This window comes from Phyllobates terribilis, unplaced genomic scaffold, assembly GCF_046119375.1.
Source record: "Phyllobates terribilis strain yellow unplaced genomic scaffold, ASM4611937v1 Scaffold_3__8_contigs__length_932513732, whole genome shotgun sequence".
Lineage (NCBI taxonomy): Eukaryota > Metazoa > Chordata > Amphibia > Anura > Dendrobatidae > Phyllobates > Phyllobates terribilis.
In genome coordinates this window covers 443,958,241-444,534,956 of record NW_027362763.1, presented here as the reverse complement: position 1 = coordinate 444,534,956, position 576,716 = coordinate 443,958,241, and the positions used below count along the sequence as shown (strand labels likewise).

Genomic DNA, 576,716 nt, shown 5'->3' with positions numbered 1-576,716 from the left:
TCAATGCTGCTGTAGTGAGACTCCTTCAAATGCCTGCTGGTCTGTTAGGGAAGTGTCGGTGAAAGCATTTCATGCAGACTAACAGAGCGGATCGTGGTATTTGGAGTTTCAGAGATAAGTGTATTTGGAGCGTTTTTTCCCTTCCTCGCTTTATCATTTATCTCCTTTCCCGTTGGTGTTCCCTCTGTTGTAGTTGTGTAGTTTTTGTATGCAAGGTGGTTTTGGTTTTTCCCTTGTACTGTCTCGTTCGTCTAAGTACTGTGTGTGGGCATATTATTACTTGTCCCCTTTTGTTGTGATCGGGGTCCTTCTCAGAACTAGATTACTTAGGTGCAGGGATCCTCAGGAGGTAGGGGTTACGCTGGCAGCCTGGACCTCTGTACCTTTAACAGTACCTCCAGGTTGAGGGATTAGTCAGGGCCCCAGCTTAGGGTCAGCTTAGGCCCCCTACCTCCAGTATACAGAGACAGCGTGACATTTTCACCGACCACTTAGTTTTTCTCCAGCTACCATGGATCCAGTAGCCGGTCTAGCTCGGCAGTTGCAGAGTTTGTCCATGGAGCTGGCGGACGTTAGGTCCAAGGTTTTGTATCCTCAGGAGCAAGCCGGACCAGAACCTAAAGTAGCTCTCCCTGACAGGTTCACTGGGGGGCGGGACAAGTTTTTTGTTTTCCGGGAGGCATGCAAGTTGTACTTTCGGCTGCGGCCTCGCTCATCGGGGAGTGAAGAACAAAGGGTGGGAATGGTCATCTCGCTCCTACAAGGGGACCCACAATCTTGGGCGTTCTCTCTTCCCCCGGGCTCCCCGGCTCTCCAGTCAGTGGATAGGTTTTTCGCTGCTCTGGGACTCGTATATGATGACCCAGATCGGATCTCCCTTGCTGAGTCTAAGTTACGTAGGATTCAGCAGGGAGATCGTCCGGCGGAGGAATTCTGTTCGGAGTTCCGTAGGTGGGCCACGGACACCCAGTGGAATGACCCGGCTCTTAGGAGCCAGTTTTGTCAAGGTTTATCCGACAAATTACAGGATGTGTTGGCACAGTATGACTCTCCCGCGTCACTGGAAGCCGCTATGGCCCTTGCTATTCGCGTTGACAGACGGCTTCGGGAGAGGTGCGGGATAACTCTACCCCCTGTGATGACTCCACCTCCTACAAGGTCCCCTCATATGGTGGTTCCCCTGGTCAGTCCAGAGGAGCCTATGCAATTAGGAGGGACATCATTTCGGGGGAGGGGACCGGTGGTACGCCATAAGACAGGAAGGTGTTTCTTCTGCGGGAGAAAGGGACATTTTATTGGGGGGTGTCCATCCCATCCCTTGCAGAGTGAAGAGTCGTCGGAAAACTGTTGATCCCAGGTTGTGTGGTGGACGGCAATCTGGGAGTAGGTATTTCGTCCCTAGGTTCTTCTCAGTTTCTCGTACCGGCAGAGGTGGTGGTGGGTACGAGAACTGAGAGGATATCTGTTCTTCTGGATAGTGGGGCCGGGGCTAATCTGGTTGATGCTCGGTTTGCCTGGGTTCAAGGTATGCGATTGAGTGAGTTGGCTAAACCCATCCCCATATTCTCGATCGATGCCAGGCCTCTCGGTCAGGGAAGTTTTTTGCAAGCTGTGCATGACGTAAAACTTCAAGTGGGGGCGATACATAAAGAACTGTTGTCTTGCTACGTGTTGGAGGGTCTTCCCACTCCTATAGTGTTGGGCCTTCCTTGGTTAACTAAGCATAACCCGGTTATTAATTGGCAAACCAGAGAGATAAGCCAATGGAGTAAATTCTGTAATAAAAACTGCATGAACACGGTCATCGGTGCGGTTACTCCTTGGGTCTTACCTCCATTTCTGGCGGACTTTGAGGATGTATTCTCGGAGAAAGGGTGTCAGGAACTACCTCCTCATCGCGAGTATGACTGTTCTGTAAAACTGCTCCCTGAGGCCAAGTTACCTAAAGCTAGGTTGTATAACCTTTCTGGTCCTGAGAGGCAGGCCATGAAGGATTATATTTCAGAAAGTCTGGCTAAGGGGCATATTAGACCTTCATCTTCACCGGTGGCTGCGAGGTTCTTCTTTGTTAAGAAGAAAGATGGAGGCCTACGCCCTTGCCTGGATTTCCATGAACTTAATCGGATTACGGTCCGAGATCCGTATCCGCTCCCACTTATTCCCGATCTCTTTAATCAGATCGTGGGCGCCAAATGGTTCTCTAAGTTGGATCTCAGGGGGGCGTACAATCTGATTAGGATGAAGGAGGGGGATGAGTGGAAGACGGCGTTTAACACTCCGGAGGGGCATTATGAGAACCTTGTCATGCCATTCGGTCTGACTAATGCCCCGGCGGTGTTCCAACACTTTGTTAATGACATTTTTCGCCGCCTGGTGGGACAGTTTGTTGTCATATATCTGGATGATATCTTAATTTACTCGCCGGATCTGGTGTCTCATCAGGAGCACGTTAGGCAGGTGTTACAGATCTTGCGGGATAATAAACTGTATGCCAAATGGGAAAAGTGTGTGTTCGCCGTACAGGAACTCCAGTTTTTAGGCTTCCTGGTTTCAGCGTCCAGTTTTCGTATGGACCCTGGGAAAGTGCGGGCAGTTCTTGAGTGGGATCGGCCAGAGAATCTTAAGGCACTACAACGTTTCCTGGGGTTTGCTAATTATTACCGGAAGTTCATTCGTAATTTCTCGTCCATGGTTAAGCCTCTCACAGACATGACTAAAAAGGGGACGGATTTTTCTAGGTGGTCTGACAAGGCTTGTCAAGCATTCTCCTCCTTGAAAAAATGTTTTGCCTCGACACCCATACTCATTCAACCTGATGCGTCACAGCCATTCATTGTAGAGGTAGATGCTTCCGAGGTAGGGGTGGGAGCAGTATTGTCACAAGGTTCGTCCCCTGGTAAGTGGCATCCGTGCGCCTTTTTCTCTAAAAAATTGTCGTCCGCTGAGAGGAATTACGATGTCGGCAATAGGGAACTCTTGGCCATTAAGTTAGCTTTTGAGGAGTGGCGCCATTTTTTGGAGGGGGCAGTCCATCCGGTCACCGTCATCACCGATCACAAGAACCTGCTATATCTGGAGTCCGCGAAACGTCTGAATCCCAGACAAGCTAGGTGGTCATTGTTTTTTACCAGGTTTAATTTTGTCGTTACATATCATCCTGGGTCAAAAAATGTAAAGGCGGATGCCTTATCTCGTAGTTTCCCTGGGGCCGGGAATACGGACGACCCGATTCCTATCCTTCAGGAGGGGGTGGTGGTTTCGGCAGTATGCTCTGAGCTGGAGGAGGAGGTATTGGAGGCTCAGGGGGACGCCCCTGTTGGACCTCCGGGGAGACTGTTTGTTCCAGATCAGTTGCGACAAAAGGTGATCGAGGCACACCATAACTCAGTCTTTGCAGGACACCCGGGGAGTAAAGCAACTGTGGATCTCCTCTCGCGTCGTTTTTGGTGGCCTAACTTACATAAGGAGGTGGTAACTTTTGTCGCGTCCTGTGGGGTTTGTGCGCGCTCTAAGACCTCACATACCCGTCCGTCTGGGGCCCTCTTACCTTTGAAGATCCCGGAGCGTCCTTGGACTCATCTGTCTATGGACTTTATTACGGACCTCCCTCCGTCTTCGGGTAAAACGATCATACTCGTTGTAGTGGACAGGTTCAGCAAGATGGCACATTTTATCGCTCTTCCTGCTCTCCCTAATGCTAAAACTCTTGCGCAGGTGTTCATTGGGGAGATTGTGAGGCTTCACGGGGTACCCTCCGAGGTGGTGTCTGATCGGGGGTCTCAGTTTGTGTCCAAGTTCTGGAAGGCGTTTTGTGCACGGCGGGGGATGCATTTGTCGTTCTCATCGGCTTTTCATCCTCAGACCAATGGTCAGACGGAACGAATGAACCAGAGCTTGGAGACATATCTCCGGTGTTTTGTGTCAGAGAACCAGGAGGACTGGGCTTCTTTCTTACCTCTGGCAGAGTTTGCTCTTAATAATAGGCGGAGCGAGTCCACTGGTAAGTCCCCGTTTTTTGGGGCATATGGTTTTCACCCCCAGTTTTGTACTTTCAGTAGGGGGGGCTCTTCGGGGGTTCCTGAGGAGGAACGATTTTCCTCATCACTCGCTTCAGTATGGAGAGGGGTACTGAATAATCTGAGTACTATGGGGAACCGTTACAAACGTATGGCTGACAGGAGGAGAGTGTCTGGTCCGGACCTAAGTGTGAACGATCGGGTATGGTTGTCTACCAGGAATATAAAACTTAAGGTTCCCTCCTGGAAACTGGGTCCCAGGTTCATCGGGCCGTACAGAATCAGTTCTATAATTAATCCGGTGGCATTCCGTCTTGACCTCCCCCCTACGTTTAAAATTCACAACGTGTTCCACAGATCGTTGCTTAAGAGGTATGTGGCGCCGGTGGTACCGTCACCTTTACCTCCCCCTCCAGTGGTGGTCAATGGTAACTTGGAGTTCCAGGTATCGAGGGTCATCGATTCACGCTTTAATCGCCGGTCCCTTCAGTACCTGGTTCATTGGAAAGGGTATGGTCCTGAGGAGAGGATGTGGGTTCCTGCGTCGGATATTAACGCAGACCGATTAGTTCGGGCCTTCCACACGACTCACCCGGATAAACCTGGCCCTGAGGGTCCGGAGGCCCCTCGTAGAAGGGGGGGTACTGTCACGGGTGTGTCGCCACGAAGATCGTCACGATTACACAGCCTGACTTCTCGCAGCTGACTTTTTGGTGCTTTGTGTTTTTCGGCAGTGAGGGAGTTAATTCTCTCTCTCTCTCTGTGCTAGACGAGGTCCAGCCTCGCCCAGCTGCAATCAATGCTGCTGTAGTGAGACTCCTTCAAATGCCTGCTGGTCTGTTAGGGAAGTGTCGGTGAAAGCATTTCATGCAGACTAACAGAGCGGATCGTGGTATTTGGAGTTTCAGAGATAAGTGTATTTGGAGCGTTTTTTCCCTTCCTCGTTTTATCATTTATCTCCTTTCCCGTTGGTGTTCCCTCTGTTGTAGTTGTGTAGTTTTTGTATGCAAGGTGGTTTTGGTTTTTCCCTTGTACTGTCTTGTTCGTCTAAGTACTGTGTGTGGGCATATTATTACTTGTCCCCTTTTGTTGTGATCGGGGTCCTTCTCAGGACTAGATTACTTAGGTGCAGGGATCCTCAGGAGGTAGGGGTTACGCTGGCGGCCTGGACCTCTGTACCTTTAACAGTACCTCCAGGTTGAGGGATTAGTCAGGGCTCCAGCTTAGGGTCAGCTTAGGCCCCCTACCTCCAGTATACAGAGACAGCGTGACAGATTGGGGATGACGGAGCCATGCATACCAGGATTGGGGATGAGGGGTGCCATGCATACCAGGATTGGGGATGAGGGGTGCCATGCATACCAGGATTGGGGATGAGGGAGCCATACATACCAGGATTGGGGATGAGGGAGCCATGCATACCAGGATTGGGGATGAAGGGTGCCATGCATACCAGGATTGGGGATGAGGGTTGCCATGCATACAAGGATTGGAGATGAGGGGTGCCATGCATACCAGGATTCAGATGAGGGGCCATGCATACCAGGATAGGGATGAGGAGTGCCATGCATACCAGGATAGGGGTGAGGGGTGCCATGCATACCAGGATTGGGGGAGAGAGGTGCCATGCATACCAGGATTGGGGGTGAGCGGTGCCATGCATACCAGGGTTAGGAGTGAGGGGTGCCATGCATTACAAGATAGGGATGAGGGGTGCCATGCATTACAGGATTGGGATGAGGGGTGCCATGCATACCAGGATAGGGATGAGGGGTGCCATGTATACCAGGATAGGGATGAGGGGTGCCATGCATTACAGGATAGGGATGAGGGGTGCAATGCATACCAAGATAGGGATGAGGGGTGCCATGCTTACCCGGATGGGGATGAGGGGTGTCATGCATACCAGGATAGGATGCTGTGGACAGGATGGGGGCAGCACAAATACCAGTAGGGGGGCAGCACATACCAGCATGGGAGACCATATACCAATAAAAATGCTTGCCACCCTGGCTTAGAACGGGTTCAATAGCTAGTATAATATACCTTTACAAGCCTGAGCAACTAGACAGACTGCATGGTGATGGAAAATTGCATGGTCAGGGTATAGACATAGGTGGTCAAGAAGGATGCAGGGTAGTGATGAGCGAGCATGCTCGTTACTTGAGATTAACGAGCATGTTTGGGTGTTTTCCGAGTATCTTCAGCGTGCTTGGGTGTTATGTTTTAGTCACTCTGTGCTCATGATTTGCGGCTGTTTGACAGCTTTAATACATGTGAGGAATGCCTGTTTCTTAGGCATTCCTCACATGTATTAAAGCTGTCAAACGGTCTCAAATCATGAGCATGGATTGACTAAAACATAACACCCGAGCACGCTGAAGATACTCGGCGAGCACCAGAGCAGGCTCGCCGGAAGGGTTAACAGAACATGCTTGCTCATTACTAATGCAGAGGAGTTCAGTGGTAGCAGTCTTGCCAAGGTGTAGGAGCTTTATTCCTGTGATAGAATACTATAGCCTATGTTAGCCTCACGTCCAAACACAAGCTGCCAAATGCAGGCTCCAGCAAAACAAGAAGAAGGCATTGCAAATTTCCCACAGCCAGTGATATAGAAGCAAGAACATTATATTAGGGAATTAATAGAAATGCAATCTAGCAACATAATCTGCAAAATATTCTTAATACAAATTATATGACAATGATGTCCTGTTTTTATTGGCATCCATAGGCATGCAGATGATTTAATTCTTTATGTTATTGCAGCACCGAACACATTTGTATAAGATCCTACATGGAACAGCTGGCCGTCATGTATAAAAGTCAGCAGGAATTACATGTCACACATATGCCTTCTAGCTTTGCTGATACGGTTTGTGTTGTTCTTGTAAGCCATTTATAGCAGGTTCTAATATGTGATTTATTTTTTCCTTTCATACCTGTTTATCCTGTAAAAGGACCTATGCATTTTTTTCTTAGCCTGTGACAAGAATATAAAATGTTGTCTTACACAGACAGGTAGCATCCCCTATATTGCTAGTGTCTTCAATAAGTAGGAATACAACAAAAGCGTTGTCTTTGTGTCCAAGTTGATGTCTTTTTCACGCTGCCTCGGTGATGGCCAAATAATTGGTTGTTCACTTGTGTCCTTGTTTCCCCCGACAGCTCCGCAGATGCCCTGAACAATGTACCAAACAGTGCTTTCAGAAGGGGCAAATCCTCATTAATCATTCCTCATTGACAGCACATGGCAAAACCTGCATCTGGTGGATTTGCATGGCCACTTGTTTCTCGAAGACTGAATTTTAAAAACCATCACGTGAATAGTAAGGTAACCTACAAAATCCAGACAATCAAATCCAATTCCCATGCTTTTTATGTTTTGATTGACAAGGGAAATCCAAAGAGTCTTCAGTATAATATGCTTAGCATTTGTAGGAAGACATCTCATTATATTACTATAGGATATACTGAATCTTTACATAGACTAAACTAATTCTTTACAGAATAAGAATGTGATACTTTGTAAACATATTTAAATGTTTCTTTTTATTACATTTTAATTTTCTGTAAATATCTGAAATTTGTGTATCTGCAAGTATTTTAGCGCATACTGACAAAGAGAACGTCTAAGATTTATTTGTCCTTACCAGAGATATATTCCATCTTCATTCATGGAAAATTGGCATCTTAAAGGCTTAATGAAGAGAAATCTAAAAATGATTACTTTAAGGATGACATGGAATTACACCAGCAGAATGGGGAGGGGGGAACATTTGAGATCATTGCTTATGCTATACGGTTTATCTTCATTGTGTTATATTTGTGTCATAAATGTTTCGGGTTATGAAAAATATGGAGAGTTACCTACTGCGTTCTGCAATTTCAATTAGAAACTTCTGCAAGGCAACATTGCAATAAATAATGTTATCATGTGGCAAAAAAAATCAATAATAACTTGCTTTCAGCAAAAGGGTACAAGCTATTTGCTTAGGATCCTGCTTTGGAAAAATGTAAACTTCTGAAATCAGTGGCTGAAATCCGAATGATGAATTTGTATTTTGGACTGGAAAATAATCCTAAAAATAGCGTTGTTGCAATAAAAGTAAAAAATTGCCTATGGGGTGCATCTGTGACTAAGAAGTAAGTAGTACATGTGCTGTCATCACAACAGTATTGTGATACTATAAAATCAGCTTAATATAGCAACTATGCTTTATATCAAATATTTCCTATAAATATTTAGAAAAAAAATATTAGCAGATTAACCACGTAATCAGCATTGATATGCCTTTTTACGGCAGTCATTAAGGGGCTTTAATAGTTTTAAGTCCATAGCGCCCCCGACGGGCGAATATGCCACCGGTGTCAGTTGTATATATCCCCCTGTGGCATTGGTCCCAATCAGCTTTGCAACCGACTGGAACCAATGAACCCCTTAGATGCCTCTGTCAATCACGACAGTAGCATCTAGATGGTTAAAAGATGGAGAGGGCTCCCTTTTTAACCCTATTGATGCCCCGCAAAAATGGGTACCAAAAGTTGCTGTCACAACCCGAGGACATCTGATAACCCAAAGGTATGGTGGTCTGTTAGACCCTGCCGTCAGGGTTTAATACAGTGTGTCAGTGAAAGACTGACAGGTCTCATGTACTGGAGTGAAAAATATTCATGTCTCAAAGTAAAAAAGTAAAGAATAGTTACATAAAATGTGTAAAAAAGTTTACAAAACACAAAAAAAGCGCAAAAAAAGCGCAAAAATCTGCTTCACCACTAAAAACGCAGCTTTTGAGTAAAAAAAAATAAATAAACCAAAAAAAGTACATATATTTGGTATCACTGTTTCCTGAACTTTGTGAACTATACAATTGTCATGTTATTTATTCGGCAAACACTGTAAAAAATGAGTAAAAAACATGTTATAAATGTAGCTTTTCATCATAGTGACAGAATTTGAATAACAACTGATCAAAAAGTCATATGTAAATAAGTGTCATCATTGAAAACATCAAGTAGTCCCACAAAAAAGCAAGCCCTCATATGACCCTTTCGGCAAAATAAAAAAAAAGTTACAGCTCTTAGAATATAGTGATACAAAAAGAAATTAAGAATAAAGCCATCTTATCACTTATACCTCACCATGTGCGGTGTAAAAATAAAATCGATTCTTGACCTGCCATTGATTTGTTCATTTTGCCTTTGAAAGATCGGAATAATGGTTGGTTCACATTTATCATGCGCTCTCCATTAGGCGCTTAAGTCAGGGTTTATGTGTAAATTCCCAAAATGTGTGATTCAGGCGAAACACCCTACAAGACCACTCACTATTGTCAGTAAAAATGTGGAGGTTTTTCATGTTACTGGTAGCACAAGGTCTTTGGAAATGCGACACGTTCCCACCCCCTCAAATAAAATCAAGTGAAAGCTGAGCTCCCAAATCCCAATGAACCCTTCCCTACTGAGCCCCATAATGTGCCTAAACCTTAGTAAGAGACCACCTGAGTACCTATTCTAGTGATATATGGTAGCATTATGTAGAAATATGTGGTACCTTAACATAACCAATGTATGCTTCATTAAAATATTTTCAAATGAAAAAAAAATGACTTTGTGTCTGTCGTTAACCTATACCATTTTAATTAAGAATGTAAAAAACTTAAATTAGGCTCTGCTTAGCTAGCACCTAAACTTGTCTGAAATGCGTGCAGCCATGAACAGATGTGTATTTTCTTACCTCTACTTTTAGTTCAACAGATCCCATGATGTGTGACGTGAAATTACCCGCTTTTAAAAAGATGTGATTTTGCAATATGTCACAAAATGTACAAGCTACATGTGTCTATGCATGTGGTGTTGAGATGTGAATTCCAGATTGTCAAGGATTTTGCTAACATGTCAAAGTACTGTAGAAAATCTTGCGTTCTTAACCAAAATGGAAGAAAAGGTAAAGGTGTACACATCTGCATACACTTCTTGTACATATTTCTAAAGCGTGGGATATGGAAGGTTTCTCTGACAAGTTAAAATTCAATTTTCTGAACATCATCAAACCTATTATTTCTTAGTCTGAGAAGTATTTTTTAGCATGTTAATACTATTTATTACTACAAATTGCAAAGCCATTAATGCCAGACGTGTTAATTCTTCTATGCTACCCTAACATGCCCTTTATGCTACCCCATTGGAAAGCACATCAGTGAGCATGTTATCTCTATCCCTTGGCTATTTATACTATGGTTAATTCTAGCCATTTTAGTTATAGACTCTAAGGAGATCATCCATTTCTTTTTTTTTAATTAATATTTTTTGCATTGCATGATAATTATAAACTTAAGTAAAGATGATATTTTTTTACATTTTTGAACTGGCTTTTATTTAATGATTATTCATATTTTTGTAATTTATGGTAAATTGTTTGACATAGCTTCTATTTTGAGACATGTACGCATGCTTCTCAATTATTAGTAAACCTGCTTGTTATCTTTGCACACGTAGAACATTTCATCACTAAAGTTAATCAGTTATTTCCAAATCAGCCCTTATGAAATTGACTCTAATATCAGGTGGTTGACCCAAAGCTCCATATAGGGTTGTCTATGTTCAACCTATATTTCGAACCTGTTATTGTGTCAAATCCTGCGCTCTGATACTCTAGTGCAACGGATGTGAATTAATTTTCCTGAGAGGCGACATGAGAGAATGTGACTATGTGGAGGGCCTGACCAATAAGCTGAATTAATTCTGCTCAATATTAATATTAACATATTAATTATAATTATTTTATATTTATATTAATATTAATGATATCACTTAATATTGAGCAGAATTAAGTCTTCTGACTCTCTGCTACTGCTAATACATGTTACGATAGGGATTATTGTAACCTGAATGTTACCACTAGCTGCTAATCAACACCATATAATTTACTGCTATTTATAAAGTTTATAAATCATACAGGTCATGTTATTTAACCCTAGTACCTTTATCAACAGCACCACACCACACAGTGTGATGTCCCGCAGAACTCTACATAGTGTGATGCCCCCATAGCCACCACACAATAAAATGTTCCCACAGTTCTCCAAACAGTATGATGTCCCCACAGCCCCCCACACAGTATGATGTTCCCCAGTCCCACACACTGTTTGATGTCCCAACAGTCGCCACACAGTATGATGTCCCCACAGTTCCCATGCAGTATCAGGTTTTCACAGCCCCTACACACACATTTTGATATTCATTACAGCCCCCAATACAGTATGATCCTCCACAACCTCCCACACAGAATCATGGCCCCTAAAGACACCCACAAACAGCTGGTCCTCACAGCCCTCCACAAAGTATGATGATCCTCACAGCCCCGCACACATCACAGGCCCCCTATACACGGTATTATCCCCTAACACAGTATGTTGGTCTTAACAGCCATTTTATATACAGTATGATGGTCATCACAGCCCCCTACAGTTTGATCCCCACACAGCTTCCTATATAAAGTATGTTCGCCACACAGCCCACTATATACAATATCATCCACTACACCCCCACACACAGCCTCATATAAAAAATATAATGCTGCACACAGCCTCTGATATATACAGTATGAGCCTCTCCACACAACCCACTATACAATGAGAGCACCCGCACACAGCCCCTTATATACAGCAGGTATAGTAGGAGCTAACACACGGCAACTCTATATGCAGTGTGACACCCACACACAGCCCCCTATATCCTGTAGCAACCCACACACATTCACACATATAAAAAAAAATCTGTTCCACACAACAGATGTCATGTAGTGATGTAATCACTTCTGCTGTCTCACACGCTGAAGGAAGAGCCAGTTGCTGTGTCCTCCATCATTCTATTCCCCACTATCTGCATCATAAGGATAAAGGTAGTGGTGAAATTGGGATGGTCGCGGGCAGGGGAGGGCGGCCACATGGTACAGCCCGTGGGCCACTGTTTTCAGTCCTTAGGCTGTCTCAGTCCACGGGCCGCCCATTGCTCAGGTCTGCTCTAGTGGGTTAGTCTGACTCTGATGAATACAATTGTGGACCAACAGACCATCACGTCTTTCTTTTTGTCTCCTAGACATGTGACATAGTTGTAATTAAAATGTCTAGATATAATATATGTCAATCTTCCTATTTTTACTTTTTTCATTTGTGATGCAGAGTTCATTTCATGAATTGTAAGGAATTTTATTTCTTTTGAGTCCCAATATTTAGTTTTTACTCTTTACCATTGTTAGCAGTATAGAATAGAACAAACAATGTGCCATTGAAAGGGGAGACAGAAAAAGTATTATATGTTTGTACCACAATCTAAAACATATGATAGAATTCAGTCCAAATATCTTAGAAGATGTTATTTTGATGGCCTCCTAAAAAGTTCTTGACCCTAAATGGTTTTACCTTGGTAATCCTGTATCATTTGATAAGAGGAAATATAATAGGCTCAATGTCCGTAGTAAAACTATTTTCTTCCACATTTTCCTTGTCGTCAAATTCTGTGTCTCTATAATCTCTACTTTCTTCGTGAAAAGCACATGCCAATCAAGTCTGAAAAAAGAAACACACATATTTCTTACATTGTGTAATGTACATAAGAGAAGACCTTTGAATCCAGTGCCTGTGTATTGCATTTTGGCAGAATAATTGTGTAATTATACGTATAAAACAATAGCGGACACTAATGTGTTCTATGAGACCATAATTTTTTATTATATAACGTTATGTTTGTATGTACAATTAGAACAAAAAAATATTAAACAGGGACTTGTGTAGTATTGTACATTGTACACATGCAATAAAATAATGCAAGGGATTGATTATTTCTTACACATCAAACTGCTTCATCTAAATCCCCCATACAGTTAAATAGATATGAGAGTTCTTGATCCACAGCCTCAATTAACCTAACCCATTCACCTGGCAAATCTCCACACATCAGTTAAGTCAAAACATGAAAACTTTAAATGAGAGCCTCCCCGCAGACCCAGGCTGCATGCCATGTTTGTGAGAATGCAAAAAAACGGTATGCATATAGGAGTGATTCCAAACAGTATGCTTCCTCTATATTTCGCTCATACGTCAGAATGAGTGTAGATAAAAATACGCTGAGTTAGTCATAAAAAAAAGAAACTGAGTATTACTTACCCTCGACAGGTTCAGAAGTGACTCTTTGCCACTGCCTCCATTTCTGTTGTTTGACTACAAGGTTCACGTTACTGACGTTGTTTTGCCGTGTAGACATCATGAACCGCTGAGCACGGTGATTGCATTCAAAATTGTCAATGTGACGTCGCTGCTGCAACCAAACAACATAGACTGGGGCAAATTTATTTTATAACTAACAACCTATGGCATACATTTTTCTGAAAGAGGACAACCTCTTTAATTAGTAGAATGTAATTAAAACTATCCTTCTTTCCTCAGGGATTTCCTGTTCATCTTTGCCTCCACCAATATATAATATACATTGATATGGAGCTGACCATCTAATATACTACCCAAAAACTCATATCTGTAATGTCTAATGAAAAGTCCAGCACTTGAATTGAATGACTCGTTTTAACTTTAATATGGGCCCAGCAGCCAAATTCACTGCTAGCCTTATATTTGCTCTCTATCTAAATGGTTATAATTTAAAAAGGTTGTCTGACAATAGATAAAAATAAGTAAAGGAAATGTCATTAGAATTACATTCCTAAATGCCTTTAAATATTAAATCAGTGGTATTAGATCAGAAAGACAGGGTAGACAGCAGAATGAGTGGCTCTTTTTACCTCAGCCCCCCAGTATCAGCAGTATTGCATCATAGAAAAATGGGGGATAGTAGTGTGAGCAACCTTTTCTTAACTCAGCTGCCTAGATACTTCCAGTGTTAGATCAGAGAAACAGGGTGGACATCAGTGTGAGTAGCCTCTCTTTACCTCAGCACTCTAGGAATTTCCAGTATTAGATCAGAGAGACAGCAGTGTGAGCAGCCTCTTCTTACCTAAGTACCCCTGGTATATCCAGTATTAGATCAGATAAACACAATGGACAGCAGCGTGAGCAGCTTCTTCTTACCTTAGCTCTTCTGTTATCTCCAGTATTAGATCAGATAGACAAGATGAACACCAGCATGAGCAGTTTCTTCTTACCTCAGCATCACTGGTATCTCCAGTATTCGATCAAAGAGAAAGGGTGGACAGTAGTGTGTCAGTAGCCTCTTCTTACTTAAGTACCTCTGGTATCTCTAGTATTAAATCTGAAAAACATGGTGGATAGTATTGAGAGCAGACACTTCTTATCTCAGCACCCCTCAGTACCCCTGGGATCTAGACCTGGGGTATGTAGATGAGAAATATAGGGTGGACAGCAGTGTGAGCAGCTTCTTAATACCTTAGCACCCCTGGTATCTCCTCTATTAAATTATGGGTAGCGGAGTAAACTGTTTCTTCATACCTCAGCACTCCTTGTATCTCAAGTATAAGATCAGAAGACAGGGTGGATAGCAGGGTGAGCAGCCTCTTCTTACCTCAGCATCTCTGATATCTTCAGTATTAGCTCTGAAAGACAGGGGGTACCGCGATGTGAGCAGGCACATCTTATTTCAGCATCCCTGATATCACAAGTATTAGATCAGATAGACATGGTGTACAGCAATGTGAAAAATTTCTAACATCAGCATCTTTGATATTTCCATTATTAGATCAGACAGACATGATAGACAGTATTGTGAGCAGCCTCTTTTTACCTCAGCTCGCCTTGTATGTCTGGTGTTAAATCAAATAAGATGAGGAGCAGTCTGAGCAGCTTCTTCTTACTTCAGCACCTCTAGTATCTCCAGTATTAGATCACAATGAAAGGGTGGACAGCAGTGTTAACAACATGCTATTACCTCACACCCCTAGTATCTCCAGTATTAAAACAAAAAAAATTGGAGAGCTGTGTATGTAGCCTCTTCTTACCTCTGCAACCCTGGCATTTCCATTATTAGCTCAGAAAGACAGAGTGGACAGCAGTGTGAGTGGCTTCTTTTTACATTGGTACCTCTGATATATCCAGTATTAGATTAGAAAGGCAGGGAGGATAGAAGTGTGAGAAGCCTCTTACCTCAGCAATCCTGTTACCTCCAGTATTAGATCAACTAGACATAGTGGACAGCAGTGTGAGCAGGTACTTCTTACCTCAGCACACTTGATACAGTATCTTCATTATTAGATCAGAAATTCCACTGGGATCACATCTTCCTACACATGAAGGGAAGTGGCACAGCTTCCAACTGTACATGCTAATGGGGACTTGCTCTATTCCAGGACAAGTTTCTGTCAGTGTGACGAGGTTTTGGTCATTTTAATTATATAGTGATTTCCTCCCTAAACAAAACTTGTGGGATTTGCTAATTAATGCCTTAACAACCTATGACGCACATTTTTGCCATAGGTTCTGAAGGAAAATTTGAAGCTGGCTAAGGATGTGAGATTGCTTCATACTAGACAGATGTCGGCTGTGTTACATAGCCAGCATGAGCATGTAACAGCAACAACTGTAGCTAGCTTTGATCACTGCAATTTAACAATATAATGCTAGCATTAGTCCATGAAAGTGGGTTTAAATTACGCCATTGTCAGTGTGCGCGCATTGGCTCTAATTGGCTCCCCTGCAATCCAATTGCAGGGTAACAATGGATTAGCAAGGCAGGTGGGAGCCTGCTAAAGACCCCCGTAATTTCCATTTTGGTCCTCCTGTGACGCACAGACACAGAAACATAAGATAAGTAGTACTAAAGTATACAATATAAATGATCAAATCGATTGTAAGCTCAAGTACTTAGAAAAATTTAAAATAAAAACAAATAAATTGTAAAAAAATTAAAAAAATAGGAATAGAATATGGTTTAAAGAGAACCTGTCAACATGATTTTGTAATATAAAGTAAAGATATGTCTGTAATGATGCTATAATAATGACTATATTGATACCTTTGGTGAAGAAATGAGCTTTGTAGTTCTTTTATCACTGTTTGAAGTTTCCTACTGATTAGATTTTGGTGAACTGGGGCCGGACTGTGCACTGGGTTTCTTTCTGCCTCTCTATGATTCCCCAGCCCCTCTGTCTGCCTCCAGTCTTTGAATGACAGTTTACTGCTAAGTTTTTAAACAGAGGAGGCAGGTCATTCAAAGACTAAAGACAGGCGGAGGGGCCGGGGAATCACAGCCAGGGAGGAGAAGACCCCATGTACAGTCCGGCCCCTGTGCACAGAAATCTAATTAGCAGAAAACTCCAAATTGTGATTAAAGAAGTGTTTTTTTCACCAAAGGTATCAATTTAATCAGTATTACAGCGTCATTACAGATATGCCTTTACTTTATATTACAAAATCGTGATGACGGGTTTTCTTTAAATCACGCTCCTCCACATAAAAAATGAAGAATTTGTTTTTAAATAAATATATTTGGTATTATTGGATTTAGAGATGAGGAAATATATTTGAGTGGGATTGAATTATACTTGAATGTTACAAAAATCCATATTCACCAAAATGTGTTTTGTTTTTTGTCGTTTGCTTCTCTGATTCAGGAAAATGGTGGATGCTGACCGCTCATTTTTCTCGCCCTTTAGCATCTCACCTTCACCCGTCCAGTCTTTGTCACATTTTCAGATTGCTGCCGCAAGCAATGTGACTGCAGGCATCTCATGCTAGGCCGAGACTTCTGGCTCTGATAAGGCCCAATAAACAGTTTTTGCTTGAGCAAGTTTACAGTGCACTTCGTGATGTCCGGACTTCATGACCTTTTGGGGATTTCACCATTCACAACAGTAATCAGAAGATGCGATGAGGAATGGAAAAGTGTCAGTGTGGAGAAGAAGCGCCTGGGAGGTGAGTGGTAAGATGAGTATATGTTGTTTTTTTTAGTTGTTGCATCTGATGTCTGTTATGCTCTGGGGTGTTGGAAGGACATAATAAAGGAGATTAAATTTATGGAAAATAACTTCTTTGCGAATCACATTTACTGGGAAAATCTGCGCAAACAGGCAACTTTTAAACCATGTTTAAAAGCTGAAAAGAAAAAAGAATTTGGAATGCTATAATTGCCATTTTTTTACATTATAACTTCCCTCACAAAAAACGATCAAAATATCATATGTATCAGCTGAAGGTGCAAAAAACAAGCCTTCACCCAGCTTTCAGAATTTTGAGTTTCATGTCACTGAAAGAGTATTATCCAAGAGAATCAAATTGCCAGTTCATTTTTACCACAAAATGAAAATAAAAAAACAAAGCCCACAAAACAATGGGGGATTTGCATTTTTTTCTTTTTGCAACTTCACCACACTCGGAATTATTTTCCAATTTTCCAGTGCATTGTATGGCAAAATGAATTTGTATTTCAAAACTAAAACTTGTCCTGCAAAAACAAACACTTATATGGGTGTTGAGGGCAAAATGCCATATGTTGAGGGCAAAATAAAAAGTTATGGCTTTCGAAACAAGGGGTGGAAAAAATTAAGGTGCCAAGCCGCCTCACTGAGAGTGTGGCAGCCGGGAGAAAATAAACTGCATTCCTTCCAGGACACACCGGCTTTTAGTCATACACACCGGCTTTTAGTCATACAGGTGTTCCGCCGTGGCTACAGTCATCTCTAACAGTGCTGTTAGCATGCCCCAGTACTTTGACCAAGTGTCAGTCCAAGCCCCGGAGCGTTCTTACAGCCGCCACTCACAGTGCTGTAATCGGTGATTGTAGCCGCATTGGCATGCCTGTTTGACTGAGAACCAGCGGCTCCAAGGAGGAATATAGTTAATGTTATAACAAGTGTTGCGCTTTTAGTACGGCGCCGGGCACCTTCCTAATGCTATTAACCTGCAGAAAAACCTTATATCTGCAGGCTAATAATGTTATCTGATGTGGCAGGATCCCTGATTAAAGGTATTTATTAATTTATTCATGATTACATTTTTTTTATTTATTTATATTTTTTTTATACTTCTGGAGAAGCTCTATAAGTAAGAATAGAACTTTCAATGAAGAACTCTGAATGGTATAATTAGTCATTATACTGAACGCATGTCGAACAAATCCAAAGGCTCTAATAGAAAGACAAGGTCAACAGCACTATAACACATTTTGACACCAAATAAAAGGGCCTCATAAAAATGTATACCTTAAAAAAGTTTGTTTTTTATGTATAGTTGTCTTGAAGAAGGAGTCGGGGTGACTCTGAAACGCGTTGACAATAAACCTACATTTTACCTTACAATTGGATTGTCATGATTCCAGAGAGATTCTGGAGAGCGCAGTATTACTTCCATACCCCTGCTGCTTTAAATGTTAATAATTTTATGGAAACTTCAGCATCTGGATAACAAGCTTTTTGTGTGTTGTGTCTTATAGAACCCTATAAGGTTCTGCTTATCTGTTATCACCTTACTGCCTGGATAAGCCCCTATTGTGCTTCTGCATCTCTTCTAATTTAAAAAAAATAATAGTACTCAATTTGTAATGAACGTTACTATAACATATACAATCGCATATGTCAGGGCTATACGTTTTCCATATGGATCATGCAAGATAATGCAGAATCATAAAGTATAGATGAAATCAAATCTACAGTTTCTTAAGTGGAACCAATCTTTAGATATCATTGCGTTCATGACAAAACTGGGACTCATTGCTGAAGAGGATAGAGCTTCATTCCAGCATCCTACTGGAAACCATGTGGGCAACGTCATGAAGAGGGTGGGGTGACTTATCATACTTTTAACCAGACCTCTGAATTCTTCATTCCAGGTACATTAACAGCTTTGTATTACATTGATTGGTGATGGAACCAGTGGTACTTCCAAAACAAGAAATAGGTGTGAACAGGTGCTGCTTAATAGGAGCAGCCATCTCCATATGCAACTAACAAACAAAGTAGCACTCTGTAATGCTAAGTATGCGAACATGAAATATATGAAATCTGAATAGCATTACTGCTGTAGAAAATAGAAATAACTGAGAAATCTTAGCGCATAAATTGGCCAATTCATGGGTACCTGGTAGCCGCAATAAGACGTTTCTCAAAATACCCGGACCCTATCAATGTGAATACCTCTTCAAGAGACATCCGTCTGCTTATGTGTGGGATAATAAGATCCTGCTGTAATTAAAATTGCCTTTTCTGTTTCTATGTATAAGCTTTGACTGAGCACTCCGCCTCTATGCCATAGGCGATTTTAATTACAGGAGGATTTTATTATCCCACACATAAGCAGACGGATGTCTCTTGTAGAGGTATTCACATTGATAGGGTCCTGGTATTTTGAGAAATGCCTTATCGCGGCTACCAGGTATATATGAATTGGCCAATTTATGCGCTAATATTTCTCATTTATTTCTATTTTCTAAAGCAGTAATGCTGTTCATATTACATATATTTCATGTTCGCATACTTAGCATTACAGAGTGCTACTTTATTTGTTAGTTGGAACCTGCGGTACTGCATTTATCCAAAATGTTCCAGTGTGTCTCAAAGTGTTTCAACTCAATAATGCCTGGCCACATGTTGCTCATATTACTGCAAGCAGACTTAAAGGGGTATTCCCATCTCCAAGATCATATCCCAATATGTAGTAGGTGTAATAATAGTAATATTAGCAAATGTCTCCAATTAGAAATGTAGTATATTTTTTCCAATTCACTATCTCTTTCCTCATGTGCAGGCATCGCAGGACCTTAGGTATCCATGGTTAAGTCCACTGATAAAGTCACAGTTAGTTAGCTAGCTGCTAGTGGTCGTAACCGTGGATACCTAAGGTCCTGCAATGCCTGCACATGAGGAAAGAGACATAGCGAATCAAAAATACTATACTACATTTCTAATTGGAGGTATTTGCTACTATTATTATTATTAAACCTGCTACATATTGGGATAGGATCTTATAGATGGGAATACCCCTTTAATGATCTAAAGGTGCTTACATGGCTTGCAGCCTTTCCGGATTTGTCTCCAATCAAGCACCTCTGACTTGTCATTGGTCGGCAATTGCAAAGGGAGCTGCCAGCAGCAGGTATTGATGATTTGTGTGCCCAAGTGCATTCACCGTGGCAGAATATTCCTCATGCCATCATTAATTACCTCATTGATTGCTTGCCAATGTGTTTAAGTCTGTGTATTTCTGAGTATGAAGCTCATACTTAATACATAATAAATCAAGATGTTTTGAAAATTTTGTTTCCATTTTTTTATCATTTGTATATCATTAACTTGTCTATCAATCCAGCAATTTCCATAATTCCACAATTCCATCATTTTCCTTCTTCATGTTGTAATTTTAATGTTGAGAAGCATAGTTATTCTCTCCTGACACATAATACATAACAAAGAAAGTAAAACAACGGTCCATGGTGTGTTATGTATGTAAGTTGCAGGTAAAATACTTTACAGCCATAGTAACAGAAGTCATAAAGGGTAAGTAATACAAACATTTAATTATTAGTAATATTGTTTTATTATGTGAATTGATCATACGGTGTCTGATCTCAAAAGACCATTTAATTCATAGCCACCTTAAAGAGGAATTATCATCAATCTGTGGCTAGCCTGATTACCGTAGTTAATAAAACATTGGGCAGCAATATAGTGATGATTTTACAAAGTAACACCTACTAAAAATGCCTTGATGTGTCCTTAAAAGTATTGTGTTACAGTAAAATATTTTTGGATTAATTAAAAATAATAAAGAGAGGCATAATCATCTTCCAGCTCCCCTGCGACTCCAGAGGTTTGTGCCAGTTCCTCAAGTAGTTTCTGACTTAATTGGAAGCCACAGCACCATGGCAGCTTGTAATTGACTGTAGCAATCAGGTGACTAGAAGAGTGCGTCATTGGATACCTCTACATTGCACCAATGCCCCGTTTTCTGCATTGCTGAAGTCATGTCACAGCCCTACAGCCAATTACTAGGCTCAGCAGCTGGTGTCTTCTGAAAAAGAAAAATCGATTCTAGGCCCCCTTCACACATCCGTATAATACCAGTACCGAAAAAAACGGTAACGGTGTCATCTTTGTTTTGGATCAGTGTACCATCAGTGTGTCATTAGTATGTCATCTATGTGTCTGTTTTCACCATCAGTCATCAGTGTTTTGGATCCGTGTGTCAGCAGTGTGCCATTCATGTGTCATCAGTGTGCCATCCATGTGCCATCCATGTGTCATCAGTGTGTCATGCGTGTGTCATCAGTCTGCCATCCGTGTGCCATTTGTTTTTTCCGGTATGGCTTAAGAAAAATCAATTACAAAGCTTCTCCTATACTCTGCAATGTTAAATATGTACAGCACACAAACGGGACACGGATGACACTCGGATGCCATCTGTGTGCTGTACGTGTTTTACACCGAGCCATAGACTTGTATTGGCCCTTGCCATCTGTGTGGCCGTGAAAAACGTACATGTCTCCATGTGGTTCACACGGGAACACGGACGTGAAGATCTCCATGAGTTTTAATAGGTACGTGATTATAAGTGTCTCCGGTATGAAAACGGATGCCACACGTACCGGAAACACGTACATGTGAAGAGGACCTAAAGCTGTAAGAATTAGCTGTGTTTGTAATATTAAACAATTTGCTATTCAGCCAGCTATTGAGTATTACTTGTAGTTGAAGCTGGCCAGATCAATTGGCGGGACTCTGGTCCATCAGCAGGTCAGTGCTCTGTGACCATTAGATGGGAGCTTTGAGAGTCTCTTACCATCCAGGATCCCCAATGTCATCTGTGCCTCACACTGCAAAGATGATGTCATGCCAGATTGGCTAATCAAAGCCGCAAAAGAGATCCTGAAAGGTAAGAGGCTCATGAGCCTCCCATCCAGCGGCAAGAGACTACTGACCTGGGTAATGGACTGGACTCCCATCAATAGATTCAACCAACTCTACATGTAATGTTTGGACTACTGGGATTACTCCTCTATGCTTTATCCCCCTTATCAACAATAAGTTTTCCTTCCTAGTGTATATTTTGTGACTTGTCACTCCGCATACTTTTTACTTAGAACTACAGGGACAGCATTGTACACTTGATGTGAAAAAAAAATAAACCTCTATGAAACTGCATCTCTTTAATAGCTCTGTAAACATAAACCGTGGCAGCACATAATGTGGTATAATGCAGCAGGCTACATCACCTCACATAGACTATATGCATTGTACTCCAGCTCAGGATTGTAAATTACCAGCCATATTCCCTGGGAAGGAGAAAACAATATAGTTGAGCAAAATAGTTTTTTAAATCTTAAGAAGCCCCCAAGAGTCCTATCATCAATGCGGCATTCCTATTTTCTATTGTGATACAGTGTTTCTGCAGTGATAACTTAAAAGAAAGGAATCATATTGATTGGGCAGACTTAAGACATTAAAGCTTATGCTACTGAGGTTGTACAGTATGTGCTAGGTGATTTTAGCAAGTCCTCTTGTTTTATTTTTTTTCGTCATCTCTTCTCCCTTGAGAGGCTGCAGACCAGCTTGCAAAGCAAATTGCCCGAAAATGAGTTCTTTTACCAGCACATAAAAGTCTGCCAGCATTTTTAAATTCTCCCTTTTTATTCTGTAACAGGCCCTTCCCCTTTCTAATTAAACTAGAGATGTTTGCACCACTGACTTATGCCAATTAGATGAGTTCCACACATTGCTAGCCAATGTATTCAGGTCATCATTTCCCTTCCTTCATTAGACATATTCCACTGAAGATTCCTGGCACGCTGCCATAGACTTCTATGGCATAGAAGCAGAACTGTCACACACTTTACTCCCTGACAGCCTTTCATTCATATGTATCTCCTTGATTTTCTTCTTTGCTTATTATTTTAACACATGCTGCAAAACACAGATCTAATAACAATGGAAATTTATCAATTTCTCACCAATATTTTAAATATGTATTCACTTTTTCTTTTATTTCATTCCTTGATCATTTTTAGGTCTCACTCAGATGTCAGTGATTTTTCTTGTACTCAAAAAAAACCAGTCCGAATTTCACCAATTGTTTTGGATCCAATTTTCATTAGTGTATGCCAGTGTTTCAGTTTTTCCCATCAGTTTCATCAGTGATTTTCTCATCTGAAAAAATAAATAAATAAATATCAAAGCTTCTTCAACTCATTGCATTAGTAAAAATGACAGCACACAGATTGTACACAGATGACAATGTGTGCTGCCTGTGATTTTCACAGTCCCATAAACTTGTATGGGTAATTTTGATATGTGACTCAGATGAAAAAAATACATGTTTCTGTGATTTTTTGGGGGAATACATGGTCTGCAAAAACATGGACATAGATTATTATATGTACGTATGTGTACAGATCCACGAAACTCTAGGGACCTGGCTCATCAGTTGCATAGTTTTTAAGACACTTTCCTTTTTTGTCTTTTCATTTTTGGCACCAAATCATGAATTTGGCGCAAAGTTAAAAATTAGCTTTTTTCCTGTCTTAGGGTTTGCTTACATTAGCGTATAGAAATGTTTCTCCTGAAAAGTTAGACGAGTGGAATCCATATGGTTCAACTTATGTCATGCGAGGGCTCATCAGCATCGTTGAGTCTCACAGAGAGCAGCGTAACTCGGCGGCTTTGATGTGTGGTGTAGTTACGGATGTCACCGCTGATGCCAGAGCCGTCAGGTCTTGCGGGAGCCAGTAACTCTGAATCTGTGCGACAACCATAGGTCACTCCTGGTCATGTCTCACAAGGGATGACATTACTTAGTGATGTCATCACTCGTGAGGCGTGACCGGGAGTCACCTATGAAGCGTCGTTCTCAGAACGACACTCGATAGGTTGCAGTACAGAATTGGTGAATGTCTTGGGAATGCCATATATAACATCGGATGATGAATGAGGGAGTGTTTTTTGTTTTTATTTATCTACCTCTCTCTTTTTATGTCTTTCAGGTTCCCATTTGTGGTATATATATATAGATTTGTGGTATATATATATATATATATATATATATATATATATATATATATACATATATGTCATAGGTTGGAATCGGAGGTGTATATACTATACGCTCACTGTGATTTCCCCAATAACTCATCTAGTAGTGGAAGCAACTGGGCTCTTGTCCATCACTCATCAGACAGTTGCGTAATTGTCCTGATGATTGGAGGCAGCTGAGTTGCGTTCCCTGACAAAAAGGTAACAGCTGGTGGATCTGCATGACCCCCTCAGCTGTATATCTTTGACAGATACCACTCATTTTATCATACAATGTACTTGAAAATAGCAAAAAAAATGCACAAAAAATTACAATACCCCATGTTGAATTTTGAGTTTTGTCTTTATGGTGTTTGTTGTGCAGTAATAATAAACTGGCAACATGATTTAGCAGGTCAGTATGATTATGATGATACCAAACATGTCTAGTGTTTTTATTTAACTGGTCAAAAAATTCAGATATTTGTAAAAAAAAAAAAGAAAAAAATGTCTTTCTGTGTTACAATTTTCTGTAGCCCATCACTTTTTTTTCCATTGATGAGACTGATATGGCTTGTTTTTTCTTTGTGGCTAACAGTAATTTTTATTCATACCATTTTCAGGTACATATGATGTTTGATGCTTTTAGAGAATTAAAATGGACAAAAAACTGCAATTCTGGAATCTTGAATTTTTCCTTTTTTATTGCTTATTGTATGGGTATATTGATTTCATATCTTGATATATCAGACTTTTACAGGTGTGACAATACTAAATATTCTTATGTTTTCTTTATTATTAACCCCTTTACCCCCGAAGGTGGTTTGCACGTTAATGACCAGGCCAATTTTTACAATTCTGACCACTGTCACTTTATGAGGTAATAACTCTGGAACGCTTCAACGGATCCCACTGATTCTGAGACTGTTTTAGTGACATATAGTACTTCATGATAGTGGTAAAAGTTGTTCAATATGACTGCCGTTTATTTGTGAAAAAATCTAAAATTTCGCAATTTTCAAACTTTGAATTTTCATGCCCTTAAATCAGAGAGATATGTCAAGCAAAATAGTTAATAAATCGCATGTCCAACATGTCTACTTTACATTAGCACAATTTTGGAACCAAATTTTTTTTTCTTAGGTAGTTATAAGGGTTAAATTTGACCAGCGATTTCTCATTTTTCCAACAAAATTTACGAAACCATTTTTTTAGGGAATACATCACATTTGAAGTGACTTTGAGGGGCCTTTATGACAAAAAATACCCAAAAGTGACACCATTCTGAAAACTGTATCCCTCAAGGTGCTCAAAACCACACTCAAGAAGTTTATTAACCCTTCAGGTGCTTCACAGGAATTTTTGAAATGTGGAAGAAAAAAAATGAACATTTAACTTTTTTCACAAAAATGTTACTTTAGACCCCAATTTTTTTATTTTTGCAAGGGTAACAGGAAAAAATGGACCCCAAAATTTGCTGTGCAATTTCTCCTGAGTACGCCAATACCCCATATGTGGGGGGAAAACCACTGGTTGGGCACATGGCAGGGCTCAGAAGGGAAGGAGCGTCATTTGGCTTTTTGAATGTAAAATTTGCTTGAATAATTAGCGGATGCCATGTTGCGTTTCGGGAGCCCCTGATGTGCCTAAACAGTGGAAACCCCCCACAAGTGACACCATTTTGGAAACTAGACCCCTCAGGGAACTTATCTAGATGTCTGATGAGCACCCTGAACCCCTAGGTGTTTCACAGAAGTTTATAACATAGAGCCGTGAAAATAAAAAAATCTAACTTTTTCCACAAAAATGATCTTTTAGCCCAAATTTTTTATTTTCACAAGGGTAAGAGAAGAAAATTGACTCCAAAACTGTTGTGCAATTACTCCTGAGTATGCCGATACCCCATATGTGAGGAAAATACACTGTTTTGGGCACACCGAAGGGTTCAGAAGGGAAGGAGCACTGTGTCACTTTCTGAATGCAAAATTGGCTGGAATCGAGAGCGGATGCCATGTCGTGTTTGGAGAGCCCCTGATGCACCTAAATAGTGGAAACCCCCCCACAAGTGATCCCATTATGGAAACTAGATCCCTCAAGGATTTTACCAAGGGGTATAGTGAACATTTTGAACCCAGAGGTGCGACACAGAATTTGATAACATTTGGTCATTAGTCTTGAACGCACGTGCTCGCTACTTGAGTTTGCATTGGGTACTCGGGTATGCACCATGTATCGTGGGTGCTTGAGTGACATGCTCGAGTCCCCACCCAGCATGTTTCACTGTTGTTAGACACTTAAAAAAAACATGCGGGATCGCTCGTGCATAGCAGGCAATTCCCCCAAGGTTATTTTGCCCGCAAAGCATATGGGTGGACACTTGAGCATGTTACTCGAGCACCTATGATACTCAGTGCATACCCAAGCACCCGATGCAAACTCAAGTAGCGAGCACTTGTGCGCAACACTAGTCGCCATATTGTCATCATTTTTTTTCTTTACTTTTGAAAAAATACCAACCCCAACACAACCCTAAACCTAGCACAAATCTAACCCTGACCCTAGCACAACCCTCACCCTAACCCTAGCACAAACCTAACCCTAGCACAACCCTAACCCTAGCACAACCCTAACCCTAGCACAACCCTAAGACAACCCTAACCCTAGCACAACCCTAACCCTAGCACAACTCTAAGGCCACAGCCCCACTATCAGTATTTGGTCAGTATTCAATCAGTGTTTTTTCTCAGGAGTGGGATTCAAAACCAGGAGTGGGTGATAAATGCAGAATTGGTGCACTTGTTTCTGTTATACCTTTTCTCTGATTGTTCCTCACCTGGTTTTGCCTCCTACTCCTGAGAAAAAATACTGACTCAATACTAACCAAATACTGATAGTGGGGTCGTGGCCTAACCCTAACCCTAGCACAACCCTAACCCTAGAGTTTATTTTTTATGCCTTTCCTCGTGTGGTATGAGTGATTAGATGACTATTCTTCGGGTCTGTGTGATTACAACAATACCAGATTCATGTCGGGTTTTTATGATTGACAGCTGTTACACACTAAAAAAAAACTTTTTTTTTTACAAAGACTAGTTTTAGCATCGCCATATTTTGAGAGCTATAATTTTTCCATATTTCGGCCGACAGACTCATGTGATGGCTTGTTTTTTGCTGGACAAGTTGAGGTTTTTATTGGTACCATTTTCTGACGCGTAACGTTTTTTGATCGCTTTCTATTCTGATTTTTGGGAGGCAGAACAAACAAGAACCAAAAATTCAGGAATTGTTTTTTTTTTATGCCGTTCCTCGTGTGGTAAAATTGATAAGGCAGCTTTATTCTTCAGGTCAGTGCGCTTACAATGGTACCACATTTATATAGCTGTTTTATGTTTTGGTGCTTTTACACAATAAAAACTATTTTTTAGAAAAAATAATTTTTTTGCATTGCTTTATTCTGAGAGCTATAACTTTTTTATTTTTTGGCTGATGGTGCTGTATGGCGGCTTGTTTATTGCGGCACAAGATAACATTTTCAACTCTAACATTTTTATTTACATTTGTCTTTTTGATTACGTGTTGTTCCATTTTTTGTTTGGCAGTATGATGATAAAGCACAGTTTTTTGCTTCGATTATTTTTTTTTTTTTACCGTGTTCACTAAAGGTGTTAACTAGTGGGACAGTTTTATAGGTCAGGTCCTTTCAGACGCAGCAATACCAAATATGTGCACTTTTATTGTTTGTTTTTTCACATAATAATATTTATTTATGGGTACAGTATTTTGGGGGGGGGGGGATTTTTCTCTTCGGTTTTTTTTATATTTTTACAAATTTTTTTTTCACTTTCTGATACTTTTATTTACTTTTACACTTTATCCAACTATGGGACTTTCATTTTTTGCAGGCTGATCACTTGCATAGCATAGAGATGTAGCACCATCTCTATGCTATGCAGCGTGTCAGCGCTGCACACTCAGAAGTTACTTTGATTGAGCACTGCGCATGTTCAAAGTAACTTCCTGCTACCTGGTGACCCGGATGTTACCATCGGGTCACCATGACAACTAACGGGACCTGGCACAGACAGCGCGGGATGCCGGAGAGGAGGTAAATAAGCCACGCTTACCTCCCCTAGTTCCCGGAATGCTGCGATCAACTTTGATTGCAGCATTTCGGTGGTTAATGTGCTGGGAGCAGTACTTGACCTCTCCTGGCGCATTGTCACAGCTGACACCCTCTGTGCGGGCGCGATTGCCGGGGCGTAATAATATGTATCTGGTCCAATAGGCCCAGGGCACAGATACGTATTATTACGTGCCATGTCAGAAAGGGGTTAAAGATGGAAAAGGGGGTTCATTTGAATTTTTATAACTTTATCTGCATTTTTAGAAACTTTATTTTTACTTAACTTTTTAATCCCCATAGGCTGTGTGCCCACAATTAGTTTCTGCTGAGTTTTTCACACAGCGCACAGTTCCAGCAAAGTGGATGGGAATTATAAAAATGTCCTGCCCAATGTGCATTTTTTTACTCAGTGTAAAATGACCTATTTCGGACCTGGTGCAAGTCCGAAATCCTCAACATGTCAATTTCTCTAATCGGTATGATGAGCTTTATGTGTGAATTTTTCTCATAGATTTGCATTAGAAGCGGAAAATCCACAGGTAAAAAATGCACATGAGTTTCTAGTGTTATTCCACAAACACATCAAAAGCTCATGTGATTCACATATGACTGTATCAATAAATATCAAGAAGTATCAACAACAAAGCTGCTTTATTTAAAGCATGACATATCAACAAGAGACAAAAACCGCAGGGTCAAAAACACAATAAAAAAATGCAATAAAAAAACTTAACCTTATTTACCTAATAAGTGGGGAAATGGTGCAGAAAATCTGCAACGTCCAAAACTCACAAAAAGCTCACTGTGGGAATGTGGCCTAAAGGGGTCTTAAACGGGTGATTATTTGATTTCTTCTTCTATATACTGTGATACTATTGTATCATAGTTGTGACTAAACAGCTTCTAATCTTAATCAGCCAGACGTTTAGATTTGTTAAACCAGGAGAAATACACTATTATCTTTGTTGACTTTTGAAAGTGTTTCTTTGGCTGGTAAAGAAGGATAGTGACTCTGAGTTTTTGGAACTATGATGCTTGTTACTATTAAAATTACATTTTCTTATGATGCTCCTACATGGGATTAAGATAGCAACCATGAGGGCCTTCAGCAATCTTTCGGCTGCCATGACAACCTATCAGTTCCCTCTGATTGCATTTCAAGAGGCAGATATGAGCCAATAGAAACACGCACCAGCAATCTCGTTATTTATATGCCTCTGTCAGTTATTTACAGCAACATTTAGATGGTTAAACAGCAGTGATTATGTGGCGCCCCTGTGGGTCCAGTTGCCACAGAGGTACTGTATCTCACCAAGAGGTGTGGTACCCCACTCTCAGGTAAGGAGGGAATACTACCCGGGACCCACACACCCACATCCAATACACTCCACTTCAGTAGGGAAGGGTGAGATTGCTCCTAAGGGAGAGCACAGTGCCTGGTCCCTAGCTGGAGGGTGGAACTAGGTAGAGGAGGTGGGTGGAGGAAGAAGTTCAGTGGAGCACAGAGGGTAGGAGTATAAAAAGGAGGGTAGAAGGTTCTATAGAAAGTTCTGCTCAGGGGAGCAAGGGGAGCGGTTCAATCAGTCTCCTGTTCCAGTGCTTGGAGCAGGAGTGCTGAGTGAGTTGGGAGCTGGGAGCTCAGGAGGAGCTCTGCTCATGAGAGCAAGGAAAGAGAGAGAGAGGAAAGAAGAGAGGAGCAGTGAGGGGGGCTCCAGGAAAACAGAGGGGATCCCAGGGGCACGGCGAGTGCAGAGGCCACCCGTGCGCCCGAATTCACGCTGACGTGGAGGAATCAGGCCGCAGAAGGGGACCGGCCCCAAAACTAGTGGAGAATAACCAGGCTCAGCTAGCCAAACAGAGGCTGCAGGATTTTCAAGGTGTTGCAGCCAAAATACACAATTACATCGCCAAAAAGGTGGCCACATAGGGTCCAGGGGACTGAGAGCACGTCGTCCGACAAGGCCCGAGGCCACTGGCTTGGGACACTGATTATGAGGCGCAGGGCAGGAGGGTGACAGCCAGCACAGTGAGACAACCTGGAGAGGTACAAAGAACGGGGTCCCGTGTAAGAGCTCCTGAGATACCTAAGGGTTTGCTGGACCCCTACCCCAGAGGACACAGGACGACATGGGCGGTTACACACCAGTAACTGTAATCTGGAGTCTTGAACAACTGTGAGTAAACCTGAAGACTGCACCCCAGTGTGTCCTTGAATTATTGCTGCGCCATCACCTGCCCTGCACTACAATTCACCGACAACATCTACCTCATAAAATCACCATACACTGCCCTGGAGCTTAGCTCTGCCCGTGGAGAGCTGAACCAACTCTGCTGCATCACCATCAACTCCAGTGGATCTGCACCGCAGTGGCGGCTCCATATAGCCACATACTACGGGTGGCGTCCCGAACATTATTCCCAAAAACTTTATTCCCCTTTTTCTTTAATTATTTGACCGCCCGGGGCCACGGACTGGGTCACTGCCACTGTGACTACCCCTATACAGGACCGGCCCAGCTACCGAGTACCCCACGGCCCCAGGGGACACATCAACTTGGTGCCATGAACAGGATGAACCGACCCATTGCAACGGGTCCTGTGCGCCACAAAGACTGCGTATAACTGTATAAACCGCAGCCATTACTGTAGCACATACGGAGTTAATGATATGTGGGGTGTCCCATCATGGGCGGAGACTCAGAAACGGTGCCAAAATAGGCCCCTCCTACTTGCATATACTGTACCAGAGTTGTCTGTCACTCAGGCTGAAAGGTGCCAGCCTTCCCCTTTACATCAGACTGAAGGGGGAGATTGTCACCTTCCCCTGCAGAGGGCTGTGTGATCCCATCCATCCCAGCTGCTGCAGCTCTGTGCTGTGTGATCCCATCCATCCAGCTTCTGCAGCGCTGTGCTGTGTGATCCATACACCCATCCGACGATCCCAGCTGCTGCAGCTCTGTGAATACAACACAAGTGTGAGAAGCTGTGCAGCAAGAGTGCGGCTGTACAGTGACCAGCAGAGCAGTCTCGGTGACCGTCTATGCAAGGAGCAACAACATAAACATCCGGAGCGGTGAGTCCTACCCCGGCAAGGGTGAACTAGGAAGGGATAAAGATGCCCAACTTAGGCGAAGCTCCAACAGCGGGTGCGGCTGCAGCCCGCATAATGCCACTGTCGATGCCATACATTCCAGGAGTGGCCTGGTTACCACAATACTCAGGGGAGAAGGGGTGGTATGCATTTGATGTGCGGAAGGCAAGCGCAGAGGACATGCCCCTGACTTCTGGTGTCGCTGATCCTGGCCATCCACAAGCAGCTTCTGCTCCGGCTTCTGCTAAGTACCCCGGAGACAGAGTAACCTACACCCGTCACCATGGAGAACGTGGGTGGTGTGCCCTCCATGTTCACAGGGTGGTGGAGGAGGAGAGCATTCCCCTGCCATCTAGAGCTGATGAGCCAGCTGGGCCATCTAGTGGTGGACAAATGCTTCCCCGGAGAGAACACCACTACTAAACTGAACTGTTTGCTTGAAGATTAAGGACTGTAAATAGTTACCCGGAAGGGTATTGATAATCATTTAATGTGTTTGAACAGTTATTGTTTGTTTATAGTTACCCGGTTAAAAAATGGACTTATAGGTTGTAGACAGTGAGCAGCCAAAAACTTTAAATTGTAAAAAGTTAGCACTTCTTAAGGTGCTTCCTGTTGGTTTTATAAAGACCACTGAACAAAAACCCGTTTGGTGTGGCCGAAGACGTGGTCCAATGAGTGGATCAGCTATGCCCTGCAGCTACGCCCAGGACCTACGTTGGGGGTTTGTTGTGGACGGGTCCCCCCACTTTGCGCTTTCACCAGTGAGATAGACACCCGGATAGGGATCTCACTGCGGTCTGCTGAAAAATGTTTTATGTGTGAAGAAAAATGTTATTTAAAGTAGTTTTATATAATGATCGTAACCTGAAACGTTCAAGAAAAGTGCCTCCCATAAAGGGAAGAAAAGTTATGGTTGTTCTTCTATGTGAATGAATTCTAAAAAAAATTTTTGCATGTCTTTACTCTGTTCCGGCCCACGGACGTGCTGTGTTTAATGGGGGGGGGATGTGGCGCCCCTGCGGGTCCAGTTGCCACAGAGGTAAGGAGGGAGTACTACCCGGGACCCACACACCCACATCCAATACCCTCCACTTCAGTAGGGAAGGGCGAGATTGTTCCTAAGGGAGAACACAGTGCCTGGTCCCTAGCTAGAGGGTGGAACTAGGTAGAGGAGGTGGGTGGAGGAAGAAGCTCAGTGTAGCACATAGGGTAGGATTATAAAAAGGAGGGTAGAAGGTTCTAGAGAGAGTTCTGCTCAGGGGAGCAAGGGGAGCAGTTCAGTCAGTCAGTCTCCTGTTCCAATGCTTGGAGCAGGATTGCAGAGTGAGTTGGGAGCTTGGAGCTCAGGAGGAGCAAGGAAAGAGAGAAAGAGGATCACTGATTGTGAGGCACAGGGCAGGAGGGTGAAAGCCAGCGCAGTGAGACGACCTGGAGAGGTACATAGAACAGGGACCCGTGTAAGGGCTCCTAAGATACCTGAGGGTTTGCTGGACCTCTACCCCGGAGGACACAGGACGACGTGGGCGGTTTCACACCGGTAACTGTAACCTGGAGTCTTGAACAACTGTGAGTAAAACCTGAAATCTGCACCCCAGTGTGTCCTTGAATAATTGCTGCGCCATCATCTGCCCTGCTCTTCACTGCACCGACAACATCTACCTCATAAAATCATCTCTATATCCTGCCCTGGAGCTTAGCTCTGCCTGTAGAGAGCTGAACCAACTCTGCTGCGTCACCATCAGCTCCAGTGGATCTGCACCGCAGCGGCGGCCCCGTATAGCCGCATACCACAGGTGGCGTCACGAACATTACTCTCCAAAAACTTTATTCCCCTTTTACTTTTCTCTTTTATTGACCGCCCTGGGTCATGGACCGGGTCACTGCCCCCGTGAACGGCCCGGCTACCGAGTACCCCACGGCCCCAGGGGGGCGCGTCAATTAGAACAAACTCCAGTTGCTAATTTTTCAGTTAGGCCATGGCCCCACTATCAGTATTTGGTCAGTATTTGGTCAGTATTTTTTCTCAGGAGGGGGAGACAAAACCAGGTGAGGAACAATCAGAAAAAAGGTATAATAGAAACAAGTCACCAATTCTGCATTTATCACCCACTCCTGGTTTTGGCTCCCACTCCTGAGAAAAAATACTGACCGAATACTGACCAAATACTGATAGTGGGGCCGTGACATAAGGTGCTGGCTGTGTATCAGAGCCTGCATCTCCCTGGTATTATCTGGGCTCAGTTACTGAGTCTGCTACATACTTCGGCACCTGAAATGTAATGGACTATTATGGCACACTTGGGACATCATTTTTTCTATGTAATATAAAAAAACACACACCATAAAATCACTATAAAGCCTGTTTACATTTTTTTTAATATTATTTTAACTCCAAAAACACATAAAATGTACAGCAGTGCTGCATTTTAATATGTGCTTTCATCTTTAGCAGATTGGATCATTACACTTAGGCTATGTGCCCACGATGCAGAAATGCTCCGGATTTTTTCCTGAGCGTTTCTGCATCTCCCTGGCAGAAAAAACGCATGCGGATTGTACATGCGTTTTTCCTGCCAGGGACATGCGGATGTGAAGCGTTCTTCACATGCATTTCCGCATGCGGGTTGGCAAGCGCTTTCCAAGCGATTTTAGCATCACTTGGAAAGTGCTTGTCAACTTGGTCACACTACATAAATCCATGCAAACGGCATGGATTTATATAGTGTGACCGAAAGAATGGTAAAAAATAAAAAAATAAATCTATACTTACCTTCTGATGGCCCCCGCAGTCTTGCTTCGCTCCATTCTCCCTTGCCGGCAGATCGCGGTACACTGAAGGACCTGCCGTCACATGACCATGACATCAGCGCAGGTCCTTCAGTCCACCGAGATCTGCGGGCAAGGGAGGACGAGCGCAGCGGGGGCCATCAGAAGGTAAATATAATATTTATTTTTTATTTTATTCTTTTTTTCACAGGTTCTATGGTACCCGGGTCCAGAGGAGGGTCTCCTGTCCTCCACACCCGAGTACTATCCGCACATTGAAACGCGTGGAATGCGCATCTACATATGCAGTGATGCGTAATCCATGCGTTTCAATGCAGATCAATGGAGGCAAAAACGCAGCACTTACGCAAAATAATTGGTAGTGCTGCGTTTTTTTCTGCAATGATAATCCGCAGCGGAAATTTCCACAGCATGTGCATAGCACATGCGGATTATCATTGGGGACCATGGCAGGCCCTCTACCATGCGTTTTTTAAGCGTTTCTGCAGCGTTTTTGCCACTGAGGAAATGCTTAAAAAATGCATCGTGGGCACACAGCCTAAAGTAGGTTTTTTTAAAAAAAAATGCACAAAACTTCCCATGTCCACTGTTTTAAAAAAAATTATACAGACTAAATTAATAGGAGATTAACTTGCAAACACCTAACAGCTGTACGTTGATGACATCACAGCCATGTTTCTGATCTAATCAGCTTTGAAAACAATAAAATTCTACATTTATATAATTAAATAAATAAATAATAAATAGTGTAAAGAACTGATACCTCACAAGAGGCATGTGTACTAGTCATAAGCAGACAACATTTGTAATGACCATCACTTTGTTTTTACGGAGTCCTACCGATATTGTTATATATATTTACTATACCTGTGTTTTTGTTTACTTCCTTATTTGGTCTTTCCTCCTTTTTTTTTTTCATTTCCCTCTTTATTTGTACGGTGGTTATTAAGAGGCTTTATTCCTCAGCACGTTTTACAGCTTCATAAGTAAATATAACCCACATGATGAGCAATTATGCAATTGGTGTCGGCTGTATGTTACAGCCGACACCCTCCTGCTTCTCTCCCAATTGGTGTTTAACCATGAGTCAGGTGCATCTCTGGTACTCCAGAGATCAGGCGCAATGCCTGACAGGCACAGGCTAGAATACCGCCTATAATTAGTCTTGAGCCACCCCGGTAGCGTTCGGGTTCGATTCGTTGAACACCGGGATGTTCGTGGAACTGTTCGTCGAACACCTTAGAACACCGTCGAACACCGTTAAAACCAATGGCAGGCAAATAAAAACACATAGAAAACACCTTCAAAGGTGTCCAAAAGCTGACAAACTGTTTAGAAGACACTCTCTTTAAAAAAGCCGGCCGGCAATTTAGCATCGGTACCCGACAATTTAGAACAGAAAGAATAGAGCATCACACATAGATTAGATAGATATAAACATGTCAGTCACATATATAAGAAGTACAGTGATAGTGTTGATTACTGTACTTGTCATTTAGTGTTAAAATAAAGGATTTATTAAAAAAAAAATTGGCGTGGGGTTCCCCGTAATTTTAGTCCCTAGCGGACGTTAAGCAGACGGCTGGGCCAGATGTTTGAAGCCTGGGAAGGGGGTAATGCCCACGGAGCTTCCCAGGCTACTAATATCAGCCCCCAGCTGAATACCTAGCCTTTACTAGCTATTAAAATGGGGGACCCCCAAAAAAATGACATGGGGTCCCCCCTATTTTAATAGCTAGCAAAGGCTAGACAGACAGCTGGGGGCTGATATTAATAGCCCAGAAAGGGTGCCATGAATATTGTCCCCCTTCCAGGCCAGAAACACCAGCCGTCAGCTGCCCCAGAAATGGCGCATCCATGGGATGCGCCAATTCTGGCACTTAGCCTTGCTCTTCCCACTGCCCTGTAGCGGTGGCAGTGGGGTAATAGGGCTGAGGTTGATGTCAGCTTATAATGCCAGCTGACATCAAGCCCAGGTTAGTAATGGAGAGGCGTCTGTAATACACCCCCATTACTAACCCCATAGTCAAAGTTAAAAAAAATAAAAAACACCCAGAATAAAGTCCTTTAATTGAAATAAACACACAATTCTTTATTGTTCTAAATTAAACCATACTTACCATCACGCCCATTCCAGCTGAAGCCAATGTCTTCTGCAATAAAAGTAAAATAATAAACCAACATCATCCTTACCTTTCCATGGTTCCCAGGATGGCTCCAGCTCTGCTACATTCACATGACAGGCTGGATCGCAGCCGAAAGCTGCCATCCAGCTTGCCATGCCGCAGACACTGAGAAGCACAGGCATGCTTGCGCTCCTCAGTGTCTGGCTGTGACGGCATCCAGATGAGCCGAGGTCATGTCCAATGAACTCAGCTCACCTCATGCACGTCACTGACAGCGTGGGAGAATTCTCCTGCGCATGCGGTGAGCGTGAGAGAATTCTCCTGCGCTCACGGCAAGAACAAGCGCAGGAGAATTCTCCCACGCTGTCAGTGACATGCATGAAGTGAGCTGAGTTCATTGGTCATGAACTCGGCTCATCTGGATTCCGTCACAGCCAGACACTGAGGAGCGCAAGCATGCCTGCACTTCTCAGTGTTTGCGGCATGGCAAGCTGGGTGGCAGCTTTCGGCTGCGATCCAGCCTGTCATTGTGTCACCCCAGGCCTGCATGCCACAAATATTAAAGGCTGTGTTTGAGAGCAGGAGGGAGGTTCCCTGGTCAGGGTCCATTAGCATGCTGCACCTCCTGTCCCAGGCCAGTAGGGGGAGCAGGCTGCCCATATATAAGCTGGAACTGAGGGCAGGGTTAGATAGACCAGGACCCACTTCTGAAGCATCCAGAAGGGTTCCCAGGGGAAAGGGACAGGTCAGCAGCAGCTGAGGAGTCCGGGAGGCAGAGGAGGAACAGTAAGCCAGGGACAGAGGCGACGAGAGCCGGTCCTGGCTGAGAGAGAACTAAACAACCGGACACTGGGGTCCGAGGCTGTCAGGGTTGCAAACCCGGCAGCAGATAACCGACCTGCAAGGGATTTTAGGTCCCTTGGCCTGTGAAGCCTGGAGGCTCCGCCACACAGAGGGACCGGTACAGCACAGAGAAGCAACAGGTACCTAAGGCCCGAGTCGCAAGCCATACAGGCGTAGTACACGGCCAGCTGAGGGACGTGGGCTATCACACCACGAAAAGGGGGATAGTCAGCAAGGGCAGAGAAAGAACGGTAGGCCTACCCACTCACCCTGACCAGTGGGGCTCGCCCGAATGCTCTCAGACACCCAGGCCCATTCCTACCCTGTACTCCTGTTGGGTCATTAGTACTAATTACAATAAAGACCCTGGACTGTTTGAAGCCGACTCTGAACCCTTATTATTGCGGCCTGCACCATCACATCCAGCATCCTACTATACTGCCCTGAGGCTACACTCTTCCCGTGGGGAGTTATCCTATCCTTGTGCTGCATACCAACATCAGCCTCAGCGGTCTGCCTTGCAGCGGCAGTCATCCCTGACCGCAATCCACGGGTGGCGTAGTCGGATATTTAAAACCCTACAAATAGACTGCCACAGCATTTGGTCTGACCACCCTGAGCCACGGGATCGGATTGCCACTACTACCCCCAACATTGCCCCACGGCCCAGGGGGCGAGTCATCATCTGGATGTAGCAGAGCTTTAGCCGTCCTGGGAACCATGGAAAGGTAAGGATGATGTTGGTTTATTATTTTACTTTTATTGCAGGAGATTGTTGGCTTCAGCTGGAATGGGCATAATGGTAAGTATGGTTTAATTTAGAACATTAAAGAATTGCATGTTTATTTCAATTAAAGGACTTTATTCTGGGTGTTTGTGACTTTTTTTTAACTTTGACTATGGGGTTAGTAATGGGGGTGTCTTATAGACGCCTCTCCATTACTAACCTGGGCTTGATGTCAGCTGGCATTATAAGATGACAACAACCCCAGCCATATTACCCCACTGCCACTGCTACAGGGCAGTGGGAAGAGCGAGGCTAAGTGCCAGAATTGGCGCATCCTATGGATGCGCCATTTCTGGGGCAGCTGACGGCTGGTGTTTCTAGCCTGGGAGGGGGACAATATTCATGGCACCCTTCCTGGGCTATTAATATCAGCCCCCAGCTGTCTGCCTAGCCTTTGCTAGCTATTAAAATAGGGGGGACCCCATGTCATTTTTTGGGGGGTCCCCCATTTTAATAGCTAGTAAAGGCTAGGTATTCAGCTGGGGGGCTGATATTAGTAGCCTGGGAAGCACCGTGGGTATTACCCCCTTCCCAGGCTTCAAACATCTGCCCCAGCCGTCTGCTTAACCTCCGCTAGAGACTAAAATTACGGGGAACCCCACGCCAATTTTTTTTTTAATAAATCCTTTATTTTAACACTAAATGACAAGTACAGTAATCAACACTATCACTGTACTTCTTATATATGTGACTGACATGTTTCTATCTATCTAATCTATTTGTGATGCTCTATTCTTTCTGTTATAAATTGTCGGGTACCAATGCTGAATTGCCGGCTGGCTTTTTTAAAGAGACTGTGCATGAAAACACTATTATTTTTTTTAATAAATCCTTTAACACTAAATGACTAGTACAGTAAGCAACACTGTCACTGAACTTCTTATATATGTGACTGACATGTTTCTATCTATCTAATCTATGTGTGATGCTCTATTCTTTCTGTTCTAAATTGTCGGGTAGCGGTGTATGCCGCTGCTGAATTGCCGGCTTTTCATGTAATACATTCTACATTATTCTTAGTTGTTTTCCTTCATGTAGAATTAACCTACAAGGAAAGAAAGGGTTTATTTTCATTCCGATATTTGTGTCCCATTGACTTGCATTGGTTTCCGGTATCGGAATCGGCGATATCCGATATTTTTTGGGTATCGGTCCGATCCAATCCGATCCGATATTTCCCGATATCGGAATATATCGCTCAACACTAGTTAAGGAACATGCTTTCCAGGCTAGTGACTTGAATATAAAGCAAAATAAATAACCAAAAACAAAAATGATCCTCCACACTTTGGACTATGTTCACACGTAGCATTTTTGATGAGTTTTTTCACTTTTGCATTGCTTTCAACCGTGACAAATGCATTCACAAGGAAATGTCATTTTAACATTTTACAACCTTATCTGGCCATGTGGTGTGTGAGATATCATCAGACACATCATGTTTCATTTATGAAGGAGGGACTCTGAGAGTCACAATGCCAATTTTTATAGGGCCATCAGCCGGCTATGTTTTATTGCTCCCATTACTAAAGAGTGGGTCTCCAATATTGTTATTGCGTATGCAGTGAGTGCCAGGTCTCCCCAAATTTTGGACGCACCCCAATAGCCCTTTGAAGAGACTTAGAGGAGGGCCTCCTGAAAACAATATTCCCTTTAATTAGGAAGTAGGTCTCCCATGGTGTTAGCCTATGCAGTGAATGCAAGGGTTGCCAAAAATTTGGAGGCACTCCAATGCCCCTTGGAAGAGACGTGGAGGTCAGATGGCCTCCTGAAAATAATGTTCCCATTATTAGGAAGTAGGTCTCCCATAGTGTTGGCCTAAGCAGTGTATGCAAAGGCTGCCAAAAATTGTGAAGCACTCCATTGCCCCTTGGAAGTGACGTGGAGGAGGGCCTCATAAAAAAATGTTCCCATTAGAAAGGAGCGGGCCTCCTATACTTGTAATGCCCATGCACTAAGTGTATGGGCTGACAAACATTTACCCCTGGGGGGTATTCATTAACGTACTGCATAAAAAAAAATTTTACGGGCATCATAAACACCCTTTAAAAAAATTATGTGGGTGTTGCATCACGGACCATGGTCACCCTGGTGATACGGTGGTGGAGGATGAGGAGAAGGAGGAGGACAAGAGCAAATAGCCAAAATCAGGAAGCGTATACCTATGTCTGGGTGTGAAAAGGTGCATGGGAACACACCTCCCAAGAAAAGACACTGGATTTGAGTTTATGTTACGCTGCTATCATTCGGTGGTGTTAAGAAGTCTGGCCCAATCCAGCCCTTGTTCATTTTAATAAGAGTCAGCCTGTCAGCATTTTCAGTTGACAGGCGGATGCGCTTATCATTTATAAGTCCACTAGCGGCACTAAAAACCCGCTCTGATAAAACGCTGGCGGCAGGGCAGGCCAGGACCTCCAAGGCATAGAGAGCCAGTTCATTCCACGTATCCAGCTTGGATACCCAATAATTATAAGGCATAGAGGAATCACGGAGGATTTTGGTACAGTTGGCAAGGTACTCCCTCAGCATCTTCCCAAACTTTACTCTCCTTGTGAGAGTACCCTTCGCCTCAGGGCCTGTGCGATGGGAGGGGCTGAGAAAACTATCCCAGAACTTTGACAGTGTTCCCCTGCATATGCTGGATTGAAGCTGTGTTTCTCTCGCTTGTACTCCTTGGTTGTCCAACGAAGTGTGCCCTCTGCCACCAGTGTTTTCAGATGGGAATATTTTTAATAGTTCTGGAACAAGGGCCTTCTTTTACAGCCCCATTTTAGTAGACCTGTCCGCCTCAGGCATAAGAGATATAAAGTTCTCCTTGTAGCATGGGTCTAGAAGTGTCACCAACCAGTAATGACTGTCACCCCAAATTTTGAGAACGCGAGGGTCATGGGAAAAGCAGTGTAACATAAACTCAGCCATGCGTACCAGACTACTAACAGGCAAGACTTACGTGTCCTCACCAACAGGATGACTGACCATACTCTCCTCCTTCTCCTCTCTGTACTCTGGCCATCCATGCTCAACAGACAGTTTGACAGCTGTGCAAGTAGTACCGTCTATAACGCATGAAACTAGCTCCGGTCCTTCCTCCTCCTCTTCCTCATTGTCACCCAATCCACATTGGAATGAGATGAGGCTTGGCTGTGTGTAATCACCCTGTATGGTTCCTTGCTCCATCTCATCGTGCTCCGCCTGCAATGCATCCTCTTTGATTGTGAGCAGGGAGCATTTCAGAAGACAGAGAAGTGGGATGGTGACGCTAATTATAGCGTCATCGCCGCTCACCATCTTGGTGGAGTCCTCAAAGTTTTGGAGGATGGTACATATGTCTGACATCCATGTCCACTCGTGAGGTCTTATGTGTGGAGTCTGAAATGAATACCAATGCCCTTGTTGAAGCTGGTACTCAACAACTGCCCTCTTCTGCTCACAAATCCTTCCCAACATCTCCAGTGTACAGTTCCAACGCGTGGGGACATCACACACCAGTCTGTGAGCCGGAAGCTGCAAACGCTGCTGAAACACGGCAAGGGCGGCGGAAGCTGTAGGTGACTTTCTAAAATGGGCACTTTAACAAGCAGATCCGGCAGCTCCGGGTAGGATTTGAGAAACCGCTGAACCACGAGGTTAAGCACATGGGCCAGGCATGGTACGTGTGTGAGCTCGCCTCGTCTCAGAGCCGCCACCAGGTTTCGGCCATTGTCACACACGACCATGCCTGGCTGTAGGTTCAGCGGTGTGAGCCACAGATCTGCCTGCTCTTTCAGAGCTGTCCACAACTGTCCACAACAAGCATATTAGCTTCAGCACAGCCTGTTGTCGCTTGGCCGAGACAGTGCTGCAGTGCTTCCAGCTTGTGACTGAAGTGGTCATTTCGGAGATGGAGGCTGAAGAGGAGGAGGAGGCTGAGGAGGATGAGGTGCAGGAGCTGTAGACCGTGGGGGCAACCCTGATTGACTTAGGGCCCGCAATCCTTGGCATAGGGAGGACGTGTTCCGTCACAAGGTCCGACTGGGTCCCGGCTTCCACTATGTTAACCCAGTGTGCAGTCAGCGAGATGTACCGTCCCTGCCCACAAGCACTTGTCCACGTGTACGTGGTTAGGTGGACTTTCCCAGTAACTGCATTGTTGAGGGCATGGCTAATTTTTTGGGACACGTGCTTGTGTAATGCGGGGATGGCACACCAGGAGAAGTAGTTGCGGCTGGGGACCGAGTACCGAGGGATGGCCACCACCATCAGGTTGCGGAATGCTTCCGTCTCCACGAGCCTAAAAGGCAACATTTCGAGCGCAAGCTGTCGTGAAATGTGAGAATTAAGTAGTGTGGCTTGTGGGGTGTTGGCTGCGAATTTGCGCTTGCATTCCAAGGACTGGGGTATGGACAACTGACTGCTGCACTGGGACAAGGACGTGGACGTGCTTCCTGATGATGCTACTTGAGAGTGTGCAACGACAGGTGCAGGGCAGGAGGCATCTTCGCATGCACCATGGACAGGGGATTGGCTTGCATGCACGACAGCGGAAGAAGCAATGGTGCCACCCGCAGACACTGTTCCTAGACCCTGGGGTTCGGCCCACAAAGTCGAGTGCTTTGCTGCCATGTGCCTGATCATGCTGGTGGTGGTCAGGCTGGTCGTTTTTCCACCCCTGCTGATGCTGGCCTGGTAGGTGGTGCAAATGGCATTTTTGGGGTTATCGGCAGAGTATTTAAAAACAACCAGACTCGGGAAGACCTAATAGTTGTACTGGCAACTTCCTTTGTGTTGGTGCTACAGGGAACGGTTGCCTTCCTTCTGTCTGCGGCCACCACACTGCTTGTTCCTGCCTGTTGGGGAGCTCTGCCTCCCTCCCCCTGTGTGCTGCTCTCCTCGCTCTGCATGTCCTCCTGCCAGGCTGGGTCAGTCACTATATCATCCACCACCTTGTCCTCCATTTCTGCACCCTGGTCCTCCTCCTGACTTTTGGCAATTGTGTCTCATCATCGTCCACCTCTTGTGACACTTTCCCACCGTCACCTTCATGTGACCGTGGCTGCTCAAATATTTGGGCATCGCTACATGCGATCTCCTCTTGCCCCGCTTCAAGTGGACCAGGCGAGAGGCCCGAATCTATAAATGGAAAAGTGAACAGCTATTCAGAGTGTCCTAGTGTGGGATCAGTTGTCTCCGGGGACTCGGCATGGTGGGAGGAAGGAGGATCAGGGTGAGGAATATGCGGTCCAGACTCACGGCTACTGAGACTTCACCGTGTGGAAGACAGGATGGTGGAGGTGGCTAAGTGACTGGAAGCATTATCCGCTATCCAACCAACAACCTTTTCACATTGCTCTGGGTTCAATAGTGGTGTGCTGCGGTCCCCTAGGAATTGGGACAGGAAGGTCGGGGGAGAAGATGTGGGTGTTTGTGTGGCACAATTTCAGCTTGCCCACGGCCTTGTCCTCAGCCTCTGCATGCACCATCACGTCCAGTTCCCCGTCCCTTGCCAAGTGCCTTGCCCATATTATATGGAGGACAGTATCTTCCACGCTCAATTTTATTCGGAAGAAAAAGACTCAGGATATATAACCATGCACACCCAATGTTGGAAAAGTGAAAAAATCTTTATTACATTATTACATTTAGACAACAAAAGAAAAAATTATTAAAAGCATTTAAAACAGACAAAAACATGTGCAATCTTCATATGGGGGGATTAATGATAATAATATACATAAAAATAGCAATAAACACCACTATGTTATGTCCCACAGGTGTATTTTACATCACTTATATAACATTCGATTAATGTAGACCAACTAAGCAACCCTGGCTATAAATAGCACGGCACAACCAGTCAAAATATGTGTTTATGACAAGCCAAACCCTCCTAAATAATATAAGTGAATCAAGGAATGAGTAGGAGAGATGGTCTATTGGCAATGGGGGCCCATATTTTAGAGGTATTGGCCAGATTGTGTCACCAAAGTCATATATGACGTGGCACCGTTGATCCAAATATAAATAACAAGACAGGCATTCCTGAGTGGTCAAGTCAAGAAAATAAGTAAATAAAAAAAATATATATATGGAAGAATAATTACCTGCTGGCACCAGAGACCCTACGCGTTTGGATTGCAGTCCAAACCAGGAATACTAAGAAGTCAGTATATTTTTTAAATTTATTTATTTATTTATTTTTTTTGTTTTATGTTTGTCTGGTCAGTGAGTCTTATATGTCCAGGTCTGTATTCTGTTATGTGATGCATCCTTGTATCTGTGCATGTTTGGTGATTGTCCTTAGATCACATACTGACTTCTTAGTATTCCTGGTTTGGACTGCAATCCTTTTTGATTAATGCTAGCACTTTCTTGTGTGATCACTATTATTCTCTGCAGCGGACGCGCTGCTCCCGGGGTTTTTGCGTTCCATTGTGGAACGCAAGCCTCTTCTTTATTATGACTACGTGCATGGTTCATTGCTCTGCGTGTTTACCCTTCTGACTGGATATGACGTTTACATTACTTCCACCCGCGTTCCACCATATGGTCCGGGTGGAACGCATCTTCGACAATAATAGCTTCAGGGCTGTACTTGACGCCCTCTGCTTTGGACCGGATATGACGTTTAACCCATTTCCGTTTGCGTTCCACCGTATGGACTGGGTGGAACACATTCTGATAAGAACAGGCCTGTCTACACGCCATAGGGAGACAAACACTCACCTGAAACTAGTCACACCATTTGGGATCAACTATATAACACACACATGTGCTCTTAGACAACATACCCCTGACGAAGCTGCGTCTGAGCGGCGTAACGCGTAGGGTCTCTGGTGCCAGCAGGTAATTATTCTTCCATATATATATTTTTTTTATTTACTTATTTTCTTGACTTGACCACTCAGGAATGCCTGGCTTGTTATTTATATTTGGATCAACTGTGCCACGTCATATATGACTTTGGTGACACAACTTGGCCAATACCTCTAAAATATGGGCCCCCATTGCCAATAGACCATCTCTCCTACTCATTCCTTGATTCACTTACATTATTTAGGAGAGTTTGGTTTGTCATAAACACATATTTTGACTGGTTGTGCCGTGCTATTTATAGCCAGGGTTGCTTAGTTGGTCTACATTAATCGAATGTTATATAAGTGATGTAAAATACACCTGTGGGACATAACATAGTGGGGTTTATTGCTATTTTTATGCATATTATTATCATGAATTCCCCCATATGAAGATTGCACATGTTTTTGTCTGTTTTAAATGCTTTTAATAATGTTTTCTTTTGTTGTCTAAATGTAATCATGTAATAGAGATTTTTTCACTTTTCCAACATTGGGTGTGCATGGTTATATATCCTGAGTCTTTTTCTTCCGAATAATTTTGTGGCTTTACATCAGGTTACTGTAGCACCCCTTTCTATTTTTGATTATTATTCCCCAGCAGTGCCCACTTTTTCTTTTTGTGTATCTTCCACGCTCACTACAAATGACTGAGTTTGGAGCGAACTTATATGTGATCCGTGTGACGGAGAAAACAGAGTTTTAAATACCTGGCCTGTAGGTAGCTAGTTTAAACAGCAAACTGGTGTGAATTGCTTCACTGACACACTGAAAGAAATGTTTAATGGAGGCCAGAAATGGCAGTATTTTTGGACAACGTATATGTGATCCGTGTGATGGAGAAAACAGAGTTTTAAATACCTGGCCTGTAGGTAAGTATTTTGAACAACAATCTGGTGTGAATTGCTTCACTGACACACTGAAAGAAATTTTTAATGGAGGCCAGAAATGGCAGTATTTTCTGACAACGTATATGTGATCCGTGTGACGGAGAAAACAGAGTTTTAAGCACCTGGCCTGTAGGTAGCTAGTTTGAACAGCAAACTGGTGTGATTTGCTTCACCGACACACTGAAAGAAATTTTTAATGGAGGCCAGAAATGGCAGTATTTTCTGAAAATGTATATGTGATCCGTGTGACGGAGAAAACGGAGTATTAAATACTTGGCCTGTAGGTAGCTAGTTTGAACAGCACACTGGTGTGAATTGCTTCACTGACACACTGAAACAGTTTTTAATGGAGGCCAAAAATGGCAATATTTTCAGTGCAATTATATGTGATCCGTGTGACGGACAAACCACAGTTTTAAATAGCTGGATTTTTAGCGCTGTAATATGGAAAGGACCTGGCTGTATTCTGCAGTGCCAACAAGCAAATGGCGCAGAAAAACTGTGTTCTCTGGATTGCTTTTTAAGGAAATAATGAGGGTTAAGATCCAAAAAAAATTATTCCTGAGACCTGAGCCTATTTCTAGAAATATCTAGCAGCAGCAGACAAAACTGGAATGGAGCCTCTTGTGCTATATACACTGCCTGCCTGCCTGCCTACATTCACTGCCTGCCTGATATCTCTGCAGATGGATTAGTCCTCAGAAGGACTGTTTGTTGAGATGGATATGTGTCTCTAATATAGTTTGGCACACCTACACTAACTAGAAACAAGCAAATCTCTCCCTAGCTCAGCAGCACCTCTCCCTACACTGTCTGATTCTGGAGTGACTGTGACAAGCATGGCGGCACCAGGTCTGATATAGACCTGATGACATTGTGCGGCCAGCCATTCACTGTAAAGCCACAACCAACATGGCTACAGCTTTACAGTGAGTGGCAGGCAATCCCTGCATGTTCATTGGCACTCTAAGGAGCACCAAACATGCAGGCCGGAGACCCGAGCTCCAACCGAGCAACCCCGGAAATACTCGGCGAGCGCCGAGCATCTCGAGCAGTGAGATGCTCCGGCGAGCACCGAGCAGTAGCTAACATCACTAATGAAGATGACTCAGGGTTAACCTTGGTTAATGGAGTGGGTCAAAAATATGCAGTATTACAATTGTATGTACATTGTCATCATTGAACAGAAAGAAATAGAGGAAATGGAGGGGCTATACAGCTTTCATCCTTAGTGAGACAGTGTTTCAGACCTTTTAAAAAATATATAGTAGTACAATTATTTGTAAATTGTCAACAATGATATGATACAAATGGAGGAAATGGAGGGGCAATACAGCGCTCATCCATAATTAATGATACAGTGTTTCAGACCATTTCATGGCAAAGATATTCTCCAATAGCAGTGATCACTTTCAATAGGATAATGCATCCTAATCCTAATGCCACAAGAAAGGATAGAGGAACATGATAAGCAGTTCAAGGTGTTGACTTTAAATTATTTGCATCTGAATCTGACTGAACATCTGTTGATTGTGCTGGGAAAACAAGTCTGACCAATGGAGGCTCGACATCAAAGCTTGAAAGGCTTAAAGTGGTTTTAATCCTGGGACAAACTTTTGGCAAGCAGTGCAGCTTCCCTGATACTAAATGTATATAATGTACACATTGTTAGGATTTGGCTCTGTTAGCTGGTTTAAGCTGATGTCACATGATGGCAACTATGCAATTTGCACACTTGTATTAACGTGCAAATTAGCTTCTCATCTGCTTTTCTCAATAGAACGTAACTGCAAGTATGGAAATCAAATCACATGCTGATGAACTTCACATCCATTTCTCTCAATAAAACATTAATAGAAGTGAAGGAGAAGCTATTCGGGACGTGACGTGACCACAAGTATGCAAATCGTAAACTTGCAGTTATGTGACAACCTCTTAAACCAGCTATCAAAGCCAAAACCTAACAGTTTGTATAGTACTTATCAAGCTGCACTGCTTGCTGAAAGTTTGCCCTGGGGTGAAAAACCCCTTTAAGGTATTTGCTGTTTATATCTTATACCACAGAACATCCTGATTGAGCCTATGATGATGCAGATGTGTTCAAATCCTTCAGCTGATGGTTTAAATGTTTTCGATGGTGCTTGAAAGTTTATGAATCCTTCATATATTTCATATTTATGCATAAAATTGACTTAGAACTACATCAAATTTTCATACAAGTCATAAAAGTAGATAAATAGAACCAAAGCAAACAAATAAGTCAGAAATATTTGAGTAAAATTAAAGTCTGGTGTTTTCAATCAATGTAAAGATAATGTAAGTAAGCGACCAGTTTTACCTAAAGAACAAGGGTTTACCAAAGTCTAGTATTCACAACACATTTGTAGACGTACATCATGGCATGAACAAAGAAGATTTCTAAGTTGTTGATGCTCGTTAGGCTGGAAAAGGTTACAAAACCATCTCTAAACAGATTGGACTCTACCAATCCATAGTCACACAGATTGTCTATAAATGTTGGAAATTCAAGACCAATATTACCATCCCAAGGAATGGTTGAGGAAAAAAAATCACTCACAGAGTAAGGCGTATGATGGTACACAAAGGAACCAAAGGTAACCTCTAAGCAACTAATGGACTTTCTCACATTAGTTAATGTTAATGTTCATGGGTCTACTATCAGGAGAACATTGATCATCAATAATGTGCATTATTGCCCTCCAAAACCCATTGCCATCCAAAAAGAAGATTGTTGCCTCTATACAAGTTTGTTAAAGATTAACTGGAGAGATCAAAATCCTACTGGAACAATGTTTTATAGACGGAAAAGACAAGACGCGCCAAGACAATGACCCGTTGCACAAGTCGTTCTACAAAAGAAAGATTAAAGCAGAAAAAAATAAAAGTTATTAAAGTTTTGGAGTGGCCAAGTCAAAATTCTTACTTTAAGAGGAAACTGTCAGCGAGATTTCTCTCCTCAAACTATTTACAGTATATGTATTGGTGGCTTTCAAAGACAAGTGCACCAATACCTTTATGTGGTCAGTCCATTCCTTCATCACTAAGAAAGCAGCATTTGAATTGCTATGCAAATGAGGCTGAAAAACTATTTGTAGATCTGAAGACTCTGTCACTCCAGCTCTATTCCCTGCCCAGAGTCGCCTCCTCCAGATTTGCAAATTTATATGTAAGAATCAAGTAAGTTGATGTCTGTAATCATCACAGTTTAAACAAGGAAGTTGCATTATAGCACAAAAAGATGCAAGTCGTAGAGTAAATGTGACAAAAGGTAGGACACACAATTCCATAGGGGGAACTAGGGTCCTAACCAAGATGACTCATGTCCTTTGTAAGTGTAATTAATTAAGATAATGAGGATAAATATAAGGAAGATACATACTTCGAACAATACCTCTCCTTCCGAGAAGACATCCACTCTGATCCGCATTTCGACGGTCTGCCACTTTATCTACATCACTGTAAAACAAAGATTTTAAAAAATAAATCCATTTAACACATGCTTATATGACACATAATAACGATTTAGCACATGCTTATATGACACATAATGACATATTTTATTTCATTATCATTGTTTCTCCATATTTTTTCTGGCTTTTTTTCCTTAGTTCTTAGACTTTTTATACATTTTACCCTTTAGACTGAATGTAGAAAACTTTATAGGAAAGAAAGAAGTTTTTTTCCCTCTTACCTAGCAAAGCAAATTTACAATAATTTTCTGTAATTCAAGCTAGCTTATTTAGCACTTTTTTCCAGAAGAAACTCTGAGAAGCAGTGCTTGTTTTATAATAGCATATCTATAATAATAGTGTTTCTATAACAGAAGTGCTATTATTACAGAAATGGCATTATAATAGAAGCATTATTATTATTACAGAATGATTGTAAGACCGTTTGTATTATGTAAAATTATCTTCAATTTCATCTTTCTTAGCTATGAAACATTTCTTACTTTAGTCATCCAAGACATTTTCAGATTCTCCAGAGCAACAAACATTCCCAAAATGTTAACACATCCTTTAGGGGAAATTCTTGTGTAAAAGCTTTGATACCTATGACCCGAGATAAGGAGATGTAGCTCTACTAAAGATGTAATGTGACATACAGGATAATGGAATGAGAAGCTGAAATTTTTCTTCAAAGTTACAAAGTTAGTAAAACACAGTATTATACACATCTATCAGTGGTGACTTAAAGGGAAAAAAATCAATATTTTCTTGCCACCTTCTTTCTACTCTTTTACACTGTTGACACTAGAAGTACTGACATAACATTCCTATCTTTGATAATTGCTGAAAAGGTTCATCTTTCTTAAAAAGAAAAAGTAGAATCTGAAATTAAAGGGGAAAATATAGCCTCTGTATACTGCTGACTAATGTCTTATAAGAATAGCTGGGTTATAGAGTAGAATTATGGTGTATGCTTGATTCAGAGTTGCAGCTAAGCATCTGTATTACATCCACAAGACACAGACCACTATAATTCTACTAAATATAACTTAGATCAAAATATAGTTTTATAGTAATCTACATTCCCTATAGTAGAATTATCTGCCATATTTACCATGTGGAAAAAAAAGTATTTAGTCAGCCACCAATTGTGCAAGTTCTCCCACTTAAAAAGATGAGAGAGGCCTGTAATTGACATCATAGGTAGACCTCAACTATGAGAGACAAAATGAGAAAACAAATCCTGAAAATCACATTGTCTGATTTGGAAAGAATTTTTTTTTCAACTTTTGGTGGAAAATAAGTATTTGGTCAATTACAAAAGTTCATCTCAATACTTTGTTATATATCCTTTGTTGGCAATGACAGAGGTCAAACGTTTTCTGTAAGTCTTCACAAGGTGGGCACACACTGTTGCTGGTATGTTGGCCCATTCCTCCATGCAGATTTCCTCTAGAGCAGTGATGTTTTGGGGCTGTCGCTGGGCAACACAGACTTTCAACTCCCTCCAAAGGTTTTCTATAGGGTTTAGATCTGGAGACTGGCTAAGCCACTCCAGGACCATGAAATTCTTCTTACGAAGCCACTCCTTCATTGCCCTGGCAGTGTGCTTGGGATCAATGTCATGCTGAAAGACCCAGCCACGTTTCATCTTCAATTCCCTTGCTGATGGAAGGAGGTTTGCACTCAAAATCTCACGATACATGGCCCCATTAATTCTTTCATGTACACGGATCAGTCGTCCTGGTCCCTTGGCAGAGAAACAGCCCCAAAGCATGATGTTGCCACCCCCGTGCTTCACAGTAGGTAGTTCTTTGGATGCAACTCAGCATTTTACCTCCTACAAACACGTTGTGTTTCTACCAAACAGTTCTACTTTGGTTTCACCTGACCATATGACATTCTCCCAATACTCTTCTGGATCATCCAAATGCTCTCTAGAAAACTACAGATGGGCCCGGACACGTAATGGCTAAAGCAGGGGGACACGTCTGGAACTGCAGGATCTGAGTCCCTGGCGGCGTAGTGTGTTACTGATGGTAGCCTGTGTAACGTTGGTCCCAGCTCTCTGCAGGTCATTCACTAGGTCCCCCCGGGTGGTTCTGGGATTTTTGCACACCATTCTTGAGATCATTTTGACCCCATGGGGTGAGATCTTGTGTGGAGCCCCAGATCGAGGGAGATTATCAGTGGTTTTGTATGTCTTCCATTTTCTAATTATTGCTCCCACAGTTGATTTCTTCACACCAAGCTGCTTGCCTATTGTAGATTCAGTCTTCCCAGCCCGGTGCAGGGCTACAATTTTGTTTCTGGTGTCCTTCGACAGCTCTTTGGTCTTCACCATACTGGAGTTTGGAGTGTGACTGTTTGAGGTTGCGGACAGGTGTCTTTTATACTGATAACAAGTTCAAACAGGTGCCAGTATTAGAGGTAATGAGCGGAGGACAGAGGAGCCTCTTAACCCCTTTCCGACATGATACGTACTAATATGTATCTCTGCCCTGGGTCTTATGGACTAGATACATATTAGTGCGCATCGGCGATTCCACTCACACACAGGCTGTGGGGGTGGAATCGCCGCCGGGTGTCAGCTGATTGTCACAGCTGACACCCGGTGCTATGTGCTGGGAGTGGTCCCGCACCGCTCCCAGCACATTATCCCCCGAAAGCCTGCAATCGAAGTCGATCGCAGCATTCCTGTGGCAAGAGGAGGTCAGCGCCGGTACTCACCTCCTCTCCGGCATCCAGTGGTGTCAGTGGCAGGGTCCCGTGGTTGTCATGTGAACCAGATGTCATCATTATGACATCCGGGTCACCTGACACCAGGAAGATACTTTGATCATGTGCCGTTCATGATCACAGTATTTTCTCCCTCTGCAGCTGTGACAGCCTGTATACACAGGGATGCTGCTGCATTCCTGTGCTATACAGGAGATCAGAATGTAAAAAGTGAAAGTCCCATAGTGGGGCAATGTGGAAAAGTTAAAAAAAAGAATCAGAAAGTGAAAAAAAAAATTGTAACAATATTTAAAAAAAAGGAAAAAATAATCCCCAAAAAATAAAAATATATTGTACCCATCAATAAATAGTATTATGAAAAAAAAAAACAATAAAAGTACACATATTTGGTATCACCGTGTCTGGAACGACGTGACCTATAGAACTGTCCTGCTAGTTAACCCCTTTAGTGAACATGGTAAAAAATAAAAATAAAAAACGAGGCAAAAAACTATGCTTTATCATCATACAGCCAAACAAAAAATGGAATAAAATGCAATCAAAAAGACGAATGTAAATAAAAATGGCACCGCTGAAAACGTCATCTTGTCCCGCAAAAACAAGCCACCATACAGCTCCAACGGCCAAAAAATAAAAAAGTTATAGCTCTCAGAATAAAGCGATGCAAAAAATATTTTTTTCTATAAAATAGTTTTTATTGTGTAAAAGCGACAAAACATAAAAAAACTATATAAATGTGGTACCGTTGTAAACGTACTGACCCGAAGAATAAAGCTGCCTTATCAATTTTACCACACGCAGAACGGCATAAAAAAAAACTATTCCTGAATTGTTGGTTTTTGTTTATTCTGCCTTCCAAAAATTCAAATAGAAAGCGATCAAAAAATGTCATGTACCTGAAACTGATACCATCAAAAACGTCAACTCGTCCTGCAAAAAACAAGCCATCCCTTGACTCTGTTGGCAGAAATATGGAAAAGTTATAGCTCTCAAAATATGGCGATGCAAAAACTAGTCTTTGCAAAAAAAAGTGTCTTTTAGTGTGTGACAACTGTCAATAATAAAAACCCGCTTTAAACCTGGTATCACTGTAATGACACCGACCCGAAGAATAAAATTGTCTATATGGCACGAGGGAAGGCGTAAAAAATAAACTCTAGGGTTAGGGTTAGGGTTGTGCTAGGGTTAAGGTTGTGCTAGGGTTAGGGTTGTGCTAGGGTTAGGGCTGCACTAGGGTTAGGGCTGTGCTAGGGTTAGGGTTGTGCTAGGGTTAGGATTGTGCTTGGGTTAGTCTTGTGTTGGGGTTGGTATTTTTTCAAAAGTAAAGAAAAAAAAGTGACAATATGGTGACTGCTGTTGAGCGCAAGTGCTTGCTACTTGTGTTTGCATCGGGTGATTAGGTATGTGTGACGCCCAGTTGCGCTTGGTATCACAGATTCTGGAAGAGTGCATTGATGGATTCCTCCACAAGAGGCCCCCATAACCATTCACACATCTTCACCTTCCACCTCAGACCACCAGAGGGAGCCCGTTAGGGAGATAAATAGGGAAGGTGGAGTCTAGTCTATTCTGGTTTAGCAGTGAGTCAAGTACAGTCTGAGAAGAGTTACCTCAGAGGACAAAAGCCTGTTCCAGTTCCTGCAATTGCTATCCTGCAGTGGAGCTTATCCAGATCAAGACTCAGTGTAGCTCGGAGTAGTGAGCTTTAGGTGTGCCGGCGCCATAAGATCTGTGAAGCGCGGCAAGCTGCCGTTAGTGTGAGTAGCCTAGTGAGGGCCCGAGTAGGCCGAAGGCGAGTGGAGAGTTAGTACATAGGGGGCAGAGGAGCTTAACTTGCTCATCCCGAAGCATTTACCGGAAACCGGGTCCAAAGCTTACCGGGATCTCTATGACCCAGTAAGGCATAACCGGAATCCCTGGAGAACTACAAGTCCCAGGATCGCTAAAGTGCTGATACGTAACAGAGCCAGGAGACACATAGGCCCCGCAAGCTGAGGAGCGTGTACTCCAAGAAAAGGCCCTACCATAAGGTCAGCCAGCGCAGGACAGAGACAAAGTTAGGCCTAGCTCCAGGCAGGTCAGAAACTTACTACGCAGAAGGAAGAAACAGGAGGCCCTAAACCCACTCATTGGGGAGGATCCTGACATGCACCCTTCACCCTACAGTGCTCCGGGATGTGCCTGCATTTCCATCAGTAAAAGGTACTGAAGTGACTATCGTGTCTGTCCCTGTTCTTGCTCCGACCCGGCTGGGTCTCGCCTGTACTGCATCCCCCTTCATACGCTACTCTGAGGCCTAGATCCACCTGTTGGGAGCTATACCATCGAGCTGCCTTACTAGAAGCCACAGGTGGCGTCACGAACTTTTCTAAAATTAATAAATACCCACCCTTTTAAAAGAGTGACCCCAGGGTAAGGGCCCGGGAGCCGACCACCGCGACATCCCCAAGGCAAAGGCCCGGGTACCGAGTCATCCCCATTCCCTGGGCTAGTCATATGCACAGAGTATAGCGGGTGCTCAAGTGATAAGCTTGAGTCTCCGCTCCATATGCTTCGCGGCCAAAAAAACTGGCGGGATTGCCTGCCATGCACGAGCGTTCCCCACATGTTTCTGTTTGGTAGTGATGAGAGAGCACTAAAATGCTCGGGTACTCGTTGCTTCGGTGGAGCAAATTGGAATACTCAGGTGCTCGACCCGAGCAAGGAGCCCAATGTAAGTCTATGGGAAACTCCAGCATTTTTCAGGCGGCTCCCCCCCGGCGGTCTGCAGAGGGCCTAAACATTGCCCAAATCGATGGGAACAGTGCTCAAATGACATGGGAACAGCATGGGGAAGACCCCTGAAAGCATCTCTGACTCCCAGATCATTGCTGTCAGCAACGTCGTCAGAGTATTACGCCACTTTTATTGACTCACAATAAAACATACAAAAAAGAAACCAAAATGGATTTTCCTGAGAAATATGTTAAGGAACATCCTTTCCAGGGTTAAGGACTTGTATATAAGGCAAAATAATTAACCAAAAACAAAAATACTCCTCCACAACTTGGGCTATGTTCACATGATGCGTTTTTGCACTTTTGAATTGCTTTCAACCAAGACAAATGCATTCACCAGGAAATGTCATTTTAACATTTTACAATCTTATCTGGCCATGTGGTGTGTGACACATCATCAGACACATGCATACAGTGCTGAAAAGACATGGGAACAGCATGGGGAAGACCTCTGGAAGCATCTCTGACTCCCAGGTCACTGCCTAAAAGTGTGCCCATCATAAGTGATCCTTGGCGCATGCGAAGATGCCTCCCGCCATGCACCTGTCGTTGCACACTTGCAACAATCACCATCCACGTAATTGTCCCACTGCAGCGTTCAGTTGTCCCTACCCCATTCCTTGGAATGCAAGCGCAAGTATGCAGCCAGACACCCACCCACAGGTTGCAATACTATACTGCCAAAGTTTTGACAGCTGCTTGCACTTGAAATGTGGCCTTTTAGGCTCGTGGAGGTGGAAGCTTTTCACAACCTCATGCCGGCAGCTGCCATGTGTCCATACTCGGTCCCCAGCGGCCACAATATTTCCCGGTATCGCCTCCGCCTTCCATAAGCATGGGTCCCACAACATTACCCGTGCCCTCCCCAGTGCACTTACAGGGAAGGACCGCCTAACCACAAACACATGGACAGGTGAATGTGGCCAGGAACGGTACGGAGCCAGTCCACAACTTTTTTTGCTAAGAGTTGTATTTAGCTCGGTGAAAGGACTGGCATAGAGGGAAACCATATCTACCCTGTGTGTCATTTCTCCCAGGAAGTCCTATAATTGAGCTTGTTGCAGAAGCAATGGCAGCCCGTCCAACATCAACTTGCACTTGTCGGTGGTGCTTTGACACACACACATCTTTCTTTGCGCATTTATTTTCTTGAATACAGAGCTGGACAATGGCCTAATCTGTAATGCGTTTTGAGAAATAACATGCATAAGCATGGCTGATCCACATTAAAAAAGAAGCCATAGAGTGTCTGGGAACCTTCCCCCACACTTCTCTTACCCAGGGCTGCTTTTCGGCAGGGTTGGACGGGCCCACCAGAGAACCGGAGACTCTTCCGGCTGGCCTTGGCTTCTCCTTCAGGAGAGTTCATAGTGCCGAGGTGAGGCCATGATGATGATAGAGGCCACCTTCTGCTTAGTTTTCTGTTATTTGGAATGCAAGTGCAAGTATGCAGCCAGCCACCCACCCACCCACAGGCCACATCACTAAACTGCCAGATTTCTGGGCAGCTCTTTGCACTTGAAATATGGCTTTTTAAGTTCGTGGAGGCGGAAGCTTTTCAAAACCTCATGTCGGCGGCGGCCAGGTGTCCATACTCGGTCCCCAGCGGCCATTACATTTCCCGGTATCGCCTCCGCCTTCCACAAGCACGGGTCCCACAGCATTACCCATGCCTTCCCCAGTGCACTTACTGGGAAGGACCGCCTAACCACAAACACGTGAACAGGTGAATGTGACCAGGGACTGTACGGAGCCACTCCACAACTTTTTTGGCTGAGAGTTGTATTTAGCTCAGTGAAAGGACTGGCATAGAGGGAAACCGTATCTACCCTGTGTGTCATTTCTCCCAGGAAGTCCTCTACAGCTGCTTGCACTTGAAATGTGGCCTGAAGATTACTGCTGGTGCTTTTCTGTGGGAATTTGCTTGCCTCCTACCAGCCTGGAATATTTCCAGCAAACTATGGTACGACGCCATGGTATTAGCACTGCCCCCAGTACCAGTAGCAAAGCCATCCCCAATTTCCATCTCAGGAATTTTATTTGGTAGACTGAGTGGCTGCCCAAATATATTTTCTCACAAAGGAACTGAAGATAGAGTGGCAGTAGGTGCAAGTTTCTCCAGCCTGTTAGATATTAGAGGGTGAACTGCAGCACATTGGATCAGTGGTTAGCACTGAAGCCTTGCAGCACTGGAATCCTGGGTTCAAATCCCAGCAAGGACAACATCTGCAGGGACTTTGTATGTTCTTCTCGTGTTTGCATGTGTTTCCTCCTCAGTAAAAAAGCAGCCATAGAGTGTCCGGGAACCTTCCCACACACTTTTCTTAGCCAGGACTGCTTCTCAGCAGGGTTGGACGTTCCCAGCAGAGAATCCTCTGGTGTGCCTTGGCTTCTACCTCAGGAGAGTTCATAATAGCGCTAACTTTGCAGCTGCTATGGGGCTCTTGAGCGGGTGAGAAAGGTTAGCCCTCAGAATCAAATCCTTTGGTGGGCACAATGTTTTTCAATCTGAAACAGCTTCTTAGTGGGAGTTGTATTTCACCACAGCCTTATTCTTTAGCTCGGTGAAAGGAATGGCATAGAGGGAAACAATATCTACCCCGGCTGTCATTTGTCTGTCACCAGGTTCCGCCCATTGTCACACACGACCATGCCTGGCTGTATGTTCAGCGGTGAGAGCCACAGATAAGGCTGCTGTGTTACAGCTTTCAACAACTCTGCAGCGCTGGGCGGTTTGTCAATTATGCATTAAGCATGTTATCTTCAGCACAGCCTGTTGCCGCTTGGCCAAGGCAGTGCTACAGTGCTGTCAGCTTGTGACTGATGTGGTCATTTCGGAGATGGAGGAGGAGGTGCATGAGCTGAACAATGTGATTACATTGAGGTTAAATTGGTGACGCTGTTTTTTATACTAAAGAAAGATCCTATTGTTTTGTTTTTTTTACGTTATTTTTTAAGACAAATGCATTCACCGGGAAATGTCATTTTAACATTTTACAACCTTATCTGGCAATGTGGTGTGTGACACATCATCAGACACATCCTTTTTTATTTATGATGGAGGGACTCTGAAAGTCATAAAGCCTATTTTTATAGGGACATCAGACGGCCCTTACTATTTTTAAAAGACCAGCAGTCGGCCCTAGCTATTGTTAGAGAGCCATCAGCCAGCTATACTTTGTTGTTCCCATTATTAGCAAGTGGGTCTCCTATACTGTTATTGCGCATCCAGTGACTGCAAGGGCTGCCAAAAATTTGGACGCAACCCAATACCCCTTTGAAAAGACATAGAGGAGGGTCTCAGCAAAAAATGTTCCCATTATAAAGGAGCGGGTATCCTATAGTGGTAATGCCCATGCTGTGACTGCAAGGGCTGCCAAAATCTGGGAAAAACCCCACTAAGAATTTAAATACACATAGAGCAGGGCCACAGTAACAAGATAAGACAAGTCCCCATTAGAAAGGAGAGGGTCTGCTTTACAGTTAGAGGGTATGCAGTGAGTCCAACGGCTGAACTATTTTAGGAAAAAGCCCACTAAGAATTTAAAGACACACAGAGCAGGGCCACAGTAATGACAAATTCCCATTAGAAAGGAAAGAGTCTCCCATAGTGTTGGCCTATGCAGTGAATGGAAGGGCTGCCAAAAATTTGGAGGCACTTCAATGCCCCTTGGAAGAGACGTGGAGGAGGAAATCATAAAAAAATGTTCCCATTAGAAAGGAGTGGGCCTCCTATACTTGTAATGACCATGCACTAAGTGTATGGGCTGACAAACATTTACCCCTGGGGGGCATACATGAACATACTGTACAAAAAAATTTTTTTACGGGCATCATAAACACCCTTTAAAAAAATTATGTGGGTGTTGCAACACGGACCACGGTCACTCTGGTGATATGGTGGTGGAGGATGAGGAGAAGGAGGAGGACAAGAGCAAATAGACAAAACCAGGAAGCGTATACCCATGTGTGGGTGTGAAAAGGTGCATGGGAATACACCTCCCAAGAAAAGACACTGGATTTGAGTTTATGTTGCGCTGCTATCATTCGGTGGTGTTGAGAAGTCTGGCCCAATCCAGCCCTTGTTCATTTTTATAAGAGTCAGCCTGTCAGCATTTTCAGTTGACAGGCGGATGCGCTTATCAGCTATAATTCCACCAGCGGCACTAAAAACCCGCTGTGATAAAACGCTGGTGGCAGGCCAGGACCGCCAAGGCATAGAGAGCCAGTTCATTCCACATATCCAGCTTGGATACCCAATAATTACAAGGCACAGAGGAATCACGGAGGACGTTGGTACGGTTGGCAAGGTACTCCCTCAGCATCTTCCCAAACTTTACACTCCTTGTGAGAGTACCCCGCGCCTCATGGGAGGGTCTGAGAAAACTCTCCCTGAACTTTGACAGTGTTCCCCTGCATATGCTAGATTGAAGTTGTGTGCTCTCGCCTGTTCTCCTTGGTTGACCAACGAAGTGTGCCCTCTGCCACCAGCACTTTCAGATGGGAATTTTTTTAATAGTACCGCAACAAGGGCCTTCTAGTACTGCCCCATTTTTGTAGACCTGTCCGCCTCAGGAATAAGAGATATAAAGTTCTCCTTGTAGCGTGGGTCTAGAAGTGTCACCAACCAGTAATGACTGTCACCCAAAATTTTGAGAACGCGAGGGTCATGAGAAAGGCAGCATAACATAAACTCAGCCATGCGTGCCAGACTACTAAAAGGCAAGACTTCCGTGTCCTCACCAAGAAGATGACTGACCATGCTCTCCTCCTCCTCCTTCTCTTCCTCCTCTCTGTCCTCTGGCCATCCACTCTGTACAGACGGTTTGACAGCTGTACAGGTAGTACCGTTAATAGTGCATGAAACTAGCTGCTGTCCTTCCTCCTCCTCCTCCTCTTCCTCATTGTCACCCAATCCACTTTGGGACGAGATGAGGCTTGGCTGTGTGTAATCACCCTGTATGGTTCCTTGCTCCATCTCATCGTGCTCCGCCTGCAATGCATCCTCTTTGATTGTGAGCAGAGAGCATTTCAGAAGATAGAGAAGCGGGATGGTGATGCTAACTATGGCATCATCGCCGCTCACCATATTGGTGGAGTCCTCAAATTTTTGGAGGATGGTACATATGTCTGACATCCATGTCCACTCGTGAGGTCTTATGTGTGGAGTCTGAACTGAATACCAACAGCCTTGTTGAAGCTGGTACTCAACAACTGCCCTCTTTTGCTCACAAATCCTTCCCAACATCTGCAGTGTAGAGTTCCAATGCATGGGGACATCACACACCAGTCTGTGAACCGGAAGCTGCAAATGCTGCTGAAACACGGCAAGGGCGGCGGAAGCTGTAGCTGACTTTCTAAAATGGGTACACAGGCGGTGTACTTTAACAAACAGATCCGGGTAGGATTTGAGAAACCGCTGAACCACGAGGTTAAGCACATGGGCCAGGCATGGTACGTGTGTGAGCTCGCCTCGCCTCAGAGCCGCCACCAGGTTCTGGCCATTGTCACACACGACAATGCCTGGCTGTAGGTTCAGCGGTGTGAGTCACAGATCTGCCTGCTCTTTCAGAGCTGTCTGCAACTCTTAAGCATTGTGCGGTTTTTCACCTAAGCATATTAGCCTGTTGCCGCATGGCCGAGGCAGTGCTGCAGTGCTTCCAGCTTGTGACTGATGTGGTCATTTCAGAGATGGAGGCTGAAGAGGAGGAGGAGGCTGAGGAGGATGAGATGCAGGAGCTGTAGACCGTGGGGGCAACCCTGATTGACCTAGGGCTCGCAATCCTTGGCGTCAGGAGGACGTGTTCCTTCCCAAGGTCCGACTGGGTCCTGGCTTCCACTATGTTAACCCAGTGTGCCGTCAGCGAGATGTAGCATCCCTGCCCACAAGCACTTGTCCACGTGTCCGTGGTTAGGTGCACGGCTAATGTTTTGGGACACGTGCTTGTGTAATGCGGGGACGGCACACCGAGAGAAATTGTGGCGACTGGGGACCGAGTACCGAGGGACGGCCACCGCCATCAGGTTGCGGAATGCTTCCGTCTCCACGAGACTAAAAAGCAACAATTCGAGTGCAAGCAGTTGTGAAATGTGAGAATTTAGTAGTGTGGCCTGTGGGGAGTTGGCTGCATATTTGCGCTTGCGTTCCAAGGACTGGTGTATGGACAACTTAACGCTGTGCTGGGACAAGGACATGGATGTGCATCCTGATTCTGCTACTTGAGAGTGTGCAATGACAGGTGCATGGCAGGAGGCATCTTCGCATGCACCATGGGCAGGGGATTGGCTTGCATGCATAACAGTGGAAGAAGCAATGGTGCCACCCGCAGACACTGTTCCTGGACCCTGGGGTTCGGCCCACAAAGTCGGGTGCTTTGCTGCCATGTGCCTGATCATGCTGGTGGTGGTCAGGCTGGTAGTTTTGCCACCCCTGCAGATGCTGGCCTGGCAGGTGGTGCAAATGGCCTTTTGGGGTTATTGGCAGAGTCTTTAACCCCTTTACAGCCCAAGGTAGTTTGCACTTTTATGACCAGGCCAATTTTTACAATTCTGACCACTGTCACTTTATGAGGTAATTACTCTGGAACGCTTCAACGGATCCCCATGATTCTGAGAAAGTTTTTTCATGACATATTGTGCTTCATGATTGTCATAAAATGTCTTCGATATCACTTGCGTTTATTTGTGAAAAAAATGGAAATTTGGCGAAAATTTAGAAAATGTTGCAATTTTCAAAATTTGAATTTTCATGCCCTTAAATCAGAGAGATATGTCACACAAAATAGTTAATAAATAACATTTCCCACATGTATACTTTACATCAGCACAATTTTGGAACCCAATTTTTTTTTTATTGGGGAGCTATAAGGGTTAAAAGTTGACCAGCGATTTCTCATTTTTCTAACAAAATTTACAAAACCATTTTTTTAGGGACGACATCATATTTAAAGTCACTTTGAGGGGTCTTTATGACAGAAAATACCCAAAAGTGACACAATTCTAAAAACTGCACCCCTCAAGGTGCTCAAAACCACATTCAAGAATTTTATTAACCCTTCAGGTGCTTCACAGGAATTTTTGGAATGTGGAAAAAAAAAATTAACATTTAACTTTTTTCACAAAAATGTTACTTTAGACACAATTTTTTTTATTTTTGCAGGGGTAACAGGAAAAAATGGACCCCAAAATGTGTTGTGCAATTTTCCCTGGGCAAGCTGATACCCATATATGGGGAAAAAACACTGTTTGGGCGCACGGCAGGGTTCGGAAGGGAAGGAGCGCCATTTGACTTTTTGAATGTAAAATTTGCTTGAATAATTAGCGGACGCCATGTTGCATTTGGGGAGCCCCTGATGTTCCTTATATGAACTTATCTATATGTGTGGTGAGCACCTTGAACCCGCAAGTCCTTTACAGAAGTTTATAACATGAAGCCGTGAAAATAAAAAAATCAAACTTTTTCCGCAAAAATGATGTTTGAGCCCCAATTTTTTTATTTTCACAAGGGTAAGAGGAGAAAATGGACCCCAAAAACTTATGTACAATTTCTCCTGAGTACGCCAATACCCCATATGTGAGGAAAATACAGTGTTTGGGTGCACGGCAGAGTACAGAAGGGAAGGAGCACTGTGCGACTTTTTGAACGTGAAATCGGTTGGAATCGAGAGCGGACGCCATGTCGCGTTTGGAGAGCCCCTGATGTGCCAAAATAGTGGAAACCCCCCACAAGTGACCCCATTTTGGAAACTACACCCCTCAATAATTTTATCAAGGGGTATAGTTAACATTTTGATCCCAGAGGTACGACACAGAATTTGATAACATTAGTTCATCATATTGAATAAGTTGTCATTAGTCTTGAGCGCAAGTGCTCACTACTTGAGTTTGCATCGGGTTCTCAGGTATGCACCATGTATCACGGGTGCTCAAGTGAAATGCTCGAGTCCCTGCCCGCATGTTTCACGGTTATTAGACACCCCAAAAAAACATGCGGGGATCACTCGTGCATGGCAGGCAATCCCCGCGAGTTTCTTTTGGCCGCAAAGCATATGGGGCGGAGACTCGAGCACCCGCGATACTCAATGCATACCTGAGCACCCAATGCAAACTCAAGTAGCGAGCACTTGCGTTCAACACAAGTTGCCATATGACATCTTTTTTTCTTTTTTTTTTACTTTTGAAATAAAAAACAACCCTAACCCCAACCCTAACCCTACTCTAGCCCAACCCTAACATTAGCACAACCCTAACCCCAACCCCAGCAATAGCGTTTATTTTTTACGCCATTCCTAGTGCAGCATAAGTGATTAGATGACCTTATTCTTCGGGTCGGTGCGACTACAGAGATACCAGAATCATATCGGGTTTTATGATTGACAGCTGTCACACACTAAAAGACACATATTTTGTAAAATCTAGTTTCTGCATCGCCATATTTTGAGAGCTATAATTTTTCCATATTTTGGCCGACAGAGTCATGTGACAGCTTGTGTTTTGCAGGATGAGTTGACGTTTTTATTGGTGCCATTTTCAGGCATGTGACATTTTTTGATCGCTTTCTATTCCAGCTTTGGGAGGCAGAATAAACAAAAACCAACAATTCAGGAATTGTTTTTTTTTTTTTTTTTATTCTACTCTGCGTGTGGTAAAATTGATAAGGCAGCTTTATTGTTCAGGTCAGTACATTTACAGCGGTACCATATTGATATAGTTTTTCTATGTTTTGTCGCTTTTATACAATAAAAGCTACTTTGTAGAAAAAATTTTTTTTTTGCATCGCTTTATTCTGAGAGCTGTAACTTTTTGATTTTTCAGATGATGGAGCTGTATGGTGGCTTGTTTTTTGCGGGACAAGATGAAATTTTCAGAGATACCATTTTTATTTATATTCGTCTTTTTGATCGCGTGTTACTCCATTTATTGTTTGGCGGTATGATGATAAAGCATTGTTCTTTGCTTCGTTTTTTTTTTTTTTTAACCGTGTTCACTGAAGGGGTTAACTAGTGGGACAATTTTATAGGTCAGGTCGATCCAGACGCGGCGATACCAAATATGTGTACTTTTATTGTTTTTTTTGTTTTTTTTTCATAATAATATTTATTGATGGGTACACTATATTTTTATTTTTGGTGGATTATTTTTTTTTAAATATATTTACAATTTTTTTTTTTTAAATTTCACTTTCTGACAGTTTTTTTATTTGTTTACTTTGTCCCACTATGGGACTTTCACTTTTTTTATTCTGATCGCCTGCATAGCATAGGGATGGAGCACAATCCCTGTGCTATGCAGGCTGTCAGCGCTGCACAGGGAGAAGATAGTTTGGTCATGTACTGCGCATGACCAAAAAATCTTCCTGCTGTCTGGTGACACGGATGTTGTCATGACGACATCAGGTCATCATGGCAACATCCTGGAAGCCACGGCAGACAGCGCTGGAGGCCGGAAGAGGAGGTGAGTATATCGATCACCTCCCCTTAGCCACCGCAATGCTGCGATCGACTTCGATCGCAGCATTACGGAGGTTAATATGCTGGGAGCGGTGCGGGACCGCTCCCTGCACATAGTACCGGGTGTCAGCTGTGACAATAAGCTGACACCCTGCGAAGATCACGCCGGCACAGCCTGTGTGCGCGTGCGATTGCCATGACGTACTAATACAGGTCAGGCTCTTAAAGCCCAGGGCACTGAAGCGTATTAATACTTCATAGGCTTTAAAGGGGTTAAAAAACAACCAGACTCGAGAAGACCTAACAGTTGTACTGGCAACTTCCTTTGTGTTGGTGTTACCGGCAACGGTTGCCTGCCTTCTGTCTGTGGCCACCACACTGCTTCTTTGTGCCTGTTGGTGTGCTCTGCCTCCCTCCCCCTGTGTGCTGCTGTCCTCGCTCTGCATGTCCTCCTGCCAGGTTGGGTCAGTTACTATATCATCCACCACCTCGTCTTCCACTTCCGCACCCTGGTCCTCCTCCTGACTTTCTGGCAATTGTGTCTCATCATCGTCCACCTCTTGTGACACTTTCCCACCATCACCTTCGTGTGACCATGGATGCTCAAATATTTGGGCATTGCTACACGCGATCTCCTCTTACCCCGCTTCAAGTGGACCGGGCAAGAGGCCCGAATCTATAAATCGAAAAGTGAACAGCTCTTCAGAGTGTCCAAATGTGGGATCAGTTGTCTCTGGGTACTCGGCATGGTGGGAGGAAGGAGGATCAGGGTGAGGAATATGCGGTCCAGACTCACGGCTACTGAGACTTGACCATGTGGAAGACAGGGTGGTGGTGGCTAAGTGACTGGAAGCATTATCCGCTATCCAACCAACAACCTTTTGACACTGCTCTGGGTTCAATAGTGGTGTGCTGCGGTCCCCTAGAAATTGGGACAGGAAGGTCAGGCGAGAAGATGTGGGTGTTTGTTGTGGCACAATTTCGGCTTGCCCACGGCCTTGTTCTCAGCCTCTGCATGCACCATTACCATCACCTCCAGTTCCCCGTCCCTTGCCACGTGCCTTGCCCATTTTAAATGGAGGACAGTATCTTCCACGCTCACTACAAATGACTGAGTTTGGAGCAAACTTATATGTGATCCGTGTGATAAAGAAAACGGAGTTTTAAATACCTGGCCTGTAGGTAAGTAGTTTGAACAGAAAACTGTGGTGAATTGCTTCAATGACATGCTAAAGGAAATTTTTAATGGAGGCCAGAAATGGCAGTATTTTCTGACAACGTATATGGAATCCGTTTAACGGAGAAAACAGAGTTTTAAATACCTGGCCTGTAGGTAAGTAGTTTGAACAGCAAACTGCGGTGAATTGCTTCAATGACACACTAAAGGAAATTTTTAATGGAGGCCAGAAATGGCAGTATTTTCTAACAATGTATATGTGATCCGTTTGACAGAGAAAACAGAGTTTTAAATACCTGGCCTGTGGGTGAGTAGTTTGAACAGCAAAATGCGGTGAATTGCTTCAATGACACACTAAAGGAAATTTTTAATGGAGGCCAGAAATGGCAGTATTTTCTAACAACGTATATGGAATCCGTTTGACGGAGAAAACAGAGTTTTAAATACCTGGCCTGTAGGTAAGTAGTTTGAACAGCAAAATGCGGTGAATTGCTTCAATGACACACTAAAGGAAATTTTTAATGGAGACCAGAAATGGCAGTATTTTCTGAAAACGTATATGTGATCCGTTTGACGGAGAAAACACAGTTTTAAATAGCTGCTCTAATATGGAAAGGACCTGGCTGTATTCTGCAGTGCCAACAAGCAAATGGCGCCTCTTGTGCTATATGCACTGCAGTCTGCTATATACACCGCCTGCCTATATACCCTGCCTGCCTGATATCTCTGCAGATGGATTAGTCCTCAGAAGGACTGTTTGTTAAGATGGATATGTGTAATGTATGTTTTTTCTTCCTACACTACCTAATACACGATCAAATCTTTCCCTGAAACATCAGCAGCTCTCCCTACACTGTCTGATCCGGAGTGACTGTGACGAGCATGGCGGCGCCAGGCCTGATATAGACCTGATGACGCTGTGCGGCCAGCCAATCACTGTAATGCCGACAACCAACATGGCTATGGCATTACAGTACATGGCAGGCAATCCCTGCATGTTCATTGGCTCTCTAAAGAGAGCCAAACATGCAGGGAGGGGACCCGAGTTCCCGCCCGAGCAACCTGGAAATACTCGGCGAGCGCCGAGCATCTCGAGCAGTGAGATGCTCGGGCGAGCACCGAGCAGTAGGGAGCATGCTCACTCATAACTACTGTTTGGGTGTCTAACAACCGTGAAACATGCGGCGCGGGGACTCAAGCATGTCACTCAAGCACCTGCGATACATGGTGCATATCTGAGTACCCGATGCAAACTCAAGTAGCGAGCACGTGCGCTCAAGACTAATGACAACTTATTCAATATGATGTTATCAAATTCTGGGTTCAAAATGTTCACTATACCCCTTCATAAAATCCTTGAGGGGTCTAGTTTCCAAAATGGGGTCACTTGTGGGGGGTTTAGGCGCATTAGGGGCTCTACAAACGCGACATGATGTCCGCTCTTAATTCCAGACAATTTTGTGTTCAAAAAGTCACACAGTGCTCCTTCCCTTTTGAACCCTGCCGTGCACCCCAACAGTGTATTTTCCCCACAAATGGGGTATCGGTGTACCCAGCAGAAATTGCACAAACGTTTTTGGGGTCAATTTTCTCCTCTTACCCTTATGAAAATAAAAAAATTGGGGCTAAAACATCATTTTTGTGAAAAAAGTTAGATTTTTTTATTTTCACTGCTCCATGTTATAAGCTTCTGTGAAGCACTTGGGAATTCAGGGTGTTCACCACACATCTAGATAAGTTCCCTGAGGGGTCTAGTTTCCAAAATGGTGTCACTTGTGAGGGGTTTCCACTATTTAGGCACATCACGGGATCTCCAAACGCAACATGGTATCCGCTAATTATTCAAGCAAATTTTACATTCAAAAAGTCAAATGGCGCTCCTTCTGTTCTGAACCCTGTAGTGCGCCCAAACAGTGGTTTGCCCCCACATATGCGGTATTGGCGTACTCAGGAGAAATTGCACAACAAATGGTATGGTGCAATTTCTCCTGTTACCCTTATGAAAATGCAAAATTGGGGGCTGAAAGACATTTTTGTGATAAAAATGTGAAAAATGCTCAGGAGAAATTGCACAACAAATTTTGGAGTCCATTTTTTCCTGTTACCCTTGCAAAAATAAAAAAAATTGGGGTCTAAAGTAACATTTTTGTGAAAAAAGTTAAATGTTAATTTTTTTCTTCCACTTTACAAAAATTCCTGTGAAGCACTTGAAGGGTTAATAAACTTCTTGAATGTGGTTTTGAACACCTTGAGGGGTGCAATTTTTAGAATGGTGTCACTTTTTCGTATTTTCTGTCATAAAGTCCCCTCAAAATGATTTCAAATGTGATGTGGTCCCTAAAAAAGATGGTTTTGTAAATTTTGTTGTAAAAATGAGAAATTGCTGGTCAACTTTTAACCCTTATAGCTCCCTAATAAAAAAAAAAATTGGTTCCAAAATTGTGCTGATGTAAAGTACACATGTGGGAAATGTTATTTATTACCATATTTTCCGGAGTATAAGACAACTGGGTGTATAAGACGATCCCCAACTTTTCCAGTTAAAATACAGAGTTTGGGGTATACTCGCGATATAAGACTAATCCTTTTCTAACGCACATACAGTAAAACTTAAAAAAAAATCTGATTTGATTTCAATATGGTAATTTTAAAGTGATGAACCTTACCGACGATTGGCTGGTTGTTGTATACAAATCCTGCTTGGATTGGTCAGTGCTCCCTGCCTGTCCAGCTCTCCCTGTCTCCAAGACTATCAGAGCGGTAGGACATCCCTCTGGCCCGCCTTTGTATCCTATTACCGGTACCTCCTTCTCTGTCTCTCTAATCTCGCGCCAGAGGACTGCAGTGACGAGGTGAGGGGGCGCCTCACCCGGAAAGTGTAAGTGAAGCAAACTGCAGGCGTCCGGGGCGCCCGGGGTATGGAAAAAAGAGAAAGAGTGGTGCTGTGCCCAGAAAAACATTCCTCTTTCACTTGTCTGGCCCGCCCTTGTATTACTTCCTTCTCTGCCTCTCATATCTCGCTCCTGAGGACTGCAGTGAAGCGGCGCAGGCGCGCATGTGCGAGATCTGAGAGGCAGAGAAGGAGGTAATACAAGGATGCGCCAGATGAGTTAAAGAGGCGTGGTTTTCTGGGCACAGCACTGCTTTTTCTTTTTTTTCCATACCCCGGGCGTCCCGGACGCCTGCAGATTGCTTCACTTACACTTTCCCGGTGAGGCGCCCCCTCACCTCATCACTGCAGTCCTCAGTAGCGAGATCAGAGAGACAGAGAAGGAGGTATCAGTAATAGGATACAAGGGCGGGCCAGAGGGATGTGCTACCGCTGTGATAGTCTTGGAGACAGGGAGGGCTTAGAAATTACCATAAATATACGCCCTATAAGATGACACCCGGTGTATAAGACGACTTCTGACTTTTGAGAAGATTTTCAGGGGTTAAAAAGTCGTCTTATATGCCGGAAAATACGGTAACTATTTTGTGTAACATATCTTTCTGATTTAAGGGCATAAAAATTAAAATTGTAAAAATTGCAAAATTTTTAAAATTTTCGCCAAATTTCTGATTTTTCCACTAATAAACGCAAGTGATACTGAAGAAATTTTAACATTATCATGAAGTACAATATGTCACGAAAAAACTTTCTCAAAATCAGCGGGATCCGTTGAAGCATTCCAGAATAATTACCTCATAAAGTGACAGTGGTCAGAATTGTAAAAATTGGCCCGGTCATTAACGTGCAAACCACCCTTGGGGGTAAAGGGGTTAAAGAAGAAGTTACAGGTCTGTGAGAGCCAAAAATCTTGCTTGTTCGTAATTGATCAAATACTTATTTTCCACCAAAATTTGAAAAAAATTCTGTCTAAATCAGACAATGTGATTTTCAGGATTTGTTTTCTCATTTTGTCTCTCATAGTTGAGGTTTACCTATGATGTCAATTACAGGCCTCTCTCATCTTTTTAAGTGGGAGAACTTGCACAATTGGTGACTGACTAAATACTTTTTTTCCCTACTGTAGATCTACTCCTTCAGGGACTCAGCAAAGCATGGGAAGAAATGGGATCCCCAGTTGTCACACCAAATATAGGTTTGAGTTAGATTCCTGTTTTATTAACTTATTTTGCATTTTGTTAATTGAAAAAACAACTATTTATACTTCCATTTTTAATAGCAACTATACATAGTTACATAGGTTGAAAAAAGACCTAGGTCCATCAAGTTCAACCTTTCTAGACCAATTATACATGTTGTCACTAAATTTTCTATAACCCACAATGTTATGTGTACTGAGGAAATCTTCCAGCCCTTTTTTTTATATACATTTCAGCATTTTTTTCACCACCTTCCCCTTCCTATTAACCCATTACATTATTGTACCCCAGAACTCTATAGAACACTTGGTATATTAAGAGACCTATAATCCCCTAATCCACCCTATGTAAGAAAGTGCAATGCAATATACCCATGATGAGAAAGTGAATATAATAAGATAGTTTTGTGCAGAAATTGCAATAACTCTCATTACAAAAACCTGTGCTTGCCCCTTGAGTTCAACATTATAAAAATAATGAAGTCTCACATTAGCACAATCTGTGATGTTAGGTTCGGACATATGGATGCAGGAGGGTTATAGGAACAAATATGTTTGTAGAAACCAAAGTTCACATGAGCAATGCGTTAAAAGGGTCCCTCGAGCAGTTCGTAAAACTGGTCTCAAGGAAATATTTCAGTAAAAATAATATATTCTGAAAAATAGAACTAATATAGGAGCAGTAGCAGTTCATTCTTATAAAGTAGAAAATTGCATTCTTATAGTGGAGTATAAGTTGGTCTAAAGCGCATATTTAAAGTCAGTTATGCAGAACTTTATATGAAACAGATGGGTAAGTAGATTTGGGTTTATAAATCTGTACTTTATTTTTATGAAGAAATTCTCGTGATCCTCAGGTGCAGTATTGAAGACAGTAAAGAGTTTAAGCTGCAAAGCTATTGACCTTTTTAGCATTAAAATAAAATCCTATATTCCACTTTCTTACTACAATTAGATTACTACATCTGCGTAGGATATAGTCTGTGAAACAGTAAAGAAATTCAATAAACTCATATCCTCTGTAGGCATTTTTACATTTTTAAACTGTCATGAAGCGCTAGATGTATGTTTGTATAAAATGAATTCATTTCATTATTGATTTCAAAGAGAGGAAAAGTTGCACTTGAAACATTCCTTTATATTGTTTATGACAAAGCGGCCAGGATCTCCAGCCTTTACATCATTTATTTGTGAAGTCTCTGAATCACCAGTATACACATGGCATAATATAGTGCACTAGTCTGCTACCAAATATACTTATTTATATCTCTGAGCTTAGCTTCTTCACACATATCCTTTATTTTAGTGATTATTGCAGAACAATATTTTATTAATAAAATGTTATTAATTTGTCATGGAAAGCAAAGCAATATTAGTTAGGGCTGACACAGCTAAAGTATAAGAAGCAAGGGGGTCCTGGACCCTGGCACTGTTTTTTTTTTTACCAGGGCTCCAGGACCTAATGACTCCATAGACCCAATGGAAAAGAGACGAATTAGCTGGGTAGAAAGGCAAAATGAGAAATTGTAAGTACACATTGCTATATAATATGATAATTGCAATATATTAACATGATAAAAATGTTGATGCGAGTCCTTCTTTAATAAATTAAGTTTACTGTCATATTTTCCGATTGATAATTGCAAGTTATCCCAGAACAACAAGCCCTCATGTGACTAAATAAATCAAAAAATTAAAAAGCTATGGTTCATACAACGCAATAACAAAAAAATAGTTTGTCATAAAGGCCAGGACTTGCTGTGAAAACAAGGGATTAATTTTGTCTCTACAGGTAATTTGATGCTTTTGTTTCATAAAAATATCTTCAACCAATATAAATATATTTTTGAAAATAAATTAGATTAAAAACAAAAAAAATAATTAGTTTTTTAAGACAACCTGTCACTTGATTCATGCTGCCCAAACTTCATTCAGCATGAATAAGAAGCATGCAAAAAATATCCCACTGCTATGGAAACAAATATTAACTTTCACAAATATGTGCTAAGCTTTAGCAGAAAAGGTTATGCCATTTTTACATTTTGATTAAAAAGTTAACCAAGTCAGGTGAAGTTTGGAAAAACTTTTCAGCAAAACCTTTCCAAAGGCGACTGTACAATCTTTATCTTTACAGGATAATGTGCACACCCAAAATTCTTGTATTGCCCTGCAAAAAGTCAACAAAGTAATCTTTGAAATTATTGATTATCCGCTATAATCTCCTGATTTGGCCTCTGATTTTTTTTTTTTTTCCGAAACTCAAGAAATCACTGGAAGGATGAAAATTTACGACATACGAGATGGTAATTGATAGTGTGCAGTCATGGTTTGCAGAAAAGAATAACAATTTTTTTTCTAAAGGATTAGAATTAGTTTTTGATCAATGCATGAAATCTATAGAGTTGAAAGGTGATTATGTTCAATAAACTAAAATTATTATTATTTATTATTATAGCGCCATTTATTCCATGGTGCTTTACATGTGAAAAAAGGGTATGCATAGCAAAAACAATTACAATAATCTTGAACAAAACATGATGGCGACTGGTACAGCAGGAGAGAGGACCCTGCCGAAGAGGGCTCAAAGTTTACAAAGGATGGGTGAGGATACAGTAGGTGAGGGTAGAGCTGGTCGTGCAGCGGTGGTTACTGCAGGTTGTAGGTTTGTCAGAAGATGTGGGTCTTCAGATTCCTTTTGAAGATTTCCACAGTAGGCGAGAGTCTGATATGTTGGGGTATAGAGTTCCAGAGTTAGAGGGATGCATGGGAGAAATCTTTTATGTGATTGTGGGAAGAGGAGATAAGAGGGGAGTAGAGAAGGAGATCTTGTGAGGATCGGAGATTGTGTGCAGGTATGTACCGGGAGACTAGGTCACAGATATATGGAGGATACAGGTTGTGGATGACTTTGTATGCCATGGTTAGGGTTTTGAACTGGAGTCTCTGAGCAATGGGTAGCCAGTGAAGGGATTGACAGAGAGGAGAGGCCGGGGAATAGAGGGGGGATAGGTGGATTAGTCAGGCAGCAGAATTTAGGATAGACTGGAGGGGTGCGAAAGTGTTTGAAGGGAGGCCGCAAAGCAGGAAATTGCAGTAGCCAAGGCGGGAGATGATGAGGGCATGCACTTGCGTTTTTGCAGATTCGTGGTTGAGGAATGCGCGAATCTGGGAGATATTTTTGAGTTGGAATCGGCAGGAAGTGGAAAGGGCTTGGCTATGAAAACGTAACTTTTTTCTAGACTAGGCCAATTATATATCAAATACTTTAACGATTTGGCCAGGGCTCATAGGGAGAGACAAGAATAGTCCAGTACCCATGGCTTGGGAAGCATGAAGCAGTGTGACCATTAATTTAGGTTTTATTTATAGAAGATGGGAAAACTCCATTTAATCTGTATGTTCTTGTTTTGGCAAGATAATCTAATAGTACTGTATGTATGTATGAAGTGTTGTTGTTCCATGGTTAGGCAATTATATGAGCAATATTAGTTAAAGTTACCAAAAAGCAACCTCAGAGCCCACGTAAAAAGTGTATAATAAAGGATCTTGCAATCTCCTTCATTAAACCATTATAAAAATGCAACACTGTTCTTCACTACATTCACAAATCTTCTATTTCCATTGTAAGAATGCATATACAACCGATAAACAAATGAACTTTCAGCATATTCACCATTTTTTGTGAAAACTCAGCATATGATTTTTCACCAGGCTTCAACTCTGGCCTCTTCAGATCTTTTTTACCATGATGAGATGCTGTAAAGATGGAGGTGGAATGAGCGTCTCACACATCTGTGCGACATTTTGTAGGGGGTGACCCCCTCTTTTCAAGCAAGCATCAACTGTGCAAATACAAACAAGATATATACCGTAGTTAGTATTTTTAGAATCCAAAAAAGAACCACTTTGATGTAAAAAGATGCTCATAATAATAATTAAAATTATGGACATCATTTTACACTAAATTGACTTTTGTATTTTGGATTATTAATTTATTATAGCTCATTCATGTGTATGTTCTTTAATGATTATGGTATTTTTGTACATGGATTACATTAGGTGATTGGATACAGGGAATACCGCACCGAAACTTCACACAAGAGTGAAAGATGCTCATTCCACCTCCCCCATGCAGCATCTCAGCATGATGAAAAAGATCTGAAGATGGCCGGAGATGAAGTCTGGTGAAAAATTTTACATTGAATTTCCACAAAAATGGTGAATATGGTGAAAGACCATTTGATTAGCTGTTGTATATGTATTCTTACAAAGGAAATAGAAGATTTGTGAATATAACAAAGAAAATGATAAAAGTTTACAGTTGGAGAAGGAAAGATACAGGTCTAAAATAAGAAAGCATTTCCAACACACTGCCTTTACTGTACCTAGCTACTGACATTTGAAAAGCCATAATCAGATTTCAGAGCCCCCAAACAATTGTCAAATACTTAAAATTATATCTCACCAAATTCTCAATACTGAGTACTTAAATGTGTCGATGCTGAAACATAAAGTTCATAAAGTGAGGGTAACCTTGGTTGTAAAAAGAAGACGGTCTTGAAGGAGGCTGAAAAGATATTGCGGTGCAGACAAACAATAAGTACTAGGTCAAAGAATCCAATTAATAAATCCAAATGAGGTGGCAGATTTCAATATATAGCAGTGATAATGTGAAGCAGGAAGGAAGATACTAGAATAACAAAAAAGCTGATAATGGAATTCAGCTAAAAAGAGACGACTAACAAAACAATTGTAAAATAGAATAAATAAATCCTAAACCTTTTCACCATCACCTAGAATTATCACCTCTTTAGTTTGTAATTTTTTTTCATTCTAATCCATAATGAGCTCCGACTTACGTGCATGCACCCTCTCCACAGAAGCTTCTCATTAATTCCCTTTTTGCTCCTAGCGCCTTATCTTTTGTAACACAGCAGGAGTCTTTTGAACAGTTAACCATGAACTCAACACCCGAACAGCCTTTTTATGTATTTAACATATATTAGTTTAGGACTGTTCTTGATTCAGACTCTGATCAATGACTAGAGTTTACAAGAGATTTACATCTACAAGAGATACATAAGCTCAAAACATACATGTATGTGCCACAGTTTCACCATGAGCCACAAGCCACAAATCTAGTGTAAAAGTAATAGGCTGATGGAGATGTCACTGTATAACTTAAAACTCTATATTTATAAGGGCCTGGTGATAATGGGCTCATTAATATACACCCATAAGCAGGAACTCAGAGAAGAAAATCATTATATGGAGCACTGTTGCGTTACTGATTACTATTAGTCCTGTTCTTCCACCACTAACTGTGGGATTAGATCAGGAAACGTCCAAGTATAATCATGTTTGTATTCTGGGAATTGCGTGTATTAACTGCTTTATATTCATTCAGAAATAAACTTTTAGTGGTATTTATGATGTGAAGGAAAGTTTTTAATGGTTATCTTTTCTTGGCTTGGATTTTAGAAAACATGCAGGAAATACTTTATTATTCATTCTGTAATTTTTGAAAAAAAAAAACTAAATTGTTAACCACAGTAAAAATGTAATTTAGCTTACAAAGAGAAAAAGTAAAATGGAGAGGGGTGAACATGTTTTTAACCCAGTTCTGTTTTACAGGTGCATCTCACTAAATTAGAATATCATCAAAAAGTTAATTTATTTCAGTTCTTCAATACAGAAAGTGCAACTCATATATTCTATAGAGTCATTACAGACAGAGTGATCTATTTCAAGTGTTTATTTCTGTTAATGTTGATGATTATGGCTTACAGCCAATGAAAACACAAAAGTCATTATCTCAGTAAATTAGAATACTTTATAACAACAGCCTGAAAAATGTTTTTAAAATCCGAAATGTTGGCCTACTGAAATGTATGTTCAGTAAATGCACTCAATACTTGGTCGGGGCTCCTTTTGCATCAATTACTGCATCAATGCAGCGTGGCATGGAGGCGATCAGCCTGTGGCACTGCTGATGTGTTATGGAAGCCCAAGTTGCTTTGATAGCAGCCTTCAGCTCGTCTACATTGTTGGGTCTGGTGTCTCTCATCTTCCTCTTGACAATACCCCATAGATTCTATATGGGGTTAAGGTCAGGCGAGTTTGCTGGCCAATCAAGCACAGTGATACTGTTGTTTTTAAACCAGGCATTGGTACTTTTGGCAGTGTGGACAGGTGCCAAGTCCTGCTGGAGAATGAAATTTCCATCTCCAAAAAGCTTGTCGGCAGAGGGAAGCATGAAGTACTCTAAAATTTCCTGGTAGACGACTGCGCTGACTTTGGTCTTGATAAAACACAGTGGACCTACACCAGCAAATGACATGGCTCCCCAAACCATCACTGCTTGTGGAAACTTCATACTAGACCTCAAGCAGCTTGGATTGTGTGCCTCTCCACTCTTCCTCCAGACTCTGGGACCTTGATTTCCAAATGAAAATTGTAACTCTGGGACCTTGTGGAGTGTGTCAATGACTGCCTTCTGGACATCTGTCAAGTCATCAGTCTTCCCCATGATTGTGGAGCCTACTGAAACAGACTAAGGGACCTTTTTAAATGCTTAGGAAGCCTTTGCAGGTGTTTTTTGTTAATTATTTCAATTTACTGAGATAATGACTTTTGTCCTTTCATTGGCTGTAAGCCATAATCATCAACATTAACAGAATTAAACACTTGAAATAGATCACTCTGTTTGTAGTGACTCTATATAATATATGAGTTTCACTTTTTGTATTGAAGAACTGAAATAATTTAATTTTTTGATGATATTCTAATTTTAAAAAATACAAGGTTACACGTGAGATGCACCTGTAACTTACAAATATTGATGGAAAATGTAAAACAGATTGTATAGTAAAGTAACTGATCAATTGACAGATCTTATTTGTTTCTATAGCCAAGAGCATCAATCCGTGGTCATCAAAAGACAAATTGCTAACGTCAGTGTCCACTTAAAAGGAATGTGTCATTATGAAATGACCTCTTGTTTAAATCAGAATTTTGTGTTATATGTATTTTTTAAAAATGTTGGCAACAGTTTTTTTCAATATCACGATCTTTATTAAAATAAACTTAGTAATCTTGCAATTTTTACATTGGCAACTATTTAAGACACCAACTTCCTGTAGTTTCAGGTAGTCTACAGCCTTTTCTGTATCAGCAAAAGCAGGATTACAATGAAAGGTAACCCCTCTATACACAGTTGATAACAAAGGATCCACAATTTACAATAGGCAATAGCAGAGTTGTCCTTGTTACATCGCCCTTCACAATGACCTTTGCACATGCCTATTAAATGCTTCAATATGTAGGGCTCGACTTTGTTTATTGCTGCTAATGTACATGTAAAAATTCTTAAAACAAAGGGAAGATAGATTTGGAAAAAGACCCAGGCTAGTGTGAAAATTGAAAATAAGGCCAGTATAAAAAGTGCAATCTTCATTGTTCTTATTTTAATTGTAATATGTAAAATATAAATGTGATTTTTTCTTTTATAATTACTATTAGCACAAAATCCAAATTTAAACAGTAGGTTATTTTCTAATAGCACTTTCTCTTTAAAGCAAACTTGTCACATATTTCCATTGGAGTACATAGAGAGAGACCTATAACAAAGATTAAAATGGTTTATAATGGTGTTGAGTTTTGCCACCCAAAGTAAGTCCAATGTTCGTGTCCTTGCAGTTATATTTTTTATATCCCTTGAACCAATTTATCACTTTCTTCTTTGCAAACAAGGTAGTTCCTGTTTTTTTGAGAGGCCTCCACTGGGTGTTGCAACACTGTAATGTATAGGACAGATCAGTGCTGGGTCCCGCTCTCTGACAGCCCAAAGCAATGCAGTCAAGTTCAAACATATGTTCATCCTTGTTCAGTTTTAGAGGTTTACTTTATAAAGACCACAACACAGTAAGGTTGTATTCCTTTGATACTTGAATATCTGAAGGCACCTCAGGTCAGATTTCAAAGTCAAAGACAAGCCATACCCGCTATAATGTCATTTGACTGACTGCAGCCAATGGACTGTAATGATACACTTATTACTACACAGCGGGGAAAATATATCAATACTGTCTAATTCTTTCTGAGGAGTAAATGGAAGAACGAAGGCTAAGAGCCAAGATGGAGAAGAAATCCAAGAGGACCAAGCCAGCTGAGAGCACCAATGTGGATGGTCAAATGGAAGAAGCTGCAGGACCCTGACGGACAACAAATGGAAACAAAATCAACTCAAGGGACAAAATCAGTTTTGAATCCATTACTGAATCCACCGCAGAGTTCGGGTCATCGGAGAAGGCTGTATCATCATCCTCTTCTGCTGTTAAGTGACCATTTCCCAGCACGGGCAAGAAATCGGAAGTCTTATAATATAAGGTAGTTAACTCTGTTTGATAAGCCTGTTGCATATTTTCACTATCTATTGTAAGATTACATCACCTTTTAGTTTCCAATTTGTGGTGCACAGTGTTGCATAAAAGAACATGACCCTTATAGCTATGTCACATCCCTTCTATAGCTAGTTCATGTCTGTTTGCTGGACAACGTGCAAACAATGTAAAAAACACATAATAAATATGGCGTGTCATGAAATTCAATTTTTTTCCACAAATTGCACCAAAATCCTGGCACATTCAGCTTGGTAAAGTATCCGAGAGTGTGTGTTTGTTAACACATATTTTTGTGTTTCAAATCTATTATATAATTATGGATAATTGGTATAATAAAACACATACACACAATAGTTCTGACATTGTACTGGGTGAGAATTACCACTGAGATTGTGCAAGGTTTAAATAAAAGTAGAATCACAACTCTTGATGCTTATAATATTCCAATTCCAATGAATGCTTAGACTGGCAGCGTATAAATGCATGCAAGCATAGATGGAGATCAGTGCATACCCACAAGTGTTTTTACAGAAAAGTGCCTCATATTTCTTTACGTATATAGTAATATTAGAAATCATGAATTCATTAGGCCTCATTCACACCTCCGTGTAGCACGTACAGTGGGGAAAAAAGTATTTAGTCAGCCACCAATTGTGCAAGTTCTCCCACTTCAAAAGATGAGAGAGGCCTGTAATTGACATCATAGGTAGACCTCAACTTTGAGAGACAAAATGAGAAAACAAATCCTGAAAATCACATTGTCTGCTTTAGGCTATGTGCACACGATGCAGAAATGAAGCAGAAAATTTCAGCATCATTTCTGCATCTCCCTGGCAGAAAAAACGCATGCGGATTGTACTTGCGTTTTTCCTGCGGAATACATGCGGATTCACATGCGTTTCCGCATGCGGATTGACAAGCGCTTTCCAGGAGATTTTAGCATCACTTGGAAAGTGCTTGACAACTTGGTCACACTATATAAATCCATGCAACTGGCATGGATTTATATAGTGTGACCGTAAAAGAATGTTTAAAAATAAAAAAATAAAGCTATACTTACCCTCCGATGGCCCGGCGTGTGCTGCCGCGTTCGTTCCTGGCTTGTTCCTGGCTGCCGGGATATCGTGAGACACAGCGCTGAAGGGCCTGCGGTCACATGACTGTGACGTCACCGAAGGTCCTTCAGTCTTGCATGCAAGCAAAGGGAAGGAGACCGGGGGCCGTCGGAAGGTGAATATATCTTATTTTTTATTTTATTCTTGTTTTACAGCTTTTTAATGGTACCTGGGTGTGGAGGAGAGTCTCATCTTCTCCACACTCGGGTACCATCTGCACATTAGAATGCGCCAATAACGCAAGTGCAAATGTCCACAAAATTAGTGGACATGCTGCTGATTTTTGAGCGCAGCATAAACGCTGCAGAAAAATCCGCAGCATGGGCACAGCACATGCGGATTATCATTGGGGAACATTGCTGCCCTTCTACCATGCGTTTTTAATGCGTTTCCACAGCGTTTGCGCAGCTGCAAAAATGCTGCGGAAACGCATTAAAAACGCATCGTGTGCACACAGCCTTAGAAAGAAATTTTTTTCAAATTTTGGTGGAAAATAAGTATTTGGTCAATTACAAACATCAAGATTTCTGGCTCTCACAGACCTGTAACTTCTTCTTTAAGAGGACCCTCTGTCCTCCACTCATTACCTGTAGCACTGGCACCTGTTTGAACTTGTTATTAGTATAAAAGACAGCTGTCCGCAACCTCAAACAGTCACACTCCAAACTCCCCTATGGTGAAGACCAAAGAGCTGTTGAAGTAGACCAGAAACAAAATTGTAGCCCTGACCCAGGCTAGGAAGACTGAATCTGCAATAGTCAAGCAGCTTGGTGTGAAGAAATCAACAGTGGGAGCAATAATTAGAAAATGGAAGACACTGATAATCTCCCTCGATCTGGGGCTGCACACAAGTTATCACCCCGTGGGGTCAAAATGATCTCAAGAATAGAGAGCAAAAATCCCAGAACCACACGGGGGGACCTAGTGAATAACCTGCAGAGAGCAGGGACCAAACGTTACACAGGCTACCATCAGTAACACACTACGCCGCCAGGGACTCAGATCCTGCAGTTCCAGACGTGTCCCCCTGCTTAAGCCATTAAATGTCCGGGCCATCTGAAGTTTGCTAGAGAGCATTTGGATGATCCAGAAGAGTATTGGGAGAATGTTACGTGGTCAGGTGAAACCAAAGTAGAACTGTTTGGTAGAAACACAACTAGTCGTGTTTGGAGGAGAAAGAATGCTGAGTTGCATCCAAAGAACACCATACCTAATGTGAAGCATGGGGATGGCAACATCATGCTTTGGGGCTGTTTCTCTGCCAGGGGACCAGGACGACTGATCCATGTACATGAAAGAATGAATGGGGCCATGTATCGTGAGATTTTGAGTGCAAACCTCTTTCCATCAGCAAGGGCATTAAAGATCCGATCAGCATGACAATGATCCCAAGCACACCACCACGGCAACGAAGGAGTGGCTTCGTCAGAAGCATTTCAAGGTCCTGGAGTGGCCTAGCCTGTCTCCAGATTTAAAACCCTATAGAAAACCTTTGGAGGGAGTTGAAAGTCCGTGTTGCCCAGTGACAGCCCCAAAACATCACTGCTCTAGAGGAGATCTGCATGGAGGAATGGGCCAACATATCAGCAACAGTGTGTGCCAACCTTGTGAAGACTTACAGAAAACGTTTGACCTCTGTCATTGCCAATGAAGGATATATAACAAAGTATTGAGATGTAATTGACCAAATACTTATTTTCCAAAATTTGAAAAAAATTTCTTTCCAAATCAGACAATGTGATTTTCAGGATTTGTTTTCTCATTTCGTCTCTCATAGTTGAGATCTACCTATGATGTCAATTACAGGCCTCTCTCATCTTTTTAAGTGGGAGAACTTGCGCAATTGGTGGCTGACTAAATACTTTTTTTCCCCACTGTATGTGATCTATCCAAGTTTTTCACAGATTCAACACATACCCATTATAATCTATGGTGCGTTTCACATGTCTGTGTTTTTTCACATACCATGTGTCTGTGCAAAACTCACAGAAACATGCCATTTTTCCTGTATCATGGATGAAATGTGCCATTACAAGTCTATGGGCCCATGAAAAACACATGCAGCACACAGATGGCATTCATGTGCCATCTCTGTGCTGTCCATATTTAACTTTACAAAGGACAAGAGAATAATTGTAATTTATTTATTTATCTACCCGTAAAAAACACTCATGACACACTTATCGTAAAAATGGACACACTTATGACACACTTATCGTAAAAATGGACACACTTATGACACACTTATCGTAAAAATGGACACACTAATGACACACTGATCCAAAACACTGATGACACTGGTACTATTCTTGATACTATTTTCATGTACATGTTTAAACACCGATGTGTGAATGGGGCCTCAATCACAGTGTTTGAATACTTGGATAGATAGATAGATAGATAGATAGATAGATAGATAGATAGATAGATAGATAGAAAGATAGATAGATAGATAGATAGATAGATAGATAGATAGATAGATAGATAGATAGATAGATAGATAGATAGATAGATAGAAAAGCAGACAGCACTCCAAAAATTAAAGGCAAAAAAGTGGACTTTATTAGCCCATATGGTCTGGCGACGTTTCAGTTGTGAACAGCCTTCCTTCTCGCTTGAGGAAGATTGTTCACAACTGAAACATCGCCACACCATATAGGCTAATAAAGTCCACTTTTTCTCCATTAATTTTTGGAGTGCTGCCAGCTTTTCTTCTTTTATTTATACTACAGCTGGACAATTGTTTAGGAGGCTTTGCACCCATAGTTCTTGTTGACGATGCTTTTCCAATTTTCTCTCTAGATAGATAGATAGAATGTAAATTTGTTATATAACTTTATTTTGTGAAACAAGCCAGGAAGATCTCTGCATTCTAGTTTGCATTCCGTTAGTGGTAGTTCCCGGGTGCATTTGGCAGATGAACACTTTATGCTAATAGAAAATTAATTTCTGCTACCATAACTTTATAAATAAAATCCTGAGATGAATTAATACGTATGATAATAATAAATAAATTGTATGAATATTAATGCTGGTTTTTCTTTCATGTCATGCAGTTGTATTTTTGTATTTACGCACAGTAAAATTCTGATCTAACGTTCAATATATCTTGCTTAAAAATTATATTTTAAAATGTACAAAAATATTTTTCAAGAGCATATAGCCAACTAAAAAATTATTTTCATATTTCTGTAAAAGCAATGTAGATATGGATGCAAATGGAAAAGCAAGACTGTGCTATTAAATTTTAATTTTAAACTAAATTTGGTGCCACAAATCATTGCGGTTACATAAATTTATATGCATATAGTATGTGTCTTTAAAACATAGGCAGATATAAATTAATTATTTTTGTGGGGTATCACTGATGTTTTTACCATAGAAGAAAGGCATGGGAAGGCAGTAAGATTAGTGTTGGAAGGGCATCTGGAATTGAATTGTTTGCAGAGGTAATTTTTATGCCAGCAGTCTAGCTACCTACCAATAGTTAGACATGAGAGTGCCACCCTTCTTTAGGTCTAAATGTTTCTAACACTCCTTGTTTCAGACATGGTATCTGTACAAGGTGATATTGACCCAAGTCCAGAAATTTTTTACTGGGGGTGTAAAATCAGATAGAGCCTGGGTAGACAAAAATTGTTGGTCACAAAAGATACCTAAACTTAGTGCATGCTTTTTTTGGAGTGGTGTGCACTTTTTTGTAAGGAGGTTTTATTTCTCACATGGTTTCCTCTTTTGTTATTTTTTTATTTATTTACAATTATTACATTTATTTTTCTTCCTTTTTTTACATTAGGGGCACAGGATAGTAGGGAAGACATTATCTATTTTTCATTGCTACCCTCATATGCAGAGCAGTGCTCTAATGGTAACAACCCTATATATCACTGCTACTAGAGATCTATTGAGAGAGAGAATTGTCTTCTCTGCATGATTCCAAACTCCCTCTGCACAGGGAATCCCTTTGACATCATATGTAGAGATGAGCGAACCCGATCTTTAAAGCCCGGGGTTCATAAAGGACACTTAGTGTCCGGTGCTGAATGGCGAACTCGGACCTCTCCCAGAAGTCCGTTTTAATGTTCGGAGTTCCAGGGGAAGCTGGGAGAAGAGAGAGATGAACTTCCACGGGTCCGCTTATCCCTAATCATATGTGATGTCACCGGTTTTCCTAGCAACAAACATTTTATAAGATTTGCACATAGTACAGTAAAATACATACAGATAATTCAACAGTAAACATGTATGTAAAGAATAGTAATACGATTAAATTAAAATAAATGTCATTTGCTAACATACCCAGCGCCTCTTCCTTTCTGCTTTCCTACCTGCGCACCACAATAGCTATAAAATAGTTAAGTATGGGAGGTCTTGTCTATAGCAAAAAAACTGAAAATAAACTATATTTGTATACAGTGGGTACAGAAAGTTTTCAGACCCCTTTAAATTTTTCACTCTTTGTTTCATTGCAGCCATTTTGTAAATTACAAAAAAATCATTTTTTTCCCATTAAAGTACACTCTGCACCCCATCTTGACTGAAAAAAATGAAATGTAGAAATTTTTGCAAATTTCTTAAAAAAGAAAAACTGAAATGTCACATGGTCATAAGTATTCAGACCCTTTGCTCAGTATTGAGTAGAAGCACCCTTTGAGCTAGTATAGCCATGAGTCTTCTTGGGAATGATGCAACAAGTTTTTCACACCTGGATTTGGGGATCCTCTGCCATTCTTCCTTGCAGATCCTCTCCAGTACCGTCAGGTTGGATGGTGAACGTTGGTGGACAGCCATTTTCAGGTCTCTCCAGAGATGCTCAATTGGGTTTAGGTCAGGGCTCTGGCTGGGCCAGTCAAGAATGGTCACAGAGTTGTTCTGAAGCCACTCCTTTGTTATTTTAGCTGTGTGCTTAGGGTCATTGTCTTGTTGGAAGGTGAACCTTTGGCCAAGTCTGATGTTCAGAGCACTCTGGAAGAGGTTTTCATCCAGGATATCTCTGTACTTGGCCACATTCATGTTTCTTTCAATTGCAACCAGTCGTCCTGTCCCTGCAGCTGAAAAACACTCCCATAGCATTATGCTGCCACCACCATGTTTCACTGTTGGGATTGTATTGTGCAGGTGATGAACACTGCCTGGTTTTCCCCACACATACCGCTTAGAATTATCACCAAAAAGTTCTATATTCATCTCATCAGACCAGAGAATCTTATTTCTCATAGTCTGCGAGTCCTTCATGTGTTTTTGAGCAAACTCTATATGGGTTTTCATATGTCTTGCACTGAGGAGAGGCTTCCGTCGGGCCACTCTGCTATAAAGACTCGATTGGTGGAGGGCTGCAATGATAGTTGTCTTTGTGGAACTTTCTGCCATCTCCCTACTGCATCTCTGGAGGTCAGCCACAGTGATCTTGGGGTTCTTCTTTACCTCTCTCACCAAGTCTTTTCTCCCACGATTGCTCAGTTTGGCTGGACGGCCAGGTCTAGGAAGACTTCTGGTGGTCCCAAACTTCTTCCATTTAAGGATTATGGAGGCCACTGTGCTCTTAGGAACCTTGAGTAATGCAGAAATTCTTTTGTAACCTTAGCCAGATGTGTGCCTTGCCACAATTCTGTCTCTGAGCTCCTTGGGAAGTTCCTTTGAGCTCATGATTCTCATTTGGTCTGACATGCACTGTGACCTGTGAGGTCTTATATAGACAGGTGTGTGCCTTTCCAAATCAAGTCCTATTAGTTTAATTAAACACAGCTGGACTCCAATGAAGGAGTAGAACCATCTTAAGGAGGATCACAAGGAAATAGACAGCATGTGACTTAAATATGAGTGTCTAAGCAAAGGGTCTGAATACTTATGACCATGTGATATTTCAGTTTTTCATTTTTAATAAATTTGCAAAAATTTGTATATTTCAGTCAAGATGGGGTGCAGAGTGTACGTTAATTTCCAATCAACTGTTCTTTCTTATACAATGTTTCTCTCAGTGCTTGCTTAGTTGGAATTGTACATGTTTCAATAAAACATTTTACAAGTTAAAAAGTTAACTTTTCTTTAGTTACAACCATAAGGAATAGAAATTCTCATTTACTAATCATTATACTTAACAATGGAGACTTTGTAAGTTTCTTATATGAGCCATTTTAGGCAGCCCATATACAAAGTGTTCTTTTTTCAATTTGATTGTAGAAAAGAGGATGTTTTCATTTAAGATGTTAAATCTAGCACAAGCTGGGGTCGATGAAATTGAGCAATGAGGTTTTCTGATGTTGATCTAATTCTTCCCATACCTGTTGAGTGAGGGGGCAATTCTCAAATGTATGCTTTGAGAAGATGACAATGAGGAAACGAGTTATCAACTAAGGGTGAGATTTTGGATTAAATTAAAGGAGAAATGGTATAGCTCCAAGGCTGCAAAAAATCAATTAGATATTAAAATATTTTTAAAGATGCATTGAAAATATTTTCCAAAATATCTAATGAATTTCTATTAAACAGAAACTTAGCATCATAGGGACATAAATGCAGAACAAGAATCTTTGAGGCAATTTGCCATCATTATTAAAAAGAACCTATAAGCATGATTTTGTAATGTAAACTAAAGCAAAGGCTGTAATGGCGCTGTTATACTGATTACATTGATATCTTTGGTGAAGAAATCCACTTTGTTCTTCTTTAATCAGCATGTGAAGTTTTCTCCTAATTAGATTTCGTAGCACAGGGCAGGGACTGTACACGGGGTCATCTCCTCCCTGACTGTGATTCCCCAACCCCTCCACCCGACTCCGGTCTATGATTCTCCAGCCCCTCCACCCGCCTCCAGTCTGTGATTCCGCAGCCCCTCTGCCTGCCTCCGGTCTGTGGTTCCCCGGCCCCTCCATCTGCCTCCGGTCTGTGATTCCCTGGCCCCCTCCGCCTGCCTCCGGTCTGTGGTTCCCCGGCCCCTCCACATGCCTCCGGTCTGTGATTCCCTGGTCCCCTCTGCCTGCCTCCGGTCTGTGATTCCCTGGCCCCCTCCGCCGGCCTCTGGTCTGTGATTCCCTGGCCCCTCCGCCTGCCTCCGGTCTGTGATTCCCTGGCTTTCTCCGCTTGCCTCCTCTGTTTGAACATCATAGCAGTGAGCTGTCATTCACAGACCAGAGGCAGACGGGGGGTGGGCAATCACAGACAGGGAGGTTAAGACCCCGTGTACAGTCCGGCCCCTGTGCACTGAAATCGAATTAGCAAAAAATGTAAAATGCTGATTATAGAAGAACCACAAAATGGATTTCTTCACCAAAGATATCAATTTACTCTTTATTACAGCGCCATTACACCCATCTTTTTACTTTACATTACACAATTGTGCTGACTAGTTTTCTTTAAAGAGATTTTCAATTTTGCATAGTTTCTACTTTTCAGGATCTCTTGACCTTGAGAATATGCTATTCACAGCTATATGATTCTGCTATATGACAGGGTAGGAGAGAGAAAAAAACACAAGGAAGAAGGGAGAACACTTGCAATGTGATCTTGGGTTATATATTTTTTAGATGGTATTGTCCAGTTCCATACACAAAAGTGTGATGAATTACCAAGGAGCATGGATTTTATCAAATTTAATTCCAAAACTATGTTGAGAGAAACAAAGAGAAACTTCACTTCTGATTTCAGGTATTACTTTGTCTCATCAGAAAAAAAAAACTTAAACTCAGAATGCTCCAATAATGTATACACTTGAAAACCCTTTTAATAAAATGAAATGATATAGATATCATATCAAGTAGATAAAAGTTGTGATTTTTTTTAAATGTCTTTGTGAAATCATAATGTCCTTCTCCCGACCCATTAGATCTCACTGTGTATTGTCTGATTTTAATAACACATGTTTCTACTTGAATATTTTATGAGATCTTCAATGATAAGTGAATAGATGTCTAATTTTGCAGTTTTCTTGGTATGGGGCATGTTTAATTTTAATACTTGATTAAACACAAATTGACTTTTATAAAAATGGAGAAAATGAAAAATACCAAAGTGCAGTTTGGATTCTACAGGCAAACTTCTCTTGTGTTAAAGCCACATGAGCAATGACACAAATTAATTGTTCCTGGGCATCTAAGACTTCATCAAACAGATGTAAATTACATCATGCATGATCGGGCAGCTTTATACCTTTGTGGGCTGTCTTCAGAGTGATGCTTAATAATACAGATTTCCCTTGGATTCTGCCTATACTAACAGAAAATAAAAGATTTTCAAGACAAGAAAATATTGATAAAACCAAAATATTCTTTGATAATAGCAAGTGTCTCTACATTACGAACATGTAGGATTGGCACTGTGCATCAGTAACAACAATGCCATGTATTCCCTTTAGAGGACAATGGTAAAATTCTATAGGCTGCTAGAGTTTGATTTTTTTTTAAAACTTAATTTTTATTCAGATTTTGAACAGAAGACAAAACAGATATACTTTACATTGTATGACATGTATAAGAAGATCAAAGAAATCATTGTATATTACTTTGGTGTCGGTGTACATTGTTGAGATGTGACAGCGGTCCTTAATGAGAGCAAGCAGTCAGTCAGTGCAGGGGGAGTGACCTAATCCCAAATGCTGCCGGGAGGAATAAAGTTCATTCCCTCCCGGCACTGGGGCTCAAAGTTTGGGCGCTGAGCAGGTTAATAGCGTTTTTTCACCTGATAGGTCCCCTTTGAGCATCATAAGCTAGGCATAAAAATTTGCATATCCTCAGTATTTGGCACATTTAGGTTAACAAATACTGGAAAAATCAAAATAAACATAGGTGAGAAAAAGGGATAAATGAAATTTTTCGTTAAGCAAATTGAAGCTATCTTAGAACAAAGAGTTTTGGGTCATATTCTTTAAAGAAAACCCTTTATCACTTTTAGCATGTTAAACTGACCACATTATGAAATAGTGGCTGCATAAGCCTATCCTCTCCGCTATTCAGATATTAGTTAGTTAAGGGCTGGTAAAGTCCTAAGAGGCATTACCAGAGATTTTTCTTTGGAGGTGTTGATTTGTTCACCTGTATGACATTGACCAATCATAAGCAGGAGGAATCATGCAGTGGAAAGAAGAAAACGCCCTCACTGAAGATGAGAACAGGTTTCTCCACGTGAGACATGTAATGGCAGACAATCTGCTCACCTCACTGATCTCACTGCAAAATTGTTTGTGATTACAAGTGCTGGGAATATAGTAGAAATTACTAATAGCTTTCAGTTTTTGTTTCATGGCATTCAGTACTGAGGGGAGGGGCAGCACAGCACAGCTGAGCTTTGTCTCATTCCAAACACATCTGTATCTGCAGTTCTCTTTTAACAATGCTGTCTACTCAATTGTATCCACCTCCACCCACATGTATAATTAGGCAATGCCATACAGGGGAAGAATTCCCTGCCCCCCAGTGAAAAATCTATGGTTACACCCCGTTAGATTTAACATAAATTATGAGCTAAACTTTACAAGCTAATAACTCCACAAAGGAGAGGACAAATTACAAAATAAAAACTACATTTTGTTCCATGATGTGGCCAATTTAACTAGCTTAAAAAGTTATCTTTAAGAAATGATCAGCTATCACACAATATCTTTTTGCAACTTATTTGAGTTGTATATGTACAGTGGGGGAAATAAGTATTTGATCCCTTGCTGTTTTTGTAAGTTTGCCCACTGACAAAGACATGAACAGTCTATAATTTTCAGGGTAGATTAATTGTAATATTGAGAGATAGAATATCCCAAAAAACTCAAGAAAATCACATTGTATAAATTAGATAATTTTGTTTGCATTTTGCAGTTAGAAATAAGTATTTGATCCCTCTAGCAAACAATACTTTATAGTTGGTGGTATAACCTTTGTTGGCAAGCACAGAAGTCAGACTTTGTTTGTAGTTGATGATGAGGTTTGCGCATATGTCAGGAGGAATTTTGGTCCACTCCTCTTTGCAGATCATCTCTAAATCATTAAGATTTTGAGGCTGTCGCTTGGCATCTCGGAGCCTCAACTCCCTCCATAAGTTTTCTATGGGATTAAGGTCTGGAGACTGGCTAGGCCACTCCATGACCTTACTGTGCTTCTTTTTGAGCCACTCCTTTGTTACCTTGGCTGTATGTTTTGAGTCATTGTCTTGCTGGAAAACCGAGCCACAACCCATCTTCAATGCTCTTACTGAGGGAAGGAGGTTGTTGGCCAAAATCTCGCGATACATGCCCCCATCCATCTTCCCTTTAGTATGGTGCAGTCGTCATGTCCCCTTTGCAGAAAACCACTTCCAAAGTATAATGTTTCCCCCACCATGCTTCATGGTTGGGACAATGTTCTTAGGGTTGCACTCATCCTTCTTCTTCCTCCAAACACGGCAAGTTTAGTTAATGCCGAAGAGCTCAATTTTTGTCTCATCTGACCACAGCACTTTCTCTCAATAACTTACAGAATCATTCAGGTGTTCACTGGCAAACTTCAGACAGGCCTGCACATGTGCCTTCTTGAGCAGGGAAATCTTGTGGGCACTTCAGGATTTTAAACCTTTAAGGCGTAATGTGTTACCAATGGTTTTCTTGGTGACTGTGGTCCCAGCTGCCTTGAGATCATTAACAAGTTCCCCCCGTATAGTTTTAGGCTGATCTCTCACCTTCCTCATGATCAAGGATACCCCACGAGGTGAGATTTTGCATGGTGCCCCAGATTGATGTCGATTGACAGTCAGTTTGTATTTCTTCCATTTTCTTACTATTGCAACAACGGTTTTCTCCTTCTCACCCAGCATCTTACTTATGGTTTTGTATACCATTCCAGCTTTGTGCAGGTCTATGATCTTGTCCCTGACATCCTTAGCAAGGTCTTTGGTCTTGCCCATGTTGTAGAGGTTATAGTCTGACTGATTAATTGAGTCTGTGGACAGGAGTCTTTTATACAGGTGACTATGTAAGACAGCTGTCTTTAATGCAGGTAACGAGTTGATTAGGAGCATCAAGCTGGTCTGTAGGAGCTAGAACTCATAATGGTTTGTAGGGGATCAAATACTTATTTCTCATTACAAAATGCTAACAAAATTATCTAATTTATACAATGTCATTTTCTTGATTATTTTTTGGATATTCTATCTCTCAATGTTAAAATTAACCTACCCCTTAGGCTATGTGCCCACGATGCAGAAATGCTCCGGATTTTTACTGAGCGTTTCTGTATCTCCCCTGGCAGAAAAAACGCATGCGGATTGTACATGCGTTTTTCCTGCCAGGGACATGCGGATGTGAAGCGTTCTTCACATGCATTTCCGCATGCGGGTTGACAAGCGCTTTCCAAGCGATTTTAGCATCACTTGGAAAGTGTTTGTCAACTTGGTCACACTATATAAATCCATGCAAAAGGCATGGATTTATATAGCGTAACCCCAAAGAAAGGTTAAAAATAAAAAAATAAATATATACTTACCTTCCGATGGCCCCCGCAGTATTGCTTCACCGTCCTGGCTGCCGGCAGATCGCGGAACACTGAAGGACCTGCCGATGTCAGCATCGCGTGACCCGTCACATGACTATGACGTCAGTGTAGGTCCTTCAGTCCATTGCGATCAGCCGGCATGGGAAGACAAGAGCAGCTGGGGCCGCCAGAAGGTAAATATAACATATATTTTTTATTTTTTTTAAAGTTTCTATGGTACCCGGGTTCAGAGGAGAGTCTCCTCTCCTCCACACCCGGGTACCATCCGCAATTTTGGAACGCATGGAATGCGCATCTACATATACAGTGATGCGTAATCCATGCGGTCCAATGCAAGTCAATGGCGGCAAAAACGCAGCGCTTCCGCAAAATAATTGGTAGTGCTGCATTTTTTTCCACAATGATAATCCGCAGCGGAAATTTCCGCAGCATGTGCATAGCACATGCGGATTATCATTGGGGAATATGGCAGGGCTTCTACCATGCGTTTTTTAAGAGTTTCTGTAGCGTTTTTGCCACTGCGGAAGCGCTTAAAAAACGCATCGTGGGCACACAGCCTTAAGATTATAGACTGTTCATGTCTTTGTCAGTGGGCAAGCTTACAAAAAACAGCAAGGGATCAAATACTTATTTTCCCCCCTGTATGAGGACAAATTATGTTAGGCCTAATTAAAGTATCTGATCTTATTGTTGTGAAGGGCCGGCATATATTCGTAAATAAAGGTGGTATTAAACACCTGTATGATATTTGATAGTGTAGAAGTTTGTGAGACTTCCATTACTTTGCTATTTGAGTTCTTATTAAAGTGAACATGTGGCATAAAGTGATTTCTTTTTTTAAGCTGTGTATTTATTGTGTTTTCAGTATATAAACAGGAAAAGCAATTCAAATTAATGAATATAAGTTCTAGGTTATATAGTAATACAATCAGGGAGGCAGTAAATAGACTGCTCAAAAAAATAAAGGGAACACTCAAATGACACATCCTAGATCTGAATGAATGAAATATTCTCATTGAATACTTTGTTCTGTTCAAAGTTGAATGTGCTGACAACAAAATCACACAAAAATCATCAATGGAAATCAAATTTATTAACCAATGGAGGCCTGGATTTGGAGTCACCCGCAAAATTAAAGTGGAAAAACACAATACAGGCTGATCCAACTTTGATGTAATGTCCTTGAAACAAGTCAAAATGAAGCTCAGTATTGTGTGTGGCCTCCACGTGCCTGTATGACCTCCCTACAATGCCTGGCATGCTCCTGATGAGGTTGTAGATGGTCTCCTGTGGGATCTCCTCCCAGACCTGGACTAAAGCAACCGCCAACTCCTGGACAGTCTGTTGTGCAACGTCATGTTGGTGGATGGAGCGAGACATGATGTCCCAGATGTGCTCAATCGGATTCAGGTCTGGGGAACGGGCGGGCCAGTCCATAGCTTCAATGCCTTCATCTTGCAGGAACTGCTGACACATTCCAGCCACATGAGGTCTGGCATTGTCCTGCATTAGGAGGAACCCAGGGCCAACCGCACCAGCATATGGTCTCACAAGGGGTCTGAGGATCTCATCTCGGTAACTAATGGCAGTCAGTCTACCTCTGGCGAGCACATGGAGGGCTGTGCGGCCCTCCAAAGAAATGCCACCCCACACCTTTACTGACCCACTGCCAAACCAGTCATGCTGAAGGATGTTGTAGGCAGCAGATCGCTCTCCACGGCGTCTCCAGACTCTGTCACGTTTGTCACATGTGCTCATTGTGAACCTGTTTTCATCTGTGAAGAGCACAGGGCACCAGTGGCAACTTTGCCAATCCTGGTGTTCTGTGGCAAGCGTCCTACACGGTGTTGGGCTGTGAGCACAACCCCTATCTGTGGACGTCGGGCCCTCATACCACCCTCATGGAGTCGGTTGTGCAGACACATGCACATTTGTGGCCTGCTGGAGGTCATTTTGCAGGTCTCTGGCAGTGCTCCTCCTGTTCCTCCTTGCACAAAGGCAGAGGTAGCGGTCCTGCTGCTGGGTTGTTGCTCTCCTACGGCCCCCTCCACGTCTCCTGGTATACTGGCCTGTCTCCTGGTAGCTCCTCCAGCCTCTGGACACTACGCTGACAGACACAGCAAACCTTCTTGCCACAGCTCGCATTGATGTGCCATCCTGGTATGACGCCTCTACTTGAAAGCCCTTTTCTTTACCTTGGGAGATGGGGGACTCGGAGTCGGGTCCTAAGATGGAGAGATGGGGTGCAGCCGTGGCCCAGACCCACTCCGTGCCCAGGGCCGTCACAATTTAAAAAGGATGGTGTGGGCTTATCCGGGTTGAGTGGCTGATTTACGACTATGCCACCTGTGGCACCTGGTGAAGGCCACCAGCGCCGCTGCAGTCCGCTGAGGCATGGTGTTATGGCAGCCAAAGTTATTACTACTCCCCACAGGTGGAGCGAGGCCTCAGGGCAGAGGGACAGGATGGAGAGGCTAGTAGTAGAGGAGTACGAGTGCCGGATCGTGCGGTGTAGCGCAGAATAAACAGTCCGGAGGCCATAGGGGTGAACTTCCAAGGCTTTACTCACATTAGAGATAGCAGAAGGAAGGCGACTCCTTGCTCCCCGCGGAGTCCTGCGGTCACCAGGGATGGGGGGGTCCGACAACCTCCGAGTAAGTCCAGCATACGATCGGGACCCTACACCGGAGTGTTCCTGAACTACAGACCGCATCCTCTCCTGTCTGTGTGTGTGAATAGGCCGGGTCTCCCTCTGAGCTCCTCTCAGAACAAGAGCACGGGTGGCAGCTCCGCTCCTTCCGATACCCGGTGGGATCCTCAGGGCCTACCGGGCTTTCCCGACCTGGACATGGAGTAGCAAGGTCGGGTGTCAGGGTCCGGTACCCCTCTTGCAGCCGGACTCCCTCTGAATATATCAGGTGGTGAGGACAGGTGGCGTACACCGCTCCGTCTGCATCCTCCCCGGGATCCATTTGCTGTGGAGCTACACTCCTAAGCTCCGGGCCTTCTTGGTCATGGTCTTTGACCGGGTTGAGACATTCCTCATCTGCAACCTGCCCCTCGTCCCAAGGCCGGGGTACGAGGGCTGTGTCCCCATCCGATGCAGGCCCACACAGGATCCGCGTTCAGGGTGGGAGATCACAGTACCACCCAGTAATTGACAGCACAAAGACCAAAACCAAAGATGGCTTTTTATTAAATATGAAATTTAAAGTGTCACTAAATTGTGAGTCCTCAGCCCTCACCCACTAACTGGTTCCCCTAACTCTTGGTTCCCCAGTCTCCCTGTAACCAGGAGGGCAGCACCTAGTGCATTCTAGCCCCCTCTGGTGGAGAAATGTGGTGTTGGATGCAAAGGTTGGGTCCTGACCATCACACTGTTCTTACCTCAGAGGAGGAACACTACACACCATTAAAAAAGTGCAGCATCCCTGTGGCGGTCGAACCCTCAGGGGCGCCACACTGGATAAGCTGTACTACCTGAGCAACTTCTGTGGGTTGTAGAGTCCATCTCATGCTACCATGAGTGTGAAAGCACAGCCAACATTCAAAAGTGACCAAAACATCAGCCAGAAAGCATTGGTACTGAGATGTGGTCTGTGGTCCCCACCTGCAGAACCACTCCTTTATTGAGGGTGTCTAGATAATTGCCAATAATTTCCATCTATTGTCTATTCCATTTGCACAACAGCATGTGAAATTGATTGCCAATCAGTATTGCTTCCTAAGTGGACAGTTTGATTTCATAGAAGTTTGATTTGCTTGGAGTTATATTCTGTTGTTTAAGTGTTCCCTTTATTATTTTGAGCAGTGTAAGTTAACAATACGAAGAATCCCCATGCTTAAAATCCTAACCCAAATATACAAGACTAAACACTAGTAAACTGACTTAGTCATTATACCAGTGAAATCAGAAAGCTAGGAGCTATAGTCAGCATATTTACATTGTCAATATAATATATAAAAAACATATAGAGTCAAAACACACACATAGAAGACATAACTCAGACACATGAAGGTGGGAGGATCCTAATACTTTACATTAGGCAATAGGCAAGGTGATCATTTGTCTACCAGATCAAACCTGGGCCCCGGGCAAAAAAGTCTCAGTGGGCCCCTTTAACACATACCACGATTCATGATGCACAGATACAGCAGAGAAATATAGGTATAGTAAAATACCAAAGATTTCACTTGCTTCTCACATTACATGAGTGATATCTATTGTAAATTGTACAATAGCTCAAAAACCGGCAAATTCTCGCAGCACATAGTATAGTCCTGCATACAGTATTATGGGCAAAACATAGTCCTCCATTCAGTATAATGAGCCCTATATAATGCTCCATACAGAATAATGGGACCCTTATAATGCTCCATACAGAATAAGGGACACCATATAGTGCGCCATACAGAATAATGGACCCTATATAATACTCCATACAGAATAATGGCCCTCTCATAATGCTACATACAGAATAATGGGCCTCATATAATGATCCATACAGAATAATGGGCCTCAAATATTACTCCATATAGAAAAATGGGCCCCATATAATGCTACATATAGAATAATGGACCCCATATAATGCTCCATACACAATAATGGACCGCATATAATGCTCCATGCAGAATAATGTACCCCATATAATGCTGCATAAAGAATAATGGGCTCCATATATTGCTCAATACAGAATAATGGGCCCCATATAGTGCTCTATGCAGAATAATGGACCCCATAGAATGCTCCATACAGCATAATGGACCCCATATAATGCTTCATAAAGAATAATGGGCCCCATATAATGCTCCATACAGAATAATGGACCCCATATAATGCTCCATACAGAATAATGAACCTCACATAACTCTCCATACAGAATAATGTGACTCATATAATTCTCCATACAGAATAATGGGCCTCATATATTACTCCATATAGAAAAATGGGCCCCATATAATGCTCCATACAGAATAATGGACCCCATATAATACTCCATACAGAATAATGGACCCCATATAATGCTGCATAAAGAATAATGGGCCCCATATATTGCTCAATACAGAATGGGCCCCATATAGTGCTCTATACAGAATAATGGACCGCATATAATGCTCCATACAGAATAATGTATCCATATAATGCTGCATAAAGAATAATGTGCCCCATGTATTGCTCAATACAGAATAGTGAGCCCCATATAATGCTCCATACAGCATAATGGACCCCATATAATGCTACATAAAGAATAATGGGTCCCCATGTAATGCTCCATACGGAATAATGGACCCCATATAATGCTCCATACAGAATAATGGACCCCATATAATGCTCCATACAGAATAATGGACCTCACATAACGCTCCATACAGAATAATGGGCTTCATATAATTCTCCATACAGAATAATGGGCCTCATATATTACTCCATATGGAAAAATGGACCCCATATAATGCTCCATACAGAATAATGGACCCCATATAATGCTGCATAAAGAATAATGGGCCCCATGTATTGCTCAATACAGAATGGGCCCCATACAGTGCTCTATACAGAATAATGGACTGCATATAATGCTCCATACAGAATAATGGACCCCGTATAATGCTGCATAAATAATAATGGCCCATATATTGCTTTATACAGTATGGGTCCCATATATAGCTCCATATGGTATGGGTTCCATATATTACTCCATTCAGTATGGGCCCCATACATTGCTCCATTCAGTATGGGCTCCATATATAGCTCCAGTCAGTATGGGCCTCATATATAGTCACATACAGTATGGGGCTCATATATATATCCACATACAGTATGGGCCCCATATATAGCCACATACAGTATGGATCCCATATATTAAAAAAAAAAATCAAATACTCACCTCTCCTCGCTGGTGGCAGGTCAGGACTCCTCAGCATCTTCCCGCATTCTGCACAGTAAGAGCAGAAGGCGCACTGTAGAGACATCAGCGCCTGTGGCTTACCGCCAATGGTGGCAGGCCATGTGCGCCTGCACCGTGCACCCACCGCGTCGGGCCCCGCTCTGCATTCAACTGTATCAGCAGATGCCGATACAGTTGAAAGCAGGGCTGGCATCAGCACCCACCCGGTGTACCCAGGCAAGTGCCGAGGCCCTGGACCATCAGGGTGGCCCACTCACCGTCGGGGCCCGGGCCGCTCCCCCTGCATGTCCGCAGGACCACCGGCGATGCTGCTTGATTGCTGGCAGTTCACCAGACATGGCCGCATGCTGTGCACTGTGCGGCTGTGTCTGGTAGTAATGACCCGGCAGGGTCAACACTGCACCTTTAATTGTGCTTGTGTGTCGCCCCTGCCGCGTCATTACTCGCAGACACAGACACACAGCGCACTGCGCGTGGCCATGTCTGAAGTTCTGGCAATCAGATCAGCACCAGAGGTCCTGCGTAGATGCTGGGGGAGCGGCCTGGGCCCCGACGGTGAGTGGGCCCCCCCGATGGTCCAGGGCCCCAACGGTGAGTGGGCCCTGCTGATGGTCCAGGGCCATGTCTGTGATGGCCATCAGATACGGCCCTGCACTGCCACATGAGGAGCTGGACCGGACACAGGCCTGGGGCAGGTGAGCAAGGCTTGTTGCCTGCTTCCCCAATCCCCATATTAAAAATAATTCTAATGTGTCTGTGTATGTCAGTGTGTATGTCTGTATATATATATTTATGTCTGTTTTATGTGTTTTTAAGAATGTGTTCAAATATGTACGTACAGTAGAGACCAAAAGTTTGGACACACATTCTCATTTAAAGATTTTTCTGTATTTTCATGACTATGAAGGCATCAAAACTATGAATTAACACATGTGGAATTATATGCTTAACAAAAAAGTGTGAAACAACTAAAAATATGTCTTATATTCTAGGTTCTTCAAAGTAGCCACCTTTTGCTTTGATGACTGCTTTGCACACTCTTGGCATTCTCTTGATGAGCTTCAAGAGGTAGTCACCAGAAATGGTCTTCCAACAATCTTGAAGGAGTTCCCAGAGATGCTTAGCACTTGTTGGCCCTTTTGCCTTCACGCTGCGGTCCAGCTCACCCAAAACCATCTCGATTGGGTTCAGGTCTGGTGACTGTGGAGGCCAGGTCATCTGGCATAGCACCGCATCACTCTCCTTCTTAGTCAAATAGCCCCTACACAGCCTGGAGGTGGGTTTGGGGTCATTGTCCTGTTGAAAAATAAATGATGGTCCAACTAAACGCAAACCGGATGGAATAGCATGCCGCCGCAAGATGCTGTGGTAGCCATACTGGTTCAGTATGCCTTCAATTTTGAATAAATCCCCAACAGTGTCACCAGAAAAGCACCCCCACACCATCACACCTCCTCCATGCTTCACGTTGGGAACCAGGCATGTAGAGTCCATCTGTTCATCTTTTCGGCATCGCACAAAGACACGGTGGTTGGAACCAAAGATCTCAAATTTGGACTCATCAGACCAAAGCACAGATTTCCACTGGTCTAATGTCCATTCCTTGTGTTCTTTAGCCAAAACAAGTCTCTTCTACTCATTGCCTGTCCTTAGCAGTGGTTTCGTAGCAGCTATTTTACCATGAAGGCCTGCTGCACAAAGTCGCCTCTTAACAGTTGTTGAAGAGATGTGTCTGCTGCTAGAACTCTGTGTGGCATTGACCTGGTCTCTAATCTGAGCTGCTGTTAACCTGCGATTTCTGAGGCTGGTGACTCGGATAAACTTATCCTCAGAAGCAGAGGTGACTCTTTCTCTTCCTTTCCTGGGACAGTCCTCATGTGAGCCAGTTTCTTTGTAGCTCTACTGCACTTGGGGACACTTTCAAAGTTTTCCCAATTTTTCGGACTGACTGACCTTTATTTCTTAAAGTAATGATGGCCACTCGGTTTTCTTTACTTAGCTGCTTTTTTCTTGCCATAATACAAATTCAAACAGTCTATTCAGTAGGACTATCAGCTGTGTATCCACCAGACTTCTGCACAACACAACTGATGGTCCCAACCCCATTTATAAGGCAAGAAATCCCACTTATTAAACCTGACAGGGCACACCTGTGAAGTGAAAACCATTTCCGGTGACTACCTCTTGAAGTTTGTGTTTTGTACTTGTATATATATACTGACTGTATCCCCATATTTAGAATGACGTCCATTTTTGGCCGGAGCCGTGCAGTGTACATCTTGCGCAATGTATGCATTCCGTGAGCAACCGCTCGAGGATCCATACTGCTGCGAGAGATGTGAGCATATCGTGCACTTGGAAGCCCAAATTCTGGATCTAAGTGCTCAGATAGCGGTACTGAGGAGCATCGACAACATGGAACGGAGTTTGCTGCTCACCGAGCAGACACTCAATGGGTCAATACTGGGGGTGGAGCATAGAGGGGAAGTGCAGGCTGAACAGGCAGGGAGCGGGATAACAGTTAGGAGGGATAGAGGGAAGAAGTATAGGAAGGCTGGTTCAGAACCGGCATTATTGGAGCACGACAGATCCTCTGACCGCCGGGGGAGTGTATGCTCCAGTAATGAGGGGGAGGGGGGAAGTGTAGGGCAGGCAAGACAGGTTCTGGTAGTGGGTGACTCTATTATTAGGGGGACAGACAGGGCAATCTGTCACAAAGACCGGGATCGCCGAACGGTGTGCTGCCTCCCTGGCGCTCGAGTCCGGCACATCGCGGATCGGGTTGACAGGTTACTGGGTGGGGCTGGCGAAGACCCAGCGGTCATGGTCCACATCGGCACCAATGACAAAGTGAGTGGTAGATGGAGGGTCCTTAAAAATGATTTCAGGGACCTAGGTAGGAAGCTTAGGGCAAGGACCTCCAAGGTAGTTTTCTCAGAAATACTACCAATCCCGCGAGCCACACAGGAGCGCCAACGGGAAGTTAGGGAGGTGAATAAGTGGCTAAAGAGTTGGTGCAAGGCAGAAGGGTTTGGGTTCATGGAGAACTGGGCCGACTTCGCGGTCGGCTACAGGCTCTACCGTAGGGACGGGCTGCACCTCAATGGGGAGGGTGCAGCGGTGCTGGGGAAGAAGATGGCTAATAGGTTGGAGGAGTTTTTAAACTAGAGATGGGGGGGAACCAAGGAAATAGGTGGGATGTGAGGCAAGCAAGGGGGAAGGGGAGAAGTGAATATAATGAGGGTGGAGAGGGGGGTGGGGATAGTACAGTTAGATCGTTAGAGAAGAATAGGATGCTAAATAACCCCAAAGTTTTATCTTGCATGCTGACCAACGCAAGAAGCCTGACCAATAAGGCGGATGAGCTGCAGGCGCTTATATCGGAGGAGAGGTATGACATCGTAAGTATAACAGAGACTTGGCTAGACGATAGCTACGACTGGGCGGTAAATTTATTAGATTATAGTTTATTTAGAAGGGACCGGAAACAGGGGAAAGGCGGAGGAGTCTGCTTATATGTAAAGTCATGTCTAAAACCCAGACTAAGGGAAGATATAGGAGAGGGAGAAGAGGGGGTCGAGTCCATGTGGGTAGAGATAGAGGGAACTAAAAATAATAATAAAATATTACTGGGGGTCTGCTATAAGCCACCCAATATAACAGAGGAGAATGAGAATCTGCTATTAGGACAAATAGACAAAGTAGCAAAACATAATGAAGTGATTGTAATGGGGGATTTCAACTACCCGGATATTGACTGGGAAACAGAAACCTGTAGATCTCAGAAAGGAAAAAGGTTCTTGACAAATATTAAGGATAATTATCTCTCCCAACTAGTGCAGGAACCAACGAGAGGGAAGGCCATGTTGGACTTAATATTGACTAATAGGCCTGATAGAATAACTGAGGTACAGATAGGGGGGCACCTAGGTAATAGCGACCATAATATTATCGACTTCAAAATGCCCTTCAGTAGGGTTATCAATAAGGGAACAACAAAAACATTAAACTTTAGGAGGGCAAAGTTTGATCAGCTGAAAGAAAGCCTTCAACTTATTGACTGGGACAAAGTTCTTAATCAAAGGAATACGAATAGTAAATGGAAACCTTCAAAAGAATTCTGAATACTCAGTGCGAGAGATATATACCGTATGGGAATAAAAGGGCCAGAAATAAGAGGAAACCAATATGGTTGAACAAGAACGTAAAAGGGGCGTTAAATAGCAAAAAAGAGGCATTCAAGAGATTAAAACAGGAAAACAGTAAGGAGGCACTAATGTGTTACAAGGAAAAAACGAGAACCTGTAAAAAACAAATAAAAATAGCGAAGGAGGAAACAGAGAGACGTATTGCTAGGGAAAGTAGATCAAATTCCAAACTGTTCTTTACGTATATAAATAGTAAAAGGATTAAATCGGATAATATTGGACCGATAAAAAGTGAGGAAGGCAAAATCATAGAGAAAGATGAGGATAAAGCTAATCTATTAAATAATTTTTTTTCGACAACTTTCACAAAGGAAATCGAACTAACAGTAGAAATGAGAAGTGACAAACTTAATCCTCCACTAAGTATGACAAATCTAACCCAAGCTGGGGTACAGAAACGCCTCAGTAACATTAAAATAAACAAATCACCAGGACCTGATGGCATACACCAATGGGTACTAAGGGAACTAAGTAATGTGATAGACAGACCGTTATATCTTATATTTAAGGACTCTGTTGAGACTGGGTCTGTGCCACTTGATTGGCGACAGGCGAATGTAGTGCCAATATTCAAAAAGGGAGCGAAAAGTGACGCCGGAAACTATCGGCCGGTGAGTCTGACGTCCGTTGTGGGCAAAATTTTTGAAAGCTTCATTAAAGAGGCAATTACGGAGCATCTTGATGCTAATAATTTTTTAATCCCGAACCAACATGGATTCATGAGGAATCGCTCCTGCCAAACAAACCTGATTGACTTTTACGAGGAGGTTAGCTCTCGAGTAGATCAGGGGGAACCAGTGGATGTCGTGTATCTCGACTTCTCAAAAGCGTTCGATAGCGTGCCACATAATAGGTTGGTATACAAAATGAGAATGATGGGGCTGGGGGGAAATGTCTGCAAGTGGGTAGCTAACTGGCTAAAGGATAGAAGGCAGAGGGTGGTTATAAATGGAATAAACTCAGATTGGGTAAGCGTCACTAGTGGGGTACCACAGGGGTCTGTACTAGGCCCAATGTTATTTAATATCTTTATTAACGACATAGTCAACGGGATAAATAGTAAAATATCAATATTTGCAGATGACACAAAGTTATGTAAAACAATTAATACAAAAGAGGACAGTGCAGACCTACAGAGGGATTTGGATAAGCTGGGTAGGTGGAGCATTAAATGGCAAATGAGGTTTAACGAGGAGAAATGTAAGGTCATACATATGGGAAGGAAAAATGGAAGTCACCAGTACTCACTGAATGAGAAATCATTGGGGAATTCAGAGATGGAGAAGGACTTGGGCATCTTGATTGATAGCAAACTAAATTGGAGTGCCCAAAGTCAGGCCGCTGCTGTAAGGGCAAACAGGGTAATGGGATGTATCAGAAGAGGTATAGCTGCAAAGGATGAGAACATTGTTCTTCCACTGTACAAAGCACTGGTGAGACCACACTTGGAATACTGTGCTCAGTTATGGGCCCCAATATATAGAAAGGATATAAATGAGCTTGAAAAGGTACAAAGGAGGGCAACAAAATTAATAAAGGGAATGGAGGCACTGCAATACCCAGAGAGGTTGGCAAAACTATTACTATTCAGCCTGGAAAAGAGAAGGTTGAGGGGGGACATAATAAATGTGTACAAATATGTTAGGGGACAGTATAGAGATCTTGCCCGGGATTTGTTCAAAAGGAGGGATATTACGGTAACGAGAGGGCACTCACTAAGACTTGAAGAGAAAAGGTTTCAGCACCAGCATAGGAAGGGGTTCTTTACGGTAAGAGCAGTGAGAATATGGAATTCACTGAGTGAGGAGACGGTAATGTCGGATTCACTACACCAGTTCAAGCGGGGACTGGATGCATTTCTAGATACCAGGCAGATTTCAGCATATACTTAAAAATAAAATAAAATAGTAGGTTGATACAGGGATTTATTCTGACTGCTGGTTTCAGAGTCGGGAGGGAATTTTTCCTCAGGTGAAGATTGGCCAAATCATTTGGGGTTTTTGCCCTCCTCTGGATCAACTTTAGCAATTACAGAACTAACAGGTCGAACTTGATGGACGCAAGTCTTTATTCGGCTTTACAAACTATGTTATGTTACTAAGAGAATGCCAAGAGTGTGCAAAGCAGTCATCAAAGCAAAAAGTGGCTACTTTGAAGAACCTAGAATATAAGACATATTTTCAGTTGTTTCACACTTTTTTGTTAAGTATATAATTCCACATGTGTTAATTCATAGTTTTGATGCCTTCAGTGTGAATGTACAATTTTCATAATCATGAAAATACAGAAAAATCTTTAAATGAGAAGGTGTGTCCAAACTTTTGGTCTGTACTGTATGCCTGTATGTGCACGTATATGTATATCTGTTTGTGCATGTGCGTGTCTGCGTATTGTATGTGTGCATATCTGTGTATCATGTGCATGTGTGTATATGTCTGCTTACTGTGTGCATGTGCATGTCTGATTACCGTGTGCGCATGTCTGCATACTGTGTGTGTGTGCGTGTGCACATGTCTGCGTATTGTGTGTGCGTGTGCACATATCTGCGTACTGTGTGTGTGCATGCCTGCGTACTGCGTGTGTGCGTGCATGTCTGCGTACTGTGTGTGTGCATGTCTGCGTACTGTGTGTGTGTGCGCGCATGTCTGCGTACTGTGTGTGTGCGTGTGCGCATGTCGGCATACTGTGTGTGTGCATGTCTGCGTACTGTGTGTGCGCATGTCTGCGTACTATGTGTGCATGTCTGCGTACTTTGTGTGCGTGCATGTGCGCATATCTGCGCACTGTGCGCATGTCTGCGTACTGTGTGTGTACGTGTGCGTTTGCGTGCATGTCAGCGTACTGTGTCTGTGTGCGTGCGTGCATGTTTGCATATGTGAAGGATGAGGGGGGCCGCCTGGGCCCTGTCTTGTATATACCTATATTTCTCTGCCGCATCTGTGCATTATGAATCATGGTATGTGTTAAAGGGGCCTACTGAGACTCTTTCGCCCGGGGCCCACAAAAACCTGGAGCCGGCCCTGCTTGAATGCAATGATGGAGGAGGGAGGGTCATGTGACATTCCTTTTTCCATCATTCCTCCTCTGCGTCTGACGCAGCGGCGTGGTGACGCGCCATGCTGTGTCAGACAGTGGAGCTGGCAGCTGCTGAGGTGATGAGAGACGCACTGCAAAGACTGAAGCAGCCAGGAACGAGGAGTGGTGTGTGTGTATTTATTTATTTATTTGTAAATCAGTGTGTACTGATAACACTGGAGGACTGGGGCTGCATTTTACCCTATGGGGGGAGCTGCATTTTACCTTATGGTGGGGGCCGCATTTTTACTCTATACGGGGCTTGCATTATAATATGTGCAGGACCATGGGGAGTGCATTATACTGTGTTGAGGACCATAGGGAGTGCATTATACTGTATGGACTATGGGCTGTGCATTATACTGTGTGGAGAACAATGGGGAGTGCATTATACTGTGTGGAGGACTATGGGGAGTGCATTATACTTTGTGGAGGGCCATGGGGCGTGCATTATACTGTGTGGAGGGCCATGGGGCGTGCATCATACTGTGTGGAGGACTATGGGGAGAGTCTTATACTGTGTGCAGGACCATGGGGAGTGCATTACACTGTGTGGAAGACCATGGGGAGTGCATTATCCTGTGTGGAGGACCATGGCGAGTGTCTTATACTGTGTGGAGGACCATGGCGATTGCATTATACTGTGTGGAGGACCATGGCGAGTGTCTTATACTGCGTGGAGGACCATGGTGAGTGTCTTATACTGTATAGAGCACCATGGAGAGTGTCTTATACTATGTGGAGGACCATGGCGAGTGTCTTATACTGTGCGGAGGACCATGGTGAGTGTCTTATACTGTGTTGAGCACCATGGTGAGTGTCTTACACTGTGTGCAGGACCATGGGGAGTGCATTATACTGTGTGAAGGATCATGGGGAGTGCATTATACCGAGTGGAGAACCATGGGGAGTGCATTGTATTGTGTGGAGGACCATGGGGAGTGCATTATACTGTGTGGAGGACCATGGCAGGTGTCTTATTCTATGTGGAGGACCATGGCGAGTGTCCTATACTGTGTGGAGGACCATGGCGAGTGTCTTATACTGTGTGGAGCACCATGGCGAGTGTCTTATACTGTGTGGAGGACCATGGCGAGTGCATTATACTGTGTGCAGGACCATGGTCGAGTGTCTTATACTGTGTGCAGGAACCATGAAGAGTGCATTATACTGTGTGGAGGACCATGAGGAATGCATTATACTGTGTGTAGGACAATGGGGAGTGTCTCATACTGTGTGCAGGACAATGAGGAGTGCATTATACTGTGTTGAGGACCATGGGGAGTGCATTATACTATGTGGAGTGTGAAGGTTTGTGTGGGAGCCTCTATACTGTATGTAGGCCCATTATACTGCATGGAGAGCTGTGTGGGGGTCACAGTTGGGGATTATACTGTTTTGGAGTCAGCATATTTTGCCCTGGGAGTTGAGGTGGGGTACAATAGGGTCACTATACTGTACAGTGGAGGAATACACCAGGGGGGTATTTAGGGGGCACTTTCGTTGTCATCATACTTTATGGGGCAATGAAAGAAGAATCTTCAGCAGGAAAATTAATATGTAAAGGCTGGAAAGTTGTGAGATCTGCTCTTCTGTGACCCCGACAATTATTTACATTTTTTTTTGGGGGGGGGGCCCAATTAGAACTTCTACTATGGGGCCCCATGATTCCTATGTACGCCCCTGGTCGGTGCGCCCTCTGAACTGACACATCACAGAGTCAGGAGATGTGGAAGACGCCATAGCTGTGGAGGATCAAAGAGATGTAGTATGGCAAGTGCTGGGGCCCTAAGCAAGTGGGGGGGCCCACTCGCGGGCACTGGCACCGGGCTCTCTCAACTCACCAGGCCCATTGTGTGCCAGGGTCCCCGATGGCGAGTGGGCCCCCCGCTTCCTCAGGGCCCCGGCACTTGCCCGGGTGCTGACGCCAGCCCTGCTTAGAGGCCTAACATTCAGTGTTCCATCTGTATCCAATAGGAATCCCATGGATCCTACAAGTATATTGTGATTCTAAAACCAGGTGGCATATAACCTGTTCCCAAAAACAATAGGGCTTGGCCAGGATTAGGTGGTAAGTGAAGGTTAAATAGTTGGCATATTATCATGAAAATCTACTGCCAAATTAGCTGGATTTTAATAAATGGAAAAAAAAAACATATGTATTAGTGAGCTTTGACCTCTACAATCATGCCAGTGTCTGATATTTTAACGAGCTAATGCACTGAAGGATGCAACAGGCCCCAATGATAAAAAGTGGAGGCAGCACAAGAGAAAAATACTGACGAACAACCACTCACACATCAACAATTCATGGAGGTGGTGATTGGCTAGTACTATAAATGGTCATGGATAAGGCTTGTATAGGGCACCAGTCACACAGATACGGATGTCTGTGCAATAATATGTATTGCATTAATACATTAGGCATTAGTTGGTATGTTGGCCAAAGTACTCAAGCCCAAGTCAAAGGTCATCATTGTCTTTCAAGTTCATACAATAAAATTCTGGTGCTTGAAGGAGCCCAGCAGCTTTTCCTCCACATAGATACTCTGCTGATCCTCTACAGATAGGATAAGAAGCCTTTTGCTGTAACCTGCAGTAAACCAGACTGGGTTATATGTTTGTGTCTAAATATTTAGAATGAACAGATTTTTGTACAGTAATAAAAGTGCACTTTATTTACATATTATCCTACATACGCAGTGAAGAAAATGGATGGTTTCCTGCTTATTTTATTGGTGTACAAGCTCATAAAATCAATTCTATAAAGATTTGCAGTTATTTTAGACATTTGGAAAATAAGCTGTCAAGTTCAATATCCTATTAAGAATACCAATATTTGCCATTTTTAGTGATGTCTTGAAATCCTGTTTTATGTTTTATTTCAGTTTTACATTTTATTTCAGTCATAAAGCGAGCAAAATCTTGTGTGTACATATAAAGCAGGAGAAGACTGTTAGGTCAAGTGCTAAATGGCTGGAGGCAGGTGAGACTAATTCATCATATTTCTTCTCTAAGGAGACAGGGAATTCGAGTAAAAATGTATGCTTCGCTTCAACTCCGCTGGTAAAACCACTGCATAACGCTATTGAAATTTCACACTGCCTCTGCTTCAAATAAATTGCTGCATACTTCTAAACCTCATGCATAGAACTGTAAATGACTTCTCCAAGATATGGTTATATAGATATTTTTCTTCTTGTGAGAAACTGTGGCAGTTTTCATTTTGTCTTTGCACTACTTAAGTCCTGGGAAAGCCTGCAATCCTTAACAATATAATGCGCTGCAGGATTCTCCATTCCTTGAGATGCTGGAAAACTTTTCATTCTGAAAATTATAACCACCAAGGATCGTAGACGATGCTCAACTTAGTTGCCTATCGATTGTAGACGTCCTTGCATACCTTAAACACAAGTAAGTAAATAGTCATTATATGATCAAGAATCTAAGAAACACTAATTATTGTAACTAGATAATCGTAATGGTATGCAAAAATATAACAAAAATTAAACTTCCTAGGAAAAAAAATCTGTAAACTGTACTTCAAATCTAGAACTCTATCAAAATGCCAGGATAATGAGTCTGAAATGCAATTTATCCCCTTCACCCCATGGCCAGTTTTCACCTTCATGATCAGGCCATATTTTATAATTCTCACCAGTGTCAATTTATGAGGTAATAACTCTGGAACGCTTCAACGTATCCCAGTGATTCTGAGATTGTTTTTTCGTGACACATTGTACTTTATGTAAGTGTTAAATTTAGTTCGATGTTTTTTGAGCTTATTTGTGAAAATATTGGAATTTTGGAGAAAATGTTGAAAATTTCGCAATTTTAACACTTTAACTTTTTAAGCCACACAATATAATTAATAAACCAACATTTACCACATGTATACTTTACATCAGCATTATTGAAATGTAATTTTAAATTTTACATAGCATTTTGGATCACATTTATCCTGTGCTCTATGCTGAGCACTTGCATCTGGGTTTCCTTCTAATTCTCCAAATGTCATGATTCAGATGACATTCCCGACAGATCAAATCACTATAATGAGGCAGCGGAGTTACTATGGACACCATCTGACCTCTGTTCAGCAGTGTTCTTCTTTTCAGAAGTGCAAAAACCAGTGGTTGACCGCGCTTTTATGCACAGTTAAAAAAATGGACACCGCCTGATCATAGGCCTGACAGCGTTCACAGTGTCACCATCTGCCTCACTATAGGGCATCTTCCGCCGAAAATTTTGTCTGAATCACGAATTTCAGAGATTTACAAGGAAGCACTTAGCACAGAGCGCAGGATAAATGTGAGCCAAATCTTACTGCGATCTTTGGGAGGCAGATAAACAAATCAACATCAGATCAAGTATTGGTTTTATATATGTTTTACTCCGTTCCTCGTGCATTACAAGTGATTATATGACTTTATTCTTCAGTTCGGTGCTATTACAGCAATACCAGGTTTATATATTTTTTTATGTTTGGCTGCTATTAAGTTCCTGCATCGCCATATTTTGAGCGCTATTATTTTTCAATATTTCTGCCAATAGAGTCATGTGAGGGCTTGTTTTTTTCAGGATGGGTTGACATTTTTATTGGTACCATTTTCAGGCACATACCTTTTTTATCGCTTTCTATCCCTATTTTTAGGAGGCAAAATAAATAAACAGTAATTCAGGAAATATTTTTTGTTTATTCTTTTATGACGCTCACTGTGGGGTAAAAGTGATCACAGCTTTATTCTTCGGATCAGTACCATTACAGGGATATCACATTTATATAATTTTTGTTATGTTTTGCCGATTTTACACAATAAAAACTATTTACCATGACTATGAGGTATAGAAAAAAGAATTGTTTTTGCATCTCTGTATTCTGAGAACTATACCTTTTTTATTGCTCCGCTGACAAAGTCTTGCTGCTTGTTTTTTGAGGGACAAGATGGCATTTTCAGCTATACCATTTTTGTTATATTTGACTTTTTGTTAGGAAATATGATGAAAAAGGGTACGTTTTTGGCAGTTTTTTTTTTTTTTTTTTACAGTGTTCACTGAATGGGTTGACTGATTCTATAAATCAGGTCAGTCCGGATGCAGTGATACCAAATATATGTACTTTTTTTGTTTATTTTTATTTTTTTACACAAATATATACCTATTTATATGTATAAAAACTGTTTATTTTTTATTATTTTGTGTTTTTTTTATATTTTTACATTTTTTTTTACTTTTATTTTACTTTTTTACTTAGTCCCTCTATGGGACTTTAACTTTCATTACACTGATTGCTTGTATAATGCAATGCAATGCATTATACATGTCATCATTACACTGGCAGAACCCTTTTAGAACATGCTCCTGGCATTGTCTATGCAGGCACCATCGGTGGCAGACCCGGGACACGATCAGTAGGGAGAGGGAGCACCCTCCCTCTACTAGCCTCCTAAATGTTGCAATCTAAATTGAGAGTGGCATTTAGTGGGTTAAACAGCCGGGGATGGTGCCAGCACCACTCCTGGCAGTGACAATGTCTCGGCTATCACGTAAGCCGAGCTCCCAGTGGCGATTCTGTTGACACAGCTCCTGTGCCACACATCATCACCATGATGTACCTATATGTCATTGGACTGGAACCCCTATCTTATCATGACGTATAGGTACGTCAAATGTCATGAAGGGGTTAGAATGTGGCAAATTTCTGGCTCAAATTCAGATAGAATTATGGCACACTTGAAAAGTACTAGACTCATTGGGTGCCTTGGACAATTTTTAAGCCTTATTCAGACATCAGTCTTTATGACGTACAGTACAGACCAAAAGTTTGGACACACCTTCTCATTTAAAGATTTTTCTGTATTTTCATGACTTTGAAAATTGTACATTCACACTGAAGGCATCAAAACTATGAATTAACACATGTGGAATTATATACTTAACAAAAAAATGTGAAACAACTGAAAATATGTCTCATATTCTAGGTTCTTCAAATAAGCCACCTTTTGCTTTGATTACTGCTTTGCACACTCTTGGCATTCTCTTGATGAGCTTCTAGAGGTAGCCATCGGAAATGGTTTTCAATTCATAGGTGTGCCCTGTCAGGTTTAATAAGTGGGATTTCTTGCCTTATAAAAGGGGTTGGGACCATCAGTTGTGTTGTGCAGAAGTCTGGTGGATACACAGCTGATAGTCCTACTAAATAGACTGTTAGAATTTGTATTATGGCAAGAAAAAAGCAGCTAAGTAAAGAAAAACGAGTGGCCATCATTACTTTAAGAAATGAAGATCAGTCAGTCCGAAAAATTGGGCAAACTTTGAAAGTGTCCCCAAGTGCAGTTGCAAAAACCATCAAGAGCTACAAAGAAACTGGCTCACATGAGGACTGCCCCAGGAAAGGAAGACCAAGAGTCACCTCTGCTTCTGAGGATAAGTTTATCCGAGTCACAAGCCTCAGAAATTGCAGGTTAACAGCAGCTCAGATTAGAGACCAGGTCAATGTCACACAGAGTTCTAGCAGCAGACATATCTCTACAACAACTGTTAAGAGGAGGCTTTGTGAAGCAGGCGTTCATGGTAAAATAGCTGCTAGGAAACCACTGCTAAGGACAGGCAACAAGCAGAAGAGACTTGTTTGGGCTAAAGAACACAAGGAATGGACATTAGACCAGTGGAAATCTGTGCTTTGGTCTGATGAGTCCAAATTTGAGATCTTTGGTTCCAACCACTGTGTCTTTGTGCGACGCAGAAAAGGTGAACGGATGGACTCTACATGCCTGGTTCCCACCGTGAAGCATGGAGGAGGAGGTGTGATGGTGTGGGGGTGCTTTGCTGGTGACACTGTTGAGGATTTATTCAAAATTGAAGGCATACTGAACCAGCATGGCTACCTCAGCATCTTGCAGCGGCATGCTATTCCATCCGGTTTGCGTTTAGTTGGACCATCATTTATTTTTCAACAGGACAATGACCCCAAACACACCTCCAGGCTGTGTAAGGACTATTTGACCAAGAAAGAGAGTGATGGGGTGCTACGCCAGATGACCTGGCCTCCACAGTCACCAGACCTGAACCCAGTCAAGATGGTTTGGGGTGAGCTGGACCGCAGAGTGAAGGCAAAAGGGCCAACAAGTGCTAAGCATCTCTGGGAACTCCTTCAAGATTGTTGGAAGACCATTTCCAGTGGCTACCTCTTGAAGCTCATCAAGAGAATGCCAAGAGTGTACAAAGCAGTCATCAAAGCAAAAGGTGGCTACTTTGAAGAACTTAGAATATGAGACATATTTTCAGTTGTTTCACACTTTTTTGTTAAGTATATAATTACACATGTGTTAATTCATAGTTTTGATGCCTTCAGTGTGAATGTACAATTTTCAAAGTCATGAAAATACAGAAAAATCTTTAAATGAGAAGGTGTGTCCAAACTTTTGGTCTGTACTGTACGAGAAAAACGGACCAAATTTCATTAGTGATTTTCATCAGAGTGTCATCAGAGTTTGATCAGAGTTTAGTCAGAGTTTCATCAGTTTTTTTTACTGATAAGAAAAATATATTTTTCCACCTTCTCTTATCTGTCATGTGCAAAAGAAAACAGGAAGAAGCTTTGTAACTAAAAGTGCTGTTTTTCTGTAAAAACAAAAGTAAACAAAAAAGTACACATAATTGGAGTCGCTGTGTCTGGAACAATGTTTAAAACTGTTCTATTATTCAATCCTTAAAGTGATCACCAGAAAAAAAAATAACAAACTTGTCAAAAATACAACCTTTTCATCATACTGACACAAAATATGAAAGAAAATGAAATCTAAAAGTATTTTGCAGTGAACAATGGTATTACTGAAAAACATAACCTCTCATATGGCTCTGTCGGCAAAAAAAAAGAAAAGTTATGGCTATCAGAATATTGCTAAAAAAAAATATTGTTTGTAAAAAATTATTTTTAGTGTGCAAAGGAAGCAAAACATAAAAACCTGTATGAAGGTGGTAATACTTTTAACATACTGACCCCAAAAATAAAGAATAATGAATAGTGATGAGTGAGCACTAAAATGCTCGAATACTCGTTGCTTGAGTCGAGTAAATTGGAATGTAAGCCCAATGTAGCCCAACGAGCCCAATGTAATGGGAAACTCAAACATTTTTCCGGCGGCCTCCCACCGGAGGTCTGTAGGGGGCCTAAAAATTGCCGAAGTTGATGGAAACAGTGCTGAAATGACAAGGGAACAGCATAGGGAAGACCCCTGGAAGCATCTCTGACTCCCAGGTCACTGCTGTGAACAATGTTGTCAGAATATTACGCCACTTTTACGGACTCACAATAAAACATAAAAAAACAAAACCAAAATGGGAAAAATGTTAAGGAACATCCTTTCCAGGGTAATGACTTGTATATAAGGTAACGTAAGTAACCAAAAACAAAAATGCTCCTCCACACCTTGGGCTATGTACACATGTAGAATTTTAGATGCGTTTTTGCACTTTTCTCATTGCTTTCAACAGTGAAAAATACATTTACCAGTAAATGTCAGTTTAACATTTTACTACCTTATCTTCCCATGTGGTGTGCGAGACATGATCAGACACATCCTGTCTCATTTATGAAGGAAGGACTCTGAAAGTCACAAAGCCTATTTTTAAAGGGCCATCAGGTGGCCCTTACTATTCTTACAGGGCCAGCAGTCAGCCCTCACTATTGTTAGAGAGCCATCAGCCAGCTATGCTTTGATGTTCCCATTATTAAAGAGTGGGTCTCCTATACTGTTATTGCATATGCAGTGACAGCAAGGGCTGTCAAAAATTTTGACGCATGCCAATACCCCTTTGAAGAGACATAGAGGAGGGTCTCATTAAAAAAATGTTCCCATTATAAAGGGAGTGGGTCTCCTATAGTGGTAATGCCCATGCTGTGACTGCAAGGGTTGCCAAAATTATTTAAATACTCCAATACCAATTTAAAGACACATAGAGGAGGGTCTCCGTAACAACTTGTTCCCATTAGAAAGGAGCAGTTCTTCTATACAGTTATTGCGTATGCAGTGAGTACAACGGCTGCCTAAATTTGGGAAATATCCCAATACCAATTTAAAGACACATAGAGGTGGGCCTCGGTAACGACATATTCCCATTAGAAAGGAATGGTTCTGCTATACAGTTTTTGTGTATGCAGTGATTACAATAGCTGCCTAAATTTGAGAAATACCCCAATACCAATTTAAAGACACAGAGGAGGGCCTTGGTAACAAAATGTTCCCATTATAAAGGAGTGGGTCTTCCATACTGTTCTTGCGTATGCAGTGACTGCAATGGATGCCAAAAATTTGGACGCACTCCAATGCCCCTTGGAAGAAATGTAGAGGAGGGCCTTATGAAATTTCTTTTCCCATTATTAGGAAGTGGGCCTCCTATACTCTTATTGCCTATGGAGTGATTGCAAGGGCTGCCAAAAATTTGGAGGCACACAAATGCCCCTTGCAAGAGATGTAGATATAGTGATATGGTAGATATGTTGGTGATATGGCGGAGGAGGATGAGGAGAAGGAGGAGAACAAGAGCAAATAGACAAAATCAGGAAGCGTATACACATGTCTGGGTGTGAAGAGGTGCATGGGAATAGACCTCCCAAAAAAAGACACTGATTTGAGTTTACAATATGTTACTCTGCTATCATTTGGTGGTGTTGAGAAGTCTGGCCCAATCCAGCCCTTGTCCATTTTGATAAGAGTCAGCCTGTCAGCATTATCAGTTGCGCCTATCAATTATAATTCCACCAGTGGCACTAAAAACCCGCTCTGACAAAACGCTAGTGGAAGGCCAGGCCAGGACCTCCAAGGCGTAAAGAGCCAGTTCATGCCACGTGTCCAGCTTCGATACCCAATAATTATAAGGCACAGAGGAATCATGGAGGATGCTGGTATTGTCGGCAAGGTAATCCTTCAGCATCTTCAAAAAATTATTCCTCCTTGTGAGACTACACTGCGCATCAGGGCCTGTGCGATGGGAGGGTCTGAGAAAACTGTCCCAGAACCTTGATAGTGTTCCCTTGCCTCTGCTGGATCGTATTCGTGTCTCTCTCGCCTGTACTCCTTGGTTGTCCAAGGAAGTGTGACCACTGCTGTCATCATTTTCAAATGGGAATTTTTTTAATAATTCCACAACAAGGGCCTTCTGGTACTGCCCCATTTTAGTAGACCTGTCCACTGTGGGAATAAGAGTTCTCCTTGTAGCATGGGTCTAGAAGTGTCACCAACCAGTAATGACTGGCACCCAAAATTTGGAGAATGCGAGGGTCACGGGAAAGTCAGCGTAACATAAACTCAGCCATGTGTGCCAGACTGCTAACAGGCAAGACTTCCGTGTACTCACCAAGAGGACAACTGACCATGCTCTCCTCCTCATCCTCCTCCTCCTCCCTCTCCTCAGGTCATACACGCTGAACAGAGGGTATGACAGTTGTGCGGTTAGTCTATAGCGCAGGAAACTAGTTCCTGTTCTTCCTCCTCATCCTCATTGTCACCCAATCTACATTGGGATGAGATGAGGCTGGGCTGTGTGGAATCACCCTGTATAGTTCCTTGCTCCTTCTCATCGTGCTCCCTTGCAGTACCTCCTCTTTAATTGTGAGCAGCGATTGTTTCAGAAGACAGAGAAGCGGGATGGTGATGCTAATTATGGTGTCATTGCCGCTCACAATCTTGGTGGAGTCCTCAAAGTTTTGGAGGATGGCACAGATGTTTGACATCCATGTCCATTCCTCAGCTCTTATGTGCAGATGCTGACCTGAATACCAACAGATGTTTTGAAGCTGGTACTGAACAGCTGCCCTGTGCTGCTCACAAATCCTTCCCAAAACCTGAAAGGTTGTTCCAACTCGTGGGGACATCGCACACCAGTTGGTGAGCTGGACGCTGCAAATGCTGCTGAATCACAGAAAGGGCGGCGGAAGCTAGAGCTGACTTTCTAAAATGGGCACACACACGGTGTACTTTGACAAACAGATCCGGTAGATCTGGGTAGGTTTTGAGAAACTGCTGAACCATGAGGTTAAGCATATGGGCCAGGCAAGGTAGGTGTGTGAGCCCGCCTCGCTTCATAGCCGCCACCAGGTTCCGGTTATTGTCACACATGACAATGCCTAGCTGTAGGTTCCGTGGTGACAGCCACAAATCTGCCTGCTCTTTCAGAACTGTCTACAACTCTCTAGCAGTGTTCGGTTTGTCACCTAAGCATATTAGCTTCAGCACAGCCTGTTGCTGCTTGGCCGAAGCAGTACTGCAGTGCTTCCAGCTTGCGACTGATGTGGGCATTTCAGAGATGGAAGAGGAGGAGGAGGTGCAGGAGCTGTAGATTGTGGGGGCAATCCTAATTGACCCAGGGCCCGCAATCCTTAGTGTTGGGAGGACGTGTTCCGTCCCAAAGTCCGACTGGATCCTGGCTTCCACTATGTTAACCCAGTGTGCCGTCAGCGAGATGTACCGTCCCTGTCCACAAGCAATTGTCCACGTGTCCGTGGTTAGGTGGACCTTTGGACCTTCCCTGTAACTGCGTTGTTGAGGGCACGGCTAATGTTCTGGGACATGTGTTTGTGTAATGTGAGGATGGCACACCGGAAGAAATAGTGGCGGCTGGAAACAGAGTATCGAGGGAATGGCCGCCACCTTCAGGTTGCAGAAAGCTTCCATCTCCACAAGCCTAAAAGGCAACATTACTAGCGCAAGCATTCGTCAAATGTGTGAATTTAGTAGTGTTGCCTGTGGGGCACTGGCTGCGTATTTGTGCTTGCGTTCCAAGGACTGGGGTAGGGAATACTAAACACAGCGCTGGGACAAAGATGTGGACGTGGTTGTTGATGGTGCTAGTTGAGAGTGTGCAATAACAGGTGCAGGGCAGGAGGCATATTCGCGTGCACCATGGACCAGGGATTGGCGTGCATACTCAACAGCGGAACAAGCAGAGGTGTCACCAGCGGACACTGTTTCTAACCCACTTACTTGGGTGCTTTGCTGTCATGTGCCTGATCATGCTGGTGGTGGTCAGACTGCTAGTTTTGCTACCCCTGCTGGTGCTGGCTTGGCAGATGGTGCAAATGGCCTTTTTGGGGTTTTCTGCAGAGTCTTTAAAAAAGAACCAGACTCGGGAAGACCTACCAGTTGTACTGGCAACTTCCGTCGTGTTGGTGTTACGGGGAATGGTTGCCCGCCTTGTGTCTGTGGCCACCACACTGTTTGTTTCTGCCTGTTGTGGTGCTATGCATCCCTTCCCCTGTGTGCTGCTGTCCTTGCTCTGCATGTCAATGTCACTTTGCCAGGTTGGGTCAGTGACTTCATCGTCCACCACTTCGTCTTCCACTTCCGCACCCTGGTCCTCCTCCTGACATTCTGGCAATTGTGTCTCATCATCATCCACCTCTTGTGACAGTAATTGCACTTTCCAACTGTCACCTTCATGTGACCATGGCTGCTCATGTTATGTTCTGCTACCAAAGCTAAGGAAAGAGAGGAGATCTGTCCCTACTATAGGACTCAGCTGAATCCCTACGATGTAACAGGGAACCTGATCCTGCGATCAGACCTGCTAAAGTCCTAATCTAGTCTGTACGGAGACCTATAGATGTGGGGAGGGAATCCCTACAAGTACTAAGGACTGGGAGGAATATGGGACACCTCCTAACAGAAATAGTAGCAGACAGACGAACAAACAAAATAGATAGAACATAGAGGTCCGTAGACCAAGCAAACTAACAGAGTTAGATACAGAGCACAGGCTAGCTAGAAAGTAGATATACAATGAAGTCCAGCAAAGCCAGAAGGGCGGAGCAGGACTAAATAGGCCAACAAGGTCATGTGACCAGCAAAGGAAAAAAACCTAACAGCAAGGTTCTAACAGTACCCCCTCTTCTAAGAGGATCCTCCGGATCCCCTAGGACCAGGCTTATCAGGAAATCTCCTGTGAAACGTTCTGATAAGTCTGGACGCGGAAACATCATCTGACCTCACCCAAGAGTTATCCTCGGGTCCGAAACCTTTCCAGGCCACAAGATACTGCAAACTACCTCTATACCGTCTAGAGTCAAGGATGCGAGAAATTTCATATTCCCCGTCCTCCACCACCGGAGGAACAGAGGCAGAGGCGTCACCATCCGACACAACAGCTTTTTTTAACAGAGAGACATGAAAGACCGGATTAATTCTCCAGGAGGTAGGAACCTCCAACCTAACAGCAGATTGGTTGACAACCTGAAGCACCTTAAAGGGCCCTACAAACTTGGGACCCAATTTCTTAGAAGGAATCCTCAACCGCAGATTCCTAGAGGACAACCAAACCATGTCACCAACAGCGAACAAAACCTCCTGTCGTTTCCTATCAAAGTAGTCTTTAGATTTTCTGTTGGCCTCCTGAAGATTACCACGCACATCCGTCCAAACTCTTTCCAAATCACCGGAAAAACTCTCCTCCTCAGGCACGGCAGATCCCAACTTGGAGAACGACCCAAACGACGGATGTCTCCCAGAACAACAAAAAAAAGGCGAACAACCAGCAGAAGAAGATGTATGATTGTTCAGAGCAAATTCGGCAAGTGGCAGAAACTCAGACCACCCCTCTTGATTGTCTGCCACAAAACAACGCAAGAACTGCTCAACATCCTGGTTTTTCCTTTCTGTCTGGCCATTAGATTCAGGATGATATCCGGACGAAAACGACAAATTAATTCCCAACCTGTCACAAAAGGCACGCCAAAAACGAGCCACGAACTGAGGACCCCTATCAGAAACAATGTCAGTAGGAACGCCATGAAGTCTGACAATTTCCTTGACAAAGGCCTTAGCGAGAGTTTTAGCGCAGGGCAGTTTGACGAAGGGAACCAAGTGACACATCTTGCTAAAACGGTCCACGACCACCCAGATGACAGTAAAACCCTCAGAGGGGGGAAGGTCAGTTATAAAGTCCATAGCCAAATGTGTCCAAGGAGCACTGGGGACCTCCAAAGGACAAAGCAACCCCGCAGCAGCAGTATGTGAGGACTTAGATCTAGCACATATAGTACATTGGCGCACCCACTTAATGACTTCCTTCTGCCATCCAGGCCACCAAAAACTGCGACCCACCAGTCTCTTGGTCTCAGAGATTCCGGGATGACCTGCCAACCGAGATTCGTGACACTCAACAAACAAATCTCTCCTAAAGGTCCCAGGCACAAACAACCTCCCATGAGGAGTGTTAGATGGGGCATTCTCCTGAGCTTTAAGAATCTCATCTTCCAAAACGGAGTCTAAAGCAGCTATCACAACACCTTCTTGTAAAATGTTTTCCTCTTTCTCAGCACCGACTATGGGAGAAAAACTGCGAGACAAGGCATCCGCTTTAACATTCTTAGTACCAGGGATGTAAGTAACGGAGAAATTAAACCGCGAGAAAAACAATGCCCACCTAGCCTGACGGGCATTCAAGCGCTTGGCAGCATCAAGATATATCAGATTTTTATGATCCGTAAGAACCTGAACGGGAAATTCCGCACCTTCCAAGAAGTGGCGCCAGTGTTCAAATGCGAGTTTAATAGCCAATAATTCCCGATTACCAATATCGTAATTCAATTCAGTCTCCGAAAATTTTTTTGAAAAAAAGGCACAGGGATGTAATCCATCCCCGTTATCCTGAGACAATACTGCGCCAACCCCCACAGAGGAAGCATCAACCTCAACCAAAAACGGCCTAGTAACATCAGGCTGCATAAGGATGGGAGCAGAGGTGAACCTCTCCTTGAGATACACAAAAGCTTCAATGGCCTCAGAAGACCACTGAACCGCATCAGCACCTTTCCTGGTGAGATCAGTCAGAGGTTTGACAATACTAGAAAAATTTTTTATGAACTTTCTATAGTAATTGGCGAAACCCAAAAACCTCTGTATCGATTTCAAACCAATAGGCCTAGGCCATTCCTGCACAGCCTGAACCTTAACCGGATCCATCTCAAAACCTTTGCTGGAGATAATGTAGCCCAAAAAACTCTATTCTCTGTACAGCGAACTCACATTTCTCCAGCTTAGCAAAAAGCGAATTGTCCATTAATAACTGTAATACCTCACGCACGCTCCGCCAATGAGACTCCAGATCTGGCGAATAAATCAAAATGTCATCCAAATACACAACCACATTTTTACCGATCAAAGGTCTAAGGATGTCATTAATCAGATTCTGAAAAAATGCAGGAGCATTAGTAAGACCAAAAGGCATAACCAGATTCTCAAAATGACCCACAGGAGTGTTAAAAGCAGTCTTCCATTCATCACCCTCCTTCATGCGCAACAGATTGTATGCCCCCTTAAGGTCAATTTTAGAGAACCACTTGGCCCCCAATAACTGGTTAAACAGATCAGGAATCAATGGCAGTGGGTAAGTATTGCGTACCGTAATTTTGTTAATCTCACGAAAATCCAGACAAGGACGTAAACCGCCGTCCTTTTTTTTTTACAAAAAAAAATCCAACCGCCACAGGAGACTTAGAGGGCCTAATGTGACCGGCGGCCAAGCTTGTCTGTATGTATTCCTCCAAAGCCTTCCTCTCAGGAATAGTAAGGTTAAATAAACGACTCTTAGGAAGAGTCGCTCCAGGGACAAATTCAATAGAACAATCATAGTCTCTATGGGGAGGCAAAACCTGCGATTCTTTCTCAGAAAAAACTCTCCAAAAATCCTGAATAGGAACAGGCAATTCTCCCCTATCCAAAGCTGCAATACGCCCGTTACAACACTTGTCATAACATTTATGGCTCCAGGATTTCATTTCACTGGTAGACCAATCCAGTACAGGATTGTGAAATTTTAACCAGGGCAAACCCAATATTACTGGAGAAGGCAAGTTATTCAACACTACCAAATCCAATTTCTCATGGTGAACACCATTAATAGTGAGAGGAAATTCACTGACCTTGAGAGTAATATTCTTCAAAGGGGAGCCATCCACAGAAACCACAGCAATGGGGGATGATAAAGGTTCAGGTTTTAAATTGAGTTTTTCCACGAATCCCCCATCAATTACATTCAGTGTAGACCCGCAATCAACAAACACCCGAAATTCCATCAATTTTTTCTGAGCAATCGTGGAAGCAGCTAAAAATACACCCTTGGAATTTAAACAGGCAATACGGGCGTGACTGACCATTTTTTTTTCTTTCTTCATACGAAGCTCACAGCCTTTAATCAAATGACCAGATTTTCCGCAATAGAAACACAAGCCTTCCGAAAAACGACGGTCTTTTTCTTGAGAGCGAGGTGCCACCGATCCAATCTCCATCGGTTCACCACTGTTAATACACACATTATCATAACCAGAAACTGACATAGCAGAGGATTTGCTCTCATTAACCCTAGCACGCAGTCTTCTATCCACCCGTATAGCTAATTGCATAGCCTGTTGCAAATCCTCAGGTGTAGGATAAGCAATTAGCAGGTCTTTAACCCTTTCACTGAGCCCAGCAAGAAATAGACTTTTCAGAGCAGAATCGTTCCACCCTGTTTGAGTGGACCAACGACGAAAATGTGTACAATATTTTTCCACATTACCCGATCCTTGTTTTAAACGTCTCAACTCAGTCTCAGCTGATGCGACACGGTCAGGATCATCATATAATAGTCCCAAAGCAGAAAAAAAACTATCCACTGATCTGAAGCATGAATCACTAGGTTGCAAAGAAAAGGCCCACTCCTGAGGCTCTTTGCGCAAAAGTGACATTATGAACCCTACGCGCTGGGATTCATCCCCAGAGGACTTAGGTCTCAAACGAAAATACAATAAGCAAGCATTTTTAAATGAAAAAAATTCTCGGTGTTCACCAAAAAATAAATCCGGCAAACATACCTTAGGCTCCAAGAAATGTGCTCCAGGACAGTTACTCACGTGCTGACGGAGCTCGGCCACCTCCAGAGAGAGTCCCTGCAGGCGATGAGCCAAATCCTGAACCGACACCATGATGGAACAGAAAAATCTTTCCTTAGAGAATTTGCTGGCTGGACTTACTGTTATGTTCTGCTACCAAAGCTAAGGAAAGAGAGGAGATCTGTCCCTACTATAGGACTCAGCTGAATCCTTACGATGTAACAGGGAACCTGATCCTGCGATCAGACCTGCTAAAGTCCTAATCTAGTCTGTACGGAGACCTATAGATGTGGGGAGGGAATCCCTACAAGTACTAAGGACTGGGAGGAATATGGGACACCTCCTAACAGAAATAGTAGCAGACAGACGAACAAACAAAATAGATAGAACATAGAGGTCCGTAGACCAAGCAAACTAACAGAGTTAGATACAGAGCACAGGCTAGCTAGAAAGTAGATATACAATGAAGTCCAGCAAAGCCAGAAGGGCGGAGCAGGACTAAATAGGCCAACAAGGTCATGAGACCAGCAAAGGAAAATAACCTAACAGCAAGGTTCTAACAGCTCAAATATTTGGGCATTGCTACATGCGATCTCCTCTTGCCCCGCTTGAAGCCTGCCAGGTGAGAGACCCAAATCTATAAATGGAAAAGTGAACAGCTCTTCGGTGTGTCTAAGTGTGGGATCAGTTTTCTCTGGGCATTCAGCATGGTGGGAGGAAGGAGGATCAGGATGAGGAATATGCGGTGCAGACTCATGGCTACTGAGACTTGACCATGTGGAAGACAGGGTGGTGGTGGCAAAGTGACTGGAAGCATTATCTGCTATCCAACAAACATTTGACACTGCTCTGGGTTCAATAGTGGTGTGCCGTAGTCCCCTAGTAATTGGGACAGGAATGTCGGGCGACAAGATGTGTGTGTTTGTTGTGGCACAATTTCATCTTGCCCACGGCCTCGGCCTCGGCATGCACCATCACCATCATGTTCACTTCCCTGTCCCTTGGCACGTGCCTTGCCCATTTTAAATGGAGGACAATGTTTTCCACTGTCGCTACAAATGGATGGAATTGTACTTTAGTTATATGTGATACATCTGAGGGACGCCCACGGTTTTAAATAGGGGCTTGTAGTTTCCTACTATTCACAGCGAACACTTGTGAATAGCTTCACTGACACACTGCTACAAACTGTAAATGAAAGACAATATTTTCCACGGTTTCTACAAATGGCTGGATTTGCACCGCAGTTATATGTAATACGTCTGAGGGACGCCCACTGTTTTAAATAGCGGGCTTGTAGTTTCCTATTATTCACAGCGACCACGTGTAAATAGCTTCGCTGACACACTGCTACAAACTGTAAATGGAAGACAATATTTTCCACGGTCGCTACAAATCGCTGGATTTGTACAACAGTTATATCTGATACGTCTGACGGTCGCCAGCGGTTTTAAATAGTGGGCTTTTAGTTTCCTATTATTGCCAGCGACCATGTATGAATAGCTTCTCTGACACACTGCTACAAACAGTAAATGAAGGATAATATTTTTCACGTTCACTACAAATTTCCGGAATTTTATCGCTGTAATATGGGATCACGTCTGATGATGGAAAAGATCTGGCTGTATTCTGCAGTGCTAACAAGCAAATGGAGCAGTAAAATGGTGTACTCTGGATTGCCTTTTAAGCAAATAATCAGGATTAAGATAAAAAAAAAATTAGCCCTTGTCCCTGATATCTGGGGCTTTGTCTACGGATGTCTGTAACAGCAGGAGCAGACAGAACGTGCAATGGACCCTCTTGTGCTGTATACACTGCCACAAACCCTGCTTGCCTGCCTAACTCCTGCTATCAGGATTAATATAAGCAGCTGGATTAGTCCTCAGAAGGACTGTTAGTTCAGATGGATATACAGTTGTGCTCAAAAGTTTACATACCCTGGCAGAATTTTGGCTTTCTTGGCCTTGTTTCAGAGAATATGAATGATAACAAAGAAAACTTTTTCTCCACTCATGGTTATTGGTTGGGTGAAGCCATTTATTGTCAAACTACTGTGTTTTCTCTTTTTAAATCTTAATGACAACCAAAAACATCCAAATGACCTTGATCAAAAGTCCACATACCCCAGTTCTTAATGCCATGTGTTGCCCCCTCTAACATCAATTAGAGCTTGAAGTCTTTTGTGGTAGTTGTGGATGAGGTTCTTTATTTTTTCAGATGGTGAAGCTGCCCATTCTTCTTGACAAAAAGCCTCCAGTTCCTGTAAATTCTTGGGCTGTCTAACATGAAATGCGTGCTTGAAATCTCCCCAGAGTGGCTCAATCATATTTAGGTCAGGAGACTGAGATGGCCACTCCAGAACCCTCACTTTGTTCTGTTATAGCCAATGACAGGTAGACTTGGCCTTGTGTTTTGGATCGTTGTCATGTTGGAACATCTAAGTACATCTCCTGCGCAGCTTCCGGGCTGATGAGTACAAATTTGCATCCAGTATTTGCTGATAACGTGCTGCATTCATCTTTCCTTCAACTTTTACCAAGTTTTCTATGCCTTTGTAGCTCACACATCCCCAAAACATCAGCGATCCACCTCCGTGCTTTACAGTAGGAATGGTGTTCCTTTCATCATAGGCCTTGTTGACCTCTCTCCAAATGTAACGTTTATGGTTGTGGCCAAAAAGTTCAATTTTGGTCTCATCACTTCAAATTACCTTGTTCCAGAAGTTTTGAGGCTTCTCTCTGTGCTGTTTCGTGTATTGTAGGCAAAATACTTTGTGGAATTTGCGCTGTAGTGGCTTTCTTCTGGCGACTCAACCATGCAGGCCATTTTTATTCAAGTGTCTCCTTTATGTGCATCTTGAAACAGCCACACTGCTAGTCTTCAGAGAGTCCTGAATTTCAGCTGATGTTATTTGTGGGTTTTTCTTTGCATCCTGAACAATTTTCCTGGCAGTTGTGGATGAAATTTTTGTTGGTCTACCTGACTGTGGTTTGGTTTTTACAGAGCCCCTGATTTTCCATTTGTTAATCACAGTTTGAACGCTGCTGACTGGCATTATCAATTCCTTGGATATCTTTTTATATCCCTTTCCTGTGTTATACAGTTCAACTACCTTTTTCCGTACATCCGTTGACAATTCTTTTTATTTCCCCATGACTCACAATCCAGAAACATCAGTGGATGGATGAAAGATGCAAGAGTCTGTCTGGATCCCAGAAACTCACTCAGCTTTTATGCACACACACTGATTACAAGCAAACACCTCTACTATATGTAACACTAACTATTACACCGCCATTCTGTCCCTCTCACAACAGCACACAACAGCACCTGCCCCTACTCTGCCTGTTTCCAGGGTAGACTGTGACGAGCCTAGCATCTCAAGGTCTTATATAGACCCGATGACGCTAAGCGTCCAGCCAATCACTGTAATGCCACAACCAACATGGCGACGGCATTACAGTGAGTGGCAGACAATCCTTGCATGTTCATTGGCTCTCTAAAGGGCACCAAACATACGGGGCCGGGATCTGAACTCCTGCCCGAGCAATCCAGAAATACTCACTGAGCGCCGAGCAGGGTGATGATCGGGCGACTTCCGAGCAGTGGCAAGCACGCTCGCTCATCACTAATAATGAACTTTATGTATTATTGTTACAAATTAAAATAACGCTACAAATTTTTAAATTTCTTTCAGCCAATGGTAAAAAAATCGGCAAAACCCTTGTGGGATAACAAATGCTCATTACACCCATGCATGAAATCTATGAAGGGTGTAGTTTCCAAAATGGGGTCACTTGGGGGATTTGTTTTGTTCTGGCACTTAGTGGGCTCTATAATTGGCTGCTGCAAACTATTAATTCCAAATTTGTGCTCCAAAAGCCAAATAGCAATTCTTCCCTTTCAAGCCCTCCCATGTGCACAAACAGCATTTTTCGACCACATATTGGGTATTGTCACAATTGGGATAAATTGCTTAATAAAATGTGGGGTCTATTTCTTTCGGTTACTTTTTGCAAGCAAACAAATTAGGGCTAAAACACCACTTTAGTGGAAAAACAAAATTATTTTTGGTTTTCACGATCCTGCATTAAAATGCTCAAAACACCCCTGGATAAATTTCTTGAGAATTGCAGTTTCCAAAATTGGGTCATATTGGGCAGTTTTCTTTTGTTCCCGCATCTTGAAGCCTCTATTAGTGTCATCTGCAGACTATCCCAGAGATTTGTGCTCCAAAAGCCAAATAGGATTTTTTTCACTTTTGATTCCTACTGTATGTCTAAACAGTTGTTTTGATTACATACTGTATAGGGGAAATGTAATCAAAAGGGATATGCGTTCAGGAAAAATTGCATTAAAAATTATTGCATCCTCTTTCTTTTATTACTCTATGTGTAAATAAAATATTTGATGCTAAAGCAACATTTTATTGGAAAAAATTATTTTGCACTTTCACCTACCAATGTCAATGTCACCTCACTTTCACCTCCCAATGCCTTTCGAAAAGAATGTGTTTCCAAAATGGCCACTAAAACCCTACTTAAATTCTATGAGGCATGCCGTTTCCAAAATGGGGGCTGTTTTTTCACTTTTGGGGCTCTGTAATTGCAACATGGCATCCACAATCAATTCCAGCCAAAATTGTGCTCCAAATGTCAAATAGTATTCTTTGCCTTTAGAGCCATGCTGTGTACCCAAACAGTAATTTCCAACCGCATATGGGGTATCTGCATACTTAGGAGAAATTATTTTACAAATTTTGTGGTTCAGTTTCTCCTTCTATTCTTGTGAAAATAAAAAATGTGAGGCTAAAACAACTTTTTGTGGAAAAATGTAATTTTCCATTTTCACGTCCCAATGTTATAATCTTTTGTGAAGCACCTGTGGGTACAAAATGGTCTCTAAAAGTCTAGAAAAATATTAAGAATTGAGAGTCCTCAATGGTTGATACCAGAGGACTATCAAATCTTAATATTTTTCTATCTACTGGCTAATACGGTACAAAGATATATGCTTTTCCTGTATCAAAATAAAAGTCTTGATAAATTCCATGTGGAGTATAGTTTCCAAAATGGGTTAACTTGTGGGGGTTCTTGCTATTTTGACATCTGGGGGCCTCTTTGAATGCGATATGGCATCCACAATCAATTTCAGCTAAAATTGCGCTCCAAAAATCAAATAGCTCTGGTTCATTTTGGAACTTTGCTGTGTGCCCAAACAGTAGTTTCTGATTACATTTGGGATATCTGTATACTCAGTCAGGAGAAATTGCTTGGCAAATTTTGTGGTCCATTTTTTTCTGCTACCCTTGTGAAAGGGAAAAATTAGGGCTAAAACAACATTTTTGAGAAAAAAGGCAAATTTTCACTTTTACATTCCAATGATATAAACTTTCATGAGGCATCTATGGGTCCAAAAAGATCACTACAAACCTAGATGAATTCATTGAGGGATGTACTTTCTAAACTGGGGTCACTTGTTGGGGTTTTCAGCTGTTTCAGCAATTTAGGGGCTCTGCAAATGCGTCATGGAGTTCCCAATCAATTCCAGGCAAAACTGCTATCCAAAAGTCAAATAGCGCTCCTTTTGTGTGCCATACCGGGCCAAACCGTGTGCCCAACCAGTGGATTCTGACCACATATGGGACATCAGCAGTAGTAATTTCTAATCAAATTTTGGGGTGCAATTTTTTCATTATTACTTTTGAAATGCAAAATTAGATTTTTCATCAAAATTCTTTTTTTTTTCAGTCATTTGCACTAACCCCTTCACACAATGGGCAATTTTCTTTTCTCATTTTTGTTTTTTCCTCACCTTCTTCCAAGAACCATAACTTTTTATTTTTCTGTCCACATAAACGTACAGTATGAGGGCTTGTTCTTTGCTGGACAAGTTGTACATTTAACCATGTGATGCACTAAAAAGCAGAAAATAATCCAAGTGCATTGAAATTGCAAAAAAAGTGCAATTTCACAGTTGTTTTTTTTACTTCCCATGTTCACTAAAAAACTGACCTGGTAATATAATTCTCCAGGTCAGTACTATTACGCAGATACCAAACATGTTTAGGTTTTTTTTTTTATTTAATAAACTCATAAATTATTAAAAAATAATGCTTGCTTGTGTTGCCATTTTCCGAGACCGATAACTGTTTAAATTTTCGAGATCTGGGGCTGAGTGATGGCTTAGTTTTTGCACCCTGAGCTGATGTTTTTATTGATACCATTTTGGGGTAGATACAATATATTGATTGCCTCTTGCTGCATTTTATTGCAATGTTGCAGCAGCCAAAAAAACTTAATTCTGGCATTTCTATATTTTTATTTTGTTATGCTGTTTACTGATTTATTTATTATGTATTTTGATACATTGATCTTTTACGAATGCAGCGATACCAAATATGTGTATTTTTATATTGTTTTATTTTTAACAGGACAAAAAGGGGGGAGTTTTGTCTTTTTTTTATTTTTTCATATTTTTAAAAACATTTTTTTCAAACTTTTTACTGTATTTAATCCCTTAGGGGATTTGAAGCTGCGATTGTCTGATTGCTTGTGTTAATTATAGAGCAATGCTATGTATAGAGAAACTGACGATCTCCTATTTACCCCAACTACAGGCTGGCTTTCATAGGGGGTCTTCATGATAAAGTCACAGGCGCGCCGATGGGCACATGGAATGACATGCCCCTTCTGCTGGTGCAGATTAATAGCTGCAGGCAGAGCTCCGCTCCATTCACGGCTGTTGAAGGTATATGATGGCTCAGTAAATCAGCTATCATCTTCTGGGAAAGACGCGGGCTCGGCATGCAAGCCCGCGTCCAAGGCAGAGACATGAAGTAAGACGTAAATGTACGTCATATGTCGTGAAGGAGTTAATTCCAGAGAAGCAACTTGAAGAGTTTTCTTACATATAGGCCCCTCAAAGTCACTTCAAATCTGAATAGGTGTGTAAAAAAAATTTAGATTTTGCATATTTCATAAAAAGAATTAAAATTGTGGATAAACTTTTAATCCTTTAAAGGGCAGTTTTAAAAATATTGCTGACTTAAATTAGACAAATGGTCAATAATATTTATTAACTATTAATTCAATATTTGAATATTGCAAAGGTTTCAAAATTTTTCCCAAATTTCTAATATTGTCATAAATGAAAGTAAACTTTATCTCCCTAAGTTTACCAATATCAAGAAGTAAAATGCGTCATGAAAAAAAAATCATTCTAAGGATCACTGAGATTGGAAGAAGCATTCCAAAGTTGTTACCACATACAATGGCAAGTGTCAGTTTTTAGAAATGATCCTCTGTCAGGAAAGTGAAAACATAGCAGTGGTACGGGGTTAAAGAAAGTGTGGGTTTCAGGCTTCACATGGCTAGCAAAGCTTTACCTGACCAAGGATCTTATTATCTTCTCAAACACATCAATACTTTTTATGTACATTTTATTGTGCTTGAAGATATTTTCTTATTACTTTACACTTACTCTTCCATTTGTCATATATTTCTTAAGAGATAATCAATTGTTGTTAACATTTGATCAAATTAGACAATATGTATACATTACAATAATCTAAAGTGAAGTTAGCATTTATACTAACCTTTCTTCATTTTAGCAAAAGTCAAGTTTTAGAAGTTAGTCATTTACCTTTTTTTATAAGCATTTTTAGACTTTTGTCGCTTGTTACTTACCATTATTTTTAAAGATATTTAAGTCTTCATCATTCTCAGCTATGAATGCAATGTCATTAACATATTGAATGTTAAATCATGTTTGCTAAGTGTACATTTAGCTTAAAAGATAAATAAATATTGTTATATGCAGCCTTTCCACAGGAAAGAGGATATATGTCTGCTCACTGGAAATCTCGTGCTCACAGCACAACAGCTGTATTTTGAAAAGGGTAATTATTGAATATACATGGTGCTGCTCCTTTCAAAGTCTATAGAGCTGACATAAAAATTAGCGATTAAAGTCCTCAGAGCTTTCCCAATTACTAAAACATAGTTATGAGCCCACCATTCACAACACATTGAGGAGGAGTTTAATTGAAACGGCGGTCCAGTAAACATAGTGCAGCTCGATTCAAAGTATTTACAATTGAAAGAGATGGTCATGCAGTGAGTAGGTCCGGTGGGGGTGAGGGGCTTGGGACTGTTGTTCTAGTGATCAGAGGGGCTACCAGATGTTGTGTGCCATGATCAGCCACTTATATTGGATAGGTAAAAATGTCCAGTATAGGAAAACTCTTAATTCAACCTAAATATAAGAATTTGTTTCCTTTTAAAGATCTAAAATGAAAGCAGAATAAATCGATTGACAGAACTTACTTGATATCAAGGAGCAGTAAATGATTTCAGCTTTCTTGTGCAAAGAAGTTTTAGTCCAAACTGCAAAAATGCGTTGTACATACCTGTTGTGCCTGGAGAAATCCTCAACTTTTCTGAGTAGTATTCTGGCAAAATGTCTATAGATACATGACTTCTCTCACTTTCTTTAATCAGTTTAAATTGATCAACAGCAAAGCAACTTCTATTACTTGTCAGCCTTGGGTCTGCCTGACACGGCTTAATGCTTATTCTTCTTATCCATGGCTCTTATCCATGCAGTATTGACTAGTTGTTTCTCCTAAGTATATACTGTATACTTAGTTGTTCACCTCAGAATACCTTTACATTTCCTTTATAGAGGTCGGAGGTCTGTTTTCTCTATTGCAGAATTTCACATTTTTTATCTTTTTACTCACCATAGAGTAAAACAATAATATTCTGCAGCCACCACTAGGAAAACTTAGAATTCTGCTGTGAATGGATTTATGAATTGAATGCAAAAGAAAAGCCATACACAGTAAGCTATAAAGAACCTATGTGTTTGGTTTAGTGATGAGCGAGCACTAAAATGATCGGGTGCTCGTTGCTCGGGTCAAGTAAATCACAATGCTCAGGTGCTCGACCCAAGCAACGAGCCCAATGTAAGTCAATGGGAAACGCGAACATTTTTCTGGTGCCCCCCGGGGGTCTGCAGTGGGCCTAAAAATTGCCCAAATCGATGGGAACAGTGCTGAAATGACAAGGTAACAGCATGGGGAAGACCCCTGGAAGCATCTCTGACTCCCAGATCACTGCTGTGAACAATGTTATCAGAGTTTTACCGCACCTTTACGGACTCACAATTAAACATACAAAAACAAAAACAAAATGGATTTTCCAGGGAAAAATGTTAAGAAACATTCTTTCCAGGGTAATGACTTGCATATAAGGCAAAATAAATAACCCCCCCAAAAAATGCTCCTCCACACCTTGGGCTTTGTTCACACCTAGCATTTTTGATGCATTTTTGTACTTTTGCATTGCTTTCAATGGTGAAAAATACATTCACCGGTAAATGTCATTTTAACATTTTACTACCTTATCTGGCCATGTGGTGTGTGAGACATGATCAGACACATACATACAGTGCTGGAAAGACACGGGAACAGCATGGGGAAGACCCTTGGAAGCATCTCCCAGGCCACTGCCTAAAACCGTGGTCATCAGACGATAATAATACAGCCATTTTTGGCAACGTGACAAACATTAAACTCCATTTAAAATGGGCAAGTCATGTGTCAAGGGACGGGGAAGGGGACGTAATGGTGATGGTGCACGCAGAGGCCAAGGTAGTGGGCAAGATGAAACAGTGCCTGCTGAGGGAGCACAACAAGCACCCACATCATGTCGACCTAGCTTCCTGTCCCACTTTCTAGAGGGCCGCAGAATACCCCTCTTGAAGCCAGGCCTGTTACAACTCTCCTGTTGGTTTTTTTCTAGTTTGCTGGTCACAGGACCTTTTTTGCCTATTTAATCCGGCTCCACCCTCCTGGCCTTGCTGGACTTCATTGTAATTTCTACTCTTGAGCTAGCTTGGTGCTCTGTTACCTTTCTCTGTTAGTTTTGCTAGGTCTTCTGACCTCTATGTTCTATGTTGTGTGTTTGTCTTTTACTGCTACAATTTCAGCTAGGAGGTGTCCAACTTTATCCCAGTCCCTAGCTCTTGTAGGGATCCCTCCCTTGCATCTATAGGTCTTCGTACAGACTAGCTGAGGACTTTAGCGGGTCTGATCGCAGGATCAGGTTCCCCGCTACATCGTAGGGATCCAGTTTAGTTCTATTGTAGGGACAGATCTCCTGTCTTTCCTTAGTGCTTGTAGCAGATCATAACAGTAAGTCCAGCCTAAAAAAAAAAAAAAATTTCTCTAAGGAAAGACCTCCAGTTTCCATCATGGTCTCGGTTCAAGATTTGGCTCAACGCTTGCAGGGACTCTCTCTGGAGGTGGCCGAGCTCCAACAACACGTGAGTAGCTGTTCTGGAGCACATTTTGTGGAGCCAAAGGTACGTCTGCCTGATCTATTTTTTGGTGAACAAGATTTTTTTTCTTTTAAAAATGCTTGTTTATTGTATTTTTGTTTAAGACCCAGATCCTCTGGTGACGAATCACAGCGCATAGGGTTCATAATGTCACTTTTGCGCAAAGATCCTCAGGGATGGGCCTTTTCTCTCCAACCTAGTGATCCGTGCTTTAGATCAGTGGATAGTTTTTTTTCTGCTTTGGGTTTGTTGTACGATGATCCTGATCGTGTCTCATCTGCTGAGTCTGAATTGAGACATCTGAGGCAGGGATCAGGTAATGTGGAAAAATATTGTACTCACTTCCGTCGGTGGTCTGCCCTGGTGGGGTGGAACGATTCAGCTTTAAAAAGTTTGTTTCTTGCAGGGCTAGGTGAAAGGGTTAAGGATTTGCTGATTGCTTATCCCACACCTGGAAACTTGCAGGAGGCAATGCAATTAGCTATACGGGTGGACAGGAGACTGCGTGCAAGGGTTAATGAGAGTAAATCCTCTGCCATGTCAGCTCCGAGTCTTGAGAGGGTCTGTGCTGACATAGGAGAGCCGATGGAGATTGGGGCGATGGCACCCCGCTCTCAGGAAAAAGACCGCAGGCTTTCCTGAGGTTTGTGCTTCTATTGCGGAAATTCTGGTCATTTCATTAAGAACTGTGTGCTTCGTATGAACAAAGAAAAAAAAATGGTCAGTTATGCACGTATAGCCTGTTTAAATACTAAGGGAGTATTCCTATCTGCTACTACCGCTGCTCAGGAAGAATTAATTGAATTTCGGGTATTTGTGGATTGTGGTTCTACTCTGAATGTGATTGATGGGGGATTCTTGGAAAAACTTAAATTAAAACCTAATCCTTTGTCATCCCCTATTGCTGTGGTTTCTGTTGATGGCTCTCCCTTGAAGAGTGTTACTCACAAGGTCTGTGAATTTCCCCTCACTATTAATGGTATTCATCAAGAGAATTTGGATTTGGTAGTATTAAATAATTTGCCTTCTCCAGTAATTTTGGGGTTGCCCTGGTTAAAATTGCACAATCCTGTACTGGATTGGTCTACCAATGAAATTAAGTCCTGGAGCCCTAAATGTTATGACAAGTGTTGTAACGGACGTATTGCTGCAGTGGAAAAAGGGGAATTACCTGTACCTATTCAGGATTTTTGGAGAGTTTTTTCTGAGGAGGAGTCACAAATTTTGCCTCCCCATAGAGACTATGATTGTACCATTGAATTTGTCCCTGGAGCGACTCTTCCTAAAAGTCGTTTATTTAATCTTACTATTCCTGAGAGAAAGGCTTTGGAGGAATACATACAGACAAGCTTGGCCGCCGGTCACATTAGGCCTTCCAAGTCTCCTGTGGCTGTTGGATTTTTTTTTGTTAAAAAAAAAGATGGCGGTTTACGTCCTTGTCTGGACTTTCGTGAGATTAATAAAATTACTGTACGCAATCCTTACCCACTGCCATTGATTCCTGATTTGTTTAACCAGTTAGTGGGGGCCAAGTGGTTCTCTAAAATTGATCTCCGGGGGGCATACAATTTGTTGCGCATGAAGGAGGGTGATGAATGGAAGACTGCTTTTAACACTCCTGTGGGTCATTTTGAGAATCTGGTTATGCCTTTTGGTCTTACCAATGCTCCAGCATTTTTTCAGAATCTTATTAATGACATCCTTAGACCTTTGATCGGCAAAAATGTGGTTGTGTATTTGGATGACATTCTGATTTATTCGCCTGATCTGGAGTCTCATTGGCGGAGCGTACGTGAGGTTTTGCAGTTATTGATGGACAATTCACTTTTTGCTAAGCTAGAGAAATGTGAGTTCGCTGTACAGAGAATTAGTTTTTTGGGTTACATTATCCCCAGTGAAGGTTTTGAGATGGACCCGGTTAAAGTTCAAGCTGTGCAGGAACGGCCTAGGCCTATTGGTTTGAAATCGATACAGAGGTTTTTGGGTTTCGCCAATTATTACAGAAAATTCATAAAAAAAATTTCTATTATTGTCAAACCGCTGACCGATCTTACCAGGAAAGGTGCTAATGCGGTTCAGTGGACTTCTGAGGCCATTGAAGCTTTTGTGTTTCTAAAGGAGAGGTTCACCTCTGCTCCCATCCTTATGCAGCCTGATGTGACTAAGCCATTGTTGGTTGAGGTTGATGCTTCTTCTGTGGGGGTCGGTGTGGTGTTGTCTCAGGAAAGCAAGGATGGAATACATCCCTGTGCCTTTTTTTCAAAAAAATTTTCTGAGACTGAACTTAATTACGATATTGGTAATCGGGAATTGCTGGCTATTAAACTTGCATTTGAACACTGGCGTCATCTCTTGGAAGGTGCTGAATTTCCCATTCAGGTTTTCACTGATCATAAAAATCTGTTCTATCTTGATGCTGCCAAGCGCTTGAATGCCCATCAGGCTAGGTGGGCACTTTTTATCTCGCGGTTTAATTTTTCCGTTACTTACATCCCGGGTACCAAGAATGTTAAAGCGGATGCTTTGTCTCGCAGCTTTTCTCCCATGGTCAGTGCTGAGGAGGAGGAGGAGAGCATTTTACAAGAAGGTGTTGTGATTGCTGCTTTGGACTCCGTTTTGGAGGATGAGATTCTTAAAGCTCAGGAGAATGCCCCATCTAACACTCCCCATGGGAGGTTGTTTGTGCCTAGGACCTTTAGGAGAGATTTGTTTGTTGAGTGTCATGAGTCTCGGTTGGCAGGTCATCCAGGAATTTCTGAGACCAAGAGACTTGTGGGTCGCAGTTTTTGGTGGCCTGGATGGCAGAAGGAAGTCATTAAGTGGGTGCGTCAATGTACTGTGTGTGCTAGATCTAAGTCTTCGCATGCTCCTGCTGCGGGGTTGCTTTGCCCTCTGGAGATTCCTAGTGCACCTTGGACACATCTGGCTATGGACTTTATTACTGACCTTCCCCCCTCTGAAGGTTTCACGGTCATCTGGGTGGTCGTGGACCGTTTTAACAAGATGTGTCACTTGGTTCCCTTCATCAAACTGCCTTGCGCTAAGACACTCGCTAAGGCCTTTGTCAAGGAAATTGTCAGATTACATGGCGTTCCTACGGACATTGTTTCTGATAGGGGACCTCAGTTCGTGGCTCGTTTTTGGCGTGCCTTTTGTGACAGGTTGGGAGTTCATTTGTCGTTTTCATCCGGATATTATCCTGAGTCTAATGGCCAGACAGAAAGAAAGAACCAGGATGTTGAGCAGTTCTTGCGTTGCTTTGTGGCAGACAATCAAGAGGGGTGGTCTGAGTTTCTGCCACTTGCTGAATTTGCTCTTAACAACCATACATCCTCTTCTGCTGGGTGTTCGCCTTTTTTTTGTTGTTCTGGGAGACATCCGTCTTTTGGGTCATTCTCCAAATTGGTATCGGCTGTGCCTGAGGAGGAGAGTTTTTCCGGTGATTTGGAGAGAGTTTGGACGGATGTGCGTGATAATCTTCAGGAGGCTAACAAAAAATCTAAGAGGTACTTTGATAGGAAACGGCAAGAGGTTTCGTTTGCTATTGGTGACATGGTTTGGCTGTCCTCTAAGAATATGCGATTGAGGATTCCATCTAAAAAATTGGGTCCCAAGTTTGTAGGGCCCTTTAAGGTGCTTCAGATAGTTAACCAATCTGCTGTTAGGTTGGAGGTTCCTGCCTTCTGGAAGATTAATCCGGTGTTTCATGTTTCTCTGTTGAAAAGAGCTGATGTGTCGGTTGGTGACGCCTCTGCCACTGTTCCTCCGGTGGTGGAGGACGAGGAATATGAAATTTCCCGCATCCTAAATTCTAGACGGTATAGAGGGAGTTTGCAGTATCTCGTCGCTTGGAAGGGTTTCGGACACGAGGATAACTCATGGGTGAGGGCGGATGATGTTTCTGTTTCCAGACTTGTCAGAGCGTTTCACAGGAGGTTTCCTGATAAGCCCGGGCCTAGGGGATCCGGAGGATCCTCTTAGAAGAGGGGGTACTGTTAGAACTCTCCTGTTGATTTTTTTCTAGTTTGCTGGTCACATGACCTTTTTTGCCTATTTAATCCGCCCTATTTAATCCGCTCCGCCCTCCTGGCCATGCTGGACTCATTGTAATTTCTACTCTTGAGCTAGCTTGGTGCTCTGTTACCTTTCTCTGTTAGTTTTGCTAGGTCTTCTGACCTCTATGTTCTATGTTGTGTGTTTGTCTTTTACTGCTACAATTTCTGCTAGGAGGTGTCCAACTTTATCCCAGTCCCTAGGTCTTGTAGGGATCCCTCCCTTGCATCTATAGGTCTTCGTACAGACTAGCTGAGGACTTTAGCGGGTCTGATCGCAGGATCAGGTTCCCCGTTACATCGTAGGGATCCAGTTTAGTTCTATTGTAGGGACAGATCTCCTGTCTTTCCTTAGTGCTTGTAGCAGATCATAACAAGACCAGTCTCAAAAGGTTATTGGTTGGATAGCAGATAAAGAGATAATTCTAGCAGTCAGTTTGCAACCACCTTGCTGTCTTCCACATGGTCCAGTCTCAGTAGCCGTGAGTCTGGACCACATTATTATTATCATTATTATAGTGCCATTTATTCCATGGCACTTTACATGCAAAAAAGGGGTATACATAGCAAAAACAATTACAATAATCTTGAGCAAAAACATGACGGCAACTGGTACAGGAGGAGAGAGGACCCTGCCCGCGATGGCTCACAGTCTACAATGGATGGGTGAGGAATAGGATACAGTAGGTGAGGGTATAGCTGGTCATGCAGCAATATGGTGGAGCAAGGGTTACTGTAGGTTGTACGCTTGAAGAGGTGAGTCTTTAGGTTTCTTTTGAAGGTTTCAACAGTAGGCGAGAGTCTGATATGTTGGGGTAGAGAGTTCCTGAGTAGGGGGGATGAATGGGAGAAATCTTGTATGTGACTGTGGGAAGAGGAGATAAGAGGAGAGTAGAGAAGGAAATCTTGTGAGGATCGGAGGTTGCGTGCAGGTAAGTACTGGGAGACTATGTCACAGAAGTATGGAGGAGACAGGTTGTGGATGGCTTTTCATGCCAAGGTTAGGGTTTTGAACTGGAGTCTCTGGTAAATGGGGAGCAACTGAAGGGATTGAAGAGAGGAATAGCGGGGGACAGGTGGATTAGTCGGGCAGCAGAGTTTAGGATAGATTGGAGGGGTGCGAGAATGTTAGAAGGGAGTCCACAGAGCAGGAGGTTGCAGTAATCGAGGCAGGAGATGACGAGGGCATGCACTAGTGTTTTTGCAGATTATGGTTTGAGGAATGTGCGGATTCAGGAGATTTTGTTTACTTGGAGTCGGCATATTCCTCACCCTGATCCTCCTTTCTCCTACCATGCCGAGTGCCTGGAGACAACTCCTCCCACACTTGGACACTCCGAAGAGCTATTCTGTTCATCTTTCCATTTATAGATTCTGGCCTCTCGCTCAGTCCGCTTCAAGCGGGGCAACAGAAGATTGCATGTAGCGATGCCCAAATATTTGAGCATCCATGGTCACCAAAAGATGACAGTGGGAAAGTGAAATTACTGTCGCAAGAGGTGGATGATGATGAGACACAATGGACAGAAAGTGAGGAGGAGGACCAGGATGTGGAAGTGTAAGATGAGGTGGTGGACGATGAAGTCGATGAGCTGAACGCCAGGGTCCAGAAACAGTGTCTGCGGGTAACACCACTGCCTCTTCCCCTGTTGTACGTGCATGCCAAGCCTCCGTCCATGATGCAAGCGAAGATGCCTCCCACTCTGCACCTGTCATTGCACACTTGTAACTATCACCGTCAGCAACCACGTCCACATCCTTGTCGCAGAGTAGTGTTCAGTTGTCCCTACCCCAGTCCTTGGAACACAAGCGCAAATAGGCATCCAGCCATCCACCCACAGGCCATAATACTAAACTGCCACATTTCTCGACTGCTTGCACTAGAAATTTAGCCTTTTAGGCTCGTGGAGGTGAAGCTTTCCGCAACCTCATGGCGGCTATCCCTTGGTCCTTGGTCCCCAGCCGCCACTATTTCTTCCGGTGTGGCATCCCCACCTTACACAAGCATGTATCCCAGAACATTTCCCGTGCCCTCACCAATGCAGTTAATGGGAAGGACCGCCTAACCACAAACACGTGGACAAGTGCCTGTGGCCAGGGATGATACATCTCACTGATAGCACACTGGGTTAATATCGTGGAAGCCTGGACCCTGTCGGACCCTGGGATGGAACACATCTTCCCGACGCATAGGATTGTGGGCCCTGAGTCAAGACAATGTTCACAAGGTAGAAAGCAGCATGGTCAGTCTCCTAGATAACAAGCAAATTATTTATGATGATAGAGGCCACCATCTCCTTAGCTTGCTGCTGGTACTTTTCTGTGGGAATGAGCTTGTCTCCAACAAGCCTGGAATATTTCCAGTGAAATATAGCACACCATTCTTTGGTATTAGCACCCAGTACCAGAAGTAAAGCCATCCACAATTTCCTTCTCAGGAATTTTATTTGGTAGATTGAGTGGCTGATTAAACTTTAGTTTCTCACAAAGGAGCTGAAGACACTGAGTGGCAGTAGGTTCAAGTTTCTCCAGCATGACCTGTTTCTTAGATATCAGAGGGAGAACAGAATTTGGCTTTGCCAAGGTGCCAGATTGCATCTTCTTAAGTCTTTTAAATTGCTGGAGCCAGTCCACAGTAAAAAAAAAAGCAGCCATAGAGTGTCCGGGAACCTTCACACAGACTTTTCTTAGCCAGGGCTGCTTCTTGGTGAGAGTTGTATTTCCCCACTGCCATATTCTTTAGCTCAAATGAAAGGACTGGCATAGAGGGAAACTGTATCTACTCTGGCTGTCATTTCTCCATCACAAGGTTCTGGCCATTGTCGCACATGACCATGCCTGGCTGTATGTTTAGCGGTGACAGCCACAGATCTGCCTGCTGTTTTACAGCTTTCAACAACTCTGCAGTGGTGTGTGGTTTGTCACCTAAGCATAAGCATATTATCTTTAGCACAGCCTGTTGCCACTTGGCCCAGGCAGTGCTGAAGGTGCTTCCAGCTTGCGACTGATGTGGTCATTTCAGAGATGGAGGCAGAAGAGGAGGATGTGCAGGAGTTGCAGAATGTGATTACATTGAGGCTACATTGGCGAGTCTTGTTTTTATACTAAAGATCCTGCTGTGTTTTTATTTTTTTTATTTTTTTTACATTTTTATGCCTCTTCAAATGTGTATTGGAGTGCGTCCTAATTTTTGGCAGTCTTTGAAATTGCTGCATATACGCAATAACAGTATAGACTCTTTAATAATGGGAAGGGCAATTCAAATATATTCTATTTTCTACAATATTACCTATCTTATCTGAAATTCGTATACGGGTGAGGTAGCGCAGTATTGATATGACACTGATCCAGCTAGAAAAAACAAAAAAATATATTCTATTCCCTATCGATACCACTGTTAGATGCATTTAAAATAGGGACAGGTGCTGCTAGGTGGTATCATCAGCTCAAGATGAGTGTTCATTCTGGTCGTATAAATGTCTTCCACAGTCCATAACTTTTTTTTTTATTTATTTAGCCTTATATACAAGTCATTACCCTGGAAAGAATGTTTCTTAACATTTTTTCCAGGAAAATCCATTTTAGCTTTTTCTTTTTTATATTTTATTGTCAGTCCGTAAAAGTGCCTTAATACTCAGACAACATTGTTCACAGATATACTATTGGTCAGCGACCAACTGCGAATAGGTTTGAACACACAACAACTGCCATACTTTAAATAGAACATAATATATGACACACTTCCAAAAATTTCTGCATTATTACGACAGTAATATGGGATCACGTCTGATGAACATGATTTCAGTTAGTCGCCTAATAGTATGGTATTTGTCAGCGACCAAGTGTCAATAGTTTACAATAACATACACCTGGCAGACTTTAAATGGAGTGTAATATCTGACACATTCCAAAAATTTCTGTATTATTACTGCAGTAATATGGGATCACGTCTGATGACCACGATATCAGTCAGTCGCCGAATAGTATGGTATTTGTCAGCGGCCAAGTATCAATTGTTTGGAACAACATACACCTGGCAGACTTTCAATGGAGTGTAATATCAGACATGTTCCCAAAAATGTTTGTATTATTACGGCAGTAATATGGGATCACGCATGATCATGGAAAAGTTTCTCTGCTTCAACAATACAGTAATGTGAGTATAATCCAAAAAAAATCTGGCTGTATTTTGCTAACAAGCAAATGGAGCAGTAAAATGGTATACTCCGTATTGCTTTTTAAGCAAATAATCAGGATTAAGAGCAGAAAATAAATAAATAGCCCGGATATGTAGGGCTATGGATATCTGGAACAGAAGCAGCAGACAGAATGTGCAATGGACCCTATTGTGCTGTATACACTGTCCACAAACCCTACCTAACTTCTGCTATCACCAGTAATATATACAGCTGGATTAGTCCTTAGAAGGACTGTTAGTTTAGATGTGTATATAGCTGTGGAATACCTCACTAAAACAACCACCAATTCTATCCCTCACTCAGCAACACCTCTCCCTACTCTGCCTGTTTCCCGGTTAGACTGTGACGGGCATAGGGCCAACAGGTCTTATATAGACCTGCTGACGCTATGCGGCCAGCCAATCACTGTAATGCCACAACCAACATGGCTACGGTATTACAGTGCGTGTCAAGCATTCTCTGCATGTTAATTGGCTGTCTAAAGAGCGCCAAACATGCAGGGCGGGGACCCGAGCTCTGACCCGAGCATCCAGCAATTACTCGAGGAGCACCAAGCATGTCGAGCAGTGAGATGCTCGGGCAAGTACCGAGCAGTGACGAGCACGCTCGCTCATCACTAGTTTGGTTGCTTTAAGTGGAGTTTTGCCTAAACAAAGTAATTAGCCCATTTATTTTGCTTATTATGGGTATTTCAGAGCACGGGTCAACACCTTGAATTTTTCCTCATGTTCCTTCTAAATATATCTTTTCACATATATATATACAGTTATGGCTGAAAGTGTTGGCATCCTTGAAACTGTTCCAGAAAATGATGTATTTCTCCCAGAAAATTATTGCAATTACACATTTTGTTATACACATGTTTATTTCCTTATTTTCTTTGTGTGTATTGGAACAACATAAAAAATCTGAGGAAAAAAAAGACTAATTGGACATAATTTAACACTAAACCCCAAAAATGGGCAGGACTAAATTGTTGGCACCCTCAACTTAATATTTGGTTGCACACCCTTTGGAATGAATAACTGCAATCAGTATCTTCATATAACCATCAACAAGCTTTTTACACCTCTCAACTGGAATTTTGGGCCACTCTTCTTTTGCTAACTGTAGATCTCTCATATTCGAAGGGTGCCTTCACCCAACAGCAATTTTAAGATCCCTTCACAGGTCTTCAATGGGATTTAGATCTGGACTCATTGCTGGCCACTTTAGAACTCTCCAGCGCTTTCTTTCCATCTGTTTCTGGGTGCTTCTTGAACTATGTTTGGGGTCATTGTCCTGCTGGAAAACCCTTGACCTAGGATGAAAAACCAGCTTTCTGACACTGGGCACTACATTGCAACCCAAAATTCTTTGGTAATCTTCAGATTTCATGATGCTTTACACACAGTCAACACTCCCAGTGCAAGAGGCAGCAAAACAACCCAAAACATCTTTGAACCTCCACCATATTTGACTATAGGTACTGTGTTGTTTTCTTTGTAGGGCTCATTCCAATTTCGTTAAATAGTAGAATGATGTGCTTTACCTAAAAGCTCTATCTTTGTCTCATCTGTCCACAAGATACTTTCCCAGAAGAATTTTGGCTTATTCACATACAGTACAGACCAAAAGTTTGGACACACCTTCTCATTTAAAGATTTTTCTGTATTTTCATGACTTTGAAAATTGTACATTCACACTGAAGGCATCAAAACTATGAATTACCACATGTGGAATTATATACTTAACAAAAAAGTGTGAAACAACTGAAAATATGTCTCATATTCTAGGTTCTTCAAAGTAGCCACCTTTTGCTTTGATGACTGCTTTGCACACTCTTGGCATTCTCTTGATGATCTTCAAGAGGTAGTCACCGGAAATGGTCTTCCAACAATCTTGAAGGAGTTCCCAGAGATGCTTAGCACTTGTTGGCCCTTTTGCCTTCACGCTGCGGTCCAGCTCAACCCAAACCATCTCGATTGGGTTCAGGTCTGGTGACTGTGGAGGCCAGGTCATCTGGCGTAGCACCCCATCACTCTCCTTCTTGGTCAAATAGCCCTTACACAGCCTGGAGGTGTTTGGGGTCATTGTCCCGTTGAAAAATAAATGATGGTCCAACTAAACGCAAACCGGATGGAATAGCATGCCGCTGCAAGATGCTGTGGTAGCCATGCTGGTTCAGTATGCCTTCAATTTTGAATAAATCCCCAACAGTGTCACCAGCAAAGCCCCCCCACACCATCACACCTCCTCCTCCATGCTTCACGGGGGGAACCAGGCATGTAGAGTCCATCCGTTCACCTTTTCTGCGTCGCACAAAGACACGGTGGTTGGAACCAAAGATCTCAAATTTGGACTCATCAGACCAAAGCACAGATTTCCACTGGTCTAATGTCCATTCCTTGTGTTCTTTAGCCCAAACAAGTCTCTTCTGCTTGTTGCCTGTCCTTAGCAGTGGTTTCCTAGCAGCTATTTTACCATGAAGGCCTGCTGCACAAAGTCTCCTCTTAACAGTTGTTGTAGAGATGTGTCTGCTGCTAGAACTCTGTGTGGCATTGACCTGGTCTCTAATCTGAGCTGCTGTTAACCTGCGATTTCTGAGGCTGGTGACTTGGATAAACTTATCCTCAGAAGCAGAGGTGACTCTTGGTCTTCCTTTCCTGGGGCGGTCCTCATGTGAGCCAGTTTCTTTGTAGCGCTTGATGGTTTTTGCAACTGCACTTGGGGACACTTTCAAAGTTTTCCCAATTTTTCGGACTGACTGACCTTCATTTCTTAAAGTAATGATGGCCACTCATTTTTCTTTACTTAGCTGCTTTTTTCTTGCCATAATACAAATTCTAACAGTCTATTCAGTAGGACTATCAGCTGTGTATCCACCAGACTTCTGCACAACACAACTGATGGTCCCAACCCCATTTATAAGGCAAGAAATCCCACTTATTAAACCTGACAGGGCACACCTGTGAAGTGAAGACCATTTCCGGTGACTACCTCTTGAAGCTCATCAAGAGAATGCCAAGAGTGTGCAAAGCAGTCATCAAAGCAAAAGGTGGCTACTTTGAAGAACCTAGAATATAAGACATATTTTCAGTCGTTTGACACTTTTTTGGTAAGTATATAATTCCACATGTGTTAATTCATAGTTTTGATGCCTTCAGTGTGAATGTACAATTTTCATAGTCATGAAAATACAGAAAAATCTTTAAATGAGAAGGTGTGTCCAAACTTTTGGTCTGTACTGTACATTCTGGCAAACTGCAGTCTAGCTTTTTTATGTCTCTGTGTCAGCAGTGGGGTTCTTCTGGGTCTCCTGCCATAGCATTTCATTTCATTTAAATGTCAACGGATAGTTCACGCTGACACTAATGCACCCTGAGCCTGCAGGACAGCTTGAATTTCTTTGGAACTTGATTGGGGCTGCTTATCCATCATCCGGACTATATTGCTTTAGAAGAATGTCTGGCTATCTGTTTGTGACTTCAAGCTGAAGTGCACTTGGGTTATGCAGCAGGATAATGATCCACAACACACCAGCAAGTCCACCTCTGAATGGATTAAGAAAAACAAAATTAAGACTTTTGAGTGGATAAGTCAAAGTCCTGACCTTAATCCAATTGAGATGCGGTAGCATGACCTTAAAAAGGCGGTTCATGCTCAGAAACCCTCCAATGTGGTTGAATTATAACAATATTGCAAAGATGGGTGGGCCAAAATTCCTCCAGAGAGTTGTAAAAGACTCATTGCCAGTTATTGCAGACACTTGATTGCAGTTGTTACTGCTAAGGGTGGCCCAACTAGTTATTAGGTTTAGAGGGCAATCATTTTTTCACACAGGGCCCTGTAGGTTTGGATTTCCTTTTCCCTTAATAATAAAGACCTTCATTCAAAATCGGCATTTTATGTTCACTCATGTTATCTTTGTCAAATATTTAAATTTGTATTGTGATCTGAAAAATTTAAGTGTGACAAACATGCAAAAGAATAAGAAATCAGGGAAGAGGCAAACACTCTTTTACACCACTGTGTATGTCTATATATATATATATATATATATATATATTTAAATAATACTTTTTTGTAGTGTGATAAAGGACATTAAAATGCTGATAGAGGCTGGTACCATTGGAGAATATAAATGGTGAACAAAGATAGTGTGGGCACTCTGAATAGTCTACAGCTATCCAAGCCTTGGGTGACCCTGACCCTGTACCAATTCACTGCTTGTCCTTATTTCTATTAAATCTCTTAAGGAATAACCATTTCAACTGGGAACATCTCTCAATACTCATTGTTCTGAATATGTCTTGAATCTTGATCCATTTGTCTAGTTATCACATCTTGGTCCTAATCAAGATTTTTACTCTTGTCCAGTTTTTCTTCTCCAAACTAACAGTTCATTTGCTGTCTAATATACCCATCCCTACAGCAATAGCCATTAGAAAGATTGATATTGTGATTGAACTACATAAAGCTATGGTGAGACCACAATTGAAATATTGTGTTAAGTTCTGAAATCTTCACCAACAAAAATATATTATTTAACTTAAAACAGGTCAAAAGATTAGCCACAAAAATGATGGAGGTTCTTAGGAACTTAACTTATTAGAAGAGATAAACTTTTTTTCTATATAGCCTCTGAGCTATATTTTGGGCTGTAGCCTTAGGGCAAGGTAAAGGTTTAAATAAGGTTTGAGGGATATACTGTTAATAAGAAATGAAACACAAGAAAAATACACTATCCGAATTTAGTTTGGTGAAAGATTGGAAGCAGTGTCAGGAAGTTATTTTACTGAAAAGATAGTACATGCTTGGAGCAAATTGTCAGTACTTATTTGGAAAAATCCACAGAAATCCAATTTAAGAATGCCTGGGATAAACATATTTCTTAAATTAAAGGATAAATTTAAAGGATATGGACAACTTCAGAGCATTTTTATGTTTGTATTTTGTCTACAAAGCATTTTTTTCAATAATATTTAATTAAAAATGTTGCTTTATTTGGCTTCTGCATCCTCTACGTATCACAGTACATAGCCATCTGCAGAAGGTCATTTACCGTGAAACCAATCAAAGAGAGCTCATCTGATGGCTCAGATATGTACTTCTTCTTTTGTTCTCCTCAAAGATTTTCTAAGCACATTTTGCTAAGTATTTTTCAACTGTTATGTACTTAATCATAGAATCATAGAATGGTAGAGTTGGAAGGGACCTCCTGGGTCATCTGGTCCAACCCCCTGCTCAAAGCAGGATTCACTAGATCATCTCAGACAGATGTCTGTCCAGCCTCTGTTTGAAGACGTCCATTGAAGGGGAACTCACCACCTCTCGTGGCAGCCTGTTCCACTCATTAATCACCCTAACTGTCAAAAAGTTTTTTCTAATATCTAATCTGTGTCTCCTCCCATTTAGTTTCATCCCATTGCTTCTAGTCTTTCCTTGTGCAAATGAGAATAAAGATGATCCTTCTACAATGTGACAGCCCTTGACATATTTGTAGACAGCTATTAAGTCTCCTCTCAGTCTTCTTTTTTGCAAGCTAAACATTCCCAAATCCTGCAACCGTTCCTCATAGGACATGGTTTGAAGACCAGTCACCATTCTGGTCGCTCTTCTCTGAACTTGCTCCAGTTTGTCTATGTCTTTTTTAAAATGTGGTGCCCAAAACTGTACACAGTATTCCAGATGAGGTCTGACCAAAGAGGAGTAAAGACCGATAATGACTTCACGTGATCTAGACTGTATGCTTCTGTTAATACATCCCAGAATTGTATTTGCCTTTTTTGCTGCTGCATCACACTGTTGACTCATGTTCAGTCTATGATCTATTAGTATACCTAAGTCTTTTTCACATGTACTGTTGCTTAGCTCTATTCCTCCCATTCTGTATATGCTTTTTTCATTTTTATTGCCCAGATGTAGTACTTTGCATTTTCCCCTGTTAAAAACCATTCTGTTGGTTGCTGCCCACTGCTCCAGTTTATTTAGGTCTTTTTGAATCCTCTCTCTCTCTTCTCTAGTATTAGCTATCCCTCCTAGCTTTGTGTCATCAGCAAATTTAATCAGTTTACCCTCAATTCCTTCATCTAAATCATTGATAAAGATGTTGAACAATACAGGTCCCAGGACGGAGCCCTGTGGTACCCCACTTGAGACATTCATCCAGCTGGATGTGAAGCCATTTACAACCACCCTTTGAGTCCGATCACTAAGCCAGTTATGAATCCACCTAACAGTTGCCTGGTCCATTGCATACTTGGTCATTTTTGCAATAAGGATGGTGTGAGATACTTTGTCAAATGCTTTGCTGTAGTCAAGATATACTATATCTACAGCATTTCCCTGATCCACCCAGTCAGTGATTCTGTCATAGAAGGAAATTAAGTTAGTCTGACATGACTTGTTAGTTACAAACCCATGCTGACTCTGGTTAATCACTTCATTCTTATCCATGTACTTACATACATGTTGTTTAATAATTTGTTCAAAGATCTTTCCTGGTATAGAAGTCAGACTCACCGGCCTATAGTTCCCTGGGTCCACCTTCTTCCCCTTTTTGAAGATAGGAACAACATTTGCTCTTCTCCAGTCTTCTGGGACTTCTCCTGTTCTCCAAGAATTTTCAAAGATTATGGAGAGTGGTTCTAAAATTTCTTCTACGATCTCCTTCAGTACTCTGGGGTGTAATTCATCTGGACCTGGTGACTTGAACTCATTTATGTTAGCTAAATATTCCCTCACAATCTTTCTGTTTACAGATAACTTGGATTCCTCTATTCCTTTAAAAGGACAGTGAAGATCAGTTGATGTTACATTTTCTTTCTGAGAGAAAACAGATGCAAAATAGGAATTAAAAAGTTCGGCCTTCTCAACATCCTCTCTTACCATTTCTCCATTTTCATCCTGTAAAAATCCTATAGCATCTTTGACTTTTCTTTTACTTTTGACATACCCCCAAAATCCTTTTTTATTGCTTTTGACATCTCTTGCAAGCCTTAATTCATTGTCAGCTTTAGCTAACCTGATACGTGCCCTGCAGGATCTGCAGACTGCATTATAATCTTCTTTAGATATGCCTCCCTCTTTCCATTTAATAAACATTTCTTTCTTTCTTTTTAGCATGTGTTTAAGTTCTGTGTTCATCCATCCTGGTTTCCTTAAATGCTTCCCATTCTTCCTACTTTTCGGGATTGTTAACGATTGTGCTTTGAGAATCTCATTTTTAAAAATTTCCCATCCTTCCTGGACATTTTTGTCCTTAAGGACATCCAGCCATTGGATCCCTCCTATTCTCTTTCTGAGTCTCTTAAAATCTGCCTTTCTAAAATCTAACCTTGAAGTTTGAGTCTTCACATGTCTTCCTCCTCTAGTTATCCAAAATTCTATAATAGCATGATCGCTGCCTCCTAGGGTCCCAGCCACCTTTACCTCCTCAACCATTTCCTCCCTGTTTATAAGGATTAGATCCAAAGTAGCAGATCCCCTTGTTTTCTCCCCTACCTTTTGGAAGATAAAGTTGTCAGCAAGAGAGGATAAGAATTTGCTTGACCTGTTAGTTTTACTTGAGAGAGATTCCCAACAAATGTCTGGATAGTTGAAATCTCCCATGACCACTACGTCATATTTTTTGGAGAACTTGGTCATTTGATACATAAAGAGTTCATCCATATCTTCAGCTTGCCCAGGTGGCCTGTAGTAAATGCCTACAATGGTGTCCTTTCCGTTGTTCTCTCCTTGTATTCTTACCCAAACAGTTTCCACAGAACTCCCAGTCTCTGAAGCTTCCATCTCTGTGCAGATATACGCTTTTCTAACATACAATGCAACACCTCCTCCTTTGATACATTGAAGCTGCTGAAGGCAAATTAAGCAATTTTTAGATCAAATTATTGCAACAATGCTTCATGTCAATATTTTTTAAAAGGAAAAAAATGTAATGGTAAATTATATAGAGCTAGACTAGCCTAGACGGAACAGAATATTTTTTGCAGTCTTCTATATTCTTTCTAAAATGCCCTAAAAAGGCGAAGGTGGTCATAACTTTACTTGTAAGTCTTGAAATTGAAGACATGAGTGGCACAATTGTTATGCTGGATCAGATCTACAGCACCTAACTCAGAGTCAGATAATTATACTATATTGATATTAGTTTAAAATAGGTAATATGAATATAGTACAGCAATATATACCTGAAACAAATCTTGACACCATCATCTATGTTACAAAGCATAATGTATTTTAATATATTCCAGTATATGTCAAGAAGCCATTAACCAACAAATCAAATGTTCTGCTTCAAGAGAGTTTTAAGAGATTCTATTTTTATTTTCTTTTAACAAATGAAAAATATATATTTAAAAAAATAGTTTTTTTTCTTAATAATTACATTCGATGTTATAATTATTTATGTCATTTTTTACAGAAAAGTGTTATCAATCAACGTCTCTTAAAGACACTATATTGAAAGCTTTACAAAATTTCATTCTGGAAAAAGTCGTTTTCCACTGCTGGACAACCCTTTCTTAGCAACATAGCTGTGCACAATAGAAAAAAAAACGTATACTTTTCACCCTGACTGCACCATTCCACCAATATCCACACGGTGTCTCCTGAGGGTCATATAATATAAAGAATGCCACATGACTGCTGCAGTCAATCACTGGCCGCTGATCAGCTGCAGCCTTTACTGTTCTGTTAGAAGGTCTTGTCTCCACTAATAATTAATGTGATGCAATGGATCTTGCCAGTCTGTTTCTCTTGTCCCATTCCTGATTATTAATCTGTGGTCTCTCTGTAGTAATAAAATCCCACAAGTCAGCTTTGGACAGTAACTTTTCCACTTTAAACTACCATAGCTGGTAATTGTCTTTGAGTTTTTTCCACTGTGATTTTTATCTCTAAACTGTTGGCCATTTTCTTCTTTACTTTGTATGTATAAACTGAGTTTCTTACTTGCATACAGGAGATGTGAACCTCTGTAACATCTCTCGTTCACCATTCTGTGCCCTTTTGTTTCTGTGTGTCTGAGTGCATAACCTGTTTCATTTCTTTTTCACTTTCTGGAAAAACATTCAGCACTCAGATATTATAGGAGAATGAGCTGTTTAACTTAGTACATAAAGCAAGCATTATCTGCATCATCACAACATAGAGGAATACCGGAAGAGACCCCCGTAGTCAAACCAGAGAGGTCATGCAATACAGTCTGGAGAAGAACTACATGCACATAAACAACATATGCAAATTGTGTCTTCAGAGAGGAAGAGGACTAGAATTCTAGTGCCCCCTATTGGAAGTAGCAATCCTAAAAGTCAATATCAACCCTTTAACGAGCCTTGCCATATGACTTAGGATAAAATAAAACCAGATACTGAATTTGCAGACACTGTGTTTCAGGGTACTGCCCCTCATCAGTGCAAAGTGTCAGATCTGGTTTGGCTAGGTGAGAGGCTCCTGACTGGGATCCAAGGGGTAACATTTCTCCTTGCAGAGAGTGACATGTCAAGGTGAGGAGACTTTTAAGCCTTGCAATAATACTCCTCTTGGAAATTAAATATGCAAATTGTCTCTTCATAGAGGACGAGGACTAGAACTATGGAACTATTGGACTATTGGAAGTAGCAATCCTAACAGCCAATATAGACCCTTTGATGAGCCTTGCCACATGACTTGGAATAAAAGCCAAACCAGATACTCAATTTGCAGACACTGTGTTTCGGGGTACTACCTCTCATCAGTGCAAAGGGGCCGCAAGAAGAAAAGTTACCCATTGGATCCCCATAAACAACATATAACTGTTAACACAGTGCTATCTGCCATTTTCTCAAAATAGGGGGGAAATTTAATAAAATCATCTTTTTTACACCAGTAGCATGCTGGAGTAATCTAAAAGGTGCATACTGTGAGGTGGAAAATCAAATGGCTGGCATAGATCATAGATTTACAATATAATGTATGCCCCTTTCTGGCGTAAATTATAGTAAATTTGTCCGTTCAACTAATAAAGTTACAAAACCTATTGTGTAGATATGGTCTTGGCATAATTTGCAGATATTTTAATCAGGAAAATTGGTATAGGGGCAATCATAAATTTCCTTAACTTAGTATTTTCTTTTTAGATCGTAAAATTATGAAGACTAGAATGGAATGCAAGAGCACTATTAGAATATCCACTGGAGCAAATATCATCCCAAAACCTTGAGGAAATGAATACCCTAAGGGCAATACCTTAGCTTTAGGAGAAATAATACCATGGTCCAAGAATATAATCATTAGGTAAGGGACCGGCGGGATCCTTTCCTGGAAGGGGATATTTTATAACTTCTGAGCAGTGCTTACAAACAAGCATTACTGTGTGACTGGTATCCAACCAACAACCTTTTGACACTGCTTTGGGTTCAATATTGGTGTTCTACGGTCCCCTAGTAAATGGGACAGGAAGGTCGAGCGACAAGATGTGGGTGTGTGCTGTGGCACAATTTCAGCTTGTCCTCGGCCTCAGCCTCTGCATGCACCATCACCATCACCATCACGTCCACTTCCCCGACCCTTGCCATGCACCTTGCCCATTTTAAATGAAGGACAATATTTTCAACGTTCACGAGAAATGACTGATTTTTGAACGCAGTTATATGTGATACGTCTGACAGAGAACCACGGTTTTAAAGAGCAGCCTGTAATTTACTAATATTATTCTACACAGAGACCAAGTGTGAATAGTTTGACCAACACACTGCAACGAAATGAAAATGGAAGAAATGGCTCATTTTGGAACACTGTTATAGGTGATATGTCTGACAGAGAACCACGGTTTTAAATAGCAGGCCTGTAATTTACTAATATTATTCTACACAGAGACCCAGTGTGAATAGCTTGACCGACACACTGCAACGAAATGAAAATGGAAGAAATGGCTGATTTTGGAACACTGTTATAGGTTATATGTCTGACAGAGAACCACGGTTTTAAATAGCAGGCCTGTAATTTACTAATACTATTCTTCACAGACACATAGTGTGAATAGCTTGACCGACACACTGCAACAGAATGGAAAGAGATGCCAATATTTTCCAGGTTCAGTTCAAATTTCTGGATTTTTATCGCTGAAATATGGAACAGATCTGGCTGTTTTCTGCAGTGCTAACAAGCAAATGGAGCAGAAAAATGATGTACTCTGGATTGCTTTTTAAGCAAATAACCAGGATTAAGATAAAGAAAAAAATTTGCCCTGGACCCTGATATCTGGGACTATGTCTACAAATATCTGTAATTATTACAGCAGCAGCAGACAGGACGTTCAGTGGACCCTCTTGCACTATATGCACTGCAGTCTGCCACATACCTTGCCTCCCTGACTAATTCCTGCTATCATCACTGAATATATGCAGCTGGATTAGTCCTCAGGACTGTTAGTTCAGATGGATATAGATATACGGCATGTTGTGGAATACCTATGCTAACTATAAACAAGCAAATCTCTCCCTGACTCAGCAGCACCTCTCCCTACTCTGCCTGATTCCAGGGTAGACTGTGACGAGCATGGCGGCGCCCGGTCTTATAGACCTGATGATGCTGTGCGGCCAGCCAATCACTGTAATGCCACAACCAACATGGCTACGGCATTACAGTGCATGGTAGGCAATCCCTGCATGTTCATTGGCTCAGCAAAAGCGCTATCCCAAGCGCAAAATGGCTGTTGTCTGTCCCTCCTCTCCGCGCTCCCTGCTTTCCACTGACTTTTTATTCAAGTCATGAAATAAAGAATTATCGATTTTAAAGAATGGTGAGTGCAGCTTTCATTACCTTACATTATCTGGACAGATTAAAAATAGTTTGTTTTTCTGGGTGAAAATCATATGATTTTTGTATACGCTAATGTAAACTTACCCTTACCAGTAGCAGCTAATCAAAATCATATAATTTACTGATATTTATAAAGAGATAAAATTAATTTTATGCAGAACGTGGTCAAAAACCAAAAGGTGAATTTCATACTAAATTTCACTTTAATACAATAATATAAATATGTTTCTAATATACTTCTATTAAAAATTCCTTACTGTTACCTCTCTACTTTAACTTCCTTCCTGCTTTTCTTTTTTTCTTACTTCCAATGATGTTTGTTTGAGAATCCTCAGTGCATGCTGGGATACTCATACAGGATGGCATATAGAGGCAGAGACTGCAATCAATGCCATCAGCTACTGCACCCACCCTGAAACAGAGCATCATCAGTGACATCTGTTTCGGGGGCTGAATTCTCTTCTGCCTGTTTGTCTTGTTCTCTCCTTTCCATGTGCACTAACAGTGCGCTCTCTTCCCTGCTTGTCACTTCTCTTTAGAGCTGGCTAAGAGAGCGCAATGACAGTGCATATTCAAAGGAATATAGCACTGTGAGCAGGGAGTGCATACTAAGCATGCATCAGAATTTATGACCAGTGCATGCTCAGTAGAGAAGGGACTAACCCAGCCATTGAAATGGACATTTCTGATGACTTTTCATTTCAGGGTGGGAAGAGCAGCAATGGCAGTGACCACACCCCCAGCCACCTGATGGTGTTCCATTTGAGTTTCCCATCTTGTGCTTGGAATTCTCAAGCAAAACGTCATCTGAAATTAAAAAAAAAAAAAAAATAGCAGAAAGTTAGAGTAGAGAGGGAATGTTTGGACAGTTTTAATTGAAGTATTTTAGAAAAGTGCTTAAGATCATTAAATTAAATATATAACATTGAATATGAAATTCACCTTTGGTTTTGGAATACCCATTAAGGTTCAGCCCCCCATAGCAGTCCCTGTTTTTCATGTGACACCTTAGGAAAATTAATAGCTCTCCTCTGTACAGATGATTAGTTATTGGTGATGATCAAATTTGTGTAATAGATGCATAAGTTTATTAATATACTCAGTTGCAATCAAAATTATTCAGCCCCCATTTCAAATTAGGTTTATTAGCTAAATTTACAGACCTTCTGTTGTATGCAATTAAACAATGTCAATTTACATAGTTAAATGCATCTAATTTAACAAGTTGTTCAATATAAAATGCCACTTTTAATGATTACTAGACACTTAGAAATGTTCAAGCACTTGAATAGATTCCCTCCTAATAGCACACATTTATAGATCAGGTGTTGTCTCAATCACACATGGTTCTAATACTCAATAGCTTCATTAGTTGCATCAGGTGTGCTTGAGATAAAACCCATCAAATACCTGGACTAGCTAGGGGCTTATTGTCTGACACCTTTGATTGCATGTTAAAAATATGGCTTAAGAGTAATAGCCAAGACACAGGTCCAAAACATTTGTAAAGATCATTGCCTTGAACAAACAAGGATAAGGATGCAAAAAGATAGCAAAGGCATTGAATGTTCCTAAAAATACAGTTGAGAACATTGTTCACAAGTTCAAAGTTAAAAGAAAACTACCTAGTCATGGCAGAATGAAGAAGCTACCATCATCTGACACAAAGGTCCTGAGGAGGCAGGTGATAAAAAACACTCAAGTGATTGTAAAAGATGTACAGAATGATTTGGTGACAGCAGATACTGAGGTTTCAGCACCCATAGTAATGTTTTGAAGAAAAGAGGTGCTACATGTAATTGTATAAGAAAGAAATTAAGATCATAGAATAGGTGTCACGACTCTGTTGTCAGGTATCTTGGGACCAGGGGCTCCTTCCCTGACCCTAACGCTAGGGAGCGCCCTAGCTTTCCCTGTTCCCAGATTACTTCTGAAAAGTGTAGACGCTGGGGCCACGTACCTTGCTGAGCTCCTGAATTTGCCCTCAGTCTGTTACCTCCCTCCAGGAGAGAGGGAGGTAGTGGTGTATGGCAATACACCAACCAGACTAACAAGGTAATATGAACAGGGATGAAGGAAAATTCAGATTGTACAAATATACACAGACAAACAACAGACTAAAACACCGGGGAGTGGATGATGAGGGAAAAACAAAGTAGGAGAAGGAGAGAATTTGCACAAAACCACACAACAGTCTCAGATAAATCCACCAAATGCCTTCTCTAACAACAAATCTCCACCAGCTTTTGAACCATGCAGCAATGAAGCTAGCTCTGGCAATAAGTGCTAGCCAGAGTCCAGTAAATATAGGAGTGGGAAGTGGCCAACAGTGAATATCTGAGAGCCTTAATGCAGGTAAGCTTCCAGGAACTCACTACTGAGCAGATTAATAGATGTACTGCTAGAAGAAACCTGCATGATTTAATATGAAGGAGAAGTGATTCTAGTTAGTCCAGGAGTAGGAGAAATCAGACGATGCTGTCTTCTGGTTCCTCTCTGTCGCGGTAAACCCGTGACAATAGGTCTTTGTTCACCTGAGCTAGTTGTGCATGCTACAGGCACAATGCTGGTATAAGCATGAAAGTTACTGGTTTTATGCTGTTGCGCTTCTCACTGAACTGGAAGCATTCCAACCTCTAATTTTGAATGATGGAGAAAAAAAATTAAAATGTGTTTTTTTAGGCACTGTCGATATCAAGTAACATCAAGGACCAGAGGATAGTAAAAAGACAGTTTAATGAAACAATGTGTTTCAGAGTAGATTTCACTCTTTTATCTATTACATTTGTGTACCTGATGAAGGAGTGTAATCTACTCTGAATCGCATTGTTTCAACAAACTTTATATTAACTGTTCTTTGGTCCTCAGAGTTACTGGATATTGCCAGAACCTAAATAACATATTTTTCTTTTTTTTCTCTACCAATTTGCATAATAAGGCACATACTTAACACTGAAGGTGTACTTGCCCTAGTGTCAAAATGTACACAAATGTAGACCGAAAAGCACAAGAAAAGTCAGCTCTAATTTGCTCAAAACCACATAAATAAGTCACAGAAATTTTCAGAATTCTGTTCAGTAGAGTGATGGAACATAACTGTAACTTTTTGAGCCTGTAGATCAGTGGTATGGCTGTATGACGAAGAATACACCAAAAGGATCACCCTACCTACAATGATACATGTTGGTGCTTGGTCATAATCTGGGGCTGCTTTGCTTCCTTTTGCACTGGAAACCTGAAGTGTGTGTGGAGTAAGATGAATTCAATCAAAAATCAGGAAATCCTAAGGGAAAGTGTATTGACTTCCGAGAGGAAGCTGAAACTTGGATGTCATTGGAACTTGCAAACTGATAATGATCCCAAGCATACCTCAAAGTTCACCATGGTTTTGTTTCAGAAGTCCGGAATGATTCTGGAGTGGTCTAAAAATGCTTGAAAAAGACCTTCAGCAGGTCGAAAAGTCATATCTATGGCAGAATAAATGGAACCTTCAAGTTTTTTTCACCTGAATTGCACGCTGTCTCTTTCTTCTATTGATTCTGGAGTGGCCATCACAGTCACCTGCCTCTAGAAAATTTTTGGTGGGGTTTGATGAAGTAATGTTTGTTGTGTTGAGTTATTATTGTTCATGTTTTATTGGTTTGCAAACAACAGAAAGTTTGTAAATTTTGCTACAATAGGGGTTGAATCACTTTAATTGCAAAGGTATGTAATGTTTAAATCAGTGATCGTATTTTATTTTTAAGAGCCTAAATATTGCCATTTTAAAGATTGAGACCTCAATACCAACACTAAACAGGCAATATCTGAGCCTACTAATCATTTTGATATAAACAAGGACGAGTTTGCATGTTCCTAGTAAAAAGGGAACATCTTGGTCTCACGATCCCCCAAGAAGTGAATAATTTAAAAAACCTACACCCTGTAAATGCTTAAACATTATAAGGTAACTCTGTACTGTACAACTTATCCTTGTTTTGTGAAAATATGCAATACTCTTTAGCAAAAATAATGTTTTATCCATACAAAATACTGGTACAAATGCATTCGAGCCATGAGATGTAACTAACGAGGGAAAAGTTGGAATCGGGTGGGACCTGAAAGTGTGGTTAGGTGAGCAGGCATAGCTGTCTGCTTAAAAGGAAAAAAGAAGACAAAACCTCTGAATGTACAGTTGTGGCCAAAAGTTTTGAGACTGTCACAAATTATGGCATATGCAAAGTTTGTTGTTTTAATGTTTTTTTTTATTTTTTAGTCAGATTCGTGTATGGTTACTGAAGTACAATTATATGTATTTCTTAAGTGTTCAAACTTTTATTGACAAAAATTCATTACGCTTATGCAGACTCAATAATAAAGTGCCAACAGTAAAGCATTCAGAGATCATTCAGGTGTGGGGTTGCTTTTAATCCAGAGGAATTCATTCTCAATTTTGCCTAAGAACACCACTATGATTAAACAAAAGTATCTAAACATCCTCCGGAAACAACTTCTCCCAATGGTGCAGGAACAATTTGGTGATGAACAATGCTTTTTCCAGCATCTCACAAGGCAAAATTGATAACTAAGTGACTTAATAAACAAAACATTGAAATTTTGAGTACACGTTCAGGAAACTCCTCAAATCTCAATGTCATTGAGAACCTGTGATCAATCCTCCGAAAGCAGCTACGCAAACAAAACACAGACATTTTGATAAACTCCAAGCAATTACTAGAGAAGAATTGTATGTCATAAGCCCAGAAGCTTGTATTCAGCTGCCAGGGTGAATTGAAGAAGTTTGGAAAATAAGGGTTAACACTGTTAATATTTAGTCTTTGAATAAACTTGATGTATTTGTCAATAAAAGTGTAAAATTGTTTGAAACGCTTATAATTTTAGTTTGGTAACCATAAAAACAACCAAATAAAAGATCTAAAAATGTTAAAGCAGCACACTTTGTGAAAACAAAAATTGGTGTCAGCATAGTATCAAAACATTTGGCCACAACAGCATTACCAACTGTTCACAGCGCTGAATGGTTAAGCTGTAGTTAACACGTACTACTCCATTAATGAGTGAGCTAAGGAGAGAGAAAGAATTGTTCCAACCTGACTCATGTTAACTCTAACACCAGTCCTGTCTGTTAACCCAGTAACAATTTGGGACACTGAGCTAGCTGTCACGCCTGGTGTGGGAAAGACTTAGTGCAACACAGATGGAAAAGGGAAAGGGAGCCCAGACACTAAGGAAAGGGGGGAAGTGGAGACCTACTAGTCTGGTCTAGTGTCACCCTGTCTCAACTATCGCCCCTATATTGCCTCTTCAGCAATCGCCGCATGCGTGCCTCACTCTACTCTCCCTGGCAGAGGGATGGAAGGAGATGAGCACTAGTCAACCTCCACTAAACTCTATAGACAACAAGGGTGGACAAAATAGGGGAAATGGCTTAGCTTTAGATGAACTCCAAGTAAGCACACGGCCTCAAGCTCCAGAGAGGACGAAGTACTGCTCCTGCTAAGCTTCACAAGTAGAAATGGATATAGCCGGCGACTCTCTCTCAGACACACCAGGTATATATACACCCAGGCCAGAGAGCTTATTAGCAAGAAAGAGGTAGCCGCTCGGTCCTAAAGACAGCCTCTTATCTAGAAAGCTGTCTGCAATGGCAAACGTAGAGCTCTCCTCAACCCACTGCAGGGCGTCTGTCTGTCACCTCTGACACACACGTGACAGTACCCCGTCCCTCTACAAGTGGCCTCCGGACACTCAAGACTGGGTTTCTCAGGAAAAGAGGGGTGGAATGAGCAAACCAATCTGGGAGCGTTCACCTCTGACACTGAAACCCACATCCTCTCCTCTGGACCATAGCCTTTCCAGTGCACCAAGTATTGTAAAAAATGACGTTAGAGACAAGAATCTACAATCCTCAAAGTCTGGAACTCCAGATTACCATCAACCATTACTGGGGGTGGTGGTAGAGGTGAGGGCTCAAGAGGTTCCACATACCTTTTGAGTAAGGACCTGTGGAACACATTGTGGACCTTAAGAGCCTGAGGAAGTTCAAGACAAAACGCTGCTGGGTTAATGACGGCGGTTATTTTATAGGCACCAATAAACCTAGGTCCCAGCTTCCAAGAAGGAACTTTCAATCTTATATTCCTGGTAGAAAACCACACAAAGTCATTCACATTCAGGTCGGGACCTGGCAAGCGTTTTCTGTCAGCCATACGTTTATACCTGTCTCCCATGGTCTTTAAATTACACAGAACACGCTCGGTCTGACCATTAGAATGAGGGTGGAAGGCAGAGGAAAAGGACAGCTGCACCCCCAGTTGAGAACAGAATGCCTTCCAGAACTTGGAAAAAAACTGGGTCCCCCGATCAGACACCACATCGGAGGGAACCCCGTGAAGCTTCACAATCTCATTTATGAACACCTGAGCAAGAGTCTTGGCATTGGGAAGTGCAGGTAATGCGACGAAGTGAATCATTTTACTGAACCTATCTATTACCACCAAAACCACCATTTTGCCTGCAGAAACCGGTAGGTCAGTAATAAAATCCATGGACAAGTGTGTCCATGGCCTACTAGGGATAGGTAGCGGAAGAAGAATACCAGACGGACGGGTATGCGAAACCTTAGAATGCGCGCAAATACTACAAGCAGCTACGTGTTCAATTACATCCCAATGCAAGCCCGGCAACCAAAAACGACGAGAGAGGTGGTCTGCGGTTGCCTTACCAACTGGATGCCCAGCAAGCACAGAGTTATGATGTTCCTTATTTACTGTGCGGCGCAGATCAGATGGTACAAATAACTTTCCTGAAGGGCAGGAGGCAGGGGCATCCCCCTGAGCCTCCAACATTTCACCCTCCAGTTCAGGATAAAGAGCCAAAATTATTACCCATTTCTGTAATATCGGGGCAGGGTTCTCATGGTCATCACCACCAGGGAAGCTCCGGGACAAAGCATCAGCCTTGACATTTTTGACCCCTGGATGAAAAGTGACAACAAAATTGAACCTATAAAAAACAGGGACCATCTGGCTTGCCTAGGGTTGAGATGTTTAGCTGACTGGAGAAAAGACAGGTTCTTATGGTCAGTAATAACAGCAATAGGATGGACAGCCTCCTCCAACCAATGTCGCCATTCCTCGAACGCCAATTTTATCACCAAAAGTTCCCTATTACCCACATCATAATTTCTCTCAGCCGAAGACAATTTTTTAGAAAAGAAGGCGCATGGACGCCATTTACCAGGGGACGAACCCTAAGACAACACAGCCACAACCCCAACATCCGAAGCATCGACCTCCACAATAAAGGGTTGAGAAACATTGGGTTGACTGAGTATAAGTGCAGTGGCAAAATGATTCTTTAAGGAAGAAAAAGCCTGGAGAGAAGCATTTGACCATTTGGAAAAATCAGACCCCTTTTTAGTTATGTCATTAAGGGATTTCACTATAACAGAGTAATTTTGGATGAATTTCCTGTAAAAATTAGTAAAGCCCAGAAAAAGTTGTAGAGCCTTCAGGTTCCCAGTCAAGAACTGAACAGATCTTCTCTGGATCCATCCGAAAACCTGAAGATGACAATAAGTACCCCAAAAACTGCATCTCCTGAACAGCGAAAACACATTTTTCTAGTTTTGCATAAAATTTGTTATCCCTTAATATCTGGAGCACCTGCTTAACATGCCGCTGATGAGTCACAAAATCAGGTGAATAAACCAAAATATCATCCAGATAGACCACCACAAACCTCCCCACCAAATGATGGAAAATATCATTTATGAAATGCTGGAATACCGCAGGTGCATTGGTTAATCCAAAAGGCATAACCAGACTCTCGAAATGTCCTTCCTGGGTATTGAACGCTGTCTTCCATTCGCCCCCTTCTCTGATTCTAACAAGATTGTAGGCTCCCCTTAAATCCAACTTGGAGAATACCTTAGCTCCCACAACCTGGCTGAAAAAATCAGAAATCAGATGAAGAGGGTATGGATTATGGATGGTAATTTGACTCAATTCCCGGAAATCTAAACAGGGACGTAGACCGCCATCTTTTTTCTTCACAAAGAAGAACCCTGCTGCCACGGGCGAAGATGAGGGTCTGATATGTCCCTTCTCCAGACTTTCCGCAATAAAATCCTTCATGGCTTGTCGCTCAGGGCCAGAAAGATTATACAGTCTGGACTTCGGTAGTTTAGCTCCAGGGGTCAGGTTAAAAGGACAGCCATAAGCACGATGAGGAGGCAAATCTTGACACCCCATCTCAGAAAAAACATCCTCAAAACTAGACAGAAAAGAAGGTAATATTTCCGTAGAGACAGTAGAAATGAAAATATCTAGACAGTTCTCATGGCAGTAATCTCCCCATTCAATAATCTCCCCGGTTTGTCTATTCACCAACGGATTATGTTTAACAAGCCATGGTATACCCAAGACAATCGGAGTAGGAAGATTGTCCAGAACATAGCAAGGGATGATTTCACCCCACCCTCAGTTTTACATTATGTACAATCTGAGTAAATGCTTTCTGTGCAAGTGGCGCCGAGTCAATGGCAAAGATGGGAATAGGTTCAGCTAAAACACTGCAAGCAAGACCATGAGTTTTCACAAACTCAGCATCAACCATTCTGAGTCCAGCTCCACTGTCAACAAACAGCGAATTTTTTTCAGTTTTGCTCTCTAGCACCACCTCTGCTGTCAGGATAAAGCGGGAACTGCAGTTTGGCCACAAATGCATCCCTTGTTTATCCAACTCCAGACTACTGAGAGTTAATAGAGTTTCCTTTTGTTTAGGAATTGAAGGACAGGTCCCAACAAAGTGTACCTTTTTCCTACAAAAAAAACATACGCCTTTTTTCTTGCAAATCTCCGAGGATATGTATGATGTAGAGACACCCCATAACTGCATGGGTTCCACCACCTTCCCCAGTACTGGTTCACCCCCAGACCGCTCCCCTGGCAGAGGTACACAACCCCGGCAAGAAGGCCCCGGAGAAGGTGGTCTCACCCACCCGTCTATCCCAAAGGCGTCTATCAAGACGTATGGCCAAAGACATGGCAGCCTCCAAGGACTGAGGAGTTATAGCCAAGGCATCTTTCAACCTTTCAGTAAGCCCCACACAAAATTTACTTTTAAGGGCTGAGTCATTCCATTTGGAATCTGTTGCCCAGCTACGGAATTCCGAACTGTATGTTTCCACTGACCGAATCCCCTGCTGAAGGCGACGTAGCCTAGACTCAGCCAAGGCGACTCGGTCAGGGTCATCATAGATGAGGGCCAGAGCTCCGAAAAACCCCTCCACAGATTGGAGACAAACCGAGTCCTGTGGTAACGAAAACGCAAATGACTGAGGATCGCCCTGCAATAGAGAGATCACAATACCAACCCGTTGCTCCTCATTACCGGAGGAGTAGGGACGAAGTTTAAAATACAATTTGCATGCCTCATTAAATGCAAAAAACTTGTCCTTACCTCCTGAAAACCTGTCAGGAAGAGCAACCTTGGGTTCAGGCTGGACAGGCCAACCTGCAGAGACCCCAATATTGGCAACCTGTAACCACTGATGCTGCTGAACCCATACCCAAGGGAGAAAGAGAAAAAAAAAGGTGCACGCCCAAAAACACACAAAGAAGAAAAAAAAATGTCTGTCACCTCTGACACACCCGTGACACTAGCTAACTTATATACTAACTCTTCCAAGTAGGGGACTACACACATGGTCCCTACAAAATCTCTTTTGATAGCTAAAAAGCATAAGTTTAAAGGGAATCTGTCACTATGTTTTTCCTTCCTAATCTGAGAACTGAATAATGTAGAGAGGGAGACCCTGATTTCAGCGATGTGTCACTTACTGGGCTGCTTGCTGTAGTTTTGATAAAATCACAGTTTTATTTGCAGGAGCTTATCACTGAATCATTAGTAAACCTGCTGTCATGTAGTCCTCTATATTAATGAGCTCTCTATAGGCCTAACCACAAACCCTGATCACTGATTGGCAGCTTTCAGCCTATGCACAGTGTACACAGAAACCTTGAAATCTTTCAATCAGTTGTGTGGGCGGGGTTATACAGAGCTGAGCACTCTGAGAACTGCTAGATCTGCAGCAGATAAAACAATGATTTTATCAAAATGGCAGCAAGTACTGCAGTAACTGATATCACTAAAATCACTGTACTTGCCCCTGTGTTATGCTGTTCTCAGATGGCGTAGCAAAAATCTGGTGACAAATTCCGATAACAAATAAATCAGACAACAAAACAGCATAATGCTTTGTTTCCATCTGCATCAGAGCCTCAGTCACAGAATCCTTAAAAAATAATAGGGTAATCTATTAGGGGAGTCACCAGTGGTATTCATCATGAAAACAATTCTGCTATGAGTCCTGGTTTTCATCATAAGCAAAATCAAGGCTATAAGAATGGACACAGCCAAAAATAGAATAAGTCTGTGTGCCCACTATGCCGATTTAATGCGTTTCTGCGGCGGCTTTTCCGCCACGGAAACGCATTAAAATCGCTTGGTAAGAGGTCTGGGATGTATCCCAATGATAATCCGCATGTGCTATGCACATGATGCGGAAATTTCTGCTGCAGATTATCATTGCGGAAAAATTCGCAGCACAACCAATTTGGGCGCGATTTTGAGGCGACGTCGTACCCATTGACTTGCATTGAACCGCATAATATCCGCATGTATACATGCGGTTCAATGCGCGGATGGTACCCAGGTCTGGAGAAGAAGAGACTCTCTTCCAACCCAGGTACCATGGTACCAGCAAGTAAAAAAAAAATTATAAAGTAAAAAATAAAAAAAAAATATTCATAGTCACCTCGCCGGCGGCCCCCCGGTCTCCTCCAGGCAGCATCCTCTCTATTCGGCATCCCGCGGTGTACTTGCAGGACCTGCGGTGACATCATTTAGTCAGCTGATGGTCACGCAACCGCTGACGTCAGCGGTCAGGTGATGGTCGCGTGACCATCAGCTGACTAAATGACATCACCGCAGGTCCTTCTAGAACACCGCGGGACGCCGAGGAGAGAGGACGCTGCCGGGAGGAGACCGGGGGCCGCTGGAGAGGTGAATATAAGGGTTTTTTTTATTTCTTTTTACTCTTTAATTGTTTGTTTACTTTTTAGATGCAGAATTTGAAGTAGAAATTTCCTCTAAGTTGGTCACACAATATAAATCCATGCCAGTTGCATGGCTTTATATTGTGTGACCAACTTGTCAAGCCCTTTTCCAAGTGATGCTCAAAATCTCGTGGAAAAAGCGCTTGAAAAAAACGCATGCATAAACACATGTAAAAATGCTGAAAAAACGCATGTAAAATCCACATGCATTTTTTCTGCCAAGGAGATGCAGAAATACTCAGGAAATGTCTGCTTCAAATCTGCATCGTGGGCACATAGCCTAAAGCAGTAGTATTCTTAAAGAAGGCTGTCTGCTTCAGACAATGTTTTTGTTAGAAAAGTCCTTTAATGACAAGGATCTCTCAATCCAACTCCTCCCCAGTGATCAGCTGCAATTTCATATAAACCAGTTCCCTATTCCCCTGTAAAACCAATTTACTACATTGAGCTGTTGTTGCAATGCACTGTGATGCTGGTCTCTAATATCTAATTTTGCATAATTACACAATCAACAGTATTAAAGGGTTATAACTAGTGTTGAGCGAGCATGCTCGACACTGCTCGGTACTCGCCTGAGCATCTCACTACTCGGGATGTTCGGCGAGCACTGAGCATTGCCGGGTTACTCGGGTGGGAGTTCGGGTCTCCGCCCTGCATGTTTGGCACTCTTTACGGAGACAATGAACATGCAGGGATTGCCAGCCAGTCAATGTAATGCCGCAGCCATGTTGTTTGTGGGCATTACAGTGATTGGCTGGCTGCACAGCGTCACCTCGAGTATTTAAAACCGGGCGCCGACATCTTGGACAGAGTCGCTCCGGTTCAGACAGTGTAGGGAGAGTGCTGCTGAGCTAGTGAGAGATATATACTGCGAAATAGGTAGTGTAGGGTCTCGAAAAGCCTGCCAAATCAAACAAACAGTCCTTCTCAGGACTAATATCCATCCCAAATATCAGGCCGGCAGGCAGGCAGGCTGTATAGGAGACGCAGCAGTTATACCAACAAACACAGCATTACAGTCCTGTGTGCTCCTGCTAGTCAAATTACTAGACTTATCCCCAGGTCTCAGGGGCCAGGAAAAATCCTTTTTTTTAATCTAAATCCTGGTTTGTTTGTTTTTCCCTCAGTCAGACTGTACAAATACACATTTTATTAACCTTTTGGTATTTCCCCCCCCCCAAAAAAAATTGAGTGAGTCTGGTATACACCAGGAAATTATAACAGTTTTGCAGTTACATGGTTCAAATCTCTGTATTATTCACTTTTTTTGTCTTTTTTCCATAAAAAAAAATATTTTCAGTGTCTCGCTGACTGTTCAGACACCAATATATCTGTTTAAAAGAGTCTGGTGTAGGCCAGATAACTAGAACTGTGTTTTTCCTCTTCCATGGTTCAAATCTGGGTGTTATCAACCTGCTTGCCTTTTTTCCATAAGAAAAAACTGTTTGAGTGTGTCGCTCACTGTTCGGACACAAATATATCTATTTTAACAAGTCTGGTATACACCAGGAAATTATAACTGGTTTTGCAGTTCCACGGTTCAAATCTCTGTATTATGCACTTTTTGGTATTTTTTCCATAAAAAAAACATTTTCAGTGTCTCGCTGACTGTTCAGACAACAATATATCTGTTTAAAAGAGACTGGTGTAGGCCAGATAACTAGAACTGTGTTTTTCCTCTTCCACGGTTCAAATCTGGGTGTTATCAACCTGCTTGCCTTTTTTCCATAAAAAAAAACAGTTTGAGTGTGTTGCTCACTGTTCGGACACAAATATATCTATTTTAACAAGTCTGGTATACACCAGGAAATTATAACTGTGGTTTTGCAGTTCCAGGGTTCAAGTCTCGGTATTATCCACTTTTTTGTCTTTTTTCCATAAAAAAAAAACATTTTCAGTGTCTCGCTGACTGTTCAGACACCAATATATCTGTTTAAAAGATTCTGGTGTAGGCCAGAGAAACAGAACTGTGGTTTTCCTCTTCCACGGTTCTAATCTCCTTTTTATTACCCTTTGGCCATTTATAATGCAAGTGTAAGCTATTTTACTTCATTTACAATGGGCAAGGTGCGTGGCAAGGGACATGGAACTGGACGTTCTGGTGATGGTGCGTGCAGAGGATGGGGCCGTGGCCAAGGTGAAAATGTGCCACAACCAACAGCCACATCTTCTCGCTCCCAGTTCTTGACCGAATTACTATAGAAGCACGCAACAGCACCACTATTGCGAACTGATCAGTGTGAACAGGTTATTAATTGGATAGCAGATAATACTTCCAGTCACCTGGGCACCACCACCTCCGGTCTGTCTTCCACACAGTCAAGTGTTAGTAACGTTGAGTCTCGACTGCATACTCCTCCTCACCCTGATGCTCCTTCCTCCCACTATGCCGAGTGTCGTCAGACAGCAACTGATCCCACAGTTGGATACTCTGAAGAGCTGTTCACTGGTCCATTTCCATATTTGGGCCCCTCGCCTGCTCCACTTGAAGTGGTGGAAGAGGAGATCCCATGTAGCGATGGTCAAATATTTGAACAGCCATGGCCACAGGAAGGCGATGCTGGCAATTTGTCACAAACGGTGGACGATAATGAGACACAATTGCCACGAAGTGAGGAGGAGGACCGTGGTGTGGAAGTGGAAGAGGAGGAGGTGGTGGATGATCTAGTAACTGACCCAATGTGGCAGGAGGACATGCAGAGTGAGGCCAGCAGCACACAGGGGGAGGGAGGCAGAGTACCCAACAGGCAGGAAGTAACAGTGTGGTGGCCGCAGACAGAAGGCGGGCAACCGTTCCCCGTAACACCAACACAAGGGACGTTGCCAGTACAACTGATTTGTCTTCCACAGTCAGGAATTTTTTTAAAGACTCTGCTGATAACCCCAAAAAGGCCACCTGCCAGGCCAGCATCAGAAAGGGTGACAAAACTACCAGCCTGACCACCACCAGGCACATGTCAGCAAAGCACCCGACTTTGTGGGGCGAACCCCAGGGTCCACGACCAGTATCAGCGGGTGTCACCATTGCTTCTTCCGCTGTTGTGCGTGTAAGAGAACCCCCTATTGCGCGTGCAAGGCAATCCCCTGTCCATACTGCATGCAAAGATGCCCCCTCCTCTCAGTCTTCACTTGTTATGGCGGTTTCTCAAGAAACAGCATCAACGTCCATGTCCACGTCCCACCGCAGCATTCAATTGTCCATATCCCAGACCTTTGAAAGAAAGTGCAAATTCACAGCCAACGCCCCACAGGCCACAGTCAGAAATTCGCACATTTCACGACTGCTTGCGTTGGAAATGCTTCCTTTTAGGCTGGTGGAGACGGAATCCTTCCGCAACCTTATGGCGGTGGCAGTCCCTCGGTACTCGGTCCCCAGCCGACACTATTGCCATCACCGCACTACACAAGCACGTGTCCCAAAACATCTGCCGTGCCCTCAACAACACACTTACTGGGATTCTACCTGACAACGAACCCTTGGACAAGTGCTTGTGGCCAGGGACGGTACATCTCCCTGACGGCACACTGGGTAAATATAGTGGAAGCTGGGACCCAGTCGGACCTTGGGATGGAACACATCCTCCCCACACCGAGGATTGCGGGCCCTATGTCAGTCAGAGTAGCCCCCACAGTGTACAGCTCCTGCGCATCATCCTCCTCCTCCTCCTCCTCATGTTCAGCCTCCATCTCAGATATCACTACATCAGTTACAAGCTGGAAGTACTGCAGTACTGCCTCAGCCAAGCGGCAACAGGCTGTGCTGAAACTCATAAGCTTAGGTGATAAACCTCACACTGCTTGTGAGTTGTGGACAGCTGTGAAAGAGCAGGCAGATCTGTGGCTGAGATGTCTGAACCTACATCCAGGCATGGTGGTGTGTGACAATGGAAGTAGCCTGGTGGTGGCACTGAGGCGAGGCGAGATCACACACGTACCATGCCTGGCTCATGTGCTTAACCTCGTGGTTCAGCGGTTTCTTAAATCCTACCCCGAGTTGCCAGATCTGCTCATCAAAGTACGCCGCCTGTCAGCTCATTTTTGGAAGTCGGCTACAGCTTCAACCGCCCTTGCTGTATTGCAGCAGCGTTTGCAGCTTCCGGCACACCGACTGGTGTGTGATGTCCCCACATGTAGGAACTCTACCCTCTACATGTTGCATAGGATTTGTGAGCAGAAGAGAGCAGTTGTGGAGTACCAGCTGCAACAAGGCCGTCGATATTCAGGTCAGACTCCACACATAAGTCCTCAGGAGTGGACCTGGATGTCGGACATATGTACCATCCTGACAAACTTTGAGGAGTCCACCAAGATGGTGAGTGGTGATGACACCATCATTAGCGTCAGCATACCACTTGTCTGTCTTTTGAAACACTCTCTGCAGAGAATTAAAGAGGAGGCATTGCAGCCAGAGTATGATGAGATGGATCAAGAAGCCATAGCGGGCGATTGCACACAGCCCAGCTTCATCTAATCCCAACGTGCATTGGGCGACAATGAGGGAGATGAGGAGGAAGAACAGGAGCTGGTATCATGCGCTGTAGACGGTAGTACCTGTACAACTGTTATACCGTCGGTTCAGAAGGGTGGCTTGAGGACAGGGGGGAGGAGGAGGAGGAGGAGGAGGAGAGCATGGTCAGTCATCATCTTGGTGAGGACATGGAAGTCTTGCCCATTACCAGTCTGGCACGCATGGCTGACTTTATGTTACGCTGCCTTAACCGTGACGCTCACGTTGTCAAAATGTTGGGTGACAGTCATTACTGGTTGGTGACACTTTTAGACCCCCACTACAAGGAGAACTTTCACTCTCTTATTCCTGAGGTGGAGAGGTCTACAAAAATGGGGCAGTACCAGAAGGCCCTTGCTGCAGAACTGTTAAAAAAATTCCCATCTGAACACGCTAGCGGCAAAGGTCACATTTTGTTGCCCAACCAAGGCGTACAGGCGATAGAGACACAACTCCAATCCAGCAGAGGCAGGGGAACACTGTCAACGTTCTGGGACAGTTTTCTGAGACCCGCCCAGCTTACAGGGTAATCTCACAAGGAGTGGAAAGTTTCAAAAGATGGTGAGGGAGTACCTTGCCGACCGTACCAGCGTCCTCCGTGATTCCTCTGTGCCTTTTAATTATTGGGTATCCAAGCTGGACGCTTGGAATGAACTCGCTCTGAACACCTAGGATGTCCTGGCCTGCCCTGCCGCTAGCATGATATCGGAGCGTGTTTTTAGTGCCACTGGGGGAATTATAACTGATAAGCGCACTCGCCTGTCAACTGACAATGCTGACAAGCTGACCCTTATCAAAATGAAGAAGGGCTGGATTGGGCCAGACTTCTCATCACCACCAAATGACAGCAGAGTAACATAAAGTCAAATCCACTGTGCTGTTTCGGGAGGTGTATTCCCATGCACCGCTTCACACCTACACATGGGTATACGCTTCCTCATTTCGGCTGTTTTTTGCTCTTCTCCTTATACTCAGCCTCCACCGCCACTATACCACCAGGGTGACCATGGTCCATGTTGCCAGCATTGCAAGTTCCTCCGTCCTAATTTTTTGCAGCTTTTGCTTGGAAGGCATAGGTAAAGACTATGGGAGACCCACTCCCCCATAATGGGAATAATGTTTTTAATATGCTGTACTGCATGGCTCTTGTACGGGGCATTGCAAGTTCCTCCGTCCTAATTTTTGGCAGCTTTTGCTTGGAAGGCATAGGTAAAGACTATGGGAGACCCACTCCCCCATAATGGGAATAATGTTTTTAATATGCTGTACTGCATGGCTCTCGTAAGGGGCATTAAAATCGTCTTCTTAAGCTACTGTGACCTCCACGTCTCTTACACGGGGCATTGATATTGTCTTTTTATTCCACTGCTACCTCCACCACTCTTCCAAGGGGCAATGATATTGTCTTTTTATTCCACTGTGACCTCCACCCCTCTTCCAAGGGGCATTAAAACTATCTTGTTAAGCTACAGTGACCTCCACGTCTCTTCCATGGGGCATTGATATTGTCTTTTTATTCCACTGCGAACTCCACCACTCTTCCAAGGGGCATTAAAACCGTCTTGTTAAGCTACTGTGACCTCCACGTCTCTTCCAAGGGGCATTAATATTGTCTTTTTTATTCCACTGCGACCTCCACCACTCTTCCAAGGGGCATTAAAACCGTCTGGTTAAGCTACTGTGACCTCCATGTCTCTTCCACGGGGCATTGATATTGTCTTTTTATAGCACTGCGATCTCCACCACTCTTCCAAGGGGCATTGATATTGTCTTTTTATTCCACTGCGAACTCCACCACTCTTCCAAGGGCATTAAAACCGTCTTGTTAAGCTACTATGACCTCCACGTCTCTTCCACGGGCATTGATATTGTCTTTTTATTCCACTGCGACCTCCACCACTCTTCCAAGGGACATTGATATTGTCTTTTTATTCCACTGCGACCTCCACCACTCTTCCAAGGGGCATTAAAATCGTCTTGTTAAGCTACTGTGACCTCCAAGTTTCTTCCACGGGGCATTGATATTGTCTTTTTATTCCACTGCGACCTCCAGCGCTCTTCCAAGGGCCATTGATATTGTCTTTTTATTCCACTGCGAACTCCACCACACTTCCAAGGGGCATTAAAACCGTCTTGTTAAGCTACTGTGACCTCCACGTCTCTTCCAAGGGGCATTGATATTGTCTTTTTATTCCACTGCGACCTCCACCACTCTTCCAAGGGGCATTGATATTGTCTTTTTATTCCACTGCGACCTCCACCACTCTTCCAAGGGGCATTGACATTGTCTTTTTATTCCACTGCGACCTCCACCACTCTTCCAAGGGGCATTAAGATCGTCTTGTTAAGCTACTGTGACCTCCACGTCTCTTCCACGGGGCATTGATATTGTCTTTTTATTCCACTGCGACCCCCACCACTCTTCTAAGGGGCATTGATATTGTCTTTTTATTCCACTGCGACCTCCACCACTCTTCCAAGAGGCATTGATATTGTCTTTTTATTCCACTGCAACCTTCACCACTCTTCCAAGGGGCATTAAAACCATCTTGTTAAGCTACTGTGACCTCCACGTCTCTTCCATGGGGCATTGATATTGTCTTTTTATTCTACTGCGAACTCCACCACTCTTCCAAGGGGCATTGATATTGTCTTTTTATTCCACTGCGACCTCCACCACTCTTCCAAGGGGCATTGATATTGTCTTTTTATTCCACTGCGAACTCCACCACTCTTCCAAGGGGCATTGATATTGTCTTTTTATTCTACTGCGAACTCCACCACTCTTCCAAGGGGCATTAATATTGTCTTTTTATTCCACTGCGAACTCCACCACTCTTCCAAGGGGCATTGATATTGTCTTTTTATTCCACTGCGACCTCCACCACACTTCCAAGGGGCATTAAAACTGTCTTGTTAAGCTACTGTGACCTCCACGTCTTTTCCAAGGGGCATTGATATTGTCTTTTTATTCCACTGCGACCTCCACCACTCTTTCAAGGGGCATTGATATTGTCTTTTTATTCCACTGCGACCTCCACCACTCTTCCAAGGGGCATTAAAATCGTCTTGTTAATGTACTGTGACCTCCACGTCTCTTCCACGGGGCATTGATATTTTCTTTTTATTCCACTGCGACCCCCACCACTCTTCTAAGGGGCATTGATATTGTCTTTTCATTCCACTGCGACCTCCACCACTCTTCCAAGGAGCATTGATATTGTCTTTTTATTCCACTGCGACCTCCACCACTCTTCCATGGGGCATTGATATTGTCTTTTTATTCCACTGCGACCTCCACCACTCTTCCACGGGGCATTGTTATTGTCTTTTTATTCCACTGCGACCTCCACCACCCTTCCAAGGGGCATTAAAATCGTCTTGTTAAGCTACTGTGACCTCCACGTCTCTTCCACGGGGCATTGATATTGGCTTTTTATTCCACTGCGACCTCCACCACTCTTCCAAGGGGCATTAAAACCATCTTGTTAAGCTACTGTGACCTCCACCACTCTTCCACGAGGCATTGATATTACCTTTTTATTCCACTGCGACCTCCACCACTCTTCTAGGGGGCATTGATATTATTTTTTTTTTCACTGCGACCTCCACCACTCTTCCAAGGGGCATTGATATTGTCTTTTTATTCCACTGCGACCTCCACCACTCTTCCAAGGGGCATTAAAACCGTCTTGTTAAGCTACTGTGACCTCCACGTTTCTTCCACGGGGCATTGATATTGTCTTTTTATTCCACTGCGACCTCCAGCGCTCTTCCAAGGGCCATTGATATTGTCTTTTTATTCCACTGCGAACTCCACCACTCTTCCAAGGGGCATTGATATTGTCTTTTTATTCCACTGCGACCTCCACCACACTTCCAAGGGGCATTAAAACCGTCTTGTTAAGCTACTGTAACCTCCACGTCTCTTCCAAGGGGCATTGATATTGTCTTTTTATTCCACTGCGACCTCCACCACTCTTCCAAGGGGCATTGATGTTGTCTTTTTATTCCACTGCGACCTCCACCACTCTTCCAAGGGGCATTGACATTGTCTTTTTATTCCACTGCGACCTCCACCACTCTTCCAAGGGGCATTAAAATCGTCTTGTTAAGCTACTGTGACCTCCACGTCTCTTCCACGGGGCATTGATATTGTCTTTTTATTCCACTGCGACCCCCACCACTCTTCTAAGGGGCATTGATATTGTCTTTTTATTCCACTGCGACCTCCACCACTCTTCCAAGAGGCATTGATATTGTCTTTTTATTCCACTGCAACCTTCACCACTCTTCCAAGGGGCATTGACATTGTCTTTTTATTCCACTGCGACCTCCACCACTCTTCCAAGGGGCATTAAAACCATCTTGTTAAGCTACGGTGACCTCCACGTCTCTTCCATGGGGCATTGATATTGTCTTTTTATTCCACTGCGACCTCCACCACTCTTCCACGGGGCATTGTTATTGTCTTTTTATTCCACTGCGACCTCCACCACCCTTCCAAGGGGCATTGATATTGTCTTTTTATTCCACTGCGAACTCCACCACTCTTCCAAGGGGCATTGATATTGTCTTTTTATTCTACTGCGAACTCCACCACTCTTCCAAGGGGCATTGATATTGTCTTTTTATTCCACTGCGACCTCTACCACTCTTCCAAGGGGCATTGATATTGTCTTTTTATTCCACTGCGAACTCCACCACTCTTCCAAGGGGCATTGATATTGTCTTTTTATTCTACTGCGAACTCCACCACTCTTCCAAGGGGCATTAATATTGTCTTTTTATTCCACTGCGAACTCCACCACTCTTCCAAGGGGCATTGATATTGTCTTTTTATTCCACTGCGACCTCCACCACACTTCCAAGGGGCATTAAAACTGTCTTGTTAAGCTACTGTGACCTCCACGTCTTTTCCAAGGGGCATTGATATTGTCTTTTTATTCCACTGCGACCTCCACCACTCTTCCAAGGGGCATTGATATTGTCTTTTTATTCCACTGCGACCTCCACCACTCTTCCAAGGGGCATTAAAATCGTCTTGTTAATGTACTGTGACCTCCACGTCTCTTCCACGGGGCATTGATATTTTCTTTTTATTCCACTGCGACCCCCACCACTCTTCTAAGGGGCATTGATATTGTCTTTTTATTCCACTGCGACCTCCACCACTCTTCCAAGGGGCATTGATATTGTCTTTTTATTCCACTGCAACCTTCACCACTCTTCCAAGGGGCATTGATATTGTCTTTTTATTCCACTGCGACCTCCACCACTCTTCCATGGGGCATTGATATTGTCTTTTTATTCCACTGCGACCTCCACCACTCTTCCACGGGGCATTGTTATTGTCTTTTTATTCCACTGCGACCTCCACCACCCTTCCAAGGGGCATTAAAATCGTCTTGTTAAGCTACTGTGACCTCTACGTCTCTTCCACGGGGCATTGATATTGGCTTTTTATTCCACTGCGACCTCCACCACTCTTCTAGGGGGCATTGATATTATCTTTTTTTTTCACTGCGACCTCCACCACTCTTCCAATGGGCATTAAAACCGTCTTGTTAAGCTACTGTGACCTCCACGTCTGTTCCACGGGGCATTGATATTGTCTTTTTATTCCACTGCGACCTCCATCACTCTTCCAAGGGGCATTGATATTGTCATTTTTCTCCACTGCGACCTCCACTACTCTTCCAAGGGGCATTAAAACCGTCTTGTTAAACCACTCTTAACTCCACAGCTCTTCCAAGGGGCATTGAAATGTTTTTTTTAATTACCTCTAACCTCCACTACTCTTCCAACGGGCATTGCATTTCCTCCTAATTTTAGTCAGCTTTTTCTTTTCAATGCATAGGTGAACACTAAGGGAGACCCACTCCCCAATAATGGGTAGTAGGTTTTTAGTACGCTGTAATCTGTTTCAAGGGGCATTGCAGTTCCTCATAATTTTTGGAAAGCCTTCCATTCACTGCTTAGGCCAACAGTGTACAGGAGACCAAGTTGCTATAAATGGAAAAAACGGTTTAGTTAAGGCCCTCTGACCTCCATGTCACTTCCAACCGGCATTGGAGTGCTTAGAAATTTTTGGTAGGCATTGCACTCACTGTATGCCCTATAACTTTGTAGACGAACAGCTCCTTTTGGTACAGAAAGATATCCTACAAGACATGTGTGGTTGACTGGCCTGATATTGATGTGAATGGTCCCTGTTCCTCCTGCTCTTTCTCCTTTGCCACCACCTCATCCATCATTCATCACCTGAAGATTTGTTTTAACGGGAGTCATAGAACTGAGATAGTAGCAGGAAAACATCCATCAATCCTTGGAGGAGGTAGGATATGCGCCAAAACGCTGACCACCTCAGGCCTAGCCGCTACTACATACATGCGCTTGCATTCCAAGGAACAGAAAGCTAAGGAAATGGATGGCCTCATGATCATGAATAATTTACTCGTTGTGTAGGAGGCCGACCACTGCTGCTGTCTACCTTCTGAACTTTGTGTTGAAGTCTGAATGACCCAGGACCCGCAATCCTCTATGTCTGGAGGACGTGTTGCATCCCAGTGTCCAACTGTGTCCCGGCTTCCACAATATTAACCCAGTGTGAAGGCGTCAGTGAGATGGACCATTCCTGGCCACATTCACTTGTCCACGTGTTTGTAGTTAGGCTATTCTTCCTACTAAATGCACTGGGGAGGGCACAGGTAATGTTTTGGTATTCGCGCTTGTGTATAAGGCGCACCGGGACAAATAGGGGCAGCTGGGGACCGTTTATGAACACCCGGCCGCCCCCAGGCGGCTGAGGACCGTGTGTGGGCACCCGGCCGCGTGGCGTCTGGGGACCGAGTATGGACACCCGGCCACCCCCTGGTGGCTGGGGACCGAGTGTGGACACCCAGCCGCCGGGCGGCTGGGGACTGAGTTTGGATACCAGGCCGCCGACGCAGCCATGATATGGTGGCCGGCGTCTGCCTCCACAAGCCTAAAAGGCCTCATTTCAAGTACAAGCAAGCTAGCAGTATGGTATTGCAGCCTGGGGGTGGGTGGGTGGCAGGCTGCACACTTACGCTTGCATTCCAGGAAAACAAAGCAGATGCTAACTTCTATCATCATCATCATCATCATGCTCCTCACCTTGGCACTCTCAACTCTCCTGATGGAGAAGCCAGGGCCCACCAGAGGAGTCTTGTTGTCTGGTGGGCTCGGCCTATGCTGCCCTAAAGCAGGCCAGGCTAAGAAAAGTGTTGGGAAGATTACCGGGACAAATAAGGGCGGCTGGGGACCGAGTATGGACACCCGGCTGCCCCCTGGCGGCTGCGGACCGAGTGTGTACTGAGTATGGATACCAAGCCACCGACGCAGCCATGATATGGTGGCCGGCGTCTGCCTCCACAAGCCTAAAAGACCTCATTTCAAGTGCAAGCAAGCGAGCAGTATGGTATTGCAGCCTGGTGGTGGGTGGGTGGCAGGCTGCACACTTACGCTTGCATTCCAAGAAAACAAAGCAGATGCTAACTTCTATCATCATCATCATCATGCTCCTCACCTTGGCACTCTCTACTCCCCTGATGGAGAAGCCAGGGCCCACCGGAGGAGTCTGGTTGTCTAGTGGGCTCGGCCAATGCTGCCCTAAAGCAGGCCAGGCTAAGAAAAGTGTGGGGAAGGTTACCGGGACAAATAGGGGCGGCTGGGGACCGAGTATGGACACCCGGCTGCCCCCTGGTGGCTGGGGACCGAGTGTGGACACCCGGCCGCCAGACGGCTGGGGACTGAGTATGGATACCAGGCCACCGACGCAGCCATGACATGGTGGCCGGCGTCTGCCTCCACAAGCTTAAAAGGCCTCATTTCAAGTACAAGCAAGCTAGCAGTATGGTATTGCTGCCTGGTGGTGGGTGAGTGGCAGGCTGCACACTTACGCTTGCATTCCAAGAAAACAAAGCAGATGCTAACTTCTATCATCATCATGCTCCTCACCTTGGCACTCTCAACTCCCCTGATGGAGAAGCCAGGGCCCACCGGAGGAGTCTAGTTGTCTGGTGGGCTCGGCCAATGCTACCCTAAAGCAGGCCAGGCTAAGAAAAGTGTGGGGAAGGTTATCGGGACAAATAGGGGCTGCTGGGGACCGAGTATGGACACCCGGCCGCCCCCGGGTGGCTGGGGACCAAACGTGGACACCCGACCGCCAAGCGGCTAGGGACTGAGTATGGATACCAGGCCGCCAAAGCAGCCATGACGTGGTGGCCAGATTCCGCCTCCACACGCCTAAAAGGCCCAATTTCAAGTGCAAGCAAGCAGTATGGTATTGCAGCCTGGGGGTGGGTGGGTGGCAGGCTGCATACTTGCGCTTGTATTGCAAGGAATGGGGGAGGTACAATTGAACACTGCCCTGGGACAAGGACTTGCACGGGGATAGTTGCAAGTCTGCATCTTCTGATGCGGCAAGGATCACTTCTGATGGGCACACTTTTAGGCAGTGACCTGGGTGTCAGAGATGCTTCCAGGGGTCTTCCCCATGCTGTTCCCATGTATTTTCAGCACTGTATGCATGTGTCACACAGGACTTGGCCAGATAAGGTTGTAAAATGTTAAAATGACATTACCCGGTGAATGCATTTGTCACGTTTGAAAGCAATACAAAAGTGCAAAAACGCATCAAAAATGCTACTTGTGAACATAGCCCAAGGTGTGGAGGAGTATTTTTGTTTTTGGTTATTTATTTTACCTTATACAGAAGTCTTTACCATGGAAAGTATGTTCCTTAACATATTTCACAGGAAAGCAGTTTCAGTTTCGTTTCTGAACGTTTTATTGTGAGCCCGTAAAAGTGGCTTAATACCTCTGACCACGTTGTTGACAGCAGTGACCTGGGGGTCAGAAATGCTTCCTGGGGCAATCCCCATGCTGTCCCCATGTCATTTGTGCACTGTCACTACCGTTTTGGCACTTTTTAGGCTTTCTACAGACTGCCGGGGGTGCCGCCGCAAAAATGCTCGGGTCTCCCATAGACTAACATTGGGCTCGTTGCTCGGGTCAAGCATCCGAGTATCACGGTGAGCTCGGCCCGAGCTTCGAGCATCCGAGCATTTTAGTGCTCACTCAACACTAGTTATAACCAAAATCACATTATTTTTCACAATATAAAGTTGAAACCAGAAGTTTACATACACTATATAAAAAGACACATATGCATGTTTTTCTCAATATCTGACATGAAATCAGAATAAACCTTTCCCGTTTTAGGTCAATTAAGATTACCATAATTTTAATATTTGCCAAATGCCAGAATAATGAGAGAGAGAATGTTTTAAGGCATTTTTATTACTTACCGCAAAGTCAATAGTTTACATACATCTCATTAGTATTTGGTACCATTGCACTTAAACTGAATGGCTTGGGTCAAACGTTTGGGATATCCTTCCACAAGCTTCTCACAATAGTTGGTCGGAATTTGGGCCCATTCCTCCTGACAAAACTGGTGTAACTGATCCAGGTTTGTAGGTCACCTTGCTCGCACCTGCCTTTTCAGTTTTGCCCATAAATTTTCAATACAATTGAGATCAGGGCTTTGTGATGGCCACTTCAAAACATTGACTTTGCTATTCTTAAGCCACTTTGTTTCCATTTTGGCAGTTTACATCAGGTCATTGTCCAATTGGAAGACCCATTTCCACCCAAGCTTTAACTTCCTGGCTGATGTCTTGAGATGTTGCTTCAGTATTGCCACATAATCTTCTTTTCTCATGATGCCATCTATTTTGTGAAGTGAACCAGTCCCTCCTGCAGCAAAACAACCACACAACATGATGACGCCACCCCTGTGTTTCACAATTGGGATGGTGTTCTTAGGATTCCAAGCTTCTACCTTTTTCCTCCAACATAGCGATGGTCATGATGCCCAAAACGTTCAATTTTATTTTCATCAGACCACAGGACATGTCTCCAAAGATTAAGGTCTTTGTTCCTGTGTGCATTTGCAAATATTATTCTGGCTTTTTTTATGTTTATTTTGGAGCAATGGCTTCTTCGTGGCAGAGTGGCCTTTCAGCCCATGTTGATACAGTACTCCTTTCACTGTGGTTATTGACACAATCTTACCAGCTTCCGCCATTATCTTCACAAGGTCTTTTGCTTTTGTCTTTGGGTTGATATGCACATGTCGGACCAAAGCACGTTCATCTCTGGGACACAGAACCCGTCTCCTTCCTGAGTGGTATGATGGCTGGACATTCCCATCTTGTTTGTATTTGCATATAATTGTTTGTACAGATGAACGAGGCACCTTCAGGTATCTTGAAATTGCAACCAAGGATGAGCCAGACTTGTGCAAGTCTGCAATTCTCTTCCTGATATCTTGGCTGATTTATTTAGACTTTCCCTTGATGCTACACAAGAAGCACTGTGTTTCAGGTGTGCATTAAAATACATCCACAGCTGTGTCTCTAATTAACTCCGATGTTGTCAAAAAAACTATCAGAAGCTTCCAAACACATGACATCATCATATGGGCAGTCCAGAATTGTTTAAAGGCATAGTAATCTTAGTATATGTAAACTTTTGACTTTGCAGTAAGTAAAAAAATGCCGTAAAACATTCTCTCTCTCTCTCTCAATATTCTGGCATTTGGCACATATTAAAACTTATATTAATCTTAATTGACCTAGAACAGGAAAGGTTTATTCTGATTCCAGGTCTGATATTGAGAAAAACATGCATATGTGTCTTTTTACATAGTGAATGTAAACTTCTGGTTTCAACTGTATATGAAACAGAAAAAAGGAAAGTGTAGATAGAAAAGGCTATTGCACCGAGTACGTAAGTAATTAAACTCACCTGATGGTATTGTGCAAGAGCAGGCATAACACTGTAGAACATGTGAATGATCTCTTGATCGGCTTCAGTAACACATGCTGGACCCCGGACTGGGGAACTCTGGGACTGATGTAGACTACAAAACAAAAATTCCTGGGCTTGATGAGTGCTGTTAATGGAAGAGGTTCCAAAAGGCTGAAGTAAAAAAAAAGTATTCGGACTACGCTTTTTAGAGCCGATCCCTCCCATTCCTCAGAGCCCTTCTAGCCCCTTCCTCCAAAACGCGTAGTCCTAATAAAGATTTTATTTGCTTCACCCTTTTGGTACCTCTTCCATTGGCAGTGCTCATTAAGCCCAGAAATGTTTGTTTTGTTGTCTACATCAGTCCCGGAGTTCACCAGTTCGGGGTCCAGTCAAGTCCTGAAATTTTTGTTTTATTTTCTACATTATTTTTCACATAGCACAATATCAGCATTTCTATATTATTAAAGCAAATCTGTCACCAGGTTTTTGCTCATCCATCTGAGAGCAGCATTACATAAGAGCAGAGACCCTGAATTCAGTGATGTATCACTTGCTGATCTGCTTGCTTTCATTTTGAATAAACCACTGTTTTATCTGTGAACGCACTACCAGTTCTCTATGCTGAGCTCTGTATAACCCACTCCCACATCACTGATTGGCAGTTTTCTGCTCATGCACAGGGTGCACAGCTGCCGATCAGTGGTGGGGGTTGGGTTATACGGGAATTGGATGTTTCGCCCCCAGCAGTTCGCCCCCAGCAATTCGCCCCCGGGTACATTTCGCCCCCGCACATTTCGTCCCCAGCATTTGGCCCCCAGGATGTTTTGCCCCCGCACATCTAACCCCCGCACATATTGCCCCCAGTTCGCCCCCGTCCGGGGGCGAAATGTGCGGGGGCGAAATGATAGGGGGGAAGTACCTGGGGGCGAACAGATGGGGGCGAACTGCGAACTGCTGGGGGCGAAACTTCCTATAACCGGGTTATACAGAGCTCATGAATATGATTGACAACCTGGCAGCAGGTTTACAAGATTGATAATCTCCTGCTGATAAAACAGGTTTTTTTTCAAAACTACACTAAGCAGCTCAGTAAGTGGCACATCGCTGGAATAAGGGTCTTTGTCTCAGTAGTATGCTGCTCTCGAATTAGATGGCAAAAGCCTGGTGACAAATTCCCTTTAGCATATAAACTAATCCAAACATTAGGTCTCTTACGTGTACTTGTAATTTTGTCTAATTTAACTGTAACCCACAATGTTATGTGTACTGAGGAAATCATCCAGCACTTTTTAAAAGTTGTTAAAGTGTCGGCGATTACTACCCCTTGAGGTCGGGCATTCCACATTCTGATTACTCAGACTGTAAAGAACCCTTCCCTATTTAGTTGCCGGGATCACCTTTCTTCCATCCATAATATGTGCCACCTGGTCCTTAGTATGGTCTTAGGAAGGAATAAGTCATGTGTCAGTCCTTTGTATTGGCCACACATATATTCATACATGTAAATGAGATCTCCTCTGAGTGTGTGTCTTTTTTCTAAGCTAAACAAGCTCAACCTCTCATCATATGAGAGGCCTTCCATCCCTTGTAATAATCTAGTTGCCTGTCTTAGAACTGACTCTAACTTCTGAATATCCTTTTTAAAATGTGGAGCCCAAAACTGGATCCCATATTCCAGATGTGGCCTCACCAGTGATTTATAAAGAGTAACAGTACATTGGGAACGTGGGATTTTATCATTCTTTTTATACATCCTAAAATCTTGTTTGTTTTTGTGATTGCTACTTGATATTGAGTACTGCTGATCAGCTTATTTGTAACCTGCAAAACAATGCAGTGTAAGGCTTCGATCCCAGAGTGACTGCAACAATGCCAAGCAGAGCAGAGTGCCAATAATGCATAGTTGATCAGTGTTGGCAGCCGGCTCTTAGGTCACGTTGAGCCAACCCAGAGCAGTATCAAAGATTAGATAAGGAGCACCAGGTCCCTGTGCTGACAGTTGGCTCATAGGGTAATGCAGAGAGCAAAGACAGCTTGGCTACAGGGATGGAATGTGGAGTGTTGGGTCCCTGTGATGATAGCCGATTTATAAGGCAGTGAGGAGAACAGTTGAATAAGGCTCATAGAGCAGTTGAATAAAATTCATGGGGCAATGAGTAGAGCGGCTCGAGAGAGGTTGAATAATTCTTAGATGGCAGTAGTCAATAAAAGTGATATTTTGTGTTACATTTAGAGAAATGCTAATTGTCTCTTCAGAGAGGAAGAGGACCAGAACTCTAGTGCCACCTACAGGAAGTAGCAATCCTAAAAGTCAATAGTGACCCTTTAACGAGCCTTATCACATGAGTTAGGATATAAGCCAGAACCAGAAACTCAATTTGCAGACAGTGTTTCGGGGTACTGCCTCGAGGGACATGGATTGTGGAACCACTGTGCCACGGACCCCAGAGAGCCTGGAGAAACGTGATTAAGCGAGCACCAGACTGTTCACTAGAGCCTCTGATGGTGAGGTTAGACTTGGCTCCCGATGAGTGCCAGGTGCCACTCCAGGACAGACCAATGGATATGCAGCAGCTGGACCCAGTAGGACAGACTAGATGGAGCAGCAGGCAGAGTCTGTATCAGAGTGCAGCAGGCAGAGTCTGTATCAGAGTGCAGCAGGCAGAGTCTGTATCAGGAGTGCAGCAGGCAGAGTCTGTATCAGAGTGTAGCAGGCAGAGTCTGTATCAGAGTGCAGCAGGCAGAGTCTGTATCAGGAGTGCAGCAGGCAGAGTCTGTATCAGGAGTGCAGCAGGCAGAGTCTGTATCAGGAGTGCAGCAGGCAGAGTCTGTATCAGGAGTGCAGCAGGCAGAGTCTGTATCAGGAGTGCAGCAGGCAGAGTCTGTATCAGGAGTGCAGCAGGCAGAGTCTGTATCAGAGTGCAGCAGGCAGAGTCTATATGACGAGTGCAGCAGGCAGAGTCTGTATCAGCGTGCAGCAGGCAGAGTCTGTATCAGAGTGCAACAGGCAGAGTCTGTATCAGGAGAGCAGCAGGCAGAGTCTGTATCAGGAGTGCAGCAGGCAGAGTCTGTATCAGGAGTGCAGCAGGCAGAGTCTGTATCAGGAGTGCAGCAGGCAGAGTCTGTATCAGGAGAGCAGCAGGCAGAGTCTGTATCAGTAGTGCAGCAGGCAGAGTCTGTATCAGGAGTGCAGCAAGGACTGGTACGCAACCTTACACAACTTAGACTGCAGAACAGGAAGGTTCCACTACAGGCAACCCAATAGATGGAGACCCAATCAGGATTCCCCACATTTAAAAAAATTAGTGGCAGATGCCAGCAAATTGGCACCTCCTCAGATTAGCTACTCGGCTGCGTGACTCTGAGTTCACACCAAGTAGGATCTTCAACCTCGTCATCATCCAATGTGTTATCCCATTTTTTTTTGAATGTGGATGAGGCCAGTATGACATAGAATATATGCTCCAAAATATTTCCAACTCAGATCTAGCCAGTTCTATCACTTTACTGAGAGCAAAAAATATTTTTGGGTTACTCTGCGTAAGCTCTGTGTCCAGCTGACTTTGACCGACACTGGCGTAGTAGCTGGCTTATAGCACTGTATGACTTTTGGCACAGGAAAAAATATTTTTTGGACTGGGCCTAGTAAGAGAAGTTTTGTTTTTTGACTGTGAAACCAGGACAAGTTCAACGCCACTAAAATAGGATCTGCATTTTAGCAGACTGGATCAACTTTGCCACAGTAAAAAACCTTTGGTGGACTCTGCCTGCCAACCAAAAATATATATAGGTTTGACTGTGTGTACAAGCCTCTGGCTTATAGCACTGTATGACCTTTGGCACAGGAAAAAATATTTTTTGGACTGGGCGTAGTAAGAGAAAAAATGTATTTTTTTAATCTGAAACCACATGAAGTTTAACTCCACTAAAATAGTATCTGACACTAAAAAAAACTTTAGTGCACCCAGCTTTCAATATCACAATAGCAACAGGAAAAAAAAAAAACAGACTTTGTGCTCTGCAATAAGAAGCTCTGCAGACTGTGCAGAGCACAATTTCAACCCCACTAAATGAAAAGGTGCACTGCACTTGCTTGATCACATTAGCAAGTGCAAGAAAAGATTCAAGGCATACTGAGACATGGAGCTCTATACCAGTGGTGCACAGCACTATTGTATGGCATGGGCCCTCTGTTTCTGTCAGAATCTCAATACTTGCACAAGAGCACCAAAAATGTGCTGCACCAGCGGTTGCAGAGGTACACAGGCCAGGAATTATCTACACTATCTGACTACCACACAAGAGCCCATCTATCTAGCTAATATCTCTCATTACACAGGAGAACAATGACCTGCATCTGTCTCCAGCAGTGACATGGATATAATGGTGCTGAGGGAACATGGCCGCTTTTTATATTGAGAGGACATGTGATTTCTGCAGCCAATTGCAGAAGCCCTTATGTCTGGCCAGTGTAGATCCTTCGTGCGCTATGATTGGCTGGCCGTGCTTTCCTCAGTTAAAGTTACCGCCCACAGGAAAAAAAAAACAGTGCGCCGCTGATCTGACCTGTTCTAAGCTCTCCACAGCCCCCACACTCACCTGCAACATATCACCTCTCATCATACACTTATAGTATACTAACAAAACTGTTCAAAACACCGTGGTTGCCCTGTTCGTCGAACTTTTCCGATTTAAAGAAAATTTGCTCGCCTTTGCGATCACGAATCCGAATGTGCCATATTCGTGCCGAATTTAAACTTTCGAACATACGCCAAACAAATTCGCTTAACACTACTCATAAGGCAGTGTGGAGAGCCAAGCCAGCACAGCTTCAGGGATGGGATTTGCAGTGCCTGGTCAGCACAGAGTAATTGAGGTGTGCTAACAACCGACTCCCAAGCCATTGCAGATAACCCCACTCGTGACTAGAGATGAGCGTTGTTCTACTCGAACTGTTCGCCAATCTCAAATTCGAGCTGTTTTGGGCGGTGTTCGAGCCGTTCGGCGAACACGAACAATTTGAGAAAAATTCGGCTGTTCGAGGTTATGTTCGATAACTGTTCGTGCACCAAAATCATAACTGGATTTTTTCTCAGTAATGATGAAAATTAAAGTTAATACGCAGTTTGAGTGTACAGCGGGGTGGGGGGAGGGGCAGGGGATGGATCTCTGCAGGAATAATGAAGATCTCCATTTTTTTTTCTCTTTCCCGCATTTACAGTGGGGAGGTGCAATCTGTCAGCCTATCAGCAGCGCACACACGGAGCGAAGTGCTTTTTTCACACAAGCAAGGGCATGTGTCATTGGCAGTGTATTTCACATGTCCTTGCCCTATAAGACCAAGCCATTTTCCCCGTTGCCACCATTTTCTCACTGCTGCAGCTGCGTGTTAGACGGCACCGCTGTTGCTGTGTGCGCTATACCTTGTTAATTTCAAGCCAATTTTCGCACAAATCTACAGATAGCTTGGGAGTAGGGAATAGTTGTGATTGCAGTACTTTTAAGGACTAGGTTACAGCATTTCCTACGACTTTTATCAGGCAGGTCTGTGCTCTTAAATAGATAGGTTGTGGGAGTAAAGACTAATTGTAATTGGAGTCCTTTTCAGGACTAGGTTACATCAGTTCCTATCAGTTTTTGCCAGGCAGGTCTGTGCCAGTGCTGTGCAAGTTTTTTTCACAGCATTTGGCTGAATCTAGCAAAGCTAATCCTTTTTGGCCTATTGCAGAGTGTGTTAGTCAGTGGAGTAGCCTATCTGTGTTGCAAGATATACCACCTGTGTATAGAATACCAATTTTTTTACTGCACCTAGTGAAGTAAAATCTTTTGGGCATAGCATCATTCTATTAGTCCATCTATACTGACCTCCATCAGGTTGCAAATTGAATATAATTTTTTTCTGCATCTAGCTCTGAAAAAATATTTGGCCTTCTAGCAGTGTGTGGGACTTGTTGTATTAGTCCATCTATACTGACCTCCATCAGGTTGCAAACAGAATATATTTTTTTCTGCATCTACCTCTGAAAAAATATTGGGCTTGTACCTGTGTGTGGGACTTGTTCTGTTAATCCATCTATACAGACCTCCATCAGGTTGCAAACTGAATATAATTTTTTTCTGCATCTACCTCTGAAAAAATATTTGGGCTTCTAGCTGTGTGTGGGACTTGTTCTATTACTCCATCTATACTGACCTCCATCAGGTTGCAAATTGAATATAATTTTTTTCTGCATCTAGCTCTGAAAAAATATTGGGCTTCTAGCTGTGTGTGGGACTTGTTGTATTAGTCCATCTATACTGACCTCCATCAGGTTGCAAACTGAATATATTTTTTTCTGCATCTACCTCTGAAAAAATTTTGGGCTTCTAGCTGTGTGTGGGACTTGTTCTATTAATCCATCTATACAGACCTCCATCAGGTTGCAAACTGAATATAATTTTTTCTGCATCTAGCTCTGAAAAAATATTTGGCCTTCTAGCAGTGTGTGGGACTTTCTCTATTAGTCCATCTATACTGACCTCCATCAGGTTGCAAATTAAAAATAATTTTTATCTGCATCTAGCTCTGAAAAAATATTTGGGCTTCTAGCTGTGTGTGGGACTTGTTCTATTACTCCATCTATACAGACCTCCATCAGGTTGCAAACTGAATATATTTTTTCTGCATCTAGCTCTGAAAAAATATTTGGCCTTCTAGCAGTGTGTGGGACTTTCTCTATTAGTCCATCTATACTGACCTCCATCAGGTTGCAAATTAAAAATAATTTTTATTTGCATCTACCTCTGAAAAAATATTTGGGCTTCTAGCTGTGTGTGGGACTTGTTCTATTAGTCCATCTATACTGACCTCCATCACGCTGCAAATTCAAAATAATTTTTTGTCTGCATCTAGCTCTGAAAAAATATTTGGCCTTCTAGCAGTGTGTGGGACTTTCTCTATTAGTCCATCTATACTGACCTCCATCAGGTTGCAAATTAAAAATAATTTTTATCTGCATCTAGCTCTGAAAAAATATTTGGGCTTCTAGCTGTGTGTGGGACTTGTTCTATTACTCCATCTATACTGACCTCCATCAGGTTGCAAATTGAATATAATTTTTTTCTGCATCTAGCTCTGAAAAAATATTGGGCTTCTAGCTGTGTGTGGGACTTGTTGTATTAGTCCATCTATACTGACCTCCATCAGGTTGCAAACTGAATATATTTTTTTCAGTATCTACCTCTGAAAAAATATTGGGCTTGTAGCTGTGTGTGGGACTTGTTCTATTAATCCATCTATACAGACCTCCATCAGGTTGCAAACTGAATATAATTTTTTTCTGCATCTACCTCTGAAAAAATATTTGGGCTTCTAGCTGTGTGTGGGACTTGTTCTATTACTCCATCTATACTGACCTCCATCAGGTTGCAAATTGAATATAATTTTTTTCTGCACCTAGCTCTGAAAAAATATTGGGCTTCTAGCTGTGTGCGGGACTTGTTGTATTAGTCCATCTATACTGACCTCCATCAGGTTGCAAACTGAATATATTTTTTTCTGCATCTACCTCTGAAAAAAATATTGGGCTTCTAGCTGTGTGTGGGACTTGTTCTATTAATCCATCTATACAGACCTCCATCAGGTTGCAAACTGAATATAATTTTTTTCTGCATCTAGCTCTGAAAAAATATTTGGCCTTCTAGCAGTGTGTGGGACTTTCTCTATTAGTCCATCTATACTGACCTCCATCAGGTTGCAAATTAAAAATAATTTTTATCTGCATCTAGCTCTGAAAAAATATTTGGGCTTCTAGCTGTGTGTGGGACTTGTTCTATTACTCCATCTAAACTGACATCCATCAGGTTGCAAATTGAATATAATTTTTTTCTGCATCTAGCTCTGAAAAAATATTGGGCTTCTAGCTGTGTGTGGGACTTGTTGTATTAGTCCACCTATACTGACCTCCATCAGGTTGCAAACTGAATATATTTTTTTCTGCATCTACCTCTGAAAAAATATTGGGCTTCTAGCTGTGTGTGGGACTTGTTCTATTAATCCATCTTTACAGACCTCCATCAGGTTGCAAACTGAATATAATTTTTTTTTGCATCTAGCTCTGAAAAAATATTTGGCCTTCTAGCAGTGTGTGGGACTTTCTCTATTAGTCCATCTATACTGACCTCCATCAGGTTGCAAATTAAAAATAATTTTTATCTGCATCTACCTCCGAAAAAATATTTGGGCTTCTAGCTGTGTGTGGGACTTGTTCTATTAGTCCATCTATACTGACCTCCATCACGCTGCAAATTCAAAATAATTTTTTGTCTGCATCTAGCTCTGAAAAAATATTTGGCCTTCTAGCAGTGTGTTGGACTTTCTCTATTAGTCCATCTATACTGACCTCCATCAGGTTGCAAATTAAAAATAATTTTTATCTGCATCTAGCTCTGAAAAAATATTTGGGCTTGTAGCTGTGTGTGGGACTTGTTCTATTACTCCATCTATACTGACCTCCATCAGGTTGCAAATTGAATATAATTTTTTTCTGCATCTAGCTCTGAAAAAATATTGGGCTTCTAGCTGTGTGTGGGACTTGTTGTATTAGTCCATCTATACTGACCTCCATCAGGTTGCAAACTGAATATATTTTTTTCTGCATCTACCTCTGAAAAAATATTGGGCTTGTAGCTGTGTGTGGGACTTGTTCTATTAATCCATCTATACAGACCTCCATCAGGTTGCAAACTGAATATAATTTTTTTCTGCATCTACCTCTGAAAAAATATTTGGGCTTCTAGCTGTGTGTGGGACTTGTTCTATTACACCATCTATACTGACCTCCATCAGGTTGCAAATTGAATATAATTTTTTTCTGCATCTAGCTCTGAAAAAATATTTGGCCTTCTAGCAGTGTGTGGGACTTTCTCTATTAGTCCATCTATACTGACCTCCATCAGGTTGCAAACTGAATATATTTTTTTCTGCATCTACCTCTGAAAAAATATTTGGGCTTCTAGCTGTGTGTGGGACTTGTTCTATTAGTCCATCTATACTGACCTCCCTCAGGTTGCAAATTGAATATAATTTTTTTCTGCATCTGACCCAGCCAATAGTTTTGGCCTAATACCACAGTTTGGCCACTCAGCTCTGCTCAGTTCCCATCCATTGTTTTTTTGTGCAAACAACTCCAGAGTTGTGAATTAGTTAACCACCAAAATGAGTGGAAAAAGGCCTGCTGCTGGTGGAAAGGGGAATAGGCGTGTTGGGAAGGGGAAAAAAGGTTGTGTCCGTGGGGTAGGTGTTAAAGCAACAGTAACATCTGCAGAAGAAAGACCATCTTCCAGCCAAACTAAAATGTCTACTTCTTTTAGCGGACAATGTGATAAGATCCCTTTCTTACGGCCACGCCAATCGCTACAAATTCCAGATGAGGCACAAAAACAGCAGGTGCTTCAACGGATATCAAGTGCTCCTTTAAGTGGGCTCTCCTCCACATCAACTTCAACATCACAAATACTCCAGTCCTCAAAGGTGTCACCCCAATCGCACTTGCTTCCTCACAGCTCCCAAATCTCCAGCTGCCCGTCTGAGTATGAGGTAGAACAGATGGTTGAGTCTGCAGAGCTGTTTACTCATACTATAGCCTGGGAATCAGAGGTCGACTCCAGCGCTTCTGTGAATCCAGACGAGGAAATGATCTGCACTGATGCCCAGAATCTTTATGAGTCGGATCCAGGACCAGACGCAGAAGGTTCTGACCATAATGTAGACCCTCATTCCCAAACTGTAACTCCTGTTGGAGGAGACAATGAGGAAGACAATGATGAGACTCAAATACCTGATTGGAGCGACAACTTTAGTTTTTTGTCATGGCAGGAACAGGTTGGCTCTGAGGACGACGGGTGTGATAACGCACAGGGTGATGATGATGAGGTTGCAGATCCCACTTACTGTCAACCCACAGTCAGCCAAGAGATGAGGTCAGCAGAGGAGGTGGAGGAAGATGCTAGTGATGATGAGGTCAGGTTGCGCCTTCCTGGACAGAGACGTAGTACTGGAAGCACGTCAACAACTGCATCCTCAAACACAACTCTGCCTCTCATCACAAGTCGTGGTGGCTCTTCAGGTCGCATGGGTGCTAAGCCTTGCATAGCCTGGGCATTTTTTCAGATCGATAAAGATGACCCAACTCATGTTATCTGTAACATTTGTCAGCAAAAGCTAAGTAGAGGCCAAAAAATACATAGTTTGAGTACTTCATGCATGAACCGGCACATGGACATGAAGCATAAGTTGCAGTGGGAAGCTCAGTGTGCTACAATGCGGCCTAGCCGGCCGGGCCAACCACCGTCTGCCATATCTTGTGCATCCGCGGCCTCTTCATCCTCTGTGACTGGGGGGACAGCAGTCACACCTGTTTTGGGGCGCAGACCTGCCACCTCTTTACCCGCAACAGCCAGCGTGATTGGCAGGTCATCATTTTCTTTGGAGATGGTAACACCAGCTGGTGTTGAGCGCTGTCCGACATCGATAGCACCACCTTTGGATCAAGGCAACCTAACATGTCCGCCTGCATCTTCCTCACAGACCGGCAGTTTGCCGGGGACACCCTTATCAACCCCGTCTAAGCACAATAGCCAGCCCTCGGTCCCTCAGATGTGGACAAGTAAAAGACCATTTCCTCCTAGCCATGAGAAAGCTAAGAGGTTGAATTTCACCATCTGCAAGCTCTTGGCTACAGAAATGCTGCCTTTCCGCCTGGTGGACACAGAGGATTTTCGAGACCTTATGTCCGTCGCAGTGCCCCAGTACCAGATGCCCAGTCGGCACTACTTCTCAAAGAAAGGTGTGCCTGCGCTCCACCAGCATGTCGCACACAACATCACCGCTTCTTTGAGAAACTCTGTGTGTGACAGGGTGCATTTCACCACAGACACTTGGACGAGTAGGCATGGACAGGGGCGTTACATGTCGCTGACTGGGCACTGGGTAACTATGGTGACAGCAGGACAAGGGGCTGCTGTCCAAGTCTTGCCGTCCCCACGAGTTGTGCGTCAATCCTCTTTATGTCAAAGTTCCTCCACTGCTTCTGCCTCCTCAACCTCCTCTCGGTCTTCCACCTGCACCCAAAGCCTGTCTGGTCATGCCACAAGCTTTCTAACTGCGCAGAAGGGATCCTGCACACCTCCTTACTATGCTGGCAGTAGGGCTCAACGTCATCAGGCGGTTTTTACTTTGAAATGTCTGGGAAATGTGAGTCACACAGCTGAGGAGTTGTGGTCAGCTCTGGAGAACCAATTTCATGAATGGTTGTCTCCACTGGACCTGAAACCAGGGAAGGCCGTGTGCGACAATGCTGCAAACCTGGGTGCGGCCCTTCGCCGGGGCAATATCACACACGTGCCTTGTATGGCTCACGTGTTGAACCTGGTTGTCCAGCAATTTTTAGCCCACTATCCCAGACTAGATGGCCTTCTGCAGTGGGCACGGTCGCTGTGTGCTCACTTCCGCCGTTCGCATCCCGCAGCTCAGCGACTTACATCTCTACAGAAGTCGTTGGGCCTGCCACTTCACCGGCTAAAATGCGATGTGCCTACCCGGTGGAATTCAACTCTGCACATGTTGCAGCGACTGTGGCAGCACCAACAAGCCCTGGTGCAATACGTTCTGACGTATATCCTGGGCAAACGAGATCCAGACGTGGGGCAAATCACGCTGGAGGAGTGGTCTCAGATCAGGGACCTATGCACCCTTCTGCACAGTTTTGAAATGGCGACGAAGATGTTTAGTGCTGACGATGCCATTATCAGCATGACTATTCCGGTGATTTACATGCTGGAGCACATGTTAAACAGAATTCGGAGTCAGGTGGTGGCACAAGAGGAGGTGGAGGAAGTAGAGGAGGAGGAGTTGTATGCGGAAGGGCTAACATCTGCAAGGTCCAGACGGTCGGCAGCACCAAGGCGGCAGGCTTGTGAGGGTGGGGGAGATGGTTTTACCAGGGCACATGGTAGCAGCCAAACTAGTGAGGAAGGTGCAGGAGCCCAGGAAGAAGTGGAGGACGAACTGATGGAAGACTCATCAGATGAGGGAGACCTTGATCACATTTCTGTTGTGCGAGGTTGGGGGCAGAGGACAGAGGAAGGAAGCATGATCGTTACCTCGCCACCAACACAACAGGGACTTGGTGCTCCTGGATGCGCAACACACATGAGTGCCTTCTTGCTGCACTACCTGCAACATGACCCTCGAATTGTGAGAATTAGAAATAATCCTGACTACTAGGTTGCCACACTGTTAGATCCCCGGTACAAAAGTAAATTTGCAGAAATTATTCCTGCCATAGAAAGGGATGCACGCATGCAGGAGTATCAGCAGAGACTGTTGCAGAATCTTACATGTGCTTTTCCACAAAACACCAGTGGTGCACGTAGTGAATCTCACAGTTCCAACTTGCCAACCGTGGGACCGTCAAGTGTTCAGCACTCAAACCATAACAGAACCACAGTATCTGCTGGTAACATCAATTTTGCGCAATCATTTCACCACTTTTTTAGCCCATCCTTTGCAAGGCCACAGGAGACAAGAAGTCTGACACATAGTCAACGCCTAGAGACGATGGTACAGGAGTATCTCCAAGTAAACATTGAAGCCATGACTGTGTCACTGGACCCTTGCTCTTTTGGGCTTCCAATCTGGATAAATGGCCGGAGCTAGCCACTTACGCCTTGGAGATCTTGTCATGCCCCGCAGCCAGCGTTCTGTCTGAACGTGTGTTCAGCGCTGCTGGTGGTATGCAGACAGATAAGCGCACTGATAATGTAGACAGAATCACGTTCATAAAGATGAACAAATCATGGATTCGAAACGACTTTTCTACCCCTGTGTCATCCTGGGGAGAGTAAAAGATGGATGATTGGTTAAAATCACCCTACCAACCGTTTTAAGCTTTCAAATTACTAATCATGTTTATCTGTATCTTGGCTGGAAAATAATTTGGGCTTTGTAGCAGTGTGCAGCACTGATTCTATTAGGCCATCTATAATAAGCTCCACCAGATTTAAAATTACTAATCATGTTTATCTGTATCTTGGCTGGAAAATAATTTGGGCTTTGTAGCAGTGTGCAGCACTGATCCTATTAGGCCATCTATACTAAGCTCCACCAGATTTAAAATTAATAATAATTTTTAGCTGCATCTAGCCCAGAAAATAATTTTGGGGCTCCGAGATGCTCAAGACACATAAGTGCCTTCTTGCTGCACTACCTGCAACATGACCCTCATATTGTCAGAATTCGAAGTAATCATGACTACTGGGTTGCCACACTCTTAGATCCCCCAAACTTTTCGATCAACCTTTTCATTTTAATAAAGACTAAAAAATGGTCATTTTTGAAATTATAAGCATTAGCAGGTTATTAGAAACTGAAATCAAACAGTTTTCAACTCAAAACTTTATTCTAGGTGATGTTACATTTTCACATAGGACCCCTTGTTCGAAAGGAGCTTCTGAACTCTCTCGTCCATTGAATTTGTCAGGTTTTGGATGGTTTCTGCTTCAATTGTTTTGCATGAGGACAGAATACCCTCCCAGAGCTGTTGCTTAGATGTGAACTGCCTCCCGCCATCATAGACACTCCTTTTGATGATGCTCCAGAGGTTCTGAATGGGGTAGAGGTCAGGGGAGCATGGGGGTCACACCATAAGTTTGTCCCCTTTTATGCCCATATCAGCCAGAGATGCAGATGTTTTATGTGCAGCATGAGATGGTGCATTATCATGCAAAAAAATGATCTTGCTGTGAAATACACGGTTCTTCTTCTTGAACCATGGCAGGAAGTGCTGTTTGAGAAAATCCACATACATTATGGAGTTCATCTTTAGCGCCTTCAGGGATCCTAAAGGGGTCGACAATCTCTCTCCCCATGATTCAAGCCCAAAACATTACTCCACCTCCTCCTTGTTGGCGCTGTAGCCGTGTTTGCGTGGGGTGTCCATCAACCAGCCATCCTCCACTCCATCCATCTGGACCATCGAGCGCTGCACGGCACTCATCCGTGAACAAAACAGTTTTGAAATCAGTCTTCATGTAATGTTTGGCCCACTGGAGCCGTTTCTGCTTGTGTGAAGTGGATAGAGGAGGTCGACAGGATGGCGTATGCACAGCTGCAAACCTCTGAAGGACCCTGCATCTTATTGTTTGGGGGACGTTGGAGGCACCAGCAGCTTCAAAAACTTGTCTGCTGCTATGACAAGGCTTTTTTGCCGCTGCTCTTTTAACCTGACGTAATTGCCTGTAGGAAAGAGTCCTCAATTTGCCCTTATCAGCACGCACACGTGTGTACTGTGAATCAGCTACATACTTCTTGATTGCCAAGACACTTCATCCTGATCATCGCACAATGTTGATTGTAGTCATGCCTTGACCTAAACACTCCACAATTTGTTGCTTCTCAGCAGCCGACACATCCTTTTTCTTTCCCATTTTAGCAGAAAATGTAGGCTGCTTAATAATGTGAGACAGCCTTCTTAAGTAGTCTTGCCTTTCATTGGACACACCTGCCAAACTAATTAGCACAGGTGTCTGCAATTGCTTACAGTGATATAAAGAGCCCTGACACACATCACCTAATGAGTTTAACTGACAAACAAACAAATTCTTCCCTTATCACTCCTAAACACTTTTTGCATAATAATTTGGAACACAGTGTACATGTGCTTTTCCACAAAACACCAGTGGTTCACGTAGTGAATCTTGCAGTTCTAACTTGCCAACCGTGGTCTGTATGGAGTTGTTCAATAAAGGGCCCAAAATTAAGATAACATAGATGGGAGAGGTCTCTATGAATAGGAATTCCTAAGTATTTGATACCCTGTGAGGGCCAGGCAAAGGGAAAGTTGGACTGGATGGAATCTTATATGGATTTGGGGAGGGAGACATCGAGGGCCTCAGACTTCGCTGCATTGTTTTTAAAATTTGACCATGTAACAAAGTGATCTATTTCAGCCATAACAGCATGGATGGATATATGTGATTGAGTGATATATACTAGGACATCATCAGCAAATAGAGAGCACTTGTACTCGGTGCCTCCCACCTCAATCCACCTAATATTGGGGTTATGGCGAATTGATGAGAGCAGGTGCTCCGTCACTAGGATGTATAAGAGAGGGGACAGAGAACATCCCTGCCTTGTCCCATTGGTGATTGTGAAAGGTGATGAAAATGTTCTGACGCGCCCCCTGGGCCTTGGGACACCCGGAGCCGGACCCTTTTTGGTGGATGCTGGTGGTTGTAGTCTCCGTGGCGGCGACCCGGTTCCGTGGTTCAGGGCGGTCAAACCAGTGGCGGAACTATTTATGTGGTTTTGATGTTTAAATGTCCGACTACGCCACCCGTGGATTGCGGTCAGAGTGAACCGCCGCTCCAGGGCACACCGCTGAGGCTGGTGTTGTGGGTGCAGCAGAGCGTAGCATAACTCCCCACGGGAGGAGTATAGCCTCAGGGCAGTGTATGCGGAGGATGGGGGTGATGGTGCAGGGCAGCAGCAGTAATGACACGGAGTCAGTGATGCAGTCCAGGGCCTTTACTCACAGTTCTTATTATCCAGACCACGTCTGCAGGTAACGGCTGCCCACGTCGTACTGTGCTCACCAGGTGAGGGGCTCAGACAACTCCCAGATAACTTTGGAGCGCTTCACATGACCCCCTTTGTGTGTCCTTTGTCTGGCCTTTCTTACCAACCCTTCTGTCCGGCTGCCTCGGGCCTCCTCTTGGTAAACTTGGCGCCAGTTTCCCTGACCCTATGTGGTGCCTTCCTAGCGGGTGTAGCGAGGGGCTGCGCCACATAAAATGTCAGAGCCTCCGGTTTCTAGCTGAGGGTCGTTTCCTGCCTCCACTAGTTCGGGGACCGGTCTCCCCCTTTGGCCTGACCCCTCCACGCAGGTGGATTCGGGCGTGCGGTGGCGACTCGCCCGTCCGCACCCCTGGGATCCCTTCATTCCTCGTTCCTGGAGCCTTCTCCGCTCCTCTTCCTTCCTTCTCCCTCTTCCAGGCCTGGGCCTCTGTTACTAGGCCCGCCTCCGGAGCAGAGCTCATGCAGAGCCCCTGCTACCTGCCACTTCTGCTCAGACTTCTCTGCACTGAACTAAGATGGTGCCCACCTTTTATACTCCCTTCTCAATGCACCCAGGAACTGTTTCCTCCCTGCTCCTGCACTACAGGGTTCCCCTTCCTCAGTGTTCCCTCCCCCCACTCCAGCCAGGGACAGGGACTGTCGTGCCCATTTCAGGGGCATATTGGTCGCCCTGCCCCACGGCAATGTGGTGTAATGCATGCAGGTGTCGGGTCCTGATCCACACTCCATCCTTACCTGAGAGTGAGATATCACACCTCTGGGTGAGGTGCAATACCTCTGTAGCAACCGAGCCCTCAGGGTAATACAGTTCCATTTATCTTCAGCCTAGATGACGTATTGCGATACAGGGCCGTGATTTTGGCTATAAAAGGGTCCCCTAGACCCCTACCCCAAGCTTTTTAAGAGAATCATATATGGCGTGCCAGGAGACTCTATGGAATGCTTTCTCAGCATCCAACGAGAGTATCTAATTACAAATTTTTAACTGCATCTAGCCCAGGAAATACTTTGTGCCTAGTAGCAGTGTCTGCTAGTCAGCGGATTATCCCGGCTGTTAAGCAAGCTACACCACCTGTAGTTTGGACACTTAATTTTTTCAAAGGAAATGCTTCGGGACCACGGGATACTCAGTGAAGAGCATCAGGAGGCACCCCAAGGCATAGGGGCTGGGACTGGCAGTAGGATGCCTTGCGGTGGACAGCCGAGCTCGATCCTTATAAAAGCTTTTTAACTGCAGCAGCTTTAGTGGACGCTACTGGAGCTGGAATTACGCGGCTGCTGGCATGAGACTTGCCCTCCAATAGATCCTTGTAAATGGATTTAAAGTGTATTCATTCAAATTAGAGAGACAATCTAAATTAAAAAGCTTAGAGCTGCCTCCACCACAGGGGGGCTCGCTCGACCCACCAGCGGACAGGCACCAGTATTGGAAAATGGGGGCTGGCCGTCAGGGTTCACCGCGGCTCTGGCACAAACCCGGCGACATGGAGGTGGCACGGGCAGGAGCGGACTGAACGTGTCGGCTTCTCACTTTTTGGATTTTAGAAGGGCATGACATGCCTATATCTGTGTCTCCCCCTCCTTTTACTCCTCCACCTCTTTTCTTTTCGCATGACTATATGTACTTGTCACTTTTGCATGTGTTAGTTGTGTCTTCAGAGCAGTTTGTCAGCTTTTGGACACCTTTGAATGTGTTTTCTATGTGTTTCTATGTGTTTTTGTTTGCCTGCCATTGGTTTTAACGGTGTTCGAAGGTGTTCGACGAACAGTTCGACGAACACACGGGTGTTCGACGAACCGAACCGAACTCGAACACTACAGGGGTGGCTCAACACTACTCGTGAATTCATGACAGTGAGGTGGTGCACCAGCTCAGCAAAGCTTAGTTGAGCAAGGGCAATGCACTAAACCATGCATGAGCTGTTTAATGAAAGTAGGGTAAGAGCTAGCACAGACAGTCAGCTCATAAAACAATGTTTAGAAGAAAGCACCTTAGAGAGGGGGTGTCATGCTCCTGGGTTCGAATCCTTTTGTGGTCAGCTTCTCTCTCCGCCGAGCCATAGCAGACACACCCTTTGTCTGTGTGCTTAGGTTCTGTTATTCTGGCTGCAGTCTGTTTAGCTTAACGCAGGTATTTTCATTTGTCTGCCCTATCACCTTTCGTGTGCGGCTTTATATTCTGTCACCCTGCTGTAATTTCCTGCTGGTGATAGTTTTTTTGTGGATGTTCAGCCATTCTTCTGTAGCTTAAAGCCAGTCAGTGAAATTCCAGCTAGAGTTTTTTTCTCCTTGCTCTTACTGTTCTTTACTCTGCACCTACCTTGGTTGGTGGCATATAATCTAATAGTACTTACTTTATACCTTATTGTGTATTTCATAACTTACTTTTCTTACTATGGGATCTTTCCTTTTTTTAGCACATTTTCCCTTTTGTAGGTAATTTACACTCTGTACTGCCCGATAGTTCTTTAGGAGGAACATGAAGTGCTCAATGGTCTTTCAGGCAGCATAGGTCCGAGCTGCCATCTTCTAGTCTGTGGTTAGGGCGATCTTTGCTCACGCAGGAACCTTTAGGGAGTGCGATGTGAGGATCTCTAGTCTGTACAGGAACCAGCAGGGTCAGTTGTTATCTTTTTTCCTGAGTGAGTTGTTACACTATCACAACAGAGGGAGAACACAGATACAGGACAGTATCTTCACATGCTCCACCATTGCCATTGAAGCTATGGTAGGACAGTTCTAATGGCAACAGAAAGTACATAGAACAGCGGAGGGTACCATTGAGGGGTAATGTGTAAAAAGATAGACAGATTTGAATTTTTTTTATATTGGCACAATTAAATAAAATTAAATGAGAATTATTATGATTTGACATCATCACTTTGTGAATAATACTTTGATGATTTTTTAAGCACGCCAAGATCACCATACCACATATTAGACAACTGGAATTAAGAAAATAAGGAAATCACAAAATGGTCAGCATAGTAGACATTAAAATATTCAACTTTTGGCCCTTTTTTTTTAAACAAAAATTTCACAATACCCGTACTGTAACATATATTATTTTAATTTTAACCAATGCCCTATGTGATTTAAAAAATGTTTTATGTATCTACATAAATTTATAAATCATTTGCGAAGTTTAAAGCATCACACATACAGCATGCCATCATCTGAACACAAAACTCCTAGTCAGATATATTGCCCTAAGGGTCTAACTGCATATTTTATTTCAAATCAAAAAATGTTAAAAACATTAACAAATTTGAACAATTACTCCTTTAGGAAAATGCATTGTGCTAATTATCAAAATACTCAATAATGTTATAACAAACACATGAAGGTGAAAGTTACACATATTTCCTCTTTAACGTTGGCACACAGCTCACAGTTCTGACCAACTAGTGCCACCTTGGGGCTGTGTCAGACGTTGCTATTTACAGTCAATTAGAACATTAGATACAATGCGTTTTGAATAAAAAAATAATTAGGATTCTGGCATATCATCGTATTTAATATTAACCAGCCTAAAACAGTATAAATACAAATATTTGCATTCAATAGAAACATAAAAGCAATGCAGTCCTGCTCAAACGCCTCCAATGCATCTGCTTCCTTGTAGCAATAAAGACACTTCAAGTAGAAAAGAACGATTCAGCTGAAGATTGCAGACCTTGCTTGCGTTTGATAAATGGCACGGTACTCCCCCCACCCCCCTTACTCCTTGTGTACTTCATACTTCACTGTTGAATATGGAAGAGAATTTTATTAAAGATTTAGCCACGCTGGTGATAGTGAGTGGTTCACAGTAATTTTCCTACAAAGTAGTTTAATCTATCACAGGGCAGACAGTGCACCTTCTTACCATGTATCATGTCTATGTATTGAGTAAGCACTATCCAAATCCAATTTCTTTTCATTTTTGGAATCTATGATGCATATTTAAGATACAGGCTTCTTTCTTGCCTTGAGGGTTTAAACGGATGGCTGTAAAGTAGGTGAATCAACCAGCAACTAGGAACATGGGCTCACAAACGTGTGTTGTTTAATGGATTTACTTTATCATTTTAATAATATATTATTCACTGAGAAGGCTCTGTAACTTATTATAAAGACATTTTCTGTAAGTACAGTAACATTCCAAAAGGTACCTTTAGCACATATGATTAATTCAATACTAGGAAAGACCCATGATAGTCGGGGAGCCTATTGCAGATTTTGCATTGGGGGTCTTGTGCTTCAAATTACGCCACTGCAAAAAACACTTCTTCTAGAAGACAATCTCCACGTCCAGACCAGATTTTCTATGACAGATTTTCATTATCACAATATTCAATTATATTATATATACTATTTATCTTCTTTTAGACCACACCATAGAGGTTCATATTTCTTAGGTCTTTTGGGTGGATGTGTCAAAGAGATTTCACGGCATTTATAATATTAATATACAGTTGTGCTCAAAAGTTTACATACCCGGCAGAATTTTTCCGTTCTTGGCCTTGTTTCAAAGAATATGAATGATAACAAAAAAAACTTTTTCTCCACTCATGGTTATTGGTTGGGTGAAGCAATTTATTGTCAAACTACTGTGTTTTCTCTTTTTAAATTTTAATGACATCCAAATGACCCTGATCAAAAGCTCACATACCCTGGAGATTTTGGCCTGATAACATGCACAGAATTCGGGTTTGAATGGCTACTAAGGCTGTGTGCCCACGATGCGTTTTTTAAGCGTTTCCGCAGCGGCAATTCCGCTGCTGAAACGCTTAAAAAACACTTGGTAGAAGGTCTGCCATGGTCCCCAATGATAATCCTCATGTGCTGTGCACATGCTGCGGAAATTTCCGCTGCGGATTATCATTGCGGAAAAAAACGCAGCACTACCAAATATTTTGCGGAAGCGCTGCGTTTTCACCGCCATTGACTTGCATTGGAACGCATGGAATCTGCATCACTGCATCTGTAGATGCGCATTCCATGCGTTTCAATGTGCGGATGGTACCCAGGTTTGGAGAAGAGGAGACTCTCCTCCAGACCTGGGTACCATAGTACCTGTAAAAAAAAGAATAAAATAAAAAATAAATATTATACTTACCTTCTGATGGCCTCTGGTGTGCTTGTCTCTGCTTGCCGGCAGCTCATGGTAGACTAAAGGACCTGCGCTGACGTCATTTAGTCATGTGACGGGTCACACGACCGCTGACGTCGGCAGGTCCTTCAGTGTACCGCTACCTGCCAGCAAGCAGAGACGCATCGATTAAAGACTCCGGGGGGCATCACAAGGTAAGTATGATATTTATTTTTTATTTTTTAACATTCTTTCGGCCACACTATATAAATCCATGCCGTTTGCATGGATTTATATAGTGTGACCAAGTTGTCAAGCACTTTCCAAATGATGCTTAAATCGCTTGGAAAGCGCTTGTCAACCCGCATGCGGAAATGCATGTGAAGAGCGCTTCATTTCCGCTTGTCCCTGGCAGGAAAAATGCATGTACAATCCGCATGCGTTTTTTCTGCCAGGGAGATGCAGAAACGCTCAGGAAAAAATCCTGAGCATTTCCGCATCGTGGGCACATAGCCTAAAGGTAACATCCTCACCTGTGACCTGTTTGCTTGTAATCAGTGTGTGTGCATAAAAGCTGAGTGAGTTTCTGGGATCCAGACAGACTTTTGCATCTTTCATCCAGCCTCTGACATTTCTGGATTGTGAGTCATGGGGAAAGCAAAAGAATTGTCAAAGGATTTACGGAAAAGGGTAGTTGAACTGTATAACACAGAAAAGGGATACAAAAAATATCCAAGGAATTGAAACTGTGATTAACAAATGGAAAATCAGGGGCTCTGTAAAAACCAAACCACGGTCAGGTAGACCAACAAAAATTTTGACCACAACTGCCAGGAAAATTTTTCGGGATGCAAACAAAAACCCACAAATAACATCAGCTAAAATTCAGGACTCTCTGAAAACTATCAGTCTAGCTGTGTGGCTGTTTCAAGATGCACAATAAGGAGGCACTTGAACAAAAATGGGCTGCATGGTCGAGTAGCCAGAAGAAAGCCATTACTGCACAAATGCCACAAAGTATCTTGCCTACAATATGCCAAACAGAACAGAGACAAGCCTCAATACTTCTGGAACAAGGTGATTTGGAGTCATGAGACCAAAGTTGAACTTTTTGGTCACAACCATAAACGTTACATGTGGAGAGAGGTCAACAAGGCCTATGATGAAGGAACACCATTCCTACAGTAAAGCATGGAGGTGGATCGCTGATGTTTTGGGGATGTGTGAGCTACAAAGGCACAGGAAACCTGGTAAAAGTTGAAGGAAAGATGAATTCAGCATGTTATCAGCAAATACTGGAGGCAAATTTGCACTCATCAGCCCAGAAGTTGCACATGGGATGTACTTGGACGTTCCAGCATGACAACGATCCAAAACACAAGGCCAAGTCGGCGGCCTGTCATTGGCTACAGCAGAACAAAGTGAAGGTTCTGGAGTGGCCATCTCAGTCTCCTGACCTCAATATCATTGAGCCACTCTTGGGAGATCTCAAGCGTGCAGTTCATGCTAGACAGCACATGAATTTACAGGAACTGGAGGCTTTTTGTCAAGAAGAATAGGCAGCTTTACCATCTGAGAAATTAAAGAACCTCATCCACAACTACCACAAAAGACTTCAAGCTGTCATTGATGTTAGAAGGGGCAATAAAAGGTATTAAGAACTGGGGTATGTAAACTTTTGATTTAAAAAGAGAAAACACAGTAGTTTGACAATAAATGGCTTCACCCAACCAATAACCATGAGTGGAGAGAAAGTTTTTTTGTTATCATTCATATTCTCTGAAATAAGGCCAAGAAAGGAAAAATTCTGCTAGGGTATGTAAACATTTGAGCACAACTGTATATTTACTTAATGAAATGTCTTTATTGCCACTTTTTAAAATAATTTTAAGCTGCATTTTTTACATTTTGATTTTTACATTAATAATTTTCTATGTAACTTTTCTGCACTGGCACTACTTTATAGTGAATAAACAAAAAATTGCCACATTAACAAAGAGGCCTCATCTACCAAGATTATCTTCCACGGCATGAGGATGTTGTGTTTCGGGAAAATGATTTACTATAACTTGTATTTAATTCATGTTAATCTTTTCATATTTGGCAGTTTGGACTCTAGTGAGTGGCCTTAAAGAAGCATTCACATTTTTTTTTTATTCCCCAAACTTATGTAAATGTTAGTGTAGTAACACCAGTAACAACACCTTATTTCTTTGAGCCCATTGGGGCTATTGCAATACACTGGCTTGTTGGTCCCTAATTTTGTACAATTACATAATCAAAGATATTAACGTCAAAAGTCATGTCCCTGCCTTTGATGCGGGTTCCCACGCAGAGCCCGCATCTTTCCCCACACATGTCGGCTGATTTAATCAGCCATCATGTGCCTCTAACAGCAGCGGGATCAGAGCTGTGCCCATGGAGGTTACCCTGTTAAATCTCTCTGTCAATCTCTGACAGTGGCATTTAACATGCACCAGCAGAGGGTGCGCATCATTTTATCCACCCATCGGTGCGCCCATAACATGATCGCGGGGCACCAATGGGTTGACATCACAGCCAGAAGTCTGCTAAAGACCTCCATGCCTGTTATTATGATCCTTTTGTGAAAGCCAAACTATGGCTGGCGCTCATAGGATATCGTGATTATTTCTATACATACACACGTGGTCAAAATTGTTGGTACCCCTCGTTTAAAGAAAGAAAAACCCACAATGGTCATAGAAATAACTTGAATCTGACAAAAGTAATAATTAATTAAAAATCTATGAAAATGAACAAATGAAAGTCAGACATTGCTTTTCAACCCTGCTTCCATAGAATTTTAAAAAAAATTAAACTCATGAAATAGGCCTGGACCGAAATGATGGTACCCATGAAAACAATGTGACAAAAAGGACATGTTAAATCAAGTTGTGTCCACTAATTAACATCACAGGTGTATACAATCTTGTAATCAGTCAGTGGGCCTGTATGTAGGGCTACAGATACTCACTGTGCTTTGTGAGATGGTGTGTACCACGCTCAACATGGACCAGAGGAAGCAAAGGAAAGAGTTGTCTCAGGAGATTAGAAAGAAAATTATAGACAAGCATGTTAAAGCTAAAGGTTATAAGACCATCTCCAAGCAGCTTGATGTTCCTGTGACTACAGTTTCACATATTATTCAGAAATTTAAGATTCATGGGACTGTAGCCAACCTCCCTGACGTGGCCACAGGAGGAAAATTGATAACAAATCAAAGAAATGGATAATAGGAATGGTAACAAAAGAGCCGAGGATAACTTCTAAAAAGATTAAAGGTGAACTTCAAACTCAAGGCACATCAGTGTCAGATCGCACCATCTGTCGTTGTTTCATCCAAAGTGGACTTCATGGGACACGACTAAGGAGAACCCCATTGCTGAAAAAAAATCATAAAAAAGCCAGACTGGAATATGTCAAACTACATGTTGACGAGCCACAAAGCTTCTGGGAGAATGTCCTATGGACAGATAAGACAGAAATGGAAGTTTTTGACAAGGCACATCAGCTCTATGTTCACAGATGGAAAAATTAAGCATATCAAGAAAAGAACACTGTCCCTACTGTGAATCATGGAGGATGCTCCGTTATGTTCTGGGGCTGCTTTGCTTCATCTGGCACAGTGTGTCTTGAATCTGTGAGGGTACAATGAAATCTCAAGACTTTCAAGGGATTCTAGAGAGAAATGTGCTGCCCAGTGTCAGAAAGCTTGGTCTCAGTCGCAGGTCATGGGTCTTGCAACAGGATAATGACCCAAAACACACAGCTAAAAACAGCCAAGAATGGCTAAGAGGAAGACATTGGACTATTCTGAAGTGGCCTTCTATGAGCCCTGACCTAAATTCTATTGAGCATCTTTGGAAAGAGCTGAAACATGCCGTCTGGAAAAGGCAACCTTCAAACACAAGACGACTGGAGCAGTTTGCTCTTGAGGAGTGGGCGAAAATACCTGTCGAGAGGTGCAGAAGTCTCATTGACAGTTACAGGAATCGTTTGATTGCAGTGATTACCTCAAAAGGTTGTTCAAAAAAATATTAAGTTAAGAGTACCATCATTTCTGTCCAGGCCTATTTCATGAGTTTCATTTTTTTTTTAATTCTGTGGAAACAGGGTTGAAAAGCAATGTCCGACTTTCATTTGTTCATTTTCAAAGATTTTTATTTTATTATTACTTTTGTCAGATTCAAGTTATTTCTGTGATCACTGTGGGTTTTTCTTTCATTAAAGGAGGGGTACCAACAATTTTGACCACGTGTGTAGCAGTACTGATGCACTGCAATGAATAGCACAAGCGATCAGACAATTGCAGCTGCAAGTCTTCAAGTCCCCTAAGGGGAGTATTAAATCCAGTAAAGAGTGAAAACATTATTTTTAAAAATCTGGAAAAAAAAACAGAAGTTCAAATCACTCCCCTTTTGCCCCATTAAAAATAAAACAATTTTAAAAAAGATACACATATTTGGTATCGCCACTGCAAAATGCCGGAATTACGTTTTTTTGGCCACAGCAGCATTACAATAAAATGCAATAAAAGGCGATCAAAACATCATGTCTGTGCCAAAATGGTATCAGTAAAATTGTCAGCTCAGGGCACACAAAATAAGCCCTCACACAAGCCCATATTCTGATAAATGAAAAAGTTATGAGTCTCAGAAAATGGCGACACAAGAAAAATGTATTTTCTTGCAAATTAAAAAAAAAAAATTTCACCACTTTAAAAAAAACTATACATTTTTGGTATCTGCTTCCTCGTAGTTACCTGGAGAATTATTTTGTTAGGTCATTTTTACTATGTAGTGAACATGGAAAATGAAAAACCCAAATAACAGTTGTGGAATTATACTTTTTTTGCAATTTCAATGTTTCTTGTAACTTTTTTCCTGCTTTCCAGTTCATCCCATAATAAAATAAAGATGTCATTTAAAAGTACAACTTGCCCGCAAAAAACAAGCCCTCATATGGCTATATTGACAGAAAAATAAAAAAGTTATGGCTCTTGGAAGAATGGAAGTAAAAAACGAAAACGAAAAAAAATGGAAAATCGCAAGGTCTTGAAGGGGTTAAAGGGTTATTCTCACAGTAACATTACATAGCACATAGCACATTTTCAAAATATCTGTATTGTTAACATACAAACTAATCCAAGCATTAGGTCTCTTAATTGTACATTTGTCTATTTTTTAGTGTAGTGTAAGTGCAAGGCCACATTCACATATTCAGTATTTGGTGAGTTTTTTATATCAGTATTTGTAAGCCAAAACCAGGAGTGGAACTATCAGAGGAAAAGTATAATAGAAACATGTCACCACTTCTGTATTCTTCACCCACTCCTGGGGTTTTGGCTTACAAATACTGATGTAAAATACTGTTCAAATACTGAATGTGTGAACTTAGCCTTAGTGTGTTAATATGCTCACAGAACACTCTCTCATGGTTTCCTGCGGAGCTCCGGTCATGTGATGGCTCTTCTGACTTGCCAGCTTCCACTGGGCTCTGTGAGTGAGCCTGAAGTCTCTTTTGCAATGTAAGCCTACGGAGAATCAGAAAGAGGCTTGATTCACATGCTAAGTCATGTGGCAAGGCTTGTTAAAGGGTCAATATTGACTTTTAGGAATGCTACCCTCCAATAGCTGGCAATAGAGTTCTAATTCTCTTACTCCCTGAAGAGAGTATTTCCATATTTAAAATCCCAGAAGAGAATAGCATGACTGATAAGTCTACTTATGTCAGCTTAGAACTCTCCACAAGGAGAAGCGCTCCACCTTAGACATTATGTTATCCTCTCACCTAGCCAAATTATACCTCCTGCTTTGCACTGATGAGGGGCAAACACCCCAAAAATATGTGGCTGCAAACTAAGTGTCTGGTTTGTGTTTTTATCATGGGAAGGGTTAATATTGACTTTTAGTACTCTTTCTCTCTCTGAAGAGGAGCATTGCATGGCTTATAAGTAGAGATGAGCGTTGTTCTACTCGAACTGTTCGCCAATCTCAAATTCGAGCTGTTTTGGGCGCTGTTCGAGCCGTTCGGCGAACATGAACAATTTGAGAAAAATTCGGCTGTTCGAGGTTATGTTCGATAACTGTTCGTGCACCAAAATCATAACTGGATTTTTTCTCAGTAATGATGAAAATTAATGTTAATACGCAGTTTGAGTGTACAGCGGGGTGGGGGGAGGGGCAGGGGAGGGATCTCTGCAGGAACAATGAAGATCTCCATTTTTTTTTCTCTTTCCCGCATTTGCAGTGGGGAGGTGCAATCTGTCAGCCTATCAGCAGCGCACACACGGAGCGAAGTGCTTTTTTTCACACAAGCAAGGGCATGTGTCATTGGCAGTGTATGTCACATGTCCTTGCCCTATAAGACCAAGCCATTTTCCCCGTCGCCACCATTTTCTCACTGCTGCAGCTGCGTGTTAGACGGCACCGCTGTTGCTGTGTGCGCTATACCTTGTTAATTTCAAGCCAATTTTCGCACAAATATACAGATAGCTTGGGAGTAGGGAATAGTTGTGATTGCAGTCCTTTTAAGGACTAGGTTACAGCATTTCCTACGACTTTTATCAGGGAGGTCTGTGCTTAAATAGATAGATTGTGGGAGTAAAGACTAATGGTAATTGGAGTCCTTTTCAGGACTAGGTTACATCAGTTCCTATCAGTTTTTGCCAGGCAGGTCTGTGCCAGTGCTGTGCAAGTTTTTTTCACAGCATTTGGCTGAATCTAGCAAAGCTAATCCTTTTTGGCCTATTGCAGAGTGTGTTAGTCAGTGGAGTAGCCTATCTGTGTTGCAAGATATACCACCTGTGTATAGAATACCAATTTTTTTACTGCACCTAGTGAAGTAAAATCTTTTGGGCATAGCATCATTCTATTAGTCCATCTATACTGACCTCCATCAGGTTGCAAACTGAATATAATTTTTTTCTGCATCTAGCTCTGAAAAAATATTTGGCCTTCTAGCAGTGTGTCGGACTTTCTCTATTAGTCCATCTATACAGACCTCCATCAGGTTGCAAACTGAATATAATTTTTTTCTGCATCTAGCTCTGAAAAAATATTTGGCCTTCTAGCAGTGTGTGGGACTTTCTCTGTTAGTCCATCTATACTGACCTCCATCAGGTTGCAAACTGAATATAATTTTTTTCTACATCTAGCTCTGAAAAAATATTTGGCCTTCTACCAGTGTGTCGGACTTTCTCTATTAGTCCATCTATACTGACCTCCATCAGGTTGCAAATTAAAAATAATTTTTATCTGCATCTACAGTACCTCTGAAAAAATATTTGGGCTTCTAGCTGTGTGTGGGACTTGTTGTATTAGTCCATCTATACTGACCTCCATCAGGTTGCAAACTGAATATATTTTTTTCTGCATCTACCTCTGAAAAAATATTGGGCTTCTAGCTGTGTGTGGGTCTTGTTCTATTAATCCATCTATACAGACCTCCATCAGGTTGCAAACTGAATATAATTTTTTTCTGCATCTAGCTCTGAAAAAATATTTGGCCTTCTAGCAGTGTGTGGGACTTGTTCTATTAGTCCACCTATACTGACCTCCATCAGGTTGCAAATTCAAAATAATTTTTTGTATGCATCTAGCTCTGAAAAAATATTTGGCCTTCTAGCAGTGTGTGGGACTTTCTCTGTTAGTCCATCTATACTGACCTCCATCAGGTTGCAAACTGAATATAATTTTTTCCTGCATCTAGCTCTGAAAAAATATTTGGCCTTCTAGCAGTGTGTCGGACTTTCTCTATTAGTCCATCTATACTGACCTCCATTAGGTTGCAAATTAAAAATAATTTTTATCTGCATCTACAGTACCTATGAAAAAATATTTGGGCTTCTAGCTGTGTGTGGGACTTGTTGTATTAGTCCATCTATACTGACCACCATCAGGTTGCAAACTGAATATATTTTTTTCTGCATCTACCTCTGAAAAAATATTGGGCTTCTAGCTGTGTGTGGGACTTGTTGTATTAGTCCATCTATACTGACCTCCATCAGGTTGCAAACTGAATATATTTTTTTCTGCATCTACCACTGAAAAAATATTGGGCTTCTAGCTGTGTGTGGGTCTTGTTCTATTAATCCATCTATACAGACCTCCATCAGGTTGCAAACTGAATATAATTTTTTTCTGCATCTAGCTCTGAAAAAATATTTGGCCTTCTAGCAGTGTGTGGGACTTTCTCTGTTAGTCCATCTATACTGACCTCCATCAGGTTGCAAACTGAATATAATTTTTTTCTGCATCTAGCTCTGAAAAAATATTTGGCCTTCTAGCAGTGTGTCGGACTTTCTCTATTAGTCCATCTATACTGACCTCCATCAGGTTGCAAATTAAAAATAATTTTTATCTGCATCTACAGTACCTCTGAAAAAATATTTGGGCTTCTAGCTGTGTGTGGGACTTGTTGTATTAGTCCATCTATACTGACCTCCATCAGGTTGCAAACTGAATATATTTTTTTCTGCATCTACCTCTGAAAAAATATTGGGCTTCTAGCTGTGTGTGGGACTTGTTGTATTAGTCCATCTATACTGACCTCCATCAGGTTGCAAATTGAATATAATTTTTTTCTGCATCTAACCCAGCCAATAGTTTTGGCCTAATACCACAGTTTGGCCACTCAGCTCTGCTCGGTTACCATCCATTGTTTTTTTGTGCAAACAAGTCCAGAGTTGTGAATTAGTTAACCACCAAAATGAGTGGAAAAAGGCCTGCTGCTGGTGGAAAGGGGAATAGGCGTGTTGGGAAGGGGAAAAAAGGTTGTGTCCGTGGGGTAGGTGTTAAAGCAACAGTAACATCTGCAGAAGAAAGACCATCTTCCAGCCAAACTAAAATGTCTACTTCTTTTAGCGGACAATGTGATAAGATCCCTTTCTTACGGCCACGCCAATCGCTACAAATTCCAGATGAGGCACAAAAACAGCAGGTGCTTCAACGGATATCAAGTGCTCCTTTAAGTGGGCTCTCCTCCACATCAACTTCAACATCACAAATACTCCAGTCCTCAAAGGTGTCACCCCAATCGCACTTGCTTCCTCACAGCTCCCAAATCTCCAGCTGCCCGTCTGAGTATGAGGTAGAACAGATGGTTGAGTCTGCAGAGCTGTTTACTCATACTATAGCCTGGGAATCAGAGGTCGACTCCAGCGCTTCTGTGAATCCAGACGAGGAAATGATCTGCACTGATGCCCAGAATCTATATGAGTCGGATCCAGGACCAGACGCAGAAGGTTCTGACCATAATGTAGACCCTCATTCCCAAACTGTAACTCCTGTTGGTGGAGACAATGAGGAAGACGATGATAAGACTCAAATACCTGATTGGAGCGACAACTTTAGTTTTTTGTCAGGGCAGGAACAGGTTGGCTCTGAGGACGACGGGCGTGATAACGCACAGGGTGATGATGATGAGGTTGGAGATCCCACTTACTGACAACCTGTTATGCACACGCCCGGGCTGAGCGGCGTGTGCGTGTGATTGTAGTGATTCCACTGGACCATGAACCGGAGAGTGCCTGGAGGGGCGTGACTAAGTATCTGGCCGATCCGACCAAGATGGCACGACGGCATACGACGCCAGTGCACCAGGGAGAAACCGGGCAGAGGGACCAGGTGCTACTCCAGGTCAAACTCCGGACACGGGGGTTGACCCACACAGGGATTACTGGATCAGGCTGGTTAGGCTGGCGCACAGACTGGAGGGTATAGGCAGGCACGACTGGTATGCAGGCAGGCGGGTAAAGGCAAGCGCAGCTAGAGTGCAGACAGGGAGGCACTAGCAGGTAGGAACACAGGCGGGATAGGACCCAGTACACACTGGGACTCAGGAACAATACAGGTAGAGGGGTACAGGCAAGCACAGCTAGAGTGCAGACAGGGAGGCACTAGCAGGTAGGAACACAGGCGGGATAGGACCCAGTACACACTGGGACTCAGGAACAGGCAGGTTAGGCTGGCACAGACTGGTGGATATAAGCAAACACGGCAGGTATGCAGATGGGTGGATACAGGCGAGTATGCAGGCAGGGAGGTACTGGCCGAAAGGACGGGCTGGAGCACAGAAAGGTTAAGACCCAGTACAGACTGGGTCACAGAACCGCAGATGCGGTAGACAACCACAGCAGAGAGGGAACGCCCGAAGCGGTGGGCAAGAACAGAGCAGGACGGGGCTGCAGGAGCAGCGAGCACAAGCAGGGCAGGACAGGACTGCCGGAGCAGCGGGCAGAAGCAGGGCAGGACAGGACTGCCGGAGCAGCGGGCAGAAGCAGGGCAGGACAGGACTGCCGGAGCAGCGGGCAGAAGCAGGGCAGGACAGGACTGCCGGAGCAGCGGGCAGAAGCAGGGCAGGACAGGACTGCCGGAGCAGCGGGCAGAAGCAGGGCAGGACAGGACTGCCGGAGCAGCGGGCAGAAGCAGGGCAGGACAGGACTGCCGGAGCAGTGGGCAGAAGCAGGGCAGGACAGGACTGCCGGAGCAGTGAGCAAGGAGTCAGAGCAGGCTAGAACCGCCGGAGCGGTAAGCAAAGGAGTCAGAGCAGACTAGAACCGCCGGAGCGGTGAGCAAAGGAGTCAGAGCAGGCTAGAACCGCCGGAGCGGTGAGCAAAGGAGTCAGAGCAGGCTAGAACCGCCGGAGCGGTGAGCAAAGGAGTCAGAGCAGGCTAGAACCGCCGGAGCGGTGAGCAAAGGAGTCAGAGCAGGCTAGGCTGAGTAGGGGGAACAGGGCTCTGTTCACACGAAACAGACAGGAAGGGAAAGGCAGAGCCAGACACCCACAGGGTACTTCCAGTGAAGTAGCGAGTGGACCACAAACTCACAAACGGGAGTACAGAGACAACAAGCAGGAGTTAGGTACGAGTTCAGACTCTGCAGAAAAAGGAAGCGAACGGACATAGAGGCAAAACAGGTAAAGGATAGGAGAGAGTTCAGACTGGAACTGAGTGTACGGAGGAGACCGACACTGCAGCGGAATACAGGAGCGGGTCTGGGAATACGGCCCCCAGAGAGGCAGGAAGAACAGGCAAGGAGCGTGTTCAGACAGGACAGACAAGATACAGGAGCGGGTCTAGGTAATCAGCCCCTAGAAGGCGAGAGGAACAGGCTAGGAGCGTGTTCAGACAGGTCAGACAAGATACAGGAACAGGTCTAGGTAATCGGCCCCTAGAAGGCAGGAGGAACAGGCTAGGAGCGTGTTCAGACAGGCCTGGAAATACAGCCTCCAGGATAGGCAGACAAGAGAACACAGAACGGGACCTGGCACCTTCAGAGTGCAAGCACACACTGAAAGAAACACTATGCTCAGGCAGGGATAGATGGGCGCAGCTGAGCTATATACCAGGTGACAGACAGCAATAGGCTGAGGACGCACAAGGGGTGTGACCCACAGCAGGTACAAAAAGCAGGAAGTGATCGGGCGCCGCCCTTAAGCAGCAGAAACAGACACAAACAGACAGCATGGAGGGAAGCCAGAGAGACATTCTGGACAGGAGATCAAGTGCGCGCTCTTGCACAGTGGGAGATGGACCACTATGCAAGGACGCCGCCAGGTATGTTACAGTACCCCCCCCCTTACGCCCCCTCTTCTTCAGGCCTGACAGAATCTTCCGCAGGGAATTCGAGGGCCAATTCTTCACTTCGAAGAGATCACTTCCCCTGTCCACTGGAAAAACTGATCTCATCTGGTTAGCTAGGATGCTACCTCCCATCCAGCCACCCTTAGCAACAGACGAAACGGGTGGAGTACCAGGAACAGCACACAAGGAAGTCTCTCTCCACATATTTTCAGGTGGCACCCCAGAGGGTACAGGAGACAACTGGAAGTCCTCCACCGGGTTGGAGGGGGACAGAGACTTGGGGGTAATCTCTGCTTCGAGGTACATCTTGTCAAGCTCACAGGAAGAAATAGACGGGTTATCAGGTACATAATGAGGAAAAGTCACTGTCTCTTTGTTTTCTGGTGGTACCCCGGAGGATTCAGGAAACAACTGGAGGTCCTCCGCCGGGTCAGAAGAGTGCAGAGGCTCAGAGAAAACATCTGCCTCAGAGTACACTAGGTCGGACTCACTGGACGAAGCAGGCGAGGTATCGGGTACCGAGTATAGGAAAGTCTCTGTCCATTCTCCACCAGGTGGCACCCCGAAGGGTTCTGGAGACAACTGGCGGTCCTCCGCCTGGTCAGAGGGGTGTAGAGACTCACGGGTAACCTCTGCTTCAGAGTACACTAGGTCGGACTCACTGGACGAAGCAAGCGAGGTATCAGATCCAGGATATAGGAAAGTCTCTGTCCATTTACCACCAGGTGGCACCCCGAAGGGTTCTGGAGACAACTGGAGGACCTCCGCCTGGTCAGAGGAGTGTAGAGACTCGGGAGTAACCACTGCTTCAGAGTACACTAGGTTGGACTCACTGGACGAAGCGAGCGAGGTATCAGGTACAGAGTATAGGAGAGTCTCTGTCCTTTCGCTACCAGGTAGCACCCCGAAGGGTTCAGGAGACAACTGGAGGTCCTCCGCCTGGTCGGAGGGGTGTAGAGACTCGGGAGTAACCTCTGCTTCGGAGTACACTAGGTTGGACTCACTGGACGAAGCGAGCGAGGTATCAGGTACAGAGTATGGGAGAGTCTCTGTCCTTTCGCTACCAGGTAGCACCCCGAAGGGTTCAGGAGACAACTGGAGGTCCTCCGCCTGGTCGGAGGGGTGTAGAGACTCGGGGGTAACTACCACTTTGGGGTACCCATTGTCAGGCTCACAGGACGAAGCGGACAAAGTATCGAGTACCGGGTGTAGAGAATTCTCTCTCCATTTGTCATCGAGTGGTATCCCGGAGGATTCAGGAGGCAACAGGGGGTCCTCCGCCAGGTAGTAGAGGTGCACAGACTCTGAGGTAACCACAGCTTTGGAGCATCCTTGGACATGCACACCGGTTAAAGTGGGTGAAGCATCTGATGCCGGGTGCAGGAAGTTCTCCTGTGTGGAGTCTGAATGGGCAGAAGTCTCTTCGGGCAGGAGAACTGGTGCACTACCCACGCACATTACCCGTTGGGGCTTCTCCGGGATACAGGGAGATGAAGCTTCAGTAGGGACTTCAAGGTTGGGGTCAGGAGGTCTCAGGGAGGACAGACCCTGGCGTGGCGGCTTGCCTCTACGTCTAGCACGTCTGGACTGCCTCTTGAGGTTGGGAGAAGTATTGCGGAAAGCGTAGTCACCCTGTGAGGATTCTGGGTGGGCAGTAGTCTCATTGGGCTGGAGGACTATTGCGCTACCCACACACATTACCCATTGGGGCTGCTCCGGGATATTGGGAAGTGAAGCTTCAGCAGGAGCCTCCGGGTTAGGATCATCGAAGACCATTAGAAAGGCCACCAGGAAGGCCATTAGGTCCAGGAGGATCGGATCCTGTGTTTCATATAGGGGGTTGATCCATTCCAAGGCATCACCCGCCAGGTAAGACATAATGAATGCCACCTTAACCCGATCGGTGGGAAAACATAGAGGGTAGAACTTGAAGTGTAGCATGCATTGCTCCACAAATGCACGACTTTGTCTAGGATCCCCATAATAATGTAGGGGATCCGCGGGAACGAGAGCAGATAGATCCATCTGGACGGGTGCGTAATTCGCCTGGAACTCAGCTAAAGGAAAAAAAAAATATTTATTTATTTATTTTAATGCATGTATTCGCTGGAAAACTTCTCAGAGAGCGAAGGCCGTGGGGCTCAACGGGAACCATGGCCTGAGCATGCTGTTATGCACACGCCCGGGCTGAGCGGCGTGTGCGTGTGATTGTAGTGATTCCACTGGACCATGAACCGGAGAGTGCCTGGAGGGGCGTGACTAAGTATCTGGCCGATCCAACCAAGATGGCACGACGGCATACGACGCCAGTGCACCAGGGAGAAACCGGGCAGAGGGACCAGGTGCTACTCCAGGTCAAACTCCGGACACGGGGGTTGACCCACACAGGGATTACTGGATCAGGCTGGTTAGGCTGGCGCACAGACTGGAGGGTATAGGCAGGCACGACTGGTATGCAGGCAGGCGGGTAAAGGCAAGCGCAGCTAGAGTGCAGACAGGGAGGCACTAGCAGGTAGGAACACAGGCGGGATAGGACCCAGTACACACTGGGACTCAGGAACAATACAGGTAGAGGGGTACAGGCAAGCACAGCTAGAGTGCAGACAGGGAGGCACTAGCAGGTAGGAACACAGGCGGGATAGGACCCAGTACACACTGGGACTCAGGAACAGGCAGGTTAGGCTGGCACAGACTGGTGGATATAAGCAAACACGGCAGGTATGCAGATGGGTGGATACAGGCGAGTATGCAGGCAGGGAGGTACTGGCCGAAAGGACGGGCTGGAGCACAGAAAGGTTAAGACCCAGTACAGACTGGGTCACAGAACCGCAGATGCGGTAGACAACCACAGCAGAGAGGGAACGCCCGAAGCGGTGGGCAAGAACAGAGCAGGACGGGGCTGCAGGAGCAGCGAGCACAAGCAGGGCAGGACAGGACTGCCGGAGCAGCGGGCAGAAGCAGGGCAGGACAGGACTGCCGGAGCAGCGGGCAGAAGCAGGGCAGGACAGGACTGCCGGAGCAGCGGGCAGAAGCAGGGCAGGACAGGACTGCCGGAGCAGCGGGCAGAAGCAGGGCAGGACAGGACTGCCGGAGCAGCGGGCAGAAGCAGGGCAGGACAGGACTGCCGGAGCAGCGGGCAGAAGCAGGGCAGGACAGGACTGCCGGAGCAGTGGGCAGAAGCAGGGTAGGACAGGACTGCCGGAGCAGTGAGCAAGGAGTCAGAGCAGGCTAGAACCGCCGGAGCGGTAAGCAAAGGAGTCAGAGCAGACTAGAACCGCCGGAGCGGTGAGCAAAGGAGTCAGAGCAGGCTAGAACCGCCGGAGCGGTGAGCAAAGGAGTCAGAGCAGGCTAGAACCGCCGGAGCGGTGAGCAAAGGAGTCAGAGCAGGCTAGAACCGCCGGAGCGGTGAGCAAAGGAGTCAGAGCAGGCTAGGCTGAGTAGGGGGGACAGGGCTCTGTTCACACGAAACAGACAGGAAGGGAAAGGCAGAGCCAGACACCCACAGGGTACTTCCAGTGAAGTAGCGAGTGGACCACAAACTCACAAACGGGAGTACAGAGACAACAAGCAGGAGTTAGGTACGAGTTCAGACTCTGCAGAAAAAGGAAGGGAACGGACATAGAGGCAAAACAGGTAAAGGATAGGAGAGAGTTCAGACTGGAACTGAGTGTACGGAGGAGACCGACACTGCAGCGGAATACAGGAGCGGGTCTGGGAATACGGCCCCCAGAGAGGCAGGAAGAACAGGCAAGGAGCGTGTTCAGACAGGACAGACAAGATACAGGAGCGGGTCTAGGTAATCAGCCCCTAGAAGGCGAGAGGAACAGGCTAGGAGCGTGTTCAGACAGGTCAGACAAGATACAGGAACAGGTCTAGGTAATCGGCCCCTAGAAGGCAGGAGGAACAGGCTAGGAGCATGTTCAGACAGGCCTGGAAATACAGCCTCCAGGATAGGCAGACAAGAGAACACAGAACGGGACCTGGCACCTTCAGAGTGCAAGCACACACTGAAAGAAACACTATGCTCAGGCAGGGATAGATGGGCGCAGCTGAGCTATATACCAGGTGACAGACAGCAATAGGCTGAGGACGCACAAGGGGTGTGACCCACAGCAGGTACAAAAAGCAGGAAGTGATCGGGCGCCGCCCTTAAGCAGCAGAAACAGACACAAACAGACAGCATGGAGGGAAGCCAGAGAGACATTCTGGACAGGAGATCAAGTGCGCGCTCTTGCACAGTGGGAGATGGACCACTATGCAAGGACGCCGCCAGGCATGTTACACAACCCACAGTCAGCCAAGAGATGAGGTCAGCAGAGGAGGTGGAGGAAGATGCTAGTGACGACGAGGTCAGGTTGTGCCTTCCTGGACAGAGACGTAGTACTGGAAGCACGTCAACAACTGCATCCTCAAACACAAATCTGCCTCTCACCACAAGTCGTGGTGGCTCTTCAGGTCGCATGGGTGCTAAGCCTTGCATAGCCTGGGCATTTTTTCAGATCGATAAAGATGACCCAACTCGTGTTATCTGTAACATTTGTCAGCAAAAGCTAAGTAGAGGCCAAAAAATACATAGTTTGAGTACTTCATGCATGAACCGGCACATGGACATGAAGCATAAGTTGCAGTGGGAAGCTCAGTGTGCTAAAATGCGGCCTAGCCGGCCGGGCCAACCACCGTCTGCCATATCTTGTGCATCCGCGGCCTCTTCATCCTCTGTGACTGGGGGGACAGCAGTCACACCTGTTTTGGGGCGCAGACCTGCCACCTCTTTACCCGCAACAGCCAGCGTGATTGGCAGGTCATCATTTTCTTTGGAGGTGGGAACACCAGCTGGTGTTGAGCGCTGTCCGACATCGATAGCACCACCTTTGGATCAAGGTAACCTAACATGTCCGCCTGCATCTTCCTCACAGACCGGCAGTTTGCCGGGGACACTCTTATCAACCCCGTCTAAGCACAATAGCCAGCCCTCGGTCCCTCAGATGTGGACAAGTAAAAGACCGTTTCCTCCTAGCCATGAGAAAGCTAAGAGGTTGAATTTCACCATCTGCAAGCTCTTGGCTACAGAAATGCTGCCTTTCCGCCTGGTGGACACAGAGGATTTTCGAGACCTTATGTCCGTCGCAGTGCCCCAGTACCAGATGCCCAGTCGGCACTACTTCTCAAAGAAAGGTGTGCCTGCGCTCCACCAGCATGTCGCACACAACATCACCGCTTCTTTGAGAAACTCTGTGTGTGACAGGGTGCATTTCACCACAGACACTTGGACGAGTAGGCATGGACAGGGGCGTTACATGTCGCTGACTGGGCACTGGGTAACTATGGTGACAGCAGGACAAGGGGCTGCTGTAAAAGTCTTGCCGTCCCCACGAGTTGTGCGTCAATCCTCTTTATGTCAAAGTTCCTCCACTGCTTCTGCCTCCTCAACCTCCTCTCGGTCTTCCACCTGCACCCAAAGCCTGTCTGGTCATGCCACAAGCTTTCTAACTGCGCAGAAGGGATCTTGCACACCTCCTTACTATGCTGGCAGTAGGGCTCAACGTCATCAGGCGGTTTTTACATTGAAATGTCTGGGAAATGTGAGTCACACAGCTGAGGAGTTGTGGTCAGCTCTGGAGAACCAATTTCATGAATGGTTGTCTCCACTGGACCTGAAACCAGGGAAGGCCGTGTGCGACAATGCTGCAAACCTGGGTGCGGCCCTTCGCCGGGGCAATGTCACACACGTGCCTTGTATGGCTCACGTGTTGAACCTGGTTGTCCAGCAATTTTTAGCCCACTATCCCAGACTAGATGGCCTTCTGCAGAGGGCACGGTCGCTGTGTGCTCACTTCCGCCGTTCGCATCCCGCAGCTCAGCGACTTACATCTCTACAGAAGTCGTTGGGCCTGCCACTTCACCGGCTAAAATGCGATGTGCCTACCCGGTGGAATTCAACTCTGCACATGTTGCAGCGACTGTGGCAGCACCGACAAGCCCTGGTGCAATGCGTTCTGACGTATAGCCTGGGCCAATGAGATTAAGAGGTGGGGCAAATCACGCTGGAGGAGTGGTCTCAGATCAGGGACCTATGCACCCTTCTGCACAGTTTTGAAATGGCGACGAAGATGTTTAGTGCTGACTAGTGTTGAGCCACCCCCGTAGTGTTCGAGTTCGGTTCGGTTCGTCGAACACCCGTGTGTTCGCCGAACTGTTCGTCGAACTGTTCGTCGAACACCTTCGAACACCGTTAAAACCAATGGCAGGCAAACAAAAACACATAGAAACACATAGAAAACACCTTCAAAGGTGTCCAAAAGCTGACAAACTGCTCAGAAGACACAACTAACACATGGAAAAGTGACAAGTACATATAGTCATGCGAAAAGAAAAGAGGTGGAGGAGTAAAAGGAGGGGGAGACACAGATATAGGCATGTCATGCCCTTCTAAAATCCAAAAAGTGAGAAGCCGAGACGGCCAGTCCGCTCCTGCCCGTGCCACCTCCGTGTCCCGGGTTTGTGCCAGAGCCGCGGTGAACCCTGACGGCCAGCCCCCCTCTCCCAATACTGGTGCCTGTCCGCTGGTGGGTCGAGAGAGCCCCCCTGTGGTGGAGGCAGCTCTAAGCTTTTTAATTTAAATTGTCCCTCTAATTTGAATGAATACACTTTAAATCCATTTACAAGGATCTATTGGAGGGCAAGTCTCATGCCAGCAGCCGCGTAATTCCAGCTCCAGTAGCGTCCACTAAAGCTGCTGCAGTTAAAAAGCTTTTATAAGGATCGAGCTCGGCTGTCCACCGCAAGGCATCCTAGTGCCAGTCCCAGCCCCTATGCCTTGGGGTGCCTCCTGATGCTCTTCACTAAGTATCCCGTGGTCCCGAAGCATTTCCTTTGAAAAAATTAAGTGTCCAAACTACAGGTGGTGTAGCTTGCTTAACAGCCGGGATAATCCGCTGACTAGCAGACACTGCTACTAGGCACAAAGTATTTCCTGGGCTAGATGCAGTTAAAAATTTGTAAGTAGATACTCTCGTTGGATGCTGAGAAAGCATTCCATAGAGTCTCCTGGCACGCCATATATGATTCTCTTAAAAAGCTTGGGGTAGGGGTCTAGGGGACCCTTTTATAGCCAAAATCACGGCCCTGTATCACAATACGTCACCTAGGCTGAAGATAAATGGAACTGTAGCACCGAGGGCTCGGTTGCTACAGACGTATTGCACCTCACCCAGAGGTGTGATATCTCACTCTCAGATAAGGATGGAGTGTGGATCAGGACCCGACACCTGCATGCATTACACCACATTGCCGTGGGGCAGGGCGACCAATATGCCCCTGAGATGGGCACGACAGTCCCTGTCCCTGGCTGGAGTGGGGGGAGGGAACACTGAGGAAGGGGAACCCTGCAGTGCAGGAGCAGGGAGGAAGCAGTTCCTGGGTGCATTGAGAAGGGAGTATAAAAGGTGGGCACCATCTTAGTTCAGTGCAGAGAAGTCTGAGCAGAAGTGGCAGGGAGCAGGGGCTCTGCATGAGCTCTGCTCCGGAGGCGGGCCTAGTAACAGAGGCCCAGGCCTGCAAGAGGGAGAAGGAAGGAAGAGGAGCGGAGAAGGCTCCAGGAACGAGGAATGAAGGGATCCCAGGGGTGCGGACGGGCGAGTCGCCACCGCACGCCCGAATCCACCTGCGTGGAGGGGTCAGGCCAAAGGGGGAGACCGGTCCCCGAACTAGTGGAGGCAGGAAACGACCCTCAGCTAGAAACCGGAGGCTCTGACATTTTATGTGGCGCAGCCCCTTGCTCCACCCGCTAGGAAGGCACCACATAGGGTCAGGGAAACTGGCGCCAAGTTTACCAAGAGGAGGCCCGAGGCAGCCGGACAGAAGTGTTGGTAAGAAAGGCCAGACAAAGGACACACAAAGGGGGTCCTGTGAAGCGCTCCAAAGTTATCTGGGAGTTGTCTGAGCCCCTCACCTGGTGAGCACAGTACGACGTGGGCAGCCGTTACCTGCAGACGTGGTCTGGATAATAAGAACTGTGAGTAAAGGCCCTGAACTGCATCACTGACTCCGTGTCGTTACTGCTGCTGCCCTGCACCATCACCCCCATCCTCCGCATACACTGCCCTGAGGCTATACTCCTCCCGTGGGGAGTTATGCTACGCTCTGCTGCACCCACAACACCAGCCTTAGCGGTCTGCCCTGTAGCGGCGGTTCACTCTGACCGCAATCCACGGGTGGCGTAGTCGGACATTTAAACATCAAAACCACATAAATAGTTCCGCCACTGGTTTGACCGCCCTGAGCCACGGAACCGGATCGCCGCCACGAAGACTACAACCACCAGCATCCACCAAAAAGGGTCCGGCTCCGGGTGTCCCAAGGCCCAGGGGGTGCGTCAGAACATTTTCATCACCTTTCACAATCACCAATGGGACAAGGCAGGGATGTCCTCTGTCCCCTCTCTTATACATCCTAGTGACGGAGCACCTGCTCTCATCAATTCGCCATAACCCCAATATTAGGTGGATTGAGGTGGGAGGCACCGAGTACAAGTGCTCTCTATTTGCTGATGATGTCCTAGTATATATCACTCAATCACATATATCCATCCCTGCTGTTATGGCTGAAATAGATCACTTTGTTACATGGTAAAATTTTAAAATCAATGCAGCGAAGTCTGAGGCCCTCGATGTCTCCCTCCCTAAATCCATATAGGATTCCATCCAGTCCAACTTTCCCTTTGCCTGGCCCTCACAGGGTATCAAATACTTAGGAATTCCTATTCATAGAGACCTCTCCCATCTATGTTATCTTAATTTTGGGCCCTTTATTGAACAATTCCATACAGACCACGGTTGGCAAGTTAGAACTGTAAGATTCACTACGTGAACCACTGGTGTTTTGTGGAAAAGCACATGTACACCGCGTTCCAAATTATTATGCAAAAAGTGTTTAGGAGTGATAAGGGAAGAATTTGTTTGTTTGTCAGTTAAACTCATTGATGGTGATGTGTGTCAGGGCTCTTTATATCACTGTAAGCAATTGCAGACACCTGTGCTAATTAGTTTGGCAGGTGTGTCCAATGAAAGGCAAGACTACTTAAGAAGGCTCTCTCACATTATTAAGCAGCCTACATTTTCTGCCAAAATGGGAAAGAAAAAGGATGTGTCGGCTGCTGAGAAGCAACAAATTGTGGAGTGTTTAGGTCAAGGCATGACTACAATCAACATTGTGCGATGATCAGGATGAAGTGTCTTGGCAATCAAGAAGTATGTAGCTGATTCACAGTACACACGTGTGCGTGCTGATAAGGGCAAATTGAGGACTCTTTCCTACAGGCAATTACGTCAGGTTGAAAGAGCAGCGGCAAAAAAGCCTTGTCATAGCAGCAGACAAGTTTTTGAAGCTGCTTGTGCCTCCAACGTCCCCCGAACAACAAGATGCAGGGTCCTTCAGAGGTTTGCAGCTGTGCATACGCCATCCTGTCGACCTCCTCTATCCACTTCACACAAGCAGAAACGGCTCCAGTGGGCCAAACATTACATGAAGACTGATTTCAAAACTGTTTTGTTCACGGATGAGTGCCGTGCAGCGCTCGATGGTCCAGATGAATGGAGTGGAGGATGGCTGGTTGATGGACACCCCACGCAAACACGGCTACAGTGCCAACAAGGAGGAGGTGGAGTAATGTTTTGGGCTGGAATCATGGGGAGAGAGATTGTCGGCCCCTTTAGGATCCCTGAAGGCGCTAAAGATGAACTCCATAATGTATGTGGATTTTCTCAAACAGCACTTCCTGCCATGGTTCAAGAAGAAGAACCGTGTATTTCACAGCAAGATCATTTTTCTGCATGATAATGCACCATCTCATGCTGCACATAAAACATCTGCATCTCTGGCTGATATGGGCATAAAAGGGGACAAACTTATGGTGTGACCCCCATGCTCCCCTGACCTCTACCCCATTCAGAACCTTTGGAGCATCATTAAAAGGAGTGTCTATGATGGCGGGAGGCAGTTCACATCTAAGCAACAGCTCTGGGAGGGTATTCTGTCCTCATGCAAAACAATTGAAGCAGAAACCATCCAAAACCTGACAAATTCAATGGACGAGAGAGTTCAGAAGCTCCTTTCGAACAAGGGGTCCTTTGTGAAAATGTAACATCACCTAGAATAAAGTTTTGAGTTGAAAACTGTTTGATTTCAGTTTCTAACAACCTGCTAATGCTTATAATTTCAAAAATGACCATTTTTTTGGTCTTTATTAAAATGAAAAGGTTGATCGAAAAGTTTGGGGGATCTAAGAGTGTGGCAACCCAGTAGTCATGATTACTTCGAATTCTGACAATATGAGGGTCATGCTGCAGGTAGTGCAGCAAGAAGGCACTTATGTGTCTTGCGCATCTCGGAGCCCCAAAATTATTTTCCGGGCTAGATGCAGCTAAAAATTATTTTTAATTTTAAATCTGGTGAAGCTTATTATAGATGGCCTAATAGGATCAGTGCTGCACACTGCTACAAAGCCCAAATTATTTTCCAGTCAAGATACAGATAAACATGATTAGTAATTTGAAAGCTTAAAACGGTTGGTAGGGTGATTTTAACCAATCATCAAGCTTTTACTCTCCCCAGGATGACACAGGGGTAGAAAAGTCGTTTCGGATCCATGATTTGTTCATCTTTATGAACGTGAGTCTGTCTACATTATAAGTGGAGAGCCGCGTGCGCTTATCTGTCAGCACACCACCAGCAGCGCTGAACACACGTTCAGACAGAACGCTGGCTGCGGGGCATGACAAGATCTCCAAGGCGTAAGTGGCTAGCTCCGGCCATTTATCCAGATTGGAAGCCCAAAAAGAGCAAGGGTCCAGTGACACAGTCGTGGCTTCAATGTTTACTTGGAGATACTCCTGTACCATCGTCTCTAGGCGTTGACTATGTGTCAGACTTCTTGTCTCCTGTGGCCTTGCAAAGGATGGGCTAAAAAAGTGGTGAAATGATTCCGCAAAATTGATGTTACCAGCAGATACTGTGGTTCTGTTACGGTTTGAGTGCTGAACACTTGACGGTCCCACGGTTGGCAAGTTGGAACTGTGAGATTCACTACGTGCACCACTGGTATTTTGTGGAAAAGCACATGTAAGATTCTGCAACAGTCTCTGCTGATACTCCTGCATGCGTGCATCCCTTTCTATGGCAGGAATAATTTCTGCAAATTTACTTTTGTACCGGGGATCTAACAGTGTGGCAACCCAGTAGTCAGGATTATTTCTAATTCTCACAATTCGAGGGTCATGTTGCAGGTAGTGCAGCAAGAAGGCACTCATGTGTGTTGCGCATCCAGGAGCACCAAGTCCCTGTTGTGTTGGTGGCGAGGTAACAATCATGCTTCCTTCCTCTGTCCTCTCCCCCCAACCTCGCACAACAGAAATGTGATCAAGGTCTCCCTCATCTGATGAGTCTTCCATCAGTTCGTCCTCCACTTCTTCCTGGGCTCCTGCACCTTCCTCACTAGTTTGGCTGCTACCATGCGCCCTGGTAAAATCATCTCCCCCACCCTCACATGCCTGCCGCCCTGGTGCTGCCGACCGTCTGGACCTTGCAGATGTTAGCCCTTCCGCATACAACTCCTCCTCCTCTACTTCCTCCACCTCCTCTTGTGCCACCACCTGACTCCGAATTCTGTTTAACATGTGCTCCAGCATGTAAATCACCGGAATAGTCATGCTGATAATGGCATCGTCAGCACTAAACATCTTCGTCGCCATTTCAAAACTGTGCAGAAGGGTGCATAGGTCCCTGATCTGAGACCACTCCTCCAGCGTGATTTGCCCCACCTCTGAATCTCGTTGGCCCAGGCTATACGTCAGAACGTATTGCACCAGGGCTTGTCGGTGCTGCCACAGTCGCTGCAACATGTGCAGAGTTGAATTCCACCGGGTAGGCACATCGCATTTTAGCCGGTGAAGTGGCAGGCCCAACGACTTCTGTAGAGATGTAAGTCGCTGAGCTGCGGGATGCGAACGGCGGAAGTGAGCACACAGCGACCGTGCCCTCTGCAGAAGGCCATCTAGTCTGGGATAGTGGGCTAAAAATTGCTGGACAACCAGGTTCAACACGTGAGCCATACAAGGCACGTGTGTGACATTGCCCCGGCGAAGGGCCGCACCCAGGTTTGCAGCATTGTCGCACACGGCCTTCCCTGGTTTCAGGTCCAGTGGAGACAACCATTCATGAAATTGGTTCTCCAGAGCTGACCACAACTCCTCAGCTGTGTGACTCACATTTCCCAGACATTTCAATGTAAAAACCGCCTGATGACGTTGAGCCCTACTGCCAGCATAGTAAGGAGGTGTGCAGGATCCCTTCTGCGCAGTTAGAAAGCTTGTGGCATGACCAGACAGGCTTTGGGTGCAGGTGGAAGACCGAGAGGAGGTTGAGGAGGCAGAAGCAGTGGAGGAAAAATGACATAAAGAGGATTGACGCACAACTCGTGGGGACGGCAAGACTTGGACAGCAGCCCCTTGTCCTGCTGTCACCATAGTTACCCAGTGCCCAGTCAGCGACATGTAACGCCCCTGTCCATGCCTACTCGTCCAAGTGTCTGTGGTGAAATGCACACTGTCACACACAGAGTTTCTCAAAGAAGCGGTGATGTTGTGTGCGACATGCTGGTGGAGCGCAGGCACACCTTTCTTTGAGAAGTAGTGCCGACTGGGCATCTGGTACTGGGGCACTGCGACGGACATAAGGTCTCGAAAATCCTCTGTGTCCACCAGGCGGAAAGGCAGCATTTCTGTAGCCAAGAGTTTGCAGATGGTGAAATTCAACCTCTTAGCTTTCTCATGGCTAGGAGGAAATGGTCTTTTACTTGTCCACATCTGAGGGACCGAGGGCTGGCTATTGTGCTTAGACGGGGTTGATAAGGGTGTCCCCGGCAAACTGCCGGTCTGTGAGGAAGATGCAGGCGGACATGTTAGGTTGCCTTGATCCAAAGGTGGTGCTATCGATGTCGGACAGCGCTCAAGACCAGCTGGTGTTACCACCTCCAAAGAAAATGATGACCTGCCAATCACGCTGGCTGTTGCGGGTAAAGAGGTGGCAGGTCTGCGCCCCAAAACAGGTGTGACTGCTGTCCCCCCAGTCACAGAGGATGAAGAGTCCGCGGATGCACAAGATATGGCAGACGGTGGTTGGCCCGGCCGGCTAGACCGCATTGTAGCACACTGAGCTTCCCACTGCAACTTATGCTTCATGTCCATGTGCCGGTTCATGCATGAAGTACTCAAACTATGTATTTTTTGGCCTCTACTTAGCTTTTGCTGACAAATGTTACAGATAACACGAGTTGGGTCATCTTTATCGATCTGAAAAAATGCCCAGGCTATGCAAGGCTTAGCACCCATGCGACCTGAAGAGCCACCACGACTTGTGGTGAGAGGCAGAGTTGTGTTTGAGGATGCAGTTGTTGACGTGCTTCCAGTACTACGTCTCTGTCCAGGAAGGCGCAACCTGACCTCGTCGTCACTAGCATCTTCCTCCACCTCCTCTGCTGACCTCATCTCTTGGCTGACTGTGGGTTGACAGTAAGTGGGATCTCCGACCTCATCATCATCACCCTGTGCGTTATCACACCCGTCGTCCTCAGAGCCAACCTGTTCCTGCCCTGACAAAAAACTAAAGTTGTCGCTCCAATCAGGTATTTGAGTCTTATCATCGTCTTCCTCATTGTCTCCACCAACAGGAGTTACAGTTTGGGAATGAGGGTCTACATTATGGTCAGAACCTTCTGCGTCTGGTCCTGGATCCGACTCATAAAGATTCTGGGCATCAGTGCAGATCATTTCCTCGTCTGGATTCACAGAAGCGCTGGAGTCGACCTCTGATTCCCAGGCTATAGTATGAGTAAACAGCTCTGCAGACTCAACCATCTGTTCTACCTCATACTCAGACGGGCAGCTGGAGATTTGGGAGCTGTGAGGAAGCAAGTGCGATTTGGGTGACACCTTTGAGGACTGGAGTATTTGTGATGTTGAAGTTGATGTGGAGGAGAGCCCACTTAAAGGAGCACTTGATATCCGTTGAAGCACCTGCTGTTTTTGTGCCTCATCTGGAATTTGTAGCGATTGGCGTGGCCGTAAGAAAGGGATCTTATCACATTGTCCGCTAAAAGAAGTAGACATTTTAGTTTGGCTGGAAGATGGTCTTTCTTCTGCACCTACCCCACGGACACAACCTTTTTTCCCCTTCCCAACACGCCTATTCCCCTTTCCACCAGCAGCAGGCCTTTTTCCACTCATTTTGGTGGTTAACTAATTCACAACTCTGGAGTTGCTTGCACAAAAAAACAATGGATGGTAACCGAGCAGAGCTGAGTGGCCAAACTGTGGTATTAGGCCAAAACTATTGGCTGGGTTAGATGCAGAAAAAAATTATTTTTAATTTGCAACCTGATGGAGGTCAGTATAGATGGACTAATAGACCAAGTCCCACACACCGCTAGAAGCCCAAATATTTTTTCAGAGCTAGATGCAGAAAATTTTTTTATTCAATTTGCAACCTGATGGAGGTCAGTATAGATGGACTAATAGACCAAGTCCCACACACTGCTAGAAGCCCAAATATTTTTTCAGAGCTAGATGCAGAAAAAAATTATTTTTAATTTGCAACCTGATGGAGGTCAGTATAGATGGACTAATAGACCAAGTCCCACACACCGCTAGAAGCCCAAATATTTTTTCAGAGCTAGATGCAGAAAAAAAATATTTTTAATTTGCAACCTGATGGAGGTCAGTATAGATGGACTAATAGACCAAGTCCCACACACTGCTAGAAGCCCAAATATTTTTTCAGAGCTAGATGCAGAAAAAAATTATTTTTAATTTGCAACCTGATGGAGGTCAGTATAGATGGACTAATAGACCAAGTCCCACACACTGCTAGAAGCCCAAATATTTTTTCAGAGCTAGATGCAGAAAAAAATTATTTTTAATTTGCAACCTGATGGAGGTCAGTATAGATGGACTAATAGAACAAGTCCCACACGCTGCTAGAAGCCCAAATATTTTTTCAGAGATAAATGAAGAAAAAAATTATTTTTAATTTGCAACCTGATGGAGGTCAGTATAGATGGACTAATAGACCAAGTCCCACACACTGCTAGAAGCCCAAATATTTTTTCAGAGCTAGATGCAGAAAAAAATTATTTTTAATTTGCAACCTGATGGAGGTCAGTATAGATGGACTAATAGACCAAGTCCCACACACCGCTAGAAGCCCAAATATTTTTTCAGAGCTAGATGCAGAAAAAAATTATATTCAATTTGCAACCTGCTGGAGGTCAGTATAGAAGGACTAATAGAACAAGTCCCACACACTGCTAGAAGCCCAAATATTTTTTCAGAGCTAAATGAAGAAAAAAATTATTTTTAATTTGCAACCTGATGGAGGTCAGTATAGATGGACTAATAGACCAAGTCCCACACACTGCTAGAAGCCCAAATATTTTTTCAGAGCTAGATGCAGAAAAAAATTATATTCAGTTTGCAACCTGATGGAGGTCAGTATAGATGGACTAATAGAATGATGCTATGCCCAAAAGATTTTACTTCACTAGGTGCAGTAAAAAAATTGGTATTCTATACACAGGTGGTATATCTTGCAACACAGATAGGCTACTCCACTGACTAACACACTCTGCAATAGGCCAAAAAGGATTAGCTTTGCTAGATTCAGCCAAATGCTGTGAAAAAAACTTGCACAGCACTGGCACAGACCTGCCTGGCAAAAACTGATAGGAACTGATGTAACCTAGTCCTGAAAAGGACTCCAATTACAATTAGTCTTTACTCCCACAATCTATCTATTTAAGAGCACAGACCTGCCTGATAAAAGTCGTAGGAAATGCTGTAACCTAGTCCTTAAAAGGACTGCAATCACAACTATTCCCTACTCCCAAGCTATCTGTATATTTGTGCGAAAATTGGCTTGAAATTAACAAGGTATAGCGCACACAGCAACAGCGGTGCCGTCTAACACGCAGCTGCAGCAGTGAGAAAATGGTGGCGACGGGGAAAATGGCTTGGTCTTATAGGGCAAGGACATGTGACATACACTGCCAATCACACATGCCCTTGCTTGTGTGAAAAAAAGCACTTCGCTCCGTGTGTGCGCTGCTGATAGGCTGACAGATTGCACCTCCCCACTGCAAATGCGGGAAAGAGAAAAAAAAATGGAGATCTTCATTGTTCCTGCAGAGATCCATCCCCTGCCCCTCCCCCCGCCCCGCTGTACACTCAAACTGCGTATTAACATTAATTTTCATCATTACTGAGAAAAAATCCAGTTATGATTTTGGTGCACGAACAGTTATCGAACATAACCTCGAACAGCCGAATTTTTCTCAAATTGTTCGTGTTCGCCGACCGGCTCGAACACCGCCCAAAACAGCTCGAATTTGAGATTGGCGAACAGTTCGAGTAGAACAACGCTCATCTCTAGTGCTGACGATGCCATTATCAGCATGACTATTCCGGTGATTTACATGCTGGAGCACATGTTAAACAGAATTCGGAGTCAGGTGGTGGCACAAGAGGAGGTGGAGGAAGTAGAGGAGGAGGAGTTGTATGCGGAAGGGCTAACATCTGCAAGGTCCAGACGGTCGGCAGCACCAAGGCGGCAGGCATGTGAGGGTGGGGGAGATGGTTTTACCAGGGCGCATGGTAGCAGCCAAACTAGTGAGGAAGGTGCAGGAGCCCAGGAAGAAGTGGAGGACGAACTGATGGAAGACTCATCAGATGAGGAAGACCTTGATCACATTTCTGTTGTGCGAGGTTGGGGGGAGAGGACAGAGGAAGGAAGCATGATTGTTACCTCGCCACCAACACAACAGGGACTTGGTGCTCCTGGATGCGCAACACACATGAGTGCCTTCTTGCTGCACTACCTGCAACATGACCCTCGAATTGTGAGAATTAGAAATAATCCTGACTACTGGGTTGCCACACTGTTAGATCCCCGGTACAAAAGTAAATTTGCAGAAATTATTCCTGCCATAGAAAGGGATGCACGCATGCAGGAGTATCAGCAGAGACTTGCAGAATCTTACATGTGCTTTTCCACAAAATACCAGTGGTGCACGTAGTGAATCTCACAGTTCCAACTTGCCAACCGTGGGACCGTCAAGTGTTCAGCACTCAAACCGTAACAGAACCACAGTATCTGCTGGTAACATCAATTTTGCGGAATCATTTCACCACTTTTTTAGCCCATCCTTTGCAAGGCCACAGGAGACAAGAAGTCTGACACATAGTCAACGCCTAGAGACGATGGTACAGGAGTATCTCCAAGTAAACATTGAAGCCACGACTGTGTCACTGGACCCTTGCTCTTTTTGGGCTTCCAATCTGGATAAATGGCCGGAGCTAGCCACTTACGCCTTGGAGATCTTGTCATGCCCCGCAGCCAGCGTTCTGTCTGAACGTGTGTTCAGCGCTGCTGGTGGTGTGCTGACAGATAAGCGCACACGGCTCTCCACTGATAATGTAGACAGACTCACGTTCATAAAGATGAACAAATCATGGATCCGAAACGACTTTTCTACCCCTGTGTCATCCTGGGGAGAGTAAAAGCTTGATGATTGGTTAAAATCACCCTACCAACCGTTTTAAGCTTTCAAATTACTAATCATGTTTATCTGTATCTTGACTGGAAAATAATTTGGGCTTTGTAGCAGTGTGCAGCACTGATCCTATTAGGCCATCTATACTAAAGCTTCACCAGATTTAAAATTAAAAATAATTTTTAGCTGCATCTAGCCCGGAAAATAATTTTGGGGCTCCGAGATGCGCAAGACACATAAGTGCCTTCTTGCTGCACTACCTGTAGCATGACCCTCATATTGTCAGAATTCGAAGTAATCATGACTACTGGGTTGCCACACTCTTAGATCCCCCAAACTTTTCGATCAACCTTTTCATTTTAATAAAGACCAAAAATATGGTCATTTTTGAAATTATTAGCATTAGCAGGTTGTTAGAAACTGAAATCAAACAGTTTTCAACTCAAAACTTTATTCTAGGTGATGTTACATTTTCACATAGGACCCCTTGTTCGAAAGGAGCTTCTGAACTCTCTCGTCCATTGAATTTGTCAGGTTTTGGATGGTTTCTGCTTCAATTGTTTTGCATGAGGACAGAATACCCTCCCAGAGCTGTTGCTTAGATGTGAACTGCCTCCCGCCATCATAGACACTCCTTTTAATGATGCTCCAAAGGTTCTGAATGGGGTAGAGGTCAGGGGAGCATGGGGGTCACACCATAAGTTTGTCCCCTTTTATGCCCATATCAGCCAGAGATGCAGATGTTTTATGTGCAGCATGAGATGGTGCATTATCATGCAGAAAAATGATCTTGCTGTGAAATACACGGTTCTTCGTCTTGAACCATGGCAGGAAGTGCTGTTTGAGAAAATCCACATACATTATGGAGTTCATCTTTAGCGCCTTCAGGGATCCTAAAGGGGCCGACAATCTCTCTCCCCATGATTCCAGCCCAAAACATTACTCCACCTCCTCCTTGTTGGCGCTGTAGCCGTGTTTGCGTGGGGTGTCCATCAACCAGCCATCCTCCACTCCATCCATCTGGACCATCGAGCGCTGCATGGCACTCATCCGTGAACAAAACAGTTTTGAAATCAGTCTTCATGTAATGTTTGGCCCACTGGAGCCGTTTCTGCTTGTGTGAAGTGGATAGAGGAGGTCGACAGGTTGGCGTATGCACAGCTGCAAACCTCTGAAGGACCCTGCATCTTGTTGTTCGGGGGACGTTGGAGGCACAAGCAGCTTCAAAAACTTGTCTGCTGCTATGACAAGGCTTTTTTGCCGCTGCTCTTTCAACCTGACGTAATTGCCTGTAGGAAAGAGTCCTCAATTTGCCCTTATCAGCACGCACACGTGTGTACTGTGAATCAGCTACATACTTCTTGATTGCCAAGACACTTCATCCTGATCATCGCACAATGTTGATTGTAGTCATGCCTTGACCTAAACACTCCACAATTTGTTGCTTCTCAGCAGCCGACACATCCTTTTTCTTTCCCATTTTGGCAGAAAATGTAGGCTGCTTAATAATGTGAGAGAGCCTTCATAAGTAGTCTTGCCTTTCATTGGACACACCTGCCAAACTATTTAGCACAGGTGTCTGCAATTGCTTACAGTGATATAAAGAGCCCTGACACACATCACCATCAATGAGTTTAACTGACAAACAAACAAATTCTTCCCTTATCACTCCTAAACACTTTTTGCATAATAATTTGGAACGCAGTGTACATGTGCTTTTCCACAAAACACCAGCGGTTCACGTAGTGAATCTTACAGTTCTAACTTGCCAACCGTGGTCTGTATGGAGTTGTTCAATAAAGGGCCCAAAATTAAGATAACATAGATGGGAGAGGTCTCTATGAATAGGAATTCCTAAGTATTTGATACCCTGTGAGGGCCAGGCAAAGGGAAAGTTGGACTGGATGGAATCCTATATGGATTTGGGGAGGGAGACATCGAGGGCCTCAGACTTCGCTGCATTGATTTTAAAATTTGACCATGTAACAAAGTGATCTATTTCAGCCATAACAGCATGGATGGATATATGTGATTGAGTGATATATACTAGGATATGATCAGCAAATAGAGAGCACTTGTACTCGGTGCCTCCCACCTCAATCCACCTAATATTGGGGTTATGGCGAATTGATGAGAGCAGGTGCTCCGTCACTAGGATGTATAAGAGAGGGGACAGAGGACATCCCTGCCTTGTCCCATTGGTGATTGTGAAAGGTGATGAAAATGTTCTGACGCACCCCCTGGGCCTTGGGACACCCGGAGCCGGACCCTTTTTGGTGGATGCTGGTGGTTGTAGTCTTCGTGGCGGCGACCCGGTTCTGTGGCTCAGGGCGGTCAAACCAGTGGCGGAACTATTTATGTGGTTTTGATGTTTAAATGTACGACTACGCCACCCGTGGATTGCGGTCAGAGTGAACCGCCGCTACAGGGCAGACCGCTGAGGCTGGTGCTGTGGGTGCAGCAGAGCGTAGCATAACTCCCCACGGGAGGAGTATAGCCTCAGGGCAGTGTATGCGGAGGATGGGGGTGATGGTGCAGGGCAGCAGCAGTAACGACACGGAGTCAGTGATGCAGTTCAGGGCCTTTACTCACAGTTCTTATTATCCAGACCACGTCTGCAGGTAATGGCTGCCCACGTCGTACTGTGCTCACCAGGTGAGGGGCTCAGACAACTCCCAGATTACTTTGGAGCACTTCACAGGACCCCCTTTGTGTGTCCTTTGTCTGGCCTTTCTTACCAACACTTCTGTCCGGCTGCCTCGGGCCTCCTCTTGGTAAACTTGGCGCCAGTTTCCCTGACCCTATGTGGTGCCTTCCTAGCGGGTGTAGCGAGGGGCTGCGCCACATAAAATGTCAGAGCCTCCGGTTTCTAGCTGAGGGTCGTTTCCTGCCTCCACTAGTTCGGGGACCGGTCTCCCCCTTTGGCCTGACCCCTCCACGCAGGTGGATTCGGGCGTGCGGTGGCGACTCGCCCGTCCGCACCCCTGGGATCCCTTCATTCCTCGTTCCTGGAGCCTTCTCCGCTCCTCTTCCTTCCTTCTCCCTCTTCCAGGCCTGGGCCTCTGTTACTAGGCCCGCCTCCGGAGCAGAGCTCATGCAGAGCCCCTGCTCCCTGCCACTTCTGCTCAGACTTCTCTGCACTGAACTAAGATGGTGCCCACCTTTTATACTCCCTTCTCAATGCACCCAGGAACTGCTTCCTCCCTGCTCCTGCACTACAGGGTTCCCCTTCCTCAGTGTTCCCTCCCCCCACTCCAGCCAGGGACAGGGACTGTCGTGCCCATCTCAGGGGCATATTGGTCGCCCTGCCCCACGGCAATGTGGTGTAATGCATGCAGGTGTCGGGTCCTGATCCACACTCCATCCTTACCTGAGAGTGAGATATCACACCTCTGGGTGAGGTGCAATACGTCTGTAGCAACCGAGCCCTCAGGGTGCTACAGTTCCATTTATCTTCAGCCTAGGTGACGTATTGTGATACAGGGCCGTGATTTTGGCTATAAAAGGGTCCCCTAGACCCCTACCCCAAGCTTTTTAAGAGAATCATATATGGCGTGCCAGGAGACTCTATGGAATGCTTTCTCAGCATCCAACGAGAGTATCTAATTACAAATTTTTAACTGCATCTAGCCCAGGAAATACTTTGTGCCTAGTAGCAGTGTCTGCTAGTCAGCGGATTATCCCGGCTGTTAAGCAAGCTACACCACCTGTAGTTTAGACACTTAATTTTTTCAAAGGAAATGCTTCGGGACCATGGGATACTTAGTGAAGAGCATCAGGAGGCACCCCAAGGCATAGGGGCTGGGACTGGCAGTAGGATGCCTTGCGGTGGACAGCCGAGCTCGATCCTTATAAAAGCTTTTTAACTGCAGCAGCTTTAGTGGACGCTACTGGAGCTGGAATTACGCGGCTGCTGGCATGAGACTTGCCCTCCAATAGATCCTTGTAAATGGATTTAAAGTGTATTCATTCAAATTAGTGAGACAATTTAAATTAAAAAGCTTAGAGCTGCCTCCACCACAGGGGGGCTTGCTCGACCCACCAGCGGACAGGCACCAGTATTGGGAGAGGGGGGCTGGCCATCAGGGTTCACCGCGGCTCTGGCACAAACCCGGCGACACGGAGGTGGCACGGGCAGGAGCGGACTGGCCGTGTCGGCTTCTCACTTTTTGGATTTTAGAAGGGCATGACATGCCTATATCTGTGTCTCCCCCTCCTTTTACTCCTCCACCTCTTTTATTTTCGCATGACTATATGTACTTGTCACTTTTCCATGTGTTAGTTATGTCTTCTGAGCAGTTTGTCAGCTTTTGGACACCTTTGAAGGTGTTTTCTATGTGTTTCTATGTGTTTTTGTTTGCCTGCCATTGGTTTTAACGGTGTTCGAAGGTGTTCGACGAACAGTTCGACGAACAGTTCGGCGAACGCACAGGTGTTCGACGAACCGAACCGAACTCGAACACTACGGGGGTGGCTCAACACTACTTATAAGTCTCCTTACACCAATTTGGTACTCTCCACAAGGAGAAATGTTGTCACTTAAACCCCCTGTAACAAGCTGCTCACCTAGCCAAATTCAATCTCCTTCTTTGCACTGATGAGGGGAAAACACCCTAACCACTTGTCTGAAAATGAAGTATCTGATTTGGCTTTTTATCTTAAGTAATGTTGCAAGGCTTGTTAATTGGTCGATATTGACTTTTAGGATTGTTACCTCGAATAGGTAGCACCAAAGTTCTTATCCTCTTCCTCTTTGAAGAAGATATTGGCATATTTACATTCCCAGGTAAGAATTGCATGGCCTATAAGGTTCCTTACACCGGCTTGTCACTTTCCACAAGTAAAAACATCCCCACTTAGACTTCACTCAAACATTCCGCTTTGCAGTGATGAGGAAAACACCCCTAAACATGTATCTGGAAATAAAGTGTCTGGTTTGGCTTTTTATACTAAGTCATGTGATAAGGTTCATAAAATTAACTCTTAGGATTGATGCTCCCAATAGGTTGCACTAGAGTTCTAATCCTTTTAGTCTCTGAAGAGGGTTACATAGGATTACATATAAATCTCCATTCCCTGGCTTGGTACTTTCCACAAGGAGAAATGTTCCTCCAGGTTCAATTTAGGTATATAGTTAATATATGAGTACTGTATAGAAAGTATTATCAGAGGAACACCAAAAGATTCCCTCAAAGGACCTAGTCACCTGTATTAATGCTAGTGATTGCTGTGATGTGAGTCACTTCTCACAGACAAGCTGTGAATCGGGATAGTCAAACAGTCCGAGATCAATAGCCAGGTGGGTGCGCCATAAACAGATGGCGTAGTTAGGTAACGGTTCGAGGTCAGAATACCCGGAAGAGAACGGATCAGAGCAAAAGGGGTAATAAAGACGGGTAGTCAATAGGAAAGTCCAGGGTCTGGCAACAAAGTATCAGAAAGTACTGAGAATACTGAGAACAAGGCACAGAGGAACAAGCCATGCAGAGCTGAAAGCTGCGACTGGCAGCTATCTGGGCCAGACAGATAAGTTAAATAGTTAAGTAATCACTGGAACAGGGAACATCTGAAAGAAGCTCAGCACCTCCCAGATTCAGATTGGTCGGCCGAGCTGTCAATCACTGCACAGACTGCTCAGCATGCCCCTGCACCAGACAGGATGACTGAACTGTCAATCGCTGCATCCTAAGACACACAAAGGGGTGGAATCGTTACAATTGCAAGATTTCACAATGACTTCACAATGGGACCCCTCTGCTATTTCAGACAGTTGAAACAGAAGAATCTTCTATTTGATCAGTTAGCTTACGTGGAAAACAATGCCCAATAGAGAAGTTCCTTAATACTATACAAATGACATTAGGACAATGCAAAAATTTGCAGTTACAATAGCAATAATTGCGAAAGAAAAAAAATATTGACATTGATCTTAAAATACGTCACAAATTTGGATTATAAAGTTGTTTGCAAGATTAATGTTTAGTTATGGTCAAGGTCAATGAGGTAATTTTATTCTCGATTGACATTTAAGAAGTTAAAGAGGGACAAAAAGTGATTTTGGAAAAGTATATGTATTTGGACATGCAGATCAAATAATAATGAAAATAGAAAGAGCACTGTTACTACTGAACAGAAGATCAAACAACTTTCATCAAACTGGTGAAGCAAGCCAGACTGTAATGTAATGTATCTAGTGCTCATGAAAGACTGGACTTTGGTGAATGATCTATCCACTATGAGCAATAACAGATCATTAACATGTAGATGAACTGGTGTGTACTGTACACATGAAAAATCGGAGAACTTGCAAAACCTTAGAATATTAATCTAAACAAAAACTATTCATTCAATACACACTTTTCTGCAAAATTTTTGCTGTCCTAGCCTTGTATCTAACAAACTCTAGGTATATAGTATATATTGTTATACTCACAGATTTTAATAGTCAAATGGGTATCCTTTTGAAATACGTTGTCCATTATACATCAGGGTTCCAATTTTTAACATAGCCATTTACAAAAATATAATCTATAACAGAAAATATCTGTTTTATAAAATGGCAGACATCTGTGCATATGTTTTGCCAGTCCAATTCCAATGGCCATTTGTGATGCGTAGTAGCCTTGCACAGTTGAAAGCTAAATAAAACCTTTTCTGAAATGTAAAGCTGAAAGCTAAAATGACAATAGATGCAATTTAACATTTGTCTAGGGGTAAAATGTGTAAGAGCATTTACAACTAAATTAAAGACGCTATTAATGATTTGCTTAGAGGCTTAATTTATAAGAATTTCATGAAAGCATTCATATTTACATATCCTTGGGCAAATATCAAAATATATAAAATACATTCAGGCAGTGTTAAAAATTAGGTAAGGCACTTCTATGTTTTCTGCAAAGATGTCTGATAAAACTTCCATCCTTCCTACAATAGCCTCTATTGCCACTTAAAGTGGATATCTCCTAAAAACAATGTGAGAAGCACGAGCCAAAAGGGAACGTTGCAGGATCTGGGCCCGGAGCAGACAGCCCTTTGTTATTGAAGTAGCATGGCTCAGTTGTTAGCACTGTTGCTCGCAGTGCTGGAGTCCTGGGTTCAAATCCTACCGAGGACAATATCTGAATGGAGTTTTTTTGTTCTTCCTGTTTTTCTATGGTTTTCCTCCCATAATCCAAAGTAAAATAAGTCACCATACTGCTTACATAAAACTTGAGCCAAATGTCAATTTCCATGAGGAGTTTTTCGATAGCGTGTAAATGAGATGTCTTAAATTCTCAGTTATTTTGCAGCTACTGTAAGATGCTGCTGACTTGGGAAATCTACAGCATATACAGTATATACCCTTCAGAATATTTTTTTTAACTTGTCAACCTTTTAAATTATTGGGGTGGCTTTGTTGACGAGACAACCCCATTAAGTCGTTAGCACAGTACACTGATGCGTGTTTATTATTTTTGTTACTCACCTGTCTCGGTAAATGCTTTGAACCTTGTTTCCTTCCACTATGGTTGGCTTACTTTGTGCTTGTCCACTCTTGGATATTGTGGCAAACTGGCAAACACCCCTGACACAAACACTCAAGGCCATTTAAGACTGGTTTGGCAGCCATGCGCTGTCTGAGTATTCAGGAAGCATTGCTTTCGGCTACCAAGTATATTGCAAATGTTTGCACTCAGGTGTCTAATCATCTCTCCAGCCAACTCCCGTCTTCTATCCAACAATCTACAACTACCTCCTTGCTCATTCCTGTGAATCCTGGTGTTTTGGCACTTTCATCTCTGCTGCTAAAGGTGTCAGTGACCAGACTCATCTCAACTAATACTGGTCCTGTTTCCGCCAATGTTTTTGAAAGTTAAATATCTGATTATTATTTGTCACTATTATTCCTCTGTGTAATCTCATTACTTACCTATTTTCCTGCTACAACTTCCAGATTGTATTTGTCTGTGCCATTAACCATCTGTGTGCTGCAACTACTGTATATTACTCTGCTATTGACCATCTGCCTGCTGCAAGTCCCAGTTGTCTGGCTGCCTTCCTGCAGCTGAAAATTCTGCTGTCTTCATCCTTGCTGATCCACATGCTGATTGTCAAGGCCTGCTCCACAGTACAATTTCCTTTCTCTGTGCTGCTCCCCCTTACCAAAGGCTTAAAGAATCCTTCTCACCCAGTGAGCCAATAACACTTTTCTCTTCATTACTACTTTTTACTGCAAAAGAAGCAGAAAGAAAAAGACGTAGATCAGATTCTCCTTATTCTTTCAGCTCATTGGCTTCTGAGATTAAAGAAACAAATAAAATACTGCAGTGTTTTATATTTTATGCTGGTGTTAAACCTAATGTGGTATAAGCCATTGATATAGGTTCCATGCATAGATTTGGATAGAATTTACTAAATTGATATTGAACTGGGGAGATGTATATGCTCCCATGCAATTTACAGAAGAAAATGAAAATATATTGATATCACTATATCCAAAATCCCAATCCTTATCATGCAGTTGTTTATGTGGATTAGATGAAGATCAACTAGATGTAATGTATATAGTTTGCAAAATTTCACACCTTTTTCTTTCTTCTCTATTATTTCTATTAAAGTTATTTTTTCTTTATGATTGATGAGTGGGTGTGTTTTGATGAGAGAGAGAGGTCATGTGCTATGAGCCCATCAAATGTTTCCCTCAGTCGTTCCCCATCATAAAGTGTCACAGTCATTCCCCCTCATAACACTGAGATTGATACACGTTCTTCTTCTCAATTTTTTTAGCTAAGGGAGAAATACTGTTATAGTTTCTCTTCCCTTGCTCCTAGTCCCTGGCTTCGGTTTGCAGGTTTTGATGACTGAGGAGGATTGTTAGTGTCTATGGAAAACCTACAGGGAAGGTAAGAAGAGATGCTAAAACAGAGGAAAACATTTTTATATGAAATATTGATTTATGAAAAAAAGTAACCATGAAATGTTCTGTCAATGTAAATATATGTGCAAAGCTAAAATGTGTAACTTGTGGGTGTACTACAATGCTATACAAGAGTATAGGACAATGATAACGAGTTGTGTATGAAATGTCAGTCTTTACAAAGCAGCTCGCTAACCTTTTGATGTTAATTTGTTATGGCAAAGGAGCATTGAAGCATTGTCAGTATGCCTGCAATATGATTCATGCACCTGCACTACTAGTACACAACCTAGGACCCTCACCATTTTATCTAGGGACTAATTCAGCCCACTGAAGAGGAAAAGCAGCAAGAACCATGCTCATATCTTGTTTAAGGTGAAGATTCCCAGCCGTATCTAAAGAGACAGCTTACATTTTTTTTAAATGAACTTCTTTATACCCATGAGAGAAAATACATCTCACACTCACCCTTTCATTGATTAAATGCCTTGACAGATAGATTCCATCCAGTAAAACTGCTAACACCCTAAATGGCCCAACAAATGAAGAAAAAAAAAATTCTATTTCCTTGCTACAAGCAGGCTGCTGCCTGTACTGTAACTCGAGAAATATATGGCATTTGTGCACAGGATATTGGGTTAGCTTGGCAAACAGTCTTTGATTTACTGTCAACTTTTTGCAGTTACATTTTTAGCAAGATCTTCAATAGCTATTTCACAATAATAAACCAATATCAGAAGACAGTGTTTTGCTGTAAAAGCTCTTGTAAACCTATTTCTCCTATCTACAGAATGGAAACCTCAATGCACAGAACAACACAAGTGACAAGAGTCTGGTAAACACAGTGTGCAACAAATGAAAATTTGCAATTTCAGCCATGGAAAACAAACCTATTCACAAATTGTGCTAGTAGACAAGAATTCTATAATATAAAGAGAAACCAATAAATTGCTCATTTTGCATCACTATACTTTACTTTAAAGTTATGCTTCACTTTTTAACCATTTCATATTTTATATTTTTTGCAAATTCATTTTATAAAATATCTTTATTATGGTTATAACTAAAAATTCCCCACTTCACTTTACTTAGTCATACCATTAAATGATAAAAATTACGTGTGACCAAAGACGTCACTAGAGGGAGCTAAATAACTTACTAACTTACCAAACTTGTATGTCTGAATATGAAAAAAATGGAGCTCCAATATTAAGGCCTTTTTCACATCTCGTTTTTATTGTTTAGTTGATACATCATTTGTACTGCTAAAAACTGTATTTAAATAAGTTTGGATTTATGTAAAATATAATGCTGAAATCTGGCCAAACAGCTCGCCATCATTAATGAAACAATAAATTCTGAATTTCACCAGCTAATTTTAATTGAAAATGTAAGGCTGTCTGTGCATGAGCTGACTATCAAGAGAAAATGGGTTACGAAGCAAGACAACAACACAAAAGGCATGTCATTCTACAAAAAATGGTTACAGAAGAAAAAAGTTAAAGTTTTGGAATGACCAAGTCAAAGTCTTGACTGAAGTTCTATAGAAATGTTGTGGAAGGGTCTGAAGTGAGCAGTTCATGAGAGAAAACCCACCAAGAGTTGAAGATATTTAGCAGGGAGAAATGGTATAGAATTCACGAAAACTGATGTGCAGGACTAATCAACAGTAACTGGAAACATTTAGATACAGTTATTGCTGCACAAGAGGGTCATACCAGATAGTTAAACCAAAGGCTCACATACTTTTGCCATTTACAGACATGTGATATTGCAAATGTGGTACTCTCGTTAAAGGAACAATATTGACTTCTAGGATAGTACTTCCAATAGGGTTCCACTATAGTTCCTGTCCTCTTCCTCTCTTTTGCATATTCAAATTCCTATGGGAACATTGCACGGCCAATATGTCTCCTTATGCCAACTTGGCGCTCTCTACAAGGAGAAACTTTATCTCTTAATACCCTTGTCAGAAGCTTCTCACACAGCCAAACTAGTTCTCCTGCTCTGCACTCATGTTGGCAAACACCTTGAAACACGTATCTGCAAATGGAGTTTCTGATTTGGCTTATTATCATAAGTCTTGTGGCAGGCTTTTTAAAGGATCAAAACTGACTTTTAGGATCGCTGCTTCCAATAGGTGGCACTAGAGTTCTAGTTCTCTTCCTCTCTGAAGAGGCTACTTGTATATTCTAGCAAGTAAGGAGCACTGCAAGGCCCATTTTTTTTTCATTCAGAAAATTATATTTTCTAATATTTTTAACACAATTGTTTGATTTGGTTCTCTACAACACTGACTTAAGTGGACTAACAATATAAAAAATAACCTTTATTATGTACCTGTTAAAATTTATACACAATTTCACTGTCCCTAGTGCAAATCTATTCTGTAAGCTCTAGCAGTGGCAGTGGTTACTTGAATCACTAAACTTGGATGGATTGTTGAAATTTGCTAACAAGGTCACGCTTGTCTAAAAAGAGAAGCCAAAAAAATCTATCTGTCATATTATCTACATCAGCAGAACCACTACATACTGATACAATATTGCAATTCTGAGGACAGCCTAGGAGGCCCATGCAAACATTAGACCCCTCTCTCATATCATGAGCACTAGCCAAATCTATTTCTTTATTTTTATTATCTGGCTACCAGAGTCACTATCATAGTGCCAATATACAGTATTTGTCACCTGATGTTCCCACCAATTACTTGATAGGTGAAACATGTTGAGATGAGAAACTGAAAGTTTCTAAACTTATCTAGGGACAATCAATGGAAATTTGAAGATAAGTATGATCCAGCAAACAGCAGCGTATGATAACATAGCACAGGCTTATCAGTTTGGATGGGATAGAGGTAGACAATATTGGGTTTCCATAATTGGCAGGCAGCACTCTGTTTAGAGCTGCAACATTGTATATGATCATTGTGGTTCTGCCAATAATATCAATAAATAAAGATAGACACAATCAATGTGCCTATGTTTATAGGTTGGTTGGATTCCATGAATTTTGGATAAAATTGTGGTTGCTTCAGTAATCAATGCTGCTGCTATATTGGGATGAATGAGAAGTTAGCCTGGACAATAGTTATATTAGAATGGGAGAATTAGAGAATTAATAATCATTATATTGTCATGTTAGTATCCAGCAACTGGCAGCTAATAAGCATAAAGGAATAGGCTTAGCTAGTGCTCATGATATGAGAGAGGGATGTAATGTTTTTCTGGGCCAGCAAGGCCTTTCTCAGAATTGCAATACTGCATCTGTATGTAATGGTTCTACTGATGTTCTACTGATGTAGATGATATGACAGATAGACTTTTTTGGCTTCTCTTTTTAGCTGGGAGTAACCCTGCTAACAAATTGCAACAATTCATCCAAGTGTAGTGATTCAAATAACCACTTTCACTGCTAGAGCTTACTGGATAGACTTGGAATAAGCTAAGTGGAACAGCGAATATATTTAATATGTACTGTATATACTCGAGTATAAGCCAAGTTTTTCAGCACATTTTTTGTGCTGAAAAAGCCCCCTTGGCTTATACTCAGGTATATACTCGAGTATATAGAAATTCCGTTGGTGGATAGTGGGGGGGGTTGCAGCGACGGAGGAGCAGTGCACAGGCAGTAGCTGCTGCTACCACGTGTGCCCGCTGCTAAAGGGAAATTAATATTGCCTCTTCTCCACGCCCATGAATATTCATTCTCTTTAGTATTGGGCACAGAGGAGCGCTGAGCCGCTACTAAAGAGAATGCATATTCACTCTTCTCCATGCCCATAGTTCTGGAGTGGAGAGGAGTGAATATTCCGGCAGCTCACATCAATGTCTGAGAGTGCATGGCAGTGATGCCATGCGCTGCTCATATGGTGATATGAGCTGCTACAGGAGAACAGGATGCAGTGCTGGAGTGAAGGAAGGTGAGTATAAGTGTTTATTTTTTATGTGTGCAGAGATGGGGCCATACATACCATGATTGGGGGATGAGAGGGCCATAGATAGCAGGATTGGGGGATAAGGAGGTCATGCATATCAGGATAGGGGATGAGAAGGCCATGTATACCAGGATTGGGGATGAGGTGGCCATGCATACCAGGATTGGGGATGAGGGTGCTATACATACCAGGATTGGGGGATGAGGGGTGCCATAAATACCAGGATTGGGGGATGAGGGGTGCCATACATACCAGGATTGGGGGATGATGGGGCCATGCATACCAGGATGGGGGAATGAGGGGTGCAATACATACCAGGATTGGGGGATGAGGGGGCCATACATAGCAGGATTGGGGATGAAGGGGCCATGCATACCAGGATTGGGGTATGAGGGGTGCCATACATACCAGGATTGGGGGATGAGGGGTGCAATACATACCAAGATTGGGGGATGAGGAGGCCATGCATACCAGGATTGAGGATGAGGAGGCCATGTATACCAGGATTGGGGATGAGGGGGCCATTCATACCAGGATTGGGGATGAGGGGTGCCATACATAGCAGGATTGGGGATGAGGGGGCCATACCTACCAGGATTGGGCATGAGTGGTACCATGCATACCAGGAGTGGGGATGAGGAAGCCATACATAGCAGGATTGAAAAGAAGAAAGGACAAAGGGGCGCAAATGGGTGAAACCTGGATGTAAAGGGGTTAAAAGAAACTGGTGGGGCTCACCTTACTGGGTTGTGCACCCCTGCACAACCTCGGACAAGACAAGAGGGAGATGCTGACCCAGCTCGCACACCGCAGGAGGGCTGTAGACCGGCAGTCACGTGTCCCAGCGTCAACACAGGTCCTGGAGCGATCGCATGCCGCTGGCAGCTCACACACCACTGGAGGGTTGGATTCCAGCGGTCATGTGACCAAGCATCAGCAAGGTCCTGGAGAGACAAGGCGTAAAGGCAAGGTCCAAAAACCATCTCCAAGCAATAGGCAGCTCCACCACAACCCTCAAAGAGGGAAGTAGGCAACAAGGAAAAAGAAAAAATGGCGTTTTTTTTCGCCGAAGCGCGTTGTGATTAATAAATAAAAAATTTCCCACTCATTTGCCTCATCCTAGCTATTTGGCGCTCCTTCCAAACCGCCTTTTTTTCTTTTTCCTTGATGCATAGCAGGATTGGGGGATGAGGGGTGTCCTAAATACCAGGATTGGGGGATTAGGGGTGCCATACACACCAGGATTGGGGGATGAGGGGGCCATACATAGCAGGATTGGGGATGATGGGGCCATGCATACCAGGATTGGGGGATGAGGGGTGCGATACATACCAGGATTGGGGGATGAGGGGGCCATACATAGCAGGATTGGGGATGATGGGGCCATGCATACCAGGATTGGGAGATGAGGGGTGCCATACATACCAGGATTGGGGGATGAGGGTCCATGCATACCAGGATTGGGGGATGAGTGGTGCCATACATACCAGGATTGGGTGATGAGGGGTGCCATGCATACCAGGATTGGGGGTTGAGGGGGTCATGCATACCAAGATTGGGGGATGAGGGGCTCATGCATACCAGTATTGGGGATGAGGGGGGCATGCATACCAGGATTGGGATGAAGGGGCCATGCATACCAGGATTGGGGATGAGGGGGCAATGCATACCAGAATTGGGGATGAGGGAACCATGCATAGCAGAATTGGGGATGAGGGAGCAATGCGTACTAGGATGGGGAAATTTACCAGTAGCTGCTGCATTTCCCACCCTAGGCTTATACTTAAGTCAATAAGTTTTCACAGATTTTTGTGGTAAAATTAGGCACCTCGGCTTATACTCGAGTCGGCTTATACTCGAGAATATACTGTATATAATAAAGGTTATATTTTATATTATTAGTCCACTAAAAGGGAATCTGTTAGCAGATTTTTTCTACCTTATCTGAAAGCAACATAATGTAGGAAAAGAGAACCTCATTTCAGCGATGTATCATTTAGTTTACTGGGTGCAGCAGTTGTGGTACAATCAGAGTTTTTAGATGTAGCACGACGTAAAGCTCAGAAACTTAACCTCGCCCTGATAAGCAGCTTTCTGCATACATTATATGTAGACAGTAAATAGCTAATCAGTGGTGGCGGTGGAGTTGGACTAAGATGAATGGGGGCACATAGTCCAGCAGTAATAATCTCCTGCTGATAAATCACTCATTGTATTGAAACAACAGCACACAGCCTAACAAGTGACATCGTTGAAATCAGTGTCTCAGCCCCTACCTTCTGACAAATTCCCTTTAATTCAGTGATATATATTTTTATTTTACTTTAATCCACTATTTTTTTTAGTGGATTTGAGAGTATTGCAGGTCCTTGTGCGGTGATAGTTATCTTTGTCTACTTTTAGGAATTGTGTGGAGAGCATCGAGCAAACCACTGCACTTTTTGGTGCAAAAATATAATAAATGGTATAGCTCACTACAAATCTTAAAACCATCAAAGTAGGAACCTCAGCACCACAGAAAGGATAAGAGACTATAGGTCTTGCTGCAAGTGTTATTTATTTTGTTCTGGCAAGGAGTCAAAACAGATTTGGTCCAACGTTTCGACTGGGAGCGGTCTTTGTCAAGGACATCTATGTGTAGCAAGAGCCGGAAATCAGGAACTGCAGAAAGGTGTACACATCTTAAGTGCCCCTTTTTGGCCAACATTCTTCTTTCCCCTATATTCCAAAATATTGCTTGTAAGCTGATCAATATAGTAGATTTTCATTAATAAATGTACTGCATTTCCTCAGAATGTGTACTTGATTCCTGACTCCAACCTGTATATTATTTTACGATTTGATGCAGTTTATAATGGGAAATTGTCTACACTCACATTATGATTGTGCTCATGTGCAAATGAAAAATTCAAGCATATAGCTATGCATATAAAATTGATCACTTGCACCATGAACCATAAGAGTCTCTCTCTCTCTGTAAAATAGTGCTCACAAAGAAATTTGCTAAGAAAATATTATCTCACCTTTTTTCTATTGTACATGTAAACATGTGAAGAGTTCATTGGAAAGGGTGAAAGAAGTATAACAGCTGAATGAAATCATTAATCTAATATATAGCATGCCGCTAAATTATCCTTACTGATGATAACAATGGAGAAAAATAGTATTTTTAACCCCTTCAGGTCATAGCAAAGTCTGTGCCCTATAGACGCCTGCATTTTTTATTTTTTGCATCACTACACCCCAAAACTTTTTTGATTTTTTTATCAATGCAAATTTTTGAAGGATTGTTCCTTAGTCCAGTAGAGGAGTATTTTTTATGCAATAATTCTGTGTTAAATATAACTATGCTTGAATTCAGAATATTGTATCATATTTCTTGGGGGAATTGAAAAGCATTTTTGTTTTTCATTTTTTTCTTTTTTTTTACAGCGTTCACTATATATAATATGCAAATAGCCTCTTCACGGAGGACTTAAACCTATTGAATGTAGCAATCCTACAAGTCAATATCAACCTTTTGAAGAGTCTTGCCACATGACTTAAGATAAGAAGTCAAACCAGATAATCAATTTGCAGACACATGTTTTATGATGTTTGCCACTCCTCAATGCAAAGCAAGAGATCTGATTTGGATAGGTAAGAGGCTTCTGACAGGGGCTCTGAAAGGGAACATTTCTCCTTGTGGAGAGTGCCAAGCTGGCATAAGGCAACTTGTAGGCCATGCAATTCTCCTTAGGAAATTTAAATGTGCAAACCAATTCTTCAGAGTGGAAGAGAACTTTGCAATGAAGAGGGGCAAAGAACCTGAAACATGTGTCTGCAAATGGAGTTTTAGGCTTGGCTTCTTACCTTAAGTCATGTTACAAGTAGAGATGAGCGTTGTTCTACTCGAACTGTTCGCCAATCTCAAATTCGAGCTGTTTTGGGCGGTGTTCGAGCCTTTCGGCGAACACGAACGATTTGAGAAAAATTCGGCTGTTCGAGGTTATGTTCGATAACTGTTCGTGCACCAAAATCATAACTGGATTTTTTCTCAGTAATGATGAAAATTAATGTTAATACGCAGTTTGAGTGTACAGCGGGGTGGGGGGAGGGGCAGGGGATGGATCTCTACAGGAATAATGAAGATCTCCATTTTTTTTTCTCTTTCCCGCATTTGCAGTGTGGAGGTGCAATCTGTCAGCCTATCAGCAGCGCACACACGGAGCGAAGTGCTTTTTTCACACAAGCAAGGGCATGTGTCATTGGCAGTGTATTTCACATGTCCTTGCCCTATAAGACCAAGCCATTTTCCCCGTCGCCACCATTTTCTCACTGCTGCAGCTGCGTGTTAGACGGCACCGCTGTTGCTGTGTGCGCTATACCTTGTTAATTTCAAGCCAATTTTCACACAAATCTACAGATAGCTTGGGAGTAGGGAATAGTTGTGATTGCAGTCCTTTTAAGGACTAGGTTACAGCATTTCCTATGACTTTTATCAGGCAGGTCTGTGCTCTTAAATAGATAGATTGTGGGAGTAAAGACTAATTGTAATTGCAGTCCTTTTCAGGACTAGGTTACATCAGTTCCTATCAGTTTTTGCCAGGCAGGTCTGTGCCAGTGCTGTGCAAGTTTTTTTCACAGCATTTGGCTGAATCTAGCAAAGCTAATCCTTTTTGGCCTATTGCAGAGTGTGTTAGTCAGTGGAGTAGCCTATCTGTGTTGCAAGATATACCACCTGTGTATAGAATACCAATTTTTTTACTGCACCTAGTGAAGTAAAATCTTTTGGGCATAGCATCATTCTATTAGTCCATCTATACTGACCTCCATCAGGTTGCAAATTGAATATAATTTTTTTCTGCATCTAGCTCTGAAAAAATATTTGGGCTTCTAGCAGTGTGTGGGACTTGTTCTACTAGTCATCTATACTGACCTCCATCAGGTTGCAAACTGAATATAATTTTTTTCTGCATCTAGCTCTGAAAAAATATTTGGCCTTCTAGCAGTGTGTGGGACTTTCTCTATTAGTCCATCTATACTGACCTCCATCAGGTTGCAAACTGAATATAATTTTTTTCTGCATCTAGCTCTGAAAAAATATTTGGCCTTCTAGCAGTGTGTGGGACTTTCTCTATTAGTCCATCTATACTGACCTCCATCAGGTTGCAAATTAAAAATAATTTTTATCTGCATCCAGCTCTGAAAAAATATTTGGCCTTCTAGCAGTGTGTGGGACTTTCTCTATTAGTCCATCTATACTGACCTCCATCAGGTTGCAAATTAAAAATAATTTTTATCTGCATCCAGCTCTGAAAAAATATTTGGCCTTCTAGCAGTGTGTGGGACTTTCTCTATTAGTATATCTACACTGACCTCCATCAGGTTGCAAATTAAAAATAATTTTTTGTCTGCATCTAGCTCTGAAAAAATATTTGGCCTTCTAACAGTGTGTGGGACTTTCTCTATTAGTCCATCTATACTGACCTCCATCAGGTTGCAAACTGAATATATTTTTTTTCTGCATCTACCTCTGAAAAAATATTGGGCTTCTAGCTGTGTGTGGGACTTGTTCTATTAATCCATCTATACAGACCTCCATCAGGTTGCAAACTGAATATAATTTTTTTCTGCATCTACCTCTGAAAAAATATTTGGGCTTATAGCTGTGTGTGGGACTTGTTCTATTAGTCCATCTATACTGACCTCCATCAGGTTGCAAACTGAAAATAATTTTTTGTCTGCATCTAGCTGTGAAAAAATATTTTGCCTTCTAGCAGTGTGTGGGACTTTCTCTATTAGTCCATCTATACTGACCTCCATCAGGTTGCAAATTAAAAATAATTTTTAACTGCATCTACCTCTGAAAAAATATTTGGGCTTCTAGCTGTGTGTGGGACTTGTTCTATTAGTCCATCTATACTGACCTCCATCAGGTTGCATACTGAATATAATTTTTTTCTGCATCTAGCTCTGAAAAAATATTTGGCCTTCTAGCAGTGTGTGGGACTTTCTCTATTAGTCCATCTATACTGACCTCCATCAGGTTGCAAATTAAAAATAATTTTTATCTGCATCCAGCTCTGAAAAAATATTTGGCCTTCTAGCAGTGTGTGGGACTTTCTGTATTAGTCCATCTATACTGACCTCCATCAGGTTGCAAATTGAAAATATTTTTTTGTCTGCATCTAGCTCTGAAAAAATATTTGGCCTTCTAGCAGTGTGTGGGACTTTCTCTATTAGTCCATCTATACTGACCTCCATCAGGTTGCAAACTGAATATATTTTTTTTCTGCATCTACCTCTGAAAAAATATTGGGCTTCTAGCTGTGTGTGGGACTTGTTCTATTAATCCATCTATACAGACCTCCATCAGGTTGCAAACTGAATATAATTTTTTTCTGCATCTACCTCTGAAAAAATATTTGGGCTTCTAGCTGTGTGTGGGACTCGTTCTATTAGTCCATCTATACTGACCTCCATCAGGTTGCAAACTGAAAATAATTTTTATCTGCATCTACCTCTGAAAAAATATTTGGGCTTCTAGCTGTGTGTGGGACTGGTTCTATTAGTCCATCTATACTGACCTCCATCAGGTTGCAAACTGAATATAATTTTTTTGTGCATCTAGCTCTGAAAAAATATTTGGCCTTCTAGCAGTGTGTGGGACTTTCTCTATTAGTCCATCTATACTGACCTCCATCAGGTTGCAAATTAAAAATAATTTTTATCTGCATCCAGCTCTGAAAAAATATTTGGCCATCTAGCAGTGTGTGGGACTTTCTCTATTAGTCCATCTATACTGACCTCCATCAGGTTGCAAATTAAAAATAATTTTTATCTGCATCCAGCTTTAAAAAAATATTTGGCCTTCTATCAGTGTGTGGGACTTTCTCTATTAGTCCATCTATACTGACCTCTATCAGGTTGCAAATTAAAAATATTTTTTTGTCTGCATCTAGCTCTGAAAAAATATTTGGCCTTCTAGCAGTGTGTGGGACTTTCTCTATTAATCCATCTATACAGACCTCCATCAGGTTGCAAACTGAATATAATTTTTTTCTGCATCTACCTCTGAAAAAATATTTGGGCTTCTAGCTGTGTGTGGGACTTGTTCTATTAGTCCATCTATACTGACCTCCATCAGGTTGCAAACTGAATATAATTTTTTTCTGCATCTAGCTCTGAAAAAATATTTGGCCTTCTAGCAGTGTGTGGGACTTTCTCTATTAGTCCATCTATACTGACCTCCATCAGGTTGCAAATTAAAAATAATTTTTATCTGCATCCAGCTCTGAAAAAATATTTGGCCTTCTAGCAGTGTGTGGGACTTTCTCTATTAGTCCATCTATACTGACCTCCATCAGGTTGCAAATTAAAAATAATTTTTATCTGCATCCAGCTCTGAAAAAATATTTGGCCTTCTAGCAGTGTGTGGGACTTTCTCTATTAGTCCATCTATACTGACCTCCATCAGGTTGCAAATTAAAAATATTTTTTTGTCTGCATCTAGCTCTGAAAAAATATTTGGCCCTCTAGCAGTGTGTGGGACTTTCTCTATTAATCCATCTATACTGACCTCCATCAGGTTGCAAACTGAATATATTTTTTTTCTGCATCTACCTCTGAAAAAATATTGGGCTTCTAGCTGTGTGTGGGACTTGTTCTTTTAATCCGTCTATACAGACCTCCATCAGGTTGCAAACTGAATATAATTTTTTTCTGCATCTACCTCTGAAAAAATATTTGGGCTTCTAGCTGTATGTGGGACTCGTTCTATTAGTCCATCTATACTGACCTCCATCAGGTTGCAAACTGAAAATAATTTTTATCTGCATCTACCTCTGAAAAAATATTTGGGCTTCTAGCTGTGTGTGGGACTTGTTCTATTAGTCCATCTATACTGACCTCCATCAGGTTGCAAACTGAATATAATTTTTTTCTGCATCTAGCTCTGAAAAAATATTTGGCCTTCTAGCAGTGTGTGGGACTTTCTCTATTAGTCCATCTATACTGACCTCCATCAGGTTGCAAATTAAAACTAATTTTTATCTGCATCCAGCTCTGAAAAAATATTTGGCCTTCTAGCAGTGTGTGGGAATTTCTCTATTAGTCCATCTATACTGACCTCCATCAGGTTGCACATTAAAAATAATTTTTATCTGCATCCAGCTCTGAAAAAATATTTAGCCTTCTAGCAGTGTGTGGGACTTTCTCTATTAGTCCATCTATACTGACCTCCATCAGGTTGCAAATTAAAAATATTTTTTTGTCTGCATCTAGCTCTGAAAAAATATTTGGCCTTCTAGCAGTGTGTGGGACTTTCTCTATTAGTCCATCTATACTGACCTACATCAGGTTGCAAACTGAATATATTTTTTTTCTGCATCTACCTCTGAAAAAATAATATGCTTCTAGCTGTGTGTGGGATTGTTCTATTAATCCATCTATACAGACCTCCATCAGGTTGCAAACTGAATATAATTTTTTTCTACATCTACCTCTGAAAAAATATTTGGGCTTCTAGCTGTGTGTGGGACTTGTTCTATTAGTCCATCTATACTGACCTCCATCAGGTTGCAAACTGAATATAATTTTTTTCTGCATCTAGCTCTGAAAAAATATTTGGCCTTCTAGCAGTGTGTGGGACTTTCTCTATTAGTCCATCTATACTGACCTCCATCAGGTTGCAAATTAAAAATAATTTTTATCTGCATCCAGCTCTGAAAAAATATTTGGCCTTCTAGCAGTGTGTGGGACTTTCTCTATTAGTCCATCTATACTGACCTCCATCAGGTTGCACATTAAAAATAATTTTTTGTCTGCATCTAGCTCTGAAAAAATATTTGGCCTTCTAGCAGTGTGTGGGACTTTCTCTATTAGTCCATCTATACTGACCTCCATCAGGTTGCAAACTGAATATATTTTTTTTCTGCATCTACCTCTGAAAAAATATTGGGCTTCTAGCTGTGTGTGGGACTTGTTCTATTAATCCATCTATACAGACCTCCATCAGGTTGCAAACTGAATATAATTTTTTTCTGCATCTACCTCTGAAAAAATATTTGGGCTTCTAGCTGTGTGTGGGACTTGTTCTATTAGTCCATCTATACTGACCTCCATCAGGTTGCAAACTGAAAATAATTTTTTGTCTGCATCTAGCTCTGAAAAAATATTTGGCCTTCTAGCAGTGTGTGGGACTTTCTCTATTAGTCCATCTATACTGACCTCCATCAGGTTGCAAATTAAAAATAATTTTTATCTGCATCTACCTCTGAAAAAATATTTGGGCTTCTAGCTGTGTGTGGGACTTGTTCTATTAGTCCATCTATACTGACCTCCATCAGGTTGCAAACTGAATATAATTTTTTTCTGCATCTAGCTCTGAAAAAATATTTGGCCTTCTAGCAGTGTGTGGGACTTTCTCTATTAGTCCATCTATACTGACCTCCATCAGGTTACAAATTAAAAATAATTTTTATCTGCATCCAGCTCTGAAAAAATATTTGGCCTTCTAGCAGTGTGTGGGACTTTCTCTACTAGTCCATCAATACTGACCTCCATCAGGTTGCAAATTAAAAATAATTTTTATCTGCATCCAGCTCTGAAAAAATATTTGGCCTTCTAGCAGTGTGTGGGACTTTCTCTATTAGTCCATCTATACTGACCTCCATCAGGTTGCAAATTAAAAATAATTTTTTGTCTGCATCTAGCTCTGAAAAAATATTTGACCTTCTAGCAGTGTATGGGACTTTCTCTATTAGTCCATCTATACTGACCTCCATTAGTTTGCAAACTGAATATATTTTTTTTCTGCATCTACCTCTGAAAAAATATTGGGCTTCTAGCTGTGTGTGGGACCTGTTCTATTAATCCATCTATACTGACCTCCATCAGGTTGCAAATTAAAAATAATTTTTATCTGCATCTACCTCTGAAAAAATATTTGGGCTTCTAGCTGTGTGTGGGACTTGTTCTATTAGTCCATCTATACTGACCTCCATCAGGTTGCAAACTGAATATCATTTTTTTCTGCATCTAGCTGTGAAAAAATATTTGGCCTTCTAGCAGTGTGTGGGACTTTCTCTATTAGTCCATCTATACTGACCTCCATCAGGTTGCAAATTAAAAATAATTTTTATCTGCATCCAGCTCTGAAAAAATATTTGGCCTTCTAGCAGTGTGTGGGACTTTCTCTATTAGTCCATCTATACTGACCTCCATCAGGTTGCAAATTAAAAATAATTTTTATCTGCATCCAGCTCTGAAAAAATATTTGGCCTTCTAGCAGTGTGTGGGACTTTCTCTATTAGTCCATCTATACTGACCTCCATCAGGTTGCAAATTAAAAATAAATTTTTGTCTGCATCTAGGTCTGAAAAAATATTTGGCCTTCTAGCAGTGTGTGGGACTTTCTCTATTATTCCATCTATACTGACCTCCATCAGGTTGCAAATTAAAAATAATTTTTATCTGCATCTAGCTCTGAAAAAATATTTGGCCTTCTAGCAGTGTGTGGGACTTTCTCTATTAGTCCATCTATACTGACCTCCATCAGGTTGCAAATTAAAAATAATTTTTATCTGCATCCAGCTCTGAAAAAATATTTGGCCTTCTAGCAGTGTGTGGGACTTTCTGTATTAGTCCATCTATACTGACCTCCATCAGGTTGCAAATTGAAAATATTTTTTTGTCTGCATCTAGCTCTGAAAAAATATTTGGCCTTCTAGCAGTGTGTGGGACTTTCTCTATTAGTCCATCTATACTGACCTCCATCAGGTTGCAAACTGAATATATTTTTTTTCTGCATCTACCTCTGAAAAAATATTGGGCTTCTAGCTGTGTGTGGGACTTGTTCTATTAATCCATCTATACAGACCTCCATCAGGTTGCAAACTGAATATAATTTTTTTCTGCATCTACCTCTGAAAAAATATTTGGGCTTCTAGCTGTGTGTGGGACTCGTTCTATTAGTCCATCTATACTGACCTCCATCAGGTTGCAAACTGAAAATAATTTTTATCTGCATCTACCTCTGAAAAAATATTTGGGCTTCTAGCTGTGTGTGGGACTGGTTCTATTAGTCCATCTATACTGACCTCCATCAGGTTGCAAACTGAATATAATTTTTTTGTGCATCTAGCTCTGAAAAAATATTTGGCCTTCTAGCAGTGTGTGGGACTTTCTCTATTAGTCCATCTATACTGACCTCCATCAGGTTGCAAATTAAAAATATTTTTTATCTGCATCCAGCTCTGAAAAAATATTTGGCCATCTAGCAGTGTGTGGGACTTTCTCTATTAGTCCATCTATACTGACCTCCATCAGGTTGCAAATTAAAAATAATTTTTATCTGCATCCAGCTTTAAAAAAATATTTGGCCTTCTATCAGTGTGTGGGACTTTCTCTATTAGTCCATCTATACTGACCTCTATCAGGTTGCAAATTAAAAATATTTTTTTGTCTGCATCTAGCTCTGAAAAAATATTTGGCCTTCTAGCAGTGTGTGGGACTTTCTCTATTAATCCATCTATACAGACCTCCATCAGGTTGCAAACTGAATATAATTTTTTTCTGCATCTACCTCTGAAAAAATATTTGGGCTTCTAGCTGTGTGTGGGACTCGTTCTATTAGTCCATCTATACTGACCTCCATCAGGTTGCAAACTGAAATAATTTTTATCTGCATCTACCTCTGAAAAAATATTTGGGCTTCTAGCTGTGTGTGGGACTTGTTCTATTAGTCCATCTATACTGACCTCCATCAGGTTGCAAACTGAATATAATTTTTTTCTGCATCTAGCTCTGAAAAAATATTTGGCCTTCTAGCAGTGTGTGGGACTTTCTCTATTAGTCCATCTATACTGACCTCCATCAGGTTGCAAATTAAAAATAATTTTTATCTGCATCCAGCTCTGAAAAAATATTTGGCCTTCTAGCAGTGTGTGGGACTTTCTCTATTAGTCCATCTATACTGACCTCCATCAGGTTGCAAATTAAAAATTATTTTTATCTGCATCCAGCTCTGAAAAAATATTTGGCCTTCTAGCAGTGTGTGGGACTTTCTCTATTAGTCCATCTATACTGACCTCCATCAGGTTGCAAATTAAAAATATTTTTTTGTCTGCATCTAGCTCTGAAAAAATATTTGGCCCTCTAGCAGTGTGTGGGACTTTCTCTATTAATCCATCTATACTGACCTCCATCAGGTTGCAAACTGAATATATTTTTTTTCTGCATCTACCTCTGAAAAAATATTGGGCTTCTAGCTGTGTGTGGGACTTGTTCTTTTAATCCGTCTATACAGACCTCCATCAGGTTGCAAACTGAATATAATTTTTTTCTGCATCTACCTCTGAAAAAATATTTGGGCTTCTAGCTGTATGTGGGACTCGTTCTATTAGTCCATCTATACTGACCTCCATCAGGTTGCAAACTGAAAATAATTTTTATCTGCATCTACCTCTGAAAAAATATTTGGGCTTCTAGCTGTGTGTGGGACTTGTTCTATTAGTCCATCTATACTGACCTCCATCAGGTTGCAAACTGAATATAATTTTTTTCTGCATCTAGCTCTGAAAAAATATTTGGCCTTCTAGCAGTGTGTGGGACTTTCTCTATTAGTCCATCTATACTGACCTCCATCAGGTTGCAAATTAAAACTAATTTTTATCTGCATCCAGCTCTGAAAAAATATTTGGCCTTCTAGCAGTGTGTGGGACTTTCTCTATTAGTCCATCTATACTGACCTCCATCAGGTTGCAAATTAAAAATAATTTTTATCTGCATCCAGCTCTGAAAAAATATTTGGCCTTCTAGCAGTGTGTGGGACTTTCTCTATTAGTCCATCTATACTGACCTCCATCAGGTTGCACATTAAAAATAATTTTTTGTCTGCATCTAGCTCTGAAAAAATATTTGGCCTTCTAGCAGTGTGTGGGACTTTCTCTATTAGTCCATCTATACTGACCTCCATCAGGTTGCAAACTGAATATATTTTTTTTCTGCATCTACCTCTGAAAAAATATTGGGCTTCTAGCTGTGTGTGGGACTTGTTCTATTAATCCATCTATACAGACCTCCATCAGGTTCCAAACTGAATATAATTTTTTTCTGCATCTACCTCTGAAAAAATATTTGGGCTTCTAGCTGTGTGTGGGACTTGTTCTATTAGTCCATCTATACTGACCTCCATCAGGTTGCAAACTGAAAATAATTTTTTGTCTGCATCTAGCTCTGAAAAAATATTTGGCCTTCTAGCAGTGTGTGGGACTTTCTCTATTAGTCCATCTATACTGACCTCCATCAGGTTGCAAATTAAAAATAATTTTTATCTGCATCTACCTCTGAAAAAATATTTGGGCTTCTAGCTGTGTGTGGGACTTGTTCTATTAGTCCATCTATACTGACCTCCATCAGGTTGCAAATTAAAAATAAATTTTTGTCTGCATCTAGGTCTGAAAAAATATTTGGCCTTCTAGCAGTGTGTGGGACTTTCTCTATTAGTCCATCTATACTGACCTCCATCAGGTTGCAAATTAAAAATAATTTTTATCTGCATCTAGCTCTGAAAAAATATTTGGCCTTCTAGCAGTGTGTGGGACTTTCTCTATTAGTCCATCTATACTGACCTCCATCAGGTTGCAAATTAAAAATAATTTTTATCTGCATCCAGCTCTGAAAAAATATTTGGCCTTCTAGCAGTGTGTGGGACTTTCTCTATTAGTCCATCTATACTGACCTCCATCAGGTTGCAAATTAAAAATAATTTTTTGTCTGCATCTAGCTCTGAAAAAATATTTGGCCTTCTAGCAGTGTGTGGGACTTTCTCTTTTAGTCCATCTATACTGACCTCCATCAGATTGCAAACTGAATATATTTTTTTTCTGCATCTACCTCTGAAAAAATATTGGGCTTCTAGCTGTGTGTGGGACTTGTTCTATTAATCCATCTATACAGACCTCCATCAGGTTGCAAACTGAATATAATTTTTTTCTGCATCTACCTCTGAAAAAATATATGGGTTTCTAGCTGTGTGTGGGACTTGTTCTATTAGTCCATCTATACTGACCTCCATCAGGTTGCAAACTGAAAATAATTTGTATCTGCATCTACATCTGAAAAAATATTTGGGCTTCTAGCTGTGTGTGGGACTTGTTCTATTAGTCCATCTATACTGACCTCCATCAGGTTGCAAACTGAATATAATTTTTTTCTGCATCTAGCTCTGAAAAAATATTTGGCCTTCTAGCAGTGTGTGGGACTTTCTCTATTAGTCCATCTATACTGACCTCCATCAGGTTGCAAATTAAAAATAATTTTTATCTGCATCCAGCTCTGAAAAAATATTTGGCCTTCTAGCAGTGTGTGGGACTTTCTCTATTAGTCCATCTATACTGACCTTCATCAGGTTGCAAATTAAAAATTATTTTTATCTGCATCCAGCTCTGAAAAAATATTTGGCCTTCTAGCAGTGTGTGGGACTTTCTCTATTAGTCCATCTATACTGACCTCCATCAGGTTGCAAATTAAAAATATTTTTTTGTCTGCATCTAGCTCTGAAAAAATATTTGGCCTTCTAGCAGTGTGTGGGACTTTCTCTATTAGTCCATCTATACTGACCTCCATCAAGTTGCAAACTGAATATATTTTTTTTCTGCATCTACCTCTGAAAAATTATTGGGCTTCTAGCTGTGTGTTTGACTAGTTCTATTAGTCCATCTATACAGACCTCCATCAGGTTGCAAACTGAATATAATTTTTTTCTGCATCTACCTCTGAAAAAATATTGGGCTTCTAGCTGTGTGTGGGACTTGTTCTTTTAATCCATCTATACAGACCTCCATCAGGTTGCAAACTGAATATAATTTTTTTCTGCATCTACCTCTGAAAAAATATTTGGGCTTCTAGCAGTGTGTTTGACTAGTTCTATTAGTCCATCTATACTGACCTCCATCAGGTTGCAAACTGAAAATAATTTTTATCTGCATCTACCTCTGAAAAAATATTTGGGCTTCTAGCTGTGTGTGGGACTTGTTCTATTAGTCCATCTATACTGACCTCCATCAGGTTTCAAACTGAATATAATTTTTTTCTGCATCTAGCTCTGAAAAAATATTTGGCCTTCTAGCAGTGTGTGGGACTTTCTCTATTAGTCCATCTATACTGACCTCCATCAGGTTGCAAATTAAAAATCATTTTTATCTGCATCCAGCTCTGAAAAAATATTTGGCCTTCTAGCAGTGTGTCGGATTTTCTCTATTAGTCCATCTATACTGACCTCCATCAGGTTGCAAATTAAAAATAATTTTTATCTGCATCCAGCTCTGAAAAATTATTTAGCCTTCTAGCAGTGTGTGGGACTTTCTCTATTAGTCCATCTATACTGACCTCCATCAAGTTGCAAATTAAAAATATTTTTTTGTCTGCATCTGGCTCTGAAAAAATATTTGGCTTTCTAGCAGTGTGTGGGACTTTCTCTATTAGTCCATCTATACTGACCTCCATCAGGTTGCAAACTGAATATATTTTTTTTCTGCATCTACCTCTGAAAAAATATTGGGCTTCTAGCTGTGTGTGGGATTGTTCTATTAATCCATCTATACAGACCTCCATCAGGTTGCAAACTGAATATAATTTTTTTCTGCATCTACCTCTGAAAAAATATTTGGGCTTCTAGCTGTGTGTGGGACTTGTTCTATTAGTCCATCTATACTGACCTCCATCAGGTTGCAAACTGAATATAATTTTTTTCTGCATCTAGCTCTGAAAAAATATTTGGCCTTCTAGCAGTGTGTGGGACTTTCTCTATTAGTCCATCTATACTGACCTCCATCAGGTTGCAAATTAAAAATAATTTTTATCTGCATCCAGCTCTGAAAAAATATTTGGCCTTCTAGCAGTGTGTGGGACTTTCTCTATTAGTCCATCTATACTGACCTCCATCAGGTTGCAAATTGAAAATAATTTTTATCTGCATCCAGCTCTGAAAAAATATTTGGCCTTCTAGCAGTGTGTGGGACTTTCTCTATTAGTCCATCTATACTGACCTCCATCAGGTTGCACATTAAAAATAATTTTTTGTCTGCATCTAGCTCTGAAAAAATATTTGGCCTTCTAGCAGTGTGTGGGACTTTCTCTATTAGTCCATCTATACTGACCTCCATCAGGTTGCAAACTGAATATATTTTTTTTCTGCATCTACCTCTGAAAAAATATTTGGGCTTCTAGCTGTGTGTGGGACTTGTTCTATTAGTCCATCTATACTGACCTCCATCAGGTTGCAAACTGAAAATAATTTTTTGTCTGCATCTAGCTCTGAAAAAATATTTGGACTTCTAGCAGTGTGTGGGTCTTTCTCTATTAGTCCATCTATACTGACCTCCATCAGGTTGCAAATTAAAAATAATTTTTATCTGCATCTACCTCTGAAAAAATATTTGGGGTTCTAGCTGTGTGTGGGACTTGTTCTATTAGTCCATCTATACTGACCTCCATCAGGTTGCAAACTGAATATAATTTTTTTCTGCATCTAGCTGTGAAAAAATATTTGGCCTTCTAGCAGTGTGTGGGACTTTCTCTATTAGTCCATCTATACTGACCTCTATCAGGTTGCAAATTAAAAATAATTTTTATCTGCATCCAGCTCTGAAAAAATATTTGGCCTTCTAGCAGTGTGTGGGACTTTCTCTATTAGTCCATCTATACTGACCTCCATCAGGTTGCAAATTAAAAATAATTTTTTGTCTGCATCTAGCTCTGAAAAAATATTTGGCCTTCTAGCAGTGTGTGGGACTGTCTCTATTAGTCCATCTATACTGACCTCCATCAGATTGCAAACTGAATATATTTTTTTTCTGCATCTACCTCTGAAAAAATATTGGGCTTCTAGCTGTGTGTGGGACTTGTTCTATTAATCCATCTATACAGACCTCCATCAGGTTGCAAACTGAATTTAATTTTTTTCTGCATCTACCTCTGAAAAAATATTTGGGTTTCTAGCTGTGTGTGGGACTTGTTCTATTAGTCCATCTATACTGACCTCCATCAGGTTGTAAACTGAAAATAATTTGTATCTGCATCTACCTCTGAAAAAATAATTGGGCTTTTAGCTGTGTGTGGGACTTGTTCTATTAGTCCATCTATACTGACCTCCATCAGGTTGCAAACTGAATATAATTTTTTTCTGCATCTAGCTCTGAAAAAATATTTGGCCTTCTAGCAGTGTGTGGGACTTTCTCTATTAGTCCATCTATACTGACCTCCATCAGGTGGCAAATTAAAAATAAATTTTATCTGAATCCAGCTCTGAAAAAATATTTGGCCTTCTAGCAGTGTGTGGGACTTTCTCTATTAGTCCATCTATACTGACCTCCATCAGGTTGCAAATTAAAAATAATTTTTTGTCTGCATCTAGCTCTGAAAAAATATTTGGCCTTCTAGCAGTGTGTGGGACTTTCTCTAGTAGTCCATCTATACTTACCTCCATCAGGTTGCAAACTGAATATATTTTTTTTCTGCATCTGACGCGCCCCCTGGGACATATTCCTTTTTGAGGGGAATACCCGGCACCGGATCAGATGGGGGGTTGTAGTCTCCGAGCGGCTGTGACCCGGCCCGTGCCCAGGGCGTCAAGCTCAGTGTTATGTGGCAGTCCTACAGATGTTATTAAGAGTTCTTTTGTGTCGACTACGCCACCCGTTGTGATGCGGTCACTGTGGCCGCCGCTGCAGCAGGGTCCGCTGAGGCTGATGGTGGATGCGCAGCTTGGTGGGATAACCCCCAACGGGAGGGGTAAAGCCTCAGAGGGGACAGGCGCAGAGGATGGGGGTTGTGGTGGTGTAGTGCAGACGGCAGTGAAGACAGAGTCGGGTTGTGCAGTTAAGGGTGTTTACTTACTGCAGATGTTGTACTGGTCACTCCAGCTGCTAGTGACCACCCGAGCCGTGCTGCGTCCACCAGGTCCTGGATCCAGCCAACCCCCAAACAAGTCCGGAGCGTGGCCCTGAGCTCTCTTTCTGTCCCGTTCTCTGGCCGTCCCCACCAGTAATCCACCTAGGTCCAGCTCCCTCGGGCCTTCTGTTGGGACACCCTTGGCCCTGGGTTCCCTGACCCTTCATGTGGTGTGCCTTCGGGGTGGATGTGATGGGTGACCGTGGCAGACGCTGCCCACGGTCTCCGGTCTCTGGCTGGGGAATGTTTTTACCCCCACCAGCTTGGGTTCCGGTACCCTGATGCCGACTCTTCACCCGGTGCTTTTAGTTGGGATCTCAGAGTCCTTCTCTTCTGTGCTCTGGGTCTCTCTCTTTTCTCCTCTCTCACTCTGGGTCTTTGTCTTTCTTCTCTCCTCTGCTCCTGACTTGTTCTCTGCAGCTGACTGACTCTCTGCATCTGATCCTCTGCATCTGACCCTGATCTTAGTTGGTGCCCACCTTATATACACCCTCTATGTGTGAGCTCAGGTGACCAGCACCCAATGAGCTCCTATCTTTACCCAGGCTGCTCCCCCTATCTGCCCCTACACTACATGGGATGTACCACCCCCCTCCCACTCCAGCCAGGAACAGACTCGGTCGTACCTGCACATTTCTAAGTGGGAGTACCGTCGGCCTGTTCCCCGGAAATGGGATGTGTGTAGTGCATGCAGCCTACCGAGCTCAGTTCCACACTCCATCCTTGCCCGGGAGTGGAATATCACACCTCTGGGTTGAGGTGCAATACTCCTGTAGCAGCCGAATCCTCAGGGTGCTACACATCTACCTCTGAAAAAATATTGGGCTTCTAGCTGTGTGTGGGACTTGTTCTATTAATCCATCTATACAGACCTCCATCAGGTTGCAAACTGAATATAATTTTTTTCTGCATCTACCTCTGAAAAAATATTTGGGCTTCTAGCTGTGTGTGGGACTTGTTCTATTACTCCATCTATACTGACCTCCATCAGGTTGGAAACTGAAAATATTTTTTTGTCTGAATCTAGCTCTGAAAAAATATTTGGCCTTCTAGCAGTGTGTGGGACTTACTCTATTAGTCCATCTATACTGACCTCCATCAAGTTGCAAATTAAAAATAATTTTTATCTGCATCTACCTCTGAAAAAATATTTGGGCTTCTAGCTGTGTGTGGGACTTGTTCTATTAGTCCATCTATACTGAACTCCATCAGGTTGCAAACTGAATATAATTTTTTTCTGCATCTAGCTCTGAAAAAAAATTTGGCCTTCTAGCAGTGTGTGGGACTTTCTCTATTAGTCCATCTATACTGACCTCCATCAGGTTACAAATTAAAAATAATTTTTATCTGCATCCAGCTCTGAAAAAATATTTGGCCTTCTAGCAGTGTGTGGGACTTTCTCTACTAGTCCATCAATACTGACCTCCATCAGGTTGCAAATTAAAAATAATTTTTATCTGCATCCACCTCTGAAAAAATATTTGGCCTTCTAGCAGTCTGTTGGACTTTCTCTTTTAGTCCATCTATACTGACCTCCATCAGGTTGCAAATTAAAAATAATTTTTTGTCTGCATCTAGCTCTGAAAAATATTTGGCCTTCTAGCAGTGTGTGGGACTTTCTCTATTAGTCCATCTATACTGACCTCCATCAGGTTGCAAACTGAATATATTTTTTTTCTGCATCTACCTCTGAAAAAATATTGGGCTTCTAGCTTTGTGTGGGACTTGTTCTATTAATCCATCTATACAGACCTCCATCAGGTTGCAAACTGAATATAATTTTTTTTTGCATCTACCTCTGAAAAAAATATTTGGGCTTCTAGCTGTGTGTGGGACTTGTTCTATTAGTCCATCTAAACTGACCTCCATCAGGTTGCAAACTGAAAATAATTTTTTGTCTGCATCTAGCTCTGAAAAAATATTTGGACTTCTAGCAGTGTGTGGGACTTTCTCTATTAGTCCATCTATACTGACCTCCATCAGGTTGCAAATTAAAAATAATTTTTATCTGCATCCAGCTCTGAAAAAATATTTGGCCTTCTAGCAGTGTGTGGGACTTTCTCTATTAGTCCATCTATACTGACCTCCATCAGGTTGCAAATTAAAAATAATTTTTATCTGCATCCAGCTCTGAAAAAATATTTGGCCTTCTAGCAGTGTGTGGGACTTTCTCTATTAGACCATCTATACTGACCTCCATCAGGTTGCAAATTAAAAATAATTTTTTGTCTGCATCTAGCTCTGAAAAAATATTTGGCCTTCTAGCAGTGTGTTGGACTTTCTCTATTAGTCCATCTATACTGACCTCCATCAGGTTGCAAACTGAATATATTTTTTTCTGCATCTACCTCTGAAAAAATATTGGGCTTCTAGCTGTGTGTGGGACTTGTTCTATTAATCCATCTATACAGACCTCCATCATGTTGCAAACTGAATATAATTTTTTTCTGCATCTACCTCTGAAAAAATATTTGGGCTTCTAGCTGTGTGTGGGACTTGTTCTATTAGTCCATCTATACTGACCTCCATCAGGTTGCAAATTGAAAATAATTTGTATCTGCATCTACCTCTGAAAAAATATTTGGGCTTCTAGCTGTGTGTGGGACTTGTTCTATTAGTCCATCTATACTGACCTCCATCAGGTTGCAAACTGAATATAATTTTTTTCTGCATCTAGCTCTGAAAAAATATTTGGCCTTCTAGCAGTGTGTGGGACTTTCTCTATTAGTCCATCTATACTGACCTCCATCAGGTTGCGAATTAAAAATAATTTTTATCTGCATCCAGCTCTGAAAAAATATTTGGCCTTCTAGCAGTGTGTGGGACTTTCTCTATTAGTCCATCTATACTGACCTCCATCAGATTGCAAATTAAAAATAATTTTTATCTGCATCCAGCTCTGAAAAAATATTTGGCATTCTAGCAGTGTGTGGGACTTTCTCTATTAGACCATCTATACTGACCTCCATCAGGTTGCAAATTAAAAATAATTTTTTGTCTGCATCTAGCTCTGAAAAAATATTTGGCCTTCTAGCAGTGTGTTGGACATTCTCTATTAGTCCATCTATACTGACCTCCATCAGGTTGCAAACTGAATATATTTTTTTCTGCATCTACCTCTGAAAAAATATTGGGCTTCTAGCTGTGTGTGGGACTTGTTCTATTAATCCATCTATACAGACCTCCATCATGTTGCAAACTGAATATAATTTTTTTCTGCATCTACCTCTGAAAAAATATTTGGGCTTCTAGCTGTGTGTGGGACTTGTTCTATTAGTCCATCTATACTGACCTCCATCAGGTTGCAAATTGAAAATAATTTGTATCTGCATCTACCTCTGAAAAAATATTTGGGCTTCTAGCTGTGTGTGGGACTTGTTCTATTAGTCCATCTATACTGACCTCCATCAGGTTGCAAACTGAATATAATTTTTTTCTGCATCTAGCTCTGAAAAAATATTTGGCCTTCTAGCAGTGTGTGGGACTTTCTCTATTAGTCCATCTATACTGACCTCCATCAGGTTGCAAAATAAAAATAATTTTTATCTGCATCCAGCTCTGAAAAAATATTTGGCCTTCTAGCAGTGTGTGGGACTTTCTCTATTAGTCCATCTATACTGACCTCCATCAGGTTGCAAACTGAATATATTTTTTTTCTGCATCTACCTCTGAAAAAATATTGGGCTTCTAGCTGTGTGTGGGACTTGTTCTATTAATCCATCTATACAGACCTCCATCAGGTTGCAAACTGAATATAATTTTTTTCTGCATCTACCTCTGAAAAAATATTTGGGCTTCTAGCTGTGTGTGGGACTTGTTCTATTAGTCCATCTATACTGACCTCCATCAGGTTGCAAACTGAATATAATTTTTTTCTGCATCTAGCTCTGAAAAAATATTTGGCCTTCTAGCAATGTGTGGGACTTTCTCTATTAGTCCATCTATACTGACCTCCATCAGGTTGCAAATTAAAAATAATTTTTATCTGCATCCAGCTCTGAAAAAATATTTGGCCTTCTAGCAGTGTGTGGGACTTTCTCTATTAGTCCATCTATACTGACCTCCATCAGGTTGCACATTAAAAATAATTTTTTTTCTGCATCTAGCTCTGAAAAAATATTTGGCTTTCTAGCAGTGTGTGGGACTTTCTCTATTTGTCCATCTATACTGACCTCCATCAGGTTGCAAACTGAATATATTTTTTTTCTGCATCTACCTCTGAAAAAATATTGGGCTTCTAGCTGTGTGTGGGACTTGTTCTATTAATCCATCTATACAGACCTCCATCAGGTTGCAATCTGAATATAATTTTTTTCTGCATCTACCTCTGAAAAAATATTTGGGCTTCTAGCTGTGTGTGGGACTTGTTCTACTAGTCCATCTATACTGACCTCCATCAGGTTGAAAACTGAAAATAATTTTTTGTCTGCATCTACCTCTGAAAAAATATTTGGCCTTCTAGCAGTGTGTGGGACTTTCTCTATTAGTCCATCTATACTGACCTCCATCAGGTTGCAAATTAAAAATAATTTTTATCTGCATCCAGCTCTGAAAAAATATTTGGCCTTCTAGCAGTGTGTGGGAATTTCTCTATTAGTCCATCTATACTGACCTCCATCAGGTTGCAAATTAAAAATAATTTTTATCTGCATCCAGCTCTGAAAAAATATTTGGCCTTCTAGCAGCGTGTTGGACTTTCTCTATTAGTCCATCTATACTGACCTCCATCAGGTTGCAAATTAAAAATAATTTTTATCTGCATCCAGCTCTGAAAAAATATTTAGCCTTCTAGCAGTGTGTGGGACTTTCTCTATTAGTCCATCTATACTGACCTCCATCAGGTTGCACATTAAAAATAATTTTTTGTCTGCATCTAGCTCTGAAAACATATTTGGCCTTCTAGCAGTGCGTGGGACTTTCTCTATTAGTCCATCTATACTGACCTCCATCAGGTTGCAAACTGAATATATTTTTTTTCTGCATCTACCTCTGAAAAAATATTGGGCTTCTAGCTGTGTGTGGGACTTGTTCTATTAATCCATCTATACAGACCTCCATCAGGTTGCAAACTGAATATAATTTTTTTCTGTATCTACCTCTGAAAAAATATTTGGGCTTCTAGCTGTGTGTGGGACTTGTTCTATTAGTCCATCTATACTGACCTCCATCAGGTTGCAAACTGAAAATAATTTTTTGTCTGCATCTAGCTCTGAAAAAATATTTGGCCTTCTAGCAGTGTGTGGGACTTTCTATATTAGTCCATCTATACTGACCTCCATCAGGTTGCAAATTAAAAATAATTTTTATCTGCATCTACCTCTGAAAAAATATTTGGGCTTCTAGCTGTGTGTGGGACTTGTTCTATTAGTCCATCTATACTGACCTCCATCAGGTTGCAAACTGAATATAATTTTTTCTGCATCTAGCTCTGAAAAAATATTTGGCCTTCTAGCAGTGTGTGGGACTTTCTCTATTAGTCCATCTATACTGACCTCCATCAGGTTGCAAATTAAAAATAATTTTTATCTGCATCCAGCTCTGAATAAATATTTGGCCTTCTAGCAGTGTGTGGGACTTTCTCTATTAGTCCATCTAAACTGACCTCCATCAGGTTGCAAATTAAAAATAATTTTTATCTGCATCCAGCTCTGAAAAAATATTTGGCCTTCTAGCAGTGTGTGGGACATTCTCTATTAGTCCATCTATACTGACCTCCATCAGGTTGCAAATTAAAAATAATTTTTTGTCTGCATCTAGCTCTGAAAAAATATTTGGCCTTCTAGCAGTGTGTGGGACTTTCTCTATTAGTCCATCTATACTGACCTCCATCAGGTTGCAAACTGAATATATTTTTTTTCTGCATCTACCTCCGAAAAAATATTGGGCTTCTACCTGTGTGTGGGACTTGTTCTATTAATCCATCTATACAGACCTCCATCAGGTTGCAAACTGAATATAATTTTTTTCTGCATCTACCTCTGAAAAAATATTTGTGCTTCTAGCTGTGTGTGGGACTTGTTCTATTAGTCCATCTATACTGACCTCCATCAGGTTGCAAACTGAAAATAATTTTTATCTGCATCTAGCTCTGAAAAAATATTTGGCCTTCTAGCAGTGTGTGGGACTTTCTCGATTAGTCCATCTATACTGAACACCATCAGGTTGCAAATTAAAAATAATTTTTATCTGCATCCAGCTCTGAAAAAATATTTGGCCTTCTAGCAGTGTGTGGGACTTTCTCTATTAGTCCATCTATACTGACCTCCATCAGGTTGCAAATTAAAAATAATTTTTATCTGCATCCAGCTCTGAAAAAATATTTGGCCTTCTAGCAGTGTGTGGGACTTTCTCTATTAGTCCATCTATACTGACCTCCATCAGGTTGCAAATTAAAAATAATTTTTATCTGCATCCAGCTCTGAAAAAATATTTGGCCTTCTAGCAGTGTGTGGGACTTTCTCTATTAGTCCATCTATACTGACCTCCATCAGGTTGCAAACTGAATATATTTTTTTTCTGCATTTACCTCTGAAAAAATATTGGGCTTCTAGCTGTGTGTGGGACTTGTTCTATTAATCCATCTATACAGACCTACATCAGGTTGCAAACTGAATATAATTTTTTTCTGCATCTACCTCTGAAAAAATATTTGGGCTTCTAGCTGTGTGTGGGACTTTCTCTATTAGTCCATCTATACTGACCTCCATCAGGTTGCAAATTAAAAATAATTTTTATCTGCATCCAGCTCTGAAAAAATATTTGGCCTTCTAGCAGTGTGTGGGACTTTCTCTATTAGTCCATCTATACTGACCTCCATCAGGTTGCAAATTAAAAATAATTTTTATCTGCATCCAGCTCGGAAAAAATATTTGGCCATCTAGCAGTGTGTGGGACTTTTTCTATTAGTCTATCTATACTGACCTCCATCAGGTTGCAAATTAAAAATAATTTTTATCTGCATCCAGCTCTGAAAAAATATTTGGCCTTCTAGCAGTGTGTGGGACTTTCTCTATTAGTCCATTTATACTGACCTCCATCAGGTTGCACATTAAAAATAATTTTTTGTCTGCATCTAGCTCTGAAAACATATTTGGCCTTCTAGCAGTGTGTGGGACTTTCTCTATTAGTCCATCTATACTGACCTCCATCAGGTTGCAAACTGAATATATTTTTTTTCTGCATTTACCTCTGAAAAAATATTGGGCTTCTAGCTGTGTGTGGGACTTGTTCTATTAATCCATCTATACAGACCTACATCAGGTTGCAAACTGAATATAATTTTTTTCTGCATCTACCTCTGAAAAAATATTTGGGCTTCTAGCTGTGTGTGGGACTTTCTCTATTAGTCCATCTATACTGACCTCCATCAGGTTGCAAATTAAAAATAATTTTTATCTGCATCCAGCTCTGAAAAAATATTTGGCCTTCTAGCAGTGTGTGGGACTTTCTCTATTAGTCCATCTATACTGACCTCCATCAGGTTGCAAATTAAAAATAATTTTTATCTGCATCCAGCTCGGAAAAAATATTTGGCCATCTAGCAGTGTGTGGGACTTGTTCTATTAATCCATCTATACAGACCTACATCAGGTTGCAAACTGAATATAATTTTTTTCTGCATCTACCTCTGAAAAAATATTTGGGCTTCTAGCTGTGTGTGGGACTTTCTCTATTAGTCCATCTATACTGACCTCCATCAGGTTGCAAATTAAAAATAATTTTTATCTGCATCCAGCTCTGAAAAAATATTTGGCCTTCTAGCAGTGTGTGGGACTTTCTCTATTAGTCCATCTATACTGACCTCCATCAGGTTGCAAATTAAAAATAATTTTTATCTGCATCCAGCTCGGAAAAAATATTTGGCCATCTAGCAGTGTGTGGGACTTTTTCTATTAGTCCATCTATACTGACCTCCATCAGGTTGCAAATTAAAAATAATTTTTATCTGCATCCAGCTCTGAAAAAATATTTGGCCTTCTAGCAGTGTGTGGGACTTTCTCTATTAGTCCATCTATACTGACCTCCATCAGGTTGCAAATTAAAAATAATTTTTTGTCTGCATCTAGCTCTGAAAAAATATTTGGCCTTCTAGCAGTGTGTGGGACTTTCTCTATTAGTCCATCTATACTGACCTCCATCAGGTTGCAAACTGAATATATTTTTTTTCTGCATCTACCTCTGAAAAAATATTTGGACTTCTAGCTGTGTGTGGGACTTTCTCTATTAGTCCATCTATACTGACCTCCATCAGGTTGCAAACTGAATATATTTTTTTTCTGCATCTACCTCTGAAAAAATATTGGGCTTCTAGCTGTGTGTGGGACTTGTTCTATTAGTCCATCTATACTGACCTCCATCAGGTTGCAAACTGAAAATAATTTTTTGTCTGCATCTAGCTCTGAAAAAATATTTGGCCTTCTAGCAGCGTGTGGGACTTTCTCTATTAGTCCATCTATACTGACCTCCATCAGGTTGCAAATTAAAAATAATTTTTATCTGCATCCAGCTCTGAAAAAATATTTGGCCTTCTAGCAGTGTGTGGGACTTTCTCTATTAGTCCATCTATACTGACCTCCATCAGGTTGCAAATTAAAAATAATTTTTATCTGCATCCAGCTCTGAAAAAATATTTGGCTTTCTAGCAGTGTGTGGGACTTTCTCTATTAGTCCATCTATACTGACCTCCATCAGGTTGCAAATTAAAAATAATTTTTATCTGCATCCAGCTCTGAAAAAATATTTGGCCTTCTAGCAGTGTGTGGGACTTTCTCTATTAGTCCATCTATACTGACCTCCATCAGGTTGCAAACTGAATATATTTTTTTTCTGCATCTACCTCTGAAAAAATATTGGGCTTCTAGCTGTGTGTGTGACTTGTTCTATTAATCCATCTATACAGATCTCCATCAGGTTGCAAACTGAATATAATTTTTTTCTGCATCTACCTCTGAAAAAATATTTGGGCTTCTAGCTGTGTGTGGGACTTGTTCTATTAGTCCATCTATACTGACCTCCATCAGGTTGCAAACTGAAAATAATTTTTATCTCCATCTACCTCTGAAAAAATATTTCGGGTTGTAGCTGTGTGTGGGACTTGTTCTATTAGTCAATCTATACTGACCTCCATCAGGTTGCAAACTGAATATAATTTTTTTCTGCATCTAGCTCTGAAAAAATATTTGGCCTTCTAGCAGTGTGTGGGACTTTCTCTATTAGTCCATCTATACTGACCTCCATCAGGTTGCAAATTAAAAATAATTTTTATCTGCATCTAGCTCTGAAAAAATATTTGGCCTTCTAGCAGTGTGTGGGACTTTCTCTATTAGTCCATCTATACTGACCTCCATCAGGTTGCAAATTAAAAATAATTTTTATCTGCATCCAGCTCTGAAAAAATATTTGGCCTTCTAGCAGTGTGTGGGACTTTCTCTATTAGTCCATCTATACTGACCTCCATCAGGTTGCAAATTAAAAATAATTTTTTGTCCACATCTAGCTCTGAAAAAATATTTGGCCTTCTAGCAGTGTGTGGGACTTTCTCTATTAGTCCATCTATACTGACCTCCATCAGGTTGCAAACTGAATATATTTTTTTTCTGCATCTACCTCTGAAAAAATATTTGGGCTTCTAGCTGTGTGTGGGACTTGGTCTATTAGTCCATCTATACTGACCTCCATCAGGTTGCAAACTGAATATATTTTTTTTCTGAATCTACCTCTGAAAAAATATTGGGCTTCTAGCTGTGTGTGGGACTTGTTCTATTAGTCCATCTATACTGACGTCCATCAGGTTGCAAACTGAAAATAATTTTTTGCCTGCATCTAGCTCTGAAAAAATATTTGGCCTTCTAGCTGTGTGTGGGACTTTCTCTATTAGTCCATCTATACTGACCTCCATCAGCTTGCAAATTAAAAATAATTTTTATCTGCATCCAGCTCTGAAAAAATATTTGGCATTCTAGCAGTGTGTGGGACTTTCTCTATTAGTCCATCTATACTGACCTCCATCAGGTTGCAAATTAAAAATAATTTTTATCTGCATCCAGCTCTGAAAAAATATTTGGCCTTCTAGCAGTGTGTGGGACTTTCTCTATTAGTCCATCTATACTGACCTCCATCAGGTTGCAAATTAAAAATAATTTTTATCTGCATCCAGCTCTGAAAAAATATTTAGCCTTCTAGCAGTGTGTGGGACTTTCTCTATTAGTCCATCTATACTGACCTCCATCAGGTTGCACATTAAAATTAATTTTTTGTCTGCATCTAGCTCTGAAAACATATTTGGCCTTCTAGCAGTGTGTGGGACTTTCTCTATTACTCCATCTATACTGACCTCCATCAGGTTGCAAACTGAATATATTTTTTTTCTGCATCTACCTCTGAAAAAATATTGGGCTTCTAGCTGTGTGTGGGACTTGTTCTATTAATCCATCTATACAGACCTCCATCAGGTTGCAAACTGAATATAATTTTTTTCTGTTTCTACCTCTGAAAAAATATTTGGGCTTCTAGCTGTGTGTGGGACTTGTTCTATTAGTCCATCTAAACTGACCTCCATCAGGTTGCAAACTGAAAATAATTTTTTGTCTGCATCTAGCTCTGAAAAAATATTTGGCCTTCTAGCAGTGTGTGGGACTTTCTCTATTAGTCCATCTATACTGACCTCCATCAGGTTGCAAATTAAAAATAATTTTTATCTGCATTCAGCTCTGAAAAAATATTTGGCCTTCTAGCAGTGTGTGGGACTTTCTCTATTAGTCCATCTATACTGACCTCCATCAGGTTGCAAATTAAAAATAATTTTTATCTGCATCCAGCTCTGAAAAAATATTTAGCCTTCTAGCAGTGTGTGGGACTTTCTCTATTAGTCCATCTATACTGACCTCCATCAGGTTGCACATTAAAAATAATTTTTTGTCTGCATCTAGCTCTGAAAACATATTTGGCCTTCTAGCAGTGTGTGCGACTTTCTCTATTACTCCATCTATACTGACCTCCATCAGGTTGCAAACTGAATATATTTTTTTTCTGCATCTACCTCTGAAAAAATATTGGGCTTCTAGCTGTGTGTGGGACTTGTTCTATTAATCCATCTATACAGACCTCCATCAGGTTGCAAACTGAATATAATTTTTTTCTGTTTCTACCTCTGAAAAAATATTTGGGCTTCTAGCTGTGTGTGGGACTTGTTCTATTAGTCCATCTATACTGACCTCCATCAGGTTGCAAACTGAAAATAATTTTTTGTCTGCATCTAGCTCTGAAAAAATATTTGGCCTTCTAGCAGTGTGTGGGACTTTCTCGATTAGTCCATCTATACTGAACACCATCAGGTTGCAAATTAAAAATAATTTTTATCTGCATCCAGCTCTGAAAAAATATTTGGCCTTCTAGCAGTGTGTGGGACTTTCTCTATTAGTCCATCTATACTGACCTCCATCAGGTTGCAAATAAAAAATAATTTTTATCTGCATCCAGCTCTGAAAAAATATTTGGCCTTCTAGCAGTGTGTGGGACTTTCTCTATTAGTCCATCTATACTGACCTCCATCAGGTTGCAAATTAAAAATAATTTTTATCTGCATCCAGCTCTGAAAAAATATTTAGCCTTCTAGCAGTGTGTGGGACTTTCTCTATTAGTCCATCTATACTGACCTCCATTAGGTTGCACATTAAAAATAATTTTTTGTCTGCATCTAGCTCTGAAAACATATTTGGCCTTCTAGCAGTGTGTGGGACTTTCTCTATTAGTCCATCTATACTGACCTCCATCAGGTTGCAAACTAAATATATTTTTTTTCTGCATATACCTCTGAAAAAATATTCGGCTTCTAGCTGTGTGTGGGACTTGTTCTATTAATCCGTCTATAGAGACCTCCATCAGGTTGCAAACTGAATATAATTTTTTTCTGTATCTACCTCTGAAAAAATATTTGGGCTTCTAGCTGTGTGTGGGACTTGTTCTATTAGTCCATCTATACTGACCTCCATCAGGTTGCAAACTGAAAATAATTTTTTGTCTGCATCTAGCTCTGAAAAAATATTTGGCCTTCTAGCAGTGTGTGGGACTTTCTCTATTAGTCCATCTATACTGACCTCCATCAGGTTGCATATTAAAAATAATTTTTATCTGCATCCAGCTCTGAAAAAATATTTGGCCTTCTAGCAGTGTGTGGGACTTTCTCTATTAGTCCATCTATACTGACCTCCATCAGGTTGCAAATTAAAAATAATTTTTATCTGCATCCAGCTCTGAAAAAATATTTAGCCTTCTAGCAGTGTGTGGGACTTTCTCTATTAGTCCATCCATACTGACCTCCATCAGGTTGCACATTAAAAATAATTTTTTGTCTGCATCTAGCTCTGAAAACATATTTGGCCTTCTAGCAGTGTGTGGGACTTTCTCTATTAGTCCATCTATACTGACCTCCATCAGGTTGCAAACTGAATATATTTTTTTTCTGCATCTACCTCTGAAAAAATATTGGGCTTCTAGCTGTGTGTGGGACTTGTTCTATTAATCCATCTATACAGACCTCCATCAGGTTGCAAACTGAATATAATTTTTTTCTGTATCTACCTCTGAAAAAATATTTGGGCTTCTAGCTGTGTGTGGGACTTGTTCTATTAGTCCATCTATACTGACCTCCATCAGGTTGCAAACTGAAAATAATTTTTTGTCTGCATCTAGCTCTGAAAAAATATTTGGCCTTCTAGCAGTGTGTGGGACTTTCTATATTAGTCCATCTATACTGACCTCCATCAGGTTGCAAATTAAAAATAATTTTTATCTGCATCTACCTCTGAAAAAATATTTGGGCTTCTAGCTGTGTGTGGGACTTGTTCTATTAGTCCATCTATACTGACCTCCATCAGGTTGCAAACTGAATATAATTTTTTTCTGCATCTAGCTCTGAAAAAATATTTGGCCTTCTAGCAGTGTGTGGGACTTTCTCTATTAGTCCATCTATACTGACCTCCATCAGGTTGCAAATTAAAAATAATTTTTATCTGCATCCAGCTCTGAATAAATATTTGGCCTTCTAGCAGTGTGTGGGACTTTCTCTATTAGTCCATCTATACTGACCTCCATCAGGTTGCAAATTAAAAATAATTTTTATCTGCATCCAGCTCTGAAAAAATATTTGGCCTTCTAGCAGTGTGTGGGACTTTCTCTATTAGTCCATCTATACTGACCTCCATCAGGTTGCAAATTAAAAATAATTTTTTGTCTGCATCTAGCTCTGAAAAAATATTTGGCCTTCTAGCAGTGTGTGGGACTTTCTCTATTAGTCCATCTATACTGACCTCCATCAGGTTGCAAACTGAATATATTTTTTTTCTGCATCTACCTCTGAAAAAATATTGGGCTTCTACCTGTGTGTGGGACTTGTTCTATTAATCCATCTATACAGACCTCCATCAGGTTGCAAACTGAATATAATTTTTTTCTGCATCTACCTCTGAAAAAATATTTGTGCTTCTAGCTGTGTGTGGGACTTGTTCTATTAGTCCATCTATACTGACCTCCATCAGGTTGCAAACTGAAAATAATTTTTATCTGCATCTAGCTCTGAAAAAATATTTGGCCTTCTAGCAGTGTGTGGGACTTTCTCGATTAGTCCATCTATACTGAACACCATCAGGTTGCAAATTAAAAATAATTTTTATCTGCATCCAGCTCTGAAAAAATATTTGGCCTTCTAGCAGTGTGTGGGACTTTCTCTATTAGTCCATCTATACTGACCTCCATCAGGTTGCAAATTAAAAATAATTTTTATCTGCATCCAGCTCTGAAAAAATATTTGGCCTTCTAGCAGTGTGTGGGACTTTCTCTATTAGACCATCTATACTGACCTCCATCAGGTTGCAAATTAAAAATAATTTTTATCTGCATCCAGCTCTGAAAAAATATTTGGCCTTCTAGCAGTGTGTGGGACTTTCTCTATTAGTCCATCTATACTGACCTCCATCAGGTTGCACATTAAAAATAATTTTTTGTCTGCATCTAGCTCTGAAAACATATTTGGCCTTCTAGCAGTGTGTGGGACTTTCTCTATTAGTTCATCTATACTGACCTCCATCAGGTTGCAAACTGAATATATTTTTTTTCTGCATCTACCTCTGAAAAAATATTGGGCTTCTAGCTGTGTGTGGGACTTGTTCTATTAATCCATCTATACAGACCTCCATCAGGTTGCAAACTGAATATAATTTTTTTCTGTATCTACCTCTGAAAAAATATTTGGGCTTCTAGCTGTGTGTGGGACTTGTTCTATTAGTCCATCTATACTGACCTCCATCAGGTTGCAAACTGAAAATAATTTTTTGTCTGCATCTAGCTCTGAAAAAATATTTGGCCTTCTAGCAGTGTGTGGGACTTTCTCTATTAGTCCATCTATACTGACCTCCATCAGGTTGCAAATTAAAAATAATTTTTATCTGCATCCAGCTCTGAAAAAATATTTGGCCTTCTAGCAGTGTGTGGGACTTTCTCTATTAGTCCATCTATACTGACCTCCATCAGGTTGCAAATTAAAAATAATTTTTATCTGCATCCAGCTCTGAAAAAATATTTAGCCTTCTAGCAGTGTGTGGGACTTTCTCTATTAGTCCATCTATACTGACCTCCATCAGGTTGCACATTAAAAATAATTTTTTGTCTGCATCTAGCTCTGAAAACATATTTGGCCTTCTAGCAGTGTGTGGGACTTTCTCTATTAGTCCATCTATACTGACCTCCATCAGGTTGCAAACTGAATATAATTTTTTTCTGCATCTACCTCTGAAAAAATATTTGGGCTTCTAGCTGTGTGTGGGACTTTCTCTATTAGTCCATCTATACTGACCTCCATCAGGTTGCAAATTAAAAATAATTTTTATCTGCATCCAGCTCTGAAAAAATATTTGGCCTTCTAGCAGTGTGTGGGACTTTCTCTATTAGTCCATCTATACTGACCTCCATCAGGTTGCAAATTAAAAATAATTTTTATCTGCATCCAGCTCGGAAAAAATATTTGGCCATCTAGCAGTGTGTGGGACTTTTTCTATTAGTCCATCTATACTGACCTCCATCAGGTTGCAAATTAAAAATAATTTTTATCTGCATCCAGCTCTGAAAAAATATTTGGCCTTCTAGCAGTGTGTGGGACTTTCTCTATTAGTCCATCTATACTGACCTCCATCAGGTTGCAAATTAAAAATAATTTTTTGTCTGCATCTAGCTCTGAAAAAATATTTGGCCTTCTAGCAGTGTGTGGGACTTTCTCTATTAGTCCATCTATACTGACCTCCATCAGGTTGCAAACTGAATATATTTTTTTTCTGCATCTACCTCTGAAAAAATATTTGGACTTCTAGCTGTGTGTGGGACTTTCTCTATTAGTCCATCTATACTGCCCTCCATCAGGTTGCAAACTGAATATATTTTTTTTCTGCATCTACCTCTGAAAAAATATTGGGCTTCTAGCTGTGTGTGGGACTTGTTCTATTAGTCCATCTATACTGACCTCCATCAGGTTGCAAACTGAAAATAATTTTTTGTCTGCATCTAGCTCTGAAAAAATATTTGGCCTTCTAGCAGCGTGTGGGACTTTCTCTATTAGTCCATCTATACTGACCTCCATCAGGTTGCAAATTAAAAATAATTTTTATCTGCATCCAGCTCTGAAAAAATATTTGGCTTTCTAGCAGTGTGTGGGACTTTCTCTATTATTCCATCTATACTGACCTCCATCAGGTTGCAAATTAAAAATAATTTTTGTCTGCATCCAGCTCTGAAAAAATATTTGGCCTTCTAGCAGTGTGTGGGACTTTCTCTATTAGTCCATCTATACTGACCTCCATCAGGTTGCAAATTAAAAATCATTTTTATCTGCATCCAGCTCTGAAAAAATATTTGGCTTTCTAGCAGTGTGTGGGACTTTCTCTATTAGTCCATCTATACTGACCTCCATCAGGTTGCAAATTAAAAATAATTTTTATCTGCATCCAGCTCTGAAAAAATATTTGGCCTTCTAGCAGTGTGTGGGACTTTCTCTATTAGTCCATCTATACTGACCTCCATCAGGTTGCAAACTGAATATATTTTTTTTCTGCATGTACCTCTGAAAAAATATTGGGCTTCTAGCTGTGTGTGTGACTTGTTCTATTAATCCATCTATACAGACCTCCATCAGGTTGCAAACTGAATATAATTTTTTTCTGCATCTACCTCTGAAAAAATATTTGGGCTTCTAGCTGTGTGTGGGACTTGTTCTATTAGTCCATCTATACTGACCTCCATCAGGTTGGAAACTGAAAATAATTTTTATCTCCATTTACCTCTGAAAAAATATTTGGGCTTGTAGCTGTGTGTGGGACTTGTTCTATTAGTCAATCTATACTGACCTCCATCAGGTTGCAAACTGAATATAATTTTTTTCTGCATCTAGCTCTGAAAAAATATTTGGCCTTCTTGCTGTGTGTGGGACTTTGTCTATTAGTCCATCTATACTGACCTCCATCAGGTTGCAAACTGAATATATTTTTTTTCTGAATCTACCTCTGAAAAAATATTGGGCTTCTAGCTGTGTGTGGGACTTGTTCTATTAGTCCATCTATACTGACGTCCATCAGGTTGCAAACTGAAAATAATTTTTTGCCTGCATCTAGCTCTGAAAAAATATTTGGCCTTCTAGCTGTGTGTGGGACTTTCTCTATTAGTCCATCTATACTGACCTCCATCAGCTTGCAAATTAAAAATAATTTTTATCTGCATCCAGCTCTGAAAAAATATTTGGCCTTCTAGCAGTGTGTGGGACTTTCTCTATTAGTCCATCTATACTGACCTCCATCAGGTTGCAAATTAAAAATAATTTTTATCTGCATCCAGCTCTGAAAAAATATTTGGCCTTCTAGCAGTGTGTGGGACTTTCTCTATTAGTCCATCTATACTGACCTCCATCAGGTTGCAAATTAAAAATAATTTTTATCTGCATCCAGCTCTGAAAAAATATTTAGCCTTCTAGCAGTGTGTGGGACTTTCTCTATTAGTCCATCTATACTGACCTCCATCAGGTTGCACATTAAAAATAATTTTTTGTCTGCATCTAGCTCTGAAAACATATTTGGCCTTCTAGCAGTGTGTGGGACTTTCTCTATTAGTCCATCTATACTGACGTCCATCAGGTTGCAAACTGAATATATTTTTTTTCTGCATCTACCTCTGAAAAAATATTGGGCTTCTAGCTGTGTGTGGGACTTGTTCTATTAATCCATCTATACAGACCTCCATCAGGTTGCAAACTGAATATAATTTTTTTCTGTATCTACCTCTGAAAAAATATTTGGGCTTCTAGCTGTGTGTGGGACTTGTTCTATTAGTCCATCTATACTGACCTCCATCAGGTTGCAAACTGAAAATAATTTTTTGTCTGCATCTAGCTCTGAAAAAATATTTGGCCTTCTAGCAGTGTGTGGGACTTTCTATATTAGTCCATCTATACTGACCTCCATCAGGTTGCAAATTAAAAATAATTTTTATCTGCATCTACCTCTGAAAAAATATTTGGGCTTCTAGCTGTGTGTGGGACTTGTTCTATTAGTCCATCTATACTGACCTCCATCAGGTTGCAAACTGAGTATAATTTTTTTCTGCATCTAGCTCTGAAAAAATATTTGGCCTTCTAGCAGTGTGTGGGACTTTCTCTATTAGTCCATCTATACTGACCTCCATCAGGTTGCAAATTAAAAATAATTTTTATCTGCATCCAGCTCTGAATAAATATTTGGCCTTCTAGCAGTGTGTGGGACTTTCTCTATTAGTCCATCTATACTGACCTCCATCAGGTTGCAAATTAAAAATAATTTTTATCTGCATCCAGCTCTGAAAAAATATTTGGCCTTCTAGCAGTGTGTGGGACTTTCTCTATTAGTCCATCTATACTGACCTCCATCAGGTTGCAAATTAAAAATAATTTTTTGTCTGCATCTAGCTCTGAAAAAATATTTGGCCTTCTAGCAGTGTGTGGGACTTTCTCTATTAGTCCATCTATACTGACCTCCATCAGGTTGCAAACTGAATATATTTTTTTTCTGCATCTACCTCTGAAAAAATATTGGGCTTCTACCTGTGTGTGGGACTTGTTCTATTAATCCATCTATACAGACCTCCATCAGGTTGCAAACTGAATATAATTTTTTTCTGCATCTACCTCTGAAAAAATATTTGTGCTTCTAGCTGTGTGTGGGACTTGTTCTATTAGTCCATCTATACTCACCTCCATCAGGTTGCAAACTGAAAATAATTTTTATCTGCATCTAGCTCTGAAAAAATATTTGGCCTTCTAGCAGTGTGTGGGACTTTCTCGATTAGTCCATCTATACTGAACACCATCAGGTTGCAAATTAAAAATAATTTTTATCTGCATCCAGCTCTGAAAAAATATTTGGCCTTCTAGCAGTGTGTGGGACTTTCTCTATTAGTCCATCTATACTGACCTCCATCAGGTTGCAAATTAAAAATAATTTTTATCTGCATCCAGCTCTGAAAAAATATTTGGCCTTCTAGCAGTGTGTGGGACTTTCTCTATTAGACCATCTATACTGACCTCCATCAGGTTGCAAATTAAAAATAATTTTTATCTGCATTTACCTCTGAAAAAGTATTGGGCTTCTAGCTGTGTGTGGGACTTGTTCTATTAATCCATCTATACAGACCTACATCAGGTTGCAAACTGAATATAATTTTTTTCTGCATCTACCTCTGAAAAAATATTTGGGCTTCTAGCTGTGTGTGGGACTTTCTCTATTAGTCCATCTATACTGACCTCCATCAGGTTGCAAATTAAAAATAATTTTTATCTGCATCCAGCTCTGAAAAAATATTTGGCCTTCTAGCAGTGTGTGGGACTTTCTCTATTAGTCCATCTATACTGACCTCCATCAGGTTGCAAATTAAAAATAATTTTTATCTGCATCCAGCTCGGAAAAAATATTTGGCCATCTAGCAGTGTGTGGAACTTTTTCTATTAGTCCATCTATACTGACCTCCATCAGGTTGCAAATTAAAAATAATTTTTATCTGCATCCAGCTCTGAAAAAATATTTGGCCTTCTAGCAGTGTGTGGGACTTTCTCTATTAGTCCATCTATACTGACCTCCATCAGGTTGCAAATTAAAAATAATTTTTTGTCTGCATCTAGCTCTGAAAAAATATTTGGCCTTCTAGCAGTGTGTGGGACTTTCTCTATTAGTCCATCTATACTGACCTCCATCAGGTTGCAAACTGAATATATTTTTTTTCTGCATCTACCTCTGAAAAAATATTTGGACTTCTAGCTGTGTGTGGGACTTTCTCTATTAGTCCATCTATACTGACCTCCATCAGGTTGCAAACTGAATATATTTTTTTTCTGCATCTACCTCTGAAAAAATATTGGGCTTCTAGCTGTGTGTGGGACTTGTTCTATTAGTCCATCTATACTGACCTCCATCAGGTTGCAAACTGAAAATAATTTTTTGTCTGCATCTAGCTCTGAAAAAATATTTGGCCTTCTAGCAGCGTGTGGGACTTTCTCTATTAGTCCATCTATACTGACCTCCATTAGGTTGCAAATTAAAAATAATTTTTATCTGCATCCAGATCTGAAAAAATATTTGGCTTTCTAGCAGTGTGTGGGACTTTCTCTATTATTCCATCTATACTGACCTCCATCAGGTTGCAAATTAAAAATAATTTTTGTCTGCATCCAGCTCTGAAAAAATATTTGGCCTTCTAGCAGTGTGTCGGACTTTCTCTATTAGTCCATCTATACTGACCTCCATCAGGTTGCAAATTAAAAATAATTTTTATCTGCATCCAGCTCTGAAAAAATATTTGGCTTTCTAGCAGTGTGTGGGACTTTCTCTATTAGTCCATCTATACTGACCTCCATCAGGTTGCAAATTAAAAATAATTTTTATCTGCATCCAGCTCTGAAAAAATATTTGGCCTTCTAGCAGTGTGTGGGACTTTCTCTATTAGTCCATCTATACTGATCTCCATCAGGTTGCAAACTGAATATATTTTTTTTCTGCATCTACCTCTGAAAAAATATTGGGCTTCTAGCTGTGTGTGTGACTTGTTCTATTAATCCATCTATACAGACCTCCATCAGGTTGCAAACTGAATATAATTTTTTTCTGCATCTACCTCTGAAAAAATATTTGGGCTTCTAGCTGTGTGTGGGACTTGTTCTATTAGTCTATCTATACTGACCTCCATCAGGTTGCAAACTGAAAATAATTTTTATCTCCATCTACCTCTGAAAAAATATTTGGGCTTGTAGCTGTGTGTGGGACTTGTTCTATTAGTCAATCTATACTGACCTCCATCAGGTTGCAAACTGAATATAATTTTTTTCTGCATCTAGCTCTGAAAAAATATTTGGCCTTCTAGCAGTGTGTGGGACTTTCTCTATTAGTCCATCTATACTGACCTCCATCAGGTTGCAAATTAAAAATAATTTTTATCTGCATCTAGCTCTGAAAAAATATTTGGCCTTCTAGCAGTGTGTGGGACTTTCTCTATTAGTCCATCTATACTGACCTCCATCAGGTTGCAAATTAAAAATAATTTTTATCTGCATCCAGCTCTGAAAAAATATTTGGCCTTCTAGCAGTGTGTGGGACTTTCTCTATTAGTCCATCTATACTGACCTCCATCAGGTTGCAAATTAAAAATAATTTTTTGTCCGCATCTAGCTCTGAAAAAATATTTGGCCTTCTAGCAGTGTGTGGGACTTTCTCTATTAGTCCATCTATACTGACCTCCATCAGGTTGCAAACTGAATATATTTTTTTTCTGCATCTACCTCTGAAAAAATATTTGGGCTTCTAGCTGTGTGTGGGACTTTGTCTATTAGTCCATCTATACTGACCTCCATCAGGTTGCAAACTGAATATATTTTTTTTCTGAATCTACCTCTGAAAAAATATTGGGCTTCTAGCTGTGTGTGGGACTTGTTCTATTAGTCCATCTATACTGACGTCCATCAGGTTGCAAACGGAAAATAATTTTTTGCCTGCATCTAGCTCTGAAAAAATATTTGGCCTTCTAGCTGTGTGTGGGACTTTCTCTATTAGTCCATCTATACTGACCTCCATCAGCTTGCAAATTAAAAATAATTTTTATCTGCATCCAGCTCTGAAAAAATATTTGGCCTTCTAGCAGTGTGTGGGACTTTCTCTATTAGTCCATCTATACTGACCTCCATCAGGTTGCAAATTAAAAATAATTTTTATCTGCATCCAGCTCTGAAAAAATATTTGGCCTTCTAGCAGTGTGTGGGACTTTCTCTATTAGTCCATCTATACTGACCTCCATCAGGTTGCAAATTAAAAATAGTTTTTTGTCTGCATCTAGCTCTGAAAAAATATTTGGCCTTCTAGCAGTGTGTGGGACTTTCTCTATTAGTCCATCTGTACTGACCTCCATCAGGTTGCAAACTGAATATCATTTTTTGTCTGCATCTACCTCTGAAAAAATATTGGGCTTCTAGCTGTGTGTGCGACTTGTTCTATTAATCCATCTATACAAACCTCCATCAGGTTGCAAACTGAATATAATTTTTTTCTGCATCTACCTCTGAAAAAATATTTGGGCTTCTAGCTGTGTGTGGGACTTGTTCTATTAGTCCATCTATACTGACCTCCATCAGGTTGCAAACTGAAAATAATTTTATCTGCATCTAGCTCTGAAAAAATATTTGGCCTTCTAGCAGTGTGTGGGACTTTCTCTATTAGTCCATCTATACTGACCTCCATCAGGTTGCAAATTAAAAATAATTTTTATCTGCATCCAGCTCTGAAAAAATATTTGGCCTTCTAGCAGTGTGTGGGACTTTCTCTATTAGTCCATCTATACTGACCTCCATCAGGTTGCAAATTAAAAATAATTTTTTGTCCGCATCTAGCTCTGAATAAATATTTGGCCTTCTAGCAGTGTGTGGGACTTTCTCTATTAGTCCATCTATACTGACCTCCATCAGGTTGCAAACTGAATATATTTTTTTTCTGCATCTACCTCTGAAAAAATATTTGGGCTTCTAGCTGTGTGTGGGACTTTCTCTATTAGTCCATCTATACTGACCTCCATCAGGTTGCAAACTGAATATATTTTTTTTCTGAATCTACCTCTGAAAAAATATTGGGCTTCTAGCTGTGTGTAGGACTTGTTCTATTAGTCCATCTATACTGACGTCCATCAGGTTGCAAACTGAAAATAATTTTTTGCCTGCATCTAGCTCTGAAAAAATATTTGGCCTTCTAGCTGTGTGTGGGACTTTCTCTATTAGTCCATCTATACTGACCTCCATCAGCTTGCAAATTAAAAATAATTTTTATCTGCATCCAGCTCTGAAAAAATATTTGGCCTTCTAGCAGTGTGTGGGACTTTCTCTATTAGTCCATCTATACTGACCTCCATCAGGTTGCAAATTAAAAATAATTTTTATCTGCATCCAGCTCTGAAAAAATATTGGCCTTCTAGCAGTGTGTGGGACTTTCTCTATTAGTCCATCTATACTGACCTCCATCAGGTTGCAAATTAAAAATAATTTTTTGTCTGCATCTAGCTCTGAAAAAATATTTGGCCTTCTAGCAGTGTGTGGGACTTTCTCTATTAGTCCATCTGTACTGACCTCCATCAGGTTGCAAACTGAATATAATTTTTTGTCTGCATCTACCTCTGAAAAAATATTGGGCTTCTAGCTGTGTGTGCGACTTGTTCTATTAATACATCTATACAAACCTCCATCAGGTTGCAAACTGAATATAATTTTTTTCTGCATCTACCTCTGAAAAAATATTTGGGCTTCTAGCTGTGTGTGGGACTTGTTCTATTAGTCCATCTATACTGACCTCCATCAGGTTGCAAACTGAAAATAATTTTTATCTGCATCTAGCTCTGAAAAAATATTTGGCCTTCTAGCAGTGTGTGGGACTTTCTCTATTAGTCCATCTATACTGACCTCCATCAGGTTGCAAATTAAAAATAATTTTTATCTGCATCCAGCTCTGAAAAAATATTTGGCCTTCTAGCAGTGTGTGGGACTTGCTCTATTAGTCCATCTATACTGACCTCCATCAGGTTGCAAATTAAAAATAATTTTTTGTCCGCATCTAGCTCTGAAAAAATATTTGGCCTTCTAGCAGTGTGTGGGACTTTCTCTATTAGTCCATCTATACTGACCTCCATCAGGTTGCAAACTGAATATATTTTTTTTCTGCATCTACCTCTGAAAAAATATTTGGGCTTCTAGCTGTGTGTGGGACTTTCTCTATTAGTCCATCTATACTGACCTCCATCAGGTTGCAAACTGAATATATATTTTTTCTGCATCTACCTCTGAAATAATATTGGGCTTCTAGCTGTGTGTGGGACTTGTTCTATTAGTCCATCTATACTGACGTCCATCAGGTTGCAAACTGAATATATTTTTTTTCTGCATCTACCTCTGAAAAAATATTTGGGCTTCTAGCTGTGTGTGGGACTTTCTCTATTAGTCCATCTATACTGACCTCCATCAGGTTGCAAACTGAATATAATTTTTTGTCTGCATCTACCTCTGAAAAAATATTGGGCTTCTAGCTGTGTGTGCGACTTGTTCTATTAATCCATCTATACAAACCTCCATCAGGTTGCAAACTGAATATAATTTTTTTCTGCATCTACCTCTGAAAAAATATTTGGGCTTCTAGCTGTGTGTGGGACTTGTTCTATTAGTCCATCTATACTGACCTCCATCAAGTTGCAAACTGAAAATAATTTTTATCTGCATCTAGCTCTGAAAAAATATTTGGCCTTCTAGCAGTGTGTGGGACTTTCTCTATTAGTCCATCTATACTGACCTCCATCAGGTTGCAAATTAAAAATAATTTTTATCTGCATCCAGCTCTGAAAAAATATTTGGCCTTCTAGCAGTGTGTGGGACTTTCTCTATTAGTCCATCTATACTGACCTCCATCAGGTTGCAAATTAAAAATAATTTTTATCTGCATCCAGCTCTGAAAAAATATTTGGCCTTCTAGCAGTGTGTGGGACTTTCTCTATTAGTCCATCTATACTGAGCTCCATCAGGTTGCAAATTAAAAATAATTTTTATCTGCATCCAGCTCTGAAAAAATATTTGGCCATCTAGCAGTGTGTGGGACTTTCTCTATTAGTCCATCTATACTGAGCTCCATCAGGTTGCAAATTAAAAATAATTTTTATCTGCATCCAGCTCTGAAAAAATATTTGGCCTTCTAGCAGTGTGTGGGACTTTCTCTATTATTCCATCTGTACTGACCTCCATCAGGTTGCAAATTTAAAATAATTTTTTGTCTTCATCTAGCTCTGAAAAAATATTTGGCCTTCTAACAGTGTGTGGGACTTTCTCTATTAGTCCATCTATACTGACCTCCATCAGGTTGCAAACTGAATATATTTTTTTTCTGCATCTACCTCTGAAAAAATATTTGGGCTTCTAGCTGTGTGTGGGACTTTCTCTATTAGTCCATCTATACTGACCTCCATCAGGTTGCAAACTGAATATATTTTTTTTCTGCATCTACCTCTGAAAAAATATTGGGCTTCTAGCTGTGTGTGGGACTTGTTCTATTAGTCCATCTATACTGACCTCCATCAGGTTGCAAACTGAAAATAATTTTTTGTCTGCATCTAGCTCTGAAAAAATATTTGGCCTTCTAGCAGTGTGTGGGACTTTCTCTATTAGTCCATCTATACTGACCTCCATCAGGTTGCAAATTAAAAATAATTTTTATCTGCATCCAGCTCTGAAAAAATATTTGGCTTTCTAGCAGTGTGTGGGACTTTCTCTATTAGTCCATCTATACTGACCTCCATCAGGTTGCAAATTAAAAATAATTTTTTTCTGCATCCAGCTCTGAAAAAATATTTGGCCTTCTAGCAGTGTGTGGGACTTTCTCTATTAGTCCATCTATACTGACCTCCATCAGGTTGCAAACTGAATATATTTTTTTTCTGCATCTACCTCTGAAAAAATATTGGGCTTCTAGCTGTTTGTGGGACTTGTTCTATTAATCCATCTATACAGACCTCCATCAGGTTGCAAACTGAATATAATTTTTTTCTGCATCTACCTCTGAAAAAATATTTGGGCTTCTAGCTGTGTGTGGGACTTGTTCTATTAGTCCATCTATACTGACCTCCATCAGGTTGCAAACTGAAAATGATTTTTATCTGCATCTACCTCTGAAAAAATATTTGGGCTTGTAGCTGTGTGTGGGACTTGATCTATTAGTCCATCTATACTGACCTCCATCAGGTTGCAAACTGAATATAATTTTTTTCTGCATCTAGCTCTGAAAAAATATTTGGCCTTCTAGCAGTGTGTGGGACTTTCTCTATTAGTCCATCTATACTGACCTCCATCAGGTTGCAAATTAAAAATAATTTTTATCTGCATCTAGCTCTGAAAAAATATTTGGCCTTCTAGCAGTGTGTGGGACTTTCTCTATTAGTCCATCTATACTGACCTCCATCAGGTTGCAAATTAAAAATAATTTTTATCTGCATCCAGCTCTGAAAAAATATTTGGCCTTCTAGCAGTTTGTGGGACTTTCTCTATTAGTCCATCTATACTGACCTCCATCAGGTTGCAAATTAAAAATAATTTTTTGTCCGCATCTAGCTCTGAAAAAATATTTGGCCTTCTAGCAGTGTGTGGGACTTTCTCTATTAGTCCATCTACACTGACCTCCATCAGGTTGCAAACTGAATATATTTTTTTTCTGCATCTACCTCTGAAAAAATATTTGGGCTTCTAGCTGTGTGTGGGACTTTCTCTATTAGTCCATCTATACTGACCTCCATCAGGTTGCAAACTGAATATATTTTTTTTCTGCATCTACCTCTGAAAAAATATTGGGCTTCTAGCTGTGTGTGGGACTTGTTCTATTAGTCCATCTATACTGACGTCCATCAGGTTGCAAACTGAAAATAATTTTTTGTCTGCATCTAGCTCTGAAAAAATATTTGGCCTTCTAGCTGTGTGTGGGACTCTCTATTAGTCCATCTATACTGACCTCCATCAGCTTGCAAATTAAAAATAATTTTTATCTGCATCCAGCTCTGAAAAAATATTTGGCCTTCTAGCAGTGTGTGGAAATTTCTCTATTAGTCCATCTATACTGACCTCCATCAGGTTGCAAATTAAAAATAATTTTTATCTGCATCCAGCTCTGAAAAAATATTTGGCCTTCTAGCAGTGTGTGGGACTTTCTCTATTAGTCCATCTATACTGACCTCCATCAGGTTGCAAATTAAAAATAATTTTTTGTCTGCATCTAGCTCTGAAAAAATATTTGGCCTTCTAGCAGTGTGTGGGACTTTCTCTATTAGTCCATCTGTACTGACCTCCATCAGGTTGCAAACTGAATATAATTTTTTGTCTGCATCTACCTCTGAAAAAATATTGGACTTCTAGCTGTGTGTGCGACTTGTTCTATTAATCCATCTATACAAACCTCCATCAGGTTGCAAACTGAATATAATTTTTTTCTGCATCTACCTCTGAAAAAATATTTGGGCTTCTAGCTGTGTGTGGGACTTGTTCTATTAGTCCATCTATACTGACCTCCATCAGGTTGCAAACTGAAAATAATTTTTATCTGCATCTAGCTCTGAAAAAATATTTGGCCTTCTAGCAGTGTGTGGGACTTTCTCTATTAGTCCATCTATACTGACCTCCATCAGGTTGCAAATTAAAAATAATTTTTATCTGCATCCAGCTCTGAAAAAATATTTGGCCTTCTAGCAGTGTGTGGGACTTTCTCTATTAGTCCATCTATACTGACCTCCATCAGGTTGCAAATTAAAAATAATTTTTTGTTCGCATCTAGCTCTGAAAAAATATTTGGCCTTCTAGCAGTGTGTGGGACTTTCTCTATTAGTCCATCTATACTGACCTCCATCAGGTTGCAAACTGAATATATTTTTTTTCTACATCTACCTCTGAAAAAATATTTGGGCTTCTAGCTGTGTGTGGGACTTTCTCTATTAGTCCATCTATACTGACCTCCATCAGGTTGCAAACTGAATATATTTTTTTTCTGCATCTACCTCTGAAAAAATATTGGGCTTCTAGCTGTGTGTGGGACTTGTTCTATTAGTCCATCTATACTGACGTCCATCAGGTTGCAAACTGAAAATAATTTTTTGTCTGCATCTAGCTCTGAAAAAATATTTGGCCTTCTAGCTGTGTGTGGGACTTTCTCTATTAGTCCATCTATACTGACCTCCATCAGCTTGCAAATTAAAAATAATTTTTATCTGCATCCAGCTCTGAAAATATATTTGGCCTTCTAGCAGTGTGTGGGACTTTCTCTATTAGTCCATCTATACTGACCTCCATCAGGTTGCAAATTAAAAATAATTTTTATCTGCATCCAGCTCTGAAAAAATATTTGGCCTTCTAGCAGTGTGTGGGACTTTCTCTATTAGTCCATCTATACTGACCTCCATCAGGTTGCAAATTTAAAATAATTTTTATCTGCATCCAGCTCTGAAAAAATATTTGGCCTTCTAGCAGTGTGTGGGACTTTCTCTATTAGTCCATCTATACTGACCTCCATCAGGTTGCAAACTGAATATATTTTTTTTCTGCATCTACCTCTGAAAAAATATTGGGCTTCTAGCTGTTTGTGGGACTTGTTCTATTAATCCATCTATACAGACCTCCATCAGGTTGCAAACTGAATATAATTTTTTTCTGCATCTACCTCTGAAAAAATATTTGGGCTTCTAGCTGTGTGTGGGACTTGTTCTATTAGTCCATCTATACTGACCTCCATCAGGTTGCAAACTGAAAATAATTTTTATCTGCATCTACCTCTGAAAAAATATTTGGGCTTGTAGCTGTGTGTGGGACTTGTTCTATTAGTCCATCTATTCTGACCTCCATCAGGTTGCAAACTGAATATAATTTTTTTCTGCATCTAGCTCTGAAAAAATATTTGGCCTTCTAGCAGTGTGTGGGACTTTCTCTATTAGTCCATCTATACTGACCTCCATCAGGTTGCAAATTAAAAATAATTTTTATCTGCATCTAGCTCTGAAAAAATATTTGGCCTTCTAGCAGTGTGTGGGACTTTCTCTATTAGTCCATCTATACTGACCTCCATCAGGTTGCAAATTAAAAATAATTTTTATCTGCATCCAGCTCTGAAAAAATATTTGGCCTTCTAGCAGTGTGTGGGACTTTCTCTATTAGTCCATCTATACTGACCTCCATCAGGTTGCAAACTGAATTTATTTTTTTTCTGCATCTACCTCTGAAAAAATATTGGGCTTCTAGCTGTTTGTGGGACTTGTTCTATTAGTCCATCTATACTGACCTCCATCAGGTTGCAAACTGAAAATAATTTTTTGTCTGCATCTAGCTCTGAAAAAATATTTGGCCTTCTAGCTGTGTGTGGGACTTTCTCTATTAGTCCATCTATACTGACCTCCATCAGCTTGCAAATTAAAAATAATTTTTATCTGCATCCAGCTCTGAAAAAATATTTGGCCTTCTAGCAGTGTGTGGGGCTTTCTCTATTAGTCCATCTATACTGACCTCCATCAGGTTGCAAATTAAAAATAATTTTTATCTGCATCCAGCTCTGAAAAAATATTTGGCCTTCTAGCAGTGTGTGGGACTTTCTCTATTAGTCCATCTATACTGACCTCCATCAGGTTGCAAACTGAATTTATTTTTTTTCTGCATCTACCTCTGAAAAAATATTGGGCTTCTAGCTGTTTGTGGGACTTGTTCTATTAGTCCATCTATACTGACCTCCATCAGGTTGCAAACTGAAAATAATTTTTTGTCTGCATCTAGCTCTGAAAAAATATTTGGCCTTCTAGCTGTGTGTGGGACTTTCTCTATTAGTCCATCTATACTGACCTCCATCAGCTTGCAAATTAAAAATAATTTTTATCTGCATCCAGCTCTGAAAAAATATTTGGCCTTCTAGCAGTGTGTGGGGCTTTCTCTATTAGTCCATCTATACTGACCTCCATCAGGTTGCAAATTAAAAATAATTTTTATCTGCATCCAGCTCTGAAAAAATATTTGGCCTTCTAGCAGTGTGTGGGACTTTCTCTATTAGTCCATCTATACTGACCTCCATCAGGTTGCAAATTAAAAATAATTTTTTTGTCTGCATCTAGCTCTGAAAAAATATTTGGCCTTCTAGCAGTGTGTGGGACTTTCTCTATTAGTCCATCTGTACTGACCTCCATCAGGTTGCAAACTGAATATAATTTTTTGTCTGCATCTACCTCTGAAAAAATATTGGGCTTCTAGCTGTGTGTGCGACTTGTTCTATTAATCCATCTATACAAACCTCCATCAGGTTGCAAACTGAATATAATTTTTTTCTGCATCTACCTCTGAAAAAATATTTTGGCTTCTAGCTGTGTGTGGGACTTGTTCTATTAGTCCATCTATACTGACCTCCATCAGGTTGCAAACTGAAAATAATTTTTATCTGCATCCAGCTCTGAAAAAATATTTGGCCTTCTAGCAGTGTGTGGGACTTTCTCTATTAGTCCATCTATACTGACCTCCATCAGCTTGCAAATTAAAAATAATTTTTATCTGCATCCAGCTCTGAAAAAATATTTGGCCTTCTAGCAGTGTGTGGGGCTTTCTCTATTAGTCCATCTATACTGACCTCCATCAGGTTGCAAATTAAAAATAATTTTTATCTGCATCCAGCTCTGAAAAAATATTTGGCCTTCTAGCAGTGTGTGGGACTTTCTCTATTAGTCCATCTATACTGACCTCCATCAGGTTGCAAACTGAATTTATTTTTTTTCTGCATCTACCTCTGAAAAAATATTGGGCTTCTAGCTGTTTGTGGGACTTGTTCTATTAGTCCATCTATACTGACCTCCATCAGGTTGCAAACTGAAAATAATTTTTTGTCTGCATCTAGCTCTGAAAAAATATTTGGCCTTCTAGCTGTGTGTGGGACTTTCTCTATTAGTCCATCTATACTGACCTCCATCAGCTTGCAAATTAAAAATAATTTTTATCTGCATCCAGCTCTGAAAAAATATTTGGCCTTCTAGCAGTGTGTGGGGCTTTCTCTATTAGTCCATCTATACTGACCTCCATCAGGTTGCAAATTAAAAATAATTTTTATCTGCATCCAGCTCTGAAAAAATATTTGGCCTTCTAGCAGTGTGTGGGACTTTCTCTATTAGTCCATCTATACTGACCTCCATCAGGTTGCAAATTAAAAATAATTTTTTTGTCTGCATCTAGCTCTGAAAAAATATTTGGCCTTCTAGCAGTGTGTGGGACTTTCTCTATTAGTCCATCTGTACTGACCTCCATCAGGTTGCAAACTGAATATAATTTTTTGTCTGCATCTACCTCTGAAAAAATATTGGGCTTCTAGCTGTGTGTGCGACTTGTTCTATTAATCCATCTATACAAACCTCCATCAGGTTGCAAACTGAATATAATTTTTTTCTGCATCTACCTCTGAAAAAATATTTTGGCTTCTAGCTGTGTGTGGGACTTGTTCTATTAGTCCATCTATACTGACCTCCATCAGGTTGCAAACTGAAAATAATTTTTATCTGCATCCAGCTCTGAAAAAATATTTGGCCTTCTAGCAGTGTGTGGGACTTTCTCTATTAGTCCATCTATACTGACCTCCATCAGCTTGCAAATTAAAAATAATTTTTATCTGCATCCAGCTCTGAAAAAATATTTGGCCTTCTAGCAGTGTGTGGGACTTTCTCTATTAGTCCATCTATACTGACCTCCATCAGGTTGCAAATTAAAAATAATTTTTATCTGCATCCAGCTCTGAAAAAATATTTGGCCTTCTAGCAGTGTGTGGGACTTTCTCTATTAGTCCATCTATACTGACCTCCATCAGGTTGCAAATTAAAAATAATTTTTTGTCTGCATCTAGCTCTGAAAAAATATTTGGCCTTCTAGCAGTGTGTGGGACTTTCTCTATTAGTCGATCTATACTGACCTCCATCAGGTTGCAAACTGAATATAATTTTTTGTCTGCATCTACCTCTGAAAATATATTGGGCTTCTAGCTGTGTGTGCGACTTGTTCTATTAATCCATCTATACAAACCTCCATCAGGTTGCAAACTGAATATAATTTTTTTCTGCATCTACCTCTGAAAAAATATTTGGGCTTCTAGCTGTGTGTGGGACTTCTTCTATTAGTCCATGTATACTGACCTCCATCAGGTTGCAAACTGAAAATAATTTTTTGTCTGCATCTAGCTCTGAAAAAATATTTGGCCTTCTAGCAGTGTGTGGGACTTTCTCTATTAGTCCATCTATACTGACCTCCATCAGGTTGCAAATTAAAAATAATTTTTATCTGCATCTACCTCTGAAAAAATATTTGGGCTTCTAGCTGTGTGTGGGACTTGTTCTATTAGTCCATCTATACTGACCTCCATCAGGTTGTGCAAACTGAATATAATTTTTTTCTGCATCTAGCTCTGAAAAAATATTTGGCCTTCTAGCAGTGTGTGAGACTTTCTCTATTAGTCCATCTATACTGACCTCCATCAGGTTGCAAACTGAATATATTTTTTTTCTGCATCTACCTCTGAAAAAATATTTGGGCTTCTAGCTGTGTGTGGGACTTTCTCTATTAGTCCATCTATACTGACCTCCATCAGGTTGCAAATTGAATATAATTTTTTTCTGCATCTAACCCAGCCAATAGTTTTGGCCTAATACCACAGTTTGGCCACTCAGCTCTGCTCGGTTCCCATCCATTGTTTTTTTGTGCAAACAACTCCAGAGTTGTGAATTAGTTAACCACCAAAATGAGTGGAAAAAGGCCTGCTGCTGGTGGAAAGGGGAATAGGCGTGTTGGGAAGGGGAAAAAAGGTTGTGTCCGTGGGGTAGGTGTTAAAGCAACAGTAACATCTGCAGAAGAAAGACCATCTTCTAGCCAAACTAAAATGTCTACTTCTTTTAGCGGACAATGTGATAAGATCCCTTTCTTACGGCCACGCCAATCGCTACAAATTCCAGATGAGGCACAAAAACAGCAGGTGCTTCAACGGATATCAAGTGCTCCTTTAAGTGGGCTCTCCTCCACATCAACTTCAACATCACAAATACTCCAGTCCTCAAAGGTGTCACCCCAATCGCACTTGCCTCCTCACAGCTCCCAAATCTCCAGCTGCCCGTCTGAGTATGAGGTAGAACAGATGGTTGAGTCTGCAGAGCTGTTTACTCATACTATACCCTGGGAATCAGAGTTCGACTCCAGCACTTCTGTGAATCCAGACGAGGAAATGATCTGCACTGATGCCCAGAATCTTTATGAATCGGATCCAGGACCAGACGCAGAAGGTTCTGACCATAATGTAGACCCTCATTCCCAAACTGTAACTCCTGTTGGTGGAGACAATAAGGAAGACGATGATGAGACTCAAATACCTGATTGGAGCGACAACTTTAGTTTTTTGTCAGGGCAGGAACAGGTTGGCTCTGAGGACGATGGGTGTGATAACGCACAGGGTGATGATGATGAGGTTGGAGATCCCACTTACTGTCAACCCACAGTCAGCCAAGAGATGAGGTCAGCAGAGGAGGTGGAGGAAGATGCTAGTGATGACGAGGTCAGGTTGCGCCTTCCTGGACAGAGACGTAGTACTGGAAGCACGTCAACAACTGCATCCTCAAACACAACTCTGCCTCTCACCACAAGTCGTGGTGGCTCTTCAGGTCGCATGGGTGCTAAGCCTTGCATAGCCTGGGCATTTTTTCAGATCGATAAAGATGACCCAACTCGTGTTATCTGTAACATTTGTCAGCAAAAGCTAAGTAGAGGCCAAAAAATACATAGTTTGAGTACTTCATGCATGAACCGGCACATGGACATGAAGCATAAGTTGCAGTGGGAAGCTCAGTGTGCTACAATGCGGATTAGCCGGCCGGGCCAACCACCGTCTGCCATATCTTGTGCATCCGCGGCCTCTTCATCCTCTGTGACTGGGGGGACAGCAGTCACACCTGTTTTGGGGTGCAGACCTGCCACCTCTTTACCCGCAACAGCCAGCGTGATTGGCAGGTCATCATTTTCTTTGGAGGTGGTAACACCAGTTGGTGTTGAGCTCTGTCCGACATCGATAGCACCACCTTTGGATCAAGGCAACCTAACATGTCCGCCTGCATCTTCCTCACAGACCGGCAGTTTGCCGGGGACACCCTTATCAACCCCGTCTAAGCACAATAGCCAGCCCTCGGTCCCTCAGATGTGGACAAGTAAAAGACCATTTCCTCCTAGCCATGAGAAAGCTAAGAGGTTGAATTTCACCATCTGCAAGCTCTTGGCTACAGAAATGCTGCCTTTCCGCCTGGTGGACACAGAGGATTTTCGAGACCTTATGTCCGTCGCAGTGACCCAGTACCAGATGCCCAGTCGGCACTACTTCTCAAAGAAAGGTGTGCCTGCGCTCCACCAGCATGTCGCACACAACATCACCGCTTCTTTGAGAAACTCTGTGTGTGACAGGGTGCATTTCACCACAGACACTTGGACGAGTAGGCATGGACAGGGGCGTTACATGTCGCTGACTGGGCACTGGGTAACTATGGTGACAGCAGGACAAGGGGCTGCTGTCCAAGTCTTGCCGTCCCCACGAGTTGTGCGTCAATCCTCTTTATGTCAAAGTTCCTGCACTGCTTCTGCCTCCTCAACCACCTCTCGGTCTTCCACCTGCACCCAAAGCCTGTCTGGTCATGCCACAAGCTTTCTAACTGCGCAGAAGGGATCCTGCACACCTCCTTACTATGCTGGCAGTAGGGCTCAACGTTATCAGGCGGTTTTTACTTTGAAATGTCTGGGAAATGTGAGTCACACAGCTGAGGAGTTGTGGTCAGCTCTGGAGAACCAATTTCATGAATGGTTGTCTCCACTGGACCTGAAACCAGGGAAGGCCGTGTGCGACAATGCTGCAAACCTGGGTGCGGCCCTTCGCCGGGGCAATGTCACACACGTGCCTTGTATGGCTCACGTGTTGAACCTGGTTGTCCAGCAATTTTTAGCCCACTATCCCAGACTAGATGGCCTTCTGCAGAGGGCACGGTCGCTGTGTGCTCACTTCCGCCATTCACATCCCGCAGCTCAGCGACTTACATCTCTACAGAAGTCGTTGGGCCTGCCACTTCACCGGCTAAAATGCGATGTGCCTACCCGGTGGAATTCAACTCTGCACATGTTACAGCGACTGTGGCAGCACCGACAAGCCCTGGTGCAATACGTTCTGACGTATAGCCTGGGCCAACGAGATCCGGAGGTGGGGCAAATTACGCTGGAGGAGTGGTCTCAGATCAGGGACCTATGCACCCTTCTGCACAGTTTTGAAATGGCGACGAAGATGTTTAGTGCTGACGATGCCATTATCAGCATGACTATTCCGGTGATTTACATGCTGGAGCACATGTTAAACAGAATTCGGAGTCAGGTGGTGGCACAAGAGGAGGTGGAGGAAGTAGAGGAGGAGGAGTTGTATGCGGAAGGGCTAACATCTGCAAGGTCCAGACGGTCGGCAGCACCAAGGCGGCAGGCATGTGAGGGTGGGGGAGATGGTTTTACCAGGGCGCATGGTAGCAGCCAAACTAGTGAGGAAGGTGCAGGAGCCCAGGAAGAAGTGGAGGACGAACTGATGGAAGACTCATCAGATGAGGGAGACCTTGATCACATTTCTGTTGTGCGAGGTTGGGGGGAGAGGACAGAGGAAGGAAGCATGATTGTTACCTCGCCACCAACACAACAGGGACTTGGTGCTCCTGGATGCACAACACACATGAGTGCCTTCTTGCTGCACTACCTGCAACATGACCCTCGAATTGTGAGAATTAGAAATAATCCTGACTACTGGGTTGCCACACTGTTAGATCCCCGGTACAAAAGTAAATTTGCAGAAATTATTCCTGCCATAGAAAGGGATGCACGCATGCAGGAGTATCAGCAGAGACTGTTGTAGAATCTTACATGTGCTTTTCCAAAAAACACCAGTGGTGCACGTAGTGAATCTCACAGTTCCAACTTGCCAACCGTGGGACCGTCAAGTGTTCAGCACTCAAACCATAACAGAACCACAGTATCTGCTGGTAACATCAATTTTGCGCAATCATTTCACCACTTTTTTAGCCCATCCTTTGCAAGACCACAGGAGACAAGAAGTCTGACACATAGTCAATGCCTAGAGACGATGGTACAGGAGTATCTCCAAGTAAACATTGAAGCCATGACTGTGTCACTGGACCCTTGCTCTTTTTAGGCTTCCAATCTGGATAAATGGCCGGAGCTAGCCACTTACGCCTTGGAGATCTTGTCATGCCCCGCAGCCAGCGTTCTGTCTGAACGTGTGTTCAGCGCTGCTGGTGGTGTGCTGACAGATAAGCACACACGGCTCTCCACTGATAATGTAGACAGACTCACGTTCATAAAGATGAACAAATCATGGATCCGAAACGACTTTTCTACCCCTGTGTCATCCTGGGGAGAGTAAAAGCTTGATGATTGGTTAAAATCACCCTACCAACCGTTTTAAGCTTTCAAATTACTAATCATGTTTATCTGTATCTTGACTGGAAAATAATTTGGGCTTTGTAGCAGTGTGCAGCTCTGATCCTATTAGCCCATCTATACTAAGCTCCACCAGATTTAACATTAATAATAATTTTTAGCTGCATCTAGCCTGGAAAATAATTTTGGGGCTCCGAGATGCGCAAGACACATAAGTGCCTTCTTGCTGCACTACCTACAACATGACCCTCATATTGTCAGAATTCGAAGTAATCATGACTACTGGGTTGCCACACTCTTAGATCCCCCAAACTTTTCGATCAACCTTTTCATTTTAATAAAGACCAAAAAAATGGTCAATTTTGAAATTATAAGCATTAGCAGGTTATTAGAAACTGAAATCAAACAGTTTTCAACTCAAAACTTTATTCTAGGTGATGTTACATTTTCACATAGGACCCCTTGTTCGAAAGGAGCTTCTGAACTCTCTCGTCCATTGAATTTGTCAGGTTTTGGATGGTTTCTGCTTCAATTGTTTTGCATGAGGACAGAATACCCTCCCAGAGCTGTTGCTTAGATGTGAACTGCCTCCCGCCATCATAGACACTCCTTTTGATGATGCTCCAGAGGTTCTGAATGGGGTTGAGGTCAGGGGAGCATGGGGGTCACACCATAAGTTTGTACCCTTTTATGCCCATATCAGCCAGAGATGCAGATGTTTTATGTGCAGCATGAGATGGTGCATTATCATGCAAAAAAATGATCTTGCTGTGAAATACATGGTTCTTCTTCTTGAACCATGGCTGGAAGTGCTGTTTGAGAAAATCCACATACATTATGGAGTTCATCTTTAGCGCCTTCAGGGATCCTAAAGGGGCCGACAATCTCTCTCCCCATGATTCCAGCCCAAAACATTACTCCACCTCCTCCTTGTTGGCGCTGTAGCCGTGTTTGCGTGGAGTGTCCATCAACCAGCCATCCTCCACTCCATCCATCTGGACCATCGAGCGCTGCACGGCACTCATCCGTGAACAAAACAGTTTTGAAATCAGTCTTCATGTAATGTTTGGCCCACTGGAGCCGTTTCTGCTTGTGTGAAGTGGATAGAGGAGGTCGACAGGATGGCATATGCACAGCTGCAAACCTCTGAAGGACCCTGCATCTTGTTGTTCGGGGGACGTTGGAGGCACGAGCAGCTTCAAAAACTTGTCTGCTGCTATGACAAGGCTTTTTTGCCGCTGCTCTTTTAACCTGACGTAATTGCCTGTAGGAAAGAGTCCTCAATTTTCCCTTATCAGCACGCATACGTGTGTACTGTGAATCAGCTACATACTTCTTGATTGCCAAGACACTTCATCCTGATCATCGCACAATGTTGATTGTAGTCATGCCTTGACCTAAACACTCCACAATTTGTTGCTTCTCAGCAGCCGACACATCCTTTTTCTTTCCCATTTTGGCAGAAAATGTAGGCTGCTTAATAATGTGAGACAGCCTTCTTAAGTAGTCTTGACTTTCATTGGACACACCTGCCAAACTAATTAGCACAGGTGTCTGCAATTGCTTACAGTGATATAAAGAGCCCTGACACACATCACCATCAATGAGTTTAACTGACAAACAAACAAATTCTTCCCTTATCACTCCTAAACACTTTTTGCATAATAATTTGGAACACAGTGTACATGTGCTTTTCCACAAAACACCAGTGGTTCACGTAGTGAATCTTACAGTTCTAACTTGCCAACCGTGGTCTGTATGGAGTTGTTCAATAAAGGGCCCAAAATTAAGATAACATAGATGGGAGAGGTCTCTATGAATAGGAATTCCTAAGTATTTGATACCCTGTGAGGGCCAGACAAAGGGAAAGTTGGACTGGATGGAATCCTATATGGATTTGGGGAGGGAGACATCGAGGGCCTCAGACTTCGCTGCATTGATTTTAAAATTTGACCATGTAACAAAGTGATCTATTTCAGCCATAACAGCATGGATGGATATATGTGATTGAGTGATATATACTAGTACATCATCAGCAAATAGAGAGCACTTGTACTCGGTGCCTCCCACCTCAATTCCCCTAATATTGGGGTCATGGTGAATTGATGAGAGCAGGTGCTCCATCACTAGGATGTATAAGAGAGGGGACAGAGGACATCCCTGCCTTGTCCCATTGGTGATTGTGAAAGGTGATGAAAATGTTCTGATGCACCCCCTGGGCCTTGGGACACCCGGAGCCGGACCCTTTTTGGTGGATGCTGGTGGTTGTAGTCTTCGTGGCGGCGACCCGGTTCCGTGGCTCAGGGTGGTCAAACCAGTGGCGGAACTATTTATGTGGTTTTGATGTTTAAATGTCCGACTACGCCACCCGTGGATTGCGGTCAGAGTGAACCGCCGCTGCAGGGCAGACCGCTGAGGCTGGTGTTGTGGGTGCAGCAGAGCGTAGCATAACTCCCCACGGGAGGAGTATAGCCTCAGGGCAGTGTATGCGGAGGATGGGGGTGATGGTGCAGGGCAGCAGCAGTAACGACACGGAGTCAGTGATGCAGTCCAGGGCCTTTACTCACAGTTCTTATTATCCAGACCACGTCTGCAGGTAACGGCTGCCCACGTCGTACTGTGCTCACCAGGTGAGGGGCTCAGACAGCTCCCAGATAACTTTGGACCGCTTCACAGGACCCCCTTTGTGTGTCCTTTGTCTGGCCTTTCTTACCAACACTTCTGTCCGTCTGCCTCGGGCCTCCTCTTGGTAAACTTGGCGCAGGTTCCCTGACCCTATGTGCTGCCCTCCTAGCGGGTGTAGCGAGGGGCTGCGCCACATAATATGTCAGAGCCTCCGGTTTCTAGCTGAGGGTCGTTTCCTGCCTCCACTAGTTTCGGGGACCGGTCTCCCCCTTTGGCCTGACCCCTCCATGCAGGTGGATTCGGGCATGCGGTGGCGACTCGCCCGTCCGCACCCCTGGGATCCCTTCGTTCCTCGTTCCTGGAGCCTTCTCCGCTCCTCTTCCTTCCTTCTCCCTCTTCCAGGCCTGGGCCTCTGTTACTAGGCCCGCCTCCGGAGCAGAGCTCATGCAGAGCCCCTGCTCCCTGCCACTTCTGCTCAGACTTCTCTGCACTGAACTAAGATGGTGCCCACCTTTTATACTCCCTTCTCAATGCACCCAGGAACTGCTTCCTCCCTGCTCCTGCACTACAGGGTTCCCCTTCCTCAGTGTTCCCTCCCCCCACTCCAGCCAGGGACAGGGACTGTCGTGCCCATTTCAGGGGCATATTGGTCGCCCTGCCCCACGGCAATGTGGTGTAATGCATGCAGGTATCAGGTCCTGATCCACACTCCATCCTTACCTGAGAGTGAGATATCACACCTCTGGGTGAGGTGCAATGCCTCTGTAGCAACCGAGCCCTCAGGGTGCTACAGTTCCATTTATCTTCAGCCGAGGTGACGTATTGCGATACAGGGCCGTGATTTTGGCTATAAAAGGGTCCCCTAGACCCCTACCCCAAGCTTTTTAAGAGAATCATATATGGCGTGCCAGGAGACTCTATGGAATGCTTTCTCAGCATCCAGCGAGAGTATCTAATTACAAATTTTTAACTGTATCTAGCCCAGGAAATACTTTGTGCCTAGTAGCAGTGTCTGCTAGTCAGCGGATTATCCCGGCTGTTAAGCAAGCTACACCACCTGTAGTTTGGACACTTAATTTTTTCAAAGGAAATGCTTCGGGACCACGGGATACTCAGTGAAGAGCATAAGGAGGCACCCCAAGGCATAGGGGCTGGGACTGGCAGTAGGATGCTGTTAGAACCTTGCTCTTAGGTTTTTTTTCCTTTGCTGGTAACATGACCTTGTTGGCCTATTTAATCCTGATCCGCCCTTCTGGCTTTGCTGGACTTCATTGTATATCTACTTTCTAGCTAGCCTGTGCTCTGTGTCTTGCTCTGTTAGTTTGCTTGGTCTACTGACCTCTATGTTCTATATATTTTGTTTGTTCGTCTGTCTGCTACTATTTCTGTTAGGAGGTGTCCCATATTCCTCCCAGTCCTTAGTACTTGTAGGGATTCCTTCCCCACATCTATAGGTCTCCATACAGACTAGCTTAGGACTTTAGCAGGTCTGATCGCAGGATCAGGTTCCCTGTTACATCATAGGGATTCAGCTGAGTTCTATCGTAGGGACAGATCTCCTCTCTTTCCTTAGCTCTGGTAGCAGAACATAACAGTAAGTCCAGCCAGAAAATTCTCTAAGGAAAGATTTTTCTGTTCCATCATGGTGTCGGTTCAGGATTTGGTTCATCGCCTGCAGGGACTCTCTCTGGAGGTGGCCGAGCTCCGTCAGCACGTGAGTAACTGTCCTGGAGCACATTTCTTGGAGCCTAAGGTATGTTTGCCGGATTTATTTTTTGGTGAACACCGAGAATTTTTTTCATTTAAAAATGCTTGCTTATTGTATTTTCGTTTGAGACCTAAGTCCTCTGGGGATGAATCCCAGCGCGTAGGGTTCATAATGTCACTTTTGCGCAAAGAGCCTCAGGAGTGGGCCTTTTCTTTGCAACCTAGTGATACGTGCTTCAGATCAGTGGATAGTTTTTTTTCTGCTTTGGGACTATTATATGATGATCCTGACCGTGTCGCATCAGCTGAGACTGAGTTGAGACATTTAAAACAGGGATCAGGTAATGTGGAAAAATATTGTACTCATTTCCGTCGTTGGTCTACTCAAACAGGGTGGAACGATTCTGCTCTGAAAAGTCTATTTCTTGCTGGGCTCAGTGAAAGGGTTAAAGACCTGCTAATTGCTTATCCTACACCTGAAGATTTGCAACAGGCTATGCAATTAGCTATACGGGTGGATAGAAGACTGCGTGCAAGGGTTAATGAGAGCAAATCCTCTGCTATGTCAGTTTCTGGTTATGAGAATGTGTGTACTAACAGTGGTGAACCGATGGAGATTGGATCGGTGGCACCTCGCTCTCAAGAAAAAGACCGTCGATTTTCTGAAGGCTTGTGTTTCTATTGCGGAAAATCTGGTCATTTGATTAAAGGCTGTGAGCTTCGTATGAAGAAAGAAAAAAAAATGGTCAGTCACGCCCGTATTGCCTGTTTAAATTCCAAGGGTATATTTTTAGCTGCTTCCACGATTGCTCAGAAAGAATTAATGGAATTTCGGGTGTTTGTTGATTGCGGGTCTACTCTGAATGTAATTGATGGGGGATTCGTGGAAAGACTCAATTTAAAACCTGAACCTTTATCATCCCCCATTGCTGTGGTTTCTGTGGATGGTTCCCCTTTGAAGAATATTACTCTCAAGGTCTGTGAATTTCCTCTCACTATTAATGGTGTTCACCATGAGAAATTGGATTTGGTAGTGTTGAATAACTTGCCTTCTCCAGTAATATTGGGATTGCCCTGGTTAAAATTTCACAATCCTGTACTGGATTGGTCTACCAGTGAAATTAAATCCTGGAGCCATAAATGTTATGACAAGTGTTGTAACGGGCGTATTGCAGCTTTGGATAGGGGAGAATTGCCTGTTCCTATTCAGGATTTTTGGAGAGTTTTTTCTGAGAAGGAATCGCAGGTTTTGCCTCCCCATAGAGACTATGATTGTTCTGTTGAATTTGTCCCTGGAGCGACTCTTCCTAAAAGTCGTTTATTTAACCTTACTATTCCTGAGAGGTAGGCTTTGGAGGAATACATACAGACAAGTTTGGCCACCGGTCACATTAGGCCCTCTAAGTCTCCTGTGGCGGTTGGATTTTTTTTTTGTAAAAAAAAAGGACGGCGGTTTACGTCCTTGTCTGGATTTTCGTGAGATTAACAAAATTACTGTACGCAATCCTTACCCACTGCCATTGATTCCTGATCTGTTTAACCAGTTAATGGGGGCCAAGTGGTTCTCTAAAATTGACCTTAAGGGGGCATACAATCTGTTGCGCATGAAGGAGGGTGACGAATGGAAGACTGCTTTTAACACTCCTGTGGGTCATTTTGAGAATCTGGTTATGCCTTTTGGTCTTACTAATGCTCCTGCATTTTTTCAGAATCTGATTAATGACATCCTTAGACCTTTGATCGGCAAAAATGTGGTTGTGTATTTGGATGACATTTTGATTTATTCGCCGGATCTGGAGTCTCATTGGCGGAGCGTGCGTGAGGTATTACAGTTATTAATGGACAATTCGCTTTTTGCTAAGCTGGAGAAATGTGAGTTCGCTGTACAGAGAATTAGTTTTTTGGGCTACATTATCTCCAGCAAAGGTTTTGAGATGGATCCGGTTAAGGTTCAGGCTGTGCAGGAATGGCCTAGGCCTATTGGTTTGAAATCGATACAGAGGTTTTTGGGTTTCGCCAATTACTACAGAAAATTCATAAAAAAATTTTCTAGTATTGTCAAACCTCTGACTGATCTCACCAGGAAAGGTGCTGATGTGGTTCAGTGGTCTTCTGAGGCCATTGAAGCTTTTGTGTATCTCAAGGAGAGGTTCACCTCTGCTCCCATCCTTATGCAGCCTGATGTTACTAGGCCGTTTTTGGTTGAGGTTGATGCTTCCTCTGTGGGGGTTGGCGCAGTATTGTCTCAGGATAACGGGGATGGATTACATCCCTGTGCCTTTTTTTCAAAAAAATTTTCGGAGACTGAACTGAATTACGATATTGGTAATCGGGAATTATTGGCTATTAAACTCGCATTTGAACACTGGCGCCACTTCTTGGAAGGTGCGGAATTTCCCGTTCAGGTTCTTACGGATCATAAAAATCTGATATATCTTGATGCTGCCAAGCGCCTGAATGCCCGTCAGGCTAGGTGGGCACTGTTTTTCTCGCGGTTTAATTTCTCCGTTACTTACATCCCTGGTACTAAGAATGTTAAGGCGGATGCCTTGTCTCGCAGTTTTTCTCCCATAGTCGGTGCTGAGAAAGAGGAGAACATTTTACAAGAAGGTGTTGTGATAGCTGCTTTGGACTCCGTTTTGGAAAATGAGATTCTTAAAGCACAGGAGAATGCCCCTTCTAACACTCCTCATGGGAGGTTGTTTGTGCCTGGGACCTTTAGGAGAGATTTGTTTGTTGAGTGTCATGAATCTCGGTTGGCAGGTCATCCCGGAATCTCTGAGACCAAGAGACTGGTGGGTCGCAGTTTTTGGTGGCCTGGATGGCAGAAGGAAGTCATTAAGTGGGTGCGTCAATGTACTATATGTGCTAGATCTAAGTCCTCACATACTCCTGCTGCGGGGTTGCTTTGTCCTTTGGAGGTTCCCAGTGCTCCTTGGACACATTTGGCTATGGACTTTATAACTGACCTTCCCCCCTCTGAGGGTTTTACTGTCATCTGGGTGGTCGTGGACCGTTTTAGCAAGATGTGTCACTTGGTTCCTTTTGTCAAACTGCCCTGCGCTAAAACTCTCGCTAAGGCCTTTGTCAAGGAAATTGTCAGACTTCATGGCGTTCCTACTGACATTGTTTCTGATAGGGGTCCTCAGTTCGTGGCTCGTTTTTGGCGTGCCTTTTGTGATAGGTTGGGAGTTCATTTGTCGTTCTCGTCCGGATATCATCCTGAATCTAATGGCCAGACAGAAAGGAAAAACCAGGATGTTGAGCAGTTCTTGCGTTGTTTTGTGGCAGACAATCAAGAGGGGTGGTCTGAGTTTCTGCCACTTGCTGAATTTGCTCTGAACAATCATACATCTTCTTCTGCTGGTTGTTCGCCTTTTTTTTGTTGTTCTGGGAGACATCCGTCGTTTGGGTCGTTCTCCAAGTTGGGATCTGCCGTGCCTGAGGAGGAGAATTTTTCCGGTGATTTGGAGAGAGTTTGGACGGATGTGCGTGGTAATCTTCAGGAGGCCAACAGAAAATCTAAAGACTACTTTGATGGGAAACGACAGGAGGTTTTGTTCGCTGTTGGTGACATGGTTTGGTTGTCCTCTAGGAATCTGCGGTTGAGGATTCCTTCAAAGAAATTGGGTCCCAAGTTTGTAGGGCCCTTTAAGGTGCTTCAGGTTGTCAACCAATCTGCTGTTAGGTTGGAGGTTCCTACCTCCTGGAGAATTAATCCGGTATTTCATGTCTCTCTGTTGAAAAAAGCTGTTGTATCGGATTGTGACGCCTCTGCCTCTGTTCCTCCGGTGGTGGAGGACGGGGAATATGAAATTTCTCGCATCCTTAACTCTAGACGGTATAGAGGTAGTTTGCAGTATCTTGTGGCCTGGAAAGGTTTCGGTCCCGAGGATAACTCTTGGGTGAGGTCGGATGATGTTTCCGCGTCCAGACTTATCAGAGCGTTTCACAGGAGATTTCCTGATAAGCCTGGTCCTAGGGGATCCGGAGGATCCTCTTAGAAGGGGGGGTACTGTTAGAACCTTGCTCTTAGGTTTTTTTTCCTTTGCTGGTCACATGACCTTGTTGGCCTATTTAATCCTGCTCCGCCCTTCTGGCTTTGCTGGACTTCATTGTATATCTACTTTCTAGCTAGCCTGTGCTCTGTGTCTTGCTCTGTTAGTTTGCTTGGTCTACTGACCTCTATGTTCTATATATTTTGTTTGTTCGTCTGTCTGCTACTATTTCTGTTAGGAGGTGTCCCATATTCCTCCCAGTCCTTAGTACTTGTAGGGATTCCTTCCCCACATCTATAGGTCTCCGTACAGACTAGCTTAGGACTTTAGCAGGTCTGATCGCAGGATCAGGTTCCCTGTTACATCGTAGGGATTCAGCTGAGTTCTATCGTAGGGACAGATCTCCTCTCTTTCCTTAGCTCTGGTAGCAGAACATAACAGATGCCTTGTGGTGGACAGCCGAGCTCGATCCTTATAAAAGCTTTTTAACTGCAGCAGCTTTAGTGGACGCTACTGAAGCTGGAATTACGCGGCTGCTGGCATGAGACTTGCCCTCCAATAGATCCTTGTAAATGGATTTAAAGTGTATTCATTCAAATTAGAGAGACAATTTAAATTAAAAAGCTTAGAGCTGCCTCCACCACAGGGGGGCTCGCTCGACCCACCAGCGGACAGGCACCAGTATTGGGAGAGGGGGGCTGGCCGTCAGGGTTCACCGCGGCTCTGGCACAAACCCGGCGACACGGAGGTGGCACGGGCAGGAACGGACTGGCCGTGTCGGCTTCTCACTTTTTGGATTTTAGAAGGGCATGACATGCCTATATCTGTGTCTCCCCCTCCTTTTACTCCTCCACCTCTTTTCTTTTCGCATGACTATATGTACTTGTCACTTTTCCATGTGTTAGTTGTGTCTTCTGAGCAGTTTGTCAGCTTTTGGACACCTTTGAAGGTGTTTTCTATGTGTTTCTATGTGTTTTTGTTTGCCTGCCATTGGTTTTAACGGTGTTCGAAGGTGTTCGACGAACAGTTCAACGAACAGTTCGGCGAACACACGGGTGTTCGACGAACCGAACTCGAACACTACGGGGGTGGCTCAACACTAGTTACAAGGCTCGTTAATGGATTAATATTGACTTTTAGGATTGTGACATCCAAGAGGTGGCAATAGAGTTCAAGTCCTCTTAATCACTGATTCAATCTGTAAGATGTTTCTGTTTCTGCATCTGCCTTTTATGTATGTCTTTTTTAAAGAGAGAAAGTATAGTATGATTGCGTTACCCTAGGTATGCTGGAGTGAATGCAGTGTACCCGTCTGTTTTTTTGGAAAGCTGGGGGTGTGTGTGTACTAGTGTGTTTCACAGAGTAGACTTCTCATTGGCCTAACAAAATGGTTAATGGTGGCAGCAAGAAGTGTGGTGTGAACTGGCTGTGAGGTGTGCTTAGGTCATTATCAGCCTGTTGCAATAATTGCAATAGATGAGTGGACCAGTAAGTGTTAGAAGCGGAGTGAATGTGAGAACCGGACTCTTTCCTGTCCAATCTGAGTCACGAGTGCAGCGAGTTGGTGGAGTTTGTGACACTGCTATTTTATAACATCACTCACATAGTTAAGCATATTCCCTAACAGTCTTAAGTTGTATATTTATTTTACCTGTAAAATGCATGCAAACCCAATAGACATTTTATGACAGCTTATCCGACAACTGAAGCCTCATAAGGCAAGACACATATAAAAATACATAAGCTACAGTCTGTACTGTCCGTGGAAAAATCAGACACTATTTGGACCAAAGATATTGCTAAAGTTACCCTTTTTTAATGTCTGCATGACAATAATCTCAGCATGCACTAGTCTCTTCCATATTTTGGTTGAGACTCACCTATTTAAGTCTATGTTTGAGAAAAAAAAAGGATACCTTGTGGATCAATCGTATAGCATACCATTTTTGTGAATACATTGCCATTATTAACGTACAAAACTGTTTTTAGCTTTGAAAATTTTATTCACTGCTGATGTATGTAAAAACAAATGTAATGTTGAAGGCGTATTGATGGCATACATTTGATAATAAGGATGAAAAATCCTCCATCTTTCTGAACAAAAATCGTATTTTTTTTTTATATGCCAGTGTACACTTGGTGTAAGACAATATAAGAAATTTGGACTGTGCTTACAAAATGTGATTATTTTTTATCTATTTAAACCTAAACTTATTTCAATTTATATAAAGGAATTGACAAAATAAAATAGTGAGAAAATACTAACGAGATATCTATCAAAGTGTTGTTGAGTGTTTTTAAAGTTGTGACTAAGCCGCCATAATAAGTTACAGCTATCACGACAATATCAGTAAGTACATACGAGTAAGTTCTCTGTCTTCTTTCCAAAAACATTTAGATTTAACAGGACCGGTGGGGATCTGCTAATTGACAAATTATTCAGTATGTATCATCTACTGCACACACCGCTTTTGTCCACTACGTATTCATCACTTTGTTTTGTTTTTTCATTTTTTCCAAAGGATTACAATAAAGAAGTGTGTTTTTACAGATGGTGAGTGCCACTTTCTGCTAGAGAACTAGAGGATCCAACAATGGGGCCCATCTCTGATACAAAAAGAGACCTCTAGTATAGCTGGGCTAAAAATCTCCAGCAGGACACAATTCAAGCCAGAGTCTATAGCTACCGCCAGGTTTATGTGACACTATAGGAGTATTAAAAATGATGAATCTACCCAGAAGAACATGAAAAATCTTTATACACATTTTTTTTCATGCGTCCTTTTACCATTTAGCCCAGAATGATAAACCAGAACATCAGCATTGGGGTCACCCAGTGTGGAGGAAGCTCAGGAGATGAGCCCCCTCCAGGAGAAGTAGATGCTGGTTATGTTACTTAGGTGGCATCTGTGTTTTAACAGCAGTGGCCAGAACTGAGCTCAAACTACTGCTGTTAACCATTTAGATGCCAGCTTTTATCGCTCCCCCCGCACCCTCCGCCGCGCAACATGATTGTAGGTAACCGATAACTTGCCATGGCAGCAAAGAGCTAGGTTTCCCTGTGAAGCTCAGCCACAGGCTGTGGTATTGAACTGTATATTGTAAGCGATCAGATGATCGGAGGTTCAAGTATGACAAACCGTCAGCTCGTCACTCAAAAACAACATCTCATACAGTTCATTTGATGGAAAAATATAAATTTTATGGGTTTTGGAAAATGGCAAAACCAATTTGAAAAAAAAAAATCTTGAAAAAAAAATTTCTCCAACTCTAGATCATAATAGTAGAAGCCTCTGGAACACATACAACTATATATAGGCCTACACCCAAGTATGATGTTAGTTAATTAAGTTTTCTGGATTATCATGAAGTTGTTAAACTTAATTTTGCTCTGTTTAATAACATTTAATTTGTGTATTAAAATAGTTAGTAAATTTAAAAAAGTATTAGAAAATAATTTGATAGAGGGGCCCAAACTCAAGATATTGACATCCTAGGGGCCTCCACAAGGTTTAGTCCGGCTCTACCTACAGTCAAACTTATATAATTTATGAGGTGATAAAAAATAGTTATTTAGGGCAACTGCAGACGAGTGTACTTTCGGTCCAAGTGTGATCCAACGAAACATTGGATCGCACGCAGACCAATTTTATGCTACACCGTGCACATGTCCGATATTTTTCGTCGGACAGAGACTATCTGAGGAGAAAATCGCTGCGTGTCGGAGTTTGATGCTATATTGCAATTCAATTAGTGGAAAAAATCGCACTGCATTCGGATGACAATTGAGTTCAGTCCAATTTCCACGCACTGCAGAATGGAGAAGATGGAGAAATTTTTTCCTCCATCTTTTCCTCCATCGAGAGAACTGGATCGCACTCTGATCACAATCTGATCAAACTCTGATCAGAGTGTGATTTGAATAATTGCTCCAATTTTTTCAGATGAGAAAATCTACAGCCGTCTGCACCTGCCCTTATACAGACATATCATAAAATGAGTAATCAGGAAATTCTGAAAGAGAAATTGAATGGTGGAAATTAACGTGAATACAGTAGTAGAATATTTAATTTAGATTAGTTGGAACTGTGATCCATTCTAAGTTTTGCTAAGTGGCCCTTTTATTTTGTGAACATCTCGGGACTCTCATTTCAAATGAAGAAAAACATTTCCAATAGATAATAATAACTTCTTAAAGCACCATTCCAGCTTTTTTATTATTCCAGCGCTGAAGTGGCTCTGCTAATCTAAGTTCCCTGATCGTAGTCATACTTATGACCTGCCGTCTTCAGCTATTCATGGCGCCACTCCAGTCCCGCTCTGCCATCTTGTGACCGCAACTTCTAAATGACTGGAAGTCAGAAGTAATGGTCACAAGCTCTCAATGTAAGTGTATGAGAGTTTCATTCTGGGTCTCATACAGTTACATTGAGCTGTGACTTATGGATCACAAAAAGCTGGAGTGGTGCTTTAAATATATTATAAATCTATGTCTAGATGAAAGAATCTGAGACTATGTGCCAAATTATGTTTTAATGGTTGGTTCACTAAAAATCTTTAAGCAGGGTCTGGATGCCAAGCTTAAAAAACATAATATACAGATTATGGATACTAATCTCTGTGATGGGATATTGATCCAGGGAAATAGTCATATTGCCATATGTGGAGCCGAGAAGGATTTTTTTCCCTAATATGGAGCTATTAATGGCCCCTTGGGGTTTTTTCCTTCCTCTGGATCTGCATTTTAGGTTATTGGTTAAACTTGTTGGACATGGGCCTTCTTTCAATCTTCAAACTATTATTATTATTATTATTACTATTATTATTAATATTATTATTATTATTATTATTATTAACAGCTTTCAGCTCAAGCTATGGTGAATTGATGGATGAATGCTCTATAGGAAGATTGATCTTGTGCAAGCCTAGATAGGTCAACCAGGGTCTTCTCTGCAATTATCTTGATTGTGTGAAGCCATCGAGTTGTTAGTCTTCCTCTTCACCTTGTTCTTTCTTTTCTTACGACCATTATGTCCTTCTCCAGTGATTGCTCTCTTTGTGTGTCCAAAGTAGGCAAGTTGCAGCTTGGTGATCCTTGCTTCGAGTGATATGTCTGGCTTGATTTGTTCCAAAATTGATTTGTTTTTTCTTCTTTCCATTCATGGTATTGATAGCATCCTTATTCAGATCCACATTTCGAAGGTGTTGATTCTTGATTCTTTTTCTGTCTTGTTTCTTTATAGTCCAGGTTTCACGTCCATATGTAACTACAGGAAAAAACAGACTATGTACGAGCCTTGTCTTCATCACCAGTGAAATGTTCCTTGATTTGAAGACCTTGTCGAGTGACTTCATTGTTGATTTGCCCATAGCTATTCTCCTATTAACTTCCGGTGTTGCTGCATCTTGAGTGATCATTGATCCGAGTAGGTTGAAGTACTTTATAGCAAACAATTCGCCGCCATCCATCTTAAATGTGTCCCAGTCGCACCTGTAGTCAATATCTTTGTCTTCCTAGTATTGAGTAGGAGTCCCATGCTCGAGCTTTCCATCTTGACACACCTTCATTTCATCTATGCTTGTTGCTATCAATGTTGTATTGTCTGCGTATTTAAGATTGTTGATAATTCCTACAGCAATTTTGATTCCTTCTTCTTTTTTGGCAAGTCTAGCCTTCCAGAAAATAGCTTCTGCATATAAATTGAAGAGAAATGGTGTCAGGATGCAGCTTTGTCTGACCCCTCGCTCTACTTTGAACCTTGCCATGATGCCATGTTCAGTTCAGACTGTTGCTTCTTGGTTGATGTAAATGTTCCTAATGAGACTGATCAGATGGTTTGACACACCCATATCCTTCATGGTATTCCAAAGTTTCTGCTAATTAACACAGTCGAAGACTTTGCTGTAGTCGATGAAGCAGAAGAAATCTCTTTGTTGCATTCTTTGGACTTTTCCATTATCCATCTAATGTTAGCAATTACATCTCTTAATCCTCTGCCTTTTCTGAATCTTGCTTGTTCCTCTGGCAGATCTTTGCCAAAGTAAGGCTGTAGCTGTCTTTGTGGGAACTTCAGTAGTATTTTGATGGCATAAGGTATGAGTGCAATAGTCCGATAGTTTTCACAGTCGATAGCATCTTCCTACTTCGGAATAGGAATAATCATGAATCTTGTCCAGTCCTTGGGCCATTGACCAGTTGTCCATATCTGTTGACACAGGCATGTGATGACATCAACTGCTGCTTCAGAAGACTATATTAGCTCTACTGGAATATTGTCATATTCAGGCGCTTTGTTTTTTGACAAAATAAAACTATGAAACTATCACATATATAATACACTCTAAATAAAAAATTTTACTGTTTACATACTATATATCATTAAATTACTCCACTGAGAGGCAACTAGTAATGTGTTACAAATAAATTCTGTTTAGTTGATGGAAAATGAAGAGAAGCGGGGCCGCAGAAATGGATGGATGCTCAGAATTGAGAAGTTTGAACTTTAAAAGACAGTAGAAAGGTTCTAGCCAAGCGTGCTCTCTAATTGCTGTGTTCAGCCACACTGGGAAGGCTTATAAAAGAAAAAGGTTTTATTGCATGCACTCCAGCAAGGACATATGATAGAAGTAAATGCTGGGGGAAGACTCGGGATGAAAAGGATTTCCTTCTTCCTACTCCACTGAAATATTCAGTGAAAAGCCATGCTCACCTAATTCTACCACAGGGGATTCTGGAGCATAAACAATCACTAGGCTTGCTGCTCGCAGAGGTTTTTACTGCAAGATTTTTTTTCCTCTGTTTTATATGCAATTTTATTATCTACGAAGATGGAGCAAACATCCTTCATTGCCAGGAGGCATCTCACTCTGCATTGAACAAATGAAAGAAGTGAATATTTCCTTGGCATCCAGAGGCAATGGATATCACTAAGCTCATTGTGGAAATAATTGTGGAAGAATTTGAGCTTTACTTTAAAATAACATATTGTGAATAAACATTTAGAACTACTTGGTGTCCCTTTATGGCACAAACTTTCTCAGAACGATTCAGGATTATAAAATTGGAAACATTTTACTCAAGTCCAGTTTGTGCTTGTAAGTAAAGTATTTCTGTCCAGCATAGTTAAAACATGTAATGTAAAAAAATAATGCAACGGCACCAGGAATGTTATGACAATATAGACAATAAAATAGCAAAAATGCATAGGGCAAAATAAAGTCCATCATGCATTTTCTATTTCTACTATGGTCTAAGCCTACCATTAGGGTGAAAAATCTGTAACTTACATGCTTTTATTGTATTCAACTTTTCTTCAAAGAGACCCATACACATCTCAAAGACAAAGTATTTATCATATGCATATTGTATAGTGGCATAAGAGTATTTTCCAACCTTTAAAAGTTGTATTTTCACACTTTGGTTCACTGAATATCCCTATCTGACCTTATCTCAGAGCAGTAATATGTTTACGTTTTTTTTGTCTACAGATAGTAGGACATTACATTGACCTGTAATTTATTCATAAACTCACTTAAAGGGAATCTGTCACCTCAAAGAAAGCTATTTTCCTACAGATAAGGTGGTAATCTGTTGGTAAATAGCATTCAAATTATGCCTGACTGGCTTACTGGATCAGCAGATACAGAAGAAAATTAAGTTTTATTTTCCCTGCAGCTGCTCACTTTCAGTCATAAAGGAGGGGTATGGAGCTGTTACAGTCACCATTCACTATACTGTGGGAGCGTTACAATCACTTACAGGCACATTGATTGACAGATATTTTTAACTTGTCACCTCTGAAAACTCTATTTACCTGCAGCTAAATTGGTAAACTTCAGGTAAATTGCATATAAATCATGTCTGCCTTACTGGAACAGCAGCTACAGAAGAAAATGAAGCTATATTCTCCCTGCAGTCTCTCGCTTCCAGTCTTAGGGGTGGGACAGCTAGCCATTATAGTCATTGCTCACTTTACTGTGAGAGTGTTGTAATCACTCCCTGGTATATTGATTAGCAGTGTACCCTACACACACATGCTGCAGAGCAAACTGTCAATCAACGTGGCAGAGAGTACAATGCGCTCTCTGTGTAGAGAACAGTGACTTTAACACTCCCCTACATCGAACCAGTGACAGGAAATAAGCAACTGCAGCGAGTATAGAACTTTTTTTTTTCCGCACCCGATTCTCCAGAAAGGCAGCCAAACATGATTTACATGCCATGTCCCTTCAGATTACTACTGTAGCTGCAGGTATATAGTGTTTCTAGAGGTTACAGGTATTCTTTAAAAGTATCTGGCAAAGAGAGGTGTGAATTTCAAACTGCAGAAAAACTCAAGATAGACGATGATCCCCGTCTTCTTCGTCCAGTCTATGGAGCCCCATTCAGAGAACGCAGCTCCATAGACTGGAACTGCAGCCACTGCCGGTTCTCACGCTGAATAGCGTGAGAACCTGTCTGTTGTGATGAGCGATGACATCAGTAAGGTTATCATACCTTACTGATGTCAGCGCTCGCAGCATGAGAACTTACTGCCGGTTAATAACCAGCAACTAGTGATGAGGGAGCATGCTCGCTACTGCTCGGTGCTAACCCGAGCATCTCACTGCTCGAGATGCTCGGCGCTTGCCGAGTATTTCCGGGGTTGCTCGACGGGAGCTTGGGTCCCCTCCCTGCATGTTTGGCGCTCTTTAGAGCGCCAATCAACATGCAGGGATTGCCTGCCACTCACTGTAATGCCGTAGCCATGTTGGTTGTGGAATTACAGTGATTGGCTGGCCGCACAATGTCATCAGGTCTATATCAGACCTGGCGCCGCCATGCTCGTCACAGTCACTCCAGAATCAGACAGTGTAGGGAGAGGTGCTGCTACGTCAGGGAGAGATTTGCTTGTGTATTAGGTAGTGTAGGGAGAAAAAGCGTACATTGCACATATCCATCTTAACAAACAGTCCTTTTGAGGACTAACTAATACATCTGCAGAGACATCAGGCAGGCAGTGTATATAGGCAGGCAGGCAGGGTACATAGCAGACCCATAGCAGAGCACAAGAGGCTCCATTCCAATTCTGCCTTCTGCTGCTGTTAGATATTTCTATACAAAGGCCCAGGTCTCAGGGGCCAGGAATACTTTTTTTTGGATCTTAATCCTCATTATTTGCTTAAAAAGCAATCCAGAGAACACCGTTTTTCTGCGCCATTTGCTTGTTGGCACTGCAGAATACAGCCAGGTCCTTTCCATATTACAGCGCTAGAAATCCAGCTATTCAAAACTATGTTTTCTCCGTCAAACGGATCACATATACGTTGTCAGAAAATACTGCCATTTCTGGCCTCCATTAAAAATTTCCTTTAGTGTGTCAGTGAAGCAATTCACAGCAGTTTGATGTTAAAACTACTTACCTACTGGCCAGGTATTTAAACTCTGTTTTCTCCGTCACACGGATCACATATAAGTTCACTCCAAACTCAGTCATTTGTAGTGAGCGTGGAAGATACTGTCCTCCATTTAAAATGCGCAAGGCACCTGGCAAGGGACGGGAAACTGGACGTGATGGTAATGGTGCATGCAGAGGCCAAGGACAAGGCCGTGGGCAAGCTGAAATTGTACCACAACAAACACCCACATCTTCTCGCCTGACCTTCCTGTCTCAATTTCTAGGGTACCGCAGCACATCACTATTGAACCCAGAGCAGTGTCAAAAGGTTGTTGGTTGGATAGCGGATAATGCTTCCAGTCACATAGCCACCACCCTGTCTTCCACATGGTCAAGTCTCAGTAGTCATGAGTCTGGACTGCATATTCCTCACCCTGATCCTCCTTCCTTCCACCATGTTGAGTGCCCAGAGACAACTGATCCCACACTTGGACACTCTGAAGAGCTGTTCACTTTTCCATTTATAGATTCGGGCCTCTCGCCCAGTCCACTTGAAGCGGGGCAAGAGGAGATCGCGTGTAGTGATGCCCAAATATTTGAGCAGCCACGGTCACACGAAGGTGATGGTGGGAAAGTGTCACAAGAGGTGGACGATGATGAGACATAATTGCCAGAAAGTCAGAAGGAGGACCAGGGTGCGGAAGTGGAAGACGAGGTGGTGAATGATATAGTAACTGACCCAACCTGGCAGGACGACATGCAGAGCGAGGACAGCAGCACACAGGGGGAGGGAGGCAGAGCACCCCAACAGGCAGGATGAAGCAGTGTGGTGGCCGCAGACAGAAGGCAGGCAACCGTTCCCCGTAACACCAACAGGAAGGAAGTTGCCAGTACAACTGTTAGGTCTTCCCGAGTCTGGTTGTTTTTTAAAGACTCTGCTGATAACCCCAAAAAGGCCATTAGCACCACCTGCCAGGCCAGCATCAGCAGGGGTGGCAAAACGACCAGGCTGACCACCACCAGCATGATCAGGCACATGGCCGCAAAGCACCCGACTTTGTGGCCCGAACCCCAGGGTCCAGGAACAGTGTCTGCAGGTGGCACCATTGCTTTTTCCGCTCTTGTGCATGCAAGCCAATCCCCTGTCCATGGTGCATGCGAAGATGCCTCCTGCCCTGCACCTGTCATTGCGCACTCTCAAGTAGCAGCATCAGGAAGCACGTCCATGTCCTTGTCCCAGCACAGCGTTCAGCTGTATATACCCCAGTCCTTGGAACGAAAGCGCAAATATGCAGCCAACGCCCCACAGGCCACACTACTAAATTCTCACATTTCACGACTGCTTGTGCTCGAAATGTTGCCTTTTAGGCTCGTGGTGACGGAAGCATTCCGCAACCTGATGGCTGCGGCAGTTGCTCGGTACTCAGTCCCCAGCTGCCACTATTTCTCCTGGTGTGCCGTCCCCGCATTACACAAGCACGTGTCCCAAAACATTAGCCGTGCCCTCAACAATGCAGTTACCAGGAAAGGCCACATAACCACGAACACGTGGACAAGTGCTTGTGGGCAGGGATGGTACATCTCGCTGATGGCACAATGGGTTAACATAGTGGAAGCCGGGACCCAGTCGGACCTTGGGACGGAACACGTCCTCCCGACGCCAAGGATTGCAGGCCCTAGGCCAATCAGGGTAGCCCCCACAGTCTACAGCTCCTGCACCTCATCCTCCTCAGCCTCCTCCTCCTCTTCAGCCTCCATCTCCGAAATGACCACATCAGTCACAAGCTGGAAGCACTGCAGAACTCCCTCGGCCAAGCGGCAACAGGCTGTGCTGAAGCTAATATGCTTAGGTGACAAACCGCACAATGCTGAAGAGTTGTGGACAGCTCTGAGAGAACAGGCAGATCTGTGGCTGACACCGCTGAACCTACAGCCAGGCACGGTCGTGTGTGACAATGGCCAGAACCTGGTGGTGGCTCGGAGGCGAGGCAAGCTCACACACGTACCATGCCTGGCCCATGTGCTTAACCTCGTGGTTTAGCGGTTTCTCAAATCCTACACGGAGCGGCCGGATCTGCTTGTTAAAGTACACCGCTTGTGTGCCCATTTTAGAAAGTCAGCTACAGCTTCCACCACCCTTGCAATGTTTCAGCAGTGTTTGCAGCTTCCAGCTCACAGACTGGTGTGTGATGTCCCCACGCGTTGGAACTCTACACTGCAGATGTTGGGAAGGATTTGTGAGCAGAAGAGGGCAGTTGTTGAGTACCAGCATCAACAAGGCCATCAGTATTCAGTTCAGACTCCACACATAAGACCTCAGGAGTGGACATGGATGTCAGACATATGTACCATCCTCCAAAAGTTTGAGGACTCCACCAAGATGGTGAGCGGCGATGATGCCATAATTAGAATCACCATCCCGCTTCTCTGTCTTTTGAAACGCTCTCTGCTCACAATCAAAGAGGATGCATTGCAGACGGAGCACGATGAGATGAAGCAAGGAACCATACAGGGTGATTACACACAGCCAAGCCTCATCTCATCCCAATGTGGATTGGGTGACAATGAGGAAGAGGAGGAGGAAGAGGAAGGACAGGAGCTAGTTTCATGCACTATAGACGGTACTACCTACACAGCTGTCATACCGTCTGTTCAGCGTGGATGGCCAGAGTACAGAGAGGAGGAGGAGGAGGAGAGCATGGTCAGTCATCCTCTTGGTGAGGATACAGAAGTCTTGTCTTTTAGTAGTTTGGCACGCATGGCTGAGTTTATGTTATGCTGCCTTTCCCCTGACCCTCGCGTTCTCAACATTTTGGGTGACAGTCATTACTGGTTGGTGACACTTCTAGACACATGCTACAAGGAGAACTTTATATCTCTTATTCCTGAGGCGGACAGGTCTACAAAAATGGGGCTGTACCAGAAGGTACTATTAAAAAAATTCCCATCTGAAAATGCTGGCGGCAGAGGGCACACTTCGTTGGACAACCAAGGAGTACAGGCCAGAGAGACACAACTCCAATCCAGCAGAGGCAGGAGAACACTGTCAAAGTTCTGGGAGAGTTTTCTCAGACCCTCCCATCGCACAGGGAGGCGCGGGGTTTTATCAGAGCGGGTTTTTAGTGCCACTGGTGGAATTAAAACTGATAAGCGCATCCGCGTGTCAACTGAAAATGCTGACAGGTTGACTCTTATAAAAATGAACAAGGGCTGGATTGGGCCAGACTTCTCAACACCACCGAATGATAGCAGCGTAACATAAACTCAAATCCAGTGTCTTTTCTTGGGAGGTGTATTCTCATGCACCTTTTCACACCCAGACATGGGTATACGCTTCCTGATTTTGGCTATTTGCTCTTGTCCTCCTCCATCTCCTCATCCTCCACCACCATATAACCAGGGTGACCGTGGTCTGTGATGCAACACCCACATCATTTTTTTAAAGGGTGTTTATGATGCCCGTAAAAAAAATAAATTATACAGTATGTTCATGAATAATTAGTGCATGGGCATTACAAGTATAGGAGGCCCGCTCCTTTCTAATGGGAACATTTTTTTATGAGGCCCTCCTCCACGTCTCTTCCAAGGGGCATTGAAGTGCCTCCAAATTTTTGGAAGCCCTTGCATTCACTGCATAGGCCAACACTATGGGAGAGTCTCTCCTTTCTAATGGGAATTTGTCGTTACTGTGGCCCTGCTCTATGTGTCTTTAAATTCTTAGTGGGGTTTTTCCAAAAATTGGTCAGCCTTTGGACTCACTGCATACCCTATAACTGTATAGCAGACTCTCTCCTTTCTAATGGGAATTTGTCATTACCGTGGCCCTGCTCTATGTGTCTTTAAATTCTTAGTGGGGTTTTTCCTAAAATTGGTCAACCTTTGGACTCACTGCATACCCTATAACTGTATAGCAGACTCTCTCCTTTCTAATGGGAATTTGTCGTTACTGTAGCCCTGCTCTATGTGTCTTTAAATTCTTAGTGGGGTTTTTCCTAAAATTGGTCAGGCTTTGGACTCACTGCATACCCTATAACTGTATAGCAGACTCTCTCCTTTCTAAGGGGAATTTGTTGTTACTGTGGCCCTGCTCTATGTATCTTTAAATTCTTAGTGGGGTTTTTCCTAAAATTGGTCAGCCTTTGGACTCACTGCATACCCTATAACTGTATAGCAGACTCTCTGCTTTCTAATGGGAATTTGTCGTTACTGTGGCCCTGCTCTATGTGTCTTTAAATTCTTAGTGGGGTTTCTCCTAAAATTGGTCAGCCGTTGCACTCACTGCATACCCTATAACTGTATAGCACACTCTCTCCTTTGTAATGGGAATTACTGTGGCCCTGCTTTATGTGTCTTTAAATTCTTAGTGGGGTTTTTCCTAAAATTGCTCAGCCTTTGGACTCACTGCATACTCTATAACTGTAAAGCAGACTCTCTCCTTTCTAATGGGAATTTGTCGTTATTGTGGCCCTGCTCTATGTGTCTTTAAATTCTTAGTGGGGTTTTTCCTAAAATTGGTCAGCCGTTGGACTCACTGCATACTCTATAACTGTATAGCAGACTCTCTCCTTTCTAATGGAAATTTGTCATTACTGTGGCCCTGCTCTATGTGTCTTTAAATTCTTAGTGGGGTTTTTCCTAAAATTGGTCAGCCGTTGGACTCACTGCATACCCTATAACTGTATAGCAGACTATCTCCTTTCTAATGGGAATTTGTCATTACTGTGGCTCTGCTCTATGTGTCTTTAAATTCTTAGTGGGTTTTTTCCTAAAATTGGTCAGCCTTTGGACTCACTGCATACCCTATAACTGTATACCAGACTCTCTCCTTTCTAATGGGAATTTGTCATTACTGTGGCCCTGCTCTATGTGTCTTTAAATTCTTAGTGGGGTTTTTCCTAGAATTGGTCAGCCGTTGGACTCACTGCATACCCTATAACTGTATAGCAGACTCTCTCCTTTCTAATACGAATTTGTCATTACTGTGGCCCTGCTCTATGTGTCTTTAAATTCTTAGTGGGGTTTTTCCTAAAATTGGTCAGCCGTTGGACTCACTGCATACCCTATAACTGTATAGCAGACTCTCTCCTTTCTAATGGGAATTTGTCGTTACTGTGGCCCTGCTCTATGTGTCTTTAAATTCTTAGTGGGGTTCTTCCTAAAATTGGTCAGCCTTGGGACTCACTGCATACCCTATAACTGTAAAGAAGACTCTCTCCTTTCTTATGGGAATTTGTTGTTACTGTGGCCCTACTCTATGTGTCTTTAAATTCTTAGTGGGGTTTTTCCTAAAATTGGCCAGCCGTTGGACTCAATGCATACCCTATAACTGTATAGCATACTCTTTCCTTTCTAATGGGAATTTGTCATTACTGTGGCCCTGCTCTATGTGTCTTTAAATTCTTAGTGGGGTTTTTCCCAAATTTTGGAAGCCCTTGCAGTCACAGCATGGGCATTACCACTATAGGAGACCCGCTCCTTTATAATGGGAACATTTTTTTTACTGAGACCCTCCTCTATGCCTCTTCAAAGGGGTATTGGGTTGCGTCCAAATTTTTGGCAGCCCTTGCAGTCACTGGATACGCAATAACAGTATAGGAGATCCACTTGTTAATAATGGGAACAACAAAGCATAGCCGGCTGATGGCTCTCTAACAATAGCGAGGGCCAACTGCTGGCCTTTTAAGAATAGCAAGGGCCTTCTGATGGCCTTATAAAAATAGGCTTTATGACTTTCAGAGTCCCTCCATCATAAATAAAACAGGATGTGTCTGATGATGTGTCACACACCACATTGCCAGATAAGGTTGTAAAATGTTAAAATGACATTTCCCGGTGAATGCATTTGTCTTAAAAAATAACATAAAAAAAACAAAACAATAGGATCTTTCTTTAGTATAAAAAACAGCGTCACCAATTTAACCTCAATGTAATCACATTGTTCAGCTCCTGCACCTCCTCCTCCATCTCCGAAATGACCACATCAGTCACAAGCTGACAGCACTGCAGCACTGCCTTGGGCAAGCGGCAACAGGCTGTGCTGAAGATAACATGCTTAATTCTTAATTGACAAACCGCCCAGCGCTGCAGAGTTGTTGAAAACTGTAACACAGCAGCCTGATCTGTGGCTCTCACCGCTGAACGTACAGCCAGGCATGGTCGTGTGTGACAATGGGCGGAACCTGGTGACGGAGAAATGACACCCAGTGTAGATACGGTTTCCCTCTATGCCAGTCCTTTCACCAAGCTAAATACAACTCTCATCAAAAAAAGCCATGGACTGCCCTGGCCACATTCATCTGTCCACGTGTTTGTGGTTAGGTGGTCCTTCCCAGTAAGTGCACTGGTGAGGGCACGGGTAATGTTGTGGGACCCGTGCTTGTGGAAGGTGGAGACAATACCGGGAGAAATAGTGGTGGCTGGGGACCGAGTATGGACACCTGGTCGCCGCCAGAATGAAGTTATGAAAAGCTTCCGCCTCCACGAGCCTAAAAGGCCACATTTCAAGTGAAAGCAGCTTTAGAGGACTTCCTGGGAGAAATGACAGCTGGGTAAATATGGTTTCCCAAGTCCTTTCACCAAGATAAAGAATATGGCTGTGGTGAAATACAACTCAGCAAAAAAAGCGATGGACTGGCTCCGTACCGTTCCTGGCCACATTCACCTGTCCACGTGTTTGTGGTTAGACGGTCCTTCCCAGTAAGTGCACTGGGGAGGGCATGGGTAATGTTGTGGGACCCGTACCTGTGGAAGGCGAAGACGACACCAGGAGAAACAGTGGTGGCTGGGGACCGAGTATGGACACCCGGTCGCCGCCGGCATGAGGTTGTGAAAAGCTTCCGCCTCCATGAGCTAAAAGGCCATATTTCAATTGCAAGCAGCTGCCCAGAAATCTGGCAGTTTAGTGTTGCGGCCTGTGGGTGGGTGGGTGGCTGCATACTTGCGCTTGCATTCCAAGTAACAGAAAACTAAGCAGATGGTGGCCTCTATTATTATCATGGCCTCACCTCGGCACTATGAACTCTCCTGAAGGAGAAGCCAGAGCCCACCGGAGGAGTCTCCGGTTCTCTGGTGGGCCCGTCCAACCCTGCCGAGAAGCAGCCCTGGCTAAGAAAATTATGGGAGAAGGTTCCTGGACACTCTATGGCTGCTTTTTTAATGTGGATCGGACATGCTTATGTTATTTCTTAAACCACATTGCAGATCAGGCCATTGTCCAACTCTGTATTCATGAAATTAAATGCGCAAAGAAAGATGTTTGTGTGTCAAAGCACCACCGACAAGTGCGAGTTGATGTTGGACGGGCTGCCATTGCTTCTGCAACAGGTTGCATTAGAGGACTTCCTGGGAGAAATGACACCCAGGGTAGATGTGGTTTCCCTCTATGCCAATCCTTTCACAGAGCTAAATACAACTCTCAGCAAAAAAAGCTGTGGACTGGCTCCGTATCGTCCCTGGCCACATTCATCTGTCCACGTGTTTGTGGTTAGGCAGTCCTTCCCAGTAAGTGCACTGGTGAGGGCACGGGTAATGTTGTGGTACCCGTGCTTGTGGAAGGCGGAGACGATACCGGGAGAAATAGTGGCGGCTGGGGACCGAGTATGGACACCGCCGGAATGAAGTTATGAAAAGCTTCTGCCTCCACAAACCTAAAAGGCCACATTTCAAGTGAAAGCAGCTTTAGATGTCTTCCTGGGAGAAATGACAGCTGGGTAGATATGGTTTCCCAAGTCCTTTCACCAAGATAAAGAATATGGCTGTGGTGAAATACAACTCAGCAAAAAAAGCCGTGGACTGGCTCCGTACCATCCCTGGCCACATTCACCTGTCCACGTGTTTGTGGTTAGACGGTCCTTTCCAGTAAGTGCACTGGGGAGGGCACTGGTAATGTTGTGGGACCCGTGCTTGTGGAAGGTGGAGACGACACCGGGAGAAACAGTAGCGGCTGGGGACCAAGTATGGACACCCGGCCGCCGCCAGCATGATAATATGAAAAGCTTCCGCCTCTACGAGCCTAAAAGGCCACATTTCAAGTGCAAGCAGCTGTCAAAAAATTGGCAGTATAGTTTAGCAGCCTGTGGGTGGGTGGGTGGCAGGCTGCATACTTGCGCTTGTATTCCAAGGAATGGGGTAGGGACAACTGAACGCTGTACTGGGACAAGGACGTGGATGGTGATTGTTGCAAGTCTGCAATGACAGGTGCATGGTGGGAGGCATCTTTGCATGCACCAAGGATCACTTATGATGGGCACACTTTTAGGCAGTGACCTGGGAGTCAGAAATGCTTCCATAGGTCTTCCCCATGCTGTTCCCATGTCTTTTCAGCACTGTATGCATGTGTCTGATGATTTGTCACACACCACATGGCCAGATAAGGTTGTAAAATGTTAAAATGACATTTCCTGGTGAATGCATTTGTCTTGGTTGAAAGCAATGCAAAAGTGCAAAAACGCATCAAAAACACTACGAGTGAACATAGCCCAAGGTGTGGAGGAGTATTTTTGTTTTTGGTTATTTATTTTGCCTTATATACAAGTCATTACCCTGAAAAGGATGTTCCTTAACATATTTCCCAGGAAAATCCATTTTGGTTTCGTTTTTGTATGTTTTATTGAGAGTCCGTAAAAGTGGGATAGTACTCTGACAACATTGTTGACAGCAGTGACCTGGGAGTCAGAAATGCTTCCAGGGGTCATCCCCATTCTGTTCCCATGTCATTTGAGCACTGTTCCCATCGATTTGGGCAATTTTTAGGCCCTCTGCAGACCGCCGGGGGCAGCTGCCTGAAAAATGCTCGGGTTTCCCATAGACTTACATTGGGCTCATTGGGGTCGAGCACCCGAGTATTCCAATTTGCTCGACCCAAGCAACGAGTACCCGAGCATGTTAGTGCTCGCTCATCACTACCAGCAACAGCTAAGCAGACAGCTGCGGGCTGTTATTAATAGACTGGGAAGCTCCATGGTTATTGGCCCATTCCAAGACTAATAAGACCAACTCACAGCTGTCTGCTTTCCCTTAGCTAGTTATTAAATTTAAGCCTCATGCCATTTTTTTCATTTTTTTTTTATTTATTAGCTAAATACATGTACAGCAAACTACACACGCAAAACACAGATTATATATCTAAATGACATCTGTTCTATCTATTCTGACCTGATGGTTCAGACTGTAAATTTGCTGTACTTGGCTGATAAAATATCAGGTTTCCTTTGAGACGTGTGTGAAAAAATAGGACGGCACACGCATGCTCAGCGTGCCATGCATTCTTTTTCTTGCACCCATTGACTTGCATTGGCGCGTCTCGTCCGATATATGTGGCAAAACACAGCATGCTACGATATTTTTCTCATCCAGAATCCAGGTGAGAAAAAAATCACAGAACAGCGCTGACATTGAATAACATTAGTCAGAGTGCAATCTGATTTATCGGACTGCACTCGTCCGATTTATACGCAGATGAGAACAAGCCCTAAGGCCCTAAGGCTTACTTATACACCCGTGTTTTCGGTCCGAGTGCTGTCCATGAAAAAATAGACCGCACTTGGACTGTTATTCAAAGGGACAGTGCAGACAAGCGATTTTTTTCACTGACTGAATCTGCGTGTTAAAACAATTGCAGCATGTGCTAATTTCTTCCATATGCTGCATCAGACTCACCCATTCAAGTCTATGAAACTGTATATGGTCTTGTAAATGATTAATAGCTGCTGCTGTAAAAAATCAGATTGCACACGGATGACAAGTGAGAAAAAAATCATCCAAGTTTTCTGCATAAAACTGATTTTGATGATTTTTACATGGTCGTGTGAACCTACTCTAAAGCTATGTGCACACTGTGTGTTTTGATGCGTTTTCGCTGCATTTTTTCCAGATGGAAAAGCACCAAAAATGCTAGGTAATCCATTTGCCTGCTAATGCAATGACAATCCTGATGTGCTGTGCACATGATCAAGAATTTTCCTGACTGGATTGTCATTGTATTTAAATCCGCAGCATGTCCATTCTTCTGTAGCGTTTCTGCAGCATTTCCCACTCATTGAGTTCAATTGAACCGCAGCAAATCCGCAGGTATAAATATATTTGCAGATTTGTTGCAGTTGTTTGCTGCTTATTTGACTGACTCAGTTCAAGTCAATGAGTCAAATATGCCACAAAAACGCACAAAGAATGGTACCCGGGCCGGGGAAGAAGACCACTCCTCCCATCAGCCGACCGCCGCTCCCGCTGATAACAGCAGGGCAGGCGCTGCTGAGGGGAGAAGTAGTCTCCTTGGCCAGCGTCTGTGCACGGTGGTTAAAAAAAAAAGTAAATATCAATATTAAAATAAAAACACCTTTTATTCTCACCTGTCCAAAGTCCTCCAGCTGTCCCCTGGCGACCCAATCACCCGGCAGCCGACAATACACTTTACGGCACCGGTGCTGCGTGGGAATTTTCTCACGAATTTTCCCACCAATACTGATGCAGTAAATGAGGGCACCGGGGCTGATCAGCTGATCTTTAGCTGATGAACTCAGACCCAGCAGCAGTGATTACACTCCTGTCAGTGTATAGTGCTGTCTTCTACGGCAGTCACATCAGTGATTGATGTGGCTGCTGTAGTTGTGACCCGGAATGCCATGGGATACTGGGGTTACATCATGATGGAGGACAGGTGAAGTATCTGGCTGTTTTTTATTTTTGTTCTTTTACAGGAAACGAGGGATTCGGGACTAGGCTTTAGGTGAGAATATATTTTTTTCATTTTTAAATATATTATTAAAACCGTGTGTAATTTTATTTTAATAAAAGACTTTATTCTGGCCGTGTCTTTACTGAAAAAGCATAGAAAACCTTACTACAGGGTTAATAATGGGGGCGACTTATAGACGCCATCCATTACTAACCTGGGCTTCATGTCAGCCGCCAATACAAGGCTGACATGAACCATAAACATTATTACCCCACTCGCCACCGCCACACAGAGGTGGGAAGAGCGGAGGCTAAGAGCCAGATTAGGCGCATCTTTTGGATTCGCCATTTCTGGTACTGCTGAGAGCTGATATTATTAACCGCCATGTGGGCCAGGATCCATGGCCCCCTCCCTGGCTATTAATATCAACCTCGCAGCTGTCTGTTTAGCCTTTTCTGGTTAGATTTTATAGGGGATCCGTCAATTTTTTTCTGGGGTCCCCCTGTAATCTAGCCAGTAAAGGCTAAGCAAACAGCTGTGGGCTGTTATTAATAGCCAGGGAACATTTATGGCTAATGGTCCCTTCCCCGGCTACTAATATCAGCTCCCAGCAGTCGGCTTTCCTTCTGCTGGTTATGAAAATGACGCGGGAGCCCACTTCATTTTTTTAATTTTAGGCTATGTGCCCATGATCGGGACTTAACAGCGCTTTGGACGGAGCATATTTTTGCTGCGTCCAAAACGATGCGTTCTATTGAACGCAGGTAGAGCCGCATTCACTGAACCATGCGGATTTACCGTATTCAAAACATTCTAGTGGTCAAATTTCTGTTGCGGAGACTAGCGACTCCACAAGAGAATTTGAAATGCTGTAGTCCTGAAAGATGTGCCACATGTCAGTGTCCACGGGTGATCCGCAGCCTCAGATGCACGCATGGTGGACATGGGATTTCTAGAAATTCCATCCACTATGCTGTAACATCTGGACGCTGCGGGTTTGATGCTGCATAAATCCGCAGCATCAAACCTACAGCGGCTCCTGATTGTGGGCACATACCCAAACTCACCCGCAGCATGTTAATTTCTGTAGCGAAGACTCTAGTCTCCGCTGCAGATTTTGACCAATTGAAATGTCATTATATGCGGTGGATCCACAAGTATTGACAACAAAAGTGCGGCATTAGAACACAGCATTTTGGACTCAGCGAAAATACACTGCGTCCAAAGCGCTGCTGGTTGCTGATCATGGGGACATAGCGGCTAATGAAACAGCTGTAAGCTGTTATAAATAGCCATCGAACATGTTTGCCTAATGGCACCTTCCTAGGCTAAAAATAGCAGCTCTCAGCTGCCCCAGAAATGACTTGAATGGAAATGCTAATGAGATTGGGTTTATTGGATTAGCTGACACCTAGCCCTTTTGTTTAGTGATGACATGGTGTCAATCAGACCCTTTAATTACTAAAAAGAGTAAACACACAGGGTAAAACACTTTATTTGAAATACAACAGACATATTCTTTAAGGATTTAAATTAACCAATACACTCACCCCAGGTCTGACCTAAACCAAGGGTTAAAGCAATGTCCCACGTTTCTTTCTTCAAATATCTTTATTTAGCTCCAAAAAGCATTCATTGATGTACAAAAACACATCCAAAAACGCATCAAAAACACGTCACAATCGCAGCAAAACTCTGCAGTGTTTTTCCTGCCAAGAGATGCAGAAACCTTAAGGAATTTTCTGCATTCAAATCCTGAACGTGCGCACATATCCTAAGACTGAATCCACAGCAAAATTTACATGATACATATGTATATTTGTATTTGTTGAGGAGATGTCACCCTTTTTACCTTTATAGGGAACCTGTAACCAGTTTTTTCATGTACCAATGAACCAATACCACCACCTTCATCCGCGCCTCTGCTGCATTTCAGATAGTTGTATATTATGACCTGACTCATCTATATATCCCCAAAAAACTTTTTGAAGTGCTCAAGCGAGATATGTAAATTCGTCCTGTCCAATGGGTGTCATTGCTGCATCACCTGTCCCACCTTTTCATTGTCAAACGCCGTTCTCCCTCTGAGATTGATGTGGATGACGGGTCCTGCGTCATCCACATAGCAGAATAAAACCTTGTGCCTGCGCAGAAACGACGTCGATTCATGCAGGTGCACTTTGCTCTTTCCTACTGTGGGCAGAGCCTAAGACCTAGCTGCGCATGGACTGGCTAACGGCTTTCCAGCTTCTGCTTACTGGGACCATTTCACCCATATTGTTTTGTTCCCTGCCACCGTAATGAAACTCCTCTTCTGCTATTTCCGATGGAAAGGAAAAAAACAATATGGGTGAAATGGTTCTGCTAAGCATGAGCTGGAAAGACGTGTGTCAGCGCATGCTCAGTTAGGTTTTAGGCTTTCCCTCAGGGACGAGGAGGGACAGGAACCGATGCAAAGACACCCATTGGACTGGACAGTCCAAATTTGCATACCTCGCTGGAGCACTTCAAAAGTTTTTTGGGGGGGATTTACAGGGGAGTCAGGAAATAATTGTTAGAACCTTGCTCTTAGGTTTTTTCCTTTGCTGGTCACATGACCTTGTTGGCCTATTTAATCCTGCTCCGCCCTTCTGGCTTTGCTGGACTTCATTGTATAACTACTTTCTAGCTAGCCTGTGCTCTGTATCAAACTCTGTTAGTTTGCTTGGTCTACGGACCTCTATGTTCTATATATTTTGTTTGTTCGTCTGTCTGCTACTATTTCTGTTAGGAGGTGTCCCATTTTCCTCCCAGTCCTTAGTACTTGTAGGGATTCCTTCCCCACATCTATAGGTCTCCGTACAGACTAGCTTAGGACTTTAGCAGGTCTGATCGCAGGATCAGGTTCCCTGTTACATCGTAGGGATTCAGCTGAGTTCTATCGTAGGGGCAGATCTCCTCTCTTTCCTTAGCTCTGGTAGCAGAACATAACAGTAAGTCCAGCCTGCAAATTCTCTAAGGAAAGATTTTTCTGTTCCATCATGGTGTCGGTTCAGGATTTGGCTCATCGCCTGCAGGGACTCTCTCTGGAGGTGGCCGAGCTCCGTCAGCACGTGAGTAACTGTCCTGGAGCACATTTCTTGGAGCCTAAGGTATGTTTGCCGGATTTATTTTTTGGTGAACACCGAGAATTTTTTTCATTTAAAAATGCTTGCTTATTGTATTTTCGTTTGAGACCCAAGTCCTCTGGGGATGAATCCCAGCGCATAGGGTTCATAATGTCACTTTTGCGCAAAGAGCCTCAGGAGTGGGCCTTTTCTTTGCAACCTAGTGATACATGCTTCAGATCAGTGGATAGTTTTTTTTCTGCTTTGGGACTATTATATGATGATCCTGACCGTGTCGCATCAGCTGAGACTGAGATGAGACGTTTGAAACAGGGATCAGGTAATGTGGAAAAATATTGTACTCATTTCCGTCGTTGGTCTACTCAAACAGGGTGGAACGATTCTGCTCTGAAAAGTCTATTTCTTGCTGGGCTCAATGAAAGGGTTAAAGACCTGCTAATTGCTTATCCTACACCTGAAGATTTGCAACAGGCTATGCAATTAGCTATACGGGTGGATAGGAGACTGCGTGCAAGGGTTAATGAGAGCAAATCCTCTGCTATGTCAGTTTCTGGTTATGAGAATGTGTGTACTAACAGTGGTGAACCGATGGAGATTGGATCGGTGGCACCTCGCTCTCAAGAAAAAGACCGTAGATTTTTTGAAGGCTTGTGTTTCTATTGCGGAAAATCTGGTCATTTGATTAAAGGCTGTGAGCTTCGTATGAAGAAAGAAAAAAAAATGGTCAGTCATGCCCGTATTGCCTGTTTAAATTCCAAGGGTGTATTTTTAGCTGCTTCCACGATTGCTCAGGAAAAATTAATGGAATTTCGGGTGTTTGTTGATTGTGGGTCTACTCTGAATGTAATTGATGGGGGATTCTTGGAAAGACTCAATTTAAAACCCGAACCTTTATCATCCCCCATTGCTGTGGTTTCTGTGGATGGTTCCCCTTTGAAGAATATTACTCTCAAGGTCTGTGAATTTCCTCTCACTATTAATGGTGTTCACCATGAGAAATTGGATTTGGTAGTTTTGAATAACTTGCCTTCTCCAGTAATATTGGGATTGCCCTGGTTAAAATTTCACAATCCTGTACTGGATTGTTCTACCAGTGAAATTAAATCCTGGAGCCATAAATGTTATAACAAGTGTTGTAACGGGCGTATTGCAGCTTTGGATAGGGGAGAATTGCCTGTTCCTATTCAGGATTTTTGGAGAGTTTTTTCTGAGAAGGAATCGCAGGTTTTGCCTCCCCATAGAGACTATGATTGTTCTATTGAATTTGTCCCTGGAGCGACTCTTCCTAAAAGTCGTTTATTTAACCTTACTATTCCTGAGAGGAAGGCTTTGGAGGAATACATACAGACAAGTTTGGCCGCCGGTCACATTAGGCCTTCTAAGTCTCCTGTGGCGGTTGGATTTTTTTTTTGTAAAAAAAAAGGACGGCGGTTTACGTCCTTGTCTGGATTTTCGTGAGATTAACAAAATTACTGTACGCAATCCTTACCCACTGCCATTGATTCCTGATCTGTTTAACCAGTTAATGGGGGCCAAGTGGTTCTCTAAAATTGACCTTAAGGGGGCATACAATCTGTTGCGCATGAAGGAGGGTGACGAATGGAAGACTGCTTTTAACACTCCTGTGGGTCATTTTGAGAATCTGGTTATGCCTTTTGGTCTTACTAATGCTCCTGCATTTTTTCAGAATCTTATTAATGACATCCTTAGACCTTTGATCGGCAAAAATGTGGTTGTGTATTTGGATGACATTTTGATTTATTCGCCGGATCTGGAGTCTCATTGGCGGAGCGTACGTGAGGTATTACAGTTATTAATGGACAATTTGCTTTTTGCTAAGCTGGAGAAATGTGAGTTCGCTGTACAGAGAATTAGTTTTTTGGGTTACATTATCTCCAGCGATGGTTTTGAGATGGACCCGGTGAAAGTTCAAGCTGTACAGGAATGGCCTAGGACTATTGGTTTGAAATCGATACAGAGGTTTTTAGGTTTCGCCAATTATTACAGAAAATTCATAAAAAATTTTTCTAGTATGGTCAAACCTCTGACCGATCTCACAAGGAAAGGTGCTGATGCGGTTCAGTGGTCTTCTGAGGCCATTGAAGCTTTTGTGTATCTCAAGGAGAGGTTCACCTCTGCTCCCATCCTTATGCAGCCTGATGTGACTAAGCCGTTTTTGGTTGAGGTTGATGCTTCCTCTGTGGGGGTTGGCGCAGTATTGTCTCAGGATAACGGGGATGGATTACATCCCTGTGCCTTTTTTTCAAAAAAATTTTCGGAGACTGAACTGAATTACGATATTGGTAATCGGGAATTATTGGCTATTAAACTCGCATTTGAACACTGGCGCCACTTCTTGGAAGGTGCGGAATTTCCCGTTCAGGTTCTTACGGATCATAAAAATCTGATATATCTTGATGCTGCCAAGCGCCTGAATGCCCGTCAGGCTAGGTGGGCACTGTTTTTCTCGCGGTTTAATTTCTCCGTTACTTACATCCCTGGTACTAAGAATGTTAAGGCGGATGCCTTGTCTCGCAGTTTTTCTCCCATAGTCGGTGCTGAGAAAGAGGAGAACATTTTACAAGAAGGTGTTGTGATTGCTGCTTTGGACTCCGTTTTGGAAGATGAGATTCTTAAAGCACAGGAGAATGCCCCATCTAACACTCCTCATGGGAGGTTGTTTGTGCCTGGGACCTTTAGGAGAGATTTGTTTGTTGAGTGTCACGAGTCTCGGTTGGCAGGTCATCCCGGAATCTCTGAGACCAAGAGACTGGTGGGTCGCAGTTTTTGGTGGCCTGGATGGCAGAAGGAGGTTATTAAGTGGGTGCGTCAATGTACTATATGTGCTAGATCTAAGTCCTCACATACTCCTGCTGCGGGGTTGCTTTGTCCTTTGGAGGTTCCCAGTGCTCCTTGGACACATTTGGCTATGGACTTTATAACTGACCTTCCCCCCTCTGAGGGTTTTACTGTCATCTGGGTGGTCGTGGTCCGTTTTAGCAAGATGTGTCACTTGGTTCCCTTCGTCAAACTGCCCTGCGCTAAAACTCTCGCTAAGGCCTTTGTCAAGGAAATTGTCAGACTTCATGGCGTTCCTACTGACATTGTTTCTGATAGGGGTCCTCAGTTCGTGGCTCGTTTTTGGCGTGCCTTTTGTGACAGGTTGGGAGTTCATTTGTCGTTCTCGTCCTGATATCATCCTGAATCTAATGGCCAGACAGAAAGGAAAAACCAGGATGTTGAGCAGTTCTTGCGTTGTTTTGTGGCAGACAATCAAGAGGGGTGGTCTGAGTTTCTGCCACTTGCTGAATTTGCTCTGAACAATCATACATCTTCTTCTGCTGGTTGTTTGCCTTTTTTTTGTTGCTCTGGGAGACATCCGTCGTTTGGGTCGTTCTCCAAGTTGGGATCTGCCGTGCCTGAGGAGGAGAATTTTTCCGGTGATTTGGAGAGAGTTTGGACGGATGTGCGTGGTAATCTTCAGGAGGCCAACAGAAAATCTAAAGACTACTTTGATAGGAAACGACAGGAGGTTTTGTTCGCTGTTGGTGACATGGTTTGGTTGTCCTCTAGGAATCTGCGGTTGAGGATTCCTTCTAAGAAATTGGGTCCCAAGTTTGTAGGGCCCTTTAAGGTGCTTCAGGTTGTCAACCAATCTGCTGTTAGGTTGGAGGTTCCTACCTCCTGGAGAATTAATCCGGTATTTCATGTCTCTCTGTTAAAAAAAGCTGTTGTGTCGGATGGTGACGCCTCTGCCTCTGTTCCTCCGGTGGTGGAGGACGGGGAGTATGAAATTTCTCGCATCCTTAACTCTAGACGGTATAGAGGTAGTTTGCAGTATCTTGTGGCCTGGAAAGGTTTCGGACCCGAGGATAACTCTTGGGTGAGGTCAGATGATGTTTCCGCGTCCAGACTTATCAGAGCGTTTCACAGGAGATTTCCTGATAAGCCTGGTCCTAGGGGATCCGGAGGATCCTCTTAGAAGGGGGGGTACTGTTAGAACCTTGCTCTTAGGTTTTTTCCTTTGCTGGTCACATGACCTTGTTGGCCTATTTAATCCTGCTCCGCCCTTCTGGCTTTGCTGGACTTCATTGTATAACTACTTTCTAGCTAGCCTGTGCTCTGTATCTAATTCTGTTAGTTTGCTTGGTCTACGGACCTCTATGTTCTATATATTTTGTTTGTTCGTCTGTCTGCTACTATTTCTGTTAGGAGGTGTCCCATTTTCCTCCCAGTCCTTAGTACTTGTAGGGATTCCTTCCCCACATCTATAGGTCTCCGTACAGACTAGCTTAGGACTTTAGCAGGTCTGATCGCAGGATCAGGTTCCCTGTTACATCGTAGGGATTCAGCTGAGTTCTATCGTAGGGACAGATCTCCTCTCTTTCCTTAGCTCTGGTAGCAGAACATAACAATAATATACAACTTTCTGGAATGTAGTACATATGCTGAGGAGGTGGAAGTATTAGTTCATACATGAAAAAACTGGTGACAAGTTCCCTTTAACCTCTTAATGCCATGGCCATTTTCCATTTTTTCGTTTTCGTTTCTTCCTCCACCTTCTTTCATGTTTTTTGAGGGATGAGTTGTACTTTTGAATCGCACTATTGATTTTACCATATAGTGTACTGGAAAAAGGGAAAAAAGTTCCAAGTCCCATGAAATTGCAAAAAAAGTGCAATTTCATAATTGATTTTTTTTTTTTATTTACTATGTTCACTATATGGTAAAACTGAACTGGAAATATGATTTTCCAGATCAGTACGAGTATGCAGATGTCAAACATGTATGGTTTTGTTTTTTATTTAAGTGGGGAAAAAAAATTCTGAAATTTGTATGAAAAAAGTTTTTGATAATGTCGCCATTTTCCGGAACCTGTAACGTTTTATTGATACAATTTTGAGGTAGGAGTGATAGACAGTCGTTCTGGATCTGGTTGTAAAAGGTCATTGAGCTTGGCTGTGCAGGTACCTTCTTGATCTTTTCATCTTTGTAGTGTAGTGATATCCTTCTCCCTCTAGGACCTAGCAGTTACCTCCACCTTCTGCTGCTAATTGACACACCTTTGCTGGATGTTTAAATACCTTCAGTCTCTCTAGAGGGTCACCAGTGAGAGCTCTATTTCCTCTGTCCAGGCTTGAAGTACTAGCAGTCGACTAGTGTCTTCTTGGAGCCCCCTTAGAGGACAGTTGGTGTGATCTCTCTGGTGTCTTCTCAAGCTAAGTGTTTTCCCTTGTCTGTTTACCTGTTTATCTTTAGTTGCAGTGGGGTCTGACTAGTGCTCACCCCGTCCCCTCCCTCTCTAGGGCCTATCGCTAGGGTCAGTCAGGGATTAGGTTTCCTGCTCGGCGATAGGTGCAGAACCTATTAAGGGACGATAGGAGAGTCAGGATGTTGTCAGATCTGCCTAGGGGTCTTCACTCCACCCCCCCTTTCCCTAGTGTTTGGGCTTCCTCTCCCTCTTTCCATTCTTGTGCACTTAGTCTTCCCCTCACCATGCTTGACAGGTAGATACAATGTTTTGATAGTCTCTTATTGCATTTTCTTGCAACATTGTGGCGGCCAAAAAACATAATTCTGGACTTTCAATTTTTTTTCTCGTTACTCTGTTTACTCTTTGGATTAATTTATTTTATATTTTGATAGATTGGACATTTCAGAACTCAGTGGTACCAAATATGTGTATTTTTTTAATTGTTTTATTTTCAATGGGACAAAAGGGACGTGATTTGAACTTTTGTTTTTCTCATATTTTTAAAAACTTTTTTTTTTCACTTTTTACGTTACGTTATAGTCCTCTTAGGACAATTGAAGCTGGGATCATCCAATTGCCTATGCTATATATAGCAGAGCTTCAGCCATGTGCTGGTGCTCACAGGAGTATTGTAATGATAGACACAGGGGTCTTCTGTAGACCCCCGGCTATCATACCAACCCATCGACGTTCAGCAGTCACATGACAGGGGCGCCGATGGGCAGCCCAAATGACACACTTCTGGCCTGTGCATGTTAAATCCCACTGTCAGAGATTGTAAGTGGGATTTAACTGGTTAACAACCATGGGTGGAGCTCCGATCCACCCGCGATTGTTAAAGGCGCATTACAGCTGATTTAGTCAGATGTCAGGTGCATGGAAAAATGCGGACTCAGCGTCAGGAACACGACATATGACGTAAATGTACATCATAAGTTGTGAAGGGGTTAAAGTGGTGCATTTTATCATCAGAATGAACATTCTACAAATTTCAAAATAAAGCAGCATGCTTATTTTTCTATGTGTATAATGTCTGTAGCTTGTATACAGTACAGACCAAAAGTTTGGACACACCTTCTCATTTAAAGATTTTTCTGTATTTTCATGACTATGAAAATTGTACATTCACACTGAAGGCATCAAAACTATGAATTAACACATGTGGAATTATATACTTAACAAAAAAGTGTGAAACAACTGAAAATATGTCTTATATTCTAGGTTCTTCAAAGTAGCCACCTTTTGCTTTGATGACTGCTTTGCACACTCTTGGCATTCTCTTGATGAGCTTCAAGAGGTAGTCACCGGAAATGGTTTTCACTTCACAGTTGTGCCCTGTCAGGTTTAATAAGTGGGATCTCTTGCCTTATAAATGGGGTTGAGACCATCAGTTGTGTTGTGCAGAAGTCTGGTGATTACACAGCTGATAGTCCGACTGAATAGACTGTTAGCAGCTTTTTTCTTTCCAAAATACAAATTCTAAGTAAAGAAAAATGAGTGGCCATCATTACTTTAAGAAATGAAGGTCAGTCAGTCCAAAAAATTGGGAAAACTTTGAAAGTGTCCCCAAGTACAGTTGCATAAACCATCAAGCGCTACAAAGAAACTGGCTCACATGAGGACCGCCCCAGGAAAGGAAGACCAATAGTCACCTCTGCTTTGGAGGATAAGTTTATCCGAGTCACCAGCCTCAGAAATCGCAGGTTAACAGCAGCTCAGATTAGAGACCAGGTCAATGCCACACAGAGTTCTAGCAGCAGACACATCTCTACAGCAACTGTTAAGAGGAGACTTTGTGCAGCAGGCCTTCATGGTAAAATAGCTGCTAGGAAACCACTGCTAAGGACAGGCAACAAGCAGAAGAGACTTGTTTGGGCTAAAGAACACAAGGAATGGACATTAGACCAGTGGAAATCTGTGCTTTGGTCTGATGAGTCCAAATTTGAGATCTTTGGTTCCAACCACCGTGTCTTTGTGCGACGCAGAAAAGGTGAACGGATGGACTCTACATGCCTGGTTCCCACCGTGAAGCATGGAGGAGGAGGTGTGATGGTGTGGGAGTGCTTTGCTGGTGACACTGTTGGGGATTTATTCAAAATTTAAGGCATACTGAACCAGCATGGCTACCACAGCTTCTTGCAGTGGCATGCTATTCCATCCGGTTTGCGTTTAGTTGGACCATCATTTATTTTTCAACAGGACAATGACCCCAAACACACCTCCAGGCTGTGTAAGGGCTATTTGACCAAGAAGGAGAGTGATGGGGTGCTACGCCAGATAACCTGGCCTCCACAGTCACCAGACCTGAACCCAATCGAGATGGTTTGGGGTGAGCTGGACCGCAGAGTGAAGGCAAAAGGGCCAACAAGTGCTAAGCATCTCTGGGAACTCCTTCAAGATGGTTGGAAAACCATTTCCGGTGACTACCTCTTGAAGCTCATCAAGAGAATGCCAAGAGTGTGCAAAGCAGTCATCAAAGCAAAAGGTGGCTACTTTGAAAAACCTAGAATATAAGACATATTTTTAGTTGTTTCACACTTTTTTGTTTATTATATAATTCCACATGTGTTAATTCATAGTTTTGATGCCTTCAGTGTGAATGTACAATTTTCATAGTCATGAAAATACAGAAAAATCTTTAAATGAGGTGTGTCCAAACTTTTGGTTTGTACTGTATGTAATTTAGAAATCCCATTCACTTGCCCAGTACTACAATATATCACATGTAAATTCACTTTAAGTCCGGTTTCAAAAGTCAGTAAATTTTCGGTACCGGAAAAAAACGTTACCAGAGAAATCCGTGTCCCGTGTGTCCGTGTGTGTCACACTTGTGGGAACCATGTGCTGCCTGTGTGCCGCATCAGGAGCACACATACCTGCGCTTGGGAATCAGCGGTACAGTTAGCGCTGCTGACAAAGCACCTGGTGCTAAACACTGCCCTCATCATGGTTCCCTGCCAGCACTGCCATCAGCACCAGCAGGGACAATGATGAGGGTAGTAGTGTCTACTCCCGCAGTGTCCACCTGTAGAAATAAAAATAAAATAAAAAATCCATATACTCACCTGTCCTAAGTGTCCCCCACTGTAATCCATGCGACTGATCAGCAGAGGAGCCGGGTAGAATGACTCCTGCAGCAAGCGGGTCCGGACCTCTGCTGAGCTCAGGAGTGGTGTCCTGTCACTCACTGAGCACAGCTCCGGGGCCCGCTCGCTGCAGAGACTCATTCTCCCCAGCTCCTCTGCTGATCAGTTGCATGGATTACAGCGGGGGACACTTAGGGCAGGTGAGTATATGGATTTTTTATTTTATTCTTATTTCTACAGGTGGACACTGCGGGAGCAGACAGTACTACCTTCATCATTGTCCCTGCTGCCGCTGATTGCAGCTCCAGCAGGGGACTATGATGAGGGCAGCATTCAGGACCTCAGCACCTGGTGCTTGGGAACAGCGCTAACTGTACACTGATTCCCAAGCGCGGTACATGTCACATAGATGGCATCGGTGTGCGGTACATGTTTACGCGGACTCATTGACTTGAACGGGTCCGTGTGATCCATGCTGTCATACAAAAACAGACATGTCAGCATGTGCAGCACACGGGCACACGGTCCGTGGAAACACACTGACATGTGCACAGACCCATAGATTTGAATGGGTCTGCGTGTATCAGTGTCTCCGGTATGTGTGGAAACTGTCACCACACATACCGAACACACGGAAGTGTGAAAGAGCCCTAACAGAATAATACCTAGGAGATGCATCCATTTTTCTTTCTTTTTTTCTTTTTTGGTTTTCCTCCTTGTGGTCCCAGAGCCATAACTTTTTTTTCTATTAACATAGCCAGATCATGGGGTAATTTTTGTGGGAAATGTTGCAGTTTTGGATGAGACCATTCATTTCACCACATAATGTACTGAAAAATAGTAAAAAACAGCTCTATAGGTCAATCCAGTTAATGATACTTCATTTATTTTTGCTTTACTAATTAAAAAAATAAAAAAACTTGGCTTAAATTATATTTCAGTCATATTATTTTGTGGGACAAGATGTAGTTTTTATTCGTAATATTTTGGGATCCATACAACCTTCTGATCTCAATGTACTCTATTCTTTGGAAAGTGAAGTGGGAGGTAAGTGACACAAAAACTGTTTCTGCCATTTTTATGATTTTGCCATTTCATCATGTAAGATAAATATTTTGATATTTTATTAGTTCGGACACAAACTCTAAAATACTAAATGTTATTTTTTATTTTCTAGATTGTGCTATGTACTGTTATACTGATTTTGCTAATATTTTTCATGAAAAGGGGGTCAATTTAATCTTTTTTATATATTTTTGGAATATTTTTACAATTTTTATTAGCGCTATGATTTTTATTTTTCTATGATGAAAAAAAAACACTTAAGTAACTTTAATAAGTTGCATCTATATCTCCTGGTTATGACTTATTGCAGTGAGGTGTAGTGTAACAGCCATCCTATGTACTAAAATATTGTAAGATTCTGTAAGTTGCTAAATTTCTTAACAATGAAGATCAGAAGTGCAATCCTGCCACAAAAGTAGCAAAGTTTTATCAATAGCTGCCTTCTCAATGAAATCCTATCGACTCAAAAATGACATCCCTGTTGAGGTTAACATTTTTGCTCTTCCTGTATCTAGTAATTTGACCAACCTAATCATAGTCTATGTAATCAGCTAATTCTATCTTTAAATGAAAACAGGTTTTCTCCCAAAATCTAAAATCCGTGGAAATAGTACCAAAATTGGCAAAGAATATTGATGGGATTGGAAACCCATTGCAATGGCCAAAAAAAGTCCCCAGTGAAATCATTTTTAAAATCCAGAGCTTACATTGTAAAAGTCAGATTTCACCTTGATAATCTAAAGAGTCAATCCAATATGATCCGATATTTCAGAGATATACAATGCTGTGCATAAGTTTTAGGCAGCTGTGGGAAGAAATGCCGCAAAATAAAAATGCTTTCAAAAATAAAATTGTTAGGAAAATGAATGAATTAAAGAGAAATCCAGATCAATATTTGGTGCAACAGCCATTTGACTTCAAAACAGCATCAAAGCATCAATTGTCATAGGTACATTTGCACAAAGTTAATGATTCTATAGGATTATAGGTGTATGAGTAACCAATTATACCAAACAGGTGATAATGATCATCATTCTCATTTGTAGGTTGAGGCACAAGTCAATAACTCAGACAGAAACAGCTGTGAATAATGCTTAATACACAGTGACAAACCGCCAAGCTCTTGGTCATACTCCATGGCAAGACTGAGCACAACAACAAGACACAAGTCTTGCATCAAAAAGGCAAAGATTTCAGAGCAGACTGAAGGTTTTTATATGTATTGTTCAATCTCTTTTGAAGAAATACCAAGAAATGGGCTACACCGAGGACCATAAATGCAGTATTCAGCCAAGGAAACTTAGTGTGGCAGGTGAAAGCCATATCATGCTTACCTCCTTTGAAATAACAAAAATTTCCAATAGTGTCATCAGCTCAGAACAGGCAGCTACCCCTGGAACCCATCTATACCCATCTGGTGTTTGTAGAAATCTTGCCAGAAGTGTTCTTCATGGAAGAATTGCAGCCAAAAAGCCATACTTTCAACATGGAAACAAGACCAAGACACTCAGCTATGCACAAAAACATAAAAGCTAGGGTACAGAAAAATGGCAGCAGGTGCTTTAGGCCCATGAGTCAAAATGTTAAATATTTGCCTGTAACAGAAGGGCTGGAGAGCGGTACAATATTGAGTGTCCTAAAAGTGATGATATGGACCCCTCAGAGCCCTAATTATTAAGCCTATGTGGGATTTCATGAAGAGACAGAAGGATTTGTGCAAGCATACATCAACAGAAGATCTGTGGTTAGTTCTCCAAGATGTTTGGGACATTTGTCTTTTGTTCATTCACTTTGCATTTTGTTAATTGATAAAACTAAATTACACTTCTACTTTTGAAAGCATTCTTACTTTGCAGCATTTTTTCCAGACCTGCCTAAAACTTTTGCACAGTTCTGTATGTAAAAAAAGATCAAATTGTAAATAACCTGCAAGGTCTCATCTCCAATGTGGATTACATTTTAGTGCACCACACTGTGAAAATCATATAGGAGAGCTGGAAGTTGTTAAATGACTGGGAAAACGGACATGTAGAGAATTCAAGTTGACTACTTCTTTTTCTCAATGAGTGAGCTTGGAAAAGGACATTCATATTTTCCATTTCCTATTGGCCATTAAATAGCTCTTTGCCAAAGCAGATCATAATGAGCAAATCTTCAACAGCAAAAATAACTGTAGATTTCCTTGCAGAAATGTTGTGGCTGTGTTAATCCATGTGATCTCTGTCGCATAAATTAATATGCAGTGTATTTTAAATCCGTAATGCTGATTAATTTACACTGTGGATTTTCAATGCAGCACGTGCAAGGTGCTTTGTTAAATCTCATTCACAACACTCCTGCTGTAAAACAGTGGATTTTCTGCATGCAATTCCACACCAGAAAATCTGCTGATTATGGGCTGTCATGACAGCTGGGGGTCTGCTGATGACCCCCGTGCTTGTCATTACGAGCTTCCTGTGAACACCGCCCCATGGCTGGCGTTCATAGGAGATTGTGATTTTTGCAATACAAAGCAGTGCTGAAGCATAGCTATGTATAGCACAGGCGATCAGACAATCACTGCTTCAAGTCTCCTAAGTGAACTATTAAATTCAGTATAAAGTAAAACAAGAACATTTTTAAAAATATGAAAAATTAAATAAACACAAGTTTAAATCACCCCCTTTTGCCCCATTAAAAATAAAACAATTAAAACAATTTAAAAAATACACGTTTGGTATCGCTGCATTCAGAAATGTCAGATCTATCAAAATATAAAATAAATTGATCCAATTGGTAAATGGCGTAATGTGAAAATGAATCAAAACACCAGAATTAGTTTTTTTTTTCTGCAACAAAATTGTAATAAAATGCAATAAGAAGCGATCAAAACAATGTATCTACCCCAAAATGCCGTAATTAAAAATGTCAGCTCAGCGTGCAAAAAATAAGCTCGCACCCGGCCCCATATCCCGAAAAATAAAAACGTTACGCGTCTCGGGAAATGGCAACAAAAGCAAAATTATTTTTTTTACAAATCTCCTAATTTTTTTCACCACTTAAACAAAAAAAAACTATATATATATGGAATCTGCATACTTATATTGACCTGGGGAATCATACTGCCAGGACAGTTTTATCGTATATTGACCATGCTAAAGAAAAAATAAAAAAAAAACTATTGCGGAATTGAACTTTTTTTTGCAATTTTAACGCATTTTTCCCCTTTTCCAGTACACTATATGGTAAAATGAATGGTGTCATTCAAAAGTACAACTCGTCCTGCAAAAAAACAAGCAATCATGTGGCTATATGGCCAGAAACATAAAAACGTTATGCCTCTTGGAAGAGAAAGGGGAGGAAAAGATTAAAAAAAGGAAAATCGTCGGGTAGAGAAGGGGTTAAACAACCCAAGTAAATACATGAAATTCTCGCCTTAATTTATTTTATAAAAACACAACGTATTTTCCACATGTAAAAAAAAACCTCTTTATGCACATACCTTAAAGGTTGTTTTTTTTTTTACAAGTCAGTCTTGAGAATCTCCATGAAATTGGCCCTGAACTTTAAGCACAAGTGCAAAAGAGAGAAAAATCTTTTTTTTTTACCTTTTCTTCCTCTCTGTCGCTGATATGTCTTCTGCAGGTATAGATAGAAGGCCTTTTGCCTTTTTGCTTTTTTAGATTGTGGTATAAATTCTTCTATCCTATTTATACAAAGCTGTGCGGCAGCATAAATTGCCAGGGGGTAAGGCAAAACACGCCTGGTATCGAGGGACAGTGTGCATCTCTTTTTGTGTGTTTGCAGTCCCAGTAGACTCTGTTTCTCTGTCAGTTCAGAATATTAGCAAGAAGTTGCACATACAGGGACTGAGGCCGATGACTCCCCGGAGACAGTAAAAAAATAACACAAAAATTTAATTCATTTTTATTATTTGGTTTTACTGCCATTGTTAGAATTCAGTGGACAGAAAGGTACAATTGATCTGCTATCTGCACATTTTAGGCTGCCGCACCTTTATACAAAACTGCAAAACATTGGAAATCATACGACTACATTTGTAGATATTTTTTCTACGGGTTTCTTTAGCTGCAAACAGAAAAAGGTTCAAAGCTGTTTGTATACTTCTGTATGTACTGAGAATCGTATATTCAAGAGACTACTGAATTCCAAGTCTTTCATGGGCTGACTTCATCTTTTATTATAGGGAGCAATATAAAGCTGGTGCAGTAAGCCAAGGCTGTAAATGTAGGCTTAAAACATTAAAACATTCTTCTCTCATTATTCTGGCATTTGGCAAATATTAAAAATTATGGTAATCCTAATTGACCTAAAATGGGAAAGGTTTATTCTGATTTCATGTCAGAGATTGAGAAAAACATGCATATGTGTCTTTTTATATAGTGTATGTAAACTTCTGGTTTCAACGATATATGCATGCTTAATTTGCAATAAATGTATCAGCATGTGCTTATTTTATATATGTGTCTAATGTGAATATGCATGTAAATGTACAGAGGGGGTAGTATGAAGGAAGTTTCAAAAATAAAGCTGAGGTCTAAGGGGTAACGTTTCTCCTTGTGGAGAGTGACATACCGGCTCTGGCTTGCCAAGGTAAGGAATATTATTTGCCGTGCAATTTTCCTCTGGGAAATTTAATATGCAAATTGTCTCTTCAGAGAAAAAGAGGACTTGAACTCTATAGCGCCACCTATTGGAAGTAGCAATCCTACAAGTCACAATCAACCCTTTAACAAGTCGTGCAATATGACTTAGGATAAAAGCCAAATCAGAATCTCAATTTGCAGACACAGTGTTTCGGGTTATTGGTCCTCGTCAGTGCAAAGTATGCAAACCGATTTGGCTAGGTGGGAGGCTCTGGACTGCGGTCTAAGGGGTAACATTTCTCCTTGTGGAGAGTGACACACCAGCTCTGGCATGTCGAGGTAAGGAGGCTTATACGTCGTGCAATGCTCCTCTGGGAAATTTAATATGCAAATTGCCTCTTCAGAAAAAAAGAGAACTTGAACACTATAGTGCCACCTATTGGAAGCAGCAATCCTACAAGTCACAATCAACCCTTTAACGAGTCGTGCAATATGACTTAGGATAATAGCCAAATCAAAATCTCAATTTGCAGACACAGTGTTTCGGGCTGTTGGCCCTCATCAGTGCAAAGTATGAGAACTGATTTGGCCAGGTGAGAGGCTCTGGACTGAGGTATAAATAATGCTTTATTTAAAGCATGATATCAAAAAGAAAAAAAAAACGCCGTTTCAAAAACGCTATAAAAACACAATGGAAAAAATGCAAATATAGTAATTACTTAAGGCCAAGTGCACGTGGTGAGCTTTTTACCTCAGTATTTGTAAGCCAAAACCAGGAGAGGGTGAAAAATACAGAAGTAGTGACCTGTTTGTATTATACTTTTCCTCTGATTGTTCTAGTATTGATTTTGGCTTACAAATACTGATGTAAGATACTGACCAAATAGTGAACGGTTGAATGTGGCCTAATAGGTATAGAAATGCTGCAGAAAATCTGCAACATCAAAAACTCACCAAATACTCATAGTGAGAACTTAGCCTAAAACTGAAAATTTCAACAGGGAACAGTGCCTCCTCTTTGGCATTAGTGATCACTGTAGCTACTGCTTGACGCTACACCTCACTCGCCTCCTGATTTTTGTCTCCCGTTATGCACATAATGCTGGTAAAGCCTCATTCACAATTCAGAATTTGATCAGTATTTTTCTTCCATCTTTTTAGCCCAAGCCAGTAGCTCCTAAATAAAGAAATAACATGTATCTATTATATTTACTATGAAATATCATTCACTCCACAATATTTTATACTTTTGGCAGATAAACATGTTAAAATTCTAATTAAATCAGTCTAGAGAATTAGTCAATGTTATTAGCTGAATAGAATTGTGCCTACTGTGATACATTAATAGCCTGACATTTAAATTGGCATATTTATTTCAATTTTCATTGTGTTTCTACTGTATAAACATAATTAATCTAAATGGAGTAAAAGACAGTAGTCTGGTGAAATGACCACTAACATGTAATTGAAAAAACATGAAAGTGGAAAGATATTTTGCAGCTATAATGCATTTACCGAGTGCAGTGCTGATAGTATAGCAAATTAAAGCAATGACGTGGATGAAAACATAGGAGGTTGCTAGAACTCAAATAATGTGCTAACAGTTCCAGATCGCCGTTGATATCTCTCGATCCATCCGGACATAGCACTAGCATCTGTCACGGGTGTGTCAGGTGTAATAGATAGTCGCTCTGAATCTGGCTGTAGAAGGTCACTTTGCTTGTCATTGCAGATGCCTTCTCATTCTTTCTTCTATAAGTCTCAGGTGCGACCTCCCTCCTGCTGCTTTGACACACCCTTGCATGAGAGTTAAAAACTCTCAGTTTGCTCCAGGCAATTGCTGGTGATACTTCTATGTACCCTTGTGCATGCTTGGAACACTTGCTGTTGGCTGGCTTCTTCTCTGGTGCCCATGGAGGACAGTTGGTGTTACTCCTCTGGTGTCTGCTGAAGCTAAGTTAATCCCCTTGGTTTGTCTACCTTGTTGTCTTTCGTTTGTAGTGGGGCCTGACCAGTGCTCACCCCTCCCCCTCCCTATCTAGGGCCAAGCTCTAGGGACATACAGGGTTTAGGATCCTGCTCGACAATTGGTGTGGAACCAATATAGGGACGGTAGGGTAGGCAGGGTGTTATTAGATCTGCCTAGGGGTCTCTACTCCCCCTTTCCCTAGTCTTTGGGCTTCCTCCCCCTCTTCCCTTCGTTTTGCATTTAGTCTTTCCCACACCTTGAGTGACAGCATCTACACATTTCAGATGTCACCTGAAACGCGTAGATACCAGTGCTATGTTAGCGCCTATTCATTCTCTATCATCTTACCAGATGTCCTTTGTATGAATTTCATCTAAATAAAGAAGAACCTGTTCATCGGGCCGGATTCCCTTTCCATTTATTTGCTATAACCCACTCTCTAATTTTTAAGTGAATTTTTAAGACTCTTAGGGTGCACACACACCCTTTATAATTGCAGCAGAAATTTCTGCGCCGTTTTTGCTTTTCTTGGGAGGAAAAACTTACTGCGTAAAATGGGTGCATTTCAACACCTTTTTTGAAATACGTTTTTGGTGCAGATTTTTCCCCACTCATTAGAATGGGTGAAATCTGTAGCAAAAACGCTGAAAGAATTGACATGCTGCAGATTTACATCTGCTGCAAATCTGCAAGGAAAAAATAAGCAACTTGTGCAGGAGACTTCAGGATTCTCATTCAATCTGCAGTCACTGGGAGATCCTTTAGGTTTTGTGACAAATCTATGCAAAAAATAATTGAAAAAACTGCAACGTGTTCACAGACTCTAAGGCCACGTGCACACGTTGAGTATTTGGTCAGTATTTTACATCAGTATTTATAAGCCAAAATCAGGAGTGGAACAATCAGGAAAAGCATAATAGAAGCACGTCACCACTTCTGTATTTATCACCCACTCCTGGTTTTGGTTACGAATACTGAGGCAAAATGCTGACAAAATACTCAATGTGTGATCAATGCCTTAGACTATGTACCGATGATGAGCTTTTGGTGAGTTTTTGATGTTGCCGTTTTTCTGCACCTACAGTATTAAGTAAATTAGGTAACTTCATTACGTTTTTGAGTGTTTTTTTAAATGCGTTTGTGAAGCTGCATTTTTTGTCTCTTTTTGGTGTCATGTTTTAAATAAAGCTGCTTTGTTCTTTATACTTTCTGGTATATGGCTTTGACAGAACTTTATTGATATAGTTATGTGCAGATTACATGCATTTTTGCTGTGTTTCCGGCCAGGAAATGCACTAAAAACGCATTTGGGGTTTTTTACTTGCATTTTTTCCGCATCTAATGCAAGTCCATGGGGAAAATCTGCACATAAAGCTCTGCGTACCTGCAAGAGAACTTGGCATTTTGCGGATTTGAAACACTCACCGCAGGTCAGATTTTTCGCAGCGCTGAAGAGAAGTACAGTGGGCAGCAGATTCCTATAAATCCCATCCACTTTGCTAGAAATGTAAGATGCTGCATTTTTGATGGAGCGAAAATACGCAAAACTCAACAAAAACTCATAGTGGGCACACAGCCTAAAAGGGAAATAAAAACTCACATAAACAAAACAAAATATCCAAGAAAATCTACCATCATTCTCCTTTCTCCCCCAACTGAACTTATTTTGTCCCATGTTATAATAAAACTGTGAAATACATAGAAGTCTTAACAAATTGCTTCAAATATCAGCCATGTTCCCCTCCTTCTTCTCTTCACTACCCATGCAGTAAGGCAGGAGAAGCCTCCCCATGGCCCTGTCTTCAGTAGGATACATGTACAGTACCAATAAACCTCATCCCTCAGGTATGCCTCACAACCTCAGGCATTTACTAGGCAAAAAATAATATAGATGTGTGGAAAATGAACCAATGTTTGTACACTTTTGGTTTATTGATTAACTGTACTATTACTATGTATCACCTGAGGACAATATATATATATTTGTTTCTCTCTTTGCACAGTCCTTTGAATGTTCATGTTCATATACCTCTATGAGGCATTGTTTTTATTTTGGGAGGTAACATTTTTTTCTACAGCACTTGCACATTAGATATTAACCTATACCAATATTTATTTTTAAAAAAAGCAGAGAAAACTCAAAATATATTTATTGTTCACATTGTTAAAACTAAGGGGTGATACCAATTTGTATATATTTTGTTGCATTTATATTTAAATTATTTTCATCCAAAATGGGTTTTTGATTGTTTTTTTTTTACTATCACTTTTCTCAATTCATTGCACTTGTTTTTAACCCCATTGAGGATTTTTTAACCTTATGTTTTTTACTATAATGTACTGCAATATACTTTATCTGTATCCTATTACATTAGCCCTAACAAAAGGCAATATGGCCAGATAGCACTTGGAGCCTTCATTTTACCCTGGGTGTTCTCCCCATACATTGTATGGATACTAATCATGCCACAGGGAGTGAGACCACGTTCACACGTTCAGTATGTGGTCAGTTTCTTACATCAGTATTTGTAAGCCAAAATCAGGAGTAGGACAGTCAAAGGAAAAGTATAATAGAAACACATCACCACTTCTGTATTATCACCTACTCCTGGTTTTGGCTTACAAATACTGATGTAAAATACTGACCAAATACTGAACATGTGAATGTGGCCTAAAAGTGAGGTTCATTTAAATTTTATTTGCAATCTATGCCACAATCAACATTATTTAATAAATGTCATTTTGAACATATGTAATGTTTCTTCATATATTTGCAAAAAGAAACATGGCTAAAATAGACCCATTCACATTCAGTAGATAATAACAATTTATATAGATAGATAGATAGATAGATAGATAGATAGATAGATAGATAGATAGATCAATAGATAGATGATAGATAGATAGATAGATAGATAGATCAATATATAGATGATAGATAGATCAATAGATAGATGATAGATAGATAGATAGATAATAGATAGATAGATAGATAAATAATAGATAGATAGATAGATAATAGATCGATAGATAGATAATAGATAGATAGATAGATAGATCGATAGATATGGGATAGATAGATAGATAATAGATAGATAGATAAATAATAGATAGATAGATAGATAGATAGATAGATAGATAGATAGATATGGGATAGATAAATATGGGATAGATATGGGATAGATAAATATGGGATAGATATGGGATAGATAAATATGGGATAGATACAGTGGTGGCCAAAAGTATTGGCACCCCTGCAATTCTGTCAGATAATACTCAGTTTCATCCTGAAAATGATTGCAATCACAAATTCTTTGGTCTTATTATCTTCATTTAATTTGCTTGCAAGGAAAAAACACAAAAGAGAATGAAGCAAAAATCAAATCATTGATCATTTCACACAAAACTCCAAAAATGGGCCAGACAAAAGTATTGGCACCCTCAGTCTAATACTTGGTTGCACAACCTTTAGCCAAAATAACTGCGAACAACCGCTTCTGGTAACCATCAATGAGTTTCTTACAATGCTCTGCTAGAATTGTAGACCATTCTTATTTGGCAAACTGCTCCAGGTCCCTGATATTTGAAGGGTGCCTTCTCCAAACTGCCATTTTTAGATCTCTCCACAGGTGTTCTATGGGATTCAGGTCTGGACTCATTGCTGGCCACCTTAGAAGTCTCCAGTGCTTTCTCTCAAACCATTTTATAGTGCTTTTGGAAGTGTGTTTTGGGTCATTGTCCTGCTGGAAGACCCATGACCTCTGAGGGAGACCCAGCTTTCTCACACTGGGCCCTACATTATGCTGCAAAATTTGTTGGTAGTCTTCAGACTTTATAATGCCATGCACACGGTCAAGCAGTCCAGTGCCAGAGGCAGCAAAGCACCCCCAAAACATCAGGGAACCTCCGCCATGTTTGACTGTAGGGACCGTGTTCTTTTCTTTGAATGCCACTTTTTTTTCCTGTACACTCTATGTTGACGCTTTTTCCCAAAAGCTCTACTTTTGTCTCATCTGACCAGAGAACATTCTTCCAAAGCGTTTTAGACTTTCTCAGGTAAGTTTTGGCAAACCCCAGCCTAGCTTTTTTATGTCTCGGGGTAAGAAGTGGGGTCTTCCTGGGTATCCTACCGTACAGTCCCTTTTCATTCAGACGCCGACGGATAGTAAGGGTTGACACTGTTGTACCCTCGGACTGCAGGGCAGCTTGAACTTGCTTGGATGTTAGTCGAGGTTCTTTATCCACCATCCGCACAATCTTGCGTTGAAATCTCTCGTCAATTTTTCTTTTCCGTCCACATCTAGGGAGGTTAGCCACAGTGCATGGGCTTTCAACTTCTTGATGACACTGCGCACGGAAGACACAGGAACATTCAGGTCTTTGGAGATGGACTTGTAGCCTTCAGATTGCTCATGCTTCCTCACAATTTGGTTTCTCAAGTCCTCAGACAGTTCTTTGGTCTTCTTTCTTTTCTCCATGCTCAATGTGGTACACACAAGGACACAGGACAGAGGTTGAGTCAACTTTAATCCATGTTAACTGGCTGCAAGTGTGATTTAGTTATTGCCAACACCTGTTAGGTGCCACAGGTAAGTTACAGGTGCTGTTAATTACACGAATTAGAGAAGCATCACATGATTTTTCAAAGGGTGCCAATACTTTTGTCCACCCCCTTTTCTAGGTTTGGTGTGGAATTATATCCAATTTGGCTTTAGGACAATTCTTTTTGTGTTTTTTTCATTGAAGACAAATTAAATGAAGATAATAATACCAAAGAATTTGTGATTGCAATCATTTTCAGGAAGAAACTGATTATTATCTGACAGAATTGCAGGGGTGCCAATACTTTTGGCCACCACTGTATGAGATAGATAGATAATAAATAGATAGATAGTTTTCTAAGCACAGACGCGGGAGAGGAGGGGAAGAGGGCATATAGATTTGGGTGAATGCACTCAAGTGAAATGAAATTCTACTCAAATTTTACAAAAATCTCTACTCTCCAGAATTCACTTTGCACGAGTCCAGCAAAATGGTGGCCAGTTGGATACCATTCTGCTGAACTGTGGAAGATAGGCAAAAGGTTAAGAAAAAAATAAATAATACTCACCTCACTGTTCACATCTCTAGCCACCTCCCGTACTGTCCTCAGTGCCTCTTCTTATCACCAAAGTGTAGCGACATCCTTTACAATAGAATTGGAGGACAATTGTAGTAACTAAACGATCACCCACCAAATAATAAAATATATAAGTTTATTAGAATATGATTAAAATTAATTAAGTAATGGATCCTTTACAACAATCTGGGACTTGCAGTCATAATTAGGCCTGGGACATCCCTCCGTACATACCGGGCCTAGTTGTGGCCAGAAGTCCTGGCCAAGAATGTGCATCGTAAGGCTGTGGCGCCTCTCATATGGAGGACCGTACGAAGAATAGTGAGAAACAGAGGTGAGAGGTGAGGTGAGTATTCGTTGTTTGGCTTTTTTCTACATATTACGTTTATTAAGATTTGGGGTCTCTCCAGACCCCATAATAAGAGACATTCAATTTGTTGTGAATTGAGTTTCCTGGTTAATATCCATGTGATTTGGCTAATTCAAATCTTATCAGATCCGCTCATCTCTAGTGTCATATTATGATAAAAGATTATATTAACATCCATCAATGGACGCCTGACTGCTGTGATCCCTTGCAATCAATAAAGTGCAATACGGCAATCATGCAGCTTCCAGAAAAAGCTGATTGGAACCATCTGAAGACAGTAGCAAGTTACTGCCAGTTTGTAATAGGAAGGGTTAATGGAGGTCACATCCTTACTGATCCTACGAATTTGCCGTCAATGCATGTATGAAGAAAGCCCCTTTAAGGATAACAATAAGTCCAGAAATGTTTGTATTAAAAAGTGGGGGTGGAAAAAAACTGAAACGTGAGATATTGAAATTGCGTCTTTTTGTGAAACTGTCGTCTCTTTCACACTGCAATGCCTAATAAACGTTAACATCATAAATTGTATATTTAAAATGCAGTAAAGATGTTTAGTATAAAAATACTTTTTGCTATGGTCACTATGGCATAATTGCTACAATAATTTAATTGATGGCAGTTTTTTTTAGACTGCACTGACCCCTTCTGGCTGAGAAAAAAATCACTTTGACAATCAGTAATAGTTCCAAAATGTCCTTATAGAGTAACCACATTCTAAGCTAGAAAAGGACTTGAGGCTGCAGAATCCATTAAACTACAATCATTGCACCTTCACAGTGCTGAACCACGAGCGTTAAAACAAGGTGGCTATAATAACCTGAATCTTAGAGAGAAACACTATGAAGTTAAGATTGAAGATTAAAGTAAAATGGCACCTAAGAAACGTAGTTGAAAAGAACTTCAAAAATGTTCTTGTGTTTTTAAAGCACTTACATTTTCTGTATGTCACCAGTTCTGCACTTATATAAAAGTGTGTCCTTATGCATGACAAAAATACAATACTGACAATATTCACGGTGGGAAATGTTATTAATGCTTAATATGTACTGTATACAAATATGTCATTATCTAGTAAGAGCACTAGAACACCGTGAGCTTCCTATACATTCATTACACTAGTATAAGAGGTGTAGTTTTAAAGGAAACCTGTCACCTTGGAAAACAATATTTATGAGCAGATATTGGGTCAATTTGTAGGTAAATGGCGTTACAATGTTTCCCAGTCACCTTACTGAAGGTTTGGTTATAAGGAGCCGCTCACTTTCAGTCATAGGGGGTGCAGAGAGCGGATACAGTGATCACTCACTGTACTGTAAGCAGCGGTGGTAAGCACACCTCAGCACTTTAATTGACAACTCACTCTCAACAGATGAGCTTCAGAGCTCACTGTCAATCAAATTGCCGGGACGTGCCTACAGCTGCCGCTAACGGTATAGTGAGTGATGCTGTGACTGTAGCTGCTCTTGCATGCCCCAATGACTGAAAGCCAGCAGCTCCCAGGAGGAAATAAGCTCATTTACTCCAGCACTTTCATTAAAGCAGCGGGGCAGCATTATAACGCTATTTAGCAGCAGATTACCCCAATATCTGTAGGTAAATTGAATTTCCATGGTGGCTGATCCGATTTAAGCTCCTAGGCCCCAATGCCGAATCGGTAACAGGGTCCCCACCTTCCATGTGTCATAGGTGCTTTGTAAATAAGATAATTTGTTAAAATTCAGTTATCACCACTTATAGATGCTGTTGCTATTAGATTAAGGGCTCATTCAGACATCCGTTTCTTTCATGTAAGCGGTGAGTAGATTGAGTTTCGTCAACTATTTTCATTAGAGTGTCTTCCGAGTTTCATCAGAAGTTAGCCCAATTTTTATCAGTTTTTCTCATATGTGAAAAAAACCCACAAAGGAGTACATCCCAACAGATTTGTCAAAATACCTTTAGTTTTCATTCAAAATCAACATTCTCTATGGGATACCATATTCAAAATACTCCCACACTTGTGAGCCATATATTGCAAACAAGATTTGTTATTTTGCACACCCAAAAAAGTAATGGATTTGAATAGAGGGTGGATGTGCAGTCCCTGGCTGCAGCCACTATCAGTAGATGGAGCAGCTCCATAACTGAGCACTTCTGTCCATCGTCGGCACCGAGAACAGCTGATCAGCTGGGGTGCTGGCTGTCTCTCCCCCACCGATCAGACATTGATGACCTATCGTGTTAGAAACATGTTTATTTCCTTTGTGTGTATTGGAACAACACAAAAAAAACAAAGAAAAACAGGCAAATGACAGAATTTCACACAAAACACCAAAAATTGGGAAGGACTAAATTGTTGGCACCCTCAGCTTAATGTTTGGTTGTACACCCTTTGGAATAAATAGCTGCAATCAATCACTTCCTATAACCATAAAAACCTTCTTACACCTCTCAACTGGAATTTTGGATCACTCTTCTTTTGCAAACTGCTCCAGGTCTTTCAAATTTGAAGAGTGCTGCCTCGCAACAGTAATTTTAAGATCTCTCCACAGGTGTTCAATGGAATTTAGATCCGGACTCATTGCTGGCCACTTCAGAACTCTCCAGTGCTTTGTTTCACTGTAGATAATGTGTTCTTTTTTTGTGTGCCTCATTCCATTTTTGGTAAACAGTAGAATGATGTGCTTTACCAAAAAGCTCTATCTTGGTCTCATCTGTCCACATGACTCTTTCCCAGAAGGATTTTGATTTACTCATGTACATTTTGGCAAGCTGCAATATAGTTTTTTAAGGCTCTGTGTCACAGTGGGGTCTTCCTATTTCAGGTATCTTGTCATAGCCCTTCATTTCAATCAAGTATCGACGGATACACTGATGCACCCTGAGCCTACAGGACAGCTTGATTTCCTTTGGAACTTCATTGGGGCTGCTTATCCACCATCCAGACTATTCTGCTTTGCAACCTTTCATCAATTTTTCTCTGTCGTCCACATACAGGGACATTAGCAACAGTGTCATGGGTTGTAATTGTAAACATCATGATTGTGTTGCGCACCGCAGACAAAGAAATATTAAGATCTCTAGAAATTTACTTGTAACCTTGAGATTGTTGATATTTTTTTAACAATTTTGGTTCTCAAGTCCTCAGACAGTTCTCTTCTCCTCTTTCTGTTCTCTATACTTAGTATGGAACACATAGACACACAATGCAAAGATTGAGTCAACTTCTCCCCTTTTTATCTGGTTTCAGACTTTCAAGTAGCCCACACCTGTTACTTCCCACAGGTGAGTTTTAACAAGCATTATATGCTTGAAACAAAGTTGTTTACCCACAATTTTGGAAAGGTGCTAACAATTTTGTCTGGCCCATTTTGGGGGTTTTGTGTGAAATTATGTCCAATTTGCCCTTTTTATCAGTTTTTCTGGGTGTGTTGTTCCAATACACACAAAAAGCAAATAAACATGTATAACAAAACATGTGTAATTGCAGTAATTTTCTGGAACAAATACATTTTCTGGAATAATTTCAAGGGTGCCAACACTTACAGCCATGATTGTATATGAATACATATTTACATATTGAATTACATATATTTATATGAATACCTAGATCTATCTATATGTATATCCATATGTATCTATCAAAAATATATATACAGATAAAGAGAGATGTTTATTAGAGATGAGCGTTGTTCTACTCGAACTGTTCGCCAATCTCAAATTCGAGCTGTTTTGGGCGGTGTTCGAGCCGTTCGGCGAACACGAACAATTTGAGAAAAATTCGGCTGTTCGAGGTTATGTTCGATAACTGTTCGTGCACCAAAATCATAACTGGATTTTTTCTCAGTAATGATGAAAATTAATGTTAATACGCAGTTTGAGTGTACAGCGGGGTGGGGGGAGGGGCAGGGGATGGATCTCTGCAGGAACAATGAAGATCTCCATTTTTTTTTCTCTTTCCCGCATTTACAGTGGGGAGGTGCAATCTGTCAGCCTATCAGCAGCGCACACACGGAGCGAAGTGCTTTTTTTCACACAAGCAAGGGCATGTGTCATTGGCAGTGTATGTCACATGTCCTTGCCCTATAAGACCAAGCCATTTTCCCCGTCGCCACCATTTTCTCACTGCTGCAGCTGCATGTTAGACGGCACCGCTGTTGCTGTGTGCGCTATACCTTGTTAATTTCAAGCCAATTTTCGCACAAATATACAGATAGCTTGAGAGTAGGGAATAGTTGTGATTGCAGTCCTTTTAAGGACTAGGTTACAGCATTTCCTACGACTTTTATCAGGCAGGTCTGTGCTCTTAAACAGATAGGTTGTGGGAGTAAAGACTAATTGTAATTGGAGTCCTTTTCAGGACTAGGTTACATCAGTTCCTATCAGTTTTTGCCAGGCAGGTCTGTGCCAGTGCTGTGCAAGTTTTTTTCACAGCATTTGGCTGAATCTAGCAAAGCTAATCCTTTTTGGCCTATTGCAGAGTGTGTTAGTCAGTGGAGTAGCCTATCTGTGTTGCAAGATATGCCACCTGTGTATAGAATACCAATTTTTTTACTGCACCTAGTGAAGTAAAATCTTTTGGGCATAGCATCATTCTATTAGTCCATCTATACTGACCTCCATCAGGTTGCAAACTGAATATATTTTTTTCTGCATCTACCTCTGAAAAAATATTGGGCTTCTAGCTGTGTGTGGGACTTGTTGTATTAGTCCATCTATACTGACCTCCATCAGGTTGCAAACTGAATATATTTTTTTCTGCATCTACCTCTGAAAAAATATTGGGCTTCTAGCTGTGTGTGGGTCTTGTTCTATTAATCCATCTATACAGACCTCCATCAGGTTGCAAACTGAATATAATTTTTTTCTGCATCTAGCTCTGAAAAAATATTTGGCCTTCTAGCAGTGTGTGGGACTTTCTCTGTTAGTCCATCTATACTGACCTCCATCAGGTTGCAAACTGAATATATTTTTTTCTGCATCTACCTCTGAAAAAATATTGGGCTTCTAGCTGTGTGTGGGTCTTGTTCTATTAATCCATCTATACTGACCTCCATCAGGTTGCAAACTGAATATAATTTTTTTCTGCATCTAGCTCTGAAAAAATATTTGGCCTTCTAGTAGTGTGTCGGACTTTCTCTATTAGTCCATCTATACTGACCTCCATCAGGTTGCAAATTAAAAATAATTTTTATCTGCATCTACAGTACCTCTGAAAAAATATTTGGGCTTCTAGCTGTGTGTGGGACTTGTTGTATTAGTCCATCTATACTGACCTCCATCAGGTTGCAAACTGAATATATTTTTTTCTGCATCTACCTCTGAAAAAATATTGGGCTTCTAGCTGTGTGTGGGACTTGTTGTATTAGTCCATCTATACTGACCTCCATCAGGTTGCAAACTGAATATATTTTTTTCTGCATCTACCTCTGAAAAAATATTGGGCTTCTAGCTGTGTGTGGGTCTTGTTCTATTAATCCATCTATACAGACCTCCATCAGGTTGCAAAATGAATATAATTTTTTTCTGCATCTAGCTCTGAAAAAATATTTGGCCTTCTAGCAGTGTGTGGGACTTGTTCTATTAGTCCACCTATACTGACCTCCATCAGGTTGCAAATTCAAAATAATTTTTTGTATGCATCTAGCTCTGAAAAAATATTTGGCCTTCTAGCAGTGTGTCGGACTTTCTCTATTAGTCCATCTATACTGACCTCCATCAGGTTGCCAATTAAAAATAATTTTTATCTGCATCTACAGTACCTCTGAAAAAATATTTGGGCTTCTAGCTGTGTGTGGGACTTGTTGTATTAGTCCATCTATACTGACCTCCATCAGGTTGCAAACTGAATATATTTTTTTCTGCATCTACCTCTGAAAAAATATTGGGCTTCTAACTGTGTGTGGGTCTTGTTCTATTAATCCATCTATACAGACCTCCATCAGGTTGCAAACTGAATATAATTTTTTTCTGCATCTACCTCTGAAAAAATATTGGGCTTCTAGCTGTGTGTGGGACTTGTTGTATTAGTCCATCTATACTGACCTCCATCAGGTTGCAAACTGAATATATTTTTTTCTGCATCTACCTCTGAAAAAATATTGGGCTTCTAGCTGTGTGTGGGACTTGTTCTATTAATCCATCTATACAGACCTCCATCAGGTTGCAAACTGAATATATTTTTTCTGCATCTACCTCTGAAAAAATATTGGGCTTCTAGCTGTGTGTGGGACGTGTTGTATTAGTCCATCTATACTGACCTCCATCAGGTTGCAAACTGAATATATTTTTTTCTGCATCTACCTCTGAAAAAATATTGGGCTTCTTGCTGTGTGTGGGACTTGTTGTATTAGTCCATCTATACTGACCTCCATCAGGTTGCAAATTGAATATAATTTTTTTCTGCATCTAACCCAGCCAATAGTTTTGGCCTAATACCACAGTTTGGCCACTCAGCTCTGCTCGGTTACCATCCATTGTTTTTTTGTGCAAACAACTCCAGAGTTGTGAATTAGTTAACCACCAAAATGAGTGGAAAAAGGCCTGCTGCTGGTGGAAAGGGGAATAGGCGTGTTGGGAAGGGGAAAAAAGGTTGTGTCCGTGGGGTAGGTGTTAAAGCAACAGTAACATCTGCAGAAGAAAGACCATCTTCCAGCCAAACTAAAATGTCTACTTCTTTTAGCGGACAATGTGATAAGTGTTAGAACCTTGCTGTTAGGTTTTTTTTCCTTTGCTGGTCACATGACCTTGTTGGCCTATTTAATCCTGCTCCGCCCTTCTGGCTTTGCTGGACTTCATTGTATATCTACTTTCTAGCTAGCCTGTGCTCTGTATCTAACTCTGTTAGTTTGCTTGGTCTACGGACCTCTATGTTCTATCTATTTTGTTTGTTCGTCTGTCTGCTACTATTTCTGTTAGGAGGTGTCCCATATTCCTCCCAGTCCTTAGTACTTGTAGGGATTCCCTCCCCACATCTATAGGTCTTCGTACAGACTAGATTAGGAGTTTAGCAGGTCTGATCGCAGGATCAGGTTCCCTGTTACATCGTAGGGATTCAGCTGAGTCTCATAGTAGGGACAGATCTCCTCTCTTTCCTTAGCTTTGGTAGCAGAACATAACAGTAAGTCCAGCCAGCAAATTCTCTAAGGAAAGATTTTTCTGTTCCATCATGGTGTCGGTTCAGGATTTGGCTCATCGCCTGCAGGGACTCTCTCTGGAGGTGGCCGAGCTCCGTCAGCACGTGAGTAACTGTCCTGGAGCACATTTCTTGGAGCCTAAGGTATGTTTGCCGGATTTGTTTTTTGGTGAACACCGAGAATTTTTTTCATTTAAAAATGCTTGCTTATTGTATTTTCGTTTGAGACCTAAGTCCTCTAGGGATGAATCCCAGCGCGTAGGGTTCATAATGTCACTTTTGCGCAAAGAGCCTCAGGAGTGGGCCTTTTCTTTGCAACCTAGTGATTCATGCTTCAGATCAGTGGATAGTTTTTTTTCTGCTTTGGGACTATTATATGATGATCCTGACCGTGTCGCATCAGCTGAGACTGAGTTGAGACGTCTAAAACAAGGATCGGGTAATGTGGAAAAATATTGTACACATTTTCGTCGTTGGTCCACTCAAACAGGGTGGAACGATTCTGCTCTGAAAAGTCTATTTCTTGCTGGGCTCAGTGAAAGGGTTAAAGACCTGCTAATTGCTTATCCTACACCTGAAGATTTGCAACAGGCTATGCAATTAGCTATACGGGTGGATAGAAGACTGCGTGCTAGGGTTAATGAGAGCAAATCCTCTGCTATGTCAGTTTCTGGTTATGATAATGTGTGTACTAACAGTGGTGAACCGATGGAGATTGGATCGGTGGCACCTCGCTCTCAAGAAAAAGACCGTCGTTTTTCGCAAGGCTTGTGTTTCTACTGCGGAAAATCTGGTCATTTGATTAAAGGCTGTGAGCTTCGTATGAAGAAAGAAAAAAAAATGGTCAGTCACGCCCGTATTGCCTGTTTAAATTCCAAGGGTATATTTTTAGCTGCTTCCACGATTGCTCAGGAAAAATTAATAGAATTTCGGGTGTTTGTTGATTGCGGGTCTACACTGAATGTAATTGATGGGGGATTCGTGGAAAAACTCAATTTAAAACCTGAACCTTTGTCATCCCCCATTGCTGTGGTTTCTGTGGATGGCTCCCCTTTGAAGAATATTACTCTCAAGGTCAGTGAATTTCCTCTCACTATTAATGGTGTTCACCATGAGAAATTGGATTTGGTAGTGTTGAATAACTTGCCTTCTCCAGTAATATTGGGTTTGCCCTGGTTTAAATTTCACAATCCTGTACTGGATTGGTCTACCAGTGAAATTAAATCCTGGAGCCATAAATGTTATGACAAGTGTTGTAACGGGCGTATTGCAGCTTTGGATAGGGGAGAATTGCCTGTTCCTATTCAGGATTTTTGGAGAGTTTTTTCTGAGAAGGAATCGCAGGTTTTGCCTCCCCATAGAGACTATGATTGTTCTATTGAATTTGTCCCTGGAGCGACTCTTCCTAAAAGTCGTTTATTTAACCTTACTATTCCTGAGAGGAAGGCTTTGGAGGAATACATACAGACAAGCTTGGCCGCCGGTCACATTAGGCCCTCTAAGTCTCCTGTGGCGGTTGGATTTTTTTTTGTAAAAAAAAAGGACGGCGGTTTACGTCCTTGTCTGGATTTTCGTGAGATTAACAAAATTACGGTACGCAATCCTTACCCACTGCCATTGATTCCTGATCTGTTTAACCAGTTATTGGGGGCCAAGTGGTTCTCTAAAATTGACCTTAAGGGGGCATACAATCTGTTGCGCATGAAGGAGGGTGATGAATGGAAGACTGCTTTTAACACTCCTGTGGGTCATTTTGAGAATCTGGTTATGCCTTTTGGTCTCACTAATGCTCCTGCATTTTTTCAGAATCTGATTAATGACATCCTTAGACCTTTGATCGGTAAAAATGTGGTTGTGTATTTGGATGACATTTTGATTTATTCGCCAGATCTGGAGTCTCATTGGCGGAGCGTGCGTGAGGTATTACAGTTATTAATGGACAATTCGCTTTTTGCTAAGCTGGAGAAATGTGAGTTCGCTGTACAGAGAATTAGTTTTTTGGGCTACATTATCTCCAGCAAAGGTTTTGAGATGGATCCGGTTAAGGTTCAGGCTGTGCAGGAATGGCCTAGGCCTATTGGTTTGAAATCGATACAGAGGTTTTTGGGTTTCGCCAATTACTATAGAAAGTTCATAAAAAATTTTTCTAGTATTGTCAAACCTCTGACTGATCTCACCAGGAAAGGTGCTGATGCGGTTCAGTGGTCTTCTGAGGCCATTGAAGCTTTTGTGTATCTCAAGGAGAGGTTCACCTCTGCTCCCATCCTTATGCAGCCTGATGTTACTAGGCCGTTTTTGGTTGAGGTTGATGCTTCCTCTGTGGGGGTTGGCGCAGTATTGTCTCAGGATAACGGGGATGGATTACATCCCTGTGCCTTTTTTTCAAAAAAATTTTCGGAGACTGAATTGAATTACGATATTGGTAATCGGGAATTATTGGCTATTAAACTCGCATTTGAACACTGGCGCCACTTCTTGGAAGGTGCGGAATTTCCCGTTCAGGTTCTTACGGATCATAAAAATCTGATATATCTTGATGCTGCCAAGCGCCTGAATGCCCGTCAGGCTAGGTGGGCACTGTTTTTCTCGCGGTTTAATTTCTCCGTTACTTACATCCCTGGTACTAAGAATGTTAAGGCGGATGCCTTGTCTCGCAGTTTTTCTCCCATAGTCGGTGCTGAGAAAGAGGAAAACATTTTACAAGAAGGTGTTGTGATAGCTGCTTTAGACTCCGTTTTGGAAGATGAGATTCTTAAAGCTCAGGAGAATGCCCCATCTAACACTCCTCATGGGAGGTTGTTTGTGCCTGAGACCTTTAGGAGAGATTTGTTTGTTGAGTGTCACGAATCTCGGTTGGCAGGTCATCCCGGAATCTCTGAGACCAAGAGACTGGTGGGTCGCAGTTTTTGGTGGCCTGGATGGCAGAAGGAAGTCATTAAGTGGGTGCGCCAATGTACTATATGTGCTAGATCTAAGTCCTCACATACTCCTGCTGCGGGGTTGCTTTGTCCTTTGGAGGTCCCCAGTGCTCCTTGGACACATTTGGCTATGGACTTTATAACTGACCTTCCCCCCTCTGAGGGTTTTACTGTCATCTGGGTGGTCGTGGACCGCTTTAGCAAGATGTGTCACTTGGTTCCCTTCGTCAAACTGCCCTGCGCTAAAACTCTCGCTAAGGCCTTTGTCAAGGAAATTGTCAGACTTCATGGCGTTCCTACTGACATTGTTTCTGATAGGGGTCCTCAGTTCGTGGCTCGTTTTTGGCGTGCCTTTTGTGACAGGTTGGGAATTCATTTGTCGTTTTCGTCCGGATATCATCCTGAATCTAATGGCCAGACAGAAAGGAAAAACCAGGATGTTGAGCAGTTCTTGCGTTGTTTTGTGGCAGACAATCAAGAGGGGTGGTCTGAGTTTCTGCCACTTGCCGAATTTGCTCTGAACAATCATACATCTTCTTCTGCTGGTTGTTCGCCTTTTTTTTGTTGTTCTGGGAGACATCCGTCGTTTGGGTCGTTCTCCAAGTTGGGATCTGCCGTGCCTGAGGAGGAGAATTTTTCCGGTGATTTGGAAAGAGTTTGGACGGATGTGCGTGGTAATCTTCAGGAGGCCAACAGAAAATCTAAAGACTACTTTGATAGGAAACGACAGGAGGTTTTGTTCGCTGTTGGTGACATGGTTTGGTTGTCCTCTAGGAATCTGCGGTTGAGGATTCCTTCTAAGAAATTGGGTCCCAAGTTTGTAGGGCCCTTTAAGGTGCTTCAGGTTGTCAACCAATCTGCTGTTAGGTTGGAGGTTCCTACCTCCTGGAGAATTAATCCGGTCTTTCATGTCTCTCTGTTAAAAAAAGCTGTTGTGTCGGATGGTGACGCCTCTGCCTCTGTTCCTCCGGTGGTGGAGGACGGGGAATATGAAATTTCTCGCATCCTTGACTCTAGACGGTATAGAGGTAGTTTGCAGTATCTTGTGGCCTGGAAAGGTTTCGGACCCGAGGATAACTCTTGGGTGAGGTCAGATGATGTTTCCGCGTCCAGACTTATCAGAGCGTTTCACAGGAGATTTCCTGATAAGCCTGGTCCTAGGGGATCCGGAGGATCCTCTTAGAAGGGGGGGTACTGTTAGAACCTTGCTGTTAGGTTTTTTTTCCTTTGCTGGTCACATGACCTTGTTGGCCTATTTAATCCTGCTCCGCCCTTCTGGCTTTGCTGGACTTCATTGTATATCTACTTTCTAGCTAGCCTGTGCTCTGTATCTAACTCTGTTAGTTTGCTTGGTCTACGGACCTCTATGTTCTATCTATTTTGTTTGTTCGTCTGTCTGCTACTATTTCTGTTAGGAGGTGTCCCATATTCCTCCCAGTCCTTAGTACTTGTAGGGATTCCTCCCCACATCTATAGGTCTTCGTACAGACTAGATTAGGACTTTAGCAGGTCTGATCGCAGGATCAGGTTCCCTGTTACATCGTAGGGATTCAGCTGAGTCTCATAGTAGGGACAGATCTCCTCTCTTTCCTTAGCTTTGGTAGCAGAACATAACAATAAGATCCCTTTCTTACGGCCACGCCAATCGCTACAAATTCCAGATGAGGCACAAAAACAGCAGGTGCTTCAACGGATATCAAGTGCTCCTTTAAGTGGGCTCTCCTCCACATCAACTTCAACATCACAAATACTCCAGTCCTCAAAGGTGTCACCCAAATCGCACTTGCTTCCTCACAGCTCCCAAATCTCCAGCTGCCCGTCTGAGTATGAGGTAGAACAGATGGTTGAGTCTGCAGAGCTGTTTACTCATACTATAGCCTGGGAATCAGAGGTCGACTCCAGCGCTTCTGTGAATCCAGACGAGGAAATGATCTGCACTGATGCCCAGAATCTTTATGAGTCGGATCCAGGATCAGACGCAGAAGGTTCTGACCATAATGTAGACCCTCATTCCCAAATTGTAACTCCTGTTGGTGGAGACAATGAGGAAGACGATGATAAGACTCAAATACCTGATTGGAGCGACAACTTTAGTTTTTTGTCAGGGCAGGAACAGGTTGGCTCTGAGGACGACGGGTGTGATAACACACAGGGTGATGATGATGAGGTTGGAGATCCCACTTACTGTCAACCCACAGTCAGCCAAGAGATGAGGTCAGCAGAGGAGGTGGAGGAAGATGCTAGTGACGACGAGGTCAGGTTGCGCCTTCCTGGACAGAGACGTAGTACTGGAAGCACGTCAACAACTGCATCCTCAAACACAACTCTGCCTCTCACCACAAGTCGTGGTGGCTCTTCAGGTCGCATGGGTGCTAAGCCTTGCATAGCCTGGGCATTTTTTCAGATCGATAAAGATGACCCAACTCGTGTTATCTGTAACATTTGTCAGCAAAAGCTAAGTAGAGGCCAAAAAATACATAGTTTGAGTACTTCATGCATGAACCGGCACATGGACATGAAGCATAAGTTGCAGTGGGAAGCTCAGTGTGCTACAATGCAGCCTAGCCGGCCGGGCCAACCACCGTCTGCCATATCTTGTGCATCCGCGGCCTCTTCATCCTCTGTGACTGGGGGGACAGCAGTCACACCTGTTTTGGGGCGCAGACCTGCCACCTCTTTACCCGTAACAGCCAGCGTGATTGGCAGGTCATCATTTTCTTTGGAGGTGGTAACACCAGCTGGTGTTGAGCGCTGTCCGACATCGATAGCACCACCTTTGGATCAAGGCAGCCTAACATGTCTGCCTGCATCTTCCTCACAGACCGGCAGTTTGCCGGGGACACCCTTATCAACCCCGTCTAAGCACAATAGCCAGCCCTCGGTCCCTCAGATGTGGACAAGTAAAAGACCATTTCCTCCTAGCCATGAGAAAGCTAAGAGGTTGAATTTCACCATCTGCAAGCTCTTGGCTACAGAAATGCTGCCTTTCCGCCTGGTGGACACAGAGGATTTTCGAGACCTTATGTCCGTCGCAGTGCCCCAGTACCAGATGCCCAGTCGGCACTACTTCTCAAAGAAAGGTGTGCCTGCGCTCCACCAGCATGTCGCACACAACATCACCACTTCTTTGAGAAACTCTGTGTGTGACAGGGTGCATTTCACCACAGACACTTGGACGAGTAGGCATGGACAGGGGCGTTACATGTCGCTGACTGGGCACTGGGTAACTATGGTGACAGCAGGACAAGGGGCTGCTGTCCAAGTCTTGCCGTCCCCACGAGTTGTGCGTCAATCCTCTTTATGTCAAAGTTCCTCCACTGCTTCTGCCTCCTCAACCTCCTCTCGGTCTTCCACCTGCACCCAAAGCCTGTCTGGTCATGCCACAAGCTTTCTAACTGCGCAGAAGGGATCCTGCACACCTCCTTACTATGCTGGCAGTAGGGCTCAACGTCATCAGGCGGTTTTTACTTTGAAATGTCTGGGAAATGTGAGTCACACAGCTGAGGAGTTGTTCAGCTCTGGAGAACCAATTTCATGAATGGCTGTCTCCACTGGACCTGAAACCAGGGAAGGCCGTGTGCGACAATGCTGCAAACCTGGGTGCGGCCCTTCGCCGGGGCAATGTCACACACGTGCCTTGTATGGCTCACGTGTTGAACCTGGTTGTCCAGCAATTTTTAGCCCACTATCCCAGACTAGATGGCCTTCTGCAGAGGGCACGGTCGCTGTGTGCTCACTTCCGCCGTTCGCATCCCGCAGCTCAGCGACTTACATCTCTACAGAAGTCGTTGGGCCTGCCACTTCACCGGCTAAAATGCGATGTGCCTACCCGGTGGAATTCAACTCTGCACATGTTGCAGCGACTGTGGCAGCACCGACAAGCCCTGGTGCAATACGTTCTGACGTATAGCCTGGGCCAACGAGATCCAGAGGTGGGGCAAATCACGCTGGAGGAGTGGTCTCAGATCAGGGACCTATGCACCCTTCTGCACAGTTTTGAAATGGCGACGAAGATGTTTAGTGCTGATGATGCCATTATCAGCATGACTATTCCGCTGATTTACATGCTGGAGCACATGTTAAACAGAATTCGGAGTCAGGTGGTGGCACAAGAGGAGGTGGAGGAAGTAGAGGAGGAGGAGTTGTATGCGGAAGGGCTAACATCTGCAAGGTCCAGACGGTCGGCAGCACCAAGGCGGCAGGCATGTGAGGGTGGGGGAGATGGTTTTACCAGGGCGCATGGTAGCAGCCAAACTAGTGAGGAAGGTGCATGAGCCCAGGAAGAAGTGGAGGACGAACTGATGGAAGACTCATCAGATGAGGGAGACCTTGATCACATTTCTGTTGTGCGAGGTTGGGGGGAGAGGACAGAGGAAGGAAGCATGATTGTTACCTCGCCACCAACACAACAGGGACTTGGTGCTCCTGGATGCGCAACACACATGAGTGCCTTCTTGCTGCACTACCTGCAACATGACCCTCGAATTGTGAGAATTAGAAATAATCCTGACTACTGGGTTGCCACACTGTTAGATCCCCGGTACAAAAGTAAATTTGCCGAAATTATTCCTGCCATAGAAAGGGATGCACGCATGCAGGAGTATCAGCAGAGACTGTTGCAGAATCTTACATGTGCTTTTCCACAAAACACCAGTGGTGCACGTAGTGAATCTCACAGTTCCAACTTGCCAACCGTGGGACCGTCAAGTGTTCAGCACTCAAACCGTAACAGAACCACAGTATCTGCTGGTAACATCAATTTTGCGGAATCATTTCACCACTTTTTTAGCCCATCCTTTGCAAGGCCACAGGAGACAAGAAGTCTGACACATAGTCAACGCCTAGAGACGATGGTACAGGAGTATCTCCAAGTAAACATTGAAGCCACGACTGTGTCACTGGACCCTTGCTCTTTTTGGGCTTCCAATCTGGATAAATGGCCGGAGCTAGCCACTTACGCCTTGGAGATCTTGTCATGCCCCGCAGCCAGCGTTCTGTCTGAACGTGTGTTCAGCGCTGCTGGTGGTGTGCTGACAGATAAGCGCACGCGGCTCTCCACTGATAATGTAGACAGACTCACGTTCATAAAGATGAACAAATCATGGATCCGAAAAGACTTTTCTACCCCTGTGTCATCCTGGGGAGAGTAAAAGCTTGATGATTGGTTAAAATCACCCTACCAACCATTTTAAGCTTTCAAATTACTAATCATGTTTATCTGTATCTTGACTGGAAAATAATTTGGGCTTTGTAGCAGTGTGCAGCACTGATCCTATTAGGCCATCTATAATAAGCTTCACCAGATTTAAAATTAAAAATAATTTTTAGCTGCATCTAGCCCGAAAAATAATTTTGGGGCTCCGAGATGCGCAAGACACATAAGTGCCTTCTTGCTGCACTACCTGCAGCATGACCCTCATATTGTCAGAATTCGAAGTAATCATGACTACTGGGTTGCCACACTCTTAGATCCCCCAAACTTTTCGATCAACCTTTTCATTTTAATAAAGACCAAAAAAATGGTCATTTTTGAAATTATAAGCATTAGCAGGTTGTTAGAAACTGAAATCAAACAGTTTTCAACTCAAAACTTTATTCTAGGTGATGTTACATTTTCACATAGGACCCCTTGTTCGAAAGGAGCTTCTGAACTCTCTCGTCCATTGAATTTGTCAGGTTTTGGATGGTTTCTGCTTCAATTGTTTTGCATGAGGACAGAATACCCTCCCAGAGCTGTTGCTTAGATGTGAACTGCCTCCCGCCATCATAGACACTCCTTTTAATGATGCTCCAAAGGTTCTGAATGGGGTAGAGGTCAGGGGAGCATGGGGGTCACACCATAAGTTTGTCCCCTTTTATGCCCATATCAGCAAGAGATGCAGATGTTTTATGTGCAGCATGAGATGGTGCATTATCATGCAGAAAAATGATCTTGCTGTGAAATACACGGTTCTTCTTCTTGAACCATGGCAGGAAGTGCTGTTTGAGAAAATCCACATACATTATGGAGTTCATCTTTAGCGCCTTCAGGGATCCTAAAGGGGCCGACAATCTCTCTCCCCATGATTCCAGCCCAAAACATTACTCCACCTCCTCCTTGTTGGCGCTGTAGCCGTGTTTGCGTGGGGTGTCCATCAACCAGCCATCCTCCACTCCATCCATCTGGACCATCGAGCGCTGCACGGCACTCATCCGTGAACAAAACAGTTTTGAAATCAGTCTTCATGTAATGTTTGGCCCACTGGAGCCGTTTCTGCTTGTGTGAAGTGGATAGAGGAGGTCGACAGGATGGCGTATGCACAGCTGCAAACCTCTGAAGGACCCTGCATCTTGTTGTTCGGGGGACGTTGGGGGCACAAGCAGCTTCAAAAACTTGTCTGCTGCTATGACAAGGCTTTTTTGCCGCTGCTCTTTCAACCTGACGTAATTGCCTGTAGGAAAGAGTCCTCAATTTGCCCTTATCAGCACGCACACGTGTGTACTGTGAATCAGCTACATACTTCTTGATTGCCAAGACACTTCATCCTGATCATCGCACAATGTTGATTGTAGTCATGCCTTGACCTAAACACTCCACAATTTGTTGCTTCTCAGCAGCCGACACATCCTTTTTCTTTCCCATTTTGGCAGAAAATGTAGGCTGCTTAATAATGTGAGAGAGCCTTCTTAAGTAGTCTTGCCTTTCATTGGACACACCTGCCAAACTAATTAGCACAGGTGTCTGCAATTGCTTACAGTGATATAAAGAGCCCTGACACACATCACCATCAATGAGTTTAACTGACAAACAAACAAATTCTTCCCTTATCACTCATAAACACTTTTTGCATAATAATTTGGAACGCAGTGTACATGTGCTTTTCCACAAAACACCAGTGGTTCACGTAGTGAATCTTACAGTTCTAACTTGCCAACCGTGGTCTGTATGGAATTGTTCAATAAAGGGCCCAAAATTAAGATAACATAGATGGGAGAGGTCTCTATAAATAGGAATTCCTAAGTATTTGATACCCTGTGAGGGCCAGGCAAAGGGAAAGTTGGACTGGATGGAATCCTATATGGATTTGGGGAGGGAGACATCGAGGGCCTCAGACTTCGCTGCATTGATTTTAAAATTTTACCATGTAACAAAGTGATCTATTTCAGCCATAACAGCAGGGATGGATATATGTGATTGAGTGATATATACTAGGACATCATCAGCAAATAGAGAGCACTTGTACTCGGTGCCTCCCACCTCAATCCACCTAATATTGGGGTTATGGCGAATTGATGAGAGCAGGTGTTCCGTCACTTGGATGTATAAGAGAGGGGACAGAGGACATCCCTGCCTTGTCCCATTGGTGATTGTGAAAGGTGATGAAAATGTTCTGACGCACCCCCTGGGCCTTGGGACACCCGGAGCCGGACCCTTTTCGGTGGATGCTGGTGGTTGTAGTCTTCGTGGCGGCGACCCGGTTCCGTGGCTCAGGTCGGTCAAACCAGTGGCGGAACTATTTATGTGGTTTTGATGTTTAAATGTCCGACTACGCCACCCGTGGATTGCGGTCAGAGTGAACCGCCGCTACAGGGCAGACCGCTGAGGCTGGTGCTGTGGGTGCAGCAGAGCGTAGCATAACTCCCCACGGGAGGAGTATAGCCTCAGGGCAGTGTATGCGGAGGATGGGGGTGATGGTGCAGGGCAGCAGCAGTAACGACACGGAGTCAGTGATGCAGTCCAGGGCCTTTACTCACAGTTCTTATTATCCAGACCACGTCTGCAGGTAACGGCTGCCCACGTTGTACTGTGCTCACCAGGTGAGGGGCTCAGACAACTCCCAGATAACTTTGGAGCACTTCACAGGACCCCCTTTGTGTGTCCTTTGTCTGGCCTTTCTTACCAACACTTCTGTCCGGCTGCCTCGGGCCTCCTCTTGGTAAACTTGGCGCCAGTTTCCCTGACCCTATGTGGTGCCTTCCTAGCGGGTGTAGCGAGGGGCTGCGCCACATAAAATGTCAGAGCCTCCGGTTTCTAGCTGAGGGTCGTTTCCTGCCTCCACTAGTTCGGGGACCGGTCTCCCCCTTTGGCCTGACCCCTCCACGCAGGTGGATTCGGGCGTGCGGTGGCGACTCGCCCGTCCGCACCCCTGGGATCCCTTCATTCCTCGTTCCTGGAGCCTTCTCCGCTCCTCTTCCTTCCTTCTCCCTCTTCCAGGCCTGGGCCTCTGTTACTAGGCCTGCCTCCGGAGCAGAGCTCATGCAGAGCCCCTGCTCCCTGCCACTTCTGCTCAGACTTCTCTGCACTGAACTAAGATGGTGCCCACCTTTTATACTCCCTTCTCAATGCACCCAGGAACTGCTTCCTCACTGCTCCTGCACTACAGGGTTCCCCTTCCTCAGTGTTCCCTCCCCCCACTCCAGCCAGGGACAGGGACTGTCGTGCCCATCTCAGGGGCATATTGGTCGCCCTGCCCCACGGCAATGTGGTGTAATGCATGCAGGTGTCGGGTCCTGATCCACACTCCATCCTTACCTGAGAGTGAGATATCACACCTCTGGGTGAGGTGCAATACGTCTGTAGCAACCGAGCCCTCAGGGTGCTACAGTTCCATTTATCTTCAGCCTAGGTGACGTATTGCGATACAGGGCCGTGATTTTTTCTATAAAAGGGTCCCCTAGACCCCTACCCCAAGCTTTTTAAGAGAATCATATATGGCGTGCCAGGAGACTCTATGGAATGCTTTCTCAGCATCCAACGAGAGTATCTAATTACAAATTTTTAACTGCATCTAGCCCAGGAAATACTTTGTGCCTAGTAGCAGTGTCTGCTAGTCAGCGGATTATCCCGGCTGTTAAGCAAGCTACACCACCTGTAGTTTAGACACTTAATTTTTTCAAAGGAAATGCTTCGGGACCATGGGATACTTAGTGAAGAGCATCAGGAGGCACCCCAAGGCATAGGGGCTGGGACTGGCAGTAGGATGCCTTGCGGTGGACAGCCGAGCTCGATCCTTATAAAAGCTTTTTAACTGCAGCAGCTTTAGTGGACGCTACTGGAGCTGGAATTACCGCGGCTGCTGGCATGAGACTTGCCCTCCAATAGATCCTTGTAAATGGATTTAAAGTGTATTCATTCAAATTAGAGAGACAATTTAAATTAAAAAGCTTAGAGCTGCCTCCACCACAGGGGGGCTCGCTCGACCCACCAGCGGACAGGCACCAGTATTGGTAGAGGGGGGCTGGCCGTCAGGGTTCACCGCGGCTCTGGCACAAACCCGGCGACACGGAGGTGGCACGGGCAGGAGCGGACTGGCCGTGTCGGCTTCTCACTTTTTGGATTTAGAAGGGCATGACATGCCTATATCTGTGTCTCCCCCTCCTTTTACTCCTCCACCTCTTTTATTTTCGCATGACTATATGTACTTGTCACTTTTCCATGTGTTAGTTATGTCTTCTGAGCAGTTTGTCAGCTTTTGAACACCTTTGAAGGTGTTTTCTATGTGTTTCTATGTGTTTTTGTTTGCCTGCCATTGGTTTTAACGGTGTTCGAAGGTGTTCGACGAACAGTTCGACGAACAGTTCGGCGAACACACGGGTGTTCGACGAACCGAACCGAACTCGAACACTACGGGGGTGGCTCAACACTAATGTTTATGTATTTACCTGTGTAGATATATATACATAGACTCCTCAACAATGAAATTGAAACACCAAGGTTTATCATATGTAAATATATATATATATATATACATATATATAGTGGTAGATTGGTTCACTTGGGGTAACCGCCCACTTCAGAAACAAACAACCAGAGGTTTAGCTTTCCTTGACATAACAAAATAGCTCCAGAGCTTGTGCCTCCAGACCCTCCCCAAACCAAATGATCTAAAAGGCTGTTAATTTATCCTCTGACCTCCTCCCTCTCTACAGGTGTTTAATCATCCTAGCTCTAAACATGGCTGATTAACCCCTCATTCCTTCGTGTGCTGGAACATTTTTCCAATGTTTAATTACTGGAGCTAACAAGCTCAGTGCTACATATCTCCCCTTCAGCAATTTGCCAGTGACTTTGTCAAAATATATACACACACACATATAGAGAGATGTGTATACATTGTGTGTATACATATATATTTACACATATACAGCGGGTAAAATAAGTATTTTTTTTCTTAAGTTACTAATATATATGGCCAATCATATAGTGAATGTAATAGGAATTTAACACATCACCAATCTTCTAAGTAAATATATTTATAAAGGTGCTATTGACATTAAATTCTCACCAGATGTCAGTAACAACCTATCCAATCCATACATGCAAATAAATCAAACCATAGATGGCCATCAAAAAGTTATGTATAATGAGAAATTACACAAGGAAAAGTATTGAACACATGAAGGAAAAGAGGTGCAAAAATCCATGGAAAGCCATAAAACCAACTGAAATCTATAGCTAATTAGAAAGCAATCCTGCCACTTAGTGAAAAATAATATCAGCTGGTTCAACTGATAGCCTATAAAAAGGTGTCTCATTACCAGGGTACCACACAAGAAACATCTCATGATGGGTAAAACCAGAAAGCTGCCTCAATACATCCGCAACCTTATTGTTGCAAAACATACTGATGGCATTGACAGAAAAAAATCTAAACTACTGAAGGTTTCAGTGAGCACTGTTGGGGCCATAATCTGGAAGTGTAAAGAATATAATTTCACCAGAAGCCATGATCAGGTGCCCCCTGCAAGATTTCAGACAGAGGAGTGAAAACTAGAGATGAGCGTTGTTCGACTCGAACTGTTCGCCAATCTCAAATTCGAGCTGTTTTGGGCGGTGTTCGAGCCGTTCGGCGAACACGAACGATTTGAAAAAAATTCGGCTGTTCGAGGTTATGTTTGATAACTGTTCATGCACCAAAATCATAACTGGATTTTTTCTCAGTAATGATGAAAATTAATGTTAATACACAGTTTGAGTGTACAGCGGGGCAGGGGGAGGGGCAGGGGATGGATCTCTGCAGGAATAAGGAAGATCTCCATTTTTTTTTTCTCTTTCCCGCATTTACAGTAGGGAGGTGCAATCTGTCAGCCTATCAGCAGCGCACACACGGAGCGAAGTGATTTTTTTCACACAAGCAAGGGCATGTGTCATTGGCAGTGTATGTCACATGTCCTTGCCCTTTAAGACCCAGCCATTTTCCCCGTCGCCACCATTTTCTCACTGCTGCAGCTGCGTGTTAGACAGCACCGCTGTTGCTGTGTGCGCTATACCTTGTTAATTTCAAGCCAATTTTCGCACAATTCTACAGATAGCTTGGGAGTAGGGAATAGTTGTGATTGCAGTCCTTTTAAGGACTAGGTTACAGCATTTCCTACGACTTTTATCAGGCAGGTCTGTGTTCTTAAATAGATAGGTTGTGGGAGTAAAGACTAATTGTAATTGCAGTCCTTTTCAGGACTAAGTTACATCAGTTCCTATCAGTTTTTGCCAGGCAGGTCTGTGCCAGTGCTGTGCAAGTTTTTTTCACAGCATTTGGCTAAATCTAGCAAAGCTAATCCTTTTTGGCCTATTGCAGAGTGTGTTAGTCAGTGGAGTAGCCCATCTGTGTTGCAAGCTACACCACCTGTGTATAGAATACCAATTTTTTTACTGCACCTAGTGAAGTAAAACCTTTTGGGCATAGCATCATTCTATTAGTCCATCTATACTGACCTCCATAAGGTTGCAAATTGAATATAATTTTTTTCTGCATCTAGCTCTGAAAAAATATTTAGCCTTCTAGCTGTGTGTGGGACTTGTTCTTTTAGTCCATCTATACTGACCTCCATCAGGTTGCAAACTGAATATAATTTTTTTCTGCATCTACCTCTGAAAAAATATTTGGCCTTCTAGCTGTGTGTGGGACTTGTTCTATTAGTCCATCTATACTGACCTCCATCAGGTTGCAAATTGAATATAATTTTTTTCTGCATCTAGCTCTGAAAAAATATTTGGCCTTCTAGCAGTGTGTGGGACTTGTTCTATTAGTCCATCTATACTGACCTCCATCAGGTTGCAAATTCAAAATAATTTTTTGTCTGCATCTAGCTCTGAAAAAATATTTGGCCTTCTAGCAGTGTGTGGAACTTGTTCTATTAGTCCATCTATACTGACCTCCATCAGGTTGCAAATTAAAAATAATTTTTATCTGCATCTAGCTCTGAAAAAATATTTGGCCTTCTAGCAGTGTGTGGGACTTGTTCTATTAGTCCATCTATACTGACCTCCATCAGGTTGCAAACTGAATATAATTTTTTTCTGCATCTACCTCTGAAAAAAAATTTGGGCTTCTAGCTGTGTGTGGGACTTGTTCTATTAGTCCATCTATACTAACCTCCATCAGGTTGCAAATTAAAAATAATTTTTATCTGCATCTAGCTCTGAAAAAATATTTGGCCTTCTAGCAGTGTGTGGGACTTGTTCTATTAGTCCATCTATACTGACCTCCATCAGGTTGCAAACTGAATATAATTTTTTTCTGCATCTACCTCTGAAAAAATATTTGGCCTTCTAGCAGTGTGTGGGACTCATTGTATTAGGCCATCTGTACCAAGCTCCACCAGCTTTTAAATTAATAATAATTTTTAGCTGCATCTAGCCCTGAAAATAATTTTTCTTCCCAATAGTGGTAGCAATAGAAATATGGGGTGCGCTCCTGGCTTACAAAAATATACGCTTCATAACAAAAAACACCAGCCTAGCGCACTGCATTAATAAGATGGCATCATCGTCTCTCCCAGTGCTAGGCCTACTACCCAGGCTAGCATTCCTGTGCCTAAAACACAATGTATGGGTCCGCGCTAGCCACTATGCTGAGGGGTCTAAAGCTGCTGCTAACGCTTTATAGCAATTCAATTGGCAGATTTTCACAGAGCTCTTCCACAACGCCCACCCATCGGGCAATAGTTGCCCACCTTCCCTATGGGATCTAGTGGCGAATAGTTGATGCCATTAATCAGAGCGTCAGTTGCCCCGTCGACGTGGCAAGCATACGGTAAGGCATGGGAAGAGTGGACACGACTAGTAGCAGTCAGACGGGTTGACCAATGTGAACAAGCCAGATCACAAGTCACCATAGAATTTCTCCACCAGCTAATGATGAGGGGCATATCAGGGGCGTCAGCGCAGCGGTGTCTGACCGGAGTAGCATTTTACTTCCAACTACTGAATTGGGGAGATGTGACAAAGATTCATCATCAGACAATCCATAAAAAAGGGGTCAGCCAAGTCAGGAGTGTAGACGTCCCGTCCCGTGTCACTAAAACTGATTTCTCACATCATATCCCTAACACCATTAACATGACACTCACAATTTGAAGCAACACTACTGTCTACTGCATTTGTGATCGCCTTCTTCGGGGTGCTATGCATAAGCGAATTAGTCCCTCAATCCAAAATCACCACCAGTGGAGGCTTATTACACCAGGACGTAGTCATAGCCAATAATGCAATACGTCTACGCATACACAAATCGAAAACGGTTCCAGCGGGCAGGGGCACTTGGGTACTTCTACAACCCACAAATGGTACACTGAGTCGGGTAACAATAGTAAAAACATATATAACCATCAGATCACAAAGTAATTTCTTCCTATCACACATTGATGGAACGCCATTATCAAGATACCAGTTCCAAGCTATATTTAATAAATGCATAACATCGGCAGGGAACCACCCCAAAGATTACGGGACACACTCATTCCGCATAGGCGCGGCCATGGAAGCAGCAAGAGCAGGACTGTCAGAAACGGAAGTTCAGAGGATAGGGAGATGGTGATCCACGTGTTTGGCAAGATACATAAGACCGGACTTGTTATCCTAACATGGTTTGTTTCTTTTACAGGTGACGCTAAGCCAACAGTGTGGGTGATAGGCCACTCGTATATATATTGGGCAGAAAAAAGGGCGAAAGTCCGCCCAGGCGGGAGGAAATTAGAGTTTCATAACACATATTTAAACTGGAGAGGTATTAGAGGCCTGCTATGGCCACAGGTACTAATGGAGGTAATCAAGGTAGGGAGAGAGGCAAGATGTCCGGTCATCTTAGTTATATAGGCCGGGGGAAATAACCTAGGTCATCACAAGAGCGCATAACTAATGGCAATAATGAAACTAGACACTGAGCGCTTCAGAGAATTTTTCACAAAACTAGCTATAGTATGGTCAGAGATTGTGCCGATAGCGGTATGGCAAGGTGCGCGAGACATCACGGCCATCGAACGGACAAAGCGGGTAATAAATATTCGGATGGCAAAATTTAGAAGAGACAGAGGCAGTGTAGTGGTACGACACCGACAACTGGAAGGAGATAAAGCAGGCCTCATACAGCCCGACGGTGTTCACTTAATGGATATTGGACTGGACATATTCCTGTCAGGACTCCAGGACGGAGTGGAACAAGCATTAAGAATGATGGGTGGGGGTCAGAGTCCTGCATACGAGTACGCAGGATCCTCCATGGTCTGGAAATAGAAAGGACATGTTGGAGAGTTACACTTGTTGGCCAAGTTGCCGGAGTGGAGACCCAGGGCATGCTGCAACAAGCTGAATTATTTTAGAAATAAAATGCCTTTCTAATGGAATGAGTATAAAGAGTTAATAAAGCTGTGACCGATCCTCACCCATCCAGGTGTAAGAGTTACATTATTGTATTGTCAAGGAAAGGGGGGCGGTAGGGGGGCTGAGCGTCTGGGTTTGGTTGGGGGTCCCCACAGTCTGCCTAGGCTAGATGCATTTAAAAATTCTTATTAGATACACAGGCGGTGCAGCTTGCTTCGCAGCTGGGCTACTACGCCCAAAGTATTGCCTAGGCTAGATGCAGTTAAAAATTCTACGCTGACTAGCAGACACTGAAGATTTGGAGCAGACCTCTGAGTAAACAGCTCTTCAGACTCAACCATCTGTGTTACCCCAAGCCATAGTGTATGTAGTTTCTTACAGTTAAAAGGGGGGGGGGGCGACCCAACCCACCTGGAATTGACGATGCCAACGTCACGTAAGACACAGCAAGGGGACTCCAAAAAGAGTCTCCATTTTTTCCCAAAATTGTGGCACAGACACCACTTAACCCTAGAACGCATACCTGGGGCCTCGCAGTCCCACCCTGTTAATTGTTTTCTATTTTCTGCAAGATTACTTTAGTTAGAATTTTGAAACTCTAGGTATTCTTCATGTATATAGTTGTTTGTCATTTGAGTTTGCGTTATTCCGTGTTATTTGCACGCGGGCCTAAAAGGCCCCAGGTATATGAAAGTGTAGATTTTTATGGTCATGCGTTCTAGGGTTAAGTGGCATCAATTGCCCCACAGTTGCTTAAAACGGTTGGTGAGGTGATATTACCAAATCCTCAAGCTTTTAGTCTCCCAAGGATAACACAGGGTTAGAAAAGTCCTTGCGAATCCATGATTTGTTCATCTTTATGAACTTGAGTCTGTCTACTTTCTCAGTGGACAGCCGCGTGCGCTTATCTGTCAGCACACCATCAGCAGCGCTGAACACACGTTCAGAGAGAACACTGGCTGCAGGGCATGACAAGATCTCCAAGGCGTGAGTGGCGAGCTCCGGCCATTTTTCCAGATTGGAATACCAAAATGAGCAAGGGTCCAGGGACACAGTCATGGCTTCGATGTTCACTTGGAGATACTCCTGCACCATCCTCTCTAGGCATTGACTATGTGTCAGACTTCTTGTCTCCTGTGGCCTTGCAAAGGATGGTCTAAAAAAGTGGTGAAACGATTCCACAAAATTGCTGTTACCAGCAGATACTGTGTTACTGTTACGGTTTGAGTGATGAAGACTCGACAGTCCCACGGTTAGCAAGTTAGAACTGTGAGATTCACTTCGTGCACCACTGGTCTTTTGTGGAAAAGCACATGTAAGATTCTGCCACAGCGTCTGCAAATACTCCTGCATGCGTCAATCCCTTTTTATGGCAGGAATTATTTTGGCAAATTTACTTTTGTATCGGGGATCTAAGAGTGTGGCAACCCATTAGTCAGGATTACTTCGAATTCTGCAATCTGAGTGTCATGTTGCAGGTAGTGCAGCAAGAAGGCACTTATGTGTCTTGCGCATCCAGGAGGACCAAGTCCTTGTTGTGTTGGTAGCGAGGTAAGAATCATGCTTCCTTCCTCTGCCCTCTGCCCCCAACCTCGCACAACAGAAATGTGATCAAGGTCTCCCTCATCTGATGAGTCTTACATGCCCATCGCCAGTAAATCCTCCACTTCTTCCTCGGCTCCTGCACCTTCCTCAACAGTTTGGCTGCTACCATGCGCCCTGGTTAATCCCTCTCCCCCACCCTCCCATGCCTGCCGCCTTGGTGCTGCCAACCGTCTGGACCTTGGAGATGTTATCCCTTTCACATACGACTCCTCCTCTACTTCCTCCACCTCCTCTTGTCCCACCACCTGACTCTGAACTTTGTTTAATGTGTGCTCCAGCATGTAAATCACCGGAATATTCATGCTGATAATGGCATCGTCGTCAGTACTAAACATCTTCGTCGCCATTTCAAAACTGTGCAGAAGGGTGTGTGGCGCCCCTGAGGGTTCAGTCGCCACAGAGTTACTGCATCTCACCCAGAGGTGTGGTATCTCACCCTCAGGTAAGGAAGGCATATGGCTCGGGACCCTAACACCTGCATCCAACACATACACGCAGTGGGGGTAGGGCGAGATTGCTCCTAAGGGAGAGCACAGTCCCAGGTCCCTAGCTGGTGGGAGGGTCCTATGTAGTGGGTGCTTAGGGGAGCAGCTTAGGGGAGCACATGACAGGGAGAGTATAAATAGGAAGCCATCTTAGAAAGAGCAAGCCAGTCAGAGGAGGAAAAGTGACGGGAGCAGAGGCTCGGCATGAGCTCTGCTCCGGAGGCGGACCTAGCCTGGGAGGCCCAGGACTGAAGGAGAGAAGAGAGGAGTGGGAGCAGGAAGGCTCCAGGAACCGAAGGGACCCTAGGGCTACGGGCCGTGCATAAGGCCACCCGTACTCCCGCTGCTACCAGGAGGTAGAGGGGTCAGGCCAGATAAGGGGAACCGGTCCCTCAACTAGAGGAGAAACAGCAAGGCTCAACTAGAAACCAGAGGCTGCAGCATTTCATGTACTGCAGGCAAAAGTCCACACCAGTCTCACTAAGAAGGTAGCCACATAGGACCCAGGGGACGGAACACAAGTCGCCCGCCAAGGCCCGAGGATACCGGATAGAAGTGTCACTGGGTGTGAGGTGCAGGGAGAAGGCCAGAGAAAGGACACACAGAAGGGGGTCCTGCTAAGTACTCCGGAGCTATCTGGGGGTGGACTGAGCCCCTCACTGAGTACGCACAGCACGACGGGTGAGATTGCTCTGGTACCTGTTATCTGGACTGCAACAACTGTGAGTAAAGATCTTGGGACTGCATCACACGGACTCTGTGTTCATTACTAACTCCCTGCACTACAACCACCATCATCCACCCACACTGCCCTGAAGCTACACTCTTCCTGTGGTGAGTAATAATACCATTGCTGCAAAACCACCAGCTTCAGAGGACTGTTCCGCAGCGGCGGCCCCTTTGGCCGCACTCCACAGGTGGCGTAGTCGGACATTATAAAATCCATATATACAAATTACCATTGGAATGACCGCCCTGGGTCACGGACCGGGTCACCGCCACAGTGACTACAACCCCCAGCGTCTACCGGCCCGGCTCAGGGTACCCCACGGCCCAGGGTGCGCGTCAACTTCATAGGTCTCTGATCTGAAACCACTCCTGCAGCGTGATTTGCCCCACCTCTGGATCTCGTTGGCCCAGGCTATACGTCAGAACGTATTGCACCAGGGCTTGTCGGTGCTGCCACAGTCGCTGCAACATGTGCAGAGTTGAATTCCACCCTGTCGGCACATCGCATTTCAGCCGGTGAACTGGCAGGCCCAACGACTTCTGTAGAGATGTAAGTCGTTGAGCTGCGGGATGCGAATGGCGGAAGTGAGCACACAGTGACCGTGCCCTCTGCAGAAGGCCATCTAGTCCGGGATAGTGGGCTAAAAATTTATGGACAACCAGGTTCAACACGTGAGCCATACAAGGCACGTGTGTGACATTGCCCCGGCAAAGGGCTGCACCCAGGTTTGCAGCATTGTCGCACACGGCCTTCCCTGGTTGCAGGTCCAGTGGAGACAACCATTCATGAAACTGGGTCTCCAGAGCTGACCACAACTCCTCAGCTGTGTGACTCACATTTCCCAGACATTTCAAAGTAAACACTGATGCCGTTGAGCCCTGCTGCCAGCATAGTAAGGAGGTGTGCAGGATTCCTTCTGCGCAGTTAGAAAGCAGGTGGCATTACCAGACTGGCTTTGGGTGCAGGTGGAGGACCGAGAGGAGGTTGAGGAGGCAGAAGCAGTGGAGGAACTTCGAGATAAAGAGGATTGATGCAAAACTCGTGGGGACGGTAAGACTTGGACAGCAGCCCCTTGTCCTGCTGTCACCATAGTTACCCAGTGCCCAGTCAGCGACATGTAACGCCCCTGTCCATGCCTACTCGTCCAAGTGTCTGTGGTGAAATGCACCCTGTCACACACAGAGTTTCTCAAAAAAGCGGTGATGTTGTGTGCGACATGCTGGTGGAGCGCAGGCACACCTTTCTTTGAAAAGTAGTGCAGACTGGGCATCTGGTACTGGGGCACTGCGACGGACATAAGGTCTCGAAAATCCACTGTGTCCTCCAGGCGGAAAGGCAGCATTTCTGTAGCCAACAGCTTGCAGATGGTGAAATTCAACCTCTTAGCTTTCTCATGGCTAGGAGGAAATGGTCTTTTACTTTTCCACATCTGAGGGACCGAGGGCTGGCTGTTGTGCTTTGACGGGGTTGAGTAGGGTGTCCCCGGCAAACTGCCGGTCTGTGAGGAAGATGCAGGCGGACATGTTAGGTTGCCTTGATCCAAAGGTGGTGCTCTCGATGGCAGAGAGCGCTCAACACCAGCAGGTGTTTCCACTTCCCAATGAACTGACGACCTGCCAATCACACTGGCTGTTGCAGGTAAAGAGGTGGCAGGTCTGTGTCCAAAAACATGTGTGACTGCTGTCCCCCCAGTCACAGAGGATGAAGAGGCCGCGGATGCACAAGATGGGGCAGACGGTGGTTGGCCCAGCCTGCTAGGCCGCATTGTAGCACAGTGAGCTTCCCACTGCAACTTATGCTTCATATCCATGTGACGGTACATGCATGAAGTACTCAAACTATGGATTTTTTGGCCTCTACTTAGCTTTTGGTGACAAATGTTACAGATAACACGAGTTGGGTCATCCTTATCAATCTGAATAAATGCCCAGGCTATGCAAGGCTTAGAGCCCATGCGACTGAAGAGCCACTACGACTTGTGGTCAGAGGCAGAGTTGTGGTTGAGGATGCAGCTGTTGACGTGCTTCCAGTACTCTGTTTCTGTCCAGGAAGGCGCAACCTAACCTCGTCGTCAATAGCATCTGTGACGCCCCGCTGCGCTTGGTATCACAGATCCTAGAAGAGTGTATTGATGGAATCCTCCACAAGAGGCCCCCATAAACATTCACACATCTCCACCTTCCACCTCAGACCAGCAGAGGGAGCCCGTTAGTGATATAAATAGGGAAGGTGGAGCTAGGCAGTTCAGTTCCTCTGAAGAGTTCCTGCAGTAGAGAATCCTAAGAGAGGTCAGTCTGCAGTGGAGCTCAGTCTAGTCTAGAGAACTCAGTTAATAGTTCAGCAGTGGAGCACGAGGCTCCTGCTAGCTAGATTCAGGGAGCCCAGATAGAGCTTAAGGTGTGCCGGCACCATAAGATCGGTGAAGCGCGGCAAGCTGCCGTTAGTGTGTATAGCCTAGTGAGGGCCCGAGTAGGCCGAAGGCGAGTGGCGAGTTAGTACATAAGGGGCAGAGGAGCTTAACCAGCTCACCCCGAAGCATTTACCGGACACCGGATCCGAGCTTACCGGGATCTCTATGACCCAGTAAGGCATAACCGGAATCCCTGGAGAACTACAAGTCCCAGGAACGCTAAGGTGCTGATACGTAACAGATCCAGGAGACCCTTAGGCCCCGCATACTGGGAGCGTGAACTCCAAGAGAAGGCCCTACCACAAGGTCAGCCAGCGCAGGACAGAGACAAAGTTAAGCCTAGCTCCAGGCAGGTCAGAAACTTACTACACAGAGGCAAGAAACAGGAGGCCCTACACCCGCTCATTGGGGAGGATCCAGATATGCACCCTTCACCCTACAGTGCTCCGGGATGTGCCTGAATTTCCTCCAGTAAGAGGTACTGAAGTGACTACCATGTTCGCTCCCGTTCTTGCTCTGACCCAGCTGGGTCTCGTCTGTCCTGCATTCCCCCTGCATACGCTGCCCTGAGACCTAGCTCCACCTGTGGGGAGCTATACCATCGAGCTGCCTTATCACGGGCCTCAGTGGACTGCTGCAGCGCTGGTGCTTCTCACCAGATACCACAGGTGGCGTCACGAACTCTTATAAAATTAACAATTATCCACCCTTTTAAAGAGTGACCCCAGGGTACGGGCCAGGGAGCCGACCACCGCGACATCCCCAAGGCCAGGCAAAGGCCCGGGTGACCTCATCGACTGGCTGACTGTGGGTTGACAGTAAGTGGGATCTCCAACCTTGTCATCATCACCCTGTGTGTTATCACACCCGTCGTCCTCAAAGCCAACCTCTTCCTGCCCTGACCGAAAAGTCAAGTTGTCGCTCCAATCAGGTATTTGAGTCTCATCATCGTCTTCATCATTGTCTCCACCAACAGGAGTTACAGTTTGGGAACGAGGGTCTACATTATGCTCAGAACCTTCTTCATCTGGTCCTGGATCTCACTTATAAAGATTCTGGGCATCAGTGCAGATCATTTCCTCATCTGGATTAACAGAAGCTCTGGAGCAGACCTCCGTTTCCCAGGCTATAGTATGAGTAAACAGCTCGGCAGACTCAACCATCTGTGTTACCCCATACTCAGACGGGCAGCTGGAGACTTGGGAGCTGTGAGGAAGCAAGTGCGATGGGGGTGACACCTCTGAGGACTGGAGTATTTGTGATGTTGAAATTGAGGTGGAGGAGAGCCCACTTGAAGGAGCACTTGATATCCGCTGAAGCACCTGCTGTTTTTGTGCCTCATCTGGAATTTGTAGCGATGGGCGTGTCCGTAACAAAGGGATCGTATCACATTGTCCACGAAAAGAAGTCGACATGTTAGTTTGGCTGGAAGATGGTCTTTCTTCTGCAGATATTACTCCCCCCCCACCGCGGGGGGGCTCTACCCACCAGCGGACAGGCACCAGTATTGTGAGAGGGGGGCTGGCCGTCAGGGTCCACCGCGGCTCTGGCACAAACCCGGCAACACGGAGGTGGCACGGGCAGGAACGGACTGGCCGTGTCGGCTTCTCACTTTTTGGATTTTAGAAGGGCATGACGTGCCTATATCTGTGTCTCCCCCTCCTTTTACTCCTCCACCTCTTTTCTTTTCGCATGACTATATATACTTGTCACTTTTCCATGTGTTAGTTATGTCTTCTGAGCAGTTTGTCAGCTTTTGGACACCTTTGAAGGTGTTTTCTATGTGTTTCTATGTGTTTTTGTTTGTCTGCCATTGGCTTTAAAGGTGTTCGAAGGTGTTCGACGAACAGTTCGGCAAACACAAGGGTGTTCGACGAACCGAACCGAACTCGAACACTACGGGGGTGGCTCAACACTAGTGAAAACATTATCAGAAGAGATGTCCAATAGCCAAGGACCACTTGTGGAGAGCTACAGAAAGACCTGGAATCAGAAGGTGCCATTGTTTCAAAGAAAACAATGAGTAATTGACTAAACTTCCATCGCCTGTATGCATGCTCATCACACACGACTCCATTGCTGAACAAAAAGCATGTTCAAATGCGTTAAAAGTTTGATCAATAACATTTAGACAAGCTTGTGAAACACAGGGAAAATATAGTCTGGTTAGATGAAACCAAAATTGAACTGTTTGGATGCCATAATACACACCACGTTAAAACACCATACTTACAGTGAAGCTTGGCGGTGGGAACATCATGGTATGGGGTTGTATTTCAGCATATGGCACTAGCAAAGTTCATATAACTGAAGGATAGATGAATGAACAAATGTACCGAGACTTTCTTGATAAAAATCTACTGCCATCTACCAGGATGATGAAGATGAAATGAGGGTAGACATTTCAGCAAAACAACGATCCCAAACATGCAGCCAAGGAAACTCTCAATTGGTTTCAGAGGAAGAAAATATAGCTGCTAGAATGGCCCAGCCAATCACCTGACCTAAATCAAATAGAAAATTTATGGAAGTAACTAAAGCTCTGCGTTCATAGAAGGAGCGCGTAGAACTTTCAGTATTTGTAGAGTGTTTGTGTGGAAGAATGGGCCAAAATCATACCTGAGCAATGCATGCAACTAGTTTCTCCATACAGGAGGCATCTTGAAGCTGTTATTACCAACAAATGCTTTTGTACAAAGTATTAAATCCATTTTAGTAAGTCTGTTAAATACTTTTTCCCTTTGTCATTTTTCATTGTTGCACATAACTTAATTTACGGACATCTATGGTTTGATTTTTTTGCCTGTGTGGATTGGATGGGTTGTTACCAACATCATGAGAATTTCACGTCAACAGCACATTTAGAAATATATTTACTTAGAAAATTAGTGACATCTTCAATACTTATTTCACCTACTGTATACAGTACAGACCAAAAGTTTGGACACACCTTCTCATTTAAAGATTTTTCTGTATTTTCATGACTATGAAAATTGTACATTCACACTGAAAGCATCAAAACTATGAATTAACACATGTGGAATTATATAATAAACAAAAAAGTGTGAAACAACTGAAAATATGTCTTATATTCTAGGTTCTTCAAAGTAGCCACCTTTTGCTTTGATGACTGCTTTGCACACTCTTGGCATTCTCTTGATGAGCTTCAAGAGATAGTCACCGGAAATGGTCTTCCAACAATCTTGAAGGAGTTCCCAGAGATGCTTAGCACTTGTTGGCCCTTTTGCCTTCACTCTGCGGTCCAGCTCACCCCAAACCATCTCGATTGGGTTCAGGTCTGGTGACTGTGGAGGCCAGGTCATCTGGCTTAGCACCCCATCACTCTATTCCTTGGTCAAATAGCCCTTACACAGCCTGGAGGTGTGTTTGGGGTCATTGTCCTGTTGAAAAATAAATGATGGTCCAACTAAACGCAAACCGGATGGAAGAGCATGCCGCTGCAAGATTCTGTGGTAGCCATGCTGGTTCAGTATGCCTTCAATTTTGAATAAATCCCCAACAGTGTCACCAGCAAAGCACCCCCACACCATCACACCTCCTCCTCCATGCTTCACAGTGGAAACCAGGCATGTAGAGTCCATCCGTTCACCTTTTCTGCGTCGCACAAAGACACGGTGGTTGGAACCAAAGATCTCAAATTTGGACTCATCAGACCAAAGCACAGATTTCCACGGGTCTTATGTCCATTCTTTGTGTTTTTTAGCCCAAACAAGTCTCTTCTGCTTGTTGCCTGTCCTTAGCAGTGGTTTCCTAGCAGCTATTTTACCATGAAGGCCTGCTGCACAAAGTCTCCTCTTAACAGTTGTTGAAGAGATGTGTCTGCTGCTAGAACTCTGTGTGGCATTGACCTGGTCTCTAATCTGAGCTTCTGTTAACCTGCGATTTCTGAGGCTGGTGACTCCGATAAACTTATCCTCAGAAGCAGAGGTGACTCTTGGTCTTACTTTCATGGGGCAGTCCTCACGTGAGCCAGTTTCTCTGTAGCTCTTTATGGTTTTTGCAACTGCACTTGGGGACACTTTCAAAGTTTTCCCAATTTTTCGCACTGACTGACCTTCATTTCTTAAAGTAATGATGGCCACTCGTTTTTCTTTACTTAGCTGCTTTTTTCTTGCCATAATACAAATTCGAACAGTCTATTCAGTAGGACTATCAGCTGTGTATGCACCTGACTTCTGCACAACACAACTGATGGTCCCAACCTCATTTATAAGGCAAGAAATCCCACTTATTAAACCTGACATGGCACACCTGTGAAGTGAAAACTATTTCCGGTGACTACCTCTTGAAGCTCATCAAGAGAATGCCAAGAGTGTGAAAAGCAGTCATCAAAGCAAAAGGTGGCTACTTTGAATAACCTAGAATATAAGACATATTTTCAGTTGTTTCACACTTTTTTGTTAAGTATATAATTCCCATGTGTTAATTCATAGTTTTGATGCCTTCAGTGTGAATGTACAATTTTCATAGTCATGAAAATACAGAAAAATCTTTAAATGAGAAGGTGTGTCCAAACTTTTGGTCTGTACTGTATATATTAATATATATTAGGTTATTGAATTGGGGTAATAAATTATTTATTTATAAGTAATTTATTAAATCAGTTAGTACATTTATTTTATAATTATTGCATCATTGTCAAAGCAAAAAAATGTAAAAAAAAAAAAATTATCTTGTTTACAATTATTTCCCTAAAAATATCTAATTAGAAGTAAATATATGGAATATCATAAGAAATATACACTTAAATATAAATATGTAATTTGATTAATTTGTACTCATAAACACCAATATGAATGCAGTTCTATTTGTAACTGAGGCAAGTGAAAAATATTCAGATCTGCTGTTGAAATATACTTGCTGCTATGTTCTGTAAGCTAAATTATAGATTTGAGGAAAATGAATACTTTTTTGCACTTCAGAAGATAAGCATAAATATGCCACTTACTGATTCATTTTCAAAGATTGTTTCTGGGAATAAATCTAGTATGCAAAATATGTGTGATATTTTGCTTTATCATGATAAATGCAATTTCTCACAGCTAACACATAGTTATTAAACTTGTGGAGATTGAAATATCTGTATATAAGTAAATATTGAAGGGAAACAGATGGCAATTCAATTGAACAACAATTAGCCTGAAAATAAACATGGAAAAAAGTAGCACATTAAGTGTAAGGATGAAAAACATCTGACTATTGTTAAAATATATTAACAGAATACATTTCACATGTACAGTCATTAGGTTCTATAGAGGTCTCTAAACAGAATAGATTGCAAGGGTTTTTTTTTATATGTTCATTGTCCAAATACACCCAACAAATAATTATTTTTGTGCATGAAAACAGATGGTATAATTTCTTATAATTTCTTATGCTAATAGTACTCGCTGGCCATGAAACTTACTACATGCTAATGAATTGTCTTCAAACCCCTTGGGTCTCTATAGTGTGCTCAGTACAACAAACATACCTAAATATATAAATCTACACACATACACAACTATATTAATTTGCTGTTGAGAAACAGATAACCACATTTATATATGATTCTGAGGGTGTACCTACACTGACTTGTCTTAACAGGCCGTTAATCACCAGATAAATGAGCAAAACACACGTTCATTGAGTGAATTGAGTTTTAAATTTGCTTAAAAAACATTGTTCTCTGCAGCACATCATCCTGTTTAAAAATGATGGTCTATGCACACAAAATGATCATATAAAGTGCGATCGGGCAGTCTAAACAGGCTATTATACATCCACAGATCAGCTTGCATATAGCCGATCTAAGGTCTTTAACCCCTTCATGATGTTTAACATACCCGTACATCATAGAAGAGAAAGGATCCCAGACCTTCGATCACAGCTGGGCTTAAGTTAAAACCGAGACCCGGCTTTCACTGCCAGATGTGCATCACCCCGGGCATTTTAACCCCCTAAGTGCTGCGCTCTCAAAATAAAGCAATGCAAAAACAATTCTTTTTCCAAAAAGATAATTTTTGTTCAGAGTAACGCTGCTGCCTCATTAATGAATGGATCCGTCCATTCTGAGCCCTGCCATATGCCCAAACAGTCGTTCAAAGTAACCACCACACCTCTAGATAAATTCCTTGAGGGGTGTAGTTTCAAAAATGGTGTCACTTGTGGGGGTATCCACTGTTTAGGCACATCAGGGGCTCTGCAAATGTGACATGGCGTCCACTATCTACATCAGCCAGTTTTGCGCTCCAAAAGTTGAATGGTGCTCCTTCCCTTCTGAACCCTGTGGTGCGCCCAAACAGTAGTTTTCCACCACATGTGGGGTATGGGTGTACTCAGAAGAAATTGCGCAACAAATTTTATGGTCCAATTTCTCATTATGATCCATCATGTCAGCATTTACCACTCAATGCCCTATCTCTTACACTAGTACACTAATCTATTGGTGTTAAAAAACAAATTTTCAGCCTGCATAACCCAAATTTGGTGGTACAGATTTCTCAAATCATTTCTCAAGATACATCATTGTTGTTTCTCCAGTTTTTTTGCACTTTTTTAGTGGCTTTACTATTTTTCATCACTTTTTATGTTGTCTATCTTTTTAAAGTCTCGTTTAATTTTTCCTTGACAACTTTTCTTATATACATGTTTTCAACATATGCATGAAAGGCGAGTTTTACCAAATGTCTCCTTTTTTTAAGAAGGGTTTCAGGAGGAACTTTCAATTTGGTGCATTTTAAGACAACCTTTTGACTTTTTATAGGATTTGAAACTTTTGGTGCAAAAAAAAGGGTTAGAAACAAATATAAAGTGTATTTTAAATTTTGCGACAAATTCATGATCCACTTGTTCTATTTTTAAGAATTTGCTGAAGAAAACATCAGTGAATATCACAAGACAAAAAAAGAAAAGTTATTTCAAATGATAAATTGGGCCCATTGTCTAGAAATACCATGTCTCATCTTTAGAAAAAGAAAACCAATCAACACTTTAATTTTCCATGGCTTAAAGATATGCTAGGTGACAAATTTCACATGCAAGCATATAGAAAAGTATCTACCCTTACCTTTTCTTTAATTTGGCTAAGGACTCCAGCTTTTCACAAAACAAATTAAATGCTGCATCGTAACACGCTAGCAAAATCCTTGGCAGGCTGCACTTCAAATTACAACCACTAGGTTGCCACAGACAGAAAAATATGGGATGTACATCTTGTGACAATGTATCACAAAATATATATTTAAAAAAATCTGGTCATCTCACACAACACATTTTGGGATATATTCATTCAAGTGCAAAGGTAAGGAAGGGCACATCTAAATCTATAGACATAGACACATTTTATATTTTTTACTTTCCAATGTTTAATATATCAGTTCTATATTTCTGACTTGAATGTGGCCCCCAACCTTTTTTGAAACCGAATGTGGCTTGTAGTGGCTTTTTCAGGATCTCTCCAACACGGTGTTATGAACTTGTTACAAATACATAAATGTCTTTATTTACCTTAAGTAGAAAATAATTGGGGACATAATAGTGAAGAGAAGGACCTGACCCAATAACTGCTGAGTTCCAAACCTTTTCTGGCATTTATTTCAACACAAAATCTATGTCTTAGGAGCTTCATAGGATGGGCTTTCATGGCCAAGCAGCCTGACATCATCAAACACCCTGACAAACATCAGATAGAGTGGTGTTAAGCATGCCACCACTGGGCTCTGGAGAAGTGGAACATTACTTGCTGAAGGCCATGTGGCAGTTGTAAAGTTTGGGGGAGTAAGGATAGTTCTATGGAGTTGTTTTTCAGAAGTTGGCCAAGGCTCCTTATTTCCAGTGAATAAAAATCTGCAGCACACCAAGACAGTTTGGAGAATTCTATTCTTTCAATTTTGTGGGTATAGCTTGGGGATGTGATAAAAGGTCTTGTAGGTGAAATGTTCCTATAACTTGGCATTGAATCTTCTATATACAGTGGAGAAAATAAGTATTTGATAGACTGATGATTTTGCAAGTTTTCCTACCTACAAAAGAATGGAGAGGTCTGTAATTTTTATCATAGGTACATTTCAACGGTGAGAGACAGAATCTAAATACAAAAACTGGAAAATCACATTGTATGATTTTTAAATAATTAAGTTGCATTTTATTGCATGAAATAAGTATTTGATCACCTACCAAACATCAAGAATTCTGGCTCTCACAAGCCTGTTAGTTTTTCTTTAAGATGCCCTCCTACTCTGCACTTATTACCTGTATTAATTGCACCTATTTGAACTCATTACCTATATAAAAGACACCTGTTCACACACTCAATCAAACACACTCCAACCTCTCCACCATGGCCAAGACCAAAGAGCTTTCTAAGGACACCAGGAACAAAATTGTAGACATGCACACGGCTGGGATGGGCTACAGGACAATAGGCAAGCATCTTGGTGAGAAGGCAACAATTGTTGGCACAATTATTAGAAAATGGAAGAAACACAAGATGACTGACTGTCAATCTTCCTCTGTCTGGGGCTCCACGCAAAATCTCGCCTCATGGGGTAAGGATAATTCTGAGAAAGGAATCAGCCCAGAACTACATGGGAGGACCTGTTCAATGACCTGAAGAGAGCTGGGACCACAGTCTCAAACATTATCGTTAGTAACACACAACGCCGTCATGTATTAAAATCCTGAAGGGCACACAAGTTCCCTTGCTCAGGCCAGCACATGTCCAGGCCTGTTTGAAGTTTGCCAATGACCATCTGAATGATCCAGAGGAGGTATGGGGGAAGGTCATATGGTCAGATGAGACCAAAATAGAACTTTTTGGTATTAATTCCACTCGCCGTGTTTGGAGGAAGAAGAAGCATGCGTACAACACCAAGAACACCATCCCAACCATGAAGCATAGTGGGGAAACATCATACTTTGGGGGTGCTTTTCTGCAAAGGGGACAGAACAACTGCACCATATTAAATGGAGGATGGATGGAGTCATGTATCGCAAGATTTTGGCTAACAACCTCCTTCCATCAGTAAGAGCATTGAAGATCGGTCATAGCTGGGTCTTCCAGCATGACAATGACCCGAAACACACAGCCAGGACAACTAAGGAGTGGCTCAGTAAAAATCATTTCAAGGTCCTGGAGTGGCCTAGCCAGTCTCCAGACTTGAACCCAATAGAAAATCTTTGGAGGGAGCTGAAACTCAATGTTTCCTAGCGACAGCTGCAAAATCTGGAAGATCCGGAGAAGAGCTGTATGGAGCAGTGGGTCAAAATCCCTGCTGCATTTTGTACAAACTTGGTCAAGAACTACAGGAAATGTCTGACCTCTGTAATTGCAAACAAAGTTTTCTGTACCAAATATTAAGTTCTGTTTTTCTATTGTATCAAATACTTAATGTGCAAATTAATTACATACAAATTATACAATGTGATTTTCTGGATTTTTTTTTAAGATTCCATCTCTTACAGTTGAAGTGTACCTACGGTAAAAATGACAGACCTCTCCATTCTTTGTAGGTGGTAAAACTTGCAAAATCGACAATGTATCAAATACTTATTTTCCCCACTGTATATTGTAAGTTGCAGCCGGACAAGTCCTGGATAGAGTGTATGTGTCACCAAGTAGCCTAGCCTCAGTGATGTGAAACTCGGAGAGCAGTCTCCGGCACAGTTAATGCTGAGAGGGTTTTAATGGTCCTGGATTTTATGAACGGCCATTAGAGCTGGATGGGGTTGGCCATTTCCATACCTCCACTACCAGGCCATGGAGTGGCCTATTTAAGGCAGCTCAGCTGTTTCATTTAGTGTCTGTGTCTGGGAGTAAAGGTGGAAACACATCTGGGACTTGGGTCTCTGTGTGGAGGTGAGAAGACCTATGAATATTGCTTAATCTCTGACAGAGGTTCAGAGCTGGACTTTATTCTGTTTGGTGAGCCCCGCGTGACATATCTGTGCCTACTGAATGGACTGTTTATTTTCCATTTATTTTTGTGCCAGAAAGGCTGTGTTTTTTGTTTGGAGTCCTATGGAAGTGTATAACCTTTAATACAATTTCCTGGTGCACCAAGAGACTTTGTACCTGTGTGAACACTACAAGCTGCCTGAAAGTGAGTGAACCCCTAAAATATATTTATTTATTGACCAATACAGGAGTGTATCCTGCAGTTCATGTTAAATACAAGTGCCAATCCTATATCTTATGTTTCTTTAAATTGGTTACTCTCAGGCATTAACAAAGGATTTAATATTCACTTAAATAAAGTATTTGGATTATCAGAAAATTTGCATCACTGTATTTTTCTGTAGGTCAGTAGGTTTCTGTACGTCGGTAGTATGGTCAATAAAAATATTTGCTACATTTTTAACAATACCAAGATCAGTATTAAAGACTTACATATTAATAAAGTTGGCTATAGCTTTCAAAAGGAATTTGTTCTGCCTTCTTCCAAATAATCGGTTCGGTCTTATGAAAGAGTTGTCCGATAGTGAACACACCATCCAAACCATTAAATACTGAAGTGCCCCACATAACATAGAAAACACATACTTACCCTACAGATCATAAAAAAGGTAGATGTCAGCTCACCTGCTTGCAGCACACTGGAAAATAGGAGCACAGAAGACGTCCTGACCCAGGCCTATAAAATGCAATAGAAAACAGCTATTTTTCCAGCTCCAGATAAAAACTTGAGTTTATTCAAACAATCTTTAAAATTACATATCCACAATGGGAGAGAGAAAGTGGTGGATTGACGCGTTTCGGACGCGATTCCTGCGTCCGTTTAAAATGCTCAATTTAAAAAAAATTGTAAAAATATTTAAAAAAAACACAAAATAATAATAAAAAATATATATATTGTATTCATGAATAAATATTTTTATGGGAAAAAAAATAAACAAAAAAAGTACACATATTTGGTATTCCCGCATCCGGAATGAACCGACCTATAAAACTGTCCCACTATTTAACCCTTTCAGTGAACACCGTAAAAAATAAAATAAAAAAACGAGTAAAAAATCAATGCTTTATCATCATACCACTGAACAAAAAGTGGAATAAAACATGATAAAAAAAACGAATGTAAATAAAAATAAACTCTCTGAAAACGTTATCTTGTCCGGCAAAAAATAAGCCTTCATGCAGCTCCATCAGCAGAAAAATAAAAAAGTTATAGCTCTCAGAATAAAGCGAAGCAAAAATAATTATTTTTTTTATAAAATAGTTTTTATTGTGTAAAAGCGCCAAAACATAAAAAAACAATATAAATGTGGTATCACTGTAATCGTACTGACCTGAACAATAAAACTGGCTTATCGATTTTACCACATGCGGAACGACATAAAAAAAAAAATCAATTCCTGAATTGCTGGTTTTTGTTTATTCTGACTCCCAAAAATTGGAATAGAAAGAGACCAAAAAATGTTATGTGCCCAAAAATTGTACCAATAAAAATGTCAACTCGTCCTTCAAAAAACAAGTCCTCACATAACTCTCTCGACTGAAACATGGAAAAATTATAGCTCCCAAAAATATGACGATGCAAAAACTTGTTTTTGCAATAAAAAGCGTCTTTTAGTGTGTGACAGCAGCCAAACATAAAAACCCAAAATAAATCTGGTATCGCTGTAATGGCATGGAACCAAAGAATAAAGTGTCTAATCACTTTTACTGCACGAGGAATGGAGTAAAAAATAAAACCTTGACCTGCTATTGATTTTTTCATTCTGCCTTCCAAAGATCGCAGTAAGGATCGGTTCACATTTATCCTGCACTCTATGCTGAGCGCTTCACTGGGGTTTCCGTGTAAATCTCTGAAATACGTGATTCAGATGGAATTCCCTATAATGAGGCAGATGGAGGCACTTTGGATGTTGTTTGGCCTATAATCTGGCTGTGTCTGTCATTTTAGGCGTGCGTAAAAGCACCGTTGGCCACAGTTTTGTGCACTTCTGAAAAAAAGGACAACGTTGAATAGAGGCCAAGCAGAGTCCAGAGTGACTCTGCTGCCTCATTATAGTGAATGGATCCCTCGGGGGTTTCATCTGAATCGTGTCACTTGGAGATTTATATGGAAACCCCAAAGTAAGTGCTCAGCATAGAGTGCAGGATAAATGTGATCCAAAACGTTATGTAAAATGTTCCCAATAAAACCTTCAACTCAGTCCCAACTCAGGTCCGTCATCTGTTAATGGAAATATAGGGGGCTTCCATGTTACTGGTAATACAAAGGCTCTGGAAAAGTGAAATGGCTGCTCATCCACCAAAAGAAATTTAGCAAATTCTTTTCTCCAAAATCCAAATGCCCTCCTCCTTTCTGAGCTCCAGTGTGCCTAAACCACATTTAGCATCCACATGTTTGCCATTTCTGTAGCGATGAGAGCCCACCTAATTTATGGGTGCGTGTCTCCAGAAGCACAAGCTTGGCATAATATACTGGGCACTACAACGTACTGGGCACTACAACGTACTGGGCACTATAATGGCAGTTTGCCATTCTCACTCAGTAACATTCACTGCTGCTTGTTTCTGGAAAACATCCATGGAGTCAAAATCATCACTATACTTGTAGATAAAATCCTAAAGTGGTATAATTTCCATAATGGGGTCCCTTGAGGGGAGATTCTGCTCTTCAAGCACTTAAGGGCTCTGTATGTGAAGTTCACAAGCTATTCTAGAAAAATCTGCATTCCAGGAGACAAATAGCGCTCCATCCTTCCCGAGTCTCGCCGTGTGGCTAAGCAGTACTGTACAGATATGTATGGGGTATTGCCACATTCAGCAGAAATTGTGGGACACATTTTGATGCCATTTTTTTCCAATTTCCCAGTGTGAAAATGTAAAATCTGGAGCTAAAACAATATTTTGGCAGTGAAAATTTAATTATTTTTTCTTCACTGCCTAATGGTATAAATTTCTGAGACACACATGTCGTGTCAATATGATAACTGCACCCCTAGATGAATTCATTGAGAGATGTAGTTAGAAAAATGGGGTCACTTATGGGGGGTTCTGCTGTTTTCGTACCTCAGTGGATATGCCAATGTGACATGGCACCCTCAAACCAGTCCAGCAACATCTGAACTCCAATATAGTTCTTCTTCCCTTTTGAGCTTTTCATTGTGCCTCAAAAGTTTTTGACCACACATGGGGTATCAGTGTAATCAGGAGAAATTTCAAAACAAATTTTGGGGTCTATGCAAATTTTGCATTAAAAAAAATGGCGCTTCTTCCCTTCTGAGCCTGCCATGCACCCAAACTGTAGTTTTCCCCCACATGTGGGGTATCAGCGTGCTCAGGATGAATTGCACAACAAAATTTTGAGTCCAGGCTTTCCTTTTACCATTGTAAAAATAGAAAAAATTGGATCTAAATTAAAATTTTAAAAAGTTAAATGTTCATTTTTCCTTCCACATTTCATTAATTCCTGTGAAGCATATGAAGGGTTAATAAACTTATTGAATATGGTTTTGAGCACCTTGAGGGGTGCAGTTTTTACAATTGTGTCATTTTGGGGTATTTTCTGTCATATAGGCCTCTCAAAGTCAAATGTGATGTGGTCCCTAAAAAAATGGTTTTGTAAATTTTGATGTAAAAATGAGAAATCGCTGGTCAACTTTTAACCCTTCTAACTTCCTAACAAGAAAAAATTATGTCTCAAAAATTGTGCTGACGTAAAGTAGACATGTTGGAAATGTTATTTATTTACTATTTGTTGTGACATAGCTTTCTGGTTTAAGGGTATAAAAATAAAAATTTTGAAAATTGCAAAATTTTCAAAATGTTCGCAAAATTTCCGATTTTACAAATAAATGCAAGTCATATCAAACAAATTTTACCACTATCATAAAGTACAATATGTCTCAAAAAAAACAATCTCAGAATCAGTGGGATCTGTTGAAGCATTCCAAAGTTATTACCACATAAAGTGACACTGGTCAAAATTGTAAAATTTGGCCTGGTTATGAAGGTGAAAAAAGGCTTGGATGGGAAAGGGTTTAAAGAGGACCGTTTGCCAAATGTTTAACTCTTTAGGGACCAGGCCACATTTTTTTAAATTTTTAAAATCCGACATGAGTCTCTTTATGGCTCTGAAATTTTTCAACATATCCCAGTGATTTTGAGAATGTTTTTTTCATAACACATTATACTACATACTATACCATGTTAGTTGTAAATTTAGGTTGATATGTTTTCCATTTATTTATGAAAAGTTTACAAAATTTGTCAAAAATTTCAATAAATTAGCAATTTTCAAACTTTGAATTTTAACTTTAATGCAGTCATACCCCACAAACTAGTTAATAAATAACATATACCTTATGTTTACCTTATATCAAGACCATTTGTCAAATGCCCTTTTATTTTGTTAGCATATTAGAAGGTTTAAAAATTTGGCAGCAATTTTTCATTTATTCAAAAAAATTTGCATAACTTATAATTTTTTAGGGACCTATTCAGTTTTGAAGCGACGTGACGATTACCATGGCAACCAGCAAAACAACACAATCGCGATCTCAGGGTGCCAGTGGGGTTAAAAAGGGAGCCCCCATGCTCTGTTAGCCATCTAGATGCCACTGTTGCTTTTGACAGCAGCATCTACGCGTATAAATGGCAGAGGTTGGTGCTAACACCAATCATGCCTATGCAGCATGGTGTCAGCCATAGTATACAGCTGATAGCTGCTGCATTTTCACCCATCAGGGGATGCTATTCTCTTGTATTTCAGGTCAATAAAAAGGCATATTGGTGTTTATTAAGGGGTTTTAATGTTGAACTGGACACACAATTTAAGCAGAGCAAAATAAAACATTTCTGATTTTTTTTTTTAATTTTGCCTCTCTGTTGCGAAGATATTGGTGATCAAAGTATTTTGCACTTGTAGGGGTAATTATTTAGTCCAAGTGAGCATAACCAGAGAGATTTCACTGGGTACATTTACTTCTACCTCTTTCTAACACTGGCCAACCATAAGCAGCCAAAAGAAACTGCGAAAAAAAAATCACCCCCACAATAGCATTGACAAGCAGTCTCCTCTCCAAACTGCAGCATGATGACATATGCTGAAGCACAGCAGACCTGGGTGTGATTAACTGACCAGTTCAACATGAAAAACATAATGTAAGTTCTCTTTAAAGGGTTGGCCCACCTATGCAGTCAATTTTTTTTCATTCTTTTTTTAATTCCTTGTAATTTGTTTGCATATTTTAAACATTGTTTTCCTTAAAAAAATTAAGATTTAGTTTGGGCTAAACGAGGAAGAAAGAAAATTAACTTGCTAGACACATATTGAACTACAAATATGAATGAAACATGAATAGCCCTGAGGATGTGTTCATTCCACTAAGAGAATGCGATTTCAAAAAAATATAAATTGGTAAAATACGTAATCTTATATAAATGTAGGTAGCAACATGAAAATAATGGTAATACGTCGCTGAGTATATCTTTAGTTTGTCTTTTGCACTGAGCTCTAGTAATGAATATGCACTTGCAAAGATCAGTTAAAATGCTGTCACACCATTATAATAGAAGGTATCTTTGATAGTCTGGGACAATTTTGTACAATTCATTGCTTTTGTGTACGACATAATTCATTTGAGATATACAAAATTTGTCACTGACATTTAGTGGCAGCCTCAGGGAATGGATAAAATTAGCTAGTTAGCAACTTAACCTGAGAAAGACACAACGGGGTGAACAATTTTCTGGCATAAAAGCAAATGGAGAACATTTAACAAATATCTTATTTTTGTACTTATTTATTTATTTTTCCATTGTCCTCTCTTAAATAAAAAAAAAAAAGTCTGCCGATCATTTTGTCAGGGTCCTAAATCTCCCTCACATTCTATTTCTTAATGGTTTCAAGTAAATGACTATCCAGAGGATAATTAGCTACTGTGCTGTCGTATCGTGTCAGGTCACAGCTGGATTTAGTCAGCATTAACCTTTGGGGAGAATTGGAATATCAGTATCATTTAAAATTAAAGACGCGTAAGCAGGCATTTCTGGAGATGTGAGAAAAGTAATTGTCTGTAAATTGTTTGACCTTGAGATTTAATTGCATGCACAACACACGTTCTAGCGAGAACCCTGGACTGTCTTCTTTCTCTCATTTCCAAGTGCCAGCTCGGCTGCAGAACCTATTAAGCTACCTGTGGATTTTTCAGTAAAATATTAAAGATTGCTCTTGATACAAAACAAAATGCTTTAGAGAGAAGCTTTCTCTGATGAAATAAGGTCCCTTTGAAATAGATAGGCTTGTGGAATTTAAGTTGCATAAAATGAAAACCCTATATTTAGAAAAATATTCGGCGTTGAAGCTTACCTTTTTTCTATAGCTAACATGTTTGCATATTTTGCCTCATTCCCTTTTCCCTAATGAGACAGCTTATGCTTTCAAAGTCCCCGAAGCTAAGTGTATCTCTCAGCTGCCTACTCTCTTAATAATGAAACTTCATAATTCCACAAATCCAAAGTGGCCAATCAGCTTTTCAGGCGCAGCCTTCAGGTATCCTCCATAATGCATTATTTATGCCACACTCAGGCCAGGAAACAAACTTGTAATTAATAATTAATTACTATAAAGAGGGTATTTTTAACAATATAGTCATGGTCAACAAACACCACTTTTATATGAGAGATTGTGCTGTTTTTTTCTGTATTATGATGTATTTTATTTGGGGGGGGGCACAAGTTAGAATTGAAAACATTATCTGAAGACATGTATTTTAAAGAAAAAGTAATAGATATTTTAACTGTTCAAGTAGTGTTTTAAAGGAATATTTGTTGATTGCTTCTTCAGTTACTTCTGATGATCCAGTTATCTTATGGTTCACTGCAGAACAAATTTAGCTATGTGACATGGAAAACTATCTTGGTCATAACTTGATATTTGGGGTAAGGGTAAGCAAAGCCTGGTAAATCTGAATATTATGATGATTATGTATGGTCTGGTATTTATTGATCCACCGAAAATGAAAAGTTTTATTTTCATAGATGAATTAGAAATGGAAGTCAGCCAACCACTAGATAATTTTCCAAATGTCTTGTGATTATAGAATTCTGTACCCACTTGATGATTTCATGTGTATCATTTGAACTTAGCAACTTGGGGTTAGGAATTAAAAACTATGTACATCTTCACACTGACTTTTTTATTGTTCATTTGCTTTTTAAATGAAAAGTTATACAACTCTAAATAATCTTCTTTAAAATATCTCTGTTATTGCATTAGCAAGCACTTTATCTAGCAAAGTGCCTTTTTTTTCTCAAAAACAATGCCTCAGTTCTGACAGCTTTCTCTGCCCTCCTCCACCCTGCTGCAATCTCTATCACTGAGAGAAGAGAGAGGGGAGCAGAAGAGTTGTATATAGATCTCCACGGCATAGATTAAGGTGGTATTTTAGCTACTGAAAATCTCAGTACACTGGATAGACCCAGGCCTTATATTCAGCCACATATTGCAGGAAAGGACACCCCACAGGGGAAAGATCTGAAACTTGGGTCAGGCTCCAAACTGCAAACCAAATGAGTCTGAAGATGAATGAAGATTGCAGACTGAAACTAAGTGCAAATTTATTAACTAACGGTAACCACTAACATACGTAAAAATCATTTTTTCCATGTCAAAGGTGACCATAGCCTTTTAACTCTATGTAGCAACTATATAGAAGGGAATTGTAGAGCAAAGGGATTGTATAGAGATCCCCACAGCATGGACAAAGGTGGGGGTAACTATCTCAAGGAGAGCAAAAAAACAGGAGGAAAGTGCATAAAGATAGAAGATCTAATGATATTTTAGCTACTGAAAACCTCAGCACCCTGGATAGACCTAGACCTTACACTTAGCCACATATTAAAGGAAGGGACAATCCCACAGGAGAAACATCTGAAACTTGATCAGTCTGTAAACTGCAAACCAAAGGGGTCTGAAAATGAATGAAGAAATAATAATAATAATAATGTTTATTTATATAGCGCCAACATATTCCGCAGCATTTTACAATTAAGCGGGGACATATTCAGACAATAAATTCAATATAAGGTAAGACAGTTTAAACAGTTACATTAGGAGTGAGGATCCTGCTCACAAGCTTACAATCTACAAGGGAATAAGGGAGACACAGTAGGTGAAAAGTGTTTGTTATTACAGGACTAATAATTATAATAAATAGTGATTTTCATATAAGGCTGCATGATCCGGTCATCAGCCCGTATGTTTAAGTGCAATAATCAAGTATCAAGTGCAGTTACTGTGTGCATGGAGGGTGTGGAGACTGATGAATAGGAGGGAGCAGATTCTGAATAATATTTAAAGGGAGGAGACAGGGGAGAGTTACTTTACTGAGTTTAGGTGGTAGGCTTGATTAAAAAGATGGGTTTTTAAAGCACGCTTGAAGACGTGGGGGTTATGTATCAGTCGGATTGTCTGGCGTAGTGCATTCCAGAGAACTGGCACAGCACGAGAGTAGTCTTGGAGACAGAGTAGCGAGGTTCGGATTATGTCTTAGGTCATTTGTAAAACGGAGGGCACGTGTAGGGCAATAGACAGAGATGAGAGAGTAGATATAAGGAAGTGCAGAATTTTGGAGAGCTTTGTGAGTGAGAGCGATGAGTTTATATTGGACCCTGTAGTGTATGGGTAACCAGTGTAATGACTGGCACAAGATGGAGGCATCGATGAAGCGGCTGGACAGAAATACGACCCTGGTTGCCGCATTCAGGACGGTTTGGAGAGAAGAAATTTTGGTAAGAGGGAGACCAATCAGAAGATAGTTGAAGTAGTCCAGACGAGAGTGAATAAGAGCGACAGTAAGAGTTTTAGCAGTTTCAAAGATAAGAAAAGGTTGGATTCTGGAGATGTTTTTAAGATGCAGGTGACAAGAGCGGGTGAGTGATCGGATATAGGGAATAAAGGAAAGTTTACTGTCGAATATGACCCCAAGACTCCCCGGGATTGCTGCTTGGGAGTTATGGTTGAATCCTCCAAGGTAATTACAATGTCAGGTAGATAAAGACTGTAGACTGTAGACTGAAACTCAGTGCGATTTTATTAACTAAAGGCAACCACTAACATACATAAATATAATTTTTTCCATGACAAAGGTGACCTTCGCTTTTAGCTGTATGTAGCGACTATACAGCTTATTTAATTTCTGCTTCATCAAGTCTTGTGTTTTTGACAACAATAAAAAAAAAAATTTCACTGATATTTGAGCTGCAGCTCAAAATCGTTTTTCATCTATGAGGAGACACTAAGATGGAAGCCCCTGGATTACTTGCACTTATTTTTCATTCTTTTTGTTTTTCGTTTGCATTTTTAAAATTACTATTTTATTAGTCACCTTGTTTTGCACCCCCTCTTTCACTCCCACCTCCCCCCATTATAAATATGTTTTCTCTGAAACAACAGAGAGTTTAAGAGTGAAACTGTCACGATTCCTGCATTCTGTGTGGGATTGCTATGCTGTCCTATTGAAATGGTTCTTGCTGTGCTTTGAAGGACTGCTTGGCTGTCCAATCCTGTGAGTGGCAAGTCGGGCTCTCGGTGCTTTGATTGACAGCTCGGCTGTCCAATCTTTTACTAAGAGATGCAGGGCATTCTCCAGGTGTTCAGTGTTGCTATTTAACTGAGCTGACTGCCCTTGTTCCCTGCGAGACGTAGTTTGTGCTTCCTGGTGAGTGTTTGCCTCATTCTGTTGTTACAGTTATATGAAAAAGTTTGGGCACCCCTATTAATCTTAAGCTTAATGTTTTATAAAAATTGGTGTTTTTGCAACAGCTATTTCAGTTTGATATATGTAATAACTGTTGGACACAGTAATGTTTCTGCCTTGAAATGAGGTTTATTGTACTAACAGAAAATGTGCAATCTGCATTCAAACAAAATTTGACAGGTGCATAAGTATGGGCACCCTTATCATTTTCTTGTTTTAAATACTCCTACCTACTTTTACTGACTTACTAAAGCACTTTTTTTGGTTTTGTAACCTCATTGAGCTTTGAACTTCATAGCCACGTGTATGCAATCATGAGAAAAGCTACTTAAAGTGGCCACTTGCAAGTTGTTCTCCTGTTTGAATCTCCTCTGAAGAGTGGCATCATGGGCTCCTCAAAACAACTGTCAAATGATCTGAAAACAAAGATTATTCAACATAGTTGTTCAGGGGAAGGATACAAAAAGCTGTCTCAGAGATTTAACCTGTCAGTTTCCACTGTGAGGAACATAGTAAGGAAATGGAAGAACACAGGGACAGTTCTTGTTAAGGCCAGAAGTGGCAGGCCAAGAAAAACATCAGAAAGGCAGAGAAGAAAAATGGTGAGATCAGTCAAGGACAATCCTCAGACCACCTCCAGAGAGCTGTAGCATCAACTTGCTGCAGATGGTGTCACTGTGCATCGGTCAACTATACAACGCACTTTGCACAAGGAGAAGCTGTATGGGAGAGTGATGCGAAAGAAGCCGTTTCTGCAAGCACGCCACAAACAGAGTCGGCTGAGGTATGCAAAAGCACATTTGGAGAAGCCAATTTATTTTTGGAAGAAGGTCATGTGGACTGATGAAACCAAGATTGAGTTGTTTGGTCATACAAAAAGGCGTTATGCATGGCAGCAAAAAAACACAGCATTCCAAGAAAAACACTTGCTACCCACAGTAAAATTTGGTGGAGGTTCCATCATGCTTTGGGGCTGTGTGGCCAATGCCGGCACTGGGAATCTTGTTAAAGTTGAGGGACGCATGGATTCCACTCAGTATCAGCAGATTCTTGACAATAATGTTCAAGAATCAGTGATAAAGTTGAAGTTACGCAGGGGATGGATCTTTCAGCAAGACAATGATCCAAAACACCGCTCCAAATCTACTCAGGCATTCATGCAGAGGAACAATTACAATGTTCTGGAATGGCCATCCCAGACCCCAGACCTGAATATCATTGAACATCTGTGGGATCATTTGAAGAGGGCTGTCCATGCTCAGCGACCATCAAACTTAACTGAACTGGAATTGTTTTGTAAAGAGGAATGGTCAAAAATACCTTCATCCAGGATCCAGGAACTCATTAAAAGCTACAGGAAGCGACTAGATGCTGTTATTTTTGCAAAAGGAGGATCTACTAAATATTAATGTCACTTTTCTGGTGGGGTGCCCAAACTTATGCACCAGTCAAATTTTGTTTGAATGCAGATTGCACATTTTCTGTTAGTACAATAAACCTCATTTCAAGGCAGAAACATTACTGTGTCCAACAGTTATTACATATATCAAACTGAAATAGCTGTTGCAAAAACACCAATTTTTATAAAACATTAAGCTCAAGATTAATAGGGGCGCCCAAACTTTTTCATATAACTGTATGTGTTCTGATCTTCTGCTGCCTGTCCCTTTGGACCGTGTTCTGACTATCTCCTTGTCTTGCCCTTTGGCTTTGTTCTGCTCTTTCTTGATATTGACCCAGGACTGTGACCTGACTTATGCATCTGTCTTTTCCCTTGGTATCTACGGGCTCTCTTGGTATTGACCGCGGAACTTCTGACTATCTGCCTCACGGTCGCTCCGTGAGTTAGTGACTAGCGTCACAGAAACATATATTTTTGTCCCCGATTCCTGCTACTTGTGGTTCAGGTTCCCTTTAATAGTTGTTGTCATCCAGAGCCAACTTAATAGTCCTTCAGAAGTGAAAGATTGATAGAGTCCAGTCTGTAGATTCCATTTTGATAAAAAGAGAAAGAGATGATACAAGTATGTTTCGTGTTAGATTCTTACTTTGGTTTGTTCTTTTTTTAATATTTACTTTTTTTACAAATTTTTCTTTTTCTATTGTGCTCATTTTTTTAATACACTATAAACTCATTACATACATAAAACATATAAGGATGAATAACAAAAATTACCGGGTAGACCCAACCCCCCAAGGTTCTTTTGAATGACTGTAATGGCATGTAATTCTATATTTCCCTATAGCAATATTTCCCTTGGTCATAACAATTGATAACTGCAGCTGTTGCTTTTACAACTATTATCTTTTAATATATTTTTGTTATTTAGGTTGCAAAGATAACATCGGCATAAACACTTGGTCTTATAAAATAGTACAAGAGGAAATAAGTTGTGTTTACTGCAAATTATTGCAAAAATCAATGATACACCAAATCAAATAAGCTACAAAACATATCCATAGTTTATTGCAGTAGTACCAATACACAAACAGAACCATTGGAAACAATTACAATGCACAAGTGCAAAGTATGCAATGGGGAGGTGCACAATAAATACCAAACACCCCAAACCAGACCCATTCTTAGCCTTAAGTACAACAGAAAATAATTGTACAAAACACAAAAAAAGTATAAAATCAAAGAGTAAAAAACACAGATAATAGGGACAAAAATGTAAAGTGCTAAATGAGAATAAACCTAGATAAGTGCAAAGAAATAAGTGAGTGACCAGGGCAAATGAGCAGGCTTGAGACAGGGAGGGAGTGGAGCCCATAAACCCCACAAGTTGTGCCATTAAGTGTGGCTTTGTCAGGGGTGACATTGTAGTGCCTCATACAAATATTTATACCTAGATAGTCAGTAGTGCACAATAACAATTGAGTTGAGATGAGCTCACCTGGCACAAGCGAGCAAGAATCCCAGTGATACATAATGGTGGTGCTCAATGTGAGGAAGGACTGTACAAAGATCATGCATATGCATCTCATGTGCTGAATTATTTATTGCTATATCATAGTGTCATTCTATATTTTGTGATGTCTTAACAATTGGTGTTAAAGGGAACCTGTTGGGTAATATATAATACCCAAACCACGGGCAGCTTGACTCATACCCCGGCTACCCAATTGCGTTAAGGTATAATATTCTGTGAAATGCTCTGCTGTTTCAGAGAAAATATACATTGAAGATCTGGTTAGGCACCATAGAGAGAGAAAAAAGACTGGTACAGCTGCACCCCCAGATGGCTCTTCTCAGCTTCTCAGTGCCAATATCCTTGTGTCTACATAGGGAAAGATAGATAAATAGATCGATAGATAGATGGTAAATGAAAAGCAAGCAGCACTCCAAAAATAGATGAAAAAGTAAGGGACTTTATTAGCCCATCTGGTGTGGCAACGTTTCATAAAGTCCCTTACTTTTTCATCTATTTTTGGAGTGCTACCTGCTTTTCTTTTACAATATATACAGTGCATTGTGAAAGTTTTTGGCCCCCTTGAACTTTTCTATCTTTTGCCACATTTCTGGCTTCAAACATAAAGATATAAAATTCTAATTTTTGGGGGAAGAATCAACAACAAGTGGGACACAATCGTGAAGTGGAACAAAATTTATTGTATATTTTAAACTTTTTTAACAAATTAAAAGCTGAAAAGTGGGGCGTGCAATATTATACGGCCCCTTTACTTTCAGTGCAGCAAACTCACTCCAGAAGTTCAGTGAGGATCTCTGAATGATCCAATGTTGTCCTAAATGACTGGTAATGATGAATAGAATCCACCTGTGTGTAATCAAGTCTCCGTATAAATGCACCTGCTCTGTGATAGTCTCAGGCGTTACGGATCCGGTTGGTGGAACCTCTGTGCTACGGTGCAAGGAGGGACCAGAGGGGCGTAACTACACTGTGTTCCAAATTATTATGTTAATAATATTTTCTCAGATTTTCCCAAATTACCTATATGAATTGCAGTCATTGTAATTTTCCAGTCAAATAACTATTAGAGTACAATTGAAAGGTTTTAGTACAAACTGCCTATGATAACAGTATATTTTTAAAAAAATAAAAAACTCAAACTGCACTCAAAATGTATGTTCCAAATTATTATGCACAGCAGAGTTTTCAACCTTTTCATTTTAATAAAGATAAAAAAATGGTCATTTTTGAAATTATAAGCATTAGCAGGTTATTACAAACTGAAATCAAACAGTTTTCAACTCAAAACTTTATTCTAGGTGATGTTACATTTGCACATAGGACCCCTTGTTCGAAAGGAGATTCTGAACTCTCTCGTCCATTGAATTTGTCAGGTTTTGGATGGTTTCTGCTTCAATTGTTTTGCATGAGGACAGAATACCCTCCCAGAGCTGTGGCTTAGATGTGAACTGCCTCCTGCCATCATATACAATCCTTTTGATGATGCTCCAGAGGTTCTCAATGGGGTTGAGGTCAGGGGAGCATGTGGGCCACACCATAAGTTTGTCCCCTTTTATGCCCATAGCAGCCAGAGATTCAAATGTGTTATGTGCAGCATGAGACGGGGAATTATCATGCATGAAAATGATCTTGCTGCGGAATACACGGTTCTTCTTCTTGAACCATGGAAGGAAGTGCTGTTTGAGAAACTCAACATACATTATGGAGTTCATCTTTACCCCTTCAGGGATCCATAGGACAACAAACAGTCGTACACTGCACAAATCTGGCCTTTATGGAAGAGTGGCAAGAAAAAAGCCATTTCTCAAATATATCCATAAAAAGTCTCGTTTGAAGTTTGCCACAAGCCACCTGGCTTATTACACCAAACATGTGTAATAAGGTGCTCTGGTCAGATGAAACCAAAATCTAACTTTTTGGCCACAATGCAAAACGATATGTTTGACGTAAAAGCAACACAACTCATCACCCTCAAAACACCATCCCCACTGTCAAACATGGTGGTGGCAGCATCATGGCTTGGGACTGCTTTTCTTCAGCAGGGACAGGGAAGATGGTTAAAATTGATGGGAAGATGGACGGAGCCAAATACAGGACCATTCTGGAAGAAAACCTGTTGGAGTCTGCAAAAGACCTGAGACTGGGGACTGGGACGGAGATTTATCTTCCAACAAGACAATGATCCCAAACATAAAGCAAAATCTACAATGGAATGGTTCAAAAATAAACGTATCCAGGTGTTAGAATGGCCAAGTCAAAGTTCAGACCTGAATCCAATCGAGAATCTGTGGAAAGAGCTGAAAACTGCTGTTCACAAACGCCCTCCATCCAACCTCATTGAGCTCGAGCTGTTTTGCAAGGAAGAATGGTCAAAAATTTCCGCCTCTCGATGTGCAAAACTGATAGAGACATACCCCAAGCAACTTGCAGCTGTAATCGCAGCAAAAGGTGGCGCTACAAAGTATTAACTCAAGGTGGCCAAATAATATTGCACGCCCCACTTTTCAATTTTTAATTTGTTAAAAAAGTTTAAAATATCCAATAAATTTCGTTCCACTTCACGATTGTGTCCCACTTGTTGCTGATTCTTCCCAAAAAAATTAGAATTTTATATCTTTATGTTTGAAGCCAGAAATGTGGCAAAAGGTAGAAAAATTCAAGGGGGCCAAATACTTTCACAATGCACTGTATATATATAACAACGGAATAGTTGTTGAGGAGGCCTTGCACCCATCCATTTCATCTTGGTGCTGTTCCAATTTTTCTATTTAGATAGATAGATATGGCGTAGGTAGGTAGATAGATAGATAGATAGATAGATAGGTACTGTAGATATAGATAGATTTAATACACTGTAAACTCAATACATACATAAATGGCCACTGCTCAAGAATCTTCCAGAGCACCAGATCTCACACTCCATGACGCCCAGGTGAAATTCCTGCTGCATGCAGATGACCTACTGTTGTTGTCACCAACTGAGAAAGGCCTCCAAGGCAACCTGAAAATCTTGGAGAAATTCAGCTCCACATGGACACTACTGATTAACCCAAAGAAAACCAACATCATGGTGTTCCGGAGGAGAAAGCCAAGATCGGACCACCACCCTTCATTTGTGCTAAACAACTGTACTTTTACAGGAACGGACAAATACAGCTATCTGGGCCTGGAAATTCACCAGTCAGGAAGCTTCAAACAAGTCATAGAGACCCTGAAGGACAAGGCCTTCAAAACATTTTATGCCATCCGAAGAAAACTCTACCATCTGAAGCTGCCAGTGAGGGTCTGGCTAAAAAGACATAATCGCCCCAATCCTCCTGTATGGCAGCAAAGTCTGGGGTCCTCACACATACTCAGACTGGTCAAGGTGGGATTCCAGCCCAAGAGAAATATTCCACCTGGAATTCTGTAAGCGCCTTCTCCAGGTTCATCGGAGCACCTCCAAAAGTCCCTGTCAGGCTGAGCTGGGTAGATTCCCTCTACACCTAGCAGTTCTGAAGAGGACGCTGTCATTCTGGGCTCACCTACATGGGAACTTGGATTGCTACTATCACCATAAAGCACTGCTACCACACAAACCAGGACCCCAGAACAGCTCACCCAAATCCAACTGGACCAAAACACCAATCACTGCGGCCTGACAAAAGCCAGAATCAGGAAGATGGTAGACGAGGGCAAGAAAAGATATGTCACTGACTTGAGGAACGATACCATCACCTCACAAAAACTGACCATGTACCAGAGTCTAAAGAGAGACTACAGACTGGCTCCATATCTGTAGAAACTCCAGGACCCCAGATACCGCTATAGCTGATATAGACTCAGTGCCCACAGTCTAGCCATCAAATCTGGATGGTACAGACAGAGCTTCAAGCCCAAGGCGGACAGACTGCGCCCACACTGCAACCTGGAGGCCCTGGAGGATGAGATCCACTTCCTGCTGCACTGCACCAAATATTCAGCAGTAAGGGACACTCAATTCAGGAGATTCTCTGATCTCTTCCTGGATTTTGACTCCATGAAGGAGGAAGAGAAAACATTTATTCTGCTGGGGGAAGAAAAGAGCATGGTGGAGATAGCAGCACAATATGTGACCGCATGACATAGGCTGCGAGAAAGACAACTATGATATGCCATGGACTTCCATAGACTTCACCCTGGGTTTGCCTCAACCATCATTCCTTCAGTCCCAATCCCTTTTGTACACTTGCTTTGGCAATACTAATGTGTATTTAGTCCTGCGAATAAAGCTTCTTTGATTTGATTAGATAGATAGATAGATAGATAGAAGAGAGCGAGTTAGAGAGATAAATCTTGCATATTATCTATGATACATACATACATATCCATATACAAAAAAATATATATGTAGATAGATAAAGGCAAAAAATGGAGGCAGCAAGCCAATTAGAAATTTAGAAAAAAATCTTTGTTATTTAATTGCCCTTAGTAGCGACGTTTCGGCTCAATATGAGAAGCTTTTTCAAGTCATCTTGAACCAAAATGTCGTCACTATGGGCAATTAAATCACAAAGATTTTTTCTAAATTTCTAATTTGTGTGCTGCCTCCATTTTTTATCTTTATATTGGTGAATTGATAATTGCCTGGTAGGCATGGTACCTTTGTTCTTTAGTTGGTGCTGTTTCTTTTTTTCATTTTTAATGTAAATAGATAGTTAGATAATTACATAGACCTTACATATTATCTATGGTAGGTACATAATAACTAATAAAAGAAAGTATGAACTAGCCTTTGCCCTGTTTTCTTGTATAACAACGTTTATTTACAGTTGATTAAATTATGCAGTTTTTACACTGAATAATTGAAAATAACTTCACAATGCAAATATTAGAAAGTGTAAAAGTCCAAGTCTAGATATTACCATAACTATGTGAATCTGAGAGAAGCCAATCCAACAGACACCAAATATTCCACTAAATATTCACTTAAAAGGAGAATATCCACTTTGATTCAGTGTTGTTTCATATTAACCCCTTAAGGACCAGAGCATTTTCCGTTTTTGCGTTTTCGTTTTTTGCTCCCCTTGTTCCCAAAGCCATAGCGTTTTTATTTTTTGGTCAATATGGCCATGTGAGGGCTTATTTTTTGTGGGACGAGTTGTACTTTTCAACGCCATTACTAGTTTTACCATATCATGTACGGGAAAGCGGGAAAAAAATTCCAAGCGCCGTGAAATTGCAAAAAAAGTGCAATACCACAGATGTTTTTTTTTTATTTTTTTTACCACGTTCACTGAATGCTAAAACTGACCTGTCACCATTATTCTCCAGGTCATTACGAGTTTGTAGACACCAAACATGTATAGGTTCTTTTTTATTTAAGTGGTGAAAAAAAATTGCAAAGTTTGGTAAAAAAAAAAAAAATGGTGCCATTTTCCGAGACCCATAGTGTCTCCATTTTTTGGGATCTGGGGCCGGGTGAGGGCTTATTTTTTGCGCACTGAGTTGAAGTTTTTATTGATGCTATTTTGGGGTAGATCCGATGTTTTGATCGCCCGTTATTGCATTTTATTGCAACATTGCGGCGACAAAAAAACGTAATTCTGGTGTTTAGAATTTTTTTCTCGTTACGCCGTTTACCAATCGGATTAATTCTTTTTTTATATTGATAGATCGGACGATTCTGAATGCGGCGATACCAAATATGTGTATGTGGGTGTTTTTTTTTATTATTTTATTTTGAATGGGGCGAAAGGGGGGTGATTTAAACTTTTATAATTTTTTAGTTTTTTTAATATTTTTTAAAACATTTTTTTGTCACTTTTTGCTTGCTTCTATAGTCTCCATAGGAGACTAGAAGCACTCATTTGATCGGCTCTGCTGTAAACAGGGGACGAGTAGATCCCCTGCATGCAGCAGAAATGGTCCTGTGCTTTGAGCGCCGACCACTAGGTGGCGCTCATAGCAACCAGCTCATGACAACCACTGGTGTCTGTTGCAGACCCAGGGTTGTCATGCCCACCCATCGGCGACCCGCGATCATGTGACGGGGTCGCCGATGGGCGGGGCTTAGGACGCACTTCCCGGAAGCACGAGTTAAATGCCGCTGTCGGAGATTGACAGCGGCATTTAACATGTTAACAGCTGCGGGTGGATCGCGATTGCACCCGCGGCTGTGAAGGGGCACATGTCAGCTGTAAGAATCAGCTGACATGTGCTCGGTTCACAATCAGCTGACATGTGCTCGGTTCAGTGCGGGCTCAGCGCCGGAGCCCTCACTGAACCGGGGGTGATGGCACAAGGCGTACTAATACGCCCTATGTCGTAAAGATAGATAGATAGATAGATATGGGATAGATAATAGATAGATAGATAGATAGATAGATAGATAGATAGATAGATAGATAGATAGATAGATACAGAAATAGGGGGGTTGTGAAACAACACCACTAAGTATCTACTCAGAGTGGCTGCCAGGCGTCCAGACAAGGGTCTAATTTGTTCCATAATAATTATTATAAAAAGAAAGCAGCACTCCAATATAAACATACAAAATTGAAAAAAGTGGACTTTAAGCCCAAATGACAACCTTTCAGTTCATAGAACCTTTGCTAGAGAAAGGTTCTATGAACCGAAACATTGCCAATTGGGTTTAATAAAGTCCACTTTTTTCAATTTTGTATGTTTATATTGGAGTGCTGCTTTCTTTTTATAATATCTAGATAGATAGATAGATAGATAGATAGATAATGGATAGATAGATAGATAGATAGATAGATAGATAGAAAGATAACGAATAGATAGAGATAGATAGAATAGATAGATAGATAGATAGATAGATATAATAGATAGATAGGAGATAGATAGACCTTCTATTCATTAAGATTCATGGTCTTCAGTTATTTGTGCAGAGGAGTACTGAGGACAATAAATATATGAATGCTACTCCTGTTTCATGATTCAGAGATTTCAGAACTGTGGACCCATGACAAAAGCAATAAGTGCAGAAATGCACTAAAGTTGAACAATTAAATGAGAAAAGCAATGTACTATAATTGTAGTATGTGAAGGAAAGCACAGAAAACTGTGAGCACTCTGTAAATGTTTTCAGAATTCTTTTAATGAGCACCAACCAGCCACTGGATGTCACTATTTCTAAGTCATCTGTCTCCTGATCGCTGTGATGCAGCTTTGCTTTGAATAGATTATTAGGAAAACACGGTAAAAGCTAATGGCGTGATCTAACTTTGTGAAGTGTTTACAGGAAGTCTTGTTATTACTTAAGCAAATGGATGCAATTAACCAAATTCTTATGTAGCACTACTTGTGTTGTTATGTCACTTACTTACAAATTTTTACTACTTTAACTTTGAATACTTGTGCAAGCCTGTCCAAACTGTTGGATGCGCTGCATTTAACTACCAAAAAAAGTGTATTTAAAGAAATAAGCATTAACATTAATGTAAAAGTTGAAGGCCTACATTTACTTAAGCGACAAAAGTAAAAACAAAATACAGCACTGATCAAAACATTCCATTTTCTTCCACAAAATTCCTTAAAAGGTTCTTTAGGATTTTATGCATAGGTGAAATGAGTGAAGCAACTGCCTTAACTTTAACTTTTTAATGGTCTGTTAAGATTGTACTCAAATGTTAGTATTAGGAACTCTTGCTCCCTATGGTTCTTTTTAATTTACTCATGTACTTAGGGATTGTCCAGCCGGATAAGGTAATTGGTTAAAAGTTTTGTAATGCCAATTTAAAAATCTTGGTGATATACTTTTATTATTTCTTAAGGCAAAAAGTGTCCTGGTTTCAACGTTAATCCTATTGCACTACCAGGTTTAGTTCAATATAAAATGAAGGCCACCCTTTGCGTCGACATATCACTAGTTATATGCTAGGGGGGCTGGCTGTCCAGCTTATTACATGCTCCTTCTTTGTCAAGGCTGAAACAAGGGAGAGCCTCTTAGCTAGTGCACTTACTTATACAGATAGCGCCCTTGAAGCACATCAGCATTTTATGAAGCCACAAATGTAGAAATATATTAGGGAAACAAAACACTAACTGTAAACAAGAAGAAAAAAAAAAAACAGATTTATATAGAATAATACGACATTTTAAGACTTTCTAAGGACCAGATCATTTTTTATTATATTCTGATACATAAAAGCATACATGTACTTAGCTTTCCTCGTAACTGTTAATTCAGTGAAAGCCTGGCTATGAAAAGACTGCAGGCGGGGCCGGCTCCAGGTTTTTGTGGGCCCGGGGTGAAAGAGTCTCAGTGGACCCCTTTAACACATACCATGATTCATGATGCACAGATACCGCAGAGAAATATATACATATATAGCACAATGCCAAAGATTTCACTTCTTACATTACACGATTGATAGCTATTGTAAATTCTACAATAGCTCAGAAACCGGCGAATCCTCGCAGCGCACAGTGCAGTCCAGACAATATAGTCCTCCATACAGTATTATGGCACCACTAAGTCCTCCATACAGTATTATGAGCCCCATATAATGCTCCATACAGAATAATGGACCCCATATAATTCTCCATACAGAATAATGGACCCCATATAATGCTCCGTACAGTATACTGGCCCCCATATAATGCTCCATACAGAATAATGGACCCCATATAATGCTCCATACAGAATAATGGACCCCATATAATGCTCCGTACAGTATACTGGCCCCCATAAAATTCTCCATACAGAATACTAGCCCCCAGGGGCGTATCTAGGGGGGGGGAGGCTGGCGCCGGCCGACAGGGTGGCTCCATCGGGCCACCTTATGCGGCGGTCCAAGGTGTTTCCCCTGTGGCTGTATTATTTCTGCCGTCCCCCTGGGATTTGGCTGTTCTCAGCCAGCGCAGGGACGGTGCAGCGCCACTCAGGCTCCTAGGTATTTAATAGTAGTACTGTAGCCGTAGCGTACGTACAGTATAGTACGATTGAAGAAGCACTCACTGTCTCACTGACCACAGCGCCGACAGTTCCTGGTCAGGGCAGCGTCAGTAGCGTGATCAGCACATGTGATCACGCTACTGACGTCGTCCCTGGCTTGCCGGCTCTGCAGTGGCAAAGAAGAAGGAGATAGTGTCGTTGGTTGGTGGTAAGTTCTCCAGGCCTCCAGCCTCTCAAATGGACCTGAAGACACCGAAGAAAACGCTGTGGACAGATTAAATACATACTTTGGGGGAGGCTGCTAGGAAGGGATTTAATGGATCTACAGTGAGGGGGAGGAAATTTTGGTTCACAAATATGAGGAGCAAGGGAGAAATGGAGTATGTGACTGAAAATAGTAGTGGGGGATGGGATCAGACACATGTATGGGGAGCAGTGGGGGCGAAATTTCACAGTATGGGAGGAGAAAGGATGCTGGATGGGTGCAGACATGTATGGGGGAGTAGGGGGAGACATTTGTGCAGGAGGGGTATTAATTGTGCCGAGGGGCTATTAATTGTGCAGGGGGGCTATTAGTTGTGCAGAGGGGCTATTAATTGTGCAGGGGGGCTATTTATTAATTGTGCACGGGGTATTTATCATGTAGGGGGTATTTATTGTGCAGGGGGGCTATTTATTAATTGTGCAGGGGGGTATTTATTGTGTAGGGGGGTATTTATTGTGCAGGGGGGCTATTAATTGTCCAGAGGGGCTATTGTGCCGGGGCGCATATTTATTAATTGTGCAGGGGGGCATATTTATTCAGTGTGGAAGGGAGATTTAATCTGTGGGGAGCGAGTGGGGGGTGGGTGCAGACACATAATTGCTAGCGAGAGGGAAAATGTGTGTGGACACAGTATGGGAAGTTGGGGAGTGTAAGGTCACAGCCAGGATGGGACAGTATACTAAGGAAGGGCAGTGTGATGAGGGGGCACAGTATAGAGACTGAGCCCTATAGGGGGGATACTGTGTGAGAGAACAGTGTGAAGAGGGGGCCAGTATGGAAAGGAGAGGGCAGTGTGGAGAGCATGTACCATAAGAGGGACAGTGTGGGGGTCATATTTTGTGCAGGGAATATAGTGAGGGGCAATTATTTATTCAGGGGCTTAGCGTAGGGCAGATATTTTTATTCAGGAGCATTATAATGACTCTGCTATCTTTCAGGGCATCGTATTGGGATGTGCTGCAGAAGACCGGAGAAGATGGAAGTCTGCAGAGACGAGCTGCAGATGAGAAAAGTCATCATGGAGTCTGGACAAGAGGAAGAAATGAAAGAGAACGACTCCAGAGACAACGTCATTTATAAGGTAGATGGATGTAAATGTTTTTTATGATGCTGACATTTTTTTATTTGTATTTATGTTAGGAGCATTAAAGGTGTTGTCCACGTTCACGATGAGTCTGCAGTCATTCTATGTGACTGCAGACTTCTGAATTCTCACAGTCCGCACTGCATGCTGTCAGGATTCTCTCGTGCTGGTGATTTGTATACATGCGGTCATGTGCTGATTAGGAGTGGCCTCGCTCAATGAAAATGAATTGAGGGAGGCCAGACACATCTAGTCGGAATGTGGCCAGAAGTATGCAAATCACATAGTTATGCTGACATGACCGTCCACTCTTGCCACGGCAAGGGAGAATCCTAAAAGTGCGCAGTGCATGTGCTGTGAGAATTCAGAAGCCTGCGACAATGACTGCAGACTTTCATCTCAAACCTGGACGAGCCTGTGAGTTATAAAATAAAGCCATGTAGCCAATCCTAACAGCATGTAATATCCTCACTGTCAGAATTCAGCTCTGCTTGCAGGTTCCATCAGTCATCACATGGCCTCTTCACTCATATGCGATTTTCATAGTTACAGTCACCTGACTTGTCTTCCTGCTTCTCTCCGAAAGAATTAGGAAGAGCAGCTCGCTGGCATGTGACTAAGGCCCCACTATCAGTATTTGGTCAGTATTCGGTTAGTATTTTTTCTTAGGAGTGGGAGCCAAAACCAGGTGAGGAACAATTAGAGAAAAGGTATAATAGAAACAGGTCACCAATTCTGCATCTATCACCCACTCCTGATTTTGGCTTCCACTCCTGAGAAAAAATACTGACCAAATACTGATAATGGGGCAGTGGCCTTAGCGTGCAAATTGCATTTGGGCTGGGGAAGGAGGGGGGGGGGGATTTGAGTACCAAACAGAATTCAGAATACTGGCCCTCATATAATGCTCCATGCAGAATGCTGGCTCCCATATAATGCTCCATACAGAATACTGGCCCCCATAAAATGCTCCATACAGAATACTGGTCCCCATAAAATGCTCCATACAGAATACTGGTCCCCATATAATGCTCCATACAAAATACTGGCCCCCCATATAATGCTCCATACAGAATACTGGCCCCCATATAATGCTCCATACAGAATACTGGCCCCCATATAATGCCCCATGCAGGCTGGGCCCCATATAATGCCCCATGCAGGCTGGGCCCCATATAATGCCCGATGCAGGATGGGCCCAATATAATGCCCCATGCAGGCTGGGCCCCATATAATGCCCCATGCCTGCTGGGCCCCATATATGGGGATATAATGACCCATGCCTCCTGGGCCCCATATAATGCCCCATGCAGGCTGGGCCCCATATAATGCCCCATGCCTGCTGGGCCCCATATAATGCCCATGCCTCCTGGGCCCCATATAATACAACACAGGCCTCCTGGACCCCATGCCTCCATAAATAAAAAAAATAAAAAAATCAAATACTCACCTCACCTGCTGCCGCTGCTCTCATTGTTAAAGATAAGATTCTAAAATCTACTAAAAAACATTATATGAAACTGTGATGTATACTAAATATCTATACTTATACTCTGCTATATGTTATGAATCTTGTTTTGCATATATCTGTTATATTGAATATCATTTAGTCATATATACCCTCACTTTAATATATATTATGAAAACCTTGATATATATACATATCAGATATCTATACTCGTGTGGCACTATACAAATATCATGGAAGGACTGGTTAGAACTGGTTATAGAAGTGGACTTTCAAATTGTTTACAAGAAGGAGACAAAGGATTCAACGTGACACCTCCCAAAGGAATATTCTGAGGAATGCGGGGAATATCTGGGGAGGAAACACTTCACCCCATAGGACAACATAATGAGACTTATCTATACCATGGGCCAGAGACCACTGTGATTGCTCAGTTGCCTCAGGGCGACTCCCTAGTGGGGCCACCCTTTATGCTGAACATATATGCTGTGCTGGAATAATAAACACATCTGCGCCATCTCTCTTCAAGAGAAGTTCAGTATCTGACTCTGTCTGTCTGATATCAAAGCTTCACGTATACACTTGAATAAGTTAATTTGGCAAGGGATAAGCAAAGGGTTGGGGTCCTTTGAACTTCACTTCAACAATTGGCGCAGCCAACGTGGGGCACCACATGGGCACCACACCAGGGCAGACCGAATGAAGGTGTCCAGCTGTGGATCGTGGATGACTGGATGGGCCTGATCACCCCCCTTACACGGTAAGTCTAGTTTAATTACACTGTAATTACAGACTTGCTTGTGTTTCCAGTCGTTCATAGATAAGCAGAGGGCACGAGTCGGTCTGTTGTGGTAATCCTTAAGTGGGGGTAGGTGTGACCCTGCTGGTGTTATCGAAACCCACTCACATTCCAATCCACTGTAACCTTTGCTTATTCTAATTTGTTTGTGTTTGAGACTGACTTAGTGGATGGGCTGTTGTGTGTGACTTGTGAACAGAGTACTCTCCTGGGTGTAATCTCACATTGCATCTCCATATACCTCCTGTTCTTGGAAAAAAAAAAAAAAAAAAGTTTTGCAGATCTGTATCGCTCCCTAAAAAAAACATCCTGTTCTTGAAAGATAGAATGCACGAGGGTGGATACAGACGGAAAAAGCAAAAAGAGAGAACGCAGGGGCGATGGTGTGAAGAAAAAAAAAAGTTTTGCAGATCTGTATCGCTCCCTAAAAAAACGTCCTGTTCTTGAAAGATAGAACGTACGTGGGAGGATAAACAGAAACTAGGCTGGCCAGCTAGCAACTGCAGTTATTATAAGGAGATTATTCTGTTTCATTGAGTTATATTGACACAAATTCAAAATAACAGCTATACGGCTCAGACACTTGTGGCTGACAGAGAAGGGGTTAAGTATATTGCTAGAGTCAAACAGTTAATGGACATTGTAGGAATGAATAAGAAGGGAAGACTTCAGCCGGGGCTGTGGAAAATAGCTATAAAGGAAAAAAAGGGTAAACTAGAGGATACAGGTTTATTATCTGCGGCTATGGCCTGGGGTCGTATAGCAAGTGACATAGCGAAAGAGGGATGGGAAGAAGAAGAGAGAACAGATGATAATGATGATGTATATTATATGTATGTTAAGCCCCATGTTTTTAATGTTGCTTTGAAAACTGTTGAGCCACCACCTTATAATGGCCTCAGGGGGTGGACATGTTCTAGGAGTGATGTGCAAACTTTAGACACTCAGGACAATGGTTTACATTGTGGAGTTCATAGACCGTCCTCCCTCCTCACTGACTTTGTAGCCACAGCACCCTCTCTTGACTGCTCCCGGACAGACACGCCACCCAGGTGTCCTCCCACCTTTGGAATACATGACTCAAAGGAAGTCCCACCCACAGGTACTTCCTGCGGCGGCCATCTTACTCCACCCGGAAAGCCTGATAACAATGAGATGACAGATATTCCAAAGCCTAATACCCAATTAGTTCCTCCACCAGTTTCTATATATCCGGTTGTGACTATGCAAGGACAATACTACACCCCACCTCAGCAATGTACCTCAGCATCTCCCCCACCTCTGACACCGATGTTCCCAGCTCTTACATCACCTGTCCCTCAGTCAGGTGAAGGGGCTCCATCTGTTGCCCCATCATATCAACATGTGGATAATGGTAGCTTTGTGTCGGGCCCCCCAGAGGACTGGGATCCTATTTTTGAGAAAATGATTACCCAGGGACAGACAGGGGCTGGGGTACTAATCTCTGTGGGTGTAGGAAACATGGTCACTCAGCGGGTGGATGCTATAGTGAATGCTACCAACAGCCACCTGCAGCACAGGGGTGGCCTGGCTAGAGATATTGTTATGGCAGGGGGAGACAGTATTCAAAGGGAAAGTGATAATATTGTACGACGACATGGTCCTTTTCAGCCAGGAATGGTCACAGTTACAGAATCAGGTGACTTACCTTGTAACACTATTATTCATGCAGTGGGGCCCATCTATGACCCTTCCTATCCAGATAATAGTGCACGGATCTTGCGCCAGACTGTACACGCAGCATTAGACATTGCAAACAAGACTGCTGGCATCAAGACTATAGCACTTCCTTTAATTAGCTCCGGTATCTTTGGATACCCAGTCAGAGCATGTGCAAGGGAGCTAGTCCAGACAGTGATAGAAGAGGCCTCTAAGCCTTCTTGCCATCTAACCGAGATACGCCTAGTCAGTAAACAGACTGACACTGCAAGGGCAATGAAAGATGCTTGTCAAACAAATGTGACTCCCATCACACCAGTACCAATTAAAAATGATGGGGATGAAGTAGAGTTGCTGCCAGGCCTACCCAGACCACCATCTAATTTAACCCTTAAACCTATCACGCCACCACCTGCTCTTGGCAAACCAGAACCGATCATGTACGTAAAATTCACACCGACTCAGGCCATGACACTCTGCAACCAATTGCCAGACCCAGAGAAACAACCCATGCCTTTCTACCGTGCAGTTTTGGCTATTCAGAAGACATACTCAGCTACATGGCAAGATTTGTCCTCTCTTGTGTCTGTTAAAGCAGGAGATGCATATTGGCCTGTAATAGAAAGATCTCTGGATGATGTCCGGTTGGTCTCTGATACTACATGGGAATCGGGACAGGTTTTCTGCCAGCAACTTAAAACATGGGCCCAGGAGAAATTAAGCGACCAGTCGACCAATTTAACAGATATTACACAGGAGGAGAAAGAATCAGTGGAAAGGTATGCAGCCAGAATGACTCAAATGTTTCAAGACATGGGCTTCAGTGAACAAATTAAAGTTCAGCAGGGTATTTTAGTTTCTTCCTTTGTTCGTGGTCTTAGAGATGACCTTAAGAAACTGATCACTATGGCTAGGCCAGAAATCGAGACTCTAGATATGAAAACTGTGGTGCTTATAGCTAAAGGATTCCAAAAGATTACTCCAAAGCAGAAGAAAGCAGTCACTGCCATGTTAACTACAGATGAAGAAGATTATCCCATGATGCCCAATACCTCAGCAGACCCATGCCAAGTTCCCTATGAACAGCCACAGGGACAGCAATACTCCCGACACCAGACTCCAGTTGTTTATTACCCACCACAACAATTTTATCATGGAAGGCAACAAAGATCTTTTACTGGCCCCTGCTATAGATGTGGCAAGATTGGCCACATGAGAAATGATTGTAGAACGCCCAGAAATTTTTGTAACCCGCACCCGAGATCAAGACAATCCACAGGACAAGATTACAGACAACATCAAGAAGCAAGGAATCAGCCTCTCTCCCAGCCATAGGAATTCGGCGGTCTCGTGTCAACAATGGTGTCTAAATCTGGCTTCACGTGTCCCAAGGTACCCCTACAGGTGGAAGGACAAACGCTTGAATTTATGGTTGACACGGGCGCTGCCAGGACTGTTATACGCCATGATGAGTTGCCATTTTCTAATATGACTACTAAAGACTTTATTACGTGCGTAGGGGTGGATGGAAAACCTACTAAAGCCCATTTGACTCAACCAGTACAGATCGGACCCTATGAAGAGGTGCTCGCCAGGTTGGTTGTCTCCCCCACCTGCCCTGTTAATCTCCTTGGAGCCGACCTACTCGCCAGGTTACGAGCAAATATCCAATACACTCCTACAGGACTCCAGTTGATCCTACACAATCCGCGCACAGAGGATATACTTCAAGATGAAGATATGTGTGTGCTCCAAGCCGTGCCTCTGCTTCTTTTTGAACTAACAATGGGATATGGAGTACCAGACCACATTGTCCCCCAAGTACCCGATCATCTCTGGTCAAAAGGACCAGATGATATTGGGTGCCTCAGGGTACCCCCTGTTTCTGTGCGACTGAAGGAAGTGGCACAATTACCCCGAGTGCCCCAATACCCTCTCAAGGCAATACATGAATCTTCTCTCAAAGAACAGATCATGGCCCTATTAAAGAATGGTGCTCTCGTCAGATGCGTTTCTCCCTGCAACACACCCTTGTTTCCAGTAAAGAAGAAACCAGTGAAAGGTCAGCCAGATAAATTTAGACTAGTACAAGATCTCAGAGCCATTAATGATGCAACAGTGCTGGAATCTCCAGTGGTCCCAAACCCACACACTCTTCTTTCTGGAGTACCTCCAGATGCCACGCACTTTACCGTTATTGATCTTGCAAATGCTTTTTTCAGCGTACCGCTCCACGAAGACAGTCGTTTCTTGTTTGCCTTTACTTTTCAAGGGTCCCAATTCACTTGGACAGTAATGCCACAGGGAGCTCAGAATTCTCCAAATCAGTTCACTCAGGCCTTGTCAGTATGTCTCCAACCATGGAAAGATTCACATCCAGACTCTACGCTGCTACAGTATGTTGATGACCTTCTTCTCTGCGCTCCAACCTTCGAGGATTGTGAGAGTCTATCTCTTGATCTTCTTTTACATCTTGCTGCACAGAACTGTACAGTCTCCAAGGACAAGGTTCAATGGTGCCACCAGAAGGTTGTCTTTTTAGGCCATTGTCTATCTCAGGGCCTCCGACATTTAACGGATGAAAGAAAACAAGCCATTGTGGATATACCTTTCCCTAAAGGGCATAAACAACTCCAAGCCTTCTTAGGCCTCGTCACCTACTGTAGACAATGGATCCCCGATGCTTCAAGACTCATGCAACCTCTCTATGATGCCCTAAGAGAAGGTAATCTTATCGCCTATGGTCATAACATACCCAGCCGGATGTATGACTCCTTTGAGAAGCTAAAAGAAGCCATTGTATCTGCCCCAGCTTTGGGCATACCTGTTTATACCAAGCCCTTCTACCTGTTTGTACACGAAGTCAAGGGACATGCCTCTGGAGTTCTCGCCCAGAAACATGGAGGCAGCATGAGACCCGTTGCCTACTACTCAGCAAGGCTTGATCCTGTTGCCAGAGCCGCCCCTTCATGTTTCAGAGCTGTTCAGGCTGCACACTTGCTTCTTGACAAGACGGCTGATGTGATCCTTGGACATGAAACCCGCGTTATGGCTCCTCATGACCTCAAGGCTATCCTTGCTCAGACACAGCCAAGATTCCTATCTGCGCAAAGACATGTCCGTCTTGAGTGTTCCCTTTTGCTTCCTGAGAACATCACTCTCCACAGATGTACAGTACTCAACCCTGCCACTCTGCTGCCTCTTTCCAGGGGGGATGATGTGGACAATTCTCCTCCCGTTAATCTCAGACCACATGATTTTGACCCAGACGGCCCGAACATAGAAGATCTCCTTGAGCATGATTGCATTGAACAAATGATGTCAGAAGCACAACATAATTTGAAGATCCAAGAAGAGCCCCTCCCCAATCCAGACTTCCAGATGTGGACGGATGGCTCTAGGTTTGCTGATAAAGAAGGAAGATTCCACACAGGCTACGCAGTGGTCACGATGGACCAGCCTGTCTCCGTAGGCCCATTACCCCCGTCCATGTCAGCTCAGGAGGCGGAGCTAGTTGCACTCATAGAGGCTTGCAAGGCAGGGGAGGGCAAGAAGATTAATATCTATACGGATTCGAACTATGCTTTTGGTGTGGCACATGATTTCTGTTATCTGTGAAAGAACAGAGGATTTCTTACAGCCACCGGGATACCCATTAAACATGCAGATCTTGTAAAAGACCTTTTGGAGGCATTGAAGTTGCCAGAAGAAGTAGCTGTAATCAAAGTCCGAGCACACAGACGTTTGGATACAGAAGAAGCCCTGGGTAATCATTATGCAGATGAAGCAGCCAAGGATGCAGCCCTTCAGTGGTGCCCAGGGAAAGAGACAGCAGAAGTGGCATGGCAGGAACAACAGATCCCGGCTCAAACAATGGTTATGACAAGAGGTCAGAGACAAATCCAAGATCAGAATGAGAATGAACATATAACACCACCATGGACCTTACTATACAAACATCAGGCAGAAGCTGGAGCAGAAGAAAAAGAAGAGTGGAAAAAGTCGGGAGCCAAGCAAGACAAGTATGGCCTATGGATGTTAGGTCCAAGAGTATGCCTTCCACGAAAACTATATCCAGCAGCAATCTCATGGGCCCATGGAGCCACACACTTGGGAAAAGATCAGATGTTCCAAAAAATAAATAAATTATACTTGGCACCTGGAATATCAACACCCATTCTGCGATATACAAAGGCCTGCTTGATCTGTGCAACCTGCAATCCAGGAAAAACTGAGAAGACCCCACCAAAACATCTGGCAAAACCACTATACCCATTTCAGAGAATCCAAGTTGACCATATTCAGATGCCCAAAGTAGGGAAATATGAATATGTTCTGGTAATAGTGGATATGTTTTCAGGCTGGCCTGAGGCCTACCCAGTCACTAACATGACAGCCCGCACCACAGCTAAGAAACTGATGACAGAGGTTGTGTGTAGGTTTGGGGTACCAGAAGTAGTGGAAAGTGACCAGGGACCAGCATTCACGGCCCAACTCTACAGGGATCTGTGGAGTATGGTAGGAACTAGCTTAGGTCTTCATACGCCTTACAATCCCAAAAGTAGTGGGAAGGTTGAGAGACTGAATGGTACTTTAAAGTCCAAATTGTTGAAGATTAATCAGGAGACACAAATTCCTTGGCCAGACAGTCTTCCCATTGCCCTGTACTCAATCAGAAACACCCCGACAGGCCGACATAAACTGACTCCCTATGAGATTTTGTTTGGAGGAGCCCCAAGGTTGGGAGGGTATTTCCCCCAGGAGATGGTTGCAGGTAGTGATATCATTGTTAACTATGTAATACAATTGTCCAAAGAACTTGCAATAACACATGCTGCAGTTTTGTCTTCTATCCCAGATCCTGACAGTGACGAGCATACTCACTCAATTAAACCTGGAGACTGGGTGGTCGTTAAGAAGCACGTCCGGAAGTCCTGCCTGGATCCCAGATACGAGGGTCCATTCCAAGTGATCTTGGTAACACCTACATCAGTCAAAGTCGAAGGGAAGGCCACTTGGATCCACGCTTCACATTGCAAGAAGACCCCAGCACCAGCACAGCCATGAAACTATATCTTTTTTTGCATTGTTTTTGTGAGCGCTCAGAATCCCGAGTCCCAGGTAGCAATTACTAAAACGGGAGGTGTACCTACCTTCTGGTATAATGCCACCAGCATTCAAGTGGCAACGTTTAGATTTGATTATTGTAGCATTGTTCCCTGTTATCATGAATATGCCCCACAAATGGGTAGGGCCGCCCAATTAAGGAGAGGGCAACAATATATATGTGTAACGGAAGGGGGATGGGGAGAGAGTTGTACTTCATGGAAAGCGGCAGGGTGGAACACAGGGGATGATTGGGGGTACAGACCTCAGGTAGCACTAAACAAGCAGGACACCAAACGAAGATCCCTCCTTATCAGAATGACCCTCACCAAACAGCAGACAACACGTAATTGTGGGAACATAGGAAGTTGCAACCCCCTAATTTTAAATATTGACTCTCCCCAACCTGGAGATGCAGGATTATATGTGATGGGAACATATATAAGTGGAGGTTGCTATGGTTGTTCTGATCTCGGGAAGTTTAAATTAGCTGACATGAACTCGCCTGAGTGGCAACCCTATCAGAAGTCATTGAAACCTATAAATCCAAATCGCCTGATGCCTCACATTTCAACTTTCCTAGGAATGACCGCAATCATAAACCCTACTTTTGAAGATGTTTTTGCTATTGAAACAGGGTTTTCAGAGACTAATGTATGGTTAGAATGGATGAAATACACAGCCAGCCAATCTAATAAATCTAATTGCTTTGTGTGTGCAGGAGCTAGACCCCATTTAGGCTCTGTCCCTCTGAATGTACCATCCGAAATAGAAAAATGTTTTCTAAGTTTATTCACTAATCAGATCCAATCTGTGGGAGACGTTTTTTGGATATGTGGAGATATGAAAATTAGGTCCAGACTTGAAGGTGATTGGACAGGACAGTGTGCATTGGCCAAATCTATCATGCCTTTCCATATAGTAACAGAAGGAGAGGGTGTCAAGGAATCAGAAGGTCTCCATAGGACAAGAAGGGGAGTGGGAATAAATATCAAAGAAAATCTGGATCCCCATGTCTATATTGATGCTATAGGAGTGCCAAGGGGGGTACCAGAAGAGTTTAAAGCCAGAGATCAAGTTAAAGCAGGATTTGAGTCCTTTGTCATGCCCCTGGTAACTATCAACAAGAATGTAGATTGGATTAATTATCTGTATTATAACCAGCAGAGATTCGTAAATGCTACTAAAGATGCCCTACAGGGTCTGACAGATCAACTAGGTCCTACATCAGTAATGGCATACCAGAATAGAATGGCCCTGGATATGATTTTAGCAGAAAAAGGGGGTGTATGTAAGATGTTTGGGGACTCTTGTTGTACCTATATTCCAGATAATGTTGGCCCTACAGGCAAAGTAACAATTGCTCTAAAGAAACTTACTAGCTTATCAGAAGAACTTAAAGAAAATTCAGGGATCAAGGATCCATGGGATCAGTATTTTTCGTGGATGAGTGGCTGGCAGAAATGGTTAGTTCAGGTGGGGATGGCGATTCTTGTAATAATGATTATACTAGCGATGATGGCATGTTGTGTTGTTCCTTGTATACGGAAACTAATACAAAAAACTGTGGATCCTATAATGGTAATGACTGATGAGGAAACTAATAACTGGACAGAAGAATCTCTGACAACAATCCAGATTAAACAGTCAGTCTAAAGTAATAAGTCTAAAGGCCCCGTCGCGCAGTAGCGATTTCGCTGGCGATCTCGTTATGTGTGAAGGATTGTGGCGCCTGTATAGCTCCCTATATGTTTGTCGTGGTTTGTGTGTGTTCGTGTCCATCCGGCAGTGCAGCGGACGGGCTTGTCTGGGGAATCCGGCCTCGGCTGGCTCCTCCCACTAGGGGCGGAGAAGTACGTGGGCGGGTCTGTGTGTTTGCACTTCGGCTGGAGCGTTCACCCACTGCCACAGGAGAAGGGAGCTGTGGAAGCAGTATTCATTTACTGATATCTAGAGTTTATATTATTACATGGAACCTCTAGATTCTTTGTGTGAAATTTTTGCTATGTATTTCTACAAGTGCTGAGCAGAGAGGGGGTCTGCTGAAGGGTTTCAAAAAATGTTTTTAGGGGGGACTGTTAAAGATGAGATTCTAAAATCTACTAAAAAACATTATATGAAACTGTGATGTATACTAAATATTTATACTTATACTCTGCTATATGTTATGAATCTTGTTTTGCATATATCTGTTATATTGAATATCATTTAGTCATATATACCCTCACTTTAATATATATTATGAAAACCTTGATATACATACATATCAGATATCTATACTCGTGTGGCACTATACAAATATCATGGAAGGACTGGTTAGAACTGGTTATAGAAGTGGACTTTCAAATTGTTTACAAGAAGGAGACAAAGGATTCAACATGACACCTCCCAAAGGAATATTCTGAGGAATGCGGGGAATATCTGGGGAGGAAACACTTCACCCCATAGGACAACATAATGAGACTTATCTATACCATGGGCCAGAGACCACTGTGATTGCTCAGTTGCCTCAGGGCGACTCCCTAGTGGGGCCACCCTTTATGCTGAACATATATATGTTATGCTGGAATAATAAACACATCTGCGCCATCTCTATTCAAGAGAAGTTCAGTATCTGACTCTGTCTGTCTGATATCAAAGCTTCACGTATACACTTGAATAAGTTAATTTGGCAAGGGATAAGCAAAGGGTTGGGGTCCTTTGAACTTCACTTCAACATCATCACTGCCGATACTCTGCTCCAGACTCCTCAGCGTCATCACGCCCTCTGACCTGAGATGTCACAGTCAGGAGATGCGGAAGACACCGGAGCTGCAGAAGCATGGGGAGAGGTAAGTATTGTGCCCTCACAGGGCCCCGGCACTTTCGGGTGCTGACGCCAGGCCTGACTGCAGACATGCTAAGTTTAAAGGGACTATGTCAGCACAGGATGACTGTTCAAACTAAGTACCGCCGTTTGGTTCACAAAGGCGGGGCCAATCACTTAAATACACCTTCCCACCTGCTTGTTTTCCCTCAATCTCCACTCCCCTTCTTTGATTGTCAGCTCTGGCCAGAGAAACATGGAGATAGAGGAAAAACAAGCAGGCGGGAAGGTGTTCTTAATTCTTTGGCCCTGCCATGGTGCACCAGGTGCCTGTACTTGGTTCCAACAGTCATTTTGTGCAGACAGAGTCCCTTTAATGCCAAAATGCCATGTGGTAGTTATGATGGCACTTCTTACATCTATAATTATATTTTCTTGTTGTGTCAAAAAAAGTCAGAAGAATTTTTCTTTTTGACTTCCCACATTCATGGCCAAAACAATTAGAACTTTTTAATCTTTACATCAACATAACTGAATAAAGTCCTATTTTGAGACAAGCTATCATTGGTCATACAGAGAAGTAAGCATTTATTTGCATAATATTTTTAAATTAAGAAATAAAATGCATATGAGTTATTTTTAAATATGTCATTTACTGATTGCCATAACTAATACATTCACTGTATTATAAAAAATATATATATAGTTATAGGGATAACAAAAACACTGGAAAAGTATTGGCATGCACATCTTAATCATTGAATTCGAGTTTCTCATTCGGTCTTATTACCACAAGTGTATTAAATTAAGCACGTAGCCATGCAGTCTGCCTTTACGAACATTTGTGAAAGCACACCAGACTCTAGAGCAGTGAAAATATGTTCTGGGAGTCTGATTGATGTGTCTGGGTGTTGCCAATGCCAGGAATGTTACCTGTCTGACGTCATTGAGCCAACTGTAAAGCTTGGTGGAGGAGGGATAATGGTATGGGATTATTTTTCAAGGGTTAACCTAAGCCCCTTAGTTACAGTGCAAGGAAATCTTAATGCTTCAAAATACCAAGATATTTTCAACAATTGCATGCTTTCAATCTTCTAGAAACAGTTTGTGGAAGATGCTCTCTGTTCCAGCATGACTGTGCCCCAGTGAACAAAGCAAGGTTCATAAAATCATGGATAGGTGAGTTTGTCATGGAAGATCCATGACCTCAACCCCATCAAACAATTTTGGGATGAACTAGAACAGGGATTGCAAATAAGTCCCCCTTCTCCCCAATCCAGAATTATTGTCTGACATCACAAATGCTTTTCTAGATGAATGGACAAAAAATTCCCACAGAAACAGTACAAAATCTTGTAGAAATCATTCCCCAGAAGAGTATAACCTGTTATAGCTGCAAATTGAGGACCAACTCCCTATTAATGCCTATAGATTTAGGCTGGGATATCGTTAAATCTCCAGTAGGTGTAATTTGTAGGTGTCCCAATACTTTTGCCACTATCGTGTATGCCTTAAAGGGAATTTGTCAGAACGATCAGCCTCCTAAGTTGGCTTTATGGCCATGCAGATCACAGAAAGTTGAATAAAATGATACCTTGATATCTGCGAGCCAATGTCTTATTCCAGAAAAAAACACATTTTATTAATTTGTAAATGAGTTATTAAGATTTATGGGCAGGCATAGATTCCCTGAGAATCTGTCTCCAGAGTTTATTTTAAAAAGAAAAGGGGCATTATCAATGTGATTTATGGAATGACTGACAGTTGTAATCAAGCACAGCTCTGCAGTGAGATCAGGATAGCAGACTAACACATTACAGCAGAGCTTGTCAGCTTCCATCTCACAGGCAGGTAGTGGGGATGAGAGTACAGATAAGGGGAGGCAGTCTGATTGATGAGTCAGGGTTTCACAAATGCCATGAACGATACCTGTCTGACGGCATTGTGCCAACTGTAAAGTTTGGTCGAGGAGGGATAATGGTATGGGGTTATTTTACAGGCATTGGTCTAAGCCCTTTAGTTACAATAATAACAAAATAAAACATTAAAAAAATAATAACATTTGAGAGTCCTCAGTGGTTGATACTTTTTAATGGCTAACTGAAAAGATAGCAACAAATAGCAAGCGTTAGAGACTACTCTGGTCTCTTCAGGCATAGAATAACACAATATCTGAAGAGTCACATATTTATGCATCGCAGGGCACAAAAATAGTGAAGTAAATAAGACAAGTGACGTGACAAGAAGAAAACAGTTGTGGCAGTAAATATTGGAGGAGTTCATAGCTAAGGAATGTGAAACTTCTTTATGATGCCTCCACAAGGTCTGAGGACCACATTTCTTAACTGATGTAAAAAGGCATAAATCTATGCGACACATTCATTCCTGCTCTGAATGTGTCAAAGTTCATCATAAGTTTGTACTCCCACATCCTTCTGTCTCTCTGGAATGTGAAGTTACCTTTCAATACCAGCAATTTCATGTCCATGATGCTGTGATCATAGATACCAAAATATTTGGCCACATTTAGATCTATTCTTTTTTCTTTTATTGTGTAGCGATGAGAATTCATCCTTGTTTTAAGTTTTTGTCCTGTCTCCCCAACATACAGCGCTTCATACCTTCTCCAGTAGGGCACATCTTTTTCTTTATATTTTAGGTGCTAAGGCCAGTCCAACCCATATGCAGAACTATTCTGCAGTCAGGAGTCTGCACAGCAGCTATGGGGCCATTAGCTGGGGGGGTGTCAGTGCTGTGCAACACCACTTTCCTCAACACACAAGGCATTCTGATCTTAACAGTTTCCGCATCATGATGATGCAAATACCATTGAGTACAGATGAAACAGGGAGCCATTTATTCCGTGCTCCTTCATTCACCCTGTGCAAATTAGCTTTGACAAGTTAGCACAGCAGGTACGATGACATTACTACATGTGGGACCCATCATACATGGTAGGGGGGATGGTTAAGGCATTATACTATGTGGTGGACTGTTAATACATTATACATGGTGTGGGGGCTGTGAGGCATGAGGAGCTGTGTAGTCCATCATACATGGTGTTTGGAGTCATAATAATAATAACAATTTTTATTTTTATAGCGCCAACATATTCCGCGGCACTTTACAAATTTTAGGGGGGACTTATACAGACAATACAGAATAAGCATATCTCATATCGAAAGGAGTGAGGGCACTGCTCGCAAGCTTACAGTCTATGAAGAAGTTATAGTCATGAAGATGCATGATACCTGGTGTGGGGGCATCATTCTGTATGTGGAGCTATGGGAGAGATCATACTGTGTGAAGAACAGTAGAGGACATCATGTTGTACGGAGGGCTGAAAGACCATCATACTGTGTGCTGGGGATACTGTGGAAGTAAATTATGTGGGTGGATTCACTGTGACTTATCATACCTTGTGTGGAGGCATTTTTGGGTGCATCATAGTATATGGGAGGTATGAAAGGGGTATCATAATGGATGAGAACACTAAGGGGCTTCAACAGGGTCACTATTTCTGTGTATATGTTTCAGAACATGTCCCTCTCCCTGTGTTTAAATAGTGGGTGGTATTTTCCCTTCTGTGACTCAGCCTATTGCCCTGACCCATCTTTTGGGAGAAGGAAGGGTCCAATATGGACTTTTGCTATGGAGCCCCATGATTTGTGCATATGCCTCTGCAGCCACGTAAAGGGGTTGTCCCGTCTTCTAAGAAATATCTGCAGTCAGTCTATGCGACTACAGACGACCAAATGCTTACAGCATACACACCTCACGTTTTCGGTATTCTTGGCATTGCCGGCAAGAGCAGGCAGTCATGTGACAACAAGTACAGTTGAAACCAGAAGTTTACATACACTATATAAAAAGACACATATGCATGTTTTTCTCAATATCTGACATGAAATCAGAATAAACCTTTCCCGTTTTAGGTCAATTAGGATTACCATAATTTTTAATATTTGCCAAATGCCAGAATAATGAGAGAGAGAGAGTGTTTTAAAGCATTTTTATTACTTACTGCAAAGTCAAATGTTTAAATACATTTCATTAGTATTTGGTACCATTGCCCTTAAACTGAATGACTTCAAATAGGTCAAATGTTTGAGATATCCTTCCACAAACTTCTCACAATAGTTGGTCGGAATTTGGGTCCATTCCTCCTGACAAAACTTGTGTAACTGATCCAGGTTTGTAGGTCGCCTTGCTCGCATCAACCTTTTCAGTTTTGCCCATAAATTTTCAATACGATTGAGATCAGGGCTTTGTGATGGCCACTCCAAAACATTGACTTTGTTATCCTTAAGCCACTTTGTTACCATTTTGGTAGTATATATCGGGTCATTGTCTAATTCAGACCACAGGACATGTCTCCAAAAATTAAGGTATTTTTTCCTGTGTGCATTTGCAAACATTAATTTGTCTTTTTTATGTTTCTTTTGGAGTAATGGCTTCTTCCTGGCAGAGTGCCCTTTTAGCCCATGTTGATACAGTACTAGTTTCACTGTGGATATTGACACAATCTTACCAGCTTCTGCCATCATCTTCACAAGGTCTTTTACTTTTCTCCTTGGGTTGATTTGCACATGTCAGACCAAAGCACATTCATCTCTGGGACACAGAACCAGTCTCCTTCCTGAGCAGTATGATGGAAGGACATTCCCATCTTGTTTCTACTTGCGTATAATTGTTTGTACAGATGAACGAGGCACCTTCAGGTATCTTGAAATTATACTCAAGCATGAGCCAGACTTGTGCAAGTCCACAATTCTCTTCCTGATATCTTGGCTGATTTCTTTAGACTTTTCCACGATGCTACACAAAGAAGCAGTGTGTTTCAGGTGTGCATTAAAATACATCCATAGTTGTGTCTTTAATTACTCAGATGTTGCCAAAAAACAGAAGCTTCCAAACACATGACATCATCATATGGGCAGTCCAGAATAGTTTAAAGGCATAGTAATCTTAGTGTATGTAAACTTTTGCAGTAAGTAATAAAAAAGCTCATAAAAAATCCTATCTCTAATTATTCTGCCATTTGGCAAATATTACAAATTATGGAAATCCTAATTGACCTAAAACAGGAAAGGTTTATTCTGATTTCATGTCAGATATTGAGAAAAACATGCATATGTGTCTTTTTATATAGTGTATGTAAACTTCTGGTTTCAACTGTTTGTGATTTGCATACTTCCGGCTACATTCCAATTGGATGTGCTCGGCCTCGCTCAATTTTGCATACACTGTAAGGATTCAGAGGTCTGCAGTCACATAGGGCGATTGCAAACTTTTATCACAAGACTGGACAACTCCTTTAAAGGTTTTTATTACCAAATTAACCTGATTAAGAAATTGCTTGGAATGTGATATTCCTAATTTTATCTGGTTAACCACAAAATACAAACTTTGCACGATACTTTGTTATTTTACCACATAAAAGTGTTTAACAATACACTCTGCTCATTTTCACATTTACAAAGATGCAGCTTTTGGAGCTTCTCTGCCATCTGCTGGATCCTAGCAAACATGTATAAGATTCAAAGGTGCTTAAAATAATTTTTGGCTCTTTTTGAGGATTCTGTATCTGTTGATCCCTCATTTTTTGTTTGTAAATTGATATTAGATACATTGTACTATAATCGTATTACATTCATAATTCAGTTTTCTCATTAAATGCAAAGGAGATAGAATACAGTTTCATATTCGTATGGGTTTTTTTAAGCAATGTGAATGAAAGGTCCACACGTAGCATAGAAAAACAGAAATGCAACAAGATTACATACTTGTATGTGAATAAAATACTTTAATTAGCAACTATCTTTCATTAAAGTAATCAAAACATGTAGTGATTAGCTAAAGTATGTTGTATTAAGTATTACTAAGCTACTGTGTGTGGTTAAAGCAATGAGAAAATGTCCTCGGTGCCTAGACAAAAAACATTTACATTGTGTAAGTGCAAAGAGACTAGCGTACATATTGGGGCTTTAAATGATACATGTTTTTTTAAAGATTTTAAAAATATAAATCAGATATTATGGTGTCAAGGCCAGTGATTGGTCTTACATTTTCAGGTGAGTGGAATGGTGATGCACGTCATTGAAACCTGACATAAGGACACGTGAGGGCCTATGATGTTTGATTATGATGTATTCCCTACCTTATGTTTTGGGGTTTGGAGCGACAGAGCATAAAAACATTTTTATACAGCAATCTGGGCACTTTTCATTTAATTGAAATAAAATTACCGTAATCTGAATTGAATCTGTCAGTCGAACCAAGAAACTGTTTGAAATGAATTTTGGGAGATTTGCTCATCTCTAATCTCTATGAAAGACGGATGCATTATTGTGGCCTTTGCTGGGCATATATCTCTTAAGTGTATTCACTGAACAGTTGCCATAATTGCAGTGTCACTAGTCTAAATGTCCCTATACACATTAGATTAAAGTCGACTAAACCAGACAATTTTGGCGGTTTTGGATGATCATCTAATGTGTATGACTTCGCGACAGATTATATCTGGGTACATGAGGATCAAGCAGTCAGAATTACCCGATCCTTTGGTTGGCAGGAAGATTAGCTGCTTTCAAATGATTCTGGCTCTAGCAATCTCAAAAAGTACGGAGAATTAGGAGAAATAGCTATTGGCTCTTTCAACGCTGTTTGTTACATACTTAATTTTAGGGTTAAAAAATGTTGGAACAGTAATATGATTTATCCAATAGATCTCTTAATGAAAACTATACAGTGTTTTAACACAGCTGTTTAATGTAGCACATCAGAAAAAGATTACCAATGAATACCAAGAAAAGACTTGAACCCATCCTGCAAATAAAAACCTATCAAACGGCTACATTGGCATAAAACATTGTGACTCCTAGGTAAAGATGCCATTGTTTTCTATAAGGCTATGTGCACATGACATCTTTAAGACACCAGCGGAAAAGCAGAGTTTACCAAGCTGCAAAAATTTCAAGAAAATGCAGGAGATCATTTTCTTGAAGTGTCTTCACTGGCATTTTTGTGTTATATTTTTGTGGCGCTGATGTCTTTGATCTATACTTTTAAGTATATAGAGTGGGCAGCTTTGAAACAAAGCAGTCCCAAGAATAAACATGTTACATCTTTTAACCGCTTCAAGGTTTCTGAACCCTGAAGAGGTCAAAAGAAGTGACATAAGACGGAACATGTGTGAAAACGTTTTGACATTGCGGTGCATTATGCGGTGCATTTTTTGCTGCACTTTAGTGGTGCTTTTTCAGGAGGATTCCTGAAGGAGAAACAACTTAGTGTGCACATACCCTAAATTAGAGTTTCTTTGTAAAACTGAAAGAAGAAAAGAAGAAAACTTATACGTATCTGATATTGCTAAATTTATACTGAACTATAGGAAACTCTCCTTTGTACAGTTCTAAGATCAATCTTGGTCACAGAAACTTGGAAGCTAGAAGTTGGGTTCTGGACTTTCTGAGATACTCATAGCCAGTAGCTGTGGAACTTGGATGCCATACTGTCAGTGACAAAAAAATGGTTGCAGTCCTCAAATATCATATGATAAAAGATGCGTGTTAAAAAACAGAAATTTCAAAGTAAAATATATTTTTGGTCACAAAACATAACTAGAGTACAATGTGTGTACACATAGCAATGTCTTGACTATATATTGATGCTGCAAGGTGAAAATATTTTGAAGAACAATCATTTGTAAGTTAGTAATGTGTTGTGTGAACGGCTATGGCTGTGTAACAATAGTACAATCAGAAATCAATTGAGGTTCAAGTAAACCAAGCTCAAACCCTTACCACATAAGGAGCCTCGTGTATTGCTAGATCATAGCTACAGGGACTACAGAGTACTAACCAGGTGAAAAACCTTTCATGTTAGATAGATTGCTTCAACACAAATAATCAAGTACTAGTTCCTAGCCTTGAGGCCCTACTGATGTATCTTAGTGGTTTCTACGCTCCTATATGTCTATGTTGCTTATTGGAACAGAGACCTATAAGTGAATTGGACTTGCTCTCTATCTGTGTCTCTGTGAGTAACAACTAGTATGTACTGATAAGAAGCATGGACAAAACTAAACTTGGAAAGTCTTTTATCAATGCTAATAAACTAATAATCCCAGTATATACCAAAACTTATAACTATTCCTATGTAGCATTGTATTGGCATACTACAAAATAAGGAATCAAGTACAGAATTTAGTTGGTGGTAGATAAGGGCAGCAAAAAACTGAAAAGTTTGGTAAATGTATTGGTAAATGTATTAAGCTTATTTCCACAAGTTTGTCTTCTCTAATCTCTAGTGTAAAAGGTTGTCCTCTACTCGTACATCCCTCTCTTATTTTTTCCTTGCAGATTTGAAGCCGTTTCAAATCATGAAGCAGCATGTCAAATCTTTCAGTGTTTTTGCAACGTTTTTCACTCATTCAAATGAATGGGGGGAAAAAAGCATAAAAAAACGAATGAAGAACACTCGCAAAAGCATGGCAAATACAAGCGTATTTTAAGCATCATTTTCTGCCAATACTGAACTTGTGCACATAACCTTACAGGACACTGGTTAAAATACCCTGTGAAGCACTTCTCAATGTTAAAATTCCAAATGTACCCTATCATTCACTTGCACTAATACCGATATTCTTACAGTCCATGAAACAGACAATGCTCTATCATGGAGAAAAACAAGTGTTAGACTTCTCTTGTCAAAATCACTTGTCAGAATCATTCGTCAGAATCACTTGTCAAAACCACTTGTCAGAATCACTTGTCAGACAGGGTATATAGCCTCAAACTGACATCATTCTGATGTTTGATTTTGATATCTGATCATGTCCTAAACTACAGTGTCCATTTTAGGACATGATCAGATATCATAATCAAATATCAGAATGATGTCAGTTTGAGGCTAAATACCCTGTCTGACAAGTGATTCTGACAAGTGATTCTGACAAGTGACTCTGACAAGTGATTTTGACAAGAGAAGTCTAACACTTGTTTTTCTCCATGATAGAGCATTGTCTGTTTCATGGACTGTAAGAATATAGGTATTAGCGCAAGTGAATGATAGGGTACATTTGGAATTTTAACATTGAGAAGTGCTTCACAGGGTATTTTAACCAGTGTCCTGTAAGGTTATGTGCACAAGTTCAGTATTGGCAGAAAATGATGCTTAAAATACGCTTGTATTTGCCATGTTTTTGCGAATGTTCTTCATCTGTTTTTTTATGCTTTTTTTCCCCCATTCATTTGAATGAGTGAAAAACGTTGCAAAAACACTGAAAGATTTTACATGCTGCTTCATGATTTGAAACTGCTTCAAATCTGCAAGGAAAAAATAAGAGAGGGATGTAGGAGTAGAGGACAACCTTTAACACTAGAGATTAGAGAAGACGAACTTGTGGAAATAAGCTTGTTGCCATACTACTTTCCATTAAAATGCTTACATTCCATAAAAATATTGTATGTACTATAATAAGTATATGTGGATTGATATGAGAACATGCATTGGGAATAATGGACACTGTACATACTGTATGTTAGCAGATGAATGTCTTGATATATAATCAATAACAAATTGTCAGCTATTTTACTAGATAAAATGGATAAATTGCAGTGAATCTGAACCCCTTGGGCTGATTATGTTAAAATAATCCCTTTCCCAGACCTTCACTATTTCCTCCCACACAAAAGGGGTTGATGCGCATGTCCAACGTTTGTTGACTCCTTACTCTCCTCTCCTTCTTTAATCTCTTTCTCTCTTCTAGTAGTTTTCCTCCTTTTTTCCTTTATTTACTCTATTGAATAGTGACCCTGGTGAGCTTGGCATATACTATAGTTCACTTTCTCAGATTCTATATATTTCCAAATCATTTTAACTCTTGTAAAGCTGCATAATACAATTCCAGCTGTACTTTTCCATAGTTTACAAGCTGACATTTTTTGCTTGCTTCTAGTCTGTTTATATTCTTCAATAACCTGAATGTATATTGCTAATGACTTTGTCAAACATTTCACGAAAATCAGAAGTTTAAAAAATGCACTTAAAATAAAGATCTGGGGAACTTGTCATGTGAAAAACGCTATTAACCTGCAAATATGGGGTTAACCTACAGGGTAATAGTGTTCTGCAGCTGATTGTCGCCCACACTTAGAGCCCAGCTACTGGAGGAAATGAACTTTATTCCTCCCAGCAGCCCCAGGCTTTCATAGTGGGCAGCGGTTGTAACCACACCCTGGAACTGACTGACAGCCGGCTCTACAGTGCATCAGTGCTGAGCCAGCTGTCAGTCAGTGATGGGGCATGGTTACACCCACGGCTCGCTATGTACTGATTGGTGACTGAAGCTGTGCCGGTCGCGCCTCTATGACTAAAAGCCCTGGGCTGCCTGGAGGAATAAAGTTCATTTGCTCCCAGTTGCCGAGAAAATCCCAGTTGTGGGATGAAATGAAGCTTCAGAACACTATTAACCTGCAAATTAACCCCAGGTTAATTAACAGCAGATTATTAGCATTTTTTACTTCACATAAGAGATTCCCTTTAAACAATAGGTCATTTTTTGATGACACATTCCATTTAAAAGAATAGCTGCCCACCTGTTGAAAAGTTGGTTCACCTGAGTAGGAAATATATTTTTAAGGTAAGAACATCAGCCTCATCTGATGATCAGCTGTGTATAATATTTTAAAAAGTTATGCAGTTTGTAACTTGAAATCTGTTAAATCTACTTTAAATTGCTTTATCAAAGTGTTTGCATACCTATGTTTTTTGGCGCATTTTGGTATATTTTTTGACAGCTTGAAAAATCCTTGTAAAAAAAAAACTCTTTGGGTATGTTCACACAGAGTTTTTTGCACATTTTTGGGCTGAGCTTCCTCGCCAAAATCCAAATCCAAAAATGCTTCAAATATGCTTGTGTGACGCCCAGCTGTGCTTGGTATCACAGATCCTAGAAGGGTGTATTGAAGGATTCCTCCACAAGAGGCCCCCATAACCATTCACACATCTCCATCTTCCACCTCAGACCACCAGAGGGAGCCCGTTAGGGATATAAAAGGGAAGGTGGAGCCGGGCAGTCAGTTCCTGCAGAGTGAGATGCAGAAACAGGTCAGTCTGCAGTGGAGCTCCGTGACTCAGGAATTCCTCTGGAGAGTTCAGTTAGTGCAAGCCTGAATACAGAGTTGAGCTCGGTTGAGTCGTAGCTCAGTGAAGTGAGCTTTAGGTGTGCCGGCGCCATAAGATCGGTGAAGTGCGGCAAGCTGCCGTTAGTGTGAGTAGCCTATTGAGGGCCCGAGTAGGCCGAAGGCGAGTAGAGAGACTTAGTTCATAGGGGGCAGAGGAGCTTAACTAGCTCACCCCGAAGAAGCAGTTACCGGACACCGGGTCCGAAGCTTACCGGGATCTCCATGACCCAGTAAGATAAAACCGGAATCCCTGGAGAACTACAAGTCCCAGGATCGCTAAAGTGCTGATACGTACCAGAGCCAGGAGACACATAGGCCCTGTAGGTCGGGAGCGTGCACTCCAAGAGAAGGCCCTACCACAAGGTCAGCCAGCGCAGGACATAGACAAAGTTAGGCCTAGCTCCAGGCAGGTCAGAAACTTACTATGCAGAAGCAAGAAACAGGAGGCCCAAAACCCGCTCATTGGGGAGGATCCTGACATGCACACTTCACCCTACAGTGCTCCAGGTCGTGCCTGAATTTCCATCAGTAAAAGGTACTGAAATGACTATCGTGTCTGTCCCTGTTCTTGCTCTGACCCGGCGGAATCTCTTCAACCTGCTTTCCCCGTTCATACACTGCCCTGAGGCCTAGCTCCACCTGTGGGGAGCTATACCATCCAGCTGCCTTATCACCAGCCTCAGTGGACTGCGCAGCGCTGGTGATCCTCACCAGAAGCCACAGGTGGCGTCACAAACTTTTATTAACTTCACAAATATCAACGCTTTTAAAGAGGGACCCCAGGGTACGGACCCGGGAGCCGACCACCGCGACATCCCCAAGGCAAAGGCCCGGGTACCGAGTAATCCCCATCCCCCTGGGCTGGTCATCTCTCCTGGCGTCACGAACAGGATCACGTGCCCGCTGCAACGACGAAGTGTTGTGCCCGTTACCACCGGGTACTGTGCGCCTTTATTCTGAACTGTGTACGTAATGTTGTGGTGAAGGTTGCCGCCATTGTTGGGCCGTTGAGCCAGGAGAAGGGTGTAACCGGGGGAAAATAAGGGGCGTACCTGCAAAAGAGTGCGAAGCCTCGGACACGCCCCACGCCTCGACGTCAAAGCGAGAAGCGCCAAGTCCTGTAAGGAGCGTCGCTGAACGCGCTGACGTAGGACACAAGCAACGCAAGGTCCTGAAGACACCCGTCACCTGCGGAGCTGCGGCCTACTGGAAGAAAAACCAGAAGGTAGGCCACGGTTAACTAGGGGGGCGCCAAGATGTCCGACAAGCAGCAGAACGCCGACCTGCCGGTCAACGTCCCTGAAGTTCAGCCCGCGCCCGATGCTGAGCAGGCCGAGGCCGCCACTCCACCAGCAACGCCTGTAACACCCGTAATTCCCATGACTTTACCATACATTCCTGGAGCAAAGTGGCTCCCCCAGTACAATGGCAAGCCAGATACCCTGTCTGGATTCAAACGGAAGATATGTGGTATCTTGGACATGTACTCTATGACCGGCAAACAAAGAGCCGCCGTTGTATTAGGACAGCTGACCAGTGCTGCGGAGCAGGAAGTGGAAACATGGTCAGCCGCAGACCAGGAGTCAGTGTCCACGATATTCCAAAAACTACAGACTGTCTTTGAGGACCTTACTGAGGCGGACCTCCGGATGAGGTTTTACAGCTGTTCCCAACAACCAGAGGACAATGTTCGGGACTACGCCTGGCATCTCCAAGGGGCCCTGCGGGCTCTGAACCAGGTTAGTCCAACCAGCGTTGAGAATGAGAACAAGATGCTGAAGGAACAGTTTGTCCGGGGACTGAGGTCTCCAGAGGAGAGCAGGACTGTGCGTTGGTGGTCCCTGGATCATCCAGATGCCACCTTTGACAATCTCAAGGACATGGCTATAAAAGGACTGCAGCCCCTGGAAACAAATGCCATCCAACGTTAGCAGGGTGGGGCTACCCCAGTGCCTGCTACACCCACCTTTTCCCAAGTGGCAGCTGAAGCTAAAGTCCCAGCAATGTCCCCTAAAGAACTGGACAGTTTGCGCTCTGAGGTGCATCAGTTGAGCAAAACTCTGACCACTGTGCTGAGTGCTCTGCAGCTGCTGACGGAGCCTGAGGAATGAGGGAAGATCCTGTTAGCCGACAGCCCTGAGGATGTCCCCTGGATGAGGAGGAGGAGGAGACCAACACCACCATCGCCAAGGACCAGTGACCAGCGCCATCCACCGAAGGACCCAGCCTGCTACCGCTGCCGCAAGACCGGACACATCGCCCAGAATTGTCCTTTAAATGAGAAAACCCTGGGTCCAAGGGCCGACACCCAGGAGTAGACTCACCAGGCCCATCAGACTACAGGTTCGTCGGAGGAAGACCTTTCCTGTCCATTGTACTGGACGGGATCCCGACGCATGCCCTGCTGGACACAGGATCTCAGGTAACCATCATGCCTGAAGTCCTCTACAAGAGGTTCTGGTCCATGGACGATCTACGTCCGCCAGCTCCAAATTTGTCTGTATATGCTTCAAATGGACTCCCCCTTAACCTACTTGGGGTTAAGAATGTGACTGTAAAGGTGGGGAGAGTGGAGCTGAAGGACCAGGGACTAATTGTAGTGGAGACTAATCCTGATGACAGCAACCCGTATATGGTGTTAGGCACTAACATTGTTGGTAACTGTTTGGGAGAGGTTGTGTTCTTGCTCCAACAGATCGCCGACACTGCCAGACCGAGACAGAGAAGGGCACTGCAAAGGGAGATCCGAGTCCTGATGTATCAACAGCAAGTAAAGCTAACAGACGGTGAAATCGGTAACGTGAGGGTAACAGACCCCATACCCATTGTCATCCCCCCAATGAGTGAGATGCTCATCTGGTGTAGAGCTGCCATAGGTCTTAGAGGACAGAGCTATCAGGCGGTAGTAGAACCCCTTTGCTCCGAGCATAGACCCATGCTCTTAACCGCCAGGGGAGTGGTAGATGTACGTAATGGGAGGGTGCCTGTCCATCTTCTCAACTTAGGGGAAGATGAGGTCAAACTGCCACGTTATGCCACTGTTGCCAAATTACATGCTGTCAATAACTGCATCCATGAGGCGGAGTCCTTAACCTCACCGGATGAAGTAGAGGATAATGACCCTGCAACCCAGGTGGAGGATTGGTGTCAACAGCTCCATGTTGGGACAGACACCACTCCAGCTCATCAAAAACAGGGTGTACACCGGGTGGTTCAAGAGTACTCGCAGGTGTTCAGTAAACATCCACTAGACTTCGGGAGGGTTAAGGGGGTTCAACATCATATCCCCACAGGCAACCATTCCCCAATCAAAGAACGTTATAGGCCTATACCCCCAGCTCATTACCAGAAGGCAAAAGAAATGCTGCATGACATGAGGAAGGCGGGAGTGATAAGAGATAGTTGTAGTCCCTGGGCGGCTCCCCTAGTGCTGGTTAGGAAAAAGGACGGGAGCATGAGAATGTGTGTAGATTACCGCCAAGTAAATCGCATTACACATAAAGATGCATACCCTTTACCACGCATAGAGGAGTCCCTAGCTGCCTTAAAGTCTGCAAATTACTTTTCCACCCTTGACCTCACTAGTGGGTACTGGCAAGTAGCTGTGGCTGAGGAGGATCGGGAGAAGACGGCCTTCACCACCCCGATGGGACTCTGCGAGTTCAACAGTATACCTTTTGGACTCTGCAATGCCCCCAGAACGTTCCAGAGATTGATGGAGTGCTGCCTTGGACACCGCAACTTCGAGACTGTGTTACTTTACCTGGACGATGTAATTGTGTACTCCAGAACGTACGAGGACCACTTGAAACACCTGGCAGAGGTATTTGAGTCGCTGTCCCGGTATGGGATGAAGTTGAAGCCCTCAAAGTGCCATCTGCTCAAGAGAAAGGTACAGTACCTCGGGCACATTGTCAGTCCGGAAGGGGTAGCACCAGACCCGGAGAAAGTCACAGCCATCCAGAAGTGGCCGGAGCCGAAGAACCTCAAGGAGGTGCGTCAGTTCTTGGGACTAGTCGGATACTGCCGGAGGTTCGTAAAGGACTACACAAAGAAAGCAGCTCCTCTGCAACACCTCCTGGTAGGGCAGTCCCCTAAAGGCAAAAATCCCCGGTTCCACTGGGGTAAGGAGCAAGCGGAGTCGTTTCAGGAGATGAAGGAGATCCTGACAGGTGATGAGATCCTAGCCTAACCTGGCTACAGCCAGCCGTTCCTGCTCTATACAAATGCCAGCAACGAAGGACTGGGTGCTGTCCTAAGTCAGAAGCAGAATGGGCAAGAGAAAGTCATCGCATACGCAAGCAGGAAGCTCCGTCCGACTGAGAGGAACCCAGAGAACTATAGCAGCTTCAAGTTGGAGTTCCTGGCCTTAGTCTGGGCCATCACTGAAAGATTCAAGCACTATCTGGCTTCCAGCAAGTTCACTGCCTTTACTGATAACAACCCCTTGACCCATCTTGAAGCAGCTAAGTTGGGGGCTCTGGAACAACGATGGATGGCTCGGCTGTCAAACTACCAATTTACAACCAAATACCGGGCGGGCCGCAAGAACGCCAACGCCGATGCCCTGTCTAGGATGCCTCACCAGTCAGACACAGAAGAAGAAGTGGATGACCTGGAAGAGATTGAGCTACCTGCCTTTCACAGGAATGGGATGATCCATGAGCAGAGAGCCTCCAGGAAGCAGCGTGGAAAGATGTTAAACCCCCTTCCTCACCACAGCTGGAAAGAGACCCAGGACAGCGACCCGGTTGTCAGCCGCATTAAACAGCTGATAACCCAAGAAGGTGCCTCCCTGGAGAAGGAAGCGTCTCTGCAAGCAAAGCAGCTGTGGAACGAGAGAAGTCGGCTGTTTATTTACCGTGAGAAGCTGTGCCGGAGGTACGTCAATCCAAAAACTCATGAGATGGTATGGCAGATAGTAGTCCCTAAGACATACATCCAGATGGTATTGGAAGCTTACCATGATCAGGCGGGGCACTTTGGCTGGAAAAAGCTAGAGACCCTGCTGAAGTGTCGATTCTACTGGGTAGGAATGCGCAGGTCCATTGAATGGTGGTGTCGGGACTGTGGACCCTGCGGCCTAAGAAGGAAAGACTTCAGCAGCCAGAAGGCACCCCTGCAACCTATCAAGACGACTCGGCCCCTGGAGATCGTGGCCCTGGACCATATCAAGCTCTCCCCCAGCAGGTCAGGGTACTCCTATGCTCTCACCATGGTGGATCACTACTCACGTTTCCTGGTGGTCACCCCCGTCAAAGACCTGACGGCAGAGACAGCAGCAAAAATGTTCCAAGCGTATTTCTGCAGACCCCATGGCTACCCTGAGCAGGTGCTGACGGACCAAGGCCCGGCCTTTGAGGCTGAGTTGTTCAAGGAGTTCTGCCATCTCTACGGGTGTAAAAAGATAAGAACTACATCGTACCACCCACAAACCAACGGTCTCTGCGAAAAGTTGACCAACATCATCATCGACCTGCTAAAGACCATACCACTTGAGGAGAGAAACCAGTGGCCAGACCTACTACGAGACCTAGTGGATCTGTACAATCATATACCGGTCAGTTCCACCAATTGCACTCCGTCATATCTCATGCGGGCAAGGCCAGGAAAGCTGCCCATGGATTTGGAGCTTGGTGTTGTTGAACCTGAAGCTGATATGACCACTGAAGACTGGGACAAGACCAGACAAGAGCAGTACAGAAGGGTACAAGATTGTGTCAAGGACAGTCTTACTCGGGTGAGAGAAAAGCAGGAAATGCACTACAACAAAAACGCACCCGCAGAACCTTTTACACCAGGTGAAACAGTACTAAAAAGGAAAAGACGCAACCACAAACTTGATGACCAGTGGGAAAAAGACCCTTACACTGTGTTACCGTCAAGATTTGACAACAAAAAGACATGCATAATCAGTCGTGATGGAGGAAAAACATCTGCTACAGTGCCCAGGGACCACTTAAAGTTGGGTCCAGAATTACTGAAACCCCAAGAAAAAGTGCCTCTCACAATCCAGGAAGAACCTGAAGAAGCGGTGATACACACTGACCTTGGAGACTTCCCAGCTGATTGGCCTCAGATAGGAGGTGCAGTAATCATACCAGTACTCCAATTCTATGAACAGCCAGAAAACCCTTCACAGCAAGTTGTACCAGTACCATAACCATTCACACATCTCCACCTTCCACCTCAGACCACCAGAGGGAGCCCATTAGGGATATAAAAGGGAAGGTGGAGCCGGGCAGTCAGTTCCTGCAGAGTGAGACGCAGAAACAGGTCAGTCTGCAGTGGAGCTCCGTGACTCAGCATTTCCTCTGGAGAGTTCAGTTAGTGCAAGCCTGAATACAGAGTTGAGCTCAGTTGAGTCGTAGCTCAGTGAAGTGAGCTTTAGGTGTGCCGGCGCCATAAGATCGGTGAAGTGCGGCAAGCTGCCGTTAGTGTGAGTAGCCTATTGAGGGCCCGAGTAGGCCGAAGGCGAGTAGAGAGAGTTAGTTCATAGGGGGCAGAGGAGCTTAACTAGCTCACCCCGAAGAAGCAGTTACCGGACACCGGGTCCGAAGCTTACCGGGATCTCCATGACCCAGTAAGATAAAACCGGAATCCCTGGAGAACTACAAGTCCCAGGATCGCTAAAGTGCTCATACGTACCAGAGCCAGGAGACACATAGGCCCCATAGGTCGGGAGCGGGCACTCCAAGAGAAGGCCCTACCACAAAGTCAGCCAGCGAAGGACAGAAACTTACTACGCAGAAGCAAGAAACAGGAGGCCCAAAACCCGCTCATTGGAGAGGATCCTGACATGCACCCTTCACCCTACAGTGCTCCGGGTCGTGCCTGAATTTCCATCAGTAAAAGGTACTTAAGTGACTATCGTGTCTGTCCCTGTTCTTGCTCTGACCCGGCGGAATCTCTTCGTCCTGCTTTCCCCGTTCATACACTGCCCTGAGGCCTAGCTCCACCTGTGGGGAGCTATACCATCCAGCTGCCTTATCACCAACCTCAGTGGACTGCGCAGCGCTGGTGATCCTCACCAGAAGCTACAGGTGGCGTCACGAACTTTTATTAACTTCACAAATATCAACGCTTTTAAAGAGGGACCCCAGGGTACAGGCCCGGGAGCCGACCACCGCGACATCCCCAAGGCAAAGGCCCGGGTACCGAGTAATCCCCATCCCCCTGGGCTGGTCACTTGCAGCAAGTTTAGCATTCATTTGAATGTGAAAATGCGCCATTAGTGCACATTGCTTTTTCGTTCTTTTATTTTAATGCAACAAGTGTCATGTCAATTCTTTCGCACATTTTGAGTCTATAAATCACAGCAAAACATTGACAAAAAAACATGACAAAAATGGCATAAAAAAACTCTGTGTGATCATACACTAAAAGCTTTCCTTTCACTGATATAGATGTCATGACATTGAAAAATTCTGCCAGATTGTATGTAAAAGTAGACTACAAAATGGCAACAATGGTTGTTAATGAAATAAAGCAAATGTCATTATATTTTGTAAAGTATTTATTATTATTATTATTATTTATTTATATAGCGCCATTGATTCCATGGTGCTGTACATAAGAAGGGGTTACATACAAAATACAGATATCACTTACAGTAGATGAACTAACAATGATAGACTGGTACAGAGGGTAGAGGACCCTGCCCTTGCGGGCTTACAGTCTACAGTATGCGAAAGGAGACAGTAGGTTGGGGGGTTGCAGCAGCTCTGTTGGTGGTGATGCGGCAGCGTGGTCATTGCAGGTTGTAATCTTTCTTGAAGAGATGGGTTTTCAGGTTCCGTCTGAAGGATCCAAATGTGGTGGATAATCGGACGTGTTGAGGCATAGAATTCCAGAGGATGGGGGATATTCGGCAGAAGTCTTGGAGGCGATTGGATGAGGAAGTAATAAGTGTGGAGGAGGGGAGGTGGTCTTGGGAGGACAGGAGATTACGTCAGGGAATGTATTGGGAGATTAGTTAAGAGATGTACAGAGGAGAGAGGTTATGGATGGCTTTGTAGGTCAGTGTTAGTAGTTTGAACTGGATACGCTGGGCAATTGGGAGCCAGTGAAGAGATTTGCAAAGTGGAGTAGCAGAGGAGTAGCGAGGAGAGAGATGAACTAGGCGGGCAGCAGAGTTAAGGACAGACTGGAGAGGTGCAAGAGTGTTAGCAGGTAGGCCACAGAGGAGGATGTTGCAGTATTCAAGGGGGGAAATGATGAGGGCATGCACAAGCAGTTTAGTAGATTGAGGGTTGAGGAAAGGACGGATTCTGAAAATATTTTTGAGCTGGAGGCGACAGGAGGTGGCAAGGACTTGGATGTGTGGTTTGAAGGATAGAGCAGAGTTGAGGGTTACGCCGAGGCAGCGGATTTCTGGTATAGGGGAAAGAGTGATGTCATTTATTGAGATAGATAGATCAGATGGGGAAGGTACGCAAGATGGAAGAAAGATGATAAGTTCAGATTTGTCCACATTGAGTTTGAGGAAGCGAGAGGAGAAGGATATGTCTGATAGACACGCTGGGATTCTGGACAGCAGAGAGGTGACGCTTAGCCAGAGAGGTAGATCTGAGTGTCATTGGCATGCAGGTGGTACTGGAAACCATGTGAATTTATGAGCTGTCCCAGGCCAAGGGTATAGATGGAGAAGAGTAGGGTTCCTAGGACGGAGCCTTGAGAGACTCCAACAAAGAGAGGGCGGGATGAGGAGGTAGTGTGGGAGTGGGAGTTGCTAAATGTGCTGTTGGAAAGGTATGAGGAGATCCAGGTTAGGGCAAGGTCTTTGACACCAAAGGAAGAAAGAATCTGTAGTAGGAGGCAGTGGTCAACTGTGTCAAAGGCAGAGTACAGGTTTAGGAGGAGTAGTATGGAGAATTGTCTGTTAGCTTTGGCTGTAAGTCATTAGTAATTTTGGTCAGGGCAGTTTCGATGGAATGGTTGGGGCAGAAGCCAGATTGTTGGTTGTCAAAGAGAGAGTTAAATGAGAGGTGAGAGGAGAGTTCAGTGTGAACATATTGCTCAAGGAGTTTGGAGGTGAATGGGAGCAGGGATATGGGGTGATAGCTGGACAAAGCGGTTGGGTTGAAGGATGGCTTTTTGAGGATGGGCGTGATTGTGGCATTTTTGAAAGCAGAGGGGAAGGTACCAGAAGTTAGTGATAGGCTGAAGAGATGGGATAGGGATGGGATGAGTGTGGGGGTGAGGCTGGGGAGGAGGTGGGATGGGATGGGGTCAAGTGCACAAGGGGTGAGGTGTGATTTGGAGAGGAGGCGAGTAAGCTCTCATTCACTGATGTTGGAGAGGGAGGTTATAGGAGAAGGGCAATGGTCTGGAAAACAAAAGGGTTGTGGTGAAGTGAAGCATTTTATTAGGATAATTGGCTATCAATCACTTTGTGTATAGGAAATGCAATTTTTTAGACTTATTTAATATGTATGATTTCTAAGCATAACTTTTAATGAAAGCTAGTTTGGAATTGTGTTTTTCATTTCCACATTTTATTTCCTTTTACTGATTAATATATAAGTTACATTTCTTACATTCAAGTAAGAAACCCAATCAAGATTTTTCATTGAAACTTATAACATATTTACTGACTACATTTTAAAAGGGATGTTCACTATCTCTTATTGATGACCTATCCCTGGGATTAGTGGAGGTCAGTAGGGGTATCCCGGTACCCGCTGTTCGCAGTGGTGGTGGCCGGATGCAAACAGTGTATAGAGCTGTGTTGCTTCTGCAGATCAGTTCCTATTGAAGTTAATACGAGTTGAGCCGCAATCCTCAAAAATGGCCACTACACAGGGTATGAAGCCGTGTTGTTCTGACTTCATACACTGTTTAGATGTGTCTACTGTTGACAATGCAAACAGTTGATCGTTGGTTCTGCCAAGTGATAGCTCCTCACTGATCTAATATTAAAAACTTGAACATACTGTACGTAATATTTCTTTAAAGAGGTGTAGTTTGGAGGAGTCCCACCCATGCTTAACTAGTACTTTCTGGCCAATCAGGCTTGGATAATCCATAATCAGAGTGCAGGGCATTCTTTTGACATAACAAGTACTTCATCATTTTATAAAGAACATTGTAGATTAGACCATCTTACATCTTGAAATCTTTCCCAGCCCCATTGACAGATGGTGAAAATTTATAAATTTAAAGAACCAAAACTATAACACTTAACTTATCCATTGTGCTATATTATAGCAGTTTTGAACATATTGCCATTAAATCGGTTGGTTTATGGGAGAATATTTATTTAGTATGCAAATAAGTTATGTAATTAATACCCTCAGTAGAAATTGCTTATTATTATGCAAACTACAACTCATCTATAAACACTAGGCATAGATGGAAGATGTCGAGAAAAACTGGGATGCTTTATAAGAAAGGCAACACAATTCAAACATGACTTGATTATGACAGAAGGTCACGTACTGTGCAGTTATTGTGTGATATGAAATATCTCTCTTCTACTGTAATTCACTCAGGACAGTGTGCTGAGGATTTACAGCTCATATGAGTCACGGACCTAAAGTGTTTTTAATGGATTTGTTTGTGATGAAACACTGAAAAGTAACTGCTGGGATAAGCATATTGCAGAGAGCCTAATTAAGTGATCTGACAAAGAAAATAAAGCTCCTTTATCAAAATAAAATAGAAAATGATTAAATAAGAATAAATTGAAGAGACATGCCCTTAGGCAATGAAAAAACAGCATGGTTGACCAGTAATAATGAAAAGATAGGAGCATCACAAAGCATTTCCAAAGTAACATCTTTATGAACAAAAGACTGCTAGAAGAGCTGACAGGGGAATAATGTAGAGATTGGAAACCATTTCCACATAAGTAAAATCTGACTTGTGTGGCACAGAAAATATTAAACTGCTGCGTCCATTGAGCAATGGTAGCTTTTTAATAAGAGCAATTTTACCTCCTTATAAAATAAATCCAAACTAAAATAAAAAATGAAGGCGGCAATAGGTTTTAAAAACTGGTTCCACTAAAGTCTTCAGCTTCTGATTCCACCTCACCGTATGCTATGACAATTCCATTGTTACAAAAACAGTAAAACCTATATATTCAGAGATATCTATTGGTAGGTGGTCTTCTTAGCGGTGATCACCTAGGCAGTAAACGCCACAATGCATACTTACTACTTCATAAAAATACTAATATTTTCCTTTTACATTTGCGGTACCTACTGTGCAAGATCATCATAATCCACTCATGTAACATTAGTTTTCTCTTCATGTGGACAAACAAAAGGAAATGATATAGAAAATAGTTCTCTAAGAAATATATAACTTAAGCTTGGGCATAGATCATACAAGGATTCTGAATAAGAAACAAAGGGTTTTCAGGTTTAGTAAACTACAGCAGTTCCTCAACACAGAACACTCTGTTTCTCAAATGTGTTTATTGCACTGCGACAACATCATTCGGTTTGGGGGGCTGTGAGGGAATGTGGTGACATCATACCGAGTAGGGAGCTGTGGGGGCATTATATTGTTTGGGAGACTATGGAGCCATCATAATGTGTGCAGGGCTGTAGGGGCATCATACTGTGTTGGGGATGCTGTGGGGGCATCATATTGTGTGGGATGAGCTGTTTATCAAGGTACATCATACTTCTCTACATAATGAAACTGCATAACAGAAGCAGTAAGTTTTACAGCTTTTTTAAACTTTATAAAACTCAGTAATTTATGTTGTTTCAATAAGCTGCTACTGGTAAGAATATATATTACAATAAGCCCATGTAACATGTATTAGCAGTAGAAGTTAGTAAACATATTTAATTCTGCTCAATATTAAAAATTATATAAAGCAATAATAATATTGAGCAGAATTAAGTTCAGCATGTTGGTTCAAGCCTCCACAACAGTCACGGTCTCTCATGTGGTCCCTTGAGAAAATTAATTGCTCACCCCTAATTTAGATGTCAATCACTGAAAGCCACATTTAGATGGTTATGTCAGTGTTTCCAACACAACTAAATTGTGGGGTGTAAAGAGGAAACCAGTAATTGCAGTGCCTGGTTTCCTCTTTATGTCTACAAGATAATTTAGCATAGAGCACCCACATTTTATAGCCGTTGTGTGTCTGTAACTGGCCCCGATTACTAACGGCTGGGGTAAGATTCCGTTTTGACACAGTAATGCCACTGACAGGACAGATGAGCTTCAAAAGAAAAACGGTGGTAAAACAATAACAAGATTTATTGTAACGAAACTGGCCCCTGTTTGTATGGTGAAGAAAAATGAATAAAATAAACAGTAAAATATTTAACCCAACAACTCGTACAAAAGAATTGTGTTTTATTTTTCTTACCAGGAGAACAGCCACATATCCCTGGTCCCAGTAAGGGGATGTCTTCCCTTGGGCCAATAATGCCACCCCCCTCCCCTAAATGTGTCCGGACTTAAACAGGGCTAGTTCCTTAAGGGAAGCCGTAATATGTGTATTTTCTCCTGGTTCACAATCTTAATACTATTCCCAATCAATAAACTTTCTGGGATCCCAATATGACCAAACTCAGCTGTACAGCTAGGCGTATTACAGCCCAAGTTCACCTAACAAGAATAACATATAAAATAAACAACTATATTCAATTCCCATTTACAAGAACACAGATGATAGCAAATTCATTTGATTAGCATGCTCTGTGGGATATTCAATCCAGACATGTGGGTGCCTTGAGACCTTCACCATGGACTGTGGCCTTTCTGAACTTCGCACCGCGCTATCAACAGTCGTTGACAAGATGAACACAGTTCGTGCCTCACTGACACCGTCCCATAGAGACTAGTCATTTAGATTGGTCTCATCAATTAGCTGACCCTAACTAACTCGTTAGACCGGTCAGGGAGAATTTAACAAAAGAAGAAGAACATGAAGTACCTCATCCTTGTTTAAAACATAGGGTGCTTTACCCTTTGCGGGCGCCGTGTCACACTTCACAAGATGGCCGGCTCTCTTCAATGTTATCCCACTGTTGCACTTCCCCGCGCTCTTCACCGAACAGAAATAGAGGATTATTGTCCCAGACGTCACCAATCACAGGAGCACGAAACTGCTGCACTCCAAGGGGGAACCAGGTTCGCCTACTCCGGACCTTCCTTTTTTTCTCATCCACCAGGAGCTCCCAGACCACACGCGTCACGTCCCGGTTCCATCTCCCTAGCAACCCAACCCATCTCCACCAAGCAAACTTTATCCATCCTCAGCTTGAGTAGCAGAGCAATGATGCAATGAAAGTATTTTATAACTCAAGCAGCAAAATTGCATTTTCACTGCACAGTTCGTCTATTATTTGCATCACAGCATTCATAAAATTATTCAAGTATTGTTTTGTTAACACTTAATAAAATTTAGATCAACAGTGAGTGTCACTGACATCTAGTGGTCAGATGCCATTGTTACAGGTGTGGCCTCCACTCACAGTCATCACCAACACACATATCTCTATACACCCTCTTACATGTCTACCATATACTACTATTAAATTGTGGGGGGGTGATGGGTTACCATGGTAGCTGGGGCCTACTCAAGGGCTAGGCTTCACAGGAGATTGTTAATTTCCTTATACACACTAATACTGCAGTATTTCAGTTCATAGTACAAGTGATGAAGTTCCTTAGTGGGACTAAAAAAGTGAAAATTAATAATGCTTATCAAAATGTTAAAAGATAAAAACATAAAAATTTGAATCAACATCCCCCCTCCTTTTTTCAATTCCAAAATATGGAAATCACAGTTTAAAATTACCATATTTAGTATTGCTTCGTCCGCAAAAGTCCAATATATAAAAATCTAAAATGAATTAGTCCATATGGTAACGAAAAATATCGAAATGCCAGAATGCACAATTTTTGATCAATGTACCTCTCTCAAAAAGGCAATAAAAAGCAATGAGAATTTTGTATGTATCCCAGATTGATCGACAAAAGAATGAAAGCTACGAGTCTCAGAAAATGGCAACATGAGCCAATTTCTTTTATTTTGCATTGAAAATTACAAGCCCTAGTATGGCTATGTCAATGCAAAAATAAAAAAAGATATTACCTGGTCACAAAGGAGTTAGGCTATCTTGAAAAATCTGTATATTTTGATATACCATACAGGTAAAACAATAAACAGGAGGATCGCACAGGCACACCAGTCATGGACATGGAGAAAGAACAGATGTAATTAACAGATGGTTGTCAAGTACAGAAAGCACCCAAATCTTGCCCATGCAACTTCTTTGATGTCATAAATGATTTTCATCACAGCATCTAAGCAGTATAAACGAAGCGAGTAGATTCCCATTGTTTCATCACTATCAGACTCAACTGTAAAAGTTGAACATCAGTGATTAGCACCTCAAAGAATTGTTAAGATCCCTTTACATGGACCTTTAAATCTTTACCGATTGGTGGTCATTTAAATGCAAACCATGCGGACTCATTGATCTATTGTCGATCGCTCAGTACACAGGTTGCCATCTGCCTCAGCAGTGCTAGTGTTCTTAACACAGGACGATGCACCACTGAGAACTCTGCACAAAAGATAATTTCACCGATGAACGATCATTTCACCCAGGTGATCAGCATCCAGTTTACATGGAAGACAATTGTGAACATACATTCTTAAGAATGTTTGTTCATGGCAATCTTGCAGTGTAATTGCTGATTTTAGGGTATGTTCCCAGTGTGTTTTAGTTTTAGCACAAATTCTTGCACTTCTCACCTTCAGCACATGCTGTAGATATCAAATCAGAAACACTGGTTAATTTATGTTTCAGATTTTCTTTGCAGAGTGTGAATTGGGGCCATGGTTTTTCTGTTTCATCCACAGAATAAAATGAAAGTGATATTTTTGTTATAAAAAGAAAAAAAATCTATGGCTGCCAAGTCACCCACAGTAGAATACCTCTAATTGGAAAGGAAGGAGGAGGCTCCCTTAATGATCCCTCAAAACTATATTAAACAATTTTGACATTTTTCTGATAAAGTAGAATCAAATGAAACGGAATTAATACATTCTAATATTAGAACTATATTGATCTGCAATCACTACTGAAGACTTATACTGTTGGCATCTTATCAATATGAGAACAGCAAATTGATTAAATAAACATAAAATATTTTGCAAACAACAAAAAACTAAACTTCTTTGCCCACTGTGTAAGTGATAAATTGTATCATAAAATTGCTCAGATATTAAATCCGGATGCACACAACTGAATTTAAAATAGGAACCATCCACTGCGTCACCACATTAATTAAAATGAGAAGGTAGGTCTACGTTAGATAGAATTAGATAGAATATCAATGACATCAATTCAAAGACCAAAAACTCTACGTCATTACATAAATGCATGTCTATCTGTAGCTATTAATAAAAAAACATTTAGATATCTCATAAAGCTGTGTAAAATTCAATAATCAGTTTGCAGTTTAGTAATGAATGTAAATATGCCTACAAAGTCCTTGCCACAAAACGTAAAAAGGCAGTCCATGAATCAGTTTGCTATTAGCTTCCCACTGCAAGTGCAGATATATTATCTTCCAACCAGGGTGCACAGGCCGGAAGTCATGATCCAAGCATTGGTGTGTGACATCACTTGCCTTAAAGTACAGGCATTTGTGAGAACCAGAAACCTTACACGTTTTGGAAAAACACCTTCGTCAGAGTTTGATTCCTCACAGGCTTTGGCTTTCTTATAAAGCGTTTTGGATGGCAGCGGAAGAATGTGGCATAAAAATTCCTGAATAAATCCAGAGAGCAATAATTGGATATATAAAACTACCACTGTGTATATGTGCATATATTAAAATTAGTCCTTCATTCCTAACAGTTTAAAATGATATAGAATATATACCAAATGCCAAATTTTAGTTAAAAATCAAAATATTATATTGAGCCCTATTAAATGCTGCCAGCATTAAAATATACTCTCTCAAATGTAAACATTATGCTGCTTGCGGTATCTGTAACCCCAGTACCAGTGACCATACTGTATTATCTAAAAATGTAAGGAGCGGAAATAAAATACAATAAGAAACAACACAAATCATATTTAAAAAAAAAAGTAAAATCCACCATAATCTCTCCCGATTATTCTATATATGGGAAAATAATACTAAAAGTCCTAAGGAAAAATACATATCGGGATAAACAAAAACCTGATAATACTGCTATGCATGCTCAAAAAGAAATAAAGTTGAATTTCTTAATTTAAAACTCTTGGGGCTAGAGTATTTCAATAAAAAATTCATCTAGATTCAAACTGTTGGGCTCATTCAGATTTATGTGCAAATCGATATGCGCACGGACAGCAATGCACGGACTGGCAGCGGCTCTGCCAACCCAAGCATGACAGCCTCATAGAAATACATGACACTACCATGCTCCATTTGGGAGACCTGTGCCCCATCCATTGCGATCCATGCTCTGACCGATTTGCACAGATGACTCAATGAGCCCTTAGACATTTAAAATAGTCTAATAATCTCATCATCCCTTATGAACAAATTCAAATATGTTCGGATACAGGATTGTTTGTGAGCCTTTACATAAGGGCTCATTCAGATGTCAGTGATTTTCTTATATGCAAAAAAATCGCCAATTTTCATCAGTGTTTTCATCGTACTGTGTATGTGTGGGGTCACTGTGGCAGTATAATACTGTGTGTAGAGGTACCATACTGTGTGAGGGGCTATGGGAACATTATACTGTGTTGTGGGGATTGTGGGGCATCACACTGTGTGATGGGGCACTGTAGACATTATACTGTATGTGAAGGACTATATGGGCTATCATACTGTGTAGTGAAATGTACTGTGGGGGGTCAGCATCCTGGGTGTGGCATATGGAAGACGTCATACTGTGTGTGGGTCTGTGGAGGCCAAAGTATTCTGTGGAGGCTGTGAGGACCATCATACTATGTAGGGCCATTGTACCATGTGGGGGTCTGTGGTGCCAGCATACTGTGTTGGGGGCTGTGGGAGCCATCACACAGTGGGGATATCATAATGCAGGGAGGAGATTGCAGGGGCATTGTTAAACTGTTACGCTCACACCCGGACTGACTGGCGTGAGCGTGGTTAGTGATCCCACTGGGCCAAGAACCGAGGAGTGCCTGGAGGGGCGTGACTAGGGGCCTCGCCAGATCTGACCACAAACACACGGTGGCTCAATCGACTCCATGGTCTGAGGAGGGACGTGGGAGGTGGCCCAGGTGCTACTCCAGGTCAGACCCCGGTCACAGCTGTTGACCCACACTGGGGAATGCAGGAATGGGCAGGCACGTCTGGTATGCAGAAAGGTGGGTACTGGCAGGCACAGCTGGTATGCAGACAGGCGGGTACTGGCAGGCACGGCAGGTATGAAGACAGGCGGGTACTGGCAGACACGGCTGTGGGTAAACCAGACAGCACCTGGAATGTGAACTTCTTCATGTGTAATGCTCCAATCTGGAGCTTAATTTGTACAAATATATTTTGATTGTTTCTGAGTAGGGCTCGTCCTTCCGCTGACAATGCCCAAACCGGATTCTGGAGTTGTCGGACGGAAATCAGACACCGACTTTTCAAGGCTTTAAGCCCGAAACTTCCGGTTAATCCGAAGCCTTCACTTGCCACGGAGACAGTCATGGTCATCTGTGGAGAGGAAACACTAACGCCAAGGGCAGCCTCTCCTACAGGCCTAATGTCTTGGGATTCTCCAACCTTCACTGGACAAAGACCGTCAGGGTGTCCCAAACAACCGCAGCGGGACCGCAATCAGATTTTGTGACTGAGTTCCGACCTCTGCTTTGCCTGACGAACATGGTCATCCTTCATGGATTCTGTGCGGATAGCTGCCTCTACAGGCTGGGGAACAGGAGGTCTTTGGGAGGACAGGCAGGGAAATGGGACAAGCAGAACCAGATACACATAAGGAACTTGCAATGAAGTAGCGAGTGAACACAAAACTCACAAACAGAAGTACATAGACAATGAGTTAGGTGCAGGTTCAGACACTGCAGGAAAAGGGAAGGTTTGGACATAGAGACAAACAGGTAATGGGCTAGGACACAGTTCAGACAGAACTGAACCAGAAACGAGATACAGGAATGAGCCTGGGAACTCAGCCCCCAGGGTGGCGGAAACAGACTAGAAGTCACAGATACAGGCAACAGGCCTGGGTATATAGCCCCCAGGGTGGTGGAAAAAGACAAAATAGAGGACAGGACCTGGCATCTCAGTTGCAAGGAGCACACTGTAAGAAAGTGTTGCTCAGGCACCTCCTACTGGGTGGAGGGGGTTTAAGTATCCAATGACTCATAGCAATAGGCTCGGGACGCATTAGGAGTGCGCACACTGTAACTTTAAGAATCAGGCAGTAACTGCGCCGCCACCCTAATCAATTAGACAAGAGACATGCACACAGCAAGTACTGGAGCAAAGTGTGCAGCCTGGACTGATAGGTAAGTTGGCGGTCTTGCATGGTGGGAGGTGGTAAGCTATGCCAGCACGCCGCCAGGGATGTTACAGGCATCATACTAAGTGTTTGACTGTGGATACATATTACTGTCTGGAAACTAGAAATGGATGATACTGTTTAGGGGTCACTGTGGGGGTCTCCTAATTTGTGTGAGGGACCTGTGGTAATATCATACAATGTGAAAGAGGTACCATGGAGGCATCATACTGTGTGAGGGACTATGGGGCCATTAACCTATATGGTGGTTTGCTGTGGAGACCATTATACTATATGGGGGTGACTGTGGGGGGCAATCATACTGTGTAGGTGGCTGAGAGAGCATCATACTGTGTTGGGGGTTACACAGTGAGGGTTACACAGTGAGCTAAATATATATACCCCTCTAGGTACCCACATCCCCTGGACTTCTCAAGAAGAACTCCAAAGGATAACCTCAACTCCAAGCTACACCTCTCAATCCTTCTCAACAGCCAAGGAATTCCAAGTCTATATATATATATATATCCCACTCTTTCTACAATTTTAATGCATTCTATGTATTTTAACTTCCACCTTTTAACCTTGTACTAATAAATTGTTTTTACTACCAACCCTCTCGTACTCTCTCAAAAATCAGTGCACCAGCGCAGTAGACATCTAACAATTTATCTACTTTTTATGTGGGATAACCCCTTTAAGGGCACTATGGATGCATCATACTGTGCTGGGGTCTGTGGGGGGGGCATTATATTCTGTTACAGTACTGTGGGGACATCATACTGTGTATGTGGCACTCTGGCAGTATCAAACTTTGCTTGGGCACTGTGGGGTCTTCATAATGTGTGTGTGGGGGTAAAATTGTGTGTGAGGAAATATACTCTATGTGGGACACACATGCTTTATACATGCTGCAATACATGTCCCCTTCTCTGCCTTTAAAAGTTGGAAGATACCTGAATTTTTTTTCAAGGGGGGCCTATTTAGAACTTCTGCTATGGGGCACCATGATTTTTATGCATGCCTCTGCTGTAAGGTGAATACCATAGAAACAAATCACATGGTCCTAGACCTAGGGCAAGTCATCAATATCAGATCAATGTTGTCAGTTAGTTTGGGCTCAGTACTTTGTGTGCTACTATGGGAACTGCAAAAATGGGGTCTGCATGTGACTTAGTTGTTCTACAATCACATATTCCTTTGACCATATTGCATGTTAGTACTTATTGGCAATATGGAAACTAGAATAAGTCAGACTACTCCCCCAATCGATGTAAAGATGCATTTTATCCATTTGACCTCAGATTTGGGACCAATATAATAATGTAGTAAACATTTAGGCTATGTGCCCACGATGCAGAAATGCTCCAGATTTTTTCCTGAGCATTTCTGCATCTTCCTGGCAGAAAAAACGCATGCGGATTGTACATGCGTTTTTCCTGCCAGGGACAAATGTTCTTCACATGCATTTCCGCATGCGGGTCGTCAAGCGCTTTCCAAACAACTTTAGAATCACTTGGAAAGTGCTTGACAACTTGGTCACACTATATAAATCCATGCAACCGGCATGGATTTATATAGTGTGACCGAAAGAATGGTAAAAAAATAAAAAATAAATATATACTTACCTTCTGATGGCCCCCGGTGTCCTTGTCTTGGCTTGCCGGCAGCTCGCGGTAGACTAAAAGGACCTGCCGACGTCAGCAGTCGCGTGACCCGTCACATGACGTCACCGCAGGTCCTTTGAGTCTACACGAGCTGCCGGCAAGCTGAGACAAAGACACCGGGGGCCATCAGAAAGTAAGTATAATATTTATTTTTGATTTTATTTTTTTATTTACAGGTACTATGGTACCCGGGTCTGGAGGAGAGTCTCCTCTTCCCCAAACCCGGGTACCATCCGCACATTGAAACTCATGGAATCCGCATGTACAGATGCAGTGATGCGGATTCCATGCGGTCCAATGCAAGTCAATGGCGGCAAAGCGCCGCGATTCCGCAAAATAATTGGTAGTGCTGCAAATTTTTCCCCAATGATAATCCGCAGCGGAAATTTCCGCAGCATGTGCACAGCACATGCGGATTATCATTGGGGAACATGGCAGACCTTCTACCAAGCGTTTAAGCGTTTCTGCAGCGGAATTGCCGCTGCGGAAACGCTTAAAAAACGCATAGTGGGCACACAGCCTAACATACAGGGCAAAGTGAGGAAAACAAAAATCAATAAAATAAAAGTTTCTAGACATTTTTAAATGTTAAGCATTTGTTAACATTATATTCCTCTTAAAGTGTTTGATCATACTTCCCATTAACTCATGCATCACTTTGAAATACATTTTTCCTTGTCCTCATTAAAATGTATGAAATATCATTTTCTATACTGATGAAAATGAATGCTATTCTTCAATTAAAACAAAAGCTTTTCAGATTTGGATTAGTATCTAAGAATGCTATTAACTCCGGAGCAATAACATGGTCTCATATTCTCTGTGATGAGGCTGTTAAAATCAATTTCTGGTTAGGGCAGTCACCTCAAAGAAATTAGTTCTCTCTTACAAGTTGAAATAACAAGTAGATATGGTTCCAAGCATGCGGTAATTGCATTTGATTTAAAATGTCAGTTGTTGGCCTAATATGGTAAATGAAATATATAGACCAAGTGCATTTTCTTCTTAGTGTGAACCTTACTATTACAATACGTTGTAGTGTAGAATGTAAAGTTCACTGCTGGCACATAGCAGTAATCTCCAATGTCTGGCAGTGTCTCAAAGTTTTTTCTGAATAGCTGCTATCTGTATTCAGTCCAATTGACAAATTGTAACAACGCTTGTATAAAGAATATATTATGCAAGCTAATTAATAATAATCCCATGAAAATGTTTAATACTAACGATTTAACAATGGGCACAGAAGACATATGCTGTTAAGGGGAAACGGTCAGGCCCCCCAACCTGCCAAATCACCACAATAATCTTGAATTGGTTTGCACTCAAGACGCTCCACGCAAATTTTACTATGTTGTAAAAAACAACTTTTATAACGTGTTTTATGTGCCAGTGAGCCAGTACTAGCCAAGCGGGGCATCATTTACCCCAGACTAGTACCTCCTTTCTTTTAGCTGTCTTGGGTTTTGTCCGTTTAATGGCCAGTGTGAACATGCTCCTATTTTGCAAATGTACTAACTTATACTCCAGTTCATTTTTTTTTGGGGGGGGGGGGTTCAGGTTTTTTGCACTTAGTGCAGGTAAGGCTGTGGCCTCCCTTTCTTTGAGCTGGACATTACGTTTATATAGCTTTCGATTAGATGCTTATCCATTCAGGACCCGGTCCTGCTCTGCCCTCATTCACATTGACGTCACTTTGACACATGGTAAGGTTTTAATACTAGAGGTTAGGACCATCTCAATTGTGGTACACCTTGACGCTGGTATGATGGCTTTTACGATTTTTTAGGTCAAAAACGGTGTTTGCTAAGTACCCTATGTTATTTATATGCACTATAGCTTTTACTTATTTACTTACAGCATAGTATATGTTCATTTTGTTTATCTCTTGAGTTTTGTCTGTTTAATGGCCAGTATAAACATGCTCCTATTTTGCATGCATACCAACTTATACACCAGTTAATTTTTTTCCGCAACCTGATGGCGGTGGCCATCCTCGGTACTCGGTCCCAAACCGCCATCCCCGCATTACACAACCACGTGTCCCAAAACATTAGCCGTGCCCTCAACAATGCGGTTACTGGGAAAGTCTACCTACCAACGGACACGTGGACAAATGCTTGTGGGCAGGGACGGTACATCTCGCTGAAGGCACACTGGATTAACATAGTCGAAGCCGGGACCCAGTCGGACCTTGGGAAGAAACACATCCTCCCGACGCCGAGGATTGCAGGCCCTTGGTTGCCCCCACATTCTACAGCTCCTGCACCTCATCCTCCTCCTCTTCAGCCTCCATCTCCGAAATTACCACATCAGCCACAAGCTGGAAGCACTGCAGCACTGCTTCAGCCAAGCGGCAACAGGCTGTGCTGAAGTTAATATGCTTAGGTGACAGTCCGCACAATGCTGAAGAGCTGTGGACGTTCTGAAAGAGCAGGCAGATCTGTGGCTGACACCGCTGAACCTACAGCCAGGCATGGTCGTGTGTGACAATGGCCAGAACCTGGTGGCGGCTCTGAGGCGAGGCGAGCTCACACACGTACCATGCCTGGCCCATGTGCTTAACCTCATGTTTCAGTGGTTTCTCAAAATCTACCCTGATCTGCCGGATCTGCTTGTCAAAGTACGCCGCCTGTGTGCCCATTTTAGAAAGTCAGCTACAGCTTCTGCCGCCCTTGCTGTGCTTCAGCGGCATTTGCAGCTTCCAGCTCACCAACTGGTGTGTGATGTCCCCACGCGTTGGAACTCTATGTAACATACCTGGTGGCGGGCTTGCATAGTGCACCATCTCTCACTATGCAAGATCGCAAAATTGATCATCAGTCCAGTCTGCTAGCCTGGCTTCTTTCCATGCTGTCTGTTTGTCTCTGTTCTGACGGCTTAGGGCGGCGGCCCGGTTACTTCCTGATTCTTGTAGCTGCTGTGGGCACACCCCTAATGCGTCCTCAGCCTATTGCTGTCTGTCACTGGATATTTAAACCAGCTTCACTTGGAAGCTGAGGCCTGAGCAACTTTATCACTCAGTGTGCTCCTTGACGCTGAATGTGCCAGGTCCTGTTCTGTTTCTCCTGCCTGTCCGCCTTCCTGGAGGCTGTATTTCCAGGTCTGTCTGAACACGCTCCTAGCCTGTTCGTTTCTGCCTCTGGGGGCCGTATAACCAGGCTCGTTCCTGTATTTCGCTGCAGTAACAGTTCCTGTCTGAACTGTCTCCTAGTCTCTTACCTGTTTTGTCTCTATGTCCATTCCTCCCTTTTTCTGCAGTGTCTGAACCAGCACTTGGCTATACCTAGGCTCGTTCCTGTATTTTGTTGTAGTAACAGTTCCTGTCTGAACTGTCTCCTAACCTGTTACTTGTTTTGTCTCTATGTCCGTTTCCTCCCTTTTGCTGCAGTGTCTGAACCAGCACTTGGCTTTACCTAGGCTCGTTCTTGTATTTCGTTGCAGTACAGTTCTTGTCTGAACTGTCTCCTAACCTGTTACTTGTTTTGTCTCTGTGTCTGTTTCCTCTCTTTTTCTGCAGAGTCTGTACCTGCACCTAACTCCTACTCGTTGTCGCTGTACTTCCGTTTGTGAGTTTGGAGTCCACTCGCTACTTCTTTGTAAGTACCTTGTGTGTATCTGGTTCTGCCTTACCCTTCCAGTCTGTTCCGTGTGAACAAAGCCCTGTCCCCTCTGCTCTGTCTTTGCTCACCGCTTTGGTGGTTTATCTCTGTTCTGCCTTGCTTACCGCTCTGGCGGTCTCTGCCCGCTCTGCTCTGCTTTGTCCACCGCACTTGCGGTTTCGCTCTGCTCAGCCTTGTCTACCGCGCCTGCGGTTTCGCTCTGCTCAGCTTTGTCCGCCGCACTTGCGGTTTCTCTCTGCGCAGCCTTGTCCACCGCGCCTGCGGTTTCTCTCTGCTCAGCCTTGTCTACCGCACCTGCGGTTTCGCTCTGCCCAGCTTTGTCCACCGCACCTGCGGTCTCGCTCTGCCCTGCCTTTGCTCACCGCTTTAGGCGGTCTCGCTCTGCTCGGCTTTTGCTCACCGCTCCAAGCGGTCTCGTTCTGTCCTGCCTTTGCTCACCGCTCCAGGCGGTCTCGCCCTGCCCTGCTCTTGCTCACCGCTCCAGCTGCCTCGCACTGCTCTGCTTTTGTTCACCGCTTCGGCGGTCTCGCTCTGCTCTGCTTGTCTACTGCATCAGCGGTTCTGTTCCTGAGTCCCAGTCTGTACTGGACCTTATCCAGTCTGTGCTCCAACCTGCTAGTGCCTCCCTGTCGGCATTCCAGCCATGCTTGCCAGTACTCCCTGCCTGCATACCGGTCGTGCTTACCAGTGCCCGCCTGTCTTCATACCTACCGTGCCTGCCTATACCCACCAGTCAGTGTGCCAGTTTAACCTGCCTGTTCCTGTATTCTCCGGTGTGGGTCAACAGCCGTGTCCGGGGTCTGACCTGGTGTAGCACCTGGTCCCTCTGCTCGGTTCCTCCCTGGTGCACTGGCGTCGTTAGCCATCGTGCGACCTTGGTCGGATCGGGTCGATACTTAGTTACGCCCCTCCAGGCACTCTCCGGTTCATGGTCCAGTGGGATCACTAAACACGCACACGCCAGTCAGTCCGGGCGTGTGCATAACACTCTACATTGCAGATGTTAGGAAGGATTTCTGAGCAGAAGAGAGCAGTTGTTGACTACCAGCATCAACAAGGCCGTATTCAGGTCATACTCCACACATAAGATCTCAGGAGTGGACATGGATGGTAGACATCTGCACCATCCTCCAAAACTTTGAGGACTCCACCAAGAATGTGAGCGGCGATGACACCATAATTAGCATCACCATCCCGCTTCTCTGTCTTTTGAAACGCTCTCTGCTCTCAATTAAACAGGATGCGTTGCAGGTGGAGCACGATGAGATGGACAAGGAACCATACAGGGTGATTACACACAGCCCAGTCTCATCTCATCCCAATGAGGATTGGGTGACAATGAGGAAGAGGAGGAGGAAGAACAGGAGCTAGTTTCCTGCGCTATAGATGCTACTACCTGCACAACTGTCATACCGTCTGTTCAGCGTGGATGGCCTGAGGACAGGGAGGAGGAGGAGGGTGAGGAGGAGAGCATGGTCAGTCGTCATCTTGGTGAGGACATGGAAGTCGTGCCTCTTTGCAGTCTGGCACACATGGCTGAGTTTATGTTACGCTGCTTTTCCCATGACCCTCGCGTTGTCCAAATTTTGGGTGACAGTCATTACTGGTTGGTGATGCTTCTGGACCCACGCTACAGGGAGAAATTTATGTCTCTTATTCCCTTGCAGGAAAGGCCTAATAAAATGATGCAGTACGAGAAGACCCTTGATGCAGAATTGATAAAAAAAATTCCCATCTGAAAACGAGCAGCAGAGGCAGGGGAACACTGTTCTAGGACAGTTTTCTCAGACCTTCCCATCGCACAGGCCCTGAGGCGCAGGGTACTCTCACAAGGAGTGCAAAGTTTTGGAAGATGGTGAGGGAGTACCTTGCTGACCGTACCAACATCCTCCGTGATTCCTCTGTGCCTTATAATTATTGGATATACTGGTTCTCCAAGCTGGATACGTGGAATGAACTGGCTCTCTATGCCTTGGAGGTCTTGGCCTGCCCTGCCACTAGCGTTTTGTCAGAGCGGGTTTTTAGTGCTGCTGGTGGAATTATAACCGATAGGTGCATCCGCCTGTCAACTGAAAATGCTGACAGGCTGACTCTTCTAAAAATGAACAAGGGCTGGATTGGGCCAGACTTCTCAACACCACCGAATGATAGCAGCGTAACATAAACTCAAATACAGTGTCTTTTTTTGGGAAGGTGTAACTCTATTCCCATGGACCTCTGTCTTCACACCCAGACATGGGTATACGCTTCCTGATTTTGTCTATTTGCTCTTGTCCTCGTCCTTCTCCGCATCCTCATCCTCCACCATCATATCACCACCATATGTACCATATCAACATATCTACATCCCTTTCAAGGGGCATTGGAGTTCCTCCAAATTTTTGGCAGCCATTGCTTCACTGCATAGGCAAGCAGCATGGGAGACCCACTTCCTACCAATGGGAACATTGTTTTCAGGAGGCCCTCCGACCTCTACGTCTCTTGCAAGGGCTATTGGAGTTCCTTCAAAATTTTGGCAGCCGTTGCTTCACTGCATATGCAAACAATATGAGAGACACACTTCCTAATAATGGGAGCATTTTTTGCAGGAGGCCCTCCGACATCTACGTCTCTTGCAAGGGGCATTGTAGTTCCTCCAAATTTTTGGCAGCCGTTGCTTCACTGCATAGGCCAACAGTATGGGAGACACACTTCCTAATAGGAGCATTTTTTGAAGGAGGCCCTCTGACCTCTACGTCTCTTGCAAGGGGCATTGGAGTTCCTTTAAATTTTTGGCAGCCATTGCTTCACTGCATAGGCAAACAGTATGGGAGACACACTTCCTAATAATGGAAGCATTATTTGCAGGAGGCCCTCCGACCTCTACCTCTCTTACAAGGGGCATTGGAGTTCCTCCAAATTTTTGGCAGGCGTTGCAGTCACTGCATACGCAATAACACTATAGAACAATTGCAAAGAAAGATATACGACGTAGAATCCCACAATATAAAAATAGAAATCTTTATTAAATATATATATGAATAAAAATCCATGAAATTACATACAGAGTATAAAGACACAGAGAGTCATGTGCACGATTGAAAAAACAAGGGACGCCACAAAAATCCACAACAAGTATAACCCAACAACAATTAAATAGAAATGCTAAATAGGATCATGTAACGAAATGACAGTTACTTGAAATTCAGGAACATGGTCATCAATTTATATATGGTTACTTATATTAAGAGGGGCAATTCCCAAGAACATGATCGTCAATTTATATGCAATTTCTAATAGCTGATAGGTCAATTACCAAGGAAAACTAACGCAGGCACAAGATAAACCAAGGGCTAGTTTGGACAAGGCTCATGATCACATAAAATGTGAGTAATTCGACTGAAAAAACGCTAAATAAAGCAGTATGTATGAAGTTTGTTTAATCAGAGCACATGTTCCTGTGCGATGAGAGCTACCTAAACAGGTATAATACAATCTAGGCAGCATATATAAGATAACTTACATTAACACACATCGATACCTTGGTGTGAAGTACCAGCAATGGGCCAGAGGATAGGTGTCCACCCCAACGCGCGTTTCGGCGAGCCTTCTTCAGGGGGCATAAGGTTGCATACATATGGTCCTTCTTATAAGTGCACCCAGGCTTGAATAAAACACTGCACAGCGGTTTGTGATTAGCTCTGGGGACCTTTGTGACGCTTTTCGCATCATAGTGGGCGGAGCGAGCCGCGGCGTCGGCATCACGTGACGCCCACGTGATGGTCAGCTGACCGCCTCGCAGGTCCTCACAGATAGATGCCGAAAGCCGGGGACGCGCGGCCGACCTGACGCGCAAGCGTGCGTGGTCGTCAGAGTAACGTTTCCTAGGCAGCCAGGTGGGTAAGAACAATAAGTAACACCCAGGCCATCTAGCCAGGGCATATCTACAAGGACAAGTGTCCATTAGAAAAACGCAGATCTATTCACGGACAATGTACAGGTACATACAGTGGCTTATTGAGAGGAAAGGGAAAGCAAATCGGCAAATGCATATGTGATATTAAGCATCTTATAGAGACTATATATACAGTACAGACCAAAAGTTTGGACACATCATCTCATTTAAAGATTTTTCTGTATTTTCATGACTTTGAAAATTGTACATTCACACTGAAGGCATCAAAACTATGAATTAACACATTTGGAATTATACACTTAACAAAAAAGTGTGAAACAACTGAAAATATGTCTTATATTCTAGGTTCTTCAAAGTAGCCACCTTTTGCTTTGATGACTGCTTTGCACACTCTTGGTATTCTCTTGATGAGCTTCAAGAGGTAGTCACCGGAAATGGTTTTCACTTCACAGGTGTGCTCTGTCAGGTTTAATAAGTGGGATTTCTTGCCTTATAAATGGGGTTGGGACCATCAGTTGTGTTGTGCAGAAGTCAGGTGGATACACAGCTGATAGTCCTACTGAATAGACTGTTAGAATTTGTATTATGGCAAGAAAAAAGCAGCTAAGTAAAGAAGAACGAGTGGCCATCATTACTTTATGAAATGAAGGTCAGTCAGTGCGAAAAATTGGGCTAACTTTGAAAGTGTCCCCAAGTGCAGTTGCAAAAACCATCAAGCGCTACAAAGAAACTGTCTCACATGAGGACCGCCCCAGGAAAGGAAGACCAAGAGTCACCTCTGCTTCTGAGGATAAGTTTATCCGAGTCACCAGCCTCAGAAATCGCAGGTTAACAGCAGCTCAGATTAGAGACTAGGTCAATGCCACACAGAGTTCTAGCAGCAGACACATCTCTACAACAACTGTTAAGAGGAGACTTTGCGCAGCAGGCCTTCATGGTAAAATTGCTGCTAGGAAACCACTGCTAAGGACAGGCAACAAGCAGAAGAGACTTGTTTGGTCTAAAGAACACAAGGAATGAACATTAGACCAGTGGAAATCTGTGCTTTGGTCTGATGAGTCCAAATTTGAGATCTTTTGTTCCAACCACCATGTCTTTGTGCGACGCAGAAAAGGTGAACGGATGGACTCTACATGCCTGGTTCCCACCGTGAAGCATGAAGGAGGAGGTGTGATGGTGTGGGGTTGCTTTGCTGGTGACACTGTTTGGGATTTATTCAAAATTGAAGGCATACAGAACCAGCATGGCTACCACAGCATCTTGCAGCGGCATGCTATTCCATCCAGTTTGCGTTTAGTTGGACCATCATTTATTTTTCAACAGGACAATGACCCCAAACACACCTCCAGGCTGTGTAAGGGCTATTTGACCAAGAAGGAGAGTGATGGGGTGCTACGCCAGATGACCTGGCCTCCACAGTCACCAGACCAGAACCCAATCGAGATGGTTTGGGGTGAGCTGGACCGCAGAGTGAAGGCAAAAGGGCCAACAAGTGCTAAGCATCTCTGGGAACTCCTTCAAGATTGTTAGAAGACCATTTCCAGTAACTACCTCTTGAAGCTCATCAAGAGAATGCCATGAATGTGCAAAGCAGTCATCAAAGCAAAAGGTGGCTACTTTGAAGAACCTAGAATATAAGACATATTTTCAGTTGTTTCACACTTTTTTGTTAAGTATATAATTCCACATGTGTTAATTCATAGTTTTGATGCCTTCAGTGTGAATGTACAATTTTCATAGTCATGAAAATGCCAAAAAATCTTTAAATGAGAAGGTGTGTCCAAACTTTTGGTCTGTACTGTATATATATATCTATAAAGCGCATAGTAGCACATAAAAATTAATTATAGAAGTAATTAGCTCAAAAAGATGCAAACCCACGTGCCCAAAGAAAATGTTTCAATAAACCCCAGAATACCTAACAATAGTCACATCAATTGTACCAAAAATTCAATGGACGCATGTAGATGGATATATCTTCATAGATAGAGATGTGTAGATCTTCATATCAAGAGATAAATGTAGATAAGGGAAGATCATATATTACATGCACAGGATGATGAAACAGAGTCGAGGACCACAGTATGTCAAACGCAGACACGGGTATAAGTATGAATATCTAGGATAAATTAAGAAACACACACGTGATTAAAAACAAGTAAAATAATAAATAAAACAAGAGCGCACATGAATCAGCAGAGAGACGATCACAAAAATGGGACAAAACTAAGATGTTCATTAAGCCCCTTGGTATGGACTGTGTCCAACATCCAGATCCAATGAGCTTCTGATTGTGCCAAACGTTGACTCATCCTACCACCCCTAGTGGTGGTGGTGAGTTGGTCTTTACCCCGCACTCTAAGTAGTGTACTATCACAATTGTGATGTAATTTAAAGTGATGGGGAATGGTCCTGAGCGCGGACGCATCCAAGTGGCCATCTGCAGCCTGAATACCTAGTACGTGCTCTCGAACCCTGACCTTAAGTTGGCGAGAAGTGAGCCCCACATAAATGAGCCCACACGGACAAGTAGCGAAATAGATAACAAATCTCGAGGTGCAGGTAATGGGCTTATGTATATCATACACCTTGGTCCGTGATGAATTAAAAAATTGGGTAGCACATTCCACATTTGAACAGGCAATACAGTGTCCACATGGCCTGCATCCAGGCGCAGGACCAACCCCCTTCAATAAAGGCCCTTTCATGCGCAGGTTGGTTATGGTTACGAATGAGATAATCCTGTAAATTCTTTGATCTCCTAATTGTGATACTAGGAGAGGGGGATATAAATTTGGAAATGGTGGGATCTGTCTGAAGGATAGACCCTGCCTTAGTCAGGCAAGATCTCATGCGAGAGAATTGAGCATGATATTTCGTAATAAATCTCACTTGATTGTTATTAGTATTAGCCTGTTTTTATAGAGTAGATCTGAACGTCTTGAATATCGAGCCAGGTTAACGCCTTTTTAACAATTCTTCTACTATAGCCTCTCTCATAGAAACGAGATTTTAGTTCATCTGATTTTTTAATAAATTCATGATCGTCAGAACAGATTCTGCATAAAAGGAGAAATTGTCCTACCGGTACCGACTGAATGATGTGTTTAGGGTGTGCCGAGGAAGCATGTAGTAGAGAGTTACTGGCTGTAGTCTTCCTGAAAATACTAGTCTGAAGGAAGTCATGGTCATCTCTGTGAATAGTCACATCTAGAAATGTTATTTTATTTCTATCAAATTGATATGTGATGTGAATGTTTACATCATTTGTATTGAGAGACTGCATAAAATAATGCTGCTGTTCTTGCGATCCCTGCGAGATAAACAGAATGTCATCAATGTACCGCGTCCAAAAGGGGATGTGGTCCATTGATGACAGCCGATCGTGCAGGGCAAGGTCCCTCTCCCACAGCCCCAGGAACAGATTGGCGTAAGCGGGGGCAAAGGAGGCCCCCATAGCTGTTCCTTGGAGCTGGAAGTAGAAGGACCCTTTGAAGGTAAAAAAATTATGAGTCAGGGAGAACTCGAGGAGTTCCAAAATAAGTGACACAATGTCAACGGGTAAGTTTGAATTGGAGAGAAATAATCGAGTAGCCCTGATGCCATTGGCATGCCTGATGCTAGTGTAGAGCGACTCAATGTCGCCCGACACTAGCATCATATCGTCATCCATGCTCAGACCATCAATCTTTTTTAAAAGAAAGAAAGAAGAACAACCAAACATCCAGTCCATGAATCAATGGAAAATGGAAGGACAATTTATAGATGATGGATTCTAACATATATTTCATGTTATATATACTCTTTTCCGGTGGTTCTTTTTCTGTCTCCCATCAATCTTTTTAAGTAGATCCCCAGTATCCAGCAGGAACAAGGGCAGAGTTTCCACCAGCGGTTGCAACTTGGAATCAATCCATAAATTTATATTCTCCAAAAAGCTCCCTGTGCCAGATATAATCGGACGTCCAGGAGGCACCTTAGAATTTTTGTGCATCTTAGGGAGAAGGTAAGGGGTTGCTATCGAAGGCTCCACGACTTGTAGTGCCGAAGCCAGCTCCCTAGCAATAACACTATAGGAGACCCACTCGTTAATAATGGGAACAACAATGCATAGCCGGCTGACTAACAATAGCGATGGCCGACTACTGGCCCTTTATGAATAGTAAGGCTGTAAAAATAGTGTTTGTGACTTTCACAATCCCTCCTTCATAAATGAAACAGGATGTGTCTGATGATTTGTCACACACCACATGACCAGATAAGGTTGTAAAATGTTAAAATGACATTTCCAGGTGAATGCATTTGTCAGCAATGCAAAACGCATCAAAACCGCTACGTGTGAATATAGCTCAAGGTGTGGAGGAACATTTTTGTTTTTGGTTATTTATTTTGCCTTATGTACAAGTCACGCTAGAAAGGATGTTCCTTAACATATTGCACAAGAAAATCCATTTTGGTTTTGTTTTTGTATGTTTTATTGTGAGTCCATAAAAGTGTCGTAATACATCTGGCAATGTTGTTGACAGCAGTGACCTGGGAATCGGAAATGCTTCCGGGGTATTCCCCATGCTGTTCCCATGTCATTTGAGCACTGTTCCCATCGATTTGGGCAATTTTTAGGCCCTCTGCAGACCGTCGGTGGGAGCCGCCAGAAAAATGCTCGAGTTTCCCATAGACTTACATTGGGCTCGTTACTTGGACCAAGCACTCGAGTATTCCAATTTTCTCAACTCGAGCAATGAGTACCCGAGCATTTTAGTGCTTGCTCATCATTATAAATAATATGTATTATAATGTACATTCACAAGGAGGAGAAGCCTGCCAAGGGTGTTAAAAGGTTAGAATACCACAATGTTTTACTTTATTTTGTAACAGCAGACAAATGATTTAAACCTATAAATGATTTAACAAGAATGTAAAATCAGAAAAATGACCTATTGTTTAAATCACTTTGTGTTAAATGTTTGTTTTTTTACAATTTTTTTTAAATATTTTAATATCACAATCTTTTTTGAAAAAAAAAACAAAATGAGAAATTTAGCAAATTTTCACTCTGAGCACTGGGACTATTTTGGACTTGTGGATTTCATGAAATAACTGGAAGTATGAGTCTAGATTTGTCCCAGTGGCCAGTGTGAAAATTGCAAGATTTCTGTTTTATTTAATACAGATTGTGAGCTAGAAAAAAAAATTTGCAAAGAGTATAAAAAAATAATTTTCTGATGCCACATTTCCTTTAAAGATTTGTTCTCCTTTAGGAGCCCACTGCTTCCCAGATTCCCAATAGTATCATCCCATGGATCCCTGGGATTCACCCACAAAGCTCTCCATAGTGTGGCACCCTTCTACATTTCTTCCCTCATTTCTGTTTATCGGCCTCCCTGTTCTCTACCTTCCGTAAGCGACTTTCGACTAACATCCGCACTAATCCGTGCCTCCCACTCCCGGCTTCAAGACTTCTCCCGAGCTGCACCTATTCTTTGGAATGCTCTACCCCAAGATATTAGGACGAACCACAACTTGCACAGTTTTAGGCACTCCCTAAAAACACATCTGTTTAGGGCGGCCTATCACGTTCCCTAATCGAAGTCCTTTTATATTCTTATAGCCCATCCCTTATTTCTCCAAACATAAGTCTCCACCGAACCCAAAAGCACTACAGATACTGGCTGGTGATGAGCTCATACAGCCTTTATCTATCCCTCATCCCATCAAGATGGCTAGACCATCATTGTAAATAAGCCACTGTACTTTGTCACCCCCACCTCATTGTAGATTGTAAGTTCTTACGAGCAGAGTCATCATTATTTTTGATTTAATTATTGTATTATCTTTAGCTATGTTACTTATGACTGTTGAATATGAACCTCTGAATTGTAAAGTGCTGCGGAATATGTTGGCGCTATATAAATAAAGATGATTATTATTATTATTAGTCTCGCTGAGACCTCTGGTTGTGCTGAGTCAGGCTAATGGGTGTGTCTGCTGTTTAGCAGACCAGCAGATGTAATCACCTCGCTGCTGTGGCCACCACGGCAATGTCTAATCTATGATTCCTCCTCACTTCGACCCCAGCCTGTTTAACCTTGTTTTTTGCCTGTTGTTCTGGAATTTGACCTTGGCTAGTCTCCTGACTACTTTAGCTTGATTTTAATTCTCTCTCCTCAGGTCAGCAGTCTCTTTGTGGAAGCAACCCAGGGGACCACCTTGTAAGTCCAGATGCCTGTACAGGGGTTTAACGGGTGAAAGCCATTGTTCCTCTGGGATTTTCCAAATGGAGTAGATGGTGCCAGGTCTTTTCGAAGAAACCTTTTTGAACTACCGGCCTCTGACAGAGTTGACAATTGCTATATAAGGCCTTCTTCACACATCCGTGTTTCCAGTGTGGTATCCATTTCCTTCACGGATATCACACATACCTATTATAATCTATGGTGCTATGCACATGTCTGTGTTTTTACACGGATCGTGAATCCATGCAAAACCCACTGGGCGGCATGTCATCCATGTTGCTGTAAAAAAACAGACAAGGGCCAATACAAGTCTATGGGTTCGTGAAAACCAGAACACAGGGATGCCATCTGTGTGTTGTCCATGTTTAACATGGCGTAGTATAGGAGAAGCTTTGTAATTGATTTAGTTTTTTATCCATACTGGAAAAACCCTGATGACACACTGATGGCAAAAATGGCAACACGGAAGACACACTCATGGCAAAAATGGCCACACGGAAGACACATTGAGGGTAAAAATGGACACACGGATGACAGACTGATGGAAAACACTGATGACACCGGTACTGTTTTTTCATGTATGTGTTTTATATGGACGAGCGAAGGCCTAAGACAGTTTTTTCTCTATAGCTCTGAAAGTGCAATGGGGTGTAAGAGAGGTGGCCAGGATATGTTGCTAATGACTCGCCCCCTGGGCCGTGGGGCACGCGGAACCGGGCAATAGGGAGACGCTGGGAGTAGTAGTGGCGGCCCGGTCCCGCGGCTCAGGGTGGTCAGACCAATGGTAGTCTGCTACTGTACTTTAGATAATGTCCGACTACGCCACCTAGTGGATTGCGGTTATTAGGAACCGCCGCTGCATGCAGACCGCTGGGGCTGATGAGGTGTGCAGCTGGGGTAGTGTGACTCCCCACGGGAAGAGTGCGGCCCCAGGGCAGTGTAGTGGATGGTGGGAGTAATGGTGGTGAGAGCCCCAGTACCGGTAGCGCCGGAGGAGCGAAAAAGCACACAGACAACGTACTGCAGTCCAGGGTCTTTACTCACGGTTAATATCCAAGTCACTTTAGCTGGCAATGACTGCCCGAGCCGTGCTGCGTCCACCAGGTGTGGGGCTCAGTCAACTCCCAGGCAGTTCAGGAATATGGCACAGGACCCCCTTCTTTCCTTTCTCTGGCCCGCCTCACCAGTGACCCACTTTTGTCCAGCTGCCGCGGACCTGCGCAGGTAAACGTGGGCCCCTTTCCCCGCTGTCCTATATGGTGCCTTCCTAGCAGGTTTGATCAGGTGTCGCACCAATAAATGATCACGACGTCCGGTCTTTGGCTGAGGGTAGTTTCTCCTCCACCAACTTGGGATCCGGTACCCTTAATCTGCCTGACCCTTCACCCTGTATTCTCGTGGGTTCTTAGGGTCCCTTCCACCTTTTTGTTCCTGAGCCCTTCTGTTCCTCTGTCTCTTCCTTTCTTGTTCCTTCTCCTCCTGTTCCCACTTCTCCTTCTCCTCTCAGGCTCCGGCCTCTTCTCTAGGCCCACTTCTCCTCTCAGGCTCCGGCCTCTTCTCTAGGCCTGCCTCTGGAGCAGCACTCAGCCTGAGCTGCTGCTCCCTGTCAGCTCTCCTCTCAACTTCTCCTCACAGACTGAACTCAGATCTAAGATGGCTCCTCCCTTTTATACTTCACTCTAGCCATGAGCCCAGGTGACCAGCAACCAATGGGCTCCTACCTACGCTCAGGAACCAACCCCTATCTGCCCCTACAGCACTGGGTGTTCCACCCCCCCTCCCCACTCCAGTCAGGGACATAGTCGGTCATGCCTGCACTTCTGTCTAGTGGGAGCACCGTTGAGCTGTCCCTCGGAAATGGGGTGTGTGTGCTGTATGCAGCTAACTGAGCCCTGGTCCATACTCCATCCTTACCTGGGAGAGGAATATCACACCTCTGGCAGAGGTGCAATACCCCTGTAGCGGCCGAACCCTCGGGGCGCTACACTAACATGCTAGCTCCAGAATACGCACTCCACTGATCCTGCCCAACCTCAGTGCAGTGCATAAGAGCTCAGTAGAAAAGCGCATACAAGCAGTGATATTGGTAGAACAGGGGCAAATTTGAACATATAATTTGCTAAGTTGTTTGTTTTTATATGCACATTGAAACATATCCATTTGACAAGCAAGCAACCTTAAAAGGTGGCCTACTTTATGTAAAAAATCTAAAGCAATCAGAACAGAATATAAATGTGTGCTGTTAATGTACTTAGCTTACACAGGATTTTCCAAAGCAGGTATAACTTTAGCCATCTCTAAACAGTTACTTTTATGAGACATTCTAATTAGTGATGAGCGAGCACTAATAAGCTAGGGTGCTCGTTGCTCGGGTCAAGCAGATTGGAATACTCGGGTGCTCGACCCGAGCAACGAGCCCAATGTAAGTCTATGGGAAACTCGAGCATTTTTCAGGCGGCTCCCCCCGGCGGTCTGCAGAGGGCCTAAATAAAACATACAAAAACGAAACCAAAATGGATTTTCCTGGGAAATATGTTAAGGAACATCCTTTCCAGGGTAGTGACTTTTATATAAGGCAAAATAAATAACCAAAAACAAAAATACTCCTCCACAACTTGGGCTATGTTCACACGTAGCGTTTTTGATGCTTTTTTGCACTTTTGAATTGCTTTCAACCAAGACAAATCCATTCACCAGGAAATGTCATTTTAACATTTTACAACCTTATCTGGCCATGTGGTGTGTGACACATCATCAGACACATTGATATAGTACTGAAAAGACATGGCAACAGCATGGGGAAGACCTCTGGAAGCATCTCTGACTCCCAGGTCACTGCCTAAAAGTGTGGCCATCATAAGTGATCCTTGGCGCTTGCGAAGATGCCTCTCGCCATGCACCTGTCGTTGCAGACTTGCAACAATCACCGTCCACGTCCTTGTCCCACTGCAGTGTTTTGTTGTCCCTACCCCATTCCTTGGAATCCAAGCGCAAGTATGCAGCCAGTTACCCACCCACAGGCCACAACACTAAACTGCCAGATTTCTGGGCAGCTCTTTGCACTTGAAATAAGGCCTTTTAAGTTCGTGGAGGCAGAAGCTTTTCACAACCTTATGCCAGCGGCGGCCGGGTGTCCATACTCGGTCCCCAGCCGCCACTATATTTCCCGGAATCGCCTACGCCTTCCACAAGCACGGGTCCCACAATATCACCAGTGCCCTCCTCAGTGCACTTACTGGGAAGGACCGCCTAATAACAAACACGTGGACAGGTGAATGTGGCCAGGGATGGTACGGAGCCAGTCCACAACTTTTTTTGCTGAGAGTTGTATTTAGCTCGGTGAAAGGACTGGCATAGAGGGAAACCATATGTACCCTGCGTGTCATTTCTCCCAGGAAGTCCTGTAATTGAGCTTGTTGCAGAAGCAATGGCAGCCCGTCCAACATCAACTCGCACTTGTCGGTGGTGCTTTGACACACACACACATCTTTCTTTGCACATTTAATTTCTTGAATACAGAGTTGGACAATCAGTAATGCGTTTTGAGAAATAACATGCATAAGCATGGCCGAACCACATTAAAAAAGCAGCCATAGAGTGTCCGGGAACCTTTCCCCACACTTTTCTTAGCCAGGGCTGCTTTTCGGCAGGGTTGGACGGGCTCACTAGAGAACCGGAGACTCCTCCGGCGGGCCCTGGCTTCTCCTTCAGGAGAGTTCATAGTGCCAAGGTGAGGCCATGATGATGATAGAGGCCACCATCTGCTTAGTTTTCTGTTACTTGGAATGCAAGTGCAAGTATGCAGCCAGCCACCCACCCACCCACCCACACACAGGCCGCAACACTAAACTTCCAGATTCCTGGGCAGCTCTTTACACTTGAAATATGGCCTTTTAAGTTCGTGGAGGCGGAAGCTTTTCACAACCTCATGCCAGCAGCGGCCGGGTGTCCATACTCAGTCCCCAGCCACCACTATATTTCCCGGTATCGCCTACGCCTTCCACAAGCATGGATCCCACAACATTACCTGTGCCCTCCCCAGTGCACTTACTGGGAAGGACCGCCTAACCACAAACACGTGGACAGGTGAATGTGGCCAGGGATGGGATGGAGCCAGTCCACAACTTTTTTTGCTGAGAGTTGTATTTATCTCGGTGAAAGGACCGGCATAGAGGGAAACCGTATGCACCCTGCGTGTCATTTCTCCCAGGAAGTCCTCTAAAGCTGCTTGCACTTGAAATGTGGCCTGAACATTACTGCTGGTACTTTTCTGTGGGAATTTGCTTGCCTCCTACCAGCCTGGAATATTTCCAGCAAACTATGGTACGACGCCGTGGTATTAGCACTGCCCCCAGTACCAGTAGTGAAGTCATCCCCAATTTCCTTCTCAGGAATTTTATTTGGTAGACTGAGTGGCTGCCCAAATACATTTTCTCACAAAGGAGCTGAAGATAGAGTGGCAGTAGGTGCAAGTTTCTCCAGCCTGTTATATATTAGAGGGCGAACGGCAGCACATTGGATCAGTGGTTAGCACTGAAGCCTTGCAGCGCTGGGATCCTGGATTCAAATCCCTGCAAGGACAACATCTGCAAGAACTTTGTATGTTCTCCCTGTGTTTGCGTGTGTTTCCTCCTTAGTAAAAAAAAGCAGCCATAGAGTGTCCGGGAACCTTCCCACACACTTTTCTTAGCCAGGACTGCTTCTTTGCAGGGTTGGACGGTCCCACCAGAGAATCCTCTGGTGTGCTTTGGCTTCTACCTCAGGAGAGTTCATGATAGGCTAACTTTGCAGCTGCTATGGGGCTCTTGAGCGGGTAAGAAAGGTTAGCCCTCAGAATCAAATCCTTTGGTGGGCACAATGTTTTTCAATCTGAAACAGCTTCTCAGTGGGAGTTGTATTTCACCACAGCCATATTCTTTAGCTCGGTGAAAGGACTGGCATAGAGGGAAACCGTATCTACCCAGGCTGTCATTTCTCCGTCACCAGGTTCCGCCCATTGTCACACACGACCATGCCTGGCTGTATGTTCAGCGGTGAGAGTCACAGATCAGGCTGCTGTGTTACAGCTTTCAACAACTCTGCAGCGCTGGGTGGTTTGTCAATTAAACATTAAGCATGTTATCTTCAGCACAGCCTGTTGCCGCTTGGCCAAGGCAGTGCTGCAGTGCTGTCAGCTTGTGACTGATGTGATCATTTCGGAGATGGAGGAGGAGGTGCATGAGCTGAACAATGTGATTACATTGAGGTTAAATTGGTGACGCTGTTTTTTATACTAAAGAAAGATCCTATTGTTTTGGTTTTTTTACATTATTTTTTAATACAAATGCATTCACCGGGAAATGTCATTTTAACATTTTACAACCTTATCTGGCAATGTGGTGTGTGACACATCATCAGACACATCCTTTTTTATTTATGATAGAGGGACTCTGAAAGTTATAAAGCCTATTTTTACAGGGACATCAGACGGCCCTTACTATCCTTAAAAGGCCAGCAGTCGGCCCTAACTATTGTTAGAGAGCCATCAGCCGGCTATGCTTTGTTGTTCCCATTATTAACAAGTGGGTCTCCTATACTGTTATTGCGTATCCAGTGACTGCAAGAGCTGCCAAAAATTTGGACGCAACCCAATACCCCTTTGAAGAGACATAGAGGAGGGTCTCAGTAAAAAAAATGTTCCCATAATAGTGTGGCCTGTGGGGCATTGGCTGCATATGAGCGCTTGCGTTCCAAGGACTGGGGTATGGACAACTGAACGCTGTGCTGGGACAAGGACACGGACGTGCTTTCTGATGCTGCTACTTGGGAGTGTGCAACGACAGGTGCAGGGCAGGAGGCATCTTCGCATGCACCATGGACAGGGGATTGGCTTGCATGCACAACAGCGGAAGAAGCAATGATGCCACCCGCAGACACTGTTCCTGGACCCTGGGGTTCGGCCCACAAAGTCGGGTGTTTTGCTTCCATGTGCCTGATCATGCTGGTGTCGGTCAGGCTGGTCGTTTTGCCATCCAAGCTGATGCTGGCCTGGCAGGTGGTGCAAATGGCCTTTTTGTAGTTATTGGCAGAGTCTTTAAAAAACAACCAGACTCAGGAAGACCTAACAGTTGTACTGGAAACTTCCTTCGTGTTGGTGTTACGGGGAACGGTTGCCTGCCTTCTGTCTGCGGCCACCAGACTGCTTCTTCCTGCCTATTGGGGTGCTCTGCCTCCCTCCCCCTGTGTGCTTCTGTCCTCGCTCTGCATGTCCTCCTGCCAGGTTGGGTCAGTTACAATATCATCCACCACCTTGCCTTCCACTTCCGCACCCTGGTCCTCCTCCTGACTTTCTGGCAATTGTGTCTCATCATCATTCACCTCTTGAGACACTTTCCCACCGTTGCCTTCGTGTGACCGTGGCTGCTCAAATATTTGGGCATCGCTACACGCGATCTCCTCTTGCCCCGCTTCAAGTGGACTGGGCGAGAGGCCCGAATCTATATATGGAAAAGTGAACAGCGTGTCCAAGTGTGGGATCAGTTATCTCTGGGTACTCGGCATGGTGGGAGGAAGGAGGATCAGGGTAAGGAATATGCGGTCCAGACTCACGGCTACTGAGACTTGACCGTGTGGAAGACAGGGTGGTGGTGGTGGTGGCTAAGTGACTGTAAGCATTATCCGCTATCCAAACCAACAACCTTTTGCCACTGCTCTGGGTTCAATAGTGTTGTGCTGCGGTCCCCTAGAAATTGGGACAGGAAGGCCAGGCGAGAAGATGTGGGTGTTTGTTGTTACACAATTTCGGCTTGCCCATGGCCTTGTCCTCAGGCTCTGCATGCACCATTACCATCACGTCCAGTTCCCCATCCCTTGCCACGTGCCTTGCCCATTTTAAATGGAGGACAGTATCTTCCGCGCTCACTACAAATGACTGAGTTTGGAGTGAACTTATATGTGATCCGTGTGATAGAGAAAACAGAGTTTTAAATACCTGGCCTGTAGGTAAGTAGTTTGAATAGCAAACTGGTGTGAATTGCTTCATTGACACACTGAAGGAAATTTTTAATGGAGGCCAGAAATGGCAGTATTTTCTGACAACGTATATGTGATCCGTTTGACGGAGAAAACACATTTTTAAATAGCTGGATTTCTAGCGCTCTAATATGGAAAGGACCTGGCTGTATTCTGGAGTGCCAACAAGCAAATGGCACAGAAAAAATGGTGTTCTCTGGATTGCTTTTTAAGCAAATAATGAGAATTAAGATCCAAGGAAAAGTATTCCTGGCCCCTGAGACATGGGCCTTTGTATAGAAATATCTAACAGCAGCAGAAGGCAAAATTGGAATGAAGCCTCTTGTGCTATATGCACTGCAGTCTGCTATATACACTGCCTGCCTATACACCCTGCCTGCCTGATATCTCTGCAGATAGATTAGTCCTCAGAAGGACTGTTTGTTAAGATGGATATGTGTAATGTACGGTTTTTCTCCCTACACTACCTAATACACAAGCAAATCTGTTCCTGACGCAGCAGCACCTCTCCCAAAACAAGCAAATGGCGCAGAACATTTATGTTCTCTGGATTGCTTTTTAAGCGAATAATGAGGATTAAGATCCAAAGAAAAGTATTCCTGGCCCCTGAGACCTGGGTCTTTGTATAGGAATATCTAACAGCAGCAGAAGGCAGAATTGGAATGGAGCCTCTTGTGCTATATGCACTGCAGTCTGCTATATACACCGCCTGCTTATACACCATGCCTGCCTGATATCTCTGCCGATGGATTAGTCCTCAGAAGTAGAGATGAGTGGTGTTCGACTCGAACTGTACGCCAATCTCAAATTCGAGCTGTTTTGGGCGGTGTTCGAGCCGTTCGGCGAACACAAACGATTTGAAAAAAATTCGGCTGTTCGATGTTATGTTCGATAACTGTTCGTGCACCAAAATCATAACTGGATTTTTTCTCAGTAATGCTGAAAATTAATGTTAATACGCAGTTTGAGTGTACAGCGGGGCGGGGGGGGGCAGGGGATGGATCTCTGCAGAAATAATGAAGATCTCCATATTTTTTTCTCTTTCCCTCATTTACAGTGGGGAGGTGCAATCTGTCAGCCTATCAGCAGTGCACACATGGAGCGAACTGCTTTCTTTCACACAAGCAAGGGCATATGTCATTGGCAGTGTATGTCACATGTCCTTGCCCTATAAGACCCAGCCATTTTCCCCGTCGCCACCATTTTCTCACTGCTGCAGCTGCGTGTTAGACGGCACCGCTGTTGCTCTGTGCGCTATACTTTGTTAATTTCAAGCCAATTTTTGCACAAATCTACAGATAGCTTGGGAGTAGGGAAGAGTTGTGATTGCAGTCCTTTCAAGGACTAGGTTACACCATTTCCTATGACTTTTATCAGGCAGGTCTGTGCTCTTAAATAGATAGGTTGGGAGTAAAGACTAATTGTAATTGCAGTCCTTTTCAGAGTTAGGTTACATCAGTTCCTATCACTTTTTGCCAGGCAGGTCTGTGCCAGTGCTGTGCAAGTTTTTTTCACAGCATTTGGCTAAATCTAGCAAAGCAAATCCTTTTTGGCCTATTGCAGAGTGTGATAGTCAGTGGAGTAGCCTATCTGTGTTGCAAGCTACACCACCTGTGTATAGAATATAAATTTTTTTACTGCACCTAGTGAAGTAAAGCCTTTTGGGCAGAGCATCATTCTATTAGTCCATCTATACTAACCTCCACCAGGTTGCAAATTCAATATAATTTTTTCCAGCATCGAGCTCTGAAAAAATATTTAGGCTTCTAGCAGTGTGTGGGACTTGTTCTATTAGTCCATCTATACTAACCTCCATCAGGTTGCAAATTCAATAAAAAAAAATTCTGCATCTAGCTCTGAAAAAATATTTAGGCTTCTAGCAGTGTGTGGGACTTGTTCTATTAGTCCATCTATACTGACCTCCATCAGGTTGCAAATTCAATATAATTTTTTTCTGCATCTAGCTCTGAAAAAATATTTAAGCTTCTAGCAGTGTGTGGGACTTGTTCTATTAGTCCATCTACACTAACCTCCATCAGGTTGCAAATTCAATATAATTTTTTTCTGAATCAATCTCTGAAAAAATATTTCAGCTTCTAGCAGTGTGTGGGACTTGTTCTATTAGTCCATTTATACTGACCTCCATCAGGTTGCAAATTCAATATAATTTTTTTCTGCATCTAGCTCTGAAAAAATATTTCGGCTTCTAGCAGTGTGTGGGGCTTGTTCTATTAGTCCATCTATACTAACCTCCACCAGGTTGCAAATTCAATATCATTTTTTTCTGCATCTAGCTCTGAAAAAATATTTCGGCTTGTAGCAGTATGTGAGACTTTTTCTATTAGTCTATCTATACTAACCTCCACCAGGTTGCAAATTCAATATAATTTTTTTATGCATCTAGCTCTGAAAAAATATTTTGGCTTGTAGCAGTATGTGGAACTTGTTCTATTAGTCCATCTATACTAACCTCCACCAGGTTGCAAATTCAATATAATTTTTTTCTGCATCTACCTCTGAAAAAATATTTTGGCTTCTAGCAGTGTGTGGAACTTGTTCTATTAGTCCATCTATACAGACCTACATCAGGTTGCAAATTCAATATCATTTTTTTCTACATCTAGCTCTGAAAAAATATTTAGGCTTCTAGCAGTGTGTGGGACTTGTTCTATTAGTCCATCTATACTAACCTCCATCAGGTTGCAAATTCAAAATAATTTTTTTATGCATCTAGCTCTGAAAAATATTTAGGCTTCTAGCAGTGTGTGGGACTTGTTCTATTAGTCCATCTATACTAACCTCCATCAGGTTGCAAATTCAATATAATTTTTTTCTGCATCTAGCTCTGAAAAAATATTTCGGCTTCTAGCAGTGTTTGGGACTTGTTCTATTAGTCCATCTATACTGACCTCCATCAGGTTGCAAATTCAATATAATTTTTTTCTGCATCTAGCTCTGAAAAAATATTTCAGCTTGTAGCAGTGTGTGGGACTTGTTCTATTAGTCCATCTATACTGACCTCCATCAGGTTGCAAATTCAATATAATTTTTTACTGCATCTAGCTCTGAAAAAATATTTCGGCTTGTAGCAGTGTGTGGGACATGTTCTATTAGTCCATCTATACTAACCTCCACCAGGTTGCAAATTCAATATAATTTTTTCTGCATCTAGCTCTGAAAAAATATTTCGGCTTCTAGCAGTGTGTGGGACTTGTTCTATTAGTCCATCTATACTGACCTCCATCAGGTTGCAAATTCAATATAATTTTTTTCTACATCTAGCTCTGAAAAAATATTTCAGCTTGTAGCAGTGTGTGGGACTTGTTCTATTAGTCCATCTTTACTGACCTCCATCAGGTTGCAAATTCAATATAATTTTTTTCTGCATCTAGCTCTGAAAAAATATTTCAGCTTGTAGCAGTGTGTGGGACTTGTTCTATTAGTCCATCTATGCTGACCTCCATCAGGTTGCAAATTCAATATAATTTTTTTCTGCATCTAGCTCTGAAAAAATATTTTGGCTTCTTGCAGTGTGTGGGACTTGTTCTATTTGTCCATCTATACTGACCTCCATCAGGTTGCAAATTCAATATAATTTTTTTCTGCATCTAGCTCTGAAGAAATATTTAGGCTTCTAGCAGTGTGTGGGACTTGTTCTATTAGTCCATCTATACTAACCTCCATCAGGTTGCAAATTCAATATAATTTTTTTCTGCATCTATCTCTGAAAAAAATATTTCAGCTTCTAGCAGTGTGTGGGACTTGTTCTATTAGTCCATCTATACTGACCTCCATCGGGTTGCAAATTCAATATAATTTTTTTCTGCATCTAGCTCTGAAAAAATATTTTGGCTTGTAGCAGTGTGTGGGACTTGTTCTATTAGTCCATCTATACTAACCTCCACCAGGTTGCAAATTCAATATCATTTTTTTATGCATCTAGCTCTGAAAAAATATTTCGGCTTGTAGCAGTATGGAGGACTTGTTCTATTAGTCCATCTATACTAACCTCCACCAGGTTGCAAATTCAATATAATTTTTTTATGCATCTAGCTCTGAAAAAATATTTTGGCTTGTAGCAGTGTGTGGGACTTGTTCTATTAGTCCATCTATACTGACCTCCATTAGGTTGCAAATTCAATATAATTTTTTTCTGCATCTAGCTCTGAAAAAATATTTCAGCTTGTAGCAGTGTGTGGGACTTGTTCTATTAGTCCATCTATACTGACCTCCATCAGGTTGCAAATTCAATATAATTTTTTTCTGCATCTAGCTCTGAAAAAATATTTTGGCTTCTAGCAGTGTGTGGGACTTGTTCTATTAGTCCATCTATACTAACTAGAGATGAGCATTGTTCTACTCGAACTGTTCGCCAATCTCAAATTCGAGCTGTTTTCGGCGGTGTTCGAGCCGTTCGGCGAACACGAACAATTTGAGAAAAATTCGGCTGTTCGAGGTTATGTTCGATAACTGTTCGTGCACCAAAATCATAACTGGATTTTTTCTCAGTAATGATGAAAATTAATGTTAATACGCAGTTTGAGTGTACAGCGGGGTGGGGGGAGGGGCAGCGGATGGATCTCTGCAGGAACAATGAAGATCTCCATTTTTTTTTTCTCTTTACCGCATTTACAGTGGGGAGGTGCAATCTGTCAGCCTATCAGCAGCGCACACACGGAGCGAAGTGCTTTTTTTCACACAAGCAAGGGCATGTGTCATTGGCAGTGTATGTCACATGTCCTTGCCCTATAAGACCAAGCCATTTTCCCCATCGCCACCATTTTCTCACTGCTGCAGCTGCGTGTTAGACGGCACCGCTGTTGCTCTGTGCGCTATACCTTGTTAATTTCAAGCCAATTTTCGCACAAATCTACAGATAGCTTGGGAGTAGGGAATAGTTGTGATTGCAGTCCTTTTAAGGACTAGGTTACAGCATTTCCTATGACTTTTATCAGGCAGGCCTGTGCTCTTAAATAGATAGGTTGTGGGAGTAAAGACTAATTGTAATTGGAGTCCTTTTCAGGACTAGGTTACATCAGTTCCTATCAGTTTTTGCCAGGCAGGTCTGTGCCAGTGCTGTGCAAGTTTTTTCACAGCATTTGGCTGAATCTAGCAAAGCTAATCCTTTTTGGACTATTGCAGAGTGTGTTAGTCAGTGGAGTAGCCTATCTGTGTTGCAAGATATACCACCTGTGTATAGAATACCAATTTTTTTACTGCACCTAGTGAAGTAAAATCTTTTGGGCATAGCATCATTCTATTAGTCCATCTATACTGACCTTCATCAGGTTGCAAATTGAATATAATTTTTTTCTGCATCTAGCTCTGAAAAAATATTGGGCTTCTAGCTGTGTGTGGGACTTGTTGTATTAGTCCATCTATACTGACCTCCATTAGGTTGCAAATTCAATATAATTTTTTTTCTGCATCTAGCTCTGAAAAAATATTTCAGCTTGTAGCAGTGTGTGGGACTTGTTCTATTAGTCCATCTATACTGACCTCCATCAGGTTGCAAATTGAATATAATTTTTATCTGCATCTAGCTCTGAAAAAATATTTGGCCTTCTAGCAGTGTGTGGGACTTTCTCTATTAGTCCATCTATACTGACCTCCATCAGGTTGCAAATTAAAAATAATTTTTATCTGCATCTACCTCTGAAAAAATATTTGGGCTTCTAGCTGTGTGTGGGACTTGTTCTATTAGTCCATCTATACTGACCTCCATCAGGTTGCAAATTGAATATAATTTTTATCTGCATCTACCTCTGAAAAAATATTTGGGCTTCTAGCTGTGTGTGGGACTTGTTCTATTAGTCCATCTATACTGACCTCCATCAGGTTGCAAATTGAATATAATTTTTATCTGCATCTACCTCTGAAAAAATATTTGGGCTTCTAGCTGAGTGTGGGACTTGTTCTATTATTCCATCTATACTGACCTCCATCAGGTTGCAAATTGAATATAATTTTTATCTGCATCTAGCTCTGAAAAAATATTTGGGCTTCTAGCTGTGTGTGGGACTTGTTCTATTAGTCCATCTATACTGACCTCCATCAGGTTGCAAATTGAATATAATTTTTATCTGCATCTAGCTCTGAAAAAATATTTGGCCTTCTAGCAGTGTGTGGGACTTTCTCTATTAGTCCATCTATACTGACCTCCATCAGGTTGCAAATTAAAAATAATTTTTATCTGCATCTACCTCTGAAAAAATATTTGGGCTTCTAGCAGTGTGTGCGACTCATTGTATTAGGCCATCTATACCAAGCTCCACCAGCTTTGAAATTAATAATAATTTTTAGCTGCATCTAGCCCTGAAAATAATTTTTCCCAATAGTGGTAGCAATAGAAATATGGGGCGCGCGCCTGGCTAACAAAAATATTCGCTTCATAACACAAAACACCAGCCTAGCGCACTGCATTAATAAGATGGCATCATCGTCTCTCCCAGTGCTAGGCCTACTACGCAGGCTAGTATTCCTGTGCCTAAAACACAATGTATGGGTCCGCGCTAGCCACTATGCTGAGGGGTATAAAGCTGCTGCTAACGCTTTATAACAATTCAATTGGCAGATTTTCACAGAGCTCTTCCACAACGCCCACCCATCGGGCAACAGTTGCCTACCCTCCCTATGGGATCTAGTGGCGAATAGTTGATGCCATTAATCAGAGCGTCAGTTGCCCCGTCAACGTGGCAAGCATACGGTAAGGCATGGGAAGAGTGGACACGACTAGTAGCAGGCAGACGGGTTGACCAATGTGAACAAGCCAGATCACAAGTCACCATAGAATTTCTCCACCAGCTAATGATGAGGGGCATATCAGGGGCGTCAGCGCAGCGGTGTCTGACCGGAGTAGCATTTCACTTCCAACTACTGAATTGGGGAGATGTGACAAAGATTCATCATCAGACAATCCATAAAAGGGTGGAAAAGGGGTCAGCCAAGTCAGGAATGTAGACGTCCCGTCCCGTGTCACTAAAACTGATTTCTCACATCTTATCCCTAACACCATTAACATGACACTCACAATTTGAAGCAACACTAATGTCTACTGCATTTGTGATCGCCTTCTTCGGGGCGCTATGTATAAGCGAATTAGTCCCTCAATCCAAAATTACCACCAGTGGACGCTTATTACACCAGGAAGTAGTCATAGCCAATAATGCAATACGTGTACGCATACACCAATCGAAAACGGTTCCAGCGGGCAGGGGTACTTGGGTACTTCTACAACCCACAAACGGTACACTGAGTCGGGTAACAATAGTAAAAACATATCTAACCATCAGATCACAAAGTAATTTCTTCGTATCACACATTGATGGAACGCCATTATCAAGATACCTGTTCCAAGCTATATTTAATAAATGCATAACATCGGCAGGGAACCACCCCAAAGATTACGGGACACACTCATTCCGCATAGGTGAGGCCACGGAAGCAGCAAGAGCAGGACTGTCAGAAACGGAAGTTCAGAGGATAGGGAGATGGCGATCCACGTGTTTGGCGAGATACATAAGACCGTACTTGTTATCCTAACGTGGTTTGTTTCTTTTACAGGTGACGCTAAGCCAACAGTGTGAGTGATAGGCCACTCGTATATATATTGGGCACAAAAAAGGGCGAAAGTCCGCCCAGGCGGGAGGAAATTAGAGTTTCATAACACATATTTCAACTGGAGAGGTATTAGAGGCCAGCTATGGCCACAGGTACTAATGGAGGTAATCAAGGTAGGGAGAGAGGCAAGAGGTCTGGTCATCTTAGTTATACAGGCCGGGGGAAACAACCTAGGTCATCACAAGAGCGCATAACTAATGGCAATAATGAAACTAGACACTGAGCGCTTCAGAGAATTTTTCACAAAATTAGCTATAGTATGGTCAGAGATTGTGCCGATAGCGGTATGGCAAGGTGCGCGAGACATCACGGCCATCGAATGGACAAGGCGGGTAATAAATATTCGGATGGCAAAATTTAGAAGAGACAGAGGCGGTGTAGTGATTCGACACCGACAACTGGAAGGAGATAAAGCAGGCCTCATACGGCCCGACGGTGTTCACTTAATAGATATTGGACTGGACATATTCCTGTCAGGACTCCAGGGCGGAGTGGAACAAGCGTTAAGAGTGATGGGTGGGGGTCAGAGTCCTGCATACGAGTACGCTGGATCCTCCGTGGCCTGGAAATAGAAAGGACATGTTGGAGAGTTACACTTGTTGGCCAACTTGCCGGAGTGGGGACCCAGGGCATGCTGCAACAAGCTGAATTATTTTAGAAATAAAATGCCTTTCTAATGGAATGAGTATAAAGAGTTAATAAAGCTGTGACCGATCCTCACCCATCCAGTTGTAAGAGTTACATTATTGGGTTGTCCATGAAAGGGGGGCGGTAGGGGGGCTGAGCATCTGGGTTTGATTGGGGGTCCCCACAGTCTGCCTAGGCTAGATTAATTTAAAAATTCTTATTAGATACACAGGCGGTGCAGCTTGCTTCGCAACTGGGCTACTACGCCCAAAGTATTGCCTAGGCTAGATGCAGTTAAAAATTCTACGCTGACTAGCAGACACTGAAGATTTGGAGCAGACCTCTGAGTAAACAGCTCTTCAAACTCAACCATCTGTGTTACCCCAAGCCATAGTGTATGTAGTTTCTTACAGTTAAAAGGGGGGGGTGCGACCCAACCCACCTGGAATTGACGATGCCAACGTCACGTAAGACACAGCAAGGGGACTCCCAAAATTGTGGCACAGACACCACTTAATCCTAGAACGCATACCTGTGACCTTGCAGGCCCGCCCAGTTAATTGTTTTCTATTTTCTGCAAGATTGCTTTAGTTAGAATTTTGAAACTCTAGGTATTCTTCATGTATATAGTTGTTTGTCATTTGAGTTTGAGTTATTCCATGTTATTTGCACACGGGCCTAAAGGGCCCCAGGTATGTGAAAGTGTAGATTTTTATGGTCATGCGTTCTAGGGTTAAGTGGCATCAATTGCCCCACTGTTGCTTAAAACGGTTGGTGAGGTGATTTTACCAAATCCCCAAGCTTTTAGTCTCCCAAGGATGACACAGGGGTAGAAATGTCTTTGCGAATCCATGATTTGATCATCTTTATGAACGTGAGTCTGTCTACATTCTCAGTGGACAGCCGCGTGCGCTTATCTGTCAGCACACCACCAGTAGCGCAGAACACACGTTCAGAGAGAACGCTGACTGCATGGCATGATAAGATCTCCAAGGCGTGAGTGGCGAGCTCCGGCGATTTTTCAAGATTGGAATACCAAAATGAGCAAGGGTCCAGTGACACAGTCATGGCTTCGATGTTCACTTGGAGATTCTCCTGTACCATCCTCTCTAGGCATTGACTATGTGTCAGACTTCTTGTCTCCTGTGGCCTTGCAAAGGATGGTCTAAAAAAGTGGTGAAACGATTCCACAAAATTGCTGTTACCAGCAGATACTGTGTTACTGTTACTGTTTGAGTGATGAAGACTCGACAGTCCCACCGTTGGCAAGTTAGAACTGTGAGATTCACTACGTGCACCACTGGTGTTTTGTGGAAAAGCACATGTAAGATTCTGCAACAGATACTCCTGCATTCGTCAATACCTTTTTATGGCAGGAATTATTTCGGCAAATATACTTTTGTACCGGGGATCTAAGAGTGTGGCAACCCAGTAGTCGGGATTACTTCGAATTCTGACAATCCGGGGGTCATGTTGCAGGTAGTGCAGCAAGAAGGCACTCATGTGTCTTGCGCATCCAGAAGGACCAAGTCCTTGTTGTGTTGGTAGCGAGGTAAGAATCATGCTTCCTTCCTCTGCCCTCTCCCTCCAACCTCGCACAACAGAAATGTGATCAAGGTCTCCCTCATCTGATGAGTCTTCCATGCCCATTGCCAGTTCGTCCTCCACTTCTTCCTCGGCTCCTGCACCTTCCTCAACAGTTTGGCTGCTACCATGCGCCCTGGTTAATCCCTCTCCCCCACCTTCCCATGCCTGCCGCCTTGGTGCTGCCATCCGTATGGACCTTGGAGATGTTATCCCTTCCGCATACGACTCCTCCTCTACTTCCTCCACCTCCTCTTGTCCCACCACCTGACTCCGAATTCTGTTTAACATGTGCTCCAGCATGTAAATCACTGTAATAGTCATGCTGATAATGGCATCGTCAGCACTAAACATCTTCGTCGCCATTTCAAGACTGTGCAGAAGGGTGCATAGGTCCCTGATCTGAGACCACTCCTCCAGCGTGATTTGCCCCACCTCTGGATCTCGTTGGCCCAGGCTATACGTCAGAACGTATTGCACCAGGGCTTGTCGGTGCTGCCACAGTCGCTGCAACATGTGCAGAGTTGAATTCCACCGTGTCGGCACATCGCATTTCAGCCGGTGAACTGGCAGGCCCAACGACTTCTGTACAGATGTAAGTCGTTGAACTGCGGGATGCGAACGGCGGAAGTGAGCACACAGCGACCATGCACTCTGCAGAAGGCCATCTAGTCCGGGATAGTGGGCTAAAAATTGCTGGACAACCAGGTTCAACACGTGAGCCATACAAGGCACGTGTGTGACATTGCCCCGGCGAAGTGCCGCACCCAGGTTTGCAGCATTGTCGCACATGGCCTTCCCTGGTTGCAGGTCCAGTGGAGACAACCTTTCATGAAACTGGGTCTCCAGAGCTGACCAAAACTCCTCAGCTGTGTGACTCACATTTCCCAGACATTTCAAAGTAAACACTGATGCGTTGAGCCCTGCTGCCAGCATAGTAAGGAGGTGTGCAGGATTCCTTCTGCGCAGTTAGAAAGCAGGTGGCATTACCAGACAGGCTTTGGGTGCAGGTGGAGGACCGAGAGGAGGTTGAGGAGGCAGAAGCAGTGGAGGAAGTTCGAGATAAAGAGGATTAACACACAACTCGTGGGGACGGTAAGACTTGGACAGCAGCCCCTTGTCCTGCTGTCACCATAGTTAACCAGTGCCCAGTCAGCGACATGTAACGCCCCTGTCCATGCCTTCTCGTCCAAGTGTCTGTGGTGAAGTGCACCCTGTCACACACAGAGTTTCTCAAAGAAGCGGTGATGTTGTGTGCGACATGCTAGTGGAGCGCAGGCACACCTTTCTTTGAGAAGTAGTGCCGACTGGGCATCTGGTACTGGGGCACTGTGACGGACATAAGGTCTTGAAAATCCTCTGTGTCCTCCAGGTGGAAAGGCAGCATTTCTGTAGCCAACAGCTTGCAGATGGTGAAATTCAACCTCTTAGCTTTCTCATGGCTAGGAGGAAATGGTCTTTTACTTTTCCACATCTGAGGGACCGAGGGCTGGCTGTTGTGCTTAGACGGTGTTGAGTAGGGTATCCCCGGCAACTGCCGGTCTGTGAGGAAGATGCAGGCGGACATGTTAGGTTGCCTTGATCCAAAGGTGGTGCTCTCGATGTCGGAGAGCGCTCAACACTAGCAGGTGTTTCCACTTCCCAATGAACTGACGACCTGCCAATCACACTGGCTGTTGCGGGTAAAGAGGTGGCAGTTCTGCGTCCAAAAACATGTGTGACTGCTGTCCCCCCAGTCACAGAGGATGAAGAGGCTGCGGATGCACAAGATGGGGCAGACGGTGGTTGGCCCAGCCGGCTAGGCCGCATTGTAGCACAGTGAGCTTCCCACTGCAACTTATGCTTCATATCCATGTGACGGTACATGCATGAAGTACTCAAACTATGTATTTTTTGGCCTCTACTTAGCTTTTGCTGACAAATATTACAGATAACACGAGTTGGGTCATCCTTATCGATCTGAATAAATGCCCAGGCTATGCAAGGCTTAGAGCCCATGTGACCTGAAGAGCCACTACGACTTGTGGTCAGAGGCAGAGTTGTGGTTGAGGATGCAGTTGTTGACGTGCTTCCAGTACTCCGTCTCTGTTCAGGAAGGCGCAACCTAACCTCGTCGTCAATAGCATCTGTGATGCCCCGCTGCGCTTGGTATCACAGATCCTAAAAGAGTGCATTGATGGAATCCTCCACAAGAGGCCCCCATAAACATTCACACATCTCCACCTTCCACCTCAGACCAGCAGAGGGAGCCCGTTAGGGATATAAATAGGGAAGGTGGAGCTAGGCAGTTCAGTTCCTCTGAAGAGTTCCTGCAGTAGAGAAGCCTAAGAGAGGTCAGTCTGCAGTGGAGCTCAGTCTAGTCTAGAGAACGCAGTTAATAGTTCAGCAGTGGAGCACGAGGCTCCTGCTTGCTAGATTCAGGGAGCCCAGATAGAGCTTAAGGTGTGCCGGTGCCGTAAGATCAGTGAAGCGCGGCAAGCTGCCGTTAGTGTGTATAGCCTAGTGAGGGCCCGAGTAGGCCGAAGGCGAGTGGCGAGTTAGTACATAAGGGGCAGAGGAGCTTAACTAGCTCACCCCGAAGCATTTACCGGACACAGGATCCGAGCTTACCGGTATCTCTATGACCCAGTAAGGCATAACCGGAATCCCTGGAGAACTACAAGTCCCAGGATCGCTAAGGTGCTGATATGTAACAGAGCCAGGAGACGCTTAGGCCCCGCATACTGGGAGCGTGAACTCCAAGAGAAGGCCCTACCACAAGGTCAGCCAGCGCAGGACAGAGACAAAGTTAGGCCTAGCTCCAGGCAGGTCAGAAACTTACTACGCAGAGGCAAGAAACAGGAGGCCCTACACCCGCTCATTGGGGAGGATCCTGATATGCACCCTTCACCCTACAGTGCTCCGGGATGTGCCTGAATTTCCACCAGTAAAAGGTACTGAAGTGACTACCGTGTCCGTTCCGTTCTTGCTCTGACCCAGTTGGGTCTCGCCTGTCCTGCATTCCCCCTGCATACGCTGCCCTGAGAACTAGCTTCACCTGTGGGGAGCTATACCATCGAGCTGCCTTATCACCGGCCTCAGTGGACTGCTGCAGCGCTGGTGCTTGTCACCAGATACCACAGGTGGCGTCATGAACTCTTATAAAATTAACAATTATCCACCCTTTTAAAGAGAGACCCCAGGGTACGGGCCAGGGAGCCGACCACCGCGACATCCCCAAGGCCAGGCAAATGCCCGGGTACCGAGTCATCCCCATCCCCAGGGCTAGTCACATCCTCCTCCACCTCCTCTGCTGACCTCATCGACTGTCTGACTGTGGGTTGACAGTAAGTGGGATCTCCAACCTCGTCATCATCACCCTGTGTGTTATCACACCCGTCGCCCTCAGAGCCAACCTCTTCCTGCCCTGACCGAAAAGTCAAGTTGTCGCTCCAATCAGGTATTTGAGTCTCATCATCGTCTTCATCATTGTCTCCACCAACAGGAGTTACAGTTTGGGAACAAGGGTCTACATCATGCTCAGAACCTTCTTCATCTGGTCCTGGATCCAACTTATAAAGATTCTGGGCATCGGATCAGATCATTTCCTCATCTGGATTAACAGAAGCTCTGGAGCAGACCTCCGTTTCCCAGGCTATAGTATGAGTAAACAGCTGGGCAGACTCAGCCATCTGTGTTACCCCATACTCAGACGGGCAGCTGGAGACTTGAGAGCTGTGAGGAAGCAAGTGCGATTGGGGTGACACCTCTGAGGACTGGAGTATTTGTGATGTTGAAATTGAGGTGATGGAGAGCCCACTTGAAGAAGCACTTGATATCCGTTGAAGCACCTGCTGTTTTTGTGCCTCATCTAGAATTTGTAGCGATGGGCGTGTCCGTAAGAATGGGATCGTATCACATTGTCCACAAAAAGAAGTCGACATCTTAGTTTGGCTGGAAGATGGTCTTTTTCTGCAGATGTTACTCCCCCCCCCACCGTGGGGGGCCTCGACCCACCGGCAGACAGGCACCAGTATTGGGATAGGGGGGCTGGCCGTCAGGGTCCACCGCGGCTCTGGCACAAACCCGGCGACACAGAGGTGGCACAGGCAGGAACGGACTGGCCATGTCGGCTTCTCACTTTTTGGATTTTAGAAGGGCATGACATGCCTATATCTGTGTCTCCCCCTCCTTTTACTCCTCCACCTCTTTTCTTTTCGCATGACTATATGTACTTGTCACTTTTCCATGTGTTAGTTGTGTCTTCTGAGCAGTTTGTCAGCTTTTGGACACCTTTGAAGGTGTTTTCTATGTGTTTCTATGTGTTTTTGTTTGCCTGCCATTGGTTTTAACGGTGTTCGAAGGTGTTCGACGAACAGTTCGGCGAACACACGGGTGTTCGACGAACCGAACCGAACTCGAACACTACGGGGGTGGCTCAACACTAATACTAACCTCCACCAGGTTGCAAATTCAATATAATTTTTTTCTGCATCTAGCTCTGAAAAAATATTTCGGCTTGTAGCAGTGTGTGGGACTTGTTCTATTAGTCCATCTATACTGACCTCCATCAAGTTGCAAATTCAATATAATTTTTATCTGCATCTAACCCAGCCAATACTTTTGGGCTAATACCACAGTTTGGCCACTCAGCTCTGCTTGGTTCCCATCCATTGTTTTTTGTGCAAACAACTCCAGAGTTGTGAATTAGTTAACCACCAAAATGAGTGGAAAAAGGCCTGCTGCTGGTGGAAAGGGGAATAGGCATGTTGGGAAGGGAAAAAAAGCTTGTGTCCATGGGGTAGGTGTTAAAGCAACAGTAACATCGGCAGAAGAAAGACCATCTTCCAGCCAAACTAAGATGTCTACTTCTTTTAGCGGACAATGTGATAAGATCACTTTCTTACGGCCACGCCAATCGCTACAAATTCCAGATGAGGCACAAAAACAGCAGGTGCTTCAATGGATATCAAGTGCTCCTTTAAGTGGGCTCTCCTCCACCTCAACTTTAACATCACAAATACTCCAGTCCTCAGAGGTGTCACCCCAATCGCACTTGCTTCCTCACATCTCCCAAGTCTCCAGCTGCCCGTCTGAGTATGGGGTAGAACAGATGGTTGAGTCTGCAGAGCTGTTTACTCATACTATAGCCTGGGAATCAGAGGTCGGCTCCAGAGCTTCTGTGAATCCAGACGAGGAAATGATCTGCACTGATGCCCAGAATCTTTATGAGTCGGATCCAGGACCAGACGCAGAAGGTTCTGACCATAATGTAGACCCTCGTTCCCAAACTATAACTCCTGTTGGTGGAGACAATGAGGAAGACGATGATGAGAATCAAATACCTGATTGGGGCGAAAACTTTAGTTTTTTGTCAGGGCAGGAACAGGTTGGCTCTGAGGACGACGGGTGTGATAACACACAGGGTGATGATGATGAGGTTGGAGATCCCACTTACTGTCAACCCACGGTCAGCCAAGAGATGAGGTCAGCAGAGGAGGTGGAGGAGGATGCTAGTGACGACGAGGTCAGGTTGCGCCTTCCTGGACAGAGACGTACTACTGGAAGCACGTCAACAACTGCATCCTCAAACACAACTCTGCCTCTGACCACAAGTCATGGTGGCTCTTCAGGTCGCATGGGTGCTAAGCCTTGCATAGCCTGGGCATTTTTTCAGATCGATAAAGATGACCCAACTCGTGTTATCTGTAACATTTGTCAGCAAAAACTAAGTAGAGGCCAAAAATACATAGTTTGAGTACTTCATGCATGAACCGGCACATGGATATGAAGCATAAGTTGCAGTGGGAAGCTCACTGTGCTACAATGCGGCCTAGCCGGCCGGGCCAACCACCATCTGCCACATCTTGTGCATCCGCGGCCTCTGCATCCTCTGTGACTGGGGGGATAGTGGTCACACCTGTTTGGGGACGCAGACCTGCCACCTCTTTACCCGCAACAGCCAGCGTGATTGGCAGGTCATCATTTTCTTTGGAGGTGGAAATACCAGCTGGTGTTCAGCGCTGTCCGACATCGATAGCACCACCTTTGGAACAAGGTAACCTAACATGTCTGCCAGCATCTTCCTCACAGACCGGCAGTTTGCCGGGCACACCCTTCTCAACCCCGTCTAAGCACAACAGCCAGCCCTCGGTCCCTCAGATGTGGACAAGTAAAAGACCATTTCCTCCTAGCCATGAGAAAGCTAAGAGGTTGAATTTATCCATCTGCAAGCTCTTGGCTACAGAAATGCTGCCTTTCCGCCTGGTGGACACAGAGGATTTTCGAGACCTTATGTCCGTCGCAGTGCCCCAGTACCAGATGCCCAGTCGGCACTACTTCTCAAAGAAAGGTGTGCCTGCGCTCCACCAGCATGTCGCACACAACATCACCGCTTCTTTGAGAAACTCTGTGTGTGACAGGGTGCAATACATGTCGCTGACTGGGCACTGGGTAACTATGGTGACAGCAGGACAAGGGGCTGCTGTCCAAGTCTTGCCGTCCCCACGAGTTGTGCGTCAATCCTCTTTACCTCAAAGTTCCTCCACTGCTTCTGCCTCCTCAACCTCCTCTCGGTCCTCCACCTGCACCCAAAGCCTGTCTGGTCATGCCACAAGATTTCTAACTGCGCAGAAGGGATCCTGCACACCTCCTTACTATGCTGGCAGCAGGGCTCAACGTCATGAGGCGGTTTTTACTTTGAAATGTCTGGGAAATGTGAGTCACACAGCTGAGGAGTTGTGGTAAGCTCTGGAGAACCAGTTTCATGAATGGTTGTCTCCACTGGACCTGAAACCAGGGAAGGCAGTGTGCGACAATGCTGCAAACCTGGGTGCGGCCCTTCGCCAGGGCAATGTCACACACGTGCCTTGTATGGCTCACGTGTTGAACCTGGTTGTCTAGCAATATTTAGCCCACTATCCCGGACTAGATGGCCTTCTGCAGAGGGCACGGTCGCTGTGTGCTCACTTCCGCCATTCGCATCCCGCAGCTCAGCGACTTACATCTCTACAGAAGTCGTTGGGCCTGCCACTTCACCGGCTAAAATGCGATGTGCCTACCTGGTGGAATTCAACTCTGCACATGTTGCAGCGACTGTGGCAGCACCGACAAACCCTGGTGCAATATGTTCTGACGTATAGCCTGGGCCAACGAGATCCAGAGGTGGGGCAAATCACGCTGGAGAAGAGGTCTCAGATCAGGGACCTATGCACCCTTCTGCACAGTTTTGAAATGGCGATGAAGATGTTTAGTGCTGACGATGCCATTATCAGCATGACTATTCCGGTGATTTACATGCTGGAGCACATGTTAAACAGAATTCGGAGTCAAGTGATGCAACAAGAGGAGGTGGAGGAAGTAGAGGAGGAGGAGTTGTATGCGGAAGTGCTAACATCTGCAAGGTCCTGACGGTCGGCAGCACCAAGGCGGCAGGCATGTGAGGGTGGGGGAGATGGTTTTACCAGGGCGCATGGTTGCAGCCAAAATAGTGAGGAAGGTGCAGGAGCCCAGGAAGAAGTGGAGGACGAACTGATGGAAGACTCATCAGATGAGGGAGACCTTGATCACATTTCTGTTGTGCGAGTTTGGGGGGAGAGGGCAGAGGAAGGAAGCATGATTGTTACTTCGCCACCAACACAACAGGGACTTGGTGCTCCTGGATGCGCAAGACACATGAGTGCCTTCTTGCTGCACTACCTGCAACATGACCCGTGAATTGTGAGAATTAGAAATAATCCTGACTACTGGGTTGTCACACTGTTAGATCCCCGGTACAAAAGTAAATTTGCAGAAATTATTCCTGCCATAGAAAGGGATGCACGCATGCAGGAGTATCAGCAGAGACTGTGCTTTTCCACAAAACACCAGTGGTGCACGTAGTGAATATCACAGTTCCAACTTGCCAACCATGGGACCGTCGAGTGTTCAGCACTCAAAGAGTAACAGAAACTCAGTATCTGCTGGTAACATCAATTTTGCGGAATCATTTCACCACTTTTTTAGCCCATCCTTTGCAAGGCCACAGGAGGCAAGAAGTCTGACACATAGTCAACGCCTAGAGACGATGGTACAGGAGTATCTCCAAGTAAACATTGAAGCCATGACTGTGTCACTGGACCCTTGCTCTTTTTGGTCTTCCAATCGGGATAAATGGCAGGAGCTCGCCACTTACGCCTTGGAGATCTTGTCATGCCCCGCAGCCAGCGTTCTGTCTGAACGTGTGTTCAGCGCTGCTGGTGGTGTGCTGACAGATAAGCGCACGTGGCTCTCCACTGATAATGTAGACAGACTCACGTTCATAAAGATGAACAAATCATGGATCCGAAACGACTTTTCTACCCCTGTGTCACCCTGGGAAGAGTAAAAGCTTGATGATTTGTTAAAATCACCTCACCAACTGTTTTAAGCTTTAAAATTACTAATCATGTTTTTCTGTATCTTGGCTGGAAAATAATTTGGGCCTTGTAGCAGTGTGCAGTACTGATTCTATTAGGCCATCTATACTAAGCTCCACCAGATTTAAAATTACTAATCATGTTTATCTGTATCTTGGCTGGAAAATAATTTGGGCTTTGTAGCAGTTTGCAGTACTGATTCTATTAGGCCATCTATACTAAGCTCCACCAGCTTTCAAATTAATAATAATTTTTAGCTGCATCTAGCCCGGAAAATAATTTTGGGTCTCCTAGATGCGCAAGACACATGAGTACCTTCTTGCTGCACTACCTGCAACATGATCCTCAGATTGTCAGAATTCGAAGTAATCCTGACTACTGGGTTGCCACACTCTTAGATCCACCACACTCTTCGATCAACCTTTTCATTTTAATAAAGAACAAAAATGGTAATTTTTGAAATTATAAGCATTAGCAGGTTATTAGAAACTGAAATCAAACAGTTTTCAACTCAAAACTTTATTCTAGGTGATGTTACATTTGCACATAGGACCCCTTGTTCGAAAGGAGCTTCTGAACTCTCTCGTCCATTGAATTTGTCAGGTTTTGGATGGTTTCTGCGTCAATTGTTTTGCATGAGGACAGAATACCCTCCCAGAGCTGTTGCTTAGATGTGAACTGCCTCCCGCCATCATAGACACTCCTTTTGATGATGCTCCAGAGGTTCTGAATGGGGTTGAGGTCAGGGGAGCATGGGGGTCACACCATAAGTTTGTCCCCTTTTATGCCCATATCAGACAGAGATGCAGATGTGTTATGTGCAGCATGAGACGATGCATTATCATGCATGAAAATGATCTTGCTGCGGAATACACGGTTCTTGTTCTTGAACTATGGCAGGAAGTGCTGTTTGAGAAACTCCACACACATTATGGAGTTCATCTTTACCCCTTCAGGGATCCTAAAGGGGCCGACAATCTCTCTCCCCATGATTCCAGCCCAAAACATTACTCCACCTCCTCCTTGTTGGCGCTGTAGCCGTGTTTGCGTGGGGTGTCCATCAACCAGTCATCCTCCACTCCATCCATCTGGACCATCGAGCGTTGCATGGCACTCATCGGTGAACAAAACAGTTTTGAAGTCAGTCTTCATGTATTGTTTGGCCCACTGGAGCCGTTTCTGCTTGTGTGCAGTGGATAGAGGAGGTCGACAGGATGGCTTACGCACAGCTGCAAACCTCTGAAGGACCCTGCATCTTGTTGTTCGGGGGACGTTGGAGGCAGCAGCAGCTTCAAAAACTTGTCTGCTGCTATAACAAGGCTTTTTTGCCGCTGCTCTTTTAACCTGACGTAATTGCCTGGAGGAAAGAGTCCTCAATTTTCCCTTATCAGCACGCACACGTGTGTACTGTGAATCAGCTACATACTTCTTGATTGTGCGATGATCAGGATGAAGTGTCTTGGCAATGTTGATTGTAGTCATGCCTTGACCTAAACACTCCACAATTTGTTGCTTCACAGCAGCCCACACATCCTTTTTCTTTCCCATTTTGGCAGAAAATGTAGGCTGCTTAATAATGTGGAACAGCCTTCTTAAGTAGTCTTGCCTTTCATTGGACACACCTGCCAAACTAATTAGCACAGGTGTCTGCAATTGGTTACAGTGATATAAAGAGCCCTGACACACATCACCATCAATGAGTTTAACTGACAAACAAACAAATTCTTCCCTTATCACGCCTAAACACTTTTTGCATAATAATTTGGAACACAGTGTACATGTGCTTTTTCACAAAACACCAGTGAATCACGTAGTGAATCTTCCAGTTCTACCTTGCCAACCGTGGTCTGTATGGAGTTGTTCAATAAAGGGCCCAAAATTAAGATAACATAGACGGGAGAGGTCTCTATGAATACGATTTCCTAAGAATAATATATGGCGTGCCAGGAGACTCCATGGAGTGCTTTCTCAGCATCCAACGAGAGTATCTAATTACAAATTTTTAACTGCATCTAGCCCAGGAAATACTTTGTGCCTAGTAGCAGCACCAGTATTGGGAGAGGGGGGCTGGCCGTCAGGGTCCACCGCAGCTCTGGCACAAACCCGGCGACACGGAGGTCGCACGGGCAAGAACGGATTGGCCGTGTCGGCTTCGCACTTTTTTGGTTTCAGAAGGGCATGACATGCCTATATATGTGTCTCCCCCTCCTTTTACTCCTCCACCTCTTTTCTTTTCGCATGACTATATGTACTTGTCACTTTTCCATGTGTTAGTTGTTTCTTCTGAGCAGTTTGTCAGCTTTTGGACACCTTTGAAGGTGTTTTCTATGTATTTCTATTTGTTTTTGTTTGCCTGCCATTGGTTTTAACGGTGTTCGAAGGTGTTCGACGAACAGTTCGGCGAACATACGGGTGTTCGACGAACTGAACCGAACTCGAACACTACGGGGGTGGCTCAACACTACTCAGAAGGACTCTTTTTAAGATGGATATGTGTAATGTATGGTTTTTCTCCCTACACTACCTAATACACGATCAAATCTCTACCTGACACAGCAGCAGCTCTCCCTACACTGTCTGATCCGGAGTGACTGTGACGAGCATGGTGGCGCCAGGTCTGATACAGACCTGATGACGCTGTGTGGCCAGCCAATCAATGTAATGCCCACAACCAACATGGCTACGGCATTACAGTGCATGGCAGGCAATATCTGCATGTTCATTGGCTCTCTAAAGAGCGCCAAACATGCAGGGAGGGGACCCGAGTTCGAGCCCGAGCAACCCAGAAATACTCGGCGAGCGCCGAGTGTCTCGAGCAGTGAGATGCTCGGGCGAGCACCGAGCAGTAGCGAGCATGCTCGCTCATCACTAGTTCTAATCGCGATCCACCCGTGGCTGTTAACATGTTAAATGCCGCTGTCAATCTCTGACAGCGGCATTTTACAGCCCCGCACTGGAAGCGCGTCACTTACCCAGCCCATCGGTGGCCCCATTACGTGATCGCGGGTCACTGATGGATGGGCATGACAACCCTGGGTCTGCAGCAGACTCCAGTGGTTGTCATGTACTGCTCGCTATGAGTGCCACCTTGTGGTCGGCGCTCATAGCACAGGAGCATTTCTACTACATAGAGGTGAACTGTTCATCACCTCTATGTAGCAGAGGCAATCAGACAGTTGCTGCTTCTAGTTTCCTATGGAGACTATAGAAGCAAGCAAAAAGTGTAAAAAAGAATGTTTTTAAAAATATTTAAAAAAATTAAAAAATATAAAAGTTTAAGTCACCCCCCTTTCACCCCATTCAAAATAAAGTAATAATAAAAAAAAAACAAATACACATATTTGGTATCGCCACGTTCAGAACCGCCCGATTTATCAATATAGAAAAATAATTAATCTGATCGGTAAACGGCGTAACGAGAAAAAAATTCTAAACGCCAGAATTACGTTTTTTGGTCGCCGCAACAGTGCAATAAAATGCAATAACGGGCGATCAAAACATCAGATCAACCCCAAAATTATATCAATAAAAACTACAGCTCGGCACGCAAAAAATAAGCCCTCACCCAGCCCCAGATCCCGAAAAATGGAGACGCTACGTTTTTTTTTAGCAAACTTTGGAATTTTTTTTCACCACTTAAATAAAAAAGTACCTATACATGTTTGGTATCTACGAACTTGTAATGACCTGGAGAATAAGAATGGCAGGTCAGTTTTAGCATTCAGTGAACGTGGTAAAAAAAAAAAAATCTGTGGTATTGCATTTTTTTTTGCAACTTCACCGCACTTGGATTTTTTTTGCCGTTTTCCCATACACGATATGGTAAAACTAGTAATGTCGTTCAAAAGTACAACTCGTCCCGCAAAAAATAAGCCCTCACACGGCCATATTGACAAAAAAATAAAAATGCTATGGCTCTGGGAACAAGGGGAGCAAAAATCGAAAATGCAAAAACGGAAAATCCCAAGGTCGTAAAGGGGTTAAAAAAAGTAACAAAATGTATCCATATTAGTCCTTTTTGAACAGATAGAATATTCTGGTAACAGCATCCTACTGTGACTGAGACAAGTTATGTGCCATATATTCCACTACGCCCTTAGCTTCCTCCCCACTAACATCCTTACCAGAGGTGAAGGAGTCCAACTATAGCCTGTATTTGGTAGTACTACTGCCCGGAAAGCCCACTGGTGGTGTTTTAACAGCTGTTAGCAGCTCCCACATTCTGTGGTATGTTTTGTTTTTCTCTTTCACACTACTCCTACATTACCATTGCTGCTTTTTCTTTTACTATATATTCTGTATAGTACTAAAACTAACTTTTTACAATCTTTTCACCTCTATTTATTCAACCTTTGCCAAAAAGGAAATAGTAAGAAATACAAAGTAGGTACAAGTACAAAAACAAAATGTAGCAGCGGGCTGCAGTCTAGGTGTGGGGTGTATGGTTTTCAAATTGGAATAATAAAAGAGGTATGCAAAAAGAGACATGTCGAGTTAAATGTGTGCTTTTTTAAAAAAAAATCTGTTTTTAATTTTCTACTTGTACTTTTTAATCATTTTGTTTTCTATTTTTTTAACAAAATACAACCACCTTAGTGATGATCGAGTATGTTTCATTAACTCTTTCCGGAGAGCAAGCTCAGATGCTCGCCGAATATTTCGGCATGCTCAGGATTTCTTTTCGTCGCCGCAGCTGCAAGTGTCACCACTATTTGACAGCTGTGACCAGGGGCGTACATAGGAATCATGGGGCCCCATAGCAGAAGTTCTATTTGGGCCCCCCCAAAAAAATAAAAATGTAAATAATTGTTGGGGGCACAGAAGAGCAGATCTCACAACTTTCCAGCCTTTGCATAGCAATTAAGAAATTGGGTACAGTAGTTCAATGCAGCTTGTGGGGAATATTTTTTTCATAAGAATTTGGGAAAGTTATGAAATGTCCTATAAATGTCTGTCCTATTCCTGATCTAAGGGGCTAGACTTGTAGCTGAGAGGAATCTGTGCTACAGTAAATGTATCACTTAAACATGAGCCGTGTATGAGGGAGTCGCAGTTGAAGCCTGTGTCATGGAAATTGAGGAGTCGGAGGTTTGGCTTACTAACTCCACAGCCCTGCCTATTGTACCTCACCTCAACTCCCAGGGCAAAGTATGGTGACCCCAACACAGTATAATCCCCCAACTGTGACCCCCACACAGCCTTCCATGCAGTATAGTGGGCCTACATACAGTATAGTGGGCCTACATACAGTATAATGGCCCCCATACCTCTCCACACTCCACTGAGTATAATGCACTTGCCATGGTCCGCCACACAGTATAATGCACTCGCCATGGTCCTCCACACAGTATAATGCACTCGCCATGGTCCTCCACGCAGTATAATGCACTCGCCATGGTCCTCCACGCAGTATAATGCACTCGCCATGGTCCTCCACGCAGTATAATGCACTCACCATGGTCCTCCACGCAGTATAATGCAATCGCCATGGTCCTCCACGCAGTATAATGAACTCCTCATTGTCCTCCACACAGTATAATGCAGTCCCTATGGTCCTCCACACAGTATAATGCACTCCCCATGGTCCTCCATGCAGTATAATGAATTCCCCATGGTCCTCCACACAGTATAATGCACTCCCCATGGTCCTCCACACTGTATAATGCACTCCATGGTCCTCCACACAGTATAATGCACTCCCCATGGTCCTGCACACAGTATAATGCACTCCCCATGGTCCTCCGCACAGTATAATGAACTCCCCATGGTCCTCCACACAGTATAATGCGCTCTCCATGGTCCTCCCCACAGTATAATGAACTCCACATGGTCCTCCACACAGTATAATGAACTCCCCATGGTTCTGTATGCAGTATAATGCAGCCCCCCATAGGGTAAAAGGCAGCTCCCACCATAGGGTAAAATGCAGCCCAAGTCCCCCAGTTTTATCAGTACTCACTGAATTATAAATAAATACATACTTACCGCTCCTCGTTCCCCGCTGCTTCAGTCTCTGTAGTGCGTCTCTGTCATCCCCTCAGCACCTGCCAGCTCCACTGTCGGACAGAGCGTCTAGCGTCATCACCCCACTGCGTCAGAAGCAGAGGAGTAATGATGGAAGATGGAGTGTCATGACTATCCCTCTTCCATCATTGCTTTCAACCAGGGCCGGCTCCAGGTTTTCGTGGGCCTCGGGCGAAAGAGTCTCAGTGGCCCCTTTAATACATACAGCATTCATGATGCACAGATACAGCAGAGAAATGTAGGTATACAACACAGGGCAAAGGCTGCCCCCTCACCCTTCACATATGCAGACATACACATACACGCACACAGCACGCAGACATGTACTCACACGGTACGCAGACATGCAGATGGTACACAGATATGCACACATACATATGCAGACAAGCACATACACAGATACGTACTTATTTGAACACATTCTTAAAAACACATAAAACAGACATAAATATATATATATACACACAGTCACACACACTGACATACACACAATACACATTAGAAATATATTTAATATGGGGACTGGGGAATCTGGTGGCAAGCCTCACTTACCTGCCCCTTGTCCTGTGTCCGGTCCAGCTGTGCAGGGCCGCCGGCATGTCTGATGGCCATCACAGGCTCTGGACCATCAGAGGGGCCGACTCACCGTCGGGGCCCAGACCGCTCCCCCAGCATGTCCACAGGGATGACCTCCGGTGGTGTTTGATTGCCAGCTCTTAATCGGGGCCCCCCTCCTGCACCCTCTGCTCCGCCTGCACTGCTTAATTGCCGGCACTTCATCAGGGCCCCCCCTCGAGGCATCCCTTCATCAAGGCCCCCCACGGGATCTCCCTTGAACAGGGCCCCCCCTGGGCCTCCCTTCATCAAGGACCCCCTCGGTGCCTCCCTTAAACAGGGCCCCCCCTCCGTCGGGGCCTCCCTTCAACAGGGCCCTCCCTCCATCGGGGCCTCACTTCAACAGGGCCCCCCCTTCATTGAAGCCTCCCTTAAACAGGGACCCCCTCCATTGGGCCCCCCCCTGCACCCCTCGCTCCGCTGTTTGATTGCCGCCGCCCGCCAACACTGTTTTCAGACATGGCAGTGCGCTGTGCGGCTGTGTCTGGTAGTAATGACGCGGCAGGGGCGACACAAGCACAATTAAAGACGCAGTGTCTCCCCTGCCGTCATTACTACAAGACACAGCCGCACAGCGCATGGCCATGTCTGAACACAGTGGCGGTGGTAATCAAACAGCGGAGCGGGGGTTGCAGAAGGGGGGCGACTGCTATCGGGCCCCCCCGGCTCACGGGCCCCATAGCAGTCGCGTGGCCTGCAGCCATTGGTGGTACGCCACTGGCTGTGACACATGCAGAGATTGACTGTCCGTCAGTTGATCTCTGCATATGTCACAGCTGTCTAACAGCCGTGACACTTGTAGCTGCGGCGACAGTAAAATAAATCCCGTGCTCACTGCAAAGGGTTAATGAAACATACTCGATCATCACTAACCACCTTCCCAAAAATTACATAATCAGAAATGCTCAGAAGGTTGATGTCCAAAAATCCACCACCTGCAACGGGGTACCATATTGAAAAAAAAAACAATTATTTCCCCATACACAAAAAGGATTGCAAAAACTCAGTACAGTCACTTGTGACAAGCAATGCTTTCTAGTGCATTATGAATGAAGAGATACATGTGTATTTGTAATTCAAATGCAACAGGACAAATGCCACCTACATCATATCACTGACCAACAACACTGAGTCACTTACTGCTGTCAGCACCTGTCCTGTCTCTCTTTACTCCTATCAAATGACTGCTACACTCAATTTCTTCACTGCTGTAGTTGTATAACACATTACTGTATGGAATATTTGTCTGATGTTTTAGGGCTTTCTCTTTCTATCTCTGTTGCTGAACTGTGAGCTCTGCTGTCCTCTTACTATTCTAAATCACCCAAAAATGGCAGCGGCATTTCCTGCCTCAGTCTTTGTACAGACTATGATAGTCCCTCCTGATTGGCTGCGCTATATCATGTAATGTGACAGTTGCAAGGCAATATGGGGGAACCTGTTTGGTCACGCCTGAGGTCATGTGAGCCTTCTGTAACTGATGCAATCTATTTCAGTGGAATACACCACAAAAACATGTACAGAGCTGTAATGTTCCATTCTGTACATTAATTAGATCTGTATGCAGCGGATACCAACTTATGGGTGGGAATGGTATATGATGGTCTCAACTATCTTAAGAATACATCAATATAGTAGTAAACAACCTATTCATTATGTGCACAGAACATGCCAATTGGGAAACTGAGTGCACTGTAGGAACTCATTTAGGCTATTGGGGATTAATCTTTCAACAGGATATAGTATGTATCTGTTAGGAATCGTGGTTCTGTGCTCCCACCTGGGAATGGAGTAGGTCCCATGCTATGCTACTCCAGTCGCAGGCGCCGCCATTGTCCTGACCCTGAAGGCAGAGCTACTACACATGCAGGGAAACTGTCCCAATCTTATGGAGCATCGCGTTTTGGTGTTGTATGATGTGTGAGGATGCGGGACGCCATGTCTCTCACTGATTTTCCTGGCTGCCAGGCAACGCAGGACACTGCTGTGTCTGGCACTATGCAGTGGTGGGATGTATTCCACTCTGCTATGTTAGCTAGCAGGGAGTGTCTGTCTGGGGATGATTGGTAGGTATTCAACACCTGATCATTAGGCGGGTATTTAATCCTGTTCCCAACTCAGTCCTGTGCTGTTTATTGCAGTATCTTTTCATGAGTTTTCTGATTTTCTCTTATGGTTACACTTCCTGAGGTTATTGCAGAGGTACCCACTTGGTCCTTGACTAAGTACTGACCACGTCACCAGACGCCAACTGTCCGGCAACAGTGGGCCTGGGAAGGGCTCTGCAAAAGTCTCCCTTCCATTTACTGGGAGCTGGGTGAAGAGTATTTCCGGCGCTCAAGGGCTCGCCTAGCTGGGTTGCTTGCACAAAGTGCGTCTGTGGCTGCGCCTTTGCTGGTTTGGTGCCAGTCTTGCTGGGTCTCTCTGCGTAGCGCGTAACAGTATCCTATAACAACCAACAGGATTGCTAAAACAACTTTTGGCTATAAAACAGGCTGTAAGTCTGTCCATGAAATGGCATTCACTGGTGAATATATACTAATATTTTGTTGCTTTCTGTGCGCTATAGCATTGGGCATGCAGAAGTGTTGTTGTTAAATAATTAAACTACACTCTTCAACATTGAAATTGCAATACCAAGAAGAAAAAATTGTGACATTATGGAAATCACAGGATCAATACATATGCTAATTACATGCAAATGATGAAAAAATGGAAGCACATTTTCAAAACACCTTGATTAATTCAGCATCAAGTATGAGCACCACATCCAAAAATTGCACGCACTTAGATGCCTTGGCATGCTATCTTTGAAGTTATTCATGGTTGTCTGAGATATTTTCTGTCACGCTGAATGCACTTGGGAAAATCATCAAGATCTGCTGCTGGCAGCTTGCTTTGCAAGTGCCAACCAATGACGTTCCAGATGTGCTCAATGGGAGACAAGCCTAAAGATGCTGCAGGCGATGGTAGCACATGGTAGCCAAGAACACTGCTCACAAAGGTACTAGCAACATGCAACCTGGCTTTGTGTTGAAAATTGGCTCCTGGGCCACTTTGGATAAATGGCCATACCACTGGTTCCACGACCAAGTCAATGTTATGCCAAGCTGTTAGTGTACCTGGAATGAAGACAAGAGGGATCTGGCTACCGTACTTTATGGCACCCCACAGAATAATACCAGGAGTACAACATGTGTTACATTCGCTCCTGAAAGGGATTCCAGTCTCAATTTCTACATTCTAGCCTCTGGTCTCCATTTGGAGACCACGTGTGCAACGTCATGAAGAGGCTTTCATGAGGGAATGTCACATGTGTTCTACTCCCGGGAGCATGTTGCTCATATTACTGTGTGCAGCCTGGTTGTCCTAACCATGCTACTATGGCCTGCACCATCTCTAACTTGTCTCCCATTTAGCACATCTGCTAAAGCAAAGCAAGCTGCCAGCAGCAGATCTTGATGATTTGCCCAAGTGCATTCAGTGTGGCAAAACATTCCTCAGACAACCATTAATAACCTCATTGATAGCATGCCAAGGCATGTAAGTGTGTGTATTTCTGTGCATGCTGATCATACTCGATACTGAATAAGTCTAGATGTTTTGAAATTTCTGTTTATATTTTTTCATAATTTGCATATCATGAGCATGTCTATTGATCCTGTGATTTTCATACTTGCATGGCTTTTCCTTCTTGATTTTGCAATTTCCATGTTTCAATGTTGAGGTGTATAGTGACTCGCCCAGGGGGATATGGGGGACTCAGTAACCGGGCCTTTACCTTCTGTGGGATGTCACGGCAGTCAGCTCCCAGGCCTGTACCCTGGGGTCACTCTTTAAAAGGGGGTTTGTTACTTGAAGGGATGAATAACAGTTTTGTCTCGTGACGCCACCTGTGGTTCCCGGTAATGGGTACCGGCGCTGCTGCAGACCTCTGGGGCAGATGTTAGGGCAGCTGGGTTGGTGCAGCTCTCCACAGGCAGAGCACAGCTCCAGGGCAGTGTAGGTGCAGATGGTGATGCTGGGTGTTGTAGTGCAGGAGCGATAGCATGGTAGAATTAACGGACAGAAACAGTGGGGTGCAGTCATCCGAATTTACTCACAGTTCTTTAGGTTCTTCAGGTGGCACTATACAGGTGACCGTCTCCCACGTCGCGCTGTGTTTACCAGGCAGGGGTTCAGCACTCCCTCAAGTATCTCAGAAGCACTTAACGGGGCCCCTCTCTGTATGTTCCTTTCTTAGCCGACTTCCCGTGCTGGGTCTCTCCCTCCTGCCCTGCGCCCCGCCACACAAAGTCCCGAGCGGGTACCTTGAGATCCCTCTGGGCAACTTGAAGTTCCCGGACCTTGCTTGGTGCCCTTTTCGGCGGCTTAGGTGCAAATGTGGCAACTGCACCTTGAAAGTGCAGAAACCTCCGGTTTTCTAGCTGAGACTTGAAGTAACTCGGCTAGCCCAGTGTTCACTTCTTGCGGCCTGATCCCTCTACCGCCTGGCAGACTCGGGCGTACGGGTGCCGTCCTGCACTCACCGTACCCCCTGGGATCCCTTCTGTTACTGGAGCTTTCCTCCCTTGTTCCCACTCCTCTCACAGTCTTGGGCATGACAAGCTGAACCTGCCTCCCGAGCAGAGCTCCCGCAGAGCCCCTGCTCCTTTCACTTCTCCTCCTCTGACTCACAACTCTCTAATATGGCTCCCGTTGATATACACCTCCTCTTCAAGTGCTCCCCTGTTCTGCGTCCTCCACCCACACCAACTACATGGTTCCCCCTCACTTTGGTTCCTCCCACTCCAGCCAGGGACAGGGCAGCAAAAAGAGTGCATATTGCCCTTCCAGCCGGCCTGGAGTAGTGTAGTGTTGAGTGCAGGTGTTAAGGTCCTGGGCAGTACTCCATCCTTACTTGAGAGAAGGAGATGCCACACCTCTGGGTGAGGTGCAGTACCTCTGTGGCGACTGAACCCTCAGGGGCGCCACATATAGTACACACTATTAAAAGTATTTTTATTACATTCAACTTTGTGATCATTTTTAATTACTAAATGAGTCATTAGTTTATTATCTGTGAATTAAAAATGAGCCTTTACATAATACAGTTATTCTTTGACATTCCAACTATAAAAATGTTAACTGGTGTTATTTGTTTTAGTTATTTTTCTTCTTTTCGCATCAAACAAGCACAAGCAACATTGAACTAATGGCAGCTGCCTAAAAGATCTGTTATTAGTGTGGGCATCTTTAATGGGACATTACATGGGACAAATCAAAATGTTGATTCAATTTCCTGTTTTCAAGCGATCCAGATGATAATTGACCAGTAGTGATGAGTTCGGTGCTCGCCCGAGCATCTCACTGCTCGACATGCTTGGCGCTCGCCGAGTATTTCCGGGGTTGCACGGCGGGAGCTCGGGTCTCCTCCCTGCATGTTTGGCGCTCTTTAGAGAACCAATGAACATGCAGGGATTGCCTGCCCCTCACTGTAATGTCGCAGCCATGTTGGTTGTGTCATTACAGTGATTGGCTGGCCGCACAGCATCATCAGGTCTATATCAGACCTGGCGTCGCCATGCTTGTCACAGTCATTCCGGAATCAGACAGTGTAGGGGGAGCTGCTGCTGAGCTAGGGAGAGATTTGCTTGTTTCTAGTTAGTGTATGTGTACAGACTATATTAGAGACACATATCCATCTCAACAAACAGTCCTTCTGAGGACTAATCCATCTGCAGAGATATCAGGCAGGCAGTGTATGTAGGCAGGCAGTGTATGTAGGCAGGCAGGGTATATAGCAGACTGCAGTGCACATAGCACAAGAGGCTCCATTCCAGTTCTGCCTTCTGCTGCTGGTAGTTATTTCTAGACAAAGGCCCAGTTCTCAGGGGCCAGGAATAATTTTTTTGGATCTTAATCTTCATTATTTGCTTAAAAAGCAATCCAGAGAAAACAGTTTTTCTGTGCCATTTGCTTGTTGGCACTGCAGAATACAGCCAGGTCCTTTCCATATTACAGCTCTAAAAATCCAGATATTTAAAACTGCGTTTTCTCCATCACACGGATCACATATACGTTTTCAGAAAATACTGCCATTTCGGATCTTCATTAAAAATTTGTTGCACTGTGTCAGTGAAGCAATTGACACCAGATTGCTGTTCAAACTAGTTACCTACAGGTCAGGTATTTAAAACTGTGGTTTGTCCGTCACACGGATCACATATAAGTTCACTCCAAATTCAGTCATTTGTTGTGAGCGTGGAAGATATTGTCCTACATTTAAAATGGGCAAGGGACAGGGAACTGGACGTGATGGTGATGATGGTGCATGCAGAGGCCGAGGCCGTGGGCAAGCTGAAATTGTGCCACAACAAACACCCAGATCTTCTCGCTCGACCTTCCTGTCCCAATTAATAGGGGACCGCAGAACACCACTATTGAACACAAGAGCAGTGTCAAAAGGTTATTGGTTGGATAGCAGATATCCACACCACATCCACGTCCTTGTCCTAGCGCAGCGTTCCGTTGTCCATACCCCAGTCCTTGGAACGCAAGTGCAAATACGCAGCCATACTAAATTCCCACATTTCACGACTGCTTGAACTCGAAATGTTGCCTTTGAGGCTCGTGGAGACGGAAGCATTCCACAACTTGATGGCGGCGGCCGTCCCTCAGTACTCGGTCCCCAGCCACCACTATTTCAACTGGTGTGCCGTCCTAGCATTACACAAGCACGTCTCCCAAAACATTAGCTGTGCCCTCAACAGCGCAGTTACCGGAAAAGTCCACCTAACCACGGACACGTGGATAAGTGATTGTGGGCAGGGACGGTACATCTCGCTGACGGCACACTGGGTTAACATAGTGGAAGCCGGGACCCAGTCGGACCTTGGGACGGAACACGTCCTCCCGACGCCAAGGATTGCGGGCCCTAGGTCAATCAGGGTTGCCCCCACAGTCTACAGCTCCTGCACCTCATCCTCCTCAGCCTCCTCCTCCTCTTCAGCCTCCATCTCCGAAATGACCACATCAGTCACAAGCTGGAAGCACTGCCTCGGCCAAGCGGCAACAGGCTGTGCTGAAGCTAATATGCTTAGGTGACAAACCACACAATGCTGAAGAGTTGTGGACAGGTTCTGAGGCGAGCTCACACACATACCATGCCTGGCCCATGTGCTTAACCTCGCGGTTCAGCGGTTTCTCAAATCCTACCCAGAGCTGCCGGATCTGCTTGTTAAAGTACGCCGCCTGTGTGCCCATTTTAGAAAGTCACGTACAGCTTCCACTGCCCTTGCCGTGTTTCAGCAGCATTTGCAGATTCCGGCTCACAGACTGGTATGTAATGTCCCCACGTGTTGGAACTCTACACTGCAGATGTTAGGAAGGATTTGAGAGAAGAAGAGGGCAGTTGTTGAGTACCAGCATCAACAAGGCCGTCGGTATTCAGTTAAGACTCCACACATAAGACCTCAGGAGTGGACATGGATGTCAGACATATGTACCATCCTCCAAAACTTTGAGGACTCCACCAAGATGGTGAGCGGCGATGATGCCATAATTAGCGTCACCATCCCGCTTCTCTATCTTCTGAAACACTCTGCTCACAATCACAGAGGATGCATTGCAGGCGAAGCACGATGAGATGGAGCAAGGAACCATACAGGGTGATTACACACAGCCCAGCCTCATCTAATTACAATGTGGATTGGGTGACAATGAGGAAGAGGAGGAGGAAGAACAGGAGCTAGCTTCATGCGCTATAGACGGTACTACCTGTCATACCGTCTGTTCAGCGTGGATGGCCAGAGGACAGAGAGGAGGAGGAGAGCATGGTCAGTCATCCTCTTGGTGAGGACACGGAAGTCTTGCCTGTTAGCGCCTGGCACACATGGCTGAGTTTATGTTACGCTGCCTTTCCTATGACCCTCGCGTTCTCAAAATTTTGGGTGACAGTCATTACTGGTTGGTGACACTTCTAGACCCTTGCTACAAGGAGAACTTTATATCTCTTATTCCTGAGGCGGACAGGTCTACAAAAATGGGGCAGTACCAAAAGGCCCTAGTTGCGGAACTATGAAAAAAATTCCCATCTGAAAATGCTGGCGGCAGAGGTCACAGTTCATTGGACAACCAAGGAGTACAGGCGAGAGAGACACAAATGCAACCCAGCAGAGGCAGGGGAACACTGTCAAAGTTCTAGGACAGTTTTCTCAGACCCTCCCATCGCACAGGCCCTGAAGTGTGGGGTACTCTCCCAAGCAGTGCAAAGTTTGGGAAGATTCTGAGAGAGTACTTTGCCGACCGTACCAACGTCCTCTGTGATTCCTCTGTGCCTTTTAATTATTGGGTATCCAAGCTGGATATGTGGAATGAACTGGCTCTCTATGCCTTGGAGGTCCTGGGCTGCCTCACGCTAGCGTTTTATCAGAGCGTGTTTTTAGTGCCGCTGGTGGAATTATAACTGATAAGCGCATCCGCCTCTCAACTGAAAATGCTGACAGGCAGACTCTTATAAAAATGAACAAGGGCTGGATTGGGCCAGACTTCTCAACACCACCGAATGATTGCAGCGTAATAAACTCAAATCCAGGGTCTTGTTATGGGAGGTGTATTCCCATGCACCTCTTCACACCCATACATGGCTATACACTTCCTGATTTTGGCTATGTGCTTTCGTCCTTCTCCTCATCCTCCACCTCTATGTCACTAGGGTGAAAGTTGTCCGTGATGCAACACCCACATAATTTTTTTAAAGGGTGTTTATGATGCCCGTAAAAAAAAAATATATATATACAGTATGTTCATGTATTCTCCCCAGGGGTAAATGTTTGTCAGTCTTACACTCAGTGCATGGGCATTCCAAGTATAGGAGACCAGCTCCTTTCAAATGGGAACAGTTTTTTTTATGAGGCCTTCTAAGTCTCTTCCAAGGGGCATTGGAGTGTCCCCCAATTTTTGACAGCCCTTGCATTCACTGCATAGGCCAACACTATGGGAGACCCTCTCCTTTCTAATGAGAATTTGTCATTACTGTGGCCCTGCTCTATGTGTCTTTAAATTAATAGTGGGGTTTTTCCTAAAATTGGTCAGCCGTTGGACTCATTGCACACCCTATAACTGTATAGCAGACTCTCTCCTTTCTAAAGGGAATTTGTTGTTACTGTGGCCGTGCTCTATGTGTCTTTAAATTCTTAGTCTGGTTTTTCCTAAAATTGGTCAGCCGTTGGACTCACTGCATACCCTATAACTGTATAGCAGACTCTCTCCTTTCTAATGGGAATTTGTCGTTACTGTGACCCAGCTCTATGTGTTTTTATATTGTTAGTGGGGTTTTTCCCAAATTTTGGCAGCCCTTGCAGTCACAGCTTGGGCATTACCACTATAGGAGACCCGCTCCTTTACAATGGGAACATTTTTTTTTTACTGAGACCCTCCTCTATGTCTCTTCAAAGGGGTATTGGGTTGCGTGCAAATTTTTGGCAGCCCTTGCAGTCACTGGATATGCAATAACAGTATAGAAGACCCACTTGTTAATAATGGGAACAACAAAGCATAGCCGGCTGATGGCTCTCTAACAATGGCGAGGGCAGACTGCTGGCCTTTTAATAATAGTAAGGGCTGTCTGATAGCCCTATATAAATAGGCTTTATGACTTTCAGAGTCCCTCCATCATAAATAAAACACGATGTGTCTGATGATGTGTCACAGACCACATTGCCAGATAAGGTTGTAAAATGTTAAAATTACATTTCCCGGTGAATGCATTTGTCTTAAAAAATAGCATAAAAAACCCAAAACAATAGGATCTTTCTTTAGTATAAAAAACAGCGTCACCAATTTAACCTCAATGTAATCACATTGTTCAGCTCCTGCACCTCCTACTCCAACTCCGAAATGACCACATCAGTCACAAACTGACAGCACTGCCTTAGGCAAGCGGAAACAGGCTGTGCTCAAGATAACATGCTTAATGCTTAGGTGACAAACCGCCCAGCGCTGCAGAGTTGTTGAAAGCAGTAACACAGCAGCCTGATCTGTGGCTCTCACCGCTGAACATACAGCCAGGCATGGTCGTGTGTGACAATGGGAGGAACCTAGTGACGGAGATATGACAGCCGGAGTAGATACATTTTCCCTTTATGCCAGTCCTTTCACCAAGCTAAAGAATAGGGCTGTGGTGAAATACGACTTCCACTGAGAAACTGTTTCAGATTGAAAAACATTGTGCCCACCAGAGGATTTGATTCTGAGGGCTAGCCTTTCTCACCCGCTCAAGAGCCCCATAGCAGCTGCAAAGTTAGCCTATCATGAACTCTCCTGAGGTAGAAGCCAAGGCACACCAGAGGATTCTCTGGTGGGATCATCCAACCCTGCCAAGAAGCAGTCCTGGCTAAGAAAAGTGTGGGGGAAGGTTCCTGGACACTCTATGGCTGCTTTTTTATTGTGGATGGGACATGCTTATTCATGTTATTTCTCAAACCGCATTGGAGATCAGGCTATTGCCCAACTATGTAGTCATGAAATTAAATGCGCAAAGAAAGATGTGTGTGTGTCAAAAAACCACCGACAAGTGCGAGTTGATGTGGGATGGGCTGACATTGCTTCTGCAACAAGCTGCATTAGAGGACTTCCTGGTAGAAATTACACCCAGAATAGATACGGTTTCCCTCTATGCCAGTCCTTTCACCGAGCTGAATACAACTCAGCAAAAAAAGCTGTGGACTGGCTCTGTACCATCCCTGGCCACATTCACCTGTCCACGTGTTTGTGGTTAGGCGATCCATCCCAGTAAGTGCACTGGAGAGGGCACGGGTAAAGTTGTGGGACCCGTGCTTGTGGAAGGCGGAGATGACACCGGGAGAAATAGTGGCGGCTTGGGACCGAGTATGGACACCCAGTCGCCGCCACCATAAGATTGTGGACAGCTTCCGCCTCCACGAGCCTAAAAGGCCACATTTCCAGTGAAAGCAGCTTTAGAGGACTTCCTGGGAGAAATGACAGCTGGGTAGATATGGTTTCGCAAGTCCTTTCACTGAAGCTAAAGAATATGGCTGTGGTGAAATACAACTCAGCAAAAAAAGCTGTGGACTGGCTCCTTACCGTCCCTGGCCACATTCACCTGTCCACGTGTTTGTGGTTAGGCGGTCCTTCCCAGTAAGTGCACTGGGGAGGGCACGGGTAATGTTGTGGGACCCGTGCTTGTGGAAGGCGGAGACGATACTGGGAAATATAGTGGCAACTGGGGACAGAGTATGGATACCCGGTCGCCGCCGCCATAAGATTGTGGACAGCTTCCGTCTCCACGAGCCTAAAAGTCCACATTTCAAGTGCAAGAAGCTGTCAAAAATTTGACAGTATAGTATTGCAGCCTGTGGGAGGGTGGGAGGCTGGCTGCATACTTGCGCTTGCATTCCAAGGAATGGGGTAGGGACAACTGAACGCTGCAGTGGGACAAGGACGTGGATGGTGATTGTTGCAAGTCTGCAACGACAGGTGCATGGCGGGAGGCATCTTCGCATGCGCCAAGGATCACTTATGATGGGCACACTTTTAGGCAGTGACATGGGAGTCAGAGATGCTTCCAGAGTTCTTCCCTATTCTGTTCCCATGTCTTTTCAGCACTGTATGCATGTGTCTGATGATGTGTCACACACCACATGGCCAAATAAGGTTGTAAAATGTTAAAATGACATTTCCCAGTGAATACATTTGTCTTTATTGAAAGCAAGCAAAAGTGCAAAAACGCATCAAAAATGTTACGTGTGAACATAGCCCAAGTTGTGGAGGAGTATTTTTGGTTTTGGTTATTTATTTTGCCTTATATACAAGTCATTACCCTGGAAAGGATGTTCCTTAACATATTTCCCAGGAAAATCCATTTTGGTTTCGTTTTTGTATGTTTTATTGTGAGTCCGTAAAAGTGGTGTAATACTCTGACAACGCTGTTGACAGCAGTGACCTGGGAGTCAGAAATGCTTCCAGGGGTATTCCCCATGCTGTTCCCATGTCATTTGAGCACTGTTCCCATCGATTTGGGCAATTTTTAGGCCCTCTGTAGACCGCCGGGAGGAGCCGCCTGAAAAATGCTCGAGTTTCTCATAGATTTACATTGGGCTCATTGCTCGGGTCAAGCACCCGAGTATTTCAATTTGCTCGACCCGAGCAACGAGTACCCAAGCACTTTAGTGCTCGCTCATCACTATTGGCCAGGATAGATTAAAAAAAAGGCTGCACACCAGTAAAACTTTTAGGATTGCTATACCCAATAGGTGGAACCAGAGGTAAAGGAGTATTGCATGGCCTATAATTCTCTTTACACTGACTTGGCAAGGAGAAAAGTTCCCTCTTAGACTCCCAAGTCAAAGGTCTCTTACCTAGCCAAATCAAATCTCCTGCTTTGCACAAAGGAGGGGCAAGACCTTGAAACATGTGTCTGCAAATGGAGTTTCTGGTTTGGCTTCATATCTTAATTCATGTGGCAAGTCTAGTTAAAGGGTCAATATTGACTTTTAAGTTTGCTACATCCAATAGGTGTTACAAGAGAAAAAGCCCTCTTTCTTCTGAAAAGGTTATTTGCATATTTAAATTCCCTTAGGAGTATTGCATGGCCTATAACTCTCCTTACCATGGCTTGGCACTCTCCACAACGAGAAACGTTCCACCCTTAGATCCCCAGTCAGGAGCCTCTCACCTAACCAAATCAGATCATTTGCTTTGCACTAAGGAAGGATAACACCCCAGAACATATGTCTGCAAATGGAGTTTTTGGTTTGGCTTCTTATCCCAAGTCACGTAGCAAGGCTTATTAAAGGGTCAATATTGACTTTTAGGATTGCTACATCCAATAGATGGCGCAAGAGCTAAAGTCCTCTTCCTTCTTAAGAGGCTATTTGCATACCAATAAAACTATAATTTTTTGGTTGTTTTGCTACTGTATTCGTCAACACAATATGTACTAAAAGCCCTATATAGTGACACAAAGCATTGCTGTCCAGCACCATGTGATGAGTATCATTCCAAGGTAACAATGGCAGTCTTTACCTTCCACTAAGGGTAGTTGAGATGGAAATTCCCATAAAAATCCCAGGGCAGACTTTAGTAAAAATATATATATATATATATATATATATATATATATATATATATATACAGTGCCTACAAGTAGTATTCAACCCCCTGCAGATTTAGCTGGTTGACACATGCGGAATTAACTTGGCATTGTGACATTTGTACTGTAGATCAGCCTGGAAGTGGGAAATGCACTGCAGCAAATTTTGTTTTTGTTTTTTTTTAAAACGTAAAAAGTTAATTCAGAGTGTCATTTATTATTCAACCCCTCAAACCACAAGAATTCTGTTTGGTCCCCCTAAAGTATTAAGAAGTAGTTCAGGCACCAAGAATAATGAGCTTCACATGTGTGGATTAAAGATCTCTTTTGCCAGCCTTTTCTGACTATTTAAGACCCTCCCCAAACTTGTGAACAGCACTCAGACATGGTCAACATGGGAAAGACAAAGGAGCATTCCAAGGCCATCAGAGACAAGATCGTGGAGGGTCACAAGGCTGGCAAGGGGTACAAAACCCTTTCCAAGGAGTTGGGCCTACCTGTCTCCACTGTTGGGAGCATCATCCGTAAGTGGAAGGCTTATGGAACTACTGTTAGCCTTCCACGGCCAGGACAGCCTTTGAAAGTGTCCTCCCGTGCCGAGGCCAGGCTTGTCCGAAGAGTCAAGGCTAACCCAAGGACAACAAGGAAGGAGCTCCGGGAAGATCTCATGGCAGTGGGGACATTGGTTTCAGTCAATACCATAAGTAACGTACTCCACCGCAATGGTCTCCGTTCCAGACGAGCCCGTAAGGTACCTTTACTTTCAAAGCGTCATGTCAAGGCTCGTCTACAGTTTGCTCATGATCACTTGGAGGACTCTGAGACAGACTGGTTCAAGGTTCTATGGTCTGATGAGACCAAGATCGAGATCTTTGGTGCCAACCACACACGTGACGTTTGGAGACTGGATGGCACTGCATACGACCCCAAGAATACCATCGGTACAGTCAAGCATGGTGGTGGCAGCATCATGCTGTGGGGCTGTTTCTCTGCCAAGGGGCCTGGCCATCTGGTCCGCATCCATGGGAAGATGGATAGCACGGCCTACCTGGAGATTTTGGCCAAGAACCTCCGCTCCTCCATCAAGGATCTTAAGATGGGTCATAATTTCATCTTCCAACAAGACAACGACCCAAAGCACACAGCCAAGAAAACCAAGGCCTGGTTCAATAGGGAAAAAGTCAAGGTGTTGGAGTGGCCTAGTCAGTCTCCTGACCTTAACCCAATTGAAAACTTGTGGAAGGAGCTCAAGAATAAAGTCCACATGAGACACCCAAAGAACCTAGCTAACTTGGAGAAGATCTGCATGGAGGAGTGGGCCAAGATAACTCCACAGACCTGTGCCGGCCTGATCAGGTCTTATAAAAGACGATTATTAGCTGTAATTGCAAACAAGGGTTATTCGACAAAATATTAAACATAGGGGTTGTATAATAATTGACCCACACTTTTATGTTTAAAATTTAATAAAATATAACTGAGCAACATAACTTTTTGGTTTGTAAGATTTATGCTTCTGTGACACCCCAGGGGTCTGGTTGCCACAGTAATAGAGATATTATGTCTGAGAGCAAGTGGGAGGTTTCTCTGGTCAGGATCCCTAAGCATGCAACACGGTCCGCCCAGACCTGGGAGGGGAGGAATCTGCCCTTATAAACTGGGTCTGGGGCGGGATTAGACAGTTCAGTTCCAGACACAGGGAAAGCAAGATCAGGAGCTCTGGAGGAGCAGTAGCAGAAGTCCAGGGGCTGGAGCTGAGCAGAGTTCGCCCTGGACAAAAATACTAAAGCCGGACACAGGAGTCCGAGGCTGTGGGGACTGATCTACACCCAGCAGCAGAAACCAGCCGGCAGGGGATTCCAGGTCCTCTGGCCATAGAAGCCCGGAGGCTCAGTCACAGAGAAGGGACCAGCACCGCCATCCAGGAGCGGAGGCTAACAGAAGGCCCCAAGTCACCAGCCATACGGGTGAGCACCACACGGTATACTCAGGGACGTGGGCTACTTGTAACCGCTGACAGCAAGGTAGCCAGGAAGAGTGCAGATAAACGGGGAGGCCTACAACTCCACCTGGCCAGGGGAACTCCTGCTTGCTCGCAGACTGACCAGGCCCCTTATACTAGCCAGTACTCCCGGGAGGGTCTGCCATATACCATCAGTAAAGACCCTGAACCACACCACACGTCTCTGTGATTCCTTGCCGCACCAGCACCATTAGCACTGGGACCCTCACACCATCACTCCCATCATCTTCCACATTAGCTGCCCTGAGGCAATACTTCTCCCGTGGGGAGTCATCCCATACTCAGCTGCGCAAACAACATCAGCCTCAGCGGTCTGCAGCGCAGCGGCGGTCCCCACTGACCGCAATCCACGGGTGGCGTAGTCGGACACTTATTACAATACAAATAGACTGCCACTGGTTTGACCACCCTGGGCACGGACCGGGTCACCGCTACACAGAGACTACAACCCCCAGCATCTCAGCGATCCGGCTCCGGGTATTCCCCTGCACAGCACAGGCCCAGGGGGCGTGTCACTTCTGTTCATAAAACCTACTCTGGTTTGCAGTTTGAAGGCTCTAACTTATTTGCATCTTATCAAACCAGCTAAATCTGCAGGGGGTTGAATACTACTTGTAGGCACTGTATATATATAAGAGAGAGGGCTCTTGACCAAAGAAACTGTATTATGATATTTCATAGCAACTTGATGATACATAGTTATTGCTTGCTGATCTGGTAATTCAGTTTATTTTCATATAACAATCCCTATAATTAGGCTGTCTATATAAGCCTGCTTTCAGAAGAAGAGGAATATCCCGCAACACCCATAATGTCTGTTTTTGTGACTCCTGCAGTTTTTTAACATGAGATCAAAAACAGATTGCATTTGTTGTATTTAAGATTCCACCATTTGCTATTTAGTTAGTTTACAGTACAACCCACAACCCAATAATTGGGCTTGTAGATAGTGTAACTTTTTGGCATTTGCCATTAGTAAAACACTAAATCAGCAGAAGCCTAGACGCATACAGCGACAGATAAGGGCCAGCAATTTAAGTAATGAAAATTGCAGAAACAGGGAGGTTATCCATAGAGTGGAGGTTTGTACAGATGAATTGGTTCTCATCTACCTTTATTTGCCATGAGCAGCTTTAACTATCACTGTGGGATATATTTCATAGCATCACTTCCAATGACCCTTTGAAGTAATTCAGGTTTGAGTATTCCTCACACAGAGTAAGTCTAATTAAATACAATTGCACAGGGACTTTAGTTTAACAGAGCATAAAATCTTTTCACTTCCAAAAGTGCTGACATTATTAACTAAAATTTTGTAAAGCTCTCAAATTTCAACAGGGCTGGTAAAATATAAAAATATATATTATAAAGTAACACTTGCTAGATCAAAAGACAATGAATAAGTCTTAAAACTCCGAAGTACCTTTAGATGAGTGATTTCTTTCTCAATGTTAAGTTAAAGTACACTCCTAGATAAGAAAAAACCTTTTTATATATTTTGACCTTAAAGCACCACTCCAGCGTTTCTTCTAGTTTTTTTAGTATTGTAGCGCTTGAGTGGTGCCCCTAATCTAAGTTCCCTGCGCTTAGTTTCATACTCACCAGCTGCCATCATCAGCTGTATCCGGCACTCCACCGGGTGGTCTCCAGCAGCTTGTGACCTGCCGTACTGCTTCAGTGTTTGCTGGAGCGGAAGCCAGAACGAGGCTTTCAGACGTACATTAAGTGCTTGTGACGGTTATCTCTGACTTGTAGTCAGTCAGAAGTTGGGGTCACAAGATGGTGGCATGGGACCAAAGATGCTGTGCTGGGAAGAGCTGAAGACGGCGGCTGATAAGTATAAATGTAGCACCCTGAGGATTCGGCTGCTACAGGGGTATTGCACCTCAACCCAGAGGTGTGATATTCCACTCCCGGGTAAGGATGGAGTGTGGATCTGAGCTCGGTAGGCTGCATGCACTACATACATCCCATTTCCGAGGAGCAGACCGACGGTACTCCCACTTAGAAATGTGCAGGTACGACCGAGTCTGTTCCTGGCTGGAGTGGGAGGGGGGTGGAACATCCCAAGTAGTGTAGGGGCAGATAGGGGGAGCAGCCTGGGTAAAGATAGGAGCTCATTGGGTGCTGGTCACCTGAGCTCACACATAGAGGGTGTATATAAGGTGGGCACCATCAGAGAACAGGGTCAGTTGCAGAGAGAAAGTCAGCGAGCAGAGGAGAAGAGAGACCCAGAGTGAGAGAGGAGAAGAGAGAGAGACCCAGAGGGGGAAACAGAAGAAAAGGACTCCAAGAACCCAACTTAAATCCCCGGGTGAAGAGTCGGCATCAGGGTACCGGAACCCAAGCTGGTGGGGGCAAAAACACTCCCCAGGCAGAGACCGGAGACCGTGGGCAGCGTTTGCCACGGTCACCCACCACATCCACCACGAAGGCATACCACGAGGAGGGTCAGGGAACCCAAGGCCAAGGGTCTCCCAACAGAAGGCCCGAGGGAGCTGGACCTGGGTGGATCAATAGTGGGGACGGCCAGAGAAAGGACAGAAGGAGAGCTCAGGGTCACGCTCCGGACTTATTTGGGGGTTGGCTGGATCCAGAACCTGGTGGACGCAGCACGGCTCGGGAGGTCACTCGAAGCTGGAGTGACCAGAACATCAGCAGTGAGTAAACATCCTAAACTGCATAACCCGACTCGGTCTCTGATTGCCGGCTACACTGCATCACCACAACCCCCATCCTCTGCACCTGATCCCCCTGAGGCTATACCCCACCCGTTGGGGGTTATATCACCAAAGCTGCACCTGCACCATCAGCCTCAGCGGACCCTGCTGCAGCAGCGGCCATAAGTGACCGCAACACAACGGGTGGCGTAGTCGACAATAAAGAACTTAATAACATCTGTAGGACTGCCACATACAACTCAGTTTGACACCCTGGGCACGGACCGGGTCACAGCCACTCGGAAGACTACAACCCCCACCTGATCCGGCTCCGGATATTCCCCCTAAAAGAATATGGCCCAGGGGGCGCGTCAACTTTGGCGTAGTCGGCAGGATTACGTGCCCACAACAACCAGGTACTGCGTGCCTGAAGAAAAGTGCAAGTTTACCTCAAAAAGAAGTCTCCTGCCGGTTCCGGAGGGTCCCCGCCATCGGACCCCATCACAGGTCGATTCCAGCCGGTTGTCCGCCATTAACAGCGTTTTCCCGCCATCTGCAGAGTTTCCCGCCACTGGGAAGCGATTCCCGCCATTTCCGAAGGTTTCCCGCCTTGGAAGAGCGGACGCCATTATGGGCGTGCCAGAGGGTGGCGAGAGGCCACCTCCCATCGTGGGCCAGGACCGAAAATGGCGCCAAAAGTGGAAACCGCCCCCACCAACAGAGACTGTGATGCTAGAGGTGTCTGTCAGCGTGAAAGAACAGCCCCTGGAGCTGACAGTCACCAAGTGGCCCCGGGACCGCCCTCGAAGGGGGAGGAGACGAAAGGAGAGAACAAAGATGGGTGCCGCTTGGAGCAGTCTGGAGCGAGCGCACCCGGAGGCAAGAAGCCTGGAGAGGAGTAGCAGAGAAGCTCACCCGGAGATGGCCAGAGAGCAGAGCAGCACCGGCCCGCTGGCCAGGAGCCTGCTGGAAGAAGAGCAGAGCAGCACCGACCCGTTGGTCAGGAGCCTGCTGGAAACCACGACCCCACTAGGCCTAGTGGAGGTCCTCGCACAGCTCCCCCGAGACCGGGAGTGTGCACAGACTGCCCTGGAGGGCCTCGCACGGAGGATGGCCCGGGTACAGCGAGAGACATTGGCGGAGTGGAGCCGAGAGATGGCCCAGCAAACCAAGACCCGGAGCACGCCAGCCAAGATGAGGAGACAGACCGCCTCTGAGGATGGCGCGGGAGGACCCAAGGCCGGAGACGGCGCCGAGAAGGGAGCCGAACGCATGGAGGCAGGTAAAGGGGACGTCTATACCCCAAACCAGGACACCGCTTACCTGCCCCAGCTCCCCGTCGCAGAGCCCGAAAGTCCCCCTGCTGTGCCCGAAAACGCCATGTCACTGACGCAGACTAGGCCCCAACCGGAAGCCGCCGCCGCGACCCCTGTGACGCCATGCGCACCGACCCCGAGCGTGGCAAAACAGGAAGTAACACCAGCCTGGTCGCAGGGCCTAGAATTCCCGGGCGTCGCATCACCAACAGCGCCCCCTACCTCCGCGGAGCCTCCGGCCTGGCCGCAAGGCCAGGTAGCCCAGGGCGCCGCCGTCCTGACGGTGCCCTTCACCTTCCAGGTGCCCCAGGCCTGGCCGCAAGGCCTGGGCAACCCGGGCGCCACCACCACCGCGCCCGCATCCGTAAAACCAAGGGTGCCGCGTCTGGGAGAGGACTTGTTTGCCCAGCACACGTGGCCGGACGGGCAGCCTTTCATCTGGCCCCAGAGATATTATGAACTGGAGCACCAGAGGAGAGTTGGGGCCATGTGTGCACCCCTGATTCCGGCTCCGAAGCCCGTGAAGAGGATCTCGCCCCCGCTAGAAGAGACCCAGTTTGAGTGGGACCCCACCGGAGAAGATCTTATGGGGTTCACTCAGGAGACTCGGGCAGCTGCAGCGGAGCGTGCTGAGTGCTGCCGCCAACAGCTCGAGGACTTTGAAAGGGAGCGGAGAGAGAGGCGGGTCCGGGAACAGCGAGCTCAAATAAGGAGCGCGGAGCAGAAGAGCCGGGCCAGGAGAGACCCCCGTGCAGCGCATAGTCCCCGCACCACCGGGACTGTGATCGGGTTTAACATGCAGCATGGGTGGGGTTTCATCCGAGACCACCGCACCCCAGGCGACGTCTTCGTGACCAGGAGAGACGTTGAGTCCCACCTACCGGAGGGACACAGAGGTCGTGACCTTTACATCGGGGACGAGGTCACCTTCACCCGGCACAAGTGTGCCAAAGGACCTTACGCCCTCCATGTGCATCGCCTGACAGAGGAGGAGCTGCGATGTGAGGAGGAAGAGCAAGAGGATCCGGACGGGTCTGAAGCTGAGATCCCCAAAGAAGGAGCAGGAGGAAGACGTTGTTGAGTACAGCGGAGTAGGTGCTGTAAATAGTTACCCGATCGGGGTATAAAGAAACTGTTACTGCAAATATAGTCCCCGTTGGGACCAGCTGAGTGAACTGTTTACCCGTTTACCCTTAATCCCACAGGCTGAGGACTGTGAGCAGCCATTCCCTTTCCCTCCTTAACTGGCCGAGGACTGAGAGCGGCCATATCCCTGTATATAGTTGCGCGTCCTAAAGCGCCCCCTACCGGTTTTATAGGAAAACCATTTTTCTAGAAAGACTGTCGCACTTTGCCCGGTCAACAGTTGCACAGTGACCGGAGGAGAAACAAGAGACGACGAGAATGTTTTATCTGAAAAGTTTTATGCTAATATATAATGTTTTATATGTTTTATATGTTTATGCAAAAAAAAATTTGTATGTTTTTGGTGTTATGTCTTACAGCCCGAGGACGTGCTGTGATTTACCAGGGGGGAATGTAGCACCCTGAGGATTCGGCTGCTACAGGGGTATTGCACCTCAACCCAGAGGTGTGATATTCCACTCCCGGGTAAGGATGGAGTGTGGATCTGAGCTCGGTAGGCTGCATGCACTACATACATCCCATTTCCGAGGAGCAGACCGACGGTACTCCCACTTAGAAATGTGCAGGTACGACCGAGTCTGTTCCTGGCTGGAGTGGGAGGGGGGTGGAACATCCCAAGTAGTGTAGGGGCAGATAGGGGGAGCAGCCTGGGTAAAGATAGGAGCTCATTGGGTGCTGGTCACCTGAGCTCACACATAGAGGGTGTATATAAGGTGGGCACCATCAGAGAACAGGGTCAGTTGCAGAGAGAAAGTCAGCGAGCAGAGGAGAAGAGAGACCCAGAGTGAGAGAGGAGAAGAGAGAGAGACCCAGAGGGGGAAACAGAAGAAAAGGACTCCAAGAACCCAACTTAAATCCCCGGGTGAAGAGTCGGCATCAGGGTACCGGAACCCAAGCTGGTGGGGGCAAAAACACTCCCCAGGCAGAGACCGGAGACCGTGGGCAGCGTTTGCCACGGTCACCCACCACATCCACCACGAAGGCATACCACGAGGAGGGTCAGGGAACCCAAGGCCAAGGGTCTCCCAACAGAAGGCCCGAGGGAGCTGGACCTGGGTGGATCAATAGTGGGGACGGCCAGAGAAAGGACAGAAGGAGAGCTCAGGGTCACGCTCCGGACTTATTTGGGGGTTGGCTGGATCCAGAACCTGGTGGACGCAGCACGGCTCGGGAGGTCACTCGAAGCTGGAGTGACCAGAACATCAGCAGTGAGTAAACATCCTAAACTGCATAACCCGACTCGGTCTCTGATTGCCGGCTACACTGCATCACCACAACCCCCATCCTCTGCACCTGATCCCCCTGAGGCTATACCCCACCCGTTGGGGGTTATATCACCAAAGCTGCACCTGCACCATCAGCCTCAGCGGACCCTGCTGCAGCGGCGGCCATAAGTGACCGCAACACAACGGGTGGCGTAGTCGACAATAAAGAACTTAACATCTGTAGGACTGCCACATACAACTCAGTTTGACACCCTGGGCACGGACCGGGTCACAGCCACTCGGAAGACTACAACCCCCATCTGATCCGGCTCCGGATATTCCCCCTAAAAGAATATGGCCCAGGGGGCGCGTCATAAGACTAGGGTGAGGGAACTTAAGTTAGTAACACCACTCCAGTGCTGCAAAAAAAATCAAAAAACATAAGAGTGGTGCTTTAAAGATATTGTCTTACTAAGACAACTCCTACTAAGGTACATAGACAAAACAGCTAGAGGTCTCAAACTTGGAACTCTTCTCTACGACTCAAAGTGCCGAGCCTATTAAGTTTCTGTTCTGGCTGACATGACCCATCCCTTTTTTTAAAATGGCTGTCATTAAATAATACCTTTCTTTTTCAGGACATGCTTCAACCTCCTCAATTCTATCAGTTGAACAAATAGGTTTCAGAATCATGAGCTATGCCTAATAAAACTATAGTTTCATTTCTAAAAGGAGATATCAATTGATTCTTCCTTTAAAGAGGACGTTTCATCAAGTTATTCATGTTGAACTGGACACACGATATAAAAGTGGTGACAGAGCTGCTGCAAACATGCCTCCCTTATGTTTATGTTGAGTTTTTTTTATTATTATTTCTCCTCTCTGTTAGATATCAAAGTATTTGGCACCTAAATAGTTAATTATCTATTCTTTTTTTATTTTTAGTCCAAGTGAGCATTACCCAAGAGATCTCACTGGGGCCGTGTACTTCTTCTCCTTGCATGACGCTGACCAATCATTAGCAGGCAACACACTGAAGAAAGATGAACAAGGGTAGTGCTGCCAACTCTGTTGTATTACCCTTCCACCCATACTCATACCTCCCAACTTTTGGAGAACAGAAAGAGGGACACATCATGCGGCAGCAAATTTTGGTTACGCCTCTGACCACACCCCAATCCACGCCCATTTACCATTTCTTTCTCCTCTGGCAGGAGGAGTTGTCAGAGGGGCGCTGGTAATGAGGAGCGTTCTGCAGACGCCCGAGACTGCAGGGCGTAGACCCAAATCCATGACTGTCCACTGTATCTGGGACAGTTGGGACTAGATATAAGCGGATGGATTCCTGGGGCACTGGTCCAGCGTCCAGGTCAGTGCTACCTGGCAGTTGAACAGGAGGCCGTGAATCTCTAACCATCTAGTGTCGCTGGCGACTTTTGATCACCCAGGGCAGCGCGACGTCATCTGTGCGTCCTGCTCATCTCTAGTTGGGAATTTATTTTTTGTTTATTTATTCACAGTCAGATCAGAGGAGCCAGAACTTTCTCATCTTTATGTAGCTTCATTATACAACATCTGGCTTTTTTTGTGTCACTAAGGCTGTGTTCACACGGTGCAGAAATACTGTGTTTTTTGTTTTCTGCAGGATCCGCACCAAACTGCACAATAAGAATCTTCCCCAAAATCGCATCAAGCAAAGAGGAAAACGCATAAAAGAAACGAAGCAAACACCAATAATCAGAGAAGATTGTTACTGTGTCGTGTGGTGCGGACACCTGCAGAAAAAAAGCAGCAGAAAGAACGCAGCATTTACGCTACGCGTGAACACGGCCTCAGCATTACCGTTTTATTACATTTTTATGGATTTTATAGAGAAAAATATAAATTACGCCATTTTTTTTTTTTACGTCCTTTAACGATCCCTGGAAATAATCTGATCGCTGTGTTGTGCGGGTCGTTACGATTACAGGAACACTAACTATGTCCATGTTATTTGCTGTTTGTGATGTTTATTATTATTTATTATTTAAAAATAAACGCGTTAAAAATAAAAAATAAAAATTATCAAGTGTTTTTCATTATTGATTTCTAGAAATCCCATGTCCTCTATGCGTCTCCGTGTACCTGCGGCTCACCTGCAGAAACTGACATGCAGCGCGTCTTTCCAGACCACAGCATGTTAATTTCTCTTGTGGGTCTGCATGCAGGCTTTCTCCATAGACCTAAGCTCTATGAGGAAAGTCCGCAGGTGTAAAAATAAATAAAAATGGCGCAGCTCATTTGCATATTGAGCAGAAGCCACTGGCAGCTATTTCGCAGTGTCACGGCCGCAGGATGGTGCACATCGTCGGCACAGACCCTGATTCGCCCTGTAGAACAAAAATACATATATTGTACACAGCAGTGGTTTTCTATCAGTCTAGTCATATTCTGCAGTACAGATCAAGTACATGAACTTCTCTTCACTGCACCACTAGAGCTTGTGGCTCAGCACACTAAATCTCCTATTAATCTGTAATATGAAGGCTGTGAGTTTAAGACCTGAGTAGACACAAAAAAAAAAATGTTTAATTGCTTATTATTTTTAATACTTTTAGGCTACATTACTACGATCAGGAACAGCAGCGCTTTGGATGCAGCGTATTTTCGCTGTGTCCAAAATGCTGCATTATAATCACGCAGGCTAAATCTGCATGTGTTCACTGAACCATGCGGAGTTACTGCATCTAATGACATTCTAGTGTGGAAATTTCATAGTGGAGACCAGCGTCTCCGCAACAGAAACTGACGTGCTGCGGCTTGTAAATCCGCACCGCTGGTGAGTTTACGCAGCGTCAAATAGAAGCACAGTAGCCATGGGATTACTATAAATCCATCCACTGTGCTTGTAATGTAGAACGCAGCGTTTTGGACGCAGTGCAGGCGAGCTGCGTCCAAAATGCTACTATTTCTGATCGTGGACTCATAGCCTTATAGGAACAAGATAAATATTTTTCTTCACCTCTGGATACAGCCACCATAAAAATACATTGTTACATATACAATGTATTTCTATGGAGCTGTATACTCTGCTATTGGATTCATTGCAATGTAGAGTCAATATAACCACAATCTCCTATCTTTATTGTTATGGGCTGTAGCTCACTGGTTAGAGCACACAGCCTATGAGCAATAGGGCAGCAAGTTGTGACATTGTGAGTCTGAGTCCCTGGTGAGACTGATAACAGGAGTGAGAGGAGTTGAATATATAATTTAATTTATGCACTGAGAAGAGATGATCAGCCCTGCCCCTGCGGAGCTACGGAGCAATGAGAACATCGGAGAGAGGTAAGTATTAGCGTTGAGAGAGTATGTTTTGTTAACCCTTACGCCCAGTATGCTCGGGCCGAGCTCCGAGTATTTATAGCTGCTCGGTGATATGGTTGAATCGCTCCCGTGTGCATGATTTGCAACTGTTTGACAGCTTTATTACATGTGAGGAATGTCTATTTCTTACACATTCCTCACATGTAATAAAGCTGCCAAACAGTCGCAAATCATGCACACGGGAGCGATTCAAACATATCACCGAGCAGCTGTAACTGCTCGGAGCTCGGCCCGAGCATACTCGGAACAGAACATACTCGCTCAACACTAGTAAGCACAGAAGCCGGGAAAACAGCTGAGCCATGACAGGATGCGGGACTGAGCCCTCAAAGCGGAACAGTCCCATGGAAACCAGGACTGTTGGGAGCTATGCATGCTTACTGCTGGAGATGAAAGCTGTTAATCACAGTCCAGCACATGTAAGCACTCTGATGTGAGGAGAGCATATTATGCCTTTAATTCTCACATAGAACCTGTTCTAAGCTATAGTGGAGGCATTTTCTTTTTCCTTTGGATATGGATGCCTGGTTATGATTGGTCAGCATCATGCAAGGAGAAGAAGTACACACCCCCAGTGAAATATCTCTGGTAATGCCCACTTGGACTTACAAAACATTAATTGTTTAGGTGTCAAATACTTTGACCTCCAATATCTCTGCAACGGAGAGGCAAAATGTTACAAAAAAAAAAAAAAAACATTTTATTCTGCTTTGCAGCACTTATTTCATTGTGTCCAGTTCAATATGAATAATTTTGTGAAGGATCCTCTTTAAATTCTACATCACTTTGTAATATATTCTATTAGTATTCAGAAATAATGTATGCCTATATGAAACTCCAGTGCCACTCTTTCCTTAAAGGGGATCTGTCACTAGGCTTTTGCGGTTCTTAGAGCAGCATGATATAGAGACAAAGACTCCAGTGATGTATCACTTACTTGGTTGCTTGCTGCAGTCTTGATAAAATCAATGGTTTATCTGCTGTAGATCTAGCAGTTTTCTGAATGCTGAGCTCTGCATAACCTCATGAATATGGCGGACTTCTTGGCAGCAGATTTACAGTCCTCTAGTGATAATCTCCTGCTGATAAAGTGATTTTTAACAAAACTACAGCAAACAACTCAGTAAGTGATGCATTGCAGGAATCAGGGTCTCTGTCTCCACATTATGTTGTTCTCAAATTAGGTGTCAAAAACCTGGTAACAGAATCCCTTTCAAACATAACTAGCAGAATTTAAGCTACTGCCAGCCAATGCCAAGAAGACTAATCTTTATCTTTATTGACTCCTAGACATAATGGGAGGCATGTTTCATGTCTTTGAGGATTGAATATGGATTTGTCTACAACATACACATTCTGCTAGTTACGTAAAAAGTAGAATGTTTGAGCATAATACAGTCGATAATACAGAAACGATTAGTATAATTGTAAAAAGCAGGTTGTAGCTAGAGGTAATTTAACATGACAATTTAGAAGAGAAGTCTCCACTAAGTGAGTCCTCTTAGGTTTTCTATTGCACGTCTATGGTTGGCTGTTTGGTAACCGTGTCAATCATGAATAGCCTGGTAAGGATGAACTATATTATCAGCAGAACTGGTGTTCTACAACCTGGTCATAGTCAAATGGATCTGCAACATTTCCTGTTTGAGGATACAAGCCCACCTGTACTCCTAGCTTTTACATTGTGGTATTGCAGTATACAGAAATAGCAAAGTAAGAGAATAACATGTTTTAAAAAAAAATAAAAACAAATAAAAATTCTAAATTAACTCCCTTTTCTCATTTTAAACATGTAGAAATAAAAAGTGAACATATTTGATATCACCAAGTCTATAAAAAGTCAATCTATCAAAATGGAAAATTAATTAACCAACATGGTTAAAGCTGTAAAATAATCAAAACACCTGAATTGGGGTTTTTCAACTCTATAACTCCACCAAAATATGCAAAAATGTTGCACATACCACAAAATTGTATCACTAAAAATGTCAGCTCGCCCCGCCCCCCCAAAAAAAAGCCCTCACAGTTGTTATGGGTCTCTAGTAATAGTGACACAAACCAAATTTTCTTTTATTTTACAAATTTCTGATTTTGTTTACCACTTAAATAAAAACAAAACTTTAATTTGGTATTTCTGTGATTGCACCGACCAAAAAAAATCATGTTCTCAAGTCATTTTTACTGCACAATCAACACCGTAAACCAAAACCCAAAAAGCAACGTTGGAATTTTTTTCCTATGTAACAGTACATTGTATGGTAAAATCAATGGTGTCATTCGAAATGACATTTCTTTAAAAAAAAAGTCCTTATACGGCTATGTCATCGGAATAATAAAAAGGTTATAGAAGAGGGGGAAGACAAGCCAAATCGCCAGATTGGAAGCAGATTAAACTAGAAAAAAATTACAAATTGCTCATTCCTCTAAAATAGCTTTTTTTGGACTTTTGGTAGGAAAATGATTTACAGCTTAACATATGATAACACTAATTGAGTTATCCTAGTGATTGTATCTAAATCTTCACAACCAGCCCCTTAAAATGCTAAACAGGGGAATGAAAAAGAAAACACATGCTGGTTTTGTGAATTCACTTATATCCTCATTGAGAAAAAGTGGAATTTTAGCCAATACCCAATTTATGTCTTTTAAAGGGGTTATCTGGGACTATTTTCTTTCTCTCATGGGGCAAAGAACTAACAAGCAGTAAGTTGCTAACTATCTGCCTGATGTGCTGGGCACCGGGTCTGAGCGATCACAGTTCACTCCTGCCGGTGATTTTGCTGTTTCCCATCAACAGAGCAGCTCTTCCTCTTCCCGCCTGCTCTGTTGACGGGGCGTTACTGACGATATTATGCTAACTGACAGTTGGTTCCCGCAGTTATGCATCAGGGAGCTCACAGTCAATCAGCATGACATCGGCAGTCATGCCCCATCAACAGGGCAAGGCAGAAGAGAAGCAGTTGCTGTGTCAATTTGACGTCACCAGAAGTTGCAGGAGTTGTCCATGACCGCTTTGACCAGACTGAGATCGGCACCTGGCACAAAAGGCAGGGAGTTAGCAACTATCTGCCTGTAAGTTCTTAGCCCCATAAGAGAAAAATAAAATAATCCCAGATAGCTGCTATAAGTTACATTTTTATAACAGCATTTTCCAAATTTAATACACTGTTCACATTATACAGTATATTACTGCCACTAACTGTAACACAAAGCATAAAGTGAATCGGTAACACTATTTACTTGCAGATTAACCCTATATCTGCTGGTAAATAGCATTTCTAGATTGACACCGTAGAAGAACCTGTACATTAGAGATATTTCATAATCAGTTGCACTCCTGCAAGGATCCATAAGGGCTTAAGGCCCCAAACTGGAGAATTGAATCGGCCACATGACATCTGTAGAATGCACCTCTTTAACCGCAAGGACCAATACATCTTTTGTTTTTTCCTCCCCTTATTCCAGGAACCATAACTTTTTTTTATTTTTCCTTGACATATGAATATGAGGGCTTGTTTTTCCTGGATGAGTTGTAGCTTTTAATGATATTATCCATGTTACCATGTAATGTACTGAAAAACAAAATAAATTCCAAGTTAGGTAAAACTGCAGGGAAAAAACCCACAAATCCACGATTGTTTGAGTTTTGTTTTTATGGCGTTCATTGTAGGGTAAAAAATAGTCAGCACTTCATCCAGCCAATAATATAACAAAATAAAAAATACTCTATTGCAATACTTAATCATATCCAATTTCAAAAGAAATTGTCGACAATAGCTATTACTTTGTTGCGAAACAAGAGCAATCTCTTGGTGATGTATTATTACTTAATCTCTTTGTTGGAACAATACAACTAACACTAAACAATTCTAGAAATGTGGAATTAATAGGTTTGTAGCAGAAAAAAAATGTGAGTATGCTGCATGATATGGATGGCAAGATAGAGCAATTCAGTAATTGTGATACACTCCATGTAGTGGACTGTACACAATGTAAGGTTTTTGGGATTAAATATGTGGGTTGCACTATCCGTAAATCAACCCCTTCCCGATACGACTGTTTTCCATTTTTGGAATTATTTTTTTCCTCTCCTTACAAGAGCCATAACTTCTTTATTTTTCCATCCACATGGCCATATGAAAGCTTGTTTTTTGTAGGAAGAGTTGTACTTGTAAATGACATCATTAATTTTATTGTGTGATGTACTGGAAAATGAGAACAAATTTCCAAATGCTGCAAAATAGCTAAAAAAAAAAAATCGAATTTGAAAAGGGGTGGATCAGCAAGTTCCTAAGGATTGGCCAATACTATAAAAATATCTTCAGACCACCACTTGTCTTTGGACCAGGAGCGTCGCTAGCATCAAATATCCGGGGCTCTGGCCCCAAACTTCTTGGCCGGAGCCCCGGATCTCCTCCGGCTGCAGACATTCAGCGCAGCAACGGCCGGGGCGCAGGCACAGAGGTGAGCAATATCAGTCACTGACACCGCTCACCCCTCTCTTTGTTCTCGGCTCCAGTTGTTGCTCCCTCTCTGCAGTCACCGCCCGGACAGGAGCAGAGGAGCTGTAAACTCACGTTCTCCACCAGGATCTCCTGCAAGACGCCGGGGATACACTGATGGGACTGTCCTGATGGGGTGGATACACTGATGGGGCTGTGCTGATGGGGGGATACGCTAAAGGAGGGCTGTGTTGATGGGGGGATACGCTGAAGGGGCCGCGCTGATGGGGGTTACGCTAATGGGGCTGTCCTGATGGAGAGGATACGCTGATGGGACTGTGCTGATGGGGGGATACGCTGATGGGGCTGTGCTGATGGGGGGATATGCTGATGGGGCTGTGCTGATGGGGGGGTATGCTAATGCGGCTGTGCTGATGGGAAGGATACGCTGATGGGGCTGTGCTGATGGGGAGGATATGCTGATGGGGCTGTGCTGATGGGGGATATGCTGATGGGGCTGTGCTGATGGGGGATATGCTGATGGGGCTGTGCTGATGGGGGATACGCTGATGGGGCTGTGCTGATGGGGGGGTTGTGTTGATGGGGCTGTGCTGATGGGGGGATATGCTGATGGGGCTGTGCTGATGGGGGATACGCTGATGGGGCTGTGCTGATGGGGGGGTTGTGCTGATGGGGGGGGGGACGCTGATGGGGCTGTGCTCATGGGCCTGTGCTGATGGGGTGGATACATTGATGGGGCTGTGCTGATGGAGGGGATACGCTGATGGGGCTGTGCTGATGGTCCTGTGCTGATGGGGTGGATACCCTGATGGGGCTGTGCTGATTTGGGGGATACGCTGATGGGGCTGTGCTGATGGAGCTGTGCTGATGGAGTGGATACTCTGATGGGGCTGTGCTGATGGGGTTGATACGCTGATGGGGCTGTGCTGATGGGGGGGGATACGCTGATGGGGCTGTACTGATGGGGGGAATACGCTGATGGGGCTGTGCTGATGGGGGCATACGCTGATGGGGCGAATACGCTGATGGGGCTATGCTGATGGGGGCTGTGCTGATGGGGGATATGCTGATGGCGCTGTGCTGATGGGGACACGCTGATGGGGGCATACGCTGATGGGACTGTGCTGATGGGGGATACGTTGATGGGGCTGTGCTGATGGGGGGATACGCTGATGAGGCTGTGCTGATGGAGGGTTAATAAACTGAGGGGCTGTGCAGGGGGGCATGAAATTTGGAACTCTGTGTTTGGGCCATGAAATGAGGGGCTGTGCAGGGAGACAGTAAAGTATATGAGGAGCTGTGGTGGAAATCATACTATATATGGGGTCTGTGTTGGTGACAATACTATATATTGGTGGCTTGTTCTGGATATAATACCGTATGGGCGGCTGTGGTGACCTTCATACTGTGTAGTGGGACAGATTGAGGAGTGATTACAGTTTGAAAAGTGCAGTGTGGCGGGTAATATGAGGGCATATTGTGGAGAGGGTGCACAGAATGGATATGGAGAGGAAACAGAGGGAAATGGAGGAACAATATAGAGAGGGGTTAGCATGACAGGGGGACAGCGTGGAGATATAGAAAGTGTAATGGAAAATTAGAGAGGTGGAAGCCATGGTATAGGGCGTGGTTCATAAGAGCGGGTGGTTATAGCTGATAATGGTGAACAGTGTGAAGGTCATATACCATAGGAGGCTTTTTTAGGTCATGATATGAACAGATATTATTATGCAGAGGGCATTTTAAGAACACTCCTATTTTTAAAGGTTACCATATGGGTATGTGCTGATGAGGAGCTCTGCTGATGGGGGGATACGCTGATGGAGCTGTGCTGATGGTCCTGTGCTGATGGGGTGGATACTCTGATGGGGCTGTGCTGATGGGGGGGATACGCTGATGGGGCTGTGCTGATGGTGTTGATACGCTGATGGGGCTGTGCTGATGGGGGGATACACTGATGGGGCTGTGCTGATGGGGGGTACGCTAATGGGGCTGTGCTGATGGGAAGGATACGCTGATGGGGCTGTGCTGATTGGGGGATACGCTGATGGGGCTGTGCTGATGGGGGGATATTCTGATGGGGCTGTGCTGATGGGGAGCTGTGCTGATGGGGGGATATGCTGATGGGGCTGTGCTGATGGGCCTGTGCTGTTGGGGTGGATATGCTGATGGGGCTGTGCTGATGGGCCTGTGCTGTTGGGGTGGATATGCTGATGGGGCTGTGCTGATGGAGCTGTGCTGATGGGGCAGATACACTAATGGGGCTGTGCTGATGGGGGGATACGCTGATGGACTGTGCTGAAGGGGGATACGCTGATGTATTGTGCTGATGGGGGGATACGTTCATGGGGCTGTGCTGATTCAGCTGTGCTGATGGGGCAGATACACTGATGGGGTTGTGCTGATGGGGGGATACACTGATGGACTGTGCTGATGGGGGATACGCTGATGGGGCCGTGCTGATGGGGGGATACGCTGATGGGGCTGTGTTGATGGGGGGGAGATACATTGATGGGGCTGTGCCGATGGTTGGGATACGTTGATGGGGCTGTGCTGATGTGGGGATACACTGATGGGGCTGTGCTGATGGGGATGATACGCTGATGGGGCTGTGCTGATGGGCGGAATACGCTGATGGGGCTGTACTGATGGGGGGAATACGCTGATGGGGCTGTGCTGATGGGGGCATACGCTGATGGGGCTGTGCTGATGGGGGGCATACGCTGATGGGGCTATGCTGATGGGGGCATACGCTGATGGGGCTGTGCTGATGGGGGGCATACGCTGATGGGGCTATGCTGATGGGGGCATACGCTGATGGGGCTCTGCTGATGGGGGATACGCTGATGGGGCTGTGCTGATGGGGGGATACGCTGATGGAGCTGTGCTGATGGTCCTGTGCTGATGGGGTGGATACTCTGATGGGGCTGTGCTGATGGGGGGGATACGCTGATGGGGCTGTGCTGATGGTGTTGATACGCTGATGGGGCTGTGCTGATGGGGGGATACGCTGATGGGGCTGTGCTGATGGGGGGTACGCTAATGGGGCTGTGCTGATGGGAAGGATACGCTGATGGGGCTGTGCTGATTGGGGGATACGCTGATGGGGCTGTGCTGATGGGGGGATATTCTGATGGGGCTGTGCTGATGGGGAGCTGTGCTGATGGGGGGATATGCTGATGGGGCTGTGCTGATGGGCCTGTGCTGTTGGGGTGGATATGCTGATGGGGCTGTGCTGATGGAGCTGTGCTGATGGGGCAGATACACTAATGGGGCTGTGCTGATGGGGGGATACGCTGATGGACTGTGCTGAAGGGGGATACGCTGATGTATTGTGCTGATGGGGGGATACGTTCATGGGGCTGTGCTGATTCAGCTGTGCTGATGGGGCAGATACACTGATGGGGCTGTGCTGATGGGGGGATACGCTGATGGACTGTGCTGATGGGGGATACGCTGATGGGGCCGTGCTGATGGGGGGATACGCTGATGGGGCTGTGTTGATGGGGGGGAGATACATTGATGGGGCTGTGCCGATGGGTGGGATACGTTGAAGGGGCTGTGCTGATGTGGGGATACACTGATGGGGCTGTGCTGATGGGGATGATACGCTGATGGGGCTGTGCTGATGGGCGGAATACGCTGATGGGGCTGTACTGATGGGGGGAATACGCTGATGGGGCTGTGCTGATGGGGGCATACGATGATGGGGCTGTGCTGATGGGGGGCATACGCTGATGGGGCTATGCTGATGGGGGCATACGCTGATGGGGCTGTGCTGATGGGGGATATGCTGATGGGGCTGTGCTGTTGGGAGACACGCTGATGGGGACATACGCTGATGGGGCTGTGCTGATGGGGGGGTTGTGCTGATGGGGGGGGGACGCTGATGGGGCTGTGCTCATGGGCCTGTGCTGATGGGGTGGATACATTGATGGGGCTGTGCTGATGGAGGGGATACGCTGATGGGGCTGTGCTGATGGTCCTGTGCTGATGGGGTGGATACCCTGATGGGGCTGTGCTGATTTGGGGGATACGCTGATGGGGCTGTGCTGATGGAGCTGTGCTGATGGAGTGGATACTCTGATGGGGCTGTGCTGATGGGGTTGATACGCTGATGGGGCTGTGCTGATGGGGGGGGATACGCTGATGGGGCTGTACTGATGGGGGGAATACGCTGATGGGGCTGTGCTGATGGGGGCATACGCTGATGGGGCGAATACGCTGATGGGGCTATGCTGATGGGGGCTGTGCTGATGGGGGATATGCTGATGGGGCTGTGCTGATGGGGACACGCTGATGGGGGCATACGCTGATGGGGCTGTGCTGATGGGGGATACGTTGATGGGGCTGTGCTGATGGGGGGATACGCTGATGAGGCTGTGCTGATGGAGGGTTAATAAACTGAGGGGCTGTGCAGGGGGGCATGAAATTTGGGACTCTGTGTTTGGGCCATGAAATGAGGGGCTGTGCAGGGAGACAGTAAAGTATATGAGGAGCTGTGGTGGAAATCAGACTATATATGGGGTCTGTGTTGGTGACAATACTATATATTGGTGGCTTGTTCTGGATATAATACTGTATGGGCGGCTGTGGTGACCTTCATACTGTGTAGTGGGACAGATTGAGGAGTGATTACAGTTTGAAGAGTGCAGTGTGGCGGGTAATATGAGGGCATAGTGTGGAGAGGGTGCACAGAATGGATATGGAGAGGAAACAGAGGGAAATGGAGGAACAATATAGAGAGGGGTTAGCATGACAGGGGGACAGCGTGGAGATATAGAAAGTGTAATGGAAAATTAGAGAGGTGGAAGCCATGGTATAGGGCGTGGTTCATAAGAGCGGGTGGTTATAGCTGATAATGGTGAACAGTGTGAAGGTCATATACCATAGGAGGCTTTTTTAGGTCATGATATGAACAGATATTATTATGCAGAGGGCATTTTAAGAACACTCCTATTTTTAAAGGTTACCATATGGGTATGTGCTGATGAGGAGCTCTGCTGATGGGGGGATACGCTGATGGAGCTGTGCTGATGGTCCTGTGCTGATGGGGTGGATACTCTGATGGGGCTGTGCTGATGGGGGGGATACGCTGATGGGGCTGTGCTGATGGTGTTGATACGCTGATGGGGCTGTGCTGATGGGGGGATACACTGATGGGGCTGTGCTGATGGGGGGTACGCTAATGGGGCTGTGCTGATGGGAAGGATACGCTGATGGGGCTGTGCTGATTGGGGGATACGCTGATGGGGCTGTGCTGATGGGGGGATATTCTGATGGGGCTGTGCTGATGGGGAGCTGTGCTGATGGGGGGATATGCTGATGGGGCTGTGCTGATGGGCCTGTGCTGTTGGGGTGGATATGCTGATGGGGCTGTGCTGATGGGCCTGTGCTGTTGGGGTGGATATGCTGATGGGGCTGTGCTGATGGAGCTGTGCTGATGGGGCAGATACACTAATGGGGCTGTGCTGATGGGGGGATACGCTGATGGACTGTGCTGAAGGGGGATACGCTGATGTATTGTGCTGATGGGGGGATACGTTCATGGGGCTGTGCTGATTCAGCTGTGCTGATGGGGCAGATACACTGATGGGGCTGTGCTGATGGGGGGATACACTGATGGACTGTGCTGATGGGGGATACGCTGATGGGGCTGTGCTGATGGGGGGATACGCTGATGGGGCTGTGTTGATGGGGGGGAGATACATTGATGGGGCTGTGCCGATGGTTGGGATACGTTGATGGGGCTGTGCTGATGTGGGGATACACTGATGGGGCTGTGCTGATGGGGATGATACGCTGATGGGGCTGTGCTGATGGGCGGAATACGCTGATGGGGCTGTACTGATGGGGGGAATACGCTGATGGGGCTGTGCTGATGGGGGCATACGCTGATGGGGCTGTGCTGATGGGGGGCATACGCTGATGGGGCTATGCTGATGGGGGCATACGCTGATGGGGCTGTGCTGATGGGGGGCATACGCTGATGGGGCTATGCTGATGGGGGCATACGCTGATGGGGCTCTGCTGATGGGGGATACGCTGATGGGGCTGTGCTGATGGGGGGATACGCTGATGAGGCTGTGCTGATGGAGGGTTAATAAACTGAGGGCTGTGCAGGGGGACATGAAATTTGGGACTTTGTGTTTGGGCCATGAAATGAGGGGCTGTGCAGGGAGACAGTAAAGTATATGAGGAGCTGTGGTGGAAATCATACTATATATGGGTGCTGTGTTGGTGACAATACTATATATTGGCGGCTTGTTCTGGATATAACACCGTATGGGTGGCTGTGGTGACCTTCATACTGTGTAGTGGGACAGATTGAGGAGTGATTACAGTTTGAAGAATGCAGCGTGGCGTGTAATATGAGGGCATAGTGTGGAGAGGGTGCACAGAATGGATATGGAGAGGAAACAGCGGGAAATGGAGGAACAATATGGAGAGGGGTTAGCATGACAGGGGGACAGCGTGGAGATATAGAAAGTGTAATGGAAAATTAGAGAAGGGGAAGTAAGAGACTACTACAGGGAAGATGTAATCTATAAGGTACCTGGATGTAAATGTTTATTTGTGATATTGCCTGTGTCTCATCTGTGCTGTGGTGCTTGTATGGTCTGCATTCTGATGATGGCTATTAATAACAATTCCCAGTATCACCTTACCATTGTTAAGGACATACTGGGAGTTGTAGGTTCATGCCATACAATTGTTTATTGGGGCTAACTTGATATTATTGAGTGAAAAAAAGTCTATCATAGTATGAAATTATTGAAACTGTATATTAGACATCGAAAGGAAAAAAATTTGAAAAGGCAGAATTGCCACTTTTCAGTCATTGCACTTACCCAAAAAATACAATTAAACAATCAAAATTTTGTATGTACTCCAAAGTGACATCAAGAAAAACATAAGCTCAGCGTGTAAAAAAAAACCCTCTTGCCTAGCTCTATGGACAGCAAAATAAACACGTTATGGGTCTCAGAAAATGTCAATTTTTTTTTTCTTTTATAAATTTCAGAATTTTTTCTTCAACACTAAAATAACAAAATTACTCATAAGTTTGGTATCGCTGTTATCATACTCACCTGTAAAGTCATGCTGCTACCTAATTTTTAGGAACAGATGTAGACAGGGCTTACCACATCTATAGTCCAAAGCCGGGGCGTTGCTAGGGTCCTAAAAGATCCGGGGCCCAAGCCCCAAAGTACATGTATCCCCATACAACCTCCCCGCCACTTAATAGAGCATCTATACATATATACAGTAATTACAGTATTCCACTGTTGCTAACCCTAAAACACACTATACAAAGACCAATATTATCAAAATTACTACTATACAAGGCTAAAATAATACTGCTACACAACGTCCTTTACCATTACCACTACACAGTGACTACATAGTATTATAATATGACCATTACCTCTGCATACCAAAAGACACTATACAAACATCGCCATACACCTACCACTACATAATGACTAAAATGCATTAAACTCTTACTAAATAAAAAAAAAAAAACGCTTAAAGAGACTGATATTACTACCATGCATTGACAATATAGTGGTATATAGCAGTCCTGCCAGCCATATTTGAGATTACAGTACAGATATATGCAGTATAGAGACTTACAGATGACGTTCTTTTTGATGGAGTCATTTACTTTTCTTGTCTTTTTCATCTGGCCCCAACCATTATAACGACTTCTCCAGCCAGGACTCGTCTGCTGAGATTACAACAAAGACACATTTGACTTCTCATATTTCAGGCACGGTCTCCATATATTCCCAACCTGCACAAATGCCTCATCCTGCCTGCTCTTCAAGCCTGGAACTGTGACCCCAATACTTCAAAAATTATGTCATTACTATGATTACCCATCCATCAATCAATGCTGCAAAGACAGAGTGCCTCTAAAAATAATAGTGTCTCATAGAATATAGTATAGTATGGTAGGCTCCACAGCTCTCTATATGCTGTATTATGGCCCCAGCCCCTAATCTACAGTATTATGGTCCTCGCAGCAATTTACACACTGTATTATGGCCCCCACAGCCATATATATACTGTATTATGGTCCCTGCAGGCCCATATATACTGTATTATGGCCCCCAGAGCTCCTTATACACTGAATTATACACCAACAGCTCCTTAAATATAGTATGATGGTCTCCATAGCTCCAAATATGTATAATGACTCACACAGCTCCCTCTATGCTGTATAATGGCCTCCACAGCTACTTATATATAGTATGGTGGTCCCATACCACCCTATAGGCTGTATTATGGCCCCCCATAGCTCCCTATAGCCTGTATTATGGCCCCCACAGCCCCTTATATATTTTATTATGGCCCTCACAGCTCCTTATATATAGTATAGTGGCTGCCACAGCTCCCTATATGCTGTATTATGGCCCCCACAGCTCCTTATATATAGTATGGTGGCTCCCACAGCTCCCTACAGCCTGTATTATGGCCCCCACAGCCCGTTATATACTTTATTATGGCCCCCACAGCTCCTTATATATAGTATGAAACTCCCACAACCGGATAATATAAAAAACAAAGATTATTCTCTCCTAATCCTGATTCCCTGTACCGCAGCCTCCATCTCCTCGCCTGACTTCTATAACAGGCCTGCAGAGGTGGCGCAATGCAATTACATCATCCCACCGCCTGCGTGGGTACGCTGAAGTCTAGTAAGCTGCAGGCCTATAGCGGTCTGCAGTTTAGGAGACTGACTGATAGAGCAGTGAGACACAAGCTCTCTGCCCTATCACAGGATAGAACTGTGTCGGCGTCAGGGGCTGGCTGGCAAATTTTAGCCTGGGGGGTCAATTAGAAAGCCCTGGCCCATGACTTGTGGTGGCCTATCTTATTCTTTAGCCTGCTTATCCCTGGCTGCTGCAATAAAGCAGCAGAGATAGGAGGTTTTAAAAACAACGGTGACTGGTACATAGATATGGGAGCAGAACCGAGCTTACTGCCTAGATATGGGAGCAGAACCGAGCTTATTGCCTAGATATGGGAGCAGAACCGAGCTAAATGCCTAGATATGGGAGCAGAACCGAGCTTACTGCCTAGATATGCCTAGATACGGGAGCAGAACCGGCTTACTACCTAGATATGGGAGCAAAACCGAGCTTACTACCTAGATATGGAAGCCGAACTGAGCTTACTACCAAGATACAGGAGCAAAACCGAGCTTACTACTTAGATATGGGAGCAGAACCGATCTTACTGCTTAGATATGGGAGCAGAACCGAGCTTACTGCCTAGATATGGGAGCAGAACCGAGCTTACTGCCTAGATATGGGAGCAGAACTGAGCTTACTACCAAGATGCGGGAGCAGAACCTGCTTACTACCTAGATACGGGAGCAAAACCGAGCTTACTACTTAGATATGGGAACAGAACCGAGCTTACTGCCTAGATATGGAAGCAGAACTAAGCTTACTATCTAGATGCGGGAGCAGAACCGAGTTTACTACCTAGATGGGGGAGCAGAACTGAGCTTACCGCCTAGATACAGGAGCAGAACTGAGCTTACTGGCTAGACACGGGAGCAGAACCGAGATTACTACCTAGATGCGGGAGCAGAACCGAGCTTACTACCTAGATACGGGAGCAGAACCACTGAGCTTACTACCTAGATGCGGGAGCAGAACTGAGCTTACTACCTAGACCCGGGAGCAGAAGTGAGCTTACTACCTAGATCCGGGAGCAGGACCGAGCTTACTACCTAGATGCGGGAGCAGAACAGAGCTTACTATCTAGATAAGGGCACAGCCTTAAGGAATGCCATTTTTTTTTTTTAACAAAAAAAACTGTGATTGTGCTACAGATCTTAGTATATACTGCAATACCACAGTATTGCAGTGCATAGTGAAATAATTGTTTTCCTAGAAGCCTGAATCTCAGTCTAGGCTTCATGGAAGGACCAAAATGGCAGAAATGGGGGCCTGCCATGGCAAAATATCAGAGACCCAGGAGCATGTCATGGGTGTTGGCTGATGAGGGTTCATGAGCTCATGCACCAGCCATCATGCTATTTAAATTGTTAAACAGCAGGGATTGAGGCAAGTTCTGATCGCTGCTGGCACCGTGTGGCCCTCTGCTGTGTATAGATGGCGCCGTGCGGTCTCCTGTGTATAGATGGCACCATGCAGCCTCCCGCTGTGTATAGATGGCGCTGTGCGGCCTCCCGCTCTGTATAGATGGCTACGTGCGGCCTCCCGCTGTGTATAGATGGCTACGTGCGGCTCCCTGATGTGTATAGATGGCGCAGTGCAGCCCCCTGCTGTGTATAGATGGCTATATGCGGCCTCCCGCTGTGTATAGATGGCTACGTGCGGCTCCCTGATATGTATAGATGGCGCAGTGCGGCCCCCTGCTGTGTATAGATGATGCCGTGCGGCCTCCCGCTGTGTATAGATGGCACCGTGCGGCCTCCCGCTGTGTATAGATGGCTACGTGCGGCCTCCCGCTGTGTATAGATGGCGCCGTGCGGCCTCCCGCTGTGTATAGATGGCGCCGTGCGGCCTCCCGCTGTGTATAGATGGCACCGTGCGGCCTCCCGCTGTGTATAGATGGCGCCATGCGGCCTCCCGCTGTGTATAGATGGCTACGTGTGGCCTTCCGCTGTGTATAGATGGCTACGTGCGGCCTCCCGCTGTGTATAGATGGCTACGTGTGGCCTCTCGCTGTGTATAGATGGCTACGTGCGGCCTCCCGCTGTGTATAGATGGCTACGTGCGGCCACCCGCTGTGTATAGATGGCACCGTGCGGCCTCCCGCTGAGTATAGATGGCGCCATGCGGCCTCCCGCTGTGTATAGATGGCTACATGCGGCCTCCCACTGTGTATAGATGGCTACGTGCGGCCCCTTGCTGTGTATAGATGGTGCCGTGCGGCCCCCTGCTGTGTATAGATGGCACCGTGCGGCCTCCCGATGTGTATAGTTGGCTACGTGTGGCCTCCCGCTGTGTACAGATGGCTACGTGCGGCCTCCCGCTGTGTATAGATGGCGCCGTGCAGCCTCCCACTGTGTATAGATGGCTACGTGCGGCTCACTGATGTGTATAGATGGCACAGTGCGGCCCCCTGCTGTGTATAGATGGTGCCGTGCGGCCCCCTGCTGTGTATAGATGGTGCCGTGCGGCCTCCTGCTGTGTATAGATGGCACCGTGCGGCTTCCCGATGTCTATAGATGGCTACGTGTGCTCAATATTGAGCCATACAATTCATGTAAGGCTATGTGCAAAAGTGCTCCGGATTTTTTTTGAGCGTTTCTGCATCTCCCTGGCAGAAAAAACGCATGCGGATTGTACATGCGGATTTTACATGCGTTTTTCCTGCCAGGGACAAGCGGAAGTGAAGCGTTCTTCACATGCATTTCCGCATGCGGGTTGACCAGCGCTTTCCAAGCGATTTTAGCATCACTTGGAAAGTGTTTGACAACTTGAGCACACTATATAAATCCATGCAACCAGCTTGGATTTATATAGTGTGACCGTAAAAGAATGGTAAAAAATAAAAAATAAATATATAATTACCTTCTGACGGCCTGCCGACGTCAGCGGTCGCGTGACCCGTCACATGACTAAATTACATCACGGCAGGTCCTTTTCAGACCATTGCGAGCTGCCGGCAAGCCAGGACGCATGGAATAAAGACACCGGGGGCCATCAGAAGGTAAGTATAATATTTATCTTTTATTTTATTCTTTTTTTTACAGGTTCTATGGTGCCTGGGTCCGGAGGAGAGTCTCCTCTTCTCCAAACCCAGGTACCATCCGCACATCGAAATGCATGGATTCCGCATCTACAGATGCAGTGATGCGGATTCCATGTGTTCCAATGCAAGTCAATGGCGGCGAAAGCGCTGCGCTTCCGCAAAATAATTGGTAGTGCTGCGGATTTTTCTGCAATGATAATCCGCAGCGGAAATTTCCGCAGCATGTGCACAGCACCTGCAGTTTTCACTCCACTCTGCTTGCTCACCGCACCAGCAGTTCCTCTCTGCTCTGCCTTGTCCTCCGCTCAGTCGGTTTCGCTTTACTCTGCTTATCTACCGCATCTGCGGCTGTGTACCTGTCTCCCAGTCTGTACTAGACCCTATCCAGCCTGCGCTCCAACCTGCTAGTACCTCCCTGTCTGCACTCCAGCCGTGCTTGCCAGTGCCCTCCTGTCTGCATACCAGTCGTGCTTGCCAGTACCCACCTGTCTGCATACCAGCCGTACTTGCCAGTGCCCACTTGTCTGCATACCAGCCGTACTTACCAGTATCCACCTGTTTGCATACCAGCCGTGCCTGCCAATACCCACCTGCCTGTATGCCAGTCTAACCTGCCTGTTCCTGCATTCCCCGGTGTGGGTCAACAACTGTGACCGGGGTCTGACCTGGTGTAGCACCTGGTCCCTCTGCTCGGTTCCTCCTTGGTTCACGGAGTCAACTAAGCCGCCTTGCGACCTTGGTCGGATAGGGTTGATACTTAGTTACGCCCCTCCAGGCACTCCTCGGTTCATGGTACAGTGGGATCACTAATCACGCTCACGCCAGTCAGTCTGGGCGCGAGCGTAACACCACCAATTTATCATGGATAACAGCCAGGGGGTCCTGCAGATCCCACCGCTGCCACCAGTTTGTAAGGTGACGCAACTCTGCTGCCTCAAATCGTCAGGATAATTACGCAATTGACTGACAAGTGATGGATGAGGCCGTGGCTGCTTCCACTACTATGTAAGTCAGTGGGGAACTCACACTCAGCATAAGATATATATATCTCCGATTTCAACCCATGGAATATATATATGTATATATATATATATATATATATATATATATATACAGTACGGACCAAAAGTTTTTTCTTGCCATAATACAAATTCTATTAGTCTATTCAGTAGGACTATCAGCTGTGTAATCACCAGACTTCTGCACAACACAACTGCTGGCCCCAACCCCAATTATAAGGCAAGAAATCCCACTTATTAAACCTGACAGGGTACACCTGTGAAGTGAAAACCATTTCCGGTGACTACCTCTTGAAGCTCATCAAGAGAATGCCAAGAGTGTGCAAAGTAGTCATCAAAGAAAAAGGTGGCTACTTTGAAGAACCTAGAATATAAGACATATTTTCAGTTGTTTCACACTTTTTTGTTAAGTATATAATTCCACATGTGATAATTCATAGTTTTGATGCCTTCAGTGTGAATGTACAATTTTCATAGTCATGAAAATACAGAAAAATCTTTAAATGAGAAGGTGTGTCCAAACTTTTGGTCTGTACTGTATATATATATATATATATATATATATATATATATATATATATATACACACACACACACACACACACACATCATGTTTTGTGGACTATAAGACGCACCAGTTTATAAGACGTACCCCAAAAAATGTTTCTTAATGAACCGGGTTCCAGGGTTTCTGCTGGCTGAGGCAGGAGATGTTGGCGAGGCAGGAGATGCTATGGAGGCAGGACGGGGTGTTCTGAGGCAGGAGTCCACTGCGGGCCCTATGCTGTCTGCCATGTTCTGCTCCAGGTGTTCGGTGGTGCAGGCGTTCCGTCGACAGTTTGTGGAAGCCAGAGCCCTGCACTTGCCATCCTCTTGTATTCTGTGGACTCTGAAAAAATGGCCTCCAGAGGCGGCGCATGCTCAGATTGATATCTCGGCACCAAGATCTCGTCTCCCGAGACGCCGTCCCATTGCTACGACGCCGAAAATATATCTTCCATAAATATTGAATCGATGCACACCCCAATATTCATCCCAGAACAAATCTCCTGTTGTCATTACTTCTTCACTGGAGGTTGAAGTGTCAGCTCTCTCTCACTTTCCGTTATAATTAGTTTATCTCATATGTTCAAAGTGAGGGTGATATGTCCTCTCTCCGGAGATGTCTTATGGATTTTAATTTTTCTCTATGACAGTTCCCCTTTCTAAACCTTATTTCCCTCTGCTCGGCTTCAGTCATGCAGGCATGCCCAAAGCAATTCCAATCACTATTCACAGCACAGAGTGGTGGCTGTAAGCACGACTGAACATTGATTGACAGCCAGCTTTGCACTAATGCACAGTGCTTTCAGTACCCACGCCATTATTTTTTTTCATTTAATGCTCTAAGTCCCCTATCCGGACGTAGCAGCGCTTTGGACGCATATTTTTGCTGCGTCCAAAACGTTGCATTCTGTTGAACACAGGTACGGTAAATCCACATGTGTTCACATGTGTTCACTGAACCATGCGGATTTAGTAGTAACATAGTTTTTAAGGTTGAAGGAAGACTAAATCCATCTAGTTCAACCGATAGCCTAACATGTTGATCCAGAGGAAGGCAAAAAAAAACATGTGGCAAACAGTAAGCTCAACATTGGGGAAAAAAATTCCTTCCTGACTGCATACGACAATCAGACTAGTTCCCTGGATCACTGCCCTATGAAGGAATCTAGTATATATAACCTGTAATATTATACTTTTCAAGAAAGGCATCCATGCCCTTCTTAAATTTTACAGTAGTAGTGAATCACTCATTACAACATCATGCGGCAGAGAGTTCCATAGTCTCACTGCTCTTACAGTAAAGAATCCGCGTCAGTGCTTATGATTAAACCTTCTTTCCTCCAGACATAGAAGATGCCCCTTTGTCCCCGTCTCAGGCCTCAGAGCAAAAAGATCAGTAGCAAGTAGTGATGAGCGAGCATACTCGCAAGTACTCGGTACTTGCCCGAACATTTCAGTACTCGAGATGCTCGGAGCTCGCCGAGTACTTGCGAGATGCTCGGGAGGATGTTTCCCTTCCCTGCATGTTTGGCGCTCTTTAGAGCACCAATCAACATGCAGGGATTGCCTGCCACTCATTGTAATGCCGCAGCGATGGTGGTTCTCGCATTAGTGATTGGCTGGCCGCACAGCGTCATCAGGTCTATATCAGACCTGGCGTCGCCGTGCCCGTCAGTCTACTCCGCAATCAGACAGTGTAGGGAGAGGTGCTGCTGAGCTAGGGAGAGATTTGGTTGTGTAATAGGTAGTGTAGGGAGAAAACAAGTACATTACACATATACATCTCAACAAACAGTCCTTCTGAGGACTATTCCATCTGCAGAGATATCAGGCAGGCAGTGTATATAGGCAGGCAGGCAGTGTATATAGCATACTGCCGTGCATATAGCACAAGAGGCTCCATTCCAGTTCTGCCTTCTGCTGCTGTTAGATATTTCTAGACAAAGGCCCAGGTCTCAGGGGCTAGGAATAATTTTTTTTGGATCTTAATCCTCATTATTTGCTTAAAAAGCAATCCAGAGAACACCACTTTTCTGCGCCATTTGCTTATTGGCACTGCAGAATACAGCCAGGTCTTTTCCATATTACAGCGCTAAAAATCCAGCTATTTAAAACTGTGATTTGTCCGTCACACGTATCACATATAATTGCGCTGAAAATACTGCCATTTTTGGCCTCCATTCAAATTTTTTTGCAGTGTGTCAGCAAAGTTTTTGGCACCAGTTTGCTGTTCAAAATAGTTACCTACAGGCCAGGTATTTAAAACTGTGGTTTCTCCATCACACGAATTACATATAACTTCGCTCCAAATTCAGCCATTTGTAGTGAGCGTGGAAGATATTGTCCTTCATTTAAAATGAGCAAGGTGTGTGGCAAGGGATGGGGAACTGGACGTCATGGTGATGGTGCATGCAGAGGCCGAGGCCATGGGCAAGCTGAAATTGTGCCACAACAAACACCCAAACAAATGTCGCCCGACGTTCCTGTGCCAATTCCTAGGGGACCGCAGCACACCACTATTGAACCCAGAGCAGTATCAAAAGGTTATTGGTTGGATAGCAGATAATGCTTTCAGTCACTTTGCCACCACCACCACCACCCTGTCTTCCACACGGTCAAGTCTCAGTAGCCATTAGTCTGGACCGCATATTCCTCACCCTGATCCTCCTTCCTCCCACCATGCCGACTGCCCGGAGACAACTGATCCCACACTTGCACACTCTGAAGAGCTGTTCACTTTTCCATTTATAGATTCGGGCCTCTCACCTGGTCCACTTGAGGCGGGGCAAGAGGAGATCGCATGTAGAGATGCCCAAATATTTGAGCAGTCACGGTCACATGAACGCGACAGTGGGAAAGTGTCACAAGAGGTGGACGATGATGAGACACAATTGCCAGAAAGTCAGGAGGAGGACCAGGGTGCGGAAGTGGAAGACGAGGTGGTGGATGATATAGTAACTGACCCAACCTGGCAGGAGGACATGCAGATCGAGGACAGCAGCACACAGGGTGAGGGAGGCAGAGAACCCCAACAGGCAGGAAGAAGCAGTGTGGTGGCCGCAGACAAAAGGCAGGCAACTGTTCCAAGTAACACCAAATGAAGGAAGTTGCCAGTACAACTGTTAGTTCTTCCCGAGTCTGGTTGTTTTTTAAAAACTCTGCCGATAACCCCAAAAAGGCCATTATCACCACCTGCCAGGCCAGCATCAGCAGGGGTGGCAAAACAACCAGCCTGACCACCACCAGCATGATCAGGCACATGGCAGCAAAGCACCAACTTTGTGGGCTAAACCCCAGGGTCCAGGAACAGTGTCTGTGGGTGGCACCATTGCTTCTTCCCCTGTTGTGCATGAAAGCCAATCCCCTCTACATGGTGCATGCGAAGATGCTGCCTGCCCTGCACCTGTCGTTGCACACTCTCAAGTAGCAGCATCAGGGAGCACGTCCACGTCCTTGTCCCAGCGCAGTGTTCAGTTGTCCATACACCAGTCCTTGGAACGCAAGCGCAAATACGCAGCCAACGCCCCACAGGCCACACTACTAAATTCCCATATTTCACGACTGCTTGCGCTCGAAATGTTGCCTTTTAGACTTGTGGAGACGGAAGAATTCCGCAACCTGATGGCGGCGGCTGTCCCTTTGTACTCGGTCCCCAGCCGGCACTATTTCTCCCATTGTGCCGTCCCCGAATTACACAAGCACGGGTCCCAAAACATTAGCCGTTCCCTCAACAACGCAGTTATCGGGAAAGTCCACCTAACCACGGACACGTGGACAAGTGCTTGTGGGCACGGATGGTACATCTTGCTGACGGCACACTGGGTTAACATAGTGGAAGCCGGGACCTAGTCGGACCTTGGGACGGAACACGTCCTCCCGACGACAAGGATTGCGGGCCCTGGGTCAATCAGGGTTGCCCCCACAGTCTACAGCTCCTGTACCTCAGATTCCTCCTCCTCTTCAGCCTCCATCTCCGAAATGACCACATCAGTCACAAGATGGAAGCACTGCAGCACTGCCTTGGCCAAGCGGCAACAGGCTGTGCTGAAGCTAATATGCTTAGGAGACAAACCGCACAATGCTGAAGAGCTGTGGGCAGCTCTGAAAGAGCAGGCAGATCTGTCGCTCACACCGCTGAACCTACAGCCAGGCATGGTCGTGTGTTACAATGGCCGGAATCTGGTGGCGGCTCTGAGGCGAGGTGAGCTCACACACGTACCATGTCTGGCCCATGTGCTTAACCTCGTGGTTCAGAGGTTTCTCAAATCCTACCCAGAGCTGCCAGATCTGCTTGTTAAAATACGCCACCTGTGTGCCCATTTTAGAAAGTCACCTACAGCTTCCGGCGCCCTTGCCGTGTTTCAGCAGCGTTTGCAGCTTCCGGCTCACAGACTGGTGTGTGATGTCCCCAAGCGTTGGAACTCTACACTGCAGATATTGGGAAGGATTTGTGAGCAGAAGAGGGCAGTTGTTGAGTACCAGCATTAACAAGGCCGTCGGTATTCAGTTAAGACTCCACACATAAGACCTCAGGAGTGGACATGGATGTCAGACACATGTACCATCTTCCAAAACTTTGAGGACTCCACCAAGATGGTGAGCGGCGATGACGCCATAATTGGTGTCACCATCCTGCTTCTCTATCTTCTGAAACGCTCTCTGCTCACAATCAAAGAGGATGCATTGCAGGCGGAGCACGATGAGATGGAGCAAGGAACCATACAGGGTGATTACACACAGCCCAGCCTCATCTCATCCCAATGTGGATTGGGTGACAATGAGGAAGAGGAAGAACAGGAGCTAGTTTCATGCGCTATAGACGGTACTATCTGCACAGCTGTCATACCGTCTGTTCAGCGTGGATGGCCAGAGGACAGAGAGGAGGAGGAGGAGAGCATGGTCAGTCATCCTCTTGGTGAGGACACGGAAGTCTTGCCTGTTAGTAGTCTGGCACGCATGGCTGAGTTTATGTTATGCTGCCTTTCCCATGACCCTGGAATTCTCAAAATTTTGGGTGACAGTCATTACTGGTTGGTGACACGTCTAGACCAACGCTACAAGAAGAACTTTATATCTCTTATTCCTGAGGCGAACAGGTCTACAAAAATGGGGCTGTACCAGAAGGCCCTTGTTGTGGAACTATTAAAAAAATTCCCATCTGAAAACGCTGGCGGCACAGGTCACACTTCGTTGGACAACCAAGGAGTACATGCGAGAGAGACACAACTTCAATCCAGCAGAGGCAGGGGAACACTTTCAAAGTTCTGGGAGAATTTTCTCAGCCCCTCCCATCGCACAAGCCCTGAGGCGCGGGTACTCTCACAAGGAGTGCAAAGTTTGGGAAGATGCTGAGGGAGTACCTTGCCGACCGTACTAATGTCCTCCGTGATTCCTCTGTGCCTTATAATTATTTGGTATCCAAGCTGGATACGTGGAATGAACTGGCTCTCTATGCCTTGGAGGTCCTGGCCTGCCCTGCCGCCAGAGTTTTATCAGAGCGGGTTTTTAGTGCCGCTGGTGGAATTATAACTGATAAGCGCATCTGCCTGTCAACTGAAAATGCTGACAGGCTGACTCTTTTAAAAATGAACAAGGGCTGGATTGGGCCAGATTTCTCAACACCACCGAATGATAGCAGCTTAACATAAACTCAAATCACTCAAATTCAGTGTCTTTTTTTGGGAGGTGTATTCCCATGCACCTCTCCACATCCACACATGGGCATACGCTTTCTGATTTTGTCTATTTGCTCTTGTCCTCCTCTTTCTCCTCATCCTCCACCACCATATCACCAGGGTGACCGTGGTCAGTGATGCAACACCCGCATAATTTTTTTAAAGGGTGTTTATGATGCCCGTAAAAAAAAAAAATTTTATACAGTATGTTCATGTATACCCCCCAGGGGTAAATATTTCACAGCCCATACACTTAGTGCATGGGCATTACAAGTATAGGAGGCCCGCTACTTTCGAATGGGAACATTTTTTTATGAGGCCCTCCTCCACGTCTATTCCAATGGTCATTGGAGTGCCTTCCAATTTTTGGCAGCCCTTGCATTCACTGCAAGGGCAAACGCAATGGGAGACCCACTTCCTAATAATGGGAACATTGTTTTAAGGAGGCCCTCTGACCTCCACGTCTCTTCCAAGGGGCATTGGAGTGCCTCCAAATTTTTGGCAACCCTTGCATTCACTGCATAGGCAAACACAATGTGAGACCTACTTCCTAATAATGGGAACATTGTTTTCAGGAGGCCCTTCTCTAAGTCTCTTCAAAGGGGTATTGGGGTGCATCCAAATTTTGAACAGCCCTGCCACTCACTGCATACGCAATAACAGTATAGGAGACCACTCTTTAGTAATGGGAACAATAAAACATAGCCGACTGATGGCTCTCTAAGAATAGTGAGGCCCTTTAAGAATAGTAAAGTTCGCCTGATGGCCCTATAAAAATAGGCTTTGTGACTTTCAGAGTCCCACCTTCATAAATGAAATACGATGTGTCTGATGATATCTCACACACCACATGGCCAGATAAGGTTGTAAAATGTTAAAATGACATTTTCTGGTGAATGCTTTTGTCACGGTTGAAAGCAATGCAAAAGTGAAAAAAACGCATCAAAAACGCTACATGTGAATATAGCCCAAGGTGTGGAGGAGCATTTTTGTTTTTTTGTTTTTGGTTATTTATTTTGCTTTATATACAAGTCATTACCCTGGAAAAGATGTTCCTTAACATATTTCCCAGGAAAATCCATTTTGGTTTTGTTTTTATATGTTTTACTGTGAGTGCGTAAAAGTGGCGTAATACCTCTGACAATGTTGTTAACAGAAGTGACCTGTGAGTCAGAAATGCTTCCAGGGGTCTTCCCCATGCTGTCCCCATGCCATTTGAGCACTGTTCCCATCGATTTGGGCAATTTTTAGGCCCTCTGCAGACTGTCCGGGGGGAACCGCCTGAAAAATGCTTGAGTTTCCCATAGACTTAAATTGGGCTCGTTGCTCGGGTCGAGCACCCGAGTATTCCAATTTGCTCGACCCGAGCAACAAGTACCTGAGCATTTTAGTGCTCGCTCATCACTAGTAGCAAGGTCTTTGTACTGTCCCCTTATATACTAGTACATAATAATAAGATCACCCCTAAGTTTTAGTTTTTCCAAAGTAAATAACTCCAAGTGTAATAACTTGTCTTGGTATTGCAGACCCCCCAGTCCTCTAATAATCTTGGTCGCTCTTCTCTGCATCCGCTCTAGTTCAGCTATGTCTTTCTTATACACCGGAGACCAGAACTGTACAGTATTCTAAGTGTGGTCACACTAGTGACTTGTGTAGAGGTAAAATTATGTTCTCCTCACAAGCATCTATGCCTCTTTTAATGCATCCCATTATTTTATTTGCCTTTGCAGCAGCTGCCTGACACTGGCCACCAAACATGAGCCTGTCGTTCACCAATACACCCAGGTCCTTTTCAGTGACCGTTTTGCCCAGTGTTTTACAATTCAGCGTATAATTATGCATTTTATTTCCTTTGCCCAAGTGCATTACCTTACATTTATCCCCATTAAAGCTCATTTGCCATTTATCAGCCCAAGCTTCTAGTTTACATAGATCCTCCTGTAATATAAAATTGTCCTCCTCTGTATTGATTACCCTGCAGAGTTTAGTGTCGTCTGCAAATATTGAAATGCTACTCTGTATGCCCCTTACAAGGTCATTAATAAATATGTTAAAAAGAAGAGGGCCCAATACTGACCCCTGCAGTACCCCACTGTTAACTGTAACCCAGTCTGAGTGTGTTCCATTAATAACCACCCTTTGTTTCCTATCACTGCGCCAGTTCTTAACCCACATACATATATTTTCCCCTATCCCCATTGTTCTCATTTTATGTATCAACCTTTTGTGTGGAACCATAGCAAAAGCTTTTGAAAAGTCCATATAGACAACATCCACTGCATTTCCTTGGTCCAGTCCGGAACTTGCCTCCTCATAAAAGCTGATCAGATTAGTTTGACAGGAATGGTCCCTCGTAAACCCATGTCGATATTGGGTCATGAGGTTATTCTCCTTCAGATACTCTAGTATAGCATATCTTAGGAAACCCTCCAGGATTTTACCCACAGTAGAGGTTAAGCTTAATGGCCTATAATTTCCAAGTTTGGTTTTTGTCCCCTTTTTGAATATTGGCACCAAATTTGCTATACGCCAGTCCTGTGGAACAGACCCGGTTATTATGGAATCTTTAAAGATAAAAAATAATGGTCTATCTATGACGTTACTTAATTCCTGCAGTACTCGCGGGTGTATCCCATCTGGGCCCGGGGATTTGTCAACTTTAGTGATTTTTAGACGCCGCCATACTTCCTGCTGGGTTAAGCCAGTGACATTTGATGGTGAATTTTTGTCATCACTGATCATGTTTTCTGTCATGCGATTTTCTTGTGTAAATACTGTTGAAAAAAAAATATTTAGCATATTGGCTTTTTCCTTATCCTTATCCACCATTTCACCCAGACTATTTTTAAGGGGGCAAACATTATAATTTTTTTAGTTTTTTACTATTTATGTAGTTAAAGAATATTTTGGGATTATTTTTACTTTCTCTGGCAATGAGTCTCTCTGTCTCAATCTTTGCTGCCTTGATTTGGTTTTTACAGAATTTATTTAATTTTCTGTATTTATTTAATGCCTCATCACTACTTACTTGCTTTAGTTCTCTAAATGCTTTCTTTTTTTCACTTATTGCGCCCCTTACAGCTCTATTTAGCCATAGTGGTTTCCTCCTATTTCTAGCATCTTTATTCCCATAGGGTATATATTGTGCACAGGTCCTATTCAGGATGCTAATGTCTCCCATTTGCTTTGTGTAGTTTTATGTCTCAGGATATCGTCCCAGTTTATTGCACTAAGATCATCTCTCAATCGTTGGAAATTTGCCTTCCAGAAGTTTAGTGTCCTTGTAACCCCTTTACTACACATCTTATTAAAGGATACATGAAAACTTATTATTTTGTGATCGCTATTACCCAAGTGACCCTCAACTCGTATATTTGATATGCGGTCTGGCCTGTTGGTTAATATTAGGTCTAGCAGTGCCCCCTTTCTTGTTGGGTCCTGAACCAGTTGTGAAAGGTAATTGTCTCTCACAGTTGTCAAAAACCTATTACCTTCGCTTGAACTACAGGTTTCTGTTCCCCAATGTATTTCAGGGTAGTTGAAGTCCCCCATAGTAATGACTTCTACTGGAGTCGTTGCTTCATCTATTTGCTTTATGAAGATATTCTCCGCTGCTTCCATTATTTTTGGAGACTTATAACAAACCCTTATCAGTAATATTTTTTTTTTGATTATTTATTGATTTATCGCATTCAATACTTTCTAGTGGTCAAATTGCTGTTGTGGAGACTAGTGATTCTGCAAGATAATTTGACATGTTGCGGTCCTGAAAGACTCGCCGCATGTCAGTGTCCACAGGTGATTCGTAGCCTGTGATGCACGTATAGTGAACATGGGATTTCTAGAGATCCCATCCACTATGCTGTAACATCTGGATGCTGGGGGTTTGCGCTGTATAAACACGCACCATCAAACCTGCAGTGGCTCCTGACCATGGCCACGTACCCAAACTCACTCGCAGCATGTCAATTTCTGTAGCGGACACACTAGTCTCCGCTGCAGATTTTGACGGATTGAAGTGTCATTATATGCGTTAGATTCACATGTACCGACAACAAAAGTGCGGTATTAGAACACTGCATTTTGGATGCAACAAAAATACGTTGTGTCCAAAGCGCTGCTGAGTGCTGATCAGGGGGATGTAGCAGCTAATGAAACAGCTGTGAGATGATAACTATGGCCAGGGAAAATGTTTGCCTAATGGCACCTTCCCAGGCTAAAAATAACAGCTCACAGCAGCCACCTAAATTACATGAACAAAAATGCTAATGAAGATTGGGCGAATGGGATTAGCTGACACCCAGCTCTTTTGTTTGGTGATGACAAGGTGTCAATCAGACCTTTTCATGACCAAACTTAATTAGAGTAAAAAGAGTTTAATAAACACACAGACACAGTGTAAACACTTTATTTGAAATACAACAGATCCATTTTTAATCATTTAAATGAACCAATATACTCACCCCAATTCTATGGTAATCCAAGGGTTTAAGCAAAGTCCCACCAAATAACTTTATTTAGCTCCAAAAAGCATTTACTGATGTACAAAAACGCTTCAAAAAAGGCATCAAGAAACGCATGTAAAATCGTGTCAAAAACGCATGTAAATCCGCAAGCGTTTTTTCTCCCAGGGAGAGGCAAAAATGCGAAATTTCTGCTTCAAATCCGCATCGTGCACACATAGCCTGAGGGTTTCCTTTTAAAATTCCAAATTATTATGCAAATGCTATTTTTCTGTGATTTTCCTAAGTGGTCGATGCAAATGAGTCAGGATAATGTTCAATTCATCAACGATTAGAATATGAATAAAATTTTATTGGAAAAACCTCCCAATGATAACAGTATTTTTTTTCAAAACTAAAATAAAACTCAAGATGCACTGTTTCCAAACATTATATATGTTGTAAAGAACTGAAGATGGTCATTTGTTGAATTTGTAGCATTAAGAGGTCACATTTACTGAAATCAAAAGCGTATTGAATCAAAAACATCTTAAGAGGTTTGATTGCAGAGAAATGTGTTTTTATCAACTCTGTTTTGCACAAAAAAAGATTTATGAGGGTGGGAGGCAGTTCACATCAAAACAGTAGCTCTGGGAGGCTATTCTGACATACTGCAAATTTCAAGCAGAAACTCTCTAAAAACTCAAAAGTTCAATGGATACAAGAATTGTGAAGGTGATATCAAAGATGGGGACCTATGTTAAAGGGAATCTTCACCCCCTGGGAGATATCAGAGCTCTACTATGATCATACAGGTTATAAAAAAGTAAATCTATACATTCCTGTATGGCCCATAGTAGAGGTTTGATTGCAGAGAAATGTGTTTTTATCAACTCTGTATTGCACAGGCTTGGCGTCCCCTGGACGCCAAGAAATCCCCGCCTACCTTCTTAGTAATCTCAGAAATCTCCACCTATGTGTTTATTTACCATATTTCCCCCCTCCCCTGCATGTCACAGGGCCCTGACTGACTTCCCGGTGCCTGCGCAATGGAACCCTGCAGCGCAGCGCACAGACAGATGGGGCTGGGGGGAAACAAAGTGCGTCCTATGTGAGCGACGCTTTGCGCATGCCCGGGAAGTGAGGGAGACCAGTGCACGTCACAAGGCCCTGTGACGTGCAGGGGAGGGGGAAATATGGTAAATAAACACACAGGCAGGAATTTCGGGGATTACTAAGAAGGTAGGTGTGGATTTCTTGGCGTCCGGGGGACGCCAAGCCTGTGCAATACAGAGTTGATAAAAACACATTTCTCTGCAATTAAACCTCTACTATGGGCCATACAGGTATGTATAGATTTACTTTTCTATAACCTGTATGCTCATAGTAGAGGTCTGATATCTCCCAGGGGGTGAAGATTCCCTCTAACATAGGTCCCCGTCTTTGATATCACCTTCACAATTCTTGTATCCATTGAACTTTTGAGTTTTTAGAGAGTTTCTGCTTGAAATTTGCAGGATGTCAGAATAGCCTCCCAGAGCTACTGTTTTGATGTGAACTGCCTCCCACACTCATAAATGAATGAGGATACTCCAAAAGGTCCAATAAGGTTAAGGTCAGGGAAGGATGGAGGTCACACCATGAGTTTCACTCCTTTTATGCTCATGCCAGCCAAAGACTAAGAGGTATTCTTTGCAGCATGAGATGGTGCATTGTCATGCATGAAGATGATTTTGCTACAGATGGCACAGTTCTTCTTTTTGTACCATGGAAGTGGTCAGTCAAAATTTCTATATACTTTGCTGAGGACATTTTTACACCTACAAGGACTGGGGTGGGAAGGGTGTGTGTTGGTGGCCCAATGCTACCGCTCATCTAATTCATGACGAGCTGTGCCATTCCCTACCCAGAAGTCTTGCTCCAATACCTGACTGGAGAAAGATTTCTGGCATAGTACTCAAGTAACAAATATAATGAGAGTCAATGAGAAATCAGAGCATTTTTTCCAGCAGACCCTACAAGGGAGTCTGGGGGGCAGTGAGAATGTTGAAATGGATGGAAAAAATGCTGAATGGAAGGAGATCAGCATGTGTAAGAACCCCGGAAGCATCTCTGACTCCCAGATCTCTGCTGAGAACAATAGTGTCACACTTTTACTCCACTTTCAGGACAGACAATAAAACATTCAAAAACAAAAAAGAGAAATTTGAGTTTAAAGGAAAAAAAATGTTAAGAAATTTTTTTCCTGTATAATGACTTGTATATAAAGGTAACATTTAAAAAGGATTTTTAAAAAAATAATAAAAAATTAAGTAAAAAACAAAATTGACATTTTTATTTAAAAAATTGGAAATTTCAATGTATGGAAGAGGGACTCCTATACATCCTATATTAGAAATTAACCCCTTTACCCCCGAGGGTGGTTTGCACGTGAATGACTGGGCCAATTTTCACAAATCTGACCACTGTCACTTTATGAGGTATTACCTCTGGAACGCTTCAATGGATCCCGCTGATTCTGAAATTATTTTTTCGTGACATATTGTTCTTCGTGATAGTGGTAAAATTTCTTCAATATCACTTGCGTTTATTTGTGAAAAAATCGGAAATTTGGCGAAAATTGTGAAAATTTTGCAATTTTCAAAATTTTAATTTTTATGCCCTTAAATTAGAGAGATATATCACACAAAATGGTTAATAAATAACATTTCCGACATGTCTACTTTACATCAGCACAATTTTGGAACCAATTTTTTTTTATTAGGGCGCTATAAGGGTTAAAAGTCAACCAGCGATTTCTCATTTTTCCAACAAAATTTGCAAAACCACTTTTTTAGGGACCACATCACATTTGAAGTCACTTTGAGGGGCCTTTATGACAGAAAATACCCAAAAGTGACATCATTCTAAAAACTGCACCCCTCAAGGTACTTAAAACCACATTCAAGAAATGTATTAACCTTTCAGGTGCTTCACAGGAATTTTTGGAATGGGGAAGAAAAAAATGAACATTTAACTTTTTTAACAAAAATGTTATTTAGACCCAAATTTTTTTATTTTTGCAGAGGTAACAGGAAAACATGGACCCCAAAATTTGCTGTTCAATTTCCACTGAGCATGCAGATACCCCATACGTGGGTAAAAAACACTGTTTGGGCACACGGCAGGGCTCAGAAGGGAAGGAGCACCATTTGACTTTTTGAATGTAAAATTTGCTTGAATAATTAGAGTTGCGTTTAGAGAGACCCTGATGTGCCTAAACAGTGGAAACTCCCCATAAGTGATACTATTTTGGAAACTAGACCCCTCAGGGAACTTATCTAGATGTGTGGTGAGCACCTTGAATCCCCAGGTGCTTCACAGAAGTTTATAACATGGAGCCGTTAAAATAAAATTTTCACATTTTTCCCACAAAGATGTTTTTCAGCCCCCTGTTTTGCATTTTCATAAGGGTAACAGGAGAAATTGCATGATACAACTTATTGTGCAATCTCTCCTGAGTAATTCGGTACCCCATATGTGGGAGAAAACCACTGCTTGGGCGCACGGCAGGGTTCGGAAGGGAAGGACCGCTATTTGACTTTTTGAATGTAAAATTTGCTTGAATAATTAGCGGATGTGGCCCTGAAGTGCCTAAACAGTGGAAACCCCCCATCAGTGATACCATTTTGGAAACTAGACCCCTCAGGGAACTTATCTAGATGTGTGGTGAGCACCTTGAACCCCCAGGTACTTCACAGAAGTTTATAACATTGAGCCGTGAAAATAAAAAAATCTAACTTTTTCCACAAAAATGATGTTTTAGCCCCAAATTTTTTATTTTCACAAGGTTAAGAGGAGAAAATGGAACCTAAAAATAGTTGTGCAATTTCTCCTGAGTATGCCAATACCCCATAAGTGGGGAAAATACACTTTTTGGCCGCACATCAGATTTCAGAAGGGAAGGAGCACTGTGGAACTTTTTGAATGCAAAATTGGCTGGAATCTAGAGCGGACGCCAAGTCGCATTTTGGGAGCCCCTGATGTGCCTAAATAGTGGAAACCCCCCACATTTGACTCCATTTTAGAAATTAGTCCCCTCAAGGATTTTATCAATAGGTATAGTGTACATTTTGAACCCAGAGGTACGACAGAATTTGATAACATTAGGTCATCATATTGAATAAGTTGTCATTAGTCTTGAGCGCAAGTGCTCACTACTTCAGTTTGCATCGGGTACTCGGGTATGCACCATGTATCATGGGTGCTCTAGTGACATGCTCGAGTCCCTGCCCCGCATGTTTCATGGTTGTTGGACACCTAAAAAATAATCATGCGGGGATCGCTCGTGCATGGCAGGCGATCCCAGCAACATTATTTTTGCCCGCGAAGAACATGGGGCAGAGACTCAAGCATGTCACTCGAACACCCACGATACTCAGTGCATACCCGAGCACCCGACACAAACTCAAGTAGCGAGCACTTGCACTCAACACTGGTCGCCATATCGTCATCATTTTTTTTCTTTACTTTTGAAAAAATCCCAACCCTAACCCCAACCCTAACCCTAGCCCAACTCTAGCTCAACGGTAACCCTAGCCCAACCCTAACCCTAGCCCAACCCTAACCCTAACCCTAGCTCAACCTCAACCCTAAAACAACCCCAACCCTAGCCCAATCTTAACCCTAGCCAACCCTAACCCTAGAACAACCCTAACCCCAACCCTAATACAACTTTAACCCTAACCCTAGCACAACCATAACCCTAAAGTTTATTTTTTACACCGTTCCTCGTGTGGTATAAGTGATTTAATGACTTTTTTCTTCGAGTAGGTGCGATTACAGCGATACCAGATTCATATCGGGTTTTTATGATTGACAGCTCACCATCTTTGTGGAGTCCTCAAAGTCTTGGAGAACCACACAAATGTCAGACATCCATGCCCACTCTTCAGTTGCTATGTGCGGAGGTTGACCAGAATATCGATGGGTGTATTAAAGCTGATAATCGACAACTGGCCTCTGCTGCTCACAAAGCCTTGCCAGAATGTGCAGTGTGGAGTTTCAGGGTGTGGGCACCTCACACATCAGTCGGTGAGCTGGAACTTGCATGCAATGCTGCAGCACTGCTAGAGCAGTGGCAGCTGTAGCTGACTTGCGGAGATGGGCGCTGAAGCAGCATACCTTGATCAGAAGCTCTGGCAAATCTGGGTAGGTCTTCAGAAACCGCTGAACTACCAAGTTGAGCACGTGGGCCAAGCATGGTACGTGTGTGAGCTTGCCAATCTTCCCAGCTGCCACCAGGTTACAGCCATTATCACACATGATCATGCCTGGTTGCAGGTTCAGCAGCGAAAGAAACAGATATGTCTGGTCTGTTATTCCTTTCAATAACTATGCAACGGTGTGTCTATTAGACAAATTAGCAGAGCCTGTTGCCACTTCACTGAGGCAGTTCTGCAGAGCTTCCAGCTTGCGACTGATGTGGTCATTTCGGAGATGGAGGATGAAGAGGAGGAGGAGCGAAACAAAGATATAGGATGAGAAGCAGGACGGGGTGCAGGAACAGGTGTAGGAGGTGGAGGAAACCCTGATAGAAGAAGGGCCAACAATCCTCGGCATCGGTAGCACATGTGCCGTGCCAGGGTGGAACACGACCCCAGGCTCCACAATGTTCACCCAGTTTGCAGTCAGTGAAATGTAGCGTCCCTGGCCACAAGTACCTGTCCACGTGTCGGTCGTTAAGTGGACCATACCAGTAACTGCGTTGGTAAGGGCATGGGTGATGTTCCTGGACACATGCTGGTACAAAGTGGGGTCGCCACACTGGGAAAAATAGTGGCAGCTGGCGACTGAGTACAGAGGCACTGCTGCTGCCATGAGTCCGTGGAATCCTCTGTGCCCGCAAGTCTAAATGATAACATTTCAATGGCAATCAGCCTGGAAATGTGCCCGCTTAGCATTTGGTCCTAAACAGCATTTAGAAAGTGTCTGTGACCATAAGGAGTGTTTTGCAGAGGCAGTGTTGATACATAGCTCCATACAGTGCTGAGTCTATTGCACAACTTCTCTAATCTAGAATATGGCAAGAACCACTCAATTAATTAAAGTAAAATAATACTCGATCATTACCTTAACACATTAACGTCAGTCAATCCAGAAAATTGTTGGAACCTTGAAGGTACCCTCAAGTGCAGTCATGAAAACCATCAATCGTTATGAAACTGGCTCTTATAAGGACTGCCCAATGAAAAGAAGACCAAGAATTTTGCTCTGTTGCAGAGAATAAGTTCATCAAAGTTCACAGCTTCAGAAAAGACAAATAGATAGCACCTCAGGTAACAGACCTCATGAAAGATGCATAGCAGTCAAGCAGCAGACATATCTCAACATTAATTAACATCAATTGTACAAAAAAGTCTGCAAGAATCAGACTTTGATGCTTGAATTGCTATAAAGAAACCACTACTAAGGACTACAAACAAAAGACTTGCTTCGGCCAAGCAACAAAAGGACTTTACATTAGATCAATGAAAATCTGTACTGTGGTCTGATTGATCAACATTTGAGATTTTTGTTACGAACTGTCATGTTTTTGTGAGGTGCAGAAAAACATGAGTGGATGGTTTCCACATGTGTGGTGCCCACAGTGAAGAATTAAGGCGGTATAATGGTGTGGGGCTGCTTTGCTGGTGATGCTGTTGGCGATTTATTCTAAAAATTCAAGGCACATTTACCCTGCATGACTACCACAACTTTCTGCAATATCATACTATCCCATCCGGTTTGCACTTAATAGGACCATCAATTGGGTTGCAACATAATGAAGGAGAAAAAACATCTCTATGTTATGACTGGGCTATGTGACCAAAAATGAATGGAATGCTGCTTCAGATGATATGGCCTCCACAATCACCTGATCTCAACTCAATTGAGATTGTTTTGCTTTCACTCTCATCCCAAACTGTCAACAAGTGATGACCATCTCTGGGAACAAGACTGTTAGAAAGCCATTCCATGTGGCTGCTTGTGTGAATGCCAAGGGGGTATAATGCTGCAATCAGAGTAAAAGAGGTACTGTATTTTGAGGAATCCAAGGTTTGACACAGGTTCTGATTTGTTTCATACATGTTTCTTTATTCTATGTTTCCATATGTGTTCCTTCATTGTGTTGATGCCTTTAGTATGAATGTACAATGTGCACATTCCAATCAGAGTGAGGAAAACCTTTGATTGAATAGGGGTGTCCAAAGTTTTGACTGATACTATATGTACAGATGGAATGAATTGCACTTTAAAAGACAACAGTCCCTATTGCAATGAAAAGTGAATTTTTGCCAGCACCCTGTGGTTCCAGCTTAATTCCTAATATTGCAGTTGTTGCACTAAGACATGTATCAGAACAGACCATTAACTTAGGGCCAAATATGCAAGTGGTCTCTATTAAGAGAAGGATGTTCCTTGCTTTATGTAAAGTTCAGGCTTAATAAACATTGAATCCAAACTAATTGCTAAAATGCATTGACCTGTTTCAGTCTACATCTTCATTACATGAGGCACTCCGACTCCATGTGTAGAAGACTCTCTGTGCTGCATATGGCTCTATCTGGTGATGAAGGCTTGTAGCCCACTCTTTCTTGAAACTTTCTGTGTTAAAACTTCCTGCCTAAGGATTTTGCGGAAGCCGTAAAAAGAGATTCAGCCAGCCTATAGAGTCTACATTTCTGTATGCCTGGGTGCAATACTCATTCAAATCTAAAAATGCAATGAGAAATGGTCCAAGTTTCCTAGGTGAAACAAATGTTACTATTTCAATATAAAGTAAAGGTAGCGCAGTTCTACAGACCATTATGTCTCCTTACACAATGACCAGCATAAACTTTGTTTATTTATATGTGCTTGCATATTTGGTTAAACTCAGCCTGTCCCCTTGCTTGGTAGGACTAATGTAGTGGAAAAACGCAGACAGTAGCTTTTCTCCAAATAATATACATTGCAGAACTGCAATTGCTCATTATATTAGTATGGTTAATAATTTTATTAAAGAAGAGTAAGTTTCCATGTGAATTCTGCATGATCCATACTGTAATGGTTTGAGATTGGTCAAGTACTGGTAGTCTTCTTTGACGTTCCTTTTCCCAAGATGGTTGTCATGGTCGTACATGCCAATCTAATAGTGTCAGCTATAAAAATAAGAGTGGCTATGTGGGCCACAGCCTTTATGATAGGCCTCAATCTATTTTCCTTCATTTCATAGGCCTGGTCTATCTAGTGTACAGGAAAACATTTTTTTAGAAAAAGGAAGATATTTCAGAAGTCATGATAATAGCAAATATACAAATCCAAACAGAAGTCACTACACTTTCTTTATGTCATTTCCCACTTGTCTTTATTTTCTAGGATCAACAAGTGTTTCTTTAGAAAAAAAAAAATATTGGAACAAGGCTGTCTGGGGATAAAACATCATTAGTTACAGCGTGCAGTTTGTTTGAAATATGCGTTCCAGTACTTTAATATCTAAGTACCGCCTTGTGGAAAACTAATTACTGAACCACTGAGAGCTTCATAATGTCCTGCATTTAAGTCCTGAGCGTCATACATAATGCATGGGAAGCAGGCTCTGCTCTCTGATTACAGAACACTGTCATTAAGTGAGCAAATTAAAGATGTGAATAATTCACAGGCTGAGCGTATTGTCAGAGCTGCATTGTGAAATTAGAATTTCTAATAAGTACTGCAATTTTTTTTAACCCAATTAACACAGAGAACGTCTTGAGACTGAACAGTACAATAAAAATTATTACCTTATTCTTTTGCTTCACAACAGACAAATTAAACACTGTACTTAATTTTGTAACATTAATTACTTTATTGCAGGAATCCGCTGTTTTAATCAAAGTTTAAATATTTACTTGAGAAAAAAAAACAAAAAAACATGAAGCTTCTTAAATATTTTCAGATAAAAATGGTTCTGAGAACAACAGAAGTACAATGAATTGACCTAATATTTTGTGCTCCGTGAAAATAAAATCAAAGCTAATTTCCTTGGCAGCCACTAGTTTTGTTCTTGCTGTGAGAATGCACCAGGCTTCTATAATCACACTGTAAAAGACATGTTCTGTGTATGTTCTTGATTTGACACACACGAAAGAAAGCTTTATGTAATTATATAAAACAAGAGTTTCATTTACGTACCTTAAATACTGCAGAGAAAGATTAGGCAATGTAATTTCTTCGGCCATCAAGAAGTCCGAGGCTGTGTATATTCATTTTCAGGACAAAATCTTTGTGTTGTGAAGATAAAGATGCATCATTTTTCTTCACGTTGTGAGTTTTTTCCGTTTTCTGTAGAGCAAATTCAGAAACAGCTGATAGCAACTGCATGAGGTTTTCATCTTTCCATCCGTAGCAGGCTGCTCCACAGGCTGAAGAAGTTAAAAATCAGGTAAAAGAATGCAGTAGGTTTTATTAAAATCAGTCGCAGCAGTTGTCCATTGTCTTTAATATGTTCTTTATTTGATTGTGTGCATATTAGGAAGGTAGCTACTGGAAGCAGTCTCAATGCAATGCCCAAAGATATGGGGAGAGACACTGAGAGGGAGAAGGAAAAGAAAAAGAGGGCTGTCAGTGCAGATAAATCTGCATATGGAAATTAGGGTAATCCTGGGTACAGTTTTATTTAACAATGATGTAGTGTTTTTTTAATTAGCCAGGAATGTTAGCTATGCAGAATGAGACAACTGAGGGAATAGAAGGGAACTGTACAAAAGTTTAGTGGGGTTAGAACCTGCAAAAGTACATCATGCCTATTCATTTATCCTATTCTAATTGCTAATCATCTTTAAAAAGAAAATAAAATGATGTAATATGTAAAGCATAATACAAGAAATGAGCTGAGGCTCTATGGCTGTGAGCGGATGGGCCTAGAACAGGGCTGTCAAATTCAAATATACAAAAGGCCAAAAATAAAAAGTTGGACAAAGTCGCGGGCGAACCTTGATATTTCTTAAAAAATGTCTACAATTGAGGAAGTTTTTCCTTATTATCAAATATAAAGATAAACCACCTTTTCATAAGGAAACAAACTTAAAGGAGTTGTCCCACCAACAAACTACATTTTAATTAATAGATCTTAGCATATTGGAATAATATAATATGTTATGAAAGAGCTGTAAATGGCCTAATTTAAATGAGTAATAAAGGATAAAAAAAACCTTGAATAATGCAGATAAAGTATGATAGCAACAAAAGTGCCACCCAAAAACCTACACATCATCAAAAACTCATCATGGGAACTTAACCTAAAAGTGTTACAGAGTATTTCAGATGTATTTCACTAAACTACAATATCTCCTTATTTAGCATGTGGAAGGCCTCAAAAAGAGCTGTGTTGCAGGAGTAGAAAAAGAAGAGTAAGTTTGACTCCAACCAGACAGTCTTCATCCTAGGCCATGGCCCCACTATCAGTATTTGGTCAGTATTTTTTCTCAGCAGTGGGAGCCAAAAGGAGGAATGGGTGATAAATGCAGAATTGGTGACTTGTTTCTATCATACCTTTTCTCTGATTGTTGCTCACCTGGTTTTGGCTCCCACTAGTGATGAGCGAGCATACTCGCAAGTACTCGGTACTCGCCTGAGCATCTCAGTACTCGAGATGCTCGGAGCTCGCCGAGTACTTGCGAGATGCTCAGACGGCTGCTTGGGCCCCCTCCCTGCACCTGCATGTTTGGGGCTCTTTACAGAGCCAATGAACATGCAGGGATTGCCTGCCACTCACTGTAATGCCGCAGCCATGTTGATTGTGGCATTACAGTGATTTAATAGCCGCACAGTTTCATCAGGTCTATATCAGACCTGGCGCCGCTGTGCTCGTCAGTCTACTCCGCAAACAGACAGTGTAGGGAGAGGTGCTGCTGAGCTAGGGAGAGATTTGCTAGTTTATTAGGTAGTGTAGGTAGAACAGAAGTATATTACACATATCCATCTCAACAAACAGTCCTTTTGAGGACTAATCCTGTAAAGGACATATCGATATTCATGCTATAGTTACTTTTATAGTTACTTCATTTTTGATTGCTTGCTTCTAAAATCATGTTATTATTACTCCTTGCATAGCATACATTCTTTTATTCTTTTCTCCTGCTTCACATGCAATTTTTTCACAAGAACCTTTTCTCTCAAGAACATTCTATGAAATACCCTGCTCCTGTTATCTAACTAGTCTGAGCCGGGATGTATAACCTTGTAACTTTCCATCATGTGCCGAACTAACGATAATATGACCATATGTGTGTTTCCGTAATAATTGTACTAAAAACGGGGTTATCCTGACAGGGTAGTACAAGAATCTTTGAGACCTACCACCTCTACACGCCTTCCGGTCACCGACAGGATCCCCTGTGTACATACATATCACCCCTTTTCCTACATCATACACCGTTGCATCCGCAAACACTGGAGCATTTTGAGCACCGCATACCCTCACATTAAGGAATTTTCACAACCTTTCCTCCCATGCTTTAAAAGAGCTCCTAACCTTAGGGATAGTTTGGTACATGCCGATTTTTGTTCTATAACCACTCGGAGACAGAAGGTTTTGCAGACACAAAAAACTGGGACTTTCCCATGTCTACAATGTAGACAATGCAATAATGTACAAAGGGGCAATCAAATACTTCACCCGTACACGGGAAAGAAATATCTGATCAAGGACTTTTCCACGTGTGATACCTCTTACGTGGTTTATCTTATAAAATGTCCGTGTGGTCTTCTATATGTGGGGGAAAACACACAATCCATGAAGGAAAGGATTTCAAAACATAAATCCACAATTAGATGCAAAAAACACCCTGTTCCCAGTTCCTCACCACTTTGTCTCATTGGGACATAATATATCACAGTTAAAATTCCAAGTGATTGAACATGTGCCCCCATTGAGACGGGGAGGGGATCGGATCCGGTTCCTCAAATACCGGGAAGCCTTTTGGATTCATGAATTACAGTCTTTGGCACCAAAAGGCTTGAATAGGGAATATGTTCTGCTGTCGTTTATTTAAATTTAATATCATATTCCCTTTAATGCTGTATCACATTATGCTTTTACATATTGTATCAGCCCAAATTGTATTGATCCAAGGGATATTGATATGTTTTTTTCTTTTGTAGACCCAGCACTATTATCCCACTGTTTTCCCCTGTGGATCATCATATTCTATCCCTGTTGGTCCCATCTTGGATCGTCCCATTTACCCTCTTCCACTTTGTTCCGCCTCTTATCTTCATTTCCTATGTGTGGAACGCACTCTTCCGCTCTCCTGGAACGCACCATGAGGTCACATGACCCGTTTCTAATCTACCTAGCAACTGAATATGTCACTTTCGCTGTGCTCAGATATTCTGATTGGCTGCGGCTCCTTCACATTCACTCGGTGTATGTATAAAACACTTCCAGGTGCCTCTCCCACCAGGCGCAGCACACTGACAAGCGGTGGATACCGCGTGGGTACGCCATAGTATAGGAAGCCTGCTATCTGTCATATGGTATGTTTTGACTTCTGTTTTACTGGGGCTGTCTCCTGGCATGGTGTTTACTCATGTTACTGATCTTTCTTCACAGCCTGACATTTCTCTGATAAGATATCGCTATATCTCCACTGCATATCCTTGCAGGTATGGTCCTCCTCCTCTCAGATCTTTTTCCTTCCCTTTACCCACCTTCATTAATATGCATTATATCAGAATGTATCTTGTGGTTCTTATTTATTAAGCTCAGGTTTGAGCGCCATATATATATTTATTTGTCTGATAGGGATTGCAATTCATCCTTTTCTCCCTCTTCCTTTTTTTGCTTCTCTTCCCCCTATTTTTGTCTATTATTTTGGCATTGTTTTACACATGTTATATTGATGTATTGTTTCTTTGGTTTCATTTCTATACAGTGTACTGATGAAGGTTTTTTAACCGAAACGTCTGCTGTATAACACTCTCTGTTTGCTGACTCATTAAAATAGTTTGAAACTTCATCTCGAGTGCCAGGCTTTTGCTATATATAACAATTGCTAGAAAGTCAGGAGGAGGACCAGGGTGCGGAAGTGAAAGACGAGGTGGTGGATGATATAGTAACTGACCCAACCTGGCAGGAGGACATGTAGAGCGAGGACAGCAGCACACAGGGGGGGGGGAGGCAGAGCACCCCAACAGGCAGGAAGAAGCAGTGTGGTGGCCGCAGACAGAAGACAAGCAACCGTTCCCCGTAACACCAAGACGAAGGAAGTTGCCAGTACGACTGTTAGGTCTTCCCGAGTCTGGTTGGTTTTTAAAAACTCTGCTGATAACCCCAAAAAGGCCATTTGCACCACCTGCCAGGCCAGCATTAGCAGGGGTGGCAAAAGAACCAGCCTGACCACCACCAGCATGATCAGGCACATGGCCGCAAAGCACCCGACTTTGTGGGCTGAACCCCAGGGTCCAGGAACAGTGTCGGCGGGATGCACCACTACTTCTTCCGCTGTTGTGCATGCAAGCCAATCCCCGGTCCATGGTGCATGCGAAGATGCCTCCTGCCCTGCACCTGTCGTTGCACACTCTCAAGTAGCAGCATCAGGAAGCACGTCACCGCCCTTGTCCCAGTGCAACGTTTTGTTGTCCATAACCCAGTCCTTGGAACGCAAGCGCAAATATGTAGCCAACGCCCCACAGGCCACACTATTAAATTCCCACATTTCACGACTGCTTGAGCTCGAAATGTTGCCTTTTAGGCTTGTGGAGACAGATGCATTCCGCAACCTGATGGCGGCGTACATCCCTCGGTATTCGGTCCCCAGCTGCCACTATTTCTCCCGGTGTGCAGTCCCCGCATTACACAAGCACATGTCCAAAAACATTAGCCGTTCCCTCAACAACGCAGTTACCAGGAAAGTCCACCTAACCACGGACACGTGGACAAGTGCTTGTGGGCAGGGATGGTACATCTCGCTGATGACACACTGGGTTAACATAGTGGAAGACGGGACCCAGTCGAACCTTGGGATGGAACACGTCTTCCTGATGCCAAGGATTGCGGGCCCTAGGTCAATCAGGGGTGCCCCCGCAGCCTACAGCTCCTGCACGTCATCCTCCTCCTCCTCTTAAGCCTCCATCTCCGAAATGACCACAGCAGTCACAAGATGGAAGCACTGCAGCACTGCCTCGGCCAAGCGGCAACAGGCTGTGCTGAAGCTAATATGCTTAGGTGACAAACCGCACAATGCTGAAGAGTTGTGGACAACTCTGAAAGAGCAGGCTGATCTGTGCCTGACACCACTGAACCTACAGCCAAGCATGGTCGTGTGTGACAATGGCTGGAACCAGGTGGCGGCGCTGAGGCAAGGCAAGCTCACACACGTACCATGCCTGGCCCATGTGCTTAACCTCGTGGTTCAGCGGTTTCTGAAATCCTACCTGGAGCTGCCGGATCTGCTTGTTAAAGTACGCTGCCTGTGCGCCCATTTTAGAAAGCGACCTACAGCTTCCGCCGCCCTTGCTGTGTTTCAGCAGCGTTTGCAGCTTCCGGCTCACAGACTGGTGTGTGATGTCCCCACGCGCTGGAACTCTACACTGCAGATGTTGGGAAGGATTTTTGAGCAGAAGAGGGCAGTTGTTGAGTACCAGCATCAACAAGGCTGTCAGTATTCAGTTCAGACTCCACACATAAGACCTCAGGAGTGGATATGGATGTTAGACATATGTACCACCCTCCAAAACTTTAAGGACTCCACCAAGATGGTGAGCGGTGATGACGCCATAATTAGCGTCACCATCCCGCTTCTCTGTCTTCTGAAACGCTCTCTGCTCACAAGCAAAGAGGATACATTGCAGGGGGAGCACGATGAGATGGAGCAAAGAACCATACAGGGTGATTACACACAGTCTAGCCTCATCTCATCCCAACGTGGATTAGGTGACAATGAGGAGGAGGAAGAACAGGAGCTAGTTTCATGCGCTATAGACGGCACTATCTGCACAACTGTCATACCGTCTGTTCAGCGTGGATGGCCTGAGGACAGAGAGGAGGAGGAGAGCATGGTCAGTCGTCCTTTCGGTGAGGACACGGAAGTCTTGCCTGTTAGCAGTCTGGCACGCATGGCTGAGTTTATGTTACGTTGCCTTTCCCATGACCCTCACGGTCTCAAAATTTTGGGTGACAGTCATTACTGGTTGCTGACACTTCTAGACCCACGCACGCTACAAGGAGAACTTTATATCTATTATTCCTGAGGCAGACAGGTCTTAAAAAATGGTGCAGTACCAGAAGGTCCTTGTTGCGGAACTATTAAAGAAATTCCCATCAGAAAAAGCTGGCGGCAGAGGTCACAGTTCGTTGGACAACCAAGGAGTACAGGCGAAAGAGACACAACTCCAATCCAGCAGAGACAGGGAAACACTGTCAAAGTTCTAGGAGAATTTTATCACCACCTCCCATCGCACAGGCCCTGAGGCGCGGGGTACTCTCAGAAGGAGTGCAAAGTTGGGAAAATGCTGAGGGAGTACTTTGCCGACCGTACCAACGTCCTCCGTGATTCCTCTGTGCCTTATAATTATTGGGTATCCAAACTGGATATATGGAATGAACTGGCTCTCTACGCCTTGGAGGTCCTGGCCTGCCCTGCTGCTAGTGTTTTATCAGAGCGGGTTTTTAGTGCCTCTGGTGGAATTATAACTGATAAGCGCATCCGCCTGTCAACTGAAAATGCTGACAGGCTGACTCTTATAAAAATGAACAAAGGCTGGATTGGGACAGACTTCTCAACACCACCGGATGATAGCAGTGTAACAAACTCAAATCCAGTGTCTTTTTTTGGGAGATGTATCGTGGTCTGTGATGCAACACCCACATAAATTCTTTAAAGGGTGATTATGATGCCCGTAAAAAAAATGTTTTATACAGTATGTTCATGTATACCCCCTGTATACCCCCTAGTGTTGAGCCACCCCCGTGGTGTTCGAGTTCGGTTCGGTTCGTCGAACACCGTGTGTTCGCCGAACTGTTCGTCGAACTGTTCGTCGAACACCTTCGAACACCGTTAAAACCAATGGCAGGCAAACAAAAACACATAGAAACACATAGAAAACACCTTCAAAGGTGTCCAAAAGCTGACAAACTGCCCAGAAGACATAACTAACACATGGAAAAGTGACAAGTACATATAGTCATGCGAAAAGAAAAGAGGTGGAGGAGTAAAAGGAGGGGGAGACACAGATATAGGCATGTCATGCCCTTCTAAAATCCTAAAAGTGAGAAGCCGACATGGCCAGTCCGTTCCTGCCCGTGCCACCTCCGTGTCGCAGGGTTTGTGCCAGAGCCGCGGTGGACCCTGACGGCCAGCCCCCCTCTCCCAATACTGGTGCCTGTCCGCTGGTGGGTCGAGCGAGCTCCCCTGTGGTGGAGGCAGCTCTAAGCTTTTTAATTTAAATTGTCTCTCTAATTTGAATGAATACACTTTAAATCCTTTTACAAGGATCTATTGGAGGGCAAGTCTCATGTCAGCAGCCGAGTAATTCCAGCTCCAGTAGCGTCCACTAAAGCTGCTGCAGTTAAAAAGCTTTTATAAGGATCGAGCTCGGCTGTCCACCGCAAGGCGTCCTACCGCCAGTCCCAGCCCCTATGCCTTGGGGTGCCTCCTGATGCTCTTCACTGAGTATCCCGTGGTCCCGAAGCATTTCCTTTCAAAAAATTAAGTGTCCAAACTACAGGTGGTGTAGCTTGCTTAACAGCCGGGATAATCCGCTGACTAGCAGACACTGCTACTAGGCATAAAGTATTTCCTGGGCTAGATGCAGTTAAAAATTTGTAATTAGATACTCTCGTTGGATGCTGAGAAAGCATTCCATAGAGTCTCCTCGCACGCCATATATTATTCTCTTAAAAAGCTTGGGGTAGGGGTCTAGGGGACCCTTTTATAGCCAAAATCACGGCCCTGTATCGCAATACGTCACCTAGGCTGAAGATAAATGGAACTGTAGCACCCCGAGGGCTCGGTTGCTACAGAGGTATTGCACCTCACCCAGAGGTGTGATATCTCACTCTCATGGAGTGTGGATCAGGACCCGACACCTGCATGCATTACACCACATTGCCGTGGGGCAGGGCGACCAATATGCCCCTGAGATGGGCACGACAGTCCCTGTCGTTGGCTGGAGTGGGGGGAGGGAACACTGAGGAAGGGGAACCCTGTAGTGCAGGAGCAGGGAGGAAGCAGTTCCTGGGTGCATTGAGAAGGGAGTATAAAAGGTGGGCACCATCTTAGTTCAGTGCAGAGAAGTCTGAGCAGAAGTGACAGGGAGCAGGGGCTCTGCATGAGCTCTGCTCCGGAGGTGGGCCTAGTAACAGAGGCCCAGGCCTGGAAGAGGGAGAAGGAAGGAAGAGGAGCGGAGAAGGCTCCAGGAACGAGGAGCGAAGGGATCCCAGGGGTGCGGACGGGCGAGTCGCCACCGCACGCCCGAATCCACCTGCGTGGAGGGGTCAGGCCAAAGGGGGAGACCGGTCCCCGAAACTAGTGGAGGCGGGAAACGACCCTCAGCTAGAAACCGGAGGCTGTGACATTTTATGTGGTGCAGCCCCTCGCTACACCCGCTAGGAAGGCACCACATAGGGTCAGGGAAACTGGCGCCAAGTTTACCAAGAGGAGGCCCGAGGCAGCCGGACAGAAGGGTTGGTAAGAAAGGCCAGACAAAGGACACACAAAGGGGGTCCTGTGAAGCGCTCCAAAGTTATCTGGGAGTTGTCTGAGCCCCTCACCTGGTGAGCACAGTACGACGTGGGCAGCCGTTACCTGCAGAAGTGGACTGGATAATAAGAACTGTGAGTAAAGGCCCTGGACTGCATCACTGACTCCGTGTCGTTACTGCTGCTGCCCTGCACCATCACCCCCATCCTCCGCATACACTACCCTGAGGCTATACTCCTCCCATGGGGAGTTATGCTACGCTCTGCTGCACCCACAACACCAGCCTCAGCGGTCTGCCCTGCATCGGCGGTTCACTCTGACCGCAATCCACGGGTGGCGTAGTCGCACATTTAAACATCAAAACCACATAAATAGTTCCGCCACTGGTTTGACCGCCCTGAGCCACGGAACCGAGTCGCCGCCACGGAGACTACAACCACCAGCATCCACCAAAAAGGGTCCGGCTCTGGGTGTCCCAAGGCCCAGGGGGCGCGTCAGAACATTTTCATCACCTTTCATAATCACCAATAGGACAAGGCAGGGATGTCCTCTGTCCCCTCTCTTATACATCCTAGTGACGGAGCACCTGCTCTCATCAATTTGCCATAACCCCAATATTAGGTGGATTGAGGTGGGAGGCACCGAGTACAAGTGCTCTCTATTTGCTGATGATGTCCTAGTATATATCACTCAATCACATATATCCATCCCTGCTGTTATGGCTGAAATAGATCACTTTGTTACATGGTCAAATTTTAAAATCAATGCAGCGAAATCTGAGGCCCTCGATGTCTCCCTCCCCAAATCCATACAGGATTCCATCCAGTCCAACTTTCCCTTTGCCTGGCCCTCACAGGGTATCAAATACTTAGGAATTCCTATTCATAGAGACCTCTCCCATCTATGTTATCTTAATTTTGGGCCCTTTATTGAACAACTCCATACAGACCACAGTTGGCAAGTTAGAACTGTAAGATTCACTACGTGAACCACTGGTGTTTTGTGGAAAAGCACATGTACACTGTGTTCCAAATTATTATGCAAAAAGTGTTTAGGAGTGGTAAGGGAAGAATTTGTTTGCTTGTCAGTTAAACTCATTGATGGTGATGTGTGTCAGGGCTCTTTATATCACTGTAAGCAATTGCAGACACCTGTGCTAATTAGTTTGGCAGGTGTGTCCAATGAAAGGCAAGACTACTTAAGAAGGCTGTCCCACATTATTAAGCAGCCTACATTTTCTGCCAAAATGGGAAAGAAAAAGGATGTGTCGGCTGCTGAGAAGCAACAAATTGTGGAGTGTTTAGGTCAAGGCATGACTACAATCAACATTGTGCGATGATCAGGATGAAGTGTCTTGGCAATGAAGAAGTATGTAGCTGATTCACAGTACACACGTGTGCGTGCTGATAAGGGCAAATTGAGGACTCTTTCCTACAGGCAATTAAGTTAGCTTAAAAGAGCAGCGACAAAAAAGCCTTGTCATAGCAGCAGACAAGTTTTTGAAGCTGCTGGTGCCTCCAACGTCCCCCGAACAACAAGATGCAGGGTCCTTCAGAGGTTTGCAGCTGTGCGAACGCCATCCTGTCGACCTCCTCTATCCACTTCACACAAGCAGAAATGGCTCCAGTGGGCAAAACATTACATGAAGACTGATTTCAAAACTGTTTTGTTCACGGATGAGTGCCGTGCAACGCTCGATGGTCCAGATGGATGGAGTGGAGGATGGCTGGTTGATGGACACCCCAAGCAAACACGGCTACAGCACCAACAAGGAGGAGGTGGAGTAATGTTTTAGGCTAGAATCATGGGGAGAGAGATTGTCGGCCCCTTTAGGATCCCTGAAGGGGTAAAGATGAACTACATAATGTATGTGGAGTTTCTCAAACAGCACTTCCTGCCATGGTTCAAGAAGAAGAACCGTGTATTCCACAGCAAGATCATTTTTATGCATGATAATGCACCGTCTCATGCTGCACATAACACATCTGCATCTCTGGCTGATATGGGCATAAAAGGGGACAAACTTATGGTGTGACCCCCATGCTCCCCTGACCTCTACCCTGTTCAGAACCTCTGGAGCATCATCAAAAGGAGTGTTTATGATGGCGGGAGGCAGTTCACATCTAAGCAACAGCTCTGGGAGGGTATTCTGTCCTCATGCAAAACAATTGAAGCAGAAACCATCCAAAACCTGACAAATTCAATGGACGAGAGAGTTCAGATGCTCCTTTCGAACAAGGGGTCCTATGTGCAAATGTAACATCACCTAGAATAAAGTTTTGAGTTGAAAACTGTTTGATTTCAGTTTCTAATAACCCGCTAATGCTTATAATTTCAAAAATGACCATTTTTTTGGTCTTTATTAAAATGAAAAGGTTGATCGAAGAGTGTGGGGGATCTAAGAGTGTGGCAACCCAGTAGTCAGGATTACTTTGAATTCTGACAATCTGAGGGTCATGTTGCAGGTAGTGCAGCAAGAAGGCACTTATGTGTCTTGCGCATCTCGGAGCCCCAAAATTATTTTCCGGGCTAGATGCAGCTAAAAATTATTATTAATTTGAAATCTGGTGGAGCTTAGTATAGATGGCCTAATAGAATCAGTACTGCACACTGCTACAAAGCCCAAATTATTTTCCAGCCAAGATACAGATAAACATGATTAGTAATTTTAAATCTGGTGGAGCTTAGTATAGATGGCCTATTAGAATCAGTGCTGCACACTGCTACAAAGCCCAAATTATTTTCCAGCCAAGATACAGATAAACATGATTAGTAATTTGAAAGCTTAAAACGGTTGGTGAGGTGATTTTAACCAATCATCAAGCTTTTACTCTCCCCAGGATGACACAGGGGTAGAAAAGTCGTTTCGGATCCATGATTTGTTCATCTTTATGAACGTGAGTCTGTCTACATTATCAGTGGAGAGCCGCGTGCGCTTATCTGTCAGCACACCACCAGCAGCGCTGAACACACGTTCAGACTGAACGCTGGCTGCGGGGCATGACAAGATCTCCAAGGCGTAAGTGGCTAGCTCCGGCCTTTTATCCAGATTAGAAGCCCAAAAAGAGCAAGGGTCCAGTGACACAGTCATGGCTTCAATGTTTACTTGGAGATACTCCTGTACCATCGTCTCTAGGCGTTGACTATGTGTCAGACTTCTTGTCTCCTGTGGCCTTGCAAAGGATGGGCTAAAAAAGTGGTGAAATGATTCCGCAAAATTGATGTTACCAGCAGATACTGTGTTTCTGTTACGGTTTGAGTGCTGAATACTCGACGGTCCCACGGTGTCACGCTGTCTCTGTGTACTGGAGGTAGGGGGCCTAAGCTGACCCTAAGCTGGGGCCCTGACTAATCCCTCTACCTGGAGGTACTGTTAAAGGTACAGAGGTCCAGGCCGCCAGCGTAACCCCTACCTCCTGAGGATCCCTGCACCTAAGTAATCTAGTCCTGAGAAGGACCCCGATCACAACAAAAGGGGACAGGTAATAATATGCCAACACTCAGTACTTAGACGAACGAGACAGTACAAGGGTAAAACCAAAACCACCTTGCATATAAAAACTACACAACTACAACAGAGGGAACACCAACGGGAAAGGAGATAAATGATAAAGCGAGGAAGGGAAAAAACACTCCAAATACACTTATCTCTGAAACTCCAAATACCACAATCCGCTCTGTTAGTCTGCATGAAAAGCTTTCACCGACACTTCCCTAACAGACCGGCAGGCATTTGAAGGAGTCTCACTACAACAGCATTGATTGCAGCTGGGCGAGGCTGGACCTCGTCTAGCACAGAGAGAGAGAGTTAACTCCCTCACTGCCGAAAAACACAAAGCACCAAAAACTCAGCTGCGAGAAGTCAGGCTGTGTAATCGTGACGATCTTCGTGGCGACACACCCGTGACACACGGTTGGCAAGTTGGAACTGTGAGATTCACTACGTGCACCACTGGTGTTTTGTGGAAAAGCACATGTAAGATTCTGCAACAGTCTTTGCTGATACTCCTGCATGCGTGCATCCCTTTCTATGGCAGGAATAATTTCGGCAAATTTACTTTTGTACCGGGGATCTAACAGTGTGGCAACCCAGTAGTCAGGATTATTTCTAATTCTCCCAATTCGAGGGTCATGTTGCAGGTAGTGCAGCAAGAAGGCACTCATGTGTCTTGCGCATCCAGGAGCACCAAGTCCCTGTTGTGTTGGTGGCGAGGTAACAATCATGCTTCCTTCCTCTGTCCTCTCCCCCCATCCTCGCACAACAGAAATGTGATCAAGGTCTCCCTCATCTGATGAGTCTTCCATCAGTTCGTCCTCCACTTCTTCCTGGGCTCCTGCACCTTCCTCACTAGTTTGGCTGCTACCATGCGCCCTGGTAAAACCATCTCCCCCACCCTCACATGCCTGCCGCCTTGGTGCTGCCGACCGTCTGGACATTGCAGATGTTAGCCCTTCCGCATACAACTCCTCCTCCTCTACTTCTTCCACCTCCTCTTGTGCCACCACCTGACTCCGAATTCTGTTTAACATGTGCTCCAGCATGTAAATCACCGGAATAGTCATGCTGATATTGGCATCGTCAGCACTAAACATCGTCGTCGCCATTTCAAAACTGTGCAGAAGGGTGCATAGGTCCCTGATCTGAGACCACTCCTCCAGCGTGATTTGCCCCACCTCTGGATCCCGTTGGCCCAGGCTATACGTCAGAACGTATTGCACCAGGGCTTGTCGGTGCTGCCACAGTCGCTGCAACATGTGCAGAGTTGAATTCCACCGGGTAGGCACATCGCATTTTAGCCGGTGAAGTGGCAGGCCCAACGACTTCTGTAGAGATGTAAGTCGCTGAGCTGCGGGATGCGAATGGCGGAAGTGAGCACACAGCGACCGTGCCCTCTGCAGAAGGCCATCTAGTCTGGGATAGTGGGCTAAAAATTGCTGGACAACCAGGTTCAACACGTGAGCCATACAAGGCACGTGTGTGACATTGCCCCGGCGAAGGGCCGCACCCAGGTTTGCAGCATTGTCGCACACGGCCTTCCCTGGTTTCAGGTCCATTGGAGACAACCATTCATAAAATTGGTTCTCCAGAGCTGATCACAACTCTTCAGCTGTGTGACTCACATTTCCCAGACATTTCAAAGTAAAAAACACCTGATGACGTTGAGCCCTACTGCCAGCATAGTAAGGAGGTGTGCAGGATCCCTTCTGCACAGTTAGAAAGCTTGTGGCATGACCAGACAGGCTTTGGGTGCAGGTGGAGGACCGACAGGAGGTTGAGGAGGCAGAAGCAGTGGAGGAACTTTGACATAAAGAGGATTGACGCACAACTCGTGGGGACGGCAAGACTTGGACAGCAGCCCCTTGTCCTGCTGTCACCATAGTTACCCAGTGCCCAGTCAGCGACATGTAACGCCCCTGTCCATGCCTACTCGTCCAAGTGTCTGTGGTGAAATGCACCCTGTCACACACAGAGTTTCTCAAAGAAGCGGTGATGTTTTGTGCGACATGCTGGTGGAGCGCAGGCACACCTTTCTTTGAGAAGTAGTGCCGACTGGGCATCTGGTACAGGGGCACTGCAACAGACATAAGGTCTTGAAAATCCTCTGTGTCCACCAGGCGGAAAGGCAGCATTTCAGTAGCCAAGAGTTTGCAGATGGTGAAATTCAACCTCTTAGCTTTCTCATTGCTAGGAGGAAATGGTCTTTTACTTGTCCACATCTGAGGGACCGGGGGCTGGCTATTGTGCTTAGACGGGGTTGATAAGGGTGTCCCCGGCAAACTGCCGGTCTGTGAGGAAGATGCAGGCGGACATGTTAGGTTGCCTTGATCCAAAGGTGGTGCTATCGATGTCGGACAGCGCTCAACACCAGCTGGTGTTACCACCTCCAAAGAAAATGATGACCTGCCAATCACGCTGGCTGTTGCGGGTAAAGAGGTGGCAGGTCTGCGTCCCAAAACAGGTGTGACTGCTGTCTCCCCAGTCACAGAGGATGAAGAGGCCGCGGATGCACAAGATATGGCAGACGGTGGTTGGTCCGGCCGGCTAGGCCGCATTGTAGCACAGTGAGCTTCCCACTGCAACTTATGCTTCATGTCCATGTGCCGGTTCATGCATGAAGTACTCAAACTATGTATTTTTTGGCCTCTACTTAGCTTTTGCTGACAAATGTTACAGATAACACGAGTTGGGTCATCTTTATCGATCTGAAAAAATGCCCAGGCTATGCAAGGCTTAGCACCCATGCGACCTGAAAGCCACCACGACTTGTGGTGAGAGGCAGAGTTGTGTTTGAGGATGCAGTTGATGACGTGCTTCCAGTACTACATCTCTGTCCAGGAAGGCGCAACCTGACCTCGTCGTCACTAGCATTCTCCTCCACCTCCTCTGCTGACCTCATCTCTTGGCTGACTGTGGGTTGACAGTAAGTGGGATCTCCAACCTCATCATCATCACCCTGTGCGTTATCACACCCGTCGTCCGCAGAGCCAACTTGTTCCTGCCCTGACAAAAAACTAAAGTTGTCGCTCCAATCAGGTATTTGATTCTCATCATCGTCTTCCTCATTGTCTCCACCAACAGGAGTTACAGTTTAGGAATGAGGGTCTACATTATGGTCAGAATCTTCAGCGTCTGGTCCTGGATCCGACTCATAAAGATTCTGGGCATCAGTGCAGATCATTTCCTCGTCTGGATTCACAGCAGCGCTGGAGCCGACCTCTGATTCTCAGGCTATAGTATGAGTAAACAGCTCTGCAGACTCAACCATCTGTTCTACCTCATACTCAGACGGGCAGCTGGAGATTTGGGAGCTGTGAGGAAGCAAGTGCGATTGGGGTGACACCTTTGAGGACTGGAGTATTTGTGATGTTGAAGTTGATGTGGAGGAGAGCCCACTTAAAGGAGCACTTGATATCCGTTGAAGCACCTGCTGTTTTTGTGCCTCATCAGGAATTTGTAGCGATTGGCGTGGCCGTAAGAAAGGGATCTTATCACATTGTCCGCTAAAAGAAGTAGACATTTTAGTTTTGCTGGAAGATGGTCTTTCTTCTGCAGATGTTACTGTTGCTTTAAGACCTACCCCACGGACACAACCTTTTTTCCCCTTCCCAACACGCTTATTCCCCTTTCCACCAGCAGCAGGCCTTTTTTCAATCATTTTGGTGGTTAACTAATTCACAACTCTGGAGTTGTTTGCACAAAAAAACAATGGATGGGAACCGAGCAGAGCTGAGTGGCCAAACTGTGGTATTAGGCCAAAACTATTGGCTGGGTTAGATGCAGAAAAAAATTATATTCAATTTGCAACCTGATGGAGGTCAGTATAGATGGACTAATAGAACAAGTCCCACACACTGCTAGAAGCCCAAATATTTTTTCAGAGCTAGATGCAGAAAAAATTATATTCAATTTGCAACCTGATGGAGGTCAGTATAGATGGACTAATAGACCAAGTCCCACACACTGCTAGAAGCCCAAATATTTTTTCAGAGCTAGATGCAGAAAAAAATTATATTCAATTTGCAACCTGATGGAGGTAAGTATAGATGGACTAATATACCAAGTCCCACACACTGCTAGAAGCCCAAATATTATTTCAGAGCTAGATGCAGAAAAAAATTATATTCAATTTGCAACCTGATGGAGGTCAGTATAGATGGACTAATAGACCAAGTCCCACACACTGCTAGAAGCCCAAATATTTTTTCAGAGCTAGATGCAGAAAAAAATTATATTGAATTTGCAACCTGATGGAGGTCAGTATAGATGGACTAATAGACAAAGTCCCACACCCTGCTAGAAGCCCAAATATTTTTTCAGAGCTAGATGCAGAAAAAAATTATTTTTAATTTGCAACCTGATGGAGGTCAGTATTGATGGACTAATAGACCAAGTCCCACACACTGCTAGAAGCCCAAATATTTTTTCAGAACTAGATGCAGAAAAAAATTATATTCAATTTGCAACCTGATGGAGGTCAGTATAGATGAACTAAAAGAACAAGTCCCACACACTGCTAGAAGCCCAAATATTTTTTCAGAGCTAGATGAAGAAAAAAATTATTTTTAATTTGCAACCTGATGGAGGCCAGTATAGATGGACTAATAGATCAAGTCCCACACACTGCTAGAAGCCCAAATATTTTTTCAGAGCTAGATGCAGAAAAAAATTATATTCAATTTGCAACCTGATGGAGGTCAGTATAGATGGACTAATAGAACAAGTCGCACACACTGCTAGAAGCCCAAATATTTTTTCAGAGCTAGATGCAGAAAAAAATATTGAATTTGCAACCTGATGGAGGTCAGTATAGATGGACTAATAGACCAAGTCCCACACACTGCTAGAAGCCCAAATATTTTTTCAGAGCTACATGCAGAAAAAAAATATTTTTAATTTGCAACCTGATGGAGTTCAGTATAGATGGACTAATAGACCAAGTCCCACACACTGCTAGAAGCCCAAATATTTTTTCAGAGCTAGATACAGAAAAAAATTATATTCAATTTGCAACCTGATGGAAGTCAGTATAGATGGACTAATAGAACAAGTCCAAAACACTGCTAGAAGCCCAAATATTTTTTCAGAGCAAGATGAAGAAAAAAATTATTTTTAATTTTCATCCTGATGGAGGTCAGTATAGATGGACTAATAGA

General features: G+C 43.4%; 1 long non-coding RNA gene across 1 annotated transcript; it reads right to left on the bottom strand.

The window, feature by feature from the left end:
* Nucleotides 1-233,857: 233,857 nt before the first annotated feature.
* Nucleotides 233,858-559,948, bottom strand: LOC141258164 (uncharacterized). Its single transcript, XR_012318219.1, has 3 exons — nucleotides 559,552-559,948; nucleotides 386,615-386,666; nucleotides 233,858-235,133 (listed from the first exon to the last, which is right to left on the bottom strand). It is a non-coding gene; the product is annotated as an uncharacterized lncRNA (long non-coding RNA).
* Nucleotides 559,949-576,716: the final 16,768 nt, after the last annotated feature.